The sequence below is a fragment of the Coniosporium apollinis genome (genome assembly GCF_000281105.1).
Source record: "Coniosporium apollinis CBS 100218 chromosome Unknown supercont1.26, whole genome shotgun sequence".
NCBI lineage: Eukaryota > Fungi > Ascomycota > Dothideomycetes > Coniosporium > Coniosporium apollinis.
The window spans coordinates 1-413,568 of record NW_006913288.1 but is presented as its reverse complement, the minus strand read 5'-3'; the positions used below and the strand labels follow the sequence as shown (position 1 = coordinate 413,568).

Sequence of the window (413,568 nt, the reverse complement as noted above, 5' to 3'; positions counted from 1 at the left end):
GAAGGACGACAAGAAGGACGACAGGAAGGACAATAAGAAGGATGACAAGAAGGACGATAAGGATGATAAGAAAAATGACAAGGACAACAAAAAGGACGATAAGGATAAGAAGAAGGAGGACAAGAAGAAGCATTATAGGAGGGCAAGGCTATAGGTATATGCTCCCACCATCTCCTATTACAGCATTCGCTTCATCTTCGTTCTACTAACTTGTAATAACAGAGCGCCAACGTCTGCCGTAGCAACTCCAATACCACTTTGCATCTGAGCGGAGTCAGCAATTCTTGCACTGCGACGAACGGACACAGATGCAATTTAGTAGCGATGGAAGGAATATAGTTGTCGCTCCTTTTGGCAACCTCGGTACAAGCGTTGGATGCAAGCGCGAAATGGCTTGATATTTTGCGTGTTGCGACATTGTTTGCTTCTTTGGTACTGAGCTTCACTAGGTATCACGGTCTCTTGGGCTCCTGGCGAGTAATAGTCTAATTAGCCTATGTCTGGAGGGTAATTGAAGTAAACATACATAGCTTCGCTCCTTCGACTGCAGAATATTATGCGAAGTGATGAGTGCAAATACTGTCTTTGATACCGACGTTGAAGTCGACGTCTTAGCTTTCAGCCTAGGTCCTTTCGCAGCTGAGGCTGCCGCTGCGCCTCTCGTGCTTGATGCCGCCGCCGGCGGAGGTTGCTTTCTACCTGACTGTGGTCTCGCCCCCCACTTCACGAAGGCTCTCCCCTCGAGCTCTTCACGAGCTCTATTACGTATCATATTCAGCTGTGAGACCCTTCGCGATAATACCGTAGCTAGCAAACGACTGCGGGTAATGGAACTTGGAAGCGGCGGCTCAGTGCCAAACGCTACTTCGATGCGACACGGTCTCTTTCGTCAAATAATGGATAGAAGACCACGCCTATAGCGGACGGCATAGCACGTAGAGTAAGCAGCCCTCATGAGATACTATCGTTGAATGGACCTTGGGATACTTGCACATCAATGCGGTGGAAGACTTGCTTGAAAAGCGGTCTATCGCCCGCCTTCTTGCGGCCTTAGCCGCTGCCAAGCCCGCCAGTACGCGTGATGAGCTTACCGTAGCCTACAGTTCAACTTATGCCACGTGCCATTCAAGCGTAACTGCCTGGTCTCGAGGAGATTTCAAAGCTGTAACCATAGATTCAGGGTATGACAGAATGCTCGCTACTTTAGATTTGGAGGAGTCATGCCACGGAGACAATCTGCATAGTTTGGCCCAATACACACACATGTCTCCCACATTCCCTCTCATTCTCTCCCCTAGATCTTCAACCATCATTCATATACAATCGCCAACCATCCAGCAGTTTTCTCACTCGACATGAAACACCCCAAAGTCTGCAGCCTCTTTATCCCGGAATCTGGCTTCATCAGAGGGCCTCGCCACAAGAGCGAACGAGCCCTGTCGCTCGCCCATACTTGGCTTCCAGTGAAGCAGTACCTTATCACCAACGAACAACTTGTCGACTTGCTCGAGCGAGAGATTTTGCGTCTCTGGGTAGAAGAACCAGATCAATGGTAGGAATGCGGCATTGAAGATGGCGAAGTAGATATACGTCTTCCATTTGATACTGTTGATCGAAACAGGCGTGATCTCGACTACGAGGAAGGTGAAGATCCAGTTTGACGCTGTCGCTAAAGCGGCAGATTTCGTTCGGATAGCGAGTGGTGCATACTCCGCCGGTAGCAACCACGGGATGGCGAGAAGGCCGACCGTGAAGAAGAAGTTGAAGAGGAAAAGCATAACGATAGCGCCGATACCGGCAGACTTGCTGCCATTTGCGACCGTACCTATAAGGTACAACGTCAGCGGGCCAATCTTTTCGTGAGTTGGGAGCAGAAGACTCGCCTGCAAGGACAGCCATGCACATTGCTTGACCAGCGCAGGCGAAGAGCATAAGCTTGCGACGTCCGAGGCGGTCCAGTAGCCAGATTGGAGGGAGGGAGGACAGAAAGTATGCAACGCCATTGAACCCGGCTAACAATATCGCCGTGTTGTGAGAAGATTTTTAACAGATACTTCCATAGTTACTGGGGCATACTGCGTCTTACTGTTAGTATAACGCCGAAGCTGTTGCGGAGATCCTGGAATAGACGAACGTATGTGATCAGGTTGATGCCTGAGAGCTGTTGCATAAACTGACCGCCTATACCAAGAAGAGTACGGCGGCGGAATCGCTGTGGGCATTTCATAAAGAGAGCGAGGAAGGTTGTGCCACTAGCAGCTTCTCGCTCATTCTGGAGAGCGTGCTCGATCTCCTGTAGTTCGGCAATAATGACGGGGTGGTCCTTACAGATAGAGTGAGCGTTGTTTGCAGCCTTCAGAGGATAGTACGGGCTTCGTCAGAGCGGCCATGAGCAATTAGCTATTTGTGTCAGTTTCTAAGTAGGCTATGGTCCGAGAGAGTATTAGGGGGACTTACCCAACGCGGACTCTCAGGGAGGAAGAACATAAATAGTATCGTTACAAGAGCAAAGAGTATCTGGAAGGCAATCGGGAAGCGAAACTGGGATTCATTATTGACAAAGCTCATTCCATAACCTAAGAGATGTTAGCGTGGTCTTTGCTCTAGCCCGGAACAGAAACTCACCAGTCCAGTAGAAGAGCATAACCCCGAAGATATTGGTAGCCAGCTCGATCGACAGACCTCGATCTCTTAGGGTAGGCTTCATAAGCTCTGAGTGCCACACAGCTGTATAGGGTTAAGTATCACAACGCTTGAGAGTGTGGTCATGTGAACGTACGGATAGTTGCAGTATTTAACCCATTGCCTGGTCCAGCAACAGTTCGTCCCACAATCATTTGCGGAATGCCATAGGCGGTGGCCTGAATGATAGCACCGACACTAAGCACCAAACCTGATAGTGTAAGCTGTGCCCTATTCCTACCGACAACTGAAGTGCTCAACATACATGCAAGAATTATTGACCATCGTCTGCCGAGGCGTTCGCCGAATAGAAAAGCAAAAATGGCACCAAAGAAGCATCCGATTTCGTAGATAGCCACCACCGTTCCTTGGAGTGACGAACTGCCGCCATTCTGCGTGTCGATTTCTGGGAATTGCCTCTTAAACGAACTGCCTGTCAACAATCCTGACATCTGCGTCGAGCGTTAGCTGAGAGGGTATCCAGCTTTGGTCATGTGAGATCAATCGGTGCTCACCACTCCTTGATCTATTCCGAGCGTTAGTTAGGGGTTGATCCAAATTTAGCGACGAGGCGAGATAGTGCTCACCATATCCAAACAACAAGAACCCTGATCCGGCAGCGATTGTTATGGCCTAGTCAAGGGCTTTCCCTGTGAGTTTTGACATGTCTTGAAAACTAGCTGATGCAGTGTTTCTGTTTCCGGGCAGGCAACGTTGCAGTCAAAGGCCGGTGTTTGATGAGAAGTGCCGTGGGGATGTGAGGGATCATATATACATCGTGCCAGGTCGCAAGCCGGACAGTCTCGTGAGAGGAGTACCTAGGTAGTTGGCCACGCCTCAGACCAGAAGCATGGATGTTGTGCGACCCTCGCGAGCTCGTAGGCAAAATCAGCGTTGAAGCCAAGACGGCAATGCGCAGGTTGCTACTCCGTAGAGAAGGACGGACTCTCATTGAGTCGGCCGTTTTCTTACCTTATACGGCAGCCGCAAGCGCTGCTTGGCTGCTCGGTTGGCTCGTAGTCCATCGATGGGCCAAGGGCCAAGGGTCATTCGAAAAGTCGACTACCGCATTGAAAGCAACTCGCAGCCTGGGAGCTGGATGGACCTTGAGCACAGTCTAGAACTCAAAGGCACCTTGAGCGTTCGATGCATTGAAGGACTACATAGCTAAGCATTCTATACTCTCTATTACGTGCAATCGGTCTCGTTGCTCTATAATCGACATGTTCATGAGTATAGTTTGATCATGAATCTAGCATTGACTAAGCTAGAGATGCGGCAACGGACATTTTGGGTGGCCCTTGGGCTGTTCGGACCAACTCTACGGAAGTCACCGCCTCACGTTCCGCCGCGACTCTTGACCTCGAGAGGCGATTCTAGAGTATCACGAGTGCACGCACGAGTAGGGCCTTAGGGTCTGCGCCTCTCGATGGTGGCGGTGTTGACTCCAACAGGGTCGAATACTTCCATATCAGGGAATGCGGGGAAATACGAGCCTCCGCTTAAGCATTCCGAATGCGGAAATACGAAAGCTCCCAAGGCAGTCAAGCCATGCTTCCAAGACACTGCACATCTCGCCGCACTCCTCCGCTCTCTTCGTTGGCAATTTGGAGCTCAAGAACGCAGGTCTGCCGCATAACGCGGTGTACTGCACTGGACCGTCAATCACTTTATTGGAGGCACATCGAACCCACTGCCTAGGTGGACGTTGTTATCGGAAGACTATGCGCATGCGGAGAGTAGGACCTTGTTCATACCTAGCCTTCCGTGTAGTCGCCGGTCCGCTGGTGTAACCTCCAGGAACCATGCCGGCCCACCATGTCTAGTAACACAACCTCCTCGTCCGACTCGATCCATTCTGCGGCAACCGGCGTTACTGGCGGCTATGAAGGCAACAGTCTCGCTCTCAAGGTCCTCATCGCCTTCTTTCTTGGCTTGTCAATGTACAATGCCATCGAAATATTGATTCTAGTCTTTCTCACCTTCTCTCGATATCGTGGCCTGTATTTCTGGAGTTTGGTCATCTCGAGCCTGGGCCTTATACCTTATGGACTAGGTTTCCTGTTTAAATACTTCAAGGTCCTGACCAGCAGTTGGAAATGGCTTTCCCTCACCCTCATATCGATAGGCTGGTATCCCATGATTACCGGGCAGAGTCTCGTCTTATGGTCAAGACTGCATTTGATTGTCAGCGGAGAGAAGGGGCGTAAGATCCTGTTGTACACCAAATGGATGATTATTATCGACGCCATTGTTTTGCATATTCCGTCCACTGTCCTAACGTTTGGATCCAATGGGGACACCGATACCGCCATCTTCGTTAGGGCTTACGACATAATGGAGAGTCTACAGATGACGGGCTTTTTGTGAGTCATTACCCTCTGAACCAAGCGCCGTCGCTTACCACGGTGTCAGCCTCCAAGAAGTCATCCTTTCGTCCATCTACATCGTGGAGACCGTCCGTATCCTCCGCACATCGTTCCAGCCGGAGTCCCGTCGGCTCATGCATCAGTTGTTGATCATCAATATCATCATCATCGTGATGGATGTGGCCCTGCTCGGCATGGAATACGCCTCTCTCTACCTGCTCGAGACCGTGACCAAAGGTTTCTGCTACTCAATCAAGCTCAAGCTGGAATTCGCTATCCTTTCCCGCCTTGTCAAATTCGTTGGTGGAGCCCAGAGGGGCGGCTCGAGCGGGGATCACTCAGATCGGGGCCATCCGATCACCTTCCTCGGCATTAAAGAGGCTCCTAGGAGGAGAGACAGTACTGAGGACAACGAAGTCTCGGAGTTCGTCGATATGACGAGGGTGGCGACTGATTTTACGCATGCTTCTCCGCTTCCAAAGAGGAATCCGTTCGACTCGTGCGGGGATGACCTTGACGTGGACTTCGCACGGTTCCGACATGTCGAGAGCGCTAACTGGAAGGGTGGAGGCACGGATGGAGGCGAGGAGGGCCAGGGCGATGTCCGAAACGCGGGCTGAAAAGTGTAAGGCTATCTAGGAGTCCGAACTTTGACCGCGCGATATCTCAGTCTTCCAGCTCAAGCAGATAATAATAGAGACGTGATGCACATCTGCAGTCCTATTCTCCACCGTTGGGGGACGCCTTTGCTATCACGGGGAATGCTCATGACTCAGATTGGATCTCTTGTTTGCCGCATTGGGCTTGCAGACCCGGCGTGAACATCAGATTTACCCGAGGAGAAACAACACCATAGAACAAGCGAAGAGAAGCAAGTAAGACAGAACTTATTGCAGAATACGTACTCTATCATGCCGATGCGCAATGTCCTCCATCCACTCTTAGGTCCGCACCGGTCATGAATGAACTTCCTTGGGCTAGCAGAAATATTGCAGAGCTTTAAAGTCTTCAGGAGCACCAAGTCTGCCCAAAAGCGCGCCCGCCATCCACGTCTTTTCCACCTCCGGCTCCGCCGCCATGAGCTCGTCTGTCATCGCCGTCCTGATATATCCTGGCGACAACGTATTCACCCTGATACCATGGTGACCCCACTCCTGTGCCACAGACCGACACATCTGTTGGACGGCGGCTTTGCTAGTGTTGTACGCGGTGCAAGTGAGTCCCTATAGAGCTGTCTGTCAGCATGGGATCGTACACTAAAGCCGCAACTACTTACCCGATTCGCAATCTGCCCTGACATGGACGCAACCATCACGATGCTACCCTTGACCCCGCTCTCTATTAAGATCCTCGTAGAATGCTTCGCAGTTAAGAACGTGCCCAGCACATTGACTCCTAAGATTCGCTCGAAATCCGCCGGCGGATATTCCACGGCGGGGATCTTTTGCTGAATACCTGCACATGCAATTGCGCCATAAAAAGGCGCTTGCAGCCGCAGCCCTTCTGCAGCAATTCCGTCCAAGATACGAGATAGTTGTTCTTCTTTCGTTATGTCGCATTGGTGATACGATACGTGCAGGCCAGTGAGTTTCGCAGACACACACTTCCCCCGTTAACGAAAATTCATCCTCATCTCCAGTAGTCCATCCTTGCTCTCTCTGCACGGCAGCTAGAGCGTAAAGATCGCTCACGTCCTTCATCGGCTAGCCTCGCGTTATATCAAGAGGCCATCCATCAGTTGCTGCCGGAACTGCAGACCAGAAACACCGCCCTCATTGCGTCCTGTGTAGTGCTCTGTGTTCTCGAGATGATGAGCTGTAAGCATGGCATTAACGAGCTCCGGGCGATGCTGACATTCGCCAAGGCTCACCAAAGGAGTGGCGGCGGCATCTCGACGGCTAGCCTGGTGGAATCCGTAGGTATCAATGGGTTTGTCGGCGGCATTGAGCAAGCACTTTTCTGGTGCTTCGCCCGCATGGGTCTGTTATCAAGACCACCCATGCACTCAAAACAAATCGACAGCGCACCAGACGTATGCGGCGGTCCAATCTCGTCCGACCGTACGCTGATTCCAATCGGAAACTGGGCTTCGAAGCTAAGCCTTGCCGAAGACATCGGCCTTTTTCGCGCGGCTCCGTCATTTGATATATACGCGAACTATGCTGTTTACCTCTGCGGGCAAGTTTTGGAACCCTTTGCCAGCTATGTTGCAGACAAAGACACTCGTGCGGCCTCGTACGCCAAGCGCTGGTCTGAACTTTTCGAACTCATTGAAGACTGGTACTTGTATCGGCCGGAAGAGATGAGGTCTGTTCTACATCTCCAAGGTGACAAAAGAGACTGCTCGCGACCGTTCCCGATACTTTTGTTTGGAAATGCGCCGGCTAGTGAGCTTCCCTAGCCTTGTAACGATGATCTAGACTAAGAATTGATGCCGCCTAGTATCCGGAAACCAGTTGTATCATACTGCTGCGCTTCTCATGCTGCCAAAGCAGCCGCGCGGCGTAGTATGCCGTCAAAAACCGGTACGAAATTCCACGGACATCTTCGCGCATCAAATTGACATCGTTAACCCGATTTACCTCCTTGCAGCGGTCAATCCTTTGGCATGCGCGCCGTATCTGCGCCATTTCTATCACAAACATTCATCAGTAAGCCATCCCCAGTATTCGTTCCTTTGTCACATCTTTGCTCACGCATTGGCTTTACTAGTGGATGCTGGACCAACTGTGTTCAACCGCTGTGGATAGCCGGGCAGGTTATGTCGCACCCCGCAGAGCACCAAAGCAATCCTGGATAACATACGAACTCATCGAGCGTGAGACCGGCTGGGGAGCAAAGTGGCGGGCTGAAGATCTTAAAAAATTCTGGGGCGAGCTCGACAGCGAATAAAACAACCTAGCAGCACTGTCACTATTAACTCAAATTCCATGACTCGCTGCGTATCACTTCGGATGGCACAATGTGCTGCTCAGCCCGGCTCCCCTGATGATCGTTGTTACCGATAACCCCAGCCTTACGTGAATGCGGAGCCGCCGGAGCGCTGTTGACTCGAACCCTGATCAAGACGATACAGCCCGCTACGGCTCGTTCTTCCAACGTCGTGCGTCGGCCTGCTTTGCTGTCTTTTGGTGTTCCACTTGAGGCCCGCTCTGAGGCGGTTCGCTCTGTGCGCAGCAGGGGGGGAACGCTGAGCTTAAGTCAGGTATAGGTAGAGCGACGACAACTCTTTCGCATCAAGGTCATTTCTGCCTTTCCAAGCGGACATCAGATGAACGAAAGCCGGCATCGCAAATTTTTCTGCACGTTGCGGCGTTGCCTTAGTCGACGCCGGCTGATCTGGTACGGAACTCCGTGCTTCTTGCAAAGATAGCTGCGCTGAATTCCTTCCTCTGCCAAAAGTAAGGTTTCGAACGAGTTACCAAGCATGTGGGCAGCGAATGACACTGGAAAGATTGTGCGGCATCACGACCGCCAGAAATGAGATACCATGTATCCGTACCGTGCTGTGCGCCCCCGTCCGCTAAAGAAATACTGTGGCGTACACGTCTAGTAGCTTGCAGGGGGGCAGTCAACGGTATTGTTAGTTCAGTGGCCCAGACATCGACCCGGTGATGATAGAAGAGGACTGTAAAGACGCTAGATTTATGCTCTTCGAACGATGGATATGTACAAGCCGGGCCGTGCCAGGAACCGGTAATACAGAGACAAGTCAAGGGCAGTTTTCATCCTTCTATACAACTCGATTGCGCCAAGAATTCCGCCGATACCAGGATAACTCCGCGCTTGTTGCAATGCGCCGCTAAGTGTTCAACGCTAAACCTGCCCCTCGGGGGGTTTCAGAATACCGACGCCTAGCAATGCAACAAAATGGGAGGAAAGAGGTTGTGTGAGTGCAGGATGAAAGGTGTACTAAAGCGCGGTGGGACGAGCTCTAGAGACAGGAAGAAATCTCCGCGCGAGCCAGAGCGGTGGGGCTAGTGCGATAATGGTATGGAGAGAGCGACACCAGTAACCTGCACCATACAGAAGGCGTCTCTGGTTGGCTGCCTGGATGGCTGACCAAACATGGGAGATGTTCGAAGCCGATCCAGACTGCTGATACAAGATCAGACTCTGCTGGGTTGATACATCGTGCCATTCTCGGCATCCGGCCCGTTGTAGTAGCCTCGATCGTGCGGGAAGTGATTGTGACTCGATCCACCCGGTGGGTAGGCTGCGCGTGCGGCATCTGCATATCCATCATACGACGGCTTCGTGCCAGAGCCACTGCCGCCACGGCTGCGCCTGTGATCTCCGCTGCTGCGTCCGGTATGCGCGGGCCTCGGCTGGCCATAGACGGCGGAGTTCCTGTTGGAACGCGAACGACCTAGATCCTCAGACGTGCCATCATGGCCACCTCGGCCTTTGGAGGGATATTTCGTTAGCTCTCCGCCATCGCTAGAAGCAGTAGTGATAGAGGTCACGGGCTGGATCCCCTCCTCGGTGGCAATGTACTCACTAGCTCCGACTCCAACATTGGGTCTCCTGACGTCGGCGGCAGTGGCCGGTTCCTCATCTGGGTTGAACACTTCTGCCTCCTTCTCGTTGAAATCTTGGCCGGGGTTGGCGGTTTCGTATTCCAAGACCTTAATCAGGCGGTAGAAAACTACGGCTACAATAGAGCCCAAGGCAGGTCCAGCCCAGTAGATCCAATGGTAACCTTCAAATGTGCCAAGGATGACGTTGGGACCGAAGGAGCGGGCCGGGTTCAGGGAGCCGCCGGTAAACCAAACACCTGGGAAGTGACGGTTAGCGCGGCGAATCATGAATACAAGCGTAATACCGACCTGCAAGCTCGGCGATGAATAGTGCGAGACCAATGCCAATTGGCGCAAGAAACGTTCCCTTGTGCTTCTCCGCAGCGAGCATGAAGATGGTGAACACAAGCATTGCCGTGAGGAACATTTCGATGAAGAGACCGCGAACGATGGAAGTGCCGCCGCCGAGGGAGGTACGAACAGCAAGCGGGCCTGGAAAGAGGCAGGAAACGATGCCTGCCGCAGAGATGGCTCCAAGAATCTGTGAGATGAACACCAGGGCACCTCTGACCCATCCGACGGCGCCGATCAAGCACATGCCGAGGGTGACCTATTTCGCATCGTCTCAGCCTTGTTGTCGCCATTGGGATCTTGGACGTAGCTCACCGCCGGATTGAACAACCCTCCACTGATCCGGAAGAATACCCAAGCGTTCACAGCCAGCGAGAAGCCAAACGCCAGGCTGATGTACATCAAGACCGACGCGTTAGGGACCTGGGCCAACTCGCCGCCTTCGGTGCTTGCTCCCGCAGCTGCAGTGTTGGCGACCTGTGTGCCGGCGAAGGCGAAGAAGAGGAACAGGAAGGTGCCGACGAATTCACCCATCATGGCGATGAAGTGGTTGCGGACCTATTCATACGTGCGTCAGACTGACTCGAATACAGGGAGCTTGAGGCTCAACTGACCTTGTTGGGCAGCCATCCAAAGCCGCGCAGACGTCGCTCGGCGGGATGGTTGGGGTCACCGGTCCTTGCCCTCATGAAGGGAAGGACGATGTTGTCGGCGGGCCTCCCGATGTTCATGGTGAAGGAGGATGGTTGGGTCTTGTTCGAAGGCGTGTACGGGTGACGCTAAGGGAGCTGAATAGGTATTTCAGGTTGTGAGGGGCCGATTGCTAGGAAGAAGACTCTCAGGTGACAGCAAGGGTGAAGGTGAAACGAGGTTGCCGGTAGGTCGTAGGTCGTAGGTCGTAGGTTGTGGGTCGTAGGTCTCGAATGGAGTGAGTTCGTACCTAGGTTCAGGGTGGTGCACTGAAGAGACTTGGAGGGAGGAGAGAGGTTAAGAGAGCACGAAGACGGTGCAGACTACCATGGCAATATTTTCATGAAGGGTCAGGAAGGAGGCAGCTTGGGGGTCAATTGTGCCAGCAGGAGCTCGCGCCAGAGCATCCATGGATGACGGCAGTGGTGGCCCTTCCCCTACTAGCAGTTTGGCGGTTTGGCGGCTGGGATGCACAGCAGATTCTCTACCTGGGCATGGAAGCGGCGGACGCGAGTCGATGGTGGCCGCTGGCGTGGCCGCTGGCGTAGCCGCTAGTTGCAGGTCGATCAATGGGCGATGAGCTCTCGTGTGCGCTAGGAGCAGATCAAGTTGAGGTGGCCGGCATGCAATAATCATCATCATCATCAACCGTGTACAGAGGGAGATGCTGTTGCTCCTTAATGCTAAGATTGAGGACTGGAGCGGCCTCTGATACCTCAGTGCTCCTTAAGGCGGGGCTGCTCCCTGCTCCAGCTCCCAGCTCCCAGCTCTCAGCGGGGCTCAAGCCAGTCGGGAAGGGCTTTCGACAGCCATGCACACCTCAACGCTGCACGTTTGGTGATGCTGCTGCCGCTGCTGCTCCCGTGATGTTTCAACTTGGTGTACGAACATGGTCAGACTGCCACCAGCAGCCATGAATCCTCAGCAAAGTCGACCGCAGCTTGTTGATAGGGCTGCGGTTGCTTCGCGACTCGGCAGCTTGGAGCTACTAATCGTCTCAGGCCCTGCAGAGGGCCGAAACCCGCTCAAAACGCTATCGGGCCGCCGCAGCAGTTCGGACTGGTGATCGTTCGAGGCGTCTGATGTCTGTCCAGATGCGCAGGGCCTGGGTATGAGCTGTCTGACACACGCACGTGACTCTACAGGCCATTCAAAGACGTGTAAAATAAGACGTTGCCTGTGCTGGAATCACTTTTGGGCGCACCAATGGGCAGCACTTTCTTCTCACGGCCCACAGTCGACAGTCGCGGCTCCGCACCGGTCCAGAACGTCACCCGCTCAGCGATCACATCCATGGATATTATATAATCATGAAGCGCATGCACACGCCGCCCAAGCAGTCGTGATCGCCCACCATCTGCAACCTCGAGCCATCATCCACTCTTCCTAAGCTGTTGTTCTGCATATTCCCCTCACGCACTTGTGTTTTGTGTCTTCAGCTTCATTGTCCCTTTGTCGTGTGAAGTGCCTATTTTCCTGCATCCTGCATCCTAACCCTAGCCTGTCGCCAGCAGTTGTCCCCGCTGCTCTCGCCTCGCCAAGCTCCACCTCACGTTTACGAGTACAGCGTTACCGCCAGCACCCGGACCTACCGTACCACGATTCTACCCGCGCAGAAAGGGACTGGCGCTCCTTCCAGCCCCATCCGGATGTCAGAATTAGAGTAGAGCAACTGGACTCGGTATAGCCACTCTACAGCTACCGTACTTATAGACGCAACCACCATGCGGCCTCTTCGGCTCCTGTTCTCCCTATGCTCCTGCGTCGTCGCCCTCGCCCTGCTCCTGTATACAACCCTCCCTTCGAGATCGCACCAGATTGCGCCAAACGTATCGAATCAGAAGAAGAGTAGATTACACGCCCTCTTCTCCTTCCATACCCCGTCCTCCCTCTTTCCGCCGTCCGCAATCATCAGCCTCACTGACGACAACTCGACCTTCTTCCTTGCTCGATCTGCAGCATTCGGGCCTCTACTGCCCAGCAAAGGCCTGAGCGGACAGCTATGGATAGGCAGCGGCTTCGCGGATGACAGCGTCGGTCGGGGTGGTGTTGGTGCGAGATCAGAGGGCGAACTCGGGTGCAGCGATGTACCTGGTTGGGAAGGTGGAGGAAGAAAGCTAGCTGGAGGTGTCGAATCGGATGCTTCTTCGAGGAAGTCCACTAACGGCTCGCCGCTACGCTTCGAGGCTGCAAAGGATAAAGCTGGCAAGTCGAAGAGGGGGGATATACCGAGAAATGCTGCGGAGGCGGGAGATAGTACGGACACTGCTTCTCGGCCTGCGGATGGGACGGACGACTACCTTCACGAGCCTTTGCCCGCCTCGAACGAGCTGAAGAATACTGCCCATGGGTCGGTCACGGAAGCCGGTAAGACACCTGAGCACGCCGATATTCAGTCGCTGCAGGAAAGCGCCGAGATAACCGGAAGGATTGTTCTGCTCAGTCGCGGCGGCTGCGGCTTTTTAGAGAAGGTCAAGTGGGCGCAAAGAAGAGGAGGCGTTGCTGTGATCGTTGGAGACGACATCCGTGGCGGGCCGCTAGTGACAATGTATGCGAAAGGAGACACGTCGAACATCACCATACCGGCGCTATTCACGTCTCATACTACTGCTCATTTATTGTCATCACTCATTCCCTCAGGTGGCTACATCGAGGACATATCCGTGGAAGACGCGCTACGACTTGGCCTGAAAGTGCCGAAGGGCAGCAAAAGTAAGGTCTCTGGATCTGAGAAGCAGATCAACCAGGATCGTCCAACTTTCACACGCACAGTGACCTCCTCGCAACAGACTACGGCCGCGAAACCTGCGGTGAAGCAATCAATTTACAAAAGTGAGGGAAACCAAGCTACAGATGTCGAGATCCCTCAAAGCAACGGCTGGTTTAGGTGGATCTTCGGTTGGGGCAGCGGCGCAAAGGCTACAGGCCGCGACGACAGACGACCTCCAAGCAGCGGCCACATTGACTGGGTTCTAATCGAGGATTGGAATGAAGATCAAGACATCAAGCTCAGTAATAAGCCGATCCAGGCGCAGAACGCGAAACAGAAACCTACGGCAACCTCATCACGCCTGTCTGCAGATGACTTTGTTATCGGAGTTCAGGATTGGAGGGACAAAGACTTGCTGCCAAGGCAGACTGTTGCAGTCCAAGAAAGAGCACCAAGCGACCGGAGCATAGATGATGTCTCCCCCAACGGCCATTTGAAAGGCGGGAATGCGCTTCCGGCAAGCGGCGAGTATGAGAAGCCTGGAAACAACGCTGGTGGAGCTGCTGCTAAGCTCAAGCCATCTCACGAAGATGCAGGTGCTAAAGGAGACGAGCACAAACCGGCTGAGAAGAGTGACGGCTGGCTGAGGAATCTCCTTGGCTCCAACAATGCAGATCCGCCGAAGCCAGAGTCTACCAAGCCCTTTCAAAAATCTCCCACAGCGAGCCGGAAACACCAAAGCGCAGATACTTCTACAGACTCAAGCATCCTGCACGAAGGGCTATGGGTCACCCTCACCCCCACCGCAATGTCCGCGAGCCCCTTCTTTGACACTATCCTCGTCCTCGTAGTCTCCCCTCTCGTGACCCTCACAGTCGTCTACGCCCTCCTCCTCCTCCGTTCACGCATTCGACGGCGCCGCTGGCGCGCGCCAAAATCGGTCGTCGAGCGCCTTCCAGTCCGCACCTATCACACCATCCCCAGCGATGCCACCTCTCCTACAACCCCTCTAGCTACGCCTCCGAGTCCGGGACTCACGACCCCACTCCTAGGCTCTAACCGGCCGACACTAGCCTCGCGGCCATCGCGATCACGGCCACGGTCGCGAACGGCGTCGGAGGTGCCACCGCAAACTTCGGCATCTTCGCTTCGTAGCGGCAGTAGGCATGGCAACCAGAGCCACGACTCAACGAACTCGGAGGAGAAGCGCGAGGCAGGGCTCGCGGAATGGAGGAGGCGGTACGGCGGCCGGCAGAAGGAATGCGTCGTTTGTCTCGAGGAATACGTGGACGGCGTATCTAGAGTCATGAGTTTACCTTGTGGCCATGAGTTTCACGTTGAGTGCATGTAAGCCGTCCCCTCTTCTGCCCATCCCGTTTGTCGTTTTGTAGATGATGAGCTGATTGGTGATAGAACTCCATGGCTCACCACCCGCCGCCGCACCTGCCCAATCTGCAAAGGCGATGTCGTGCGCTCGCTAGCCCGCGGCAGCCCCTCAAGACCATCTTACCGCGACAACTTCGGCTCCGGCCTCGACGACGCCGCCGAAGAAGACGTCCAGGAGGAAGCGGCATTGGCTCGCAATGATTCCGTCATGGCGAACCGGCCTGTCTCGCTCAGCCGGGCGGCGTCCGAGGACGAAGCGCTGTATGAGGACGTTGAGCGTGGCGAGGAGGATGCGGATGAGGGGACGGAGAGGGAGAGTGGGGACGAGGGACGCTGGGCGGAGTTTAGTGCGGCGGTTTCGAGGGGGTTGGGGAGTCTGAGTCTGAGGATGCCGGGGAGGAGGAGGCCACCGCAGGAGCTGCCTGATCGAGATCGCTGAGTTTTGTTTAATGCGGTGGATGGGCTGAGGTGCAATCCGTCTAGCGCATGTTTGTTACGGGCTACGGCTTTTTTTGCGTTTCTTTTCGGACGGCGTTGTAGGGGGGCGAGCGAGGGTTAGCATCCACTCTTATGAACCACTCTGACTGTGAAGTATTACCAGCATCCGCGAGACCGGAAGGCTAGACCTGGGACCAACGGCCAATTGACCGCAGCATTACATGAAGAGGGGCTCCGTAATCCTGCGAACGCTCTCCCTGCCGGATTGTCCGGCAAGAGATACACTGCCTTTCTAAGTAACGCGGTATCACTTTCGGATAGCCGTCGCTATCCACCGCGTGAAACCTCAGTCTTCCAGCCCAAGCAGACAACATCGAAGACGTAATGCACATCCACACGGCCGGCTTCAGCCCTCAGGGTTTGGAGCAGCATCGAACAAATTGGCAAAGCTCCGAATCTTGTTACGCGTACCACCACTTCTAGGTAACCCGCTTACTATACACCACCTCCACCAATCTCGCAACGCAAAGCCCCAGAAGTCCAACCAGCAGCATACACTACGCTCTGCTGCAGGAGCCAGAAACAGCACCCCGAATGCCCGCAAAAAACGCCCACGCTATGACATGCTTACCCCCACCCCAGCTACCCATAACCCTCAGCAAAACTCCTCGCCAATGCCCCCAACTCCAGCGCCTGAAGAGACAGCACTTGTTGCATCCTATACATCCACTTCCGTCAGCAAGCGCGAAAAGCAAACACATGTTTGTCTCAGATGAGATGTGGTTAGTACGTCTCAACAACCCCTTCCTTCTTCCCGTCCTGGACCGCAAAGATGTTGACATGTGTGTCGTGCTGCGAGGCTCCGGCAATCATCATGCGGTGCGGATGGAACGCCGTCGTTGCGATGGCGGCGCTGCGGTTCTGGTGCAGGAATGAGGAGTAGGGCTCGAATGAGGAGAGATGGGTGCCTGTGACGAGGTTGTAGAGTTTGACGTGGTGGCGGTCGGTGCCCCTGTCTCTCTCGTTAGCGAAGTTTCCAAAGAGGTGATAGGGGTAAGGTGCAAAAAGCGAGAACACTTACGCCGCGAAGACAGGCGCGTGCTCATGCACCGTGAGCGTGCGCAGTGTATCTTTTGTAGCCCGATGCGTTTTCACACTCGCATTGAGCCTGATGTCCCATAGCTTGACCTCGCCGCTGCGGCAACCGGTCACCAATTCCCGCTGCCCACCGCGCTGAAGATGCACATTGGTGACCCACTGCTTGTGCTCTTTCCAGACCTTGACGCAGGACTCTGCGGGCCTATGACGCTGGTCATACACTCGGACCGCACCGTCGCCAAAACCAGCGATGAAGACATTGCCCTCGACTTGGTCGGAAGTGAGGGACGTGATGCATGAGCCCGACCGCGCAGGAATGTCCATCGTGCAGATCTCAGTGCCAGCGTTCCACACGCGAATGACCTTGACGTCTCCAGCAACGAGTAGGTGGCCACGTGACTGCTGCCAGTCGAATACCAGGCCGGCATTGCGCGTGCTTGGTACGAGATCGGTGAGCGCGCGGAAAGCAGTGACTAGTTCGGCTTTCTTGTTCTGCTCGTAGTTGCGGAAGATCTTGATCACGCCGTCAGACGAGCCGGTCATAAGCAGCGCTTGGTCGTCTTCGTTGACGAAGCGGACCTCGGTGACGTGGGAGCCGTGGGGGTTGCCGTTGGAGAAGCGGTTGAGGCGGTTGGACTTGTTCCAGTCCCAAACGCTGAGTTGAGTCAGTAACCATCACTATAACTCAATCAAGCAGCAGAGCTGAATGAATGCTCACCAGATACTGTCCTTGTCATCGGCGACGACAAGGTGATCCTCGAACTGATGAAAGCACATCTTATACGGCTGAGTTCCGTTGCTGAAGAAGCCCTTTGGCTTATCCCATCTGTTGCTGCCCGCGATCTCTTTCTGAGGTTGCGTATCCGCAATGATCTTATCGTTTCGATTTCGTCGCCACAGCCGCATGTTGTAATCGGTGCTGCCAGGCTCGTCCGCCTCGCTAGGTTTCATCTGCGGCTCACGGAAGTACTCCACCGACCAGTCATAGAATCTGCTTATGAGAGGAATAGCCGGTTCCTTTCTCAGATCACGTGGCTTGAAACCGCGGGGTCTGGGCTCCGTGCTGGGAGTGTGTGAGGTTGTAATTGTAGGACTGTAGTCCTCAGCCTCGGGGGGCTTATGCCATGCGTCCGGTAGACGGGGACGGGAGCGGTCAGGAGGCGCCTGTGTCTTTGCGGGGCTTTTGAGTGATCCTGTGGGGGTGTTGTCATGACTGGTTCCATCGCCGAGAACCAAGTTCTTAAGCGCACCAGCAACGCTGGCAGTGCGTCTCATGCCAGCTGAGAGGTAGCCTTCCTCTTTGCTTGGCGTAGGCGGTGTCGATGGTTGAGAGGCATTGTGAGGTGTTTGCGCGCCATCACCGTGAGGCGTACGTGTTACGGTTGTCTGCCCGCTGACCTGCATTATCTGGTCCATGAGTGCTTGAGCGGGCGAAGCTAACGGTGATTGAACAACCGTATTGAGAACGCTGTCGATTACAATGCTGGCATCTCGGGCGATTTCGGGATGCGGATCGACCGACATCACGAGAACCTGCTTCCAAATGGCAGAAAAGACGGTGTTGTGCGAGAGGAAGTGAGATGCTTCATCCTCAGGCTCCTCCACAGTCTTGATGCGTGGCTTCATGTAGAGACCATCTGCCTGCTTTTCATTGATCTGATCCGCAGACGGTTTGGTCGCTGCTTCCAGCTCTTCTCGCAACTGGCCGAATGCTGTCACAATGAACTTGTTCTTGTATCTAGCGATGAACGTCGAGTAAAACACAAGGAGTTCCTTTCGCACCATGCTATTACCATCTGTCGTCATCGTGAGAACCATGGCGGCAATCGACTCTTCGGTGTGTGCGACCTGGGCCGTCAGATCAGGAATGCCAAGGAAAGTAGTAAGCGCATGCAGCATCGCTGCTCGAACCTCTGGCACGGGGTCGAGGACCAGATCACAGAGCCGTTGATGGGCAAGGCATCGAATTGCCATCCACTTGGCCTCTGGGTAACCGACCCAGAGCATGCTCAGGCAGAGACATGACCATTGTCGGAGTAGCGGGTTTTGAAGGTCATTAAGATGGCCTAGACAGCTCTCGATGAGCTCGCGACTTAAAGACACGACTTGTCCTTGGTGGAAATCTTTGCAAAAGACTGCTACGATGAAAGCGCACATAGCACGATGCTCACTAACGTTTCCGATAGGCATGCCTGCATAGCGAGTTAATATTGCTCTACAGTGATTGCACAATAAGATAGGGGAGGATTTGATACAGGGCGCATGGCGTCTAACAGACTAAACATGGTCAAATTGGTGGATTGCTTACCGGAACTGGGGCTTAGAATGTTGATGAAGTACTGGTAGCCATTGTCTTTCAGCAGGTCAGCCTGGCAGGACTGATCCACGGCCAGAATGCGGGCCCAAATAAAGACCATAACAGGCTTCAGCTCAATTGCCTGTGACTGCAAGAGCTTCAGAACATATGGAAATATGCCGATGCTCAGAGCAAGGTTGACAGCCCAAGGGCCGAGGTCGAGGAACTTGCTAAGAAGTATAAGTGCTCTGAGGCGGTGGACCTGACTCAAGAGGACCTGCAACACGATCGGCAGCTGCTCTGGAATCTTTTGCTCAACAGCACCTTGGCCTAGGTACACCTCAAAGGCCGTAAGCTGCTCGGTGAAGAAGTTACTGTGCTGATACTCGTACTGCTTCTCGCCTTTGTCCGCGGCAAGGAGGTCGGGCAACTGAGCTAGGATCATCTCCACAGCAAGGTCCCAGCTGCGCCATAGTGGATGGTTATGCGTTTGAGGTATGTTCGGATAACATTGCGGATGGCAATGGTAAACCCGCATGATTCGTTGCGCCAAGAGGAAATTGCGGAAAAGAGCTGCGACCATAAGATCTTGGCGGAAGAGCTTCTTAAAAGTAGGCTTGTCGAGCATGTTCCAAGCGATGGTGTCCGTGATTGCCGTAAAGATCCAGTTGAGTTCTCCGATAGGCGTCCTTCGCTCAGAAACCCGGCCTGGAATATTTGCCGCGTCGTTAAGCGTCACGCCGCTCGGCAGAGGGTTCTGAAGTATGAAGAACCTCACCGCCATCTCAATGGGGGTCGTCAGACAGGACGTGAAGACATCTGCGGGCAGATCAGGATTTGTCGGTAGTGTTTCCTTCTCTTTACAGGCTGCGAGGTGGATGCAGTCCTCGAAATCCATGACTTCTGCGTTAGGATCTCGTCGAAGAAGTTCCTCGTACTCCTCTGCGTGCCTTGTAGCGAACCTGTTCCAGTTCTGTATGATGACCTCGGCATCGGAACAGTCGTATACAAATAAACTAGGGGCGCCGAGCCAGCTTTGCAGATCATAGAGGGAAATTGGAATATACTGGGTATAATTTCTGTTGAACACCCATATCTCTCCGGATGCCGTCGGCTTCGGCACGCCGTGGCCGTTGTAGTGGAATAGAACACGTTCATTCCTGGCATTTCTCCGAAGGGTTGAGCAGTATCTCCGTAGCTCATCAACTGTTGGATCGAGACATTGCTTGTACCGGGTGCGCATGCTCAGCTGTTCATACTGTGTCTGCAGCGCCTTGCCGATCTGGTTCATCGGTGTGTGTCCGGACGTTCCAGCCGAACTTGTAGGATCGATCCAGCATTCGAGCTTGGCGCAAGGATTCGTCTTGATGACATCAGGCGGATCGACGCCGATGTTGAGACACAGTGCCAGAGCCGCCGAGACTGTCTTTAAGCGATCCCGCATGCGCCACTCTTGTAGCGGGTAAGTGTTTTCCTTTGGATTCCCTCCCGTCTCGTGCTTCTTATCGGTATAATACATGAAGAAGGACTACCAGCAACTACATTAGCGGTGAGTCGCGTGACACGCTCAGATCACTGACCGAATTAAGGAGATTCTGATACTCCTCAGACGTCAACTGGGTGTCAAATCCATGCCTGATCTTCCAATCCCCCCCATCGACGCTGCTTTTCGAGTCGTCATCTTGTTTCTCTTCACGGCGAGGGCCAGCGTCGCTCCTCGCCCGCGGAAGCTGTGGCCTGTCGTTTCGATGAGACCCGTTAAGTGCCGGGCTCTTTGCGGCACCGTTCACGTGCTCGGGCTGCGGGTTGCCTGAAAGATTTCGCGCGGAAGCTGGACGTAGCGTCGCCGGTGCGGTCAAGCGAGAGTCATATTCTGCGAGTGTCGACTGATGGTCGGGCTGGCGGTCAAGGTCGTGCACGTCGAGCGAGTCGAGGACAGGCCGTGGACCTTTGGTCCGCGGCGCCGAGGGCATCTCCAATGCTGGCGCGGGCTTGCTCATTGCTGCATAGACAGAGGTGGTTCAGCCATGGGGGACTGCGACGCGTCGGGACCGAAGGGGGAGCTGCGGACTGAGCTGGTTGAGAGTGTTGAGAGTGTGAGTTTGAATCAAGGCTGGCTCGGTGGAGTGCCGCGGTAGACGTTTGCTGCCACCGCTGTCCATCAACTAAGGTATCAAGACGACGTCGAGCTGGGAGGTCAATACGGACGGAGCTTGCCGGCGCCGTATCGATAGGTACCTACATATCGATAATGCGAGAGACTCGCGTGCCTCGCACACCTCGTTCTGGAACTTTAACTAGCGCTTTGGACGCGGACGCGGACGCCGAGACTGAGGAATGCAATCCTCTAGGTATTTACGCGCCACCCTGGGCACAGCCCCCCATCTCTCTGCGGAGCGACCTCCAGTTGATCGGTGGTTGATCATGTCAAGTCTGCACGTCGACTGCAACTGGAGACAAGTACTCATAGCTTCGGCGACAGCTCCCCCATAGTCGCGGGGCCTGGAGCCGGTCTGTCAACTGTCGCGGCCCGTCTCAGGGGCCCCTTACAAGCGCCGTGATAGATACTCAGCAACTGCATGCCCTGCCGCTCCATTCATCTCGCCATCGTCTGCTCTTCGTTAGGGCTAACTTACTGTCCCTGTAGAAAAGGGGACGACTATAGTTGCCCCTAGTTGGTTAATATCCTTGAGCTGATTGCATGTCCACCTAGCGAACGCTTTATTGAGTAGTAGTTCGTAGACCATTGATCCTTGTTAGACTCTAGTGCCTGCATGAGGTGTGTGAGCCGCCTCGGATTATTTTCGAAACGGCCTTCAAGATTCGCAACCTGCGCCCAGCGCTCCGCTGCATTTCGAACTCACCGTCTGCCATTCTCCACTCCAGGACCGCGCAGCAATTGCGCCCTCATGAAGTGCGCTTACTTCGCCCATCGCTTGACGACAGACCATCACACCCACGACTCGACGCCCCATCTTGGACGGCATCTCAGCTTCGCCATTGCACCCTGACCGCGTATTTCGGCGAGACCCACGCCTCGGAGTCCCAAACAACACGTTTTTTCTGCCGCTCGCCACCTGGATGAATTGATAGGGGCCCCAATCGGCTGTTGCTCGATTGCGACGCTCTCGAGATGTCGTTCCTGTTCAAGTCCAAGAAGAGCCAGCAGCAGGGCGCATTGCCCGCAGCTACCAGGAACATCGGCTCGTCGCATGGGCAGGAATCAGGCATCCCAACTCTCAACGGACACCTGGCAGTAAAAGATGCAGAAAAAGGAAGAGGCGGTCAGAGCCTACAGACGCCGTCTGGAGGTAGCAGCGCCAACAACTCGCTGAACTCCTTACCAGCAGGAGCAAATGGCGCAAATACTGAGCCCAAGTCTTTGCGCGAAAGGGCTGATTCGGATGTACATGTGAGTGTCCGTCCATCGGAAGCGCACGTAGGCACGGTCGACGCGAGCTGGTGGGGAGGACTTGAAAGCCGATACAACCCTTGAGCGCATCTTAAAGGCCTACGGCTAACATATTGCCCAGAATGGACGAATGACTCTCACTCGAAATCCCAGCGACTCCCCGTATCCCTGGACTCAACGGCGCATGACATTTACCGCCGGCGCGCTACCTTTCCCTCGCTATGGCGCCGCCGTGAACTCGAACGCGTCAAAAGAGGGCTCGATATACCTCATGGGCGGTCTTATCAATGGCTCAACTGTAAAGGGCGACTTGTGGATGGTAGAAGCAGGACATAGCAGCATGGCATGCTATCAGGTTCCCACAACAGCAGAGGGTCCTGGGCCAAGAGTAGGGCATGCGAGTCTGCTTGTGGGCAACGCCTTCATAGTTTTCGGGGGTGATACTAAGATGGATGAAAATGACGTGCTGGATGACACATTGTACCTGCTCAATACATGTGGGTTGAGTGGCAACAAGCGGTGAAGACAAGAAGACTGACGAGAAACCAGCTACGAAAGCGTGGTCAAGAGCCCTGCCGGCAGGACCCAGACCAGCTGGCCGCTACGGTCACACGCTCAACATCCTCGGGTCAAAGATCTACATCTTTGGCGGACAGGTTGAGGGGCAATTCTTCAATGACCTTGTCGCATTCGACTTGAACGCCTTGCAAGCAGCCAGCAACCGCTGGGAACTGTTGATAGCTAGCGGGCCTGTCGACCCAGAGAAACCAACGGTACCGCCGGCACGAACGAACCACAGCATGATCACTTGGAACGATAAGCTTTACCTGTACGTGCACTGGTCCAAGTCTTTTGTCCCCACTGACATATCTCTTTAGCTTCGGTGGCACCGATGGCCACGAATGGTTTAACGACGTGTGGACGTACGACCCTCGGACTAATGAATGGGAAAAGCTAGCATGTATTGGTTTCATACCGTCGCCCAGGGAAGGCCATTCCGCCGCCCTGGTCAACGACACAATGTACATCTTTGGCGGAAGGAACGAAAATGGCGTTGACCAAGGCGATTTAGCAGCGTTCAGGATATCCTCGAGGCGCTGGTACATGTTCCAGAACATGGGCCCTTCACCTTCACCGCGTTCCGGCCATAGCATGACCGCCTTCGGGAAGAACATCGTAGTTCTCGCAGGCGAACCAAGCTCGCAGCCTGCTGACCCGGCAGAATTGAGCCTGGCGTATGTGCTCGATACTTCGAAAATACGGTATCCAGCAAGCGAGAACCAGCCAACGCCACAGCCCTCTACTGGCCAGATCGCGCCTCCTGTTCGAAAGAACAGCGGTGGACAGACTGGTATACCACAGAGCAAAGCTGCAGCCATCAACCGAGATACCCCTTTACCAGGTCAGAACTATAGCAGAGGGCTGGAGCGAGTGTCCAATGTTCCCCAGTCCGGTGCGGTCAACTCGAAGCTACCACGTGCGGCTAATGCACAAGGCCCTCCAGGGCCGCCTCCACAACAGCAACCGCCGCAGCCCAGAGCAAACGGCATAGTGACCAGTGCCAACAGCCTTCAAGATCAGGCTGCGTCGAAGCCTGAACGGGGCTATGGGCCCCCAGTGGACACTGCAAGAGCCGCATCGTTTGAGAGGGAGAACCAAGGCCCTGTTGTGACCGAGAGCCCACAGTACCATGACTTCGACCGAGGACATGACTCGCTTGAGCAGGCACGCTCGACGGTACATTCTAAATCGTCTTCCTACCACAAAGTCTCTATGGATACTGTACAGTCGTCACCTTCACGAAGCGGATCAAGGTCTACCACGCAGCGGGAGTCACAGGAGAGCATGGATCAACCGAGTTCGAGACCATCAGTCGACGCTCAGGCTCGACTTAGTCGCGATGGGCAGCATGCACCAATGGACAGCGGACTTAGATCATCTCCCAATTTGAGCCACCAGAACGATGAGCTCGTCAGGGAGCTTGAAGCAGCTAAAAGCCGTAACGCTTGGCTTGCCTCTGAGTTGGCATTGGCGCGCAAAGCAGGATATCAAGCAAACGCTTCCAACAGCCCGATCCTAGATGAACGTGCTGCGGACGCCTTTGGAGACGACGAAAGGCCTTTACTCGAGGCTCTAGTGAAGATGCGGACAGAGCTAGCCAACGTGCAAGATTCAATTGACTCGCAAGCGATAGCGGCCGCTGCCAGGATTGCAGAGGTTGAAAAGCAGAGGGACGCAGCAATCAACGAGGCAGTCTACGCCAAAGCGAAGCTCGCAGCCCATGGTGGCAGCGCAGTCAGCACGCCACAGCTTGACGGCGAACGCGGCACAAACACGCCGGACAGCGATCGCTTGCCCGAGATGAACCGACGACTCGCGTCATCACTGGCAGCTCAAACAGAGCTATCCTCACGCGTCGATGGCCTGATCCAAGAGATCGAAGCAGAAAAACGCGCGAGGCAAGCAGCCGAGGAGACAGCAGAAGCGGCACAAAAGCGTGTTGCGGAACTAGATTCGTACAAGCAGCGCAATACAGTAGAAGCGGACAGTCTCCGGGCCAAGTTGCACGAGGTGCAGAAGGTAGCGCGAGAGGAGGCAGCGAATGCTGCGGAAGCCCACGCATCGTCACGGCTGCTGACGGTAGATAAGAATGAGCTATCAGCAAAACTTACGAAGGCACTAGAAGATGCGAGGAATTACTCTTCGGTCCTGCAATCACTGCGCGACGCTCTCAATGCATCCTCAGACAAGGCACTCGTGCTGGAACGAAGGCTCGAAGAAGAGGGGTCGGAGCGCGACATCCTTGAGAACAAGCTGCAGCAACTCAAGGCAGAGCATGAGCTTCGGGCTACCGAGCTGGAGACGACGAACAGACGCTTGCGCGACACGGAAGAACTTGCCGAAAAGCATGCTGAAGAGGCACGAACGCACCGGCAAGCAGTGCTGGCTGGAATTGGACGAGTCACTGAGAGGAACGAAGACGAGCACGACGCCGCAGACGAACGTGTCACCATCCTCCAGCAGCAAGTCCAGATTGCCAACGCAATGGTCCGCAAGAACCAAGAAGCAGCTGACACCGAAGCCGAGAAGTTGCGGCGAGCCGAAGAGCGCATCGCAGGCCTCGAAGCATATCAGGAGCAGGTTAGCCGTGAGAGCTTGCAAACTCGTCGTCAACTGCAAGCAGCTTTACGCGAAGTCCAGGCCTTGCACAGCGAGAAAGCCGACATGACGCAGCATTTGGAGCGGCAGCACCTCGAGTCCAACGCCCTCGAAGTCCAGCTCAAGACTCTCAAGACCCTCCTCGAAGAACGCGGCGTCAATGCCGCAGACGTCCGCCGCTCCCGCGCGCTCGACAGCCCCAACTCCCGCTTCAGCACGCCCGAGCTGAATCGCATCCGCGAGCTGGAACAACAACTCGAAGTCTCCTTCAAGGCGCACGACGAGCTGCGCTCCGTCTACGAGCAGCGCGAGCACGAAGTCAGCAAAGAGTGGGAAGAGAAGCTGGCCACGCTCGACAACGACCACCAGGCCGCAGTCAAGTACCTCCGCGGTACGGAGAAAATGCTGAGCAAGATGAAGCAGGAGCTTCAGCGCTACAAGAACTCGAATACGGAGCTCGAACGCGAGATCGCTGGCGCCAGGGAGCAGCTCGCTAAGAGCGCTGAGCGTGAGGCCGTGCCGCCTGAATGGGAGACCGAGCGAACCCAGCTCCACGATGACCTAGCGCGCATCCAATCGTCCGTCAAGGCCGACATCTCGAGCCTCGAATCCCGCATCTCCACGCTCCAATCCGACCTCGCCGCCGTCTCCGCCGACCGCGACGCCGCGCTCCACCACGCGCAAGACCTCGAAACCGCCATCGCTTCCGCGCGCCAAGAGCTCGAGTCTTTCCGCCACGAGAACGCCCTCCTCGAAGAACGCACCCGCGACGCCGAACGCCGATGCCAGCTCTTCCTCGACCAGTTCGAAACCAGTGTTGACAACTACCGGCGCATGAGCCAGCTCCAATCCCTTCCCCCAAACAGCCTCAATAACCCCAACCCCAACAGCAGCGGCACATACACGCACAAGCGCGCGCACGACAGTATATCGGGCGATAGCATCTACAGCCAGCAGTCTGAAGACGATCCGACGACGCCGCTCGCGGCACCGCAGAATCCGTACCAGACGAGCCAGGTAGCGCGGAATAGCGTCGCGCTGGATAGTTTGGCTACGGAGTTGGATGCGCTGAGAACGCATTGGGAGACGACGAATAGGAATTATAGGGGCGATGATAGGTTTGATTTTGAGAGGACGCCTACGACGCCGGGAGGGGGGGAAGGGGGATTGGGGGGTTGGAGGAAGAGGATGGAGATCGATGATGACGGGCAGCTGGAGGGTAAGGGGACAGGGCTGGGGGTGGGCATCGGCGAAGGGAATGGGGAGTATGAGAGGAAGAGGACTTCGCCTGCGAGGGATGCGGAGGGGGAGGGGAAGGCGGTGTCGTAGTGGGCGGGGGATGCGCGTCATAAAGGTACGGGAAGGTGGCTTTGACACCATGGGAGTCGCGAGATGGCTCCAGGCGTGGCATCCCATTCACTACATCCACTTTCTCTTCACCTACTTTCGTCATCTTTTACCGGATCGGAGGCGTTTCTTCTCTGGTGCGGAGTTTTAGTTTGGCGGTTTCTAAGATTTTCTATCCGTTTTCTTTGCAGAACACACAGTTCTGTGCCTCGGCGGGCTTTTGGAATTTCGTTATCGGTGTATGCTTAGTATGCCGTCCGTTTATGGTAGTACCGGGAGTCTTGGAGTTGGTGTAGGGACAGCTAGGGCTCGATAGCATGCAGCAATACCAAGTTAAGGGATTCTTATTCGCTTGTAATTACCTTCAAGATTTCATGATGCTATGAAGCGCTAGCCCATCCAAAGCATTACTGAGCCGATGCCTTGCGAGATCACGCGACCCTTCCAAGCTACTCTACGCAATGCTCAAAACGAAGCCAAGGACGTGCTGTTGTACAAACATGAGGGCATGCGCCGTAAAGTTTGCATGATCCCGCGCTTAAGAACGAACGCATAAAAGCAACAGAGCTGTTTTCCACAGGTCTATTCTTGTCCGCATGTGTTCCCGAAGCGCACCCGTTCCTCAGTATAGCTAATAACCGCCGCGCTCCATGATTCGAAGCCAGTACTGCATCGAATCTAGATTCTCCGGGTGTGAGCTTGGGACACTTACTTCTGCTTGCGCGGCTTGAATTGCGCGAGGAGGTCGGCAGGTGCTCCCCCGGGACTTGACGTGCCAGCAGCAGGGTCCGGCTTACTCTTCGGATCGTCCTCTCCGCTATCTGTGTGCGCAGCAGGAATGGCGGATGGTGCGGTATCGTTAGGCGGATCGACGCCTGCCTTTCCGTTCGCTGGCGCCTTCTGCTTCCCTTTGGCTGCTCTGACGGGGTTGGCGACACTATCGAAAAACTTTGAGGAAACGGGGTTCGTGCTCCGCGATGCCATTGTCTTCTTTGCTGCGGCGTAGTTGGCCGGGGAGACGGCGACATGGGGGTGGGTGTGGGACGCTTCGGCGGCAGCGGTTGTCGTTGTGGTTGTCGATGGAACTTTGGGGCGTAGCACGGTTTCCTCTCCAATGTCCTCAGCCGTTTCTCTGCCTTGACCGCCGATGAGATCAGGTGCGACCGTGCCTGCTACTGGATGATCCGCAAGCTTCACACGAGCTCTAGGTTTTGGAGCAGCTTTCGCGGCGGTTGTTCGCTGGCGCTTCGGGGGCGGCGCCATTACGTATGTCTGATGTATCGCATCAGTAGCGGCCATGGCGGAGGCACGACCTGCAATAGTCAGTTCTGTTCCCCACGTGCAAGACGATTACGCTCGAGCGCGAGCTTACTAGTTCGGGGTTGTACTAGAGTTCGTTGACGCCTCACGAAATCCTCGAGGGTTCCTTTTTGGCCTGCCAGCTCCCAGCTTTGCCGCCATAAGGTCTTCTCCGCGGCAGTCACAGGATGGTCTACATGTGAGTTCGCCTGGGGCTCTGCGGAAAGCTGTATCTGTGCCGAATCCTGAGCCTGTACTGGATCTGGAATTTGCGTTGCATTCTCCTCGCTGGTGCTCATGACAGCATCCCCGTCGTTGTCGACGCGAGCTTCGGCGTCCCTCACTGCTGCTGGCGTCGAAGGTACTAAAGTGCCAGGAGATGGCGGCGATAACGGCCGAGTGTTGCTGAGCACGGCGGCACAAAAAGCGGCTGTTGCGGTTTGTGCGTCTGATGACTGAGCGATCGCAGTATTGTTTGCTGAAATAATAGGTTCCGAATACAGTGCTTCAGCCAGACTTGGCGGTGTTAGCCGTTTCCTGATCACCCTGCCAGGTTGGAGGTGCTCCCACGGCAGTTCTTTCGTAGGTTGCGTCGCGTCGCGCAAAATCTGCTGTAATGGCAAGCGCGACACACAGTTCCCTATAGTTCTATCTTGCTGAGCAAGAGTGGGTTCTTCGGTGCTTGGGCGAGCACTTGCGTCCGACGGGAGACCCCGTGGCGACCTACGCGTTCAAATAAGCCGACGTTATTAGGCGCGGCGGCCTTGAGAATCTTCATGAGTGATAGGTTAGATGCGACTTACGGGACTTGCGGTTTGAAGCGTTTTAGTGCATGCTCAATTTCCACCATGAAGGTATCCATATGACTACGAAGCTCACTGCGCGCATTGTCGCCTTGCTTTTGGTGCTCACTTAACGAGCTGTCGATGTGCCCCCGAAGCTCGTTTAGTGAACGGTGGATTTGCTGTTGATGCTCAGCCAGAGCCTCGCCGATCGTTTCTTGTAATAGACGCCTAACAACCGCCTCAAGGGAGGGCGATTGGGTCCCCATATTTTCAGTGAGTCCGACCGGTGACTTTGTCGACGACGGTGGACGTAGTGATAGTAGAGCTGATGACTGTATGGGTGGTTGTGAGTTGAAAGGATGATTGGAGAGAATGCGAGGTTTGGTGTGGCGAAGTCTTTACCTGGTGAAGGCAACGCAGCCAGGCACAGAAACGAACAGAATGCAGCTATCGGAATTAGGCAGAAGCCTATAGCCGCTGCAGGGCAACGGCTTAGAGTGAATCTACCGAGCTCAACCTAGCCTGACGTTCGCTGTTATTGATCTTGTAAGCTATCATGCACGCCCATCATCTTCCACATAAACAGTTCCAATTGATGAGAGCTGCCCAGCAATCAAGCTGCGCCGCAACAGCCGCAACAAGTAAGGGATAAGTTTCTTGAACTCGCCGCATGTGTCAGATGGCTGGTTTGTCACCAGTCATATCTGATCTTGTAGTTCCTCTGTTAATGATGATAGGGCAGACTGAGACTTTGACGAAACATGAGAATGATGCCTTGTTCCAGCCACAGATTGAACGCGCTTAAATCTGATATGATGCCTTATCGCCAGGAACCGCTACACATACAGTAAGTTAGATCCCCGTTGTAGCGCAAACACTTTGTACAATCGAGCACGGCCACAGAGTGCACTTCCCTAGTGCAGCTTCTCCCATGTGGTGTCGCCTTAAAACCTCCGCTCCGCTTGATCCTGCGGTATCCTTGGATAATGCCGTGGCATTACTATCGGTCTTCGTCGTGACCGATGCACTTGTGCAAATGCCTCCATTGCCATCGGCGAGCTCTCCGTTCGTATTGTAGTGCCAATCGACATGAAGAAGCTGCGTGAACAACGATCAGCGCCCCGGTCGTCGACGTCTTCTGCCAGCACCTACCCGAACGTCGCGGCCGATCCTAACATGTACTGTCCCAGTGTCCGTAGCATGCCGTTGGGGCCCGGCCCGAACCTTATGATGTTCGTGGCTCCTGCTGAACGTCAGACTGTCGGCTCTTGAACTGTCTGAGCTCAGGCTGCCTATATACCGAATATGAACCCGATGATTAAGCCGACGGCTGTAGCGGAGCGGGTTAACGGTGAAGGAGTTCAACGGGGTGCCATGGAGAAGACGTACATCCACCCATCATGGCGCCCATCTTAACTGGATGATCATCAGCACGGAGATTCCATCCAACTTATTCGCGGGACTTACGCTTGTCGAAGGTCGACGGACCCGTCATTCCTCCTCCAACAGGGACAGGCATCTTGACAGGAAGTTCGTGTACCTTATGTTCAGGTGGTGGTGCAGATGGCTTCAGACAAAGTTCGATGGGTTGCTGCAGAGGGAAGTGTGGCAGCTGTAGCTAGATTCTTAGGCGCATCGTCTCCGTACCAGAGCTCCCGCCCTCCCGCCTCTCTCTCTCTCCACAACGTGGAAGACTGAACCTCGCGCAAACGAACGATCCGTGCGTTATGTCACGTGCTCAGGTTGAGGCCCGGACGAGAAGCCATCGAGCCCCATCCACAAGAGAAACCGTCCCGCCCATCTCTAGCACTCGCTGCACCGAAGGCCTGTCGAGGCAACCGCTCTGTCTCTTTCCAAGCCCCGAACTTGACGCACCTCTGAGCGTTCGCATGGGCGGCACAGCAAACGTCGACCGGCTTCCTGAACCTGAGCCTGAACCTGAGCCTGAACCTCGAGCGGCTAGTGACAGCGCCAAGCGTTCCTCTCTCCTCCTTGACAGGAGAACCGACCTGGAACTGCCATACCAACACCAAAACAATCCCACACGACGCCTTGCACCTCTGCCGCTGTAGCAACCCGGTCAGTCCCTCTGGATATCCTCACTGCCGCAGCGGTCCAGCGTCTGGCGCCTTGTGGCTTCCGCTGCACTTCCCTCTGCTTTGACGTCGCACCGCACGGCTGACACCGACGCAGCACACGACAGATCGCGGCACACCTCGCTCAATCGGCTGCGCCATGTTCTAGCCGAAGCATCGCCATATTCATATGAAACCACGACGAGAAAACTCGGCAATTGTTGTTCGCTTGGATTTTTGGGGTTGAGGGCGATTGCCACAGGGCTTCCAGCATACGGTAGAGGGTTGGAGAAACCGGACCACACAACTACAGCTTTCTCGTCTGGGCAGTCGCTCTCTGCAGTAGTGGCAGATGACGGCAGTCGCACCTCCTCCGAACTTCCAGCCCATCTCTCGAGCAGGATGGAGCGGTCCTAACGGAGCCCCAAACGGCATGAATTCCATGAGTGCCGACGAAGTCTCTCGGATGTTCATGCCTCGCAAAGCCGCCCAGCGCACCACCTCGTCCTCGTCCATTGCTTCATCTGCATCCTCGAACTCGACCGTCTCTGCATCGTCAGTGCAGACCAACGGCGCGCCCGTCGACGGATTTGCAAGAAAGAAACCTGCACGCAGCCTATGGCCGCCGTCGAAGGCCGAGCCCACAGCAGGTTTGTCCACAGCGCGGCCACAATCGGTGGCTTCTTCAACGTCGGGGCCGTCCGCAGCTTCTGGGCTGTCGGCGCTACATACTCCATCATCGATGCTGCCATCACAAAACGGCGTCCAACCGCAGAATCAGCTCAATGGCGCGCCTAGGCCGCAAGGACAGCCGGAGTCCGCTGCTATACTCCACCTGTTGCCGATGAACGGCACTTTCGAGCGGAAGACCATCAGCGTCCCATTTTATCCAGATGTCCTACGCATAGGCCGACAGACGAACAACAAGACCATACCGACTCCGACAAACGGCTACTTTGACTCCAAGGTGCTTTCACGACAGCACGCCGAAGTATGGGCAGACCGCAACGGCAAGATATGGATTCGAGACGTCAAGTCCTCAAATGGCACTTTTGTCAATGGGCAAAGGCTGTCGCAAGAGAACAGAGATTCCGATCCTCACGAGCTGCGCGAGCAAGACATGCTAGAGCTGGGGATCGACATCGTCAGCGAAGACCAGAAAACAGTAGTGCATCATAAGGTCGCCGCGCGAGTGGAACATGCGGGCATATACACGAATGGCAACAACATGATGGACATGAACTTTGGTGACCTTGATCCGTCCGCAAACGGTGGTATGATGAACGCACCGATGGGTCAGAACATGGGTCAGCTAAGAGCTCGGAATGGAAGTCAAGGATCCATGGTCAGCAACGGACGGCTAGGCGGCGGGATGGGTGGCATGGTGAACAACGTGGGAGCATTGGGTCAGACGCCAGGCATGCTAATACGGCCATGGCTGCAGACCATTACCGTGGAGCAGGTTGTTAAGAAGCTAAACGTGAGTCGACCCTACCAAACTTCCACCACCTTTACTAACCAAACGCAAAGTCGGAAATCAGAAGTGCCAAGCAGCAGTCCATCGACCTACAGCGAGCGGGCCAGTATGTCGACTCGCTTCTGGCAGGCGAACTGAAGAAGGAGGGCGCCAAGCTTTTGAACGTGCCTCAGTCGAAGCTCTCGCCAGTCAAGGGAGACCTGAAAGCACGGTTCTCGGATCCGCCGGCGCCGCCGCCTCAGCAGCCGTTACCCGAAAAGCCGGACGCCGCTCGCATTACAGCTGAAAGTGTTTTGCCCTTACTACGGAGGAGTGATACGGCGAAACCAAAACTACCAATGGCTGACAGCTCACCGCTACGGTCTGATCAAGGTTTACAAGTCACGTCGCTTGTTGAAGCCTTGACGTCGGCGAAGAAGGAACTTGAATCGCAGAACGGCCGCTTGAAAGATCTGGAGGAGCTGCTAGCGCAAGAGCGGCAAGCTAGGGAAAGCGCAGAAGAACGCGCGCAACGTCTAGAAATGGAGTCCAAGAAGGATCTAGTAGCTCTGGATGACACCGCTCCGAACGAGGACTTGGAATCCACACGCCAAATTGTTTCTGGGGATGCGAGCTCGGACACGGCAGCCGTTGACGCCTCAACTTCTAGGTTGCAGAAACGGCTTGAGCTTTTGGTTGCTGAATTGGGGGAAGTGAAAGAGCAGTTGGAGAAGGAACGATTCAGTCGAAGAGATGCGGAGGCTGAGCGCGATGCGGTGCAAGAGACATTGGCGGAAATGGTTGAGAAGCTCAGACAAAAGCAAGATGAGCAAGCATCGCGCGCCTCGTCACGGTCTCCGCGGCGCCACAGCAGTCCAGGCGAGAAAGTCGCTCCTTCGAGCCCCGATCGAGCACCAGTAGCCAATGGCGACATTGAGAAGAAGAGAGAAGAGGAGGAACAGTGTCTGAGCACAGCTGCGATGCTCAGAAAGGTAGGTATCGAGCAGAATGGTCGGCCGGTCACTCCCGAGCAGGTCAGGGAGTTGGAGCAGGCCATGTCCCAGGCGTTGGCGACGAAGTTCGGGAAGGGAGATCAGCTTGTGCACCTTTCGCCGTTCGCGGCTGCCCTTGCCGTCATCCTCACCGGCATCGGTCTGATGAGCTACCTCAACGGGCTCCCGAAGATCGAGCGATGAACTGCTGAGAAGTAACGGACAACATCGTTCCCCTTCCTGTAAGGCCGTCAGGCTGCTGGGAGGTGTGCTATCAGTAGGGTGCTTCCGCTCACAATTTGCGCCACTCGACAACACCGCGGATCGTCTGTTGGGGTTGGATACGTGCGGCTTGCTTCCAATCATCAGCATCGCGTTATCCCTATATCCCTCTTGCACCCCCTGAAGCCTACGGCGAAGGGGGATGCAGCAGGGCCGCACAGCGTTGCCCGGTCTACCCTCGCATACGACGCCTCGCATCGGCGACACATGAAAGAGCCACAAGCTACGATGACACACTACGACCGACACGTCTCCATCGCCTCGTCCTCTCGCCCTCCCTGGACGTCGCGTACACCTTGCTTCCTTGCTACCTTGCTATCTTGCTACCGTCCTATCCGCCCACGTATGGGCTTTTCTTTCTCTTACCAACTTTCGGGGTCAGGAGTTCTGCATTTGCGACGGCGAACAGCGGCGCCCTGGATGGGTCTTTGGGGTTGGATGTTTTCTTCAGCTTTTTGCGAAATACCAGTTTCGCATGTTGACATTCGTTTGGATCACGGTGCGGGCGGCCGCCACGAGGTGCGGCTTGTGACGGTGCGAGAGGCTCTGTAGTGCGGCGATTAGTTCATTTGTTATTGTAAATACAATCAGTGATCTTCTCTTTTGAGTTTCTTGGAGTGGATGCATGGATGCTCTGAGGCATGGCTGTGGGCTTTGGCCTTGGATCAGAACATGGTGCAAGAATGGGGATATCTTCGCATACTGTTACGACCGCCATGCTTCCACCCAGTGGGCTTCGACATCTCCCAAAGCTCTCTCATACTCCCATAATCCTTCCCTTAGTAGCACCATCAATGGTAGAGTTAGCGGAAGTGCCAAGGCCCACGTGACGAGCCATCACATGCAATTGACCTAACTCCTAGCCGACCTCGACACCCCAAAGCTCCAGCCAGCCCTCGAGGCACTCGATGCCCCAGCATAAGTCGCTCTGCACAAACAATACCGATGGCTGCAACGCTTCCAACCCCTCCACCTGAGCTCCCCAATCCACCCTCCGCTCCCTCCCGCGAAGCCCTCCTCGACAACCTCGACACCCTCCTCGAACGCTACCTCCATCTCCTCGACGAATACCAAGCCGCGCGCCAGCAGCTCCAGAAACAGCTGTCTGCGGGGTACATATCTCTCGCGCAAGCAAACTTCAGTGCGCCGAGGGGTGTGAGATATGGACGGGACTGCTACGACGAGCGGATGGGGGGGGCTACGCGACGCGTAGCCGTCTCTACATCCGACAACCGGCAGACAATCAAGATCGAGGTGCCAGAGAGCACGATGGGCGCTGCAGATATCTCACCTGCCGCCGCCATCACCTCCAAAGACGACGCCGAAGAGCCCAGGCAGCCGGAAGTGCACCCCGCCGACCCCACACAGCCTATACAGCAGGAACACCCAAAACCAAAGAACCCAATAACAATGTTCGGCATCCTCACCCCACCAGCCCTCCGCGCCGCGCAGTCGTCCTTCGTCAAAGCAGTCGAGGGACCGGTACCGCGGCTCGTGGAGCTGGGGGCGCGGCTTAGGGCACTGGAGGTTGAGGTTGGAAGAGCGAGGAAGGCTTTACGGAAGGCTGAGGGGTGAGATTTCGCTCGTTGCAGGAGGGCGCTTGAAGTGTTGGTGTGATGTAGGGTGTGAGGGTGGCCGTCGTGATGGGCGTTATGGGGATGGGAGGGTTGGTGGATGGTGGGTTGAAGGGCACGGCGGCGGGATCTCTACAGGGACGATGTGGAGGACGGTTGGCCATGGAATGGGTCCGACAGGGCCTCGTTCGGCTTTGCAAGCCTGTGGACCGGCTGTGCATATTGGTTCTTGCGACGATGCAGAGCCCTATCGGCGCATCAAGGGGCACCGCCCAGGTGATGATGCCGACTCTGGACGGCTCACGAAACGTTGGGTTACAGCTATCGAAGAGCTGCCAGAAGTACTGCCGTTGCGGATAGCCTGACGAGTTAAGCTGTTTCATATGATTGTGATGAGTTTGATGGCTGTATATGAGTGAACGGAACAGAGAAAGGAAGGCCATGAGCAGAGCTTTCTAGGATATGCTGGTGCACGTTATTCCTATATGCTGGGCTTGTACCAAAGCTTTCAGATAGATTTTCGACGGCGATCGAATAGTAGCGTCGGTAGGAACGAAGCTGTGGAAATCACAAATCCAAGTAGTCACAGACTGAGCTCAGACTTGACAGATATCGGGCCTTCCTGAAACGAACGATAGTAATCACACACTTAATAAACTGACAAAGGCCAGTTCCGTTAACACTTTGTCATTTCAGAGTATCGGAGAAGGCTTGACGATTACCCACGCCCATCTCGTCTCATAAACCTGAGCGCGATGCTGAGCGCGAAGGCGTTAGGTGAGATTGCTAAGATTTCCTACTGTACAAGAGGATTTTTGTACACTATATGATGCAGCTCCATCGGTAAGCCCCCTGGCTTCGACCACAACGCCGCCCAATGCTCCTCCATCCGTCCAGCCAAACCCAACCCTGATACAAGCACACAATCTTTTACACTTTACATCCCCAACATCTCCTCAATATCTAACGCCTTCTCTCCCCTCCCCCTCCCTCTCTTCCCCTCCCCGCCCTTCTTCTTCCCCATCTTCCCCTCACTTCCCCGCCCAACACCCTCGCCCACTACATTCCCATACCCATCAACCGGCACCTCAAAAAGCCTCTTCCCCTTCCCCTTAACCTTCCCCCTCCCCTGCCCCCCCTTCCCGGCCCTCTTGACATTCCGCCACCCCTCCCCGCCCACACTCCTGCCCCTCGGCACCTCCCCTTCATCTCCAGGCCGCCCCAGCCGCACAGAGCGCGGCACCCGCGTCTTGGCCCCCAACGCCCACAGGTCTCCCCACTGCGCCTTTCTGGCGTCGCGGTACGCGCGCTTCGAGTAGGAGCGGCTGACGGTCCAGCGCTCCAGCGTGCCGGAGGGCGTGCAGACGTCGAGAATCACGTGGCCGCGGCGCTTGAGGGGGGGCAGGATCGTGCGGGGGAGGGCGAGGGGGTTTATTGGGGGTTGCTCGGCAGCTGCAGCGGCTGTGAGCTTGACCCCTTTGTGCGTTTCTGCTTCTGCTTCCGCTTCCGTTGGTGCCGCTGGGACGGCGGCGGAGAGATGAGTCGAGGGGGTAGGCGTCGCGCCTTCGTGTCCTGCGAACGCGGCGGTGGTTGCGATATCACCTTGCTCCAGGCCGTGAGAGACGCGCTGATCCCGCCCGCGCTGCACAGTGAGGTACGAGAAGTGGACGTCCTCGTGATTGCGGTCATGAGCGCCGAGGACGCGTTGCAGGAACGGCGGACGAATGAAGCGCTGGCTAAAATAACAGAAATCCTTTCTCCCTTTGCTGAGGCCTGGAGTCGTGTACATAGGGCAGGTGCCGTGGTTTGTGCAGGGGGCGACGATCATTGCTTGTTCCCCCTTGACCACGTGCCCGTGGAGCGGTTGGTGGGCGGGATCGTCGGCGGTCGAGGTTGAGGAGGGGGAAGTAATATGGTTGTCGAGGAGCATGGCTCGCGCGCCGGCGACGGCTTCGAAGCCGCGGGGCATCCCCTTTTCGATGAGGATGAGGACGCCGCCGGCGGGGTTGAGGAGGGACCAGAGCTTCTGGACATGCTGTTTGCGGAGGTAGTCTTCTTTTAGTGGTAGGAGTGTGTGTGGCGCGATGATGATGTCGTATAGTTTCCTTGGCTGCGCTTTGTTTTCATCTGCAGGATGAATTGTGTCCGGAAGGCGAGGCAGGAACGTCGTACTGTCCAGCAGCCGACTCGCACGGTGCCGTAGGGTATCAGAGCCGGTCAGAACTGTTGCCTTGCCCAGCGGTAGCGAGGCCCTAGAGATGTTATTCTCGTGCATCCTATCCCATTCGGCCGCAAGAACTTCTCGCCAAGCCAGAACGGCCGCACCGCCAGCACCGGCATCGAGAATGAATGGGCCGCCTTCTTTGCGAAGCAGCGATTCCAACCACTCGGAGCCTAGGCGCTTTCGTGTCTCGACAATCGTGCTTAACGCAGCAGCGTAGGTGCCGGGCATGATCGCTGTCATATACACGTTCCCTTCCATCTCCGTCATCTGGCCCTGGGCAGCTTCCAGAGCTATAGGCTTCTGTTCAGGGGGTCGGCCTATCATGGGCGTGGACGTGGAGAAGGGCAGGCCTATGCCGCCAAAGGTGCGGTGAGCGGCCTCTGTGAGATGCTTGTTTGGTGTGCCAGCGAGAAGATCTGAGACAGGCTCGACAAAAGTAGCTTTGGGCAGGTTGACGGTGGATGGTGATGTCGCGAATCGGCCAGCTGCAGTAAGCGGATGCGTCCGTTCGGTGGGCGAGTCTGCGTATGAATCCGGTTCAAACATGTCCTCGAACTCGCCATCTTCTTCTATGGGAAGCTCTACTTCGTCCAGATCCACCTCTTCGCCCAGCACGATATCCGCCAGCTGCTGCGTCTGAAACTCCAGCTCTGCGTCAAGCTCCGTGACTTGCCCATTCAGTATCTGATATGCGCTGGACCCGCTCGCTTCTTCGCCTTGTAGTTCCGGGACCGGTGCCTGGTAAAACTCCACCTCCTCCATCTCGCCATCTTGCCCCCTCCGCAACAATGCGTAGCCTCTGCTCTGCTCTTCCACAGCTGGTTCAACATCTTCTCCGCGTTGCAGCTCCGCCACTTCGTTGAGATCTGTTGTCCATGTTGGAGCCCCATATAACCGCTCATACACATTGTACTCTTCTAAAGATAAGTGGCCCTCCGGTAGACTATCGCCAAAGGTCTGCCGTGCCCGTCTGGCAACTGCTTCTATCTCCTTGTGAGAGCGTGGGATGTAGGGAGGTGGCGCATCTGCCAAAGGTTCGACGCTCGTCGCGGAGCTTTGCTGCGTGCTGTCGAGGTGCCTGGATGCGGCTGTGAAGTTCCTGCGATGCGGAGTATGTGTATACTGCTGCGACAACCGTAACCGTTTGCCGTTGGGTAATAATCGTCCAGGCAGTGATCGAGTGCTTTCAGCGCTGTGGCGGCTTGCAGCGTTGAGTAGGCTCAGTCTACAAGACCAACATACTGTTTGAAGCTGCCTTACAGCTAGCATATTGATATTGAGGTTCTTCAGTCTGATTTGTACCGAATGACCGGGGACGGTGGTTTGAGCTGGAAATACTCTGATGCTCGAGAGCGGCGAACCCTGGAGCAAGTCCGAAATGCACGCACCAACCAGCGAGTTTTCCGCCTTCAGGCAGTTCACCATTTGTATCACCATTTGTATCGCGTACAGCGGTTTGAATCTGGAGTGGAAGACCGTGGCTAACTCCATGCATATGTTTTCTATGTAGACAGCAATGAAGCACATCTCCCCAGAGTGAAGATAGTGCTTGCAAGGTAAGCACTGCATTGACCATCCGCACCACACAGTCTCCCCCCGACCACAATGGCAGCAATAATACATTGCTGGCATTTGTGATCAAAGTCGACTCCACCAGCTAGACATGCCCGTCTTGTCCAGCATCCATCGAATCCTCGATCCCGCCTTGCAATTTAGTTTCGTCCCCTGAATCTTGATACCTCCCCACAAGCAGACAGACCTCTCCCATTGTGATGCAGAAAAAGCAAGCAACGCAGTAAAGAAACAGAACCAGACAGTGCAGAAGGGGATTATTAGATGTGAGAAAAGCAGCGCAAAACCCGGAACCACAGTGCAGACCGCTTGCATAGAGCGTCGGATAACCAGCGCTCATAGCCAACACCCGCTTCCGTTCCCAGTCAAGCAGCACGTTCGTGGAACCGGTGAACAGTCCATCCCGCCCAAAGCCATGTTGGTGTATCTTGACGGATCCGAAGGGGCTCATCTAATCGGTCGAACGGCCATATGCTGAATGATGCAACACGCTCTTGCACGCGCAAAGCAGATGTTGTGAGATTGTCCTGGGTAAAGCAATTTGAGAAAGGAATGCCGAGTTTGCATGTCGCCATCCAGGAGAAGAAAGGGACGGCGAGGCCGCGTTTCCCATAGTGCTGAGTAGAGATGGTATCTTGTTCGAGTCGACAGCCGAGTCTGCTGACGCCCGCCTAAGTACCAGTGATTGAAAGTTGCGCCCAAGGGGCTATCGAAAGTTCGTGATCAGTACCCGCCGCTCTGGTAGTCAGCACCACCGCGCTTAGAGGAACGAAGCTGCCTGTGACGGTGAATTCGAGGTCAGCAAACGTTGTTCCAACAGCCCCCCGCGCCAAGCGTCGTCGAACACTAAACGCTGAGGAGAAGGGTCCTTACAGGGACCAGATATCGAACTCACATTCCGGTGCCTTCCTGACGCGGGTTGACTGGACCGCGGCGCTTGTCAGTGATGGTGCCGGTCCCTGCTGCGGTCTGGCCAGCGGTTGCTGCGTTGGTGCGGACACGTCCAGTCTTGTCTTCCGACTCTTCTGGCTGGGCCTGGTTGCCGGCGGCTTGGGCGATGGCCTGGGCGTTCTTCTGGTACTTGTACACGGTCCAGTCGAAGACGTAATCGTACTGGAACCCCTCACGGACGAAGAGATCGCGGAAAATCTTACGGAGATAAGAGTAGTCTGGCTTGTCGTCGAAGCGCAGGGAGCGCGTGTAGTTGAGGTAGATGGCGAATTCGTTGGGGAATCCACGGCACAGGACCTCCGTTGGAGTGGTCATCTTCTTCTCCATGATGCGATCGTACTTCTGCTTCTTCGTGGCAGCCTTGAGTCCCTGCCACGGGAGGGAGCCGCGGCAGAAGTAGAGCATGACATAGCCCAGAGACTCCATGTCGTCGCGGCGAGACTGCTCGACGCCCAAGTGGGTGTTGATGCTGGCATAGCGGGCGGTACCAGTCAGGTTCTTGTTCTCACGGTAAGGGATGTGGAAATGGGTCTTCGGATCCCTATACTTCTTGGCCAGACCGAAATCGATGACGTTGACTTGGTTGCCACGCTTGCCGATGCCCATGAGGAAGTTGTCCGGCTTGATATCACGGTGAATGAACGACTTGGCATGGATGTACTCGATGCGTGAGATGAGCTGGTCGGCGAGGAGAAGAACGGTCTTCAGGGAGAACTTGCGGTTGCAGAAGTTGAAAAGGTCTTCCAGACTGGGTCCGAGGAGATCCAGGACCATGGCGTTGTAGTCGCATTCAGTACCAAACCAGCGAACGAACGGGATACCGACACCCCCGGCAAGAGACTTGTACACACGGGCTTCATATTCTAGTTGCGGGTGCTTCGCCTTGACGCTCTCGAGTTTGATGGCGATTTCCTCGCCGGAGATGATGTTGGTGCCTGTCATCAAGTCAGTCAAGGCTGAGAACGCTCATAGACGAACAGCCAAGCCTACCAAGGTAGATGTCACCAAAGCTGCCGCTACCAATTTTGCGGCCGATACGGTACTTGTTGCCGACTCGTAGATCCTATGTGGAGATTAGCACACGCTCCCGGTGGCGGTAAAGCCTTTGAAGAAGTTCCAAGCAGAGCTTTCTTCAGCAAAGGGGGCAATGTACCATTGTCGTCATACTGCAGGTTCGTCTTCTTCAAGAAGAAGCGTTGAAAGAGCCGGACGGCTTAAGGACGGTCGAGTTCGTGGGCTGGTAGAAGTGTAGAGGAGTTTTGAAGTTCAGCCTGGTCTGGTGAGGTTCCGGTCAGCGAGAGTTTGCCAGCAAGGCGGTGTGTCCGGTGACAAGCGAACGGGGTCAGGCACAACGTAGCTGCTTTACAAAACAGCTGAAAGAGAGAGTGCTGCAGCAAGACGATCGAGGAAGGGCACCCGTGACTGAGAGATGTTTTGTGTAAGTGTGTGTTAGGGAAGTCACACACCTCTGGGTACCAGCGAGTCGGGCAGAGTGGAGAAGCAGGTTTGATGCCCGACCGACGAGAGTTTGACGCGTGGCCTTGGATGCAGGCGTGACGGACCGAGCGAAAGGAGACGTGTGAAGACGGTGGACAGCGAGCCCGGTGTCTCTGCTGGCAGTCCCTCAGGATATGTGTGAGGGAAGGGGAGGTAGTGGTGTTGGTGTTCGGGGAGGGCTTGGAGCAGTTGAGTTTAACCAGATGCCGCCCAGAGAGCCTTGCCGACCGACCCGCTAACCGCATTCGGCAGCCCCAAAATTGGAGATTGCACCTCACGCCCTTTAGCTGAACGAGGCCTCCCCCTCAGCTGGTGCTTCCTTCTAGAATAACCGGATATCTTACTCGGGCAACAGCAGCGGTGCCTCCTCGTTGACGGCAATAACACGAACTCACGTCAAAGCTGCAGGACGGCGTAGACTCTCCAAATCGGGATTGTCCTCTTTTCTCTCAGCTGACGGCTTTGCCTCTCCTCCTTTGTGCGGAGTACGAGTACTGCTGCTTACGCCAGCAACGCCTGCCCAATGGTCCGCCAATAGATGGAGAGTCAGTCACCCACACAGCTCCTTCTCCCAAGGTTCTGCGTACAGTACTACGTGAATGGCACAAGGCTCAAATCAAGCAGTCGCTGCCGCATCCTCTCATGCGTGACGACTACTTCGTCCGAGCCTTGGCAGCAGAGCTTGGGTACGGTCTTTGACGCTTCCTACTGCAGTGCATCCCGAGACTTGCAGTACACGAGTACCTAGGTACTCGGGTCACCACGATCTGCCATGCATTATGCGGGACAGGGAAGGTCCACGCAGCTGCAGCGGAAGAGGCTCCTCACCACTGGACGTTGAGATAAGCTTGAAAGTTGAGCGACACCGCCGTCATCGGAGAGTTCCTTTTTTCAACCATTTTTCCAGAATTCGTCGTGTTCCCGAGGCTCGCCAAACTCACTTATGCACGGCGATGCATGAGGTGCAAGCGAGCTGTGATCTACATGTCTTAACTACGCAGCTCACGTGACATGCTATCTATTAGTGCCTACTGAAGTGACGAACGCCTAGGTAGTAGGAGATTCTGCTCGCAAGATGCAGCCGCCGACTGTGTCAAACGATTGCGTGGGTCGAATTTCACGATATATGCCTACCTCAGACTGGTCGTACTCAGCATCCTGTGCATATCGGCCCTTCGGCTCTGTGGGTGAGTGTCACGCCATTTGCTATCGTGGAGATGTCTAGAATTGTGTCGGACGTGATGTGCGTAACAGAATCACGCCAACCACTCGTTGCTCATCTAAAACCCCTCCGTGTCCATGTTCTCCGTTGCCACTACAGGGTATTGACGCAGCCGATGGATAGTCCGCAACAGTCTGACAGTGGCTTCTTGATGGGCCAATCCCTTTTGTAGGAGGCTCATTGGCCCATACGTTCAAAGCCACGTCTCTCGCTCCAATCTTACTGTGACCCAGTATACTGAAACCCCTACTGAGGAAGACACTATCCATCGGCCGCGTCAATACCCTGTATAGCTTCATCTGGTTAGTTGCTTCTCTGCCCACAGTACAAAGCGGGTGATTCGTAACAAGGATCAGAGGTTGACGCAGCTTTGGGTACCTTTAGAGAGCATTACTGCTGGACTCTGTGGTGTGAATGTAGTGGGACAGTAGTATATTCCGAGGGAGATGAGTGACGACCACGGGCCACATGGAGATGTGGAGCAGCACAGAGATGTTGTTACAAGCAGGGCGCAGAGGAGAAAATCGTGGACAATGACTGAGAAAGTAAATCTGGCATTTTCATATCCTTGAAGAGCAGTTCTCATCCACAAACGCTCCTGCAATTCAATGATTCTCATTTGCACATTTGGCAGGCATGCGGAAACTATTTTGATTGTCTCGAAACCCGTCTATTCCACTACCACAGCCTCATCAACCGCTCCACTCCACGATATCCGCGGCATGCCCTCGCATATGTATAGTACGCCTAGAACAAGAGTCTGTCTGCCTAATGACCACCATTCGGCACGCTCTTCGCTCCCGGGTTCCGCGGATCGTTCTTGTACTCGTCGGCTGGGAACTAGTAAGCTTTTGGGTGCACTACCAATGTTTCTTCGTTCCAAGGCATCCAGCGTGGGGTTCTCGTGGTGACTAGGGATTACTGACTGCTGGCTAGTGTGTTCGCGAAGGAGTTGACGCCGTAGAGGATGACGAGGCCTGCCGTGGGTGCGGTGTCAGCGTATGTCTCATAGTGCCAGTTCCCGGCTGTTGAAGCTCTTCCTCTTGCGATTGCTGGTTGTATCCCCGTAGTGTTGTGCGATGATGCCACCAAAGGCGCAGTTGGACATACCGGCAACGTAGAAAGGAGCCATGGGCCGAGCTTGGAGTCTGTTAGTAGAGTCCTTGCGCTTGTGTTTCCGGGTGCAATTGCAGCATACCAACAGGCGCCGGGAACTTCTTGCCGAGGAGACCCATTGTGACGTTTCGAAGAAAGGTGTATGTATTGCGGTGACCGTTTGTTTGCTGTCGTTGATGGGAGCCGTAGCTTTGGACAGCAGTGATGTCGGAAGGTTGAAGAGCTCTTGGCTCTGTCGGCTGGGTTTGGGTATAGCCGCAGTACGCCCGAGGTGGGACCTGAGGACCGCGATTGATGTAAACACCTTGCAATCTAGGCTTGCAATCGAAAAAACTCACATAGGGTCAAGGTGTGTAGCCGGCGAGGAGAGTCAGAAGATGGCGAACTCCCTCGAAGGCTGTGTCTCCTCGCTGCGCTCTTCGATGCAACTCCTCGACTCTTCAATATCGATCCTCGACTCCGGTGTCAACGACTTCCCGCGCTTAGCAAAGGTGCTTCAAACCACACGAGTATGCGGCTCCCTTTACTTGTTGTACGATTGAGTATCTCTGACGTCCTCAGCACTTCGAACTCATCTCCGAACCCGATCTTATCGCCGCGCAAGCCTCCCTCCTCTCCGAGATCCGCCCCGAAGTCGACAACCTCCTTAACCGCGTCTCCAACTACCTCGACAAGCTCGAGCGGCGCGAGCAATCTCTCATCGCCAAGTGTGAACTGAACGAAGGGCGACTTTCGCGAGACAGCAGCTCTGCCTTCGCCAAGCCGCAGAATGCGCGAAAAGCAAGTAGTAGCTACGGGGTCTCGCGGCAGAGTGTTGGCGGGGTTAGTGCTATGGAGGAGTTCAAGATCAAGCAGCTGAGGCAGAAGAAGGAGAGGTTGAGCTACGCGGTGGAGCGGTTGACGATGCAGGCGCATCAGAGGGAGAGGCAGTTGAGGATGAGTATGGCGGCGCCGCAGCAGCAGTTTGAGTAATGGCTGGGCTTGGGAGGCGTTTTGGGGCTAGGAAGATACCCTTGTTTTGGCGTTATTGGCCACTATGATGGTGGTGTGGTAAACCATTTCTATTCATTCATGGGATACTCCCTAAGTCCAACATGCTCAGATTCAATTATGAAGTTAGCTCAGCTTTGCATGGAGAGGCAGGCTGCTTGGTTTTAGTGACTGGACCTTTATCTGCTGTGGTTCCCGCCTTCAATTCAACTCGATCAAAGTACCCAGTTCATCAAGTCCCAGCTATCAACATGTTGATTCATGTTTTGCTCAACCAAGTGAAACACTTTCACCTTCTGAGTCTGTGCAGAAAGATCGAAACCCCACTCGAAAATTTTCCTGTCTAGTACTACTGCACACGCACATGCATATATACTACAATAAGCAGAAATTGCCCCTAAGACTCTTACCGAGAAGGCTATTGGTGCATATGGTGCATTGGGCGCCGAAGGACCAGCGGCGTGGTAATAGGTCATGATCGCCCCTTCGAGCTCGGCTGCAGGTTTGAGTCTTTTTGTTCGAGTCCTTTTGGTACCGTTTTCTTTTCTGGCATTTTGGTTGATCGTTTCACTTGGCATACGCATTGCTGTGCCCGAACCCCGTTCTTAAGCTCGGACCGAAGAAGGCCACCAGTGCATGTGATGGGGTGGCTGCCTGTCTACTTTATGGTTCATGTTGGTTTCCACGCCATCAGGCTAGTAGTAGCCAAAATTATATCCTCTCTACACACTCGTGTAGGAGTCGACCCACCGGCTGCTCCCGTATTGGTTCACTCGGGCAGTGCAAGGGAGATTCGATGGACACGCATCTGCATTTGCAAGAGGACCGGCACGCTTTGCTTTCCACGCTGTAGCATTTTCTGTGCGCTCATTCTATACGTTCTAATAGATTAAGAGCATGACGGGTTTGAGTCGAAGGCGATACTGATTGCCTTCCCTCAAGAGCCTTCCAAGTTGCAATAAACGCCAATCCAATCCCAGTCCAGTGGTGGACAGATGCTTGGAAGCGTACCGGAGTCCGTTTCTTCACTGCCTCAGAAGCAACGTTCCACCACTCATGAACCCCAGCATCACGAGAGGAGGATTTCTATTACTGACACTTCACATGTCACTACAAAGTCCTAGGCGGCCACGGAGGCATATCTAAAGAGTTCCACTAGCTGGGTAACCTTCGTTAACACTGGAGATGAGAAACGATCACAACCAGGGCGCATTCAGGTGCATTCATGCATTGCTGCATCACGTGTGACGGGAGTTTCCTTAACCATGTAGCTGATTCACAGTGTTTGGTGCGGTACAACACTGTCTTCATTGCTGGCACATCAAGAGGACAACCGTATGTGCAGTTCCATCAGCGACACCTTTCGCCCATCCAAAACCCCACAGCGCTTTCTTTGCATCCGATATCCTCCCCTCTAGCCAAACTCCGGCTTCTGCTCCGCACCCTCAACCTGAGCCGAATACTTCAGCCTATCCTTCGTATAAAACTCAACCGCAACATCATGGTTTGAGGCTCCTCCATCCAGCGTGCCACTCTTCACACACGTGACGTCCGGCATGACTTCAAGCTCCGTGTAGAGGCTCGATCCGCAGTTGTTACAGAACCAGTGCTTGTTGATCTTGCCCGATGCACCGGTCGCGTCGTAGGACTTTAGGACATCCTGCCCTTTTGTGACATTGAAGTTGCCGCGCGGGACTACGACGTTGGCGGTGTAGGCGGCGCCGGTCCACTTCTGGCAGTCGACGCAGTGGCAGAGGGCGGTGGTTGCAGGCTCGCCTGGGAGTGGCGGTGTTAGAAGATCTGAGGCGCGTAGTGAAGAAGGGTGTAACGAGTTCTCGTACCCGAATATTCGAACTCGATCTGAGAGCAGAGGCAACTTCCCTTCGCCATATTGAACGCTTTGGCTCGAACTTCAACAAGATGTTTTGGAGTTGTTTTGGTAGGAAGAGAACTTCGCGACAAGCAATCCACAGACAGTTAGGGAATGCGAGAGTTTGACAGGATGCTAGTGATGACTTCTATATACCCTTTCCCCTCCATCCGCACGAAGGGGAGGTGATCACAACCATGGACCCCGCGGTGCAAAACCCCGCGTTAGCCATCATATGCACCCACTAATAAGACTAGATTGGGTAACAAGATTGAATTGGCTTCCGACTAAAGATATGCTTAACATCGGCTTAGATCCTACTGTAGATGGCAGGTGCCCTAAGTTGGAACTGCCTAGCATATTTTGGTCAAGGTGTTACCCTATGCATGCCTTGAAAGTACGGAGCGGCCGTAGGCATGAGGACTAAGGTTTATCAAAAGAGCGGTCTGTGTACTTGATCGTAAGATGGCCGCCTCCTTATGGTATTGGCATCGTGTCTTTAGAACGTGAGGTTTGAAGCTGAGGTGTCTGCCATACGTCATCATCACGGGTATTCAGGTTTACTTGAGCAGCGTCCGAACATCTTCAAAAACCAAGTACTCTAGAGTGCCTATAGACGTCGAACTTCGGCATATTTCCAGCCCATTAACGTCGTCAACCGCTCAAATGGCCTCGATAGTTGATCTGCAGACTCTGCGCCGTGCTGCCCGGTCCTTCACCTTGCCATGGGAAGTGCAATGGCGCTTCTGGCTTGTCCGCTCACCATGGCTAGTACCGAACTCAATTCTCAAAATCACGTCGCCAGAAGGACCGCATCCGTTTATAGTTTATCTCCCATCATGGAACGGTCAACATAAGATACCACTTTATGTGTTCCTCCCATCAGAGGAGCAAGTTTTGAAGCATGGCGACCGTGGCGTCCCCGTCCATCTCGACTTCCACGGCGGCGGCTTTATCATGGGATCATGTCTGGAACAAGCACCCTTCTGTGCAATGTTGACTCGGGAGAGGGGCTGCGTTACCATCAGCGTCGACTATCGCAAAGGACCCATCGATCAGTTCCCTGCAGCTATCGAGGATGCAGAGGACGCATTGGCCGCTATTTTGGATGCTGACGCAAAGTCTGAAGGCTCGAGCACCTTGCGGAAACAGATCGAACAGCATTGGCGTGAAAAATCCGAAGGAGGTGCTGCTCCACCGATTACACTTGATCCAGGCCGCATCTCGATATCTGGATTCTCTTCCGGCGGCAACCTAGCATTAAACCTCGCACTAGACATTCACACGCCTGATATCGACTGGCCAGGCTTGCTACCTCACGATGGCCCGGCAATACCTCTGCTACTTTTCTATCCCTCGTTCGACAGCCGGCTCATGCCACACGAACGCCCAAGATCTGAAAACATGCCTCCACCTAACCCGACGAGCTTTCTCGGATCTATCGGACCAGTGCTATCGCCTACCTACCTTCCAAAGGAGATGCGCGACCATCCGCGCGCCTCTCCAGGTCTCGCAGACACAGCGGGACTGAATTCAAGAGCAAGGGTCTTCCTGGTGCTGCCAGAGATCGACACGCTAGCCAATCAAAGCGAAGAATGGATACATAATATGCAGAACGAAGGGCATGATGGTGTCCTAGAGGTTTATAGAGCGAGAGGTATGCGGCACGGCTGGACGCAGTTTCCAGAGACTTTTGTGGGAAAGGAGGCACTGGAAGAGAAAAGGAAGGTGTTCCAACGGACGGTGGAGTTCATGAGTGAGGTTCAGGATGGCGCGAATCCGCAGATTCCTGGAACAGGAGTGTTTATCAAGTAGTGCATTGCGACCTTAGCGAAGCACATGAATCCAAGATCATTTTGTGTTTGGGCTTGGTTTGAAGTCGGGTTTCTTTTTACCCCGACTGATCACGTGCCGGACAATCGGTCAGATCTTCCGCCCGTAAGCTCTTCCCCCCTTGCCAACGTAACGCGTTATGCTCCTCAGCTAAGTCATCTCGTATTGGTCCTGGATGTTTTTGCAGATGAACGGCCAGTTGACAGGATCTGCGAAACCCATGTTGTGCCCGCACGGCGGCTGCCAACCCTAACAGCTGTTGCGGAGGATATCGAAAGGCCGAGTTATCGTATTTCTTTGGTGTATATAGCGCAGGACATTCCTGCTGGTGTTCCTTCAAGTATTCCGAGTCTTCTCAAAAGCCAGTTCTACTCCTCGTATCATCACCTGTGCCAGTTCCAGCGCTTGACTCTTAAACCCCAACCTCAAGCAACAGCGACAGCTTCGATCCAAAATGAACACTCTCTTCCCCCACGCCGCCTACGAGGAAGACCAGCGCTACGCCCGCACAATTCTAACCCTCCACGTCCTATCTCGCGGTTTCACAACCGGTGCCACAATCTCTCTCCTCACGGCCACCGCCTCAACCCTCCTCTCCCAGCCCCGCACATGGGCGACTTTCGGACGTAAAGCCCTCATCAGCTCCTCCCGCGGCGCCATAATCGGCCTCCTGGCCTCCGACCTCGCCCTCACGGCCCGCATGTGGGGCCGCGAGGAGATAGAATGGCAGAGCCGCGCGTGGCGGCTGCAGGAGAATAGGGGCCAGAGCGAGGCGGACAAGTGGGTTACTGCGAGCGAGGTACTGGGCGTTGCGGCGGTGGTGGTGGCGGCGAGGACGGGGAGGTTACCGGCGGGGCTGGGGAGTAAGAGGGTGCCGGCGATGGCGACGGCGGTGGTGGGGGCCGCGGGGTTGGGGAGTGTGGTTGGGACGGCGGAGTATGTGGTCTGGAGGCATGGGATTAAGAGGGGGAAGTGGCCGGAGGTGGCGGAGAGTGTGAAGACGGGCGTCGAGAGCGCGGAGAAGGGGATGGGGGTTAAGTCGACTTCGTGAGAGATTCTGGAAGATGATCGTTTGGATGCATGCTGGTGGAGCGTTAGGTCTGTGTTAAGAGTGATTTTTTATTCCGTCCAAAGTTATGCCTAATGATCTTGTATACAAATGTGTTCAGTCCACTTGCTAATCGTACGGTACTACCGTCTAAGGAATGTACTGCTTCGGTGCTGGAAGCTACTGAAATCAGAACCCTCCGAAACCACTAAACGCCTTGAGTGAGGCTGCGAAAGGAAAGTCCAAATGTACCCGACACTCCCAAACCCAGACTCCGTACCGTACGCAGGTGCCAAACCCTCAAAAGTAACATCCATCGACACGGCATGAAGCCGCTCAACAATTGTAAGTCATCCTCAACCCTGCCGCCTGACTCTGCACAAATTCGACATACCCCGCCTGGTTCTCACTCGCAATGCTGAACCTAAACGCCATCTTGGGCTTGCACTGGAAGCTATTGATCACCACCTTCGTCGGCTCATTCGGCTTGCTCCCAAACGTCACCGTGCCGACCTGGCTGACGATGTTCGGTGCGCCATAAGCCCACGACACGTCAATACCCCTCGGGCTTCGCGAAAGTGGGCCGTCGAGGCTGTAGACGTAGACCTGGTTCGAGCCCCAGGTGTTGATGCGGTAGCCGGCAGGGAAGTAGACTTCGAGCTGGCAGCCGTAGGCCGGGGTTGGAACGGTGAACTCGGCAAAGGCGTCTTTGATGTTGGTCGCGCCGGCGTCTTGGGCGACGATGAAGCCGGGGAGGTAGGATTCGACGGGCCGAGCCTGTTCGACGCGGGCGATGTCGGGGTAGAGGGTTGAGCAGGCCCGTGGGACGAGGTCGGCGTCGGAGGTGGGGGTTGGGGCCGCGGAGGTGAGGAGAGCGGTGCTCAGGAGGAAGGAGGCGATGGTGAGGTAATGCATTTTTGGTTGTGCTTGTGTGGAGGACAGCGAGTGTGGGTTATAGAAATGATGTCTAAGTACTGGGTCTAGGTGTTTGAAGCTTGCTCTTGCTGGAACTGAAGAATACAGATAGGATCCTTCATGGTTCTTATACTCGATTCTACAACAAGGAGAGCTGCTATAATTACCTACCCATCGTATGGCGTGGTTCCATCTCAGAAACCGTCGGCTTAGGCAGACCACAGTCGTCCAGAATGGGAAGTATACGATGCTTGGCACCGTGCGCAGCCATGGTGTTCAGCTCTTGCGCTATTGAGTCTCACCGCTTTCCGGACTCTCCATCGTAAATGATCGCAAGCCATTGGCTCGCTCTGAGAAATATCTTGGATGGATCTCGTGTTCAGTTTTGGAGCACCAAGCCTCAAGCCAAGCAAACGCCATAGGGCTGCGTATTATGTAATTTGGTAGTAGAAGCTCAAGACAAGCCTCTGTGGAATAACATGTCGGACCACGCAGGGAAAGGCTTTAGATGAGAGAGGCACGTGGGACAGGTAACTGGGTGTACCATTTGTGGTGATTGTCCTATTGCATCTGTGCACCCGTTTTCCCGCCCGACGTAAGAGGAAAAGCTGAGTGAGGATGAGAAAACTGTCTCACTGCTAGTGCAACCGAAAATAGCTCGTCTAAGTATACGCTCCTCTCCGGCCGCGCATCGTAGCAAGCCGACATCGCATTAGCGGATCTGTTACGAGGTTACAGTAGCTGACATTCCGGCCGCGAGACGGTCACACACAGTCTTGGGTTGTCCGTAGGTGGAGTGCAAAGAAGTAAGCGTCGAGAGAATGACAGCCGCAAGCCGAAAGCTAATCACGTGATGAGCACCATCAATCCCAAGTCACGCAGGACGGGGTTTCTGCGAGGAAGCGGTGCCGGTAACCAAGCATCAACAATACCACAACTTCCTCTTTGTAACATCAAGTTCAAAGCGCTACAATTTTCACAGGTAAGAAAATTTGCGATGTAGCTATGTACTATAATATGTATACATCATGTGCTATGGCTGTTTGACGATGACTTCGTAACCGGCACCGCTTCCTTGTCAAACCCCTGTCCATCGAAGGGAATGGTAATCTAGCTGGATGGGAGACGATCTCTCCAGCATATGAATATATCAGAACTTATGATTCTGCCAAATGGAATCCCATGCACATCCCATCCCCTCCTCATCGTCCATACTTCCCCACCAATCTCTCCATGATCCCCACCGCACCGCCCCTATAACTTCCCCCAAACAACGCATAATGATTCAAGTGATGATAGAGTTCATACAGCTTGACCCTATCCTCGTATTCCTCCACCGGCTCCGACTTGGGACACAGCCCGTGATACTCCTTCAGAAAACTGCCTCCGAACCCCCCAAACATCTTCATAATGCCCAGCTCGTACTCGCTGTGCGCGTAACATGATGAAGGATCGTATACAAGGTCCTGAACCTCTCCCTTTTCCCCAACACGCCCACGGCTCTTGTTCCCGCTCCACAGGTCGCCGTGCACGACGACCGGCTTGATACTTCTACCCTTCCCGTCAGAAAGGTGCCCTTCCCCAAGCAGCCTTGGCACTACACCTCCCGCCGTATCTTCTACAAGCCGGTTTAGTTCCCTATCAGCGCCGCGAGCGGCTTCGCAGCGCGCGAGTATGAAGCGCAGGCGGCTGTTGGCGTAGAAGTCTGCCCATGAGGAGGAGAAAGTGTTGTCTTGAGGGGTGTCGCCGCAGCAGGTAGGGACGAGGAAGCCGAATTGGGGCGTGCTGTAACCCTCGGGTATGGGGGCGGGGATTGTGTGCAGCTTGGCGAGTTTGGCGGCAAGGGAGGGGGGTGGGTTAGTAGAGGAGCTGCTGGAGGAAGGGGAGAGGTGCAAGAAGTCGGTTACGAGGAAGAAGGTTGAAGGCGAGGAGGAAAAGTGGCCCCAGCCGAAGGATTGGGGACAAAGGCTGGGGACGGCGGCGTGGATTGCGTTTAGGGAGGCGTGTTCGCCTGGTTTGAAAATGTTAGTTAGGCTTGTCTGCTGTATGAAGATGCATTGGCCGGCTGCGGACCTTGGAACATGATCTCGGCATCTTTGCTCTTCCCTGTCTTCATGAAGAAGCTCATTTCCGTGCCATCGTTGAGCTTGGTGGTGATCTTAGAGGTCGAGGCGGAGGACATGCCACCCCCGCCATAGGACGAGACGGAGGTGTTGGACGGGTCCAGGGACAGGAGCTTGACGACTGCTGGGTCGAGTTTCATGGTGGATGTGTGTAGTTTCCTGCGGAAAGCAGCGAGCATCGGTTGAGGAGAAGCATTGGTTGTGTTGATGGCATTTAGTGTTGATGGTGGACGGCTGTTGCAGCAGGGAGGAATGACGTTGATCACTTCGGAAAGTCAGAGTCGAAGGTAAGTAACGCCCTCCACCAGAACACAGGTGATGAAGCGCACTAAAGCTTTTAAGAGCCATGGAGAGCTAATTGTGCTCGTGGCATGTGTACAATGTAACCCTCCGGCTCATATCAATAGAGCGCCTCCCAGCCAAACGCCATGGAATACCTCTTGAGAGAAAACTCGCTCTTCCTTGCAACCAGTTGAGATATGGGTAGGTAGAAATGAGCCACCTTGTTCCATTCAGGCTCTAATAGACCTAGCTCTCAGCCAACCACTCTCAGGTGCCCTTTGAAGCCCAACCACTTGCGCCATTCATCGGGCGACGGCAATTAAGTAAAGCAGAGGTTTCACTCTTCCGCGACATTCCAGTCTGCGGTATCCTCAGCCACTATGTATCCTTAACGCGTACTGCATCTTCCTAAGGGCTCTACTTCCCGCCATCATCAGCCTCCTGCCCATCGCTGTGGGTGACTTCCCGCGCGTTCTCCTCGCTGGCGTTCAGCTGGCCTTCTATGCGATTTATCCACTGAGCGAAGTATTCGGTTGTGCAGCGCGGGCATTGGCAGGCAAAGTCCCACTCCGCAAGTGCCTGATGGCGCTCCTTGAAAGGCTTGGTTTCCGGATGGTCGATATACGACACCAAGAGTTCCTGACCTTCTCCAATGTCCTCAAGGGCATGGCCGACGAGCAAATTGCCATGAAGCTTGTAGGATACATTTGGAGCGCACGAGTGGTTCGTGTATGACGCCTTTAACCATATGCCCTCGCCAAGCCTGTTGGGACCGCAAGCCATGGCGTTGAGTTCGACAATGCGGGAAACATGAAACCTGTGAAAGACCACCTCGTTAGCATTACAACGCAGTTCAACGGGTCGGAGCCGGGACTTGGAACGAAGGCTCCGCAGAAAACAGTGGAAAAGCTCAGACTAAGATAGCCGGAGCGGACACTTACGCATCTAAGACAAGATTTCCATCCACGATCAAGACTTCCTTGACTTCGCTCCTGTATTCACCGGACCAGAGTTGCAGGAGGTCAGGAACAGCAGTAGGACGCCGTTGTAGCTCCTCCATTACCCTCACGTAGAGTAAAACGTCAGGATTGATCCTAAACCGCTTCCTGACGAGATCATGACGACAAATAACCCGTGCCAGCTGCGATGGTGGTAGAACCATCGCGAAAGCCGTCTCGCAGAGAACAACGTCTCCCTTGTTGACTGACTTAGTAGCGAAGAGACCTCGGCCAGCGGCTCCTGAGTCTCTAACGATGACGGTCTCATGGCTGGAGGCGTGATCGAGCCATTCTTGACGCGTTTTCGAGGTGTCTTGAGCGACTTCTTCGATCCCGCATGAAGCGTAGTACGTCTCGCTTAGGCGTGCGAGGCCGCGAGTCTGCAAATCCGAAGCGTCAGAATCGAATTGTCCGAGTACTTGAAGCTGCTGTAGGGTTTCTAAGCATGATTTGTATTTTTCGAGGCCGTAAAAAGCACTAGCTAACAGTAGACGAGCTCGAGGGTTGGAACGATCGACTATCAGCGTTGTGAGGCAATATCTGCAGGCGTTCGTGTACTGCTTCATGCTTAGAGCAGCTTCTGCTTTTTGGAGCATGGCAGCATGAGGTTCTGCGTTGATCGTAGTCTGATGTAACAAGTTAATACACATAGCCCTCAATAAGCACAGGTGGCCGACTTCTGGACCAGGAAAGGATGGCGAGGCTTTCCGCACTTTCAGGTTGCACTTACCGGCTCCCTGGCGATCAGAATGAGATCGGACGGGTGGTCAACGCGCACGCGCACCTCTCTCTTGCTGACAGCATAGAAGAATGGCTGCTTGATTGCACATGTTGCACCTTCGGGAAGGACTTCGTAGGGTTCGCGATGATCATTGTGAACCTCGATTGTGGCAACGTGACCGTGCTCGTCTTCTATAGCCGACAGGCAGCCACCATGGTTCGCCGGTTTCGTGATCAGCCGGACGACGAGGACTTGACCCACATGATGGACGCCTATACGGAGCTGCGAGATACAGGTCTTCTGCAAGGTGGTCCATGACTCCAGGCAAGGTGGATAGTAGTCGGTGACGACTGTGTGACAAGTGTAACTTCCTGGCGGACGTTGGGCATTGCGGCAGTGTATTGACGAAAGTTCAGTCAATACACTCTCCTTCAAGATCGGCTGCTGCGGCGGTACTCGGCCTTTCATCGCCTCCAACTTCTTGTGGAGAGCAAGCAGGCGGTTGTATTCCTCCTGAGCTCCTTCCCAGATACCCATGACTCCCCGCGTTGAAACGTACAAATGGTGGTTAGGTTCAGAGGTGACGTTGTGGGGAGATAGACTGCTGAAATGAAGAGCGGATGCGTAGGAGTCCGCTGTTATGCTCGGCTGGGCTGTAATGGTCAGTGGGGAAGGTGCAAAGGGTACTTCAGCAGCAAGCCCGGGTTTGCTGCTTCCCAGTTGCTCCTGCCACGGAATGAATGCCGCCTTGGGACCCGGAAACTTTACTTCCTCACACCTTAACCGCTGCGATCAAGTCCAAACGGTGAAGATCCGGGCATTCACCCTTGTGGCCTTTCGCACTTGTAGTCGCACACATGAACCTCTAAAGCAGCCGGTGTCGCTTACGAGGCAAATTTCGTAGAGCTGAGGACCCACGAGTCTATTGTAGCCCACGCAGTTAAACATCAAGAACGGAGAGTACGAGTACTGATGTCCCGTGCTTCGTGATCCCGTCTGACTTTCTCTTCTGAGACTAATGCAAGACGACTTCTTGCAGAATCAGATTCACGCAACGGGCAATTACAATAGTAACATCCTGTGAGCGTGTTATGGGTGAATAAAAGCGCAACAATAGTGCGTACCGGAAGTGTTGCCAATAGTGAAAGTTGACTGTGTGAAGAGCGCAACTGACGCTTTCTTTCGGCTCCGATCGGAGCGTAACAATGATAACTCTTTACGGGATCGACTCAAGGCCCTGAATCTACCTCGGAGGCCGTTGTGATACGGATGGTTGAGGGACAGATGTGAATAGAAACGCAGACGGAAGTAACACCGAATTTTGATCAGGGAAGAAATGAATTGCATAGCTGAGCTGCTTCAACTTACTGCGTGTCACGAAAAAGAAAGCGACCTCATATGAATAGTGAACTTTAGGCATCAAAGGGCCTAGGCAGTTATTGTCCGCAAATAGCCGTCAGACAGCCTTCGAGATCAGCATGCGTGCCTTAATATGGCCACTAGAACCGTTCAAACGCCTGTTCGGACTCTTCGAGTGACAGCTAAGGCGACGGCCTTGTATCATGTGAGACCACGATCCGTATCCGCAGGAGACTTTCTTATGCCGCGAGAATGCAATGATGCAGGCAAGGAGTCGTCCGGTGATGAGGTCGCATTCATCCGATGACGTGGGGTGACATACGGCGCGCCTACTGATGGTCGGCCATGCTCACCCAAGATGGTTCTAAGCCCACTACACACCAAGGGACCTATATCAAGCTCTAGTCTCCAGTCGAAACTGAAAGCTTCGACCACGGTTTCGTGAATTGGCCTTTTACAGCCCTGCTTGCAGGGCTTCTCTCAGATTTTCCAGGATAGAACCACGGTTCTCATGACTGGTTGGGGTACCACGTCCTCATTGATTGGCTTCTAATACTCACGGTGCTCTGGTCCGCTCAGCAATCTTAGTAGACAATAACAACGCATGCGGTGGATGCATGGAGCTATCAGATCTGAATGATGAACGCTAAAACACCAGAACTGTTATGGAGAAAGACTTAATGATTGCGACGCAGGTCTTTGGATACCAAGCTGAATACATGACCCATAGATGCCATGCGCAAGGGCATGAATTATCTATGACTTTATGTTTGCGAGGTGCTAAACCTTGGGGTAGGTCCTCGGGAGGACGGAGCAGATAAGTGGTGGTAGCTCGAACGGTCTACGAGTATGTTGAAAGTGAGTTGATGAAAGAGTCTCATCAGCGCTGAGCGAAGTGAAGTCAAAGATATCCCTGGCAGCGCCGCTTTGCCCGAAGCGGTACACCGCGATCCCCTCCACCAGCTTGCTGCCAAGGACACTGTCCTTCTGCCATTCAACAACGCAATATTGATCTTCAACCAAGTTTTACCATAATGTTGATAGAAGAGTCTCACAAAGATGTACCCACTCAGGCGGGTGGAGATATGAGTATACTGAATTGTCTCATTATCCAATTCGCCGCTGAAGTTTTCAGGGATCTTCCTCTTCCACCCGACTGTGCCGAATTATTCTCATGCAAAGTTTCCTGGTGTTGTGGTTTTTAGTGAGATATACCAAGGCAGGTATTGAATTCTGCGGAATCAACTGTAGAATGTCTCTTTTTTCTCTCCTTGTTGTCGCAGCAGAATAACTTAATCCGGAGGTTTAATGAAACCACATGGATGAGACGATAGCATTTAAACATTCATGAATCACCGCAGTCGAGTTGTCATGAAGAGAATTCTGGCGCAATGTTCTCGTCACACTCTGTGACAGTTAACACGCCTTGTCCTTCCGTTTTGTCAGCTGGTATCATACTATGCATTTCCAACTCTATATCACATCAAGAAGAGTCATCATGTAGCTCTTGCCGCCGGAAGTAGCTCGTCCTAACACCACCCGCACCTCCAGTTACCGGCCCCGTCGCCCGCTTCGCCCGCCAAATAGCAAGTCAAGGCTACATAGTCGCCGCCCCATCCTCCTACCACGAGTTCACCGGCCCCGAGGCCCTCGCCTATGACGGTCCCGGCACAGACAAAGGCAACGAGTGGAAGATCGCCAAGGTACGTAGCACCTGCCTTACACACTCTCTCATCCTCCATTTTCTCCGTTCTTCCTCCGCCACTTTCCACCCTGTACCCCTAACCCGATGCTATATAGAAAGTCTCTGCCTACGACGAAGACGCCGAACTTTCGGTTACAGCATTGTTGGAGCTGAAGACCTGTAACGGCCGCATCGGCGCAACAGGCATGTGTCTCGGCGGGCACCTCGCCTATCGCTGCGCGCTCGACTCCCGCGTGTCAGCAGCGGTGTGCTACTTTGCGACGGACATCCACTCGCACAGTCTCGGGGAGGGGAAGAATGATGATAGCTTGGCTCGGGCTGGAGACATCAAGGGCGAACTGGTGATGATTTTTGGAAAGAAGGATAACCATGTGCCGCCCGAGGGGAGAGATCTGATTCGGCGGACGCTGACGGAGAAGGGGTTGGTATTTTCGTGGTATGAGGTTGCTTGGGCGCAGCGTGAGTGTTTTCGTCCTGAGCTGTGATCAGGTTCACTGGTCTTACCATGTCTTCTCGACATGAGGTAGTCGAAGTGGTAGCGCTGACGTGGTGTTTACAGATGCTTTCATCCGAGATGAGCTGAGCAAGGGTCGCTACGATCCGGCGATTGCGGGGATTTGCTTCGAGATGCTAAAGGAGGTGTTCAATCGGACGCTGCGCTCAGATCTGGGGCCGAGAAGCGGGGAGGAGAAGGAAGTGGAGAACGTTTGCTGAGTGACGTATAGACGCTCCATGAGGCAAGTCATGTCAATAATACATCTTGTAGCTGGATAGGAAACCGGAGTGCCACATGCCCCTAATGCTGATAGGTACCGACACGGTGATGTGACCTCTGCATGAGACCTCGTGGAGCTACCGATTGCAAAGAAAAGACGCGCTCTTACTCCATGCGCAGCTACTTGGGTGGACAGTCTAGCCGACTCCAACTTCTTGAAATCAATTTCCTGCCTCTATGCGAGACAACAGCGCTGCACTGACCCGGCCTGGTGTAAACTTCCGGATCTATCGCCCCTCCGCAGACCTCCCGATGCTTTCAACGCCTGCAAATGTATGCAACCCTTTTCCGAACGCCCTGCTATGCCCACAAAACACGGCCTCACGGCCTCACATCCCCCTCAACACCCTCGCAACCAACCTCCTCTGTTCCTCAACCCCCAAACCCCCCTCATCCGTCTCGATCACCGCCCTCCCCACCGCCAGCGTCACCCCCACACTCCCCCCCTCTACCCAAACCCTCCCATTCCTCCCCACCGCAACCTCAAACCGCACCTTCTCCGCCAACGCCTCCAGCAGCACCAACCCCCCAACCTCCCTCATCTTGCCAGGCGGCAGCAACAACCGCCTCGCCATCCCAAGACTAACATCCCACACCATCCCGCCCTTCAACGGGCCCAGGCCCTCCGCTTTTCCAGTGCCGGGATGCACGCACTCGAGCTCGGGCTCCATGTGTTTCCCCGCGACGCTGATGCGCGCGTACACTAGCGCGCCCGGCGCCAGCACGGGGCGGGTCTTCTTGCTCGCGCCCTCGAAGGCTAGCTGCGGCAGTGTTGCGGGTGCGGTATAGGGTGTGATAACGCAGTGATAGGCGTCCACGGAGCTGTGGTGCATGCTGCAGATCACTAGGTCTCCGGCTACGGGGATGTAGCGCCCGCCGTTGTTCTCAATCCACAGGGCGTTTTTGCGGGGGTCGGTATGGAGGGGGCCGGAGAGGGCGGCGGTGATAGTGGAAGGAGGGATGTGTCGGAGGCCAGGCCCGAGGGTTAGGGGTTTGGTGCTGGCGGGGGAAGGGAGAAGGGTTGGGGGGATGGTGTCGCCGGGGAGGAGGATCGTGGGTTCTGACATGGTGGAGTGGGTTTGTGTAGATGGGTGTTTGAGGGCGTTTAGGAACGTATCTTAAGTAGCGGGATGACGGCGGTGGAGCAGAGGTCAGCCCTACGGAATTCTCCGGCCCAGGAACTTTTTTTCGAGGGAGCAAGCCCAGAGAGAAACAACACGGCCTTGTGTGTGATGTTTGTTTGTTGAGCTCTTCAAAGCTTTCAGAAAACTTTCACCAAAGCCTCTCGTTCATTTCTTACCAGACCGCTAGCCATCCGGTTTAGGGAAATCCACCACAATGAGCGACGAGGAAAGCAGCCCCCAGCGGGTAGCTATTGGTATATCCTTTGGAAACTCGAACAGCTCGATTGCATACACCACCAGCGTGAGTTGCTCTCGCTGTTACTCCTCTCCAAGAACTTGCTCTGACTATCCGTGTAGGAAGGCAGGGCAGAGGTCATCGCCAATGAAGAGGGAGACCGACAGATTCCTTCGATATTATCGTACGTCGCGGGCGAGGAGTTCCAGGGCACGCAGGCAAAGACGCAGCTAGTGCGGAATCCGAAGAACACCGTCGCATACTTTCGAGACTTTCTGGGGCAGGAGTAAGTCGGTTCTTAGCATGTTCAAGGGCGAGGGATCGGGCGATGAGGTGCCCTTCGACCGGTGATTAACAGTTTATTCAGATTCAAGTCAATAGACCCCACGCCATGCCATCAATCCGCCCACCCTCGAGAGCACGAGTCCACGGTAGCCTTCTCGATAAAAGACACCGAGTCTGACGATGAGAACATCGTCACCGTCTCCGAGATAACCACCCGGCACCTACGACGGCTGAAGAACTCAGCCTCAGACTACCTAGGCAAGAAGGTGAACGCAGCAGTCATTACGGTGCCCACGAACTTCTCAGACAAGCAGAAGGAGTCATTAAGCAAAGCGGCCAGCGAAGCTGGTCTCGAAGTCCTCCAGTTCATCCATGAGCCCGTCGCCGCCGTGCTAGCCTACGACGCCCGGCCAGACGCCAAGCTCTCCGACAAGATCATCGTCGTCGCCGACCTAGGCGGCACGCGCTCCGACGTCGCCGTCATCGCCTCGCGAGGCGGCATGTACAGCATCCTTGCAACGGCGCACGACTACGACCTCGGCGGCGCGCTGCTCGACCAAGCCGTGATGGACCATTTCGCGAAGGAGTTCATCAAGAAGCACAAAACGGATCCTCGCCAGAACGATCGCAGCCTCGCGAAGCTCAAGCTGGAGTCCGAGGCCGTGAAGAAGGCGCTCAGCATCGGGGGCTCTGCCTCCTTCGGCGTAGAGAGCCTGGCTGATGGCATCGACTTCACGTCTACGATCAACCGCACGCGCTACGAGCTGCTGGCCAACAAGCACTTCGCGAGCTTCACGCGGCTGATCACACACGCCGTCGAGAAAGCCGAGCTCGACGTGCTGGACATCGACGAGATCGTTCTCGCGGGCGGGACGTCGCACACGCCCAAGATCGCCTCGAGCCTGCGCAACGCCTTCCCGCCCACAACCAGCATCCTGGCGCCCTCAACCTCCCCGACAGCAATCAATCCCTCCGAGCTCGTAGCCCGCGGCGCCGCGATCCAGGCGAGTCTGATCCAGGAGTACGAGACCGAGGACATCGAGCAGAGCACGCATCCCATGGTAACCGTAACCCCACACCTGCGCGCCTCGATTGGGGTGCTCTGCATCTCCGGCTCCGAATCCCAGGGCCTCTTCCGCCCGCTCATCGACGCGGAGACGCCCGCGCCGGTCCGACGGACGGCGCAGTTCGCGACGCCGAAGGAGGGCGGGGATGTGCTTGTTAAGATTTGTGAGGGGGTGCGCGAGATCAAGGTCACGCGGGCTGAGAAGCCGCAGACTAACGGCAGGAAAGAGGACGATGAGGACAGTGAGGTCGATAGTGACGACGAGCCGGAGGAGGTTAGGGAGAAGGTGTGGAGAGTTGGGAAGGTGCTTGCGGAGGCGGCGGTTAAGGGTGTCAAGAAGGGCGGGAAGGTCGAGGTCCAGGTTAATGTTGGGCCGGATCTAGCGGTGCAGGTTATTGCGAGGGAGGTTGGTGGGAAGGGGGGCGTGAGGGGGAGTATTGAGAAGCCGGCTGTCGTGGAGAATGGGAGTGCTTGAGAGATAGGTCATTAAAGTGTGGGGTTTGCTAATGATGCTTACGAGCATGGTTGTCTGGGCAAAAAGTCGGAGTGTCTGCGGAAGGAATCTTGCATTCATGCATTTTTTTTGTGGAGGCCATAGATCGGGATTGCGTCTTTGATGACAGCTTTAGAGCGCGTGGGTCTCTGCAAGTCTAGTTCTACTCTTGATCCCCTCCAACACTTTCACCTTCCCCCATCCCCCATCCACCAACCACCCGTGACCGCCCCTCTCACGGCAAAATCCTCCCCGGATCCCTCGGAAACAAACTACTGAGCCTAATATTCGGCAGCCCCAACCAAAAGCTCACAATCCGCTCCAGCCCAAACCCGCCACCCCCATGCGGCGGACACCCATAGCGAAACGCGGCCACATAGTCCCTCATGCCCGGGCTCTCCGGGTCGACGGGAGGATCCATGGCGCGCATGCGCTGAGTGAGAAAGTCGGCGTTGTGGATGCGCTGAGCGCCGGAGCAGATCTCTTGGCCGCGCATGAAGAAGTCGTAGGAGTTGGAGAGTTTGGGGTCGTGGGGGGAGGGCATGGTGTAGAAGGGCCGCACGGAGAGGGGGAATTGGTCCAGGACGTAGAAGTCGGTGTTGTATTTCTCCAATACTAATTTTCCGAGGAGTTTTTCCATCGGGGTGCTGGAGGCAGGTTGTTAGTTTGTTGCGTAAAAGGGGAAATGGGGGAAAGGTGTAAGGAAGATGGGAAGGGGGGGCCAGAGGGGGGACAACGACGCACCTCAGATCTTCGTACTCGGATAGCTCTTCGCCCGTAGCTTCACGCAGCAGCCTGATCCCCTCCACAAACGGTATCCTAGGCACCTTCCCCGCCTCCGGAAGCTTGAACTCCTCGACGTTATACGTGTTCCGCACGAGCTCCGTCTCGCGTGCATACCGCTCGCGCAGCCCCTTGAAGATGAACAGCATCAGTCCTTCTAGCACATCCATCACCTCATGATAGTCCTCCTCAAACGCCATCTCGAGATCCAGCCCCGTGAACTCCGTCAGATGCCGCGCGGTATTGCTATTTTCGGCCCTGAAGACCGGCCCGACCTCCATGACGCGCTCGAAGCGCGCCGCCACGAGCATCTGCTTGTACAGCTGGGGCGACTGGGCCAGGAAGCCGGACTTGTCGAAGTATTTCACCTCGAACACATTCGAGCCGCCTTCGGTGGCTGCGCCGAGGAGTTTGGGGGTGTGGATCAGAGTGAAGCCCTGCTGTGAGAGGTACTCCTGGAACAGCTGAACCACCCCGCCCTTGATCCTAAAGATGGCATGGTTGATCTTAGCGCGCAGGTCGATGACTCTGTTGTTCAGCCTTGTATTGAGCGTCACGAGCGGGCGGCCGTCTTCAGCTTTAGGCTCCTCTTCTTGCCCAGGGACGTCCCCCTCGCCAGGGAGCGCGCGTTCCGCGTCTTCAACTTGCATGGGCAGCGGAATCTCGGCTCTGGAGACAGTGTAGAGTTTCTGGATGTGGATCTCAAAGTCCTTGATCGTAGCCGAGTTGATGGGCTCAAAGGGCTTCTTGACCAGCCCGTGGACGAGCACCATGCTTTGCGGCGGGACGCTCGCGGCGAACTTCACCATCTGCTTGCTGAGGGTGTCGCTGGCGGCTACGACGGCTTGGATGCTCTCGAGGCCCTGGCGTAGGTTCAGGAAGGCGAGTTTGGCGGACTGGGAGCGTGCGGTTTCGACGACGCAGCGGAAGACGACTGCGTCTTTGTCGACATGCTGGGACACTTCGAGCAGTGGTATGCGCGTGTGGCCGGAGGCTTCGTGCGGCTCGGAGCCCACCATGGGCAGGTCGCCGTAGTTTTCTTTCGAGACATCGGTCGCTGCGTCTTCGGCAATCTTTTTGGCTTCGGCTTCGTTGCGCTCGGCTTGCTTTCTGGCCTGGCTTCTGTTAGACTCAGGTTTGTGTAGTCCGTTCAAGAACGTATGGGCGATTGAAACCGCCTAGTGGAGGTTGAGTGTCCATATGTAACCCAGTTGCAACAGGCCAGATCGCAGGATACTTAATCCATGAACACACGCACCTTGAGAGCTGCTTTTGCAGCTTCCTTTTCTGCCTTCTTCTGTGCCTTCTTAGACGGTTCGGCGGGCCCGTCTTCCGCGGGCGCGTCGGCCTTGGGCCGTTCTGGTATTTCTTCTGAGGCCATCGTTGTTGTGCGTGCGCAAGTCACTCGGTATGGTGGGGGTGTTTTTGCCGTGGCGGGGCAGGCGAGAGCTTCATGACTCGAAGTGCAACCGTCATTCAGAGCATCTCTATGCCAAACTAGACATTCTCAAGCAGGTCATCCAGGACGAGTATTCCTGCAGTCAGCTACTGAAACGGACAGTCTGGCCGACTTTCATCTCCTCACAGCCTGTTCCCTTCAACACGGCTCTTGGAGAATAAGGAACTAAACATAGCCCGCCCGCTGAGAAAATACGTGTGCCCGTAGAACAACTCCATCGCTTCTCCACCGCCATGAGTATTTAACGCAGTGCGGCTAAGGATCCTAGTAATGGTCTTCGAGCGTCAGAGTCCCCGTCTTCGTGACAAGGTATTCCTGCACAGCCACATCCTTTCCTGACTCCTTTCCGTAGCCGGACTCTTTGATGCCGCCGAAAGGAGACTCTGCAGCTGAAGCGTTGCCTGTGTTCATGCCTGCCGTATGTCAGAATGCAAACGTGTGAACGCAAGGCTGTGTGTCCTTACCTATCATGCCTGCTTCCAGGTTTTCTAGCAGTCTCCATGTTCGATCAACGTCTGCCACAGTAGGTCAGCATGTAAAATCATGCTTAAGCCAGATAGATTGAGGGAACCTACTCTTCGTAAAGAAATACGACGCCAGGCCCATACTTGTGTCATTCGCAGCCTTGACGGCTTCATCCTCCGTATCAAAGCTGTATAGAGCACAGAGCGGCGCGAAGGTCTCCTCCCTCGAAACCAACATCTCCGGCTTCATCCCCGAGATGATAGTAGGCTCAAAGAAATAACCGCTCAGCCCCTCCGCTTTCTTTCCGCCAGTCAAAACCTTGGCCCCATGCTGCTTTGCGTCCTCAATCTGCTTCTGCACCTTCTCAATACCTCTCGGTGTCGTGACCGGGCCAAGCGTGGTCCCCTTCTCCGCACCATGTCCAATCTTCAGCTTCCTCGTAGCCTCCACCAGCATGTCCTGGAACTTGTCAAACACGCCCTTTTGCACGTACACCCTGTTCGCCGCAATACACGCCTGGCCCGCATGCCGCCACTTCAGCAACATGAGCGCATCAAGCGCCTGCTGCAAATTCGCATCGTCGAAGATCAAGAATGGACAGTTCCCGCCCAGCTCCAGCGTCACCTTCTTGAGCCCCTCGCTGCAGTGTTTCGCGATGAGCTTGCCAACGGCGGTGCTGCCGGTGAAGGTCACCTTCTTGACGAGCGGGTGCTTGCACAGCCTCTCGCTCAGCTCAGGCGTGTTTTCCAAGTCGGTTGTGAGCACGTTAAGAACGCCCTTCTCAAACCCGGCGCGCTGTGCTAGCTCTACCAACGCGAGTACGCTCAGCGGCGTCTCGGGAGAGGGCTTGATGATCATCGTGCAGCCCGCCGCGAGCGCCGCGCCGGCCTTCCTATTCCCCTAACGTCAACCCCAATTCTTCACCAAGCAAACCGGAAGCGCACCCACCTCAGAATCATGGCAATCGGAAAATTCCATGGCACAAGCGCCACCGCCACGCCGACAGGCTGCTTGACCGTAAACGTCCGCCTATTCGGCGCGCTCGGCACCGACACCGTCCCCTGGATCCGCTCCGCCTCGCCAGCGAACCACCATGTAAAGCCCAGCGCGTAGTCCAGCTCGCCGCGCGCTTCGGCGAGCGGCTTCCCTGTCTCGTAGGTCACGATTGTCGCGAGATCTTCCTTTGCGGCTGTGATCAGGTCGTTCCATTTGAGCAGCAGCTTTGCGCGGTGGCGCGGGTTGAGTGTGCGGTAGCGCTGGAAGGCGGTGTGGGCGGATTGGACGGCCGGGTCGACGTCTTCGGCGGTGTTGGTGGGACAGGTTGCGAAGGGAGTGCCGGTGCCGGGATCTGTTGGTTGTTGGTTTGTTGTTAGGGTTATATAGCGTCGCAATCATAAGAGGATGTATGCGGACCTATGACGTCGAAACGGGCGCCGGATTTTGATTCCACCCACTCGCCGTTGACGTAGGATTGTTGGTGGAGGAGGTCCGGGTCGTTGAGCTGTTATACACAGGTCAGAAAACTGTCCTTGTCCGCTAAAGTCAAGAGTAACGAAAGTTATCAAGGTACCTTGAAGGGAAGCTCGTACTTCGAGCCGTTCGCTCCGTTAGTCCCGTTAGATGTCATCTTGGTAGTTGTTTTGCTTCCCGAATTGGAGAATGAACGATGTCAACCTTGAGATTCTATTTCAGCTCCGCGAGCTGTTTCCAGCGCGGAGTCAGACAGTCCTACATTTATGCAGATGCACGACCCGATGGGGGTGAGGGTGAGGGTGAGGCGTTGCGGGGTGTATCCGAGGGGTCGTCCCGAAACCTTATCCCCGCCTTGCTCGGTTATGTCCGCTGCTGTCACGTGCAAGATGCTTTCATAGAAATGGCTTCTAGCCATGCCAAATTCTATGGGGATTCCTGCTGTTTATTGTCGATACATGCTGGACCTAGACGGGGGCTTTTACTCACCTTTGCCTTTATTACTCGGCAGCTTATCTAGCAGGATGTTTTGGCCATTCCATCCTAACATTCATTCTGTTATTTTGGTAGACTATTCGACGTGGACTTGGATCTAATATCCTTCTCCAAACGTAGGTTTTGTATATAGCCCTGAGCATATCCTTCCGATGACAAGTCACACCCAGCCCCTAACTCCCCTCTCCACCCCCTTCCTTCCCCTCTCCTCCCCCTATCCCAGCACCACCCCACCACCCCCAACGAGCTTAACACCAAACAACCCCCCGTGAACCCCACAACTCCACCATAACTCCCCAACCTAAACCCCCCCCTGTGCACCTCCCCCTCCAACAACACCGCCGCAATCGGCCCAGCCAACACATTCGCGACGCCCCTCACAAAGCTAAACCATCCATACAACGTCTGCGTCTCCTCCCCCCCTATTCGCCAACCCAGCCGGACACCGCGTCCAGAGCACGCTATATGAGCCCGCCGTCGCGTCCCACAGCGCCGCGAACGCTGCGAGGCGGCCGAAGTCGCGCGCGGGGCCCCAGAGGAACAGGACGGCGGGGCCGGAGATGAGAGCGCAGGCGTGGGAGGGGAGGTGGATGGAGGCGCGGTCGGAGGAGTGGCCCAGGAGGGTCTAGCCGCTTACTTGGGCTAGGCTCGGTATTGCGAGGAGGGTGTCGCCGGAGGAGGGGGGGAGGGAGAGGGAGAGGGCGTAGGAGGGGAGGGAGATCTTAGGGAGGATGGTAGCGAAGAAGACGTAGACGAGGGATTTGCGGAGGAAGGCGTGGGTGTTGCCGTAGGGTTTGCGCGGGGTCATGGAGGGCGGGATCCGCGGCTTGATCATGAGAATGCCGGGGCCGCTGCCTACGGCTGTCGCGACGGCGAAGGCGCGCAGTGTGGTGCGGGCTCCGAACCGGTGGAGGAGGGCTTCGAGGAGGAAGGGCAGGAAGAGGCCGCTGATGCCGGAGGCACCGAAGCGGATCCCGTAGGCGAGACCGCGCTTTTTGTCGAACCATTGGTTCAGCATTATTGGAAAGGGCTTGTAGCAACTACCCAGCCTACGCCGTAGAAGACACCCTGGAACAGGATGAGGTGCCAGACTTGGGCTGCGAAGCTGGCGCCGATGAGGCCCAAGATGCGCACTAGCCAGCCTAGCACGAGGATGTGCCGTTAGAAGTGGGGACACCGTAAGGCTATTGGGTTGATGAAGGGAATACCGAAGTAGGACACACCAGTGGCTATCGCTCCAATGGTAGGGATGTGCTTGCTTGATGAGAACAGCGGATACTGGAAGTAGTGAGACTAAAAAATGCCGAAGGAAAGGAGGAAACCTGGAGTGAGGTTTGAGGTAGAAGAATTAGAGGGTGATAATGTCATTCGTCAAGCAGGGGAGACAATCGAATGAACGATGGGAGTAGTAGTAGGAAAGGTGCATTACCCCAGAGGAATGCCTCAACAAGCCAAGTGCCTAACAGAAATCTCCTTGCCGCCCAGCTCGTATCAACCGCAGGGAGGACCATCTCGCTCAGAGGCTCATCGTCACCTAAGAGATGCTCTTGGTCTGATGCAACCGACTCAGAGGATATATGAACTCACTGTAGGGGTATATCCTTATTAAAGGTATCAGGAGTTTCCACGCCATCTGGAGTATTTACTGGCATCACAAAGTTTCAACTGATTGAGAGATAACAATAACGCTCAGTGAAATGCTGCCTAACAAATGCAAGACATGAAATTATACCTATCTCGTTGTGAGTGATAGAAACCCAACATTCAGAGGAATGCTGCGCTCCTTCAATAGAATTTCCAGTCAGCTTGCACCGGTACACCAGTGAGAGCCAATCATCTTGTGTTTGTGCAGAAGTTGAACCGGCAGCACAGCAAAAGCAGAGCGAAGAAGGCATGGAAGTAGAGCTCGGACCAAGCAACGGAGCCAGAAGCCAAATCACCGAAGCGGGCACTTTCCCAGGGAAACTCGCCTGATCGAGGCCATTGAGTTAAAGGGCCATTCACTCATGTATGTCGGTTATTTGTAACACAATCAGCGGTCGAGACTGTATAGTGTTATCCAAGTTCACATTCCTACTCGGTGTCCTCCTCCACCATTCCCCCTTCCCCAATCTCCACAAGCAACCTATATACAAGAACAAACCAGCCCTCAGCAATCCCCTACAGCGTCCTCAGGCGGACCAGACAAAGCACTGGCTATACATAGCGATGGATATGCTGCTCCCTTTGCACTCCCCGTCCTTGCGGTATGCCCACAATCCACAAAACTTTTACCCCTTGGTGTTACTGAACGGGTGGGCAGGACTCGGCGTCCAGCTGATTAGGCCCGCTAGTTCTTGATCTGCTGGTAGAACAAGATGTACGCGACCTTGTTGTCCCTCAGCCCGCCCCTCTCCCTCTGCGTCGGTGTCTGCTTCCCCGCCTCCGACGGCGTAGCAGTACCATTCGCCGTTCCGGGCCACTTCTTAGCCTTCTCCTGCGCGCCGCTGCCGTTCACATGGCTCCATGGTCCCTCGTTCTCGCCGTCCTCCTCGTCCTCTGCACCCCCACCCATCGCCTCAAAGATATTCCGCCCCTGGCTCACATCCCTCTTATGCTGCTCCAGCGCCTTCGCGAGGACCTTCGGATCCTCCTCGCTCCCCCCCTCCGCCACATCCTCGCTCCTAACACGGCGGATAATAGTGTCATCCATGCGGATCCACTCCCTCCCCTCCTGCCTTCTCGCATCAACAGTATAATGCCCCCCGCTCGCGTTCTTGCCATGGTGGTACACCACGCCAATAAGCCTGTACCTCGGCGCCCCACGCAGAGCCAGGGCGCCGCGTTTCGCGGGCGGGAAGACTTCTTTCGGGAGGGTCAGCTCGAGGGGATACCCAACGCGCTTCCAGATCTTCTGCGTCCCGCCCGCGTCGCTGAACTGGAAGCGCTTGAGATGCAGTATCAGAACGGGCGGAAGTGTTTCGATGAAGACCTGTTTTACAGCAGAGACGTTGGGACCACGGGGGGAGGCGAAGTCGCCTTGGAGGGTCTCAGGATGTGTGAGTGCCTTAAGGGCGTCCGTGATGTTGTTGACAGCGGGGGAGCCGATGTCGAGTTGGAGGGGTTGGTATGGCTCGAGGGTTACGGAGTTTTTGAGGCCCGGGATGCGCAGCTCGGAGCGCAGCTTGCCGCCGAAGATCTTGGTGATGGGTGTTTCGACATCTATGGTCCCGGAGGAGCGGGTTATAGCGGCTTTTTGCTTGGGACCGACTTCGAGCCAGCCATCCGTTGCTGCCGCTCTTTCTAGAGTCGGGGAGGTAGGCTTGTTCGCTTCGTTCGGAGTTGCGGAGCGGATGACCTGGGCGCACTCCTCGTGTAACTCAGCTAGCAGGAAACCCAGGAATTCTTCAGCGTCTTGCTGATGTCCTCGCTGAAGATGGGTTAGTGGCAGTGTGTAAACACATGAATGGAGGCATTGACTTACCCGCATAGAAGAGAACCGTGGCAAGCGCTTGATTACGTCATAAACAAATTCAGGGATAAACGCCTCGCCGAATTGCTCGAGATCAGTGTTATTGAGGCGCAGTCTAAGCTTCTCCACAGACTCCGCCGACGTGATAACCGGAAACTCTCGCATGAACATGATCCTGGCGTATTCGTTAGTGCCTGGCATGTTCAGGTAAACAGAGTGTTTCAGACTTACATTGCATCGAGTAAGGGAGTCTCGCTTTTGAAGCTGTGCGCCGCCCGCTTTCCAAGTTGATCAAGAAAATCATAAAGAGGAACGCAGAATACAAGAACTTGAAGAATCTGCAGTTATCAGTCAGCAAGCGTGCCGCGATGTGCGTAGCAACCTGTACACTCACAGAATTCATATAACACATATTCCCTGTATTTACAAGCCCTCTAGGCTCCAGAAAGGGAATTTTGTTGTCGGATTCGACGGTATACGATCGCAAAACGTCACCAAGCGAGCCCGAGTTGCTCGCACTAGTGCCATTCACAGTCGGCCCGCCTACGACAACTGCGGAGGAAACGCCTGCAGCAGCAGCACTTTTTGTTCGTACAAGATCAGCCCAGGACTTCGGTGGGGCCGGCTTAGGAGGAGATGCTGGGGTAAGGGTATCGGAAGTTGTAGACGCTGAAGGGGCTGCCGCATCACTCGTCACCGCACCGCCTTCCGCGGTTGGAGTGGACACGTCTGCGGCAGCATCCTTGCTTGGCTTTCTCTCTGCCGTCGGTGACGCAGGAACTGTAGGCGCTTCCTTCTGCGATCCTGATTTTGTAGGAACCAAAGGCTTGACGGGTATGAGAGGTATAACCGGTCGAGTGGCCGATCGCGTGTGGCCCTGGGAAGTCTGACGCGGTGCAGGTACTGATGGCTGAGCCGAAGATGGTGTTGTAGGATGCGTCGAGTCTGCTTCTGACGGCGCTTGAGAGGTTGCTGGTGTGTCGACTTCTGATGGCGCTGCCAGGGTCGATGTTTCAGATTCATGCTGAGCTCCGTCTACTAACGGGGTCTGTGGGTCTTCTTTGCTCGGAAGCTCAACTGTCGTGGCCACGTCCGTTATACCGCGTGGTCGCCGTCGCCTTCGCGCTACTCGCGGCGGGAGAGGTGTATTCGGGACAGACAACCATGGAAGCTGAGAGGCCGTCAGCGCCAGAGTGGCTGGTGTGTGTTCTCCAAAGCTCACCGGAGGACGAAACGGCCAACGGATGTTTGGTGGTTGCGAGTGTATGGCAGTTGGCGGTCCTGATGATGAGGCGGACGGAAATGTTTGTGTGTTCATTAGAACTGCTGGCGTTTCGGGCGACACAAGGGCTTGGAAGTTGTTTGATTGGGCGTATAGAGGTTGCGTGGATGCAGGTGCAGGTGCAGGTTCAGGCTGGGGTGTTCTTGCCGGTATGACGGGCGGTGTGTGGGTTACAGGGCGATTCACTGGGGCAGCCTGCACGTGTGGCTGCGACGACACCACCAACGGCGAATGTGGGTGTTGGTATTGCCGCGGTGCTATCGGATATTGCGGCTGCTGGTAAGGCGGATACCATTGCTGCTGGTATTGCGGCGCCGGTGGATAGCCATGGTACTGGGGGTGCCAGCTGGCGTAGGGGTTGTGCGGCAGCGGCGTATGAGCTTGAGGCGTATATTGATAATGGTAGTCACTCTGCCTCCTGCCAGGCTGGTAGGGAAGGGCAGGTGGTATGTGTGGGCCTGGCATCATGCCCGGAGAGGCGTGATGCCTCGACAGTCAGCGCTGGTCGTCCACGACCCAGCGACCGACGTCAAAGGCAGTCGCAGCGCGGCGCGAGGCTCCCTAAGGGTGTCTAAAATCGGCAATCTCGTCTTGCTCTTTACGGAGGGCGCGATGGAGGCGTTTAGGCGCCGAGGTGAGGTTCGCGGTTGCTACCTGGGCAGGATAGATTATTGCAGGGCTCGGCAAGACGGGGTTGGCGTGGTGGGAGTTGGGGAAGGCTGGGTTCGGTTTCGAGGTGCGGGATGAGGATGGTGGGCGAAGAGTTCAGTACTTCGACGCATGGCTTTAGAAGGGTGTCATGGGGTGAAGGTTGTGGTTGACGGTTGACAGGTGAATGGCAGCGGGAAGCGTTGCGTTGATGCTCCCAATTTCCTGAGGCCAGCCTTCCTGCCTTTCGCTTGCTTGCTTGCCTGCACGGGCATCATCTCGCAGCACCACCACCAGCGTGAGAAGCGCTGGCTGCCAGCAAACGCAACCCACTTACATACGCCGATGTGGTGGTGCAAAAGGGTTCTACAAGCCTGCCTTGCGAGAACAGCAGACTGCTTGAAGCCTGGAAAAGCTTCTGCTCTTTCCGTCGCAGATGCTTGTGCTTTGAAAGACATCCTGTGCACGTGACTGGCTACACTCTTGATACTGCCCCCCCGCCTCCCCATGTCGAGAGCGCCTCCTGTCCCCAAGGTCACCTTCGGGTGCCCCGACCCGGAACGCTCTAGCAACCACCCGCTGTCAGTCTGAGGACCATCTAGACACCAGCTTCTACCCCTAGAACACGCCGTGCCGCCACGTCTGTAGTTGCTGTTCGCTCCCTTCGTTTTGGAAAGGCCCTGCGCGTCATCCTGTCATCGTCATCCCCGTCCTCATCCCCATCCACAGCCCTTCAGTCTCGAGAACCGCCATGTCGTCCGTCCCGCCACCAGCTGTTGCCTCAAACAAATCAGTCAGTACAACAGGACAGCAGTCGCCAGCCCAGTCGCAAGTCAGCTCGTCCTCAGCGGGCGACAGCTACGGCCAGCGGCGAAGCGGGGCTTCTGGCAGCTTCGGGGCGGGGGCTTCTTCGCGAGCTTCGTCCACGCCGCGCAACAACCAGGCTTCGAAGAAGCAGCACAAGCAGTCGAAGCGCTTCAGGCTCGCGGATGAGGATGCTTTTGCGGAATCCGTGAGTGCTGTGGCCGCGTATCCATTCCGGCTTCTCGCCATCTGACCGTGAGTCACAGGCCGCCATGCAGTCCATAAACAGCCGTAAAGGGCAGACATCAATTACCCACCTGATGAACTTTGCCCTACCTCCACGCCCTCAGTATCATTCTCAGCATCAGCGATTTAACAGCTATGGCCGCAACACACGGAGGCCGCCGACATGGGGTCTGGGCTCGGGTTACCACGCGAGTGACAAGGCCAGGTGCGTCCGACAGATTGCATACCGACTGCATACCTCTCTGACACGTCTTCAGATACGTTCACGCGAACTATCGCTTCATTGTCGATCCGAGGGCCGACTACCACGCCCAGCGCGCTGATGCCGACGTGCATCTGGATTGGAACAATGTTCTTCAAATCCTGGCATCATCCCTATCGCAAGCCGCCGCGTGTCCTATTTGCTTAGGCACACCGGTGGCTCCAAGGATGGCCAGGTGCGGCCACATCTTCTGCCTGCCATGCCTCATTCGCTATATGCACTCGGACGACGAAGCCAGCCACCTTCACGAAAGACGAGCGAGATCGAAGAAGTGCCCTATCTGTTACGATACTATTTATGTTTCGGAAACTCGACCGGTTCGATGGTACATCGGGCAAGAAGGCGAGCCTCCTAGAGAAGGGAGTGATGTAGTCCTCAGGCTAGTCAAGCGCTCATCCGGCAGTACGATCGCTCTGCCGCGAGATAGCGCCGATGTTCTGGACAACGGAGAAGACGTTCCCTGGTATTTGGCTGCCGACGTGATGGACTATGCAAGAGTTATGAGAGGCAGCGAGGAGTACATGGTTGAGCAGTTCGATGAGGAGATCCAGGAGCTTGAGAGGCAAGGACAAGAAGACGAGGTCATGTTCGGGGAAGACAGCGCGGAGTGGACAAGAAAGGCTGTAAAGCTGATCCGCGAGACCAAAGACAAGGTCAAAGGCATTGGCAATCCGCCGACGGCGCCGACGGCGCCGGCTGAGGAGAAGCCAAAGCGAGCTCCAATCGAGTACTTTGAGGCGAATGGCGCTGTACCCAACATGTACACGATTCAGCACGCTGCGAAGTCTGGTCAAAGCCTCAGCGAGGGCTCGACAACACCTGCAACTCAGGAGCCCTCCACGGTGTCAACAGAACAAACGGCCGTCTCCTCATCTGCAACGACATCAGCAAGCATGACAACCGCAAGAAAACTGTCAACCGCTTCTTCCGGCTCCCAGAACCGTGTCTCGAGCGGAATCGCCGAAACACTCGCCCAGATGCGCCATCGCCAACAATTCACCGAACATCAGCCGCCGCCCGAGTACTACTTCTACCAAGCATTGCTGCATTACTATCTCTCGCCTCTCGACATCCGCATTCTTAAAGCCGCCTTCGGTAGCTTTTCCGCTTTCCCCTCCAACATATTGACAAGAGTCGAGCGCGTATCAACCGGCCATATTGTCGACGACGATCTACGCAAGCGCACGAAATACCTCGGCCACCTTCCGTACGGCTGCGAAGTGGGCTTCCTGGAATGCGACTGGGAAGACACCATCGCCCCCGAGGTACTGGAGAAATTCAAGCCCGAGATCGAGCGGCGCAGGAAGAAGAACGAAGACAAGGAGGCAAGAGAGGAGAAGGCGCGCCTCAAGGCAGAAAAGGACGAGGACGAGAAACGCTGGGCTGCGGCGAGGCGGAAGCGACCGAGTATCTCCACGACTAGGTTCACCGCCGAGGACTTCCGACCCCTAGTGTCGGCTGAGGTTGCCGACAGCGCTGCATCGATAGACGCGGACAGCACTTCAACCTCACCTCCATGGCCAACACGTCGCGAGGGTTCCTCCTTCGCGTCTCTCGCTTCGCCATCGACGAGTCCGTCCGCGCCTCGCACGGTCTGGGGGACTGCAATCGTGCCGGCATCGTCGCCAATCATCCAAGCACAAGAGCCTCGTCCAGTACCATCTGATGACGGCTGGCTACAAGGCTGGGAGAAGGATCTCCTACACGAGGACGATGAGATGGTAGCGCAGGCTCAGGCGTTGTCGCTTGCCGGCGAGGGCTCGAAGGCGGGAGCTGCCTCTGGGGGGAAGAAGAAAAAGGGAAAGAAGATTACCCTGATGAGCACGGGTGTGAGGAGGGGTGCATGAGATGGGAATCGGTCATTTGGGGGGGTTATTCTTTGCTGGTAGATGCGCGGGCGCTCTAAGGGGTCAGGACGTACCTGGGCATACCAGCGGATGCTGGGCTCGGTACAGATCGTGAGCGGATGATGCTGGCATGGAGTCGCTGCTTCGGTGTTGCAGCAGGCTATGGATGATATCAGAGACAGAGTCTTGTGCTCTTTCTCGATAGGCGAGTCGAATCATGTTCCGTGTGCCACGGAATGGACGAGACCAGTTTCGTCCTGCACCACAATAGAAAGTTGATGTTCAGTAGCACAATGCAGTCGATAGCGGTGCAAAGGATGCTTTCTGCCCGAGTATATACTGTAGCCTCCAAAACAACCTGGCGTGCCTGGAAAGGCGCGCACCCCTGTCAGGGTGTTGTTGGTTGGGATGTTGTGACGCCTCCAAACTTTTGAATTTCGCCGACGCCAGCGCTCAAGGCCACCACTGCCGTATACACTTTCACTTTTCCCTGCACGTTCGTGTACACGGAGCGCAGAAGTCTTACGCATCTTTTAAGCGTGGACAGCGCATCTTTACATATCAATTGATTAAGATTACTCCCAAGCCCTCCTCTGAATACCATCAGCCGGATCGCGTGTTGTATACTTAACCCACAACAATGGCGGAACGAGTGACGCGTTCAAAGACCGGGAGCTCAGCGAGGTGGGTGTTTTCTATGCATTCCGTACCTTTGACACTGTCTCGGCTCTTTATAACCCAACGAGTCTGGCTCTTGGGGAAGCACACAGAGGTACTAACTCTTTCCAAACACCAGAAAGCCTTTCAATCCCGGCTTCGTCGAGACCCCAGGACGCAAGCGACGAACGCGCAAGTCCGCTTTACCGACCGGCGACGACTACGACTCCGAATCTCCCGCCCCCGAGCAGTCTTCAATCAAGCTCAGCAACCCCATCGACGAAGACGAGGACACCGCCAGCAATGCCCACGGCGACAGCACAAGCAATGGCTTTGCAAACGGCGCTCTCAAGCCCAGCCACAAGCAAAAAAGCACGTACAAAAATCTTCCGCTCGACGACCCCCGCGTCGACGCAAACCCGCACTTCGAGTTTGGCGGCTCCTTGGGCGTGCTGGCCATGATGCTCGGCTTCCCCGTGCTGATGTGGTACATGTGGATCGGGGCGACGTACTACGACGGGCGTCTCCCATGGCCGGCGCCCGACCAGCCTCTCTCGGACTTTGGCAAGCAGCTCGTGCATCTAGCGTATACAGGCGCGTTCCCGCACGCGCGCGCCTGGGTTATCTACTGGAGCTTCTTCATATTCGAGATGGGCTGTTATCTCTACATGCCGGGCATCTACGCCAAGGGGAAGCCGCTCCCCCACCTGGGCGGAAAACAGCTTGACTACTACTGCTCCGGCGTGTGGAGTTTCTACGTCACTATTGTCCTCGCGCTCGCGCTGCACTACACCGGCGTCTTCAAGCTCTACACCCTGATCGACGAGTTCGGGCCCCTGATGTCCGTCGCCATCATCTCCGGCTTCCTCGTCTCCTTTGTGGCCTACTTCTCTGCCCTAGCGAGAGGCGCTGAGCACAGGATGACCGGCTACCCCATCTACGACTTCTTCATGGGCGCAGAGCTCAACCCCCGCCTGCTGCACTGGCTCGACTTCAAGATGTTCTTCGAAGTGCGGCTCCCCTGGTTCATCCTCTTCCTGCTCTCCCTCGGCGCCGCAGCACGGCAGTACGAGACCCTCGGCTACGTCAGCGGCGAAGTCTGCTTCATACTCATGGCGCACTTTCTGTACGCTAACGCCTGCTCCAAAGGCGAGGAGCTCATCGTCACCACCTGGGACATGTACTACGAGAAATGGGGCTTTATGCTGATTTTCTGGAACCTGGCCGGGGTACCTCTGTCCTACTGCCACTGTACCATCTATCTCGCGAACCACCACCCAGAGACTTACAAGTGGTCGAGGCCGGCGCTCGTGGCGCTGTTCGCCGCCTACCTCTTCGTCTACTGGGTCTGGGACACCTGCAATTCGCAAAAAAACATGTTCCGCGCTCAGGAGCGCGGAGGGGCGCTCCACCGCCGCACTTTCCCGCAGCTGCCCTACAAGCACATCACGAACCCGCGCACCATCAAGACGTCGACCGGCGACTCCCTGCTCTGCGACGGCTGGTACGGCAAAGCGCGCAAGATCCACTACGCGTGCGACCTTTTTTTCGCGCTGAGCTGGGGGGCCATCACGGGCTTCAGGAGCCCGTTCCCGTGGTTCTATCCGGTGTTTTTTGCGGCCATGATTTCACATCGCGCGTGGAGGGATATTCAGAAGTGTAGGGAGAAGTATGGGGATGCGTGGAGGGAGTATGAGAGGAGGGTGCCGTATTTGTTCATCCCGGTGAGTTGGCTCGGGTTTTTGGGGTGGTTTGGAGGGTTTGGGGGATGTGAGCTGACCGTGTGGACAACAGTATGTTATATGATCAGCACATCCTTCGGTGTTGGAGAGCTTTATTGTTACGGTCTCATGGGTGGCAAGTCGCTGGAACGGGGCGGTACGTGTAGACTTGGTAGACATAAATGTTGACGCTTTGTTACCAGCAAAGAAGCGTTGGCGTTGGTCTGAGGTGGCGTGCATCTGTCAGCGGTGGAAGGCCTGGAAGGACTCTATCGGTCGCTGTTGCCATTATCGCTGACTGCCGGCTGGTGCGATTTGCGACGCCTCCGTCCCGTTTCACCCTGTCAAGTTGATTTGGATTTGTTGCAGAAAGTGCCGAGGGAGCTGCGGTAGATAGATATCTTCTCCTACGAGGAGGCAGATGTGAGTTGAGGGTATAGTGAAGTGTCACGTGATTTGACTAAGATGTACCCTAAGAGTTATCTCAGCTTGCGGCTCAGACGGCAAATAAGACAAGGGCCCTGTGGCTTAGCTACACCCCATCCACCAATCAAACCCCTCCCTCCAGGTTTTATCTTATCTACCGTCTAAAGGCCTCTAGTGCGAGTTTATATAAGGTTAAACTTATAAAACGTGTAGAAAATTATTCTACTATATATCACACTCCTACTATAAGATTAAACGTGTGTAGACTATAAAAATAGAGTATAAAATATTAATATATATACTCTTAACACTTTTTTTAAAGGGAAAGGCGTAAGGTTAGAGTGTATAAGCAATTCCCACACAGCTTATAGCTATATGTGGAACAACTTATTATTTTAACTTTTTTTACTTTTTATTTTTTTTCTTAACTTTTCCACCTTTTAAGCTTTCTTTTCTATATCTTAGAGGATACTTCATGTTAGTTATATAAAGCGTCCTCTAGCTTTTAGAAAAAAAATCTTAAGAGTTAGAAAAGTCAAGAAAAAAAATATTGATTTTTCGATTTTTCACACATAACACTTCTCTATCGCTTTTCCACCTTTTAAGATTTTCTTTCCAAATTTTAGGAGATACTATATATAAGTTATATATCGCATCCCCTAGCTTTTAGAAAGAAAATCTTAAGAGGTGGAAAAGTCGTATAATAATTAAGTGGTCTCTTATATAGATCTGCACTAGTGGCTCTTAGACGGCGGGGGTAATTCCATGCACCGCCACAGGCTCGTGCTAATGTCAAGGCTACCCCTGCAAAGTCTGAGTCGCTAACTGAGATAACCCAAGAGACGTGAGCCGCAGCTGTTGTTCGAAAGATCTTGAACCAGAGCCTACCACTTTCCTAGTTCAACGCTGTCCAGATGAATCATCATCGACTCTAGGATATCAAGTAGGCCGAACGGGCAAATCTCACTCGTACAAAAGGACGGCTTCAGCCTCAGCCTCGTACAAGATGTGGTCGCCTGGACCCAGTACACCGAGACAACATTGGGCCAGCCTATTAAGTAGTCTCCTTCCCTAGCCTTTTACTCACGCCGACCTGCTTTGCCTCACTCTAAGTCATAATGGTTTTGTGCGAACACTGCCAAAGTATTGACTTCTATCGCCTGCTTTGTCAATGGGCGTCATACAATTCTGCCCGGTCAGTTGGCCCCTTTTCGGAGTTTCCCACTGTTAAAGTTCGATATGCCGGTGGGTGTTACTGTCTCTAATCTGCGTTTGATCTATAACTCACCGTTGGGATGGGAGTCTGTATAGGAACCTACCGGCACGCGAGGACTTGTGACCTATGCACGCTCGTCCGCATCTGCTGCAGAGGTGGGCCCGTTCGGGTTGTGAAACGAACGATCACAGTTTGGAACAGAAGTGAAGGGAACAAGGAGTGGCCAGAGTTCATTTTCTGTGACAATGGCAGAGAAAGTTGCTCGTTTGAGCTATTCATGGGGCGAACCGGTAAGTTCTTCGACATATGCGTCCTGGAACCAGCGCTGAAGGGTTTTCAAGGGCGTGCACAGATTTCGACTCTACCTGCGAACTCACATCTGGCGGCCAGCCTCAAGAGAGATATCCAACATGATTTGTCATCCGCAGCCTGCCTCCAGACATGTCGGGACTGGCTTTCGGGATGTCTGAACCGCCATAACACCTGCAAGCTTCGAGTGGCCGACCAAAATCTCCCTACTAGGGTAATCGACCTCTCGATATCACCTTACAGGGCGGTCTGGTCCACTGGTGGCCGTAAAGGCAAATGGGCTGCTCTGAGTTATCAATGGGGCACCACTGGGAACGTGAGGTTGACAAAGCAGAGTATGCATGCATTCTCACGGTCCCTTCCTCGTCTTCCTGCAACGATAGCGGACGCGATCAGAATTACTCGTGCGCTTGGAATCCAGTACCTATGGATCGACGCCCTGTGTATTATGCAAGATTCAGATGCCGACTGGGCAGCTGAGGCTGTCAAACTGAGTGAGTACTATAGCGGGGCCATTGTAACAATCATAGCGGCCAATTCTCCCCACTCACAATTTGGTATCCTCCATTCCCGTCCGCGGATCCTGGATTGTACGGTGCCGTTTAGATCGCCACATGCCGCTGGGGGCGGCCATTCGCCGCAGGTCCGCCTGCGTTCGTTCGGCACCGCCCACGCGAGCGCTGCGTCATTCAGTAAGAGTGGCTGGAGACGAAGAGGCTGGGCCCTCCAAAAGGAGCTTTTTTCTGTTCGGAAGCTAATCTACACTGAACATCAGATGCTATGGGAGTGCCTGGAGAGTCAAGAGACGGAAGGTGGAGTGCTGCACTGGGAAGCAGAGCTTTTCCGGCCCGATGAAGACACATCTGTAAGCTCTCATGACAATGAGACATTACGCTGGATTCTGCGCGAGAGTTCCTCGAGTTACAGACCTGCCACTGCTCGGATATCCCAAATTGCAACCTCTGGTATCATACTATCAGCCAATATTCACGGAGATCCCTCATGCGAGCGTCAGATAGATTGGTGGTGATATCAGCACTTGCAAAGCGATGCTATCAAGTTACCGGCTGGATTTACTGGGCTGGTGTGTGGATAGATGATATCATCCGCGGACTGCTCTGGAAACCGCAGAACGTGCGGAACACCAGATCTACCGGTATTGCCCCGTCATGGTCTTGGGCTACGTTTGACAACTGTGGAATAGAGTTTCCTCAGTTGGACAGGCAAATAGCGACCTTCCGCAGCTGGGCCGGGAGGCGATTATCTTTACCAGAATGCCCAGTTGGCCCAGCTTACGATCTCCGCTCCATTCAAAGGCCTCGGCCGTTTATATCAGCTCAGGACTCAAACTCTCGACCGTACCTCCGCAGCTTTGTCGCAAGCCGCGCGCTTCTCTATCTCTCCGCACAATGGATAGCCAATACGGCAGCCTCGATTTTCCGGAGAATGAAAGCGAGTTCGCAAGTCAATATAAGAGCTCTAAAGATCAAGTCGTCGCAGTTATTATCCTCGCACACAGGTCCAGGAACCCGCAGTGGGAGACTCCTGCGGTGAAAGAACTTCTGCTCTTTGAATCCGTAAATGGTGCTAATGACACAGCCTCTGCGTTTAGATGTATCGGAAGACTAAGCGTCTTGGAACCTCTTATTCCCGAAGGGCATCCCTCTACCGGGGGGCTGTGGGATCAGATAGAAAATGAAGTGAGACGGGGCGATTGGCCTATAAGGGAGATAGTTCTAGTTTAACGTCATCTGTTGTTGTGGAATGGGGCTATCCAAAAGTCTGTTGCCAGGTTAAAAGCTACTCGTAGCCCTGAAGGTGGAGAGCTCACGAGTACAATCCATAAATTAAAGACACCTTAGGTGATTAATAAAATAGAGAGCTGAACTGCTAAACATACTTAGGATTCTGTCATATGAAGCCGGTCCAGTCGCTATATAGTTAACCGGACTATAAGTCCAGTTTAATCGTGAAGCTGGTGCTGATAAGCTGGAGCAAACATGCGGTAACAGGCTGTTTGGGTAGCCCTTGGGAGGCAGATACCAAGCGTCACGTGAAATATTGTAAAGACGTCAAGCACTTGAGTTATGGGAGGGCCAGACCACATTGCAGTCCTCGAGAAAGATTGTATAGAAGCCTACTCCTCTCGTACTTGATGCTGCCCGAACGGAATCATCATCGACCAGAAAACACGTGCCTTAATAGCCAAGACGAGACGGGTAAAGCTCATTCGTGTATGGCTTCGACCTCAGCCTCGCACCAAATGCAGCTGCCTGGACCCGGTATACTGAGATAAAGTTTCACACGCCTTTACACGACAGGCTCACGCTTGCTCGTAGAGTAATGCCGTGGTTACTTCCATTGATCCCATGGACCAGCGTTTTTGTGACACTTGTCGCTCGATGACATTTGAGCGGCTTTTTTCACGCGAGGGATACCGAGATTACTGGCAAGCCAAGCTACTCCGACTCCAAGCAGAGCTGTCAAATGGCTGCCCGTTGTGTTCGATCGTATGGGCGGCGTTATGTGAAGCCGTGAACAAGCCTTCGGATGAAGATTGGGTTACGCTGATAATGAACCATGCCTATGTCGAAGTTGGGAGCAAATATCACAGACTTGAAGTGCGCTATTCTAAAACGCGCAGTGTGGGTAATTGGGGTTGGGGTACGTCAGTAACATGACTTTATAAAGCCCCTTAAGGCATGATAGGCACGCTTACTGTGGAGCTCACCTCTTGTAGCTCTTTATAATGAAGTCAGTCTTTATACTTCCATTGATCGAGGTAAGTGCTTCCACTCCCACATCGACTCGCCATAACTGAAGGTGTGTCAAGATGATTCCGAAGCGGGTCGTTTCCAGTGGAAAACGATTATACCTCGAATCATGTCTCCCAGATCCTTTCGACTGTGGCAAACTTGGCTTGACAGCTGCCTCGATGGCCATCCGGGATGCCCTAGAAATATTCGGAATGTGCTACCGACCAGAGTTATCGATGTCAGCCCTGCGGATGGATTCGTAGAACCCTACCTCCTCGTATCGACAGACAAACCGGATGGCCTCCGACGCAAGAAAGCTTCACGGCTAGGGAGATATATAGCCTTGAGCTATTGCTGGGGGGCTCAATTGCAAGAACCTGCACGGAATCTAACTACGACTACCTCAAACTTGGCCGCATTGAGGGCGAAAATCCCCTTCGCTGAGCTTCCGAAGACAATACAAGATGCCGTCGTCGTCACGCGACAATTGAACGTGCGATACTTGTGGGTCGATGCACTTTGTATACTGCAAGATACCGATGAAACGGCGAGGGAAGATTGGCAGCGTGAATCTGGGAAAATGGCAGCTGTATACGGCGGAGCATTTCTCACGATTGCGGCTGCGAACGCAAGCAATGCACACGAGGGGTTTCTCCACGACAGGGAGAGTTCTATAGACTTTCCTTCCATCGAGATTGCATTCCCTCGGGGCCCCCCTTATCATGACCAAACTCCAATACCGTTACATCTTGGACTTTTACTGCCCTCCGTACAGTGTGAGCCAACCTTAGCCAGAGAACCCTTAACGCGTCGCGGGTGGACTCTCCAGGAGGAGCAGCTATCAGCGAGAGTCTTATTTTTCGGTACGGAACAGTTCGGCTGGGAGTGTCAAGAATGCCAAGAGCACGAAAGTGGACACCGCTTACAAAGCGCCCGTTCTCTCAAATCGATGGAATCCGTTCTGGACAGAGATAGTCTACTTCATGCCGAATCTGAAAAATGGAGATCTATTGTCGCCGACTACAGCAGTCGAGCGCTGACGAAGTCCACGGACAAACTACCTGCTTTGTCTGGTTTAGCGAGGGTTCACCACCAATGCACAGGGAAGAAATATCTTGCGGGTTTGTGGGCTGAAACCATCAGCAGCGACTTGCTTTGGCGTGTCCATACCCATGAAGATTCCGCCTATGTTCACCATGAACTCTACCGTGCACCGTCCTGGTCTTGGGCGTCCTTAGACGAGCCGGTTCGATATGGGAGCCCGACTTATGGAGAATCGTCTGTGGTTCTACAAGACAGTCAAGCTGTGCCTTCCGGCTTAGATTCTTTCGGCGAAGTATCATCCGGCTGGATACGCGTACGCGGTTCAGTGCAGCGAATACATCACTTTACAAGCGGGCAAGAACTCAGAATGTTCTGCTGTAAGGGTGATGGAGATTACCTCTTTGTTGGTGTAACTCATCCTGACACGTTAGATGATGCGATCTGGAAACACGTAGCGCCTGCCGGGAATCATCGAAACTGGACGGATACTTATAATTCAAACGGCGTAAGCGTATGGATTCTGCGGGTTCGGAATTTCCAAGGACTGGTTCTTTTCTGTGAAGAGAATGTGATGGGGGAATGGATGTTTCGGCGAATTGGCTACGGAGAGTTGACCAGCGAAGGGGAAGTGTGGTTGTCTCAGTTCGAAGGAAGAAGTATTATGATCTATTGAATCCTGCTGCTGGACAAATACTGCATCTGATACTACGCCTGCGAGTCAACGTTACCATACTCGAACGCTTCCGAAATCCTTTGGTCGTAGTAGTTCGAGCTGCATTCAAGGAGGACTGAAAAGAAGCCTGCTGCTCCGGACAGCCAGATCACGTGTGTAAAACGGAGGAGTTGGAAGTGAGCTTGTGTCACGTGGAGATAGAGATAAGCCCGGTCTCCTGCTCCGCTTCAGACGCGACAGCTGAGTCCAAAACTCTAGTTAGCGCTTTTATCGACGAACTCCTACTATGGATGCGTCCTCCATTATTGTTCGCCAGTGTAGAAAGCTGCCACAGCTTTCTGAATATTAGATCAACTATGCCTGGCCGTAGATTGGTAGCCTCAGCGCAACACTCTGCAAGCGGGCAAACGGAAGTGACCTCAGAGCAATAGTTCTAGGCCCACCTTACTCCATCTCCGCATTCATCTAAACTCTGACCCCAAGCTTCATCTGAACCAGAAGGATTCTGAGTCCCATACAACATCTATCGAAGTCTGACAAAACAAAAACCACCACAATGCTCACCCTCATTAGCGCAACCCCCTCCCCCTACGCCCGCAAAGTCCGCATAACCCTCGCCGAAAAGAACATCCCCTTCACGCTCCAAACCGAGGTCCCCTGGGACTCCACAACCAAGACGCCGCAATACAACCCCCTCGAGAAGCTCCCCGTCCTTATCCTCGAGAATGGCAAGGAAGCCGTCTACGAGTCCCGCTTCATACTCGAATACATAGAAGCCAAGTACCCCGACACAAAATCCATGTTACCCCCCGCCGAGGACGTCGATGCGCGCCTCTTCGCGCGCAAGGTCGAGGTGCTCGCGGATGGTATCTGCGACGCGCTGGTGCTGCTGTTCTTCGAGAAGCAGCGCGCGAATCCGAGCAAAGAGTGGCAGGCGCGGCAGCTGCGGAAGGTCGATGGTGGGCTCGCGGCTCTAGCGAAGTGGGTAGAGGGCAGAGACTACGTTGTGTGCGACAGCTTCGGGCTGGCGGACGTTGCGGCGGGCTCTGTGTTGGGATATCTGCGTGTCAGATGGCCGGATCATCCGTGGATGGAGAGACATCCGGAACTGAAGGCGTATAGCGATAAGTTGGAGGAGAGACAGTCGTTCAAGGAAACGGTGCCCTCGCCGCAGAAGATCAGTGATAAGATTGTATAAGTAAGGCGAATTCTACGTATCAGCCAGTTCCAAGCCTCTTCTTCCAGTGTAACCCCGTCTCAAAATGGTTCGCTTGTGATATCCTCAAGCGATCGAAAGCCCCGGACTGCGTCTGGCAGTCTCAGCCACCACGCTGGTCTTACAACTGGTCGGCATCGCCGTCAAGAGAGGAACAGAGTGAGTGCCAGATCAGGTGATCTTGCACGTGATATGTCGTTTTTCCCGGTAAAAGAAGAGTATCTAGGTATGCGAAAACAAAGTGTACAACGCAGCACCTAGCGGTAAATCCGACAGGAAAGAGTAGGGCAGTCCATCCTTTCCCTCGATGAAGACTTCCTACCTCACGCCGTGATGCTGCCTCGTAGATCTACCGTAAAGCCTTCCCAACCGGGCGAACTTCAAGACGACCGCAGATCGTTAAAGTTGAGGCATTCGTTAAGCATGGTCCCAAGTTAGTCCTTGTTCCCGAACTGGGTAACACTGGCCACACGTCCCGTTAGCCTGTCCCAGATTAGAATCAAACAACAAAGCAATGTGACTCACAGCAAAATCGACCTTAGTATCTTGGAAATGAGCCTGCCACTTGTCGCGCATGAATTCTGGCAGCCTCAGCAGCTGCTTAGTATCTATCAATCTGAGAGCAGGCAAGTATTCATCGACGCCCATGCAAAGATCGTCCATGAAAGGCGAGAAGTCGTCGTAGCCAACTGGATCAAGCAGGATCAGCTCTTCAAGAGAAGGTGGGAGAATCTTGGCAAGGTTCACGCGTTTCAGTTCTCCTTCGGCGCTCATATCTTCCTTGCCGGTTAAGAGCACCACCGATATCTCGAGCTTTGTCAACGTGCGGAGATCCCTCAACGAGCCCATTCCCACGGGGCATGGCATGTTTCCGTATATCACTGCATAACACTCGCTAACATCTAGCAGAAGCGTCCGCAAAGAGTCCTTCTGAAGCATCAGCGCCCGACCCAAGCCAGGAAGTTGGAACTCAGTGGTTCCGACGACGGCGTCACCCCAGTGACACTCGAACGTCTTCAAAGCCTTGCAGGCGCCGATAAGGTTTGCGAGTGCCGCATCGCTGAAGTCGGAAAATGTGAAGGACATGTTTTCGACGTTGGAGATATCCCGTGGCCACTGTGGAGGTGGAGGCTGGTTGTAAGTTCCGTCATCGAAGGACCATGAGCAAGCGTTGCCTACGATCTCGCGCAAGGAGGAGAGGCGCATGAAATCGATCAAGAAACCCAGTTCAAGACCGTTCTCGGTGTCGCCATGTGCCACGCTAATACTTTTAAGAGCGGAGAAACCATGAACCGTCGGATTGGTCACGGTGGGATCAGCTTGTTGGATCATCGCCCAGGTGTACAGTTCTTCTTCATTTTGGTACCCGATCTCCATGTTGATGCGCTCTACGTTAGGTGTGTGGACAAGCAATAACGCCAGTTCCGCGTCGGCAAGGCCCTTGCTGAGTGCCTCTATCCAAGCTCCCTTTCTAGGGTAATCGATCTTCTCCGCTGCGGCTTTTAGTACGGCAAAATCGTCCTTGGAAAGTGGCGGCTGGGAATCTCCCGATAACTCCTCCCCTTGTAGGATTCCTATGTCCAGATATCTCAACTCAAGTGCGAAGCGTGGCTGCTCAATCACTCTTCGTAGAAAGGCGGGCAGGGTCGTGTCCATGTCTGCAGTGACGAAGGTATGGTATAGCAGCGGCTCTGCTACCTCACGGAATCTTTTCGATGTCAGACAAAGACTGCACAAAGTTTTCACACGTTCTGAGTTGCGGCGATGTCTGTCGTATTCGGGTGTCCACATGGTCTCGTTGACGTAGAAATTGATCCACATGAATGTTTCGCGAAGTAACTCATTGGGCATGTCGTTCATCGTGATGTCTGCTGGTCGTGGGCCTCGTGGCTCAATAATGCTGGCGTGCATGTCTGCTGCGAATGTATCGTAGTTGACGGGGGGCTGCAAATGGCACAGTGGTTGCAATTGTATAGTAGCAAACACGCCGACCTGACTGTAAGTCTTTTCTGAAGTTGTTGGATGAAAGCGCTGCCAATTCGAATAATACTCCTGTAGTTTAATGCTTTTCATATCTATCAGCTTATATGTCCGGAATAAATACTAGTTTGATCAGTAACACGCGATGCAAGACCGTACCGGTTGCAACTCCCAGTCAAACACGTTATAGAAATAATTCCCACGGTCTTTGATTGTGATGCGGCTAGAGTGTAGTTTCTGGTTGAACTAGAAAGTGAAAGTAGGTAATCTTAATCAGCAATGAAGCTCTTACGACCAAGAGGAGCAACAAGTACTTGACGACTATCCATGCAGCGAGAGACTTAAAATTGTAAGAGACAAAAGAGACAGGAATACACTTCGAAGATGTTCTCCGCGGTTTCAACGCGCCTGCCAGGCAGCAGTGGCGCCAGTTCTGGCGCACTCGAAATAGCCACGCGTTTGTGAATAATATCACAGCCTAGAGCAGGTGGGGTAGCCTAGAAGGACTTCGATCCGGACGCGAGATGCCTCGTTTGGCTTAAGCGTGTGTTTAGCAGCCATAAGTCCTAGACGCGAAAGAGCTTTAAGACCAGGAACGCCCTTACAAGGGTCAGCTCTATGTGGGCTGCCAGCCCTCCCGGCTGCATACAGTCAATAGCATAGTCACTTTGAATCAGCACGATGCCTGAATGGTTCGCTTCACACAGGGAAGCAGGGAGGGCTGGTAGACCGCACAGGGCTGATCCTTGTACTGTCATCAATATCCGCTCTCCTGTTGTACGGAGAGCGGTGTGTGATACAGTTCGCATCTGCATGATGAGATTAAAATACAATTCCCCCCAGATAGTCCAGCAATCACGTGCCTTATCACCCTGGCTACACTCGGTGAGGTTCCAGTTAGGTATTCAGACGGCCACGATCTTCGACTAGGGTGTTTGGGGGGAGTTTGGAGTTGAAGCAGAGCAAGTCACGCCACGCAGATGGAAGAGAGAACACCAGCATTGGGATTCAGCAAACATAAGGTGTGGACGCGATCAGGGAAATCAGACCAAGTGACTCGGCACGTGACCCGTCGCCTTTCGGTTTGAAAGAAGAGTAAGTGAGAATACAGAGAATATCACAGGATACGTTGTGGTCCATGCGGTAACAATGGAACAGTCAGTCCACACCTCGATGCTTATCCAGTATGAAGATGTACTGCTCTATGCCATGACGCTGCCTTATGGATTGACCATGCCCTTCCCAACCGGGCGAACTTTATGACGGGCCCGCAGATCTGCTGAATAATTCATAGATGAGCAACAACCTTGAAACACATTCCAGACGCGTTCTCCTGCAATCCGTGGGGAAGGAATGTAGTCATGGTCACGTAGAGGCTGCCGGAACTCTTCCTGGATATATGTTACCTCCGAAGATGTGAGCAGCTCCGTTGAGAGTAATAATCAAGCCGTGACGGTTAGCATTCATATATAACCCGCCGCCTTGTTCCCCAGTAGATATATCGGATCAATAAAGTCTCTGATATCCATTTCACCGAACTCTCAGTCCTCCGCTATACTTTCTGAGCCTCCGCGTCAGTTGCACACCATGGCAGCGTCCCAGTTTCTCCATGCAGCCTATCCGGAAGCTCTCTCCGACAAGCCTTTCAGTCAGGTGCCGAACAATGCGCGCGTCAAACAGCAGCTCTGCGAAGTTCGTGTCCCGCCGCACGCCATTGCGGAACTCAAGCGTCTCATTCAGACGGCCAGACTTGGCCCTGAGACGTTTGAGAATTCACAACCAGAGCCCAACGCAAAGTACGGCTTAACATGCTCATGGATGAGAGAGGTAGTTAGAGCATGGACGGATGTGTCTGTTTTTAATTGGTAAAGTGAGCCTACCACCATGCGGAATGGCTCACGCTAAGATGCTGTAGGGCGAGGGTTCAAGATCATATCAACAGCGTCCCCCACTTTAACAGCGAAGTCGACTACGAAGGCCATAAGTATACCATCCACTACCTTGCTCTCTTCTCCAAGCGTAGCGACGCCGTACCTCTAGTCAGCATCCATGGCTGGCCCGGCTGCTTTCTAGAGTTTCTTCCACTCATGAACCTCCTCCAAAAGAAGTACACTCCTGATACTCTCCCCTACCACTTTATCGTCCCATCAATGCCGGGCTACACCTTCTCTTCCGGACCCCCTATCGATCGTGACTTTTCCACATTGGACGTGAGCCGTATCTTCCAGATCCTCCTCCGCCAGCTTGGCTTCAACGATACCCAGTACGTCGTAGCCGGCGGCGACGTGGGCAGCCGCGTGGCACGAGCCCTCGCTGTCGAAGACCAGGCCTGTTCCGCCATCCACCTAAACTTCTGCTTCGACCTCAACATGCACGGCTTCCCACGAGATAATCTTGCCGCAGAGGAGACCCGCCGCCTGGAGACGCTCGACGAGTTCATGCGAACAGGCGTCGGCTACGGCCAAATGCATGCCACGCGCCCCTCGACCATCAGCTTCGTCCTCTCCTCCAACCCCGTCGCCCTCCTCGCCTGGATCGGCGAGAAATTCGCTACCTGGACCGATAGAACACCTCCGCTCGACACCATCCTTACGTTCATCACGGTCTACTGGCTCACAGACACCTTGCCGCGGAGTATATACCCCTACCGAGCAGACTTCGCATCCAGCGATGAGGTGCCGTCACATGGGAATCCGCGTTGGCGCATCCCGGACGGGAAGCCGTTTGGGTTTTCGAGCTTTCCGAAGGAGATCCTGCCGGTACCGAGGGCGTGGGTTGACAGGACGGGGAGGGTCACGTTTTGGAGGGAGCATGAGGCGGGGGGCCATTTTGCGGCGTTGGAGGTGCCGGAGGTGGTGCTGGGGGATTTGGAGGAGTTTGTGGGGCACGTCAAGGCAGAAAGACAAATTTGAGCCGAATCACAGTCATGAGTAATTGCTTGAGGCTGGATCGAATCTCCGATCGAGGCAGTTCCTAGGTTATCGTGGTCATGTTGTAACGATAGCCAAGACGAGCTTGGAAAGCACAATGCGGTTGTGGGTCGCCTAAAGAGCGTCTGTTGAATAGAGGCGGCGAACTCACAACACCGTGCCAATCCTTAAGTAGCTAAACACACAATCACTCGTCCATTCATCTCGTAGTTGTCGCTGTGTTTCGGGAACAGATGCAGAGCACTGATGTTGCCGAGGGTCGTGATAGTGGCCCGTCGCCTGCGTCATCAACAAAAACTGCCGACCGAGAAAAGCAGCACGGCTCTGCGAATTGCGACGCTGTATAGCTGTCAATTGGCTGGACAGCCAGAAAATTGAGAAGAATATAGTTATTTCAGCCACTGATAGGCCTCACTACAGGATGTTTCGGCCTAGCAGCCGTTGACGCAGGGATTGAGGGGGCTGGACAGGGGTTTTAACTTGTTTTCCCAGCCCTGGTGTTTTCGCATCACCAGCCCTCCAGCACAGCTCCCCCGCCAGCTATCATGATGCCTGCACGCAGTACAAGTACACTCCAGCCTCCACAATGCCTCTGTACCTGCATCCTGCATTCCCCCGAAGGACGAGCACTTCATCCCTTCGTATTCTCTGCGTGCGAACGACATGAACTCTGGTGATCGGCAACCTATACTCCTCGGAGACAGCGCAGTCCTCTATCCATCCGCCGCCAACGGTACCTGCTCTCTGCCTGTCAGTTCACTTGTGATAAATTACTGATTGAGGTCTCGATGCAGTTTCCCGACCTAGATTACAGCACACCGGCTCGAACCACAGCGTAGCAGCAGAGGAGGAGTACTACTCCCTCGACGACGGCACCTCGAGCGTAGTAAGAAGCGATGACCCGCACGCCTCCAGAGCAACGGTCCAAAGATACTCCACTCCGCCCTCCGCCTTCCGAACACCTGCAAACAGCAGCGACATGTTGCAGCAGGAGTTGACAGAGCTCCCACGGAGGCGTGCGACACTAGTAGCAACCGGGGCTGCCCCGAACACCGTTTCGTTTGACGAGAGGCCGATTACAATTGTTCGCAAGCCGGTACCTTCGCACTCGTCATCCAACCACACAACACCTGAGAGAAATCCAATGGATCCTGCAGCTTCCCCATCGACGACTCCGGGCGTCGATGACACACCGTACATCCGCTTCGCAATCGACCAGCTGACCCGAGATGAGGAAGTGCGGAGGGAAACCAGGCAGTATGCGCCTGCGATTCAGGACGACTACCCGGTGGACAGGATAATACCGGACGAAGGGCTTGGATATGTTCAGCACGAGCAAGCGCCAACGCCTCCTCCTCCCCCAAGAGTGCCGCGGAAGAACTGGAGGCGGTCAATGTCGCCAATTGGACGTGACGTCTTCGAGCCTTTCCATCCTCCGCGGGAATCCCTGCCATATCCACCGCTCGAGTTCGTCCCGGGCATCCTGCGACCTACATGGCTTGGGCTGTACCTCTTTCTCTGCCTGCTCATGCTCACAGGCCTGCTCTTTTGCGCCATATGGTCTCCGGGCCACGACGGCTTCTGGGATTACGACATGTTCGGCGATGGCCGCTACTTCGTCTTCCAGTACTTGCCGACCATGCTCGGCATGATACTTCTTTTGTGGCTCTTCCAGATTCAAAAAGCGGTTCAGCGCATTTCGCCCTTCATGGCGCTTGCCTCCGAATCGCCACGCGCGCGGACTGAAGGTGTCTTCCTCAGCATACACCCCTCGCAATTTCTGCTCCCTAATCTTCAGCACTTGAGAGCTGGACAGCCAACACTCGGAGTCTGCTCCATAGTCTTCTGGCTTTTCCTGTTCACCATTCCGTTGCTCGCATCAGCTTTTAATGTACGATTCTTCGGCCCTCCCTCCGTCGGGCAATGGCGCTGGGTTGCAGTGCAGGGTGTCATCTGGACCGTCATTGTCCTCTACATCCTCCTCGTCATCGCCCTCATCCTTCTCTTCGTCTCCCTCCGCCGCAAGACCACTGGCTTAAAATGGGATCCCCGCTCGCTAGCCGACATCATCGCCCTCCTCGAGCGCTCGAACGTCATGACCGCCTACAACGGCAGCGAGACGTTCGCCAGCACTCAAGAGTTCCGAGACCGACTACAGCAACGCTCAGACCGACTCGGCTATTGGCACACCAGCAAGCGTCCTCAAGACATATTCTACGGCCTCGGCGAAGAGGGCGGCACAACGCGGCGCTACTCCATCGAAGCAGGCCGCATCCGCGAAAAAGCGCCTGAGCGACAGTACCCCCCGCCCTCAGCAGGTAGCGAAGCCGAGCGCCAGGCCTCCTCCGCCGGCGGACACGCGGGCGACTTCTCAATTCGCATGGACATCCGCTCCTCGCGCATCCGGGCCCGCTACCTTCCCTGGTTCCTGAAGGACACCTTCGTCGTCGCGTGGCTCGTTATAGCGATTGTCCTGCTGATCGCTTGGCTCGTCGTCTCTTTCGTCAACACCGCCGTAAACGGAGGATTCTTCCCGCTCGTGCCTGTTGCGGCGAACAGCGGGGGCTTCAGCGCCTCGAATTTTCTGTATTCGTTCCTCCCTGCCACTATCGCGATGCTCCTCTTCCTGCTCTACCAGCCCCTCGACCTCGCATACCGCCGTCTTGCGCCCTTTGCTGCGCTCTCGGCTCCCGGGGGGACGACGGCCGAAAAGAGCTTGTTGGTTGACTATCCAGCCCGCCTTCCCGTCTCCGTAACTGTCGCCGCCGCCTCCAACGGCGATTGGCAAGTCGCGGTCCTTTCTTTCATCTCCCTCCTCGCATCCACCTTCCCCGTCCTCGCGGGCGGCTGCTTCTGGACCCAGTTCTACGTCTCCGACGTCGAGGTCCGCGTCGCGGCACACCCGCCCGCTTACTACGCGCTGTGCGTCTTTCTATGCTTGTATGCCGTCAGCTTGCTCGTGCTGCTGGTGCCGGGCGGGTACAGGAAACGCATGGCGCTGCCCCACGACTCGAGGACGCTGGCGGAGGTCGTGAGCTGGGTCTACCAGAGCGAGCTCCTCACGGATCGCGCGTTTGCGCGCGTGGGGACGCGGGCGGAGATGGTGGCGAGGTTGGTGGGACATGAGCTCGCTCTGCATCAGTCTCAGCAGCAGCGGGAGCAGCAGCAGGCGGGTGTTTTGGGTCCCAAGGCAAACGACCGCACCAGTCCCTGGGCCAGCTTCGTGAACATGGTTGGTGGCCCGAAGCGCAACCTCGCGGGCGGCGAGAAAGCGGAGCTGGAAGCTGGCAGGACTGCTGAGTCTGAGCGTCTGAACCCCTCGGCCGCCGCTGAGAACCCGTTCTCAGACCCCTCGGAGACTGGAGCCCCGACTGCGCCGGCGACGGCGATGAGGTCTGAAGAGGCGGGTGAGAAGCGCAGATACAGGACTGAGCAGCAGCCGGTCGGACCCACGCGCTACGGCTTCGGCATCTATGTTGGACGCGACGGGCGCGAGCATCTGGGCATTGATCGGATGAGGAGGCCGGGGAGGGGCGAGTTGGTGTTGCATGATTTTAGCAAGAGGGGAAGGAGAGAGAGTGGAGTTGTGTGAAGACGTTTCCGCTCTTCTTCCTTCTGCTTTGTTTCTTTTCTGGATTACGACGGTCAGAGACGATGACGAACGAGGTGTTTCCGGTCCAGTCTCAACTGTTCTTTTGGGTCTCACACTCTGGACCCGCATGCCTCTGGCTGCGCGGTCCTTCTTTTTGTTCCTCTTTGCTGCGGTTTAGCGAGCGGCATTTGCATTTGCTGGCGCCACGACGAATGGGTCTTACGGTTTGATGGGTCTACGGATAATTGCTGTATGAAGCGGCACGAACATACATACGACACGGTAATCATGGCAATAGATGGGATCATGGATGGCTTGTACAGTAGTCATACCCTGTAATATAGCTTAGTTCCGAGACAATGGACATGATGTCTTACTACAAGCCTTCTGAGGTCAACCGACTTCAAAGTGGAGTTAGTGGTTAGCTGAGAGGACAGATCTTAAGGCGGTGCTTCCAGTGCTTTGTTCGTCTTGGGCAATCACGTTCGTGGTGACGCAAACTTAGCAGCACATTCGATGGGCCGTGGCGGTCAGATGAGTGGACCTCCACAAGGTTTTCCGCTGCAACACCATGCCAAGGTTCACGGCTTTACTGCTCAGCAGCTTCGAAGGCATTAGCAAATTTTTACGCAAGATGTGATCAGCTCAGTGGTGGTGACCGGTACGGTTAATTCATTTAGAACACCGCAAGTAGTCGCAGCAGTCACGGCAAGCATATAGGAAGCACGGTTTTGCGACATACGGCTTTCAAATAGAAGTCTATCTGAGCTAGCTACAGTATGCCACCTGTGAGAGAAGAAGGACAACGCAGTTGGGCAACACAACACTTTGCAGATCATCAATTGGAAGTAGGAAAACAAACCGTCAGAAGCACAGAAGATGTTGAAAATTTCCCTCATCCTCCACGATCCGCCAGATGTATCCAAGGAAAGAGATCGCCGTGTGAGCCGGTGTCATCAGCAGTAAGCTGGAGCAGAGCAGAGCATTATCGTCAGCGTCGAGGCTGGAGTGGAGCAGTGAAGTAGTGTTGGTACAGAGTCAGACTGGGGAAGACATCAAGGTGGAGAGGTGTCGCTGCAGAGGTCGCTCGTCGAAAGATTGCCAGGTGACGAGAGAAGCCAGAGAGTGCGGCAGCTCCAGCGATGTTCTTCAGCCATCTACCAGGCTTCGTCGCCAGCGGGGGTATCGTTGCCACCGTCCCACTTGGGCTCCTCGGCAGCAGTCCACTTGGGTTCTTCGGCAATCTCACCAGCAGCGTCGGTGGCAGTATCGCCAGGCATGGCGGTCTTGGTGTCGGTATCCTCGCTGCTGACAGAGTCCTTGTCGGAGTCATCATCGAACACCAGCTCGCCTTCGGGGATGCGGTCAGCCAAGAAGTCGGGGACGTCTTGGTTGGTTTCAACAAGGATCTTGACAAGCGCATCGGCGATGTCCTCGTTGCGGTCATTGTAGAACGAAGTGGCAAGGCCCTCATTTCCGATGCGGGCGGTGCGACCGATGCGGTGGATGTACTCATCGATACCGCCGTGGGCGGCAGAGGGGAGGTCGTAGTTGATTACATGCAAGACGTTCTTGATGTCCAAGCCGCGGGCTGTGACTCCAGTGGCGACCATGATTGGCATTTGTCCGGTACGGAAGGCACGGCTGTGGAAGGTCAGCAGGGAACAGACGACAAGGAGGTGATTGACATACATGGCGTCTTCACGCTCAGCCTGCGTGCGATCAGAGTGGATCGAGGTGGAGGGCAGCTCCAGGTTGAACAGGTAATCATCGAGAAGATCAGCCATGCGACGAGAGTTGACGAAGATGAGGGTCCGAGCGGGCGGCAGGGAGAAGAGCAGATCGTAGAGCGCTTGGCGCTTAGCGCTGTCGTCAACATAGACAATCTTCTGGGTGATATTGGTATGGGTTGATCCAGTACGACCAACCCGGATGCGAACGTGGTCGTCCATCATGTAGCGCTTGGCCAGTTTCCGAGCCTCCTTGGGAAAGGTAGCGGAGAACATCATGTATGTGTGATCATCGTCGGCGTTGACGTCTAGTACATAGTCAGTAGTGAACTATTGGATATCAGGAAAACAAATTCTTACCTGCACCAGCCAGGATACGCTTCATATCCTCCTCCCAGTCGTCTTGGAGCATCTCATCGGCCTCGTCAATGATGGTGAATCTGATGGATGATTAGCAGCATGACGTTGTTTGACACATTGAAACCCGAAGACTTACTTGACGCGATTGAGTGAGAGCACGCCCGGCTTATCCATCAGGGCCTTGAGACGGCCCGGGGTGGCGATGAGGACATCACAGCCGCGACCAAGCTCCTCAAGTTGAAGGCGGAGCGGAACACCGCCATAGACGACGGCAGGACGCAGGAGGCTGCGGTAGCAGAGGCGACGAGCTTCATCGAAGATTTGCACAGCCAGCTCGCGAGCTGGACAGATGACGAGCACAAGGGGCTCTGCGCGCACGCGGTCGGTGGCAGGATTGTATGTACGCGGATTGGGACGCGGAGCCGCAAGCTTCTTCGCCTTTCCCATCAAGCGGGAAAGGATTGGAATGAAATAAGCGCCCGTCTTGCCCGAGCCTACAGAGAATCAGCAAGGGTGGCTGTTGATGCTAGGAGGGGGACAGTAACACACCGGTCTGAGCGATTCCGACAACGTCGGTGCCAGCAAGGATGGCAGGGATGCAGTACATTTGAATCGGGGTCGGGAAACGGTAGCCACAGAGCTTGATGTTCTCGAGCATGACGGGATGCAAGCCTGCATTGGCGAACTACTGAAGTCAGCCATGATCACCAATCATGAAGGTGTTACTTACTTCACGAATGAGGTGGACGGGCTCAGGAGCTTCTACTGTGACTTCGTACTTGAAAGCATCAAACTTGGTGCCAGCTTGCATGCGGTAATCAGAGCCGAACAGCTCGATCTCTAGCTCTGGGATGGCGGGACCCACGTCGCCATAGTCGTCGTTCCACTCATACACAGCGGCATTGGCCAGCCAAGCAGGCTCCTCACGATCAGCGTCGTCGTCCTTGCGTCCGGTAGCATACACGGAGTAGTCGTATGGTGTGCGTTCGACGAACCCATGGAGACGAGCCTTCTCGCGGGCGTCGATATTCTCACCAGCACCGTTGTCACCGGCATCGTCCTCACCGGCACCGTTGGAATCGCCGGCATCGTTAGCATTCTTGTCGTCAGCGCCGTTGGCATCAGCACCGTTAGCATCAGCAACGTTGGCATCGGCGCCATCGTCATCGGCACCCTTGTTGGCATTAGCGGCATTGTTAGTGCCCTCATCATCGGACGGCGGCGTAGTGCTGCCCTCTTCAGGAGCATCCTCCTTGGGGTTGAGGTCCCACTTGTCAGACATGGTTGCTGAACTTAGATCTATGAGGTATGAGTCAGTGAGGTGAAGTGAGTAGAGACGACGGGGTGGCAAGAGGCAAGCACGACGACATGCCGCTGAAGGCGAACGTGATTCCTCAGTCGGTGGCAGGAATGTTGATGAAACGCCACCGAAAGAGGATGTTATGGTTCAGTAAGTAATAAGATCGGTGATGAAAAGTCAAGATGCAACACCAAAGCGAGTGCTTCACGGAGGCATGCAGCAAGGCGTCAAGAAGAACGACGTACCCTTTACGATGAATGCCCTGTTGGGGGTAGTGAGTCTAAGGCGATTGAGGGAGTGCGAGCGCGGTAGATGCGAGCTGATGATGGTGTTGAACGATGGTAGAAGTTGCGGTTGAAGAAGGTTGTTGTGGGTGGAGGAGGGACGGAGGAAGATTTGTTGTGGATGGACTTTTAAGCAGAGGAAATTAGGCGGCTGCACGGGGGCGGCGTGACGTCGGTCCCTTCACGGCCCTATTGACAAACGGGATGGGACGGTAAGGGATAGGCGGTGTAGGCCAAGACTCAGAGCAGGTCGATGAGGCCGGCCCCGCTGTCCTTCAGCGCGGCGGCAGCTTTGCAAAGTCTTCTGGGCTGGTAGATGACACGAGACGGGCCAGAGCAGGAGGGATAGATTAGCTTATGATAGATGCAAAGCTGGGAGGTTGCAGCCGCGGTATTGATTTGGAAAAGGATTGAAAGTGTTGACCAATGTGGGCTGCACTTTCAGTGAACTACCCTCACCCCTTACAGGAGAGGGATACCGAAGTGAAGTCGCCAGCTTATCCAAGGGCAGACCGGCCTCTGAGAGCAGAAGATACACAGAGAGTCCGGAAGTCCGCGCGACGAGGTTGCAGGGCATCCGATGATACCTCTTGCCGGCGACGATATTGACACCTGAGTCTTGAGCTCAGCTGGACCAAGTACATGGCTCACTGCAACGATGAGACACCTTTCCGCACATAGCTCCAGCGGAGTCCAGCATCTATGTGATTGGGATAGGCAACGTTAACGGCCACCCCTTAACCATGGTATTCGAAGCCACACGCCTGTCTGGAGCGCGTATCGACAAGTCTGCCATCTACATTCATTGGAGATTGATTGGCAAGAAGCCTTGCGGCGTGGAAATGCTTTGACATCTCCTCGTAAGACGCACACCCGAAAGATGGTAATCACCCTCGACCAGTATTCCGATTCCCTCAGTTGCAAGCACCCTTCCGCGGAGTGACATGTAGGCTTTATGACCGACATGAAGGAAGACAACCATACAGACCAAGACTCGGGGTGTGCGTGGAGCAGTGACGAGAAACGGAGTTGGGCCGATGACTGTGGAGGCTGAACTGACTACGAAGCCGGCAGAGTCTGATTCTCTTGGCGAACTCGAGGCCGGGAGAGTGATAAGATGTATCTTTGAGATAGAATCGAGTTGGATGCCTATCATGGCTACCATGGCTCTGATCTCTGTTCGAGAATTCATCACAAGACAATTTTATTTGCGCTCTTCATCAAGAGCAATGCGTGCTGTGGTCCGCATCTTTACCCAAAACCATTCATCACGGCTTTCAGAGCATGGTTTGAGCTCCATTGCATCCTCCTGGCATTTTGTAGTCTCATCCGCGGCACGGTTGTTTGCTCTCAGCACGTCTCCAGTGGTCGTCCAACCGTCCTCACAGTACAGCTCTGGCCCTTCCATTCATAGCAAACCCTCAACAGCGGCAGAAGTCCCGGTGCGCCAGCACGACAACAACCACGAATACTCTGCGCCCGTCGTAGCAGATCTCAGCAATTTGCCAGCGACAGTTGCAAGACACAGCACGTCAGTTCAAACTCGGCGACCAGGAGAAAGGCGATGTCGATGAAATGCGCCGGCAACTTGCAGCTTCAGCACGGCTCCACGCAGCTTTTCCGTCTCTGGAAGCCCACAGCACTTGTCTTTCGATAAGAACCAGGGTTGCCAGCACAAGTTGCTTGAGAGCTGCCAGATTGACGAAGGGAGCTTTCAGTCAGGATACCTTCTCCGAGCCGTTTCCGCCTCTCCAAACCCTCCTCCACCGTTGGCTTTTGAGCACACAGCACAGCCTAGGACGACAGCACAAGGGCGGCACATACACTGGGGAAGGGGGACGTTGGAACAAACAATACTCTGGCAGGGTTCCGCTAGAAGGAGATCCATGGTACAGCCCGAACCGGTCCCACAAGCGCAGCCGACCGTTTCATGTCACCACCGCGCTACAGATGCCACGCTACACTTTTTTGGATGGCGGAGAACTGCGTACGGATGCCACACCAATCGTTTGGTTGGAGATGTCAAAAAAGCCAGGGTCGTTATCGGCGATAACCCGTGCACAGCGCCTTGAGGGTCTCCACTGGTTTTCGATGGCGGCGGCAGGCTTGTACAAGCCGGAATGCTTTCCTCCAGGATTTCCGGCAGGGCAGTAAGGCGATTCGATGCCCGCGATAAGTGTCAGCTACCAAGTCGAGACACCATCTCGCTCCCGCCACAGTTTGGCTAGCGACCGAAAAATTCGAGCCACGAAGCAGGGCTCGACCAGCAACCATAGCTTGTCTCACAAAGCATATGCCATCAGGGGCGCGTAGCCTCCGGAGGTGTCGAAGCTATTCTGATGCCTCTCACACTGGGGGCTGAGTACGACTGATTTGCGACCGCGCCACCGTCTGTTGATTCGACAGATGGTTTCCATAGCTGGCGACAGGGCACAGAGCCACGACTTGGGTTGAAATCGTGGCGAGACGATTAGCAGATACTGATCCGGTCGCGCCCAGATGAGGCCACAAGCCTTCCATGATTGGAACGCCACCGGAAGGGTGGAGCTTCGGCAGCATTGCCAGGGCTTTCGCCTGTTTCCGCTTGACTTCGATGACGGCGGAGACTCGGAGACAAGATGACCATATTAGGGAGCTGAGCAACGCCCCATCTGACTGAATTGAGAACAGGAATCTGCTTCGGACCGGACCGCAGGAGTGCCGCTTCGTAGCAGTCAAGATCTCCCAAGGGTGGTTACCATCTCAATGAACACTCCGCCTCCGAAGACACAGATGCCGGACACGGCACAAAAGAAACACATAAAGACGAGGTCACCACACTTTGGAGGAAGGAACAGACTCAGACAAGTCCTCATTCAACAATATGAAAGGACTACACGACGGCACGGCCTGGAGCGTTTTGCCACTCGCTTCATCACAGAAAAGTAAGAGTGTCCGCACACGCCCTGCTGCATGGGGACGCTCTTTATATAGAATCCAAGAAAAACCCTTCATATCAAGCCAGCTGAGGTCATACCCGAGAAAGCGCTCAGTGTTCCATGCTCACAAAGGCAATACCCGAAAATTGAGCACGCCGCGGAAGAGAACGTCCAACATCTTCAACCCCTTTGCCGCAGAGCCGCCTTCTTCTCCTTCGCACCGTCCGGCGACATGTCCGATTTTGAAGGCCGCAAACATTAGGGGCGATGAGTTTGAGTCTTTCTGCCGCCGGTCTGGAGACGTGCACGCCAGAGAGATGAGCGAATTGGACATGAGTGTGCTGGAGGCCCGAAGCCGGACCGATTAATTGCATCTCCAGTAATCGCCGTCTCATTAGGTCCGTACGACGCGCCTCCAGGCAATACAGCGTCGAAAAAGCTCGAAGGGTTTAAATGGTCCCAGAGACGGCGTCGATACTCAGTTCAGAGCCAGCTACAAACTCCTGGACCGTTCGAGCTTCACCAGGCAACGTCCTGGATTACGCATCTCCGCAAGTATCGCGATCAACTGAGTGACGACGTACAGCTTTGAAGCCGCCGGTCACTCGATGTATATAAGATGCGGCCATCGCTTGCTGTCACTTCTCTGAGCTCAGGGGTTCTCGAAATTCCTGTTCGAGATCCATGTTGTCACGTGATCGTGCACACCCCCTGAGCGGGCCTCGTATGGAGCAAGCTAGTTGGGTTCGCTGGCCAGCGGCGTTGTCTGAGAGGAGCCAGCCGGGGTCGCAAAAGTCGATGTGCTCGCGGAAGGCCGCGGCTAGAAGGGCATATGGTTTTTGCTTGAAGAGACTATCTAACAGCACCATACAAGAGCACCGTACAGAGCAAACACGATAAACCTCCAGCCGTCAGGGCCTCCCCTTCAAGAATGAGCGTGCCAATCCCATGTCCACCCCTGCGGCCCCCTTCCACCAACCATCACAACAGTGGGCACTTGAATAACTACTAATCCACCGCTTCAAAGTCCAAATTCTACACCATTTCTGCGAACAGGACCAGACGCTCAGGACTAGACGCTCGGGATACTCGCCAACCTCCGAGATCCCGATTCCACCTCCTGCAATTCCAAAGGATGAGCGTAGCGTCCGGCTTGATCATCTTGAAAGAGTGATCGCAGCTTCCGGGTACGGCTATTGCGCTTGGGTGGGCTCCTCCAAGCACAGAACAATGCCACCTGACAGCTCACCATCGCCGGCTGTCGAGTCATCGTAGTCCTGAACGGTTTCATGTGGTCGACAAGGTTATATCGCCTGGAGAAGCCTTTGCCGGGAACTGCCTGAATGCGTGGTGAGACCAAGGTGTCCATCACCCTCGCAGGTTGCCAATTAGACCAATCAATGATTGTCACATCTAGCGAGCGATTCGTACGGCTGTGTAGGAAGCCTGTATGTCAGACTCAAAGCAGTCCGAGTGATCTCCAGAGAGGACTTCGAGGGGAGGATTCCGAGGTTGGAATCTCAGCGAACTAGACCTTGGCTCGGGACTCAACCGGCTGGCGTAGTTACGCCGTTCGGAGATTGGTGCTTCTTCGCTGACCCATTGGTCTCTGTGCCCTGGAGGGTGCAACCAAAGCCGGTTGACTATGCCCACTCATACTCGGGATAGATACAGAGGTGTGGCTTGGATCCATGGCCATGCATGCCGTGAGCCTCCCTCTCGTGGGGCAGAAGGCAGGTTGTTGATGAGAACTGGATGTCTCTGCAGGTCAAACATCCTGTTCCACCGGTCGCCGCAATTGTACACAGTCTGTTCTAGCTCTACAACGAAACGGCTTCAGATGCGCCACTTGCGCGCACAAGGGCTTGAAGCCGAAGGAGCTGGATGTTCAAGAAAGGCAAAGGCAACTCAACATCCGGAGACATCAAACTGGTGAATGCGGTAGACAGGACCGCAGGATTCAGCAGGTCTGTAAAGACATCTTCCAGGAGCGATGGTTTGGGTCGATGTCCACGCCGGCGTCGACTGGCCGACAGGGCGGTCTTCAAGCATCCTCTTCTTCATCTGTTGGCAGAAAGCCAACGACCAGCCATAGTATGCCTCGCTGAGCACAAGGTCGACCATCTCGTCCCGGCCTATGGTCTGCCCCATCTCGTCGATTTCTGCTACGATGCCTTCGTCGTCGTGGTGCGCTGGATCATAGATCCGATCAACGTCCTTCAGGAACTCTCGCACGGCATTCACTAGGCTCTTGTCTACAGGTCCAGTCGGCATCTGAAGTGCTCTCATCTGTCAGATATCGATCGGCGAGGGCGAACATGGTCATCGGGAAGACAACGTCTCAGGGACTGAAGAAAGAAAGGAAGAGGGGGTTTGCTGAGAACAAAAGCGGTCTCGAGTATTTCTTGCACATCTTCTTCGCAGAGTGCACGACGGCGCTGCGATTGCCGAAGAAGGAGCCCAGGCCCGGCACGAGCGAGACGTACAGGTCCGTGTAGGCGGCGTGGAAGGAGCCGCTGGTGATGTTGCCATGTTTCCCACCCAGATCGCCGGCCTGGCAGGTCTGGGGAGCTGTTGCGTCGCAAGGTGTCTCTTCGCCGCCATGCGAAGGTACTTCAAGAGTTTTGCTTGATGAATAACGCTGTATCTGTACGGGACGAGCAAGAACAGTCTTCGTGTCCTGTGGGTCCCCGAAGCCAGCCCGAGCCCTGGTCTTCACCCTCGCGAAAGAAGGAATCCAGGTAGAGCCGGGTGGAGGATACCTCTGTAGCCATCTTGGTGAAAGAACCTGGGGATGTCTTGAGAGCGATGAGGCTGTCGCGAAGCGAGGCTGGTCGCGAAGAAAGGAACACTGGCTTCTACGTCCTATCCAGAAGTGAGGCTCCTCGGCGAGTCTCAAAGACAGGAGCACAGTAACGACACAATCCTGCTGCGCGACGGGAAGGACATGTGGACTGACTCCGGAGAGGACTGGTGTCTGTGGTGTGGTGGTGGTGTGGTGAAGAGGAGAAGCGGAGTGGATGAGGCGGAAGAGTTCATCGCCTTTCCGGAAATGAGGCTATGGGGAATGTTTGCTACGGCGAACTGTGGCTGTCCCTAATAGCACGCCTGCCGCACCACGAACCATCTCCGGAGAGAATGCCGTGGCATTGGTAGTAGGAGAGAAGTCGGTGTAGGACGCGTTGGTCTGAGCTGAGTAGGGGCTGCTATGAAGTCTAGATGAGATGGAGCCAGACCGAGAGGGGATTCGTGCTACGAACCGTTCCCGCACGCTTGTGCTCGACGAAGCCGAAGCCATTCATGAGCTTAATTTCGGTGATTTCAGGGCACGCCCAGGGCGTCCTTGTACTCGACGAACCCGAACGAGCAGGGTAAAAGACGGAACTATGTTCCTCGATACTTGGATGTGGATTCTTCACGGCAACGTAACTGAAAGCGGAGACGTCGGCGGGGGCCCTGGGAAGCCTGCTCTTTTCTCTTTCAACAATCCAGCACCCGACCATCATGGCAGCCAAGTGCACGGATTGCTGATCGTATACGTGAAGTTGCTGAGCTAGCACATTCATGCCGGCCAACGTCAAAACCCCAAGGGTTCTTGTACAATAAGTGAGAAGGCGGGACAGACGAATCCTAGCTCTTGTATCCACCGTAGTCATTGTTGCCATAGGCAGCAGGCTGCGGCGACGGTGTCGACGCAGAGGAGAGTCGGTGCGAAGGGGCTCGAGGACGGTTTCGCACGGGACGAATGATGGTGCTTGTAAGGGCCTTCTGTTCCTGTCAGCGTGTTCAATAGCGGCTTAGAGAACAAAAGGGGAGGTTCTTACCGGTCCAACCACCACGCCGGCTATGCAAGATCTTCGCAAATCCCCGGCTCAACACCATGCTAAGGCGTGTGATCCCACGGGTCGGAAGCTACATACCTGTCTTCGGAGAATCCGAAGCTGCTCAGTACGGTTTAGCATCCCAACCCGCCGGTGGACATCTTCTCCGCCGGCTTCCATCGAACCAGACATTCACCGATTGAAATGCCTCTTGTTGCCAGTGGTTGGGGATGTCGCTTGCAAGAGAGATACGGCCCAGAACCTTACCGTATGATGCAGCGCGGTCATACAGCATCTGCTGGATACCGAGGAACTGATTTTGCACCACATCGAACGGGCCGTGAGCCCAGAGAATGACTTGCCCTTCGAGTTCAAGCACCGAGGGCGGTTGAGACATGAGAGGAAGGAACCCCAGAGGGATGCACTCGGCACGCGCGCTACACTGACAGAGCCAACGAGTTCATCACCTGGGCCGGAAGGTCTGGGTAATCTTGAGATCAGTTCTCCACTGCGAACGGGCCGTGGGCCAAGACAAATCACCTGGCCCTCGAGCTCGTCGATGCACTCAGGGCGGCTGAGGGACACCAAGGAGAAGTCCCCTAGGGTGATGAACTCGATGAGCCACTCTCCGCCGCGAATGAGCGCTACGTCGTCCGCAGCTTCCTGTGCCGAGCTGATGGTGTCAAAGGCGAAATACAGTTCGCCTTGGATCAGGACGCGCTTCACAATGTTGATACAGGCCTTGAAAGACGGCCGCTGCGCTTTGAGTTGATCATTGCAGTTAGCAAGGGTGTCGTAGAGGGTGTGAGGGAGAAAGTCAAGATGAGCAAGAAAAGCTTACCTGCGGTCGGATGAACGAGGCCTTTTCCTGTCGCACCATGGCCGAGGGAGAAGCCGGGTCCAGGACCCGCATGCTCCACTGAAGGGCGGCCACCTGGCGGCTTAAGCTCTCTGTATAGAGATTGTTTCCGCTTTTGGGAAACTCAGTGGGGGCAATTGGATGGTCACGAGGGCAGCCGCCGTCCAAATCTCCGAATGTGAACCAGATGCGCATGGCCAAGTTTATCTGCCACTCTGGCTTCTGCTGCACAATCATCTCGTAGCTCTGGACGCCGTTGGTCGGGAAGTGGTGGTGTCCGAATGGTGTCGCTGGAGACATGCCCATTTGTGCCACGGCCTGTTGATGAGACACCGAAAGCTGGCCCGTCTGGTCGGCCCAGTTGCAGCGGATAGTGCAACAACCGTCGATTGAGTACAGCCACTTCGAGAAGATCTTGTCTGTGAATAACCATCAGCTGTTGTTTCACAGCGCGCTCAGCTTCAACAGAACTCAAACGGCACAAGAAGCCAGTAAGCATACATGGTCAGCGAGCTGTCCGATCTGTGTAGCCAGCCAGAGTCACTCAGAGCCGGCAATCAGAATCACCAGCTATTGATAGAACGGGTTGCAGCCGACCGCACGGGTAGATCCACTGGGACAAAAAACTCACCTCGCTTCCGCACACGAACAGTCCATTGTCCGGTTAAGCAGTCGTGATGCAAAGGAAGTAGACGTGGAGGGCGAGCACGGCCGCTGCCGTGAGGTTGAAGCTATGAATGCGAGTGGCCGACCGGTGATGGATCCGCCAGAGCAATCAGAGACCGAGGTGCTCAACGATGGCCCACAACACGGCGAAGAGGATATGGAGGATGCCGACGCCGTCGAAGTTTGGCTTGCCGAAATCAGGTTCGCATATTCGTTGTCAGCCCCAGAGAGCAGTCTGATACGGCGCCGACGGCCCCCGGGGCTGCGCAGAGGAAGTAGACGGGGATGGCAAAGACAGCACTGCCATGAAGAGTTGGCACAAGTGTGCATAGCTGCCATATCGACAAAGATCCCCCTCGAAGACGATTACCTTGGTGCAGCGGCTGGTTCTGACTCTCCACCACATTGTGTGCTGGTGGAAGAGTCGAGAGGGAGATCGTTCGCCCAATGCTGACGACGACGCCAGGGTGCTGCGCTGCGCCGATGTCCGAGTCAGTACGGTTCGAAAGCGAATGGCTGCTTTACAACGCTCGTTGTGGGCTAACTAGAAGCCATGGCCTCGCGATGCCAGGTCGGTGGACGCTCGACTGCAAAAGATCTTGGGTTTGAAGGAGGGTGCTATTCAGAGAGGAAGTCAGTGGCATGCGCGAAGTTGACGACCAACCGCGCTGCTGAGATCTAAGAGAGCGGTGACAATACATGAGGTAGACGGGCTCATCTGGAAAGGAATGATGGCTTGAACTGACCTTACGCTGGAAGAACCTCAGCGCCGTGATTCCACACGGCGGGCCTGTGGCAAGAGTCAGTGTGTGCGGACCATCACCACTGCCGACGAAGAAAGCGGATTGAGACTGGACGATACCTCGCGAACGATGCTGGCTCGGCGGCGACTCGTTAGATCAGGAGAAGGGTGACACGCGTTCATCATGGACATTGACGCGTATTCATGAAGCTCATCTCGATATCAAAATGCTCCTGAGCGACAGTAATTGTTGTCGATGAAGGGGGCGGCTTGTCGGGTGGAATGACTGAAGATCTGACAAGGTAACTCACCACGAAGGGAACCGCCGCAGGGGCACATGGTCAATGGACACACAAACCCGAGTCCGAGATTCCCCGGATGCAAGAAGTGATTCGAATGTCAGCTCCAAAATGTTGAGGCGGTAGTTGAGTTGGGAGGAGACTGAAACGAAGTAGATGTAGGCGACGGGCAGTGTGGGTGACTGCAAGGCCTCCCTCTCCCTGACTAAGCGAATCAGCTCGCCCCCTTGCGTCACGCCTTACACGCTCTTGCAGGGCTACAAGGCGCGCAGCTGGCCTTGGGATGACATTCTTCATGAAATTGTTGGAAGCTATGAAAGCACCTAAGCGTCTACTTACACTCCCTAAGGCTCTCTGGACACCCTACGCCCGCAGTACCCTATCGTCCCTGACCCGCAAGACATCGCATTGCCACTACGAATCTCCCCAGCAACGGGACTTGGGCCACAACGCCTTGGCTTGAACCACCCTCCCGCGCCAGAACTCCCAGCCTTCCGAAGCAATGTATCTGTATCGCGTCTCGAAGCGCCAAAGACCCAGCAGCACCACTCTTTTTCCACAGGCAGCACGCTCTGCTTCAGCGTGACAGAAGAGTTAACGCGCCTTAGCTTCACTACTTTCTTCCCTGATCAATGAACTCCGAGGTCAGACACGAATATCTTCCGAAAGTAAAACAGGAGCGGCGGCTGCTCGAAATCTTGGGAAGGTAAGGAACCAGCAGCACAGGAGATCAGAGCCAGAACTAAAAACCGTTGCGCCTGAGTATTCTGCAACGGTTTTGAACGAAGAACACTTGACACTCAGGACGCTCCGGAAGTCAGGGAGTACCACACGGGTGAGAGTTCAAGTTTTTCATATTCCTGGATGGAAAGGCGACAAAGCAGTCAGCAGAACATCCGGTTCTTGCAGAACGTGAAGACAATGAGATGGACCCTATGGCTCGGCGGCAGAATCCTCAGCGAGGGCTACCGTTGTCTGAGCCGTTCGATCCAGCATCGACCTCTTAGAGATTAGGTGTGTCGACATCACAGCTTGCTGGCAGGCTGTACGCTTACTGCGGAGAGTAAAACGCGCACTTTATCATCCGCGCTGGAAGGACTGTTGAGCACCTGGAAAAGACTCGCTCGGAAGGGGAAGGCCGATTTCATGAGATGGACAGGGCTTCTCTGGAGAAAGTCATGCCGGATGGGTCGGTCTTGAGGCACATACCAGACTTCCCCTGGTTGACACCAACGATCGTCGATTCTGTATCATTCAAGTATCCGTCCGCGACAAAGGGGATAGAGTAACTTCGGAGACTCCAATCTCAGGGCTCGTTCGGCTCAGCACATCATTCCCGAGCCGGGAATTGAAGCACGCACATTAGCACGGCGGAAGGCTATGAAGCTCTGTAATGTATAAGAAACGAATCCATTCGGACTATGGTGAAGCAGTGGATTCGAGGTTGGACCGCGAGTATACGGTCCGGTCAGCGCTCTCACAGGAGACCACTTACATGTATACTTGCCCGCAATAAATGCGCTCAACATGAGGGCAAGCAAGACTGTTGGCGACGCCTAGCAAGCAACAAGTGACATAAAACCGAGTAACCCCTGAGCTTTCGTTCGCGGGCTGCTTAACCCGAGGGCGCCTCGACAGGAATCTTGAACCGCAGTGGTAGACTACATAACGCTCAGAATCATTTCACCGTAGCAATTGAAACTAGTGCAAGCGTTTCAGTGATGCTTTAGAGCTACAGGCGGGCATGAGGCATGATTGAAGTTGGCACAAAGTCGAAGCCAAGCGGCCTCGCTTGCGGCGGCGGCGCTTGGGGAATCCTTGGTCATGAGCGCTGCCACATCGTCATCTTGGCTGTGCACTTGTCGCATCTGCAACAACCCGGCGCAGGTTTCCTTAGTGCGTCCGTCTACCTGCTATCTTGGTGGTCATGTAACATGTTGCGCAAGAACTTGCATGCGTCGTGCTGTACAACAGCACACAACACACGGCCGCCAGCATGACTGAGCCCGCACCGACCGAAGCAGTTGGAGACGCCGCCCAGGATGTTGAAGACAACCCATACGAGCATCAGCAGAAGCAGGAGGAGAAAGAGGAGCAGGACTTCCTCGATCCAAGGTTCGCCTCGTCTGAAATGCCATCTGGCTTAAGCACGAGCTGACAGCCTTACAGTCGATGGTGGCTCGCGTCGACAGCTATACCACTGTTTGCTGGTACCTTTGGGCCTATAGCTAACGGCTTCAGCATATGCGCCTTGGTGGAGAATTGGAGAGACCATGTCCCCATCGGGGGTGCTGAGAATGTGGACTCGACACCCGTTGATGACCCGTCGTTGTAAGTATATACGCCGTTCCGCACGCGTCGCCGTGGAGAAGAGCTCGCTGTATTAGCGAGGACTCAGGGCTCGCCTCCTACACACATGCTGCGCAGACCGGCGGAGCTGACGATGTTCTACTACCAGCCTCATTGCGGTCAACTCAATCTCTCTCATATGCGCCCTCGTAGCAAATGCGGCTCTCCTACTCAACATGGCCCGTCGGATACCCTTCGCCATCGCACAGCCTATCACCATTGTCGGATGGCTGGTGTCATCCCTCCTACTTATAGCTCTCGTATCAGTCGCCAATACACCTGTCTTCCGGATAGAGCCTCGGTCCGAGCACGTCCTGACACAGGCATACTACTATGCAATCATAGCGGCTGCTTTATACTGCATCATAGCTTGTGGAATGGTCATCACGGTGGTTGGCGCACATAGAGGGCACTACGAGAAAGAGTTTAGATTGACCATGAGCCAGAGAACGCTCATGTTACAGACCATCGGCTTCATCACATACCTGCTGCTGGGCGCGTTGGTGTACTGTAAGGTTGAGAACTGGAAATTTCTGGACTCCGTGTACTGGGCGAACTTCACACTGCTGACGGTTGGCATCGGCACTGACAACCATCCTATGACGCATCTTGGGAGGTCCCTACTCTTTCCGTACGCAATCGGTGGCATTGTGATGCTCGGTCTGGTGGTTGGATCAATCCGTTCTTTGATACTGGACAGAGGCAAGCACAAGCTGACGGCCAGGATGACCGAGAAGAAGAGGGAGGAAGCGCTTTCCAACATCGATTCCGAGAAACGTACCATTAAAGTTGGCTTCAAGACGCTTTCGTTCGAACAAAAAGGGCTCTCGGAAGTTGAGAGACGGGAGCAAGAGTTCAACATCATGAGAATGGTACAAGAAAGCGCCGAAACCAGGCGGAAGTGGATCGCCCTCGCATTTTCGACGATGGCCGCTCTCGGATTGTGGTTCATCGGCGCAGCTGTCTTCCAAGTCACGGAAAGAAAACAGGGATGGACTTACTTTGTGTCGCTCTACTTCTCTTACACGTCCCTTCTCACGATTGGCTATGGCGATTTCCAAGTGCAAAGCAACTCTGGAAAGCCGTTCTTTGTCTTTTGGTCACTGTGTGCAGTGCCGACGCTCACTCTGCTCATAAGTAATATGGCTGACACCGTCGTTATCGGGTTTCGAGATATTACAATCTGGGCTGGATCAATCACCGGTCTGTTACCAGGCGAGGCTGGCTTTCGAGAGACAGTCAAGACTACGGCTGCAAAGATCGATGTGAAGAACCTCTTCAGCAAAGGGGACGCTTCTGGGAACCCGCCGCCGCCCGGATTCGCTGCCACTGGAGGCAAGGACGAGCAGAACAAGAAGACTGCGACTGAGGACTTTGCTATGGATCGTGTCACAGGTCATATCGAAGACGAAGAGCTACGCGAAGCCGAAGAAGCCGGCGAACGAGGTGATCCGATTGAGCGAGACATACATTTCTACCACTATCTGCTCGCCAAGGAGCTCCGTAACGTCATGAAGGATGCCGAATCATCGCCACCGAAACAGTATTCCTACCACGAATGGGCGTACTATCTAAAACTCATTGGACAAGACGAGGCCGATCCAAAGCGTCACCGCAAACCGCCTGTCGAACCCAACCGAGACAGAAGTAAGGGAGACGGGGGCCCAGATGTCGCCAAAGCACACGGCGAGGATGAGGACGGACAGCCATACGAGTGGAGCTGGCTGGGCACGCGCAGTCCGCTAATGGGCAACAAGAGCGAGGCCGAGTGGATCTTGGAGAGGTTGGCCGCCACGCTGGAGGAGGAGCTCAAGAAGATGAGGTCGCAAGATCCTTCGGAGCGCAAGCAGAAGCCGCCGGTGTCGATGGATGATCTAAGGCAGCGGAAGAAGCCGAAGGAGGAGCAGAATAGCAGTGGTGAGAGCAGCAGTGGCGGGAAGAGTAATGGTGAGAAGAGCAGTGATGAGGAGGAGAGTCGCAGTCGTTCTTCCAAGGACCGCAAGAAGGAGCAATGAGACCTCGTCTGCTCCTATTCGTCATCACGTGATATCGCTTACTGCACTGAGCAAGCTTGAAGGCCCGGTGTGCAGCTTCGTCTCTTTCGAAACACAGCAAATGGCTTTTTGTTCTTGCCCCAACTCTCAGTCATACTTAGCGAGGCGTTCTGGGTGTGCTGTAGATAGATTACACCGGCATTGATGGAGCAAAGAGCGGGGCCACGTTGCGCTCTGCGATTGTCATAATCAATCTCCCTTCGCCTAACGTACGGGCGTGTAGGTGCAGGTGTTGCTCCAAGGGCAGGGTCTGGAAGGCAAATGCTGCCACCGCCCTCCGTCTAAATTCTTTGCCCCCTTCCAAACACCATCCTCCGTGAATTTTGTCCGCCGTGATTTGGCCTATGGTCAAGCGCCCCGGATTTCACTCTCAAAAGACGCACTCTTCACAGTCACGAACTGCATAAGTCCTGGTCACCTTGTCCGCTGTGGCAAGACTACCCGGCTTCACGGCAAGTAGATCTTGTACCGACTTTCACTCATTGTATGACCACATGGTCACTTGTGCCAACCGACCTTCGGCTTAGCACAGATAGTGAATACATACACTCGACGAGCCGCTCATAAGTTTACCAGCAGTCCTTAGAGCGCGGCTTCGATAGTGTTGGCTCGTGTCCACCGACTGCACGTCTACTTGCGTTCTCAACCCTTCTCCTCGGTCTCTTCTCACTCACCCACATCTTCGACAGAAGTTTTCACTCAGATCTATTATGGCTCGGGCTCTCTCACGTGGCAGCATCATCGCTATAAGTCTTTGCATCGTTGGCGCGGTCGCTCTGATCACCATAATCATACTATTCCGGTGGCAGAAAGACAGACGTAGGCAGAAGACGAGGACCCTAAGGACCTGGCGCAATGGCGTTCAGCCTGGTCAACGGGAGCCAGGACGCTTGATGTAAGCCACCTTGTCAGATTACAGGTACAACATGAGCTTATTCGCCTAGACCGCTACAGAACTTCTCCCTGAACGACAACTTCGCGGAGGACGCCCAAGCCATGCGAGGCACCACTATACCCGGAGAACCGTCTCCAAGGGACACAGAACAAGATCTCCACACGTCGCAGCAATACCACGCAGGAAGAGAGCAGCGGGCCAGGCTGGCGGCTCTGGCGACGAACAACTTGACCCTCAACGACAACCTGCCAGTAGATCGTATCCTAGGAGCACTAGGCAACGGTGCCGACATCGCAAATGCGTCTGAGTCTAACATTCCTCCCGGTGGCCCAGCCGTTCACCCTGAGTGGGCAGCTCGGAAAGCACTCCAAGCCGGGGAGATGGAGGCTCAAGGCAAGTCCGAATCAGAGATCATGTGCGCCAGCGAGATGGAGAGTTCAATCGCAGGCGCTGCGCCTGTCGAAGGCAGCAGTATGGCACGCTGGCAGCGCGTCATGGGCAACCAGGACAGTCAGGCACGTGGATTGGGTCTTTCATTCGGACATCGGCGAACAAACCCCATCTCGGTTACGAGACTGGCACCTCTGCGGCAAGACTCCGCTGAGTCCACCCCACCGCAACGCATGGAGAGACCAACCCGCATGTCCTCGCTCCGACCACCAGAGGCAAGACCAGCACAACAGCCCACGCCGCCACCACTCGCCCGTCTCGGCGCCAATCGGCAGGTCACTCAACCCTTCTCAGATGCCTCAGCCGCACCCTCCCCCCTCCGTCCCCAGCGCACCTTCCCCTCCTCGGCAGAGCGCCAAGGCAGCTCGCCACGTCCGGCACGGTACTACTTCGACCTATACGACGCCGCCATCTCCCCCCTCTCCCAACCGCTAGGGATACAAATCACGTCCGCCACCCCTCGTGCACCGTCCCCGAATCCCGTTACTCAGCGGAGAGTTGATCAACCGCATCTCGATGAGCGGTATCTGGAGCCGCAGCCGGCGGACGCGGGCGTGTCGGAGCTGTCGGCGGTTTCGCTGAGTGAGACGGTCTTCCCGAGGAGGGGGGAGAGTGAATCTGGGTGGGTGGGAACGGAGCTGAGTTTTGACCCGTGGAGGGAGAGGGTTGGTGGTGGTGGCGGCGGTAGGGGAGGGAGATGAGCGATCAGGGGGGACAGGGGGGTTTGGTGGATATGCGGCTTGGGTTATGGAGCCGTGATAGAGAGGTCTTTGTTGTGTTCACAGCAAGTCGTTTGTCCTGGTGATAGGGCCTCTAATTGAGCCTTGGGTGTTCCAAGGCTTTATGCATGGTACTAGAATGAGCATCTAATATAGCTGTCACGTGATCTCGTGTCGTGAATGAGCTCTTGTCGCGCCAAGAAAGGCTCCGTTGTGAAGCTCCCAAGGGCCGGCGAAAGAGTCCGTTGCCGCATGAATAGCCACTCATTGCCCTGGAGGTGGAGAGCCTAAGCACACCGTCCACGGCTTAAAGACAGCTCAGGGGACGCTGTTAATTCCATGCGGATGCGACGGGCCGAGGTGTCTCAGATCATAGTAGACTTTCTCTTTTGCCGGCGTGAGAAGCAGTCTAGCACGCAGCCTCACCGGATCAGCTCCACAAGGTGACCTCGGGAGGCCCAGCCGAGCGGAAATCTGCAGTGACTGCACCCTCGATACCACGAGCGTATGACCCGAGGCTCAGTCGATGATCCTAACCTGCGTTTCTTCGATCCCAAGACTCTTCCCGAATTCCTCCACAAACGCAGCCGCCACATCTCCCACGCTCACATTGGCTACCCCTTCCTGCTCAAAACTTGTCGTCTTCTTCCCTTCCAACCCACACGCCACAATCCTCTCAAACCACCACAGATCCGTATTCACGTTTATCGCAACCCCATGGCTGCTCACATTCCGCCTCAAATGCACCCCCAGCGCCGCAATCTTGCTCTCCTCGCTAACCCACACGCCCGGATTCTCCGTCGTGATGCCCTTGATCCCCCAGCGCGCACACGTCGCAATCACAGCCTTCTCAAGCAAACACACATACTCCCGCGGCGAGATCCCATGCCGCTTCAAATCAATCACCGGATACGCGACCATTTGCCCCGGGCCGTGAAACGTCGTCTGCCCGCCCCTCAGCGCCTCAACGAACTCAGCCCTGCCATTATCGCGCAGGAAGGCTTGCTGTGAGGCGCTGATGTGGCCGACCTCACGCCGGCCGCAGGCGTAGACGGGCTTGAACTCGGCGGTTACGATGGCTGGGTTTGGTGGGGTGGAGGAGGGGTGCGCTTTGTGGGCGAGGAGTTTGGCGACGAGGTTGTCTTGGATTTTGGACACGTGGCGGTAGCTTACGATGCGGGGGAGGGAGAGGTGGGTGAGCCACATGGGGGGAGGGGTGCTTTGTCGTGTTGCGGTGGGAGCTTCGTGAGAGTTTTTGATGACGCTTGAGAATCTGGGGAAGCTCGTGGGTTGCGGGACGGGAGATCTCCGCCCTTGGCATTGAGCTCCCACTCATAAAAGCCACTGCGTGCAGACCTGGCACACATACCCGGTGAGAAGAAGGACTACCATGTAGATAATGGCACAAAGACGGGGGTTTACAAAGAGGTGATGCTCCAGGGGATCTCCAACACGGTCGCAGACGGCCAACCCGATGTGAACGGCCGCAACAGCTGAACACGTTTAGATGCAAGCTACTTTACAAGTCACCGTTCTTGAAACGATCAAGCCGTCGTTACCAGTTGTATTTGATTGCGCTGTCCTATTAGAGTATAGCAAGTCAATAATTACATCGCAACGCAACATAAACTAGCCTGGCTGCTCGGAGTGGAGATCTGGAGCCCTTATTACCATCACATAATTCAAGCCCGCGAAGGCCAAGGCCACCGTGAAGAATATTGCTACCTGCTTGGCATGAGCTTAACATTCTTGAACACAAGCACATCAGAATCGAGGCTTACTTCCGTACCATCTCCTGAGTTAGATGCTCCCGCACTGCGACCAATTCCCCATACATGCACAATCAAACCGGCTATGGAAAGGAGGATGCTAACATTCAATAGTAGTTCGGGAATCTGCCAAGCATATAATTTAAACAGCCGTGGCTTGTACTGATCACCATCTCTCTTGCCAAGCACTGCTCTAACCTTACGAAGGGCTTCTGGAGAGCCGCCTAGACTGTGAAGACTTATCGAGAGCTTTGTGGAAGTACATATCGACATGAGAGACATAATCAGACCGCTGTACCAGTATGTCTTGGTCCACCATGGCGAAAGGGCAATGTTGCGCTAGGAAAACGCGTTGATAATGACACCAATGAGAAGGATGCTCTAGGGAAAGACACTTACGTTGGCCGCTGGATCTCGAAGCAGATAAACTAGGCCTATAGTGAGTGTGACTGAGGAGAGCTCAGCAACCCTATCCTCACGCCATTTTGGCTACAAGGACATTCTATTTCCACTTCGTCGTCCTCTACGAGTAAATTTGCAATCCGACTTCGGATAGCCTGGTCCGCCGGCACAATGATGGATCCAAAGGCCCTAGCAATCCTGGCGAGCAAAGTATCCGTTCCAAAAGCCAGCTCTTTTCTTTCACGTTCTGACATGTGTACAAGCTCTGAGAGGGTTTAATATTTGATGGCTGAAGTAATATTAAAGGCAAAGTGTCGGAACTGGTAACAGGAACTGCAAGGGGCGAAGAGATCAACCGCAGGTAGCGTTGTCAACGAAGAAGCAGTATTTGAGCATTCAATCAAGTTGAGCGGTTATATGTCTAAGCCTCAGAAGGCTGAGGCCAGCTGCGCTATGCTCCGAGGGCTCGGCGGGTTCATTTACAGCCACACAAACAAGGCGTAAGGGATGTGATTCAATGATCCGAGGAGGCTATAGTGATGGTTTTACGGCGTCCCGTCGTGCCATGAGAACGTCACGAACGACTACATCAGTAATGGTGGACTAAAGGAATCCGTAGATTGAAGAGCTCATGGGCTCACGTGCTCACGCACTCCGGACGTGGATCCCGAAATTTACCCGCTCCGCAAATGCTGCGGAAGTGGGGAGCTGCACAGGAGCATTGTCAAAAGGCAAACCTGATATTTAAACATATACTAGATGACCTGAATCTCATACGAAGCTCTCGATAGTAAACCAGTCACAAGCTCACCTCAACCTCCACTACTGCCATGAAGCTCGAGCCGCAGGGCTCAAAGCCCCAAGCACCACAGAAACCCACCAAGCTCGCCCGGCTGCCACCCAGTAAGCCACCCACCAGCAATCTACCTGTGCTCGCTCTCGACTAACCGCCCCAGACGCGCGAATTGAGAAACGGCCCCTCCTCCACGCCCCAATCCCCTCTCCCTACGCCAGCGCCGCCTCTCAAAAGGTCATCTACGTGTCCTCCAAAACACCCTTCATCTCCGCCGTGAAGCGCGTCCGCAAACTCCTCAAGCAAGCCGAGAACCGCGCCACCCAGAGCAAGATCGACAAGCACGGCACCACCGCGCAGCGTATTGAAGCCGCTGCGAAAGCTGCGCTCGAGGGACGCGGGAAGAGCGAGGAGGTCGTGGTTAAGGCGACGGGGAAATGCATCGAGAAGGCGCTGAATGTTGCGCTGTTTTTTCAGCAGCAAGGGGATTGCAACGTGAGGATCAGGACGGGGACGGTAGCGGCGATTGATGATATTGTGCTAGAGCCGGCCATGGCGAGGAGCAGCCATGCAACGGACGAGTCTCAAAGCGGAGACATGGAGCTGGATGCGGCTATGCCATCGGTTAAGAAGGTGAAGAAGGAGGTGGAAGAGATGCCGGAGACGCGGATTAGGCATACCAGCGTTATAGAGGTGGCTGTGTCGCTGCGATGATGGGCTCAAACGCGTTGATCTCTCAGTTCTTTGAACAATCCGGAGCCACACAGGACCCCTGGACACCTGCTTCGTCCAACTTACGGACTCCCGATATAGTGGCCTTGTATCCTAGGTAGAACCCCATCACGCAGTTCTAACCCCGTAGCGCACTTGACTAATCTCTATTTCAGTGCGATGTCACTTCGCAGACACTATGATGCTGTCGCGGGAACGAGAGTGGCTACGTCCACGCGCAAAAAGCTGCGCGTCCAGCGTGTCGCTCTTCGACCATGCTGGGAAGCGCGACGCAGTTCTATCATTGTGGGGCCATGGCGTCTATGGCGAACCCAGAAATGAGCTGATGGCTGTGGTTTTGCTCGACAGCAACACCAGAAGGGAGATACGATGCAGGGGTTACTCAATCGAAGGACTATCTGCTGGGTATCGGAACGGGGAAACTCTTTTTTGATAGGTCCTTCCAGTTGGACGTTGTGGATTTTTTAAGGGAAAAAAAAGCTCCAGCTGCCGTTCGGCATCGCTTTACGACTACGAGCGGTCATACTTCTGAGCTTGTCTGCAGCTGCATTCGTGACAAACTCGAGTCATATTCGGAAGTCGTCCAATCATGGAGCCTTACATGTTCTCCTATCGAAGCAGAACCTCTGTCGTCAAGACATCATAACACCCAGCCTCGCTGTCGAGTCCGGCCAGGCTACCACTCAATAACCTTCTCATTCTGCCAAAACAGCCCCGCCTTCCCGCCAATATCCCCTATCGCCAGCATCACCGGCGTCTGCGCGCCCTGATCCGGCGTCTTCGCGCCCCCACCCCTCGTCATATCCGTCTTGACATACCCCGGACAGCACGAATTCACCAGCACGCCCCTCCCCTTCCCCTTCTCCTCCTCCGCAACCACTCTCGTCATGCCAATGATACCAGCCTTGCTCACGGCGTAGGCGGCGCTGGGCCACCCTTGCTGCTTCTCGTTGCCGGCTGCGACGGCGGCCTTGAAGTCTTCCATGAGCTTGGTGACTTCGGGCACGGACTTGGCGGAGAGGAAGCGGGTGCGTATCGCGTCGGAGTATTTGGATAGGTGGCCGGACATGCTGGCGACGTTTACGAGGCGGCCGTTCTCGCGGATCAGGGGGAGGAAGTCTTGGGTTGCTTCGAGGGTGCCGTAGTAGTTGACCTGGAGGGTCTTCTTGACGACGTTGGAGTCTGTGGTGAGACTAGTCAGTGCCCTTGACAGCTGTGGCAGAGTGGTCTGGGGGACGGTAGGCGTTACTCACCAAATCCCGTCATAGCAAGTCCAGCGTTGTTGATCACAAAGTCGACGCCCTGCGGATGTTCCTTCTTCAAGAAACTCGCGAAGTTGCGAATGCTGTCCGTGGAGTCTATGTCGAGCTCATGGAATTTGACGTCGGTCAACCCGCCGTCTGCGGCGAGTGCCTTAGCTTTCTTGAGCTCGGCATCGCTGTGAATGTTCTTCAAGGCTTCTTCGCCACGGCCTCTGTCTCGAGCGGTTAGGTATATTAGAAGTGGACCGTTGTTGTAGGCGGATTTGGGATACTGCAGCGCGAGCTGTCGGACTGGATGCGTTGTTAGCGGGGCAGCTGTATCGAGGTAGGATGAATTGGCACGTACCTATTGCGAGTCCGATGCCCTTGTTAGCTCCAGTCACTGCTCCAACACGACTGTAAGACATTTTGTAGAGCTCTAGAATTTATGAAGTGGGCGGAAGCCATCGTGCGCGGTCGGTGTTTATGTTCATGATGAGCATTTCTAATCGAAGGGATCGACAACGTCATCCGCGGCGATCAGATTTGGTGCCTGAAGATCAGCGCTCCAGGCAAGGCCGACACAACCTGCAACAAGCACAGATCAAGGGCGGAACTCCGCTTGTGAACGACATTTAGATATCTGGACGGCCAAGAGCCATCCGGAAAGGTGGTTGCCGCGTTAATAGCTGCTCGTAGCCCTGGAGATGGATAGCACTAAAGCGCAGTCCGCAGCTTAGAGACACCTTAGGTGGTTAATGCACTGAAGTTGCAAACTGTTAAACATCTTATACTCTCTATCGCATGGAATGGTCTAGCTGGTCTGCGGTTGCTAAGGTCATGAGTCCAGCTCCATCGTGAATCCAGTATCTAACAAGCTGGAGCAGAGATGCGACAGTTAACACTCCGCGTGGCCCTTGGGCCACATATGAAGGATCATGCGGAGGTGGTTGGTACCAGGCGTTGGTGCGATGGCTTGATAAGAACCCCGTCCTCTCATATTCCTCTTTCGTCAACAGGAATGCCGTCCACGAAGAGAGTCGATGCCGCTCGTGTTGGAGACCGGGGAGTTCAACAGCATACGGGGTTTTGCACAATCCAGAACATTCTCTCACACGGTCTTGATGGTCGTTCGTTCACAGGTTGCGAAATCTGCGTCCTTTCCGGCTGTGAACATCCCTATTCGACGAAACACAGAAGCTCCCTTCTCAAGAGGCAACAGCATAAGACCATCGATAAAAGTGTAGTCTGCGTACTGTTGCCGCTTCTCTAATCCATAGAATATTCTGACGGTCGCGAGGCAGTATATCCAGCCAGGCATCATAGACGCATCATCAGAAGTATCTGGTTGCCCATAAAGGTCGCGGGGTCGTGCGGCTTGTATCACGCTCTCATTATTCGAGCCTCCATCTGATCGTCCGTCCGGTTCTCCGCCTGGTTCTTTGTCTGCCAATGTCGCTCTCTCTTCCCACGTGATCGAATGGGGAGGTTTGAACCAGACCACTTTCAGAGCATCTCTGAGCCTAAGGTGCCCAGCCGTAACAGCGCCGAAGGTAATCGACTGAGATAGCAGCGTAGCTGTGCACTCGAGGACTGTGCATCTGTACGGCACACGATCAGAGGCAGGATTGTACCACAGCTGCGAATCGATTGAGGCCCATGACCAGGAGGGTGCCCGATAAAATTTCGGTCGTGGCTTCAAGCATTCGGTGGATGCTCTCCAATTGATCTGCCAGAAATATGGGCTTCCCAGAGGCCTGCAACGTAGGGGATTCTCGAGAGATTCGAGAAAAGTTCGGCTATGCCTGCAAGGGCGATTAATTTGTCTTCGGTATTGGTCATGCTGCGACGGGTGTACACTGCCAATACCGATGCCCACTGATCCAGAACTCCGAGTAGCCGCACTGGGGTCAACCTGAGCTGCGGTTCCCTAGGAGCGAAGAAGTAGCTCGGCAATCGGTCTTGTCCGGCTGGACTGAGTAGTGAGTTTCCCAAATTGAGTACGGACGTCTGGCATTGGTACTGCAGCGTGTGCGACGCATAGAAGAGCACGCGGCGAGATAGGAGGGTTTCTTGCAGCGTCCAGGCCCTGAGGTTGATTGGTTCTTTGCTAGCCTATAGTATGCTTTCCGCCCTTCATGTCTTAAAGATACGGTTCCCGTTCTCCCGTTCGGGCATGGAAATGGTACTCTAAATCTAGGCCCGGGCGGAGGTCTATCGCCAAGGAATCCAGTGCTTGCACTGGATGAGTTCGAGGCGACGATAGTGACGCGTGAATTCTTAGAATGTAGCGCATGTCTGCAATTTCTTTGGTCTTGTCTTCATCAGAATCCTGCACTATGCACAGCGCGTCGACCCACAGAAATTTATCCCTAGTCTTTTGGTACAGTATATGGCATCCTTGACAGTCTGCGAGAGCTTTTGCATGTCAAGCTGATTCAGATTGTATTGAAGGGAATCTAAAGTCATGTGCCTTCCTGACGGTCACCCCAGCAATACGACAGAGCAGCATAAGAGCCGATCCTTCCGTTAGACAGAAGTAGTCTGGGTTGATCTGGATGATCACGGGGCGCCACCTCAATCATCCTTGTGGGTAGAGGCCCTTCTTGGGGTTCCTCACACTGCTCATGCAAAGCGCAGTCCCTAATCCAAGCTCTGGCTTCTTTGAAGGCTGCTTCTGTGTTGACTCTTGTTTACAATTCTCTAGCAGGCACAAACTTCGATGCTACATCATCTGCGGTTGTGAATGCGTGAACCCGGCCGACACACCGGTTGATCCGCAAGCGAAAAGTGGGGCAGCCTCGTGGAGTCTCATGTTGAAAAGGAACTCGATGATGGAAGGTGATGTTCAGCCAGGTGCCAGTGGCTCTGACTTCAGCTCAGTTTCCCCATTCCCATTGAAATTCAAAATCAGCTGACACCAACCGCATCCTCGCCTGGCCGACTTCTTCACCTTGCGCAGCGTTGTCTTGTAGTGAAAGTAGACTTTGTCGTCTTTGCCGTCAGTCCAACAAACTTCGGCGAATTTCTCAGACGAGAAAACTTCACTCCGGCATCGGTCACACACAAGGGAGCTGGGATCGATCACTTCGGCAGGGGCTTCATCGAGCAGAGGCCGATCACAAGGACTGTGTTTTCCGGCGGGGTTGTACGGCAGATGGGTAAGCAGTTGCTCAGGAGAGGGTCCCTGATCCTCCTCCATGTTAACCTTGACGCAAGAATGCCTGGAGTTGGTTTCTTGGTAGACAAGCGGCAGCCTGAAGCTGAAGGCTGCTTAGTAAGCGGAATGAGAGATGGAACGTTGAATGTCCTTATGTACGATTACGACAGCCACACGAGGCTCTACGTAAAATGCTTTGCGTCGTGTATCTCGTCTTCGCGTAACGGCAAGAGACAACAGAGAAGGTTACAGATATCTACGTATCAGTGAGTTAGGAAAAGGGTACTAAAAGATCCGATCTCGTGGACCATCAATAGACGCAGAGGGCTCTCTAGACACGAAGCGAACTCGATACTCAGGGTTCCTAGGTTGCTAGCCTTCTCCAGGATCCAGACAAATCTAGAGAGTATTTGGTTTAACGCTCGTTGACTTCGATGGACTCGCGCGGCTTGGCCCCGTTTCAGCGTCGGCCACAGTCTGTGCTGCAGTACTGCGGATTGGCTGGGGATGGAGTGGATTGCTTGTCCGGCACTGGCGGCGCCCCTGAAGCAAATCGGGACTCTCCAGCTGTTTGTGCTGAATGCGTGCAGCCAGCACAGTCGTACTGAGCATGTCAGCACACCACTCCCTCATCCATGAGGCTGACCGTTGTCCTTTCTCCCATTCACTCCTTCCGAATTGCTTCAACTTGCTGTAGCAGTCGCCCTGGCCCTTCGACGGTGTGCTAGAGCTGTAGCTAGCGGTAGCCGCGCAGCCCGTACCGACCGACGCAGGGCCCGCTGAGGAAGCTCCTGGATCCCTGACAATCGACAGGTACTGCAAATTAACCACAACGAAGAGGAAATTACTGACTGATGACTTTGAAGAGCGTGGTAGCAGCTGTTTGATAGTGCAGAGCATACTTTGCTTCGTCTCACTCACCTCGGACCCTTCTTCTCCACACAGGGATCATTTCGCGCAGGCGTGAATCCTCCATCGTTCGTAAAGCCGTCCCAAGTCGAAGCAACAACAGACGCGACATCCTCGTCACTCCACGCGATTGAGCGCGACAATCTTCGGAAATGCTAAGCCCATCGTCTCCGCCTCGTCAATCGAGCGCGCCGCCAGAAGCCGGTGGAATGGCGCAGACTGCAAGACCGAGCATGGAAGGGCAGCAGCCGCGGAAGACGAGCTTCGGATTCCTTCGTCGGCAGAAGTCTGGCGATGTCCGCCCAGCTGCCGACCGCAGTACTTCCTCAAGCAGCAGGCTCAACAAGAAGCAGAAGGCGCTCGCCCAAGAGGAGCTCGCTCGGCAACAACGCGAAGCCGATGCTGCTTCGAAAGAACCTCCACGCCTTCCCTCACATTCCCCACTACCCAAAATACACACCTTCGGTGCAGACGAGCGACCCGACTCCATCGCAATCATCTCAAACCAGCTTCGTGGCTACGCACCAGCCGGGAACTACAGCAGGCCTGCAACCGATTCCAAGATGAGCCCGAGTCCACCTCACGGCGTCTCGGTGCCTCCCGTACCTGGCAGCTCACCAAGCACTCGGAACGGCGAGTACATCGACCCATACGCGAGGACTGAAAGCATGACCCATCGAGGCCGCTACAGCTACGCCAGCAGTGCTGTGAGCGCAGTGAATAGCCCAAGGAGGGTTAGGAGAAGGAAGGATCCTACGCCTTTCAAGTGAGCGACATCGCCTTCCCCCCTGCTTCTGTCACTAATCGTATCCGCACAGCATTCTCATTGTCGGAGCCAAGAACTCTGGCAAGACGTCGTTCATCGACTTCCTTCAAACCTCACTTAAGCTACCGGCCAAGAAGAGGCACAACACTCCGTCTCCTCCTAGAACCGCACTGCCTCCGGACTCACCCTTCACCTGCGAGTACATCGAGAGTGAGATTGACGGCGAGAGGATCGGCCTGACGCTGTGGGACTCACAAGGCTTGGAGAAGAACATCGTAGACCTGCAATTGCGAGAAATGTCCACGTTCCTCGAGTCAAAGTTCGAGGAAACCTTTACAGAAGAGCAAAAGGTCATTCGAGCACCCGGCGTGAGGGACACTCACATCCACTGTGTCTTCTTAATATTGGATCCGGGCAGACTTACGGCCAACATCGCCGCTGCCCAGCACACGGACACGCACGCCTCGTACAAGTTCAACACCCACCAGCGCTTCGTAGGTGTCCTCGATGACGACTTTGATCTTCAGGTCCTGCGGACGCTTCAAGGCAAGACAACTGTCATTCCAGTGATCAGCAAAGCCGACACAATCACCACGGCTCACATGACTCTTCTGAAGAAGTCAGTGTGGAACAGCTTGAAGGAGGCCAAGCTCGACCCGCTCGAGGCGCTTGAACTCGGCGACTCTGACTCCGAAGAGGCTGACCGCCTTGACGAGCGCGACGAGGACGACTACCTCCATTCCTCTTCCGATAATGACGAGAAGCCTACGATGCCTGGGAAGTCCTCGGCGCCATCTTCTGACGATGACCATTCGGACAACTCCTCAACTGACCTGTCATCTCCGCCACGTGACGCATCACCTGACCCTTCCGGAGCCATATCGGTCAACAAAGTCCGTCTAGCTGCGGGTCACGGCCGCACCGCGTCCGCAATGTCTGCCCGTCTTGCGTCAGCCGAAGCCAACGGCGATGACGCACGCTACCTCCCTTTCAGCATCATCTCTCCGGACACTTATGAGCCAGGTATCATCGGCAGACGGTTTCCGTGGGGCTTTGCGGACCCATACAACGCCGAGCATTGCGACTTTACAAGGCTGAAGGAGAGTGTCTTCGGCGAGTGGCGGGCGGAGCTGAGGGAAGCCAGCCGAGACCGCTATTATGAAGGGTGGAGGACCAGCCGGCTGAAGCGGACCCCAAGAAAGACTACGGTTGCGGCTAGGGATAGCAACACGAACGGCGCAGCGAAGGCGATCAGCTCTAGCCCGTACACCGCCGACTATCAAGGCAGTCCTGAGGCTCCCAGGCAGCTGTATCGCGGCGTTAACGCCTACCAGTAAGAGGAACACACCACTACGGCATGTTAGGTTCCCAGCAGCACTTTGATTCATCTTGCCGTAACATGCCGAAGCATGTCCTGGGTCGTATGCTGCGTTCTTTTTTTGATTCTGGTTCTGGTTCCCATCCTCTCGGCTGCATAAAACCCCAGGCATGGGAACCACATACTTCTTTCTTCTGCCGTTCTACGACCTCTTCCGCAATGTACCGCATCGAGTATTCCAGTTTCTTGCGCTCTACATACCAATACCCGTACATCTCGCCCAGGGGAGATTTCCGTTTGTATACCCAGTTCGGCTCTCGCATTATCTGTCATACTTCAAGGACCCTGGCGTCATGTTCACGGCCTCGGTGGATGCTCTTGCCTTTCTTGTGGGTCAATTTTTGGGCGACTTTAGTAGGATATAGGTAGTGTTCAAGAATTGAATAGCAACACATCCTCTTTCTTCACTGCTCGGACTGGGTGGTTGTTCAAACTAACCTCCAGTCTGAGCCGGCATCCTAGAACCTCGATCCTCCTCCTAACATGCGGAAACAGCTCCTCTACCAAGAACAGCTTCACATACCTTCTTGGGTTACACTCAACCCCGATCACGTGTGAGCAGCGCGAAACAACAGGGCTCCCCTCGGCTCAACCTGCCCGCCTTCTCACTCGCCGTGCCATCTCCGTGACCTGAATCCGCCGCAACTGGACAGGCGTGCAGGCGGGGCTGGCTGGGCTTCAGCAAGGTGTCCTCTTGCCTTTCACAGATGGGGACCTACACAACTCCTTCAGTCATGCTCATGGCCTGATGGAGTACCTGAAAGGTCAAAACTTGGTACTGGTACAGGATATCGCGCCCTAGAGGTAAATGTAAAGAGAATTGAAGACGCTTTATGCGACAGCGAATTTACAAGTTTTGCAACACTAGACACACCGCCACCTCTTCCACAACTCCCCGTCCTTTCTCTCTGCTACCACAGATCATCTTCTCATTGGCACACTCACTCCCCAGTCTCAATCGCCGCAACTTCCCTCATCGGCCTCCACGGCTCAGCATCTCCCCATCGATCACTCGTCAAGCCCGCACTCCCCGGGTTCTTAAACCCTCTCTCCATCTGCCTCTCATAGCTCACCTGTCTCAACCTATCGCTCTCCCTCGGCGTCAAAGCCAGATAAATCTCCACACCAACAAGATGCATCAATAACGCCATCCACAACGCCATTCCGAAGCCCACGCCCAAGCTCGCAGCAATCTGCTCCGGTCGTCCGGCCGCAAAGCTCGCGTGCACGATGACGAGGCCGTCGACTGTAGAGTTGGGATTGCTGCACTGGGGGTAGAATTCCTTTACTGAATCCTCGGAGTCGTAGATGAAGCTGATCTCGTCGCAAGACCTCGTGGTGTAGTAGGAGCCGAGCCTTGTGATGATGAGCGCGGAGAGGATCATGATCAGACGCATCGTGATGATGGTGCCGAGGTAGAACATCGCTCGCAGCATCCAAGCGCGATGCTGGTCGATCTGGAGGCGCTTGATGTTGTAGTATGCGAGGCCTATGCTGGTGGTTGTGAGGATCACGAGCATGCCGACTCCCGCTTGGGTGTCGAGTGTCCCGCCGAAGGATCGTCGGCAGATCATGAGGGCTCCGACGTTGGATATGAGGACGAGAAGGATGATGACGTAACCGTTGATCCGGTGGAGGATGAGCAGTTTGTATCGGATGACGGGGACGAATTGCCAGACCATGAGGAAGCCGACTGGCAGGATGGTGCCGAGATGGAGGGTGATGCCGATGCGATAGACGCCGGCGTGGTACCAGTACCACTCGCCAGGTGAAGTACTATTGGCGAAGCTGGTTTTGGCGGTGCCTGCGATGTTGAGGTAGGGCAGACGCGCCAAAGTGAAGCCCATTATTGCGCCTGCGAAGATGATGACTGGGAAAATTAGCATGATGAGGAGGCGATCAGTGGGTTACGCTTACAGAGTGTGAAGTTGTACCCCTTCTGGAAACCGAGAAGACGGTAGACTCTGTGCCAGAATGTCACGAACTTATTGGGAGTCTTCTCCTCTCGGGAACTGGCTGAGGAAGGTGGAGTTGTGGTCCGCTCCACATTGACAGACGTATCTGGATGCATTGTGTAGATTGAGAGAATGCTGGGACCGAGCAAAGGAAGATAAAGTAGATAGGAGATCGAGTGATGCTGAAATTGTTTGACTACTCCGTGGAGGGGAGATAGACTTTTATATACTTGCAGGATTTCACGCTCGATGCGGAGCTTGACAGCATCACCTACGTGGGAGGAGTCGTAGGCGAAATAGCCTGATTAGGATACCAAGTCGCTCTTTGCAAATCCTGTTCAGCCGGAAAAGCAGTGAGGGGGAACGCTCATTTGCAGAATAATACCAGAGGCTCAGTTGAAGGCAGGACGGCTGTGGTCGATGGAAGAGCGAGCCGCAGCATATTGCACTAGTATCTGGACAGCATTTCGACCTTCTCATTGGCCGAGATATTAATCTTCACCAATCATTTGCCATCTCCAAAAACACAAGGCTGTGGCAGCAGTCATCGGAGGTCAACGTAGAAGTTGACTCCAGTCCTATTCGGGTGGAGTTTGCGCTGCGCTACCAAGCCTCTTCGAGCGAGTTTTGCGACCCGCCTTGCACGTGTATGGACCAAGGGTTAGTAAGAAAAGGCGTTGCCGCATAGAAAGCGAGTCGTGAACATCACGGTGGATAACCTAAAGGCAGTTCCAAGCTCACAAACGTCTTTGGGTGATCGATGCATGAGAGTATGACGCAGCTATATGGCTCACAGTCTTTATCGAATGGAACCGGTCTGGTTCTTATACACTCAAAAGGATACTAAGTCCAGCTCAGTGGTGACTTGATCTTGAGAACGGTAGCGGCTACGAGGCGGCAACGACCTTTTTGAATGTCCCTTGGACGTTGGCCCAGAGGAACACCCCGTGACCCCAGATCTTCAACAACTGCCCTCCTTTACCTGGACACCACTTCATAATCCCATCACCAGCCGCAGCTTCATTGGCAAGTTGTTGCGATACCGTACACGTAGGGCCGGGGCAGTGTACGGATGACGAACAGCCAAGCAGGCAGGGTAATCTCATTCAGTCCGAACATCACGGCGCACATGTATTGCTACTTGACATGGTCCTTTCGTACAGCAGGAATGAGGCGTCTCCTTCGTCACGAGGACAAAGCACAAGTCTTATTACGCAATGGTCCATCCTGGAAAGCCAAGTAGAGGCTGTGATGTCTGTCGCAAGCGTCGTATCAAGGTAAGTTCTGCTCACTTGATCCGAGAAGGAAAAACTGATATAAGTCTAGTGTGATGAAGCCATACCCAGTTGCTCATATTGCTTGAAGAAGCAAGTTGTATGTCCTGGCTACAAGTCTCAATTTGACATTGCGTGGAGAGACCAAAACCTCGTGGCAGAGAAGAGCGTACGACGCCGAAAAGCTGCCACCGAGAAGGCCGATCGTGAACGGACAGCAGGAAAGCAATTAGCGAAGCTCCCTTCGCCGAGTGTTCCCAGAGTCCCATCAGCAGACTATGAGGGCTATGCTGTCAGCTTTTTTCTCTCATCATACGTCCTCCTGCCAAAGGATCTGGAGGTCCGACGAGGTTTTTTGGATTGCCTATACCCAGTCTGGGTACAAGCAGACTCCACGTCACCATTGAGGCCAGCTGTTGCCGCGGTGGCTTCATACCTGCTCGAGGCGTGGTCGCAACTGAAACCAGATCTACCTCTGTCACTCTCCCGGTCACGGTACCTGAAAGGCGTTGCAGCCTTAAGGAAGAGTCTGCAAAGCACCGAAGACGTGGGCGATGATGTTCTCATGGCATCCCTCATGTTGGACATGTACGAGCAGCTACGGTCATTCTTCATGCTGAAACCTAACGACAGCCCTCACGCAAGCGGAACTACGGCATTGGTCGAATACCGGAGACGACTGCCGTTCGCCAGCGAGACGTCTCAAAGAGTCCTACTCGGAGCTCGCAACCAAATCGTGGGAAGGGCACTGAGCAACACGGAACCTGTACCATCAAATGTTTCCACATGGGCCGACATGACCCAGGATGTCCCCAAGACGGCGGCATACCGACTTGACGACCTCAACGTCGAGGTAGCAAATTTTCAGGCCTTGGCCTCGCGACTCAACTCAGACACCACAGTCGAGGATCTTTCAGCCTTGGACATTTTGGAGAAGGCTATCGAGCTTGACCAGCGATTGTTAGCCTGGACAAGTACTGTTCCCGATGACTGGGCTCCCATCCGCGTCTCTGGTCCCGCGTGCATCCCACAGAGCGTGCGCGACGCGGGACTCTACCAAGACCATTGCGACATCTACAAGAGCATCTTCATCGCCTACACGTTCAACGCACAACGCTGCTCGCGCATCAAACTTCAGCTGACGATCCTCGCCTGCCTCCAGCATCTCAACAGCGGCAATTTCGACATAGCATCGCTGACAACATTGGAGATTATTCAAGAGCTGGTGGACACCATGTGTGCCAGTATACCATACTATCTAGGAGATAGAATGATGATCGCCCGCATCGATGACAGGACATTGCAATATCCGCACGTTGCAGGGCTCTCAGTCCCTGACGATCACCATGTAGGAGCAGCTGCGTACGGGGGTTGGTTCCTTGTTACACAGCTTTCGGAGCTTCTCTCACCAAAAGTGCCTTTGAGACTCGGGCAGCGGCAATGGATTGCAGGCCAGATGCAGCGGGTTTTGCAGCTTTATGCCATACAGCAGACATAGAGCATGTTGAATCCTAGGATCTATCGTCAGTTGAATGGATGCTTGATATCTTGGTATGCGACTCTCATAGAATACTCCTCCATACCCAACTGAGAGGGTCCATTAAACGTCAACGCTGCTGCGTAGCAGCATCACAGCACTCGTATGGGTGTTGATTACTGCAATGCTTGCTTCGTGGGACAGCGACTTGACCACGCCAAAACCTGTCCACAGTTCCTGAGGCTCTCCGCTGTTGGTAGCTCACGTCCTCTGTCTGCAAGTTTTGTGACAGTATCGTGCATTTGCATCTTGTACGCCGCCAATTGCAATAGAAAACCAACGTTGCAGAATCATGTTCTCCCTTACTGTTTCTGCGCCGCCCTTTACCCCTCTCAGTAATGATTAGGGTGCTGGCTCGGAGCGGTACGGACTGGGCGTATAAAGCCAGGGGAGCTGGACTCTTGGGGCCTGGGACGACTTCAACCAAATTCGATTTCTAGATTATATATCAAAATGTTGACATTCGAAAAGCACATACGGCCATAGATCAAAGAATACTGGGCATCCCGTTCGCTCTGCCATTACATAAGCTTTGAATCGGTGGATTAGTAGTTAGGTGGGTGACCACTAGCGAATCCCCACTGCTGTATGTTATTTTGCATTTTTGCTGGATGGACAAACGGCCCACCGAGAGGGGACTACCGAACTTGCGGCAGCATTAGGTTTTTGAAAGTGTGGCACGAGGGTCTTAAAGGCACCATCAAGATAATGCGAATCGCGCTGTGTGTCCTGTTCCGATATTTAGGTGTTATTGTTAAGAATCCTGGTCAGCGCACCCTTTACACCCTTATAATATTCATCTAGGGATGGTCGGTTAAGAATACGCTGTGTTTATCCGTCGAGATAATAGCTTTTCTACATGATAATAGCTTTTCTACATGATAATAGCTTTTCTACATGACAAGATCGGACTAGAAGCGGTGAACTCCTAGGGACCGAGCAGAGTGGTGCTACAGTACCTGGCCAAAAGTCTTTCCGTCTCACGCTAGTCCGACCGATAACTGGCCACCCTAGTTGTAGAGGGATCCTTCTCTAGCCGACCCTGAGAACGAGCTGAAGCCACGCATGGTATCACAGGCTCAATCAGCCTGCTATACTACAAAGACTAGTAAAGACTAACATTGGAATACAACGCAAGAACAGGGAATAGAAACTAGCAAGGAAATTCGCAATCAAAATCTCGTGACTGTTGTAGCGAGGGTCGTTAGCATAATTCGTACTGCGTCTGAGAAAATCCACAACACTTACAATAGCTGGTGCTGCAGGACAACCTGGCGGGCCACTCTTGTTCCAATCATCTCCTCTCAGCGTGCAATGCACAATTCCGTCCTTTGTCCCTGATGTCCAAAAAGTCGATCCGTACGCGAACTGGATGTAATCATTGGTGTGCTCTCCCGTAATCACCAACGCATTCTTCATTCCATTTTTCTGTAGCGATAGGGGATTCGCGTCGTTGATAGGTTGTCCAGGAGTACGCGTAGATTGTGGCGAGGCATAGATCTCGTCGCCATATGCATCCGTGATCTTGACCGATGCGTAGAGATTCGATTCGACAGGCTCGCAAGTCCAAATTTCTCTGATGGCTAGCTTGCACGTCTTCGAAGAGTCCTCACCCTTAATTGCCTCGAGCCATTTGTTACGTTCATCCCAGTATGACTTGGGGTACAGATCAGAAGGAATGGGAGCACCAATCTCCAGGTCTTCTCCACTGTCGTTCTCAAGGACGGTAGGACAATCACCGCCGTCTTCTAGCTGTCTGGCACCTCCATTGTCCGCGGTTGTGAAGTTGACAAACGAGACAGGTTTATCGCCGTCGGCGGCAAAGATGACAAAAGGATCTGTGGACTCGCGTTTGGGCGGCAGCATGGGCCCGCCCTTGATAATGTCGTAGACTATCGGGAGGAACGGGTACGATCTGATTTGATTCTGCACGTAGTTTGCCAGCGCGAAACTGACGAGATTGTCAACGTTGCGCTGGACAAAGTAGCCCGTCTGTGGAGAAGAGATGCTAATCGGCTGGAAGCGCGCTAGAATCTTTGCAAGGCTGGGTCCGTACGCTTTGGTCCATCCAGAAGTTTTTATCTCACCGTCTTTGATATAGGTGAATTTAATCTTAAGGTCGCGGATGTGTGGGTTCGGGCTTTCCTTGACGGAGTCCGCCGCGAGGTCAAGATGCATCAGCTCATGCAGAAAAGTGTTCGCTACGAATCGTTAGTCTGGTTTGATCTTTGCAGACCGCCCCTTGAGGCTAAAGCTTACCTCGCCCCTCATAGTTGCTGAGATCGTTTTTCATGTTGGGGTTACTAAACCCCGACCCATAGGCGATGGCATTACCGAGATTTCTGAGCCCGTAGAACTCCGGACAGAAACTGATGTCTGGATATTTTTCGCCAGCCTGCACCGGGTTGCGGGCATAGGCTAAGACAACAGCTGGGTCTTTGTTCTCTTGAGATGTTGGACATTTTTTGGAGCAGAGCCCTGCAGGATCGTCGCAACGTACCTTTAAGATAATATTAGTCTAATTGCCAGAATGGGTCTCACGAAGAACATACACGGATCCAATTAGGTGTCCACCAGGATATCCCTTCTTTGACTGTAGCAACATTTGCAAACACAGCCTGAATCTGCTTTTGCTGGTCTTTGTTGTAAGCTAGGAGACCGAGGCTGTTAGCTCAACAATGTCCGTTGTGGTGCTTCGAAGCGACATACCAGAAGGTCCCAGGTACTCTAGAGCGGCAGCGGAATCCCAGTTGATATTGCTTTTTACGCCATCATAGTTTACCAACTTATTAGCGTCAGTGTACGCCTCCTTGATCCATCCCTTGATGAGCTTGTTAATGTCATCGCATCCGCTAACGATCAGTATTAGTATTTGCTCATCAGGATAGGATTATAGGCAGACTCACTCCCAACCATACAAACTGGTTCCATACCAATTCGTCACATTCGCCGGGTCCCTTTCCGGAAAGGCATCCTTCATCTGCTGTTCCGTAATATCTTCGGGACGCGGCATTGCTTGGGCAGGCAGAGCAAGGGATACGTAAGACCCAAGTGAGATCAAGCCTAGAAGGCTGCTAAGCCGATACATTGTTGAGAAAGAAATCTGATATGGAATAGGAATGTCGAGTCAGAACAGATGGGTCTGCCAGATCGTCACGCCTTGCAAAACCTTTATACTTCTACCATCATCGTGTAAGCGCCACGGCATAGCCACCACGCCGCTTCTCTCTCTAGTAGGACTTGCCATGTTGTCAGGAGAAGTTAGAGAGCGTCTCGAGGGTTTCAAGTTAGCACTCAGTGATTCAAAAATAGCCACGCCTCATCCCGGATGAGCTTTTTGAACAAACTTATCTGCAAGACCAAATAGAGGCTTCTGCGTGAAGATTCATGAACAGCTGCAGGAGCTGGAGGATGTCGCTGCGGTTATCTCAGCCATGGTACTTTCATCTAAAGCTATTGCCGCCCGAGCACTTGTAAAGAAGATAGCCATTGCTTTCTATTGGTGTTCTAGGCGGAAGGAACACTCAAAACGTGTTGGTCCCCTGGATGCTGGTAGCAAAGGATCGCCCGCAGAACCTAGCTGTACCGCTCCACCAACACGGCCCCTGGACCGGGACATGTTGGTACGAGGCGTGGTCCCAAAAGTCACACAGGTTGCCGGCAGTTGGAACTTGGCAGTCAGCCGCCTCACCTGTTCGCTATGTGAAAAACACCACTCTGTGCCAACATCACACGAAGTGAAGCGCGATGTCTCTAACTTGATCGAGGTCATATGTATTAGACTTTGAATAAGACTTTCTGGAAGTGTGGTGGTTGGATGGAATGAGTATCGCTAGTTGAAGCTGATGTTTGATCGTGAGCGCTCGGACCTTGCATGACTTTTGACACCGCGCCTCGGTAGAGCGGCACAGCTACACCGGCTTAATCCAGTGTACCGCTTGCTTTAGCCGCGCGGTAGATCTAACTGTGAAGGATCCGCTAAAGGTGGCACAGCGAGTACAATTATCGCCATCAAGGTGTTAGTTTTTAAATAAACCGCTTGGGTGGCTTGGCGTCACGTGGCGCGTCGATCGAAAGTCGCATGTCAGTCCAAGGCTGCGGGGCAGCTCGCTCACCACCTGGGTAGTTTCTCAACTCATCTTTGTCACATTCTGTCTCGCCTTACTCAATCCAAGATGCTCTCTTTCTTCCCCTTGTTTTTCTCGTTCATATTCGGCCGTCAGCAGCTTCAAATACAACCAGATGTGTCATCGGGAGTGAACCAGGCCATGTATCGCGAACCCTACTTTTCCCACGACCCCAACACTCGCAGGGAACTCCAGTCAGGTGAAGTAACCGCTTACCCCTCATCCGGCGGCATCGTCCTCGGCCACTTCTCCGCTGTTGAGCTCGCCCACCTTAACCTCTCCCGCACCAAACCCGCCAACCGCTCTTCAGACCCAGCCGAAGAAGACGATCTCGCGCTCCGCATGCTGCGTCTCGGCGCGCACTGGTGGCCTAGTTGGGGCCTCTACGCCCGCCACAAAAAACGCATCATCGACGGCATTCCGTACGATTTCCATTTCCCGCCTGTTGTGAATGTTGGGTATCCCTCGTCGGGGAAGGGGGTGTGGGTGTTCAAGTTCTCTGCTGACAAGCGGACCTGGGACGAGGAAGATGAACGAAAGCCGTATCTGGAGAGAGAGCCGGACGATTGGGCAGGGAGAATCAGGATGGTCTTAACGATGGATGAACGGTGCGAGGTTTTGAAGGATTTTGGCGCGACGTTCTATGAGAAGGTGGAGGACTGCGTGGATATTGCAAAGACGCTTCAAGAAGGTGTTGACAAGGGTAAACGGTACGAAGAACTGCTGAAGAGGATGGAAGACTTGAAGTATGTGGACAGGTGGCTTTCCGGTCTAGAGAAAGGAAATGATGCGAGCATGAAAGAGGAAGATTGGTGACTTGGAGTAAACTGCCAGCGGCTAGTTGTGCAACATGGGAGGTTGTGTCAGTCTGCATTATGTGGTGTTGTGAGGTACGAAAGACGGGGTTCTGAATGAGGAAGCGGTGCCGGTGGTTAGCTCACCGTCGAAAAACAACTACACTACACCTGATACATACGCGTTCTGTATCGTAACATACAGATGAATCGCCTGCTCCATTATCTGTGAAGCATGTAGAGCTTGGAAGCCGACGTCACAAAGAGAACGTTGTGATGTTCTTGATGCTCAACGACCAGCACCGCTTCTTTATTGAAAACCCCATCCTTGATGAGAATGCAGTGACAGTGGGCCTCTTTGGGTGCATCTAAGCTGAATTGCTCTCGCTGCTGCTAACAGTCCCTTCAATCAAACCTATAGAAATATTAATATACCTTCAGAAGTGACGTTGTAGCTCTCGGTGACGCGCCTTGGTGCCTTAGGTCAACCGCTGTCCGCCGAAGTGTGACCGAAGTTCGGCGCGACAGCTGCGAGCTTGAGGTTGAGCCTCACGTAAAGACGATCAGAGAGCGTCGACATTTCACCCAGCCCGCCTACACGATCGTCTCCACCTCCGCGACTTCCTTTATAACTCGAGCAACGCCCGTATATCCAGTACAACCTCCGACACATCTGGTCAACCACCGCCGCACCTCGCCACCATGTCCGACAATCAGGTCATCAAAGCGGACAAGGACTTCACGAAGGAGGTTGACAAGGCACTGCCAGAAGCTCAAGAGCTTGCGAAGGTCAGTGGCGTATCTTACGCTTCCCAGGCCCTGCTGATACATTCTGCAGAGCAACCCCCAAGCAGCAATCGAGAAGCTCCTCCCGCTCGAGAAGCAAACACGGCAAGCATCAGACCTTGCATCGACCTCCCGCATAATCGTCGCCATCGTCACAATATGCAAGGAAGCCGGGGACTGGAGCCTGCTGAACGAGCAAGTCCTGCTGCTCTCGAAGAAGCATGGGCAGCTCAAGCAGGCTATCACGAAGATGGTGCAGGTCGTCATGGGCTTTCTTGACGACGCGCCGAGTCTGGAAACGAAGCTGTCCGTGATCGAGACACTGAGAACGGTCACGGAGGGAAAGGTAAAGCTTCATGCCCCGGACGTGATTCGGTTGTGATGGGCGATGCTGACTCGAAGCATAGATATTCGTCGAGGTCGAGCGGGCTAGAGTCACGCGCATTCTGTCGAACATCAAGAAGGAGCAGGGCGATATCAATGCTGCCGCGGACATCCTATGCGAGCTCCAAGTCGAGACCTTTGGTTCCATGTCCCGCCGTGAGAAGACCGAGTTCATCCTCCAGCAAGTGGCTCTCTGCATAGAAAAGGGCGACTGGACACAAGCAGGCATCCTGAGCCGGAAGATCAGCACGCGATACTTCACCCGCAGGCCAAAGAAGTCGCCCGAGCAGTTGGAGAAGGAGAGAAAAGAGCGCGAGGAGAAGGAGAAGACAAGGAGTGTGGATGAGCCGCCGCCGGAGCCGGAAGACGACGTTACGGATCTGAAGCTGCGGTACTACGAGCAGCAGATTACACTTGCGAAGCACGAGGATAAGTATCTGGATGTGTGTAAACATTATCGGCAGGTGCTGGACACGGAGGCCGTGGAGGAGAATCCGGAGCAGCTGCGCGCCGTAAGCAATCCCTCCTCTTCGATTGAATCCAGCTAACTCTATACACAGTCGCTGCAACGGATCATCTACTTTGTCATCCTCGCTCCCTACGACAACGAACAGTCCGACCTGCTTCACCGCATCCACAAAGACTCCCGCATCTCGCAAATACCTCAAGACGCTCAGCTACTCAAGCTCTTCACCGTTCCAGAGCTCATGAGATGGCCGATGGTTGCACAGCAGTTCGGGCCACACCTCTGCAGCACCGATGTCTTTGACGCCGAGAAGGGACAGTCAGGCGACCCGAAAGCGCACCAACGCTGGGAAGACCTCCGGAAGCGCGTCATCGAGCACAACGTCCGCGTGGTCGCCAAGTACTACACCCGGATCCAGATGCCGCGACTGACGCAGCTGCTGGACCTGGCCGAGGACGAGACGGAGAAGTACATCAGCGAACTTGTGACGGCTAAGACCATCTACGCCAAGATCGATCGGCCGGCGCGGGTAGTGAGCTTCGCCAAGCCGCGGGATGCGGACGATGTGCTGAATGAGTGGAGCGGGAACATGAAGAGCTTGCTGGGGCTGCTGGAGAGGATTGATCATCTCATCACGAAGGAGGAGATGATGGCCAGGATCCAGCCGACGAAGGTCGAAAAGGGCAAGACGGGGAAGGCGCATTAAGCGCATGTATTCGTAGAGCATTGGCGGGATCATCAGGCGTTGCATGGTTGGAATTGCAGGCTCTGTAGCTCCAGCCTTCTATAGACAGCCCCTGCGCTTCGAAGCGCGTGGGTGTAATATACCTCTAATATCTTCATCCCGAGCAGGTTTCATGTGCCTGCCCGTTCAACGCCATGCAAATGCTCAAATAGCCAGTCCGGGTCCCAGAGGAATGCCGCAGAACGCTAGAACGGCACATCCATATCCTCCGCCTTCTCTTTCTTGTCCTCCGCGCTTTGACTCTCCAACACCTCTCTGATAAATCCCACCAGCGCCCCAACATACGGCTTAGCACTACTGGGTAAGAAGTGCCCACCAGGGTGATATACTACCCTCCTCCTCCCCTCACCTCCGCCATCCGCACAGGCGTCGACAAGCCGCAAACTCCTACTCTCCTCGACAACTGTATCCAACGTCCCCAAGAAATGCAGCATTGCAGTCCTAATCTTCGGTTCGTAAAACGCCTGATACAGCGGATTATTACTCGCGCCGAACCCGCTATAGCTCACGGCGAACTTGAGCGGCGGATGCACTGTCTGGTCCCCATCTCCCGTATCCCGCACCAGGGAGGCCGGAAACTCCATCCCGCCTCTACTCCGCGCGGCCTCAAAGGCCTCCCGCCGCCCAGGTTCGAGAAGCGAGGCGAGCATGCCCGCGCAAGCCCCGCCCTGCGAAAACCCCACCACGCCATCAAAGGGCCCCTCAGAGCCCAGCACCTCCGCGATGCGCGCAAAGCCCGCCTCCATGCCCTCATACGTGAAGGGTTCTTTCTCGCCTTTGCGCACCCACCAGCCCCACGCATCGGGTTCCTCCCTGTCTGCCCCACTCTCCGCATCGCCGTTGGAGGCGGTGCCGAAATTAGGGATGTCGGCAGGTGAGAGCCGGATCGGGGCCGTGGGGTAGGAGAGCGTGACGTAGTGCGTCGGGAAGGCTTTGACGAGGTTTTTCTCCAGCGCGCGCGTTTTGGCGTGGAAGAGCGGGCCGGATTGCGTGAAGCCGTGCAGCATGAGGATGCGGAGCGCGGGTTTGCCGGTTGGGGTTGCGGCGCCCGAGGGCAGGGCGGAGGAGGTGGGGGTTGAGAAGTTGGACATGCTGCGGTGGGCTTTGTGGGGGAGAGAGCGGAATAGAGGAACTTGGGCGCGGATGTGGCTGCGGGAGTATGCTGGGCGGATGATCAGGATAGCATGGCGCATTGGTGAGATGGTGAGCGTGGGTAGGATTGAGGTCGGTGATAAGGCGGACTTGAGATGCTTGGCATGGTGTTGAGGCTGCGGGCGGTGAGCGGAATCGCGAAAAAGTTCAAGGTGACGAAAGCCGCATCGCATGTCCAAACAGTGTAGATGTCCTTACTACCACAACACGACAGGCCATCCATAGCAGTCCGAAGCTCCTTCGGTGATATTCTTAGTCATTGGAGCTTCGCAAAGACCACTGACGAGCCCTCTCCGGTCAATTAGAGCCTCCACCACACCACCAGACCCGCAGCCCATTCGCAGCATGCTCACCGAAACCTTCATAGCCTCCATCTCCACCGCCGCGAAAACTCCCAACACCTCAGCACATACCAAAGATGCCGCCATCTTCCTCCACGAGTTCCAGCCGCTGGCGGCGCAGCGAGCCGTATTCAAGAAGAGCGCAACGCCGGCCAACTGCCTCGCCGTGAGCGCATCGCACATTTTCGCGGCGCAAGCCGAGAAGGCTGTCGTGCATGTGTATAGCAGGGAGAAGGGAAACCAGGAGGCGATTGTGCCTTTTCCGGAGCGGATACACAGTCTGGCGCTTGCGTGTCATGATACCGTTCTTGTGCTTGGTACGGAGGGTGGGAGGATAATTTTGTGGGAGGTACGTATGCTTCCCGCCTTGAAGCAGTAAGACATTGTACTGATTACTATATAAACTAGACATGCACCGGCCGCCAAATCACAACCCCCCAATCACACCTCCAGCCCGTCACATCCCTCGCCATCGACCCGACATCGTCTTTCCTCCTCTCCGGTTCCGCAGACTCAAACATCCACGTCTGGTCCCTGCCCTCGCTCCTCTCCTTCACGACGCCCTCCTCCCAGCGCACACCCCTGCACACCCTCTCCTCGCACCGCGGCGCCATCACAGCTCTCGCCATAGGCCACTCATCCACCCCCGTCAACATCGCCATCTCCGCATCCGCAGACTCTACGGCCATTGTCTGGGACTACCACACCGGCACCCAGCTGAGGACGTATCTCTTAGGCGCCCCGCCACTCGCGCTGTTCCTCGATGCGACGGACATAGCGTTTTACGCGGGGTACGCGGACGGCAGCGTCCAAGTCGTCGAATTCTTCCCCCCGGGTGCGGGACAGGCGTACCCGGCCATCGACACCCTACGCGACGCCGACGCGGCTGTAGCGCCCGTGCAACCGCCCCTCTCGACACGCTGGCACGCGGAGAATCAAGACTTGGGGGCGGCGCACTGCGTCGCGCTGAGCTGGGACGGCTCGACGCTGCTGTCTGGGCACGAGAGCGGGAAAATCGGCGCCTGGGACACTGGGCGCGCGGTGTTTAGGAGTGTGGTAGCCACGTTGCCGGGACCGGTGACGAATCTGCGGTTCTTGCCTGTGACAGGGTGGCCGGCAGTGGCTGGACGGGAGGTGGAAGAGCCGGGCTTCAGGATGCATAATGTTGTGAAGCCGAAACTTGAGTCGGGGGGCAGTGGTGGACCGCAGGTGCCGGGGAATTATACGTTTACGACGCAGTTTGTTTCCACGCTTCCGACGCCCCATTGCTCGGCTGAGGGAGACTTGGAGGCCTGGTTTGGCGCAAGAGGCAGCAAGAGGCGGAAGACTTCCTTCGAGGAAGCGCTCACGCATACCTCGTTCCCAGCCGCGCTGCTCGAGGAAGGCATTGCGGAGCTCGCGGAGTGGGGCGGAAGCCAGTCTGCCGGCTCCGGATCTGGCGCGGCTGCCAACGGCGCGGCTGGGAATGCGGGTGAGGCGGATTTCATGGCGCTGGACGATACGGAGGGAAGAGCGTCGGGGGATACGAAGCTAGCGGACGAGAACATGCGGCTTAAGAAGCAGCTGAGGGCGCTGCAGAGGGTGCAGAAGGCCACGTTTGGGCAGATTGCAGACTTGAGAGAGGAGATTAAGGGGTTGAGGGAGATGGGAAGGGAAACTGAAGAAACTGAGGATGAGGATGAGGAGGAGGAGGAGGAGGAGGAGGAAGGTGATGATGAGGAAGATGATGGTGAGGGAAACAACGACGTCAATGACGTTAACATGGGAGAGAACGATGAAGAGCTGGTTAAAACGAGGCGATCGGAAGGGGAGAGCAGGAAACCCGGAAGGGGGCTTAAGGGGGTTAGTAGAGTTAGAAAGTACGAGGGAAGTGAGGACAACGCTGGAGCATCGAGAAGTAGAAGAAAGCAGTGATAGTCGTAGTGAATAGCGGGATGAGCGAGTATCAAAGCTGCCGCGATAGCGTCGACGCTCACCATGGGGAATTACGGATATGAGCGTGATGACTCGAAGCGTCGACCATCCGAAGCGTCGACAATCAAGCAGTGTCAAGCAAGCGACTGAAGTTCTCAGAGACGCGCTAAAAAGAACTCAGACTTCGAGGTGGACCAGGCATAACGCTCGATGAGAGAAGTAGCAAACGGGTAGAGAAGCCGGTAAATATGGTTTGCAGCATGTTCGAAAGCGCATGTATATACTGCTGAGAACTCTCCACGTCCCACCTCTACTCCATTGATTACAGCGCTCCCTAGCTTCGGAGCACAACCCCTGTATGCAAAGAAAACGTGGCCGCCGCAAGCCCAAGCGAAGCCCAAATACCCTGACGGGAACAAGGTGGATATAAAGCTTTTGCAGAGAGAGAAGAGAAAAAGCGACATAACCACTTGGTAATATATGCAGCTTTCCGCGCCAACTCCCGCCCCGTTTTGCCAGGCCAGGTTGGAAGGTCAGCCGAATATGTTCCAAGAAGTGAAAGAGAGACTCCGATATATAAATGACCGAGCAAGCAAGCAGTCCAGTGACCCAGAGAACGCCAGCGCTAAAACGCTAGCAAGCCCAGTACAGGATTATACACCTTTTGTTATCCACCGGCCCATCCCATCCTAAACCGTTCCCCCATTCCCCAAACCCAATCAAAAGAAAGCTCACCAGAGCCAACGGAGAAACTCACCCTCACCGCCATTCCATCCCCCTACTAGTTTGACTCGCCCGACTCGGACTCGTCCGACTCCGCTCATCTTCCTCTAGCACATCACTCAACCTAGTCGGATGATGATGTCTCTGAATACTGCTCCACTCATCCCCATACCCACTGCCGCTATAATCCGGCGGCCCGTATCCCGCACCATAACCCGGTGCGCCAGACGTCGGCTGTGCGTACGCGGCACCAGGCTGCGAGTACGCGCCCGCTTGGGTGTATGCACCTGCTTGTGTGTACGCCGCCGAAGAGCTCGGCATCGTCGCCGGAACGCCGCCGTAATGCTGCCGTAGTTCCGCTTCCCGCGCGAGGTCGGACTGGACGTCGTACTCGTCACTCTCGGCCTCACTGCGACCCGTGCCACGCATACGCCCTACCGCCGCCGCCGCAGCTGGGGAGTACGGAACGCGGTTTCCGTGGTCGTCGAGCACGGGGTTGCCCTGGCGGTCGTAGAGCCATTCGTCCTCGTCCTCGCCTTGCGAGACGATGTCTTCATCGTTGCTCATAACGTAGGAGCCGGACTCGTCGCGTTCTTCGTGGGGAGCGGGCGGGGACGGAGGGCCGGCGCCGGTGTGCAAGAATGTGCCGGTGTGCTGGTAAAATTGCTGGGCTGTGGGTGTGGTTGGGGTGTGCTGGGCGCTGGAGGTGGTGGGTGCGGGGAACGAAGGTGCGGCGCGTTGGGATGATGTGGCGATTGAGGCGCCAGCGGATGCTTGTGACTGCTGCTGGGGCGGTAGGTTGCCTGTCGTGGGGCGGGCGGTGGAGCCAGAGCTTGCGTTGCTGCTCGTTGGGTGGATGCCGTGGGGTGCGTAGGTGCTGACATTGAGGGAGGAGATATCTGGCTCGTGGCGGAGTTGGCTGCGCTGCTGGGCGCTCTCGGTAAAGGGATCGGTGTCTGTGGGTGACGCGCCTTCTTCGTAGGAGTAGCCCTGTTCCGACGTGCCTTGTGGGCCTCCCGGGGTGCTTTGCTGGGGGCCTCCGGTCTGATATGGACCTTCGCGGGTCGTGGGCCGCTGCGACACGCTGCCGTGCCTGCTTGCCATGCCGCCTGCGGACGGGAAAACTTGGACCCCTCCGACCCACGTCGGCTGGCCCTCCCTAAGTGACATGGTGCGATCTCGCTCCTCCTGTTCCCGGCGTCCGAGCTCTTCCCATGCCCGTCGCGCCTCCTCGCGCGATATCTGTAGCTCCCGCTTAAGCTCGGCGAGCAATTTATCTGAGTTCCGCCTACCGTTGTCAGAGCGCGACGCTTTCTGTTCCGCCTCCTGCTTCGCTGCACGCTCGGCCTGAAGCTGACTCTCTAGTTGAGCAATCGTCTCTTGAGCGCGCTCCTGCTCCTGTCTCGTTTCGAAGAACCAACGCTGGAACTTGCGCTCAGACGAAGCGCGAAGCCGTTGAAGCTCAACGACGGCATGAAACAGGTTTGCTCCAGCAGCCGATAGGTCAGTGATTTGTCGAGACATCTGTTGAGCCAAGGGCTCGCGCCTGACCTCTTCCGTGTTTTGTTCGAGGCGGCGGATCCAGTAGGAGGTGAGTCCTTCCCAGTGCGACGAAAGAGTCTCCCACCGTTCAAAGGCATGAGGGAACGAGGACGCCGTGCTTCGCGCGCCAGCTCCATCGGCTGTCGGGGGAGCACCTGCACCAGGTTGCGCAGACGAAGACGGCACAGCTGATGGTCCGGCGCGGGCTTGTTGCGAGGTACCACCTGTCCCCGAAGCCTGCCTCGCATGTGTCTGTTGTTGGGGTTGAGATACAGCACGCCTGCCTGTTGTTTGTGGCGCAGCTGGTGAGGCCGGAACTGCTTGAGGTTGGGCCTGTGAATGCGTCGACGCCCGCGGCCGAGTTCCCGCGCCCAAATCTGGAGGTCGAGAAGCTGCGGGCGGAAGGTTCCCTGGTCCGTCATACCCGCCAGCAATACCTGGTCCTTGCGCGGGCGCCGTAGTGTATCCGCCATACCCGCTGTCTCCTGAAGTTCTGCCCCCGGCAGTGTCCATTGGTCTCCTGTAACCCCCCGAATCTCTCGACTGGCCAGCAACGCCAGCAGCAGCAGCAGCAGCTCGTCTCTCCGCGCTCTTTCTCCGTTCGTCAGCCTGAGATTGTGCCCGCGCTTGTTCCTCGGCTATTCTGGCGGCAGCTGCCTCGGCTTCTTTCTGTTGTTTTCTAGCCTGTTCGCGTTCGCGTCTCTGGTTCATGATGTCTCGTGGAGTCCGGACACCAGGCGGCGGAGCTGGCTGAGGTACTGGAACCGGCCCTTGGGCGGCACGAGAGCCGCCATTTGTAGCACGGCCGTTTCCAGTAGGCCCACCAAGCAAATCTGACATGGACGCGTTCTCCTCGGCAAGATCTGGCGTGAAAGGATAGGGCGTGCGGATCGCCTCTTCGAGCGCGTATAGGATGGCAGAGGCAGTGCGACGGGAGATGCGAAGGGCAGGGTGAGGCGCGCGAGGATCTTGTGCGTCGTACCGATGAGGTTGGTTTCCAGCCGAAGCTTCCCCTGACCTTTGTGTGTCGTCGGCGAAACGAACACTCTGCTGAGGGCGCTGCGCGTCGTCGAGAGAGGAAGCTCTAGGCCGTCCTCTGTTTCGATCTTCAAAGTTCGGGGTGCGGCGTAACGTATGCGGAGCGCTACCGGAGGAACTTGACGGACGGGAACGTGCTTGTGCGCTGTGGAATTGCTGTGCCTGCTGCTGGCGTTGCTGTAGTGAAGTCGTATATGGCTCGTAGACGTTGGCTTCGTGGGGATCGTGAGGCGCTGATGGACCTGATCGGAACACGTTTGCGACCTTCGACGAAGAAGCCAGAGGTATGGATGCGACCCTAAAGGATCTATCGTTCCAAGGACATGTAGTGGCAGTAGCTGCTCAAGACAATGGCAAGCCTTAGCTGTTGCCCGTTTGATGGTGGCAGCTCCGCGTGATAATGTCGGGAGGGGTCCCTGGAATGCGGGAAGCCTGGAGCGAGGTTGTTAGTGAAGTGAAGAACAAGGGAGCAGAAGCCATAGTTACGGAATAGCAATGGCGCTGCGTCAGAGGGAAGGCTGGGGAAATGGGGTGGTCGGGCCAGTGGTGTTGAGACGGCGGAAATGTGAGGCTGGGGGCGCGAAGCGAGCTCCATGTCAAAAACCACCAACTCACCACCAAGTCAGAAAATGACAGGATTCGCGGCCAGCACACCGCTCATGCCGGATTCTCTCTTCTTCGATGGGTGATCGGACTGAGTGCGCCGAAATGGTTTGAAAAAAAAGTGCGCCTTAGGCCTCGATGTCGCGCGTCAATGGCTCTGCGACGGCGATTTTGGCAAACAGTTGTGGTCCGTGAAAAGCAGCTGCGAGCCCCAGGTCCGGCTAGCCGCTGACAGCTCTGAGCGCAACGCCAGGCTTCGGCAGCGCGAAAGGCAGCTCAGAAGGAGGGAAAGAACGGCGCAAGTCCAATTGACCGCGTAGAAGGAACATGTCAGCGTGCGAAACGGTGCTGTAGGAAATGCGACAGCCAGCGGAGGAGAGAGCTGTCCTGGGCTCTCGGCTGTCAGAACGCCTGAGGCTTCACGCCAGTCCAGCGCAAGGCCGTCCTCTCTCGTTGGGTTAAAAAGCCGGTTTCCACAGCTTCTATGCGTCAAGGACAAGACGATAGCGGTCAGGCGAGTTCAGTAGGTAGCGACTGAGAGGGTGCTGCTGCACGGAAAGGACTGGTGGATTTGCTCGTTGCGAGGCCAGCGCATCCGTACATGCACCAGCCCCCCGCTGTCGTCATCTTCCCTGTGCAGCGTTTCGCCATAATCCGCTCCGTCTTGCTCGCCATTGCGCAAGCGTAATGGTAGACCTGCATAGTACATGATACGCGTAGTTTGCCGGAGGAGTCGAAGGTAAAGAGAGAAAGAAAAGGGCAGAGAAGGTGGGCGACTGAGACGTGCAATCCGGTGGAGCATTCCTCGCTCACAGGACCAAACCCTCACGGCCAATCATTGTTCGTAGATGGCATTTGCCTGGGAGAAACCTTCAACGGCCAACAAGCGAGGCCACCGAACTTGACCGCACATGTATTAGGTGTATAACGGCGAGATTTACATGGGTGGGATTGTACCATGGCTCAATCTGGCTGTCAAATGTTTAGTTTTGTGCCGGGAGGACTGTGCGATCACGTGCAGTGCAGTCAAGATCAGATACACACTCATCATATTACACTCTATACGACTCTACATAGCAATTGACAGTGATAACTTGACACGACCTGCCAAACACTCTGCTCCACTATAGACTTCACAACATGAACAGACCAGCAACGGCCGCAACCACACCTACACCCATGCCCATGCCTGCCCTGCTCGCCGCACCCGTAAACTGCGCCGGCGACGCATGCCTCGTCGCGGTGCCGACTGCAGACATTCCGGTACCTGTGCCAGCTGGCATCTCATGGAAGCCGGCACCATATGCGCCCTTTCCAGTCGGCGCAGCTGTGCCATTCTTGGCGTAGTACTCGCTTGCCGGGACCGGCACGACCGAGACCATCATGGTACGGACTTGTGTGCTTGTCACTGGGATGGGGGTCACGGCCGAGGCGGATCCGTGGCCTGGCTTATCTGGGTACGCGGGCGCCGATGAGGAGCCGCCAACTGGAGCAGCTGGGGAGGAAGAGGCGTCGTGGACCGTCATTACCCGTGTCACGTAGGATGTAACCTGGGAGATGGTCGTCGTCTTAGTCTCGATGCCTGGCTGCGCTGGAACGGAAGGCGAGTTGGATGGCGCAGAAGGTGAATTAGACGGAGCATAAGCCGAGCTCGATGGAGCGTAAGCCGAGGTGTTGGGCGCTGGATGCGACGGCGCAGCGGAGCTGATGGCGGGAGGATGCGGCATTGAGGAGCTGGCAGCCGCATGGGTGGAGGAGACTGGGCAGACGGTGGTGTAGAGCGCAACGCTTGAGGTTATCGTCTGAGTGGTCTCGGATCCCGCTGGGCAGTTCGGCATGTTCGCAGGGCAAGCAGTAACGGTAATAACCTTGGTCGTGTACACGGTGGATGTCGTCATCTGGGTAATAGTAGAAGAGGCACCGTGGACTGGATCAACCGGTGTTGTCGTCGGAGGAGCTGGCCTAGTCAGAGTGACAGTGGTCGGCTCAGGACCGCAGACATCGCAGACAGTGACAGTCGTCGACCAACCATCCGGCACAGCTCCACTGGACGTGGCGCTGGAGGCGGTGGTCGGGCACACCGTGGTTGTGTAGGTGGTGACAACGGTCGTGAAGCCAGTAGGGCAAATGTCCACGTACGAAGCTAGTGAATTTGGTAAGTACGGAACATTAGCAGTCAGGATACGAACTTACTCGTGATGACGGTTGTGGTGACCTCTGAAGATGTCGGCGTATAAGGCGCCGCGGGTGCAGAAGTTGTTGGCGACGTGGTGATGGGGCCGTAATGGGAGCTTCCAGGGCCTGATGGATAACCAGGTGCAGAGGATCCTGCAGTCGGGTAGCTCTCAGGGTAGGAAGACGTTCCGTTACCGTAAGGCGCAGACGAAACCTCGCTGGAGACACCATGTACAGACGATGAGCCAGCAGTGGGGTACGACGGGTATCCCGTTCCATGGGAAGACTCAGTTGCAGACGTCGTTGCGCCATCATAAGGCATAGAAGATCCCTCAGAGGAAGCACTGCTCGAAACCGATGAAGAGCCTGCGGTGGGGTATGCGTAATAGCTTGTCTCGTGGCCCTCAGAGGAAGTCGTCGCATTGCCGTAAGGTGCAGATGAAACTTCAGAAGAAGTGCTGCCGGAGTCAGACGAGCCCCCAGTGGGATGAGACGGATAATCCGTAGGGTGCGAAGGATAGCCAGTCGATGACACCATGCTGCTGCTCGTGTCATGAGTCATCTGGGAGCTGTGGGACCCGCTGGAGGAAGTGGTGGTGATGTGCGAGGAGCTGCTCTCAGAAGAGGACATGACATCCGAGTAGCTGGACGAGGCAGAGCTGCTGGCGGTGCTCGATGCACTTTCGGAGCTGGCGGTTGTGGAGCTCATACCGCACTTTCCATAGAGCGGGTTGCAGCCAGTGCCGCACCACAATTCTTGAGAGCCGCAGTATCCATACTCGCTGCAACAGTCACCGAATTCCGACCCGAGGCAAGTCCGGCCGTTCTGAACACCACACATGCCATCCTCTGAGACAGCGGAGGCTGTGGGGGTGGCTGACGAAGTAGAGGAAGCGACGTCGGATGTCGTAGTAGCGGAAGACGTAGAGGAAGCGTCGCTGGATGTCGCGGTGGACTCCACACTGCTGGACGACGAGCTCATACCGCACTTGCCGTAGAGTGGGTTGCAGCCAGTGCCGCAGTAGATCTCCTGGGAGCCACAATATCCGTACTCGCTGCAACAGTCGCCGAACTCAGATCCGGCACAAGTGCGTCCGTTTTGTGCACCACAAGCACCGTCTTCCGAAACAGCAGTGGCTGTGGGGGTGACTGAAGCAGTCGTAGAAGCGACATCGGAGGTTGCGGTCGCAGAAGAAGTAGAGGAAGCAACGCTGGAGGTTGTCGAAGCCGCAGAGCACGTCTCCGGGAACGAGAGAGCGGAGCCGGCCTGGCAAGTGTTCAAGGTCTCTTTCATCCACGTCGCGTAGTCCTTGCCCTCGATCACGTTGTTGATGTTCGCTTGGGCCTCCCAGAGCATGACACCGCCAAAGGCCTCAGGATATAGCTTCATGTACTTTTCGATCAGCTTACTGGCCTCGCAGGGTGTGAGGTAGTAATCTGGGTTGGACCCAGGCGGGAGTCCGGCGGTTGAGGCAGGCTGGGAAACATTAGCTCCGAGCAATCTCTCTCACAACAAGGTTCAACTCACCAGCCCGAGGTAGATACGGCGGTTGGAGTTGCCAGAAGCCACCTTGTTTACCCAGTCATCGAAGCTAATGTCGAACTGCCCTCCGGACATGTGGTTGTATCCAGCACGAGCAGAGCACTGCGGCGTGTTATAGAACTGGACGAATAGGAAGTCGAAAGGTGAGTTCGCAATCGCATCAGCAAGATGAGAATCCGGAGTAACACACTGAGGGGCGCCAGAGATATAGTACTGCTTGTTGCCATCACGAGGAAAGCAGTCATTCTTCAAGTGGTTGACCATGTCGGCATAGTGTTGGGACTGATAGTTGGTAACTTCTTCGCCTGCATCGCCCGTGGGTTTCGAGTCCATGTAGGATTCAATGTCAAAGTCGAAACCATCCACCACAGCGTCACCAAAGGGTCGGGGAACGAGGTCGGAATCGGTTACGGGGCCGAAAGCTGCCCAGACGAACTCAGCGAAATCCCTCGCGCTGTCGGCGCTCTTGAGGTAGTAGTCGGTAGGCCAACCGCCACCGAGGGAGAGCAGGACCTTCTTCCCGTAAACTTCCTGACACGCCTTGATATCTGGTCCAATCGACGGGCAGTTCTTCCGCAGAAGGGTCTTGACACCATCAACCTCGTACATCTCCTCCCCGCAGGCATTGCCGAAGTTTGAACCTGGGTAGCTCCCCGGTCCTTGGTCTGGGAACACGTTCAAGAAGGCAAGATTGACAATGTCTATACTAGGGTTCTTGCACGTCTCGATCAGTTGGGCCTGGTAGGCACCTTGACCCCAGTACATGGCGACATTTGTTGTAGAGGCGGCATTGAAAGCCGTAGCGGATGCAAGAGGAGCAATGACTGCCGCAGCCGCAGCCACGGTGCGGAAGGAGGATGTGGAACGCATTATGATTAGAGACAACTAAAGAATACTAAAGATCGTCACAGTGAAAGTGGATGGGCGGAGCCCGTAAAGATCGTGGTAGTGATACTCAACGAAAGGACGCAAACAAACGTTTGCAAGGGTGGAGAGCAGTCTCGGTGGAAGATGACTGAAGCTGGACGTGAGAAGGAAAAGAGAGAACGGGGGAATAAACCATAGATGTAATCTCACCACGGCCTTAGTTACACCCTGAGGTGTGATGACTGCCTTGCAGACCAGACTACCAGAATCCTTCAGCGCAGCCACGGCGGCCAAGGAGGACAGTCCATGACAAGTGGGCCCATGGTGAGCTCGTAATTGACGCCCTCGCTACCATGAGACGCCGAGCAGATGGTGATGGATTCTCCTCGTGTCGAGCCTTTCCTGTTCCTGACGGCGGCTCTGGGGATGCCTTCCCGTCATTGGGGGTATCCTTTTTAGAGCCATGAGCCAAGCTCGTGGCTGCTCCCGGGCATGACGGGAGATGGTCAGGGGATTGCCGCCTTCCGGGCACTCTTCCAACTTCGGAGTGGTCGAAGCCTTAACGGATAATTTCAGGAGGCAGCCAAGATCCTGAGAGATGTTAGTCTAGCAAGCGACTTGCTAGCGTCCTCGTACGGCACAGCAATTGCCGGCACAGAAATGGCTCGACGATACTCGGATATGGCAACCGCAGGAGCTGTAGCTACATGGCAAGACCGTCCATTTCGCCTCTTCAGCTTCTCTTCCCTCGGGCTCAGACTTGTCTAGGATATCCTTCATGGACAGTGCAAAGACGAGTCGCGCAAAAGGGTCAGGCGTGCCGGGATGTTGTTGCTATTTCGAATTGCCAGGAGTGTCAGGATTAGCGCAGGGGAACGGTCTCCAGCCGAGTTGGCTGTACCGAGGTTCCATCGCACGCTGTGGCTGAGCTTAACCCGTCTTCGCGCAACTTGGTAAATTACTTATGGAATCCATAGCTTGATGCTTTACTTCACCGGGTCTTCACTCAAGCTCCTAAAACATGTGCCCAAGGCTCAGGCCAAGTAGCCGTTGCCGCATCCTCTCATACGAATTTGCGGCTGAATTCCGGTGACGACTACGAAGGATGGGGTATCTACTGAGGAAGCGGCCGCTTGACGGCGCACAACCACAAGGCCCCTCAACACAGTAATCCAATGCTTGTTGAGGTGGACTGGCTCGTTAAATACATTTTCAGTCAATAGAAGGCCTAGGTATAAATTGTACAGACCGTTTGTTGGCGTTTGTTAATGGTATTAGAGGGTGGTCAAGCGGCCGCCGCTTCTTCAATACATACCCTTTCCTTCGTACTTCGTCCGAGCCTTGGCTCAATGCCGCGTCTTGCTATCACGTTATCGCAGCTTCGGCACATGAGAAGGTCTCTACGGCCTCCAACAATCAAATCGCACCGTCGGGTTCATGTGCTGATAGTTAGAGAGAAGTAGCATCGAATCAGCATGCATTCCTACGGGCTGCTCAGACATGAATGTCTCTTGATTGCTCTTTACGCTGTCAACCAAAAAAGAAACCCTTCGCGCAATACGTCTGGCTCGACTACTATAGTATGTGCTTGCACGCTGTAGTTTCCAGCCGTCCAATTCTAGTACCAGATAAATCACTTCGTACTATCCGTGAGTTTCCCGCATCAATCTCATCCGCAACTCAGTTCCAGGTAACCAATGAGTGTCTCGTCGGCACGAACACATTCGCAATCGAGCCAGTAGCCAAGTGTTCCACCTTGAGGTTCATCACCAGCATAGCGGCGGCGCCGAGGAGAGTAAGCAGAAGGATGCTAATGAACCTGCTCGAAGCGGTCGTCTTGGCCGGGCGGCCATCCTGAGCGATATCAAAATCCGACCAAATTGGAAAGATCGTCCGCAACCAGTATTTGAACATAGGATCCGGATAGATAAATGTGTTCTTCTTCGTAACAGGATCCATCCACCAACTCTGGCAGCCACTGTTGAAGACAAGACCCTGGAGCTTGCCGTGCACCCAGGTCAAGTCACGCTTCTGGGCCTCAGGCTTCACCATGATGGACTTTGCCTTTTGTTTCAGGATTGGTCGGAGTAAGCGGCAGGAGTAGTTGATCTGGCATTCCGAGTGGAAGATTACGGAGTGCTGTCCAGTGGCGGCATTAGGGCCGTACAGGATGAAGAAGTTGGGGAAGTCTGTTATGACGGTTCCTTTGTAGGCTTCAGCGCCGCCTGCAAGATCCCATGCCGCCTGCAGATCCTTGCCGTCGATGCCACGAACCTCCATAGGGAAAAGCCATCTTTGTGTCAAGAAGCCGGTTGCGTAGATGATCACATCCGCAGCATAGACTTGGCCGCTTTCCGTCTCGATCTCATGCTCATTGATCCGAATGGCTCGATCTTTGACAAGATGCATATTTGGCGCGTGCAATTTCTTCAAATAGTCCAGCGTGTTGACACGTCTTTTGCAGCCAGGTTCGTAGTCCGGCTTCAGGATGTCTCGGTACTCAGCTGGTGCCTCTTTCTCGATATACCCGGCGGTTGCCTCTCGGATCTTATTCCTCATAGCAGCACCGTTAGGCGTCATGAAGAAGGAATAAAAGGTTGACTCCAACTCCCAAGCAAGGAAAACTCGGTAGATCCTCGCGGCAAACGGTATGTACTTCATTGCCAGCTTGAAGGACTCTGAGTACCGCGGATTGCCCTATCGACTGTGTCAGTGTTGGCGCAACCAAATCCAAAAAAGTGCCACATACTCTCTTGATCCACCAGTGTGCACCCTTTACAAGCTGTGTCACTTGACCCTTGGGACCAACCTCCTCGACCAACTTAGGGACGAATTGAGTCGCGGACGCCCCATTACCCATGACTACGACCTTCTTTCCCTCCATCTTCACCGACGAATCCCACCGGGCACTGTGGAACGCAGCGCCTTTGAAGAGAGCAGCGCCTGGAATCTCAGGGATGTACGGCCGATCTAGAGTGCCGACTGCGCTAACAACAACAGCCGCTTCGCGGATCGTGAGCTCGCCAGTGACCGTGTCCTGAAACGTGCATTCCCACAGAGATCGGGACTGGTTCCAGATCATCCGCAGGCACATCTGATTGAATTTGCAACGACGGATGACGTCGTATTTCTCTGCAACAGACATGAAATCTGCCTCAGATTAGCCAAAGAGCAAGCTTGGGAGGAGCCAGACAATCGACGGAGGATACGAAAATGTGGCAGAGAGTCGTTTGGTTTCAACTCACAGTCATGCAGCTCATCACGACCAGGATACGTGGTGGTCCAATCTGGTTTGAGGTGGAAGCTGTAGGAGTAGAAATGGCTAGGGATGTCGCAAGCGCAGGCCGGATACCTGTTGTGCCACCAAGTTCCGCCAATATTGTCCGATTTCTCGAAGATGGTGAAGTTCTGATGTCCCAGGCGTCGTCGAAGTTGGACTGCCATGCCGAGTCCTGAAACTCCGCCACCAATGATGAAGACTTCTTTCTGATCGGTCATTTTGCGTAGATCGAAAGTCAAAGAAAGGTTTCAAGGAAGTACGAAGCCAGGTTTTGTGATAGTATGGTATCAGTGTCTGGTTTGAGATCTGTTCGTTGACTGTAGAGAGCGAAAATTGAGCTCTTTTATGTTGACTTCGAGCTCCATCTTCGTGGGCGCCTAGAGTTGTAGCTACACGTGTAGACGCAAGCAAGTGCATGTTCGTCTGTCGGTCTCTGCAATGATTGATGTCGGCTCAGAAGCTATTGCAACCACTGGGGCGAGAATATGGCGCCTGTTGTTGCAGTTGGGAGTACGGACATGTGTAGTGTTGCGCGGATAATAGGGACTGCAAGCGCAAGCGTAAGTGCAAACGTAACAGGCAAGGAGTTGCAAGAGTAAAGACAAGCGCAAGCGCCGGTCGGCTTGCTCAGAAGTGCTGAATCCTTAGGGAGCAAGGGCCATCTAAAAAATGAGTTGCACCATCTTTGCTCTAGCTTCTTCTATACCAATTTCACGGTTAAACAGGACTCATGGTTTTGTCAACTATAGGGCAGCTAGAACAATCATACGATAGAAAGAAACACTTGTTTAGCAGTTTAGCGCTTCAAAGTATTAACCATCTAAGGTGTCATTGATCCATGGACTGTGCTTTGGGCTGTCCACGTTCAAGGCTACGAGTACCTAGGTAGCTTTCAAGCTGGCAACGCATTTTTAAAATGACCCTCTAAAGCGTGTGCCGGCTGCCCGAGTGTAGGGTTCTCCGCAAAAGCCCCCCGCAACTCCCCACCCCTCAGCCGCCCCCACTGGCGCATTCGGAAGAAACCATCTCTACTCATGCCGCCGGCCGAGGCGCGGGCGATTTAATCATGCTCGGTCTGTGCGCTCAAAATCAGTGCAGAGACAAAGCATGGTTAAATCGCTCCGGCCTCGGGCTTGAAGTCCGCTTCGAAGGCATCGTGCACCGCGAGCTCGGCGCTTCAAGACTATCGAACACTACAAAGCATCAGCAAGAACCCTATGAACTGCTTCAACTTAGAGCGCAATATACGGAGAGCAGTTCTGTGATATTGTGATATTGTGATATTTATCTATCGTATGGTGAATAGTTGCAGCGTGTTTGATCCCACGTTGCTGCAAATCCAGTATTGGTGTTCTGACCCCTGGCGAATAAACTTTCCGAGTATTCAGTCCGAGGCCAAATCGATTTGACCATGCTCAGTCTGCTCACTGATTTTCGGCGCACGTACCAAGCATCACCAAAGCGACTCGGCCTTATTTTGATGGCTAAATCTCCTACTACTCTGTGCTCGGCAGGTGAAAGCGCTTGCAGACTGAAAACCGCCACTGCGGGTTACGCGTGTTCTGATGGAGAACCAAAATTACAGCTGATGTCTTGTTGCCCAGAGCTTCAGCTATCGTTCTCTGTGTAGAGGACTAGAAGCTCAATCTTCATGCGGGCCGAAGAGCCTGAGCGTTACGGACTCTTGCAACTCCAAGCACGCGGAGATCGCTTTCGGCAATCAGAGCCACCTTGGCCTCGATTCATTGTGTTTCGTTCAGCCAGTTACGAGTCCAAGCCCGGCTAAGATGGAGGTGGCCGCATCTGGGGTACACAGGTGCGGCGACCTCCATCTTAGCCGGGCCTTGGTCGTTAGGGTTTCATGTAAGGCTAAACTCCATCTTCACGATGTCGAGCAGGTAGACATTGTGTATTAAAGGCCGACTTTCTCTTCGTCTTTCAAGATGCCACGAGCCTTTACTCTCTTCTTCGAATACCTAGCACCACCGAGTCTTGTCGATTCTCCCTCAGTGCTTAGGCTGCATTGTCATTCAAAGCTCCTGCACACAGGCCGTAACACCATCTGAAATTACCGGTTTACCGCCGACAGACCAATATGCGATCCTGGTTCGGAAGGGGCAAGTCCCTACAGCTTGCCGTCACTTCCTGCTGCTTGATGGCTTTCGTCCTCTTTGGCTACGACCAAGGCGTCTTTGGGGGCATCCTCCAGAATGAGGACTGGCTCAATCAGTTCGATCATCCCTCGGACACCAAGACCGGCATCATCGTGTCATGCTACAACCTGGGCTGCTTGACTGGATGCATCATCAATTTTTTCGTCGGCGAGCTACTTGGCCGCCGGCGTACCATTTGGTTAGCTATGGCCTTTGTCATTGTCGGAGCGACCTTGCAGACTTCGGCATACAATGTCTCCCACCTAGTCATCGGTAGAGTCATTACTGGATTTGGCACGGGTATCAAGACCTCCACGGTGCCCATGTAAGCGATACCCCTTCCCACCTACTGATGGAAACCCAAGAGCTGACTTGTTTTCAACAAGGTACCAGTCCGAGCTGTGTGAGCGTGAAACGCGTGGACGCCTCGTCTCGGCGGAAACTCTCTTTGTCGGCGTTGGTATCGTCTTTGCCTACTGGTTCGACTTTGGCATGTCTTACGCAGGCGGAGCGGTGGCATGGCGCCTTCCCATCGCGTTCCAGCTTGTCTTCACCTTTTTTGTCATCTTTATCGTCTTCGGCATCCCCGAATCTCCTCGTTGGCTATGCAATCATGGTCGAAAGGAGGAAGCCGTCGAAACCTTATGCGCAGTGTACGACAAGTCTGCTGACGATCCATACATCTTCGCTGAGATGGAAGCAATTGAACGCGCCATTGAGCTGGAAAGCGACAGCGGCCGGTCAATATTGTCCATATTCAAGAAGGACAAAGTCCGCACGCGGTACCGCATTCTGCTGGCATGGGGTATCCAGTTGATGAATCAGGTTGGAGGCATCAATCTGGTCGTGTACTACATTCCATGTGAGCCTGATCCACTCTCCTTTATAGCACGCCTGCTGACTTGCCGTGTACAGCTGTGCTTGTGCAAAACGTCGGCATGACTCCCCGTATCGCTCAGATTCTTGGCGGCTGCATCAACATGATGTTCATGTTCGGCTCCATCCTGCCAGCACTTGCTCTTGACCGAATGGGACGCCGCACGACAATGATCCTCGGATGCGCTGGCCTTGGAATATGTATGCTCCTGATCGCCGCCCTCCTTTCCCAGGCAACCTCGCCATCCATCGGCCAAGCTTGCGCCTCGGCGTCTGTTGCGTTCTTTTTCCTGTACATGCTCTTCTTCGGCATGAGCGTCAACTGTGTCCCATGGGTCTACGTGCCAGAGGTGCTGCCCCTCGAGGCACGCACAAAGGGAACAGCCATTGGTATCAGCTCGAACTGGCTCTGGAACTTCACAATTGTAAGCTTCGTGGATGGAATTGTACGCCAAACCTCCTGGATAACACTGGCAATAGGTTATGATCACGCCCGTCATCATCAATCGGTTGCAATGGAAAGCTTACTTAATCTTCATGGCTACGAACCTGATCTTCGTTCCGGTAGTCTACTTCTACTATCCTGAAACTTCGAATCTCAGTCTCGAAGACATTGACTACATCTTTACCGAAGGAGGAAGTCCAGTCAAGATTGCACGACGCATGCAGAAGGAGCTTGGACCCAGGCGTGCTAACTCTAGAAGGCCGTCCATGGTGGCACCGGTAGAAGCCAGCGGCGAAAAAGATATCAGCCATACCAAAACTATCGAGGCTATGTGAAAAGCGGACTGGAACGGGTCACGAGTATCTACTCCCCATCTGTCAATATCTATCATAGTGGCGGGTAATCGTGGAACTTTTGTATTTGGTTCACGATGGGCTGTTACGTATAGCTTGGTCAGACCAACCCTAGAAGACTGGGTAGAGTGTGACGGCCGTGGTCGCACTTCTACGTTTCTTTGTATTGTATCTCACTTGTTCCCGCTAGTCAATGTCGGTGCTCACAGAGTTGCGAACATGCTGAGTGTAGCAGCATTTTAACATAGCCCACCCGGATATTGCTTGTTCTACTGAACGGCAACAATTGCAAACGGGTCGGCACCAACATCTCGATCACCACTTCGAATGATTGAAGGCGAGCAGCATCGTAACGGCTCTACCAGACACTCAAACAATGAATTTCTATGCACCGCCTCCACCTCTGTGACTAGCAAATACCATTCGGCCCTCCGGTACCACAGGTGCCGAAATAGCAGTAGTCAATGATCCTTATCAGTTTTTATGTTGTCTTGCCTCAATCTAAGAGCAAATGCGATTGCAGCGTAAGCTTCGCCAGGATTATGCAATAGCCACTCGTCAGTCCCGGCAACACCACTGGAGACTTAGGTCCTTGCTGTACTGCGCTGCTCAGATATCCAGCGCCACTGTTCCGCCGCAGCTTACCCTAGTTAGGCTTCCTCCGGAAGACGCTTGAAAAACAGAACCGATCTACTGAAGCCCCCAAATCTTGCGAAGATCTTCTGCTCTCCCTTCGGTTTTCCAACCGGTCTCACGCTGGATTCTAATTAGGTGTTTTAGCAGCACAATCTGCTCCGCTGCGTAGCGCGCTGTGTCGTCCGCATGATCGTCTTCGTCGTCGCCCAAAAGCCTCATATTCAAACCGAAATCGAGGCTAACGGACCTGCCTGTCAGCGTCCTTGTTTGGAGACTTCTCGGCGTCCGGCCTTGTTCTTGATAGTAATTAGGACCACGACTCCGGCGGCCTCCGAACGTCTGACCGGCTATGTATAAAGGTTGTAGATGATTGACCCAATTCGCGCTAGAAATCGAGAGACTGTAAGCGTCCGACTACGTGACACAAGTATCGCGGATGGTTGGGAGAACCTAGGGAATATAATCACTTACTGATCAACATTGGAAACTGAGATGCCACAAAGCTCCATTGCATGCCATATCGGGTCAATCTGAGTGCGGTTAGCCTCGGGCTGAACACTGCATGACTCGTATGAACACCAAACACAGAAGATCCAGCAGTCTACTGCAAGTGGCAGTTACCATTTCATCACTTGAATCACTCCCCGGATCGATACATAACTTCTCGAGTAATAATAGCGAGCCAGCGTGATAGAATGTATTACCGCATACTAAGCGGCCAATTAGCAATCCATGGCAGTTACCCAGCCCACCACTTACCACAAGGTTCGGGTGCGAAGGCGCGTCGTACGAGAGCAATGGCTTACTTGACGATGTATAAGTAAATACAATAGTGGGAAATGGATTTGAGTTTGTCGGTCCAGTTCTGTAGAGAGCACGAACTCGTTTGGGTCGGAACTTCCACCACTCCTGAAATCTAGCCCAAAGCTGTTGGGCCTCGCGCCGTGATTCTGAGGTTGTACTTTCACTGTCGTCTCTTGAGAGGCAGTTAACTACCCTTGCAAATAATAGGATACTCAAGTTGCAGTAATCATCGGGGCAATCGATGGCCGCCGCGCGTTCGAGTGACTCGTCACTGACCCAGCAGTTTGTCGGGATCAGTGTCCGCTTTTCAAGAAGAAATGCCGCCCATAGATCTAGATGCTGATTAGCCTGGGCGCACACGGAGACATCAGCCTCAAGCTGGGAAGTTACCAATCCTGGCAAAAGCCCAGAAGCAAGCCTTCATTAGTCCTTCGCTGCTCCCGTTCCATCCTTTGGATGAGAATAGGCCCGCACAACCCTGTTTTAGAACCGGTTTAGTACCATGAATCTCCCGAGCGAAACGCCTGAAGGAAGCGCTCCGACCATGATTGATGCTCCCATACCTTCAGATGCCGTCTCCAGTCAACCACATCCGATGCCATCATTTCGTAGACACAGAGAAGGGTGCACGATGCAAGTATTGCCGCATCGGCCTGGTCGGGATCTTGTTGTATGAGAAGCTGGATGGTGTATTGGTAAAGCTGTAATGCAATTTCCTCGACTAGAACCCCGGTCATACTAAGTTGGCGGGACGCTAAAGCCAGAGCGGATCCTTTGAAGATATTGCTCTCCAGCATATCATGGGCGCATACAGCGGAGAAGTGTTTGTTAGTGTCAGTGGTCTCGCACCAAGTCGCGGACTCAGTGAGGTAAGAGCGAAGCAGGGCCAGTGCCTGAGCATCGCTGATAGGGAACCGGGGCTCGCGAAATGGTGAACTCTTCCGGGACAACGCCAGGCCCAGGGAGAATGGAGGCGTGTACACATCAGCGGATGGAGCGGTCTCGAGGAGGTCGGTTCTGAATGCTTCATCGAAGGTGGGATCCGGGTCAGCCCTTTCCGGTTGACCTTCGGCACTGGACTGCGCGTTGAGTTGCGCAAAGACTGGAGCGCTTATATTGTTGTTGCTTGCAGCGGGGGCATCCGTGCCTAGGTAGAATGTGCTCACGTTGCCGGATTGTTGAAGAATGTCTTGTGGATGGAGTCCTGTGCTTGATATTGAGTGTAAGGGGTTCAAGAATTCATCTGAGGCGGTATGGGATCCTGAAAGCCCGCTGTCGTCATCTTCCGACATATCCTCGTGCGATCCCCGTGCAACAGGTGGTTCCGCTGAACCTTGGTCGCAGGATCTGATGACATTGTGAGTATCGTCGATGATCTAGAAATGTGTCAAAAAAGGCTGAGCCTGTTCAAGACATTTGCCGTGCCAGCTTACATGATAGGCAGATGTCACGGTCCGTCCTCCGAGGCCGACTGTGCGCTCCTGCTCAATAGCGACGAGGTTTCTCTCCTCGTCAAGGGACAACCCAAAATGCCTTGATGGATGGAATGAAGCCTTAAGACCCCATCGGCACTCTAGCTGTTTTCTGCTGCAATGACCGCATTTTGGTGATTGGCCGTCACCTGCCGGGTCTGGTCAGAGTTGGGAACCTCCGGTCGAGGGCATTCAGCCGACCTCGAGTGTTGTAGCTTACATTTTCTACGACGTGCTCGACAGGTCAAGCTAGCGGGTCAACTGCGTCAGTAGGTGCATCTTAGAACCGCACACGACAGCTGGGAAAGCTAAACACAGTACCATCCAGTTCGCGTGCGTTTATGGCCGGACAGCATGCTGGCACCATTCATGCCGTCATTTCCCCATTAACCAGTCAAGTGGCTCGGACTCAGATCGACGGGCCAGGATAATTCAGTGGAGACATAGGAGCATTGCAATCGACCCGCCTACACCCTAGGAGATCAGACTGGCAGATTTCGTCAACATGAGAGCCTAGCGGCGTCTGCAGAGAGAACAGGATGAGCCTTGAAAGCTGTCAGAGCGCGTGCGGAGAACGAGATAAGAAGGCGGGATGAGGGCAAAGGGTGAGGAAGGTTGAACAGCAGAAAGCGAGAACCCAACACTGGAACAGAAAAGCGGAAGTGCGCAAGAAGCGTTTGTTCGTAAACCGCCATGCAAAGCTTTCTCTCTCACGCAAAAGAGGGAGGCGCTGCAGAGGCCCGAGCGGGATGCTCCCCGCTTTGAGATTTTGGTGTGGGATTCCTGCGCTTGCGCTTGCAAACACCTTTGGCACGGAAGTACGGAGTAACCTAGAACCTCGATCAATTAGCCCATCAGTCGCTCAGATGTCTCTGTTTAGGGGGTTTGACATCGTGTCCACAAAGCACATGAAAGGGTCCAAGCGACGTTGTTTCCTCAACCCTAACTCCTCTTTCACAACGGTATCGCGAGCACCATCTACCAAACCAGTACCCAGTGGGTTTCGGAGAATCCGTATCGAACTGTCCAACAAAAGAGTAAAGACCGGACGATATGGCAAGCCAAGGCTCTAACGTGGCATTGGTTGCCGACAACCAGCCAGCGCTGAATGAGTGTGCCCTCAGCAAGCCGGAACCTGCTCCAAACCAAGTCCTCGTTAAGATTAGTCACGTGGCGCAGAATCCAACAGACGGTCGGGATATGTTGTAGCCGTGATGTCTATACAGTACGCTGACGTCCTCCTAGTTCAGTCTTTTGACTCCAAGACCTTTGGAGAAGGAGCAGTGTACGGCTGTGATTTTGTGGGCAAAGCCGTGCAGCTCGGTTCCGAGGTGACTCGCGTTGAGGAAGGCGATGTGATTGCGGGTCTCGTATGGGGAGGCAAGTGTTAATCAACACTCCTGCGAACTCAGCCTGAGGCAGTTTTGACGTGTCAATAGGAGAGGTTCCTGGAATCGGGGCTTACAGCCACTTCACTCTGGCTGATGAGAAGATTTGTTTCAAGCCACCATCCAACATCACGCCATCTGAGGCTGTGACAGTGCCTCTTGCAGCCACTACTGCTTGGCTGGCGCTGTACTCAAAGCAATGTCTGAACATGAACCGCAACAATCCTCAAAGCGTCCTGATCTGGGGCGGGAGCTGTATGTCCTCTTCCGTTTCCCCTGAGAATGAAGGATGGTTGATATCGATCCAGCAAGCGTAGGACAATACGCCATACAATTGGCGGCATTGTACTCCTTCGACGTGATCACAACATGCAGCTCCAAGAACTTCGAGCTGGTCAAGAAACTTGGTGCAAAGCATGTCTTTGACTACAAGTCAGAAGATGTGATTGACAGAATTAAAGAAGTAGCGCCAGATCTGACGTTCATATTCGACACTATTGGGTCTACAACATCCTCTGGGACCGCGTCGAAGGCTGTCACGGGGCGTGGAAGGCTGTGCACTGTTCGTCCCGGGAAAGCCAACACAGAAAATTTAGCAAACAATGTGAAGGTGACCGATGTGCTTGTATGGACCGCGTTCTTGAAGGACCACTCGTATGGCAAATTCCACTGGCCTGTAAGGCGCCATCATCTTTCACACCTGCCTTTTGATATCGTTGATGCAGAACGCTAATCTCATGGTCAGGCTTCGATGGATGATCACTTGCTGGCAGCCGAGCTTTACGAGAAACTGCCCGAGTGGCTGGAGAGTGGAAAAGTCAAGCCAAACGCAGTTCTAGCTATGAAAGGGCTTGATTCTGTCAGTCGTGGGTTCGAGTTGCATCGTCAGGGCAAAGTGTCGGGACAGAAGATTATTTACGAGATCTAGCGACATCCATAACGGACCAGCTGTGGTTAAAGTGTAAGGCGAAGCTGATGATGAGAGATCACTTTCATTGTGCCTAAATTCTGGGACAACTAAAGCAGAAATTTGAAACCGCGTTGGCTTTCTGCCAACGAGTTTACTTTGATACATGAACACTGTCGGCAATAGGATCAATCGCTGCTTACTGCAAAGGGATCGACGCCTAGAAGCTGTCGCTTGGAATGTGGAAGTCATGCAGCATGCTGACTTGAGGATTCTCGGCGGTGGATTTCAGAGCTGCGCAACAGTTTACCCGAATAACCACGTAAGGAAACACTTTCGTTTCTCTACGAAGGACGGGGTTTGTATTGAGGAAGCGAACGCTTGCCACCCTTCATCTGTTATTCGTAAAGCACCACCAAGTGAGTAATCTGATAGAAATTTAAAGCTTCTCATGACCACAGAGACCTCTAAGGGCTCGATTCTCCTCCCATAATCCCCGAAATACTTTGTGTCAAAACCTCGTGATCGCACGCCGCCAAGCTTCCGCTTCCTCAATACAAACCCCGTCCTTCGTATCGGGAGACAAACCGATCATGCGAAGGAAAGTGCATCCCGCCTCGCTTGCGTTTGCACGAATTCATCAATAGCGTGCCGCTTCCCAAATGCCGGACGCCTGTTGCAGCGTCTCCTATGATTACTACGGCGCTGATTGGCAAGGCCACTCGGGTACACGGCCTCACGCAGCCACGCTTGCTCTCTGTAATCAGAGACATTGTATATATTCGAGCACTCAGCCATGATACATTGACACGCGATGGGTTGTTGTATCAGCCTCTCCACGTCACATTCTCGCCGGTGAACTTGATAGCTTGAGACGTGGTTTCAGCTTTATTCCTACGTCCAGGTCGAGATATATCTCGAGAGCAGCGTACAGTGGAAGGCAAGATGGCCACGACGTCCAAGCAACAATCACGAACATATGAGCCATCCTTGCCCAATCCTGCCCTCTTCACAAACGAGAAGCATGAGATCTACCTTGCCGAATCACCGGAGCTGAAACCGAAGCCTGATGAATGTATCGTCCGCGTTCGTTGCAATGGAATCTGCGGGTATGTATACCGTCTTAGTATCATGAGACAGCGACGTCCGCCGTCCGAGCCAGATTTGCTGACTGCTGAGAAGATCCGACATTCACTTCTGGAAGAGCGGACAGATCGGAACGCTCAAAGTCAGCACTGACTACGTGCTCGGGCACGAGGCTTCAGGCAGCATTGAATGGATCGGCGAAAACGTCACGCATCTCCAAGTCGGTGACCGCGTAGCCATCGAGCCTGGAGTGCCATGCGAGCAATGCTTCCAGTGCTCGGCGGGCCAATACAACCTCTGTCCTGACGTCCAGTTTTCCGGCGCTCCGCCCTACCACGGGTCCATCAGGCGTTATCATGTCCATCCAGCAAAGTATCTCCACAAGTTGCCTGACATGATGAGCTTTGCTGATGGTGCGCTCTTGGAGCCTTTGAGCGTGGTTCTGCATGGATTTGAGCGCAGTCCGGTGCGGCTAGGAGAATCGACCGTGATATGCGGCGCCGGGCCGATTGGACTGATTGCTCTGGCTGCTGCTCGAGCTTCGGGGGCTTACCCACTCATTATCACGGATGTGGACGAGAACCGGCTCCAGTTCGCGGAGAAGTTCGTGCCAGGGTGTAAGGCTGTTCAAGTGGTTCCGGATAAGACTCCAGCAGAACTAGGTGCTGTCATCAACGACTGCATCAGAGAGGCAGGCGGTGAACAGCCTAGAGTGGTGTACGAATGCACCGGCGTGCAAAACAGTGTCGTAACAGCAATTCACATCCCACGAGCAGGTGGTGAGGTTATGGTTGTAGGAGTCGGCAGACCTACTATAGATGGATTGCCATTTATGCATGCCTCTTTGTCGGAGGTAGAATATTCCATTCCCGGTAGTACTAAGTGCATGAACACTGATCGCGAGGAACAGATCGACCTCAAATTCATCAACCGCTACCATCACTCTTGGCCAACGGCCATCAGACTGCTGTTTTCAGGCTATCTTGACCTCAAACCACTTGTCACGCACAGATTTGCGCTGGAAGACGCGGTTGAAGCACCCACGTCTTCTGCGGATCGAACAACAGGCTCCATAAAGGTTCACATAGAAGACAACAAGGAGTAAGTCCAGAGCAAGCTTGAAAGATACTACGTATTTGCAAACCCTTAGATTTACTGGAGGTTGCGCTACTTTGAAGGCGAAACTCTAAAGTGGTGCAGTGGAGAGACAGCGGCGACTTGGCCCTTCGGTATCAATCACATAGAAAAGCGATGGTACAAACCATTTTCGAACAACGATCATGAATGAAGTATCCACATCCCAGTTTGAGTGCCAAAAACAGGTGGTCAATTGCAGCAGAGCGGACAACCGCGTGAGTGTTATGGTAGGTTGCGCTCCAAAATAGCCATCCTGTCGTCGGGTGTCTACCCACACTGCGAGGGTGTCATGCGTATCATCAGCGGTCTCTGGTGAGTATCCATATAAGCGGCCTTGTGAAAGTTGTGGCATGGAGTTGAAGTCGCTTCAGATATTGAGCAAGTCCCGTGGTGGCCAGATCGGCTGACTCGGAAACTCTGAGATGCGGTTCAAGTGATCGCCGCATGACAGGAGCCGTCAAGATCATTCTCACTAATGGAAATTCGAGCCACCCGGCAATGCAAGCCAAGACGGTGACATCCAGGGATGTGGTACTCTTAACCGCACGTCCCGGCTCGACCAGGTAGCGTCAAGCGCAAGCGTAACCCTCAGCCCTACATCCTTACAGGTGCGGCCAACGTCCCATCTTAAACCTGGCCAACATATCACTCAATTATGCGGTTAGATTTGTGTCAATGATTCAATCTCCGACACCGGCTAGATGCATTGGATGCCGAATAATTGCAGCTCGCCGAAGAGGAACCATGTCCAACGTTACCAGCAAGTATACCCCCCAAGCCTTAGATACTAGATGATCAAGCATGGCGGTCGTCCATTATCGTTTTAAGAGACGATGGTCACCGCCTCGGACGCGTGATGCCGACTCTCAAAAGACCAGTGTATATATCTCCCGTACCTTCAATATCCCATAAAGAGATTGTCTTCTCTCCTTGCCGCCATCATGGCTTCCAAGTGCATATTTCCTACTATCAGTGAAGACATACCGCTCAACACGCCCGTGCGGTACTACCCAAGGGTGGACGACGAGTTCCTTAAAGTAACAAAGACGAAGCTATCGCTTACGAGATATCCCGAAGAGCAAGATGGCGTAGCAGAAGACGACTGGTCGCAAGGCGCAAAAGTGAAGGAGGTGCGGCGGCTGGCACGCTTCTGGCAAGATAAGCATGACTGGAAAGCACAAGAGGTGTGTATGCTTTCTTCGAGGTCTTTAACGATGCGAACGGGGCAACAGGACAGCCCACTAACAGGTTTCAACAACCAGGACAGGATCCAACAAATGTCTGAGCACTTCCTCGTCAGACTCGATGTCCCCGGCTACGGCATTCTGGACCTCCACTTCCTGCATCAGAGAAGCAAGAGCTCGAACGCAATCCCACTCCTCTTCTGCCACGGCTGGCCCGGCTCCTTCCTCGAAGCTCGCCACGTCCTTACGCCCCTCACAACGCCCTCCCCCCAGCATCAAGACCTCGCCTTCCACGTTATCGTGCCCTCCATCCCCGGCTTCGGCTTCTCTCCCGCCCCCCGCCGGCCCGGTCTCGGTCCCACCATCCTCGCCCGCGCCTACAAGCAGCTGATGACCTCCGTGCTGGGCTACACCTCCGGCTTCGCGACCCAAGGCGGCGACTTTGGCGCTTTTGTTAGCCGGAGCATCGCACTGCAGTATCCTGATCTCGTGCTCGCACAGCACCTGAACATGTTTCCCGTGCCAGCGCCCACGCTTCTGCGGGCCCCGAAAGCCTACCTCCGGTGGTGCCTCTCCTGTTTCCTCTACTCCGACTTCGAAAAAAGTTCCTTGGAAGTACGGACGAACTTCGAGCACGACCAAAGCGGCTACCTCGACGCCCAAAAGACGCGGCCGCAGACACTCGGCTTCGCGCTGGGCGACTCCCCGGTAGGGCTGCTGGCGTGGTTCGTGGAGAAGTTCCATGACTGGGTTGACGTTAAGGGGAACCGCGCACTAGAGGACGCGGAGATCATCGACCTTGTCATGATGCACTGGATCCAGGGCGCGACGCCCGGGCTAAGGTTTTATCGGGAGGCGTTCTGGGGCGGGAGACGAGATGCGGAGGAGACGTTTGAGAGGTGGGTGGGGGTGCCGACGGGGGTGAGTATGTACGCGAGGGAGCAGTTGCATGTGAGTTGAGCCACTCTTCTGTGTCAGGAGGATGGATTGAGATTGCGGAGGGGCTGGTGCTGACTTAGTGACTGCGTAGTGTCCCCGAGATTGGGCTGCCCAGGTGGCCAACATTGTGTTCTGGCGTGAACATGGCGCTGGAGGTCATTTTTCGAGTCTCGAGCGCCCGGAGCAGTTTGTTGAGGACATGCGCGCGTTTTTCGAGTGTCCGGCTGTCCAGAAATCAGTAGATAGCCATTTGGGTTGTGCGACAGCTAAGATGTAGAGAGCTATGACCTTCCTCCGAGCCTGTCGGGTGTGCGTTGCATTCTTGCTATGAGCTCTACTCGTGTATTGTATGAGGGAGACCAACCATGCTGTAGTTGCTTGTTGCGGAAGCAGCTGAGAGCGGCATACAGTACCTGGCCAAAAGTCTTTCCGGATCGCCGTTTTCTCACCAAAACTCGATGTTTTCCAAGTAATAAATTCCGAGCTAGATAGTATAGCTCAGTTCTAAAAACTATAGTATAATCTATTAGAAACCTAAGCTACCTTAGAACTAAGATACTACTAAGTTACAATAAGTATCTAGTAGAGAAATTTAAATTCTAAGTATTTTCTACTAGCTAAAAACTTTAGTTCTATTTATTAAATAATTAGCTATTATAGTTAAGTGATATTGTATATAGTATATAGCTTTCAAGCTAATAAGCTTATATATATATAACACTTAAATATAATACTATAGTATAATATATAAATATTATAATATATTTTTACTAGTGTTTTTACTTAGATTTAAATATATCTAGTATAAGTATATTAATAGTAGAGCTTAGTATAAGTCTACTAATAGTTAGCTAAGGCTATACTCTTACTAACTATAGCAGCTTATTGCTTAGTAATAGCATTAGGGCGGGGTTTTCAGATCTTAAAAACGAGTTTTGGTGAGAAATCGGCGATCCGGAAAGACTTTTGGCCAGGTACTATACACTGGAAATGTCTCTTGCGGAAGCTAAATCTCTTCTGTCTGTCGGAGTCGCTGCACCTATCCGCATGCCTTAGGTTTTGTGTAACTGGTCCTGGGTAATTTTCAGCCGTTTGCAAGCCATGGGTCAAAAGACCAAAGCCTTGCTCATGATCTGGGGAAGAAGAAGAAGTATTATGGCAATTGATATCATATCATTCCTATGAGCTGCTCAGTCGTAGTTACTATCTCCTAGCTCTTTCAGTTGCTCGCCATGTAGTCGGCCAAGCAGAAGTACGGAGCTATGAGCCATACCGAGGCCGTGATCCATTCGAAAGACAGCGCTTGAACGGAGCAATTCCTCAGCTCTGATACCTGGATCGCGGGTCGTCATGCCCTCTTCCAGCAAGAACAGCAAAACAAATGTTGGGATGAACAAGCAATGCAGCAAAATCGTTCCACTTCCCGCAGTCACGACCCGATCCTCTCAACGCGGCCCATAGGCGAGACACCGGTACCATGGCTACCGATCTGCTCCATTGGCGGGCCCGACCCCGAACTTATCGAGGTCACCTGTTGGACGATACTCTCCGCCGTCTCCGCCGCAACATTGGGCCGTTGGACCTCATCCGCCGAGACCGGATCATCTGGCGGGTTGAACATGCTAGCCTCATGATCGTCGAGGTCCTGGCCCGGATTCGCCGTCTCGTACTCGGAGTACTTCATCAGCTTGTAGAAGCCGAAGGCGAGGAAGGTGCCCAGCACCGGCCCGAGCCAGTAGATCCAGTGGTGGCCAACGAATCCTTTGATGACGGCTGGCCCAAATGAGCGCGCGGGATTAAGCGAGCCGCCGGTGAAGTAGACGCCTGCCAGCTCGGCCGCGAAGAGAGCCAGCCCGACGCCGATGGGTGCGAGGAAGGTCGCCTTGTGCTTTTCTGCGGCGAGCATGAAGATGACGAAGACCAGCTCAGCTGTTAAGAACATCTCGATGAAGAGGCCTTGAGCGATGGAGGTGCCATTGCTAAGGCTGGTGGACGCGTTGAGGCCGGTGGGGAATAGGCCTTCTACGACGCCTGCAGCGGCGATGGCGGCGATGATCTGGGCGGATGCGGTGACGATGGTGCGGACGGGCTTGACGGCGCCAACAAGGAAGAGGCCGAGGGAAACCTAAGACTCAACTATTAGGTGTGACTCTGGACAGATCTTGATACAGAAGGCGTACAGCGGGGTTGAACAGGCCTCCGCTGATTCTGAAGAACGCCCACACGTTGATCATGAGAGAGAACGCAAATGACAGCGAGATGTAGAGCAAGTTCGCGGTGTTCGGTCCATCCGTTGTGGGTACAGCTGCGTTGGCGATGGATGTTCCAGAGAAGGCAAGGAAGAGGAACATGAACGTCCCGCCGAACTCTCCTGCAAAGGCGATGAACTCATTGCGGACCCAGTTCGGGACGAAGCTGAAGCTGCGGCTTCTTCGCGGTCTCTGATCCGCTGTCCCGTCAAGCTGTCCTGATTGCTTTTTGAAGAATGGAAGGATAGAGTCGCCGGACCGCTGCCTGGCCATCTTAAACTGTGAAGGAATATGCAGACTGTGAGAGTATCCGAGATGCAGCAGACTGTGGGTTGATGAAGTCGTCGAGAACGGAAGGAAAAGACGATAAGAGAGGTCGAGATCTCGAAGCGACCTATGTGTGGTGAGCTAATTAAAACGCGAGGTATTATCAGCCGTTAAGGAAGGCTCGACAGCCTTTCCGCAGTCAATGACCGCGAAGAAGGAAGGAGCTTGACCTACGTTTCTCCGCAGCTCCAAGCGACACCGCCCAGGTCGACGCGTGTGGCTGTCTACAGAGCAGAGATGCTGCCGCCCAGGCGAGTTGCCCTCGATAAAAGCTCCAGACGCAGGCCGCCTGAACCGAATCTCGAAGCTGGACGACTTCGTGATTGGCGAAGATAGGGTGCAAAGGCTGTCTCCCCGCGTTGATCAGTCGCCTCCTCGCAGTCCAGGTGATTGAATTCCTTCTGCAGGCCATCCGCCGAGACGAGTGAGGTCAGAGAATCCGTATCCCTGACGACACCGAAATCGAGGCCGCAACGCCTCCAGCTGCCGTGCGAAGCGGCAGCGTCGTGACTGGTTGCACCCGTCCCAATGTTAAGTTAAGGCCGCGGGGAGACGCTGACGGCTACAGCAAACGGTCCCCGTCATCCCTAGCTGCGGGCAATGTTGCTTGGGGCGAACGCTCATTGCGGCTCTTGCGGCTCGTTTCAGAGCCTCAAGCAACGCGTGTTAAGCTTCAAATTGGCTGCATTGATGGGAACTCAGACAGCAGAGACCTGCAGCGCCAGGGGAGCTTCCCCTTTGAAGCTATTGCAGTTGTCCGGGTCTGTGAGTTACTCTGGGGCAGAGTAGGGCACATTATGTACAGTACCTACCGATCAGCACGAACCCATGGACTGCGGAGGCTCGAATTGCCTCAGACAATGTGGCGGTGGAGGAGGTGCAGGTGGGGTTGGTGGGGGGGCGAGGAGCTTGCAATGCAGGGTCGTGCAGGATGGCGTAAGGTGCTTGGCCCGGCCATCAACCGTTTGGCGCCCAGATGAGATATTCGTACTTCCGTGTACTCCAGTGTGCGGTACCTTAGCTTGGGCTTAGGTATCCGGAGTAATGGGGGCATATAACACGGATGCGCGCTCCTCGAGCATCCGCCTTTTCCGTACGCGTCACCCTCGCAGCTGGGCATACCACTGAGTTAGGAGGACATCCTCGAGGCGGCGAACCTACCTCAAATACCTACTCCGGTCCTTTTGGCCATTGAGCAGCGGATTTCGCAACGCACCAGTCCTGTCGTGCTTGAAAGTGCCGCAAACTTCTCAAAGGGGCGGCAAGCTTCTCAAACGGGCCCTCCTCTCGGCCGACATCCGCGACTGTACCTGGGCCATATACGGGAGCTGGTTACAGGCGTCAGAGCAGCTTCCAAAAGATCCTAACGGTGCTTCGATAAGCCGCTTCAGAAGTGTGAGGTTTCATTGCATATGTGGGCTCTGTCCATGGCAAGATATGTGTTTTCGGATGATACAGCTTTCTATATCGGATACAGTTGGTGTCCTAGAGGGGCAAAGCGTCCAAGCAGTCTCCATCCATCTTGCGAGACAGAGCTTGAACACCACACAGGTTAACCCAGACCCAGGGTATCTTTCCTTGCCTCCCTCTTGCGCCCCAGTACCAGCCCTACCAGACGCCATTCGTACTCACCCAGAAGACCCAACCCATAGCCCCCAGAACGTTCGTGTAAACGCTCCATCTCCTTCTGCGCCGCCTACCCCTTGACACCCAGCATTTCCCTCAACATCTTCTCCGACGTCCTCAACCACCGTGCCTTCTCATCAAGCTCATCCTCCAAGCCCCCCACACCCTGCTCCCTCCGCCTCCTCGCTTCCTTCGCCGCAGCCACCGTGCCCTGTTTCTGCATCTCCAACGGCCTGAGCTCCCTCTCTAGCTTGTCTAATTCTTGCGTCTTGCGCGGAAGCGCTGCCTGCAGACTCGCGAGCCGGGTATCTAGGGTCGCAATTTCCGCTTCCCGGGACGAGAGGAGCTCGAGCGTTGCTGGCAGCGGTAGTGAGAGGGAGGAGTTGGTTGGGTGCGGCGCTTGTGATTCGTGTAGGGAGGCGATTGTGGATTCCAGGTTCGCGATCTCGGTCGGTAGAGTCGAGAGCTGTGCCGTCTGCAGCTGCACTGCCTCATGGCCTGTCTCGTCCGCATGTCAGCCATATGATCAGCAGCGGTGCTACACCACGGGTTCGCAATGGCGGCGCGCACGCTGGCTCAACTCCCTGCCTCGCCGCTCCAGCTCCGCGATCATGTCCGCCACCTCTGCTTTCTGCGCCTTGAGGAGCGCCTTCTGCTCCGCAAGCAATGCCTCGAGCTCGGCATTCTCGTGCGGTTCCACGAAGGGCGGGTCATCGGAGACGATTGCGCGGAGGAACTTCTCTTTGGTAACTTGTTCGACGTAGGAGAAGCGGAGTTTGGAGAAGAGTTCCTTTGTAGCTTCCGATTAGCTTGTACTCATATACAGGTAGGTGTTGTGGCGGCGAGAATCACCTTGTAATGCGTTAGGTCTGCTTCGAGGCTCGCTGGTGTCGCGTTGTCCAACGCGCTCGCCGAGACGTCGGAGACGCCTGAGTTGCGCTTTTGGGCACTTTGCGGGGTCTCTGGGTAGAATGCGTCGCTGAGCTTGATGATTGAGAGGGGCCTTGGTGGCTGTAGTTCTGCCAGCGCGGCATCGATATTCGTGGGGTCATCCATTGCAGAATATTGTTTGTTTACTCGGCGTTAAAGTAGAACTGTCGATCAAAGAAGAGGTTGCGGAACCGTGGGATGTGCAATCACGTGATCCAGTCGCGACAACTTTCACTCTTCTTGCCGGAAAGTTATTCAATCCACCAAAATCAAGGTAAAACGTCGTATGCTGCAAACCATGCCCATATCGTAAACAACAGGGTTCGTCATCCATCTTCTGTGTCGCTGCATGGCATAGGAATTGCGTCGTGGATGTCAAAATCGGTAAACGGTAAAGGATATGGACCACGTGGGTTGCTCCAGCAGGATTGATGAGCGCCGCCAAGCGAGAAGTGGGTGAAGGGAACAGTCCACAGCAGCATGGCGTACGGAAGGCGTTCTAATGGAACAATCAAGTAGCGACACCTCTTGTGACGGGCAGATCAGCTACCAGAGAGTTTCAGTATGTCACGAGCGTTGAAAAGAGAACAGAGATTTGATAGAGAACACGTAGCAGCGGTGTGAGTTTCGGAGCGCGCTGCACTGCTACAGCTATCGCTTGCCTCGAAGCCAAAGGAAATGTGTATGGGGTAAAGATTTGAGCCCGTGGATATCAGACAAACCAAGTTTCCTGTATCGGTATGCTTTCGTGATGCAGATATCGCCGAAGACATCAAACGCAATCGGACCTTAAGCCGCGCCCCATGATATTTGGGAAAACAAACTCCGATCCCTCCCCGAACCGCATTCCCCCATCACCTATGACGAGGTGCTCGGACCCCTCGAACCCTTGGGCGCACCAGTTTGGAAGCCGTTCGATGCACGTCGGGCAACAGTCTTCAAGTACCGCATCCTGCCAGTGCCGGTGGTCTTTCTCCTCATCGCCTTCTCGCCCCAGTTGTCTGTATGCCGATGTTAACCTCGTTCTGTCCCAAACCGACCACCCTCTAATCCAGTCTCCCTGTCCTTCGGATAAACGTACACTTTCGGGTCTTAGCAGCGGGATATCCGCACGATGAGCATGTGTGCTTCTGGATGTGGAGGGAGCGGCGACCTGTGGGGCCAATGTTCGTCAACCTCGAATTCCTCCACTGCTTCCAAGCCCTCCCATTTTGCTCAAAGTCCTGGTATCGTGGGAAACTAACCGCAACGTCTGCAGAGGGTATGGGTCTTGTTGTGGCGCTTGCCGAAGCTGGATGTTCCCTTCGCTGTAGGCGTGGTCAGTCGCGTTCTTCGGCGGGCTGTTGCGCTGCGGTCGCTGCGGACGTACTCATTTTGCTTCAGGGACTGCCACAAATGTCAGTTAGCGGAGGTTCTTGATTTCCGATGTTTTGTGGTCTTACCACGCGGTCTTGAGTCGGGTCAGTGGAGGGTCAGTGTGGTCGTCGTCGTCGTCGCTCAATGTCGTAGGTCACAATTCAGATTGTGCCTGTCGGGTAAATGTGAGGCCGACGGTGCGAAGTCTGCCAAGATACCCGCGGCAAGATCCGCAATCGTCGTTATCTAATCGCATCTCCGTCAAACTCCACAGAATGTTCGACATCCAACAACCGGCAGCAGTGATGGAGACGTAGTTTTACCAGATGCAGATACATACAATCCACGAGCACATTGTTCCCCAGCACATTCATCGAGATGCCGGCTGAAGAGCTGTCCGACGACTATGTTGCAGAACTTCTCAAAAAGGATGCCAAAAGCAGTTCCTCCAGATACGCAGTCATGGGGTTGGGCGCGTTGTTGCCCAGAAGGTACTGCTCACCTTATACACATAGAATATGTATTACTAACGATTGATAGAACGGGACAAGCCCCAAAACCCAACACCAGGTTCTTGCGCAACATCCTCCGCGAGACGGACAGCCACAATGCGGCGTTATTAGCGAAGGAGGCAGAAGACTCAAGAGCGAGGCTGAAGGCGCTGCGTAAAGAAGGAGCAGGAAAGCCACAACAAGGCCTTCGTGATTGCCGAATTGGTGAGGGCAACGATCGTGGAGACCGTCGGGCAACAAAGCGCCGCCGTATAGACGACAGCGCCAGCGAAGCCGAGGACAGGGATCGTCAGCGAAGGCACCGCGGCAGCGGCTCGAAACGGCATCGGTCTGGTTGGGACGAATCTACAGGCCGCGAGCGTCTCAGCCACCGGAGATCAGGGGGCGAGGACGGTGAGCGCGCGGAGCATGGGTCACGGCGAAGGCATAGAAGCCGTAGGAAGCACAGTAGCGATGATGAGAGTGGTCGGGCGCGCAGTCCTCGGCGCCAGCATAGGAGTCGAAGAGAGGAGCACACCAGCAGCTCAGACGAAGCGTACGCCGAACGGAAAGAGAAATCACACCATAAACACAGACGCCGCAGATCACGAACTCGAAGCTCATCACGATCCAGGTCACCAGATCGACGTAGAAATCAGCGGTCCTACCACAAGGACAGAGAGAGATCGCCATCACCCAGATCTCGATCGACCAAGAGATCCAAAGAGCCGCGCCAAAGGGGGGACCGAGAACATGACCTCCATACTCGGAACAGCGTTACAAACGGCAAGCAAGGAGCATCAACACCAAGGTCTCCATCGCCAGGAGCAGCCTACGATTCAGACCCACTGGAAGCTCTCGTAGGCCCGCTACCGCCACCCCCAGCCCCTCCTGTCCGCAGCCGTGGCCGAGGAACCTTCAACGCCTCGTCCGCAATGGACGCCCGCTTCGCTTCTACCTACGATCCCACAGTCGACGTCCAACCCGATCCTGAGCTTGACGACGACTGGGATCAAGCGCTTGAAGCCTTGCGGGACCGCCAGAAATGGAAACAGCAAGGAGCGGATCGGTTGCTCGCTGCTGGTTTCACCATGGACGAGGTCAGGAAGTGGGAAAAGGGCGGCGAGAAAACCGAGGAGGATGTCAGGTGGGCGAAGAAAGGCGAGGGAAGAGAGTGGGATCGCGGGAAGGTGGTTGAGGAGGGAGGTGAGGTGGAACTGATGGCAGAGTGGGGGCGGTTGAAAGGGACGTAGAACAGACCACAGACTACAGGAGCTGCTCTGTATACTGCCTGTTTGAACATGCATATGCCTAGCCGAGACCTGTGCTTTGTAGTGATAGAGTGTATAACTGGAAGCCCTTACACCACTCTCCACGCCGCATACTGAGCCTTTGTGCGGCCTTACTGTCGTGAAACGAGAAAGTTTATCTTGCATTCATGCACTACAAAGCATAGGTTTCCTGACAATTGAGAGCGCCAATACGGGTGCGAGTGCTAATGGCTAATCCGCTGTCGAGGGGGGCGGAACATACGAGCCCGCTGACGACGCGCCAAGAAACCTCCGAAGCTCCAACCATACGAGCTTGCGCAAAGCTTCCCCCAGTCGCAACTGCCCTTTCGAAATTCACACACAAGCGCTCTGGATGTTCGTCTTGCCCTCTCCATCGCCCTCACAACCACCTCTTCCTCCAACGTCCCTTCCTTAGCAGCACTCATAGTCCACAGCTCCTTCCACACTGGCTGCCGGAGGAAGCGTGATAGCCGCCATGTACGGCTCAACTCGCAACGTAGATATGGGAAAGTAAGTCGCGCCACCAGCAATGCTACCTAAAGCTGCGCGTATCATGGCACTGTGGTGTCTCATAGACGGAGCTGACGCTCGATATATAGGCAGGAGTCTGAGCTTGCGACAAATATTCGTAAAGCTACAAGCATCGGTACGCCCATCGCTCGCCCGCTACGCAATCCAAGCCTTCTCCGTAGCTGGCTGACCATCATTTTGTGCAGAGGAATCGGCGCCCAAACGTAAGCTCTAGCAGCAACATCGCAGTAAACAAAGCTCATGCGCTCAGGCAAACATGTCCGGAGCTGTATCGTGTATACTTGGGACCACAAATCCTCCCAGTCCTTCTGGGCTGGTATGAAAGTGTAAGTGGCCCATGGATACCAGATCTCGATCCTCGACTGACGCCAGAGCTCGCTCACAGACAGCCGGTCCTCGCCGACGAAGTCCAGACCTTCAAAGCCCTCATCACGGTCCATAAGGTGTTACAAGAAGGCCATCCCATCGTTTTGAAGGAGGCCCAAGCGAACGTCAACTGGATACAAAGCTTGTCCAAGGGTGTGACCGGCTCAGAGGGTCTTAGAGGTGTGTTCGCGACGACGCGCCGTGTGACACATAGTCAGGGGCGGTGGCGCTGACGGCTGGCAGGCTATGCGCCGCTGATTGAAGAGTACATATACTTCCTACTGGCAAAGCTGGCATTCCATCGACAGCATCCGGAGTTCAATGGTGGGTTTCGCCTCAGTTGTCGCTGGACCAGTGCTGACTGGGACAAGGTACATTTGAATATGAGGAGTACATAAGCCTCAAATCCATCAATGACCCAAACGAGGGGTATGTCCGCACGCTCTTGCTTTGTTGCGACTCCCTAACGGTGCGCTAGGTACGAGACCATATCCGACCTTATGACCCTACAGGACCAGATCGATTCTTTTCAAAAGCTCATCTTTTCGCACTTCCGGAGCGGAGCGAACAATGAGTGCCGCATATCCGCTCTCGTGCCACTGGTCCAGGAGAGCTATGGCATTTACAAGTTCATTACCAGCATGCTTAGAGCAATGCACACAACACTGGGCGACGACGAAGCTCTAGCACCACTCAGGGGTCGCTATGACGCCCAGCATTACCGCCTTGTCAAGTTTTACTACGAATGCTCTAATCTCAGATACCTCACGAGTCTCATCACAGTGCCGAAGCTCCCCCAAGATCCACCGAACCTCCTCTCCGAAGACGAGCAAGCGCCCGCCCTACCAGCGCGACCCGCGAAAGAAGTCGAGGCGCCACCATCTGCACCTACCTCGACACCTCCGCGGACGGCGTCTGTTGACCCTGAGCCTATCAACGAGTTCTGGAAGACTCAGCAGAAACGACAGCAGGACGAGTACGCCGAGGAACAGCGAAGGCTGCAGGAGCAATGGGAGGCTGCTCAGCGTGCGCAACAAGAGCAGCAGATGCGCGCACAGCAAGAATTTGAACAGCAACAGCGGCTGCAGGCTGAACAACAGCGGCTAGCTCAGGAACAGCTCATGCGCGAGCAGTATCAGCAACATACGCAAGGGCGCATGGCGGAGCTGGAGCGGGAGAATCTCAATGCGAGAGCCCAGTACGAGCGCGATCAGCTCATGCTTTCGCAGTACGATCAACGGATGAAGAGCCTTGAAACGGAGCTGCAGCAGCTGAACGCCAATTTCTCACAGCAGTCCTCCTCTAAAGATGATCAGATACGGGCATTGCAAGAGCAGCTGAATACATGGCGGAGTAAATATGAGGCACTCGCGAAGCTCTACTCACAACTACGGCACGAGCATCTTGAGCTGTTGCAGAAGTTCAAGAACGTGCAGCTCAAGGCAGCTTCTGCGCAAGAGGCTATCGACAAGCGCGAGAAACTGGAGCGGGAGCTGAAAACAAAGAACCTGGAACTGGCTGACATGATTCGCGAGCGAGATCGAGCGCTTCACGACAGGGACCGGCTGACTGGCAACAACAGGGAAGAGGTCGAGAAGTTGAAGCGTGAGCTGCGACTCGCGCTCGACAGGGCCGAGAATGCGGATCGGTCGAAGGGTTCCGAGCTTTCTGCGCTGCTGTCAAGGCACAACAGGGAGATCGCGGATCTTGAAGAAGCGCTGCGGAATAAGACCCGTGCCCTTGATGAGATTCAGATGAAGTATCGTGAGGGCGACTCAGACCTTGAACGCCAATTGCGCGAGAAGGAAGATGAGCTGGAGATCTTCAAGGCTGGCATGGATCAGACATTGCTGGAGCTGAATGAGCTGAAGCTGTCCAATCAAGACAATGACCATGCTCTTAACGGCGCATTCGACGAAGTTATCCTGGACCAGCTGCGAAAGATCAATGACATTATCGATTCGGTGCTACAAAGCGGTGTTCAGCGCGTGGACGACGCGCTATACGAGCTGGACTCTTCCATGATAGCAGGAAATCAAAGTGCGTCCGGTGCATATGTGCTTTCGCAGATCGAGAAGGCCTCGCAAGCTGCTATGGAGTTCTCCACAGCCTTCAATAACTTCATCGCCGATGGACCGAACAGCACACATGCAGAGATCATCCGGACGACCAACCAATTCGCGGGCTCAGTCGCCGATGTACTCAGCAATACCAAGGGCCTGACAAGGTTCGCCTCGGACGACAAGAAGGGCGATCAACTGATTGGTGCTGCGAGAAAGGCAGCACAGTCGACAGTCGACTTCTTCCGGTCCCTCCAATCGTTCCGCCTGGACGGCCTAGAAGCGATGCAAAAGACCGACGTAGTGATAAACAACAACAACGAAGTGCAAGTAAACCTCCAAAAGCTCTCCAAACTTGCCGACGCCTTCGCGCCGCGGACCAAGATCACAAACGCTTCCGGCGACTTGGGCGACCTCGTCGACCGCGAGCTGACGAACGCCGCAAACGCCATCGACGCCGCGACAGAGCGCCTGACGAAGCTGATGAACAAGCCGCGAGACCAGTACTCAACCTACGAGCTCAAGATCCACGACTCGATCCTCGAGGCCGCGATCGCCGTCACGAACGCCATCGCGCAGCTCATCAAGGCCGCCACCGCCTCGCAGCAAGAGATAGTCCGCGAGGGCCGCGGCACCACCTCGCGCACCGCCTTCTACAAGAAGCACAACCGATGGACCGAGGGTCTCGTCAGCGCGGCCAAAGCCGTCGCCCGCTCCACAAACACGCTCATCGAGACGGCGGACGGGGTTATCAGCGGGCGGAACTCGCCTGAGCAGCTGATTGTAGCGAGCAACGATGTTGCGGCATCCACGGCGCAGTTGGTAGCGGCCAGCAGGGTCAAGGCGAGCTACATGAGCAAGACGCAGGAGAGGCTGGAGGGGGCGAGTAAGGCTGTCACGAACGCGTGTAGGAGTTTGGTCAGGCAGGTCCAGGATATTATCGCGCAGAGGAATCGGGACGAGAATGAGGCGGTGGACTACAGCAAGTTGAGTGGGCATGAGTTTAAGGTTAGGGAGATGGAGCAGCAGGTATGTGTGCCGCGAGTCGTATTCCGGTGGTGGGGAGGTGAACTGACAGCGCGTTAGGTCGAGATTCTGCAGCTAGAAAACAACCTTGCGCAAGCAAGACAGCGGCTGGGGGAAATGCGGAAGATTTCTTACCAGGAGGAGTGAGTGAGCCTGCAGGGGTGTTGTGCAGCTGCATCAGAGGAGTCTTCCGTTGTAGGTCATTCTTTTGCACCATTACTTGTTCATAAGCGTGCGCGGAGGGCCTGGGGCTTGGTATACCATCTCTTTACCTTGGGCAAGGAGCTCTCTATGTTTGCTCTAAACGGACACGTCCCAAAAGGGTAAAGATGGCACTTCCGGTAGAACGACGCAGTCTGGGCGCAGTCTGGGCTTTCATGTGGGCGCCGCGAAAGAGCGTGAGCCGTTCAGCGCAAAAAGCAGTTCAATCGTAAATGCACCAAGTTACTCCGTGGGGCCGGCAGTGCGTTCTCAAGTTTCAGTGGCTTCATCAAAGGTCCCTCATGAAGCTCGTGCGTCCTTTGCTCCGCAACGTCTCCACAGCGAAACTTGCCATTGTTGATTAGTGTCAGCAGCTTTTGGTAGTCAAGTCGGCACTACAATTCTTTGCGTGTGACTTTGTTTACTCTAGGGTGATCTAGTCCCGGCTTGCGACACGTCTCAATTTCAGAGACAAGTGTTCAGACGGCAGTAATCCACTGCTGGGACCTTAGGATTGGATCGCGCAGTATATCGATTAGCTATGTCAGGTGTTGGAAAGGCGGTGTCGGTTCTTATTCTGGACGATTTGCTGGTCACATAGTGAGAGCCGCCAGAGTGCATGGTTTATCTATCGCATGCCATGTCTTGCCTCCTGTAATGTAGTATCAAACACTGTCCAAGCTCGTTTTGTGCCAGGAGGCGACTTCACGCCTGGTGTATCAAAGAGATAGGGTTATCCGAGTACGCCACAGCTTTTGAGAGAGAGAGAGTCTCATCAGTTTGCTTACCCTACAAGATAAGCATGTCTTTGAGGTTCTTTGACTGGCATATGGTTCCAAGTGAAACCGAGGACCACCCCTCTAGAAAATGGTCGGCAGTCTAGGATACCTACTCAAATCGCATGATTATGAGATTGGTCACATTTTGGCTGGCCTTCACCAAGCCAATACTTGACTGAATTCATAAATTTTGTGTCGATATCTCAAAGCTCTCCCCTCATTCCTCTCATTTATGTGATAAGTTATTCTGGTGTTCGTATTTGATATCAGCGTGGGTATGCTCGTCCATTGATGCGGCGTGCGTCACCGTCGTCAAAACTCATCTGCCTCAAACGGCAATCCAGCGCAGGCCGAACGCCTAATCTGTGCGCCTAACCCACAACAGTAAACCCGGTGTATCAGAAGCCTCATCTGGCGACGCCCGGCGCGGCAACGACAGCGCTGTTTCGATATCGCACGCCACTGACAGCAGCGCGCAGCCTGTTCTGGAGCCGAAAGAGGGAACAGACGGCACCTGCAGTGATTTCCATCGAGCGCCAACCGCGCAGCGCGAATCATCTGCAGATCGTGACAGCGGTGACGGGGCTAGTCGTGCGTCAAACAGCCCATCGCCGGCGAACCCGGTCCCTGCTGGCCTTCTTGGCTGCGGTTGTGGGAGGTCACGGTGGGCTGGGTGGCCTGTTTCCGCCCCGGGCCTGGGAGGGTCTGCAATCATTGCTGTCATCGTTTGTGTGTGGTCGCCCGCTTCGCTGATCCAAAGGACATCATTCAGCAACGGCGGACCGCCATTACAACTCCACACTTTCTGCTGCAACAACGCGTAGGGCGATGCTGTGGTAGTCCTCCGCGCACCCACGACCTTGAGGCAATCCTCGCATGACCGCTGCCGTGCTACCGGGACTTGCAGCAGAGCGCTTGGTGGCGCACGCCGAGACATGCCCTCACTCGATGGAGCCCCCGCCGACATCTCCTCCGCGAAGCTGATCTTCGACGACCGGTTGTATGAGCAGGAAGTTCTCGGCTTGAAAGAAGGACAGACGGAGGAGAAGCTACAGGATGAGATCGCAGCGGAAGCCAGACAGCTCGGCATAGAGCCATACCTACTTCATGGCGTCGCACACACCTCCAAACCGGCATCTACCGTCACCATCTCCAGCGAGCACCGAAGCTCCGTCTCTCTCGAGTCGCGCGGCTCCCACTCTACTGAATTCACCTCCGATCCCTCCCGCAGCTCCAAGGACCAGGCCGATCGTCCGCCGTCTTTCACCAACAGCCAGCGCCAGCGGCCATGGGCTCCCGACGCCAAGGAAGAAGACGCCAGGACGTCCAGCCGGCCGACAGTCCGCTACTCTTACTCCTACTCCGAACCCCAAACTGCCTCTGAGTCCACCTTCTCGCTCTCCTCAGCGCTATCAGGCCGTTCCTTAAGCACGAAGCGCAAGCGCGGCACAAGCATCCTCTCCATGTTCCGCAAGCAGCCCTGGTACCCTCTACCCCCCCATCCATTCCCCCCTCTCTACGCCACAGCTAATCCCCCTCGCAGTGACTGCAACTACTGCCCCCAGCTCTCCCACCACCCCCGCCAGACCTACAAGCTCGAATGCGGGCACTCCCTCTGCAGAATCTCCATCCGCCAGCGCGCCCACGACGCAACCGAGGATCCGACGAAATGGCCCCCAACGTGCTGCGACAAGCCGATCCCGGACTCGATCCTCGGCTCCGCGCTCAAGGGCGAGGATCTCGCCAGCGCGCTGCGGCGCATGGCGCTCGCGGATGGCCTCACTAACGGCACGAACAGCGCCAGCGGTACGGCGTCCGCGCGGAACGTGTCTGCGTCGCCTAGTAGTCGAAACACGCGGTCGCGACCCGTGACGGCGTCGTCGGCGGAAGAGGCGCCGCTGTCGCATCGGCAGGAGGAGGAGAGCGAGGACTTGGCAAGGGCGACGGCGGAGCCGACGTTTCGGGCGCTACGGGCGCAGCAGGAGCAGGAGTATGAGCGGCTCGTCGCGTTTGAGCAGAAGCAGCGGAAGGCGCTGGCGGGGTATCAGGCGTGGTCGAGGCGGGAGTTGGCTGGACGACACGATGAGCGGGAAGAGGAGCTGAGTAAAAAGGTCTGTTGCTCTTCTCCCGTCTAACCGGTGTTTTTCTTTATGGGAGGCTTTTTTTTTTGCGGGGGCTGACAGAAGACAAAAGCACACCGAAGCGCTCGAACGCCTCGAGGAAAAGCAGGTCGCCGCAGAGCTCGACCTACGCGCCGCGCACAGAGAGGAGCAACAAAACGCCGACACGGCGCTCAAGTACATGGAAGCCTACGTGAACGGCTCCTCCGCCGCGGAGAAGCGGCACATCGTCACCGCGGAAGACAAGGCGCGCCTCGCGTCCCAGCGCGCCTTGAAGCTGAAACTCGACGCACGGCACGAGAGCGCCATCAGCGTGCTGCGCGCGAAACAGGAGCGCGATTCGAAGGCGAAGTTGCAGAAGATGCAGGCGGAGAGGGAGCAGCTAGAGGCGGAGGCGGAAAAAGAGGAGAAGGCGCTCAAGGAAGAGCAGTGTGAGGAGAGCCACCGGCTCGCGATGCTGGCGCGCTCGAGGAGGAGGAGAGTGGCTGCAAGATGGGACCTCAGGATGGAGGTGTGGAAGGCGGAGCTGGAGAGGGAGAAGGGCGGGGCGTTTCATAGGCCCTTGCCGGGTGTGCCGTGGCCGCTGCCGGTGGGCGAGACGATGGATCAGTCTGCGCTGGGGGGACGGAGCGCGCTGGATGAGTATGAGCGCTTGGCTGGTGCTTGTGAGGAATGGGGAGGCTCGAGCGGGGCGCAGTAGACGTGGGAGACATGCTTTTGCGCGAGGGAAAGGGTTCTTAGCGAGGCGTTTCGGTGTGGGGTTGTGGGTTTAGTCGTTCTCTGCGGAGCGGGATACCCCTTCATGACAGCAGGAGGGAGCACAGCCTAGTCCTTGTAGTTTTGTAGGCAGCGCACGTCATTGACGTTGCTGAGGAAAACCGAAGCAAGGGATATATGATAAGCGCCCCCTTTTTAACGGCCGCGGCCAGACGCTGCCCTTGGAACTGAAGACTTCCTACTGTGCTGAACCTGTGATGCTCACTTACTCGTCCTTGAACACAGGAGCTAGCACCACTCTGCTCGGTCCCTAGGATTTCACCGCTCCTGGTCTGATCTTCTCATGTAGAAAAGGCTGTCGCCTCGACAGATAAACAAGGCGTGTTCTCAACCGACCCACCCCAAATGAATACTATAAGGGTGCAAAGGGCGCGCTGGCTAAGATTCTTTCGGCAGCTAACAACAACACCTGAATATCGACACTCATATCCAGATCCCCCCTGTCAGATTCAGTCTGCGCCACACTAGACACCATCTTGGGTTCTTGTCCTCTGGCGGCGCAGCTCAAAGGGATCCGTCCAAGGCTGGGCTGAATTAATCGCGGTCGCACCTTGCCCGCAGAAATCCATGCACTCACCCGGGCAGGCGCGATTAATTCAGCTCAGCCTTGGTCCCGCAGCCTCGTCTTGTCGAGCGTGCCCGCGACCTTTGCTCACCAGATGCCTTTCTGCGCAGGCTCGCACCGGCGAGAATTTTGTTCTAATGCAGTACTTGCTAGCTAGTAAGTGCCATCGAAGCAATATCAAGGCCCAGGCTCCTTTAAGGACCAACGGTGATGAAGACAGCGCTCTTCGATACCTAGTCCAGCCTCGCGGACATAGTATACAGCCCTGTTTCCACGTGCGACACACAGCCCCGGTCTATGAAGGCTGAGCAGCCCTTTACCATCGCTATTGGCGGCATTGTATTCTGGCCTGATGCGTATCGAGGCTTTATGACTGCCAGCGTGTCCTCACATATCCCACTGACAAGAAGCACGCAAGGCTGCCACCGATGGAACGTAAATTTACCGGTTTCTATCCCTCTTCTCTTGAACTTTCGTTCGTCCGAAGCAATTTTTACTTTCAGTCGAACGCTTCTTAAAACGGGTCAACATCTTTTTCAGCCTGTGTCGCGCAGGCCAAGGCACACATTTCAATGCCAGGATTGCCATCCAGTGTTGCTCACCACGGGTGTTGCATAGACCTTATCAAGGACTCTCGAGTGGTGATTTCAGATCATCCGAGCAAACTATGCATCACGTGTCAGAAGATTGACTTTGTTTCTCTGACCGGTGGATGGCAAGGTGTAATATGCGTCGGATCCGACGGCGCTGAAAGACATTCCAGGTGTTTCCACATAGGCCCACTACGGAATGTTTTGGAGAAAACGTTCTGTCCCAGTTGTCGTCTCATTCTCTCTGCCGTGCAACGCAGCGATCTTAGAAGCATCTCTGAAAGCACAGCGATCACCATCCGAGGAGAGCATCATTTAGCTGAGCTGCGGAGACCGAATCGCGTCCTGTACCAGATGGAAGCGCTAAAAGCAAGACGTGGGTTCTTGGTTCGTCTCATTCATGTATTCATCCACAAAAGCAGCCACTTAGGCAGTAAGAGGATGGCCGGTACGATTGTGAGAGCAGACGAGGAAAAGCTTGGGGATTCGAATCGCTTGAGGAGCCCGAACTTCAAATCTGAGGAGACATTCCACATCCGCGGTCGACCCATCCCGCCCAAGGCCAACCTCGACTTGATGAAGCAATGGATGCAATTTTGCGGTTCTGAGCACCACGAATGTCGAACCCCGACTCTGACAGTGTCGAAGACGCAAAGCATTCGCCTGATTGATGTTCAAGAACACAAGATCATCTTGACTTCCTCGGCAAAGGACTACGTGGCGCTGTCGTACGTATGGGGTCCAACTACCGCTCCATTACTAACCCGAGAAACTCTATCACAATATTCTGCCACGAATGGGCTCAAGGATGCGATCATTCCTCGGACCATATCAGATGCCATGGGACTCGTGAGAGACCTCGGAACACGGTATCTCTGGGTGGATTCTCTCTGTATCGTACAGGACGATGATGACGACAAGAAGCAACAGCTCCCGATGATGGGAAGCATTTACAACTGTGCAGAACTTCTTATTCTGGCGGCTACTGGCAGCGACGCCCACGCAGGACTCTACTCCACACAAAATACCAAACGACGAGAGCCGCAACCGATTGAGGAAGTCGACGGAATTCCCTTTACCACGGCCCAACCACCAGCTCAGGAAACCTTGATGTGGACTACTTGGAATCGTCGAGGATGGACATTTCAAGAGGCGATTCTCTCACGCCGTGTGCTAATATTTACAGACGGTCAAGTTTACTAGAATTGTCATGTTGATGCCTGGAGCGAAGACCTTAGTAGTGAATCATTCACCGCCGGACTGGCACTTGATGCGATCAACTCGATATGGGCAAATATATTTGAACGTGGGACATGCCGCACGCACATCTACTGCCACCTGGCTGAGACCTTCTCTCGGCGAGCTTTCAAAGAGGAAAGAGATGTACTCTGGGCATTCATGGGTATCCTTCAGTACATGAAGATTTACTTTCCGAAGTGTTTTGTCTGGGGTCTTCCAAGGGAGAGACTGGATGCAACCCTACTCTGGTCGGAGAATATAGGTGAGGAGAATATGCACCCACGGGGGCACAGCATACTATCGTCACGGAAACTGGCCACTCTCGTGATCTCCGATTCCCATCGTGGGCGTGGCTCTCAGCAAGTGCAAGCATCTCCTTTATGGATCCATGCGGCGCCTCAATCGTCTCGGAGGTCGCCTGGAACGACTCTTTCAAGCAGGATGATCAGACATCAGCTGCATACCTGAACACAACCTTGTCAGACGACCGCGCCAACCAGCAAAAGCACCAAGAGAATGTCAACTTGCTCTCCGTGTCAGCTCCAGATTTCATGGGTTACGGCTTATTGCAATTCACCGCTCAGACAGCAGTTTTGAACCTCAGGTGGAAGAGAGGCGCATCGGTTGCCTCTACCGAGACAGGGACAAGCATTCCAGGAGGTTGCCTGGAGGGTGAAGGGAAGCCAGACGGAGATGGATCGCGAGTGGAGTCCAAGCCCTGTCCCTTTAGACGGATCGGCGCGACCATTCATTCCTTGACAGGAGAGCTTATCGGCAAACTTAACGTTCCTCTTGTGTTTTTCGGCGACAAGTCCGAACGCTCTGGCGAATTCGTGCTACTTTCTTCGAACGCCGAAGAACAGTCAAGCGAGACTTGCAAGAAACTCATTGATGGAGTCGACTGTGGGACTATCAAGCATGTCAATGGGTGCATGCACATTCGAAGTCGGAATGTCATGCTGGTCGAATGGGTTGGGGATATTGCCTACCGACGGGCACTAGGTCAAGTAGAAGTTGATGGCTGGGCGAAAATCAAGACTCAGGAGAAGGAAATCATTCTCGGGTAGGGGATCATTTCAATGGGCCGTGATTTGCCCCGACAAGAGATGAATCGGGGGACGAAGATGAAATGGCAAGGGTTCCGAGCTCGTTGCGGTGCAAACCTGAGCAGGCTGAGCCGGAGTTGAGTCTGGTGGTCTCTTGCGAACTAAGCTGACGCGCAAACAATGTATTTCCTTGCAGGTCATTCTGGTTGTCTTTTGCCAGGTTTTACCATGACCACAGTATTGGAGACGTTACAGTGGCTATGAACATGCATGTTCTTGCGACCCAGACAGGAAGACATTCGCGTCCAACGGCGCCGACAAGAGACTCGGAACCGCGCCTGCGGTGCTAAGTTGGTTACGAGTATACTCCGTATCGTAATCAAGTCGGAAGACACTTCGGCTGAAGCACATGGCCTGACGTCCTCGCATCGCTTCGGCCCTCTTCGAGTACGGGAGCCTCCAACATATGCAGCGCTCGACCTGGAGACTTCAGATGGCTTCGGATGATCTTGAGCGTACTTCTGATCTTGCGACTGCGGCTTACCGGGATCCTCAATACGAATCATACGAAGGAGCGGCCTCGAACTGTCACTTGAAGCTTACGCGATCCGCCGGCTTGAGGAACGCCCGTGGTTGAAACGTTGATCCATTTCCAGGTCCATACTAGGAGAAGTTGACCATGGTAGCTTCGTTGCCCAAACACCGGTCGGGTTTCTCCCTCACCCAGGCGTTTGCTGATTGAGCGCTGTGAGTACCTAACAGCTCGTCTGAGATAATCGTACAGAGGTAGCTACCAAAAGTCGTAAGACACGCTAAAAAAGCCACGCCGGCGCCACCACGTACCATACCGCTTTAGGCAGTTGGTAGACAGGGGTGGTGGTTATAGGAGTAATTGCAGGGGTGAGATTTTGGGGTATATATAGGATTTTGAATGAGGCTATTGAATTTGCTGGTGGAGCAGCTGTTGAGGCTTATTACCAGCGCCTTCTATATAGTTATTGTCGCCTCCACACTTAATAATCTTCTGGATATGATGGAGTATCCTCTTAATCCAAGCCTGGATTTTGTACTGCGGTAGATCCTGCCAAGCTCGGTTCTAAACCTTCTTTGCAACTACTCTTATTATTAGAGCGCTTTTTGAGTGGTGACGCGTTTAAGATATAGCTAGCATGGCTCGATTATGTTCATATCGGGCGAGTTGCCAACCTAAAGGAGGCGTTAAACGGCAGCAGCGTCAAAGACAGCTTATTAGTGTTAAGAGGCGTGTAATAGAGCCTTATCCTCTTAAATAATCATTCCTAGACGCTTAATAGCGCACCGCTTAGTAAATGGGAGCAGCTTTAGCTTTAAAATCACGGCTTAATACCACCACCAATCGATGCCTTTACCATTACCTCTTGTGATCCTTCCATTCTCTTTTATCCAACGCCATTAAGGCTTCTTACCCTCTAGATTTCGCAACCCTATTCGCCACATGCTTATTTCAAGCTTCTATTCAATCTTCTTAACCGGCTTCAGCTCTTTATTCATCTTATTAATTACAGCTTTTACCTACCGTTTTTTAGCAGCTGTCTTCTTTTCCTAAATATGATACGGCCCCTTTTCATCATAAAAGAAGCAGCCCTAAAACATAAACTCTAAATACTCCTTCCACCACTCCCGAATGTAGCTCTTTAGGACGCGTTCATCAGCTTTACGCTATATATAATAATAGCTCTCTCTTTAATAACCAAGAATAACGCTTATCTCATCACTCTAAATAACGTTTTTTTAATCTTCTAGTATTTAATCCTAATACCAGAGCGTAAACTAGAGCCGTACCTCTTTCATTATAGCTATTAAGCCTGGCTTGCATGTGGGCTCTAACTTCCTAAATCTGGCTCTTTTTAATATGCGCCATATTATTATAGTAGAGACTTCAAGCTCACTAGCTAGTGCTTAACAGCTTTTCTCTCGGCTAAACCAGTCTTTTTAGATAGCCTAGATAACCTTCTTCTTAAACTCCTCTATCTGCTTTATCGGCCGGCCGCTGCGAGGCTTATCTACAAGGTAGGCATCTCGGATAACTAAATTAATGCTAGAATTATAGCCTCGGTCGGCGGCTTATTTGGCTATCGTATAGATTCGAGGTTTTAAGATTCCGGTCCGCGCAACAATATGGGAAATTGGCAGGCCTTCGGTCTTTAGGGCTAACGCTTGCGCGCGTGTGGCAAGATTATGCTATGAGGGCATATTAGCGTGGTAATAGAGGTTAAAAGAAGCTGGTTAAACTAATAAAGCTGAAGATGGGACTACAATTAACCCTGTTTAGCTATGAATTATAGTAGAAGGCTAGACCGCCTACCTAGATAGGCTTAGCGCTAGTGGCAAGGGGCTTTCTTAGCATTTTAGCGTGTCTTGCGACTTTTGGTAGCTACCTCCGTACACCTGGACACTCGTACTCTGCCACTTTGCACATTTGGGCCGGACCGCTGGTTGTTCCGGCCCTTAGTAATACGGTCGCAAGATGCTAGGGTCCCTCATCCAGCGGCGCTTTGCAAGCAAAAGGACGAGACGAGACGCAGATAAAGCTTGGTCAAGGCTAGGTCATCAGAACAAATCAGCAGAACTTTTTGTAGCTCTAAAATTGAACAGTTCCTCATGTTGCTGAATTGTTGATGTTCCTTTGCAGTGTGATCACCCAAGCGTACGATTCCTGCGGTGAGAACCACGAGTAAACGAGTAGCCGGTGACCACGGATTCTTGATTCTGCCCTTGGTCCAAGGTTCATATTTGCGCTATCAAGCCTAGCGAAACTTATAAACCGGCAGCCAGCGCCTCTTCCTCCACCATGCGAATTCATGTATTCCACCTGATTCGATTCAGCCTTCGAACGTACGGCATAAACCAGCAACACCTTTTCTCACAATTACCGAACCCCCCTTGCTTCTGGCCTCCAGTGTGCCTCGTTCTCCTTCCAACATGGCATTCTACGCTCCCGTCGACAATATTCCAGATCCACACTATCCCATTGACCCCCTTGGCATTGAGAGAAGATGGCTGATCGAAGCCCCGATCAACTCCGTCGAGGTTCTTGAGGCTATACTCAAGCCGGCAGTGCCTTATAAGGTTCATCAAGCCCGCCCGATACGCCAATATCGGCCGGGTCCTCTGACTCAAAGCGAACAGAATTTGCAAGACTGTCGGAATAGACTCTTTCTGGACCGCGAGGTATCGTTTGTAATCCTTGGCTTTAGGGAATGCTATCGCCTCTCCGACTGGTTCGAAAAGCGTGGGTTTTGGAGCCCCCCCTTTAGCCAATTCACAATCCCGTGGTTCAGTACGAAGAGGGGCAAATATCTCAGCCCTGTGGAGTTTGCGCTGTTTTCCGAGGTGAGCGACCACACCAGAGCAAATGGTCTCACTCGCGAAAGCGCAACGCGGGCTGTGCTCGAAGAGTTGGGATTGCTCGGTCAGAGTTTGTCAAGAAGTCTTCTACCTCATGGCGCCGTAGCTCTTCCGGAGAACTCCACCGCCTGGATCAAAGGCCGCCCTGGGACAACAAGCGAATACACCGCGTCTGCCGAGCAGATCTACGAAGCACGCCGCAGTCATGACCAAAAGCACCGACCAGCCCTTTCGGCTGAGTCGGAGCACGGACAGACCACCTCCTCCATGTGCGAAGCCATTTTGGACGAATTCTTCGCAGACTTCCTCGCCCGGCAATGCCAGTCTGATCGCAGCCAACTTTAATCTCAGGAAACACTCGATACATGAAGGACCAGGCCACTTCAGCGCTCTCCGTGGGACCAGATCTGCAATCAGGTATCGAACGCTGCCTTCGAAGGCCCACCCTATCCGTTAAGCGTTTTGGTATCAGTAATTCCGGGGGAGAGTTTGTGTTGAATTTCAAAACTGGATCCTGCGAAGCCAACAGTGCTTTCGCACTTTTGCTTTTCAACAGTTTGCCACTCGATCGACCGAACAATCCAATATGGACGAATCAGGGTGAATGTTTGGTGTTGCAAATGGGCTTGGAGTTGCAAATCCGCTTGGAATTACTATTGGCTAACAGTGCAAACCCTGACTTGTACATACTGTCACCTAGGTGACAGGAATTGCCGAACTCCGAAGAATAGATAGGTCTTTAGTTAGCTTAGGGAGTTTATAAATAGACGTAATCCTCTATAGTATACTACTATATAAACATGTGCAAGCTATATCTGGAGGTAGGATGGCTAGAGTAAAGATCTCTAAAGACATAGTAAATTAAAGAGATTTTGTTGATTTGGGAGTAAGTAGTAAGTCCGGTAGTTTACGAGTCCGGCGATTTATATCACTCGCGTGACTGTTAAATTGCAGCCGTAACAACGCTGGCAGTCCATAGAAAAGTCCATAGCAAAGTTTTAAGAAGCCAAGAATCAACCGCTTTGACGTCTTTAACAGAAGCGCAACGGTAGGGAAGACTCTCCGTCAACAAATTCTCTGAACTCTAGCTCGAAGGCGTAACAAGCTTCTCGCGACTGCCCTCAACCTCGCATTTCCTTTCCCAATATACAAACTCGCCCAGTCGGCGTTGAACGGTTCAACCGGCGAGTAACGAACGTGATGATCGTTTCTGCTGCACGAATCTCAAGTGATGGTAGTGACTCAGTTTCGAAGCCTACGCCGAAACACAAGCCCCTTCAGGATCCTAGCTTCTCACACCACAGGGTTCTGGGTGCACCTCTCCTTTCAGAGTTTGAAACGAGTTTTGACATTGAACGCCGCTATCTTGGCCAGAAGAGCTTGAGCTGATGCGCCGGACAAGCCAGCCTTGCGCCAAATCGAAGTGATAAATCTATATTTTTGCAGTGGCCTTTTTCGTACCGAATGGTCGCCGGAGAGCACCTAATAGCCTGATCTCGGCGGACAGGTAAGCACGTATCGATTAACGCCGAGCGAGTCTAGGCCGCGCTGAGGCGGATCAGCATCGAGTCTCGAAAGACGTTGAGTCTACTCTGGCCGTAGCCTCTTCGCACCATGCGGATTCGAGTACGGATCCTCGGGCCTGTTCTGCTGGCCAAAGAACGCCGGATTGAAGTGGCCCGGCGTGCCAGCGCCAAAGCCGCCTGCTCATGTGCCGTGAGTCAGCCCACCCCGAACAACGACATGAAAAGAGTCAGGACACTCACCTCCCATACCACCCATACCACCCATACCTCCCATTCCCATCCCGCCCATCGGCATCCCGCCCACACCCATGTTGCCCATCCCCATCCCACCCATGCCCATGTTGCCCATGTTGCCCATCGGACCCATCCCCATACCTCCTCTTCCGCCGCGGTTGCCCATACCGCCCCTCATGCCGCCCATCATGCCCCCACGGTTGAAGTTGCCGAACTGCGGCATTCCACCCATTGGCCCACCGCCGAAGCCCTGTCCCTGCATGCCTCCCATGCCTCCCATATTGCCCATGCTGCCCATGCCTCCCCCGTAGCCCCCTTGCATACCACCCATTGGCTGCTGGAAGCCTCCCCTGTTGAAGCCACCCATGTTGCCTCTGTTGTTGTTGTTGTTGTTGCTGTTGAAGCCTCCGCCTCTGCCGCCGCGGTTGAAGCCGCCCTGGTTGTAGGTGTTCTGCATGCCGCCCTGGTTCCCGCTGTAGTTTCCGCGACTGTGCTGACTGCTTTCCTTGCGGTTGACGACGTCTTTGGGGAGGGTGCGGTAGGGGTTTGTGTGGGGGTTGTGGAAGGCGGCCGTGTGCTTCTTGGCGTATTGCTGGCCTTGGCCGAAGGACTCGATAGTGTGTTTGAGGGCCGTGGCTGCTTGGGGAGATTGGAGCTCGATGAAGACTTGGCTGTTGGGTCATGATTCTCAGTAGCTGTGTTATGTGTATGGAGATTGGGTGAGGGTAGAGGACTCATACCCTTTCGACTTGCCGTTCACCTTGTGCTCGTTGAACGTAACGTCAATCACCTCATCCTCGCAACCGCTCTGATTAGCCCAGCCACGGACGTCGTCTTCGTTTGTCCACCAGTGTAGGTCGCTGACAAGCAGTGCTGTCGTGGCGCCGGCGTCGATTGGACGGTCATCGGCCCCTTCTTTCCGCTTCACGCCTTGCTGAATTGGCGCTTGTTTCGGCGGCTGGAGTTGGTTGCGCGCTGAGCCTCCCGTACTTGCGATCTGTTGGGTCTGATCGGTTTGTGAGGCCTCTTCTTGCTTGATGTTGACGTTAGACTCTTGGTTGGACGTGTCGTAGTTCTGAGGAGTGCCGTTGGTGTGAGGTGTTTGATCGTACGTTGTGTCTTGTCGCATGTCATATGAGCCGTCATGTTGTTGTATCTGTCCGTTCGCATTGGCATCCTGCTCCTGCTCCTGCTCCTGCTCCTGCTCCTGCTCCTGCTCCTGTTGGAAGTCCTGGGCGGAGTCATCCCCGTAGATGTCGATGTCGAAGTTATCCTCATCAGCCATGGTGAATGAACAGGGTTAATCAGTCTTCAAGTCAAAAATCTGTTTTCCTTGATTGACCTGTAGTTACAATGCGTGCGAAGCTATGACTGAAGGTACATGTCTGTGAGGTGTGAGATAGCATATTAGCAATCGGTAGATACAAGAGGAAGCATTGAAGACAACCATCGTGCGAACTGTTAGGCCGCCTTCAACCACTGTCGACAGTGATAGAAAAGGCGCCTCGTCTTGCAGCAAGCGACGCAAGATACATGGAGAAAGACACCGGCGGAGATACGTACACTTCCCCGTTGGCTGGTAATGAGCAATCCAAGAATATCGGACAAAGATGCGCGATGTGTGAGAAGTTCCACTGCCAGAGCGGCTCAAAGTGGAAAACAGAAGTACACCAGGATTTGACTATCGCAAGCTCTGTGCTTGACGATGGTTCTTGACAGATGCGGATTCCCAGATGCGTCTTCAAAGGCTACAGTGTCCGAAGTCCCCAATATTCAGCGCCGTAGGTAGAGAACGGACGACAAGCAACGGTGCAAGATGCGTGCGCTGAAGTGAAGTGAAGCCCGTTGTCGCTATCCTCCACAGCTTCTCCTAGACGGTTTGATACCGAAGCCTGCCGCTCAGGTCAGTATGTGTATCAGGTTATAGACCGTAATCTAAAGACGGCTTGTCTATCAGTGAACGTTTGTTGTAGGCGGTGGTTGTGGTGGTTGCAGTGAGAGACGGAGGCTGTTGCGGATGGCGTCAATGGTTTGCCTGTCGGTGCCTTGCACGTGACCGTTCCCCGGAGTCCGCAACGTCGCATGAACCTTAAGAAGCCGCATCTGCACAGCTTCATATTTCTATCATACCCACGCCCACATCGACCTCTCCAAACACTCGAACCGCTTTACCACAACGTACGTCGAGCGCCCCACACAATCCATCCATACGTACACTCGAAGCCACAATGGATCAAGTCAAGCATCTGGCAGATCAACCCAAAGTACGCCCTGCCCCCCTATAGCGCCCTTGAACCACTACTAACAAACTATCAGGAGTTCCTCAAGGAGGGTGCGGACCTTCTAACCCTACGCTACGCTTCCTAAACTTACGATCCTGCCAGGCACCCAGTTCCTCAACCGCTGCCAGAAGCCCGACAGGCGGGAATTCATAAAGAGTGCGCCGACTACCTGTCGCCCTCTTACAGACCCTTGGCTGACGGAGTTGATAGTCTCGCAAGCTGTCGCAATGGGCTTCATCATTATGGGCGTACGTACAGACAATTTAGCCGATTCTTCTCCATGCTTACCTCAACACAGACCATCGGCTACTTCGTCAAGCTGATACACATTCCGGTCAATAACATCCTCGTCGGTGGCGCATAGTGAAAACGGGGCTGCGGAAGGAACAAGCGGAAAGGGGTTTAGGCTATGGCACAGCGGGACAATCTCTCAAGGGCGCCCCGAAAGAGGGGGCAGATTGGTCGATGGCGAGACTTTCCAGTGGCACGATACCATTCTCGGGGTCAGGCGGGGTGTTGGGCTTGATTTAGTCTGACTTTCAGTATCTGTGAATCCACTTTCTAGCTTGAGTGTACAGAGTTCATCCTCCAAAACCAGCAACAGTATCCAGAATCTCACGGGATGAATGAGATACTGAATCCAAAATACGTCGAACTAGTTGCGAGTGTGCGAGCATGGTCGTCAAAGTGGTTCGATACGTCCAAGAGCAACCCGTTTCAGCCATCGAAGACTAGGTTTTATTGCTATTGCTGGACCCACATCCCACAGCTGGGCTCCAGCCCCGCCTCCCCTAAACAATGAACCGCAAATCTGTACCAACATCCCAGCATCCGACTCCAAACTCTCCCACCAACGCCTGCGAATTTGTATCCTCTACCAGCATTCTCCATGTTTGCCATGATTCTTCGATTCATCATATCTCCATAATGTTGCATGCCAGCATAGTCCCCCATATCTCCCCAATCCCCACATCTCTAATCGTCCTCATCATCCAAAACCCTTCTCCTCCTCGCCCTCGCAAACAAATTCTCTCCCGCCCTCCCGCTGGCATAAAGACTCTCATCATGCTCCAACGTCGCATTAACCCTCCTGGCCCCTCCCACCGGTCCCCCCTCCTCTCTCTCCACGCCATCGTTCCAACTATGCACCGTACACGTGCCCAAACTCGTGCCCCACCCATTCCAGCTCGTCGCCGCAATAACCGGCGCATGCGGATGCCAACTCGCGTCCCGGACGCACGTCTGCCACGTCCGCCCGTTGCGGCCCATGTAATCGTAGCTGTCTGCCAGCAGCTCGTCGTCTCTGGGCCTGCTGTTGCGGGTCGCGGCGAGGACGTCGACTTTGCCCGCGAGCGTGGCGTCAAGGTTCCAGATGTAGACGCTGCCGTCCGAGGAGCCGCTGTAGACGTAGCGGGCGTCTGCGGAGCCGGGGGGCGCGAAGTGGCACCGGATGAGCGTCTTGAGGACGGAGTGGCCGCGGAAGGTCACCAGGCTGCAGTCGTAGGGGTGCGGGCGGTAGTCTTCGTCGTCGTAGTGGCTGGTGCGGTATTCGAAGCCCGTGGTGTACTTGTTGATGTCGATGCGATCTGCCTTCTCTGTCGGCATCATCTTGCGCAGGTCCCACAGCTTGGCCGTTTGGTCCTTGCCGTTGCTGAGGATGTAGCGCCCGTCGCCTTTGCTGTCGACGTAGGTCAGCCCTTCGGTGTGGCCCAGGAAGACGCCGGCTTCGCGCCCGTCGCCCATGGAGCGTCGGTCCCACACTTTGAGCGTCGTGTCGTCGGATCCGGAATATAGGATGTGCGGCGAGTTTTCGTCGCCGAAGCACACGGCGTTGACGTCGTCTTCGTGGCCTGGGATTCGCAGGATGCTCTCCTGCCGCTCGATGTCGTAGACATAGACGCTGCGGTCGCCGGTCCCGGCTACGATTTCTCGCCCGTCGCCCGAGAAGCGTAAGGACCAGATCCCGAAGTAGGGGTGGTAGCCGAAGCCCCGCCGGCCGGTGCGGCCTGTGTCGGCGAAGTTGAGCATCTGGGGTTCGGAGGTGTCGTGTGGGTCTGTCGGGGCCAGACAGACGATGGAGCGGATGGAGGAGTAGGCGAGGTATTTGTTGTCGGGGGAGAGGGAGGCGTCGGTGATGGTCCATTGGCCGATGGGGTAGTCGACGGTCTGCGGTATATGGTTCAGTAGAGAACTTTTTAGCGTATGTAGAGCGAAGTGTTACCTTGTAGTACTTCCAGTCATACGGGTTCGAGGTGTCGTACATCCGCACCCGGAAGTCCTGTGCACAGGAGAAGAAGAAGTTGCCGTCCTTGGAGAACTGGCCAGAATAACAGCGGGCATTGTAGTGGATGATCAAATCGGCGCTCGTGGACGGTATGAGACCTTGCGCTATCAGGTTGTTCGTACTCTTCTGCCGTCCCGGACAGCCAATACCAAGCTCCCTCCGCATAAGCCTGTAAGCCAACTTCTTCTCCCTCTTGAAAGTGTCCTCTGCGCGGTCGTTGGCGCCGAACGTGCCGGATTGCATCAGCTCCCGACCAGTGTCGCTCGGCACCTTCTGGAACGCTTTCCGGCCTCGACCTCTCCTTCGCCGGGGTGCGAAACCAGTGCTATACCCAACATCCGGTTCGCTATCCTCGTTCTCTTCCTCATCCTCATCCGTCGCCCGCCTCCGGCGCCCAGTATGATCCGCGAATATCCTCCGCAATCCCGCATGCCCCAGTAGCTGCAGCATCTGCTCCCTGGTGATGTATATGGGCTGCCTAGCAGCCTGAGGCTGATTCGCATCCGTTTCTGTCTGCTCGCCCTCTTCGTCCCGCGCTGCCTCGCTCTCCGGCTCTTCCGTACCGCTCACCTCGAACTCGATGTCGATTCCGCTGAGGCTCGACTCGGCGTCATGGTAGCTGCCGTCCTCAGTCCCATCCTCCTCCGCCTCAAGGTACTCGTCCATGTCGTCATCCTCGTCTACCCAGTCGTCCGAATTGGAGTCGAAATGGACGAGTGCGGCGGGCGGGCCGTCTGCTGGCGGATCGTTCAGCGCGGAGGCTCGGCTGGTGCTCATGGTGGGGAGTGAAGGGGGTATTCCTGGGACGGACAGCTGCTGGAAGGCTGTGCTGGGGGTTCACGACAGCTTCCCGTCTCGATTGTCAACTGCTCATAGACGGCTCTTATCGCCGAGGGGCCGATAGCCGATGCGCTTGGTCTGGCCAGCGCCACCGGGCTTAAGCTGTGCGGGTGGTTAAGTCCGTATCACCAGTTTCCTGAAGCAGACAAAGTTTGCGGAAGGTGAGAAGAGTGATAGAGGTGATTCAGGGTTTCCGGTTGGTCATATACCGCTGTTGCTCTGGCGCGAGTTGATCCTCGTGCGTTGTGTGAGGGAAGTTGCCTGGTCATGGAAGAGCGCGTGGTTTGGCGATGGGCTGTCATTTCAACGTTCCCTTCGTGGTGAAGCTGGTCCCCAGAGGACGGTGTCTAGACGACGAGGAGAGATTACACGCTATGATTCCAGCCGTAGCTGAGGACCTAATCCTCAAGATCGGAGTAGATCATACTGCTGTACGTGTGCATAGGTTTTCAGCACCGTACTAAAGAGCGTAAGAAGACGTGCTGACGGTCCGTAACCTCACTCGTACTACTGCCGCAGCAGAGGCAGGAAGGTAGATTCAGCAACATGCTTTCGTCACAGTCACCGCGCCTGTGAGACCTAGTGGAGCAGACAAAACGTAAATCGAGAACTCCATATCCTGCACCAGGGTATCCCAAAGCATGCTACACCAGAGTGCAACCATGACCAGTATCCAGCTATCCATTGTCTAAGCGAAAGCGTCTGCGCTCTAGCGCAGCCCATGATGATCCATTCCGTGTGAAAGCAACAAAAGCACAAATGTCCACCCATGACGCCTACATGCCCTGTCCACCGTCGCCGCCAAAGCCATTCTGCTGTCCACCGCCTAGAGCTGCAGGCCAAGATGCGTAGTTGAGAATGCCAAACTCATCGTACACGGGTTGTGCAATGCCATAGTTCATGGAATCGTAGGTCGTGAAGGGCTGCGTGGCGCTGGTGCCTTGCGGCAGCTGAAGCGTGTGGTTGACGTCCATGAAATCGACCACCCCATGCACGCCATGCAAGCTCTGCATTGGATCTACGAAGGATACGTGCTGTGGATATTTGGCGTCAAGGTAACTCTGCACGTGAGGAACGGCTGGTGGAGATAGGTCGACGTTGACCTTAGGCGTGAGTTCGCTGAGATGCTTAAAAGCCCTTTCTGCGGCTCTGCTGTTCTCTCCCATCTTGTGAAGCCAGCGTCCAAGCTTCTTCAGAGCGTTGACAATGTTTTGTTTGTCGTGCTGCATGTGCTCGCAATTGAATGAGAGCTCCAGCATCAGGACCGAGGCAGCCTGCATGAGCAGGTGGATTTGGCACCACCAAGGTCCGTTCCTATAGAGCAAGACTGGGTCCGGCTTGTCGGGGAGGAGATCGACCGTAGCCCTGGCGGCATTCACGCAGGCTCGCGCTTCCTTAATGTTCAGCTCCTTGGATTGCATGGTCTGGTGTTCTATTCGGTCGTTGAGAGGACATAAGCATGGGCGGCCTGCAAGGATCTTCGCACTGTTGTAGAAGAAACCGAGTGTCAGGCGTTCTCGCAGGAAAGGTGTATCGGCACACAGCGGCACAAGGAAGTCAAACTCTTTAGGGAAAGCCTTTTCTCTCCACTGATCGATCGTCTTTATCAGATCCTGAATTTTGCCTTGGGCTTGATGCCACGAGTTTTCGCCAGAAGACGCGCTGTATAGCTCGGCAAGTACTTCTCCGGTGATGATCGCTAACTCTACCCGGCTTTTGAAGAAGTGATCAGTGTTGACAGACACCGCTACCTCGCCACCGGTGATAAAGTGCATGAGTGGAGACACCGCTGCCGAAGCGGAGCTTTTCTGACGGAGGTCCTCCAGACCATGGGATTTTGGGGGATCATTGATAGCCATGTTTGCGAAGAAGGTAGCCAGTTGGTCTTCCTTGATAGGAAGTGGAAGCGGGACTGAGCATCCATCATCCCTAAGCGCACTTGGTCGGCCTAAGATCACGGTGACTAAGCGGTCCAGACAATAAAGAGACCACCACGTCCGGATTCTCGTCTCCCGCTTGGAGTCATTGAGATTGGGGTCCTCGTTGCGAATGTGCAGGCCTAGGGCTATGGCATCCTTCACGGCAAGTCCACAAAGCGAATAGGCACTGAATAGCTGTTAGCAGCCTAATTGGCTATTTAGATTTCCAGGCTCGACGTACCGACTCATGTGACCGATAGCGACAAAGTAGAAAGCCATCAAGGCGACGAATTGTACATGCTGAAGACTAGGATGCATGAGGATAGCCTCGCCGTTGAAGGCAAGCATTCGAGCCCGAGTGAAATAAATCAAGTGGTCCCGCTCATCCGCGCGCCATTCGGCTTTGAGAAGGTGCGAAAGCTTAGCACCAATGGCGAACACAAGATTAACGATTCCGAGCCATCTGAAATGGGGTCTTGCTGGCTCTCCGCGGGCTTTCCTGTGGTAGTATTCCAAAAGCTGCTTCGTGACGGTGTTTTTCTCAATGACAGGGAACGTGTCATGGACAGATGTTAGATAAAGGCTCAAGAGATTGCGGCCAGTGTCTTCAAGTGGCATCTCATACGGATCAGTGTGGTTTCTCAGGAAAACGTTCTCCATGTCCATGTGATAGGTGGATTCGCTGATCAGTCCGTCGCTTTCTGAGTGATTTCCAAAGCCCCTTCGCCTGTCTGATTTCTGGAGGCGTTGGTCTGCTGCTTCCGTGGACTTGCCCGGGGGCCCATAAGGATTCTTAGCGCGGCCATCGCTATCCTGATCGGAGGGTTGATCGGAGGGTTGATTGTCTTGCATCTTGAGCCGTCGCATCCACATAAGTTCCGAGTTCTTGCCAACGAAGCCGGTGGCTCTGGATGCTTGGGTTCGAGTGAGATCTTCGTCAAGCTTACCCGAATCCTCCTGTGATCCGACCTCCGCAGTAATCAGATCTTCTCCGTGTTCCTTCTGGTCCTCTGGAAGGCTTTCAGTAGCCACATGGGAGCGCTTGAGCGTAGGCGAAGCCGGTCGAGACGTAGGTTCGGATAGAAGCGTGGCGTATTCACGCTCCGCCTAATGTAATTCACATGTGAGCTTTCTATATTTGCGGCGTGACGCAAGGCATCAGGCCTCGGAAGACTATGTCGGCTTACTTTTGCGAGGAAGTCGTGGATCTTTCGCTGGTCCTCAGGCACAGCCCTGAGACTGACATCTTTGAGCAGAACAATGAGGCCTGTGCAAATCTTTTCAAGGCTCTCATGCTCCCTGCAAACCACATTAATTAGAGTTGGGAGACGGAAATCTACTCGGCTACAAACTTTCTAGTCCTGTCTCTCTTGCCGTCAACATACTCGCACTCGAGCCCAAATTCTAGGCAGTGCTTGCACCGGGGCCTCTCCCCGCTACATTTGACCTTTCTCTGCCGACATTTTGTGCATGCGTGCGTCGCACGCAGCTTGTCGCTGCCAACTGAACGAGTGCTTCCTCCATCGCTGCTCGTTCTTATTCTCGGTATTTCGACCCTCGGCTGAGGGCCACCAGTGCCCGGAATCGGCATCTCAGTAGATAGATCGAAGGCTTCTGGGAAGAGATCGAATGGTGGAGCTGCGGCGGTGAGCATCAGCATCGGTGATTCTGTGCCTTCTTCTTCGAAGAGTGGAAAATCCTCCGCCACCGAGAAATCAACGAAGCTCTCCATGGTGGTGGTGGAGGATGAATGTGATGCTGCGTAGATCACGAGAAGAGGAAGAGAGGAGTGGTGAAAGGAGGTAGACCAGCGAGACTGCAGGCCAATTTGGGACATGTCTTGGCAGCCACGAGAGTGAATTGCATGATGGATGACATACCTTCTTCTGCACCGTCAAAGCAAAACACCTTTCAAGGCTACCTAAACACCACACGTCAGAACGTCTTAGCAAATTGGTCCAGGATAGTAATTTCCCCATTAACAGGAAGGGATCTAGAGGCCGAATCCAAATTGGTGTTGACCAATCTATAGGTCGCCATGCCACGTTGGATGCTGGTGCGGGCGCTAGATATTCGCAATGGCGGCAGCAGAATCCTCTATTCTCTTCGCAGTGATCGATTCCACGATCGAAGAGGAGTCGTATCGGAGCCCGTGATAGTAGGGATGAGCATCCAGAACTCAACGCCTGAGCTGTAGCTATCGTCTTCCTCCTTGCGGTGGACCTACGTTCCGAACAAGTCTCTCCGATCGATAACCGTGAACAACACGGCGTTGTAATCACACAGCAAGAACCACACCAAGCCTACTGTATCTTCCTTCCAAAGCCGTCGAAAAAGAGCGCTGCTCACCTCAGTGGGACTTCAGCTGTCCGATGCTTTCCATGCCTGTCTGCTTGGGTGTCTTGAGTTGATATCAGTAATGTCGTTACGAGGTAATTGCAACACCGCACCGCTTGCGGCTTCCAGTCAAGTGTGTCGCTGCGAATGATCTCACCAGCCTGAGATCCTCATACAGGACGGTGGACCACACCAGGATGGCTAGGGAAGACAGTGGAACAAAAGCAAGATAGACTAAGGGTAGGAGACCTGAAAGGAGGGCAGAAAGGCGCTTACCGGTGCAGTTACAACAACACAAGAGAGTGACTAATCACGCTCGCGCACACGCTCAGAGGTTCATGATATGGTCCTTGCAGAAGACCGAACTCTGCAAGGGTCGGGATAGCTTCGGGAGGAGTACACTCCGAATCAGCCGCATGCGGGAAGGCTGCAGCAAGCGGTGACCCGGAGGCGTAACAACATTAGAAACCTCACGGCAGCCGACTAAAGTAAGTCCTTCTGAGCCGAAGACAGTAGGGGTGGAAGAAACGGGTAGCACTAAGGAGCCATGACATAGTAGTAAGAAAAGTGGCAGACTCAGCTTTGCTGCTCCTCTTACAGATGCGAAGACAGGCAGGGCACACCAATGCGAAGTGGCGGCACTGAGTTCCGATCCCCTGTCAGATCCGGAGGTCGCTCCGGCCTCTGTCCAACTACGTCGTTGCCGAAATAACATGGACTGCGGAGTCTTCACCTCACCGCGAACCCGTTTATGTCCACCAGCATCACTATCACAACTCTGCTTCAGAGAATTGAACAATACGAATCCTCTTGATTGAACATTTTCTTTCTTTTTTGCAGAACTTTAAACCAACATGAAGAGCTCTGTTCTACTGCAACTACATCTTTGGTGGTTCTGCGGTCCACGTTATTTTGGCAACGACATGCCAACCTACCTGCAGTCTTCCCTGTTGGCTTGCGACGACCAGAAATCTGGGGCCTGGAGCCGGTAAATGTCCAGGTGTCGACGACTGAAGTGGCTCCTCGCTTCTTCATCGTAGAACTCGCTATTTTCTACTCAATTGTCTGTGGTAATATTTCGGTAGGCCTCCGTATCGGTGTCATAGAGCAGAGTGACACTATACCAAGCGTTACTGCGCCGTGTAGCAAACGCCTCGACGAAGGCTGGCCCGCTTGCAGCCAACGACAAGCATGCTACAGACTCACAAGGGCAGAAGAGACTTCCTTGCAGCATGTCTCCCGGCCGAATCGGCTGTAAAGTGTTTCTCCAGCTTTCCTTGGGCAACAAGGAAGACATTGTGTAATCACATACTGCCCTTAGAGTAAGTCCTTTTCGCTATGCTAAGTAAGCATATAGACTGGGGCTCCTGTTTGTTAAATCGGCGGCTAGGCCCCCGGATAAAGCATAGAGTCGTGAGGTAGGGCGACTAGGGGCAAGAAAAAGTGCTAGTCTGATGCCTCTAGTGGTCTAAACGACGTAAGAGAAATGGCGACCTGGCTGAAATAAGTTTGGAATACCCAAGCCCGTCGATTTACGGTTCTGGTTTTTCTTGGCGGAACCGGTGGCTGCGGCTCAGGGCTTGTGCCGATGCCACGCGACAGGGCCTTGAGAACCCCACACCGTTGTTCTGCGCGTCAACCGTTACCCCTCGGACAACGGTGTGAAGAAACCCAAGTTGCGCAAAGAGCCATTTGACCGGTATATATACCCAGGCTTAAGTTGGTGCGGATAACTTCCACCGCTTCCAACCTCCTTCAAGCGGGACTTTTCTAGTATCTCTCAAAGCGTGATACCCCAGTCATTCCTCTCGAGCGATTGCCAGTATTCATAAGCAATTATTTCTTCCTGAAGCCAGCAATGGCGGGCAGTGGATCAGACTCAGAAGCCACCGCCGAGGCGTTGGAGAGTCAGTACTTTACTAACAATCCACCCCCCTTGTCGCTCCACTCTCATCTAGCCCTTACCCAGGCCTTCATCGAGAGGCATACGGATCAGGGCAGGCGCATTGCATTGGTGACCTCTGGTGGCACGACGGTCCCTCTCGAGAACCAAACGGTCCGTTATCTCGACAACTTCTCAGCCGGCACCCGGGGAGCAACGAGCGCGGAGTATTTCCTGGAAGCCGGATATGCAGTCGTATTTCTCCATCGACAGTTCTCTCTACTTCCGTATTCGCGGCATTATTCCCACAATACCAGCTCTTTCTTGGACTACATGAAAGAGGACCAGGATGGCCGAGTGGTCGTACAGGAGCAGCACCAGCCGGAGATGGTGAGGGTCCTGAGGGAGTACACCCATGTGAAGAAGCAGAACCTCCTCCTCATCCTCTCCTTTGTTACCATCACCGAATATCTCTGGGAGCTGCGGGAGGTCGCGAAGCTCATGCGGCCTGTGGGTGCCAAAGCCGTCTTTTACCTCGCGGCAGCGGTATCGGATTTCTTCGTGCCCAAGGATCGTATGGTCGAGCATAAGATCCAGTCGTCTGAGGAATTTCAAGCCAATGGCGACAACACGAACAGCAAGCCGCCGGCTGCTCGCACGGAGGGCAAGAGTCTCATCATCGACCTTGAGCCAGTGCCCAAGTTTTTGAAGCAGCTTGTGGACGGCTGGGCGCCAAACAGCATGATAGTCAGCTTCAAGCTCGAGACCGATCCGTCGATGCTGGTGAGGAAAGCGCAATACGCGTTGGAGAAATATCAGCATCATCTCGTGATCGGCAACTTGCTCTCGACGCGGAAGTGGGAAGTTGTGTTCGTGTCAGCAATGGATGGCGAGAAATGGATTCGCGTTCCTCCGAGCAGACGGACGAAGAGCTTGTCTGGAATCGAGGCATTGGTTGGTCGCGCCGGCGGTGCGGATGGTGATGGCTCGGAGTTGAAGCATTCTGATGGCCGGGCCATGCAAGGGGAACCGGCTGTTGAGATCGAATCTCTGATCATTCCTGAGATCGCAGCAATGCACAGCAGACTCATCAGGGAGAGTGTGCGAGAAAAAGGGACCGTTTAGCTGCGGAAAGCGAGCCGAGTACGCTCGTGATGAGTGTTGGATGTGGGAAGTTGGATGACTATGCGAATGCGGATCATGGGTGGCAGATGGATTCAATACAACCCGTTTAGCATGGCGCTTGTCCTCAGCAAGGATGTTAAGACAGACGAGGAAACAAGAGCTGTGAGTTTTGCGCATTCCGAGTCTGTTGGTGGGTGTTTGTTCTATCGCGATGCGGAATTGGCGAGTGGAAGATCTATTACTTCGGCCACCTTGTGAACGTCATGTGGTTTATTATGCCCGTGGCAGCCTCGACAGTCACCACCCTGCAGTCTCAGTCTTGCATGCTCAGCAGATTGCTCTGACTACTATCACTTCGCGCAGTTTCGGCACTATTGCTTGATTACATCTACACCCTTACTCACAAGCCGTCCACAGTACGGCAGCGGCTGGATGGCCCACGCCTCTCCTTGATCTTCCATCTACCGGACGCGACGCTTACAAGATGATACGCCATTGCGCGGTTCTATGCCGAATTCTCCCGCCGAACAAATACAATGGAAGGCCAAGTCCGATGATAGCCACGAAGAGGCCGGCCTGTGTTCCGAAAGAATCGATATACCCGACTTTTGTGACCCAAGGCACAACTCCGTACTGCAAAATAGACTTCTGTCAGCGCACTCGTGGACCGCAGAGCGGCGAAGAACTTACCAGAAAACCGAAAGCCACTATGTTCTTCAGGCCATTAATTAGTAACAACGCGTCTCCATTGATCGGAAGATAGAGATCGCTGGCGTATGCCATTGTGATTGTGGGTACTGTACCAGACATCGTTAGCGCTTGACGGACGCCGCAGCTGTTGCGTGCTCTCGTTCAAGACTGTGCTGACCAAACCTACCTGCAGTAAGACCGACAGACACCAATCCGTATCCGAAGAACAATGCTACCCAGGACATGGTGTTTTCAACACCATAGCCGAAGAGGAGACACCCAGCGGGAACAAGGAGCGTTGGCACCATCAGCAGAACAAGCCGAGTCTCTGGCTGGAAGATGCCGTTGTTTTTCACAGCCCTCCACGCACAGTAACGGTCCACCAACGAACCACCCGCCCAGGCACCGAATATGTTACCGAGAAGGCCCGGAATGTTAATCAAGCCATTGATCTGCGGCTGCCAGTTGTACGGCGGCGCTTGCAGGATGAAAGAGTTCAGAATGTTGACGGCTACGACCCAAGCAAGCGCCACGGAATAGCCAAGGAACGCATAAGTGATCGCCGGATATGCGAGAAGCGGGAAAGGGCGGACGAACATCTTGAACAGATTCGTATCCGCAGGGGTACCAGACGAGAGGCTGAGCTCTTGAACAAAAGTCTTTTTCGGCACCTGCATTCTCGTAGCACGACGTTCAGGTGATTCGGACACTTCCTTCGAGTTGGGCGTGACCGTCTTCTCCATTGAAGTCTCCTCGTCTGAAGACGATACTGCGGAATCGGACATAGTCGGGGCCAGATTGCTCGAAACTGTCCTGTCATACCGAGTCTCTGGGACGAAGAGAGCAACCGCCACGAAGTTTATGGCTGTAAAGATTACCGCTATCCATTTGTGCCATCTCCAGCCAAGACCTGACAAGGTGTCAGTACATCTACCTGTAGGATCTGCTGGCCGGCATGGATTTACTCTGCACAACGAATCCGCATATCAGCGGGCCGATGGTGTTACCACCCGAGATTGCGTTCATGTAGATTCCCATTTTCGCGCCACGCTCGTGCAGGAAGTACAGGTCCTTGAGCGACTGTCAGCAAGCATGCATAATGCATGTCACTGTACACCGGCTTACTCACATTGACGATTGCAGCTCCCAATGCTTCTGTCGATGAACCGGCAAACGCGGCAACGATGTTGGACCACAAGAGGCTGTTGAAGCTCGTCGCTGCAGCACCCCAGACATAGCAAACACATAGCAAAAGTGAAGCGAAAACGAAGACCGGGCCTGGCCGCACAAATCAGTAAACGTAAGATGACTGAGAGGAGAATCTACGCAACCACTCACGCTTCCCGAAGTAATTGGCCATTGGCACCCAGAAGAAGTTCTACCTCACGTTTAGCAAATGGTCCGTTGGTCATAAAGAAATCCTTTAAACGTACAAAGACTCCCAGCACCAGGATCGGCCACAGAAGCAGCTCGCTAGTCTCGGTCATCGTCTTATTGAACTCGAGCGAAAGCAGGTAGAAGGCCGGGGCCAGTCCGCCGATGGCATAGTTCGTCAGGAACGTAAACGCGCACACGCTCGTAAACGCAACATGCTTCTTCCAAGGTGGCCATCGCAGTGGATCGTTGGGATCTGTGTCCGAGGGGTGAGGAACGAGAACTAGCTCGGACGCAGTTGCACCCCCGCTGGCAGCTGGTACAGCCGTTATCAATCCGCATCTTCAGAATTTCGGACCGTGGATAAGTGGGTACTGACGCTGTCGCAGTTGGACGGTGCCCTCTGTTTGATCAAGCTCTTTGAGTGTATGTAGACGCATGGTGGCTTGTGTTGCAATTTTTTTGGCCTTTAATTGGGATACGAGGACGAGACCCAAGACCAGAACCACGATGATTCGGTGGTATTTGCCTGGCTGGGGCGCGTGCTGTTACTCGGAGGCATCACAACGTCCCTCCTTCCGGCGGTTTGCTGTATGTATACACAAGTACGGAGTCCGTAGTTAAACTTCGCGAAGGGCTCTCTGACTGCCTCGTGCCATGGCGCCCTGAGCTAGAAATATATACAACCGGCATAGCCGGTGCCATTGCATCGACGCCCTGCCGGCTGGTTGGTTGTTCCTTGGGTGATGTCGATGATGTTCGACGGAGCGGGATGGGATTCGGGTCTCCGTCTCCCGAAGGAAGACCGCATCTTGCACGCCCAAGGACACATACATGGGAGTCCCCTAAAAGAGCCGGATGCCCTCCCGGCTGCGCAGAGCCAATGGCAGAATTGGCAAGACTCAATGCTATGGTCTAAGTGGTTCACTTCAGAGCACAAAGCCGGGAGAGGCATCCGGTCATTTTAGGGGGCCCCTTGTAGAACAGTGCGTGGCCGGTCTGTGCACATAAAACGAAAGCCTGAACCGGACTCGTACTTTTCTACCTGCCCTTATCCCTTCGCAGGAGGAAAGACAGCGGGCCACGGCCGCGACATCTATTTATGAAAATTCCGATTGCTGTGAGACTCATTAGGGTTTCTGCGCAGCAGTCTCCTTAGCCGGTTCAGGCATCAATTCCTTGCTGAAGGGGGATAGCGGGCCAAGCGCTGGCGGCGCACTGATGTCCTACAGTAAGACATCGCGATTGCTTACTAAGGAATCACGATTTCTTAGCTACCAAGCGCTGCAGCTACAAGCGCACCTTATATCCTACGCCGGATAATATGTTAACCCTAAGACTCCTAAGAGATCTAGAACGGGTTCTCCATGTCGAGAAAAATATGAGGCCTAAGGTTATAGCAAGAGTTAACGCCTGGAGGAGCCGTAACGTGATTATTTGGGTTGTTCAGACTAGGAAAAATATCTTGCAGGCTGCAACGTATATAGCAAGACAGGACTGCTTGAGACACGGATCTTTCAACGGAAATCAAGCCCGGCCGACCGCGGGCTCACAAGTGAACAGGCCCGTCACCTTGGGACAGTTATGCAGCACCGTGGCGCCATACCGCCGTGCTGTGCCGCAGTCCACGGCGGTAACAACTGCATGGCCGCGGTGGGCGCCTGACGCGTAGAAAGTTTGAAGTAGGAGTTTTCGGCGCTTGTAAAGCCGCCGACTGTCACAGAAAGGTTGATTCGGGCGGCCTAGCCCCAATGTTGACGCGCGGTCGCTCGAAAAATTATTATGGTTTTTTCTAGCATACTTGTTGGTTCAGGACTTAAAATTCACTTGCTTGCCTACACCAATACAGCAGGCATCGAGACTAGTCTGGTTTCCGCTTTGTGGACATAGATCCGCAGAGTAAACCCATCGGTCGGCAAGGAGAAATCAGAACTCTAAGCCTGGCTCACGACATATCCAGGTCGGTTGCCTCAATTACGCAAGCGACCAGCAACCTTGAAGTAGTTTCTACGCGGCTTTCGTCTCCGTTCTATTCTCGATTCCTCTCTTTTGTCTGATTGGGACAGGTCATCTTGGATTGGACCTCGCAGTAGCACTAAAATCCTACGCGATCGTTAGCAAACTGTCGAGCAGTCCTGGTCCCTATGACTCACTCTAGAGTACATGTAGGTTTCAATATCGGTACACCCGGTAGATCAGGCGGATCCTGTGAGGGCTCAGCAGGCGCGTCTGGTGGCGCGCTCTCGACTATCGGTGGCCGTTTGAGGCCATTGATGCTGTATACGATGCATTCCGATGTTCGGGTGCCGCCCAGCTCCTTGTCGGTCGTGTGCGTACTACCTAAGAGAAGGGATCAATATTCATGACTTTACATAGCAAGGTCTTGCAACATTACGTACAATCGTTCAGCGCCGAAAGCATCTTATCACGGCAATAGAAGAAGTTCATCTCGCCCTTTTTGGGACAACGTGCGCATTCTGGACTCTTGTTTACAGAAGTGCGCAGAATGATTAACTCCACCCTGTTTTCTCCATTGGGCAACCGTGCAAGTATTCCATCGCCAGGGAGCGCCTTACCGTGGGCATGAGAACGACAAAGGTGCGAATGGCCTTTTAAACGTCTGTCACAGTAAACGAGACGTGGTCGCCACTCGGCTCATCTGAATAGCACTTTCCATGGATACCAGCATGAGTTGCAGGACCAGAGTTGGCAGGACACTGATCAACGATGATGATAGGAGCTTTGGGGATGCCAAGTCGTTTCACATTATCGTCGTCCAGAGCTCTCTTAGCAGCGTATGCCATGAGCATGTGCCCACATTTCTGCGGGTGGAATATCCAACCAAGTTTATCGGGTAGCCAGTTTCCATTAGGAATACGGGCGCCGCCCATCTCATCTATCTCAAGGTCATCCCCCTTCCAGTCAGATGTTCTTGCTCCGTCTGACGTATCCACGCTCTGATCTGTAAGGACAGGCTAAAATCATCTCGTACCGCTGCAGCGTCAGCTGGGGGTTCCCCAAAGATTGGGGGAGGATCGTTGTGCCCTCGTCATCTGCGGTAGTTCCGCGGTAGCAAAAAGCGGCGGAATCATGGCTGACGTCTGTCTCCTTGACGAAAGGTTCGCAATATCGACCGCTGAGTGCATCAACATGAGAGTTCCAGTTGACAAAGATGACCTGCGGTCCCGCTCGAGTAGCGGCATCCTTAAGTTTCGAGTTGAGGTCGACGACGATCTTGTTCATTGCTTGACGCCTTGCCTTTCTCAGGTACTTTTTATCGATGGCCGAGACAGACCAAGAGACATCGTCGATCGAGAGCTGCTCTCATCGGAAAAAGGCAGCATAGCCGAGCCGCACGTGTGATGAGTTTTCGGGTAGCTTGTTCTTCGTGGCCGAAAGAAGTTTGTCAAGATGGCCGAGGGGTCGTTGCCCCGGATGATATCGTTGATCTCTTCCAAACTCGAGTCACAGCAGCTAACATCAGCGTTTCATTGGAAGTTACAGCAACTGAATGCATCCTTGAACAGTAAGTTGTTACCACCAGCAGTCAAAGTGATTAGGTCGTACGCTTCGTTATTCACTGAGAGTACTTGTTTGTCCAGAATCGTTTCGTTCCAGCCCCCTGTAGGCGCTATGTAGAGCAAGGGAAGATGAGATGACTGAGCCATCGCCAAGGCTTAGTCGGCGCTAGGGTGCCTGCAGGGCGCTTACTCGGGAACAGAAGATATCAAAACACCAACTTCTAGGGCTGAGGATGACGGACCCAGCCCCTTTACTCTATGATTCTCTTGCCAATGGTGATGTGCTATCCGTTGACCTTCAATTGAGTGCCGGTTGCGACGTGCACTTGAAAGTGGAGAGAATCAGGGGCTATTCCAGCTCGGAGTCGCCACCCCTTTTCATTGCGGTTGCCCATGGACATGTTGCCCTCGTCCAGCTTTTGCTGGATAAAGGAGCAGAGGCATTCGACCCCAACAGCGACGATTTCCCCACAGCGTTACACCTGCTCGGTGCATTCAGCCTGGATGCCTTCACAGATGCGTATCGTCAAATCGCCCGTTTGATTCTCGAAACGGACAGTGCGCATATCGAGACGCTATCGCAAGAGGGCCAGACTCCGTTAGATGTTACGGCAAGACACGGCAACCTGGATTTTATGAAGATGCTTCTCGAGTTTGGCGCCCAAATTGAAGGCAATGTATCGCCGCTATCGGAGGCCGCTGGAGGGGGCCATATGCCTGTTGTGCAGTTCTTGCTCGATCAAGGAGTCAGGACCGATAGATTTCCAATACATAACGCATGTTGTGGTGGCCATGTTGACATCGTGCGTCTCCTTACCACGTATGGTCTCGATGAAGGGATCGGGCCATTACACATGGCTGCGGCGATAGGGCACGCGGATGTCGTTCAGTTTCTCTTAGACAATGGGACAGTCGCGGAAGCTACTGTCGAAGACCACCAAACAGCGCTACATGTTGCAGCAACCGCTTCAATAGCACGCATCCTCATCGACAGCGGATACAATCCGAACGCACGGGACTCAAAAGGCGCCACGCCACTCTTTAGAACGTGCGCTGTGTTCAGACCGTCTCCAGAGGCTTCACGAGAGATAACCGCTGCACTGCTAAATGCCGGAGCAAATGTCAACGTGCAGAACAATGCAGGAGAAACATCACTATGGACTCACATAAACGAGATGCGTTTCTACGATTTCCTGGACGAGTCCGCTATCGCCAACATCGAGAAGCATTTCGGGGACGCACCTTACCTGAAATGGGCCTATAAGCCCGCACTTATGGCATGTCGTAAGAACAACAACCAGCGCCTTTCTTGCCCACCGCTTGAAATTATAGCGCTACTTCTTGGCGCAGGCATCGACATAGGTCTCAGAGATCAGAGGGGTCAAACGGCCATGCACCAGATTGTCTGTGACAGAAGTCAGCTACCCGTCCAAGGGTATCTCGAATGTTTCAAACTACTTATAAAGCACGGCGCAGATCGTTCCGTTGCGGACGTACAGGGCCTGACAATTCTTCATCAAGCTGCAGCAGCGGGCGATTACCCCCTTGTGGAGATGCTCATAGATGCCGGCGTCGACGTTAATGCCCGCAAAACGAACGGGCAAACCCCCCTTTTCGAGGCTGTTGCTGCTGCTTGGTCTACCCGTAGCCAAGCAGAGGTTCTAACTTTGCGGATACTGCTTGACAATGGAACAGATGTTGCTGCGGTTGCTGACGATGGCTGGACGGCTTTGCACGAAGCGGTTTCGAACAAGAGACGGCCGGGACGATTCGAGGCTGAGGCCGTTGCGTTACTACTCGAGCGCGGGGCTGATGCGGCTGCGCGAGATGCGGAAGGAAGGACCGTAATGGATATCGCCGCGAAGGAAGGAGACACCTCCATAACAAAGGCGCTTCTTGCTTCGGGGGCCTCGTTGTGATCATAGTGATAAGCCTCCTCGATGCGCAGTAAGCCGTTTCAGAAGAGACTGGGGATTTCACAAAACATGTGGATCGCAGACTGTGGTCAGCGGGTCAGCATAGCTGCAAACCTTAAGAGCATCCTGCAGAGGAAAGCCCCAACGGCGCTCCGTTGCCGGTCTCATTAACCGCCAATCTTTTGGACAAAATGAGCATCATCATACAGTATTGAGCAATTCTTGCAGCTGTTGCTGCAAAGCTCTCGACATGGCTTCTTGAATATCCGCCAATTCTGACAAGACCTCAACCCCATCTCCGCTTGCCTGGATATACTCCCTTGACTAGAGCCTCGCTAGGAGATGCACAATCACGCTGAACTTATGATCTTGTTGATAGTAGAGTAGCTGGACCAATATTATGGGATAGAGAGAGAAAGACGTCCATCAGTTACATCTTAAATTCATCGATCATGCACCGTGATTTCTATCTATTAGCGGTCCTCATGGCTCTTAACCTCCATGTCTATGGAAACCTTTTAACGGGTGAACGGGCATTTCAGATGGCGCTTGGACTTTCCTTCGCAGGAGAAAACATAACTAGCCGGCCACGCCCGCAACCTCGATCTCACAAGAAACTCGTGACTGTGGGATTTGTAAGCCCAGCGCCTATGGTGTTCCCGATATTAGCGCAGGCCGAATCCGTCGAGAGCTGATGAAGCACAAGACGGGGCTCTCATGAGAGTTCCCTCGCATTGGCTTCGGACGAGGAACCTGCCCTGGACGCCTTCTACGAACTGTTGGACTTATCTTCTGGCTTATATCGGCGTCTGTTCGTAGCATGATGCATAGTGGCTTGATCGGCGAATCCTGTATCACTACGCGGCCGCGTCCGCATTTGTGCATCTCACGTCAATCGTTCGAGTTGACTCGTCCTGCTTCAACGCCAAAAGACTATCTATTTGACGCGGCGCCAACAATCTCATGATCTGCGTTCACACGAGCAATGACATATACTTCGATTTCGAGGCGCTGCTGCTCGTTCCCTGGAGGTACTGGTCTAAGTGAAGCTGCCAGCTCTTCTGAGGTTCAGCCTCATATTTTGCTTTAAGGTGCCTGGAGCGTGGTACTTGTTGGACTAAGTGCGCAACGAATGTGAGTTCTTGCTGCGTGAGGCCACAGGTTTCTTCACTTGTAGATGAATGTATGGATCTCAAGCTGGCTTCAGCCGCCGCTACTTATCGAGAACCGCCTACACCGTCGCAATCAGTCTTCTATATGTGTCCCACAAATCTCTGATGCCAGATCCGGTGAGCCTGCATTGCTTCCAGTCCTTACCTCCTTCCGATACTCAGGACGAAGGGCGGGCTGAATTAGCCATGTCCGGTCGGTACGCCAAGATGCGGGCACAGAACGGCCACGGACAATTCGGGCCGCCCTTGGACCATTCCTGCGAACAAACACAGATAGCACACTTTGCAGCTCATCTGCAGCTGCCCACTCTCTTTCTGTTCTCTAATACAGTTGACCAAGCGTCGAGCTACGATCGCGCTCCCCCGCCTGATACTGCAGCTAGCACCCCTTGCATCGTAACGTTTTGCTTTGTGTTGCCCGAAGCGTTCGCTACATTTCTACCTCCGTCATCAGCACCTGCCTGCCACCTTGGATCGTTTACCGCTTAGCCATCAGGTAAGAGCGGCCGAAGCTCCCCACGATCAGTGGCTCGGGCATCGGGCCGGAGGCTCTGGCCCTATTTACTTGTCTGATCGCGAAGGTGTGTGTGCGCGATTCCAAGAGCCCCTTGCTTCGGATTCACGGCCATCGGCAGACCCTTTGGTTTACAGTACAGTAATTCTACTCGATATTGGTTGCGCCTGTGCCTAAACCGCTCCCACACCGCCGCTTGTATCGGTCGAAGAGCTCCACAATAGACGCTTTGGAAAATATGAGCGATCCGGGGTCGTGGTTGAAGTAACCCTAGCAATGGCCTGCCTCAATCTTCCCAGCCTCTGTCTGTAATCCGAGCCGCCGCCGTGACCTCTTCATAAGACTCGGCTAGCCTCCCTTGATTCCAACGTTCTGGAAATTCTCCGTTATATATGGCGTCTTAATTGCGAAATCGTCTATCAAGATTATTAGCCATTGTCGCGCCAGCGATTGCCTGTCGGCCGCTCCCCGAAATCCTTGTTTTGGGTGGTCCTTGTGCTGTTTTCTTCCGCGTCCTTTTGTCATGCCTTGTACATCTACTCTTACACACTCTTCTCCTGTTCCGAACCACAACCTGTCGTCTTCTAGTTTGTCTCAGCGGGACCGAGGACTTCCTTGTGGCAGCCGTACGCCTCCTTCGTCACCTTGCGACTGGACAGAGAAGTGGGATGGAAACGTGAACAGAATCCGGAGCACTGCCACCTACTACGGCATAATATCGCAGTACAAACTTAATGAAGCGTCGACGCCACCCGTACCGCTGGTACCGTCTCCCGCAACATGTGAAGCCTCACCGACTTCTGACTTCGGCTTCTCAGAAGCATGTTCAAGCAGAATTCCGGCGATCTCGACAGCAGAAGATGGGAATTGCAACAGAAGCTCCAGCACAGGCGATGAGAACTGCGGGATTCTACTGTCACTTTCGCACCACAACTATGTCTCTGCCAGTCTGCAACGTCCACGGGATGTCAAGATATCTATGCCAGGAGGCGTCCGCATGACCGACACGATAAGAAAGACCACCAAGGCGTCGCCTGCCGCTATTGCGAGAAGCTCAACAGAGGGCTTCCGCCACGAAGTTTTCGATTCCTCGGCAAATGGAACGGACATGACATCGAGACCAGCAAGACCAGCGAAACCACCGCCATGCTTTCCTCCGGTGCGCAAGGACTCTCTGCCAACATGTCAAACGTCAACGCCACCCCTTCAAGCCCCTACCCGCAGAGCTCTTCCAGTTCCGTTGTCCCCAACCACTGGTATCTCGTCACTGCCACTATCAACTCCGCCATCAGCTCGAGGGTCGTGCCGCTCCATTGACCCATTGTTGTCCACCCCAGAAGTTACGACCCAGACAGTAGCTACGCTGTTTGCTCTTCATCGCTTACAGGAGCCGATCTCAGAGTTCGAAGATTACGATGATGAGGATGAGAAGGGAGGTCTTGTCATGTACCTCAAGCGCCCGCTTCGGACATCGAAAAGCCAGCTGTTGGGCACTCACAAGAGCGAGCGGAAGGAACGCCGAAAAGGCAGCGGTATTAAGAGGACGTTGCTGACGATAGTGAGCTGCGGCTGCGCTAGCCGCCGAAGATGACCGCGTTACGGTTGGAGCAAAATACGACGCTGCTCTGGTCGCCGGTGCACGACGCTGTGCTGCACCCAGTTGCACTGGCTAGCCGTTCTCCCTAAGGCACGATGTGTCTTTCGACGACAGGCGTAACCGCAAAGTCTCAATGTAGCTTCCGCACCTATTTTCGGCTACAAGCATCATACTACACTTACCCAAATTTTTCGGACTTCCTTTGCGCATTCAGACGACTTCATGTAACGACGATGCACGACTGCTATAGTTCGTACGGCTTCACGATTTATGTATACGATTTGGGACGGACGCGAATGGATGGGTAGTGGTTGGAAAACGCAAGCAAACGAAATTGTCGAGCACAGCTCACAAGCCATGTATTTCGGTTACCATTCTTACTCTGCTGCATCAGGCATGCCATGCAGTATGGCCAAGCCCGTCGTCCTCATCTCCTCCTGCTGCACAGCACACGCGTCATGACATGTTTTCCATGCATAGATGATGGTACCGTAACATTCTCGAACCCGCCCAGCGCGCTTGGCCCAGCTGCAATGCGTGCTTCTACTCGAGACAAACAGCAGTCCCGCTGACGGGTCGCGGTTGCGGAAGGCTGCAGCCGAAAAATCTGCAGGCAGGCTCGTGTAACGAAGGCGCATGATCCGGCCCATTCGACAGCGCGGAAGCGCCCAGTGAATTGTCTGCTTTTTGAATCTGCAAAGACGGTGCGCCATGCAGCGAGTGACGGTAAGCCGTGATCTCCGGGACTGCTGCAGCAGATACAGCGTAACGTGTCTGGGTACCCGCAGAATCAAGAACCACGTAAGTGCTTGACCATGCTTTTGCGATGTCGAGTCGCGTCAACATTCATGGTTCAAAAGACAGGGTAAAGGAAGATCCCCGACCTTGCTACCCATTCCTGGAAGAGCTCACGATTCAGAGTGTCCGTATGTCACTACGCCGAACAGTCAGGTATATACTCAATGTTCTACAACGACTGTATGTCTCTTGCAATTCGACCGCGTAGCCGATGCCCTGCACTGCCTACCCGAACTCGCATACCTCCCCATGTCTAGAATTGCTGTTCCTTCAGGCCTCACTGAATGAGACTCATCCCCGCCAACTACCCATTGAAAGCTTGTTCTAATTCGTGTGCTATCCGCTACGGCAGAAGTTGGCTGGGCAGTCTCGGCGTCCAGCGTCTTGAGCCGCAACTTCGATGCTTTACTCAGCCAGGGTTCGATGGTGGGAGCGGCGAGATACAAACGAAAGTGCAGGCTGGTGTTCGATGTCTCTCAGTGCTCGACCTTGATGAGTTGATTGCTGAGAGATGTATTGAAACCGATGCGGCTAATCTGAACATGACCACAGAGTTCTTCTACGGTGTTCTAGTACCGTTTCGGCACCTCATTGCTCTGTCCGTACAGGAATTAATAGTTACAGGACAGAATCCGGAGGCGGTGGCCTTGGACACCAATGCTGAGATACGGGATCTCACACAGCTGTTCCCTCTTACATCCCGTGGGCATGCCGCAGGTGGCCTTCTTGTGTAACGAGCTCGAGACGGGCCAGAGACAGCTGTTTGCGCCGACCAAGAACTGTCCTAGTGAGCATACAGCACTTTCTCGTAGCCGGTGACTGATATGTAAATGGCATAATCATGTACTCATCACCTCCCGCGCCACGCCGGAGACGCATTCTTCTACCGACTGGCCTCCGGACTAGCAGCGTAATACATAGTAAAAGGCGTAAGTCATGCCATCCATCGGATACGAGGAGCTAGTGTACTCAATGAAATACTCCATGGATAATTGGGAGCCATCTCTGTGGCTGAATGCCACTGTGGTACACCACACAGTCCATGGATGATTTGCTGTCCGACGCGAGTGAGGACACTCGGATACGTGCATGTTTGATTCTGCCACTATGCGCGCCACGTGTGTCTGTCCTGGGCCTTAGCAGACTTCGATACACATCCTGGGCGTTCCGCAGGAAGGGTTCCTGGACGTCGGGGGAGATTGTCTCTCAAAACTGTATACGGGTACGAAGTAACATCCTTCACGGATATACTTGGACATGCGGAATGAGAGGACCGCCGAAGGGCCTGCGAACACGAGCCAACCAGCACGTGATCCGACAACGGCCCTAGCGGCTAGAAATCGATGGCTGATGACTTGCATCTCGGTGCGCGCCAGAAACCCGACGACTCTGCCGTGCAACGGCTCAGATTGCCGTTCAGCGGCCTTTGAGAAGATGACTGCCTTCATCACTCTCGTCAAGGGCGCTCATGGAAGCTGAAATATCTTCGGCTATCGACGCCGAAGACGATGGTCGCTCAGGGGGATCCGCGCTCCTCAAATCTCGTATCCAATGATCTTGAGACGAAGCGAGCGACCAGGCTGTCTCGCGGAGAGTCCAGCCGTCCCTGGCCCTGCAATTGGCGCCGCGAGACTTTCGTCTCATCAAAACGCCCACGCTGCACGCAAGCGCAGCCACCATCGTGATTCGCAGCGCTCGTGCTAAGCATCTCCTTGGTCGGTATCCGAGGCATCGTGAAAAAGCTTGTATCTGTGTGAGCTATGAATGGATGCGCACGCATGTCCGTGGAAACCGCCGGTGAACGGCTACATAACGGCGCTTGCTCCTGCCCTGGGGAGAATGGAGATTTTGACGTCGTTCTTTTCTGTCAATCCACTCACTTCTGCAGTCACGCTTGTTAACGGTCGTTGACATTGCTGGCTCGTGGATGCTTCATACACTGTTCATAACTGTGCTATTGTGGTAGTTGTCACTCATTTCAACTCCACTTTATTGTCTGTCATCACTATCACTAATTATCGACTTCTGTTCCCATAGTTCAGCTCTTACAAAGGCAAGTGTCACCTATCAAATCCGTCTACGCAAGCGGTAGCCGGTAATATGGCTAGTCTAGAACCAAGAGTAGCAAAACCACTCCACATTCTACAGTTCGCCCAAGACGCAGACAAAGAGCGCAAGAGCTGTGCGACCCGTGGAGCTAGATAGCGCTGCTTGATGCCGCCTTGGGAAGCCTCGCTCTCTGGCCGTGTCTACACGGCAGTGGCTAGACATGCCCCCCGATATCATCAGGTGTTCTAGTGAACCCCAACGCTGACCATCTCACAGGCATCAGGCCGTTCCGCTCTTTCCGGTATCAGCGCATATCACACCTTCCTTAGAATCCACTCGGTCATAACATCAGTAACCCGATTCGCGAAACCTCAACCGGCCGTCTTTCCCGATCCGGAACACCCACCATCAAGTACGTCTGGCCACACTTTCCTCAGCTGATCAGTTGCCCACGGCCCACACCGTAGCCACGTGCAACGGATGGACTGATCAGAACTGCACACGGATCTTCTCAGTGCTCGAATTGCACATCACCTATCAAATATCTGTCAAACTGCCGCTCTCCGCCCACTTGCATCACCTATCTATCCATCTTTCCGTCTCTACCTCACCTGTTGAGCTGCCCGGCGCAGCGACATCACTACCTTCCTCTGTCACCTTGGTCGCTTACAAACACTTCCGGTAGATCACAATGAGAATCGTTTCACTCGCCCTCTTCACCGGGCTTTCTTCCGCCAATATCGTATTCAACAGGATACAACCCTCCTGCAATCATACCGAGCTTGGATACAGCGGCTGCTTGCGAGGGCAGCATTGCACAACAGAGGATATGTAGGTCTCAAAACTCCGGATTCCTCACGGGACGCGCAAGCTCACAGCGCCGACAGTTGCGAGGCTGCCATCGATCAGAACCTGTACCCGCACTCTTTCCACTACGACGTCCCTAGCCACCTCGATACTCGTGAAGTGCGCGACGATGGCCGATGCGGCAAAGAATTTGGAGGAGCGACTTGCGATGCGAACGGGCCATATGGCGGATGCTGCAGGTACGAACTAGCCTTTCTGCGTACTCCAACGGTCATGAAAGCTGACACAAACGCAGTGCATATGGCTTCTGTGGGAAGCTCGACGGCCACTGCTTAGTTTCCAACGGGTGCCAGAACGGCTGCAGAGACGCTCCGGCACCAACTATCACTGTAAGTCCCGGCGCACCTACTTCAGCACCGCCCCGCCCCGATGGACGTTGCGGCAAAGACGTTGGCGGCGCAACATGCGACGCGGCTGGCCCGTTTGGTGGCTGCTGTTCCGAATATGGGTACGTACAGTCTCTAATCCCATGAAGTCAAACGCTAGAACTGACATCGGCAGCTTCTGCGGCAACACGGACGGTCACTGTCTTATCAAGAACGGGTGTCAAAACGGCTGCAAGGATGGAGGACCAGGCGGTAACACCCCACAGCCATCACCGGATGCCACTACTTCTGGCGAGCCAATTCTCGGAAAACCCACGTCTGCCGCCACCGCCCCCGGTAGCGAGGCAACTGCCATCGTTACGACAGATGGATCGTGCGGCGCCACCAACAAGAACTCCATCTGCGGAAACTGGCCGCAGGGGGGCTGCTGCTCGATGTATGGGTTCTGCGGCAGCACGTAAGTTTTGAGATCATCTGGCATAATCATACTTCGGCCTTCCCCAGGCTAGTTGCAGTGCTAACCGTACTCAAGCACCTCTCACTGCGGCGACGGCTGCCAGTCCGGGCCGTGTCTCAAGGGTGCCGTTGTTCCTGCTCCAGGACCTAGTCCAGCACCCATGAATCCCAATCCGGGATACTTTAGAGTGGTTGGCGATTCTGGCGTCCCCGTCATGCACGCCGGACTCATGCCTAATGGACGCGTTGCTTTCCTGGACAAAGTCGAAGACTACACCAAGCTCAAGCTCCGTAACGGACAATACGCCTACGCCTCAGAGTATGACCCTGTTACCAACCAGGTTGTTCCGCTCGCCTACGGCACCAACTCGTTCTGCGCCGGTGGCACTTTCTTGGCAGATGGTAGCTTCCTCGCTGTTGGTGGCAATGGGCCTCTTGACTTCATCGATCCAACCGTGAAAGATGGGTTCACCGGGATTCGTCACCTTAAGCGCTCTTCCACCGACGCCAGCCTCAACGGCCAGGATTGGATCGAGCCCGGCAACAAGCTCGCCTCGGCGCGCTGGTACCCGTCCGTTCAGACCATGCCCGATGGTAGGATCTTCGTCGTCTCCGGCTCCCTCAACGGCCTCGACCCCTCTGTGAACGAAAATAACAACCCAACCTACGAGATTCTCTCCCCCACCGGCGTCTCCACCGGCCAAAACGTTCCGATGGAGCTCCTCGAGAAGAACCAGCCGTACTACATGTACCCCTTCATGCACCTTCTACGCGACGGCAACATGTTCGTCTTCACCTCCAAATCATCGCAGATCTTTAACGTCAATGCCAACGCAATCGTACGCCGCTTCCCCGATCTCCCAGGCGACTACCGCACCTACCCGAACACGGGCGGCAGCGTGCTGCTCCCGCTCTCCAGCGCCAACAACTGGGACGCCGACGTCATGATCTGCGGCGGCGGCGCCTACCAGGACATCACCAGCCCCACTGACCCGAGCTGCGGCCGCATCAACCCGCTCGCGCCGGACGCGAAATGGGAAATGGACTCGATGCCGCAGGGCCGCGGGATGATCGAGGGAACACTCCTTCCTGACGGGACAGTCGTGTGGCTTAACGGTGCAAACCGCGGCGCGCAGGGCTTCGGCATCGCGACGGACCCGACGCTCGACACGCTGCTATATGATCCCTCTCTGCCGAAAGGGCAGCGCTGGACGACGGGCGCGCGCAGCGAGATTCCACGGCTGTACCACAGCGTCGCGCTCCTCCTTCTCGACGGCACGGTTATGGTCACGGGGAGTAACCCCGTCGAACAGCCCGTCCTCACCCCGGATGCGAAGAATCCGTATATCACGGACTTCAGAGTCGAGATCTACACCCCGCCGTACCTGGCGGGTGAGAACGCGAACAAGCGGCCTACGGACATCGTGCTGGGTTCCAAGGACCTCAAGGCCGACGGCTCGACGTTTGGTGTTGCGTTCAAGGTCCCGCAGGGCGCGAAGGCTGTCAAGGTCGCGCTTTACTATGGCGGCTTTGTTACGCATAGCGTGCATATGGGCCATCGGATGATGTTTTTGGATGTTGAGGGCTGGAAGGCGGGAGCGGCGCAGCAGCATGTGCTGGTCAAGATGCCGCCGAACAGGAACGTCGCGCCGCCCGGGCCGTATGTGGTATATGTTGTTGTGGATGGTGTGCCGGCCGTGGGGCAGTTTGTCATGGTTTCGTGAGAAGTGAGAGAAGAGGGAGGGTAGAGTCACGGATTCGTGTTCATGTTGCTTGCTGGAGCGGGCTTTGTATTGTCCATACGGCTGTACCTTTGCATAATCACCTAGAAAGAATCAGACCTAGAAACTGAGTGCAAGAGATGTGGTACAAAGTTAATGATCCGCCATCCCATTTCCATCATGCTGCAAGGGTAGATGCAAAGGCCTTCTGCAACTCCCCCTAAACCACTCTCGATACGTTGTGTTTTCAATCTTCAGCAGGAAGAGTGCTTCAATGTATGAGCAACAGCACCCAGGATATCTCCAGCATTCCCGCCACAATCCCTACACATAGTTATTCAACTCTAACAGCGTCCCCTAGATTCAAAACCAACGGAGTCCCACCCCTATTCAGTCTTTTCCGGATGCAGACTCTTCCACTCCCCCACAATCCCCCTGTAGTCAGCAGGACTATAATGCTCACTCCACTCCCTCCACCAGCTTCCCTTCCTATGACGTCTGACGCTCAACTCACTCAGCAACAAATCTATATACGGTATGCTATCAAACCAGATATCCGGAAAGCGTCCGCCAAAGCCGCGCGAGTAGCGCCATTTACCGCACTGTGAGTGAAGTACGGTCTGGTATGCGATGCGCTCTCTGACGTCTAGAGCCGAGGAGTCCTTCAGGTTCGCGATGTGACCGCCGAAGAAGGCCGTGATCCACAGCGCCTGTGTCTGCGCGATCATCATGGTTGCCGGACTCCGGATTGCACCGGCGAACGCGAGCGTGCGCTGGGTGATGAAGGATGGAGGCACCATGAAGCGGTACAACCGGTACGGCTCGTTGATGATTGTGGTTTTGGTGAGAGCCATTGGTTTGAGGTTTGGACGGTCAGGTGGTTGGAGAGCAAGTTTTGGGAAGGAGGACAGGATCTCGGCATCGGCGCGGGCAGTCAGGGATGAGGCCACAGTGGTGCTGAAGCTAGGAAGGCCCAGGTCTTTCTTAGTGATGAACTTCACGGGAGGTGTCTCTTTCCAACCGGTGCCGCATATGAGGACCTCTGTTTGGATCTCGGTGTTGTCCGAAAGATGTATTGTCCCCTTCGAAAGATGAGTGATGTCCGCGATGTGAACGGTGATTGTGCCATTGCGGACAAATTCGAAGATGTCCTGATCATAATTGACCAGTCCTCGATTGGTGCCCACGAAGAAGACTTCGTCCCATGGCTTGAGCTTGGCTGTCTCGGCATGCCTGTCGTAACCGAGCTTACTGAGAACTCCGTGAGTCATAGCCGCAAAGAAACCGTCGACAATCTTGCGGCCGAGCCACGTCTTGTGTAAGAACCACCGGCACACCCAGTACCCGTCTGCATTTCCCCAGGTACATGGACTGAACCAGGTGAAGAAGCGCGTCAACAGCAGATACTGCGTGATAACCTTGAGTGGGGTTACGCGACTCGGTCCCATCCAGCAAGGGCCGTGTCCAGAGGCGCGAATGACCCAGTCGACTTTCACTCCGGCGGAGGCATAAGCATATGCGATATCCCAGGAGAACTTCGCACCGCTCATGATGACGACTTTTGTGTATTGGCCAGGCCCATCAGTCTGCTGTGCAAACTCGCTACTGTGGAGGATGGGAGTTCCGAAGTCATCTTTACCCTTCAATTCTGGCATGAATGGTTCGGAAGTAAGCCCTGTTGCAACCACCAGCTTCGATGCTCGAATATCTGATTTCTTGGCCCGGTCAATCACATCCACCACTGTCAACTTCCAGCCAGCTGCACCCAGATCTTCTGCGAGGCTGACATCGGTACGGAGGCGTACGAGCCGGATAAGATCGAACTTCTCCGCATACGCGCACAAGTACTCGTGCACTACTGGTCCCGGAATGTGCCCGGTACCGGCTTTCATGGGAAGGTCGCTAAGCTCAAAGGTACCATAGTGGTCGTTGGTCTTGAGAGTAGAGAACAGCTTTTCTGCGGCCCAGGTACCGCCGATAGATGAACCCTTATCGAGAATGAGGATGGACTGGCTAGGGTTGACATCTTTATATGTCTTGGCAACAGACAAGCCATGTATACCTACTAGTCATCAGCAAACGGGACCGGATTCCCATCCCAGGATGCCTCATACCGGCACCGATTATGACAACGTCAAAGTGCTCCATACAGATGATTTGCAGATAGACTGCAAGCTCCTCCAAAGGTTTGAGTTTGTGTTCACCGACGACCCCAAGTACGATCGAAAGTCAACCAACGAGGCCAGAGGAAGATGCAACGAAGGGATCTCCGAATAATGGAGGAAGGGCTTACCCTTAACTGATACCAAGAGGCCCCCACTCCCAAACAGGCTAGCAAGCTCTCATGGATGGTAAGCTTACTCATCGTCCGGAGAGTCTGATTGGGTCGAACTGGTGAGAACAGCTTGGCAGTGAGACCTAAATGCGCCAGGCGAGGATGTTCAGCTGCTGAAAGAGAGCGCTACTAGATAACTCTGAGGCACCTTCCGATCCAAGCGCGGAGCTGAAAAAGAAGATTCAGCCTCATCTGCGCTAGCCGCGGCTAGCGGCTGCAACAGTCGCGGTCAAGTGCGAGCTGAACTGGGCTCCGACCGCTTCCTCTTGAATGATTTAGCCGCACGGAACGGCAGTTAGTGTTCTAGTTCTCTACCCATTTACACCTGGCGCAAATCAAGCTTGTTTGCGAGGAAGATATGATTCGAGGCCATATTCTAGGGAGTTGTAAGCCGAGGGGCAATTCTTATTTTGGCGACAAGTGCATTGAGTTCGGTTGACAACACGTTGGACTGAATCATCTAGGACTTGGAAACCGAGCGGCTAGCGCAATGCGACATTGCTAACACTACTGAACAATGAAACTACATTATGAAACCACATTATGAAACGAGTAGTTAGCCACTTATCTCCAAGAGCTGGTTCCTCTTACTTGCAACACGCCTTCTTGTGTTCTTTCCAGTCGGCTCGTTGACACTCGGCAGAGCAGTACTTCGCATTGTGGCAGCGCGCGCATCTTAGCAGACTCGAATCGCTGCTCGATTTGTGCTTGCCACAGACCTTGCATCCATCGTCGTTTGGTTTTCCCTGGCTCGTAGCACTGCGAAAACTGAAAGTCTCTTCCACGAACGGAACGGAGAACAATGGCGATATGGCGGCTCGAACGGCATGGTTGGATACAATATTCCATTTGGGGACGCCGGACATAAACTCAGCCGGCAGCTTTCCATTCCCACAGGAACAGATGGGGGAGTGACCATCCTCAAAGGACAAGGGTATCTTAGATGAAACCGAGTATTCGCAAGAAGAACGATGCTCCCATTGTCGGCAGCGTTCGACCCAGGCTGGAAGTACCTGTTTCCAGAGCCGCAGCTCATCGTCATCGACCGTGATGTTGCAGCGCTGTACGCCCGACAGTGCTCCTAAGAACTGGCCTATCTGTGGCACCAGCTCGTGGGTCAATGGCAGCACCGCCGCGTCCAGGACTACAGTGCGATTTGCGCCATCGAGCCTCAGACTCGACCCAAAGATGAGCGTGTGCACGCCACCCCTCGTGGGATTGTCAAGGCAGAAGATGCGGGCTTGGTTGCCCTGTAAGCCGCTGAAGCCGATGAACATGGAGAACAAAGAGTCCTTGAACTGGACTCGGACGTCATTGTGAGAGACCGTTGGGGACACCATAGATTTGTCCCTCAGCTTGCGCTCTCTGCTCGAGAACATGAAGGAGGTATGTGTAGTTAGCCAACTCTCTTCCTTGAGCCTTGACGTGTCGAGCATCGGTAGGCAATCGAATTTTAGGCGTGGCAGGTTCCAAACCACCGGTGTCTGTTCGTCTAGGAACATTGGATAAATAAAATACGGCAACACATCTCCATCCATCGGCGCTACCATGGAAACAACTACTTCCACGTATGCAGACTTTCTGGCAATTCGAGTTTTGCTTCCTGACTTCAGCACCGGAACGGGGAAATGAAGATACTGCCGAAGGGCGCCTTTGCCGATTGTTACAGCGAAGACGCAGGCAGAGATCTGATCGGTCTGAACGTTGGCGTTGTTGCGTAGAACCGATTTAATGTCTTCCGAACGGATGTCTACACGGCCTGTGAAGGAGTCTATCCGGGTTCCTCTCACGTCGACGTTCGCAGTGATAGTCGCGCTGGTGGCTTGGCTAGAGATCTCTTTGCTTTCGACTGCAGCGTCGTCAGAGGCGCATATGACCGCGTATCCTGACTGATTCGGCATGTGTTTGGTGATGTAGACGGCATCCTCGTCCCCAAGACTTGTTTCAAAAACATTCATCTGGGGGCCGAGGAGTTTCGAAAACGTCTTTGAACTGTACGGGGTGACCTGAACCCCGAAAGCTACGATGGCGCTCTCGGGCTCCTGTAGTATAGTCCAGGTGGGTGCATAGAAGGATAGGGAAAGCGGAGAGCTTCCATTCCAACCATCTTTGTCTTCTGTGACCTGAACCTTGAAGTTGCCACTGTTTCGTACACCTGCGGCAGTAGCCTTCCCGAAGGCCAGTTGAACGGACGCGAAGAGGTTTTGCCATGACGGGACAGTCGATTTCGGAGAGGATTGTAGGAGGCAGTGAACAGCAGGTACACCAAGCTCCATTCGCGGGATTTTTGTAAAAACGGCAAGTTTAGCTCTTGAGACCTTCAAGGTGACGCAAACAGCTGCGGGGATATCCTTCCAGGCCCTCAAACCTTTTGGTCGTTGGGTCTCGCTTCCGAGGCCAACAGGCTTCCGCAGCATCTCTATGGAGTGAACCCCGAGGAGATGTAATTGAAGGATCAATTCCTGAATGTAGTTCATTCCCACCATGAGATTTGAGTCCCTTCCTACCAGACCAAGGAATTCCGTCATGACTGTGTTCCAGTCGGCAGCTACGTGAGTCTTGACGAGGCTGATAAAGGCAGCTAGGCTTCCTCGATAATGGTGTGGCAATGAATGTTTCTGCAATGCCATCTGGCTTATTCCGGACATCAGTACGCTCAGGTTTTCGCTCTCGAACATCTTGAGGTAGATGCGGTACAGGATGTGGGCCAGAGGACGTTCATCAATGTGAATAGGAGATGAAATCTTTGGCTGAAGCATCTCCTTCGATGCCGGACTGAGGCGTTTCCAAGTCAGTCTCATGTGCATCTGTCCGGTCGAGTCGAACAGAGTTTCATCGACTGTTGATACGGCTGCAGCATTCGTCCAGTATTCTACAGGAAACAGTCCGAGTAGGATCGAGACGGTCGGAAAGTGGCCACACAGGATACTGTCTACCCGTTCCTTGTAATTTTTCTCTTGCTTCACCAGTGATTCAGTATGGAGACTGGGCGAAACGCTATGCTTGAGCAACGGTGACGTCGCCACCAGGGTGTTGATTGCACCAATGTGATCAACGAGATTTGATGTGTCGATCACGTCGAAAGATACCGGTGCATCTGCTGGCGTAGCATACTCCACACCGTCGAGTGCTAGAGGTTCCATGTGGTACATCGTACGGTACAAGTTCGCGGTGATGTTGTTGGTAATACGCTTATGTTGCAGCGTGTGGCAAAATGCAAGTGCGTCTCCCGCAAGAAAGCGTAGGATCAGACCATGTCGAGCGCATCTTCGAAAGGATGATGCCCAGCTTTGGCACTGCAGTCGCGCTGCTGCTACGACTTTGTGCAGAGGGGGAATCCCGTGAGGTTTTAGGCGCAAAGGCGACTTCGGATCCAAGGGTACATAAGCGCTTGCAAGGTGGAAACCGAGCAGTGGATCAGTGCCGTAATGAAGGACGAAAGTGTCTGTGACAAGAGAAGCAAACATTGGGTTTGGAAATTTTGCTTGATCGCTGCTATCCGTAGTGCCATGGTCCCAATATTGCTGATGTAAATGCGGGAGGTTGTCTAGAGACTGAACGATCACAGGAGCAGTGGAGCGGAAACCCGTAAACACGACGCCACGGCTGCCGAGGCGATCGACTCGTATATCGACGGCTTTCTGGATCACAGCTCTGAAGTGCTTCTCGTAGCTTGCTTGTTCATCCTTTTCCATGGCCGTGGTGGCGGCGTAGGAACTCCATATCTCTTTAATGTTGATAAATGTAGCCTGGTCGCAGAATCTTACGAGTTTCCCGTACTCACTTCTGTACCAGTCATGCAATGAAGCGGAAAGGGCACAGAGCTTCTTCGATTGAAGATGCAAAAGTTCAAGGGACTTGCTTCCAAGGAAAAAGTGGTAGTAAACATCCCAGATGGACGCAGTATTCGAGCCATCCACGTCGTCCACAATAAGAGTGAACAACAGGATATTTCGTGCTAGATCTGTCAGTGCTGAGCCCTATAAACAGCTGAAAGTCCATTGTACCAAGGATAGCCCTCTCGATGTCACAACATGTGATGTCGAGTCGACGAGGCTCTACAGCATGTTAGAAATAATTTCATATCTTCCTTATACGAGGATAACCCACTGTCATCACGTTCGGAGTGGGTTGTGAAGAGAACATTGCGTGCATCGCCGCACCAAAGAAGCAAGACATCGGCGTCCTTTTCACATGGTAGGTCTTGCGTTAAGCAAACAGCAGGCGTGTTACCGATAGGATAGAAAAAGGAATAGAGGTTGACAACCGTTGGAGAAAATATCTCTCAGCGAATGCCTACAGCGAGCCTTGGGAACGTCTCAATATTCGGGGAGGCACAAGTGCAGAAGTCGTATCGGATTTGTGCGTTTGTCACCGCGGATGCCAGGTTTGTGCATTCGCGGACGCGTTGAGTGGAACGCGTAATCTCGTGACTTGACCTTGCTCCTCCAACCTTCAAGCATCAACCCGCAACCTCGGCCAACTCCGACCCACCTCTCAATGCCACCCTACGACGTCTCCTCCTCGACGTCTACCTCAGTCACCTACTCCCCTCCTCTCTCCCAACCGCTCCCACACCACCGCCTCGCCGACCCATCGCGCCTCGACCCATCTCGTCTCGACCCCTCCATCTACTCACCCCCGCGCCGTCCGCGCGACAGCAGTACCTCGCTGAACGCCCTCCGCCTCCAAGATGCTACCAACAGCTCCCTCCGCCCCCCCTCCGCCCACCGCACCCGCAAACCACGCATCCGCAGCTCCTCCCGCCGGCGCAAACCCCCCGTCTGGCGCAAACTGCTTTGGGTAAAGCAATCCTACCCCGACAACTACACAGACGCGGCGACCTTCCTGGACCACTTGCAGCGCAACCCGCGATTGCAGCCGTACGAGTTCTGGCAGCTGGTCGGCGAGGCGACGGTGATTGTGCAGCATGTTGCTGCGGTAGCCGTGTTTGCGTGCTGTTTTGTGGGGATCTATGCCGAGAGGGCGAGTCCGGTTGCAGTTGTGGGCGCGGGGAGTGTTGGGACGGTTGTCGGGTGGGTTATTTGGGATGGGTGGGTTGGGAAGGAGGAGGAGGCTGCTGCTGCGGCTGCGCTAAGGGAGGCTGCGACAAAGAAGAGCGTAGTGGTAGATGGGGGAGGCGGGGATGCCGCTGAGGATGGGAGCTCGACTAGCTCTGGAAATGGAGAGCTGGCGGGGAATGTAGCTGATGCGGCACCACGGCAGTCTCTTTCGCACAGCGCAAGCGCGACGTCAGTGAATTCGCTGGCGAATGGTACAAGCCATCCGACGGGCGCGCCGAGCTTCCCAGCGTATAGCTACCATCCGCCGTACGGGGACCCTGTATCTTCGATCTCGCCCCGGAATCAGCAGAGGCTGGCGACGGCGAAATCTGCGGTCCTAATCTACTGCGCGCTGCTGGGGCTCAGCCCTATACTCAAGAGTCTGACCAAGTCTACCACGAGCGATTCGATCTGGGCGATGAGCTGCTGGCTCATGTGCATCAACGTGTTCTTTTTCGATTATGGAGGCAGTGTGGGAGCGAAGTATGTCACGTGTTTCCTCCCACCAGACTTAATTACCTCTCAGAACCCGCACATCGTTTCATTAGGGTATCGAATGCTGACTAGAACGAAATATTCAAAGGTTTCCGGCCTCGCTCTCTACAAACGCCGCTCTCATGGCCTCCACTGTACTTGCCAGCCGTCTCGACAGCACAACCTCCGTCTTCTCTCTCCTGCTGTTCTCGATCGAAGTTTTCGGCCTCTTCCCTGTCTTCCGTCGCCACCTGCGCCATGTCTCCTGGCAAGGCCACGTGACGCTCACGATCTTGCTCGTCATGGCCGCCAGCGGCGGCGTTGGCGTTACTATCTCGGGTGGCGGATGGACAGCAGCGGTTGTTGGAATGGTGCTTGGAAGTATACTGACGGGATTGAGCATGGGCATCTGCAGTTGGTGGCTGATCGGGCTCCAGAAGTACAAGAATGAGATCTATGGGCCCTGGGATCCTGCAAGACCGGTTATTCGGAGGCGGTGGGATTAAGATCATCAGACTTGGAGGAACCTTTGGCCAGAACGTGGGCTCTGAATTCGGCTAAAGTGCAGCTTCCGTTCGCTAACCATGGATCTGTCGCCTGATGATTCGCGATAGAATTGTCGCGGCGCTGGAGCTTCCTCGTGTGAATGTAGTCTTTTGACAACGCCTCCAACTCGATCTTGCCGCCTGCCCTGGACCACCGTATAAGCTTGTCGTCTTCGCTTTCCTCGCAACCACGCTTTTCGACGGCACGCCAAAGATACTCCACTAGACAAATATTCCCAGGCGGGCAGTCTGTACCGGCAAAGTGAGCAGCATGCCACGGCTCGATAGTCTCCATGTAGCCTTTGCTCGCTCCTATCACGACAACACGCTCGAGGCAGGAGACGTTTGAGAGCATAATAAGAAGGGCGCTCCAAATACGATCCCTCTTCCCCGGGATGGTCGGCCAGCTGGAAAAATTGAGTCTCAAGACCTTGAGCTCTGGGGCTTCTTTCCACAGCGAGCCGTACTGGTTGAAATAGTCATTTGGGCGCGCAGACAGGTATGCTACGAATTCATAGCACAGGCCGTACTCTGGCGTGCCCATGTTGCGGGCGTCGATTTCTACGTCTCGGACCATGGACGAAAAGGTCGGCGAGAGTGAGGTCAGGAAGAAGTGCGCAGTAGTGATGCTGGTGAAGGCAAAGCTGTTGTTGGAATAGAGAGTCCGCACGTCGGCTTCCTCACGGATGAGCTGGCATGTCTGGAGCAGCGCTGTTCCAAGGGCTGGGACGCTGCGGTTGCGAGAGACCGGGATTTCGCGGTCGTCATCTTTGCAGTCTTCCTCGCCTACAGGATGGAGAATTGTTGGGTCAACGATGGGTGAATCGGCGGTGAAGGCAAAGCGGTAGATCATGTTCCTGATCTCGGCGGGGAGACGGAGTAGAGGGCTTTGGAGCTGCGGATCCATTGTGTGATTTGAAGTCATTTTGACGGGTTCGCGGGTGTATGAGTGAGAAGGAGAGCGTGATGGGGGTGAGATGTTGTGAGTAAGCCGAGTAAGCTCGAGCTCTCTTAAGCGGGTTGTCAACGGAAAGCTTCCTGCGAGCGCGCGATAGAGCTAAGCTACCCTAGGTAGGGCTGAGGATAGGGCTGAAGTCGGTGTGCGGCGGCGAACCCGTGATTCGCCGAGTGGATTGAAGGGTTCTGACTCTGGGCAAGGGCCATCCAAAAAATCTGTTGCCGCATCCCAGCTACTGCTTTTTCGCTATCGGATTTACGACGGAGCTGGACGTATGATCATGTTGATTATAGAACAACAAGACCGATCACATGCAATAGAAAGTATAAGATGCTCAGCAGTGCAGCCATGTAGTGCATCAATCACCTGCCACGTCTTCGATCTGTGAACTGCGCTTGCCCTATCCACCTTCAGTGCGGCAAGGTACTTTTTGAATGGCCCTGCGTGCATCAGCTCGTGGGCATGCAACTGACGTCGCCAGCTGAAGGGCTGCAGCTTTTATCAGAGCCGCCAGACTAAGCTACCTTGCAATCTTCTCGACAAGCGAATCCCAGCCGTCGTAGCCGCAGTTGGTGTTCTCAGCATCGACGATGGTTGGCCGTCCTGTCCAGAGATTTTTATGCTAAGGTACCGAATCCCGGGAAGCGTCGGATTCAGAATTGAGAGCCTTATGCAAGCACCCGATGGGGCTTGGTGAAATGTTAAGCAACTCTCAAAAGCGGCTTCGAGAATCAACAAGCTGCGGCTCTCCCTTTTCACGTCGCGATTCATTCCCCCCCATTCCCGTGTGTTGCTGCAAGGTAAGACGTTGATTCTTGTACAGTAAATGAGCAGGGGAGATTACTATCGGCGCAGGGAGTGTAAGGATCGTTTCGTCTATTTCCGTTCTCTGCCACTGCTCGTAGCATGGATTTCGTTTTGGCCCCAAATAGCTTCGGCAGCGCGTGTTTCGAGGCGCCTCACAAAGTCAGCGCGGCTAAATACGTGTCCGTCGACACCCTCCCCGCCTGGCTGCCTTGCGCTAGGCGCTGTTCTCTCTTTCAGCTCCCAGTATATCATAGCCTCTTCTCTCCTCTCACAGCTTTCATATGTTCTGCGCTACGCTTGCTCAATTGCGAAGATGAACCTCCAACCAGACGACCGCGCTGCGCGAACCCGCGACAAATCCCCTGCAGGCGCGCGCCCGCGCTCCGCGAGCAATGCCAGAGCTCCATCGCCAGGCCCAGCATACAACACCACGACCGCGCAGCCTCAGTATAATATCGTTAGCCCTCCAGGTATATCGCCAGTTTCGCAAAATGCCGCCTCACAGCCCGTGCAGGCCCTGCCAGGCTTGTCGAGCTACACAGCACCCATTACCTCTGAACCCATTACTATGGGCGATTACACAGACCTTCCACCAAACGAGAGGCCTCAGTTCATGCAGCAAGCTCAGGCTCAGTACACCATGGCCCAGTCTTTGAACCCATCAGTGTCGCCGAACATCCAATATACCAAACCAGCTGCCCAAATAGCTCAGCACTCTGGATTTACTATGAGCATGCCATCCACCGGTACCACGCCGCAGCTTAGTAGGACTGCCCCCCAGTACCAGACAGCGCAGCCCGGCGGCATTCAATACGCTGCAGTGCCTGGCGGAATCAAGTACACAGCAACGCCTGTCACAGCAACTCAAGGCCAGCCTGCTGTTGCGCACTCCAAAACTGCGCAGTCAAAGAAAGGAACTGCATCCCAGCAACAGAAGCCGGCGTACATTATGAATGCGAAGCCACAGCTCTCGCAGCAGAGTACTCTACAGAGTCCAGCACCATCCGCCCCTGCTCGCGCACCGTCACCGCAGCCTCAAGGCCAAGGATATGCCCAGAACGCAAACATCGTCGAGATAGTACCAGGAGGGAGAGGCAAGCTCGGTGCACCGCCATCGCCGGGTCTCCAACCTCACAGACTTTCAGTGCATGGGCAGCGTCCCGACCTCGGCGCCCCGCCGTCGCCGGGGCTTGTACCTCGAATGGATAGGCTCTCAGTCAGCGGGAACAGACCGGATATGCCCACCCTTATGCCCGGCGGCTTTCCCGGTGCGGGAGGTATGTTCGGCGGTTTACCCCCTCCCAGCCCCCTGCTGGAAGCATACCACGGCACGTATCAGAGCATCTCGCCAATGCCGAGTCCCATGATGCTCCCTCACGACGACGAGCTCGACATGCTACCCCAGCTGTCACCACAGCTGTCTGCTCCCTCGTTCGAGGCAGGAGGAGGTCGACGCCGTCACCGTGCCCACTCCTCCGCCTCTTCACAGCTCATAGGCCCTCTAGCAGACATGGACGGGCAGAAAGACAAGCGGCGCGTGAAGCTCTATCCCGCCGAAGACGACGCGCGCGACATCGCCGACGCGCTCGGTCGCCGCAGCGGTGTTGACAACCAGGTCCTAATCGACATCCTGCCCACACTGACTCATGACCAAATCCTCGAGCTGCGCACCGAATACAAGCGCGTCGCCAAAGTCCAGGGGCGCGGCATCAACATAACCAAGCACATCAAGCTGAAAACAAGCGGCAACTTCGGCAAGATCTGCTACGTAACCGCGCTCGGCCGGTGGGAGAGCGAAGGCTACTGGGCGAACTACTGGTACCAGTCTCAGTCCTCGAAGCGGGAGCTCCTGATCGAAGCGCTCATGGGTCGCTCGAACCGCGATATCCGCGCCATCAAGCAGAGTTTCAGCGACAAGCGGTATGGCGATAGCCTCGCGCGCTGTATGGACGCTGAGCTCAAGCGCGACAAGTTCCGCACGGCTGTGCTGACTGTGCTGGACGAGGCCCGCCAGGAAGAACACGATGTCTGGCCTGTCGAGTACCGGAACCGCGATGTCGACGCGCTGCATGAGGCTCTCTCGCGGCGTGAGGGCGGGGAGAGCGCGATGCTGCAGATCGTGATTACGAGGTCGGACGCGCATCTTCGCGAGGTGCTGCGCACGTTCGAGCGCAAGTATCATGTGAACTTCGCACGGCAGGCGTTGAAGAAGAGCAACAATCTTGTTGGCGAGATCATCGCGCATGTGCTTAATGGCGCGCTGAATCGGCCGGCCCGCGATGCCATGCTGCTGAGGCACGCGCTGTTGGATCTGCAGGAGCCGCCGGCGGAGAGGGCGTCGAGCCCGACGAAACATGCGCGCCAGCAGCGGTGGGACCTGCTGATCTCGCGGCTCGTGCGGCTGCACTGGGAGCCGAAGCATTTGAGGATTGTGAAGAGGGAGTATAGGGAGAAGTATGGGAAGTATGTCGAGGAAGACATCGAGGACACTTGTAGAGGCGATTTTGGCGAGTTCTGCCTGGCGTTGCTGGAGGTTTAGCCGAGTATCGGGTTTGTTGCGGACCAATTCTTCTCTGATTTATCCTTGGATTAGCGCTTGATACCACCGTTGTCGCTGCGTTCCTGCTGTTTTCCCTTGTTGTTCGTCCTTTCGTACTTCGTATCAAGTACGGTCAGCTCATTCCATGACGGATCGAAATACAAGAACGGAAGCGTCGTAATTAGTACTGGAGTATCGGATTGGTCGTCCGCATTGTTGAATCTCAAATATTGGATACTGCGAAGGCAGTAGTACGTCCGCACTTTTGTTTTTCAACACACATATGCTGTCCGCATACTAACATCCTACGCACGCCTGGATCCCTGCCGCTAATCAACTCCCTCCTCCGCCCTCATTTGCTAGCAGCCGTCTCACGACCCCCTCAACTCTTCCATCCCCTCCCAGAATCATCTTCTCAACATCTCGGTTCCTCCTCCCCCTCATGCCCTCTCCATGCTCCCTGACAACAGCGCCCTCGATCCTGCCATCCCGCGCAATCTTCATCCTCGCTATCCTCCCATCCGCCCAAGTAATTTCTACTTCGCGCACGCTGGGATCTAGGGCCTTGATGTCCTCTATTCCGCCCTTCGCTGGTACATGAGCGTCAGACCTGCGCGGTGGCTGCTCCACGCCTTGTTCCTCATCAATGGCATCATCCTCTTCCTCCGTCGCCTCCATGACCGCCGCTGCAGCGGGCTCAGAAGGCGCCAACCCAACTTCCCGCCGCAAGGTCTCGACAGCCGCAAGCCGGAGGTGCAGACTCAACACCTCCCTCCTAATCTCCCTAACCAAGCGGCCAAGATCCTGCCTCCGCCCCCGCTGCCTCTTCCCCGCACCTTCCTTATCCTTCTCCAGCGGCGCGGGGAGCCACCGCGCCAGCAGCGCAGGCAGCGGTACACACGGCGGAATAGTATGCTTGTGCACCCTCAGTGCCGCCGAGCCCTGCCACGGCCGATGCAGCAGCAGGAAGTAAGGGTCGGCAAACCGGCCGCGGACGCTGGCTTCGATGCGCACGCCCAGCACGCGTCCGCTGTCGATGCCGGCGGCTGCGGGGTCCGGGTCCTGGACGAGGAAGGCGGTTGCGCCGGCGGCGAGGCGGTGGGAGGTTTGTTGCAGGAGGCGGTGGTGGGATTGGACGGTTTTGAGCGCGTCGGTGAGGGCTGGGGGAGGGGCGTGTTGGGTGGCTTTTGCGCGGTTGAGGCGGGTGAGGGTATGAGGGGAGGAAAGGAGGGTGGTTTGGAGGAGGGAGCGACGGGTGCGGAGGGCTTGGACTGGCGGATTGTATTAGCGGGGTGATGGGATGGGTGAAGGGGTATAGGGCTTACTTTGGGAGCGGATGCGCGCGAGTTCGGTGTCGTGCTGGGAGTCGGGTATAACTGTCTCGTCCATGGTGACAAGGAGGCAGCAGTCGCTGCAGATGAGATCTGTTCACTATTGTGGATGCGTCTGCGATATGGCTGGCGGGTTTTCAGTGTTGCGAGCGCTATAAATACAACCAGCGCCGCTTGGTAGTGATGGGAAGCTCTTGGTGTTGACAAGGGATCGACAAGGAATCGCGTTTCGGCATCACGGCCTCACGTGATACTGCAGCTGCAGTGCTATCAGCCGGGGGAAGGCATGGCATCGTCTCAACAGCCGTCAGCTAGCACAATCTTTTAGTAGAGCTTGACACTCAAGAGGAGTGTTACACTTGCTTCAAGAGCAGAGGACTCCGGCTTAGGTCCGAGTAGCCGCTGTCGCTCCCGTCGTTTATTCCCGTCAGCCCTGTCGCCGCCCCTCGAAGTGGACACGTTCACGTTTATAAACGCGTGGTCACCGGCCGCACTAGCTCCCCAAAATTCCCCAGAGCCTGTGAGGGACAGGAGCCCTCACCACGACCCATGGATGCCTACATTTCCCTTAGGCCACACGCTCCCTCCCAACATTCGTTCTTCCCTTTCCGCAGATGACGGCCACATTCTTCCACTCCACCTAGCACGGCACGAGCAGAATATCGCAGCGGAGCAGCGTCGAAGGCAGGCAGAACAAGGCGTCGAGCTCGAAGACCTGTCCCAGCCAAACGACAGCTCCTCCCGCGCTCCAGAGCGAACAACAAAGAAGGCCAAGAGGCGTCCACCGCCCATAAACACATCTTCCGCACCCCCTGAGCGCTCCCACCTCCTGACCGCCTCGCCCTCCTCCTCCCCTTCCGACGCCGAAACTACCTCCGACCCCCAGATGCCCCGGCGAAAAGGCCGCTCACCCAACCCACCAGCGGCAGGACGGACCCCCTCGCCCGGCTCTCAAAACGGCCACGCATCGCAAAACGGACACGCAACCGGCGCCATGAACGGCATCGAACACCGGCGCAAGCACGCCTCGCTGGACTCGCCCTCGTCCCAGACCGAACACCTCATGGGTCGGGATGACTTCTCGCTGGACAGCCCCGTGCCGGCCACGGCGACGGGGACACATGATGGGGGCGCGGTGTCGAGGGGGTTTACGGAGCTACCGGACAAGGATAAGAGGAATTTCCTGTTGCTGGTGCTGCTGTACTTCTTGCAGGGTATACCCATGGGGCTGGCGTCTGGGAGCGTGCCGTTCCTGCTGAAATCGCATCTGTCATACGGCCAGATTGGCGTGTTTTCGCTGGCCAGCTACCCGTACTCGCTGAAGCTGCTGTGGAGTCCGATTGTGGACGCTGTGTGGAGTCGGAAGGTCGGACGGCGCAAGAGCTGGATATTGCCCATACAGACGCTTTCAGGGTTCGGGATGATATGGCTGGGTGCCCATGCCGAGAAGATGATGGTGGATGCGGGTGCGGATGGAGGGGCTGGTGTTTGGGGGTTTACGTGGTGGTGGTTTTTTCTGGTGTTCATGTGCGCGACGCAGGATATCGCAGTCGACGGTGAGCACACCCTTGGCAGTTGAACAAGTCTGAGCGTGGTTGACTGATCTATTGACAGGCTGGGCGCTCACGCTCCTCTCCCCTGAGAACCTCTCCTACGCCTCCACAGCGCAAACCGTCGGCCTAACCGCCGGCCAATTCCTCTCCTACACCGTCTTCCTGGCCTTTAATTCCAAAGACTTCGCCAACAAATGGTTCCGCACCACGCCGCTGGACCACGGCCTCATAACGCTGGGCGGCTACCTAACCCTGTGGGGCTGGGCGTACCTGCTCGTGACGCTCGGCCTCGCCCTCCTGAAAAAGGAAGAAAGGACCAAGAACACAGAGGGCGTCTGGGAAGTCTACAAAGTCATGGGCGGCATCCTCAAGCTGCGCAACATTCAGACCTTCATCGTTATCCACCTGATCGCGAAAATCGGGTTTCAGGCCAACGATGCGGTTACGAATCTCAAGCTGCTGGATAAGGGGTTCAGCCAGGAAGATCTCGCCTTGACTGTGTTGATCGACTTCCCATTTGAGCTCGCGCTTGGCTACTATGCGGGCGTGTGGTCCCAGACGTACCCGCCGATGCAGCTGTGGTGCTGGGCGTTTGTGGGACGCCTGATCGCGGCGGGGTTTGCGCAGTTTGTGGTCATGATTTTCCCGGCGGGGGGCGTCACGACGTGGTACCTCCTTACGGTGATCGTGGAGCACGTCTTCTCGACGTTCATGAGCACGGTCATGTTCGTTGCAGTCTCGGCGTTCCATGCCAGGATCGCGGATCCGGTCATTGGGGGGACGTATATGACGTTGCTGGCTACGTAAGTCGCTCTCCTCCTCCTCCTTCTTTCGTTTCAGCTAACAAAACTTGAAGCGTCTCCAACCTCGGCGGCACCTTCCCCCGCTACTTCATCCTCAAGTTCGTCGACCTCTTCACCGCCGCAACTTGCTCGCCCCCCTCTTCCCCCCCTAAAAACGTCGACTCCCTCAAAGGCCCCCTCGTCACGACCCCCTTCTCATGCGCCCTCGAGGCAGACAAGCACCGCTGCATTGACGGCGGCGGGACTTGCACCATCACGACGGATGGCTACTATATCGTCAATGTGATGTGCATTATTATCGGCGTTGTGACGTTTTGGGGCTTTATCCGGCCGGCGGCGGGGCGGCTGCAGGCGCTGCCGTTGCGGGCGTGGCGGTTGGCTGGGGGGTAGGTGGGCTGGCCTGGGGGGACTATATAGATGGATAGAAATCATAGACGATGGGGCTATGCAGTCTGTCGGCTCTTTCGCGCTTCCCTGTGCTTGAATCTGATAATTTGGGGGTGTATTTACACTACAACTAATCTGGTGAGATTCCGGTGACCATTTCATCCGTCACTTACGTCGCACAGCACCCTTCCCTTTGAAATCCCCATGCTGCCCCAATAGTAGCGCCGACTCCTTATCGCCAGCTACCCAAAAGAAAAAAGTTAGGATCCGCTCCCTGCAGATTAGGCAATCGCCCTCTCCAAGAACCTCCTCCCCCCCATCCATGCCCTCCAGGCCCAACTCCCCTCCCCACCAGCCCCCGGCCCTCTCGCCACCCTCACACTCTCCACACCCCTCTGCTTCGCAATCGCCTCCTCGCCAAACCAGTTCCCATGCAGTCCATACGGCACCCTCTGCGGCAGGCTGACCCTACAAACCACGCTCCTCATATCGCGCGCATCCAGGACCCAGAGCTCAGACACCGCAGTGGGCGGACACTCGCCCTCGACATCGAGCTGCGCCTCGTCGAAGGCGTAGAAGAGGAGGTATCCGTCGTCTTCGGCCGCGCTGTGCGCGCGTGGCACGAAGCGCGCTTCTTGCGCGCACCACCCGGCCGGCATGCGGAACGCGCGGATCGGGTCGGTGGCATCGGTGCTGCTGAGCACGGCGGACATGGCGCGCGTGTCGACGCAGCCGGTTACTGGTGCCGGTTTCGTGGTCGCGGCGCGCGCGATCAGTGTCGTGGCGTCTATCTTCAGCAGGACGTCGATTTTCGCCGCGCGGCCGAGCGCCGCGCCGAAGGAGGCTGCGGTCGTGCTGCAGCCGTAGATGTAGCGGGCCGCGGCCATCTCGGCGGTGGGGTTCAGGGTCGGAAATTCGAAGGGGAGGGCTGAGAGGGCGTACTGCGCGGTGATGGTCGGCGTGGGGTGGGAGAGGGAGAAGGTGTAGTGGTAGAGGCGGCATTGCTCTTCTTCCTCGGCTGCGACGGTCGCGGGAGGGGGAGGTGAGAGGGAGGGAGAAGGACTTGATAGGAGTGGCGTCTTTTCTGTGGGGCGGGGGGACTCGAGGGCGGGGGCGCGGTCGTAGGCGGCTGAGACGGAGGGGTTCGCGTGCGCGCTGGCGTGAGCGGCATCGTCGTCGTCATAGTGGTCGAAGAACGAGATGGAGCGCTTGACGGCGTCGACAGTCTCCTGCGTCGGCATGGGCTGGAGTGCGGCGATGTTGCCGGCGCTGAAGACGAGGCTCGCGGAGGTGAGGCGGCAGGCGAGCAGGTTTACAGTCGTGACGTTGCCGTTGGCGTCGTGGCTGTCCCAGGCGTTGGCTGTGTGGAAGATGCAGCAGGCGGAGGTCTCGAACCAGCGGACCTTGTGGGGTTCTGTGCGAGGAAAGACCCCGAAGCGCGAAGGCCGGGAAGAGTCGTAGGTGACGATTGGCTTGTTCTTGAGGAGGTTGAGTGGGTCGAGTGAGAGCGGAAGATCCATGATGACGGCGTGAGATCGTGATACGCCAAAGTCGTGCATCATCTTTGCGGAGCGCATGCCGGGGACTGGAGCGTTAATTATCTTTCTTGTTGCCGATGGCTTGCTGGTGTCCGGGATTAAGGAGTAATGGCAGTATGGAGACACAAAGGTGTTGTGGAAGAGGACCAGCTCTCCCGTTACGGGATCGACCTTCGGATGGCCTGTAGTGGACTCTTTGAGGAAGCTGAATAGTCCCGTGCCACCAAAACCCTGCGCGTCTGGCTTTACTCCCTCACCTTCTGCTGTATTACCATCGTACCAGCCAACAGTTTCCAATCCCGGTAACTGTATCCGCATAGGCGGTCCGCTCTCACAGGTCGCCAGCGCTCTCCCGTCATGGTAGTAGATGGCCGTGTTGGAAACGCTTATCCGCTTGATAGCGTGCTCCGAACCTGGCAGATGAGAGAGGAGGACCAGGAAGACCGCCCTGAAGATTCGCAGCATGATGGTAACCAGCCTCGAAAGCGGGTTCACCAGCGTTGCGATACTCGGAAGGATTGCTCTCCTCAATGACGGCGTAGCCAAGGTCGACAGGTACAGATCGGTGTGGATATATTGATTGACAAACTCCGGCCGTATCGATCCATCTCTTTCTGACCGTCGAAAAGCCACCCCGCTAAGCATGCCGTCTCCGTCGAACCAGTGGGCATCACGTCCAAGGTCTTCGTTCAATAGCGGGTTGCCTCCATTCCGTACATACTGGCCACCTGCAAGTTCTTCTGGGATAGTCCCCTCGTAGGTACACGGCGTTAGGGGTCGTGTCTGCTGGATTGGCGCGAAGTTGCCTGAGAGATAAGGATGCTTCTGTCCTCTTTTCCTCTTCAGAGACATGCTTGATTGCTCGGCGTCGAGGAGCAATGGGGTTCCGTCCACAGAGCTGGCAGTGGTGTAGAAGCGATTGAGCTTCCCTAGTCTTAGCGCTGTATGAGCATACTGGACGGGCGCAGATGGAATGGTGCTGGTAGTTGCAGTCCACTGTGAACAACTCCAAGGCTCAGCGTGTCGAAGCAACGGCTGAGTTGAAGCTTGTCGATGCTTGCGGCCGATGATGCGATGAAGTGGTCGATCCGGCGCATAGCGCAAACACCTCAGGCATCTGCGAGCATGTGAAGCGGGTCCTGCCGCTGCATTGCTGAGGAAAGCGGGGAGCATCAAATGAAAGTCTTCCAGGGCATGTTGGGCCTCGTGGGCCTCAGTGAGTGTTCCAGGATGTCGTTCCAGGTTGTCGTCCCCGCACGGTTTCGACTCTAGCAGAACTTGGAATGACAGGAATGCAAGCTGCAGGCATCAGGCATCGATGACGCCCGTAGCTTGCGCACGGACTTCGAGGACGGTTACACGAGCGGTCTGGCGCGCGTGGCAGGGATCGTTGGCGCGTTTTTCCCCCTTGTCCGCTGCACGACTTGCCGCTTTACCCGCTTCGGGCATGGCGTCCGTCAACCTCCCCGCCCCCAGCTGCTCGAGCAGATCCCGGATCTTGCTTTTGCGCCGACTGTCCGACTCCGCTTGGGATGCTGGTAAAGCGGGACTTCAGGTTGAGTCGAGGTTGACCACCTCAAAAACCGCTTACCCGGGCGTTGCTGGAGTAGTGTGGTCGCCGTTCTTCATCTGGACATCCAGTCGCGTCTCATCCGCGGTTACACCTGATATCCTTCGCATCGACACACACGCTACACCACGGCTCTTCCCGCGTCGTCCCATCTCCAAACTTCAACGCTGTTGTTATGGCACCGTAGCACGCAGCTCTTCGTCACCAGAGCGCCATGGGCTTCGACTATGCGCTTGTGTACGTGTGGCAGTACAAGCAGCTGCCTGTGCGCGCATACTGAACTGCTCCAGGCACCTCAAATACACCATACCCGTGGCTGTAGCCCTCACCTTTGTTTACCGCCCGCTCCTGACTCGATTAGATGTGTATAAGATCCTGTTCTTGGCGACCGTCAGCAGTTCTGAAACACCTCCGACAACTCCAATGGCTAACCCGAGCAGATCGCCGTCCTTTCGACTATCCCGTGGGACTCGCACTTAATACGGACTCGCATATGGAGCTACCCACCAGAGGCCATAGTAGGCCCGACGCTGTTTGCTATACCGGCCGAGGAGATATTCTTCTTCGTCGTCCAGACATATAACACAACTCTGCTGTACTTGCTCTTCAGCAAGCCCACCTTTCATCCAATACATCTCCGCAGTGAGGGGCCTTCTACCGACGTGCGCCGCACACCCGGCTCTCTCTGGAGGTATTACAAATGGGCAGGCCAGCTCGTTCTGAGCTTGAGCATTGCATCTGGAGTTTCTCTCATTGGACGCGGAGGCGTGGGAGTTTACATGGGCTTAATAGTAGTTTGGGCATGTCCCTTCCTGCTGCTCCTCTGGTACGCGTGTTCGAAACAGCCATGCAGTCTAGGTCCCAACTAACCGGATGACGGAAACAGGAGCCTAGCATACCAATTCATCATTGGCCTTCCGAAGTCTAATACTTTGCTACCAATCTTCGCACCGACGTTGTACCTTTGGATCGTAGACACGTTGGCTTTAAAAAGAGGTACATGGGTAATAGAGTCTGGGACGAAGCTGGGTATCCATTTATGGCCGCATCTGGAAATTGAGTAAGTTTAGCAGAACCTTGGGCGCGCAATGTACCAGGACGCTAACTCATGCCAAGGGAAGCTGTCTTCTTCCTGCTAACCAACACCCTGATCGTGTTCGGGCTCGTCGCTTTTGACAATGCCTTGGCCATCCTCGACACTTTCCCGCACCTCTTTCCGGAACTACCCGCAATGCCGTCGCCGTTGCTTCTGGTCAAGGCGCTCTTGACGCCGGCATCCAAGTACGACGAGGAGCGTATTGCCGGCCTGACGGACGCTGTGGCCAGGCTTCGAAAGAAAAGCCGCAGCTTCTACCTCGCGAGTGGGACCTTCGAAGGCCGATTGCGCATCGACATGATCGTTCTGTACTCCTTTTGCCGCGTAGCTGACGACCTCATCGACGAAGGCACCGTTGCCTCGTCAAGACAATGGATCAACAGACTCCGCACCTTTCTGGACAGATCCTACAACTACTCTGAAAAGTCACACTCAGTCCGGAGCTATGTTGTGGCAAACTTCCCACCATGGGCACGCACAGCTCCACTGCAACTGCCGACCAATTACCTGCCGAAACAACCGCTCTACGACCTCCTGAAGGGCTTCGAGATGGATCTCATCTTCTCCGAAAACCCCTCAGGCCCTACACCGGCGTACTTTCCCATCGTAAACGCCAACGTTCTAGACTTCTACGGCGCATGCGTCGCGGGCACCGTAGCGGAGCTCTGCCTCGAGCTCGTCTTCCACCACATCCCCGGCCCTATCGCTCCAGCGACTCGGCGGCGCCTGGTCGATGCCGGCGCGAAGATGGGCATAGCGCTCCAATATGTCAACATTGCGCGCGACATCGCTGTCGACGCAGCGATCAAGCGTGTTTACATCCCTACGTCATGGTTGGAGCAGGAGGACCTGACGCCGGAAGCAGTGATCAAAAAACCGGAGGGCGAACGCATAGAGAGACTCCGCCAGAAACTGCTAGATAGAGCTTTTAGTCTGTACGGAGAAGCGAGAGGAGCTATTGAAGAGCTGCCTGTCGAGGCTCGAGCGCCGATGAGAGTGGCGGTCGAGAGCTACATGGAGATTGGACGCGTGCTTAGACAGAAGGGATACCAGGTCAAGGCCGGCAGGGCAACGGTACCTAAGCTGAGACGCGTCTTGGTTGCGTGGCGGGCGCTCAGCCGGTGATGCATCATAAGGGGGTTGGATAATTGCATAACCTAATACCGCTGTACCTATGTAGATACTTGATACCCAAGACGAGACTGTTCTCGTTAGTTGATCGGTAGGCAAATGGACCGTCGACTCCCCAAACGATCCATAAGTACTTGTAGAACACCTTCAGGCCTAGGTAGTATCGTCTGCGGGAGCCAATCGCGGCTTAACCAAGTCCGGAATGCCGAACGGGCGATAGCGCACGTCATGTAACGGCGTTCTAGTGTTAGTATTTACTCAACCAACCGCCAGCATGTGAAGAAGCACCGATTCCTCGCGCGATGAGCGAAACAACGAGGCAGAAGACTGCCATTATAATCGGTGATTTACTGCCTGCCTAACAGAGCTGGGGCCAGTTTACTGACTGTATATAGGCGCCGGGGTGGGCGGCGTAGCAACAGCAGCGCGCCTCGCGAAAGCCGGCTTCAAGGTGACCGTCGTCGAGAAGAACGACTTCACCGGCGGCCGCTGCTCGCTCATCCACCGCGATGGCTTCGTAAGGCCACCTTTTGCACACAACCCGTCAGAATCGACTGACACAGCGCTGCACAGCGCTTCGACCAAGGCCCCTCGCTGCTCCTCCTCCCCCACCTCTTCGCCGAAACCTACCGCGACCTCGACACCTCGCTCGAAGCCGAAGGCATCACGCTAGTGAAATGCGAGCCGAACTACCACCTCTGGTTCGGCGACGGCGAGTCCTTCGAGCTGTCGACCGACCTGGCGCGCATGAAAGAGGAGATCGAGAAATGGGAAGGCAAGGACGGCTTCGAGCGGTATCTGGGCTTCCTGCAGGAATCGCACCGCCACTACGAGCTCAGCGTGACGCATGTGCTGCGCAAGAACTTCACGAGCCTGCTCAGCATGGCGCGGCCGAGCTTTCTGCGGCACCTGCTTGCGCTGCACCCGTTCGAGAGCATCTACAGCCGCGCGAGCAAGTACTTCTGGACGGAGCGGCTGCGGCGCGTGTTCACGTTTGGGAGCATGTATATGGGCATGAGCCCGTTTGACGCGCCGGGGACGTATAGTCTGCTGCAGTACACGGAGCTGGCGGAGGGGATATGGTATCCGTTGGGAGGCTTCCATAAGGTGGGCATCGCCAGCCCTTGATTACAATGTACCAGTTGGCAAGCTAAGCTAGGCACACACCAGGTCATCGAAGGCATCGTCCGCATCGGCGAGCGCCTCGGCGTAACCTACCGCCTCTCGACCCCCATCTCCCGCATCCTCCTCTCCTCCGACAACACCACCGCCACCGGCGTCGTTCTCACGACCGGCGAGACCCTCACCGCCGACGTCGTGATCTGCAACGCGGACCTCGTCTACGCCTACGCCTCACTCCTGCCGCCCTCTCCTTCCGCGCGCTCCCTCGCCAAGCGCGCCGCGTCCTGCAGCTCCATCTCCTTCTACTGGGCGCTAGACCAGCCGGTGCCAGCGCTCGCGGCGCATAACATCTTCCTCGCGGATGAGTATAGGGAGAGTTTTGATAGTATTTTTAAGCAGCACCTCATTCCTAAGAAGCCGAGCTTCTACGTTAATGTGCCCAGTCGTGTGGACCCGTCTGCGGCGCCGGAGGGGAAGGAGGCGGTGGTGGTACTTGTGCCCGTGGGGCATTTGCTCGAGAGCAGCGGCAGCAGCGACGGGGGCAGCAACAGCAATGGCAGCATCAGCGCCAACGGCACCGCTGCCACGCACAAGGGGACATCCGACTCACCCTCCACGACGCAGGACTGGCCATCCCTCATCGCGCACGCGCGCTCCACGGTCCTCGCAACCATCCTGGCACGCACCGGCGTTGACCTCTCCGCCGCCATCCTCCATGAGTCCGTCAATACCCCGCCGTCGTGGAAAGAGGTCTTCAACCTCGATCGCGGCGCCATCTTGGGGCTCAGCCACAGCTTCTTTAACGTGCTGAGCTTTAGACCGAAGACGAAGCACCCGAAGATTGGGAGTCTGTACTTTGTGGGCGCGAGCACGCATCCCGGGACGGGCGTGCCGATTGTGCTGGCAGGCGCGAAGGTGGTGAGTCAGCAGATTTTGGGGGATTTGGGGTGCGGAGAGATGCCGTGGAGCGAAGGGGGGAAGACGGGAGTAGCCGCTAAGAGGGGGAGAGAAAGGGGAAGCGGGATTGATGAGGTGCAAGTGAGCCCGGTGCTGAGCTGGGTGCACTGGACGGTTTTGGTGCTGCTGTTGGCGGTTATGTTGGGGGTTTGGGCTAGGTGATGTTGCGGTGCGATGAAGACGAATGGGGACTGGGCATTTGGTCCCCTTCCACTTCCATGAGTGGATAGACAATAAGAAGTAAATATAGTGAGATCTCTGACTCGCCGTGCAGCAGATTCATGGTGCTCAGTACTCCCCTATCCTACCACGCCAAGCCGTATACTTGGAGTTTACTACTCGCAAGCTCCCCCCCCCGATTCGGCAGCCAATCGCGGCTCTGGGCGGAATCATGAAACTCTCATGCCATCCGTTGCCGGAATCGTCGGCAGCGTTGCGCTGGCACGTGCGGCAGATCGCGAATGGCGTTGCAGCATCGAAGATCACACCACATGGGAAACGCGAATCGCAGTGCGGCGGCCAACGGTTTCTGGGATTATTGCAGGGAAAACGAGCTGGGATGGGAGGGCAGGTGGACAGAGGAAATTATTAATCTTCTTGGGCGGAAGCAGGTTTTGGCGATCACATGTGTCAGCAGCGTGTCCGTTATCGTTGGAAGGGCGCGTTTTGTGTTTGGGGTGCGAACACCACGGCGATGTTGTTGAACATCTGCCCAAGCGGCTCGTCGACCTTGAAGTTTTGTATCCTTCGTGAACGCAGTGAGGTGTTCAGCAAACAGAAAATTGAAGGTCGCAGCAAGCTCCAGTCTAGCAAAGCTTGAGTGCTGTAGCGCGCTCGCTTGGCTTGCCTGAGGCCTGCTAGCCGCTGGAAGAGCGACCGGGAGGCGTCTGCCGGCCAAGCGCACCGGACAACGGAAAGCCATCGTCAACGTCAGGTATCGCAACAACTCCCCATCATGGCCGCCGCGCTCAATCAAATCTCTGGCAAGAGCACTAGCGCGAGTGAGATGCAAGAATCCCTTCAGCGCCCACAACTTGGAGGGAGCGGAACCTGATACCGCTCCGTTCGCAGGGATGGATGATGTGATCTCACAATGAATCAAAGTGCCCGTTGGCCGGTAACTGACGTGGTCGCTGCGTCGGTAGCCTTTTGATCGCATGTGCTCGGAGGGCAATCGGGTTGATACGCTGCCGGCAGCTTAAAGCGGCCCTGGGCGTCATGGTGCGCGAATGGCAGGTGTTTCACTCTCAAAAGCCTGCCTTCTCGATCCCAAATATCCTGTGCCTTCCCCCCCTCACATCGAGCATTCCTCAGCTCAATTTCCTTTCGCGGTCCACCATAACTTCCGCTATCCACTCCTCACAACACACTCAGGCTTTCATATCACTGCTGAAGCATAGTCAACCAACAACCTTAAAGATGGCAGATCTCTTCAAGCGCAACAACGCGCTGAGGGTCAACGGTGAGTGCTTTCTTCCATGTCGGCGTCGCTTCCCTCGCCTGCTAACCCGCTGCTCCAGACCGCACTGCCAATGGCGCGACGGCAGACATCGGCATCACCGTCCGCGGCTCTGACTTCCTCTGGGCCTGGTGCGCCGTCATGGGCCTCGCGACGCTGGTCTTCATCGCGCTGTCGACTCGCAAGCCGCGCACGCACCGCGTCTTCTACTACATCACCGCGGCTATCACCATGACGGCCTTCGTTTCCTACTTCAGCATGGCCTCTAACCTGGGCTTCACGCCTATCCCGGTGGAGTTCCGCCGCTCTGACCCAAAGGTGCGGGGTATCTTCCGCCAGATATTCTACGTCCGCTACATCGACTGGTGAGCATTGCGCAGAAAGTGGCCCGAGACTGCACGCTGAACACAACGGCAGGTTCATCACAACGGCCTTGCTACTCATGGACCTCCTCCTCACCGCCGGCCTGCCCTGGCCCACGATCCTCTGGGCCATCTTCGTCGACTGGTTCATGATCGTGTGCGGCCTCGCCGGCGCCCTGACGCAGAGCAGCTACAAATGGGGCTACTTTGCCTTCGGTGAGTCTCTCCCGTCTCCCTACCCCCACAAAACCAACTACCCACTGACACCGTCCCCCACAGGCTGCGCCGCCCTGCTCTACATCATCTACCTGCTCGTCTGGGAAGGGCGCAAGCACGCCAACGCGCGCGGCACCGATGTCGGCCGCGTCTACACCATGTGCGGCAGCCTGCAAGCGCTGCTGTGGATTCTGTATCCGATCGCGTGGGGCCTGTGCGAGGGCGGCAACGTGATTGCGCCAGACTCGGAGATGGTCTTCTACGGCGTGCTCGACTTCGGCTCCAAGGTTGTCTTCGGCGCCTTGCTCATCTGGGGCCACCGCAACATCGACCCGGCTCGTCTGGGGCTCAGGATCCGCGACTATGATGATGATCCTGCTGTTCATGGCAGCTTCTTTAGGGGTGGCCCGGGCCATGAGAAACATACTAATGGTGCGGGAGTGCATGCGCCGGGGACGAATGGCGTGCATGATGGGCCTGTCGTCTAGGCCTTGCTGGTCGTAACAGCGTCTGGGATTGCTCCTGAAAAGGTGTCATTGAGCGGATCGGGACACCAACTCTACCTATGGGCTGAGTCCTGGTCTATCTCTGATGTTGGACAGGGTTCGGAGAGCGGAGGCTTGCGCTGGTGGGGATCTCCTCTCCACTTCTGCTGCGGATTGGGTTTGGGTTGTGCTCTCGAAGGGAGGGAATTGAGATCGGTTCATGGCTCTGCTTTCAATCTGTTTGTTTGCGTGGCGAATAGCACTAATAATCCCCCCTTTGTAATTCTAGAATGAGTTCATGAATAAGGATGCTGCTTCCACTCTCATACTTGCGACTTGTGTGACAATTCTCCGCTCGCTTGGTTCCGCCGAGAAGCGTCTCAAGTGACCGTGGATCTTTGAAGCCCGAGATCCGGCAACATCATGGGGGGTTATCTTGCATCTTCGCTGAGACAGACGCAATACCTTGACGTGATTCTAGTCGTTTACATGTAAGGCCGAGGTGGCGTTATCCCGTTAGTATGCAATGTGGATAACACGCTGCAAGGTCTCCAAACCCGCTCATCATGCTAAGACATTTCGACCCAGAGTTCAAGGGTGGAACGTGGAGATACAGATCTTCGAATTGCTGCCACAAAAAAAGCCGGCTGACGCTTAACAAAGCACTTCCAACGCCTTGACAAGCCCTCGCAGGACTCCGCTTCAGCCCAAAATCACCCGCTCTCCCTCGCCGTCCGATTCGTTTTGTGCGTCGGGGATGGAAGTGGTTGTGTTCCGCCACTCGTGCCAGCACCCAGCCATGAAGCAGGCATGGGTACCCAGTGCATTTGGTCAAGGCAATGATTGGAGGTGTGGTGGATGGGGGGGTTGATCTGCCTCTTTTGACAAACGAGTCTCCCATTGGGAAGGGGGGACGACGTATACTGAAGAGGGTGAATGAGGCAGCGGTTTGTTCAATGTTTGGGGGTATTTGGAGAGAATGAGAGGCCATGTGGTGAGGGAGGCCGGCGGAAGAGGGGAGTGCCGTGTTTCGATGTCGTAGGATAAGACGAGAAGAAGCTCACCGATTGAGTGATGACCTGCCTTGTAATGAAGAGCTATACCTCACCTTCCTGTCGGCCCATGGAGACGTTTCTAGAGCAGCGGTATCAGTCGGGGGTTTACGCTATGAGGATTCACGGTTGCTATAAATGGCTTTGATTATATGGCCCGGAAAATGCCTAAGCAAGCTTGACTTGACCTTGTCAGTTCCTCTCGCCTTCTCCGCCGTCCGTCGCACTCCTCAGCGCCGGTAGTTCCTCTAGAAAGTACCCCGCCGGCTGCGCATCAACCCCCGACCCCAAATCGGCCAGCGGCGGCAAACTAACACCCGCCTGCCCGCCCCGTCCACTACCCGCATGGAGCAAACTCGCAAGCGGCGGCCCCTGCCCCATGAAATTCCCCGGCCCCATCCCCGTCCCAGTCCCTGGCCCGGGACCCGACGGCCTCACCAGACTCGGCAGGCCCAAAGGAAGCTGCGGCAGCGTGCCGACGGCCTTACTAGGCGGCAGCAACGTGTCCAGCAGCCCAGGGTTGATGTGGGTGAATAGGCTCGAGGACAGCGGGGGCAGGTTCGTGTCGACGAAGTCGAGGATGTCGCGGTTGAGGATTATGGGGCTGGAGGTTGTGGTGGGCTCGGAGAGGAAGTCGAAGTCGGCGCTGTCGGGGAGATGGGTGCTCCAGAAGGCGAAGGGCTTTGGGGGTGGTTGGTTTGCTGAGGTGGGCGGGATGGAGGTAGCGGGGCGTGGGTGGTCTGGGCCAGTTGGCAGAGGACTCTTCGTACTGGTAGCCATGTTCGAGGCTGTTGCGGCTTCTGATGTGGGGTCTTGCTTCGACGCGCTTTTTGGACGGAGCTTGTACCCGGCTTCGGTGTACTTCTCTGGGAAGCGGTTGCGGAAGCGATCTCGCAGATCTAGTGGATGTCTCCGGCTGGAGAGTCCCAGCTCTGGGTCATCGCGTATTGCTTTCCAGTGCGGTCCGTGCTTTTCGTAGCCTTGTAGGAGAGCAGCATCCTCTTCCTCGGTGAAAGCTCTGCGCTCACGATGACTGCTTTTGCGGAACGGCTCCTCGATCCCGATGCGAAGGAGGTCTTCGGCACCCTTGCGATGCTTGCGGTCCGGAGGACATGGTTCTGGTTTTGAGGGGCAGGTCTTAGGCTCGCATGGCTGGAGTATGTTCGAGGATATCAGATTTGAGACTGCCTTGACTGGCACTCTTTCAGTAGCGGCGCTAGTAGATTGAGCTGCGGTCGGGGACGCTATTCTAGGTCCATCGACTGTATTGAGCTTTCGATAATCATCAGGCCGACAGACGCGAAATCTATCTTTCAGATCCACGGCATTTCGATCCTGGAACGAGTACTCCGAATGCGATAGAATCTTCTTCCAGCTGCCGATACCGAATTTGGCCACACCACACAGCAGGTCGTTCGTCTCCTGTTCCGTCCATCTTCTGCGCTTCCTACCTTTGGACGGCTTTTTCGCATCCGCGTCAGCGGGCGGCTGCAGCTGCGACTCAGCATCCTGTACATTCGCCACGAGTTTCACAGTAGTCTCCACAGCAGCCTCCTCGGCAACAGGTACAACCTGAGCCTTCTTGACAGGCGGCTCCGAGGAGATAGGAGGAAACAATCCCGCATCGGGCGGCGGCTGGTGCAGTCCCTGCAGCAGTGGCGGAATCCTCCTCCTCGTCCCTTTCTTGGGCGGTGGATGCGGTTTCGGCAGCGTCAACAGCTCCGCACCGTCTAGCTTCATGCGCTTCCGAGCGCTCGTGTCGTCTAGTATGTCATGGAGTGATCCGCCGAAGACTGTGGAACCGCCCTCGTTGTTCAGGACCTCCGCTAAGGGCACCGCTGACTTTGGTGGCCTTGCCGTACTTTGCTTCTGCTCCGCATTGCGGGCTGTATTGTGAATGCCATGGGGAACGCTGAGCGTTTGGTCGAGGAAGTGTCGTGGTTCGACGGGCAGCGGACGTCCGCCATGGGGGAAGGGAGTGGAAGTCGATGGCCGAGCAAGCGGCTGTGCGAACTGGCTTAGGGTATATCTCTCTAATGAGTTGTGGTCGCTTTGTCCGGGAGCGGGAAAGTTGTCCATAGAGTTGGCGAGCTCTGAGGTGCGAGGTGCTGTTAGGGCTGCCGAGGTAGCATTTAGCGATTGCATGGGCTCCCGTCTGGGCTTGACGGCCCGCCCGAACCGCTGTGATCGTTCCGTGATTCGTTCGAGCACTCCCGTCATGCTGGACTAGATCACTGAACAGAAGGACTTATCAATTATGAATGCTCTCCGTATCCTAATTAGGCCAACCCCGCTATCGCGAGGATTTTCGTGCTGGTGAGGGCTGAGATACTGCCTACCATGTAGACATCTACGAAGGCCCAAGTGGAGTGGGTACAGTAGTCCCGTCATCCTTGTTTTACTCCTGCTTTTGCAAGGTTCGCACAGCTTCAATTGCTTAGGAACTTGCTGATTGACGTTAGCTGCTGCAGGAGTGAGTGATTTCCAGACTGTAGGTATAGCCGTCAACGAGCCGCTGCTAAACATCGCAACTACAGTGGCCGGCCTGGCTCCAGTGCTGGCAATAGCCAGCGTCGCGTTCCTTATTCTCGCTCTCGTCAACCGTATTCGAGCCTACCGGCGCCTCGCCCACATCCCAGGGCCCCGCCTTGCCGGCTTCTCCAGACTCTGGATGGTGCGCGCCAACATCTCCGGCCGCAACCACGAATACCTCGCAGAGGTGACAGCCAAGTACGGCTCCCTCGCGCGCATCGGACCCAACCACCTCCTCACCAGCGATGAAGACCTCATCCGGCGCATCAACGCGCCTAGATCGCTCTACAGACGTTCTGGATGGTACAGCACGTTCAGGTTCAAGCCTCGGGCGGACAGTCTCATCAGCGAAGTAAACGAGGAGAAGCATGACGAGTTGAGAAGGAAGATGGCGCCGGGGTATTCGGGGAAGGAGGTGCCGTATCTGGAGAATTACGTCGACAAGCATATCGGGAAGTGGGTGGAGGTGATTCGGCAGCGATATGTATCCACTGGGAGAGAGCTGAAGCCTATGGATCTTGGGCGAGCTGCGCAATACTTTACCTTGGATGTGATATCGGATTTAGCGTTCAACCGGCCCTTTGGTGATCTGGAGGCTGATGCGGATAAGTTCGACTATATCAAGGTGACGGCGGATGCGATGGGTGTCATGATGCTGCTTACTATCTTCCCGGGAGTGCATCGGTGGATTGAGGCGAGCTACCTGGTGGACCTGGTTGCGCCTTCGGCGAAGGACAAAACGGGTCTTGGGCGAGTTGTCGGCGTCGCGCAGCAGGAGATAGCGCCGCGATATAACGATCTAGATCAGAAGGACAGCCAAGACATGCTTGGATCGTTCATACGCCATGGTCTGACGCAGGAGGAGGCAGAGTCGAATAGCGTTCTTCAAATGTCCGTCGAGCTCCATCTACTTCCAGAAGCACCAGCTGACAGTACTATTCATAGCATGGCTGGATCAGACACATCGGCCACCGTGATCCGTGCCCTCTTCCTATATCTGATCACATCGCCTCTTGTGCTTGCCAAGTTGCGCTCGGAGATCGACGATGCCATCAGAGACGGGCGCATCTCGTCTCCCATTCGTGATTCGGAGGCCCGGCAGTTGCCTTACCTCCAAGCTTGTATCAGGGAAGCCCTCCGGATCCATCCTCCAGTCACTGGGATTTTAGAGAAGGTCGTGCCGCCCGAGGGCGATACTGTCAATGGGGTATTCATACCAGGCGGTACATTCATAGGGTGCGTGGTCTCATGGAGAATCTCTTCGGACGCCTCCCAAACAGCTCTCAGATTTCCAATACCCCTGCTTTCTTTGCGTTTGTCGTTAGACCTGAGGCTCACTGATTGGCACAGGCAATGCACATGGGCCTTCGGACGAAACGTCGACATATACGGCTCTGACGTAGAGCTTTTCCGTCCAGAACGCTGGCTCGAGGCCCAGGGAGAGGAGCTGCGACGTATGGAGCGCAATGTAGATCTTGTCTTCAGCAGTGGACGGTTTCAGTGTTTGGGAAAACCGGTCGCGTTGTTGGAGTTGAATAAGGTCTTTGTTGAGGTATGTTAGCATCTCTTTCACTCCTGCCACGCCGGTAGATTGTAGATGAAACCGAGAAGTGGAGACATGCTGACGCTCCTACAGTTACTGCGGAGGTTTGACATCTCCGTCATCAATCCGTACAAGCCGTTGGTATCGGACAACAGGGGCCTATTCCTGCAGAAAGACTTTTGGGTACGAATTACAGAACGTGAAGACAGACTGTAAAGAAGAAATGGTAAATGTACACGTTCAAAACGAGAGTAGCCCGCTGAGCGCGAGAGCTTTTATGTCTTGCGATCTTAGACAGCAGCTCGGAGAGTCTCCACTTAGGAGCTCCTTTGGATGAACACGACACGCCGTGCTGACAATAAGTTTTGTTCTCGGATTTGTTGTACATCTGATGAGATTAACTCTCTCCAGTCAGCACTATCTGAGTCACGTTTGAGTGCATGTGGACCGGTCGTTGCTGAGACTAGGTATTTGGCCTGGTGAGGCGTATTCACGAAGCCTTGCGGTGGCGATACGCCTGTCAGTCACCATCCATGTCCGACGTTGCCACATCTGGTTCACAGCGGGTACCTTGCAGCTGACCCGCCCAGTCGGCCCGGCACTAAACCGTTCATGATCAAGTCTTACGAACCCTGCTCCCAGATCTGGGATTCTTCGGAATGCAGTGTCAAAGTTCACTGATATCAGCAGATTCTTGAGCTCATTCACGGTCTCTCGGTTTGCAGATCCTCCGTGGGGGTCCTTCTTGCACGTTGTTTTCGTCAGTTGTCACACAAACTTTTCTCCAATCCGATCCGTCACGATCTTCATCTTCAAGGCAACTCGTTCAAGTCAGCTCGCATTGCCCATCAACCATCTCGTCCGGTTGCTTGAATCTACACCTTAAGATCCACTTCAAACCGAAGTCGCCATGTTTGGAGCCCCTTCCTTGTTTGGACGCCCCCCTACTCCCACAGCTGCAGCTCGAGTTCAGGCGCCGGCCCCCGACTTCAAGTGCACAGCCGTCGTGAACGGCGATTTCGAAGGTAAGCTGCCCATGGCACCCACCTACCCTCACCCTCGTCTCGCGCCTTGCCAACATGAAACCCCACAGAGATCAGCCTCTCAACCTACACCGCAACCTCGCAATGGCTGCTCCTCTGCTTCATCCCGATGGCCTGGACCTTCGTCTGCCCAACCGAGATCATCGCCTTCAGCGACGCGGCAGACCAGTTCAAGACACGCGGCGCTGGCGTGGCGTTTGCGAGCACGGACTCGGAGTACAGCCTGCTGGCGTGGGCCAAAGCCTCTTGCAAGGACGGCGGCCTGGGCCAGATCAACATCCCGCTGCTCAGCGACAAGAACCACGCGCTGAGCGCGGCTTATGGCGTCTTGCTTGCGGAGGCGGGCGTCGCGCTGAGGGGCATGTTCTTGATCGATCCGAAGGGGATTGTGCGACAGGTCAGATAAGCATCACGATCTTTCTCTCTTGCGATTGCGGTGGTAGCTGATAACGTCGACGTAGATCACCATTAACGATCTGGCGGTCGGCCGCAGCGTCGACGAGGCACTGCGTCTCCTTGACGCGTTCCAGTTCACCGAGAAGTACGGCGAGGTCTGCCCCGCGAACTGGAACCCGGGCCGCGAGACTATCAAGCCTGATCCACACGGCAACAAGGCGTATCTCGACAAGCTCTACACTGATGAGACGGCGGGCGGTGCCAATGGAAACGGACTCAGGGTTGTGAACGGCCATTAGGATCGTCGATGCATAGGGGCGCGGTTGCTGCTCTTGGCTTGTGCTGCATGGCTTGGAGTTCTGGGGCGGGCTACGGGAGTGGCGGATATGGAGCGGCTCAAGTTTCTGGTGCTGGAGTGCACGAGGCTTTGAGCTGGCGAATTGGGATGGCGATGGACTGCTTTTGATGGCGGACAACACCGCTGCTTGATGGGTGCATGGTGTGATAGCTTCACTTGCTCTGTGGGAATGTTACTACTTAGCTCACTTTGGCATCTTGTAACACGCGATGTCGGTGGACTCAGTCACTGATCGCTATAAAGTCCAAAAGCCGTCCGGAAAGCCGGTTGCCGCATTGAACGCTCCTTGACCCTTTGTAAAACCGCGTTTTGCCCGCACTCTCACGAGACATTGCTGCGTTCCCAGTATCTATATCACACACAGGAGAGAACGGAATTCACCACTATGGAGAGAGATAGCCCAGTTGCTTTGTAATTTCACAGTTAACGTCGCCCGTCACACAAGCGCGACTTACACCCTGCGTTGTGAAGAACCAGAAAAATCTATAGGGTATCGCGCCATGCAGCCTGCTCCTAGAATCTACCGTCTTCACAAGCCGTCAAGAATGCCAAACCACTAACGCCGGACATCTGAGACCAAACACCAGTTCCTCACTCCATCATTTCGCATTGGAGCCCTGGTAGAACCAAATAACCTCACCCCGTGCTTGACGCATGACACGACTATCCCCCCCTCAAAACCACCCAACACCACCTCGTCCAGCCTTCTTCCCCCGAACCGCCGGGCTCGGCACGATGTCCTCGTCGAAGTAACTTGCACACCGCGCCTTCCCTGGTGATCTCTCCTTCGTGCGTCCGCGCTTGATCTCGACGTCCGGGCTCAGCGGCGCGAGCTTATCGCCATCGCCCTCCCTGTCCTCAACAGCGCCGCGATCCGCACGTCTCTTGATAAGAAGCCGAGGCGCGGCAGGGGTACTGATGTTGGGCTCCGCCTCGCTCTCGGCATCAGCATCCCCATCCCCATCCCCAACCGCCTCCTCAGAACCATCCCCATTAATCTCCGAGATCCTCGTCGAGTGGAACCGATATCTTCGCGGCTGCTTCTTGGCATAACAGCCCACCGCCGCCTGGCTCTCAGCCCTGTCCGGCTGCACCTCGGTCGTCGGACTCGCGCCCACAGGCACGTCGTCCAGCCACGCGTTTACCCACGGATCCTCGGTGGTCGGAAGCACCAGTTGCGGAGGTGCCGGAAGAGCGGGGACGGTGCTGGGGACGTAGAACTCGTCGTCGCCGGACCAGGAGGGCGAAGAGGGGGTTGTGGCTATGATCCCGATGACGCTGTCGTGGCGGGAGGTGGATTGAGATGGGCCGGTGATGTGGGGCGGTGGCTGAGGAGCAGGGGTGTGGGTGTAGGTGTGCGAGTGTGAGGTGGGTAGGGGCTGGTAGGGAGGGTGAGAGGAGGGCATAGCGACGTGCCAGGGGTTTTCAGGGAGGTATGGAGAGTGTAGGGCTGGTGGGAGTCGTGGGTACGTGACCTCGCTGCCACACGGTTGGCTTGTCATGTGACCTGAACGGAAAGGGTCGCCGTCCGGACGCGACGAGCAGGTCGTGTCGAAGTATCCGGGTCTGCCCGGCGTTTCCCTCTGCGGTGGAGTGTCGCGCGTACGCAGTGGGAAGTCGGTGGGCGGGGGCAAGTCTTTGGTCTTCAATGACAGTCGAGCGTCCTGGAAGATCTTCATCATGCGGGAGCTGTGGCTTGGTCGTGCGGGACTGGAGAGGAGTGCAGGTGCATACGATCTCCGCTTGCCGATATTTGAAGGCGTTGCCTTCATGGGAGACTCTGGCGGGGTCTTTGCGGGCGAGACAGGTGTGATGTCTCGTGGTCTCGGGCAACGTGCTAGGAGCGAGCTGTCTCGGGGTGGTGGTGACAGCAGATTGAATGCTTTGCGGGTGGTGTTGTTCAAGATCGGTTGGTTCTCTGTGCAGTGTCAGCGATGATACGCTGAACATGCTTACCGACTCAAACACCGTGAAGGGGAAGGATGTCTCACCCTTCGCAGTCTTTCTGGGACTGCGCGATGGAGCAGGAAACATGGATAGCTGTGGCAATGAACCAAGTTCGATATACTCGTTGTAAGTCTGAAATACATTGGTCAGTGTTCCTGTCCTTGTGTTCATTGTTGCGCTAAGGGATAGACTTACCTGCTGAATCCGAGACATCGTGGGATGGGTGTCTCTATAGGCAGAGATAAAGCAGATGAAGCAATGAGAAACACTATCTCTGGATAATGCGACTGGTATGTTTTTGCGATGAGACTGCGACCTGAGTGCAACAACTGTATCTGAAGCGCGATGGAAGTGAAACTGGCACGGAAGTTGATGCAGAGATGAAGAAAGAAAGCTGTTGAAGGGCGCGGTCATCGCGTGGTGTCTCGTGGTTACCATGCAAGATCAGCCCAAAGCACACAATGAAGCCATTGAAGCAGTTGCGTTGAGCGCAAACATACCACCAAACTTACCTTATCTAGAGAGGATCGCGTGAGCGGAAAACGCGGCGGAAGTACGAGAGATAGCAGAGGAAGGCGCGCTGATATCGCTCTCGACGCTCACCTGCACAATAATAGATCTCTAACGAATCTCTATTGAGGAACCCGTACATCGCAGGTCCCTACAACAAGAGATGTTTGTTCCTGCCACCAGCAGCGGCTTGCTTGACAGTGTAAGGCCAATAGCGCAACGGCACCTCGTCGCGCCGCGTAAGAGCGTGAGCACGTGGGGATCCACAGTTGATTGCCCATACCATCCTTGAGACCGCGACTCAACACTGGAAGTTGTTCGTAATAATCCTGAAGCATGCGGGAGACGGCAAAGGCGGATCGCTTTCTCGGTCGCGAAATTCATCTCTGTACGAGTACGAGCAGCCACAGCTAGACCTGCACCTTGACGTAGCCGATGCAAGCACAATGCAGTGGTTTCTGCACCAGCATGCAGACCGTAAGTAGAGCAGTAATCCTGGTAGTGCTGTGATAACGGCCGGTTGATAAGATGCTATCGCCGTCATGAGGATGGTCCTGGCGGCGGTAGTGGAATGAAGGGATGGTCCAGTCTTTTGTAAAGAAGCGATCCTCGACGCGCACCACAGCGCTGTTGTACCTTTGTAGGGTTCCACATCTCACAATCCAGCATGTCAACAGCTCTCTAGGATGCTGGTCGCAGCATGCTTCATTCGGCCGCGTACACGGTTCCTGTGCCTTGGAAGGGAGCAGAGGTTACGGCAGGCTGCAGGAGTTGATGCGAGACCACCTGAACGCCATGACCCTGGCCATCTGTGCTCCATGGCGAGTCGCCAAAGCCTTGTCGGCACGCTCAAAGGGCTCACCCGGTGCCTGGTAGGGCCGCCGATCATCTCTCGTGAGCGAGATGCGGCTGTTTCGAGTCTGCCATCCCAGGCCGACGATTAATTGCACGACATCGGCCTGGAGGACTGACGGGAGCTGGGGAGAGGCTGAAAGGGTGCGAGGGACAAGTTAGCGGCGACCTGCCATTGGCTTACGCCGTCTCGACAGAATCCCAGAACCTGGAAGTGCGTTGGAAGCCAGCATCTGGCAGGGCTCTCGGCGCTGCATGGCCGTTCGCTCGTTGCCGTGTGTCGCACCATGGCTGCGGGTGTCGTTCGCTTCCATCTTTCTCGTGTCCTAGCCCGGTCCTAGGCCAATGCGCCTGAGGTACCAGTACAGCCGGCCTGCGTGAGGGCCCTGCCTCTTCTCATCCTCTCGTCTCCCGTTCACACTCTCCTCTGTCGCCTTCCCCTCGAAGCAAGAGGCACCTCTCGCCGGTCTTGAGCAGTCTTCATCGCGCCGAGCTGCAAGGCCGCCAGTCATTCGTTTCTCCTTTTCCTTTCGTACGGAGCTTCGGTACTACTCCGCCCGGTTCGGACTACCTGCGCCCAACCTCAGTCACGACTCGGGGGCAATGGAGCGGTAGCAGCGAGCTCTGCATGTCTAAGTGAGCCTAGAATCTAGCACCCTTCAACCAGCACCCTCGCAGCTCGCAGGTGGGGCACGCGAGAGCTGTGAGCCCTTCCGACTATTGCACTTCTCTTTCGCAGCTTGTGCTTATATGGGAATACCTCGCCGTGCGTCCTCTTCAAATCGCTTAACTGACAGGCTCCTTGTCAAGTCAGCAGGTGCTTCGATCTTACTAGACTGCTCATTACATCTACAAGACGCCATCTTCGCCTCGTTCTGTATCCCCCTCGATCGTTTACCTCGAGCGACACCGTTTATCACTTTTCGCTACCCGTAAAAACACTGCCGCAACAAGACTCTCGAAGACATCGGCAACGCGATCGGAACTCCACCGCGACTGACGGCGCGTTCCGGACACTCGCTCCAACAATCCGCAGCGCTGCCGACGTACGGGTTTGAACTTTCCATTTGCCATTCTACTGCTGGAATTACTGGCTGGGACCTTGAAGTGATTGAGGTCACGCAAAAGGACAAAACGGCGCAGGCAACGCAGGCTCTGTGCAAAGATCGCGCGCTGGTGCGCCGAAATTCACGATTGGACTAGATGAGCTACGCTTCTCCACGGCCTCTGGCGCCTACAGGCGCGTCGGATCTGGCATCCCAGGATAAGCCCGAGTCGCGGGGAGGTTCCGTGAAGGCGGCGAGGGAACGGCTACGGGTAGCAAAGGACCCACGATCTCGTGTGGCTGGGGACGCACGGCAGCGGCGGGCAGAGCCTTCATTACGGACACCTCCTTCCGGGTCCCATGTCTCACCTCCACGAAACGGCCTGCTGCAGCAATCAGAAACATTGACACCGCCCTCGAGTAGCGAAAGCGCAAGAGGCTTCATACATCCTCCAGGCCCACAATGGCCGCTTCCGGACCACAGAGTCATTGAACCTCCGAGGGGAAGGAGTCCAACAGGGCAACAGCCGTCCGGAAAAAAAACTCCGCCCCAACGGCCACCGCGGCCGAACCATGTTGCATCTGCTCTGGACCCTACAGCATCACAACCTGTCGGTACGTCGTCGACGCCTCATCCGGCTAGAGGAGGTCTACGGCCGCTGGAGAACCCGTGGCACGAAGATGATTCACATTCACCGACTTATGCCTCACCTGATATGTCACGGCCAGTCACCATTTCTTCGCAAACATCAAGTGGCTCGTCTTCAGCAACTATACCCGATTTTCCTATCCCTGCTATGCACGCCGCACCTCGTCGAAGTCCAAATTTAGGACCGCCACCATCAGCGCGAAGAGGACCGTCTTCTTACTACTCTAATATGTCGTACGTGTCGCCTATAGCGGAAGAGACCGAGAGTCGCAAGTCACGTGGCTCCTTCGCGTCGAGCACCGTCATTCCCGGCCGAGGTATTCAGGACTTTTTCGAAGACGCTACGCCATCCGAAGAAGAGGGGCCTGCCGGTTTGAACCATGGGCGGGAGTCGAGAGCATCGGACCACGGCGAAGAAAGCGGTTTAGTCCGGAAGGCCAGTCTAGGCAAGAGGCATAAGCCTGCTCTAACAACCATCAAGAGCGGTGATAATCTCCGCACTGTCGACAAGGAACCGGCACAATATCCATCACCATCTCGGGAAGGCGGCATTGTAGGACAAGCAGCTGTTGCGGCAGGTGCAGCAGGAGGAGCATTTGCTGCGGGTTTGGGCCAGTCGAGGAACCGATCGCAAACAGAGAAAGAGCTGGAAGGTGGGTTTCTCAGCAGTGGTACCGGCTTGTTGGATCCGTCATCGCCGTCAAGCTCATCCACTGAGTCGCTCGACGACTTCAAGAGGAAGGAGATGATGTTGGACACGAAGACGCCTCCAGCACGTTCAGCAGCACGCTCTCCTTTGCCCCCTGTTGATTCCAAGGTGGAGCAGATTTTAGGCGGGCTCGGGAAAGGCGGTGCCCTGGACTCTGATGCCATCGGCAGATTCAAATCCCCTACTCAGACTTCTCTGTCTGAGCGGGTCGGCAGTCGAAGGCCGCCTCGACTCGATGTCGATTCGATCCGGGACGCAGAAGCTCGAGGTAGTCTCACAAGTCTACCTGATCTGATAAGACGAGCGACTCGGCTCGCCGCGAACTTGGATCGCGGCAAAACTGCCAGCAGGCTGGGCCTTAACCACTTTGACAGTAGCAGTTCAGAGCGACACAGGTTCGATGACGAGAAAAGGCGATCAGGATCGCTTTCGGACATTCTGTCCTCTTTTCCACCACCCGGTCTGGGGTCATCCATCGGCGACGGAACACCAGGCCGCACCATCTCCCGCATGCCATCCAACCTCGCAATGGGTCAGTTGGCCTCTGATCAGCCGGGCGGGTCGCACAAACCGCAATCTCGCCGCCGAAGATGCTGCGGCATGCCCCTCTGGGGCTTCGCCACTCTCTTAGTAATTCTCCTTATACTCATAATCGCCGCTATCATAATACCCATAGTCCTTATTGTCCTACCAAACCGAGAAGCCAACGCGGCCGCCGCAGCCGATCGCGCCATCGCGGAGTGTCAAAGAAGTCTGACATGCGAGAACGGCGGAACGGCTGTGCTGGGCGCGACCGGTACCTGCTCATGCCTGTGTTCGAATGGATTCACTGGCGAGAGATGCACGACCGTATCCGACGCTGGATGCATCACGACCACCATCGCCGGCGTCGACGATGCGACGGTGGGTTCCGCAATACCGCGCCTCCTGCAAGACGCGCAGACCAACTTCAGCATCCCGCTCGACGCCACGACGCTGCTTTCGCTCTTCTCATCAACAAACCTCCGCTGCGCGTCCGAAAACGCCCTCGTAACATTCAGCGGCCTCTCCGCTCGCTCAGTACCCGACTGGGACAACCTCATCGCGCCCTCACCGCCACCCCCACCCGCAGCCACCACCACCACCACAACCCCACCCCGCCTCCCCCGCCGCCAGCAAACCCCGCACGAACCCGGCATCCCCCAAACAAGCAACGGCGTCATCTTCGCCGCCCGCCCCACCTCTTCTCCCACTCCGTCATCGCAGTCCCCTTCATCTGCATCTTCCACCGCATCGCCAGAGTCCGACGCACTCAGGACGAACGCCACAGTCCTAGACTTTGCGCGTGTGGCTGTGCTGTATGTCTTCCAGGAGAGCCGGACGTTTGACGCGGCGGTGGACGCGCAGGGGATCCTGAACACGTTCTTTGCGGGGAACTTGGTTGTTGCGGGAGGTGCGGGTGGGGGGGATGGGGTTAGTGCAAGTAGCTTGGCGCTGGAGAATGGGTTTGGGGTTGATTTGGTCGGGTTGAGGGTTTTGGTGGCGAATGGGACGTGGGTGCCGTAGACGGCGGGTTTGTTGACTGTAGATTTTCGAGACGTATATACCCTTTTGTGTGCGGGAGTGCTAGGGGCGCTGGGTTAGTGCATTTGGGGGTGTTTGTGAAGGTCCGCGAGCGGCTGGAGTGGGTTCTTCTCTTCGTTGCGGAAATTAAAACAAACGTGTTCGAGAAGGGTTCGAGCTGTATCGCTCTCTTCCTGAGAGCGTATCTGGCCAAGTGTGCTGTAATGCGGTATTGAATGGGTCAAGCTGCTGGAAAGTTGTTTCCAGCGTCAACGCGTCAACACGAGATCACGTGACTGTGTCACCCCGTTGTATGCCGCAACCTCCATACAACTTCGTTCTTTCTAAAAACAATGAGTTGCCCAAGTTATATGGAGCCTCTTCCAACTATTTGCAAGAGCTTTTAGCAAGTTATAGCATTATCCGCAGGACACACCAGAATATCCTTGTCTCAGGACGGCCTCCAAGCCTTGGACCAGCTGCTCAGCCTGGTTGTGTAATCATGGCACAGCCACCGAGCTGTGTGGTTTACGCAAGACAGTCGCGGACGCCGTCATGCCATACCAGATCAATTGCTCCGGAATATTCAACTCCTTGCAGCACATCTTAAGAAGCCTCCTGTAGGCTCGGTACACCACAACCTGTCTACAACCGCTCCCCTCGGCGCTCCCAGCTTTTGCTATCTTGTCAACCGAATCTATCCAACTCGAGGGACTGTACCCGGGTAAGCCAGAAGCCCGCCGCACATTGGGTATGGGGAGCGCGAAGCTGATGTTTGGGAAAACTAGCATCGTCCCTCCTCCTTCCCACACAAGATGTGGAATCCCCTCGGAAGCCCACCAGTGAACGATACCACGCCGTGGCACCCCGAACCCACCTTCCGCGGCACCTTCTCCATCTTATCCGGTTGCATCATCACCCTAATCTTGTGCGTCTGGACTGCCGTCCATCTGAACGTACCGGAACACAAGAAGGAGCATATGCAGAAGTACCGGAAGTTTAAATGGCTTGCCATAGGTCTGTTCGCACCAGAGTTGATTGCCTGGACAGCCTTCGACCAGTACACATCGGCCAGAAAGTTTGACAAAGATATGAGGACTCTCTTAGGAGAACCTCCGGAGCCGACATTGAGCCAGAGATTGTCACGTTTCCTAAGACGTATTGTTCGAGCAAAGGAACCCTATTCGGCAGACATCGAACTTCCAGCAATCTCAGCAACCACAGCAGGAACCAAGAGGAATCACCCGTGGACGTTCGTACACAGCCCATACGTGGTCATGGGTGGCATGGTGTTTGACATCAGCCACGTAGAACGAAAGTTCTTGCCGGACGAACGCACGCGTCTCACACTTACGACTAAGGAGTTACTCAACCTTGCGGAATACTACCCATCATTGGTGCCAGATATCTCACAAGCCGAGATTGAGGACAAGAGTAAGGGGGACGGTTTGGCGAAGACACTCGTCTGCGTGCAGGTCTTATGGTTCTGCATCCAGTGCATTACAAGACTTGCGCAGGGCCTGTCCGTTAGCTTGCTCGAACTCAACACATTTGGCCACGCCCTTTGTGCAATGCTCATATATCTCCTGTGGTGGTACAAGCCACTCGACGTGTCAGAGCCGACACTCATTACCGATGAGAGTGCGCATCCAGTTTGTGCCGTCATGTGCACTTTGAGTGAGGTTGGAAGTTTCTTTGAGTATATGGACTATGGAGGCACTTCCCAACGGTGGTCAGAGCGGACAGACAAACGGAACTTCCTCAGTTAGATTGTCGCTCTATACAACAACGATGGCCGGGTTGAGATTGACGTGGACCGGCTATGGAAGATGAGGTATGCTTCCACGGCTTTTTAGAAACGCCTGTGGAAGGTTTTATCTGACAATGACTATTATCAGACAACCCCTCTATTTTCCCTTTCGAGCCTATTTTGATCCTCTTCCCCCATCCGGCGGATATATGCCACCCAATTACCTGTTTCATTTGATCTCTAGTGCTTGAGTAAGCAAGAACGGTATCCTACATCCGTCGCGTCCGTGCATGGTTATCTCCCCTGAAACCGCCCTCCGTTGGAAGTTGGCCTCCCTTGGAGGGAAGCGAAATGAAAACCGATCCCCCCCAGTGCGTCGTCCAAAGCAGCTTGAAGACAGCGTCAAAGTTCGGAGACGAAACATTCGCGTTTTTGATCCAACTTACGAGGCTACCTCGCTCATGGGTATTATTATTGCCGGTCTTTCGTATGGCGGCTTGCACATTGTAGCATGGGCCGCGCCATTCGCATCATCAGCTGAGATGTACCTATGGCGCATCTCCAGTCTAGCAATCGCAGTATCCGGCTTCGTAGTCCTTGGAACGAAGCTTTTGTCGGAAGCAAGTTGTTACGTTCCCAAAAAACTTATGGGTATCATGGACCTTGTATTCATAGTATGGATACCAGTAGTGGCCATACCATTCGGCTTACTGTATGTGCTGGCAAGAGGGTACCTAGTTGTGGAGTGTTTCATCAACATCGCGCATCTCCCGGATTCTGTGTATGAGGTACCGGCATGGGCTCAGTACTTCCCCCATATTGCTTGAGTGTAAGCTGGCTTCGCTCAATCAGATCAGCACATCTCTTCGGAATCTTTTGGATGCATGGGATTGGTGAGGCGCGTTAGATAGTGTTTTGTTAGACGATCGTACGGCTAAGGCAAAGGGAGTCTGGTTGCTTTCTGCGGTTGCCCTACAGCGTGTTCTTCAGATTCAAGAACTTGTTACCACTTTCAGCGCTTCTCTAGGAGCGTTGGTTTCTACTCTGAGCACTAAAGACCGTCTCGTGAGACGTCTAAGCACAACTACGCGTTGCGTGAAACGTCCTTGGTATCGATGTGGCCAGTCTCTGGTCCCAATGAAGTCCTTATGCCACAAGAACTCCGTCTGCAAAGCCTACACGTGCAAGGGTTCGTCCGAACAATCTCGTCGCAGGCACGTACAAGCTTGATTGATGTACCTGCTCTCCCATTAAGCGATTGATCGTCTTAGCAGGCCGCTGTCACAGAACTCGCTCCAATCGTGCGGAGCCTAGTAGACGTCCTTGTATGGGGTCCTCGTATGTCCTACCAGAGAATCATGGACGAACTCTTCGTCCAGCAAGCTCTTACAACGTGCGGCGTAAGGTATATCAAAGGACTGCCCTGATGCGGTCCCAATAATATCAAACAACATGAGCCATCAGTCTTTAGAGTCGAGAAACGTCCTAGATGAGTATTCACATCTACCTCACTTCGCTGCTTATTTGAAGCGTAAAACTACAGACGGCGGCACATGCCAACATGTAGAGGCGTGTCAACCGCGGCGCTAGCCGGGATGGCCGCGCTACACGGGCCGTGATGGGGTTAGCAGAGCCAATGTGCGGGGAGAGCTTCAGGGAGTACAGCGGCTCCATGTCACTCTCTACACGCCGCAGGTGAGAAGGTACATCGCCGTAGGACAAGCTGCCCTTCCCCACACTTCCCCTGCTGTTCGCACCTGTAACTTCACCCGCTGTACATCTGTCTTCGTACTGCACTGCTTCAGCCTGCGTTTGCTTTTAGACCGCAGTTCGCCGTCGAGGCGGCTCTCGCAACTTCCGCGCAGCGTCGTTTCTGTTGCCGTTATCAACTATCCGCAATTGTACCCTCATCACGACACCCTGTGATCTGTACCCAGTCGTCGCGCAGCCATGATGCTCACACGACGGGTCCTCCCCAGCCTCCGCACCCTCTCCTCTACACCCGCTCTGTCTCGTACCTTCGCAGCCTCCGCCCAGCAGCACGCAGACCGCGCGCCCGCACTCGCCGACATCAAGCCCGACTGCGCAGCAGCGTTTGATGCCCGGCAGCGCGAGTTCCGCGAGAAGCTGACGGGTGCTCAGCGGCGGAAGGAGGCTGCTGAGAGTAAGACCCTTTCATCCACTTCCCCCGGCAGCTCGTCCGCGTCCGATGGCACCTCTCACGATTTCGTTGGCTCTATCTCTTCTCAATCTCTTCTCGGCAAGGCTTTGGGCACACTGACCTCGTCTCACGCAGAGGAAGCCCGCGCGCGAGAGCAGGCGAACGAGGAGTCTGGGAGGAGGAAGGGTCCGCTTAATAAGCTGATTTACGGCACCAAGGAAGGAAGACAGATGGACCAGGATATCGAGAGGAGCTTCTCTCAGGTGCTGGCGAGAGGGAAGTACGTCCACTCGATCGTCTTCCACGAGGTCAAGCCAGACAAGGTGGACGAGTACACGCAGCTTGTTGGAAGCTGGTACCCGCGCATGGCGAGCATGCCTGAAAATAAAGTCCACCTGGTCGGCAGCTGGAGGACTGAAGTTGGCGATTGTGACACTTTCGGTAAGCCTTTATCCATGCTTCCTTCTATCTCTTGGTTCTCTGTATGCTAATGAGGACCTTCACATGACAGTCCACATCTGGGAATACCAGCGCTACCAAGGCTACCACGCCTCCCTCAACGCCATCCAGCACCACCCCGAGTTCCCCGACTTCGACCGGAAGCTCAAAACCCTCATCACCAGTAAGAAGACATCGCTAATGCAAGAATTCTCTTTCTGGCCCACCACCCCACCGCGTCAACTGGGCGGCCTCTTCGAGCTCCGCTCCTACACCCTGCACCCCGGCAACCTGCTTGAGTGGGAGACGCACTGGCGCCGCGGGCTGAAGGCCCGCAGGGAAGTCATGGAGGGCGTTGGAGCCTGGTTCGTGCAGATTGGCGAGCTTAACACGGTGCATCATCTTTGGCAATTCGCGGATCTGGAAGAAAGGAAGGTGCGCAGGGAGCAGAGCTGGAGTGTGGAGGGCTGGGGCGAGACGGTGCACAAGACTGTGCCGTTGATTCAGACCATGAGGAGCAGGGTCTTGATTCCGTGCTCATGGAGCCCGGTTGCGTAAGGCTTTGGTGGACTCGGAGGAATAGAATAGGAAGAGACCATGGGAAGGGGAGGATCGATGAAATTGGGAAGGCAGATCATATCTTTGAGACGAGGAGCATACTTTTCTGCAGGCGATGGGGGTCTGATATCAGTTATTGAAGCTGTAGCTGTGGCATTAACAAACTACTCTCTACATCTTGCTGTAGATCGCAGCAATATTAAATCACATAGCTTTTACTAATGAAAGTTGCCTCTGCACCTTACTTGAACATGGCAACTAGCCCATAAATCCTCGTCCGTGGGTAACCTTGGCTTCGAGAGGTTTGCGGCTGTGGTTGCATGTGATTGACACCTGAGGCCGGATCGGGATGACGTAGAAATTCTTTGTCGTGTCAACACAACAACTTGGAAGAACACCAAGAAAATATCCGAGACGTCCCCTCTCACTCCAACATTGAGACACCACTCGAATACAAACGAACGATTGTTCTATACGCCCGCCGAAAACTCGAGGCCAGACCTCGACCGCCGCCACAATGGTGTACATTCGGCAGGACAAGCTTCCAAGGCTCAAGGAATACAAGTACTCTTCAGTCGACCGCAGCTTGGTGTCGAAATATGTCCTCAAGCCGTTCTATACCAACTTCGTCATCCACTGCTTTCCGAAATCCATGGCGTGAGTACTGCCCTCCTTCCGACGAGGGCGCAGGCTAACATGATGCTCGCGCAGCCCCAACCTCGTAAGTTCCCGTGCCTTGTGCCACGCGCCAGACCCTCAACGGGTCGTACACTCGCTGACATGATTCCGACCTGGCAAGATTACGCTCACGGGCTTCTCCTTCGTCGTCGCAAACTTCCTGACCATGCTATGGTACACCCCGACCCTAGATCAGGATTGCCCGCCGTGGGTATACGCGAGCTGGGCAATCGGGCTGTTCCTTTACCAGACATTCGACGCTGTCGATGGCACTCAGGCACGAAGAACACACCAGAGCGGGCCGCTAGGGGAGCTGTTTGACCATGGTGGGACACACCAAAACACTCTGCTACTACTGAGACAAGCACACCGCTAACACACCCCAAGGCGTCGACGCATGCAACACAACCCTCGAAGTCCTCCTCTTCGCCGCCGCCATGAAGTTTGGCCAGGGCTGGAAAACCGTCCTGACGCTCTTCGCATCGCTCCTGACGTTCTACGTGCAGACTTGGGACGAATACCACACGCGAACATTGACCCTGGGCATCATTTCCGGCCCCGTCGAAGGCATCCTAACCCTCTGCATCGTGTACGCGATCACCGCGGAAGTAGGTGCCAGCTTCTGGAGCCAGTCCTTGCTCGCCACGCTCGGTGTTGAGAAGCACGGCTTCATTCCGGATGCGCTGTATAACCTTGCGTGGAACGAGTGGTATATGGTGTACGGCGGCATCGTGCTCGTATTCAACACCATCTCAAGGCACGCATAAATTCCGCTCTCCCCGATTATCCAAACGCTCGTTTCCACATCGCTAACAATCACACCCGCAGCGCGATGAACGTCGTCGCCGCCCGCCACGCCCGCGGCCAACGCACGCGCATCGCTCTCCTCGGCCTGGCCCCTTTCTTCCTCGCCTGGACGCTCATCCCCGCCTACTTATCCCTGAACCCGGAGATCCTGCACTCCCACCTCGTGCCCTTCGCCTTCTACGTCGGCCTCATAAACGCCTACTCAGTCGGCCAAATGATCACCGCGCACCTGACCAAGTCGCGCTTCCCCTACGGCAACGTGCTGCTGCTCCCCCTGCTCTTCGGGGTGGTCGATAGTCTGGGCCCGTGGCTGCAGCAGCGGCTGGGGGTGGGCTGGCCGTCAGCGCTCGGGGGTGGCGTGTATCAGGTTGCGTTTGTGTTTTTGTGCGTCGGGGTCGCGGTCGGGGTGTACGGCAGCTTTGTGGTCGATGTGATTACGAGTATTTGCGACTATCTGGATATTTGGTGCTTGAGTATCAAACACCCGTATTTGGAGACGGAGCAGGGGCAGGTGGAGGATAAGAAGGGGAAGTAACGGGGCGAGTAGGGCAGGGTGGTGGTGGCTGGTGTGAGCGTTTGTTCGAGGACTGTGGGTCGTTGTTTGGGTGGAGGTTGATTGAGTCGGTCATGGGTTTTGGACCGCGTTGGTTTTGTGCGTTGCTCATGACGGATATTAGATGAGACATGATATACACGGTGCGCTATTCGTAAATGTTTCCATGTCCTTTGTACTATACAAGCGACTGCAGCCGTACTATGGAAAAGTCGAACTCAAGGAGGGAGTGTATGATTCTGCCGGCTCACTGGTTGTTCCCTCACCTTCACCGATATACGCAGCGCCCTCGCATTCTCCTACCTCACACCAGCGGACTTGTAACCCGGCTCCTCTAATGATGCAGAGAAACAAACTTACTCTCGTCATCATGAACCTACCGTTGTTCGCCTCCACACTGGGACGCTGAAGTCTATTAGATCTCCATAATGATGTCCGTCACCACCGTCGATTAACGACGAAGCTCCGGCGGCAGCATTTCAGCGTCAAAATTAACAATATCAACAGTAAGCTGGCATTCAGTTTAGACATCTCGACTAGCAGCGCCCGACCGGTGCTGGTTGAGCATACGCCTTGCTTTCGGTCCAATGCTTCGCGGCCCCACCTCTGCAAGCAAGCTAGCTATCTGCCTCACACGCGCATTGTAGCTGCCACTTGGCAGCTAATGGGCATGATCCTGTCTCACCAGACGTAAGGTGCGTCTTCTCACCCCGCTCACGGCATTTCTCAACATCAGAGTAGTTAACCTCGCATAGTGCATCAATAAACGCGTGTGCATAGTATAGGACGGTCTTCCCTAGGCCCTGCTCATCCCTAATGAATGCGCCGCTAAACTTGTGCACCTGCTCCGTTTTCCAGGTGATGGCTATGACCTGGTGGAAATGGATATGCTTCTGGAGGCCGGCCAGCTTGATGGGAGTGGTGGTATCCTTTGGGTCTCGCTTAAAGAACTTGCACATGGCTATCCATGTCTCTGGTGTAAGATGCTCAGCCTTAGTTACTTGCCCTTAAAGTTCTTGAAAAATCGCCTTCATATCTTTAAGTCTGTCTTCGTCATTAGCGACCGAGTTATTGAGTTCGTTGGTAATTTCGTCCTTAAGGTCTTGATCGGCGCTGTTGTCTTTGGTATTATCGGTGTATTTTCTGGCGCGTCACGACTATACTGGAATACGACGTCGAAGTTGAACTTGCTATACCAGTACTCGAGGAAAGGGTTCCAGCCGGCATTTGGTAGCTGCTTCTCTATGACTCTCTGGAACATCTCAGCCAACCGGGTTTCACGGGTGCGTTCTGTCATCCCTCGACACTTAGCTGAGTTGGCGAGAATTCCTGATGGTATTGGCGAGACACAAAATGATCGCCGCTTTATGTACCTCCCTTGGAGACGTGACAGGCAGGGAAGCTGCGAAAGGTATCACCTTGGCTTCGAAACGTGACACTATCGCCCAGGTGAATATTGCATGGTATGTCATCAAAGGTTCGCACTGCAGGTAGACGATGTCTAGGGCGGTAATCTGTGAACTATTCTCTTGTGTCTTTATTAAATGGTGGTAGCGGTGATAAACGACTAGTCCTATGGTTCCTTTTGCCTCGTCCTACTCTTCATTCAAGGCAGTGAGACGCTCAATCCCCTCTCCCGCCTTCTTGTTCTCCTCTTTTGCCTCGTCCCACTCTTTATCTAATGCAGTAAGACGCTTAATCTCCTCTCTCGCCTTCTTATTCTCCTCCTTACGTTCTACTCCTCGTTCAACGCGGTGAGCAGTTCTATCTTCTTCCTCGCTTTCTTGTTCTCATCTATGAGGTCGGCGATCGGGCCCGTCAGTGCCGTCAATTCTTCTTTATACGACACTTTGAGGGTCTCGGTGACCTTGCCGCGTAAACTGTTAACCGCATCGAATATCTCCTATTCTCTCTCTTGCAGCGGGGTCAACTTCCAACTCTGCCAGACCATCACGACCGTATGAGCCGAGCATCAGGGAGCACTCCTCGCCGGAGAAATCTCATGAAGCTTGTAGCCCAAGCATATGGCTTGGATGCCCCTTTAAATTGCACTCGAAGTGCCTCCTATCCGTGGGATCAACGTCTTTCCAACTCACCATGCAAACCATACGTTCTCCTATTTCAAGTCTTCCCAACTAACTCGGCGTCTTCTGGATTTCAGTGATGTAGAGAGCTTTCGGGACCTCGTCGATGGAGATCGGTATGGAGGTAGTGGCGTTGGCGAGGTATGGTCCACTAGTTGTGAGGTTTATAAGGCTCTAGGCCGAGAGCGCGTGCGTTGAGGTTCTGGCGATACTATGCGAGGCAGACTTGCTCTTCGTCAGTGTTCATCCCAAAGTCCGATCGCAGCCTGCATCTGTCAGTATGGCGAGGCCTACATGAATGACTAGACTCACTCTTTGTTCTCCGGGCCCTCGGCCATCTCGAAGAATTTCTATGTGAGCCAGCTACTGGTATCTTAAATATAAGATGACAGCGGCTAGGTAAAGTAGACTTTCATCAGGTAGGAGGTAATGGGTTATGTACCTGTTGCTTACGTTGGCATCTTTGTTCGCGCGAGGAATTTTGGCGATACCGAAATTGTCGCAGCCTATGTCGGGCGGTGGAGGTAATTGTTTCTTGAGGCTCTGATCGCTGGGTATCCCTCGACCTTTGAAAGCAACTGTGCATTAAGAGATGATTCAACCCGACTTTCGTGCCATTACCTGTTCCAGCTCGTCCCGATAGCCAGCCAGTCCGGCCATTGTTGAAAGACGTTGTACCCAAGTGTACCTTTGGACGGCCGGTTATCACGCTTGGTTAGGCATAGTACCAAAAGGTCGTGAATATGAAATTGGATTGATGATGCTTGGTCGTGTTGAACTATATACTTGATCGGTTGGCACTTGCCGTCCAGGCTACCTCACTGTAGCCTAGAACCGTGATACCGATGACCAGTAGTCCCTGAAGTCCACCTAATGAGCGGCGTCTATAGATGCCGACTTCATCCAGCTGATGTTTCCTAGGTGTATACTTGTCTGTCATACCAGCCGGTACTTTTTAAAGCGCGAAGATTGAACTCTGCAGTCTCGATTCTGCTTGGCGGCTTGCCACATCGAGTTCGAACGCTTCTGCTTCAGATTCAGCCTGACGTCGCGCCATCTCTTTAGACAGATCTTCACTTTATACTTCCTATGACTCTTCCCATTCCTATTCGGGGTCTTCGTCATCGGAATCCGGATAGTTGAAGTTAGTCTTGCCTAACCAACCCTCGTTCACTACGGTCGCATCATTATTAGTGTTGGGTTGAGGTGGAGGTGGAACTCTTAGTAGGCCGTTAAGTGTGTTTGCTCTGTACAATTGTTGCGATATGGTGGCCGCTTAGACGGGAGGACGGGCCCCTCGATCAAGCGATAAACATGTAGTGTCTATCACCTCGTTCAGCGGTCTCTAGGCAGAGTAGCTGTGGATCCTGCTGCATGAACTGCTGCGGTAAGGAGAACACATATTCGGCAGGTAAAGCTCCTTCTCTGGGTCATCGGGATGCAGGAACTTTCTCTGGTGCCATTGGTAACATTGAAGGATCCAGTTCCATTCTGTGCGGACTCCCTTATACCATGGATCGACGATATCCTTGAGACTCTTGCCACCGTAGCCTGCTTTTAGACCTTTCATCACCTGATCGTTGAGAAGCATCGGGAGACCGTCTATACTGCCCTTCAATTTGAACTCCGGATGGACGGGGTGCACTCGAGATCGCTGGGCTCTCCTGGAATAATCATCGTAAAAGTCCGTGGTCTCGTGAAGAGTACGTCACCGTTGATAGTTCGGGTCGTGAGTTGTGAAGGCACCGCCGCCATGCCTGTCAGGGTGTAAAACTCGAAGTCGACGACCGAAGTGGTCTGAGGCCGCCGCTTCTTTGCCTTGTGTGGTTGATCGAGTTACCGAAAGACCATTTTGAAATCGATTTTGCCCTGGATGCCTGCAGAAGCCTCAGCAATATCGGCGGGCTGACGTTCGTCAACAGTCCGTCCACACCCAGAGTGAACAGAGCGACATCCTTGCTAGAGGTGGGCTCATGGAGCACTAGCAGAAGCAGCAAATGCAGACAATAGTTGTCTTTGTCATTGGTTGTGTTTCAGTTGTGTTGTTGCTGTGTTTTTCCTTGGGCAATTGCTTGTGTTATACTCGGATGTAACGGATTGTTGTTACTTGTGGTGATGCTTGACTTGCTGCTTGTGTGAAGTATTGGTGTTGTGTTAGTACTTGTGTTTGCAAGTGAGTGGAAGTTCTGAGACTGCACTTGAAGTTGTGTTGCTCGCTTCTGGGCGGGAACAGAGCGAAGCGAGACTGATCCTGTCTCACGTGCTCCCACACCGCCACACGCTGTTCGGCCAGAGTCGGTATCCAAAACGGCTGCTGGGGGTCCCGGCGCTGACGGAGCAAACGCAATACCGAACCCAGGAACAAACAAGGAAGACAGGACTCGCTCTTGCGATGATGCATTTCTTGTGGTCTACCGTACTCCGATTGACTTCAGTAGGAGGAACACTGAGTAGTGTTTTGGCAGGAGCAATGGTGGTAAACTAAGCCGATACTGCGTGGAGGAGGTCCTTTGGGTTCAATGTCGAGCAGCGGCGTAGGCCGTAAGAAACAGCGAGGTCGAGTGTGTCGCTCCGGTAGTGGCCTGAGAAAGGGTGAATGAAAGGCGAAATAGATGACGGTAGTCGTGGCCGTAAGAGTATGCGACAAGGCTATGGTCATGGATAGATGTTGAAGGTCCAACAACTAGACGCAATATGCGGAAATCGCGAAGCATGCACTGCGGTTGTAAGGCACCGATGGCCACTTGCGATGTCAGCAGTCGAGAGGACGGGAACAGGCCTCAGATCCTGGAGATACATGTTTTTGCAGCAGCCGGTTTCATGGGTACGGATAGCAGCAAATGCGAGTTTGAGTGGTGAAATTTGACCGCCAATGTATCAACGACGTCTAGAAGCAGACAGGAAAATTGAGAACGTATCTTTAATTAGCAGTAGAGAGTCCATGTGAAGCCTCTGTACCTGGACACGCTCCAGCTCGGGCTAATTGTTTACCGGAGAGAAAGCCCAACGTGTTGGCCCTTTTCAACTGTCACTAAATTACGACCAGAATGAGCGCTGACTTACAGATAACACCTAGCCAGCGGACACCTTCTGGTGGGTCATGAACTCACGAGCCGACCGGCGCTGCAGCTAGTCTTCTTACTGGTCTTTCTATCACCTCTTCCTCTTCGTAGACCTCCTCCACCTTCAGCATAGGAAAATTTTCCCGTAGCTTTGCAGCAAGAAACCTGATTCCCCACTCCTCAGCAGCGCGATGTCCCACACATACTACGTTCAATCCGGCAGCTTTGGCAGCTTCCAGTCCATAATTACGAGGCTGCCCAGTGAGGTACAGTACTTCCCGAGCATAGCCAGACCCTGGCAACCAGCCGCGTTCCCTCGCAATCCGCAAGACGCGTTCAATCTCGTCCGGATGAAACGCGTTCATGATGGCAACAACCCTGACCCCAGTGTCCGCGCCCGCGTACTCGAACAGCTCGCCTGCTCCACCAAACTCCTGCTGTATGCTCTGCACGATCACTGGTAATGATACGCCCGCCACCGGCCCTACGATCCCAATCCTCCTCTCCGGATCGCCCTTATACCCTTGCACACAGGCGCAGTCCGGTATGCTCATACCCAGCCTGGTCGCCAATGCGGTGTTCCAGCCGACTGTAAGCACCTCGTCGAACCCAACATGGCTCGAGAGCACCACCGCGCTTTGGGGAACCCGCCGCCTGTCGAGGCCGAATGGTCTGTGGAGGAAACAGAGCGAGTACCGGTTTAATGTCCCGTATACGCCGGATGTGGGCGTGATACTCAGGACTACGTGGATGGTGTAGGCTGTGGACGGCTCGTAGGTTGGACTGCGAGGGATGTGGTAGTGGAAGGGGACGTCTTTCGCTCGGGCTGGGAAGAAGGAGGAGAGGAATTGGCTGAGGGCGTGGTGCGTTGATCTGGTGGAGCTGTTCAGGAGCATGACGGACGCTCAATGGTCGTATATATCAGATGTAGCAGGATGTTAATGAGCTCCCTCCTTGTCGAAAAAGTCAACGATTGCCGGTTCAGTATTGCGACATTTGGTGAGCGTTTTCTATACTAGCAAAGCCTGGGTAGCTCTATTTATGCAGACAATATAGCTTAGAAAGACGCACACGCCCTAACAAAGCGCCCTAAGTGTCGGCGACGGTGTGCCATGAGAGCATTGAGGGGACGTGTTGCGGGCTCGCTCCTTACCGGCTTGTCTCTCTCCAGACCTCACGAATCACGTGATATTTCCAACGATCCCACTGCGTAGGGTCTACTCCATTCGACTTTCAAACCTGATCCCTTCTCGTGAAGTGAACTGAAGTATACCCACACGCGTAGGTACGAGATAATCACTCACGAAAAACGCATCAACACGTCACTCTCTTTATGGATTGGCGACTCTGGTGAGACTTGCGGCGATGTTGTGGCCTATGCGTGCGGCTGCCTTGGCCTAGAGGCAACCCTTGAGCAAGCCGCATCGCGAACGTTCGTTTCTCGTTGAAAGATACGCATTGACGCCTGAAGATGGCAAGGTAAAGGGTGTAGTGAACAATGCTAGTTTAGGCAGAAGTAGCGCGATCACGGGGTATCGCGTCGGCTTAGGGACACCTCGAAACTGATATAAGAATGCTTCCCTTGGTCAATTCATGTCAAGACATCCTATCTTCTCTTCTCTGAGCCGTTTCCTCACTAAATCAGCCCGTGTTGATCTGACAAACTCAGAGTGCGCCCTATACTTCACCAGTTTCCAATCCACAAGAGCCACATTGAGCACCAGCAGATACTTTCGAGCTTTCAGCACAGCCATGGCCCCTTCTCAGCCGGAAGCTCAGTCTACCTCCGTTCCATCGCTGCCTGTAAAACACCGCGAGCTTGTTCCGTACATTGCTGCCTACGCGAAGACCCCCATCTCGGAGCTTCTTCAGCCTTTCAATCAGCATGAAGCAAAACTACGCGAGCTCTTCGCGCAAGAGCCCGAGCATCCGACGTTGTCTGATCCCCATGTCAACACTGTCCCTGTCTTCGATGGTCATGAGACTGAGATTACCGTCCGCGCTCGCGATCTCGGCGCTGAGTCGCCAGAGGAGAAAGAGCGGTACCTGATGCCATTGAAGGACGAAGAGCGGAAGTCCACCGGCGCGCCTGCTGTCGTGCAGTCTTTCAAGGACTTTCAAACGAACTTCAACCTCTTTTCCGAGTCGAGCTTGGTCGATCTAAACTGGAGTAACGTCGTCGCCGCTGGGAGTTCGGTTGTAACATCGTTGCTACCAGTGCCTGAGAAGTACGGTGGATCGAAGAAGACACTTCGCCAGTACTACCATGAGATTCTCGCGCCAGCCTCGGGTAAGAACGTTGATATATGTGGAGGGGCGAACGCTAACCAAACTCAGACGTCGACCTGTTCCTGTATGGGCTTACTGAGGACGAGGCCGTTGAGAAGATCAAGCAGATTGAGAAAAGTATCAAGGACTCCATTCTTTACGAGACAACAACCATCAGGACGAAGAATGCCATCACGATCGCCAGCCAATACCCCACCCGGCATGTGCAGATCGTCCTCCGCATCTATAAGTCTATCTCAGAGATCCTAACCGGGTTCGATGTCGATTGTTCCTGCGTAGCATACGATGGGAAGCAAGTTTATGTCACGCCACGCGCTCTGGCCGCCTTTGTGACTCAGTCCAACCAGATTGATCTAACGCGGAGATCACCTTCTTACGAGAGTCGCCTTTCCAAATACTCTCATCGTGGCTTCGAAGTGTACTGGCCGCTGCTGGACCGGACACGGATTGACCCTACCATCTTTGAGAGGAGCTTCTCCGGAACTGTTGGCTTAGCGAGGCTGCTCGTGCTGGAGAAGCTGCCTAAGGCGTCCGATCGTGACAGGTACATGGACCAGAGGCGCTCCGAACGCGGCCGCCCTCCGCTCGACCGCTATCGGCGCTACCGGCACTCCATTCGCGGAAACATCAAGGACGACTATGACGATGAAGTCGCAGACTGGGTCGAAGAGGACGAGGTTTCGAATTACCATACCTTTACCATTCCCTACGGTCAGAAGTTTCATGCAAGGAAGATCGAGAAACTCCTCTACACCAAGGACTTGCTTCTCAATGCCGAATGGAACAAGCCGAAGGATCGCGAGGTCAACCTCCATCGTCACCCTGCGTTCTTTGGCAGCGTTGAAGATGTCATACATGATTGCTGCGGATACTGTCCGAAGCCATTGACCCCCGAGGACGAAGAAGTGGCTGAAGCTGAGAGCAAGGTCTACATTTCCGGCAACATCTCGTTCATCAAGGACGATCCTGGACGACAAGCAATCGGTAGCTTCAATCCTATCACCGACGATGACTGGACGGAAATGGCATATGTGGGGAATACTGCCCGCCTATGTCAAGCAATCGTTGATTGCGATCTCGAGCATGTCCAAGATTGGCTGGCCCAAGAAGGCTCAAATCCAAACCGTCGCGACTACACCGGACGCACGCCTCTACACCTTGCTGTTATCAGCTCGACCCCGGAGATTGTGCAATGCCTCATTGATCATGGTGCCAGACTTGTTGCTCGCCTTGCCGATGGCCGAACAGCTTTGCATCTGGCGGCAGCAAGAGGAAGTGCCCACATGGTTAAATCTCTGCTGGGAAAGAGCGAGCAAAATGAAGAGGAAGAAGCGCGCAAGGAGGAGCTCCGAAAGCAATCCAAAGCAATCACGCCGAAGGAGGATAACAATGCAAGTTCTGCCACCGGGGAGGACGACGATGTGGAGATGGTTGACATCGAGGAGGAGACCTCAGACGATGAGGTTGCCATGCGCTCGACCACGACTGGGTCGTTCGTTGACATAAAACGTAGCCAAGACCAAGCCAATAACGGCAACCTGATTCAAGAGGAGGATCAAGATGAGCCGGACATCTATGATGTCAACGTCGTTGCTTGGGATGCGCCTTGTTCCCCACTCCATCTCGCCATTGTGAACGGCCATGTGGATGTTGTCCAAGAATTGGTACAGAATTTCGGAGCGGATGTCTTGCTGCCTATCAAGCTTGCCGTCTCTACTGGCGGAGGCACCGCGACGCTGACTCTCGTCCTCGCCCTTCAATTGCCCGCGGCCAAGGCCCAGGAGATGACACAGACGCTTCTAAAATTAGGAGCGTCATCGGCTCAAGCGGACATGAATCAGGCCACTGCGCTGCACTACTATGCGGCCACAGGTTCTGACTGCCTACAGGTGCTATTCGACTATGATGCGCCTGCGGTTAAGAGGGCTTTAAACCACCTCGCTGTCGGCGGCAGTTCCTACAACTACTTAGCTATCAGCCCTCTCATGGCTGCCATCGAGGCGCGCAATGCACTCGGAGCTATAAAGCTGCTAACTGCTGGCGCCGCTCCGTCGGTAGACTTCGACAGGTTCATCAAGTCATATCAGACCAAATTCGAGAACAACTACGGCCAGGACCCCGAACAGCACCAGAAGAGGTTCAAGAAGCAGTTAGAACAGCCTGTCATCCTTGCAGTGGAATATGAACGGCCTGCTGTCGTGCTCGAGCTGTTGCGGCGCGGTGTGGATCCGAATACTCTGACGCGGCTCGCGCACCAACGGGTCGATAATGGTTACCCGAGCGATCAATCCGCCGTCGGTTCGCTGCTCGATCGTGTTCAAGCAAAGATCACTCAGCTCAACAATTATCTGAATTTGGAAAAGAGTGCTCACGGTTCGACTGTGGAGCAGCTCCAGGAAGATGCATATTACCTTAAAGGACTTGTGGAGGGTTCTTACAAGCATTGGTTCGCTAAGAAGGAGCTACAGTGGGCGAAAGCGCATATAAAGAGGCAGCAGGAACAGAACGAACGTATTGGCAAGAGTACCGAGGAGAAGAAGGGTGAGAAAGAGAAAAGGGAGGCAGCTAAGCAGTTGATGGCTCAATACGAAGTCGTCCTAGCCGAGCTCGAAAAGAAGGGAGCGAAGTCATTCAAGGAACTGTATCCTGAAGCTCAGGAACACCCAACTGGAATAACTTACCCATACAACTACAAGCCTGCAAAGGCGGAGCCTTTCACCATCAAGTTCAACTTCCAAGTGCCTGATCTGACGGAGACTCGTAAGGAGGCCTACCTTGAGCTGTAAGTGCGACTGCTATACGAAAACCTCATGGCGGAGCTGATGAGTTCCTCTCCAGATTCCAAGCGGCTTGGTCAGGCGACTTGGCCACGATCAAGAAGCTCACTCTTGCCCCGTGGGGCCCGGATGCTGACAGGGTGCCACTCAAGATTGCCATACAAGATTCAAAAGGGTTTTCACCATTCCACGTCGCCGTCCTACGCGGACATTTACCCGTCGCCAAAGCCATTTTAGAGGTTGCTCAAGCACAGTACCAGCCAAAGAAAGCCCAGCGAATGAAATACACGATGAACGAAGACGATGAGTACAGCGATGAAGATAGCGAAGCCGATGGCGACAGCATTCACGTCTACAGCGCTCTGGTTGATGAACAATTTACCATCGACAACATTGGAGAAGTGTCAACGCAAGTCAAGAGCGATGTAACCCCAGTGGCTATGCTTAATCGGAGTTGCCCGGTTTGGAGCTTGGTCGGTGACAAAGATAACCAAAATCTTCCTGGAAGCCTGCTAATGTATGCTATCAATACGGATGATGTTAATCTGGCCAAATATCTGCTGAACCTAGGTGTTGAGTTTTCCACTCACCCCAAGGACGACAATGAGTCTTCGAGCATTTACTCTGTTTCCTACTCCGATTTCACGTACGCCATGGAGCTCGGCCGAATTCACATCCTTGCCGAGATCATCAAGCGTACTGGTGCGGGAATTCCCTTGGATGACTTGGTAAAGAAGAGCGGCGTGGAAGTGGCGGAGAAGCCAAAGTACTACCGCGGACTGTCTGTTCATGGCAAGAAGCGAGCAGATTGGGCGGCAGCGGGCCGCGGTGATCGGGTCCCATCGCAACCGACTGTGAAGCATCCGCCGCTCCTTGAAGCTGCCTACAGCGGGAGCATCGAAAGCGTTGAGTGGTTCCTGAGTGACGCTCCGATGCGGTATTACTCTACGTTTGCATCCACCAACAAGCGCGATGAGCGCTTGCAGAATCTGGCAAAGGCATCTGGCGGTATTGATCAGTCCGTTTATAGATGGCTTGCTACGCGCGGTAAGTTTATATCCCGCCGCTGTACTACGGTATGCTAATAACATATCCTTGCAGATGACCTTATTGTCCACTGCGCCATCCTCTCAAATCCATCCGACACCTCCGTTTCTCTCATCAACTACCTCATCCGTACTTTCCCCTCGGGTCTTGAGAAGAAGTCCCAATCCGGTCACACTCCGTTGCACGTCGCCTTCTCGCTCCGCCGCGTCGCCGCCACTAAAGCTCTCCTGGCCGCAGGCGCAGACCCCACGACCCGCGACCACCGTGGCAACAACATTCTGCACAGCCTCCTCTGTCCGATCTCCAACCAAGGCAGGATCTTCGCCAACGACAAATACCTCAACGAGATACTGGAACTGCTCGACCCTGCCCTTATCGCAACCCTCGCCACTCAACGCAGCGCCGATGGGCCCGGCTCAGCAACTCCGCTAGCAAGATGGACGAAATCGATCACGAACGACTCCTGGTACTCCAGCACCCAGCGCTACCAAAGCAGCGTCGTCGACGAAAATAAACACGCCGCCGTCCTCCGCATCATTCTAGCCTTTTCGGCTAACGGTGAGGAGCTCGCGCTTATTGACGGCGCGGGTGACACGCCGCTCCACACCGCTGTGCGTATAAAGGCGCCTCGCTTGCTGGACCTTATGCTCGAGAAGCGCCCGGATCTGCTGTACAGGGAGAACGCGACTGGTCGGACGCCCGCGGAGATGGCGCGGGATGCGTGGATCCATCAGGTTGTGTGGAATGCGCCAAAGCTGAAGGGCTTGGACTCTTACAGCATGTACCGGTCCAATGTACAGGGCTTGGTGGATCGGAGTCCGGAAACCTTCGTTGAGGAGAAGGATGAGAGGAGTGATGAGAGGAAGGTTTGGGATGTGTGTCAGAACTGGATGGAGAAGGACAACGCTGGGAGCAGGAAGAGGAAGCTGGTGAGTCTGTTTGAGGCGAATGAGGTGGCGAAGAGGGTTGCGGGGCAGCAGGGTGTGCGTGGGAGGTATGGTCCCAGGGCGATGTTTGGAACGGAGGCGATGGAGGATCAGAAGAATGATGAGAAAGAAGACGAGGATAAGTGTGACGAGATCACGGCGTGGTATGCCACGGCTGCTCAGTGGGAGGATAATCCATCCTATGTCGCTCCTTCGCCTTGGCGAAGTGGTCGCTAAGAGCTCGGCGTACGAACCACTCTGACCTCAGCGGTCGGCACTTGCTATTATGCAGCAACCTCATATATTGGCTCGGCTTGATGCTGTGTACAAGCAGGATACATAGCATTCGCTTCATAGCCTCATATAGATAATCAGACATTGTATCTATCGAGCGGACTCACAACACACTCTCTGTCCGCGCCCTCGTCATTTTCCCATCTCTTGCACAGTCATCGGAAGCTGACACGGCATTCTCGCCGCGCTCTTCACCTTCCCCTTCGACTCAAGCTCAACCCTACTATACCACGCCCCACCGAGCAGCGCCACCACAATTCCTGCTCCATTCAGCAAGCTAACCTTGACATCGAAAAGTGCAATGCCCAGCACTATCGTCAAGCACTGCTTAACATTGGCGCAAACCGCAATCGTCAGAGCTCCGGCGAGTTTGTTCGTCTGGAAAGAGGCGACGTTGAGTAAGAACGCGATGACTCCGTTGCCGACAAGAGCGATGCAGACGGAAGAAGTGAGCTGCCCTTTGCGGACGTAGGTCAGGAATGCGGACAGCTCGCCTATGACGCCTGCATAGAGGATGGATTGCACGGCGGCGAGCGGAGACATGCGGAGGAGGATCTCGAGCGCGGGGAGAGCGAGGTTGCCGGTCATTAGGCGGTTTGAGACAACTGTCTGAGGGCGTGCTGTTGGTCAGACGGCCATTATTGCTTAACAAGGCATGCGGCTCACCTTGATGGCGGCAAGTAACACTCCAGCTGAGGTGAGCAGGAACCCGGCTGTTGTGAAGTAGTAATCGCCGTAGGTAGCTAGGCCGACGCCTAGGATGATGGGCAGAATTGACAGGTATGTTGCCCGTGAATAGGTCCGGGAGTACCAAATTCGGTGGATGATGATGGTGATAACAGGACATGTGGATCGCATGATCTGGTGGAAGGGTACGGAGACCATGGCTCTTTGCAATTTGAATTATCAGCTCGAGCTGATACAGAAGGAGATTGTCAAGCATAATGCCCGGCCGCGCTACGGAGAAGCTCTTACAGTGAAACGTTTGACATGGCGATATTGATAGTGAAAAGCAATGAAGACGCGACGATGACCATGTTCTCGCGTTTATTGAGCCGCATCAATCCAGAGATTCCACATAGCAGGAGACCGTAGCACCCGATGGAGGCTGAGACCGCATGAAATGGCCGTAAGGATCCAGGGAAAGGCAAACTTTTCACAGGCGTCAGTGTGGACTGAGACAGAAAGGCCACCGGTCATGGTCTGCTTGCCTTCCCTAAGATAGCTTTGTTGGACAGAGTGAGGGAGAGATTCAGAATAAAATAAGCGGCCAAATAAGCGAGCGTTCTGCTTGTGGGTACTTCGTACTCGACCGGCATGTCTATATCCATTGAGGGTTTCTTAGGCATTGTGCTCCCGAGACTTAGTGAGTGGTTTCGTGCTCAAGAAGCTGGCGAGGCAGGACCAGAAGAATTACCATGAATACTTGAAGGGGAAGTACAACACACGCCAATGCTTGTGGGGGCGCAACATAGTATAGCTCCATCATCACAGGGGACTGTGGTAGGCGCTCCTAGAAGCACACCATCCCGAATGGTCCGAGAGACGCTTCCAGCACTGCAGGTGGATGAGCGTGGAGGTGACCCGGGGCGGCCTTTAGCTCATCACTTTCATCTATGGAAGAGTTCTCGCCGGTCAGTCTACATGGCTGACAATTCATCCCGTTCCCGATATCATGCAAAGGCCAGTAAGCTCAAGGCATGAAGCATATCTCATGCCAGGTAAGCACATCACAAAGTCCCACTGGCTCAGCGTTTGAGCGTCTCAGGTTCGGGTTCTGGCCAAAGGCTCTAAGCTAATTAGTGCTTACTCAGCAGCCGCTGTGGGCTTAGCGTACTTGCGATGTTTGATCGTGAAGAGACTGTATTCCAACCTCAATCAATCCAACTTGCGCAACAGCTAGAGAGATCCAGTCACAACGGGTTTCTACGGAGTCTCAAGAAGCCCAATGAAAGTCTTCTTGGGCTTAAGCCCAGACTTAGTGATAATGGAGCCGTCAACGCTCGTGTCGTGCTCCAGTCGTAGCCATACTCGACATGGCCGCAAACTATCGGACTTGGATGAACTTGGGTGCCCTAAGGCTGTCGATAGATGACTGAAGACCGCATCAGAATGATGTGTCAATGTATAAAGGCTCTAGACGAGGGAGGAAGTGACATATTGGTCGTGGAAGAGTGAGGTTCGCAAGCGAAAAGGATTGACGACCGCTTCGAAGGCGAGCTCTTTGGCGACTAGTGGAACTCCATCAGGCTACGGGGTACTTAGACAGGACGCTTCGTGGAATTTCTGCCATCCGAGCCTTCATGATTCGTTCTACAATGCGACGCTCATACCCGCACTCTCCACGTCTTCCTCTCAGCTCAAGAAAGCGCGCGCGCACAGTTCAAGGTCACGTTGAGACATCCAACGTCACTCAGCTGTCGCAGATGCCGGATTCTCACTCAGAAATTTCCAGTGGCCCGAACAGGAAGCCGAGGGAAGTGAAGAGGATCTGTTGCATTGGAGCGGGTCACGTCGTAAGTTTGCTGTCTTTGCAATACCATCCTTGCGCTCCCACTTGTTGTTCTCTCCCGCTTCCCTCCGGCAGTATCAGAGGCTCATCGTAATGCACACCCATGTGCATATACGTCAGTCATTTTCAAGATATCAACTTCATAGCTTCGCCCACGAGGCCCTCGAACCTCAAAGGACTCTCGTCACAGCCCCAATCACTTGATTGTCTTACCGAGTTTGCATCTTACTCATAATCTAGGGAGGGACTACGTGCGCAGTGATCGCGAGCAACAATCCTGAAGTTGTCGTCACTGTTGTGGACCTGAACGCTGAGCGAATCAAGGCCTGGAGTTCAGATGAGCTGCCGATCTACGAGCCTGGCCTATTGCATCTTGTGAAGAAAGCACGAGATGGCGCTCGACGAAATCTCTTCTTCTCCAAAAGCATCAGTAGTGCCATCATCGAAGCAGATCTGATCTTCATGTGCGTCAACACTCCGACGAAGCAAACCGGCCCCGGCGCTGGACAGGCGTTAGAGCTGGATTATCTCGAAGGAGCTATTAGGAGAATCGCGGAAGTGGCGCAGAATGACAAAATCATAGTCGAGAAGAGCACAGTTCCATGCCGGACAGCTGAAACCATCCGAGAGATCCTCGACACCACAGGACGGCCCGGCGTCAAGTTTTCTGTCCTGTCGAACCCAGAGTTTCTGGCCGCGGGCACAGCCATTGCTGATCTGCTACAACCGGACCGTGTCCTGATTGGCTGTTCAAAGACCCCAGACGGATACAGTGCTGCTGGTGCGCTAGCAGACGTCTACGCTGCATGGATGCCACGCGATCGGATCATCACAATCAATCTCTTCTCGGCGGAGTTGACGAAGCTTGCAGCCAATGCTTTACTGGCACAGCGCATCAGCAGCATCAATTCGTTGAGCGCAATCTGTGAAGCCACCGGCGCGGACATCGAGGAGGTCACCTATGCGTGTGGACTCGATAGCCGGATAGGACCATCCATGTTCAAGGCTTCCGTTGGCTTTGGCGGCTCATGCTTCAAGAAGGACATTCTAAGCCTCTGCTACATCTCCGAATTTCTAGGCTTGGCTGAGGTCTCGGCGTACTGGAAAAGCGTCATCGACATCAACGAATACCAAAAGGACAAGTTCACCAGCAGAATTGTCTCATGTCTGGGCAACACAGTTACGAAGAAGAAACTCGCTGTCCTCGGGTTTACCTTCAAGAAAGACACCGACGACACCCGCGAAAGCGCCGCAATCTCCGTCGTGAGTAGGCTGGTTGCAGAAGGTGCGCATGTCAGCATCTACGACCCATGCGCCAAAACGGATCAGATCTGGCGCGATATAGGCACTTATGTCACGGTCTGCGAGAGCGCCTATGAGGCTTGCATGAACGCGCAGGCTGTCATCATCCTCACGGAATGGGACGAGTTCAACAACAGAGTGACTACGGATGCACAGCGCTCGTCGGACAGGCTTCGCGGCCCTCAGCCAGGGTTCGTAAACCTTATCCGCTCGAAGCTTGATTGGCCTTTGGTTGCCGACATCATGTGCCCTCCGAAGTATGTTTTTGACGGAAGGAATGTCGTTGATGCTGGCAAACTCGAAGAGCTTGGGTTCCGCGTTGAGTGTGTCGGCAAGCCAAGCATGTCCTAGCTACAAGCTCAGGCACAAAGAGACGCGAGACGGGCAACCGTACCTTTGGGGACGAGGAAAGGGACGATGGATTGTAGACCTGATTGAGCATTAAAGGAATCTCGGAGGGTTGTAAATTCAGAAGAGTAGGACTTCAGAGGCTTGATGCACTGTGCGCGCGATGTGGAAATGTGGATCTGAAAGTGTTTTGTGCGCCTCACTGCGGGCAACAATCGCTATGCTGGAGCTTCTAATGTTATGTCACGCTAACTGTCTGGTATTGCTAAATAGATTTGCTCGGGTACGAGCTGCAATGCAATACAAGATGTTCTTGCTTTTGCGCATCAATTTACTCAACATATTTGCGTGCAGACACCTCTCTGTGAACAATGTCAACCTTGGTATCGCGCACTACGCCAGCCTCGCATGAAAGACATCTCATGTTTGGTAACATTCAAGTGATCTACGCAAAAGCGTCTTGATCAAGGATGAGCAACCACTCCTCCTAGCCATCTTTGATACATGAGCGCATATCGTTCCGCCAACAAGCTCAACATGTTATCTGCGTAAGACCTGCTCAATCTCGGAGTTTGTCCCGCAGCAATTCTTGACTCCTACTTTAACATAAGCCTGCCGCTGAGTTGGCTTCGGAATGTGCCGTGTTAGCTACGCGGTTATCCACCTTCGGGGTATCCGGCCCCATCCTTCTGAGCTTAAATGGATCACGATGTGGATGTCAAGATGGGGATTGGATGCTCTGTCACAGCTAAGAAGCTGAGGATACAGCCTACTAGAGTAGTCTCTCCTGGATCGCTGCTGCAAGGAGAGTAGAGTAGTAGTACCTCGGGTTGATCTCACTGAGTCTCCGCGTTGCACTGGGTTCGTCGAACAGCACTCGAATTCCTTTTCTACTCCTCACTTCGCTCAGTTGCTGCTCAGCATCTTTCCAGATCCTTTCGTCCTTGTTTGGCACAACAGTCTCAGATATTTGCAACCTATGGAATTCGTTCCTCAGTTCTTCTCACTACTACTTAAAGCGCTCCACTAAACGCAGTGGAGCTCAGTCAAATTCTCAGCAATCTATATACCTAGGAGTTCCCCAAGATATCCACCACGCAAACAACAACAATGCAGACTCAGGAGCATCCCGACCTCTCCTCCCTTCTCCGCGTAGAACGCTCCCCCAAAGCCTTCGGCTCGCGCGCCACCTCCCTCGTCTCTCTCCCCCCCGGCGCCCTCTTCGCACGCATCACGTCCGCGACCCCTGCCCAAAAAGCCTACACCTCCGTCCAAACCTCGCGCGACACGCACATCGAGCTGAACTCCGACCTCGTCTTCTGCAACCACTCGTGCGACCCCTCCGTCGAGTTCGACATGGAGCGCTTCGAGGTGCGGGTGGTTAAAGATAGGCCTCTGGAAAAGGGGGAACCGGTCACGTTTTTTTATCCGAGCTCGGAGTGGGAGATGGCGCAGCCGTTTGAGTGTGAGTGTGGGGGTGAACGGTGTAGGGGCTTGATCAAGGGGGCGAAGGACATGGGCGAGAGGGAGCTGGAGGGGTATTGGTTGAATGGGCATATTGTGGGCTTGTTGGAGGAGAGGAGGGCGGGAAGGAATGGGGTAGTCAGGGAGTCGAAGGTCTAGAGCTAGAGCTGGAGCGCCGGTTGACGCGCCGGATCCGCCAGATTTTAGAATTGTGGCTGTGTCAATTCTGGATGTCAGATTCAACATCTGGCATGGTTGCAGGGTCTCAGGAACAGGAAGGCGGGGTATCGCGGGGTATCGCGGGGTATCGCGGGCCGCATCCGAGGTCGGCCAACAGGGTTGACCGGTGTCGGCCCTTGTGTTTAGCGTACCACGACACTCATTGCAGTAGCTGTCTACGAGTAAACTGTTGTAGCACGGAGTCATCGATCTCGTGTATCAGAGATCAACTGGAGTTTCTTTTCGAAAGTTCAAGTATTCCTAACAGTGGTTCACTAATCGAGCAAAGAAAACAAGGTCACGTGAGCGGCGCTGTCATAGCCTTGAGCCTCTCCGTAATAAAGTTAAGGAGTAGCATACTTACATCATAACTCGACCGCAAGACGCCACGAGGACCAATAGAACAATGAAGTCTGCAGCTGTGGCTTCAAGTAAGCGGTTTCTGGAGTCTATATAAAGACCTCCTGTGTGATGGGTCGATGAGATAACGAACGTATGCTTCGAGGCGGAAGATACAAAAAGCGAGACAAACACTGTACAAGTCCCAATTACCCAGTCGCGATGTGCAAAAAGATTCTCAACAAGATTTCAAGTCACGCCAGATGCTGTCCGGCCATGCTAGCCAAGAACACTCGCCACTCGCAAGAACGCCTTCGGACCAAGACATAATCCCCCAGACCTCTTACGCATCATGAAACCCTGAATACAACTGCACACCGGCCAACCTACTCATCATCCACCAAAACCCTCCTAATCGTCTCCCCACTCCCCGCTCCATCCTGCAACCCATACCTAACTATAGCCGCCGCCTTTCTCGGGCCCCTCACGCTCCTCACAACTCCGCTTCTCACCGTAGCCGCAACGCTCTTCATGCTCGCCGATGTTTGCGGCCTCTGCAGCCCCGGCCTCATCGTCGTGGGCCTCAGACGGCCACCGCTCTTACCCTGCGGCGCCAGCTCCTCGTAGTCGCCGAAGTCCAGCTCCGGGATTTGCGGCGCGGGCGCTGCTGCGGCGGTTACTTGGGTCGAGGAGGTCGCGAAGTAGCGCGTTAGCTGTGACTGGGTAGTTGACTTGAGGGTGCGGGTGGAGGACTTGAGGACTGTGGCGAGGCGCTCGCGCTTGGAGTGTGCTTGCCGTGGAGGAGACGGTGGAGGGGGAGGGCTGCTGGATGAGGATGGTGCATCCTGGCAGGCGTTCGCTGAGACTTTCTTAAGTTTGCCGGGTTGGCGGACGAGAGCGTCGCCTGAGGAGTGCCGACGCGCTAGACGCTCTTCCCGGCTGCGGCTCTGCTCGATGGCCTGGGTCGCGCTGGCTGCGACGGTGTTGACCGCGTGCGTGGTTCTGGCGATTTGGGAGCGGACGGCGTTGGCTACCTTCCGGCGCTTGGAGCTGCGGTCTTCGTCCGGCTTGGGGAGGATGGCATCTAGGAGATTCTGCGCTTTACGCTTGACGCCGGCGGCGAGGCTCTCTTTCTTTCCGAGTGTGCCGCGGCAGGTTGGGGCGCCGCAGAGGCACTTGGTCTTCGCATCGCCGAAGTCTCTGTACGATCTGTTAGAGAGTCCTGAAACGACGCGAGAGACGGAATGAACAGAAACATACTCGAAATTATAGTCGTACGTCAGCTCTTCGCCGGTTCCGATACCGTTTGGTCCTGCAAACAATGCCATTCGTGGCTCACCATTGACCGTCATCGTGCTCATCTCGCAGTTTGGCGCGCAAGAGTGATTGACGAAGCGGCCGATCGAGCCCTTGGTCGCATCGATGAATAGCTTGTTCTCAAATCGCATAATGTAGAAGCACTACCGCGAGAAGTATCAGCAATCTGCGCAGGCCAATCAAGAGAAGAGTATGGGTAACTAACCTGGTTATTGGCATACTCCTCTCTCATTCTCCTGTCACACTCATTCTGATCGATGACCTCGCCGGTATACTCCACGATGATCTGGCCAGGGTCGAATGTGCGGGCAGCACGAACACCAAATCCACGATCTCTAGTTGGCATCACCTCAACACCCACGTCATACGCATTTGGCTCCCTCTTGTTCTCTTTCTTCTCTGTTCTTCTTTTCAGTTCAGCAAACTGGCGGTTTGTGCAACGCTCGGCCGTGACCTTGCAGTTGCTATCGTCGCACTCGTAGCGCATAACACGGTTGTGACAATTCTCATCGCACACAGTTCCCCACTTGTCACACTCACAGACAGAGAGGTTCGGGTTAGGTTTTATACGAGCGGCATCGCCGACATAACGGTCTACGGATGTGGTTAGTCACGTGAGCTTCCGCTAGGTAAAGCCAACTTACTCTTGGAGATGCGATGCCAATCATGAGGCTTGATCTTGCGTCCTTGGGTGTTGTACACTTCGTATGGAAGTTCGAAGTCGAACCACTCGTCAGTTGGGTCATCCATCAGGTGCTTCTCCCACGTAAACAGCGGAAGCGGCAGCGCCCAGTTCTCGCGCTTTTGGGCGGTCGTTGCTATTATGCCGGCCGATATTTGCTCCTGCTTGTTCTGAGCCTCCGTGTGGTTTGCCTTGAAGCCTCGTGATTGCCCGATGTACATCCCATGATTCTGCCACGTCTTCTTCTTAAAGCAAGCCTCAGCGATGGGTTTGGGCTGCGCCAGAGCAGCAGCCGCACCGGGTGATTTCGAAACACGCTTCCGCTTCGGGACATGCTCATCCGCCTCCATGTTGTCCTCCTCTTCCTCAGTCTGCCGCAAGGCCTTCCCGCGATCGCCTCCAAGGGCAGTCATCTTCTGTTTCCCACTCTCCATCGCTTCCCGTGTCCGCTTGCGCAATGCCGACGGGGCAGAGACTATAGCACTTGCCGCATCCTTGAGCTTGCTCCGACGCGTCGATTCCCTGCGCCTGACCGTGCTCGCCTCTGCCGTTGTCGCATCTCCTGGTACTTCATTCATGTCCCAGGCTGGGTCCAGCTTCTCGGTCGCCTCATCTAAGAGCCTCTGGGCTGGCCCATCGATGTGGCTGACCAGGGTGTCACCGGACACCGTCCGGTGCTTTACAGCTTCGGCTTCCAGGTACTTTCGTGGGGTGTGTATTGCGGTACCAGCGAGGATTGTGTCATTGTAGGTGGCGATGCTTTGGCGTACGCGCCCGCTGCGGCGGCGCTCCACTTTGCTGTCAGTCTTTGACGCGTCGGGAGCTTCAGTGGACGTTTCTCCAACACTGGTAGGCGGCGTGTCTGACGCGGCGATGGAGTTGCGCGCAGTGCTTGATCGGTCCATGACTGTAATGCAAGACAGAGTTGAGGCCGTGGATTCGGGTGAGGAGTCGCGCGTGGAGCGTGAGGCGTCAAGCGAAACCATCTTGAGTTCGTTGGGTAGGCGTTGCGAACTTAAGCCTTCGGAGCGCGGTGGTGTAAGTAAGGAACCGTGGTTGAGGCCCGACACGTAGGTAGACAAACAGCTTCCCAAGTAAACAATTCTCCAAGCAAGAACCACGCTTCAAGAAGAGGTTTACACGCGCACTCTGTGTCTGCACGCGTCCGCTGCTCTGGGAAGCGAAATGGCAGGGAGGCGTTGCGGGAGAGGTGGTGGAACGAAGGGCAGGGTAGCTTGCCGCCAGCGTGTAAACAACCTGGAAATTCCTCACCAGCGAATCAGACTAGCCGGATTCCAACGCGGCCATACACGCCCGCCAAAGCATCGAGTACTCGAGTAGATTCCCGTTGCCTTATTGAAAACACAGTAATTACTCAAGCGGAACAGCTACAAGTAAGTGGGCGTAACATCGGACCCCCTTCTCGAGTGCTGCATCATGTGCTTCACCATTGCCTTTTCATTATAGTCGACCTCTTAACATGTCGCACCTTGTCTCAACTATCAAAGAACGCCTCTGTGGATACAGCGAGACAGGAAGTTTCTAGAAAGCGGCTGTATACACTACATGGCCGTAGCCTGTCCGTGGAAGAGGAGTGCAGGACTAGGGCTTATCCTGCAAACGCATTGTACAATACAACCGCAGAGACGTACCTCATAGAACTTCTATGCGTTCTGCAGTTCAACTGATACAGTTGGAGTCAGGCCTTAATTCCCTTCCATAGCATGGAATCACTTGTCCATAGGTCGAAGTGTTCCTTTTTAAGCTCGGAAGAACGCGTTACTTTGCTGCAGACCTGACGCACGCGTGCACTTGATGAGGAGCCCCGGCTGTAGACCCGGGCGATATTGTACGGAAGCATGAGCGCAAGATATCTTCCGCAGAAACACACAAAATCTGAGCATGCTTCTCCGTAGCTTAGATCCATCGTAATGGGCAAAGAAAAGAGTAAGAAGCCAGCGTATATAACGGACTGCAATAGGGGATGTTTTGTCTGGAAGCTTTCCTTTTGGAGGTTTGACTGCGGTAGTACTGCTTGGTATATCATGGTGAACGTTCGTGGAGCGGTGCGATCTAGAGTGTCATTCATTTATACCTGCCCTGGATGATGCACATGAATTCGAGAGAAACACGCTTCCGGGATAGGTAATACCAGCTTTCCCGTAGGACATTGCATTTTCTTGGAAAGACTTCAGAGCATGCCTGCGCGTTCGTTGGATATACTCTAGCTTTCCTTGTAACCATGACACGTCGCGTGTTCGATGAGTACTCAGTCCCAGAGCAACCGTAGCAAACGCCTCTCATCGTAGCAAATCTCTCCACCTCTCGTTTTGCAATGAGTGTGGGAGAAAGATTAGCTGTTTCAATAACAAGATGGATAACGGTTCGTTGGAAGAAGGATATATCCATGGCGCGTTATAAACACGTCAAAGGAGGTTTGCGCACGGACGGGTGATGTTCGCGTCATCACGTGAGGATCGAGGGCCCGCCAGGATCCGCAAGCTTCGACTTCAACATCATCCCGAAGGCGATATCGAATCGTGGCCATAGACTCCATGGATAGACAATATCAGCAGTTCATATTTTTACTGCGTCCAGCTAGGCAGCGTGCATCGGCTCTTGCTCTCGATTCTAGGTGCGGCTAGGAACACTTGCCCCGCTTTCCAACAACTTTCATCCTGTTAATCACTGCTCATATTCTTAGCCTGAAATGAATCGGCATGTGTGAGGCGTAATATCTGCGATGATGTTATGCTTTGCAGGCAGCGAAACGTTATTGTAGCAATTCCCGCGCAAGTAAGCGCCTGCCCAACCTGTTCGACGCAGTTCACACTCTATCCTCTTATCATTTCTACAATGGACAAAACCGCAGCCCATCGTCTTTGGCTACCGTAATATTAACGGAGGTCAAATAGCTGTTAAAACCTCATTGGCATCGTTACACGCTGTCTCGATGGAGTGCTCCCTCAGAACAGTTGTTGGGCAGTCAACGGCAACATTGAGCGAGCAGCAAATATGCCTTGCCCCAGCACTAGTCCGTCTTTCAGCTTGCCTTTCCTCACGCTGGCGACCTTTGAGGCTGGAAAGAATACACGGGTGAACATTCTATGTACCTAGAGCGCTGCTGGTTTCCGTGCAAGCAATGCGGAGTTTAGAATCCACCTGAATGATACCGCTGGTACTTGCGATGATGCTTGACGTCGTAGCTGCATCTCTGTGGATACAAGGAAGTGGGCTACCGCGCAAAGCACCAAGTAAGGCAACTCATGGGTGGCCGGCCGGAGTGGGATGCCATGAACGTGTCTAAGTACCTTCCGAAGCATTTGTTTACTTCCCCTGCCTGCCCTCTTTCCTCACATAACGGATCCGTTTCGGCTGTTCGACTCTCCGGTGGTAGCTATTTCAATGCCTTCTGCTGGGTCTTTTCTCCTCCTCAATCATCGCATTCTCGTTGCTTCACCATTGCATGACTATTGTTTCAAGAAGCCCTCCATTGTTCAGCATAAACTATACAAACCCTCTTAGCGTCAGCATGGCTACTCGCACCGACACTCCCGTCAGCGCTGCCCCGAAAGCTGCCAACCCGTCACCGGCAATCGACACCAACGATATCGAGGACTGGCGTAACCGTGTCAATACCTTCCTGGATGGCGCTACGCAGGCTGCTGCCGATGCCAAAGCGAACCCTCCTGTCAAGAAATGGCACACTAATCTCTTCGGGTACGTTCGAACTTGTTCTATGTATCTCAGGTATACTGATCTCTGTCACAGGTGCTGCACGCCCTTCGAGACCTGCTGCGTCACGACCTGCTGCCCCTGCATCACCTTCGGCAAGACGTACCACCGCATGAACAAGGACAGCACGATGAAGGGCTACAGCCCGATCAACACGACCGTAAGCATTACTCACCATTCGTTACACAGCCTTGCCGTCTCATCCTTGCCTTTACACTTTTCCCTTCTTCTTACAGCCGATCACCCGCCCGCACCCACCCCACTCCACCTCCAGCTAACACCTCACCACAGTGCCTCCTCTTCTGCATCGGCCAACAGCTCCTCTGTGTGCCTCTCCTCTTCGCAGCAATGCAACGCGGCGAACTCCGCACAAAGCACAACATCGCCGGCTCGACCTTCGGCGACATCTGCACCTCCTGCTGCTGCATGTGCTGCAGCCTCGTCCAGACCGAGAAGGAGAGCGCGTACCGCGCCACGCAGGCGCTAGTTACGGAGCAGCCCGGACGCCAGCTCGAGATGATGACGTATGCGCCTGTGCCGGAACCGGAGCCGCGGAATCTGGTGGTGGTGAGTAGAGAGGGGACATGGTTGTCGGGAAGGGTGAAGCTGACGTTTGCAGGACGCCCGTGGGGTGACTGTGCTAGAGCGTGAGGACGTGGGAGAGGCGGAGCAGGGGACGGTGAGGCGGGGGAAGGTGATTGTTGCCACTGTGTAGCCGACGGGTTTCAGGGTTTAGATGGCACTGAAGCTATCTTCAGGCCTGTGAGCTAGGGTCCAGGCGGTGCTGTGGTGGGATTGCTTTGCTTTTGCTTCTGGTTATTCTTGGGTCTCGTTGTACTGTTTTGGAGTTTGTAGTTGATCTGCACGGGTTTCTTGCGCCCTGTTTCCGTACTGGTGCTTGCCATCTTTGGACGTGCTGACACTCAAACGTTCTACCTTAATGATCATTCCGACGATCTGCACCTTGCCCAGCTTGCGATACTATTACGGAGTCTTTTGCTTTGCCCTAAGTTCAGTCAAGGCTCGAAACGAAGGGTTCCTCCTGGGGCGCGACGGAACGTGGGCGGTCTTTACAAGCTTGTCAGCAGGGATTTCTGGGTTCTCGGTGTAGGAGTTGCTCTGCGCATGTGTCCCGATAGTATGGAGACATAGACAGCATTTTTCCCAGCGTCTGCTTCACCGTTGCGACACACGGCGTGGTCTACCAAGCAGTCAGGTATCCGGAATGATCACAATTTCTTGGGCTTCTAGTTCTAGCACCCGAGCCCGTCGGATTAAAACTTCTCCATCAGGTTCTTCCTCGCAGTCCACATCCTGGCCCTTTTGCCGTAAACATACATGGGTGTCGTCACGAGCAAGCACGCCATCTGAATGCCCCCGATGGCAAGAAACACAACTCTCGGCCCGTCGGACTCTAGCCAGTGGGTAAAGAAGAGCGAGAAGACCAGGCCGTGGAAGACATCTGCTCGAAATCAGTCCCCATCACTTTAGAGCCAAGAACGCAGCATCACGGTGCGGAGGATGCGAACTTACTCTTCCCCAGATTCAACGTAACCATCGCCTCCACTACCAACCCGCTATAACAATCCACCGCAAACGTAATCGCTGTCATACACCCTAGCGTACACCCAAAACTGACCGCCCCGAAAAACACCGTCGGCACGATCCAGGCTTCTCTCTCTTCCGCAATCCACCCGAACCCCATCAGCCCCACCATCGTGCACACCGCCACCGGCGCTGCCATCGCCAGCCGAAACTCCGGCTCGTACACACCTCCGTTGTGTTTGGCCATCCACCACACGACATGATCGGAGACCTTTCCCGCAACGATGGTGCCGAGGATGCCGCCAATGAAGGGGGAGAGGTAGACGAGTCCCGTCTGGAGGGCGGAGAAGTTGTAGGAGTCGCGGTCGCGGTAGATGGAACACACGGACTCGGAAAGAACGATCAACCACCCGATCGAGAGGGAGTAGACCACAGTGCTCCACAGGATTGAGGGGTAGGCGAAGAGGACGAAGGGCCGCACAGCGACTTTTAGCCAGGAGCCTTGTGATAGGCGGCCATAATAGGGGCGGAGAGTCTGTAAAAGGTTTTCGGCGGGTGGGTCTTCCAGAATTCGGTGTAGGCGGTAGCAGCAGGTGGTGTAGAGCCTGTGGGGCGGGGACTGATAGTAGTGAGTTCTGGCTCGGTGAGTGCAGTGGGAGAGAGGGTGACGTGCTTGCGAGGGCTGGAATGCTCTGGTGACTGGTGCGGTGAGCGGAGGGCCGAACGGAGGGGAGGCGAAGGCAGCCTCAAGACGAGTCTCAGTGGCTCTGAAGCGGTTGGTGACTCCTGCGGTTGACTCAGCACTGCACCTTCGTTAACATTCGGCGCGGCTGTAGCACTCAAGGCGAAGTAGTCGTCCTCGTTAGCCTGTGATTCGTAGAATGGCGAGTTGAGGTTGCGGAGCAACGGGGTTTTCGGTGCACCGCCCATAGGTACAACTCTCCAGGCATCCGAGTGAAGCGATCCAGGAGACGCGATGCCTGCAATAGACGTCGCTTTTGATTGCTGTGTGCTCATGGGGCCGCTGTAAGGTTTGCCGAATTCTAATACGGCCCCGTTAATAGCCTCTGCAGTCTTCTCTGCAGCGGCATTATTATCAGCGTTACCAGAATGCGGATGACGTTCACGACGCCTATGGGCAAGCGTTCCAGGTGCTGATTGGAGCAGGAGAGGAAAATTTGAGGCGTTCCCTGACTCGCTACCGCCATCGATTTGGGCGGAAGCGTCTCTGGTATCACTGCGAGGGTGTCGGCTTGAGCCCTGTTCACTCGGCTGGGCCTCCCGCTGTCCCTGATTATACCCATACGGACGTGGTGTTCTGTCCCAGAACGTCTCGGGAACAAATAGAAAGAGTAGCACGAAGCATAGGCCGACCACCATGGCGACAATCCTGATAGACGTTAGTTGAACGCTGCTTGAATTCTAATTGCCTAACTTACCAAAAGACCCAGCTCCACCCCAGAGCCTGGATGACAACAGCGCTGATCAGAGGCACCAAATTCATCCCTCCCAGCAGGAACAGCGTGTAGATTCCCAGGCGGTATGGTCGCTTATGGAGAAAGGATATCTCCGCTACCGAGGCTGAAGGAAGGCATTCGACAGGGCTGACAGCCAGTCCCTGTACAATCCTAGCAACAAGCAAGGATGGATAATTCGGCGACAAGGCGCACCACACAGAGCTCAGAATGAACAGAATCGTAGTTGCGAGATACACTGGCCGCTTGCCGAAGAGGATGGCTGTAGGCGAGCAGACAAGGCTCCCTATCCCCAGCCCCAGTATGTACAGTCTGGTGGTAAGCGCGACCGAGGCCTCCGAAACATGGTATGTTTCTGCAATATCGTGGAAGCCTGTGGCAAGTAATGGGGCCATGCCTCCGCCGGCCATGCAGTAGAAGCCTATGGACAGCAGCGCCGCATTTCTACGTTTCTTTGGCCAGTTCAGCGGATCGTTTTGGGACTCGTCGGGCTGGGGTTCCAGGATTATCTTGCCACCGGCTGTCCGTTTCTTCTCGGTTCGTGTGGGTTGTGCTGAACCGCTTTGTACGGAGGACGGATATGATGAGGTCAGCGATGAGTCGAGTATCTCAGCTGGAGTGTTGTGAAGGCTGAGGGGTCCATTATGGTCTGATTCCTCTGGATACAAGAGTACGGAGCCTGACCCAGTTGTTAGTGATATCTTGTAAACGAACCTTTTTTTCAGCATTCTCCCGGCTGTTGTGATGCTATTGAATAGTTGAGCGCAGTCAGGCTCGTCCACGCACCAGGAATCTTGTCCGTCTCTTCGTCGCTCAAGATGCCCATGCTCCATTTTTTCCGCTCAGGTGCCCTCTTCTCCAGGTCTCCTTTCGAGCTGGAGAAAGTGTTGTCTCGTGCTTGGGCGCGCCATGGCTTCCACTTAAGCATGCTCACAGCACTCGCAGAAGACTGTGCGAAACCTGACTCGATGCAAGCGCACAAGGACGGATCAGGAAGGCAGGCAAGCTCCGTAAACTAGGTAAAAGAGAAAGTAAGGTACAGGGTCGAAATGGAGCGTCGACGTCTAAGGAGTGGAAATGGAATAGGACATATATTCGAGGACATTCAGGTTCGGCAGCTCAGCCGAAAGTAAGTGAGATGGGCATCAATATAGGGAAAGTGGTGTTAATGAGCAGGTAGGCTGTCCAAGGAGCCGTCGTTGGCGCCATGAGCGTAGCCAAAGACATCAAGCTTCCTTGGGCAAGTAAGTGCCTACCTAGATAGGTAGTAGCTCTTTGACGTGTGGGACAGACACTAAACCTAGCGAAAGCGGAAGGCACCTAAGAGATGTTTCATGCTGCCCGCCGCCTGTTCTACACCGGACTTAACAACGCGGGATCTATAGCATGCAACTGACCATCCTGTGCAACTGGAGCAGCCGGAGATGACTCAACGTCAAGCGCCAGAGCTTCAAATTGGATTCGAAATGCTGAGCCGCTCCCAAAAGTTCGTCATAGGGACCGTGAGCGGCGTGCGTTAGCGTGATCGCGCATCCGCAACCTGCGCCGCACCTTATTTGGACTGCACCTCAAGTATCCATTGTAGTAAATCTGGAAGCCTGAATATTATCCCTTTTAGCATCGATCAGACCTCGTTCTCTATTATACGTGCAGATTTATGAACACATATCGGGTTAGGCCTTTGAGAAGGACGGGGCTTCTCCAGAACCGGTAACTTTGTGTCGCGGAACCGTGAGATATCCCTGCTTAACACTAAAACCAGTCATCCGAGCATTGTTGACAGGTACCCTATCTACTGCCGCATGACTACTGTTGAGACGCGAAGGCGTATTCAAGCGGTATTTGAGCTATTAACTGTAATGACCTAAGAGACGGAGATGTGACCTTGCTGGTATGATTTATTGATGAGAGTGAAGTCTGTACAGTCTACACCGGTATCCAGCTCCCCATGGTGATCCGAAAGCGAGCACCGCCCGTCTAAGATGCGCTTACGCCAACCCACGTAAACGCTCTCTTTCATCTGAGCAGGATATCATACCCGTCTCTTGATATCCGTACCTCATCTCCTTGCCCACCATACTTCCTCCTCACAAGCTCAAACACAATCAACCCCGCGCTGGTACTCGGCACCTGCCTCGCGGTACTCGCCCAAAAGTTCCTATATAAATACCTCCGCCACCCCCCTGCGCGCTTCGCCTGCCGTTCACACTGCTTAAACGTCTCCTGATACGCATGATAATACAGCCTCATCATCTTCCCGCTCGGCGGCTCCAGCTTCGCCGCATAATCAATCGACTCCAGCCGGCCATAGTGCACGTTCTGGATCTCGTTCAGCGGATACAGGATTCCCTGCTGCGCCACACTCGCCGCGACGCCCGCAAGCAGCAAGAAAGATGGCTCGAGCGCATAGTGCGGCCGTATCGTTGCGCGCTGGTCCTCGTTGTAGCTAATCGTGGACTTGTAGGGATGAAAGAGATATACGGGCTCGAAGTGGCCATAGTACCGCGTCACGAAGTTGTAGTAGCCCTGCGATTTGATGTACTCGAAGGTCGCGAAGAAGACGCCGGAGCCGAAGGCATCGCGCACGAGGGAGAGGCCGTAGCCGGCGAAGATGCCACGCACACCGATTGAGTGCAGTTTGGCGGACGCGTAGTGCCACATTGTGCGGTACCGCCCTTCGAGCATGTCGGCGGTGCGGAAGCGGACTTGGAGCGCATCGAGGGGGGCAGCGATGAGGGACTGGATTGAGCCGGCGGTGAAGCCGGCTAGGAAGGTGTGTGAGGGCGGTGCGGGAGGATAGACGCGTTTGGCGTTCTCGGCAGAAGGCGCATGGAAAGCGCCGAGAGTTTGGAGGTAGGCGGTGTAAAGTACAGCTCCGACTGTTACGTTTGCAAGCATAGGCGGGAGCACTTGGTTGGGTATAAAGCTCCATCCGTACTGCTTCACCGCATGGGCGAGGAGGCCGGGGGTGGTTGTTCGCCATGACCAGCCGGTATTGGCTTTGATTTGCGGGTTTATTGCTCTTGCATAGGCCTACAGTGGTTCAACACTTTGCTCGAGCTCTTGACCTGGGAAAGTGGAACGTACAGTATAGCTTCACCCGATCAGTACTCCGTATGTTTTGCGGACGAGCGGCGTATCACTCACTCAACCCTGGTGCGAAAGAAAGCTTTGATGGGTGCTCTGAAGTAGTAGGTCAAGAACTGGGTAGTCAAGGCTCGTATGCCTGCAGCAGAGGCTCCAGTAGCTGCGTTTTGCTTGCGCTGTTGGCCATCTCCACGACCGAGAGTCCTGTTGGGATCTACAGGACCCAGGTCGGGGGGGAGAGTGGTCATGGTTCGCACGCGCTAAGTGAGTCTGAGGCTCGCAAATACATCGAGAGACTCTCGGGTGTCTGAGTACTATCTAGAGCACGGATCTGGCGCTGGTGTTGACCGTTTCAGTCTCCACAGCGGGAAGGGGTTCGCTGGACGGAGTTGATCGGAGTTAAGACATATAAGGCCCCAAGGCTGACACAGGAAGCCCGGATCAATATCAGTCCGAAGCTCATCCCGTCTCCAAGACGCGAAAGTTCACGTCGTTGCTTCATCGTTCAACACGCCCGGCAACCCCTCTATCCTCCTTCCAACACACCTCCACGTCTTTTTCCGTCAACCGATCGGTCGCCTTCAGAAGGGGCTTCATTCCATTGCCGCCGACATGGGCGACGAAATCACCATCGACAAGCAGGCCTTCCACGATCGCCTCTCCAGCTTCATCTCACAGTGGACCGACAAGCGATCGGGCGACACCGTCTTCGGTGGCGTCGGCTCCATCGTCGTTCTTGTGGGAAAAGCAACAGACCAAGGAACATACAACAAGAGCGCAGCATTCCAGCTATGGCTGCTAGGCTACGAGTTTCCCGCGACTCTAATGGTGATGACACCGGCGGGGTTGACTATTGTTACGACGAAGAAAAAGGCGGCATATTTAGAGCCTTTGAAAGGTGGCAAGACGCCTGTTGAAGTTCTGGTGCGCGGCAAGGATCCGGCGGAGAATGCGAAGCAGTTTGAGAAGTGCCTGGACATCATCAAGAACGCGGGGAAGAAGGTCGGCGTTCTCCCAAAGGATGTCCAGAGTGGGCCCTTTGCAGAGGAGTGGAAGAGGGCCTATGGGGATATCTCGAAGGATGTCGAGGAGGTTGATGCGGCGGTGACTATTTCAACCGCCGCGCTGTCCGTCAAAGACGAGAAGGAGCTGGTATGTTCCACTACAGTTATGCAGCAGGTGGGCAAAGTTTGCTAACACAGAGCGTTAGCGACAAATCCGGGACGCTGCACGAGCGTCGAGCGGAGTCATGGCGAACTACTTCTTGGACGAGATGTCGGCTATACTCGACGAAGACAAGAAAATCACAAACAAGGCGCTGGCGGAGAAGGTGTCCAACAAGATCGACGACGCAAAATTCTTCCAGAAACTCAAAGTCTCCAGCAGTTTCGATGCGATGAACCTTGATTGGAGTACTATGCCGACGGTTCAGAGCGGTGGCCAGTATGACATCAAGTTCACCGCAGAGCCTACTGACAGCAATCTGCATCCAGGCGTCATCATATGCGCGCTTGGACTGCGATATCAGTCCTACTCTTCGATAATCGCGCGAACATATCTCGTTGACCCGAACAAATCGCAAGGGAGCAACTACAAGCTCCTCTTGCAGATGCATGAAACTGTACTTCGGACGATCAAGGACGGCGTTACGGCAAAGGAGGTGTACACCAAGGCTCTGGGCGTGCTCAGGGCGAAGAAGCCGGAATTGGAGAAGCATTTCCCCAAGAACGTTGGTTATGGCATTGGTATTGAGAGCCGCGACGGCACGCTCATTATCAGCGGCAAGAGCAACCGAACATTGAAGGATGGCATGACCTTGATGATCACAACGGGCTTCAGCGATCTGCCAAACCCCGATCCGCAGGACAAGAAGAGCAACACCTACGCATTAGCCATTACCGACACAGTCCGCGTTACAACGGGTGAAACTGCAGTCTTCACCAAGGATGCGCCTTCGGATCCGGAGTCAGTGTCTTTCTTCTTCAAGGACGATGAGGAGGCGGCTCCAAAAGCAAAGCCCAAGAAAGACGCGAAGGTGGGCGCGGTTGCGCAGAGCAACATCACCAAGACAAGGCTTCGTACCGATCGCAGCACGAATCAGGATGCCGAGAAGGACAAGCAGCGCCGGGAACACCAAAAAGAACTCCACCAGAAGAAACAGCAGCAGGGCCTGGAGCGCTACGGTGAGGGAACCGGCAATCTCAATGGCGTTGAAGAGAAGAAGTTCAAGCGGTTCGAGTCGTACAAGCGCGACAACCAGTTTCCTTCAAGGGTCAAGGACCTTACTATCGTCGTGGATGCCAAGGCCGCAACTGTCGTTTTACCTATCATGGGTCGCCCAGTACCATTCCACATTAACACCATCAAGAACGCTAGTCACACGCCCGAGGGCGACGTTACCTCCCTCCGCATCAACTTCCTCTCCCCCGGTCAGGGTGTTGGCAGAAAAGACGACCAGCCGTTTGAGGACCCGACCGCACACTTCGTCCGCAGCTTAACCTTCCGCTCCAAAGATGTCGACCGCATCGACGAAATCACGCGCCAGATCACCGACCTCAAGAAAGAAGTCGTGCGCCGCGAACAAGAGAAGAAACAGATGGAGGACGTAGTCGAGCAAGACAAGCTCGTGACCGTCAAGAACCGTAACCCGCTCCGCCTCGACATGATCTTCCTGCGCCCCGCCCTCGACGGCAAACGCGTACCGGGCGAAGTCCAGATCCACCAGAACGGTCTCCGCTATGTTCATGGCAATGGCGGTGCACAAGTCGATATACTGTTCAGCAATGTCAAACATCTTTTCTTTCAGCCCTGCCAGCACGAGATGATCGTCATCATTCACGTTCATCTCATCAACCCGATCATGATCGGCAAGAAGAAGACTAAAGACGTGCAGTTTGTGCGTGAGGCAACGAACGAGCAGTTTGATGAGACGGGCGCCCGGAAGCGGAAGCACAGGTTTGGTGGCGACGAGGATGAGTTCGAGGCCGAGCAGGAGGAGAGGAGGAGAAGGGTCCAGCTCGACAAGGAGTTCAAAAACTTTGCGGAGAAGATTGCCGATGCCGGCCGGAATGAGGGACTGAGCGTCGACATTCCATTCCGCGAGCTGGGCTTCAACGGTGTGCCCTCGAGGAGCAGCGTTACGATCCAGCCGACGACGGACTGTCTGGTGCAGTTGACTGAACCGCCGTTTTTGGTCATCACGCTTGCGGATATTGAGATAGTGCATTTGGAGCGTGTTCAGGTAAGCCGCTCTATCTTGTGATCACCGGCACCCTGCGGAGAATCGACTAACAAGACTAAAACCGTAGTTCGGCCTCAAAAACTTCGACATGGTCCTCGTCTTCAAAGACTTCAACCGCCCCCCCGCGCACATCAACACCATCCCCGTCGACTCCCTCGACGCAGTCAAAGACTGGCTCGACAGCGTCGAGATCCCCTTCTCTGAAGGCCCGCTCAATCTAAACTGGGCCACCATCATGAAGACCGTGACGTCCGACCCGCACGCCTTCTTCGCAGACGGCGGGTGGAATTTCCTAGACGCCGAGAGCTCCGACGAGGGCGAACAAAGCGAGACCGAGGAGTCAGCGTTTGAGATGAGCGACAGTGAGTTGGCGGAGAGTGAGAGTGAGAGCGAAGATGAGAGCGAGTTCGATGAGAATGCGTCGGAGGAGGCGGAGGGGAGTGGCAGTGAGAGTGAGGAGGAGGGCGAGGATTGGGATGAGTTGGAGAAGAAGGCTAAGAGGAAGGACAAGGAGAGTGGGCTTGATGATGAGGAGAAAGGAAAGAAGAGGAAGCGGTAGATTGCTCTATGGGGGCGGAGCCGAAGCTTGCCGAGAGGCGGAAGGGAATGGACTGGGGTTCTTGCATCTTGCTGAAAGCACGGAAATGGTTGCGCTTTAGCTTGTATGTGTATCATGCCGACGATGGTGCTGCATCTTGGTTAGGGCTTGGCGTTGCGTGGACATCAGACAGCAGGACAGCAGGATAGCGTCTCATGGGGTCTTAACAAGGCATGCTCCTCTTCGTTGCTCGGTCGCCAGACTATGCACACTGATACAGCAGAACAATGGAGCTTATTCAGTCAGAAAGGAACCGCTCTCTTCAAAGTTCCAGTGGTGGGTTGTTTCTAGAAACTATAGTGATTTTTGCCTCCCGGGCAGAGAGGAAGTTATTCGAAAGCCATTTCGCCGTGATCGAGTGCTGGTGAAAGTACCGGAGTCCATACGACTCCTCGGCCGCTCCTCCGCTACTGCTTCACCCAAAGGTAAGGCCAATGCCATACCTCTCTCGCAGCTCCGAGCGTCATGGGAATCAAGGGGACTTTGAGAACTCCGTTTAAGCGTTGTGATGCGAGTCCTTCCAAATACCTTCCCTTATGAAACCTGAGCGATGAGCGAGCCCTGCCGGTTCACACTCCCCTGGCTTAGATCGAACTAAAGCTGCGGCGGCGCATGACTACGTGCACAAGACTTTCTGGCGGAGCTGAAAATTAGGGCTTAATTATAGTAATTCCCAAGAGCTGAGGGAGAGACCGTTCGAGGCTCGTGATAGGGGGAGTTGGATCAGGGACAGGGGGAGCGGCTGGATGCACGGGCCCAGGCACAGAAAAGCTTGTCTGCACTCTGCGATGCCGGACAGCATGCAGATTTGCAATGCTGCTCCTCTAAATGAGCTTATGCAACGTTGTTGCAGAACACGAGCGCATTCATAAGGACATCAAACTCCTTTGTAATCTATGGAAGATCATGGCGACAGTAGTATCTTGGACACCTCGGGCGGGGTTGTTTGTCAAGCGCTCGACCTATCGATGGCGTTCAGTAAATCAAACTGTATCCGTATCCTGAGCCAGCCACAGACAGCCCGAACCCGGATTGAGGTACCGGACCATGGTTTAATATCCCGCTACCTGCAAGTGTTCAGCGCTGAGCGTCCGGCTTGGCTTACCGTTATGCGAGATACCGTGGATCGTTCATACGTCTACGGAAGCCAGTTCAAGCCGTTGCGCCATGCACATTTCCGCCTGGAGTACATGTAGCTGGCGCTGGCCACATGTGAGGAGTTGCTGCATCCCCGGTCTTCCTGCCTTACTTTTTGTGTTTACAATTGCTTGTCTCCCACATTCCTTTGAACATCGTTTCTTTACTGCCCCGCTTCGTCGAACTCGAGCTTGCCGTTTGCGTGAGAGTTAACTCGCACTTGCCATTTACTTGCTCTCTCCATACAAGTACCACTCGCAATACTCGTTACCTAGAAACAAATCGTACAACTATCGCATCAACCCATTATCGTCACGCAAGCATCGCTCAGCACGTTCTTCCGCCAACATCGCCATGGCCGCCCTCACGCTAACGGCCCTCCTCGCCCTTGCGTCGACCCTTCCCGCCATAACCGCCGCTCCCATCCCCGCACTCGCCTGGACACGTCAATGCCGGTGCATCTCAGTCCCCTCCGCAAGCCTGGGCTACATATTGCCCGCTTCCGCCGAAGACGCCTGCACTCGCATCGGACCTCAGCTCGATAAATGGCGCCGCAGAAATTCTTACGCTTATGGCGACCTCTTCGCATCTGGCCTCCGCACTGATGCGGCGTCGAGGGCAGGTGTGTTGAGGGAGGCGCTGCCGGTACCGACGAGTGCGCTGATGCAGGGGTCGAGGGAGGGATTGGCTGAGGAGAGCAGGACTATGTGTCGCATTGTTAGGGTACCGGACGAGGAGGCAGAGAGGCTGTGGGAGGAAGAAGGAGAATTGAATCTGATGCTTATTCGGTTCACTTTGTTTGTGATTGGAGTGATTTTGGCGGTAGAGGTCGTGGGATTGGTGCGATTCATGTGGGTGGCACCTACGCATTCTTTGTGCCCTAGCAAGACCACTGACCTAGGATATAGTGCACGATGGGTCCTCGCGAGAAAAGAGAGTGCTATTCGGCTTGATGGTCAGGAGAAGGCTCTATGGGCGATTGCCGATGAAGAGGATAGATGCAGCAATGCGCATATTCTTACAGAGAAAGAAACGCTCGGCGTATGTTGCAACGGGGGGAGCTAATGTTCTGCACATAGTGACGAATATAAACATCGTTCATGGCCTGAGAATCAGGCGCCTGTTTCTCCTCTATTGATGCTTAGCCTGACAGCCTTGGCATTGCTACGAGACTCGTACAAGACAAGACTATGATTGAACAGCACGAAGAAAATATGCTCTCGGGGACGTGCTTCGTCGAGACAGTTTACAGCCACGTGCTTCGGGATTGGAGATGTAAATGCATCTGAAAGGGGTACTTGCAGCTGGGCGCACGGGAGGATTATCACGTGACTGTTTGGGCGCTTTGCATCCTAACATTCGTGTCCCGACATTATCCAGCGGTCGAAATGTGCACAACGCATCAATTACGATCACTGTCGTGCATGGCTTGCTGGCTCACTCGGACGAACCGCTAGTTGTGCATCAAAACCCCATTCAGCGCGATTCTAGCTCGTGCACCGCTGTTCATAAGCGCTCAGATTGCAAAGTAAGTTCAGTATACCTCAGATTCCATAGATCAGGATGCCTGTCCGCACTCACCTATGGGTATCTGGCATAATAGCAGTCCTCACTGGAAGTGAGGTCTCTGAGAGCTAGTTAGGTGTAAGCGTGATCTTTCGTGGAATGCCTCCTGCTACATTCCTCACTCCGCTGTTTGTTATGCTTAGACCCTGGCATGCATCATGCCATCACCGGATCTCTTCGAAAGCAGCTCCTCTTTTCATGAGATCTCCACGGTCCATGTCTTACTTACTCACGGTCGTCGTCTCTCTCATATCATAGTCCATCGTTATGTATCTTTCATTACCATCGTTGTCGCTGGCCCTCCAAGCCCTTTCCTCCCTTACCGGCCGCCGCCAGGAGCACGGATTAGACCCGCACAAGCGATACAACCCTACATCACAGCATGCGAAGGTCGATGCAGCATATATCAGACGCCAAATACCGCACCCCGAGCCCGAAGATCCTATGCCAGAGCCCGTAGAGGAAACTTCCACCACCAGCGCCAGCTCGAGATATATTTACACCCTCTTTATACCCTCGCCATCAGCCCCACCTATTGCCATCACAAAGCAAAGCCAGGTGGAGACGTCTTGGGTCCCCCAAATCACGATCTGTGTGCTTCCGCCTCTTGCGTTCTTTGCCGAGACACACTCCACGTTCAGCACGGTTACCTCCGGACCACCATATAGAAATTACTCGATATCAACTCCGCCCGGCAATGGAACATGCTTCACAGAATACAGCCCTACACTCACCACAATATGCGCAACCGTGCTTAATGGCCTTGCTAGCCGGGTTACAGTCTCCGAATGTAATCAGGAGATCACCTTCTCTAGCCACTCCGACGCGCATCTGGAATCGACAACACCGTTCGTCTCCGACGGTGCGCTCATTACACCCGCGCCAACCATTCGGCTCGTAACAACCTATTACAGAGCGCCATGGCAAGCCCTCACGACTGCCGGTCCTCCCTCAGACGTCGACGTCACAATCTGCAGCATCGTCGACGGCGAGGAGCAGTGTCTTGATATAGAGGAAGTCTGGGAAGTCAAGATCGTTACTGTAACCAGCACCCTCACCACTACGGTCGACCTCTCGACCACGATTACCGGACCGGCGATGATCATGGTGGAGACGTATCAGGCCACTGTGACTAAGAAGTTGACGATGTTCAGCCTCTCGACGGAGCTAGTGCTGCATTACGAAATCGAGAAAGAGACGACTATGCACAGCAATAGGACGGAGGCGAGAACGACTACAGAGCCCCCGGCCACGCAGACGTTGACGCTGGAGTATGCGCCGGGATATTCGCCGGGTGCACCGGGCGAGTAAGTGGCTGGAGTGCGCTTTGAAGTAATCCGGCATGTAGATGATGGTGTTGTAGGCCCACTACTACGGATACAACTACGACTACAACGACAGCCGCATATGGTACAATTACGCAGATGACTCAGAAGCCTTCATTCACTCCTAAGCCGGAGTTCTCGCTTCCTTACTTGTAAGTCTTTAACTAGAACTTACTCAGCTACAATGCAGTATTGAGCCAACTACTGACGCGTGATTGAACAGTCCCGGGATACAGTCATGGCCCATAGATGACGATGACTAGTTGGCATCATTTGCTCATTTCACATTCTTACTCGATGCTTCTCTCATCGGCTGGTCTGCCGTCACCGCTTCGTATAGATATTACAGAATGTTAGCACGCTGGCCGCTTACCACAGCCTCGGCCTCGAGGCTCGGAATCACCAGAGCAGCACTGGGAAATGATCCATGCATTCCGCTTTGTATCTCTTCGTCGTAGAACTTTTCCTCTACGGCATGCTGTCTAGCAGGTCTGTAAAGCAGCTTTCAGAACCTTATACAATCCGTACTCCTAACATTCCCTTTTCACACTCGCGCTCCGTTACCGCGGCGCCGTTGACATGCGAGACTTTCCCCGCATCCGAGCCACCTCACCCTTAGACGGACTCTCCATGCTTCTCTATGCCTCGGAACATTGTGCCATCGGGCAGCTCGACCTTTCCTTCATCCAAAAACACCAGAAGGATGCGGACGTACTTCTCCTCAAGAAACCTCGTCGCTCGTAAAGCCACTCTGTTGTGCGGCCCTCTTGGCGCGGAGTGCCGGAGGACGAGACCGGATTCCTCGTAGTGCCGGGTGAAACCTTCTGCGCGCACATTTTGCTCTGGCTCGGCCTGGGTTTGTCAGCGCCTCTGTGTTAGTTGCTGCGCTTTCGAACGTGGGAACACCTACGTGGTGGTATCCGGGAATGTCTTCATAGGCTCGGTACTCGTTCATGAGGAAGTGGCAACACAAGAGTTCGTCGTTTTCGAGCGCGTCCAAGCATCTCTGGAGGTGTGCCCTAAGCTCATGCAGTTCTGTCGATGCTGCCATGATGCTTGTATGCCATCCCTTACTGGATGAGCGAACACGCCTCTTATATGTAGATTTCGTTTGCCCTTCCAGCTCAGCATCACAGTTGTATACTCTTTGCTAGATGGTAGGGTTGTCCAGCAAACCGCAAGTTCAGATTGGGTGGGGTCATGAGCAGTGAATCATGCGATACTCAATCCACTGGAAGATTGCTCGGCTCCTCGGCTCTGCTTTAACTTCGTATCATACTACATTCTCGCCGCTCTTTTTTTTAGTTACTCTCTTCGGCCGCTTCATTTGAAGATGGGGAGCGATGAAAGGATGTCACGTGATTGGTAAACGAACATCTCAGAGCTTGTTCATCTGTGGCGTTGACATCTATTGGAATAACGTCTCCATTCTCACTACGTGTAACACCTCCGCTCCCGCACAACATGTAGAAGCAAGGTTACTCCACAGAAGCTCTCGAAGGTTCTCTAAGCTGGCGGTTCATTCTGAGACCCCGGCTTTGGGTCAGCCTCTTCGTCTTGAGCGCCTTCTGCTAATTCCCCGGAGCTGGAGTCTGCAGACTCATCGTCCTGGGGATTGATGACTGATAGCTCCCAATTGTAGTGTCCCAACTCATCCTGGTATGCTTGACTGGTGGGGTCCTGAAACGCCGGGTTTGTGGGAGCGGCGCGTCGATGGGGTTACGCGTCTGGGTATCTTGTAGGGCCTACACGCCCTTGAGCATGCTCGCGAGTCTCGTCGATGACGAATACACAGCACACCAGCTTGTTCAACCCGCTGGGGTTTAAGCGCCGCTGGATACCTGCTTGAAGGGATCCCAACGATGTTTAAGGTAGTGACATGTCCGGAAAAGCATTGAAGTGCTGACAGGAACACCGCTTCGCCAGAAATTGACCAGTGTGTCTGGCCATCATGCAAGGGATGAACCCGCGTCTTATAACCGGGTTTCTTTTTGTATTTGACCAAGCAGATGGTCCGATCACGCTCTGTTAGATGTTTGATGTTTCAGCAAATCTACATGCTCAAGATTGCCCAAGATTAGGTTGCTCATGTCATGGTACTTATGACTCTGAAAATATCTTCAGCTTCCACGTTCCGCTTCCATGTTCCGCTTCTTTGCACATCGATCTCCATCCTCGCATAGCTTTTCCGTCCACCCGATCCTGCATCTGCCTCTGAACACACGCAACATGAACAAGACACTTAATCAACACGTCCGCTTTCGAAGTCTGACAGACTTCTCATCCGCTGCTCTTTCATCTATCTAGTTGGAACAATGACGAACTCCTTCCTCGCAACTCTCAAGTGCATTTCTGTATCGCACCTCAAAGCCGCTGTTGCCTCACTGCCCACGAGCGCCACAAGCTCCGCGAGGACCGCGAGGACGACGAGGACCACGTGGACCATGAGCACCACGAGCACGAGGACCTCGCCAAGTCCCCAATGCGCCTCCACGCCCTCCCCGACCCGCGAGCGCTTGAAAGAGGCTGGGAAAGGCCTCTACGGCAGCCCGTGCTCCAGCTCTCCATTCTGCTGTTGTCTGTGCTGCCAAGGCTGTAGCATCGGCGTCTAGCTGCGCCCCGAAAGGATCCCGCACCCCGATGAAAATCAGGCCGTCCGATAACTGCAGCCGGCCGGTGTCCAGGAACTCCGTGATCCTGATGATTGTGGTCTCATCAAGGAGATTGGCCTGTAGGTTCAGTCTCGAGTTGTTCTGGGGATACGTCTCCGGATCTAGCGACTCGAGCCCCTGCACCATGAAGCCAGGTTGTAACCAGGTGGAGCCGGCGGACTCGGCCACGGTGAAGCCGCGGAGTGGCTAGATTGTCAGTGTGGATTCCGTGCATCAGAGGCTGAGGAGGACTTACATCGTGAGTCAGCTGACCGCTCGCAAGCTGCCATTGAAACTCCCTGATGATGAATACGCAACTGTGGAAGTCGAAAGTGTTCAGTGCATCTAGACGCGTCTGGAGATCTCGTCTCAGCTGTTCCAATGCCGCTGAGTCTGCCATCTTGTGTTGCAAGGAAAGCTTGGTGGTTTCCAACAGTGACAGAACGGGGTTGCCTCCCACTCTGGTCGATAAAGGAGGAGCGAGAACGTCCCTTATGAGTCTGATTCTGTTTGTTCCTACGCTTAGCAACCTACCTTTCTACATTCAGTTGGATGCTTCCATTGCTCGCTTGCTCCTCAAGCATCGGCTTGTTCATTGTTTTTAGCTTGACCGCGAAGTGCTATTCAAAATCTCACGAGACTTGCTGGCCGTCACAAGGGTGAGAGGTTCCCGTAGAGAGCTTGCTATAGCATACAAGGCTTGAACGCTAGTGATGGCCTTGTACAAGATGGCGAGGGCGACACACGATTCAGCCGCCCAAACTTCCTGGTTGACGGCAAATAGAGCCATCCGGAAGCTCCACCCTGCCAGTATCCAGAAACTCCAGTATCAGCCAAAGGTACTCCTCGTCCATCTCGAATGTATTCAGAAGGTGTTTTCTCTGCGTCACCAAGAGATAGCCCAGCTGAGGAGGTTCTCCCGGGCGGCGACTCGGGAGCGTCAGATGCTGCAACGACATCGTTTTGTCTGCAGATACCACGACGAAACGGAACCGGTGGTGGCTGTTGTCTTGTTGGGTATGCACATGGATGTATGGAACATTGACTTTCTGGAAAACTCTAGAACCTAGGTATACTTTCCCGTATGTAACCACGTACTATTTGGCCAATCGCTTGCCCCTAACGGACGATATACTGCTTTGCAAATCCTGCGACAACAACGTATTAAGGGAAGTCTGACTTCTGTGCCGCGACGGAGGATAAGCGAGCAGGTTGTGGTCGACGTACACGATAGCGAGGTCTCCGCGGATCTGACCCATCCTCACTCCCCGTCTTCCGGCAAGCAGTCCCATCCTCCAGCTCTACCCTCCCCGTATCCAGAAACTCCCCTACTAACCATAAATTCCTCTCTACATCCTCCGAGATCTCCAGCGCGCTCAGCCTCATCCTCGTCATATTGAGTAACAGATAATCCGCCCCCGGACGTTCCCACACCTCGGGCCTTCGTAGCGTGACATCGTGCTACCAGACCTCGTTCTCTTTGCGGACTTTGAGGGGATCGAAGCGGTGGTATCGGCGATCATCTCGGCGAACGTAGATGTGGGATTTGGGGGGTGTTAGTGATGGGTGTGTTGATGGTTGGTTATCTTGGGCGTAGGGGATGGGGAAGACTCACCCAGTCGAGAATACGGGATCGCCATTGGGGGATGATGTACATGCAGCCGAGGTAGTCGGGCCCGTCAATCGCCCAGGCCGAATTGTAGCCACCATAGCGCTTCCAGTTCATCGGTCCTGTCACCGGTTCTGCCATTAGTTCTGCCATTGGTTCTGCTACTGGTTTTGCTCCTGGTCCTGTCATGCTGTGCTGCTGATAGTTCCGAAGCGATCTGAGTGGTACTGCACGGGCCTGTGGAGCATTCCGTTTAAGGATAGAGCGTTAAGACCGGTTTGTCTGCCAACTATGAAAGACGGGGCGGAGACGACTCTTGTAAGGGAACCATGTTGTAGCCTGGGCTAAGCAAGCTAATTTCGCCTTCGCTAGATGTTGCCACATGCCCCTTTGGCCGGTCTCTTGCCTACTGAACAGCTGTACTGCTTTGCAAACACAGTGATATCAGCTTAGGATCTACTGTTTGTGTCGGCAGCGGCGGATACGCACGCGACGTGTGATTACGACAGGGAGCAGATCCCGGTTGGAATGATGTTTTACGTGGGTGGAGTGTTGGACGTGCCTTATGCAGCAAATCTCGACTTTTAGAGATGATACGAAGCATATTGTCGTGCTGGAAACAGACCGCCCTACACGCTGCATCTGAACACCTAGGCTATTAATGTTGTCCAGAAGTACCGCAGCGCCGCAACAGGCAGTCGAGAGAGGGAGAGCACCACACAGCTTAATGGACAAGCTCATCTTTTCCCAAGAGATTTGCCATCGGATCTTCTGCCACAGTTCTTTTACGCCGGTACTCCTCCATCTCCTCCTCGGTGATGCCGCCCTTCATTTCGTCTAGAGTCCGCTTCTTAGCTTTAGTGTCCGCCGCAGCCTTCTCCTCTCTGTCAGGTCCGTTCGGGATGTGCCTCTCCAGTGCCTCTTCTTCCTTCCACGCCTCCGCTTTCGGGACCTCAACTATGTCTGCGGCTGTCCTCATGCGGGTTGACTCCTCAATTGCAAGTCTGCCCTCTTCACCTGTGCAGTAGCTGTTTTTGACTGTGGAGTGGCAGCAGGCGTAACCCCACTTGAAGTCGGACCACCAGCTTCCCCAAACGGAGGTGTGGTTGTGAATGAAGATGTCTTCCGGGTACTTTGACTTTGGTTTAGTCTTCGGTGCTCCCTTGACTCCGCCTGTTTCGTCGTATTCAACATAGCGCTCCGATTCGAGAATGGCCGCATCCCGGAGCGCTTTGTTTTGAACCAGCGCTTGGTCGCCATACTTCTCGGCCAGCGCTTTACGCTGCTGCTCTTTTCGTTCCTCCGCCTCCTTGGCTGCCTTCTTGCGGAAGTATTCTCCGCTCGTTGGGTTTGCTTGCAAATGCACCTTGTTCTTGTCGCCCCTCTCTTGCGTCTCCCACGCATACCGCTGCGCCTTTTCAAACTCTGCCGCATCGCCGGACGCCCGCATGAAGCCCTCTTCCGCCACCAGCGCTGCGGCGTTATCGGAGGTGGCCCCGCTGTCTACCATACTTCGGGTCTTCGGGTCGTACTTCGCAGAATCGAGGTCCAGGTTGAGCAGGTACTTGGCCGTGTCTTCTCTTAACCTAAGATTCCTCGTCGACGTAGCCTGCTGCCTCCCCATGTCCGTCTCCTCCTCATACTTCGCGCCCTCATCCCCATCCTCCTCCCCGTCCTCCGTTAACCTCTTCTGCCCATCCTTCCCGCTCTTCATCTCCCGCTTCATGTCCTCCAGCTCGTTGTACTCCTGAACCACCTTCTCATACTCCTGCGCCTCATACCCATTCCACCGATCCCTCTTCGCGTCCCACCCTAGCTGCACCTTCTGCACCACCTCGTCAGCCTGAATATCCCGTCCCGTCCACCTCGCACCGGCTTTCCTCGGCCGGCTCAAACACTCCTTCGTCTTGTGCGTCAGCGCGCCGCAGTTCTCGCACGCGCCCTTGCGGAACTTGGTCGCGGCGGGGCCGAGCTTCTTGCCCCGGTCGTACCAGGCCGAGTCGCCTTTCTGTTGTTGCTGCTGGAGACGCTGGTGCTCGAGGTAGTCGGAGTCGGAGGAGGCGAGGTCGTCGGTCACGTAGAAGGGCTTCTTGGAGATGAAGGAGGGGATGTATTCGTTGCGTTCTTTGGCGGCGGCGGACACGTCGGCGGGTTTCTTCGGTTGGGCGGGCGGCATGTTGGTGGTTGGAGGAGGTAAGATGTTGGGAGAAGTCGTCAATGACGGAAGTCGTGGGTTGGAGTGCGAACCGATATTGTGGCTCGAAAATGCGGCGTTCGGAGGTGATGTCGCGGTGATGGCTGCGGATTACATAAGCAGCTTTACGCGTGATGATGGCGCTCTCGCGCCTCGACTTCAACCCACTGCGCTCTACCCATTGGTCCTTCTTAATTCGCCTTTACAACGAGAATACAGCGAAGTCTGATGCGAATGACGCGCCATGCTACTCAGACATCACTACGATAGCAGTCCGACCGATCAGGCGCCCAATGGACACATTCCGCTTCCGCCTGAACTGCATCGACCACTACCAAGCCAACCCCACCGAGCTTGATCCACCGTTACAGCGCAGCTCAGGGCCATCACAGCGGCACAATGGACCTCAGGTACCCGTCATACGGGCGTTCGGCGCTACAGAGACCGGACAGAAGGTGTGCGCTCACATCCACGGCGCGTTTCCATATCTATACCTACAGTATGACGGGGATCTGAGCGCCGAGGCTGGTATATCGCCTATGTCATGCCGCAATATTAGACAAAGCTAATCGCTGTATAGTCGACACCTACATCCACAATCTCCGCCTCTCCATCGAACATGCCCTTGCAACTTCCTACCGCCGCAACCCCTACGACGGTCGCAGCGCATTCGTCGCCCACATCTCACTCGTCAAGGGCGTTCCCTACTACGGCTACCACATCGGCTACAAGTTCTTCCTCAAAGTCTACATCTTCAACCCGCTCCATATGACCCGACTAGCCGACCTCCTCCACCGGGGCGCTATCCTCAACCGACCGCTGCAACCGTACGAAAGCCATCTCCAGTATCTTTTACAGTGGATGTGCGACTACAATCTCTACGGCTGCGCGTACATAGACTGCGAAAAGGTCAAGTTTCGCGGCCCTGTACCGGACTGGTCTGCGCTCAGCAGCACGGTGCATAGATGGCATGATCAGAGTATACAGCCTGAGTGGACTTCTGAAGCTGAGCAGTTCCCGCGGCAGAGTCATTGTTCGATTGAGGTTGATGTCTGCGTAAGAGACATACTTAATAGGCGTGAAATTCAGCCTCGGCCACTACACCACGACTTTGTCGAGCGCTTCAGCCATCTGGCGCCTGGTGAGAGGCTGGTGCATTCGATGGCTGGTCTGTGGCGGGACGAGACAATAAGGAGGAAGAGGAGAATGGGTATCACGGATCCGAGTAGTAGCCCTTTTCCACCCGACGTGCTGCTATCGATGTCCGCAGATCCGAGGAATACGGAGACCGGCGGATGGATTCACGAGGAAGAGTTTAAAGGTATGGTGCAAGGGTTGATACAGGAGGAGCGTGCGAAGATCGGTGATAGGAAGATCGGCTTCGATGATTTTGTCAGTCCTGCGTCTGTGGAGGACAGGATACAAACAGCGCTGGAGAGCGTGGAAGATCTCTTTCCGGAGAAGTTGCGTAATTCTCAGGCGACCCAAGCCGCCATTGATGACGAGTTTGATGATGAGGGATTAGGTGGCGACGAAACTATCCTGGTGGAGGACAGCCTTCCTAGGATAGCTAGTGACGACATGACTTACGATTCTAATGAGGACACAGCTCGGGAGATTGCGTTGACGCAGAGAATACAAAAGGGTGTTTATGCAGAGGAGAAGCAGAGCTTGGGCGAGACTATTGAATACGATGACGAGCTTAAGCCGGACGAGGAAAACTATGGGGAGCAGTTCAAGGATCCGGAAGATCCTGTCACACTTGCTACAAACGGTGCCGCTAGCCAGGCAGAGAGCCCCCGGAAGATACGCCAGGAGCTGGACCATTATGAGAAGTTAATGGCTCGCTCTGCGCAATCTTTACCCCAGGGACCTACAACTACAGTTTTCAAGCGGAGCTTAGAGCCGAAAGATAGCAGCCCCAGCAAGAAACGAAAGGTGTCCCACGTCGGAGCTCTGCAAATACCTGAGACTCAGTCTCGTTACATAGGAAGCCCGAAACGGGCCAGATCGCCTCTCGCGAGACAGGCGGAGTTTGAGGACGGAGTAACCGATGCTGACTTGCTCGGTCTAAGTTCGCAAAAGAGCAATGGCGATGGCTTTGGCGTACTCAGCCAATCATCCCAGCGCAGCATCAAAGCGCATGGCTCCAAAGGACCGAATACCCTGTCTTTCCCTGTAGTCAAGAAGACGAACGAGACGGATGAGAGTCTGAGACTGAGCCAGCGGGCTGGCTTCTCGAATTCGCAGAAGTCACCGCGGAGGTCACCGAAGACGCCTGCGCCGAAGACCGTCTCGTTCGAGACACCAACAACGGACTCCCCAGTGACGCCGTGGACTGATCAGAGGCTTACCTCGACAAGCACAAGCGAAGACGAGCCGAAGCATTCTGCTGAAGCAGTACAGCTAGCGGCCAACATGGCTTCTGCGTTTGGCGATGCGTCCACTCATGGTGATCGAGTCCTTTGCTACGGTTCGCTGCCTCCCAGTGCACAGACAGTGGAATTGACCATGCTGGAACTAGGCTTGCCACCGGTCATCTACCAGGACGCTTACTACAGCGACGAGAAAGACGTTCCAGACCGGCCACGTGAGTATGCGGCTCGAGAGTTCAAGCTGGAAAGTAAGACGGTGCCATATCTGCCCACGTTTGATCCTACAGGTACATCGCCAGCCAGTTTCGGCGAGAAGGCTCCGATTGTCGTGGATAAAGCGAAAGAGGAACTCAGCCACCGCCGCCGAAGGAAGCAATGTACACTGCGCAACTGGGAGATTGCTGCTCCTCCTCCGACTTATGCGGAGGTTGAGGAGTGGCTGCGGAACGAGAAAGAGCAGAAGCCTACCGCTGGGAAGGGCGAGATCGATTCTGAGCTGATCGCGCAGCCCCTAGCCAAGTCCTATCCTCCGCCTGAGCTATCTCAGATTGACGGACCAACTCAAAAGAATAAGCATGGTTTCAGGGACTCGCAGAAGCAGAAGTCCAGTGTGCAACATGTGACGCAGTACATGAGTATTATGAGCCTAGAAGTACACGTTAACACTCGAGGCACGCTTATACCCGATCCGGAGCACGATGAGATCTCTTGCGTCTTCTGGTGCGTCCAATCAGATGATGATGCGCACGAAAATGACGGGCGACCGCACATTGGCATACTGGCTCTGTCTCCAGAGGACGGCGTAGCCAAGAAGATCGCACGCCAGGTCTCCATCGAAGTCGAGTACGAAGAAGACGAGCTCGACCTCATCAACCGCATGGTCGACATCGTCCGCTCCTTCGACCCGGACATCCTGACTGGCTACGAGGTCCACAACGGCTCCTGGGGCTATATGATCGAGCGAGCAAGGTTCAAATACGAGTACAATCTATGCGACGAGTTCTCGCGCGTGAGATCACAATCTCATAGCCGCTTCGGCAAGGAGGCGGACAAGTGGGGCTTCAACCACACCTCGACCATCCGCGTCACAGGAAGACACATGATCAATATCTGGCGCGCCATGCGCAGCGAGCTGAACCTCCTGCAGTACACTATGGAGAATGTGGTCCTGCACCTCCTGCACCGCCGCATCCCGCATTACTCCTTCCAGGATCTGACGGCGTGGTACAGGAGCTCCAAACCACGGGATCTAGCCAAAGCCATTGACTACTTCACCACACGCGTGCAGCTCAATCTCGACATCCTCGAAGCTAACGAGCTCGTCTCCCGCACGAGCGAGCAAGCGCGACTCCTTGGCGTCGACTTCTTCTCCGTCTTCAGCCGCGGCTCGCAGTTCAAGGTCGAGTCGCTCATGTATCGCATTGCCAAACCGGAGAATTTTATCCTCGTCTCCCCCAGCCGGAAGCAGGTGGGCCAGCAAAACGCGTTGGAGTGCCTGCCGCTGGTCATGGAGCCGCAATCGGCGTTCTACACGAGCCCTGTGCTCGTGCTGGATTTCCAGTCCCTGTACCCGTCCGTTATGATCGCGTACAACTACTGTTATTCAACATGTCTCGGCCGCATCACGAGCTGGCGCGGGCAGAACAAGTTCGGATTCACGGATCTCAAGCGCGAGCCCGGGATGCTGGAGCTAGTAAAAGACTCGATTAACATCGCGCCGAATGGAATGATGTATGTGAAGCCCTCGCTGCGCAAGTCGCTACTGGCGAAGATGCTGGGCGAGATCCTCGAGACGCGCGTCATGGTCAAGAGCGGCATGAAGGCAGATCGCGACGATGAGCCTTTGCAGCAGCTCCTGAATAATCGGCAGCTGGCGCTCAAGCTCATCGCGAATGTTACATATGGCTACACTTCCGCTTCCTTCTCCGGCCGTATGCCCTGCTCCGAGATTGCGGACTCCATCGTCCAGACCGGCCGCGAAACGCTCGAGCGCGCCATTGCGCTCATCCACTCCGTTCCTGAGTGGGGCGCAGAAGTCGTATACGGTGACACCGACTCCCTCTTCGTACACCTTAAAGGCAGAACCAAAGACCAGGCCTTCATCATCGGCCAAGAGATCGCTAAGGCAGTCACGGACACCAACCCGCGCCCCGTAAAGCTCAAGTTCGAAAAAGTCTACCTCCCCTGCGTCCTCCTCGCCAAGAAGCGCTACGTCGGCTTCAAATACGAAACTTCCACACAACAGGAGCCAGACTTCGACGCCAAAGGCATCGAGACCGTCCGTCGCGACGGCACCCCCGCAGAGCAAAAAATCGAAGAGCAGTGCCTCAAGCTCCTCTTCCGCACGTCAGACCTCAGCGCCGTGAAAACTTACTTCCAGAAACAGTGCGCGAAGATCATGCACGGTAGGATCAGCATCCAGGACTTCCTCTTCGCGAAAGAGGTCAAGCTGGGTACATACTCCGACCGCGGTCCCCCACCCCCAGGGGCGCTGATCGCCACGAAACGCATGCTCGAGGATCGAAGGGCGGAGCCGCAGTATGGCGAGCGCGTGCCGTATGTAGTCGTCACTGGCGCGCCGGGCGCGAGGCTCATTGATAGGTGTGTGGCACCGGAGGTGTTGTTAGGGGATGAGCAGGTGGAGCTGGATGCGGAGTATTATATCGGGAAGAACATCATCCCTCCACTCGAGAGGATTTTTAATCTCGTCGGGGCGAATGTGAGGCAGTGGTTTGATGAGATGCCGAAGGTGCAGAGGATCAGGCAGATCAGCTCGCTGCCGGCGGGGGCGTATGGGAGGGATGGGAGCGGGAATGCGCTGGTTGGTGGGCCTGGTGTGGGACAGACGAGGAAGACGCTGGAGAATTATCTCAAGAGCAGTTTGTGTGTGGTGTGCCGTGCGAAACTGCCGCCTCCGCCGCCCAACCGGTTCGCAGCTGTGCCGCCGCCACCGCCATTGCCGCTCTGCGACAAGTGCTCAGCGGCTCCTAGACGAGCGCTGCTGGCGCTGCGGACGAGGCTCCAGCTGAAAGAGGAGCGCGCCAGGAATGTCGATCTGGTTTGTCGCAGGTGCTCGGGCCTGGCGTTTGGCGAAGAGGTGAGGTGTGATAGTCGGGATTGTCCGGTCTTCTATACGAGACTCAAGGAGCGAGCTGCGCTGGGTGCGCTGAGGGCGGGTGTTGGTGGTGTGATCGAGGCATTAGAAGAGGAGGAGGGTGTAAGGCAGAGGTTTGAGTGGTAAACTCGTATGTCCTGCATAGTTTTGATTGCATCGGGAGGAGTTGTATACCAACGAGTGTACCTTTGTTCGCTGTCGCGGATGCTCTCATTCTAATGAGACACGTAGGAAACGGCTTGTGTTTTTTCGTTGACTCATATCGGTTCTTCTAGTCCTAAACAACATTATACGTTCTGTTACGCAGATCCTAGGACGTTCATCCTGTTCATTACCCGCACCGGCATCCCCTCCGCCGGCTTCGCCGTAGCCCTCAGCTGCTGGTACGCCTCATCAGCCCAGACATCATACACCAGCCCCTCCTCAACCCATTTCCGCAATCCCTCTGGCGTTTCTCGCTTCACCTCCTTCCCTCCTCCAAGGGTCTCATACGCCGCACGAACATCGAACCTCCTAACAGTCATGACAAGAATAATCCTCGCCTCCAGCAGCGCTAACTCCTGCCCAATACAGTTCCTCGGCCCCTTCTCAAACGGCCTCCACGCGTCCTTAGGCACACTCGCCGCGTTCTCGAGCAGGAACCGCTCAGGTTTAAACGCCTGGGCGTCCGGACCCCAGAGATCGGGGCTGCGGTGCATACCCAGCGCATGCACCCACACCAGGAACCCGTCCGTCGGGTACTTCTCGCCGCTCTTCGGGTCATGGAGATACACGCCTGGGAGGCCGCGCCGTACGCTCGAGGCGGGCGGGTAGAGACGCAGAACTTCGCGGATGACGGCGAGAGTGTAAGGCAGGGCGTTCAGGAGGTGCGGGGAAGTTTTAATGAGTTCGGCGGTCTGGGAGGTGTCGGGCCCGAAGACAGAGTCGTGCTCTGCGCGGATGGCGGACAGGCAGGAGGGGTGGGTCGAGAGGAGATGCAGGGCGTAGCAAATGGTGCTGCTGGTCGTGTCGTGGCCCGCGAAGACGAAGAGTTTGAGCTGGTCGAGTGCGTAGGACCGGAAGGTCGGGTCCATGTGTTGGGGGCTTTCTTCGCTGGGGTCTTCTTTGGTCCTCTCTTCGCCTTCGGAAGGATCGTGGTAAGACTGGAGGGCTAGGTCTATGACGGTTTTCTTTCTCGGCTTTCGAGATTGGGCCCCTGCTCGTGAGGCAAAGCGTTCGTCAAGTAGCCTGTTGAGGTAGCGGTCCATACGCCATTTGTTGTACCTTTGCATAAATGGCCGCATTGGATTGAGGGGATCCAGTGGGTTGGCCGGTAAGAGGGCGGGCGTCCAGCGGACTTGGCTCAAGAACGCTTCGACGAGCTCGTTGTTGGTCTCCTGGGAATTAAACGAGTGGTCACTGTCCCACCCAGGGTTAGCGTGTGGCTACAGAGTCCAGAGCCCATGCTGAGACCTTACAGTACGACTTTGCCTATGATATCCACAGTGACTTTAGTGGCGGCTTCCTCAAGGGGGAACACGTCGCCCTTTTGAGCGTGTCTATTAAGCACATCGGCGAAGACAGCTGCGCTATCTACGATGCCGGGAACGAGCGTCATCAGATTCGCCGCAGAAAAGCCCGGATTGAAAATGGATCTCCATCTCTTCCACTCAGCGCCTTCTAACGTGAGCATATTGTTCTCGCCTGATAATGCGTAGATAATGTCTTTTAAACTCTTATGTTTAGGGAGGAAGAGCTGTGTCGTGACCTGCTGCGCGAGCTCTGGATCCTGAACCACTAGCATATCTGCACCGAACGGCCAGGAGCTAAGGTAGAATACCGGGCCCAGGTTGTACTCTCTCTGTATGAAATGGCCATAGAGGTGTGGGTGGGCGCCGCGGGGGCATAGGTCAGAATATTTTCCCATAATTTTTAGATGGCCCCATATCGGATCAAGAGGCGGGCCCGGCTGTAGACGGATGTCAGCATAGGCCTTGAGCTGCTGAACATTGCTGGCTGACCAGTTCCTTGAAGATTCTTCGCTGTCTATACAGCGCAGCAACAAAGCGGCCGATCAATCCTGTTATCAGCACCACGAACGCCGTTGCAACAGGGTGTGCTTGGAGGACGTTCATCATTGCTACCTGATAAACGTGGTGGTGGAAAGGTTGAACGTGTATCACCAATGCAGATTTGGGGGCGGCATATATTGCGTTGATGATTGCTTCGTAAGCGCCATTAAAACCAGCTAAGGTGAGCGGCGGAAGTGCATGCCTGGTGTCTCACATTTAGTGCTTACTGCCCACTGAAGCACAGCATACACGTGAGTTTTGTGTCTGGGTTCGTTGGCTGGAGGGACCACGGGGACGGTGATTGGACAATGGGGCGGCGGGGGTAGTGGTCACACTGTTTCCCATACTGTTTGTGGCGGCTAAGATGCATACTGAAGTATGGTTGGGGGCCAGATTTGATATCACGTGATATCACCAAGTCCATTCCTATATGATCTGCAATCTTGAGTCTAGAACCGAGATCCTGAAGATGGAGCTGAGTCCGAGCACGTTTAGTCAATCAATGCCCATGTCGTTGAATCACGATTCAGCTCAAGCGCGACCTTGATTGTAAAAACCCAACATCATGAAAACTGTCCCACCGATATCAGATACGTTGCTTAGGCACATGGCGCGCATCAATGATTGAATTCACAAACCAATCACACGGCCAAAGAAAACTTGTAAGGTCATCAAAATCACGTTCAAACGCATCAGTTCGGGCCCAGTCACGGTCCCAAGAGAACTTGAGATAATGCAGTGTATTTTTTCTAGATAGCGGCGGTGTACAAGGAGCAAATGACACCCCGTCAAACAAGCCGCACACCGTTGAATTGAAATTTTTGATTTCTCGTTGCCCATCCCCGGAGCCACTCATGCTGCTGTTTTGGACGTCCTTTGGAGATGCCCGAACTGCAGGCAGAGAGTACTCCTCCACGCTCGTCAAGATTCCAATCAAGCGTTGTAGCTGACGTGGACGTGGTCCCTGGTTTGGTGTAAGCAACTCGAAGACAAGACTAGAAGGGAGAAAACTGACCAGTGGTTCGCGGTGATTGAACCTCTGTCCTCCATGCCGCGCCATTGCGACCAAGGCTTGACGGCATCCTGCGATGGGTTCCAGATCTTCTGTCCCCAGATGACGTACTTGAGACCGAGAGAGGCACGGTTGTTCATAACCCACTCAGCAATGGGTGCACCGCTCTCAGTCCTCACCTGTGGCAATATCAGTGTCTGTTCCTTTGCTCGGTCATGGAAGGGGGACGAATGCTTACGCCTCCAGCTGATGAGCACATCAAATCGTTGGCCAACCCGCAGCAGTGGTCGCTGGTACCCGGGCAAGCGCAAGCCCTGGTGCAGTAGATCTCACGGACTTTGCCGGGGTTGCCGGCAACGATCTTCTTGGCGCCATCAACAGCTCGTGCTTTGCAGGCTCCGACCGCTGGGAAGGCTGGGGTGGGATAGCCGCCGCCGGTTCTCGGGACACAGCACTTGAAGTCAGCCGGGCCAGGGCACAAGCCGCTCAGCGTGTTGCCGCTGCACTGGGAGGTCCAGCGGCAATTGCCACCACTGCCGCAAGAGGTCTTGGTGCAGCACCTGATGTCGGCGGGAGTGCCAGGGCAGGCACCGGTGATGGAAGTCCCGCCTCCAGCGGAGCATTTGGCAGTGGAGATGCAGGAGCCTGGAGCACCGCCAGCGCCAGTGCAAGGGCCGTCAACGACAGCGCGCTCAACGAGGGCGCTGGCTTGGACGATGGGAGCCCCAAGAAGGGCAGCGCCAAAAAGGATTGAGAAGATATGCATCTTGATTGTGTCTGAATGAGTGACTTGGTGTTTTGGCTGGATAAGAGAGTGATGGACTGGATGAAGGAAGATATTCTGAGCGGAAATTGGTCTACTTTATATATTCAGTTGGAGCCCATGGAAGGCCCGATTCGTGCAGTCGGCCTGTACAAGTTCTACAGAAGACGATATTTGGACGTTCTTGGCAGGACGCTGCAACACAGGCCTCCAGTTCCTAAAACAAGGAATACGAAGCATTGTGTAGATTAAGGAGTATGGGGTAGCGAGGCGGCCTCAGCACGGGCGTTCCAGATCTCAGGTGTCTGCTAGGTGCATCAATTGAGCTGCAATTCTGTGTTACACGTGCCACCGAGGTTGTCCGCGGTATGGCCATTGTGGCATCCGTGCTGTTGTTTTCGCTCTGGAGTGCAGGTCTAAGAAGGATCATGCTGCAAGGCACGGATGCCACAGCCGCGCCGCTTGATCGTGCGGGAGGTGCCGCTGTGAGCCGCAGGGGCCTCCCGCATGCTTGGAGCCGCATGGCGAACAGGGTCAAGCGAACTTTGCTCGCTTCATGAGAAACACGCGAACGCCCTTGATCTCTTTTGTCGATAGTCAATGCATATGCGGGCCATACATAGTAACTGGAAGGCAGGCAGCGTGGAGCGTGCACACTGCTTGCTGTGCACCGCCTCAACCCCTTTGACGAAAGCTTTATTCCCCTGTTTCGGATGGCACACAAGGTTGTATCTCGTGCGGGGCCCCGCAACTGTTGGAATCTTTCGTGGAAGGCTTTCGGTGAAACCTGATCGCGTACCCAAGGAAGGCTATCGTGGAGTGGCCCTTTCGTTGGTGAACGGGATTCCCTCCGGCTGTGAAACGCGAAACGCAGCGAATACTCGTGTCAGCGAAGCCACAAAGCCCTTCATAGTGGCAATTGCAGGTACTGACCATCTCGGACTGAATGCATGTCACACACTGGAGTTGAAGGCCTAGATCTGCATAGTGTGGCTGAATTCAACTATCTGAGGCAGGCGCGCAGCAAGGAAGGGAGGTCCTCAATGCAACTATTCGTACATCCTAGAATCCAGAAGGTAATGGCATGTTCAGTACCCCCTCGGTGATGTAATATGATCCAAGGGGAAGCGAGCTTTCATACTCTATTCCGCATCATTGTCTTCCCGCCAGCTGACATACCTTATGCAGGGAGCCATCAGCTTCAATCCCTGTAAGTGTTCATGCACTTCTCACCGGTAAGGTAGGAAGCGGTTCTAGATGGTCGTCCAATGTACGTGTATCGCACAGCGCTGTAAGGTCGTCACGCTTCCAGCCCGAATTGGCTTCAGCATAGCACTCTTACGGCAGCTGTCAAGGTGGAGCCGCACGGCTAGAAATGAGATACCAGGTTTGACCATGGCCGTCAGATGTAGATCTAGCCCTTATTGAAAAAATATTGATCATAGCGTGCAGTCTGTACATTAGCGTTCGGGTGTTGAAACGCGAAACACTAGAAACACTCACGTTGTCGTGGTTCCTCCTGTCATTTGACATGCTCACGTGATTAGCGCTTTGCAACCCCATCACGTCCTTCTCCCCCCTAACCTCCTCAGCAAATAACTAGCTCGTCAGCTAAGCATAGGGCCTGACGTGCATCAGACCGTGTCCTTTGATGCTCGCGTAGCCCACCTCAACAGGATCTCAAGGCCCCGGCGGGGCTTTATCTGCAGACAGCATGCAGGTCATCATAAAAGGTAGGTGATGGTTCAAGTCGTCCATATCACGGCTGAGTCTGCGACTCAATGGGGTAGGTCGGTAACGCAGACACGACGCCCTCTTCATGCCTTTCACGTCCCATAGTCGAGGTCGCATAAAACATCCGGTGGCCAGACCTGGCACAAAAGGCCGAATCAATTGATAGGACCAAGTCGGGAGCACTTGGAGTGAGCAAGACGAGCAGTCATATTCTCTCCTGCCAATTGCACTTCGGCAAAGCAGCACGGGCAATCCACTTTCCGACATCTCAAGCTTCTGCGGTCCGAGTTGTGCAGCTTGACACGTCCAAGTAAATTTTTCGCCTACGTTGAGCCAGCATCCCTCGATGCATATCTCCGCCGGCCAAATACAAGCGGGCCTAGATGTCGCCTGTTTTAATATGCGAGCATTGGAAAGCTACTACGGTTGATTGCCGCACACTCGGCTTTCGGGCTATCCTGTGCGGACGCCAAGATGACATCCAGACTTTCATGCCTTGTCAGCTTCAGTATCCTCTGGCTCTCCAGTCAGTGGTATGTCGCCATGGAATCCACTATAAGCTCGAACAGAGAACAACACTCATCCGAACACGCTGTCTGAGCGATGGAGTGAGACTATCTAATTACCTGACGTATCTGCTATTTGGGACAGCCACCTTGTGAATTCCCGGTCCAACATATCTGATACTCGCAATAGGCCTTGCAGGCTTTGACTTGTGCTCAGAGGCTCCGGGTTCAAAGGTGGTGGACGGATCGATCCGTGGTTGCAGCATTGACGGTGAAGGGGGTATCAGTTCGACTCCCAAAACCATCAGCGTTGTCCCCCGATGGAGTGCCCTGGTTTACATGTTGATCCTCAGCAAAGCCATCAGAATAAACCGCCAGACCCAAAGTTCATCGACCGCTCAAAGTACGCGCTTCTAGAACCTTAATCGAAACGAGACCTCGCAAAACTTACCAACGGAGTGCCTCTTCCTGCTAGCATAGCCCACAAAATCGCTCGACTTGTCTACGTCCCTTAGCCTTGCCGCCCTCTAGAAGAATGACTTGGACCGTGATTTACTCCGGTATATCGACCACGAATTCACTCCATCGTATCAGTCTAAACTCTATAAGACACCGCCCTGATCTTGGACACAGTTCTGTGGCCGCATTACTTACGAGGGCGCTACGGGAAACTAAACTCGAGGGAAGCTGCGTGGGTACGACCGCGGTTGCTTCGACATCTTAGAGGCGGAGGTAGAGTAGTGTTTGAAAGAGAGATCTCCCACCCACTGATGATGGTCCCTCGCTCGAATCTAGAACGATACTGCCGAAGTTGACATTGTGTTCATAGACGCGTAGTATAATGGGTGTATGGGCTTTTCGGATTAGAAGCGTTGGGCGTATCATAGCAATCATTCCAGAAGTCTTATCCCAACTGCAAGTGAGTATTTCAAACAGTGCGGCTTGGTTGAGTGTTTCTGCACCCAGAGACTGCCCAAAGTGTATCCGTTCGGAAACCTGCAGAGTTGAAGTACGACTTATCACTCCGCGTCCTTGAGGCCTGAAGGCCGAATCAGTATTGGAAGGGCGATCTGAAATCATCAAACGATGTAAATTCAGAGCATGTTCCTCAAACAAAGAGAGAGGTAGACAGAAGAGAGCCGAAGGGACCTCATAGAACCAGCACTCGAAGTTGACACAAGACTACGAAGTATACGAAGGATCTAGTAGGACAGCGTCCACTTGACGGCGTGCGGCTATGGAGCACAACCACAAAGTATATGGGCAACTTATATAGCAGAATCCAACTCTTGGAGGCATGTGCTAACAAGCAAGGCTTCGAATATCTATCAAACGAGTACTTCGTAATTGATGATGGTTGTCAACAATAATGGAGTGCTATCCGCTTGCTAGCACTTCCTCGGTAAACACCGGATAATTCGTGTGGGAAGACCCATCTTGAGCTGCTCCTGTGCGCCGAACGCGTCTATACACGCTGGACACGTCGGCAAACGCTGTCCGCGGGACCGTGACTCCTTGATGGCTCCCTAGGCTCCGCAGCCGCGGCCTGTACACCAAAATGTCCCTCCGTGCTGTGTCGGAACGCCGAAGAAATGCTGAAAGCTTACAAACGAGACCAAAAGCACACTGATAGGGACTATCCCGCAATGAGCACCCAGAGCAAGAAAACTGCCACCAAATCTGTTAGCCACTATTCGCCATGCACGCCTTGAGAAGCTAGGGAGGGGCGGAAACTCACATATCATCAACACCCCAAACATCTTCGCCACCAACCACCGGTTCCCACTCACGCGGCCCCAATACTTCATCAGCTCTCTCTGCGCGCCCTCCACATTATCAACCACATCCTCCGTGTTCGCATCGATCCTTTGAATCGTCTCGCCCTGCTCCGAGACCATCTGCGCCAACTGTCCAAATATGCCCCCCAGATCCGCCATTGTCCGCTCGATCATCTCGATCGCCTCGCCCCGCTGCTGTATATAGGTGTTGGGGGCCTGCGCCTCCTCCATCATCAGAAGCTGTTGGTCCGAATGCGGTCCTGCGCGCGCCAGGGCGGAGCCGCCTGAGAAGCCGGGGTCGAGGGAGAGGAGGTCCTGCTGCGAGCCGCTGGTCGGGCCGTAGCCCGGTTTCGGCGACCGCCCTCGCTGCGGCGTCTGGTACAGCGGCGAGTCCGTCCGCGCGGTATCCAGCGCCCCAGACCCTTGACTATGCGCCGAAACACTGGAGACGAAGTGCTCGGTCCTGCTCTTCGAAGCCAGCTCGTTCTTCGTCCGCGTCTCGAGCACGTCTCGAAAGTTCTTCGACACGCCCGCCAGGTTCTTCTGCAGCGATATAACCACCTCGTTTGCGTGTTCGCCCTCCTGGTCGCCGCCTCCTCCTGCCCTCCCTGCCCCGGGATGTTTTGCTTTCGACAGCGCCTGCAGCTCCTTGATGTTCCCGTTCAGCGCATCGAGCTCGTGCTTGATCACGGATGTCAGCTGCGCGATCTCCACCGGCCGGTCGTCGAACAGGGTCTTCCGTTTCGCCAACTGCGCCAGCCGCTCCAGCTTCGCCATTGTGGCGGAGATGCCCCGGCCGATGTCTGCGGCGCGCCGGGCGAACTCGGAGCGCTGGCGCGGTGTCGGCGCGGAGCCATTGGCGGCGGCTTTTTGGGAGGCGGAGAGGAGGGATTGCCGTTGTTGGGTGGTGCGGGAGGAGGCGGCGCGCCGTTGGGCTTCTTTGAGGATCGAGCGGAATTCGAGGGTGCGGTCTTGGATGGAAGTGGGAGTGGCGGCCATGGCCGGGTAAGTGGTGGTGACGGCGCTGTACATGCAGGAGGGTGTGTGAGTGTGGACTTGCACTCGAGGCGCTGTTGGGTTTGTGTGGTGAGACGATGTTGGTGGTTATTTAGGGGTCGCTTGGGCTGAGGTCGAGGGAACTGGGGGCAACTGAGGGTGAGATGGATCAGGCGCTTCTCGAGTGTATGTAGTGTGTGCGGGTGTGAGATCGAGTGTTCGTGAGCGAGCCGTGGTCTGGTGGGAGTAGTTGAGGCAGAAATCTTTCGGAAACGGCCAGCATGCACAAAGGCCACAGATCCGCAAGGCTAAGGTGTCTCAAATGCAGGTAACGGGTGATCGAGGAGCTGTCACTAACAATCACCCGCAATGCATTCTTTCATTGGACTTTACACAGCCACTGGCCTGCAGGCCGCGATGGATGATGCCTGCAGATGTAGAATCCGGCTCCACCACCACCGAAGGCTACATATCAACTTGCAGGCACACGACTCGATCCCCTTCCTCGTCGCATCTTCAGTTGCTCAATTGCGCCTTGTAACACTCTCTTTGTGGTACTCAGTAGAGGCCGCTGGAGCTCGTTGATCACGGTCCTGCTGCTGGCCGTCCGCCAAGCCAACTTCTGCACCAAATCAGGTTCGCGGCTGTTTCCAGCATCGCCGGCCTTCGTGATAAAGACCTCCACCTCCACCTCCACCTCCACCTCCGCCTCCGCCTCCTACGCTCAACCCTCTACCGGCGCTTGCGCGTTCGCCTTCCTTAGTACCCTTGAGTGCATCAGGCGGCGCCTGGAGAGCTTCAGATACCAACATTCAGCACGCCCTGCATTGGTTGCGTCTCTTGGGTGCATCGCCGCATTGTTGGCCTCAGGTCTCCAACAGCTACTCGAATCGCTTTTTTTAGACTCAATGTCGCGTTAGGCCTCCACGCGCAGCAAAGCATCCGCTCGCTTCGCGATAGTAACTAATACCCAGCCTTGCTGTGGACTCTCTTCCACCATCAACAATGTCCCGGCCATACCAGTTCACACCGGACCAGGCGAGATCGCCATTGTAAGCGTACTCTCAAGACAGGAATACCTTTACCGTTTGTCGAGGAGCCAATCACTGACTATTTGGCAGAGACCGACAGCCACCGAACCCGTTCCCAGCTGGACAGCCGCCCTCATTCAAGACGAACGTTAATCGCGCCAAAACCAAGCGATGGGTCGAGGCCAAGTCATACTCGTACGACGGCGATGACTGGGGTGATGCCGACGAGTACGATGAATACGGAGGGTACGACGGGCCGTCCGTCCAGCAGCCAACAGGCCTAAGGCAGCCAGGTCAGGGCGTTGGAAGCGTGAATGAAGGCGAACGCAACTACATGGACCCTGCTTCCTCCGCTTCAGTTGGGCACCATCGCACAACGTCATACGACAGAGGCGATGAGTACCGCGATTTCTCATCTGGCTCACATATGTCTCCTTCCGGACAATCGCAGATCAACAACATGGATGGATCGTCAAACACCCGCTTCAACCCTACGATGACAAGTCCTGGCGGGATGGCCCCCGTCGCCGGCGTACCGCCCAATCAGCAGTACTATGCAGCAGGGCCTCCACTGCACGTACAGACCAACGCGCCGACTTACCACCAGCCACAAGGCGGTTACGGGGACCTTTCCTCCGGCGCTCGACAGTCGAGCGCAACGAGTTGGGGCCAGTCTCCTCTCGCCGAGTCTACATCGAACTTGGACCCTCAGCAGCGACGAGACTTCACCCCGTCTGCAATGCCCCAGCCCTTACACACACATGCTCCACAAGGTTTGCCAAGCGCTGGCTCCTCCACCGGCGGGTCGTTCCCACCTCGGAAGGGCAGCCTAAGCCAGTCATCACCCACAAGCCCGTTCGCCTCAGCATCGGCTGGAGCGCCACCTTCAGAGCCCACGTCAGCCACCACAGGAGAACGCAGGCCGAGCAACCCAGCCAAAGCGTTACCTTTCATCCGTCCTGCCGACATCTACAAGCGCATCGAGGAGGAACGACAAAGGGAGCGCCAGTCAATGGACTCGTCAAGGCCGAGTATGGATTCTCTGACGCGCCCGACGGAAGAGGTTGGGGCTTCTGCCACTTCACCCAGGCAGAGAGTTAGCTCGGATAGCTTGGGACCGTCTGGTGGTGGAAGATCTAGTTCTGACTCCACGCGTGAGGGCGCTGATTCCAGTCGGCTGCAGAAACCAGCTTTGGAAACCGTACCGGAGAAGAAGAGCGAGTACAACCTTCCCGGGTTTTCTGTCGCCAACCCGATTTTGGCAAAAATATTGGGAGCGAAGCACGTCGATTCTCCGTCTTCACCAACCCGATCTGCTGAACCAAGCAGCGAGGAACCCCCCATGCAGTCTGCAGCTATTCCCGCTTCGCAGCCTGCGAGTGGAATACCGACGTTCCCTGAAGATCATAGGCCTCCCTGGGAAGCGGCTGAGCGACCTGCCGAGGCCGGTGCGCAGCCTGCACAGCCATCAAGCGTCGAGACCCCCCGTGCTTCTGCCGCCGGAGAACAGCCGAGACTCGACATTCCTCAGATGAGCTCTCAGTCAGCGCAGCCAGTGAGCCCTGTGCAGCACCAATCGCCTTGGGGCTTCCGCTCTGCCGTCAACAGGGCTTTCGAGAGAAACGACGACGTGTCCGTGCCTCCCACGCCGGTATCAAGCGGCATATCACCGCCAGAGTCTGACGTGTCGAGGAGCAATACAACTAGCACATCTGGTATCAGCCCAATATTGAGTCGTGCACCGAGTGAAGCTACAGCAGCTATGAGGGCCGGCGACGCTCCCGCGCCAGCAGTTCATGATGGCAGCAATCAGTTTCAGATCCCAAGGCAACGACCCGGTTCCACCGACTCGACCGCCACTCTGCAGAATCTGCAGCAGATACCACGGAGGACTCCACCTGAGCATTCGAGGAACGTCTCAAACGAGTCGTATCGCCGAAATCTAGGCACTCCAAGCTCTGGAAACAGCCCAGCTCGTTCGCCTGCCATCAAGGCGCAAACACAGCTCCCTGAACCAGAGGTTGCTCAGCTTGAGACTGTTGGTCCTACCGACTTCACCACTAGGGAAGCAGACATCGCAGCCGTGGTCAACAACAGTGCAGACAACGAGGCTCCTATCGCAGCTCAAATGACAAAAGATGCCCCTGCCGCTTTCTTGGAACACCGCAAGAACACCAGCGATGCCGATCTCAATCCGGTCCCAAGGTCGGGCTCACCCGTGTCGAGATCTGGGTCTCCTGGCAAGGGCAGGGTACGAGATCTAGCGGAGAAGTTTGATGCAGACTCACGACGTAACTCGACACATTCTGTCGAATCAAGGCGCAGCGTTGTTTCCTGGACCGGAAGCACCCCTGCAGGCAGCCGATCGAACAGTCCGGTTAAGGAGGAAGCATCCTCAAAGCCACTGCCGTCGGAACGCCCAGCCGCGGACAGAGTATTGAGCTTCAGGCCCAAGCTTCCCGGCGGATGGGAGTCGTTCGCTACAACCACCGGAACAATGACACCTACCGATGCACCTGAGGACCCGCGGACGCGACAAGAGTCACCCGTGCCATCCACACTCCGGCAGAGCACTGTTCCAGATGCACAAACACCAACCAGAGCTCCACCGTTGGAGGAGGAAGACTCAGAGCCTGACTTTACCCCGACAACAAAGAAGCGATCAGTCGCACCGGCTGGACTGCCCGATCCTCTAACTGATCCCCTGGGTGCCGCGGCATACGCGGGCAGTGCAATGGCGGAAGCGCTCAAAGCTTCAATGGGGCTTGGCGAGGATACTGAATCTGAGGAGCGCAAGGAAGAGGCGCGACGTCACGAAGAACCGCGCAAGAACCGGTCTGTGGGCGATGTCTTCCTTCGGCCGCTCGCGCTTGATAGGAAGGCTTCGTCCATAGCGTCTTCGAGTGCGCCGCCTACGCCGCCACCCAAGGACGATTCAGTCTTTGACACCAGGGAGAGGGGGACATACGGAGGCTTGTCTTCTGCGGCGCCTCTCGACAGGCAAGACGCCGGGTTCTCAGCACAGGAGGCTCCCTCATTTAGTACCGCTCGTCCTCCTTTGACCTCGGAACTAAGCACGGATACGTCGATGGATGATCTGGAAAGCGACCGTTTGAGAAAGGAGATCGAACAGAGCTTAAACGACCCTCGGTCATCCGTTCCTGGTTATGCTGAGCCCGAGCCGACGATGTCATCTCATCTAGCACCGGCGACACAAGAACCGGCTAAGAGAGAAAGTTCCATCCTCCCTAGCGAGTACGATAGTTACTGGGCGAGCAGAAACTCTTATGAGCCTGAGCAACCTCGTCTCTCTGCCGAGACGCCAAGGCCGGGAGCCGAACTGCAATCGGAGCCCCAGATGCAGCAAGAGACAGGTCGTGCTCCAGAGACAGCGGTTACTGAAGCAGCATCTGCAAAGACGGCCTTCAACACCAGACCTGATCTGCTCAACCAGCGCTTCAGCTGGGAGAACAGCCAGACCGATCTTTCTCGACAGCCATCAGTGAACGCTCCCGTGTCGGAGCTATCGACTGATACATCCAACGACACTCCCAGGGCTGGCTCGCCACTATTGCAAGTCATCGATGAGGATCCCAAGTTACAGCAGTTCGACGGAGTGCGGGGAGCGTATGCAGGCACCGCGGAGACCGGCCCGTCATACCAACAGCAGTCTGTCCTCGCGAACCCTCAGGCGGCTGAACAGCACCTCTCAAGGGAGCTGCCAGCGGGTGCCGCAGCCACACTCGGCATGCCGCAGCCGAGCCAAGCAGCCCATTCAGCCGAAATGCCATCTCGCAGATCCCAAGAGGGCCTCCACGTCGTGAACGCAGAGTCCGGAGAGATCCCTCAACTGCCCAGCCCAGAGGTGCACAAACCGGCCAGGGAATCCATGATCGGCCCCGCCGAGCTTCCAGCCGAACTCGCCCAGCAGCGCCAAGAGCAGCCCCTACCTCCGCTCCCAGCGCAACAGGTACCGCACTCTCCAACCCAGCAAGACCGCATCCCGCCCTTCCGCGAGATCCTCCAGATCAAGTCCGCGCCCGACCGCATCGCAACCTACAACCGGACGCGCCAGCAGTTCGCAGAGATGCACACGGGGCTGACGGATTGGACTACCGCCATGCTCGCCGCGCGGCCTGAGTACGCGGATGTCGCATCTGCTGCCTCCCAGCGCCGGCCTTCGATCTCGGCAACCACCCCGGCGGGCTCGATGAGGCATAGGCATCGTGCGCCGTCGCTCTCGCTTCCCACGCTTTCCACGCTTCCCATATTCGGTAACAAGAGCAACGCCGGCGCTGCCCCGCAACCGCAGCAGCAACACCAGCCGGTCACCGCTGGCTCGTCTGATCCGGTGTATGAGGGCCAGGGATCGAGTCCTGGCGGCGCGGCGGCTAATAGGGAGAAGATGCAGGCGAAGGGGAAAGAGCTTTTCCATACGGCTGGTGTACTGAGCGGTAAGGCGACCGTGGGGGCGAAAGGGCTGTTTGCGAAGGGGAAGAGTAGGTTTAGGGGCAGTGGGGGTGTTGAGAAGGTAGAATGATTTCTTTTCTGTCATCTCTCCAGCACGCATCTACCCTGCAAGAATCTTCTCGGCACGACATGCGAAACAGATTGAAGGACTGGTTGTTTCTTTCATGGGATATATCCTTGCAGCGTTCTGAGATGAAGCTTGTTGGGGTCTGGTGTTTTTCCATTGATGTTCCGCGCCTGCACGAGTGCCGCCCTCACGACGATCTCCTAGCCCATTACTTGCTACCCGGTCGGACTTTTGCTAGCGCCGAAGATCGCATGTAAGATAAGACCGGCGAGTACAGTTACATTCCTCGTAGTCAATCTCCATTAAGCAAACTTGAATGAACACATGTTGATTGTTCTTCGTGCACCTAGGCCCCCGATACCAGAGCATCTTCTACCTCCATCGCTTCCTCCCCACCGCCGCTCTCCGCCTCCTCCTCCCAGGCACCGCCTTCCTCCCTCTCCTCGCGCCCCTCCGCCTACTCCCAACCCTCAAACACCTCCCAACCACCCTCAGCCTCTGTGCCCGACCCTAGTCCCACCGCCGTCGCAGTCTACTCCGTCTCCATCCCCACTCCTACATTCCCTCCCCCAAACACAACTACCTTCGCACCCTTCGATCCCGAAACGGACCCCCTCCCCACCCTCATGGCCTTCCACCCAGCCTCGGAAGAAAAAGAACGAGCGGAAGCTGCACCCTCCTTCTCGTCCTACGAACCCGTCGACCCGGGCTCAAGGTCTCGGTCTAAATCCCTTGCTGGCCCCTCAAATACCACGGCCGCCTCGTTCGCTGCGAGTGACGACGCGTCCACAGACCCGCCGAACGACCCGCGCCTGATCAAGAAGAGGAGCAGCTCCATGCCTAGGATGCCGGACCTCCCCTTCCAGCTTGCAGGCGCGGGACACATCCTCTCCGCGTATGCGCCAAGCGGCGGGCAGAGTCCACGGAGCCGCGCGCGGAGCGATTTCAACAGCGAGGCGGCGACAGCGGGGCCGTTGGAACGGGTCGAGAGTCGGGGGATGCTGCCTCAGCCGGCGGGCGAAGCACCTCACGCCGACCGGCCCGCAACACGAGACGCGGAGGCGAGCAGCAACGCCGGTGGGAAAGAGAAGGTAGCCGATGAGGCCCTACTGGACCCGAAATTCTTCCCCTCGCTGCGACGAGGATCTGCCGCTGGCGCTCTGCCTGGCCCCTCGTCCTCCCAGCCGGACCTACGTCAGCCAGCCACCATCTCGAACATGAAATATCAGCCCAGAACGGGCGCGGCGCACAGCACCGTCTCACTCCCACCGCACAGGCTGCCGACGTGGTTGAGTCGTGAACCGGGCCCGAGGGCCGGAGACACGCTCGTGTTGCGTGCGATGAAGGATTCAGATGCCGAAGCCGAGGCTGAGGCTGAGGCCGAGCTTGCCGCCGCTCACAGCAATGCCGATGGGAATAGTAATGGCCAGACCGCGGCTGGTGGCTTCGACTTCCTTCCCCCGGGAGAGGGCGCCAGTCATACGGCTCCCATTAGTCAGCAGCAGCAATCTGCACCGTCCTCGGGTCCCATCGCAGCAGCAGTGGGGCCCGAGGGGCCGGCGGCAAGCGCTACACCGCCACCGGTACCGTCGGTGGACAACAAGGCACGCAGGAAGAGCGCGGGCAGGTTGATGTCCTTCTCGAGCAGCAAGAGCAGTCTTGTGAGCCACAGGTACGAGGATATGCGGCCGAGAACGCCGCCTGTGTTTGTGGACCATAAGCTCGGCGGGACTAGTACGCTAGCGGTCGCGGGCGAGGCTGCTGCGGCGGAAGCGGCTCCTGCGGTGTTGAATGCGGATGGAGAGATGCCGAGAGATGATGATGCTGCGGAGGGCGCCGTGCCCCAGCGCGCATTGACGAAGCGGGAGGGCCAGCTGCTGGCGCTGCTGGGGGATGAGCGGCGCAGGACGTTGCAGAAGCCAGCCGGTTCCGATGTTGATAGTGGAGAGCCGCTGGAAAGTGATGTCCTAGACGTCTTGCCCGAGGGAGAGGATGACAACGACGTCGTGAACAATTTCCCTCGCCGCGCGATGACGAAGCGGGAAGCGCAGTTGCTGAAGCTGTTGGGAGAGGAACGGCGCAAGACGGTCGAGGGGCCTGCTGGTACCGGTATCATTGGCGAATTGCCAGAACCTGGAGACGAAGTGCAGGTGGGTGGTGAGACGGCTGCAGGGACAAGCCTCCACAGTTGGAACCAGGACGACGAGATCCGCGAGGTCGAAAACAACTTCCCACAGCGCGCGATGACGAAGAGAGAAGCGCAGCTCCTGAGCCTACTGGGCGATGAGCGACGAAGGACCCTGCAGCAACACCGACCGGATGATCCGCAGGAGGAGAGCTCGAAGAGTGCTAGTCTACGGACCACGCAGACGAACGAGCAGCTCGTAGGAGCTGAGAACACGGTGCCCCAGCGGACGTTAACGAAGCGCGAAGGCCAGCTGCTGCAGTTGCTTAGGAATGAGCGTCGCATAACGCTGCAGGAGCCTTCTTCTGATGGTGCATTGGAGTCTGGGAGTAAGGCTCCCGCCGGTCATACAGCTGATGGAGAGCTTTACAACGCAGGTTCGATGCCGCGAAGCCAGAACGCAGAAGTGATGCCCGAACAAGGTTTCGCTTCTGAGGGCGTGGCGGCAATACCACAGCATAACAACGAGGAAGTAGTTGCTGCATCTGCGGATAGTCCCATTCTTGCCAAGCGGGAGAGCCAGCTCTTAGGCTTTCTGGCGCAGGAGCATAGAAAACGACATACAGCGCACACGTTCGACCCTGCAGATACGGCACTCGTCAGTGATCAAAGGGAGTCAGTGGTGCTGCGGAGAAGTGAGGAAGCCAGGAGGTCAAAGGAGAGGCAGCACACTGCAGCTGAGCTGGAAGGTCCCGTCACGGAACACCTCCAGGAAGAGTCAGCAGCTGCCATGGTAGATCAGCCTGAGGAGGACGCTATCAGGCGGGACAACTCAGTCTCAGTTAGGAGGGAGAGCAATCTCTTGGCTTTCCTCGCCGACGAGCGGAGGAAGCGCGAGGATCCGCAGACAGCTGTCGCTTCACCAGTCGAGCATCCACAGGAAGATTTGGACGCAATACAGCCGACACCGTCTGTGGCGACTTCCCAAACGCGGGTTGACAGCGAAAGCCACCAAGCGAGTGAGAGTCCGCTCGGCCTCAGGAGGGAGAGTAACCTGCTTGCTTTCCTTGCGGACGAACAGAAGAGGCGGGATGAGGCGCAGAGAGCCAGCCCTGTACAGTCTGTGTCGTATGCTAGTCATCAACCGGGACCTCTGGGATCTTCAATGAGTGCTGCAAGTGAAGAAGGCATGGGCGATTTTAGGGGTGGTATGGAACAAGCTGTCCAAGATGAGCGACAAATTACGCTCTCTGCATTGATGGCAAACGACCTCGATAGTCAGCGGCCTCTAGAGGCGCGCGCACCACAATTGGAGAGATCAGCAGTGCCATACCATCAGATGGAGTCCACAGAGTCTTTAGGGAGCGGCACGACTGGAGAAGATTCACTTGCTATCTCAAGGCGACCAAGCCGATTGATGGCTTTGATGTGGGCAGACTCGAGCAGGGACCGGCTTGCACCATCGCCATCAGAACCTGGATCTCGGCCGGGCACGTCTTCGGCGGTGAGAGCTCTAGAAGAGAACCATACCGCGAACGATCAGACGGCTTCGCAGCTTGAAGGGTCTCTTCGTGGTCAGTCTATCAGAGGCGGTGAGGTCCAGTCTTCAGTCGCAGCCGGAAGTGAGGCACCAATGACCTATCTTGATTACCGCGAAAGTCAACTACTCGGGTTCTTCGCCGCCGAACGCGCACACCAACATGACCAACCCACCGAAGGTGCCGGAAGATCTGCAAATGACAGGCCACGAACAGCGGATGACGGGCACCTCTCCATCAATGATTCGAGGCCCAGTGACGTAAGCACCCGAATCGGAAGCCACGCAGCACCAGATAGCATCGACCGAGGCTTTGACGATGTTGAAGGCAATGAGCGTGGGCGACAGCAGTGGCCTCAATCGGGTACGCAGCCGTTGCCGGTAGACCAAGCCTCGGTGCAACATACTGACAGCGGCATGCCACAGCGTGGCGAAATCATGGACGCAGATGATGACCGCCCGATGTCGTATCTGCCTGTAGCAAGGGACGCTTCGGGGATTGCGCAGGAGCACATTGACTTCAACCGTCCTCAAGGGCCGGCCGTCGCGGCAACGACGGAACAGTACACAGATCAGCCATCGAGTGGGCAGCAGCACCATACAGGAGCTCTGTACAGCCAGGACCCTTGCGCGTATGGTCGGCAGCCAGATATCTACGGCGCTAGGCCGCAAGAGGCGGTGAATCAGAATGGATATAGGCGCCAAATAGATCCTGCCATAGACCCGCGTCAGCATTCTTCGGAGTATTCGCTTCCCGGCGTAGGGCCTCCTTCCGCCTCCTCTACACCTGATGAGAGGCGGAGCAAACGGGGGTCAATACTGAAGAGTATGAGCCGAAAAGAATCACCGAGCGCTTCAATTTCTGTCCTGACCGAGCGGATGGATCCTCGTCTAGTTGCACCCGAGCCGCAGCGTGGTCTCTCTTATACAACCGACGGCGGCTCGGCAGACGGCAGCAGTACTCACGACGACAAGAGCAGAAGGAGGTCTGGCATATTCAGCGGTTTCAGAGCACGTAGCATTGGTGCAGGTTCACGCAAGAGTAGGGACAGCCCAAATGGCACATCTGACGCATTGCCGAGGGAGCACACGGAGCTGCAGCATCCGCCCAGTCTGGTCCCTGCAGGTGGTGTTCCTCCCACCCAACTAGTCGCAGCCTATGAGGAAGAAAAAGCCAAGAAACTACAACGGTCATCTACGTCAAGCGCGCCGGAGACGCACAAGAAGAAGCGGTTCTCGGGGCTCGCCAGTCTCTTTGGGCGGTCTAAGCATCGAAGCACGTCTCCAAAGCCGAACAAGCTTTCCAAGTCTGCCTCTAGCGCCCATCCTAGACACCAAGAACGGTTGCGAGAAGGACAGTCTCACACGCCTTCTCGTAGCAGTACTGTGCACTCCTCTGCGTATACCGGCGCAAGCAGCCGATTCGAGTCGGCAACAGTCGTTGGACCTCATCCAGCTCCTCAAAACATTCCGCCAATCCCTTCGAGTATGCATATGGGAGCGTTGCCCACCACACAAGCCAACCCTATGCCGGAAAGGGAACAAGGCCAGGGAACACCACCAGGTGGCTACTACGCTCCACCCCGCTTCTCCCATTCTCCTGGCACGAGTGGCTATTCAGCAATCGAACAACAAGCAATGGTAGCCCGACGCGTGTCATCACCTTCGCTGTCAAGCATAGGCACCAATCAGCACGGCCGTCGCACCAGTTCTATCCCCAGCGAGCCGCGATACGACACTCCGCCCGTCCCCGGAGCTTACCGCAGCGGCAGCAGCGAGTACGTCTCGCCTGTCCAAGGACCCCAAGGCCCCCAAGGCCAATGGGGTCCGGGACGCCGGCGAGGCTCGCAAGATGCCCTGTCCCCGCAAATATCCAATCAGTCACAGCAGAGAGTCACTGCATTCGATCTCCTGTCCAATCCCCACGGCTCACCACCAGCGCAGTCCCAGCAGCGGCAAGGCTCTAATGGCTACCCGTACAGGCAGCAGACGCGCATGGGCTCGATCGTCGAAGCGACACACCAGGAGCGGCCGTGGAATATCAGCTTGCCGGAAGGGGCGACTCCGACAGAGGAAGAGCGCGCAGTCATGAATGCGGAGATGTGGGAAAGGGCCAGGTCGGCGCCGCTTTTGCAACAGCAGCAGCAGCGGTATCAGCCGGAGAATGTGAAGTTGCAGAACCTCGACCAGTACCCGCAGCAATCGCAGGGCTTCCAGCGGCAGTTTATGCCGAGCCAACATCCGCCGCTGCAGTATTGTCACCCAGAAGGCTATGGACAACCCGGCCCTACGCAGCCACAGCAGTATGGGACTCAGCCTTACCCTGCTCCCCACGCAACCACGTCGCCCGTTGTTGGTACTTCTCCATCAAACCAGCAACATACCCGTCCGGCATTACAGGATCACCAACACCAATCAGCCACCAGCAACTACGACGACGACGACGAAGAAGACTTATATGCCCCTCCCAGAAGCAGTGGAGCGGAGCAGCAAGCTAGGAACGGCACGCGGGGGACTCATTCGTCGCAGCCCAGCACCGATGATGCATTGGTGATGCGAGGGGCGAGCTACCCGGGCCAGGAGTGGCAGCCGAGGTGGGACGGGGAGGATTGAAAACTGCGGCCTCAACTTGGGTATTGTTATGCTTAGTTTGTATATTGTGGGGATCTGGCTGTATTTATCCTGGATCTGCGTTGGGTCTCTATTTGCATTTCTTGTTCAATATCTTCGCCACTTAGGGAGAGGAAGTCCTTGCTGCATATTACTGGCACTTGGTTGTTAATCTACTTTTCGTTTCTGGGTTATATTCTTACCTTAAAAGTAACCTCTTTCCTTCTGTAAACAACTCTCAGCGTAGGCGTTGTTGGACTCATCACGATGCATAGCGTGCCTTCATAGCTGTGTTCATGGACATTGTCCTCCTAGCCGTCTAATAGCAATTGCACATCGCTACTCTCCAACGTCTATCTCACAGTCATCACCCAGAAGCTCCGCTTATAAGACAGTCCTGCCATCAATACAGTAAACCGCGTGTAACGGCTGAGAACAAAGAGTGCATGTCATCCACAGCTCGCGTTGGCGTTCTTTGCAGCATTCTCGTAGCAACTGGGTAATATTGTGGTCTTCAAACCAAAAGATTATGGTGTGTTGATCACCTGACGAACAGTCTAATGCAGAGGTTTTGCGTGTCGCTTGACTTTACTAGGCATACCTTCAAAGACCACGACGGCCGAGAGAACATATTACAGGCCTTCAGCTTCGCAATTTCCACAACTCGGTTCGTCGGCCCCTTTGCAAACCCAAAGCCAGCTCTGCCTGTACTGCCAGTAAGGGACTGGCGCCTGTATGGGAGATTTGTCGGTTGGTCATCGCACACTGCCGAGCAGAAATACCGAGTTATCCACGCTGGGTTTGCACAGTATAATTCCTCTTTGCAAGCAAGCCGGTTTCCAGGAAGCACGGGGTGATTCCAGAAAAGCAACAATGGATTTGCTAAGCCCAGCGGAGAACAGAACGCCCCTACAAAAGGCATCCCACTTCCGCTTCCGTAGAAGACAGTCGCTCCGGTCACTTCGCTCTGCCTTTGGCGAAAATCGATAGTTGGGTTTCTTTCCCGTGATCGACGACACAACATGGCGGACCCAGCAGCAGTAGCACGGGTGAGAGCAGATCTACAGAGCCGTCTCGACGCGCTCAGCATACTCGACTTCCTATGCTGCATGTACATCGTTACCGAATGGCGCGGGGGTATGCTCACCTTCGTAAGTCTTTCATCGCGCCTAGAGCGGCGTCTGCAAACATAACACTGACAGCCACCAGGTCTACGTGGATGCTCAACAAGGGTCTAGCGACGTCTGGTTCAGGCTCGCCGAGGTCCGCATAGCTAACGGGGCCTTCTTCTGGCTACGGCAGGCCGTGATACAAGCACCTCCCGAGGGAAACTCTTGGCCGGAGGGTAGTACGATCCCGCATCCCAGAGAGGTTACGAGAGTGCAGGAAATCGACGAGAAGTATCTCGAGCTGATACTGGGGTTCTTGGACTCGGGCAAGGTGCAGCTGCCTGATGGTTCTTGTTTCATGGGCATGGTCAATAGAGAGATTGAAGAGACCATTGCTGCAAATGCTGCGGGGCCTTTGACGTTCTTCCCAAGTTGAGGCACCTACCGTTGGAGAGGAAGCTGCAATCAATATTTTCATACAGAAAACGAAACATGGCTGTCATGGACAAACTAGGAGGATGCAACAGACTTTCCTGGAGAACGGCGGGACTTTTGCCATAACCTACAACACTCTCGCTCTATCAGAAAGCAGCCGTAGAGTCATGACGGCTACGACGATGACTAGGAAGTCTCCTGAGTTGAACTCTGACCCTTAAGACCCTGAGGCATACAAAATACGTGAACCTCGGCTCAACCCCGGCTCCAAGATGATTCTCGAACCTCATCACCAAACCTCATCCAAGCTCCATATCGCCATCCCTCTATCCATCCACAACACCAACCACATCCCTCACCACTACATCCATCACCAGCTTCACTAAAACACTGTCTAAGATGCCTCGTCAATCCCGCGGTTCAGCTCCTCCCCGCCGGCCCGTCGCCGCGCCCGCAAGGCCAAATGTTACGCCTCCCCAGCAGCCGCAAGCCCGGCCTGCGACGACCGCTGCTCGCCCACCTGCCCAGGCGCAGGCACCTCACCCACCAGCTCAGGCACAAGGCCAGAGCCCGGGACTATTTGGCCAGATGGCCAGCACCGCTGCGTAAGTCACACCCCATAGCCGGACCTCGGAACGTATGGCGCTAGGGCAGGGATGGGGCCTGAGGCATTCGTCCTCTCCCATCCCCTCGCGCCGTACGAGGCAGGACTCAGTTTGCACAATCGTAAGAATGAACGTCACGCTAACACCATCCGCAGCGGTGTCGCAGTCGGCTCCTCAATCGGCCACGCCATAGGCGGCTTCTTCGGCGGCGGCTCCTCCGCGCCGGCTGAGGCCCAGCAGACCAACGCCTCCGCCACCGGCGACAACAGCTACAACGAGCCGGCACGCTGTGCGACAGACGTCAACAACTTCAAGAACTGCATGAACGAGAACCAGGGCGACCTGACTATCTGCGGGTGGTATCTGGATCAGCTGAAGGCGTGCCAGGCGGCGGCGAGGGGGTATTAGATGTAGAGACGCGGGTTCGGGAAGAATATAGGGGCTGATGCTGGAAGGCTAGATAGCTTGAAAGGTTGGCAGGGAGCATGAAGATGCATTGCTCGGAGTTACTGGTTGGCAGTATATTGTTGCCACACCTTGGCACGATCTAAGCGCTCGATTAGGGCTTTCGCCTCTCCCTTGTAAAAGCTGTTTCACTTCACAAATGATCAAAGCCTGTGTCTTCTGGTAAAAGCCCGTTTACCCTCCATCAGATGAACTCTACGGGAGGCCACCTCAATCTAGCGGTCATCATCCTGGCATGCAGAACGTCACACTGCCATAGTTCCCCTATACCGTCATCGAAGATGTTCAAGTGTTTGCTAACATTGAACGCTTGGCTTCCAAACGTCTCTCTGCGTACCGTCTCAAGCTGAGAATGACAACGGCCAACATCTCGGTGTCAATGTCGGAAAGGCTGTCGAGGAATGTTCCCCTGCCGATGGTCCTTGACACAACCAGATATAACATTCCGTCTTTGTGCTCCATTCCATCCGTTGATATCTTTGCCCATAGAGTATTTGCGTCACAGCAGTCGTGTTCTGTCATGCCGGAATACTCTCAGTTCGCGGATCAGACCCGACACGGGACATCCTGCTATTGTATGATTCCATTGACGGACATCTATGGCATGATGCTCACGACCCCCAGGGACGATACATGACCGAACAGATCGTAGCTCTGTGCCAGATTGTCCTCAAAGAGAAGCCTGATCGAAAGCGTGTGGGATCATCCGCGTTGCCAAGAGCACTTCCGGAAGTTCCCAATGGACCCTTTGCGCATCCCATTCACCAATCCCGATCCTCAGGTGCATATTGCTCAGTTGGCCCGTTCGGAAAGCGTTCGTGATATGATACTGATTCACATCCCAGGTTACTACCCCACTATCCACGGAGCATCCTTAGCATACACAAATCCATCGCGAAGAATTAGCGTCGAGGCCTCTACAGGCCACGTGGGAAGCTCCAATTCAAGAGCCAAGATCGCTAAGCTTTTAGATTTCAGTCCGAGGCCAGCAATCGAATTGGTGAAAGTAAACAGAAGAGTGACGGTCCCATTCCAGCCGCCTATCGGAGCCTCGATACTCACCCACTCCAGCGCGAACAACACCACCCAACGTCCCATCTGAGCACGGAGCCCCAGAATGATCAAACTCGTCGCTTTCGATCTCGATGGGACGCTTGCAGCGAGCAAGCAGCCGTTGGAAGACATCATGGGCGAGGCACTGGCCGACCTGCTGACCGTTGCCCATGTCGCCATCATCTCGGGCGGTGACTGGCCGCAGTTCGAGAAGCAAGTCGCGAGCCGATTGCCGCCGCGGGCGGACCCGTCGAAGCTGTGGTTGATGCCGACCACTGGAACGAAGCTATACACATACAAGGAGGACGAGTGGCATGTGGTTTATGCCGAGCTGTTCAGCGACGACATGAAGAGGAAGATCCTCGAGGCGTTCGATGCGTCGCTGGACGCGACCGGTTTTACCCCACAGAAGACATGGGGCGAGCGAATCGAGGATCGCGGAAGTCAGATCACCTTCTCCGCCCTCGGGCAGCAAGCACCCATTTCGGAGAAACAGCACTGGGATCCTTATTTCGAGAAGCGCAAGGTGATCCAGGCCGACTTGTGCTCGCGGCTACCCGAGCTATCAATCAACATGGGCGGAACCACCTCTATTGACATTACGAAGAAAGACGTCGATAAGGGATACGGCCTGAAGAGGCTGAGCAGCGAGAGCAAGATCCCGCTTGAACAGATGGTATTTATCGGCGACGCCATCTTTCCCGGCGGCAACGACTATCCCGCCAAGGAGCTCGGCCTACACACGGTCGATGTCAAGAACCCAGACGGCACACTGGCCGCAATTGCTGCCCTCGTTGCGTGCCTCTCTTCGACGCCGAATCACGCATCTATCGAACCTTGAGCCAAGGAGGACGCCCCGAAAGGGTGTCTCGCTTAGGATTGGGTGGGGGCCGGTGGAGGGCTATGAGATCGCATTTCTGCATCAATATATTCCGATTTTTAGAACACGCAGTAGCGAACGTAGCTCGCTGGAGTTCCCGAGTCGGATTTTACGTTCGATACTGGCGGACATAGGAAAGACTTTACTTTCCGCAGCTTATCAACGGACTAGAGGGCTTGGCACAGAGCAACAGCATCCGCATGCATTGTATGCAGCAGTCACATTGCATAACCATCGGAGCATTTCTTACTAAATCGAACCATGCATCTGCCTTGCTTCCATGTACGAGATAAGACAAAGCGTTCACTCACGGCTTTCACACCTTGTTCGCGGTTGCTTGTCTATACGAACCATTCACAATTTATTCTACAGTGTCTCCCTCTCTTGCAGATTGTAGGGCTAGAGCCTCTTGTCTCTCGTAAGCCTCTATCGAGCAGCAATTTCGCCTGACAGCCTGTCAACATGTCCTCGAAGCCGCGAAAAAGAGCTATAGATAAACTTCCAGCCGAGCCACGGATCAAGAGGGAGATGGAAGTTCTCGGAATAGGCATGTCGCGGCCTGGAACTGCATGTTAGTCTTAGCCCGTAACCGTTTCGACGTCTACGGTAATCTTAGTGCCAGTTCGTCTTAGCAACGGCCGCTGCGTTGAACATCCTTGGTTATCGCAGCTGCCATGCCCGTGAAATCTTTCAACTAGAAGTGCCAGGCGAATGGCATGTGCAATGCTGGAGAGAGGCGACTCTAGCCAAGATGTATGGTAATGGCAAGCCATACGGCAAGGCCGAGTTCGACAAGCTCCTGAGGAACTATAGTGTAAGTCATTGATAAACCACTGGCTGCTTCATCGCTGACATTCGACCACCACAAATTAGGCTGTAACAGATGTGCCCTGCATCAGCTTCGCGGACGAGCTGATCCAAGCCTACCCAAAAGCAAAGGTCGTACTCACCACGCGCGATCCAGCCAAGTGGATCGTTTCTTTTGAGAGCCTGATTCTCAAGATTGCCGAGAGCGATGAGTATAAATGGGTCAGAGCAGTAGGGTGTATTGATACTGTACGTTAACCGGTCTGTGGTTCCCCAGCTTGATACCTTAGCTAACCTCAGCACTTTCAGGAGTTTCTTGGGCCGTATCTCGACTGGATAAACATGTTCCTGCGATACTGGACCAATGGTGACTGGCAGAACCGAGAGAAACTAATTCAGGCCATGCTCGATGAAGGATTGGCAGAACTTATTTTTTCTCTCGAATTTGAGCAAGGAAGCGGGTCTGACAGAAAAAATCACTCGTTCGCCCTTACGCACTAAGAAAGCAGCAAGTTGCGACTCGATGTCACTAGATGCGCCGATGATTGCAGCCGTCAAAGGAGTACTCGGTTCGGTAACGAGTTGCGATCGATCACCTCGGACGAGGATAAAGTTGTTGCCGTTGGAGGCGGGCTGAGCGCCGTCAGAAACAAAGGAGTTACTACTGGAGCGAGACGGATCGCGAATCTCGAGTATCGATCTGTTTGCTAATATTGAACGCTTGGCTTCCAAATGAGCGCTTGAGTCTGATTCCTACGCTCTTCCTCTATTCCTTCCGTAGTTGTATCAGCTGTTGGCATCAGCTTAGGCAATACGGCTGATATGCTGCACCAAACCTCCCACTGCCTGATAGCTCTCATATGATACGACGCTCCATGCGAGCGTGCTCGGCAAGTCTGTCGCCCGCGTAAAAAGCTACGACGTGTGCTCAACCTGACTGCTTCTTCGCCTCTTTCTTCGCCTTCTTCTTCTGCCTCTTAGCCGCATTCCTTTCCACCTTCTTCTCAGCCCTCTTCTCGACTCTTATGCGTTTCTTCTCCGGATCATTGCTATGTCTCAACTTCTTCTTCTTCGCAGGCTCTGACGGAACCCCGCCCCTCTCATTCACGGCCGACGTATCCTCTTGAGCCGTCGTCTCCGCTTCGGGTTCCAGCTCTCCCTCTTCGCTGCCTTCCTCCTGCGCCTCCTCCGCCACTTCCCCATCCTCCTCAGCTTCCTCAATCTCCTCGGCCTTCCTCTTCCTCGCCGTCATCTCAGCCTGCAGCCTCACTTTCGCCGCCTCCAGCGCCTCCAGCTTCTCCCTCGCCACCTCCTTCTCCCTGGCCTGCCTTTCCGCCCTCTCCCGATCAAACCGCTCGTTCCCGGCCAATCCCGACTTGATAAACCGCTGGGCCGCGCTCTTGTCTAGCGTCTGCGTCCTGTTGATAGCGGCCGGACCCGCCTCGGCCAGCTTGATCTTCTCGTTGTACTGCTTCACGCGCATGATCTCTGTGAAAATGGGGTGCGTCTTTGCATTCACGCCGTTGAGCGAGAGGTAGGAGAACAGCAGGGACTCGATGGCGTAGGTGGTTAGGACGTGCAGTTTTGCTTTGTCGAGGAGGGGCAGCTTGGAAGCGGTTTGGGAGAGAGGGGTGGTGAGGAGGGGGGCGAGGGAGTCTTGTAGGTCGTCGATAGATGAAGAGAGTGAGGAGAGGAGGGGCGCTAGGGTGGTGGTGTCCATTGTGGTGGTGGTTGTGGTGGACTTTAGATCAAGGCTCTTAGGTGGACGTGAGGTTTCGATGGCTGCGCGGTTTAGACGAGTTCGAATCCGTGTTCACAATAGGGCCGCCTGAACAGGTATATCCGCTCTCTTGAGCTGTTCTGACCGTAAATGACTTGGTGTTGCGGCGTCGGTAGCTTTTTGATAACGGAAGAAGGTTATTCCAGCTCTGCTTCCAGAAAATCAAGGTTGCAGCATTTCACACGTGCTTTGTGCCTTGAAATGCGGCAACCTTTATTTTAGGTCGCCCTTCTCCCCCTGCAGGCGTCATAGAAAGTTTGGAAGCAGCTCTCGTGCCTTGCAGCATCCTTGTGCACATTATATCTCTCCACCATGTTGTATAGCCTCGTTACCTGACTTTACGTGTAGAGGTGACCGCGCCTCGGTCTTCAATCTGTCTTTCCTTAAACTCACATATCCGCTTCCGCGGCTACGGCCCCGAAGTCCGCGGCCCTCCTTAAGATGCGCGCGAGGTGACCTTGGCCTGGGCCGGGCGGCCTTTGCATCTTGGTGGAAGGGTTCAGCTGAGACGCCCTATGAGGCAAGCTTGGGGGAGTCTACTCAGTATGTATACCCGATTCTTATCGACCTTTATGAAAATCAGTACTGATACTCCCTGAAAAGTGAACCCGAATATGATACTCTGAAGGAACGAAAACCACATCAATCCCGCCGCAGTCTTGACAGCTACAGACCCCCCGATGTCCCACGGAGGATACACATGCTGGGTATGGGCAGCATCGGCAAGCTGGTTGCGCATTCGCTCCGCGGCCTTCCCAACCCGCCGCCCGTAACACTGCTCTTCCACCGGACTTCTATGCTCGAGCAGTGGAATGACGGAGCCCGTGAGCTTCGCCTGACAACTCAAGGCGTCACCGAAGCCCGGACAGGCTACGACGTCGAGACCGCGATACCACGGCGGCGCGAACATGGGCGAGAACTTGGCGTCGACAGCTCAGAGTCGCGACCCACGTCCGCGGACCCTTACGTGACAGAGACCGCGTCTCCCGAAGACGCCTCGAAGTACTCGGACCCGATCCACAACCTCATCCTCACGGTCAAAGCCACACAGACCGTGTCCGCGCTCCTCGCCGTGAAACACCGACTCTCCGCCGCCTCCAGCATCCTCTTCCTGCAAAACGGCATGGGCATCCTCGAAGAAGTGAATCGCGACGTCTTCCCCGACCCGGAAACCCGACCAAACTACATGCTCGGCATAATCTCCCACGGCGTAACATCCCAGAGCACCTTCTCAGCCACCCACACCGGCTTCGGCACCATCAGCATCGGCATCATGCCGCGCGCCTCCTCCCAGACTCCTCCGTCCGACGCCTCAAGCACCCCCTATCCGACCTCCCCTCTCCGCGGCGGCCTCGGCCACCGCTGGGACGCGCAATCGCGCTACCTGCTGCGGACCCTAACCCGCACGCCCGTCCTCGCCGCCGTCGGCTTCGCCCCGACGGAGCTCCTGCAGCTGCAGCTCGAAAAACTCGCCATCAACGCCATCGTCAACCCGCTCACCGTCCTCCTCGACGCGCGCAACGGCGCGCTACTGTACAACTACTCCCTGTCGCGGGCAATGCGCATGCTGCTGTCCGAAATCTCCCACGTCATCCTGTCCCTGCCCGAGCTGCGCGGTCTGCCGAACATAACCGCGCGCTTCAGCCCGCAGCGGCTTGAGACGCTGGTCGTGGGCGTCGCGGGGAAGACGCGGGAGAATGTTAGTAGCATGCTGGCGGATGCGCGCAGGGGGCAGCAGACCGAGATTGAGTATATCAATGGGTATATTGTGCGCAGGGGGGAGGAGATGGGGTGTCTCTGTGTGATGAACTATTTGGTTATGCAGTTGGTTAGGGGGAAGCAGATTATGATTCAGAGGGAGATGCTGGATATGATCCCGTTCATGGGGGCGGATACGGGTCGGTGAGCAGTTTGCGTGGCGAATTCAAGTGTGCATTGGCCGTGCGGAGTTCAGGGGCGGCTGGGGAGACGTGGTGTCGTGCGAGTAAGCTGGCGCAGAGTAATATCACACTGTGAAGTGGTGGCTGCGTGCATCTGTGGAGTCGATGTCTATAGTATTTGTACTGTTGTAAATATTGTCTTGATATTCTAGGTCTGCCTCAGAACCTATAATTTGCTCCTCAAAAGGTTCGATCATACGGTGCATCACCACGGTAGCTCATTTTACAAGACAGGTCCCACCAGCTCACGTGTCGAAGGTATCAGAGGCAATACAATCATCGGGAACTAGCGTCAGTGAAGGCGACATGGCGCATCTGCAACCTAGCATACAGACAAACTGCATGAATGACTCCCCTACCACCCAAGAGGCACCGGAACCAAAGGAGATTCTGATAGGAAACCTACCGCCGCCGGACGCATGCAGACCGGATAACCCCCAATAGCTCCAAAATGAGAACCCCGGTGCGCCTCAGACCCCTGCCGGCTACTCATCTTTATCGTCCTTTCTGTTTGGTTCGAAGTCAAGCTATCAACGCCGTCAGCAGCTTGTCCCATACATTCTTTACATAAACGCTCACTCACCGAATTGCCGTTATAAAACTGCGCGCCCTCGGCCCTCTCCGCTCGCTGATCCGCCAACGTCCTCACGTTCACCCGCGCCCTCCCCGCCACCGCCGCCGCAGCAGTCCCACCGTCACCCTCCGCCTCTCCCGCAGTCGTCCCAGCCTGCTGCGCCTGCCCCGCCTGGCCACCACCCGTCATGTACGGCGCCACGACGCCCGCCACTGTATTGACGCCGCTCGCCAAGCCCCCATACACCCAGCGAATACCGGAGTACGCCTGCCCCAGCACTCCGCGCCCCACACTCCCTGTATACGCCTCCGTGAACGTAGCGATTGGGACCAGGACGAGAGTTGCGTTCGGCATGAGGCCGATGAACGCGAGCGGTTGATCTTCTTCTGATATGGGGATAGGCCTTGCTGGTTGTGACGGTAGGATCTGCTTGAAGGTGTAGGGCGGGAGCGCTGATCTCGGCATCTCGGAGTTCGAAATGGACGCATCGATCCAGGGCCGGACATCTTGACGGAGGGTTGCGTGGCGGGGGAAGGGATGGCGAAGGCGGGAGCCGTCGAAGAGGAGGATCTGGAGGTGGCATTGCGCGTTCTTATTCGCGACTGCTGAGGCTTCTGTTTCGGGCTGCGATTTGTGTAATTGCTGGGTTAGGGCGCTGGACGCTGGTTCCGGCCGCCTTCCCGCTTCCTCTTCCGCCTCGGCTGCTACCCTCAACTTCCGCTCCTCCTCCCGCTGCTTCCGCTCTCTCTTGTCGGCCTCAATGGTCGCTAGTATCCGCTGGAGTTCCTTCTTCTCCTCTGTCTTGCGCAGCCGCTGCTGTGCTGCGTAGCTCATCTGCGCCTGCCGGACCGCGGAAGACCCACTGGCCTCTACCTCGGTATCAACGGCGCGCCTCTTCCCGGCTGCTTTCTCGGCGCGTGCAACCCGTTCCGCTTCTTCGCGCGCCGCGCGTTCAGCGTCTAACCGAGCAGCGCGCTCGAGCAGGAGGGCTTGGACGGCGGGGTTCGGCTCGGGAGGTGGTTCGGGGGTTGAGGACGCGGGGGTCGCTGTTGGGGGGGTAGATTCGGTGGAGTCGAGTGTTTCGTAAGCAGCAGCTACCGAAGGCTCAGCGTGTCTGAAAGTCGCCGGATGTCCGCCTATCGGCGAGTCGCTAGTTCCAGTAATGGGGGTTTGTTCCTCAGTCGCCGACTCGGGGGCTTCATCCATAGCCACATCTTCCTTTGTGCTTGATGCATCGGCTCCAAAAGCTGTGCGCAAGCGGCGCACAAACTCTCCCCGCGTGATATCCCTCGAAAGGTTCTCTTTGAGCTGTCCATTACTATGCGATCGCATCAGAGATGATCGGTAAGCAGGAAAGGAAAGACACCACTCACTCTATCAGAACGAGACTAGGCGCTAGCTCTACCGGGCAGAAGTGCGCAAGGAAGCCATGCTCCACGGAGCCGGCCCATATGCGTAGAAGCACGACGTTCTGTGCTAGGAGGTCTTTGAGCTGCAATGTATAAGTATGCTGTCCGTATAGGTCTAAGCGTATCCGTGAAACGTACGGCCTCATCCTCTAACCATCCATATTCCCAAGTGTCGCTGTCAGAGCTGTCGTCTTCCTTCGAGCACCGGCGTCAGCTACAGACATGTCGTGGAGCGCAGGTGGGACGCACCTCGTACAAAGCATGCGACAGTTTTGCCCTGCTGCATGGCTAGGGTTATGCCGCTCTGGAGGTCTCCTTCGTGAAACATGGTTACGGTATCCGGGTATAGAGCAGTTTCGTGAGAATCGAGAGTACCTTACTCTTATACCTGGTCTTATGCCGCTAAGTCTGCCCTGCAGGACGTTCCCCGGACGTCAAGGCCTCGCTCAAAGGTTCCACCGGCCCCGGCTTACAGCCTGAGGCTGCAGCCATACTTCCTGGCACGCATCAGGGACAAATGCGCGGATTGAATGAACAGCGGAATCAGACCCGATCGTAATGAATTGACAACTGGGTTGATTCTATCCCAAATTGCTTATGCATGTCTCTAGATGTGGAACGTTCAAATATAAAGCCAATCTCGAAACTGTCAATACTTCTGCAACGTTGCCTGGTGGTACTTCGATGCCTCATAATTCGGGATACGACTCAGGAGATTACTCTTTCCTCAACAACTGGTTACGTTGAGCGACTTCTCATGAGCTACAGTACGGCAACGCGGTTCACATAGGATTCTACGAAGCTCTGATACGGTAAGCAGCGGTCGAGATGTTCCGTGGGCGCGTTGTCCTATCCCTGCCACTTGTTGATGGTACCTCCGAAGGATTCTGGAGGCGCTTAAGTCATGCGGCACAGTCGTTATGCAACCCGAATTAGACCATACAGCACGGCTTGCAACTGCCCAATGGAGTTGTTATTAGATGCACATGAAACCCCCTTTCAGTAGTTTCCTCTAATGCGGGGCATCTTGCTGTGCCTCAGCCACGCCGCGTCTAATGAGGCAAAATGCCGCGTCTCTAGTATTCCCTTATTCCTGTCACCACGTCTCGTAACGTCTTCCACTATCGCGATCCAAACAGCATATTGCGGCCATGGAACCCCTGAGCACGGTATCTTCGATTCTCAGTTTGTTGGATATATCTCTACGGACGACTTCCGCCTTAGCTAAGTATGCTCAAGCCACTCGACATGCCGCATCCGAACGAGGCCTCCTTGCAAAGGAAGCGCTTCTCCTATCAAGTCTTCTAGAACGGTTAAAGGATCGAACGGAAAGCGCAAACCCAAACCAGAAATGGCTGGATGATAGAGCAGATATCTTGAACCAGTTTCAAAGTGCCTATGCTGACCTCGGCAAAGCACTAAAGCTGAGTGCTTCATCACCAAAACTAGTCCAAGAGAGCCGCTTCAAGGCAGCCATAACAACAGCAAAATGGTCTTTCTCCAAGGCCGAGGTTTTTGCTCTCCTGGAGCGCCTTACTCGCCTGCAGCAGTACGCCAATACGCTATTACTGGAACATCAAGATACTGTTCTTGGCCGCATAGACAAGAGGCAGCAACAGGTCGTTGACGAGAAGTACAAGCAATCCATCCTCAGCTGGCTGTCACCGCTGCAGATGAACCGTACTCTGCGGACCATCTCTGAGCGGGCGGCCGAGGGGTCGGGGAAGTGGTTCCTGACTTCCGAAGCTTATGAGCGATGGGGTGCCGGCACCGAAAGGCTTTTGTGGGGTTGGGGAATACCAGGGGCGGGTAAGACAGTGCTCGCAGCGCTCGTCGTTGAACAACTACGTCGGCGGCGGGTTGAGATCAGCGGCAACAGGAATAAGTTCGGTGTTGCTGTGGTTTTTCTTAGGTATCATGACCCGGAACATACCCTTCATAACATACTCGCAAGTCTCATCAAACAATTGGTACAAGAACGAGACTCTGTTCCCGATCAGCTTCGAGAGTTGTTCGACAACCACTGCGGCCAGGAAACGACAGCATCTCTAGAAGATATCTTGGACGCCCTGTCAGCTTTGGTCGAGACGTACAACATGGTTCACATCGTTGTCGACGGGCTGGATGAGTGCAACGATGAGGTCCGATGGATGTTGGTTGAGAAGCTTCAGGGGCTGCCTCCCAATGTCTGCTTGATGCTGACATCTCGCTTCCTCGAAACCATCGACGAGGAGCTGGCCGACTTTGAACGCATGGAGATCAAAGCTCACAAAGATGACATTGAGCTGTACATCGACGCTCAAATCCGGAAAAACAGGAACCTACGAAGGATGGTTCAGAGAAGTCCGGCGTTACGCCAGGATATCAAGGACGTCGTGACCAAGACGGCGCAAGACATGTTAGTAGTCCACCGGCCAGGCTGTACCTTACGACTCTGCTCCCATCCGCCTACGTCTCCACTTACACAGCTCAGTCGACTTTGTATTGACTCAAGACAGGTTTCTTCTCGCGCGCCTTCATGTTGAGTCTCTTGTAAGCGCAGCTGCTCTATCGGTTAAGCATGTCCGCAACAAGTTACAGACTCTCCCCATGACCCTCCCCGAGACATATGATGAGGCTATGCGCCGAATCACGAACCAGGAACCAGAACACAGAGCCATTGCGCTGAAAGCTTTGGCATGGGTCAGCTACGCGTTCCGGTCCCTATCTTTGAGGGAACTTCAGCATGCATTGGCAATTGAGCCAGGGGTCGCAGAGCTGGATGAGGAACTCATGATTGAGGGAAACAATCTCATCTCGCTTTGCGCGGGACTCATCGTTATTGATCAAGTAAGCATGCGGATTTATCATGCTTATCTCAGTACCTCATGGGTTTTTTGAAGTGCGAGGTAAATGTATACTGACCGCGGACTGACTGGGAGCAGGATACGAGCGTTGTGAACTTAGTACACTACACCACGAAGAACTATTTCGAAGACATCCGCCTCACGACCTTTCCCGGCTTCCATGCCACTATCACCATGAGTTGTGCTACCTATTTGAACCTTGATGTGCTCAAGGATGCGAGCATCTGGAAGATTGTACGATGGTACCCTTTAGCATGTTATGCTGCACAACACATGGCGGAACACGCACGGCAAAATCCTGAAGACGCTCTTGAGCCACCAATACTGGATATAATCTGTCAGCTTCTTTCGCGACCCGACAAGAGGAGACCACTTCTGGCTTTGTTGGATGGACTGGATCTGATAAATGCTGGTTTCTACTCTTCTTTCAACCCTGCACTACATACCCAAGATGATCTGGGGATCAGAGAAGGTACATCGACATTCAGTCACGACGACACGATTTCCGAATCCCGACCGGCTAGCATCCGCACTCATAGCGCACCTGCAGATTTGTCGAGTTCAGAGACTGATGCTACGGACACGGAAGATGACCTACCCTCCTCGCAGGACACTGCTGTCAGGACATCAGGATCACCCGAGGTGACAGCACTTCATCTTGCGGCGTCTATGGGTCTCGCTAAGGTTGCGTCTATGCTGCTCAAGAGCTCTCCTGACGTTGACGCTCTTGATGAAAATGGGAATACCGCGCTTGCTGTTGCCATGGAAAGGGGCTTTGCGAAGGCCGTCGAATTCCTAATCGAGAGCGGCGCTTGTGTCGACCTAGCCGATGGTCACGGCAGAGGTGTTCTCTTGCTTGCGGCCGAGCGTGACTGGACGAGGGTCGCAGAACTCATTGTTCAGAGGGGCAGAGCTACCGTTGCGGAAGATGCTCGAGGGGATCACAGAGGTTCAGTCCAGGCGTTTATCGCAGCTTACTACGGGAAGGCTGCGGATCTCAAGCGTTCACTTGATCAGAAAGACGTAGATCTGGGCGGAGAGAAGTTGGAAGCGGGTGAGATGGCTTTGTTCATCGCTGTTGAGCGAGGGCACACCGATCTGGTTAGCATTCTCATCAACGCTGGTGTCAACGTCAACGCGAAAGACAGCACTGGTCAGACTTCTTTACATCGCGCAACACGACGCGGAAACGAGTCCATAATGCAGACACTACTTCAACACGGCATCGATATAGAGCAAAAGAACGATGACGGCCGTACAGCTTGGAGTGCAAACGCGCAAACCTGTAATGAACACATCCTGGGAATCCTTCTCAAAGCTGGAGCCGATCCGAATACTCGGGGCCAACAGGGAGTTCATGAGATCTACCATGCGGCGGCGCGTGGCGATGCGAACTACGTCCGTTTCCTTCTCAAAAGTGGGACAAACCCTTCAATCACAACTGACTTCGGTTGGGCTCCGCTCCACTGGTCATCTTCCAATGGCCATGTGGAGACGGTCAAGCTGCTTTTAGAAGCAGGCGCTGACCCGTCGCCCGTGGCTGATCAGGACAAGACACCCCTGGATATGGCAATACAAAGTAATCAGAGTGGTACCGCTGAGCTCCTCAGAAAGGCCGGAGGACTCCGGCACCAAGAGCTCGCCTCCAGCCTCGGGCGCCTATCGTTAAGTGAACCGCGAACTACTACATTCAGAACTACGGAACGGGCCAGCTCCGGTAAAGAGGCACAGTTAGGAACAGACGAAGGTAATATAGCTTCAAGAAAACGCCGATTCATCTTCGATGAGAGCATGTATCCCTTGCTGATTCCTGGTTACTTCGTTTACTGCCCGGACGAAGAGCGGCAGCCCGGCTCAAAGCATTCAACCTATGCGATTAGTCAACCGCTGGGAACAGGCGGCACGTCACTCACCATTCGGCATGCAGAAGGCCTTGGCAGAGCGCTCTTTCCGGAATACCTCACTGGCCTCGCAACATACTTAGGCTCAAGTGACACGCTCTACGAGATTGTAGCAAAGAGTGTGGACTACCAACACATGGAACTTCGAGGAAGTCCAAATGGCCCTTTTCCTGGAACGATTATCATGACCAAAGCATGGACGGGCTCCTGGCAGACGCATCATAACCACGACGGCAAGAGTAGCTTGCTCTTCCGGACTGCGCCTGACTGGTCGAAGACGAACAACGATGCGCTTCGTTGGACGGCCGAGGACGGAACACTGCTAGCTCGGACTGGATTCATAGAGAAGCTACCGGTTCTGGATATTGAGATCGGAGTGGAGCATGCCTTACAGGAGGTTCTCATTGCCTGCTGGATCGCAAGAACATGGTCGACATTTCAGACAGTCCCCACGGAGGAAACATTATGAGTAGCGTTGCCGCAATGCGGTTCTGCATGCGTTCGGTCAACTGTATAGTTTTTGCGTCAAGGTTTTGGCTTTGCAACAATACGTACATCATTCATTGTGGCAAGTATATAGCTCTAAGTCGCAACTCAGCTCACTAACGCATAAAGAATGTGGACACTTCGACCTTCCTCAGCTGGACGGTTTCAAGATGTCTCTCATCAACTGTACCCATACCCAAGGCTCGCCAAATTCTGGATGCGCCGCAGTGACCGAATTAAAGTACTCCCAGCCCATGACTCCCCCAAATCCCGGATACTTCTTCATCAATGCCGTCAGCGTCTTACGCAACGGTTCATCCGACACCCAACCCGCCCCATTACCGGGATTCGTGACCAAGCCGACCACGACCTTTTCAGCCGGCCAACCGCGCATCACAATCTGCTCATAGCCCTCTGTTTTCGCCATGTCACCCCATCCACAATAGAACTGCGTGTTATACCAAGCAATCTTGCCCCCAAGCCCTTTCTCCAGCGTCTCGTGGTCGAAGCCTGAGAGGTTCTGCTTATTCTGCATGGCCGTCGCCACAGGCGCAAGCGTAACAAGGAATCCAGGACCAAGGTCCGTCTTCAGTCGGTCGACCAGCCTGATTATACCGCCCAGTGACATCGCTTCTTCGACGTCGAGGTCGAGGCCGTCAAGACCCGTCCACAGGATCATCTGCCGCAGCGGCTCGTAGTACTTGTCAAATGTGGCCAGGTCGCCGTCGAGCTTGGTGAAGGAGCCTTGAGCAGCACCGCCTAGCATCCCGAGCACGCGGACGCCAGCATTTTGTAGCAGCCGGACTTCTGCCCATAGCTGATCGTTTTTGGGCGCATCGTAGGGGTCGTCGTTCAGGGCGATGAAGCCCTCTTTGGAGTCCGGTTGGTTGATGTGGATCGCGGCTATGACGACGTGGGTTACACCGGTCTTTTTTAGTATGAGCGGTAGTATGGACACGAATTTCCCGTCATGATAGTGGGTTTGGTGGTAGCAGATAATTCGGGGAGACTTGGAAGCTGCTTCCATGGGTTTACCACTGGGGACTCGCATTGGTACAGATACTGTGACGACTTGGTCGCAGTCAGTTGTTTTGGATTGTTCTGCTCCGGTGCAAGGAAATGCCAACGCATAGTGCACCCATCTCAGCCTTGCTCTGCATGGCAAAGCTGCTGTGCCACATGGATGTTGCGCGGAGTCGCCCAGTCACGTGCTCGAACATTAGATAGAGTATATCGTTGAAACTATGTTTCTAGTGCACTCTTATCAGTCTGAGATTGTAAGCTTCACAAGCGGCATATATCTGATCCCACGTAGAGTCTCGTTCTAGTAGATTCTGTATAAAGTGTATAATCAACTCCCTATGCACTAATCAGCAGCTGCACCCACCCCCTCTCTCCTCTCCTTCTCCTTTCTCCTTTTCTCCTTCTCCACAGCCCTGATGCCCCTCAAGTCTGGCGGTTTCTCAATCCCCAACTCCGCCCTCAACTCCTCCACATCCCTCTCCAACCACTCTTCCCAATACACATTAATAACCTCCTTAGCCTTGACCCCGTTCTCCACCGCCCACGGCCCATAGATCTGCCAAAATCGCTCCCTCTCCTTCTTCTTCAAGGTCGTCACCGCAAACACGCTGAGCCCCGTCATCGGCAAGAGCGTGTTCGCAAACTCGAACGCCTTGAGCGCCACCTCGCCCTCCCTGAATACAGGCAGCCCGCACAGCGCGTGGTAAAAGTCATGACATTCGCGGTAGCGCTGCATCACGTACGCGCACTCCTCGTCGTCTATGTATTGGACGGCTGAGCGGGTGTCAGGGCTTACGCCCTCGCGGTCGAGCCAGCCGACATAGGCGCGGCCGACGGAGTTCTCGGGGAGGCTGCGCAGGTACTCGACGGACATGGTTTTGGAGGATATGCGTGGGCGGTCTCGCAGGATCCGTCGGCCTGTGGGGGAGCGGAGCATGGCGTCCCGCAGGCGGTAGATGAAGTAGGGTTGGGCGGTTGCTTCGCCGAGGGCGGCTATGAGGTCTGGGAGTTGTCAATTACTGCGGATGTCTGAGGCGGACTAGGGCGTGATGGATGGCTTACCTGCTCGTCGAGGGTTGAAGAGAGACATTACTGCTGAGCCGACTGCTAGGGCGCCGCGCTCGACTCTGGTGAGCGGTATGTGGCCCTCATATTTGGGCGGTGGGCGATTGAGCACGGAGAAGGTCCGGTAGCTCGCTGGGAGCAGGAGGGTGTAGGTGTTACATATTTGCGCAGCTGACGCTCTAGTGAGAGAGCGCTGTAGTGGAGCTGCCATCACGACAAGCTTGTGGTGTTGAAGCTTGAGGTTGGAATATTGCCCCATTTGGAGGTCCTCGTAGGTATCGATAACAGCCGTGCAGGGATCACAAGGCTATAAGGCTCATGCGGATAAGTGACTGGACAAAAACCATCTCCTCGTCAATACTAAGGTAGAAGAAGATATACCAGTCATCATCAAAACCCATCTATGAGAAAAATGGCGGGACAAAGAGTCGACTCCGTGCGGGTTATCATTAATGAAAACATTTGCAGCCAGCGCGCCTGAGTCCTCCTTCAACGTTCTTCCTCAGTGCTTACCGTAAAACATTTCTCTTATATTCTCGATCGCGTTCTTGGTTTCTACAAGAAAGATCGGAGGTCTTTAGAGTCTTCTGGTTTCTTGCTCGTCAACCATCAATGGCACAAGACACAGACACAGACAAGAAGCACGAGGACTTCACATCCTGGGCCAACAGCCAAGGCGTCCAGACCAACGGCATCCACCCCAGCAAAATACCCGGCCGAGGCATAGGCATAGTAGCAGATAGAGCTCTAAAAGCAGGCGAGCAACTGGCATTCGTTCCGGCAAAAGCGCTTATTACAATCGACACTGCTCCAACATGGCTAAAGATTAACGAGCTGGTCAAACCGCTGGGTGTTCCTGAGAAGGATGTTACGGTGCACGGAGCTCTGGCTGCCTATCTTACAACTCGGGTCGCAGAAGGTGATGAGCGGCTTGGGCTGTGGCGGAGTGTTTGGCCGAGTCTTGATGATTTCAAGGAATCAATGCCTATTATGTGGGCAGAGGAATATCAGGGGTTGCTTACGCCACCTGCTAAAGGTATATATACTTTCTGAAAAGTCCAGGCAATGGATCTGCACAGGCATCCTGCGGCTGGTGCGAGGCTGACAGGACAGATCTATTGCAGGCCCAGCAACAAAAATACCTGAAAGACTGGCAGACATGGCAATCCATGATCCCTTCCGGGGCTGAGAAGTCATTCCAATACCACTGGCTCATCGTCAACACGCGCACGTTCTTCTGGAAACACCATGGCTCGGGTGCGAAGAAGCTCTCCAAGAAGATCAGAAGAACATGCAACGATGATCGCATGGTTCTCTGTCCATTTGTGGATTACTTCAACCACTCCGATGAAGGTTGTACGGTTAGCAACACGCCGAAAGGCTTCACTATCACTTGTGACAGAGAGTATGAGGCGGGTGAGGAGGTGTACGTATCTTATGGTCAACATGATAATGACTTTCTTCTGGTGGAGTACGGTTTCGTTTTAGCCGGTAATAAATGGGATAAGACAAAACTGGACAGCCGGATCTTGCCCAAGCTAGACAAGAAGATGAAGCGTGATCTCGAGGAAAATAACTTCCTAGGGTAAGTGGGTTTCGTATCAGCCTATAGTAGTCTAAATCAGCTCCAGCTGGAAACAAACTAGACGGATAGCGTAGACAGTACCCCAGACTGACGAATCTTTTGTAGCGAGTACTTCCTTGATGCCGACGAGATTGAATACCGCACTCAAGTTGCACTCCGTCGCAGCTTCTGGCCAGTGGCTAGATGGCGGCGATACCTCGCGACCGAAGATGAGACCGATGTCGAGCTAGCATATGTGAAAGCGAGACTATGGGTGCTCCTCACAGAGTACGCCGACGAAGTAAATGAGATGCTTGCCATCCTCAATAAGATGAAGCCGACAGTTCAACGCAACACACTCGTCAAGCGCTGGGAGCAGACGGCGGAAATGTTGCAAGTTCATATCTTCCGGAACTCATACCAGGAAGCGTGTCCAAACCATCAACATACATGAGAGGGAGCGGTACTGTCTTGCTTCCTTGTACAGATGTCGAGATGGCATGCTGGAACGTCCAGGCCTTTTTGAGGTGGGTGACGGAGTAAGGTTGCCATTCGGAGGTTCACACCGAAGCTGATAGTGCAGTCAGGGGTAGGGTATGGTAATGAGAAGCCTCTAGTCTCATGATGTGCAAAGACTACAGAAAGCGTAAGAACCAGAAAGGAAGACGCATGAGGTACTAAGGGCTCGCTATTGCAGGGAACCGCCCGGGCAGACCGGCCCGTGAACCAGTATCCCTTGCGAATGAACCTCAATTGGAGGTAGCTTTCACAAGTGCTGAGGAGCAAATATTAGCAGTCCTTACAAGCTGCCTTTTCACCCATCAACCGAACGCAGCCTTAGCCCGCGAATCCACTCCTGAAACGCCATCTCATGCAATGCACTTCTCTCAGCATCCTCACGAATTCAGCAGATCATCCAAATCGTCATCGTCATCCCAACCGCCCTTCCTCCGCACCGTAACAACCGGCTTCTCCTGCTCCTTCTGCTGCTCCGACAGCGAATTCAGCATCTCCTTGAGCTGTTCTTCCGTGACCTTCTGCCGGAGCTGTCCACTCCGCGCAAGCATGATGAGGCGGTTTTCCACATCCACGGCACGCGACTCCTTGACGAGCCGGATACGGCCGAGTCGGTCGGCGGCTTCGGGGAGGAGGATTTGTGCGAGGATAGAGGAGCGGGCGTCGGCTTCGCGTTGTCTGGGTTGTGACGTCAGTTTAGGAGTGTCGCGGTGTTTTTGGGGCGTCGCGGCCGGTATGCTCGTACCGCTGCTGGTCCTCCTGCCCGCCTTCGCCGCCGCCCGAGCTGCCTTGCTGCTGGCGCAGCTGCTGTAGACGCGCTTTTCGTATCTATGGAGGGATCAGCCAACTCGGGAGTACATTGCGAGCACACATAACTGAATACCTCTTCAAGATCCGCGTCCGCCATTGTGATTGAACTTACTCCTTCGCGGGGTAGCTCGTGCCGTCAGCCTCAGATTTTGTGGTGATGCTTGGCATTGCCGGCGGGGCTGGCGGAGCTGTCACGTGCATTACGCCTCTGGCGTGCAGCTAGATCTTCCTTTGAAGAACTGCTAGCACCTGACTTACCGCCCTGCGCTTGATGTCTGTGATGTCTGTGATGTCTGTGATGTCTGTGATGTCTTACTCGGAGGAGCTTCTGGACGGATGACGCGTGTGGCGGAGCATGCGGACCTGGTTTGCTCGGGCGAGAGCTCGCTCTGACCGTTGAACGAAGCGCCGGCCGGAACGCCTGCACTTCAACGCCAAGCTCCCACGGCTCCGAAGCTCAAGAGCACACCTGGAAGACATCATCCGCTCACACATCACCAGGCTTCAATCACTCTCCTTTGCATCCCGCATACAACGACAGCGAACCTCCTCTTCCCGCAGCTTCGGACTCTGTACACGGTTGTGCTCGTCCCACGTCCTTCCTTTGGTCCCGTCTGGAAGCCCGATAGTGCTTACACTGCCGCTCTCGGCTCCGAGATCACACGCCTCCAAGCTGGCTGAGTAAGTGCGCCTACATACGCGTTATCCCGCGTGAATATGCACTTCCTCGGAGCTCTCTAACTGACTTTTGGGAGAAGCTACTTTTACTTGCTCCCCGGGGGCCACGGCGCTCGTTCTGGACTGTTCCCGCCGTCGCGTTCGCGTCCCTTAACGCCTGCTGCTCAACCTCCGGAAAGCAAGCAGGTCACCAAATCGGTCTCGACACCGCAGCTACCGAAGATGGCATCCGTGCTTCCTCCACCTAGCCCCTCGACCTACTTCCGCGCCGAGTCAGAGGCCATGAACACGATACCCGACCCACGGACTCCCAGTCCTCATTCGGAGAAGTCGAGACATGGCTCCACGGACTCAGCACACCACCCGGACCTAAGCAATGAGGTGGCGATGCTGAGTACGAAGCTTGTCAACGCGATCAACTATCAAACAAGCCTGGACGACACTCTGCAGGCGACGCGACATGAGTTGGAGGCGGCAAGAGAGCAGCTTGCGCGCTTAGAGGCTGCAGCGAAAGAGCATGCAGACATGATAGCACAAGGTCTGCTGATTAGAAAAGCGAACCATGATATTGCGGTAAACCGATTAGCGCACAATCTGGAGAACGAAAAGCAGAAAACCGCTGTGGCGGAGAAAGAGAGGAAAAGAATGGAGAGCGAGCTAGAGAATTTGACGACAGCTTTGTTCGAAGAGGCGAACGCGATGGTAGCATCTGCTCGTAAAGAGACGGAAGCATCGGAGAAGAGAAACGAGCAGCTACGCAATCAGTTGAACGACACGGAGCTCCTTTTGGCGTCCCAACAAGAGCAACTGCAGGATTTGAAAGCGGTCATGCAGGAGATGAGCTCTGAGCGGGGCGAGAACGACGCGCACATGTCAACCGCGCCATCGACACCTGGCGCAGCTGCACCGGACAAGCTCAGCCGAACATTCGAAGAATTGAACATGACGCCAAACACTCCCGGCATGGATGAAGTCCCAGCCGACCATCCTCTACGCTTCTCGCATCTAATCCGCCCGGTCCTGCGAACAGATCTCTCAGCCTACGAAGACTTCGCCGAACTGCTACGCCTAGCCAAATCCACCGGCCCCTCCAGCCGAGTAGCCAGCGGCAACTACAGCGGCCTCAATGTCATGGGCCTCAGCTCCTTCAAGAACTCCAGCCAACCCAACATCAGCCAGCCGACCGCCTCATCCCCAGCAACACCCGTAACACCATCAAACGGCAACGCTTCTCCCCGCGTCCCGCCCGCCGACCTCCCCCCACTCAAAGACAACAGATTCTACAAGCGCGCCCTAGCCGAAGATATCGAGCCCACCCTCCGCCTAGACGCCGCACCCGGCCTCTCCTGGCTTGCGCGCCGCACCGTGATCAACAGCATGACGACCGGCGGGCTGGTCGTCGAGCCGCACCCGCCCATCCACCCGTTCCGCGGGCCAATTTACTCGTGCGCGCTCTGCGGCGAGAGTCGGAAAGCGGACATATACAAGCGCAAACACAGGTTCAGGACTAGTGAGAGCGACGACGCGCAGAGGTATCCGTTGTGCGACTACTGTCTGGGGAGGGTGAGGGCGACGTGCGATTATATTGGGTTTCTGAGGATGGTGTGGGCGGGGCATTGGCGCGCGGAGACGGAGGAGGAGGTGAAGAGTGGGTGGGAGGAGAGCGTGAGGTTGAGGGAACGGATGTTCTGGGCGAGACTGGGGGGTGGGGTCGTTCCCGCTTTCCTACAAGTCAAGGACAGCCCAAGTAGTCCGATCAAAGGGCAAAAGAGCGTGGAAAGGGCGAGCGAGGACACTGAGACCGGTCAAGAGCCCGGCCGGGAGAAGGAGGTGGCGGCGGACCCGTTCAAGAGTGAGGGAGGGCTCAAGAGGGTTTCTATTGGGAAGACGGTCATCTCGAACCCAGAACTCGGACTTACTGCGGATGAAGAGAGGAAGATCGAGGAGGAGGCTGCGCAGCAGCTGCAGGACGATATGCGGCGTTCGCTTGAGATCAAGCCGCAAGTCTCACAAGCTGTGCCTCCTACCGAACCGCAAGCGACTGAAGGCGCGCCACGAGGGAGGGAGAAGGAGGGGAGGAGATTATCTCTTACGATCCCGGGGTCATTCGTCTGAACTGGTGGTCAGTCTTCCATCAACATCACACGAGCCCGTGCTTTCGTACAAGCCGCTGCCTCTCGAGCCAGATCATTCGTCGCCCTACCAGCAACCGCCATAGATCGTCGATCAGCTAGCGGCGTTAGCGTTACGCTTGTCTGGGGGGTGGATGTAAGAGACAGCCCTACGCAGGGCCTTTTACGCACCCCATCGCTGGATGACGAAGCAGCGGCGAAGAGACTCGACGGGAGCGCTACAATACTTTAGCAACATCCTGTCAGATCCCGCAGTAATATCAGTGGTAAACATGTAGGGAAGTAGATCTAGGTTAGGGGCTTTTGGGACAAGAGTAGACGCGGTCGGACCACGTATATCACACTGAACAGTAGCTGTGCAGCGTCCTCATGGTTAAAGCGGCACAGAGGAAGGCTTGAAATATCGACGAATCACAACCGAACTGCTACATATCTGTTCGAGCACACAATTCGTAGTGGCTGGCATTATCTTGAGGTACTGCTTTGATGGTCACTTCGCGGATCACAGCGAAAGTCCTAAACCCCGTAGACCCAGGTGAACTCAACTCGCCACCTGTAATACTAACCCCCCAGTAGGTGCCTCAACCGCAGCTCAGACACACGTCTGAGTCATTTCCCACCCTCGCATTTTGGGAGCCTTCCTTGATCCTGCCTTTCTTTGAAGAGGAGCGCAGAAGCCGTTCGCCTTGTTTTTCTGTTCAGCGTGCAATAACACAGCTGATCTTCAAGAAGGAGACAGTCTGGGAAGGATAAAAGGCGGTATATGTTCAGCCTCACAGCTGAACCCTTCCAGCCTCGACCCTGCCTTGGCCCAGTATCGTCAGCGTGGTTAGCGCGGTAGCTTCGAATAAAGGCGCTGCGGCTGCTTGTAGCCCCTGCACCAACTGCTTCCCTCCATCGATCCCGAGCAGAGTAACAGATGCCTAAACCTTACGTCTTGGCTTCCTTCAACAGCTCCGTAACAGTAACAACGCGAAACCCCCTCCTTCTCAATTCCGGCAGCACTTTCCGTAGCATCGGAGCCGTCCAGCTCCGCCTATCATGGCAGATAACAATCCCCCCAGGCCGTACCATACTCAGCACATGCCTCGCATTGACGCGCCAAAACGGGATCTGCGGGTCGTGCGGATAGATACTCCCCAGCACCAGTCGGTAGCCCAGGCCGCGCAACACCTCGAGCATCCGGCCGCTGAAGAAGCCGGAGCCGGGGCGGAAGTACGGGGGAGGCCGCGCTGCGCCAACGGCAGCATATGCCTTCTGTAGCATTTCGTCCACGGACTGGATCTGCTCGATGAGAGTGGAATCGCTCAGCGAGCGCGAGGGCTCGTCGTGCGTGGCGTGATTGCCCAGCTCGTTTCCGGCACGGATGAGGGATTGCAGCGCCTCCTCACGCCCTGGGACCTGGGATCCGATGATGAAGAACGTTGCGGTTGCATCGTTGGCTTTGAGGATCTGTAGTATCTCGTTGGTGTACTCGGACGGGCCATCGTCAATAGTCAGCGCGATGATTTTTTGAGACGTTGGGACGTGCCAGAGAACGTCCGGCCACCGATGTTGGAAATAGCGAATCAGGAGAGTGGGGGGTTTATATATTATGTAGAACGGTGATAGGATGAGGCACGTGACGCTCAGGAGAAGGAGCATTAGGAAGATCCGAGAGCGGCGGGCTCTTCTGCGTAGCCTGGAGGGTAGCCGAAGGAGGTAGGAGACACGAGGCATTGGAGAATCAGCGATTCATTGAGTGTGCCGATTCAAGAGAGTTGATGTCGGAGGTTGCTGGCACGTCGTTGAGGTGTGAGGCAGGGAGAGAATTCATCACGTGACTAACCCTAAGTCGGTATCTTACAGCGAACAGTAGCGGTCCAGAAGATCTCTGCGGAGCTTTCCTGTAGAGTACACATGGTACTTTGCTGGAGCCTATTGAGAAAGATTTCACTGGAGCAAAATGCAAGACTGCCGGTGATTTCGTATCGGCATATGTCACGTGATAAGTCAGAGCTGGAACCTCAGCCTCCGCGAACTCCTCGGGCACACCATGGAGACTCGCCACCAAACCGTCAAGCCTCTAGTAAGTGTATCCATTCACTGCAGGTAAAGTAATGCGTTTATTCGAAATGCTTCGTCAAGGTTAACTCCCTCGTTCTCTTTGCGTCGTTGTCGCTGTTTTTCGCATTCTTCCGCCGCTGAGACGGAGAAGCATTCTACCACGTCGCCGCGCAACCACCCCAACCGCCTCATCGAGTGGATTGTTTGCGCGATATCGCAGTAACAGTCGCATCATTCTGCCGTGCGATTTCTCGTTTCGTGTATGCCGGCGCGCTTGGCCACTCGGAAACCTTGCGGACAGACAGTGCAGCAGGAGCCCAGCTCACGTGTTATGACAACATCCATCTTCCGCAGATCTGCCCCAACGGCAAGAGATGTTCAGGAACAGCAACCAGCGTCTGTCCAGCACGTCAGATGGAGCAAATGTCAGGCACCAGTCACTGCGCTTGTCTTCTCGGATGTCAGAGAATGCCGAGACTGTCAGTCGAGCACGTTCCATTGGTTGCAGTGCCGGTTTATTCAGCCGCCGGTACGTACCACGCTAAAATTGCGTGCTCGAGAAAAGTTATGATGCCTTCAAACAATGATTTCAAACGCGGCCTTTGCTGCCGCGGGGTTTACCCCCGGGCTACATAGTGTCAACTTCGACGTTTCATGCTCTCCATTATCTCTACAAACTCGAAACTGCTGCTGCTCTTGCTCCTTGTATCAACTTCAGTTGCTTCATATCAAAGTCCAGAAGACAGCACACAGATACAAAGAAAGGCTCCGCCACAGATGCCTCTTGACCCCTGCCAGCCGGCAGACCTCTTCTCCACCTACCCCATACCGGACTTCTCATATCCCACACGAGACATGTCGTCACCCATATACTTCCGAGACACCTCCCCCGTGAGGGACGTAGAATCAGGCTACGCCAGTGCTTCCTCCAGCGAGTCGAGTATACCGGACGTCTACTTCAGCAAACCGCATCTCAAGTTCCTCAACCAGCAACTGCAGCAACTCGAGCCAGAACGTAAGTTTACGTATATGTACTATGATACATGGCAATTGCTAATTATTCCGTAGAGATTCTGCAATGGTGCCTCATAACACTACCATCGCTATACCAGACCACAGCTTTCGGTCTCACCGGTCTTGTGACCGTTGACATGCTTTCCCGAATATCCGGTCCTATCAAATCCCAAGTCGACCTCATCTTCCTCGATACCCTGCATCACTTCTCGGAAACTCTCGCCTTGGTCGACCGTGTGAAAAGGAGGTACCCCAACGTCAACCTTCACGTCTACAAGCCCGAAGGCTGCGAGACCACCGAGGAGTTCGATGCCAAGCACGGCGAGCGGCTCTGGGAAACCAACGAGGAGCTCTACGACTGGGTCGCCAAGGTGGAGCCGGCGCAGCGCGCATATGCCGAGCTGCAGGTCAAGGCCGTCCTGACGGGCCGCCGGAGGAGCCAGGGCGGCAAGCGAGGTGATCTCGACATTGTCGAAGTTGATGAGAGCGGCTTGATCAAGGTCAACCCGCTCGCCAACTGGTCATTCAAGGACGTGCAGGCCTACATCAGGGAGCACGATGTCCCGTACAACGAGCTTCTGGACCGAGGCTACAAGAGCGTCGGCGACTGGCATTCTACCCAGCCGGTGACTGAGGGTGAAGATGAGCGGTCGGGCAGGTGGAAAGGGCGGTCGAAGACCGAGTGTGGCATCCACAACAAGAAGTCCCGTTATGCGCAGTTCTTGCAGCAGCAGGAGCTGAAGCGACAAGCGGAGGAGGTAGCGCAAGCTCTTGAGTCGGGGCTGAAACTTGACGGAGGTGTTGCGTTACCATGAACGTTTTATGATCCATGGAACAGCGGTTTTGATTTGTGCTGCATCTTAGCATTGGCGTTGGTCGTTAGCATTTTCGGGAGTTCCGTCCCAAGAGGGGCGCTGATTAGCATAGTACTTGTTTAGTCATATATATCAATCGAGATATCTACCGTAACCCTTCACACTAATCTCTGTCTCTGGTGTTTTCTCTGGAGTTCCTGACCCATAACGCTCGGCGAATTGAGGTACCGCCACATTCAACGTCGTGCAGAGAACGTCCTGACCTCTTTTCCTTGGCTCTGACACACATGCACAATCACGCAATCCCGAGGGCCGAACCACTTTAACCAGAATCTTTTTCTCACGCCTTAGGGAACGAATTGCGTGCGTTCGAATTTTAAATCCCGGCGTATCTCCGATGACATATCTCTCGACCATGGCTCCAAGCAGCAGGACACTTCCTCGTGTCATCTCACGCTCGATATTGCTTTTAGATCGTTCCTGGATTCGACCTCGCAGCTGCTCTCCCTCCATCACTCATAGGACGCGCTTTGACGAGAGCTTGGATCCCTGTTGACGCTTCTTTCCGCTCGAATATAGCTACAAGTTTGCAAGGAGCCATTGGCAAATTTTCGTCTTATAACAGTCCCTATCCGCCCCCAAATTCCTCAGCAATCAGCCTCTACAACGCATCTATCCTCCGCTTAACCCGTCCAACCCGTCGACATGGCGAACCCTCCTCACGGTGCGTATTCAACGGACCCCTGCATACCCCTCCACAGGCAGCCAGAAAACTGACACTGAGCAGGCGGTGTGCTGAAAGACCTCATTGCTCGCGATGCGCCGAGGCGACGGGAGCTGGCTGAGGAAGCTGAGAAGCTGCCGGCAATCGTGCTCACGGAGAGGCAGCTTTGCGACTTGGAGCTGATTCTCAATGGCGGGTTCTCGCCGCTGGAAGGTTGGTACACCCTACACCCCTCGAGATCAGGCCCTGGGGGAAACGCCTGAGCGCAAACTTCAGAAGAGGCCAGTAGGCTTCAATTGGATACAATTAACCGCTAGCGTATGGTGTGCAGGCTTCATGAGCGAGAAAGACTACAATGGCGTTGTTGAGAACAACCGACTCGCGGATGGCAACCTCTTCAGCATGCCGATATGCCTCGACCTTTCGAAAGAGACCATCGACGAATCAGGCGTAAAGCCCGGCGCCCGCCTCACCCTCCGCGACCTTCGTGATGACCGCAATCTCGCTATCCTCACAGTCGAAGATGTATACCAACCAGACAAGCAGAAGGAAGCTAAGGAAGTCTTTGGCGGCGACGAGGAACACCCGGCCGTCAGGTATCTCTTCAACACCGCGAATGATTATTATGTCGGCGGCAAGCTCGAGGCCATCGACAGGCTGATGCACTACGACTACGTCGGCCTGCGCTACTCGCCCGCCGAGTTGCGCCTCCACTTCGACAAGCTGGGCTGGTCCCGCGTCGTCGCTTTCCAGACGCGCAACCCCATGCACCGCGCCCATCGCGAGCTTACCGTGCGTGCCGCCCGCGCCCGCCAGGCCAATGTCCTCATCCACCCCGTTGTCGGCCTCACGAAGCCGGGAGATATTGACCACTTCACCCGTGTCCGCGTCTACCAGGCGCTGCTCCCGCGCTACCCGAACGGTATGGCGGTGCTCGGTCTCCTGCCCCTTGCCATGCGCATGGGCGGGCCGAGGGAAGCTATTTGGCACGCCATCATCCGCAAGAACCACGGCGCAACGCACTTCATTGTGGGTCGTGACCACGCTGGGCCGGGCAAGAACAGCAAGGGCGTCGACTTCTACGGTCCGTATGATGCGCAGTACGCGGTCGAGAAGTACAGGGACGAGCTGGGGATCGAGGTCGTGCCGTTCCAGCAGATGACGTATCTTCCGGATACGGATGAATATAAGCCGAAAGATGAGGTGAAGAAGGGCATCAGGACGCTTGACATCTCTGGCACTGGTACGTTTCTACTCCTTCATCACCTTTTACAGCCACCGGCGTACAATTGACTGACCTGGCGGCACTTGCAGAACTCCGCAAACGTCTCCGCACCGGCGCCGAGATCCCCGAATGGTTCTCCTACCCCGAAGTCGTGCGCGTGCTCCGCGAATCCCACCCCCCACGTTCCCGGCAAGGCTTCACCGTCTTCCTAACCGGCTACCAAAACAGCGGCAAGGACGCTATCGCGCGCGCGCTCAACGTGACCCTGAACCAGCAAGGCGGTCGCAGCGTCTCGCTCCTCCTCGGCGAAACCGTCCGCCACGAGCTTTCCGCCGAGCTCGGCTTCAACCGCCACGACAGGGATCGAAACATCGCGCGCATCGCGTTCGTGGCCTCGGAGCTCACGAAAGCGGGAGCCGCCGTCATCGCGGCGCCGATTGCCCCGTTCGAGGACGCGAGACAGCAGGCAAGGGAGATTGTGGAGAAGTACGGGAGCTTTTACCTTGTCCACGTTGCGACACCGCTCGAGTACTGCGAGAAGACGGATAAGAGGGGCATCTATAAGAAGGCGAGGAATGGGGAGATTAAGAACTTCACGGGCGTGGATGATCCGTATGAGAACCCCAAGAAGGCCGATTTGACGGTTGATCTGAGTAAGAGTAATGTCAGGACAATTGTGCATCAGATCGTTCTGTTGTTGGAGGCGGAGGGCTTGTTGGAGCAGTTGTAGATGGAGGATTGTAAGGCTTGGAGGATAGAGCAGATAGATGTAGAAGCTGGATGGAGGTGTTTCGTTCTGACACGTGGCACGAGGCGGCGACTGGACGCACATGAAATGGAACGGCATCTTTCCAGCTACCTCGATAGAGTCTCTACCGAGATACTTGATCGTACAACTCCTATGGCTCAACAACTCTGAAACTTGTGATACTGCCGTATCCCCAAACCCAGATGCACTTCCAAATCCAGGATGGCTGTATCAAAGTCGTACACAAACACCAGCCGAACTCCAACCGATAAGTACTCCTTGATCCTTCCACCTCATGCATCCTACGCATCAGCTCCATCGGCAGCAGCCAACTCCTTCATCTCCTCCCTCTCCTCCCTCCCAGCTTTGCCACTCTTCACGCCCTCCTTCAGCCTCTCCAACCTCCCATACACCTCCTCACTCACCCGCCCCTTGAGCAACCTCATCAGCTTCGGCGCGAATTTGCCCGTCGCGTAGACCACGCCATCCTGATACTTCGCGAGGAGCACGACGACAAGCGCGAGAAAGAGGCGCGGGCCGTCTTTGTCACGGTCGAGGGCCCGGATGGTTTGGTGCAGGTCGGTCAGGTGGGCCGTTTTGGCGGCTGCGAGCGAGGTGGTGGACGGGCAGAGCTTGGTGGCGAACTTGTTGAGGGTGGAGGTTAGGGTCTCCAGGGCAAGCGGCGTGGTGGTGTCTTTGCCATCGAGTTCGAGCGAAGCTTTCAGCTTCTCAACACTCTTCTTAAGTTTCTTCCCCCTGAGCAGTCCCTGCGCTTCCGCGCGGGAAAGCGTCTCGGGGATGAGCTCTGCACGTACGTGCGTCTGCAGGAGTTCGAGAAGCTGCTCGCGGAGCTTGGCGTCTGGTATCGCGTCCGCGCCGAGCCTGTAGCGCTGGAAGCGCGTGTCGACTCTGTCGCGCCAGAGAGCGGAAAAGGTTTCGAGGCTTTCGGCAGATAGTCGGGAGATCTCGGTGTCAAAGGCTGTTTTTCCAGTCTCGTCGAGCTTTCCTTTGATGAAGTCTTGTGCGGAGGAAGCCAGGACCTGTCCGGCCGTGAGTGTCTCGAGGAGACCTGCGGGATCCAGTGCCAACTCAACATCGCTATCCGGGGTAAGCTGGTTCCATTGTTTCTGGGCTTGTTGCGCAGCCCTTTCTGCGATTACGCTGTCAAGTTGATCCAGCCAATCTTCTTGCGCAGCGAGCCAGGCGCCATCGTGAGGTATGTACTCAACCTCCATAGGCGCAGCATCTGATATAGCGGCCTTGATTGCACCAAGGATGCCGGACAAGGCTTTCTCTGAGGCCTCAGATGGAACAACGATGCGCTCTCGGAGGTCGATGAGAGGCGTCTTTGTGACACGATCCAGCTCAAGTTCAACGTGCTTGTCGAACCACGATTTCGAGACGGCCATTTCTTCGAAGACGATGACCTGCTCCGGATACAAGTTGCGTATCATGCTCTGTACATCCGAGAGCTGGGTATACTTTTGAGGCAGGCGTTCGGTGATTTGAGATATATTGTAAAAATTCGTAGTACCTGACGCAAGTTGCTCGAGTGTTCTATCAATTTCGCGCGATAAAACGCTCTGAGGTATGTACTCCAGTATCCCGTCATGAATGCGGCGTTCACCTGGATATTTGTCATGCAATCTCTGTTCCATACGGACGAGCAAGAAAAGAGGTGGCTTCCCAGGTAGCCGATCTGGATCCAGCGCAAGAGGTTGAGCCTCCTCATAAGCTGCAGTGACCCGGCTTTGGATATCGTCTTGTAGCATTCCATAGTAGGCATCGCTAATGATCCACGCCGATGAGGCTGATGAGCTGATATCGGCGTTGGGATCGCAGTGTAGTGTTAAGCAATCTGGAATGCTCCTCTCCTTTGAGGGCTCATTGATCTCTCTCTGCAGCTGACCAAGAGCTTCTATGCTAATGTCACAGTCTTTCACAAAATGGAAGAGAGGAACTGGCGCCGCACGAGCCGATAATTCCAATCTTTTACGGATATCATCCCTTAACAGTCTGAGGGAGTAGATTAGCTTTTGTGGTTTTATCATCGAGCATCTGATGAATCCACAGAGTTGGACCTGCCATTTTTCCTATGCATTAAGGGGGGTACTGGTAATCTTGAGGGTAGCAGCAAGCAAATCTACTTACCGAGGAATTACGTAGTTACCTGCGCGGTCTGAGATACTGCGGAAGTACTTCATTCCCAGAAGTTTAGGTACCACATCGCTGTGAACGTCCACTCTTTCACCCAGAATGTGGAGAGAGATACGGTCCAGTCCTGCCAATGACTTAGCAACGTGCCGCTTCATGTACACGTAAGTCAGCTGATGTACATGTACACAATGAAACTCACCAGTAGCAACGATTTCATGCAGATAATCCCTAGCTAAGGAAGACCTCACAAAACCGTCATTTGATGCACTTGGTATTAGGAAGGAAGATTCTGACCCGGATGTGCGTACAAGGTCCTCAGGGAGCTTAGTAGGAGGAAATGTAACGGTGAACTCGCGGACATCATCAGCTGTAAGCATCGTAGACATTTCCAAGCTCTTTCTGTCTAGGTGAGACTCGGAGAATAGCAAGGACACGGTAAATATCAGAACGTTGTTAATGAGCAAGGCATAGCAAGATATTACAGCGGGCACTCTGAAACTGTAACGATGAGCCGTTACTTGCGACAATGCATACTTTGGCAAATGGTAGCAACAATCGATAGGCACTGGTTTCACACTCCGGCCAGATTGCAACGGTGTTTCTACAGCCAGAGTTGAGGGTTGGTACTCTTCCAGTTGTAGATGTAATGCACGTGATTTGACAGGCTGCTTAGTCAGAACCATCCATCTGCCAAGACCCAGGATGAAGCAATCCAGCCTGTATTGGAAGGGTTGAGCTAGTACAGCATCACAACATCGCATCGCCTCCGTGCCGCTACGAGAGTATAACCACGATGTCACAGTTCCGAGCGAAGAAGCTCGACCTGGGCTGCTTCATCAACATTCGAGTCATTCGAGACCACACCAAGCGCAAGGTCTTCGCCGAGCATGAGCCCGAAAGGTACAGCCGCCTATCCTTTACCATCACCTCTATTCTCAGGATCTGACGTGTTTCCCTTCGCAGACAAGCACTCCGGTACATCATCCGCAACACGACTCTTCCCCAACGAACGCGCGCCCAAGCGCAGCTACAACTGTCCCAGATGCACTGCTACACTCGGGGCACTCAGATCAAGAACCGGTGTATAATGGGTGGGAAGGGCAGGGGCGTCTTCAGGGACTTTAGATTAGCAAGGGTAAGCGGGTTTGATCCGAGGTTGGAGCTCTCAAGATGGCTGACGGACGCGGTATTACAGTTCCAATTCAGAATGAACGCTCTCGCTGGCAATCTCCCAGGTGTCAAGAAAGCGAGCTGGTAGTCTGGAGCGCTGGAGATGTAGGATATGTACATATTTGGAGGGCATCTGGCGATGAAAATGCATTACAAGGCGTTAGGCTGGTGGCACGGCGAGATAGCGCTGGCTGTGTTTGGGCCTGTAGGCTTTGCGTAAAAGTCAATGGAAATAACTTCTGATACGAGACTCCATAGGAGTAAGCGTATTTGAGCTCTATCATTCTCGTCACAGCCTAGCGGCTGTAATATTCCTCGCCGTGGCGGAATTATCAGCGTTCAGGATTTGTAGTTTCTGAAGCTCTTCATCAACATTTCAAGGGCTTTCAGGGCCTCCGTTGGCGTTCTGAGTACGTCCTTAATGAGTTGGCGATTTTCAAATTGACCGGTCGATGAGTCGCAATATTGGACGGCGGGATCTTGCTGCAGTGTCCGTGTCACGGTCAAACGCAGCTTCTGTTTGGGCAACATCCTGACCACCTACAACTCTCTGTCTTCACCAAACTCTAAACCTTGCATCATCCCAATTTTTTCGAGGAAGTAAGTCAAATCTGTAGAAATTCAATACGAGCGAGACACTTTATTTCACGGGATCTGAGCCTCGTCTGCAGAGCGCTGACAGGTCAAGATCTCCTTTGGAGCTCCGTTAACTCTCATATATCAGACTATCAACCACACGTCCTCCCCAAACTGCAAGCTGTGCCGCAAAGATGTTTCGACGTCAGCCGGGCTCTTTACCTAAGGACCCGATCTTCCAGGATGCTCTGAAAGAGACAGGGTTTGTCACTGTAATACCAATCCATTTCTGAGAACTCACAAGCGTACTACAGACACTTTATCGCCGACGACGGCACCATTCGGCAAGTCAACAAGCCAAAGGAATTCTTCGTGTTTAGGGCAACGGACAACGAACGGTTTAACGAAGTCCGCAAGGAAGCGGTGAACGGCGCAATCCGAAAAGAGCTGAAGAAGCGCATGATCAAGGAGGGCATGCAGGTTTGGTATCTGCCGCAACTTCAAACTCGGAAGCCAAAGGAGGCTCACGTCCCCATACTCACCACACCTCCTCAAGTCCTCCGCCGATGCAAACGGGTTATAGTCGTCGTCAATGAAGATAGTCAAGATCTCGGTGTCTTCGCCTGGCGTGATATTGGCGGTGAGCCCGGTCTCGACGGCGGATCTGTCCTAGGCATTGTCAAGGAGCTGAACAGGCGGTTCTCTAATCCAGTGAACTGTTCCTGGCCGGTTGGGCAAGAGTCCAGCTCCGATAGTGACGATACCCCGACAGCGGAAGTGCCAAGCGACTGCAACGAGGCAACTCAGGTTGCGAAAGACCTCAAGAAGATCCACTACCCCGATGCACCAGGTCTCATCGTGCTGAACTCGGGCCAGCTGCGCTATTCTCCCAAGGAAAACAGGGCCATGAACACTATCACCTGGCACGACCGACCACGCAAGTCAGCGCTGCACCCAATGAGTCCGGTCGACGAGGATTGGAACACGGTCCCCGGCCACCGAAACGCACTGCAGCATATCAAGTGGGTTTTCGATCGGATCTCCACTGACAGTAACTGGGTTTCGCCAAAGGCGGAGATCTATGTGGTGGCTCTGAACAGTGGCGCGAGGCATATGCTCCAGCTGCTGGACGAAGAATGTAAGAGGACTCCGTGAGATTGCAGGCTACCTTCCTACCCACGAGTCTGAGGAGACGCATGGGTCACGTGCGCTCAGTACGATGTAGTGAAGCTGACACATGCTATCCCAGGGCCAAAGTACAGCCGTCTCATAACCGCAATGGCAATCACTCAGAGCTACGGTGTTGCTGAAAACATCGACAACCCAGAACTGAGGTGTTTCCTCCGTCGTCGCTGCCGCGCATGGATGGGCTCCGACGCGCCTCTCAACGCGCCCATCGCTCTGCCAGAGGGGGTAAGTGCCTACAGAGCACGTCGTTCTTCGTGTCTTCGCAACAACCGCTGACTCCCTCACGCAGTCCAACCCATCCACCCCCCAGCCCTCATACACAATCTCAGAACTCTCAAACGGCATGGACGAGACGGTGTACTACCCAACCTTCTCAACCGGCGAATGGCTCTTCGCCGAACAAATCTTCCCGGCCATCCAGACGCACGTCCTGGACTGGTTCGAGGAAGTCGCGCGCGATGCCTTCGGCTACAAGAACCCAGAGTTCGAGCTGTATGTCGCGCCGCCGGAGCCCGAGACCGTGGAACCGGTGGAGCCTGTGGAGGATGAGTCGGAACCGGTACTGCCGCATGATTCACAGCAGGGGCCCGGGACTGACGCGGCATCATCCACCGTTTTGGCTGATGGGGTCGGTGTCCTGGGCGCTTTTCCAGCCTCTGACGATGCCTTTGACTATGCAACTGCCGACGAAGCGGAGCCTGCATTGGGCAGTTGGGGGAAGCCGGAATCGCCGGAGAAGGTCATGATCGCGGGGACCTTGGTTCCCAAGAGTATGGCCGAGATGGCCGGATTAGGAGGATTGGTGACTGAGCGGGCTAGTACACGTACCCCCGAGATGGATCTTGAGGTTCAGTTGGAGGACAAGGATAAAAAGAAGGATGACGAGGAAGGCGTGCAGGATAGGAAGGACTCACAGGTCGTTTGATAAGGGCTTTGGGCACGGCTGGTCGGTGTTGCTGGCGTTTGCGACGGAGTTACTAAGGCAGGCTCCGGGGCGAATTCAATTGGAATCGGTGCGGTTGTTGGCAGGGGAACATTCTTCTGGTCGTGGCGCTGGGGAATGAAAAAGCGGGAACTTCCTACCTAACGTGTAGCCTTGGCCAGCTGCTCGAGCCGATTCTCAGCGGTTTGCCTGGGATCGAAATGGTCAACCCAGTTCCCCATAGCGGAGCCATGTCGCAATACAACAAAGCTGCTCGGCACGTCCGGCAGAAAAAATCCTCACGGCCTCACCGCGAATCTAGAGATTTAGGACCTGATCAACGATTACGCTTCCTTACGATCAATGTAACGCTACACAACAAGGTCGGAATAGCTAACCGAAGGCTAGTCGTTCTATCGCCCACGCATAAGATTTACTACAGCGGCTAATCATAGATTGCGTTGTGAAGCTGACGGCGAACGAGCGCTGGACAGTTGTCACGATAAGACCTTTTTCCTGCCTGACGTGCTAGGATCCTAGTTTCTAGAACCAACTCCGATTCTCAAGCTTCGCCTCCCGCCTTTCCTTCTCGCCCTCCTCCCTGGGCCCCACTAACTCTTTCACCAGAAGCTTCTCACCCACTGCATCCATCTGAACCCTGATGTCCAGGTCCCAGATATCAACACTCTCGTCGCCAAGGCTGAAGCTCGCCCTGATCTTCATGCCCCTCTTCTTCGCCGGCTCCGGCAGCAGCAGTCCCAGCTGCTCCGCTACCTGGTTTGCTAATGCTTGTGGTGCAAATCTCTCCCTCAAAAGCTTGGTCCAAGAACCCTCTTCTTGATCCTCGGAAGGGACGACGGCGAGCGCTTTGCGACTTGAGTCGCGAGCATCAAGCCAATACGCCACGATCTCTTCGTCGCGCCACTCGTTGTCGAACCATGTATCCAGGTCGAAAGAAAGCACCAACCTTTCCAGGTTGACGAAATGCCTGAGGTTCTCCAGCAGCGGGTTCTGTAGCGGCTTCGGATCATAGAGCACGGGAGCGCCATCGTAACCGCAAAGCCTGAGTTCTCTGATCGTCTGTGCAAAATGAGTGGCCACATGGTACAGCATCGGTGGTCCGTATTCCCAGCCGTACTCTGGCGTAAACTTCCAGCCCGCTTCGGGAGTGATGAGCTTTGCAGATGCGAAGGCGCGGATTGCCGACTCATGCTCGTTCCCCTCAACAGGCTGCCAGTGCGTAGGAGGATTCACATTGCCGTACGGACATGAGACACCTATCATGACGATTTTCGACAAAGGGCATCGATGCATGGCGCGGATCGTCTCGCGCTTTTCGTCGCGTGGAATGCCGCCTTCCAATTTGAGACGCTGTACATTAGTCATCTGGGCTGCGAACTCGGAAATGAAGCGTCGACGGCGAGTACGCTTTGCGACAGCTGGTTGGTCACCTGCAACATCGGTGAGAGGTTCGCCATGTCGGAAGTAGTCTGAGTCTACGCGAAGCTCCAACAAGTTGCTCGACAGACTGTCTATGACGTTGCGAGCGCGTTGTGCTATTGACTCGCTTGGCTTTTGATGGGAGAAGAAGCGATTTATTGGCCAAGCCAAACATTGGAGTGTGGAATGAGCTTCGATGAAAGATAGCAAAGGCTCAGTGTCTAGCAGATAGTGGCCCCATGCAGGCGCGGTTTCGACCATGACCGCATTCCGTAGCTGGAATGAGCGTAGGTTCGGGAATCGAAGATCTGCTAGCATGTGTAAAATCCGGTATCTTAAAGTCATTCCACCGTCGGGCTCTAGCTCTGAGCTATCATCAATCGGAGTGTCGCACACAAGAACCCAGTCCAAGTTGAGCGAGGTGAGTGTACCAGAGGCGTTCAATAGCATCCCGCTCATCAACCCGATCGGGTCCATCGTGAACTCGGGGAGCAATGGATGCTCTCGGCATGATTGACCTCCAAGAACATCACGGCTTTTGCATGCCCTGTGGGCTTCGTCATCGAAAGCTAGTGCTCCGGAAGGGATGCCTGGCTCTCCTTCGGTAGAATCGAACACCTTCTCAAACCGGATTGTAGTTTGGTAGAATCCGCTTCTGCTATCGTCGAGCCTCGTCATGTCACCGCCGCGAGCAAGGGCGTACACTTCCTTACGTCTTCTTGGATGTTGAGCAATGTGCATGCGTCGAAACCGGACGCTCTCCAAGCCCTCCGTTCGCAGCTGATCTTGGAAGTCCAGTTCCATTCCTTCAATGGAGCAGTTCTCCAGCCAAAGCCTTCGCACGGGCGTGGTACTGATACGGTGGCGATGGAAGAAGCCGTACAAAAGCCCACGAGTAAGGTTCCAGTGTCCCTGGATGATCCTTAAAGTGCGAACGTTGACCAGATTGTTGATAGCCAGTTGTAGAAGCTTCATGGTACGAACATCCTGAGATAGGGTTTCATTCTTGAATGAGATACGGGGGAGCTCCTCGAAGATGTCCGGTGTAGGTAACTGGCATCGGTGTGTTACCATCTGAACATGCGAAGCTATCCATGGATTTCTGCTAGTTGTTAGTGGAAGTTTTGTATACGCGAAAACCACTCGAAAAGGCCGTTGACGCATCTCTGATCCAGCTTGCTCGACACCAGATTCATGGTCGAACTGGACTCATGGTTCTATCAATCGTAGCGCAGCTTGACCAATTCCATGCGATAGATACCAAGAGGTGTTCAGCAGCTGAGCTTTTCAATGACTCGATCGCCTGAGGTGTCTTTGAATGCATACCTTGCTAGAACAACCAGTCTCTCAATGATTGGTTTGTCGTCATGGTCATCGGTAAGGGTTTTGCTCTCATCTTCATCGTCCACATATTCGTGCCGCCTGTCTACAAGCTCAACGGACCGCCATATTAGGGGCACGGCAAAGTTATGCGTCCAGCGAGAGATAGTAGCCGCCACGCATAAAGAGCGGGAGTCCAACAGGTCGAAAATCAAGTGGCATAGTTCGTCAGGCAACACTGACTTGATGGAGGTCAGTTGTGGGGTGGCGTGGTGTAGATTGGGGATGCTTACGAAGTACCCAGCCGAAGGGTTTGAACACGGCGACTCCGTTGTATCCATATTTTTTGACAGGAGGCAACGGATCATGGGTTGGGCTACATGAGAAAGGAAGAATGGGTGGTTGTGGTTGTGGTGAGCTTCACAAAGGAAAGCCTCTTGGCGCGCCGAAAGTGAAACACGCTCTCACGTGATGACTTCTAGGGGCTCAAAAAACAACGATCCTTATTTTGTATTGCAGCGATCTCCGTAGTCGGTAGGTAGGTTAGGTAGCTAAGGTAGGTATGGCAAGGCACCACAGCCGCCCCTTGAGGTGCAGATTGATCCCCATGTGCTGTATACACATAGGCAACTATGTAGAGACCGCAGCATTCAACGCGTCTAAATGCCAGCGAAGTACTATGGCTTGCGATGCAAACACTTCACAACAAGCAACAAATCTCCTCCCAGCGCTGCTTCCTATTGCCCGTACCTGAGTACCTGCGAGTCGCAATTCCACCCATCATGCATTGAACTGCCTCGCGGTCGCAAAGATTAGCTACAACTCTAATGATCCAATGAGTCATGGTCCGTGCTTTCAAACTTTCGAGTTCGAAATGCTCAGAGGCGATCATTGTTGAAAGCTACAGCTGGGCTCTTACTATAACATCCACGAATCTCCAAAACGCAACACTTGACATGTCACGCACCGCATCAGTGCGCTGGGCCACAGCCAGCGTTGTCCGGACGCTCCGCAACGAGCTACCCACCACCCGCATCGCCTCTCGAGCCTTCCAGTCTAAATCCGCACCATCACCATGTCCCCACTCCGCAAGCCCCCAGCCGCTCTCACAGCGCACCCTGCCCCCAGCACCGCGACCGCAGCACCTCCACCTCCGCGACCGCCACTTCTCCTCCACCGCCCGCTCGCAGAAATACAAGACAGTGGAACAGGCCGAGTCGCGGTATCGCAGCGGGCCCTTCTCTTGGGCAGCTGGCGTACTCTTCCTGCTTTCCGGCGCAGGCCTGATAGTCTACTTCAGATATGAGAAGGCGCGTATGGAGCGGAAGCGGATCGCAGAGGCGACGAAGGGGATTGGGAAGCCGAAGGTTGGGGGGAGCTTTAAGCTTGTGGATCAGGATGGGAGGCCTTTTGCGGATGAGCGGTTGAGGGGGAAATATGCGCTGGTACGTTGATTCTCGTCTACACAGGGACACGAGAAGGGAGATGTGGTTGTGAGTCACTAGCTGCTGGGGGATGCACAGTCTGGTGGGAGAAGGCGAGCACAGGAGGCTAATATAATGTCCCGGCGCCGCAGGTCTACTTCGGCTTCACGCACTGTCCCGACATCTGCCCCGAAGAGCTCGACAAAATGGCCATCATGATCGACAAGGTCAAAGAAACATCCGGCAACGTCATGCGGCCGATTTTTATTACCTGCGACCCAGCGCGCGATACGCCTGAGGTGCTGAAGCGCTACCTACGCGAGTTTCACCCGGACATAATAGGCCTGACCGGGACATGGGAGGATATCAAGAGCGTGTGCAAGGCGTACAGGGTGTACTTCTCCACGCCGGCGGATGTAAAGCCGGGGCAGGACTATCTGGTGGATCACAGCATTTACTTTTATCTCATGGGTAAGCTCCGAACGTCCGGAACACCTGGTGTTAATCATCCGAGCTGGCCACCGCCCGGTCCGATCGTGGAGAGTAAGGGCTCACGTCTTCATGCAGATCCAGAAGGCGACTTTGTCGAGGCGATAGGACGGAACTTCAGTCCCGACCAAGCGGCTCGGGTCATTAACAACCATATCAAGGACTGGCGGGGCACACTGGACAAGAACTAGACATTATCATTCAAAGCATGGCATCCGGCTGGAGTTGGGTAAAGGATCGGTCGCACCACTCGATCTGTACATAGGATTACTGCATCACAGCTAGCAGCTGATAATGCCCTGCAGCTGCTTATCGTTACATCTGCAGAGTATCGCTTGTGTATAGATATCAACCAGGCGACTCACTCACGTAGGTCTGGATGTAGATTGGACAGTCTGTAATGCTGTAGAAGCTGACGAACGTTGCTCTGCTCTATCTATCTTGACGCTTTTTGCGCAACTCTAGACGCGACTAACGATGGTATAATCCTGATAGACACCCAAACCACGCTAGCCCCTTGCAATATCCCAATGCTATGCTACCCAGACTCCCTAAAATGCTATTGACCACAAAGAAAAACCGACTAAGGATGCATGGACTACGCGCAAGCACCGGCCTATCCCGCGGCAAACTTACTCCTCGCTCTCAACTTCGGCCCAAACTTCCACAGCAAGAACGGCGCCGGCAACCCAAGCACAATAGCGATGAACCCTAGCAGCGAATTACCCCAACCATAACCCAAAGCGCTATACATGTAAGGCGCAAACAGCGGAAAGCCAAACCCGGCCAACGACCTCAACACCGTCGCCGCACCAACAGCCGAAGCCGCAAACCTAGAGTACGAGTCGACAATGTACGTCTGGATGCACTGAAACCCAATAATGGTGCCCGCCGCAAAGATCGCGGCCCCGATGTTCGGCATGATCCAGTGGGTTTGCGCCTGCGCAGACCAGCCGTACCAGAACAGGCCGACGGGCACGAGGAAGCTGCCCGGTATCATCAGCGGCACGCGGAACTCGGGCTTTCCGACGCCCTGGTTCCGCTTCTTCAGCTTGCGGTAGATGCGATCGTTGATGGGCGCACAGATTTGCGTGCCGAGGAAGAAGCCCAGCCCGAGAGATATGTAGTTCAGCCCGCCCATGGCGATGCTTTGGCCGTACTGGCCTGTCCAAAGGCTCGGGAAGGTGGAGAGGACGAGGTACATGAGGCCGTAGAGATAGGCCATGTAGAGTGCGAGGACTTGGACGATTGGCTGGGTGCCGAGGAGCTTGAAGGGCCGCACAAGGGAGGTCCGGATGACTTTGGAGAGAGTCTTGTCTGGTGATTCGAACTCGGTGTGTAGAGCGGTGTTGCCAGTCTCTTTCCGCAGCTTGTCGGCTTTGTTCTTCAGCAGTTTTGGAGCGTAGGTCTCCTGCAGGAAGAAGATGCCTGCAACCTGGATGACTGCGTCCGCGATGGAGACAGCCCAAAACGCCCAGCGCCATGTGGTGTTCTCGGTGATGAAACCTCCTGCAATCGGACCGATCGCCGGACCAAGGAGTGGAGCCAGACTGTAGATGCTAATAGATTTGCCCCTCTCTTCGGGTCTCCAACAGTCGCTGAGAACACCGCCACCAATGGCTAGAGGAGCGCTGCCGCCGAGCCCGCTTAGAAAGCGGAAAGCTAGCATCTGGCCTTTTGTCTGGGCGAAGCCGCAGCCAAGGTTCCAGCATAGGAAGAAGAGGTTCGCTAGCTGTAGAACTGGTACCCTGCCATAAATCTCGGAGAGCGGGCCTAGGAACAACGGGCCGATGGCGTATGCCAGAACGAATATCGACAGTACGAGGGCGGCCTCCACCTCCTGGGTGATGCCAAGATCTTGCGCAATGGTCGTGAGTGCGGGCGCAACCATCGAAGAAGATACCGGGGAGATAAAAGTGAACGAGGATACGATGACTGTAGCGGCCCATTTCTGCTTCGTCGACCAATTCTTGGGATTAGCTGGATCGTCTGGTCCATCCCACGTGACTAAATCCGGATCCTTTTGTGATCTCGCAGTCGTCTGTTTCTCCAACTGGGCCGCAGCAGCTTCGACGTCTCGGTCGCGTGAGATCCGATCTCCTCCTTCATCTACGGCGTTTTCTGCGTCCTGATCATCTTGCTTCTCTTCCTCTAACGATGAGCCCGACCCGTTTGAATCCAGCTCGCGTGCAGGTGGTTCAACCTCATCCTTGCCGTGGTGGTATCCATGTTCATGATAGACTGATTGGTCATCCAGATGATGAGCCGAGTAAATGCGTTGCAGTTGCGTTGTGCTGGGTCTCCGCGGCCGTGATGTTGACGTTGTGCGCGTTCGCCAGGTCAACGACCGTGGATTTGCAGGTCTTTCAATGTCTGCCATGATAGAATAATCGACTCTTTCGGACCCGACTAATAAAGAATGACGCTTTCTAAGTAATAAGATTGCAGCCCGGAAGGGTCAGTGGTAATGATGACGAAGCCGTCCGAGCAGTATACGGAATGACTGAGAGTGTATACAACAGTTAAGAGAGCAATGTTTGAGTCGAGAAGGTGACGGAAGGGAAAACCCGGTGATGGCCACTATTTCAACAACTATGATTGCCGAGAGGGCCGCTACGAACAGAGAAGGTCCGCCACCGGTAATGCGGCATCATAGCAGCCAACGCTCCTACCTTGCGCTGTACTCACTGACAGCATGGAGATTCCAGGGTATCTACATAATGTCCCCAAGGTAACCGGTGTAGGTATCACCCTGACGCTGCTCAATTATACAATTCCGTGAATGGGATCGATTGCAGTTCAATCTGACTGTCGCTTTGGAATGCGAATTGCGGCGGCGCACGGGTGCTCGAGTAAAAGTTTTCGGTAAATGACGCTGACGTCAGTTGACCGGACGCTGACTGCTCGACGCGACTGACCCACCCTTCGGATTGCTCGTCTTACCTGCTGTATCATTAACATTTTTGCTTCACAATGAACCTGTGGCGTTACATCGATAATTGGCCTTCAAAGCAAAACTAGATAGGTGAGTGTCTCTCAGTTTCATACACAGCAGTGAATACTATATAGAGTTGCTGGTCCGCAGAGGCTGTAATGCCGGACGTTGTAGGTAGCCCAGGAGTTCTCTTGCTGTGCTCTTACAAGAAGCATTATATCGAACGGGGAACTCGCCCTGCACTCGTTTCTTCCAGGTTGTTGCATGACACTGAACGTCTTGCTCTTCTCACACTTTTGAATCTGGGCTATAGCAGCACTGTGGTAAATATCCAACTCTCTCCGCAAGTTGATAAAAGCCCGTTCACAGGAGAACAGAAATATCACCCAAAGCGAACGAGATGCCGGAACGAAACGCAACTCTGCAGGCTGCCAAGGCTGATAATGACGCTTTGGTTGCTGAAGTGATGCAACACCCACTTTTCCATCGCCAGCAGAATCAGCAGCACGGCAAGGTCTTCTACATGTGGGGCTTTGTCAAAAACACCCGGCGCATGATGGAAAATCTCGCGGATATGCGTCCTGGCGAGGAGCGTGACGAGATGCTCGGAGACATCAAGGGACGTTCCTGTTTCGCCTGCATCCTTTTTGACGACCAGACTGGGAAGCTTGAGATGATGACAGGCAATGGCGGCGAGGAGTTCTCGCAGGCAGTCAAGGAGAAATCCCGAAGGGCCCAGGATTCTGCATTCGCTGTCCGATTTTGAAAGGGTAAGCCAGGCCTTTCCTTCTGTTATGACAGCTAGCATCTATAAGTGGACTGCTGAGAGCGTGCTCAGTTTTTCTACGTGAATCCGCTCTCGAGAGCGTGTTCCGCATTCTATAATGAGTACGAGGATACCGAAATGGTTTTATTGCTCCATCCTGTGCTGGGAAGTGTCTTTACGAATGTAAAGTCAGTCGCAATCGTGCACATTGGCCAAAGGTTATGCCACGCTCCGTTGACATCGAGGTCACCATATTGTCGAAGGGGTTAAACCGCGATTCTCCAGAAGCTCATCAACATCCATCACTTTACCTCATCATCGTGTTCTGATGTAATGCGGGCCTCTTCGGCGTCGACTCGGTAGGCCAGGCCCGAAAAGGCAAGATTGAACTCAAGCTGTAGGTACCCTAAAACGCTACGAACCTCCTTACTACATAAGGTGCGCATTCTCTCTACCTACCTACAAATCTTGTCACTACAACCACATGGCTCCTCCTACGATCTAGATTGTTCCGCTAGTGCCGTTCTGCAGCATCCCCGTTGCTCGTAACGTGTCTGTTCTCACACCAATTTGCATCGTCAGTGGTATTTAAGGACAAGCTGGCATTTATCGAGTGCACTTTCAGTCTCGGCGGCATCTACAACAACTGTAATTTCCCAAGCGTCATTGATATCTCGAACAAGACGGCTGCCTGGATCATTGGCAGTATTGTGGCAGATCACTAGCTCGCTATTCAGGCTACACTCAGTGTTCCGAAATGAAAACAGAAGTATACCGAGTGCTATTCGTCAGTTCTTCCTGCACTCAGAACTGTCTTCTCGAAGCAAAGCCAGTTGAACCCGTACACATTCGCCAAAGACTGTGCTACGCTCCATCGGCGGGAAGGACGCTACGTTCTCGAAGTGGTAGAACTGCTACTCTCCACAAGCTCGTCATTGTCCAGCGTGTCACCTCAGCCTTTGACAGGCGGACACCACTTCGGCGCATCACCGAACCGATCGACCGTCAGCCCTGCACTCCCGGGATGGCTCATTCCAGCCTCAAGCTGCTTCTCATAGCTGACGCAACGAAGCCGCTCGCTTTCCGCCGGAGTCAACGCAAGATAGATCTCGACGCCGACGGTATGCAAGAAGATTGCCACCCAAACCTATCAACAGTCAGTCTCTCGGACCTGTCGTTCTGGGAGAACGCAATCAGCAAACGTACCGCCAACCCAAAACTCAGCTGTAACACAGCAGCAGCCTCCTCCGGCCCAGCTTCGGCATTGAACTGTGCATGAATAGCCACCTCTCCACTCGTGGTCCTATTCTCGCCAAAGCACTGCGGATACCGTCCCATGACCGGCCTGGCCGCACCTCCATACAGGAATTGTATTTCGTCGCAGCTCATGTGGGTGTAATACGAGTTAATGGTCGTCAGAATCCGATAGGCAAATTCCTGGACGATGCGCATTGTGATGATAGACCCGAACCAGAACATCGTGCGTAGCATCCATGCTCTATGCTGATCGATCTGCAGCTTCTTGATGTTGTATATCGCCATGGTCAGCCCTCCGGTCGTCAGGATAACCAGCAGGCCCACCCCAGTCTGCGTCTCCACCCTGCCGCCAAACGCCCGCCGCGCGATCATCAGCGCTCCGACGTTCGCGACGGTGACAAGGAGTACGATTACCCAGCCGTTAATCCGGTGCAAGATTAGGGCTTTGTATCGGATTGCGGGCACGAATTGGAAGATCATGAGGAACCCGGCTGGTAAGATGGCCCCGAGATGCAGCGTGATCCCGATGCGGTAGTAGCCGGCGCGGTACCAGTACCACTCGCCCGGTGCGGCTTCTTTGGCGAAGCGGTCGCCGACGGAGAGGTACTGAAAACGCGCCAGGGTGAAGCCCAGCATAGCGCCTGCGAAGATGATATCTGTCAACGGTTAGTAACTACGTACGCGCAGTGGAAAGGCTTGGGCACAGCTCACATAGGGGGAAGTTGTAGCCTTTGTTGAAGCCGAAGGTCTTGTAGACTTTGCGGTAAGAGCGGAGGAAAGCATTGGCGGGGGGCTGTTCGTGAGCTGCTTCTGGCTTCGGGGTGGACGAGTCCGAGCCTGCCTCTATATGCTGTATAGGGTTGGTGTTGGAGTTCATGGTGTGACGTGTTTATCTTGCTACCGAAAACTTTATTCGTTTGCCGTATAGACTAGTTTGGGTGAGAAACGTAGGAGAGTAAAGCGGTGGAGTGGTGCATTGATTCTATCTCGAAATGATCACTCATATATACCTCCATTCACTCCCTCGCTGGGGGAGGTGCTCTGAGAGCATTCCAGTGCAAGCATCAGCAAAGTGCGGCCGTAATTCGAGCGATTACAAGTCCATACAACGGATATACCAATCTGAGCGCCTGCGCCCAGACGCGCAATGGGAGGTTTGGGGGCGAAGTACGGAGGTCCTTCCGCCAATGTTCTCGCAATGGGAGGTTTTGGGGGCCGAGAAAGATTGTTCTCCCGCGAACGTTTTTCGTCCCGGCCGTAGAACAACTACACCGCAAGGATCCATCAATGCATCGGAAGATCTGGATACCCAAATGCCCGCATCGAGTGTGTACACATCATTGCGTACGCAAGGATATTGCGGCAGCTTCGACAGCTTGGCAGGCGAAAGACTCTCCCCAGCGCGTTCGTTGTTCGTCTGAGCAGATCGTTGTTGGAGCTGAGATAGCGGCTATCTTCGAAGGCACGTGTTGGAAGAGTAGAACACGTAACATGTCGACGAGGCAATCGCTGCTATACTGAACTAAGATTGCAGCAAGCAATACGGGAACCTCACTGTGCTCAGTACTGATACGGAGTTTTGATCGACTGCAGAAGGATTCTCCGTCCTCTATCGTACTCAAGTAACACCCTGCTGGCTTTCCATTGAACCAATCACCCAAAAATCCCTTAGTCGATTATAAATCCTCCTTCGGATTCTCCTGATAACTCCGTCCAACGCCATCGAATAACAACCCCAGTTCCCTTCATTAGGACGTACCTCAGAACATATCGCGCGAGCGATGAGAGGGGCTATATTCATCCACATCACGCTGCATCTCAGCCAATAATTCCGCGTCGTCCGCCACGTCTGCCTCGTTCGAGAACTCCGCCTCGTTCTGATAGTGTGCTTGGCGAGGCGGCTCCAGTCTCTTCTCCGGAGAAGCCGTCCGCGAGCTCGATGCGCTGTGGTAGGCCGCGGGACCGGGAAGCTTGAGTCCCCTCTCTGGAGACGCCGTGTGTGAACTCGATGCGCTATGGTAAGCTGCATGATCAGGCAGTTGGAGCCCCCTGTCCGGGGATGCCGTGCGCGAAGCTTTCGGCGTTACGGACGCAGGCCGCGAATGCGAAAAGAAGTCTGACATGGCGATGGACTCGGCCGTCAAAGGCGTAGACTCAGGGTCGGCCGTTTTTTTCGCGGACACCTGAACCTTGCTGTATGAGCCGCGACTCTCCCGCCGCCAAGCGATAAGGTCCAGGATAATGGCGAGGATAGTCATGAGCCTGATTCTCGGATTTAGCAGGGCTCGAACAGGAAACGGGTCAAAGGGGACCGTACAGCGAGATGGATCCACACACCACTACCACAACGTACAGTTTACACAGCGCGACAGTTCCGCAAGTACTCATGAGCTTTCTATCAATCGTGTCGTAGCTTATGCCGATCATGCCTGCGATCCAGAGGCAGAGGTTGAACAAGTGGAGAATTAAATCGAGTAGCGGATGCAGCCATTGGAACCAATGAAGCACGATGTGTATGAGAACTACACCGACGGAGAGATGGCCCGCGATGTGAAGCTACGCGACTGTCATGTCAGCGCAGTTCGGAGCGCAGCACGTGAGGCGATACGCGGCATAGGGCACTCACCGCCAGCCAGAACCAAGGCGCATCGACTTCGCGGACGGCGAAGTTGTTGTCAAACATCGGGAATAGCCGGTGCCCTGACCCATTGCCTTCGACTTCGACTTTGTCAAACATGTAGTAGATATCGAAGACGAGAATGCCGGAGGAGAGGAGGAGCGCTATCCGCACAAGCAAGGAAGAAAGGAAAGGATACTGCTGGTGACTGCTGCCAGCCATGACCAACTCTATGAGAGTAGGATAGAGATATGACAATAGGCCAGTTCAGAACGAAGCGAAGCACAGTCCGTGCATGAGCAGCGGGAGCTGTCAAGATAAGCTCAAGACGAAGGTTGGCGGCTCCTAGGCCGTCGCAGAGCGGTGGCTTGTGCTAAGCTTACTCTTGGATCTTACCCGATACGATGCGTGAGCCAAATCCAAGGCCATGATATGCACTACACGTGTAAACCGTTGCTGCTCCAGATGTGAGTGGCGCGGCTGGTTGGAGGGCTGCAAGTGGTGCATGGAGGGGCAGAGGACGAGGGGCAGAGCTGAAGTTCACCAAACACCCGGTCCGCCTCCGCCTTTCCATCCTCGTGGAGTAACGTTAAATCGGTGGGCCTAAGCTTTGGTGATGTGTGCTGACAAGCCTTCTGACAGGCGTTTCAGACAGCTTACTTGGGAACCGTCCGACACTTGGTGGAATGTGCACAATCGCCTGGCGGCGAAAAGAATGCCGAAACCTAGGATTGGATTGGCGACGGAGCTCCGAGCCCTGGCGGCCCGGAGCATGCTTGATGGTTTGTTTTCTGGGTTCTGGCTCAGGTCAAGGCTGAGCCGGGCTGAAGGGCAGGAGGGCTGAAGTAGCCCGTGCATCCGATCCTTGCCAGTTTGTGCATGAAGACATCCCGTTGCCGTACGTCTACCTGAAGAATGCTGCATTCAATCTCCCCCAAGTTTGTTACCATTGCTTGCGGCGATACCGCCAGTTGCTTTCGAAGTGTATGCGTGCCGTCATCTACATACAAGCAGCCGCACGATAGCTCGCTGAGGTGAGACCCTATTGGACTGCTCGAGGCTGCCAGACCAGCGTGAACCATCTACTGGCTATCAGGCTCAGCCGCAACTTCAGCCTTTCTGATCAAGAGCTCAGCGAAAGGCTGCTACAACGCCCGACAACACTGGGAGCTACTCCTCGAAGTGGACAGCAGCGCCGACGGCAGCACTTGTAACCAACCGCAAGTTGGTGTTTCCCCGTCCCCAATCAATAGCAGCACTTTCCCGCCCCAGTGCGGACGTTGCGAACCACCGGTGCCCAACGGATATCTGCTTCGGGGTCCCAGCTTTCCTCGTCTTGGGCTGCTCACGTGCTCAGTAACCCAGATACAAGGCACTCCGGGCTGGGCTCTTCAACATCCCCTGGCGATGCTGGGAGAGGACCACCCCTGGATTGTCCAAGCCAGCAAATTAGTGCAAAAAGGTAAGAGTCCGGGAGCGGAGCTCATTCGAGATGTCTTCTTCCTGGAATGGTATGGTCCCATTCAATCAAAAACCGAGAGATCTATCTTCCAATCCCGTGCCAGACTTTCGACAATATTAGACCAGCGCTTCACGAGCGGATGCGCAGCCGCAACTTCTTGGAAGGTAATGTCGTCCGTACTTTGGCCCGGCTGCAAGGGGAACTCGTACTTCCAGATGCCATCTTCAGCGAAAAACCGCTGGCTAAAGACGGAAGTGGTCTGCAGCTCCCTCCGCGCATCTTTCAACAGCCTGGCTGCTTTCCTGAAGCGGGTACGCATCTCCTGCACCTCGTCGACATCAAGATCAGCCGTGGATAGACCGTTCTGGGCACTGGGTGTCGGGTTGCCAGGCACAGGAGGCTCTTTGTGGCATGCTGAGTTCAATGCAATGACCAAGCCCTCCAGAACCCCCAGAATCCAGCCCACTTTGACCCCAATAACCGCGCCCAGCGCAAACCCTTCGTCAAACCCCTCTTGCACGTACTGTGACTTGCTTGCAGCTATGCCGTCGCGGTAGCCAGATGTTACATGTGCGCGGCGGAGGGCCGGAATATCTGAGACTTGTGCCGGAGGGATCGGATCGGACTCAGAGGCGCGAAGCGTGGGCGAGGTTCCTGGAGAGGACCCAAAGATATCGTCGAAGTGATTGTTGCTGGCGGGTGGGTCGTCTATGAGATCGTGGTCTAGCAGCGCTGTGGCGTGGCCTCCCATTGACGGCTGCTCTCGGGGGAGGAGCATCTTGACCAAGTAGACAGTTCTGCTGTTGGTCTCACTCTTTCCGTCCTGTGCAGCGTTACATGGTAGAACGGACTTTCTGAACGAAAATTGCAGAACAACTGGAACGTCCAGTGTTCCGCACGTCAAAGGCGGTCAAAGGCGGTCAAAGGCGGTGACAGGGGCCGCTCAATCTCTCGGTCGTCATCGATTCCATTTCTGCGCCGCCTCTCAATTGTCTGCAGCGACAAGTCCACAGCGACTTCAACCGCTCACCACACGTCCCATCGTAGATATGTTTCATGGCCTGCCGCTACTGCGCAGAGCATATCCGCAACATGTCCTCTCAGCAGCACGCTTGAACGCTTCTCGCGTCCCAACCCGCATCCTTCGCCCTCGTGTCCGAACCATTCAAACAGAACGATTCAGCCCTCTAACGCCCCCAAATCCAGCCAACCTCCCCAAACCCCCTCCACCACGGCGTCCACGCAAACCTCGCCGCTGGCCTCACCGCCTCTTGTATCTCTCCGCTATCCTCGGCGCTGCCTACGTAGTCGACACACAATGGAATGCCTCCTCCATCACGCGCTCCCTCCGCACCTTCAAGACCGGCCTTCTCATCGGCGCCGACTACAAGCTCAACTTCCGCGCCCACCCCTACACCTACAACTCGATCGGAGAGCTACACGCCAACAACGCGCAGCGCATCTTCGACCTACTGCGCGCCAATGGCGGACTGTATCTTAAGATTGGCCAGGCCATCGCTATGCAGAGCGCTGTCCTGCCGCCCGAGTTCCAGAAGATGTTCAGCAGGATGTTCGATGATGCGCCGCAGAACAGCTGGGAGCAGGTCGAGAAGGTCGTGCGGGAGGACTTTGGAAAAAGCGTGGAGGAGGTGTTTGGTGTCAGCTTTGCGCGGCAAGCCGAGGGCGGAGTCCTGGCCGCAGCGCAAGAGGGGAAAGGAGTCATGGAGCGCACGGCTAGGGCTAGCGCGAGCGTGGCGCAGGTCCATTGGGCACGGCTGGCTGATGGCAGGGAAGTCGCGATCAAGATCCAGAAAAGGGAAATCAAGCAGCAGGTAGGGTGGGACTTGTGGGCGTTCAAGGTGGTGGCAAGGGTGTACTCGTGGTGGTTTGACATCCCGATGTACACGCTCGTGCCGTACATCTCCGAGCGACTAATGCTGGAAACGGACTTCGTAAACGAGGCGAACAATGCTGAGGAGATGAAGAACCTCGTACAGAACGAGCCCAGGTTAAGAGATCGGGTATACATACCAAAGGTGTACAGGGAGCTGAGCTCCAAGCGTGTCCTGACGGCCGAGTGGATAGAGGGCGTAAGGCTCTGGGACAAAGAGGGTATCACAAGGACATGGAAAGGCGGCTGGTACCAGGGTTCGCCTGGCGCGGGAGCCACACCACTTCCTCCGCCGCGCGGGGACACCCCGATCGCCACCATCTCTGACGACGTTTCCTCCGATCCGAACAAGGAGCAGCTCAAGCCGAAGCGGGACTACTGGAAAGGCCCTGATGGTTCAGGCGGTCTCGGACTCTCCCTCAAAGACGTGATGTCCACGATGGTCGACCTTTTCTCTGCTCAGATGTTCTTGTGGGGAACTGTTCACTGCGACCCGCATCCTGGCAACATCTTCGTACGGCGGCTGCCGTCAGGCAAGTCGGAGCTTGTGCTCATCGACCATGGTCTGTACATTCGAATGGACCCCGCCTTCCGCATGCAGTACGCCCGCTTCTGGAAGAGCTTGCTGGCTTTCGACAACGATGCCATCAAGGAGATCGTGGCCAGCTGGGGCGTCAACAATCCCGACATCTTCGCCTCCGCCACGCTTCTGCGCCCGTACGAAGGCGGCGACAGGAGCACGGAAGAGCACATCAAGAAGGGTGTCAGTGGCAAGGACGAGCAAGAGCGTGCGTATGAAATGCAGCAGAAGATGCGCGCGGGGATCAAGCAGATTCTCGGTGATGAGAAGAAATGGCCCCGCGAGCTCATCTTCATTGGCCGCAACTTCCGCATCGTGCAGGGGAACAATCAGTACCTTGGCTCGCCGGTCAACCGTATCAAGATCACGGGGCTGTGGGCGAGTCGGGCGTTGGCGGAGAGCAAAGAGTTGCCGTTCCGTGAGCGGCTGAAGAACTGGGGCCGCCATCTGGTGTTCAGGTTCGTGCTGTTAGGCACCGATGTCGCCTTCTGGTACTCAAGGCTGAAGCAGAAGCTGGGTGTTGGGAGGGGGATGGAAGATGAGATCGAGGAGAGGATGAGGAGCATGGCGAAGGAGTTTGGGGTTGATCTGCAGCATGGCGTCTTCGAGGGATGAGGCTTGACGCCTACGATAGACGGTGATGTACAGATAGATGTTGGGTTCTGGGACGGGCGCTTAGTGGGTTGATGGGAGTTCTCCCAGCAGTGAGCCCATCTATAGGTGGCAGTGTATAGCTATCTGACGAGAGCGTGTATAGAATCACCTTCATCGTCTGCTCACGTGAGGCATCACGTGGGACGCCCCTCCAGATTGACACCCCGCCTTGTCCTCTTTGAATACAAGCAAAGAGTGATATGATCTCGGGCGGGGGGGTACATTGTGCTCTCAATCATAGTACCTTAACGCGTAGTATACTGTCATAGAGGGTGCGAAGGCAATGGCAGACACCCAGGACCCGGTCACCACTCTCACCGCTTCGTGTCTCTGCAAATCCACAACTTTCACCGTCTCCATCCCCAACTCCAAGCTGCCCATACCCACACACCTCTGCCACTGCGACATCTGCCGCCGCTTCCATGGCACCTTCGCCGCCTTCCACGCCGACATCCCTCCTCCGATAGGCCTCAATTATGACACCCTGACAAGCTTCGAGACACCATGCGCAGTGCGCTACTTCTGCAGCACATGCGGCGCCCAGGTGCTTGACCGCGCGAAAGAAGGCGAGAACTGGTGCGTCTCCACAGCGATGTTCAACCACAAAGACGTTGATGATATCTTCGAATACACCGCCCACATCTTCGTCGGCGATACCAAGGACGGAGGCATGAGCGATTGGCTGCCCAGCGTCAAGGGGAAAGAGCTCAAGCGGTGGAAGACGACGCCGAAGGGCCGGGGAGCCAGTGATGAGGAGCTGCCGCTATACTGGCGTGCTACTGCTCCCCCCAAAGAGTCCGCGAAGGAGGACCGCGTACACGCGCACTGCTACTGCAACGGCACCAGCTTCTACCTCCACCGTCCCGACCCCTGTAAGATGTCTCGCGAACTCGCAGAAAAACGCATCTCCCCTCGCGACCCTTCAAAATGGATTGCCAAAGTCTGCGCCTGCGACTCATGCCGCCTGGCCGCCGGCGCCCAGCTCGTGCCCTGGGCCTACGTGTCAAAGGGTCACATCACGCAAGCGAACGGCGAGCCCTTTGAGGTTACCTTCGGAACGCTCAAGGCGTATCGGAGCTCCCCTGGGGCCACAAGGACGTTCTGCGGCACTTGTGGGGCGCAGTGCCATTACGTCCGGGATGGGGAGGATATCGTTGATATATCGGTTGGCTTGCTGGATGCGGAGAGTGGAACAAGGGTTGAGGAGTGGCTAGATTGGCAGACTGAGAAGTTGGGCTATCCGGAGGATGCGGAGGGGAGTGGGTTGGTTAAGGCGTGTGCTGAGGGGCTTAAGGCTTGGGGTAGGAGAGTAGAAAGACGGAAGGAGTATACAAGTTAGCAAGTACTTGTTTCTAGTTGCTTATACCAGTGTTTTTGAGTCAGTCACGCTAGCGTCATAGTCTGTTACCGGCCGCTTTCTTGAACTTTTTATGGACTGTTTACTGCCGTTGGCCAGAAAAGTCTCTTCTGGTCTGATCTCGTCTTGTCTACGTCTACTCCAGTACTCCATGACGCCCGTGAACACTCTCGAAACTATCCGCTATGTGGACTTCGGATCTGTGCCCTCGGTCATATCGGCACAGTTTCCGCTCCTGATTTGTCGAAGGTCTCTGAAACTGTCGGGATGTCGGCGCATAGTTTGCATGATACAGACTGGGTCAGAAAACTGTAAGAGAGTTGGGAATGGAGCAGGATTACTCATTTTCATTGAAGCTCCTCTATAGAATACATTTAAGATTATACAGACGGCTTCCACATAGCCGCCTAGTTTGCATCCATCAATCAGCGCAGGCCAGATCCTCTACCGTACACTAGTTCCTAGTCTTGTCAACCGCATTCGCTATTGAAGCGCATGATAGGATGACGACAATCGAAACTTTACCTGTCACGAGCCAGCCTATCCAGCAACATCCTCCAGTCGCGTGACTTCCGGCTTGAACACTCCAAAGTCAACTCTTCAAGACTTTGTTCTTTTCTCTACAGCGTGTCCTATTGCTTTCCATTCCCAAACATGGCCGAAACCTCAACCTCCAGCGCTTCGAACCCACCCGTCACGATCTTGCTCACCACCTCTCCATCCATCTGCGCACTCTCAGGCTCTCCTGCTTTCACCGTCACCATTGAATGGACATTGCGCGGTGCTCGCCCCATCTGGGCTCTCATTTCTCTCAACTCAGGCAGGACTTACGGGATCGAGATCCGCGACCCTCAGCGAAACGGTCGTCGCATCGGCCCCCAAACTACGTTCATTGCCGACGAAGGAATTCTCACAATCCAAGACCACGACGAAGACGTCACGCTTGCTAGGATTGCACCAAACGAACCGTGTCGGATTTCTTACACGTTTTCCACTGAGCCCAAAGCAGGCGGCTTACGTGGCTCGGACACTGACAAGCTGAAGTCCGGGATGTCGTACGAACTTACTCTGAGAGAGACTTGTTGCAGGTGGATGTATGAAGATGAAATGGAGGTTCACGACGAGTTTGGGCGAAGACTGAAGCTTCGGGAGCAGGCACTGGCTTCGGTCGCGCCAGGTTGTCGGGCAATCTTTACGGTCGTCTGAGAATGTGCTGGAGGTCTTCAAAATGGCGGGCTGAGAAAAACTAATCAGCTTTGACGGACGTGATCTAGGGACTCTTTGTTGCCCGAATCGGGTCTCTCTGACGAGCTATCTCCTTTCCTTACTACGCATGAAGGTTCTCACACTAAAACTCTCGTCACGAGTTGTTCTCTGCGGCGACCTTGGAGCTCTGTTCTGTACGAAGTCAACGGAGGCATAAGATTAAGAGAGAATCTGAGTTCTCTACTCATATAGCGGGCTCTACGCCATAATCTATTCTTCTTTCTAGCAAAGAAGCTCCGGAACCGTGGCGTAGAACCAAGCTACGCCTGCGCCTTAGGTACTGCTTCAATGACAGTCTGATTCGAGTTCGATGGCCAAAAATTCCGCACCTCAAACCCGGCATCACCAAGAAAAGCCCTCCACTGCTTCTCAGTTCTCAGTCCGCCACCCATCTGGATCATTTGGATATCTAACATTGCGGCTGCCATAGGAGCTGCAGCTGGTGGAGGCACCGGTTCCATGATCAGCAGTCGAGAATAGCCAAGTTTCATAGCTGGAAGCGTGTTCCGCAGGATTTGGTGACCTCGCGCATCGCTCCAGTTCAAGAAAATCTGCCTGAATAGGTAGCATGCGGCTCCTGGATCAACTTGGTTAACTAAGATGGCTCATCTCAGTGCAGAATGGGACCTACCCTTGATTGGCTGCTCGCTCTCAAGAAAGTTGTACGGCACGGCTTCGATGCCTTCGGGCACTGTGATGGACTGAAGCGTTCCTGGAAGCTCTTCCAAGATCAAGCGCCCCTTGAATCCTGGCAAGTGCTTCCTGACATCCTCCAGCACATGCCCCTGGCTTCCGCCTACGTCAACGAGCGCAACGTCCTGCTCCGACTCAATCAAGGGACCAACCTCTCCCTCGAAATCGAACATGGATGCAAACCCAGTCTTGAACTTGGCTCGCTCCATTGCGACATGAGCTTTCATCTGATCATCAAAGCCTTTCCGTACATTGTCGTTTGCTGCCAGTGCTTGATAGAACCCGAGGGGTGTGTTGTTGCCAAATTGGAATGGCGTTGAGATTTCAGTACTATAACCAGGGTTGCGGTAGGATGTTGCAGCAAGGTACTCGGGAAGTCTTGCCACTGCAGGTGATCTGCGAGAGGTAAATTGAGAATGCTCCACTAAGTTCGTTGGCTGCCTTACACGAATTTGGCCACACTCAGTAGGCTAGGCTTTGAGAGCGTGGTAGAGAGCTGGTTATGAGAATAAAGCTCTTCGCCCAGCTCGTTGAAGACGCCGGCACCCACAAGAACACGCATGAGGCGAGCTTCAACAAGTTAGCCGGCTTGGTACTGTAGGCAGCTGTTTTATTATGCTGACAACACTGACGCACCGATTAGTCGTCGCTCCGCTCCGGTCTTCTCCGCCAATTCCTTTGCAGTCATGGTCTCTTTTGGCCATTGAGAAAGAATACCGCAGTCTCCTGCGGCAATGAAGCATGGAAAGACGGCGTTCTGCATCGCAAATGCCAGAGCTGCTTCATATGGCGCTTGTGTGGCTGCGATGAGTTCCTTAGCTGCGCTCTGCAATTGAGCCTTCGCTTTGGGACTTCCATTCGGCGCTTGGGAGAAAGCGTTGTAGGAGTCGACTAGGCGCTGGAATATGGTGTCTATGTTAGACTCTCGAGGTATAGCAGCAGCCATGTTGATGGTCGTTCCAAATCTGGTGCAAAGGATAAATCAATACGGAGTAGATAAGAGGGCGGCTTTGCTGCCTTATAGCATCGCGGTAGCCGGCTCTCCAAACGAGATACACCGATGCAGGCAAGACAGGTTCCTAGCCATCTCTCGTATTACAAGAGCACGCAGCTTGAGGTACGGTGGAGAACAAGAGCTACGCATCTCCATCTCGCCTTGCTCGAAGCTTGAACCCAGTTGCAGGAAGAGATAGCAGAAGTCCGACATTCAATCTAAACGATAATCAGTCGTAAATTCCGGCGAGCCTCGGAGACGCCGTCCCTAGACCTCTTGGAGATTCAGAGGTTCAGCTCTTGGCGGCTTGAAGAACAGCTGAAAAGCCACCAAAAGCCTCATGTCTTGGCCCGCCTAGTTCAATAAGCACTAACGCTTGCTGACCTCCACAACACATGCTGTTATGTTAGGCTACCCCGATGAGGTTCTCGATCTGTACGTTTTCAGCTGCCATAATTCAGCCTTCAGTATTAGCGCCCAGGGCCTTTCCCCTACTTATACAGCCCAGGCCGCAGCAGTTGCAATGGAGTGTCGAAACGCCCGCAAGAGCTGAATCTTACCAGGCTCCAACCTCTTTTGCACTTTTTTGGCCTCGATGGACAGAGTTAACGGCATTAATGAACGACACGACTCCCAGAATGGCTCAGCCGAATCTAATACCGGCTTCAACCACATCCGCAAACGGATAATCATCTGCTGCGACGGCACGTGGCAGTCATCCGTGTCCGGGGAGAGAAATGTCCCGTCAAATGTGACTCGCCTAGTCCGCCATCTTGCGCGCTCCGAGAAACAAGGGAATACGCTATGGCAGCAGATTGTCTGGTACGATTCCGGCATTGGAACGGGCGACCTTTCGAAGCTTGATGTCAACCGTCAAGGCGCAACTGGTGCGGGACTTGCTATCAATGTCATCGAAGCGTACAGTTTTATTGTCTCAAACTATTCTCTTGGAGACAAGATCTTTTGTTTCGGCTTCTCTCGTGGGGCATACACTGCACGAGCTCTCGTTGGATTGATCAACGATGTTGGTGTCTGCTCCCCCCTTGATATGCAGATGTTCCCTGTATTGTATGAGTTGTATCAAGCCAATGTTCCCGGCAACGAAAAAGCCAAAAGGGAATATGAACGCTTCAAGACAGACTGGATGGCAGGAAACCCTATCGAGATCACGCTAGGCGAGAAAGACTCGGGCGGACAGGTCAAGTTCAAGTCTTGCGACAGACAAAAGATTGACGACGCATCAAGAGACGTAGAGGTGGTCGGCGTCTGGGACACAGTCGGTAGTCTTGGTGTTCCAGACATTCCCAGCTTCGACCTGGGTTTTAGTAGGCGTGACCGAGCATCGCACGAATTTCATGATGTGAGATTGAGTGACCGTAAGTTCTGAAGTTCAGACGCAGTCGCCATGCCTACTTTGCTGACAGTACGCGAAGGCACTCACCACGCTTTCCATGCGCTTGCACTGGACGAAAGAAGGAAGCCATTCACTCCGACGCTATGGTATGTGCCTTTCGAACAGAAGCGACCGAGAGGCAGCTCTTTCAAGCAAGTCTGGTTCCCGGGCGTGCACATCAACATAGGTGGCGGAAGTGACGACATGCTAGAAGAGAAGAAGAGCGACTTTGAGCGTGAGTGGCGCGCCTCCAGAATAAACCCCCCTCAAGCTAACCTCTCGCAGAGATTGCCAATATCACGTTTGCATGGATGGTCGAACAAGTTCGCCCGCATCTGGCTTTCGACGAAGACAGCTTTGTGGCTGCCATCAAAGAGCAGCAACACACCCTTGAGGCGCTGCACGGCGAAGACCGTCCGTGGCCCAAGTCCTGGACCGGCAAACTGTACGCCGCCACTGGCACAGTGTGGAGTAAGATCGCTGGAAGCGGCGAACAGGCCAGAGTGATAGCCGAGCCTGGATGGGCAACAGGTCCCATCATCGACAGCTATGATGAAGCTTCGCGCGTTGTAAAGTCAGGCGGAATGCAATGGAGATCACCCGGCGAGACCATCGTTCCAAAGAGTGCTACCTCAGATGAGGTTGTCCGCACGAACAAGCTTGGTCTTACCGATGAGTGGATCCATCCCTGCGTCTTCTACAGGAAGGAGCAGCTTAAAAACTCCAGCGCGCCGTACGAACCGCCGGCCTTGCGCGGATGGACCCGCTACGAATGTGAGAACAGGATTGAGGGGTGGGAGTGGAGGAAGGACGGCGTGAAGGACCTGTTGAAGGAGTATCGAGTCATGCCGCATTCAGACGACGCAAGAGCTCCGCGCAACCTCGAAAGACTGGTAGCCGAGGCTGGGAAAGCGACAGAGTACTTGGAGGAACTCGATAAGGCGTATCGTGGTTCAGTTTAGCATTTTTGTAGTGGACGAACTCGCAATACGAATACTACATGGTTTACTCATAATCGTCATAGCCATGTCGGATTACTCAGCCACAAATTAGCCCAAAGTCTTTGCTAAAAACCGTGATCTTCCTGGATCATCTGGGCCGCCTTCTCAGCAATCATAAAAACCACACCCTGAGTATGCTGGTCCGGGATAACAGGCATGATACTAGCATCCACAATCCTTAGTCCCTTTACTCCATACACCCTAAGTCTGCTGTCCACAACGCCACCTTGAGCTTGTGGCAGCATGCGACACGTCCCAGCCACATGCCAGACGGGGAGCAATGTCGATTTGATGTACTTTAGGATAGTCTCATCATCGGTGATGTCGGGGCCCGGGACAACTTCGCCGTTCGCAGGCCCAATGGTGTAGTTCGCGAGACTAGGCTGGGCGAGGATGGTGCGGAGATTGCGGAAGGCGTAGAGGGCGAGCCTTTGATCGGTCTCGGCCTCAAGATAGTTGAGGTTTATCACTGGAGCATCTTGGATACTGTTGGACTGTGCCAATCGGAGGGAAGTCAGCAAGGTCTCATGCAAGGTCTACCGCAGTGCTGGAAGCAACATGAACTTCTTCACGTACCTGGAGCGTCACGTTGCCCCTCGAGACCGGGGCGATCAGCGCTGCGGTCACCGAAAAGAACGACTCGTCTAGGTTCGGGGGATACTGGGGCAGAATCGTAGACGGCGTCCCGGGGTAGTAGACATTTTCCCATAAGTACTCGATATGAGTCTGGTTTTGCCGGCCAGCAAGTAGCTCATCGGCAGCAATGGCTTGTAGATCAGCTTCGGGAACTTGTTCGAATCCGTATGTAGCGCCAATAGGCGTGGTCAGAGGACCTGATCTATTTGCCGTGTACTCCATCTCCGCATCTTGTAGGAGATCGATGCGATTGTAGACCTGAGATGAAGATGCTTCTGGTTGCGATCGAGCAATGACACTAAAGTACAAGTGATCCTGCATGCTATCAAAGTCGTTAGTCTTACTGGTCCAGGTATTATCGAGCTCGTCGATGGTGCTTGAGTTGACTTACTGTCGCCCCACGTTCTCGTTGATCAGGGACTGTGGAATGCCAAATTCCTGGAGTGTCTCTTGCGGTCCAATGCCCGAGAGCATCAGCAACTGAGGCGTCTGAAATGTACCGGCGCTCAGGATGACCTCCTTTCTGGCTGTAACGTTCATGGTACTCCCTGAGGTTTGATCCGCAAAGACAACCCCAGTTGCTGTCAAAGACAAGTTCCGCATCTCTGTGATCACCTGCCGCACCGTTGCCAGAGGAAGCACGGTCAGGTTAGGCCGATTCCGCACAGGTTTGTAGTAGCCATCGTACGCCGAAGACCGTTGTTGTCGGGCATCAAGGGTAAGCGGCTCCTGTTTCGCGCCGACGTTGTCTCCAAGATTGAGCTCATTCACCGTAGGGACGCCGACAGCTCCGAGGGCTTCGATGAACGCAGTGGAAGCGGGGCTCACGTATGTCGGGTATGAGAGGCTAATCGGTCCAGAAGGCGAGTATGCAGACTCATCGTATGTCTGGTATGCGGAGACTTCCAGAGGAATGAAAGAGGTGCTCTGGCAGTGTGATCAGACTTTCCGTTCAGTTGGCACGGAGATCTCGCTGACTGACCTTTTGAAAGAAAGGAAAGACATCCGTCCAGCTCCAGCCTTCGTTGCCGAGGCTCTCCCAGAGATCATAAATGCTGGCTGATCCGCGCCTAGAATTCCAAGCGGTCGGTCAGGCATCATATAACAGTGCTGCACGGATGAAGTCTACCCATAGGTCAAGCCATTAATGACTGTGCTGCCTCCGACGCCTCTCCCACCTGGCGTTGTTTAGTGTATAATAAGACCGGTAACTCTACGACGAACTCACGGCGGTAGGTAATCGTTCGGTTGTCTAAGGATTCTTGCGCGGGTGTGACAAAAGCCCAATCGAGCAGTGAGCCTGCAATGAATCAGGATTGTATGTTGCGGAACACGCCAAGCAGTGAACTTACCGAGGACTTGCTGGCCGGCTCCAGGTGTTGAATAGGAAGCAACGATCTCGGGGAATGGTCCAGCTTCCAACACCAGCACGGTTTGGTTGGAGCTCTCACTCAAGCGCGCCCCGAGTGCCAGACCCGCCGCTCCGCCTACCAGCGGATGATATCAGCGGGCTCCTTCGGATGCTCAAGGGAGTTCAGAACCGTGTGCCTACCGCCGACAATAACGAAATCATAGGACGCCGCGACATCTGCGCGCTTCGAAAGCCGTATGGGCGAAGCCGAACTTGTCCGCAGATTGACTATTCCACAGATTATGCAGAGCAGAAACGCGGCCGAGGAAAGCAAACGCATGATTGGGACAAAGCTGGGTTCCTGCTTCAAGCGAGTGCGATGAAGCCGAGAAATGGATGGCGGATGGTGAAGCGACAGGATTAATGGCGAGAGTGCACGCGGACAAGCTCCGTCTTATGGGACTGAGAGACATGTTTGAAGTCGATCGATCTTCCGTGGCGCTGCTAGACAAGCCGCCGGTCTTTGCACTGGGACTGATCGGCTGCAGTGCGACCTCTGACAGCGATCCATCAAGAGTTCGGGATTCACAGGAGCCCCATGGCTTTTGAAGGCCAACGGCAAGTGATGTCGGTGGTGATGTCGGTGAAGCTCCATTGGAGGCTATGCCGCAACGTTGGGCGGAATTGCGGCATGGGGTGCTGTAGTTTCATAATTGACGAGCCCGGAGACCACCAGTTGGACGTCCTGATGCGCAAGCAGCTGAACATACGGTGGAGATCACTTTGTAGCAGCGCTAGAGCGATCGTATTGTGGATCGCGCAATTCCATAGCTGCCGGAGCTGAACCGGGTATTCATCATGATCTGCAGAGACTAGTCAGCGCGGAATAAGGCGATGTTGCCGAGTGAGCGAAGCTGATGATCGAATGGCAGCTGTCGCCTCAAGCTGTAAACCCTTTTAGGATGGGGTCTGATAAGAGCGGCACCGTACTTGGCCAGCGCGAACAGCCTTGGACTCTTTCCGAACTCCAATCGGGGGCTTCTCCCGGTCAAGGTGTTCAGCTGCTCCCCTTAGAGTGGACAGGACGAGGTACCTAGGAAAGGTGCTTTAAGCCTCGCACTCGGCCTGCGAGGTTGGAGCAGGGCCTTGTGCAAATCACGCCGAGCTCACGAACCGGATCTGACCCAGAAACCAGAAGCCGGAAACCGGGAATCGGAGATCCGCGACCGGCGCGCGAGCCGTCTTGCGCACAGACACCAAAGGTTATCTGCTGAACCGGCAAAAATGAGCCTCGCCTGGCAGAACCTCTGAGTATGGACGGCAATCTTGGCTGGCGGGGATGCGCAGCACTGAGCCTCTCGGTGGATGCGGCGGAGGTTTAGCGATGGACGAGCGTGACAAGCAGGCAACGTACCATAAGCCGTGGGTCTCACGACTTATGGTACGTTGCCTGCAGGATGTTACTTATGAAGGCGGTGGCAGAGCTCCGCCCATGTTTGAACCACCAGCCCACCAATCCACCAGCCGTCACTGCGCCCATCAAAGCACAACCACTTCCACCTCGCCCTCGCCCACGCGCTCTCCCTTCCCATCGCGCCGTCACACCCGACCCTCAGCCTCGGAGCACCAGTATCAACACCGACAACCCCGCCGCCGAGACTCGTCCGCGTCCGCCTCATCCTCGCGCCGCAACGCCAGCTCGCGCTCGCTGCCATGGCGCTCCAAGGACCGCCGGCGTAGCGAGAGATAAAATGAATGAGGAAGATGGCAGGTGGGTCGGTGAAGCTGGTGCGGAGTGGGACGATGCGGGGACAGGGAACGAGAATCGGAACGCCATTGCCTACCAGGGCCGTGAGGTGATGAAGTGACTTGAGCCTCGGCGATGACAGGAGGGCTGCTTGCGCACTAGAAATCCGAAGCAGGTATTGTGACAATGGGAAAGGCAGGATGCAGGTAGAGGATAGGTGTTGTAGAGGGGGAGCAAATACCTTAGCAAATAGCTTATTTACCTGGTCACGTGTGAAAGTTTCAAAACTCCTTGATGTTGCAATCGTTGACAATCAGACTATTTCGCTCGCGTACACTTGCCGCGACTTCGATGGCTAGTAGATATCGAAAAAAAGGCAATACACATTATCTCCCTAGCCTAGAGCCTCTCCATCTTTAGCAATTTCAACTAGTAGCCTATTGCAATCGTACCACTACCGTGTTGCTTCTTATATCCTTTACAGGCTTTCATAATGTCTTTACACGAGGTGTACCCGTTTTATACTAAAACAGTTTAGAGTATTAGTAAAAAGTATTTAGTGTATTTAGATCTTTAAGAGTATGTCTTTTTTTATATTTTTCTATCTATCTTTCTCTTAGATATAAGAGGTATCAATCAATTAATCAATTAATATACTTAATAAAATATACTTTTCCACCGTGCGCTACCTTAATAAAAACTATAACCACCTTCCAAATTTCTATAGCAGAAACGCTTATAGCGCTATAATAAACACTATGTATTAAAATTATAAAAAGTGTTAAGATAAACTCTTAGTTTTACCTTATACTATTAATATATCTACTTTATAGTATCCTGTAACTGCTAGTGCAAAAGCCTTAGGGATTTAAAGTTTTAGCTAAGGCTTAAGTCTTACACTAGCTAGATACTAGCCTTAGAGGTTAAAATAGTTACTATAGACCTTTTATTCTCACCGCTTATATTTTTACCTACTACTATAATATTATACCTAGGCGAATAAAGTAGGGTAAAGGTAAATAGGCTTATATATTATAGCACCGCTATAACTATTAGGAGTAGTAGGAGTAGTAGAGTTAGTAGAACTAGCCGCGGTAAGAGTAATTGCGTATATAGGCTATTTAACTATAGTAGTATATATAGTCTATCTAACTGTAGTAGTAAGGCTAGAATAATATCTTTATTATAGGAAACTTATTCTTAAGTATTAGTCCTTATACTCTCTTGTAATCTTTTAATGTCTATATAGGCTTATAGTAGGTAAAAGTAAGCTATATATAGACTCTCTATTATTCTCCTCTACCTTAGCCTTCTATAAGCTAGCTTTCTTTCCTACATGCCTGTAATTAGATCGTACTATCTACTATTACCTATATAGCTCTTATAGAGAGCTTATCCTTAAATATTAATTCTTATATACTCTTATAATCTTTTAATATCTATACTAGTTTGTAGTAGATACGCATTAAGTCTTCTCCCACTATTATATCCTATAGGTATTACACTAGATATACCCTTTCTTCTATACCTCCTACTACCACTTATATATACTCTTATATATACTCTACTCTTTCTCCTCTACTATCTATAGGTTCTAGTAACCGCGCTGCTTCTTCTAAGCTACCTCCCTATATACTATAGTTATAGCGAAGAGATGCAAGCTAATTAGCTATAAAAGATACTAAGGTGACTCCTATATAGTAGTGTATACTACCCTCTAACTAGTAGGCGCGCGTGATGCTAGAGCTAGTTCTAGAAATAGGCTTCTACTATATATAGAATTATAGAGAAGCTATCTATAAGCCGCGTAATAATATTACTAGAGAACCCTTATAGTAAGGGGTTAATTACTACTTTATACTAAAGCGCGTATACTACACTTACTATTACTATAGAGCGCTACACTAGATTAAGGAGAGAAGGGGGAATTTAATAAAAAAGAACCTATAGTTTAGCTACTATATAGATAGCGCGGTACGTGTACCCCTATAAGAGTAATACCTTTAGAAGCTATAGTAGTTACTTATAGGGATAGAGAGTATAAACTAGCGGACACAATATATACCTCTAATATAGAAGTTCTATAAGTATATCTACTATTATAATAACGCCTTTACATTCTACTCTCTTAGTATAAATATCGATAAGAGGCTCGTGTAGTAGCTATATAGCGCCTATATATTCCGCGTGCACGGCTAGCTCTACTATTATATTAGTGTGCTATAGCTTTCTATAGATTAGGCTCCTAGCTTTATACAGCTATATATCTTTAATAGTAAGGAGAAGTAGCTATAGTAGTGTAGCTAGGCGTTTTAGAATCTAAATATAGGAACTTTATATATTATCTAGCGCGTGCTACATACTATAAACCTATTTATATAGGTGTTTTATACTAATATAGAGAGACTCTATAGTAATTATAGTATTACTATCTCTATTAGTATTATTAAGGCCGCTGCAACTACTTTATATAGATATAACTAGCTAACTATAAGTAAGGTTACAGCTCTTATACCTACCTTTATAAAAATAAATAGTAGAACGCATTAGATTGTGCTAGAGAATAGAGCTAATAGTATACTATAGTTTATTAGTAAATAGCATGTAGAGTATCTACCTATATAGTATCTACTCTTTTATCTAAATAGTAAGCTAGGCTAGCGGTATAATTACCCGCTTATAGGTAGGCTGTAGGTACTATAAGAAGAAGATATAGGTAAGATAAATATAGCTATAGAAGGTAGAAAGGTTACTATAGAGGCTATAGAGGGAGAGAGTTCTACTTTAAGTAGTAAGAAGGAGGGTAGGTAGAAAGAGGAGAGTAAGAGTGAGAGTAATAGTAGTATAGATATTTAGCGTGGCTGTAACGGTTCCATATAGGTCTTATAGTAGTAGTAGTAGAAATACTACCTATATCTACGCCGCCTACTACCTGCTTAGCTACTTATAGGGAGGCTATTCTATAAGGTAGTTATAAATATATATATTTTAATTACCAGCTCCCGCTTATAGTAGTGTAAGTATAACTAAAAAACCCTATATATTATTACGAACCGCGACACATGACGCGGGACAAAGTAATTAGTGCCAAGCATCACGTGAGGGACTAATCACTCAAGGCGCTAAGAAAGTCTAATTAGTAGGATTAGTGTGATTAGAGACTAATTACACTAATTAAGGGAATCACGGCGTAGGTATATTAGTATATAGATAGTACTATTCTTGTTTATTAGAACAGTGTGCTTAACTTAAATAAGAATCTAGTATTCTTTATAATTTAATCTAATCTTACTATATAATATTAATCCTCATCTTATTAACTATATCTTAGTACTATTCTCTATCTCCTTAATTAGGACCCTAACTATTATAGTAACCTTTATTATCTTGTAATAGCACCTTATTATACTTTAAGTACCACTTTTATAGAATACCTAAGATTAATATATTACTATATCTACTATAGGATTAACCGCCGGACTATTAAGAGGGTAGGTACTACTACTACCTCTAGCGCTAAAACCTATTAAGGTTGAGATACTAGATAAGTATAGTAGAGAATGTAATAAGCTTAACTTATAGCTACTCTAGTGCAACCTATATATCTAGTATAACTAGAAATGTTTTTAGAAAGAAAATAAAGTAATATTTGTTATTACCTATTTAAGGGGACGAGCATTTAAATAGATCTAGCCCTATCTTAAGGATTTCCTTAAGAATAATAAACGCAACTAGTTCTAGGAAATAATAGAACTATTTACTAATATGCTCTCGTTTAAAGTAAAGATATAATAAGTATTTAGAGATATTAACGCGGCACGCACTACGGAAAGAAAACTAATAAACCTAATCTAGAAGGGGTTAGTAGCTAACTATGCGGCCTAGTTCCAATTAGTAGTGTTAAACACCTTATAAAATAAGACCGCCTTAACTGCATAGTACTACTAAGAATTAAAAGAAAACGTTAATGATAACTTAGTTCGAGGCGACTAACTAGATTATTTATAGGAAATAATTGCGACGTTAATAAGGATTAATAATTAACTATATAAACGAAGGTTAGAAAAGAAAGGCTATAACGCGCTAGTAGTAGTAGGACGTAAGTAGAACCACTCTACTTAGTATAACTAAGATTCGTATAGGCTTAGGCCTATAGAACTCGATATAATAGAATAACGTCCGGGACACTTTCCTAAAAAAAGATTATAAGAAGAATATAGGGCACCCTCGTAAGAATAAGAATTATCCTAACTGACTAGTACTGCATGCCCTTTTCATTCCAGCCCTCCTCCCAATTATCTGACCCTCCTATTAGCTGCATCACTCTAATCCTGCCTACACCGAACTGCTTAACGCTAACACTAACTACCCGCCCTAGCGGAATAATATAATCCCCCGCCTCTAGAATTCTATGCCGCTAGGCCCATCCGTAGAAGCCTTCGTCCACCCACCCTTCCCCTTACACGGCCCTAACTAAATTATAGCCGCGCTAACGCGAACACGAATATAAATGTGTTTAGTGACTACTACGCGTCGCTAGGCTATCCTACGCGTCCTCCTACCTCTATGTATCCCATCTACCGCCCCTCGCCTATACCTTTCCCCCCTTTCTCTATACGCCTTAATATTCTATCTATAGTACCATGGATCTGGATCTATTTAACTACCTCCTAGATCTTAAGGTCCTTGTCTACTAACTATATAAGCGTGCTATCGCCTCGTCCTATATCTAGACCCACCTAAAGGACCACTATAAGAGCTATCTATCCACATAGCCTCCCTCCGCTATAGGCCTAGCCGTGGCCGCCCTCCTTAAGTAGTATCCGCTCACCGACCCTAAGGCGGACTCCTTTAAGCTTCTAGCTCCGTTTACCCCCGCTATCCTAGATGTTCTAATCTTTAAGGACGGCCTACTATACCTATAATGCCCCTTTATAGAGCGGAAGTAGGAGACCCTATAGAGGCACCTCCACGTCTAGCACGAGGTAGGCTTTAGCTGTAGGGACTAGCCTGCTAAGCGGGTGAAGAATATAGCTACTAAGCCTCCGCTATAGACTATCTACTACTAGCGCCTCTTTACTACTAGCTATACTAGTAGCTACTTCGCCGTGCTATCGCCCGCCTAGTAATAATAGTAGGAGAAGAAGAAGGAGGGGAGGAAGGTTCGGACTTAGCGACTAGGGGCCCGGACGATTCCCCTAGCGGATCTTATTAGGGCCTAGGTGGACCGGGTGCTAGAGGGAGGCCTTACTAATATAGAGGTGGAGAGTGGTGTAATCTAGGAAAGCTCTTCTAGAATAGAGATGTCCCTCTAACTCGAGATAATCTAGTGGCCCTACTACCTATAGGGCTATAGTATAGTAGACGTCGCGTAGCTTACTAAGGCCCCTAACCCTATTAGTAAGCCTACGCTAGAACTTATTAGGTAGAGCCTTGAGTAGTTAGTTAAGGAGGCGCGGTAGTTAATTAGCGATAGGAAGATTAACGCCTTTAACTAGACTAAGATTAATAGCTTTTTCTAATAGGTTTAGGTGTGGGACTAGCTACTACTTATAAAGCTATAGAAGTGCACCTATAGGAAATACATTAGTATATAGAAGCGGCTACTCTGCTTCGCCTACCGAACCGCCGCCCCGGCGCAGCCTATTAGGCTCCCCTACTATCTTACTATAGGCTAGCAGTCCTGCCTCGACGAAATGCTTCTAGCTATAGAGTCACTAAACCTACTATAGCGCCTACTATAGCGCTATTAGTAAGAGGGTTGCCTAGATAGCGGTATCCTCCTAGGCGCGGTAAGTAAGGGGGAGCTACGATATCGCCTAGACTAGATAACCCTACTATTCTATATTAAGGTGCTCGACTAAAAGCTTAAGGGCAATCTCTTTAAGAGTATTACTATCGGCTTTCTTATCGCGCTAGCTATAGAGCTAAAGAAGGGCATCTTTAGAGACGCATATAGCTATACGCCCTACCTATCCGGATTTATTAAGATCGCCTAGATGCTTATTATGCAGCGGGCTATTATAATAGCTAACGACAGCTATATCGACTACTTAGGCGATATCCTTAATAAGATATATAGTCGCTTTCTAGTCTATAGCACCTAGTCCCCATTTAACTAGGCGCTATAGATACGCTTATATAGAAAGGTAATCCGGAATAACACTATAGTAGTTAGCTATATTAGCTAGTTAGACGATTGGGAGAAGCTCTTATATAAGGGGCTAGAGCTATATATAGCGGACTTTAAGGACTTTATAAGTGACTAGCTACAGCTAGTGTAGTCGCAGCTAAAAGACCTCCTACTTATATACTAGAAGGAAGAGAAGGAAGATATTATACCCTAGCTTTAGCTTAGCGACCTTAAGAACGACCTATCGCGGAACGAGAAGGGGTGGAGCTTCCTAAAAGACATCCAGAATAGCTGCGTCCGAGCGCTAGGTAAGCGCTAGCTACTAGACTATATTCTAGAGAATAACTAGCTGCGGGACGAGTTCCTTAAGATGGATTAGTATAGTGCTATAGCCACCTAAAAGAAGGACATAGTGGTGGGGTATACCTCTTAGATCGACGCCTTTTTTAAGCGGCTCCTACTAATTATTTACGTGACCTCTAGCTAGCCGGCTTAGGGGACGGAGATACTAAGCCTATAGCACCTAAATACGGTCTATGAGCACTACTAGAGCATCTCTATTAAGGATGGCTTACTTAACACTATAATAATATACTATAAGGGCTATAGTATCACGAGCTCTACTAAGATTATCTATTACTATCTACTAAGGGAGGTTAGTAAGCTAGTAGTGTACTACCTCTAGCTTATTCTACCGTTCTAGTAGTAGCTAGACATCCTTACGCTATTTAGAGTAAAACCTACCTCGCCGTTCCTATAGCCCTCGCCTAAGGCGTAGGGCAGCTAGAATAGCACCCGGTTAACGAAGGTGCTCTAGAGGGAGGCCACTAAGCACCTTAAAACCTACCTTAATATTACGACCTATCGGCACGCTATAATCGCAATCTCGTGTATCCACCTTAAGTATAGAGGCTTTAAGAGAGACTATAGTATAGATAAGTTAAGGGTTAATAACTAGACGGCCCACACCTTATAGATAGCCGGGACCGTCTATACTTAAGGGCTTCAAAAGGCGCCTAGGTATATGGAAGCTAGAAAGGCGGAGTATTAGGCGGTGAGTAGGAAGTAGTACACCTTTCTAGGATTCCGCGCTTCTCTACCTACTAGAAAGAGGCCGCTTAGCGAGCTAGATAATAGGAGGAGCTAACTAAGCGAGGGGTCGAAGCGAAGATAATAGGAGGATATAGAGATAGGTAAGGAAGAGAGGGCAGTAGTATAGGACTAGGTTAACTAGTATAAGAGGCGCTAGAGTGGAGGCACGGAAGGGTCCTTCTATAGAAGGCTTTATTAAAATAGCTAAAGGAGGCTACTACCGCTACGGCCTCTCTATAGTGACTATCTGCTTCGATGATAGTAGAAAGGGCGGGCTTTACTAACTAGGGGCCTCCTATTAAAGGCTTCCTTAACTAACCCTATAGGGGCACCGCGGTAATAGCCGGGCGATAGTAGGGAAGAGGCTTAGTTCTACCCTATACTCTACGGCCCGTCCCGCGCTAGCGTCGCGCTAAATTATCTTAGTGCTAGGAATATAATAACTTTATTTTCTAATGTCACCTTAAAGTTTTACTTCATATTTCACTTTACGTTTTAATCTGCTAAACTAATGTTGAGATTTATATTTAATTTATAGCTAGATAGTATTCACGAGCGTAAAGCTTATATAATAGCGCTAAGCCCTATCGTTCTTCTCTACCCTCTTGCCTCCCTCTACTCTACACTCCACTTCTAACCCCCTATCTAAATTGCTTGGAAGGCTCTAATAGAACACCCCTACCCTTATTAACGCCCCGGCCCTATAAATTCCTACACTATATAAGCATAACCGCTTTAATGCCTCTAAAGCGAGCTGCTACCCCTAAGGCTAACTAAGCGAGCACCCCTAAGTAGCCTAATGTTCTAAAGAAGCCTAAGCCCACTTCTAAGTAGCTTAATACTGCTAAAAAGATAAAGTAAACTCTACCTAATAATATAGACGAGAACGACTAAGATAACGAAGCTAATAATATAAACCCGCTAAGTAAGAAGAAGGCTAAGGCTGTAATACCTGAATAGGATCTTAGGAACGACACCCTAGGGCCTCTTAAGGGCGCTAGTATAGAGGAACCTATCCCTTCTATAGGCGGATCTAGCGAAGCCTTCCACAGCCTCCCTCTACCTAGTACTCCCAAGCTGGGCCCTAGGTTAAGGCTAAGGCTTAACCCTAAAATAGCGCCTAACCCTATCGCAGTTCCGGATATTGTTAAAGAGGAAGAGCACGACCCTCTTAAGGACCCCACCCTAGATAATAACAATAATTACGACCTATTTATAGTTTCTACTAATAACTAGGCGATAGTGCCTAAACCGCTTAGCCGGCTAGCGGATATAGGTATCACGCAAGATACTATACTATAGCAAAATATAAGTAAGCTTATGTAGTTTATATAGTTGTTAGTAGCCGAGCTTAAGGCTATTCTAGTGGGCTAGGAGTTCTAGAAGATCTTTAATAAGCTAGATACACGCTATCTTAAGCCGGCCTAAGAGTAGGTAAAGAAGAATAGTGTAGCGTAGCCTTATATAATAGACCTACTAATAGTTAAGATAGCCCTTATATAAGGAGAAGTAAATAGTGCCTAAGTCTACTCTAACCCTAACTCCGATTAAATAGCTACGTGGAATTCTATAGACCACTACGCGCGATTCTTATAGCGTGCACGCTAGTAGTTCTATAAGCGATAAGCGGGATTTCTTAATAGAAAGAGGCTCTCTAATAGCGCCATGAACTAGCGTATATAGTTCTTATTAAAGAGGGTGGATTATAATAACGCCCCTTTAAGACGCGATTAAGGGAGAGAGCGATAGTATTAGCTCTATAAGTTAGAGACTTTAACACTAAAGAAAGAGAAGATATAGTATTATAGAGCCCCTTTATCGAAGCCTTCTATAGGAGGACCCTCTACCTCTAATTTAACCACCGAGGACGGTAATCTTATTAGTATAGAGCACCTATATTAGGCTAAGGGAGATATAGAAATTTCTAGAGACATGCCTATAGGGGAGGACGATATCTTTTAACCCGCTAAGGCCTTAAAGGTAAACTTTATAGCTTTAATAAAAGCTAAGTGCCTAGATGTAGACTACTTCGACTTTTAGTACTAATACTATTAGTACCGATTAATCCGGGCCCTTATAAGCGGGGGTGGCGACCCTTAGGTTAAGCTCTAGAGGTTTCTAAAGGGTAAGAATATCCAAGACGAGGGGTAGGTAGCCTCTATCCCTAAACTAGATACTAGGGCGATAGAGGATGTCTTATAGGCTATATAGGACGAGTTAACCGCGGAGGGTAGGCTCTAAGCGCGTATTAGAGAGAAGGAGTAGCTATTACTACTACCTGCGTAGGTTAGAGAGGCCGAGTAGTAAGTAGAGGAGAGGGGGGCGGAGCTACTCGATAAAGAGCTGGAGAGTGATATTATCTATTTTAGAGAGCCCTCTAAGATAGATATATCGGTAATCTCTTAAATAGAGATCTTAATAGATAATCCCCTCTACTAGTAATATAACTATAAAGAGGTAGTTAGGCGAGTTAGAGCTATAAGCGCGCTATTCCCGCGTATCCCTAGAATAGCGTTAAATAAGACGCTATATTAGTAGTAGGCGGTGGCTATTATAGCGTTAAAGATAATAGATAAGGAGGGGCTGATGCGTAGTACTATCTTATCTAACACTATAGGCCTTAGAAAGATATTTAAGATAGCTGTGTACATCTTACTAGTAAGTATTCTAGCTCTCTCCCTCTATATAGCGCGTCTATATAGGAGTCCCTTATAGAAGGCTTCGCTAAACCCCCCCTTCTCTATTCTATTAAACCTCTATACTAGGGCCCTTCTAGGGAAGCCTTCTCTAGGAAGCCCCTTAAAGCTTATTATTTATAGTATCTAACGCTACTTTAGGACTATAATGACCGTAAGCGGAAGCTAGAGGCTCTTATAAAAGCTAGTAATAAGAAGGCGCTTAAAGCTTTTCCACCTTAGAGGCCGTACCTTATTATTATACCCTCGTTATTACTATTATAGTAGATATAGAAGCTAAGCTAGATTTTAAGTCTCTTTAAGATTCACCTTTATTATAGAGATGCGTGGGCTAAGAACTAGTTAGTGATAGGGCTAAGGCGTATTAGACGTAAGCTTATAAAGACTACTCGCTTCTTTAAGTTTAGCGAGAGTCCGAATATAGTCATTCTATTAACCTCCTATACTACTTTTAGCTAGCGGTATAGTCCCGCTATACTAAATAGCCACTATAGGTTAAAGCTAGGGCCTAGACGGAGTGTTAATAAAGCTCTATAGGCGGTTCCTAATTATAGCTAGGAGTACGACCTCTCTAGTTACTTTAAGGCGGTTGTTTTAGATAAAGCGCACTTTATTAAAAACGAGGACGCGCACTATAATATTATAGTGCGGTGGCTATAATACGATTCTAACCTTCTTATAATAGTGACCCCCTTACATTCTAGCCTATATAACTTTATAGGGTTCTTAAGACTAATCGAGCCTCTAGGCGATAAGGACCTAATTAGAATAGGTAGCATGCAGCTATAATACACCGCGAAGTCGGACCTATTTAAGGTAAAGAATAGCTACCTAGCTGCCTACTTATATCTTAATAGCGTAGCGTTTAGGGAGTTCGTACTCCCTAAGGATGCTATTATTTAAGGACTACGGCTAGAGAAAATCTAGTAACACTATCTAATTCGGCGTAACTATAAGAGCGCGCTACTATTTAGCTCCACTTAAACTATTAGACGCGCTCTACTACTATATGAGATATTCGTCCTAGATCTTATATTCGACTATACTACTTAAGAGCTATATAAAAATTAGAGCATTAGGTATTTAAAGAAGCTTATTATACTAGATAAAACGGACTCTAATAAGAAGTTAATTGTAAATGCGAATAGCTACTAGGCACTCGTGCTAATATTTATATAGCCCCTATTTGCGTTTATACTAGCCGCGATTAAGTAGAAGTCTAGTAGCTAGTATTAGGCTACTAGTAGAAGGCTTCTCTAGCAGCTTCTTAAGTTTATATATAATAACGAAGCTGGCGCTAAGTACGTTCCGTATGTTCCCGCCCTAGACGACACCCCTACCCTTATTACTAAATTTCTAAGGTACTTGCCGCGGCTAATAGTATTACTTGCTAATCTCGCTAATTAAGTTATTAAGAAAAAGGAGAAGGCTATTATATAGGTTATATACCCTATCAAGTAGCTACTTATCACCGCGCTATTATAGGCTATTAGTATTAACACGTAAGCTATACTCTCGACTCTAGATATAAAGTTGCGCGGAGACCTTTAGGAAGCCTTTAATAAGAACCTAAATGCGGCTATAGTCCTTATATACTCGTACTAGATTAATAGCGTTAGGTTAAACCTATAGGGTATAAACCGGAACGTCCACCTATTTAATCCGGCTCCTAGTAGAGAGGCGTAGATGTAGGCTATTAGCCGCACGTATAGACTTAGATAGTAGTAGATAGTTTATATCTACGAGTACTTTGTATAGGGCTTCTTTAATAAATAATAAGTTAATAACTAGATATTCTGTGTACTACTAGGGCTTATAGTAATAGTCGACTAGACTAAACTATCTAAAGAGTTTACGGTTAGTGAGGCGCCGCGTGATAAGAACTACGCGATTAACTACTCCACCCTTAAGAGATACTATATTATTAACGAGAAGCTGCAATACGTTAGCGACCTAGACTTCCTATATAAATTAAAAGAGCTCCACTAGGCGCTAGACCCCTAGGAGGTGCTAATTAAATTCTTTTAGCTCTAATATAGCCGCTATATTATTTAATATAGCAGGCTTAGTGAAGCCTTCTATACGCGCGCCCCTCTAGGGTTAGGGTTAGGGTTAGGGTTAGGGTTAGGGTTAGGGTTAGGGTTAGGGTTAGGGTTAGGGTTAGGGTTAGGGTTAGGGTTAGGGTTAGGGTTAGG

At 54.3% G+C, this 413,568-nt stretch overlaps 147 protein-coding genes across 147 annotated transcripts; 78 read left to right on the top strand and 69 right to left on the bottom strand.

Moving 5' to 3' along the window:
• Positions 1–1,400: 1,400 nt before the first annotated feature.
• On the bottom strand, positions 1,401–3,134 carry W97_05731 (uncharacterized protein; the record flags this gene model as incomplete). The annotated part of the gene is made up of 7 exons (XM_007783465.1): positions 1,401–1,853; positions 1,894–2,012; positions 2,077–2,323; positions 2,458–2,576; positions 2,626–2,727; positions 2,780–2,893; positions 2,948–3,134. Coding segments are annotated over 7 exons (1,341 nt in total), but the record flags the coding sequence as incomplete, so codon positions are not given.
• Positions 3,135–4,500: 1,366 nt separating this feature from the next.
• On the top strand, positions 4,501–5,671 carry W97_05730 (uncharacterized protein; the record flags this gene model as incomplete). Its single annotated transcript, XM_007783464.1, has 2 exons — positions 4,501–5,048; positions 5,098–5,671. The coding sequence occupies 2 exons, from the start codon at positions 4,501–4,503 to the stop codon at positions 5,669–5,671; spliced, it is 1,122 nt and encodes a 373-aa protein (XP_007781654.1).
• A 357-nt stretch (positions 5,672–6,028) lies between these two features.
• On the bottom strand, positions 6,029–6,351 carry W97_05729 (uncharacterized protein; the record flags this gene model as incomplete). Its single annotated transcript, XM_007783463.1, has 2 exons — positions 6,029–6,274; positions 6,328–6,351. 2 exons carry the CDS (start codon positions 6,349–6,351, stop codon positions 6,029–6,031), a joined length of 270 nt encoding a protein of 89 aa, XP_007781653.1.
• Positions 6,352–9,160: 2,809 nt separating this feature from the next.
• W97_05728 (uncharacterized protein) lies at positions 9,161–10,653 on the bottom strand (the record flags this gene model as incomplete). The annotated part of the gene is made up of 4 exons (XM_007783462.1): positions 9,161–9,828; positions 9,881–10,181; positions 10,238–10,480; positions 10,537–10,653. The coding sequence occupies 4 exons, from the start codon at positions 10,651–10,653 to the stop codon at positions 9,161–9,163; spliced, it is 1,329 nt and encodes a 442-aa protein (XP_007781652.1).
• Positions 10,654–12,336: 1,683 nt separating this feature from the next.
• On the top strand, positions 12,337–15,147 carry W97_05727 (uncharacterized protein; the record flags this gene model as incomplete). Its single annotated transcript, XM_007783461.1, has 2 exons — positions 12,337–14,669; positions 14,736–15,147. The coding sequence occupies 2 exons, from the start codon at positions 12,337–12,339 to the stop codon at positions 15,145–15,147; spliced, it is 2,745 nt and encodes a 914-aa protein (XP_007781651.1).
• Positions 15,148–15,929: 782 nt separating this feature from the next.
• W97_05726 (uncharacterized protein) lies at positions 15,930–20,540 on the bottom strand (the record flags this gene model as incomplete). The annotated part of the gene is made up of 5 exons (XM_007783460.1): positions 15,930–16,158; positions 16,228–16,899; positions 16,963–18,436; positions 18,553–20,068; positions 20,121–20,540. The coding sequence occupies 5 exons, from the start codon at positions 20,538–20,540 to the stop codon at positions 15,930–15,932; spliced, it is 4,311 nt and encodes a 1,436-aa protein (XP_007781650.1).
• A 1,133-nt stretch (positions 20,541–21,673) lies between these two features.
• On the top strand, positions 21,674–26,440 carry W97_05725 (uncharacterized protein; the record flags this gene model as incomplete). The annotated part of the gene is made up of 4 exons (XM_007783459.1): positions 21,674–21,952; positions 22,074–22,449; positions 22,502–22,781; positions 22,831–26,440. The coding sequence occupies 4 exons, from the start codon at positions 21,674–21,676 to the stop codon at positions 26,438–26,440; spliced, it is 4,545 nt and encodes a 1,514-aa protein (XP_007781649.1).
• Positions 26,441–27,166: 726 nt separating this feature from the next.
• W97_05724 (uncharacterized protein) lies at positions 27,167–27,757 on the bottom strand (the record flags this gene model as incomplete). Its single annotated transcript, XM_007783458.1, has 1 exon — positions 27,167–27,757. The coding sequence occupies one exon, from the start codon at positions 27,755–27,757 to the stop codon at positions 27,167–27,169; it is 591 nt and encodes a 196-aa protein (XP_007781648.1).
• A 1,729-nt stretch (positions 27,758–29,486) lies between these two features.
• W97_05723 (uncharacterized protein) lies at positions 29,487–30,061 on the bottom strand (the record flags this gene model as incomplete). Its single annotated transcript, XM_007783457.1, has 5 exons — positions 29,487–29,640; positions 29,695–29,788; positions 29,843–29,872; positions 29,932–29,958; positions 30,010–30,061. The coding sequence occupies 5 exons, from the start codon at positions 30,059–30,061 to the stop codon at positions 29,487–29,489; spliced, it is 357 nt and encodes a 118-aa protein (XP_007781647.1).
• A 998-nt stretch (positions 30,062–31,059) lies between these two features.
• W97_05722 (uncharacterized protein) lies at positions 31,060–33,269 on the top strand (the record flags this gene model as incomplete). Its single annotated transcript, XM_007783456.1, has 3 exons — positions 31,060–32,097; positions 32,148–32,920; positions 32,975–33,269. 3 exons carry the CDS (start codon positions 31,060–31,062, stop codon positions 33,267–33,269), a joined length of 2,106 nt encoding a protein of 701 aa, XP_007781646.1.
• A 1,023-nt stretch (positions 33,270–34,292) lies between these two features.
• On the top strand, positions 34,293–34,922 carry W97_05721 (uncharacterized protein; the record flags this gene model as incomplete). The annotated part of the gene is made up of 1 exon (XM_007783455.1): positions 34,293–34,922. The coding sequence occupies one exon, from the start codon at positions 34,293–34,295 to the stop codon at positions 34,920–34,922; it is 630 nt and encodes a 209-aa protein (XP_007781645.1).
• Positions 34,923–35,858: 936 nt separating this feature from the next.
• On the bottom strand, positions 35,859–40,833 carry W97_05720 (CK1/CK1/CK1-D protein kinase; the record flags this gene model as incomplete). The annotated part of the gene is made up of 4 exons (XM_007783454.1): positions 35,859–38,244; positions 39,613–40,603; positions 40,659–40,731; positions 40,822–40,833. 4 exons carry the CDS (start codon positions 40,831–40,833, stop codon positions 35,859–35,861), a joined length of 3,462 nt encoding a protein of 1,153 aa, XP_007781644.1.
• A 2,322-nt stretch (positions 40,834–43,155) lies between these two features.
• W97_05719 (F-type H+-transporting ATPase subunit J) lies at positions 43,156–43,622 on the bottom strand (the record flags this gene model as incomplete). The annotated part of the gene is made up of 4 exons (XM_007783453.1): positions 43,156–43,220; positions 43,314–43,364; positions 43,498–43,527; positions 43,586–43,622. The coding sequence occupies 4 exons, from the start codon at positions 43,620–43,622 to the stop codon at positions 43,156–43,158; spliced, it is 183 nt and encodes a 60-aa protein (XP_007781643.1).
• Positions 43,623–43,880: 258 nt separating this feature from the next.
• On the top strand, positions 43,881–44,475 carry W97_05718 (uncharacterized protein; the record flags this gene model as incomplete). The annotated part of the gene is made up of 2 exons (XM_007783452.1): positions 43,881–44,012; positions 44,065–44,475. The coding sequence occupies 2 exons, from the start codon at positions 43,881–43,883 to the stop codon at positions 44,473–44,475; spliced, it is 543 nt and encodes a 180-aa protein (XP_007781642.1).
• Positions 44,476–45,907: 1,432 nt separating this feature from the next.
• On the bottom strand, positions 45,908–46,383 carry W97_05717 (uncharacterized protein; the record flags this gene model as incomplete). Its single annotated transcript, XM_007783451.1, has 2 exons — positions 45,908–46,269; positions 46,335–46,383. 2 exons carry the CDS (start codon positions 46,381–46,383, stop codon positions 45,908–45,910), a joined length of 411 nt encoding a protein of 136 aa, XP_007781641.1.
• Positions 46,384–47,029: 646 nt separating this feature from the next.
• W97_05716 (uncharacterized protein) lies at positions 47,030–48,178 on the top strand (the record flags this gene model as incomplete). The annotated part of the gene is made up of 1 exon (XM_007783450.1): positions 47,030–48,178. The coding sequence occupies one exon, from the start codon at positions 47,030–47,032 to the stop codon at positions 48,176–48,178; it is 1,149 nt and encodes a 382-aa protein (XP_007781640.1).
• A 472-nt stretch (positions 48,179–48,650) lies between these two features.
• Positions 48,651–49,247, top strand: W97_05715 (uncharacterized protein; the record flags this gene model as incomplete). Its single annotated transcript, XM_007783449.1, has 1 exon — positions 48,651–49,247. The coding sequence occupies one exon, from the start codon at positions 48,651–48,653 to the stop codon at positions 49,245–49,247; it is 597 nt and encodes a 198-aa protein (XP_007781639.1).
• A 333-nt stretch (positions 49,248–49,580) lies between these two features.
• On the bottom strand, positions 49,581–50,159 carry W97_05714 (uncharacterized protein; the record flags this gene model as incomplete). The annotated part of the gene is made up of 1 exon (XM_007783448.1): positions 49,581–50,159. One exon carries the CDS (start codon positions 50,157–50,159, stop codon positions 49,581–49,583), a length of 579 nt encoding a protein of 192 aa, XP_007781638.1.
• A 1,202-nt stretch (positions 50,160–51,361) lies between these two features.
• W97_05713 (uncharacterized protein) lies at positions 51,362–52,422 on the bottom strand (the record flags this gene model as incomplete). Its single annotated transcript, XM_007783447.1, has 2 exons — positions 51,362–52,170; positions 52,233–52,422. The coding sequence occupies 2 exons, from the start codon at positions 52,420–52,422 to the stop codon at positions 51,362–51,364; spliced, it is 999 nt and encodes a 332-aa protein (XP_007781637.1).
• A 559-nt stretch (positions 52,423–52,981) lies between these two features.
• Positions 52,982–54,820, bottom strand: W97_05712 (uncharacterized protein; the record flags this gene model as incomplete). The annotated part of the gene is made up of 3 exons (XM_007783446.1): positions 52,982–53,381; positions 53,506–54,188; positions 54,293–54,820. 3 exons carry the CDS (start codon positions 54,818–54,820, stop codon positions 52,982–52,984), a joined length of 1,611 nt encoding a protein of 536 aa, XP_007781636.1.
• A 2,213-nt stretch (positions 54,821–57,033) lies between these two features.
• On the top strand, positions 57,034–58,061 carry W97_05711 (carboxymethylenebutenolidase; the record flags this gene model as incomplete). The annotated part of the gene is made up of 4 exons (XM_007783445.1): positions 57,034–57,091; positions 57,194–57,345; positions 57,443–57,806; positions 57,907–58,061. The coding sequence occupies 4 exons, from the start codon at positions 57,034–57,036 to the stop codon at positions 58,059–58,061; spliced, it is 729 nt and encodes a 242-aa protein (XP_007781635.1).
• A 390-nt stretch (positions 58,062–58,451) lies between these two features.
• Positions 58,452–59,189, bottom strand: W97_05710 (uncharacterized protein; the record flags this gene model as incomplete). Its single annotated transcript, XM_007783444.1, has 1 exon — positions 58,452–59,189. The coding sequence occupies one exon, from the start codon at positions 59,187–59,189 to the stop codon at positions 58,452–58,454; it is 738 nt and encodes a 245-aa protein (XP_007781634.1).
• Positions 59,190–59,460: 271 nt separating this feature from the next.
• W97_05709 (uncharacterized protein) lies at positions 59,461–61,307 on the top strand (the record flags this gene model as incomplete). The annotated part of the gene is made up of 3 exons (XM_007783443.1): positions 59,461–59,547; positions 59,604–59,767; positions 59,849–61,307. The coding sequence occupies 3 exons, from the start codon at positions 59,461–59,463 to the stop codon at positions 61,305–61,307; spliced, it is 1,710 nt and encodes a 569-aa protein (XP_007781633.1).
• A 253-nt stretch (positions 61,308–61,560) lies between these two features.
• W97_05708 (uncharacterized protein) lies at positions 61,561–63,489 on the bottom strand (the record flags this gene model as incomplete). Its single annotated transcript, XM_007783442.1, has 3 exons — positions 61,561–61,972; positions 62,070–63,223; positions 63,367–63,489. 3 exons carry the CDS (start codon positions 63,487–63,489, stop codon positions 61,561–61,563), a joined length of 1,689 nt encoding a protein of 562 aa, XP_007781632.1.
• A 342-nt stretch (positions 63,490–63,831) lies between these two features.
• Positions 63,832–65,659, bottom strand: W97_05707 (succinate-semialdehyde dehydrogenase; the record flags this gene model as incomplete). Its single annotated transcript, XM_007783441.1, has 6 exons — positions 63,832–63,980; positions 64,032–64,082; positions 64,143–64,924; positions 64,981–65,380; positions 65,446–65,533; positions 65,603–65,659. 6 exons carry the CDS (start codon positions 65,657–65,659, stop codon positions 63,832–63,834), a joined length of 1,527 nt encoding a protein of 508 aa, XP_007781631.1.
• A 963-nt stretch (positions 65,660–66,622) lies between these two features.
• W97_05706 (uncharacterized protein) lies at positions 66,623–67,015 on the bottom strand (the record flags this gene model as incomplete). The annotated part of the gene is made up of 1 exon (XM_007783440.1): positions 66,623–67,015. One exon carries the CDS (start codon positions 67,013–67,015, stop codon positions 66,623–66,625), a length of 393 nt encoding a protein of 130 aa, XP_007781630.1.
• Positions 67,016–68,326: 1,311 nt separating this feature from the next.
• W97_05705 (uncharacterized protein) lies at positions 68,327–71,195 on the bottom strand (the record flags this gene model as incomplete). Its single annotated transcript, XM_007783439.1, has 5 exons — positions 68,327–69,406; positions 69,461–69,623; positions 69,680–69,786; positions 69,843–70,619; positions 70,671–71,195. The coding sequence occupies 5 exons, from the start codon at positions 71,193–71,195 to the stop codon at positions 68,327–68,329; spliced, it is 2,652 nt and encodes an 883-aa protein (XP_007781629.1).
• Positions 71,196–72,129: 934 nt separating this feature from the next.
• On the top strand, positions 72,130–74,537 carry W97_05704 (uncharacterized protein; the record flags this gene model as incomplete). Its single annotated transcript, XM_007783438.1, has 4 exons — positions 72,130–72,390; positions 72,449–72,633; positions 72,686–73,553; positions 73,701–74,537. The coding sequence occupies 4 exons, from the start codon at positions 72,130–72,132 to the stop codon at positions 74,535–74,537; spliced, it is 2,151 nt and encodes a 716-aa protein (XP_007781628.1).
• Positions 74,538–75,177: 640 nt separating this feature from the next.
• On the top strand, positions 75,178–77,000 carry W97_05703 (uncharacterized protein; the record flags this gene model as incomplete). The annotated part of the gene is made up of 3 exons (XM_007783437.1): positions 75,178–75,221; positions 75,334–76,918; positions 76,989–77,000. 3 exons carry the CDS (start codon positions 75,178–75,180, stop codon positions 76,998–77,000), a joined length of 1,641 nt encoding a protein of 546 aa, XP_007781627.1.
• Positions 77,001–83,895: 6,895 nt separating this feature from the next.
• W97_05702 (uncharacterized protein) lies at positions 83,896–84,537 on the top strand (the record flags this gene model as incomplete). Its single annotated transcript, XM_007783436.1, has 1 exon — positions 83,896–84,537. The coding sequence occupies one exon, from the start codon at positions 83,896–83,898 to the stop codon at positions 84,535–84,537; it is 642 nt and encodes a 213-aa protein (XP_007781626.1).
• A 452-nt stretch (positions 84,538–84,989) lies between these two features.
• W97_05701 (uncharacterized protein) lies at positions 84,990–86,466 on the bottom strand (the record flags this gene model as incomplete). Its single annotated transcript, XM_007783435.1, has 2 exons — positions 84,990–85,007; positions 85,081–86,466. The coding sequence occupies 2 exons, from the start codon at positions 86,464–86,466 to the stop codon at positions 84,990–84,992; spliced, it is 1,404 nt and encodes a 467-aa protein (XP_007781625.1).
• A 1,656-nt stretch (positions 86,467–88,122) lies between these two features.
• Positions 88,123–89,447, top strand: W97_05700 (uncharacterized protein; the record flags this gene model as incomplete). Its single annotated transcript, XM_007783434.1, has 2 exons — positions 88,123–88,331; positions 88,451–89,447. The coding sequence occupies 2 exons, from the start codon at positions 88,123–88,125 to the stop codon at positions 89,445–89,447; spliced, it is 1,206 nt and encodes a 401-aa protein (XP_007781624.1).
• Positions 89,448–90,128: 681 nt separating this feature from the next.
• Positions 90,129–93,057, top strand: W97_05699 (uncharacterized protein; the record flags this gene model as incomplete). The annotated part of the gene is made up of 2 exons (XM_007783433.1): positions 90,129–90,198; positions 90,260–93,057. 2 exons carry the CDS (start codon positions 90,129–90,131, stop codon positions 93,055–93,057), a joined length of 2,868 nt encoding a protein of 955 aa, XP_007781623.1.
• Positions 93,058–94,214: 1,157 nt separating this feature from the next.
• Positions 94,215–96,429, bottom strand: W97_05698 (uncharacterized protein; the record flags this gene model as incomplete). The annotated part of the gene is made up of 6 exons (XM_007783432.1): positions 94,215–94,701; positions 94,750–95,095; positions 95,148–95,227; positions 95,284–95,641; positions 95,697–95,832; positions 95,878–96,429. 6 exons carry the CDS (start codon positions 96,427–96,429, stop codon positions 94,215–94,217), a joined length of 1,959 nt encoding a protein of 652 aa, XP_007781622.1.
• A 5,128-nt stretch (positions 96,430–101,557) lies between these two features.
• W97_05697 (uncharacterized protein) lies at positions 101,558–101,923 on the bottom strand (the record flags this gene model as incomplete). Its single annotated transcript, XM_007783431.1, has 1 exon — positions 101,558–101,923. One exon carries the CDS (start codon positions 101,921–101,923, stop codon positions 101,558–101,560), a length of 366 nt encoding a protein of 121 aa, XP_007781621.1.
• Positions 101,924–101,990: 67 nt separating this feature from the next.
• W97_05696 (uncharacterized protein) lies at positions 101,991–102,947 on the bottom strand (the record flags this gene model as incomplete). The annotated part of the gene is made up of 2 exons (XM_007783430.1): positions 101,991–102,707; positions 102,774–102,947. The coding sequence occupies 2 exons, from the start codon at positions 102,945–102,947 to the stop codon at positions 101,991–101,993; spliced, it is 891 nt and encodes a 296-aa protein (XP_007781620.1).
• A 354-nt stretch (positions 102,948–103,301) lies between these two features.
• On the bottom strand, positions 103,302–103,867 carry W97_05695 (uncharacterized protein; the record flags this gene model as incomplete). Its single annotated transcript, XM_007783429.1, has 2 exons — positions 103,302–103,417; positions 103,738–103,867. 2 exons carry the CDS (start codon positions 103,865–103,867, stop codon positions 103,302–103,304), a joined length of 246 nt encoding a protein of 81 aa, XP_007781619.1.
• Positions 103,868–103,933: 66 nt separating this feature from the next.
• On the bottom strand, positions 103,934–104,635 carry W97_05694 (uncharacterized protein; the record flags this gene model as incomplete). Its single annotated transcript, XM_007783428.1, has 3 exons — positions 103,934–103,951; positions 104,011–104,226; positions 104,312–104,635. The coding sequence occupies 3 exons, from the start codon at positions 104,633–104,635 to the stop codon at positions 103,934–103,936; spliced, it is 558 nt and encodes a 185-aa protein (XP_007781618.1).
• Positions 104,636–108,032: 3,397 nt separating this feature from the next.
• W97_05693 (uncharacterized protein) lies at positions 108,033–110,400 on the top strand (the record flags this gene model as incomplete). The annotated part of the gene is made up of 3 exons (XM_007783427.1): positions 108,033–108,151; positions 108,206–108,367; positions 108,495–110,400. The coding sequence occupies 3 exons, from the start codon at positions 108,033–108,035 to the stop codon at positions 110,398–110,400; spliced, it is 2,187 nt and encodes a 728-aa protein (XP_007781617.1).
• Positions 110,401–111,149: 749 nt separating this feature from the next.
• Positions 111,150–112,485, top strand: W97_05692 (uncharacterized protein; the record flags this gene model as incomplete). Its single annotated transcript, XM_007783426.1, has 2 exons — positions 111,150–111,334; positions 111,384–112,485. 2 exons carry the CDS (start codon positions 111,150–111,152, stop codon positions 112,483–112,485), a joined length of 1,287 nt encoding a protein of 428 aa, XP_007781616.1.
• Positions 112,486–113,022: 537 nt separating this feature from the next.
• W97_05691 (lipoyl(octanoyl) transferase) lies at positions 113,023–113,709 on the bottom strand (the record flags this gene model as incomplete). The annotated part of the gene is made up of 1 exon (XM_007783425.1): positions 113,023–113,709. The coding sequence occupies one exon, from the start codon at positions 113,707–113,709 to the stop codon at positions 113,023–113,025; it is 687 nt and encodes a 228-aa protein (XP_007781615.1).
• Positions 113,710–115,504: 1,795 nt separating this feature from the next.
• Positions 115,505–116,181, top strand: W97_05690 (uncharacterized protein; the record flags this gene model as incomplete). The annotated part of the gene is made up of 2 exons (XM_007783424.1): positions 115,505–115,577; positions 115,631–116,181. 2 exons carry the CDS (start codon positions 115,505–115,507, stop codon positions 116,179–116,181), a joined length of 624 nt encoding a protein of 207 aa, XP_007781614.1.
• Positions 116,182–116,875: 694 nt separating this feature from the next.
• On the bottom strand, positions 116,876–117,868 carry W97_05689 (uncharacterized protein; the record flags this gene model as incomplete). Its single annotated transcript, XM_007783423.1, has 3 exons — positions 116,876–117,381; positions 117,453–117,752; positions 117,808–117,868. The coding sequence occupies 3 exons, from the start codon at positions 117,866–117,868 to the stop codon at positions 116,876–116,878; spliced, it is 867 nt and encodes a 288-aa protein (XP_007781613.1).
• Positions 117,869–121,718: 3,850 nt separating this feature from the next.
• W97_05688 (uncharacterized protein) lies at positions 121,719–123,612 on the top strand (the record flags this gene model as incomplete). The annotated part of the gene is made up of 2 exons (XM_007783422.1): positions 121,719–122,275; positions 122,328–123,612. 2 exons carry the CDS (start codon positions 121,719–121,721, stop codon positions 123,610–123,612), a joined length of 1,842 nt encoding a protein of 613 aa, XP_007781612.1.
• A 982-nt stretch (positions 123,613–124,594) lies between these two features.
• On the bottom strand, positions 124,595–125,539 carry W97_05687 (uncharacterized protein; the record flags this gene model as incomplete). The annotated part of the gene is made up of 1 exon (XM_007783421.1): positions 124,595–125,539. One exon carries the CDS (start codon positions 125,537–125,539, stop codon positions 124,595–124,597), a length of 945 nt encoding a protein of 314 aa, XP_007781611.1.
• A 1,286-nt stretch (positions 125,540–126,825) lies between these two features.
• W97_05686 (uncharacterized protein) lies at positions 126,826–128,380 on the top strand (the record flags this gene model as incomplete). Its single annotated transcript, XM_007783420.1, has 2 exons — positions 126,826–126,885; positions 126,935–128,380. 2 exons carry the CDS (start codon positions 126,826–126,828, stop codon positions 128,378–128,380), a joined length of 1,506 nt encoding a protein of 501 aa, XP_007781610.1.
• Positions 128,381–129,572: 1,192 nt separating this feature from the next.
• W97_05685 (uncharacterized protein) lies at positions 129,573–131,432 on the bottom strand (the record flags this gene model as incomplete). Its single annotated transcript, XM_007783419.1, has 6 exons — positions 129,573–129,605; positions 129,668–130,620; positions 130,679–130,919; positions 130,972–131,069; positions 131,129–131,271; positions 131,326–131,432. 6 exons carry the CDS (start codon positions 131,430–131,432, stop codon positions 129,573–129,575), a joined length of 1,575 nt encoding a protein of 524 aa, XP_007781609.1.
• Positions 131,433–132,594: 1,162 nt separating this feature from the next.
• On the top strand, positions 132,595–133,362 carry W97_05684 (uncharacterized protein; the record flags this gene model as incomplete). The annotated part of the gene is made up of 1 exon (XM_007783418.1): positions 132,595–133,362. One exon carries the CDS (start codon positions 132,595–132,597, stop codon positions 133,360–133,362), a length of 768 nt encoding a protein of 255 aa, XP_007781608.1.
• Positions 133,363–134,042: 680 nt separating this feature from the next.
• W97_05683 (26S proteasome regulatory subunit N5) lies at positions 134,043–135,682 on the top strand (the record flags this gene model as incomplete). The annotated part of the gene is made up of 4 exons (XM_007783417.1): positions 134,043–134,129; positions 134,179–134,472; positions 134,534–135,022; positions 135,071–135,682. The coding sequence occupies 4 exons, from the start codon at positions 134,043–134,045 to the stop codon at positions 135,680–135,682; spliced, it is 1,482 nt and encodes a 493-aa protein (XP_007781607.1).
• Positions 135,683–135,906: 224 nt separating this feature from the next.
• W97_05682 (uncharacterized protein) lies at positions 135,907–136,812 on the bottom strand (the record flags this gene model as incomplete). The annotated part of the gene is made up of 1 exon (XM_007783416.1): positions 135,907–136,812. The coding sequence occupies one exon, from the start codon at positions 136,810–136,812 to the stop codon at positions 135,907–135,909; it is 906 nt and encodes a 301-aa protein (XP_007781606.1).
• Positions 136,813–137,218: 406 nt separating this feature from the next.
• On the top strand, positions 137,219–139,128 carry W97_05681 (uncharacterized protein; the record flags this gene model as incomplete). Its single annotated transcript, XM_007783415.1, has 2 exons — positions 137,219–137,563; positions 137,623–139,128. 2 exons carry the CDS (start codon positions 137,219–137,221, stop codon positions 139,126–139,128), a joined length of 1,851 nt encoding a protein of 616 aa, XP_007781605.1.
• Positions 139,129–139,887: 759 nt separating this feature from the next.
• On the bottom strand, positions 139,888–147,622 carry W97_05680 (uncharacterized protein; the record flags this gene model as incomplete). The annotated part of the gene is made up of 4 exons (XM_007783414.1): positions 139,888–142,695; positions 144,210–145,177; positions 145,228–146,686; positions 146,738–147,622. 4 exons carry the CDS (start codon positions 147,620–147,622, stop codon positions 139,888–139,890), a joined length of 6,120 nt encoding a protein of 2,039 aa, XP_007781604.1.
• A 1,677-nt stretch (positions 147,623–149,299) lies between these two features.
• On the bottom strand, positions 149,300–151,117 carry W97_05679 (uncharacterized protein; the record flags this gene model as incomplete). Its single annotated transcript, XM_007783413.1, has 3 exons — positions 149,300–150,316; positions 150,369–150,769; positions 150,865–151,117. The coding sequence occupies 3 exons, from the start codon at positions 151,115–151,117 to the stop codon at positions 149,300–149,302; spliced, it is 1,671 nt and encodes a 556-aa protein (XP_007781603.1).
• A 1,877-nt stretch (positions 151,118–152,994) lies between these two features.
• On the top strand, positions 152,995–154,708 carry W97_05678 (uncharacterized protein; the record flags this gene model as incomplete). The annotated part of the gene is made up of 4 exons (XM_007783412.1): positions 152,995–153,377; positions 153,439–153,914; positions 153,968–154,353; positions 154,409–154,708. The coding sequence occupies 4 exons, from the start codon at positions 152,995–152,997 to the stop codon at positions 154,706–154,708; spliced, it is 1,545 nt and encodes a 514-aa protein (XP_007781602.1).
• Positions 154,709–155,416: 708 nt separating this feature from the next.
• Positions 155,417–157,458, bottom strand: W97_05677 (uncharacterized protein; the record flags this gene model as incomplete). Its single annotated transcript, XM_007783411.1, has 6 exons — positions 155,417–155,600; positions 155,834–155,892; positions 155,984–156,072; positions 156,169–156,498; positions 156,557–156,644; positions 156,730–157,458. 6 exons carry the CDS (start codon positions 157,456–157,458, stop codon positions 155,417–155,419), a joined length of 1,479 nt encoding a protein of 492 aa, XP_007781601.1.
• Positions 157,459–158,691: 1,233 nt separating this feature from the next.
• Positions 158,692–159,954, top strand: W97_05676 (uncharacterized protein; the record flags this gene model as incomplete). The annotated part of the gene is made up of 5 exons (XM_007783410.1): positions 158,692–158,830; positions 158,884–159,003; positions 159,078–159,281; positions 159,335–159,702; positions 159,772–159,954. The coding sequence occupies 5 exons, from the start codon at positions 158,692–158,694 to the stop codon at positions 159,952–159,954; spliced, it is 1,014 nt and encodes a 337-aa protein (XP_007781600.1).
• Positions 159,955–160,878: 924 nt separating this feature from the next.
• W97_05675 (uncharacterized protein) lies at positions 160,879–162,124 on the top strand (the record flags this gene model as incomplete). Its single annotated transcript, XM_007783409.1, has 3 exons — positions 160,879–161,042; positions 161,116–161,872; positions 161,930–162,124. The coding sequence occupies 3 exons, from the start codon at positions 160,879–160,881 to the stop codon at positions 162,122–162,124; spliced, it is 1,116 nt and encodes a 371-aa protein (XP_007781599.1).
• A 973-nt stretch (positions 162,125–163,097) lies between these two features.
• W97_05674 (uncharacterized protein) lies at positions 163,098–164,556 on the top strand (the record flags this gene model as incomplete). Its single annotated transcript, XM_007783408.1, has 3 exons — positions 163,098–163,340; positions 163,419–164,291; positions 164,371–164,556. 3 exons carry the CDS (start codon positions 163,098–163,100, stop codon positions 164,554–164,556), a joined length of 1,302 nt encoding a protein of 433 aa, XP_007781598.1.
• Positions 164,557–165,708: 1,152 nt separating this feature from the next.
• W97_05673 (uncharacterized protein) lies at positions 165,709–166,801 on the bottom strand (the record flags this gene model as incomplete). The annotated part of the gene is made up of 2 exons (XM_007783407.1): positions 165,709–166,404; positions 166,460–166,801. 2 exons carry the CDS (start codon positions 166,799–166,801, stop codon positions 165,709–165,711), a joined length of 1,038 nt encoding a protein of 345 aa, XP_007781597.1.
• A 1,750-nt stretch (positions 166,802–168,551) lies between these two features.
• On the bottom strand, positions 168,552–169,537 carry W97_05672 (uncharacterized protein; the record flags this gene model as incomplete). The annotated part of the gene is made up of 3 exons (XM_007783406.1): positions 168,552–168,979; positions 169,052–169,271; positions 169,334–169,537. 3 exons carry the CDS (start codon positions 169,535–169,537, stop codon positions 168,552–168,554), a joined length of 852 nt encoding a protein of 283 aa, XP_007781596.1.
• A 1,608-nt stretch (positions 169,538–171,145) lies between these two features.
• On the top strand, positions 171,146–172,122 carry W97_05671 (uncharacterized protein; the record flags this gene model as incomplete). The annotated part of the gene is made up of 3 exons (XM_007783405.1): positions 171,146–171,258; positions 171,308–171,483; positions 171,548–172,122. 3 exons carry the CDS (start codon positions 171,146–171,148, stop codon positions 172,120–172,122), a joined length of 864 nt encoding a protein of 287 aa, XP_007781595.1.
• Positions 172,123–172,193: 71 nt separating this feature from the next.
• On the top strand, positions 172,194–172,511 carry W97_05670 (uncharacterized protein; the record flags this gene model as incomplete). Its single annotated transcript, XM_007783404.1, has 1 exon — positions 172,194–172,511. One exon carries the CDS (start codon positions 172,194–172,196, stop codon positions 172,509–172,511), a length of 318 nt encoding a protein of 105 aa, XP_007781594.1.
• A 514-nt stretch (positions 172,512–173,025) lies between these two features.
• Positions 173,026–176,680, top strand: W97_05669 (uncharacterized protein; the record flags this gene model as incomplete). Its single annotated transcript, XM_007783403.1, has 9 exons — positions 173,026–173,060; positions 173,150–173,196; positions 173,267–173,284; positions 173,332–173,407; positions 173,467–173,627; positions 173,691–173,771; positions 173,819–173,876; positions 173,926–176,536; positions 176,594–176,680. 9 exons carry the CDS (start codon positions 173,026–173,028, stop codon positions 176,678–176,680), a joined length of 3,174 nt encoding a protein of 1,057 aa, XP_007781593.1.
• Positions 176,681–178,448: 1,768 nt separating this feature from the next.
• On the top strand, positions 178,449–180,333 carry W97_05668 (uncharacterized protein; the record flags this gene model as incomplete). Its single annotated transcript, XM_007783402.1, has 3 exons — positions 178,449–178,996; positions 179,057–179,624; positions 179,707–180,333. 3 exons carry the CDS (start codon positions 178,449–178,451, stop codon positions 180,331–180,333), a joined length of 1,743 nt encoding a protein of 580 aa, XP_007781592.1.
• A 1,673-nt stretch (positions 180,334–182,006) lies between these two features.
• On the top strand, positions 182,007–182,768 carry W97_05667 (uncharacterized protein; the record flags this gene model as incomplete). The annotated part of the gene is made up of 1 exon (XM_007783401.1): positions 182,007–182,768. The coding sequence occupies one exon, from the start codon at positions 182,007–182,009 to the stop codon at positions 182,766–182,768; it is 762 nt and encodes a 253-aa protein (XP_007781591.1).
• Positions 182,769–183,184: 416 nt separating this feature from the next.
• W97_05666 (uncharacterized protein) lies at positions 183,185–183,871 on the top strand (the record flags this gene model as incomplete). Its single annotated transcript, XM_007783400.1, has 1 exon — positions 183,185–183,871. The coding sequence occupies one exon, from the start codon at positions 183,185–183,187 to the stop codon at positions 183,869–183,871; it is 687 nt and encodes a 228-aa protein (XP_007781590.1).
• Positions 183,872–186,811: 2,940 nt separating this feature from the next.
• W97_05665 (uncharacterized protein) lies at positions 186,812–187,582 on the top strand (the record flags this gene model as incomplete). Its single annotated transcript, XM_007783399.1, has 1 exon — positions 186,812–187,582. The coding sequence occupies one exon, from the start codon at positions 186,812–186,814 to the stop codon at positions 187,580–187,582; it is 771 nt and encodes a 256-aa protein (XP_007781589.1).
• A 1,242-nt stretch (positions 187,583–188,824) lies between these two features.
• On the bottom strand, positions 188,825–190,282 carry W97_05664 (uncharacterized protein; the record flags this gene model as incomplete). The annotated part of the gene is made up of 3 exons (XM_007783398.1): positions 188,825–188,940; positions 189,004–189,668; positions 189,738–190,282. 3 exons carry the CDS (start codon positions 190,280–190,282, stop codon positions 188,825–188,827), a joined length of 1,326 nt encoding a protein of 441 aa, XP_007781588.1.
• Positions 190,283–191,225: 943 nt separating this feature from the next.
• On the top strand, positions 191,226–191,643 carry W97_05663 (protein transporter Sec61 subunit gamma; the record flags this gene model as incomplete). The annotated part of the gene is made up of 5 exons (XM_007783397.1): positions 191,226–191,261; positions 191,314–191,329; positions 191,382–191,435; positions 191,490–191,527; positions 191,578–191,643. The coding sequence occupies 5 exons, from the start codon at positions 191,226–191,228 to the stop codon at positions 191,641–191,643; spliced, it is 210 nt and encodes a 69-aa protein (XP_007781587.1).
• Positions 191,644–192,254: 611 nt separating this feature from the next.
• W97_05662 (uncharacterized protein) lies at positions 192,255–194,340 on the bottom strand (the record flags this gene model as incomplete). The annotated part of the gene is made up of 2 exons (XM_007783396.1): positions 192,255–193,445; positions 193,501–194,340. 2 exons carry the CDS (start codon positions 194,338–194,340, stop codon positions 192,255–192,257), a joined length of 2,031 nt encoding a protein of 676 aa, XP_007781586.1.
• Positions 194,341–195,179: 839 nt separating this feature from the next.
• On the bottom strand, positions 195,180–198,054 carry W97_05661 (uncharacterized protein; the record flags this gene model as incomplete). Its single annotated transcript, XM_007783395.1, has 4 exons — positions 195,180–196,509; positions 196,564–197,429; positions 197,510–197,621; positions 197,675–198,054. The coding sequence occupies 4 exons, from the start codon at positions 198,052–198,054 to the stop codon at positions 195,180–195,182; spliced, it is 2,688 nt and encodes an 895-aa protein (XP_007781585.1).
• A 2,463-nt stretch (positions 198,055–200,517) lies between these two features.
• W97_05660 (uncharacterized protein) lies at positions 200,518–201,666 on the top strand (the record flags this gene model as incomplete). Its single annotated transcript, XM_007783394.1, has 1 exon — positions 200,518–201,666. One exon carries the CDS (start codon positions 200,518–200,520, stop codon positions 201,664–201,666), a length of 1,149 nt encoding a protein of 382 aa, XP_007781584.1.
• Positions 201,667–202,143: 477 nt separating this feature from the next.
• On the bottom strand, positions 202,144–204,170 carry W97_05659 (uncharacterized protein; the record flags this gene model as incomplete). Its single annotated transcript, XM_007783393.1, has 8 exons — positions 202,144–202,299; positions 202,357–202,463; positions 202,544–203,266; positions 203,322–203,427; positions 203,486–203,634; positions 203,695–203,734; positions 203,790–204,046; positions 204,110–204,170. 8 exons carry the CDS (start codon positions 204,168–204,170, stop codon positions 202,144–202,146), a joined length of 1,599 nt encoding a protein of 532 aa, XP_007781583.1.
• Positions 204,171–206,342: 2,172 nt separating this feature from the next.
• Positions 206,343–206,973, bottom strand: W97_05658 (uncharacterized protein; the record flags this gene model as incomplete). Its single annotated transcript, XM_007783392.1, has 2 exons — positions 206,343–206,685; positions 206,723–206,973. 2 exons carry the CDS (start codon positions 206,971–206,973, stop codon positions 206,343–206,345), a joined length of 594 nt encoding a protein of 197 aa, XP_007781582.1.
• A 511-nt stretch (positions 206,974–207,484) lies between these two features.
• W97_05657 (uncharacterized protein) lies at positions 207,485–209,170 on the top strand (the record flags this gene model as incomplete). The annotated part of the gene is made up of 1 exon (XM_007783391.1): positions 207,485–209,170. One exon carries the CDS (start codon positions 207,485–207,487, stop codon positions 209,168–209,170), a length of 1,686 nt encoding a protein of 561 aa, XP_007781581.1.
• Positions 209,171–215,988: 6,818 nt separating this feature from the next.
• W97_05656 (uncharacterized protein) lies at positions 215,989–218,670 on the top strand (the record flags this gene model as incomplete). Its single annotated transcript, XM_007783390.1, has 5 exons — positions 215,989–216,128; positions 216,185–216,343; positions 216,400–216,612; positions 216,666–216,947; positions 217,023–218,670. 5 exons carry the CDS (start codon positions 215,989–215,991, stop codon positions 218,668–218,670), a joined length of 2,442 nt encoding a protein of 813 aa, XP_007781580.1.
• Positions 218,671–219,053: 383 nt separating this feature from the next.
• Positions 219,054–220,815, bottom strand: W97_05655 (uncharacterized protein; the record flags this gene model as incomplete). The annotated part of the gene is made up of 2 exons (XM_007783389.1): positions 219,054–220,729; positions 220,782–220,815. The coding sequence occupies 2 exons, from the start codon at positions 220,813–220,815 to the stop codon at positions 219,054–219,056; spliced, it is 1,710 nt and encodes a 569-aa protein (XP_007781579.1).
• Positions 220,816–221,589: 774 nt separating this feature from the next.
• Positions 221,590–224,697, bottom strand: W97_05654 (uncharacterized protein; the record flags this gene model as incomplete). The annotated part of the gene is made up of 1 exon (XM_007783388.1): positions 221,590–224,697. One exon carries the CDS (start codon positions 224,695–224,697, stop codon positions 221,590–221,592), a length of 3,108 nt encoding a protein of 1,035 aa, XP_007781578.1.
• Positions 224,698–225,502: 805 nt separating this feature from the next.
• On the top strand, positions 225,503–227,045 carry W97_05653 (uncharacterized protein; the record flags this gene model as incomplete). The annotated part of the gene is made up of 2 exons (XM_007783387.1): positions 225,503–226,548; positions 226,649–227,045. 2 exons carry the CDS (start codon positions 225,503–225,505, stop codon positions 227,043–227,045), a joined length of 1,443 nt encoding a protein of 480 aa, XP_007781577.1.
• A 2,117-nt stretch (positions 227,046–229,162) lies between these two features.
• On the top strand, positions 229,163–231,388 carry W97_05652 (uncharacterized protein; the record flags this gene model as incomplete). Its single annotated transcript, XM_007783386.1, has 1 exon — positions 229,163–231,388. One exon carries the CDS (start codon positions 229,163–229,165, stop codon positions 231,386–231,388), a length of 2,226 nt encoding a protein of 741 aa, XP_007781576.1.
• Positions 231,389–231,721: 333 nt separating this feature from the next.
• W97_05651 (uncharacterized protein) lies at positions 231,722–232,777 on the bottom strand (the record flags this gene model as incomplete). Its single annotated transcript, XM_007783385.1, has 2 exons — positions 231,722–232,659; positions 232,714–232,777. The coding sequence occupies 2 exons, from the start codon at positions 232,775–232,777 to the stop codon at positions 231,722–231,724; spliced, it is 1,002 nt and encodes a 333-aa protein (XP_007781575.1).
• A 495-nt stretch (positions 232,778–233,272) lies between these two features.
• Positions 233,273–235,465, top strand: W97_05650 (uncharacterized protein; the record flags this gene model as incomplete). The annotated part of the gene is made up of 3 exons (XM_007783384.1): positions 233,273–234,275; positions 234,334–235,075; positions 235,129–235,465. 3 exons carry the CDS (start codon positions 233,273–233,275, stop codon positions 235,463–235,465), a joined length of 2,082 nt encoding a protein of 693 aa, XP_007781574.1.
• A 278-nt stretch (positions 235,466–235,743) lies between these two features.
• Positions 235,744–237,852, bottom strand: W97_05649 (uncharacterized protein; the record flags this gene model as incomplete). The annotated part of the gene is made up of 1 exon (XM_007783383.1): positions 235,744–237,852. One exon carries the CDS (start codon positions 237,850–237,852, stop codon positions 235,744–235,746), a length of 2,109 nt encoding a protein of 702 aa, XP_007781573.1.
• A 932-nt stretch (positions 237,853–238,784) lies between these two features.
• On the top strand, positions 238,785–240,791 carry W97_05648 (uncharacterized protein; the record flags this gene model as incomplete). Its single annotated transcript, XM_007783382.1, has 5 exons — positions 238,785–238,807; positions 238,861–238,960; positions 239,011–239,402; positions 239,460–239,630; positions 239,687–240,791. The coding sequence occupies 5 exons, from the start codon at positions 238,785–238,787 to the stop codon at positions 240,789–240,791; spliced, it is 1,791 nt and encodes a 596-aa protein (XP_007781572.1).
• Positions 240,792–241,099: 308 nt separating this feature from the next.
• Positions 241,100–243,038, top strand: W97_05647 (uncharacterized protein; the record flags this gene model as incomplete). Its single annotated transcript, XM_007783381.1, has 4 exons — positions 241,100–241,139; positions 241,193–241,314; positions 241,371–241,904; positions 241,968–243,038. The coding sequence occupies 4 exons, from the start codon at positions 241,100–241,102 to the stop codon at positions 243,036–243,038; spliced, it is 1,767 nt and encodes a 588-aa protein (XP_007781571.1).
• A 1,257-nt stretch (positions 243,039–244,295) lies between these two features.
• W97_05646 (uncharacterized protein) lies at positions 244,296–245,401 on the top strand (the record flags this gene model as incomplete). The annotated part of the gene is made up of 4 exons (XM_007783380.1): positions 244,296–244,338; positions 244,397–244,700; positions 244,753–244,913; positions 244,977–245,401. The coding sequence occupies 4 exons, from the start codon at positions 244,296–244,298 to the stop codon at positions 245,399–245,401; spliced, it is 933 nt and encodes a 310-aa protein (XP_007781570.1).
• Positions 245,402–246,642: 1,241 nt separating this feature from the next.
• W97_05645 (uncharacterized protein) lies at positions 246,643–248,529 on the bottom strand (the record flags this gene model as incomplete). Its single annotated transcript, XM_007783379.1, has 1 exon — positions 246,643–248,529. One exon carries the CDS (start codon positions 248,527–248,529, stop codon positions 246,643–246,645), a length of 1,887 nt encoding a protein of 628 aa, XP_007781569.1.
• Positions 248,530–248,707: 178 nt separating this feature from the next.
• Positions 248,708–250,741, top strand: W97_05644 (uncharacterized protein; the record flags this gene model as incomplete). Its single annotated transcript, XM_007783378.1, has 4 exons — positions 248,708–248,720; positions 248,913–250,218; positions 250,333–250,534; positions 250,619–250,741. The coding sequence occupies 4 exons, from the start codon at positions 248,708–248,710 to the stop codon at positions 250,739–250,741; spliced, it is 1,644 nt and encodes a 547-aa protein (XP_007781568.1).
• Positions 250,742–251,435: 694 nt separating this feature from the next.
• W97_05643 (uncharacterized protein) lies at positions 251,436–252,263 on the top strand (the record flags this gene model as incomplete). Its single annotated transcript, XM_007783377.1, has 3 exons — positions 251,436–251,550; positions 251,619–251,965; positions 252,030–252,263. 3 exons carry the CDS (start codon positions 251,436–251,438, stop codon positions 252,261–252,263), a joined length of 696 nt encoding a protein of 231 aa, XP_007781567.1.
• Positions 252,264–252,996: 733 nt separating this feature from the next.
• On the bottom strand, positions 252,997–254,482 carry W97_05642 (uncharacterized protein; the record flags this gene model as incomplete). Its single annotated transcript, XM_007783376.1, has 3 exons — positions 252,997–254,240; positions 254,314–254,401; positions 254,465–254,482. 3 exons carry the CDS (start codon positions 254,480–254,482, stop codon positions 252,997–252,999), a joined length of 1,350 nt encoding a protein of 449 aa, XP_007781566.1.
• Positions 254,483–256,834: 2,352 nt separating this feature from the next.
• On the top strand, positions 256,835–259,579 carry W97_05641 (uncharacterized protein; the record flags this gene model as incomplete). Its single annotated transcript, XM_007783375.1, has 1 exon — positions 256,835–259,579. One exon carries the CDS (start codon positions 256,835–256,837, stop codon positions 259,577–259,579), a length of 2,745 nt encoding a protein of 914 aa, XP_007781565.1.
• An 812-nt stretch (positions 259,580–260,391) lies between these two features.
• Positions 260,392–261,345, top strand: W97_05640 (uncharacterized protein; the record flags this gene model as incomplete). The annotated part of the gene is made up of 1 exon (XM_007783374.1): positions 260,392–261,345. The coding sequence occupies one exon, from the start codon at positions 260,392–260,394 to the stop codon at positions 261,343–261,345; it is 954 nt and encodes a 317-aa protein (XP_007781564.1).
• A 1,934-nt stretch (positions 261,346–263,279) lies between these two features.
• Positions 263,280–264,483, top strand: W97_05639 (uncharacterized protein; the record flags this gene model as incomplete). The annotated part of the gene is made up of 3 exons (XM_007783373.1): positions 263,280–263,490; positions 263,629–263,928; positions 263,999–264,483. 3 exons carry the CDS (start codon positions 263,280–263,282, stop codon positions 264,481–264,483), a joined length of 996 nt encoding a protein of 331 aa, XP_007781563.1.
• A 517-nt stretch (positions 264,484–265,000) lies between these two features.
• On the top strand, positions 265,001–265,928 carry W97_05638 (uncharacterized protein; the record flags this gene model as incomplete). The annotated part of the gene is made up of 4 exons (XM_007783372.1): positions 265,001–265,140; positions 265,195–265,204; positions 265,283–265,487; positions 265,549–265,928. 4 exons carry the CDS (start codon positions 265,001–265,003, stop codon positions 265,926–265,928), a joined length of 735 nt encoding a protein of 244 aa, XP_007781562.1.
• A 65-nt stretch (positions 265,929–265,993) lies between these two features.
• On the top strand, positions 265,994–266,503 carry W97_05637 (uncharacterized protein; the record flags this gene model as incomplete). Its single annotated transcript, XM_007783371.1, has 1 exon — positions 265,994–266,503. One exon carries the CDS (start codon positions 265,994–265,996, stop codon positions 266,501–266,503), a length of 510 nt encoding a protein of 169 aa, XP_007781561.1.
• Positions 266,504–271,711: 5,208 nt separating this feature from the next.
• W97_05636 (uncharacterized protein) lies at positions 271,712–272,563 on the bottom strand (the record flags this gene model as incomplete). The annotated part of the gene is made up of 1 exon (XM_007783370.1): positions 271,712–272,563. The coding sequence occupies one exon, from the start codon at positions 272,561–272,563 to the stop codon at positions 271,712–271,714; it is 852 nt and encodes a 283-aa protein (XP_007781560.1).
• An 856-nt stretch (positions 272,564–273,419) lies between these two features.
• Positions 273,420–278,943, top strand: W97_05635 (uncharacterized protein; the record flags this gene model as incomplete). Its single annotated transcript, XM_007783369.1, has 4 exons — positions 273,420–273,957; positions 274,005–276,738; positions 276,795–277,780; positions 277,835–278,943. 4 exons carry the CDS (start codon positions 273,420–273,422, stop codon positions 278,941–278,943), a joined length of 5,367 nt encoding a protein of 1,788 aa, XP_007781559.1.
• Positions 278,944–279,132: 189 nt separating this feature from the next.
• W97_05634 (uncharacterized protein) lies at positions 279,133–279,885 on the bottom strand (the record flags this gene model as incomplete). Its single annotated transcript, XM_007783368.1, has 2 exons — positions 279,133–279,609; positions 279,667–279,885. The coding sequence occupies 2 exons, from the start codon at positions 279,883–279,885 to the stop codon at positions 279,133–279,135; spliced, it is 696 nt and encodes a 231-aa protein (XP_007781558.1).
• A 1,730-nt stretch (positions 279,886–281,615) lies between these two features.
• On the top strand, positions 281,616–283,165 carry W97_05633 (uncharacterized protein; the record flags this gene model as incomplete). The annotated part of the gene is made up of 2 exons (XM_007783367.1): positions 281,616–281,627; positions 281,753–283,165. 2 exons carry the CDS (start codon positions 281,616–281,618, stop codon positions 283,163–283,165), a joined length of 1,425 nt encoding a protein of 474 aa, XP_007781557.1.
• A 1,107-nt stretch (positions 283,166–284,272) lies between these two features.
• On the top strand, positions 284,273–284,785 carry W97_05632 (uncharacterized protein; the record flags this gene model as incomplete). Its single annotated transcript, XM_007783366.1, has 1 exon — positions 284,273–284,785. The coding sequence occupies one exon, from the start codon at positions 284,273–284,275 to the stop codon at positions 284,783–284,785; it is 513 nt and encodes a 170-aa protein (XP_007781556.1).
• Positions 284,786–285,570: 785 nt separating this feature from the next.
• On the bottom strand, positions 285,571–288,169 carry W97_05631 (uncharacterized protein; the record flags this gene model as incomplete). Its single annotated transcript, XM_007783365.1, has 3 exons — positions 285,571–286,644; positions 286,707–287,095; positions 287,146–288,169. The coding sequence occupies 3 exons, from the start codon at positions 288,167–288,169 to the stop codon at positions 285,571–285,573; spliced, it is 2,487 nt and encodes an 828-aa protein (XP_007781555.1).
• Positions 288,170–290,715: 2,546 nt separating this feature from the next.
• Positions 290,716–291,633, top strand: W97_05630 (uncharacterized protein; the record flags this gene model as incomplete). Its single annotated transcript, XM_007783364.1, has 4 exons — positions 290,716–290,903; positions 290,955–291,078; positions 291,210–291,485; positions 291,538–291,633. 4 exons carry the CDS (start codon positions 290,716–290,718, stop codon positions 291,631–291,633), a joined length of 684 nt encoding a protein of 227 aa, XP_007781554.1.
• A 559-nt stretch (positions 291,634–292,192) lies between these two features.
• On the bottom strand, positions 292,193–294,866 carry W97_05629 (uncharacterized protein; the record flags this gene model as incomplete). The annotated part of the gene is made up of 5 exons (XM_007783363.1): positions 292,193–292,380; positions 292,452–293,082; positions 293,133–293,853; positions 293,903–294,617; positions 294,725–294,866. 5 exons carry the CDS (start codon positions 294,864–294,866, stop codon positions 292,193–292,195), a joined length of 2,397 nt encoding a protein of 798 aa, XP_007781553.1.
• A 1,088-nt stretch (positions 294,867–295,954) lies between these two features.
• W97_05628 (uncharacterized protein) lies at positions 295,955–297,273 on the bottom strand (the record flags this gene model as incomplete). The annotated part of the gene is made up of 3 exons (XM_007783362.1): positions 295,955–296,971; positions 297,026–297,032; positions 297,086–297,273. 3 exons carry the CDS (start codon positions 297,271–297,273, stop codon positions 295,955–295,957), a joined length of 1,212 nt encoding a protein of 403 aa, XP_007781552.1.
• Positions 297,274–297,637: 364 nt separating this feature from the next.
• W97_05627 (uncharacterized protein) lies at positions 297,638–300,825 on the top strand (the record flags this gene model as incomplete). The annotated part of the gene is made up of 3 exons (XM_007783361.1): positions 297,638–298,177; positions 298,236–300,266; positions 300,334–300,825. The coding sequence occupies 3 exons, from the start codon at positions 297,638–297,640 to the stop codon at positions 300,823–300,825; spliced, it is 3,063 nt and encodes a 1,020-aa protein (XP_007781551.1).
• A 1,530-nt stretch (positions 300,826–302,355) lies between these two features.
• Positions 302,356–303,066, top strand: W97_05626 (uncharacterized protein; the record flags this gene model as incomplete). Its single annotated transcript, XM_007783360.1, has 1 exon — positions 302,356–303,066. One exon carries the CDS (start codon positions 302,356–302,358, stop codon positions 303,064–303,066), a length of 711 nt encoding a protein of 236 aa, XP_007781550.1.
• A 768-nt stretch (positions 303,067–303,834) lies between these two features.
• W97_05625 (uncharacterized protein) lies at positions 303,835–304,878 on the top strand (the record flags this gene model as incomplete). The annotated part of the gene is made up of 1 exon (XM_007783359.1): positions 303,835–304,878. One exon carries the CDS (start codon positions 303,835–303,837, stop codon positions 304,876–304,878), a length of 1,044 nt encoding a protein of 347 aa, XP_007781549.1.
• Positions 304,879–305,507: 629 nt separating this feature from the next.
• W97_05624 (uncharacterized protein) lies at positions 305,508–305,943 on the bottom strand (the record flags this gene model as incomplete). The annotated part of the gene is made up of 2 exons (XM_007783358.1): positions 305,508–305,744; positions 305,803–305,943. 2 exons carry the CDS (start codon positions 305,941–305,943, stop codon positions 305,508–305,510), a joined length of 378 nt encoding a protein of 125 aa, XP_007781548.1.
• Positions 305,944–307,191: 1,248 nt separating this feature from the next.
• W97_05623 (uncharacterized protein) lies at positions 307,192–307,943 on the bottom strand (the record flags this gene model as incomplete). The annotated part of the gene is made up of 3 exons (XM_007783357.1): positions 307,192–307,431; positions 307,529–307,750; positions 307,800–307,943. The coding sequence occupies 3 exons, from the start codon at positions 307,941–307,943 to the stop codon at positions 307,192–307,194; spliced, it is 606 nt and encodes a 201-aa protein (XP_007781547.1).
• A 1,933-nt stretch (positions 307,944–309,876) lies between these two features.
• On the bottom strand, positions 309,877–311,328 carry W97_05622 (uncharacterized protein; the record flags this gene model as incomplete). Its single annotated transcript, XM_007783356.1, has 1 exon — positions 309,877–311,328. The coding sequence occupies one exon, from the start codon at positions 311,326–311,328 to the stop codon at positions 309,877–309,879; it is 1,452 nt and encodes a 483-aa protein (XP_007781546.1).
• Positions 311,329–311,639: 311 nt separating this feature from the next.
• Positions 311,640–316,962, top strand: W97_05621 (uncharacterized protein; the record flags this gene model as incomplete). Its single annotated transcript, XM_007783355.1, has 3 exons — positions 311,640–311,874; positions 311,927–316,511; positions 316,572–316,962. The coding sequence occupies 3 exons, from the start codon at positions 311,640–311,642 to the stop codon at positions 316,960–316,962; spliced, it is 5,211 nt and encodes a 1,736-aa protein (XP_007781545.1).
• Positions 316,963–317,135: 173 nt separating this feature from the next.
• W97_05620 (uncharacterized protein) lies at positions 317,136–318,742 on the bottom strand (the record flags this gene model as incomplete). The annotated part of the gene is made up of 2 exons (XM_007783354.1): positions 317,136–318,234; positions 318,294–318,742. 2 exons carry the CDS (start codon positions 318,740–318,742, stop codon positions 317,136–317,138), a joined length of 1,548 nt encoding a protein of 515 aa, XP_007781544.1.
• Positions 318,743–319,820: 1,078 nt separating this feature from the next.
• Positions 319,821–320,665, bottom strand: W97_05619 (uncharacterized protein; the record flags this gene model as incomplete). Its single annotated transcript, XM_007783353.1, has 3 exons — positions 319,821–319,851; positions 319,903–320,078; positions 320,138–320,665. The coding sequence occupies 3 exons, from the start codon at positions 320,663–320,665 to the stop codon at positions 319,821–319,823; spliced, it is 735 nt and encodes a 244-aa protein (XP_007781543.1).
• A 3,873-nt stretch (positions 320,666–324,538) lies between these two features.
• On the bottom strand, positions 324,539–325,679 carry W97_05618 (syntaxin 5; the record flags this gene model as incomplete). The annotated part of the gene is made up of 2 exons (XM_007783352.1): positions 324,539–324,570; positions 324,641–325,679. The coding sequence occupies 2 exons, from the start codon at positions 325,677–325,679 to the stop codon at positions 324,539–324,541; spliced, it is 1,071 nt and encodes a 356-aa protein (XP_007781542.1).
• A 1,002-nt stretch (positions 325,680–326,681) lies between these two features.
• W97_05617 (uncharacterized protein) lies at positions 326,682–331,247 on the top strand (the record flags this gene model as incomplete). The annotated part of the gene is made up of 2 exons (XM_007783351.1): positions 326,682–326,728; positions 326,798–331,247. 2 exons carry the CDS (start codon positions 326,682–326,684, stop codon positions 331,245–331,247), a joined length of 4,497 nt encoding a protein of 1,498 aa, XP_007781541.1.
• A 623-nt stretch (positions 331,248–331,870) lies between these two features.
• Positions 331,871–337,519, top strand: W97_05616 (uncharacterized protein; the record flags this gene model as incomplete). Its single annotated transcript, XM_007783350.1, has 1 exon — positions 331,871–337,519. One exon carries the CDS (start codon positions 331,871–331,873, stop codon positions 337,517–337,519), a length of 5,649 nt encoding a protein of 1,882 aa, XP_007781540.1.
• Positions 337,520–338,538: 1,019 nt separating this feature from the next.
• On the top strand, positions 338,539–339,061 carry W97_05615 (uncharacterized protein; the record flags this gene model as incomplete). Its single annotated transcript, XM_007783349.1, has 2 exons — positions 338,539–338,667; positions 338,726–339,061. The coding sequence occupies 2 exons, from the start codon at positions 338,539–338,541 to the stop codon at positions 339,059–339,061; spliced, it is 465 nt and encodes a 154-aa protein (XP_007781539.1).
• Positions 339,062–339,459: 398 nt separating this feature from the next.
• On the top strand, positions 339,460–340,073 carry W97_05614 (uncharacterized protein; the record flags this gene model as incomplete). Its single annotated transcript, XM_007783348.1, has 2 exons — positions 339,460–339,665; positions 339,821–340,073. 2 exons carry the CDS (start codon positions 339,460–339,462, stop codon positions 340,071–340,073), a joined length of 459 nt encoding a protein of 152 aa, XP_007781538.1.
• Positions 340,074–341,247: 1,174 nt separating this feature from the next.
• Positions 341,248–342,024, top strand: W97_05613 (eukaryotic phosphomannomutase; the record flags this gene model as incomplete). The annotated part of the gene is made up of 1 exon (XM_007783347.1): positions 341,248–342,024. The coding sequence occupies one exon, from the start codon at positions 341,248–341,250 to the stop codon at positions 342,022–342,024; it is 777 nt and encodes a 258-aa protein (XP_007781537.1).
• Positions 342,025–342,814: 790 nt separating this feature from the next.
• On the top strand, positions 342,815–343,371 carry W97_05612 (uncharacterized protein; the record flags this gene model as incomplete). The annotated part of the gene is made up of 3 exons (XM_007783346.1): positions 342,815–342,877; positions 342,937–343,119; positions 343,180–343,371. The coding sequence occupies 3 exons, from the start codon at positions 342,815–342,817 to the stop codon at positions 343,369–343,371; spliced, it is 438 nt and encodes a 145-aa protein (XP_007781536.1).
• Positions 343,372–343,798: 427 nt separating this feature from the next.
• W97_05611 (uncharacterized protein) lies at positions 343,799–344,590 on the bottom strand (the record flags this gene model as incomplete). The annotated part of the gene is made up of 1 exon (XM_007783345.1): positions 343,799–344,590. One exon carries the CDS (start codon positions 344,588–344,590, stop codon positions 343,799–343,801), a length of 792 nt encoding a protein of 263 aa, XP_007781535.1.
• A 760-nt stretch (positions 344,591–345,350) lies between these two features.
• W97_05610 (2-dehydropantoate 2-reductase) lies at positions 345,351–346,556 on the top strand (the record flags this gene model as incomplete). The annotated part of the gene is made up of 1 exon (XM_007783344.1): positions 345,351–346,556. One exon carries the CDS (start codon positions 345,351–345,353, stop codon positions 346,554–346,556), a length of 1,206 nt encoding a protein of 401 aa, XP_007781534.1.
• Positions 346,557–347,075: 519 nt separating this feature from the next.
• W97_05609 (uncharacterized protein) lies at positions 347,076–348,901 on the bottom strand (the record flags this gene model as incomplete). The annotated part of the gene is made up of 5 exons (XM_007783343.1): positions 347,076–347,117; positions 347,174–348,482; positions 348,538–348,656; positions 348,712–348,768; positions 348,830–348,901. The coding sequence occupies 5 exons, from the start codon at positions 348,899–348,901 to the stop codon at positions 347,076–347,078; spliced, it is 1,599 nt and encodes a 532-aa protein (XP_007781533.1).
• Positions 348,902–349,724: 823 nt separating this feature from the next.
• On the top strand, positions 349,725–353,789 carry W97_05608 (uncharacterized protein; the record flags this gene model as incomplete). Its single annotated transcript, XM_007783342.1, has 3 exons — positions 349,725–350,971; positions 351,072–351,402; positions 351,498–353,789. The coding sequence occupies 3 exons, from the start codon at positions 349,725–349,727 to the stop codon at positions 353,787–353,789; spliced, it is 3,870 nt and encodes a 1,289-aa protein (XP_007781532.1).
• Positions 353,790–353,957: 168 nt separating this feature from the next.
• W97_05607 (uncharacterized protein) lies at positions 353,958–354,833 on the bottom strand (the record flags this gene model as incomplete). The annotated part of the gene is made up of 1 exon (XM_007783341.1): positions 353,958–354,833. The coding sequence occupies one exon, from the start codon at positions 354,831–354,833 to the stop codon at positions 353,958–353,960; it is 876 nt and encodes a 291-aa protein (XP_007781531.1).
• Positions 354,834–355,172: 339 nt separating this feature from the next.
• On the bottom strand, positions 355,173–356,105 carry W97_05606 (ubiquinone biosynthesis protein COQ4, mitochondrial; the record flags this gene model as incomplete). Its single annotated transcript, XM_007783340.1, has 2 exons — positions 355,173–355,831; positions 355,892–356,105. The coding sequence occupies 2 exons, from the start codon at positions 356,103–356,105 to the stop codon at positions 355,173–355,175; spliced, it is 873 nt and encodes a 290-aa protein (XP_007781530.1).
• Positions 356,106–356,506: 401 nt separating this feature from the next.
• On the top strand, positions 356,507–357,912 carry W97_05605 (uncharacterized protein; the record flags this gene model as incomplete). Its single annotated transcript, XM_007783339.1, has 3 exons — positions 356,507–356,930; positions 357,008–357,479; positions 357,585–357,912. The coding sequence occupies 3 exons, from the start codon at positions 356,507–356,509 to the stop codon at positions 357,910–357,912; spliced, it is 1,224 nt and encodes a 407-aa protein (XP_007781529.1).
• Positions 357,913–358,354: 442 nt separating this feature from the next.
• Positions 358,355–358,881, bottom strand: W97_05604 (uncharacterized protein; the record flags this gene model as incomplete). Its single annotated transcript, XM_007783338.1, has 3 exons — positions 358,355–358,652; positions 358,720–358,802; positions 358,858–358,881. The coding sequence occupies 3 exons, from the start codon at positions 358,879–358,881 to the stop codon at positions 358,355–358,357; spliced, it is 405 nt and encodes a 134-aa protein (XP_007781528.1).
• Positions 358,882–359,684: 803 nt separating this feature from the next.
• Positions 359,685–361,577, top strand: W97_05603 (uncharacterized protein; the record flags this gene model as incomplete). The annotated part of the gene is made up of 1 exon (XM_007783337.1): positions 359,685–361,577. One exon carries the CDS (start codon positions 359,685–359,687, stop codon positions 361,575–361,577), a length of 1,893 nt encoding a protein of 630 aa, XP_007781527.1.
• Positions 361,578–362,524: 947 nt separating this feature from the next.
• W97_05602 (uncharacterized protein) lies at positions 362,525–363,238 on the bottom strand (the record flags this gene model as incomplete). Its single annotated transcript, XM_007783336.1, has 1 exon — positions 362,525–363,238. The coding sequence occupies one exon, from the start codon at positions 363,236–363,238 to the stop codon at positions 362,525–362,527; it is 714 nt and encodes a 237-aa protein (XP_007781526.1).
• A 1,179-nt stretch (positions 363,239–364,417) lies between these two features.
• On the top strand, positions 364,418–365,469 carry W97_05601 (uncharacterized protein; the record flags this gene model as incomplete). The annotated part of the gene is made up of 2 exons (XM_007783335.1): positions 364,418–364,655; positions 364,709–365,469. The coding sequence occupies 2 exons, from the start codon at positions 364,418–364,420 to the stop codon at positions 365,467–365,469; spliced, it is 999 nt and encodes a 332-aa protein (XP_007781525.1).
• Positions 365,470–366,174: 705 nt separating this feature from the next.
• On the top strand, positions 366,175–368,148 carry W97_05600 (sulfate adenylyltransferase; the record flags this gene model as incomplete). The annotated part of the gene is made up of 4 exons (XM_007783334.1): positions 366,175–366,193; positions 366,254–366,406; positions 366,525–367,436; positions 367,508–368,148. The coding sequence occupies 4 exons, from the start codon at positions 366,175–366,177 to the stop codon at positions 368,146–368,148; spliced, it is 1,725 nt and encodes a 574-aa protein (XP_007781524.1).
• Positions 368,149–368,468: 320 nt separating this feature from the next.
• On the bottom strand, positions 368,469–369,620 carry W97_05599 (uncharacterized protein; the record flags this gene model as incomplete). The annotated part of the gene is made up of 1 exon (XM_007783333.1): positions 368,469–369,620. One exon carries the CDS (start codon positions 369,618–369,620, stop codon positions 368,469–368,471), a length of 1,152 nt encoding a protein of 383 aa, XP_007781523.1.
• A 1,496-nt stretch (positions 369,621–371,116) lies between these two features.
• W97_05598 (uncharacterized protein) lies at positions 371,117–371,581 on the top strand (the record flags this gene model as incomplete). Its single annotated transcript, XM_007783332.1, has 3 exons — positions 371,117–371,223; positions 371,287–371,458; positions 371,519–371,581. The coding sequence occupies 3 exons, from the start codon at positions 371,117–371,119 to the stop codon at positions 371,579–371,581; spliced, it is 342 nt and encodes a 113-aa protein (XP_007781522.1).
• Positions 371,582–372,263: 682 nt separating this feature from the next.
• On the top strand, positions 372,264–374,182 carry W97_05597 (uncharacterized protein; the record flags this gene model as incomplete). Its single annotated transcript, XM_007783331.1, has 4 exons — positions 372,264–372,331; positions 372,384–373,207; positions 373,319–373,482; positions 373,547–374,182. The coding sequence occupies 4 exons, from the start codon at positions 372,264–372,266 to the stop codon at positions 374,180–374,182; spliced, it is 1,692 nt and encodes a 563-aa protein (XP_007781521.1).
• Positions 374,183–374,722: 540 nt separating this feature from the next.
• Positions 374,723–376,693, bottom strand: W97_05596 (uncharacterized protein; the record flags this gene model as incomplete). The annotated part of the gene is made up of 1 exon (XM_007783330.1): positions 374,723–376,693. One exon carries the CDS (start codon positions 376,691–376,693, stop codon positions 374,723–374,725), a length of 1,971 nt encoding a protein of 656 aa, XP_007781520.1.
• A 1,202-nt stretch (positions 376,694–377,895) lies between these two features.
• On the top strand, positions 377,896–379,043 carry W97_05595 (uncharacterized protein; the record flags this gene model as incomplete). The annotated part of the gene is made up of 2 exons (XM_007783329.1): positions 377,896–378,384; positions 378,516–379,043. The coding sequence occupies 2 exons, from the start codon at positions 377,896–377,898 to the stop codon at positions 379,041–379,043; spliced, it is 1,017 nt and encodes a 338-aa protein (XP_007781519.1).
• Positions 379,044–379,468: 425 nt separating this feature from the next.
• W97_05594 (uncharacterized protein) lies at positions 379,469–381,232 on the bottom strand (the record flags this gene model as incomplete). Its single annotated transcript, XM_007783328.1, has 1 exon — positions 379,469–381,232. The coding sequence occupies one exon, from the start codon at positions 381,230–381,232 to the stop codon at positions 379,469–379,471; it is 1,764 nt and encodes a 587-aa protein (XP_007781518.1).
• Positions 381,233–382,187: 955 nt separating this feature from the next.
• On the top strand, positions 382,188–382,553 carry W97_05593 (uncharacterized protein; the record flags this gene model as incomplete). Its single annotated transcript, XM_007783327.1, has 1 exon — positions 382,188–382,553. The coding sequence occupies one exon, from the start codon at positions 382,188–382,190 to the stop codon at positions 382,551–382,553; it is 366 nt and encodes a 121-aa protein (XP_007781517.1).
• Positions 382,554–383,505: 952 nt separating this feature from the next.
• Positions 383,506–384,687, bottom strand: W97_05592 (uncharacterized protein; the record flags this gene model as incomplete). The annotated part of the gene is made up of 3 exons (XM_007783326.1): positions 383,506–383,700; positions 383,760–384,466; positions 384,522–384,687. The coding sequence occupies 3 exons, from the start codon at positions 384,685–384,687 to the stop codon at positions 383,506–383,508; spliced, it is 1,068 nt and encodes a 355-aa protein (XP_007781516.1).
• An 883-nt stretch (positions 384,688–385,570) lies between these two features.
• Positions 385,571–386,649, bottom strand: W97_05591 (uncharacterized protein; the record flags this gene model as incomplete). Its single annotated transcript, XM_007783325.1, has 3 exons — positions 385,571–386,072; positions 386,164–386,366; positions 386,437–386,649. The coding sequence occupies 3 exons, from the start codon at positions 386,647–386,649 to the stop codon at positions 385,571–385,573; spliced, it is 918 nt and encodes a 305-aa protein (XP_007781515.1).
• A 1,301-nt stretch (positions 386,650–387,950) lies between these two features.
• On the bottom strand, positions 387,951–388,667 carry W97_05590 (uncharacterized protein; the record flags this gene model as incomplete). The annotated part of the gene is made up of 1 exon (XM_007783324.1): positions 387,951–388,667. One exon carries the CDS (start codon positions 388,665–388,667, stop codon positions 387,951–387,953), a length of 717 nt encoding a protein of 238 aa, XP_007781514.1.
• A 271-nt stretch (positions 388,668–388,938) lies between these two features.
• Positions 388,939–390,975, top strand: W97_05589 (Atypical/ABC1 protein kinase; the record flags this gene model as incomplete). Its single annotated transcript, XM_007783323.1, has 1 exon — positions 388,939–390,975. One exon carries the CDS (start codon positions 388,939–388,941, stop codon positions 390,973–390,975), a length of 2,037 nt encoding a protein of 678 aa, XP_007781513.1.
• Positions 390,976–391,297: 322 nt separating this feature from the next.
• On the top strand, positions 391,298–392,353 carry W97_05588 (uncharacterized protein; the record flags this gene model as incomplete). Its single annotated transcript, XM_007783322.1, has 1 exon — positions 391,298–392,353. The coding sequence occupies one exon, from the start codon at positions 391,298–391,300 to the stop codon at positions 392,351–392,353; it is 1,056 nt and encodes a 351-aa protein (XP_007781512.1).
• Positions 392,354–393,897: 1,544 nt separating this feature from the next.
• W97_05587 (uncharacterized protein) lies at positions 393,898–395,276 on the bottom strand (the record flags this gene model as incomplete). The annotated part of the gene is made up of 4 exons (XM_007783321.1): positions 393,898–394,214; positions 394,269–394,726; positions 394,777–394,900; positions 394,967–395,276. The coding sequence occupies 4 exons, from the start codon at positions 395,274–395,276 to the stop codon at positions 393,898–393,900; spliced, it is 1,209 nt and encodes a 402-aa protein (XP_007781511.1).
• Positions 395,277–395,919: 643 nt separating this feature from the next.
• On the top strand, positions 395,920–397,679 carry W97_05586 (uncharacterized protein; the record flags this gene model as incomplete). The annotated part of the gene is made up of 3 exons (XM_007783320.1): positions 395,920–396,700; positions 396,758–396,952; positions 397,003–397,679. The coding sequence occupies 3 exons, from the start codon at positions 395,920–395,922 to the stop codon at positions 397,677–397,679; spliced, it is 1,653 nt and encodes a 550-aa protein (XP_007781510.1).
• A 104-nt stretch (positions 397,680–397,783) lies between these two features.
• Positions 397,784–400,045, bottom strand: W97_05585 (uncharacterized protein; the record flags this gene model as incomplete). The annotated part of the gene is made up of 8 exons (XM_007783319.1): positions 397,784–398,212; positions 398,295–398,676; positions 398,746–399,281; positions 399,337–399,424; positions 399,484–399,532; positions 399,583–399,654; positions 399,707–399,841; positions 399,907–400,045. 8 exons carry the CDS (start codon positions 400,043–400,045, stop codon positions 397,784–397,786), a joined length of 1,830 nt encoding a protein of 609 aa, XP_007781509.1.
• Between the last annotated feature and the right edge of the window lie 13,523 nt (positions 400,046–413,568).